General features: G+C 45.3%; 13 protein-coding genes, 3 long non-coding RNA genes and 2 other non-coding genes across 34 annotated transcripts; 14 read left to right on the top strand and 4 right to left on the bottom strand.

The window, feature by feature from the left end:
- The first annotated feature begins 20,368 nt into the window (after nucleotides 1–20,368).
- LOC131497841 (olfactory receptor 1A1-like) lies at nucleotides 20,369–21,359 on the top strand. Its single transcript, XM_058704457.1, has one exon. It carries the CDS (start codon nucleotides 20,369–20,371, stop codon nucleotides 21,296–21,298), a length of 930 nt encoding a protein of 309 aa, XP_058560440.1. The 3' UTR covers nucleotides 21,299–21,359.
- Nucleotides 21,360–40,895: 19,536 nt separating this feature from the next.
- On the top strand, nucleotides 40,896–41,825 carry LOC131498004 (olfactory receptor 1A1-like). Its single transcript, XM_058704822.1, has one exon. It carries the CDS (start codon nucleotides 40,896–40,898, stop codon nucleotides 41,823–41,825), a length of 930 nt encoding a protein of 309 aa, XP_058560805.1.
- Nucleotides 41,826–53,294: 11,469 nt separating this feature from the next.
- Nucleotides 53,295–54,286, top strand: LOC131497929 (olfactory receptor 1A1). The gene has a single exon (XM_058704657.1). It carries the CDS (start codon nucleotides 53,295–53,297, stop codon nucleotides 54,222–54,224), a length of 930 nt encoding a protein of 309 aa, XP_058560640.1. The 3' UTR covers nucleotides 54,225–54,286.
- A 12,174-nt stretch (nucleotides 54,287–66,460) lies between these two features.
- Nucleotides 66,461–67,417, top strand: LOC131497569 (olfactory receptor 1G1-like). Its single transcript, XM_058703960.1, has one exon. The coding sequence runs from the start codon at nucleotides 66,476–66,478 to the stop codon at nucleotides 67,415–67,417; it is 942 nt and encodes a 313-aa protein (XP_058559943.1). The 5' UTR covers nucleotides 66,461–66,475.
- An 11,779-nt stretch (nucleotides 67,418–79,196) lies between these two features.
- On the top strand, nucleotides 79,197–80,177 carry LOC131497574 (olfactory receptor 1D2-like). Its single transcript, XM_058703961.1, has one exon. The coding sequence runs from the start codon at nucleotides 79,236–79,238 to the stop codon at nucleotides 80,175–80,177; it is 942 nt and encodes a 313-aa protein (XP_058559944.1). The 5' UTR covers nucleotides 79,197–79,235.
- Nucleotides 80,178–84,293: 4,116 nt separating this feature from the next.
- Nucleotides 84,294–85,244, bottom strand: LOC131496988 (olfactory receptor-like protein DTMT). The gene is given in 1 exon segment (XM_058702852.1): nucleotides 84,294–85,244. A coding segment is annotated over 1 exon segment (951 nt).
- A 26,409-nt stretch (nucleotides 85,245–111,653) lies between these two features.
- On the top strand, nucleotides 111,654–112,621 carry LOC131497604 (olfactory receptor 1D2-like). Its single transcript, XM_058703990.1, has one exon. It carries the CDS (start codon nucleotides 111,654–111,656, stop codon nucleotides 112,614–112,616), a length of 963 nt encoding a protein of 320 aa, XP_058559973.1. The 3' UTR covers nucleotides 112,617–112,621.
- A 9,062-nt stretch (nucleotides 112,622–121,683) lies between these two features.
- On the top strand, nucleotides 121,684–122,640 carry LOC131497605 (olfactory receptor 1D2-like). Its single transcript, XM_058703992.1, has one exon. The coding sequence runs from the start codon at nucleotides 121,699–121,701 to the stop codon at nucleotides 122,638–122,640; it is 942 nt and encodes a 313-aa protein (XP_058559975.1). The 5' UTR covers nucleotides 121,684–121,698.
- A 22,492-nt stretch (nucleotides 122,641–145,132) lies between these two features.
- LOC131497403 (uncharacterized) lies at nucleotides 145,133–160,395 on the top strand. The gene is made up of 3 exons (XR_009254951.1): nucleotides 145,133–145,273; nucleotides 159,165–159,384; nucleotides 159,470–160,395. It is a non-coding gene; the product is annotated as an uncharacterized LOC131497403 (long non-coding RNA).
- RAP1GAP2 (RAP1 GTPase activating protein 2) lies at nucleotides 160,275–385,265 on the bottom strand. 13 transcript variants are annotated; one of them, XM_058703622.1, is made up of 26 exons: nucleotides 385,201–385,265; nucleotides 372,875–372,991; nucleotides 347,598–347,633; nucleotides 263,259–263,343; nucleotides 223,639–223,674; nucleotides 218,783–218,827; nucleotides 218,036–218,068; nucleotides 217,426–217,638; nucleotides 216,109–216,212; nucleotides 205,798–205,876; nucleotides 204,965–205,018; nucleotides 202,430–202,513; nucleotides 196,173–196,273; nucleotides 193,763–193,892; nucleotides 189,248–189,403; nucleotides 184,034–184,105; nucleotides 183,427–183,513; nucleotides 181,901–182,035; nucleotides 174,224–174,361; nucleotides 172,474–172,595; nucleotides 169,988–170,101; nucleotides 169,639–169,756; nucleotides 169,027–169,153; nucleotides 165,911–165,987; nucleotides 165,472–165,510; nucleotides 160,275–164,542 (listed from the first exon to the last, which is right to left on the bottom strand). In XM_058703622.1, the coding sequence occupies exons 1-25, from the start codon at nucleotides 385,248–385,250 to the stop codon at nucleotides 165,502–165,504; spliced, it is 2,322 nt and encodes a 773-aa protein (XP_058559605.1). In that variant the 5' UTR covers nucleotides 385,251–385,265; the 3' UTR covers nucleotides 160,275–164,542; nucleotides 165,472–165,501. The 13 variants fall into 13 exon arrangements, 12 of the variants coding, with proteins under 12 accessions (XP_058559605.1, XP_058559609.1, XP_058559607.1 ...); XR_009254949.1 differs by lacking the exons at nucleotides 372,875–372,991; nucleotides 385,201–385,265 and adding an exon at nucleotides 350,507–350,772 and having other exon boundaries at nucleotides 169,027–169,148; XM_058703626.1 differs by lacking the exons at nucleotides 372,875–372,991; nucleotides 385,201–385,265 and adding an exon at nucleotides 367,450–367,602.
- Nucleotides 296,700–296,802, bottom strand: LOC131498612 (U6 spliceosomal RNA). The gene has a single exon (XR_009255497.1). It is a non-coding gene; the product is annotated as a U6 spliceosomal RNA (small nuclear RNA).
- A 4,356-nt stretch (nucleotides 385,266–389,621) lies between the features above and the next one.
- Nucleotides 389,622–389,785, top strand: LOC131498663 (U1 spliceosomal RNA). The gene has a single exon (XR_009255543.1). It is a non-coding gene; the product is annotated as a U1 spliceosomal RNA (small nuclear RNA).
- A 6,635-nt stretch (nucleotides 389,786–396,420) lies between these two features.
- Nucleotides 396,421–416,473, top strand: CCDC92B (coiled-coil domain containing 92B). The gene is made up of 4 exons (XM_058703665.1): nucleotides 396,421–396,679; nucleotides 404,437–404,589; nucleotides 409,709–409,756; nucleotides 412,514–416,473. The coding sequence occupies exons 2-4, from the start codon at nucleotides 404,460–404,462 to the stop codon at nucleotides 413,104–413,106; spliced, it is 771 nt and encodes a 256-aa protein (XP_058559648.1). The 5' UTR covers nucleotides 396,421–396,679; nucleotides 404,437–404,459; the 3' UTR covers nucleotides 413,107–416,473.
- An 8,129-nt stretch (nucleotides 416,474–424,602) lies between these two features.
- On the top strand, nucleotides 424,603–444,629 carry CLUH (clustered mitochondria homolog). Of its 4 annotated transcripts, none has more exons than XM_058702961.1 (26): nucleotides 424,603–424,817; nucleotides 431,602–431,804; nucleotides 431,952–432,123; nucleotides 433,120–433,263; nucleotides 433,462–433,586; nucleotides 433,686–433,840; nucleotides 433,921–434,046; nucleotides 434,363–434,510; nucleotides 434,725–434,817; nucleotides 435,614–436,308; nucleotides 437,183–437,406; nucleotides 437,606–437,707; nucleotides 437,842–437,942; nucleotides 438,818–438,970; nucleotides 439,064–439,126; nucleotides 439,244–439,488; nucleotides 439,720–439,804; nucleotides 439,962–440,115; nucleotides 440,195–440,334; nucleotides 441,043–441,123; nucleotides 441,198–441,323; nucleotides 441,405–441,526; nucleotides 441,762–441,855; nucleotides 441,946–442,080; nucleotides 442,192–442,265; nucleotides 443,076–444,629. In XM_058702961.1, the coding sequence occupies exons 1-26, from the start codon at nucleotides 424,718–424,720 to the stop codon at nucleotides 443,260–443,262; spliced, it is 4,047 nt and encodes a 1,348-aa protein (XP_058558944.1). In that variant the 5' UTR covers nucleotides 424,603–424,717; the 3' UTR covers nucleotides 443,263–444,629. The 4 variants fall into 4 exon arrangements, with proteins under 4 accessions (XP_058558944.1, XP_058558943.1, XP_058558941.1 ...); XM_058702960.1 differs by having other exon boundaries at nucleotides 437,603–437,707; XM_058702958.1 differs by lacking the exon at nucleotides 424,603–424,817 and adding an exon at nucleotides 428,842–429,016.
- Nucleotides 444,630–449,392: 4,763 nt separating this feature from the next.
- On the bottom strand, nucleotides 449,393–531,896 carry PAFAH1B1 (platelet activating factor acetylhydrolase 1b regulatory subunit 1). Of its 2 annotated transcripts, none has more exons than XM_058704267.1 (11): nucleotides 531,566–531,896; nucleotides 493,309–493,529; nucleotides 473,821–473,905; nucleotides 473,496–473,570; nucleotides 472,050–472,256; nucleotides 465,456–465,624; nucleotides 462,908–463,010; nucleotides 461,923–462,151; nucleotides 458,499–458,600; nucleotides 454,255–454,411; nucleotides 449,393–453,375 (listed from the first exon to the last, which is right to left on the bottom strand). In XM_058704267.1, exons 2-11 carry the CDS (start codon nucleotides 493,338–493,340, stop codon nucleotides 453,302–453,304), a joined length of 1,233 nt encoding a protein of 410 aa, XP_058560250.1. In that variant the 5' UTR covers nucleotides 493,341–493,529; nucleotides 531,566–531,896; the 3' UTR covers nucleotides 449,393–453,301. The 2 variants fall into 2 exon arrangements, with proteins under 2 accessions (XP_058560250.1, XP_058560251.1); XM_058704268.1 differs by lacking the exon at nucleotides 531,566–531,896 and adding an exon at nucleotides 497,056–497,139.
- Nucleotides 510,889–511,377, top strand: LOC131497730 (uncharacterized). Its single transcript, XR_009255111.1, has 2 exons — nucleotides 510,889–510,954; nucleotides 511,207–511,377. It is a non-coding gene; the product is annotated as an uncharacterized LOC131497730 (long non-coding RNA).
- A 124-nt stretch (nucleotides 531,897–532,020) lies between the features above and the next one.
- LOC131497726 (uncharacterized) lies at nucleotides 532,021–536,328 on the top strand. Its single transcript, XR_009255108.1, has 3 exons — nucleotides 532,021–532,870; nucleotides 534,284–534,452; nucleotides 536,084–536,328. It is a non-coding gene; the product is annotated as an uncharacterized LOC131497726 (long non-coding RNA).
- Nucleotides 533,619–533,852, top strand: LOC131497725 (ATP synthase membrane subunit K, mitochondrial). Its single transcript, XM_058704269.1, has one exon. The coding sequence runs from the start codon at nucleotides 533,667–533,669 to the stop codon at nucleotides 533,841–533,843; it is 177 nt and encodes a 58-aa protein (XP_058560252.1). The 5' UTR covers nucleotides 533,619–533,666; the 3' UTR covers nucleotides 533,844–533,852.
- Nucleotides 536,329–554,262: the final 17,934 nt, after the last annotated feature.

Genomic DNA, 554,262 nt, shown 5'->3' with positions numbered 1-554,262 from the left:
CCACCAGCCTACAGCCTTCATAGTCTGCTTTCCCCCATCACTGATTTTCTGTGCCCCTTATTTGTCTACTTTCATAAATTTCCTTGTGAATCTCTTGTCTTCTGGTGGAAAAGACTTAACACCATGCTTCCTCCCAAATAGTGCAAATGTCAGGATTTCATTATACTTTCATTATCAAACACTTAGGTCTTTGTTTTCCTACTTGACTTTGACCCTTTAGAAATGGGGATGATGCCTTATTTATCCTCATAGTCCTCACTGCACCTAGGACATGCTTGGTCTGTGTTTGCTGTTGCTCATAGGAGCTGTATTGGGGCTTCTCCCAACCCAGCTGTGAATCTTACCTTCCTGCCTGTGTCTGTCTCAGCCTCCATCAGCAATGGCCCACTGCCTCTTCTTCCATCCTCTACATCATTGGAAATTAACATGAAAACTCAGAGGCTGATGCTATTTGGAGCAGAGAATGTAAGAACATGCTTGTATCCAGATTGCCTGCCTGTGCCACAGCCAGCCTTTCCTACAGCCCAGCTGCAGTAAGGCTGCAGGCAGGAGGGTGTTTGATCATGAAACGGGACCTCTGGTGTAACCCTAGGTTCTCAGATCTGGGCCAGAAGGGGACTTGTGTTATTTATTTACTTCCCAGGTAGCCTCAGTATGAGTGCATCAGGAGCCTTGAGGGAATTTGGAGCTTAGTAATTGTCCCACACCCTTTACATCCCCTCAGGAGCAGTTTCTGGGAAGGGAGAAGGATGTGGTCCAACAGTATGGGGATTTCCTCTTAAAAAAGTTATTGCCTGCTTGTCTCTTGGACTGAACTAGAGAGCCACCCTGTCTATCCAAAACATCTCCTGATATATGAAATGACAGTCTTTAACTGATTCACAAAAGGTCTCTGCTAAAATTGGGATATGTTGTATAGAAGGAATCACCCTTTGAGACAGAAGAAAATGCATGAAGCCATGGTCATTATCAGATTTTTTTTTTCTCAGTTTCTATGAGAAGGTCACTGTAAACTTGGTGGAGGGATGAGAGAAGAATGAATATCAGAACACGATGTGTTCCTCATGACTGTGAGGACTAAGGGGCACCAGAACAGTGGGTTCCAGAAAACTCCAGACTCTGGACATGCTTGCTGCCTCACCGCAGATCCCTGATGACGCCGGCTCCTGGACTCCCGCAGTTGCCCTACCCCAGAGAGGCTCCACGCTGGTCCTCTGAGAATGGCTCCTGGTGGTATGATTAGAGCTTAGAGCTGGCACAGCCACACCCCACCAGCATCCATCCCTGTGGCCAGTGCTTTCCTTGCCCTTCCTCCAGGAAAACACTGGAAAGAAAAACTCAGTCTTAGAATATGCATAAAGTTGTCTTAGAACTGTTAACCCATAGCACTAGGAAAAACAAAGAAATAACTAGAGGATGTGTTTACAGTCCCTTTTTGAATATAGAATGAGGATATATAGTCCAAATACTGTGTCCAAGAATTGCTTAGTCTACTTCTCCTGCTCCTTTTCAGTGTGGTTGTTATGATGTTATGTTGTGTTATGTTATGTTATGTTATGTTATGGTATGGTATGGTATAGTTCATAGTATTTTGACTATATACCCTCAGGTTCATAACACATTTAACTATAAAAATTATATTTTATTCCTGTTAATGATTTGTTTTCCACGGTGGAATGGGCTAGCAATTCTGAAGCTACTTTATGCCTTTTCTACAATAGTGGAAAACAAAAGGCAGGTTTCTTACTGTTGCAGGAGGAAATTTCAAATGTGGAAAGGGGAAGGGCTAGAATGAACCCCATGTGCTGGAGTGGAACTGGAGGTATACATGTAAACTCATGGCTCTGAGATGCTGGGTACATAGTCAGATAGAAAGATAATAAGTATATCAGTAGATGATAGATAGATAGATAGATAGATATTAGATAGATGATGATGAGAGACATAGATAGATGATAGATTAGATACATGATGATGATGATGATGATGATAGATAGGTAGATAGATGGATACACTACAGATAGGTAGAGAGAGAGACAAGTGTGTGTATATGTACTATGTGTATGTATACATACATGTATTTCTTAGCTCTGTCCACTGAGTGGACCTAGAAGCAATGCACCTCAATGGCAATGAGAACACTCATCATTCAGAAATCAGTTTTTTTTAATATATGAAATTTATTGTCAAATTGGTTTCCATACAACACCCAGTGCTCATCCCAAAAGGTGCCCTCCTCAATACCCATCACCCACCCTCCCCTCCCTCCCACCCCCCATCAGCCCTCAGTTTGTTCTCAGTTTTTAACAGTCTCTTATGCTTTGGCTCTCTCCTACTCTAACCTCTTTTTTTTTTTTCCTTCCCCTCCCCCATGGGTTTCTGTTAAGTTTCTCAGGATCCACATAAGAGTGAAAAGCATATGGTATCTGTCTTTCTCTGTATGGCTTATTTCACTTAGCATCACACTCTCCAGTTCCATCCACGTTGCTACAAAAGGCCATATTTCATTCTTTCTCATTGCCACGTAGTATTCCATTGTGTATATAAACCACAATTTCTTTATCCATTCATCAGTTGATGGACATTTAGGCTCTTTCCATAATGTGGCTATTGTTGAGAGTGCTGCTATAAACATTGGGGTACAAGTGCCCCTATGCATCAGTACTCCTGTATCCCTTGGGTAAATTCCTAGCAGTGCTATTGCTGGGTCATAGGGTAGGTCTATTTTTAATTTTCTGAGGAACCTCCACACTGCTTTCCAGAGCAGCTGCACCAATTTGCATTCCCACCAACAGTGCAAGAGGGTTCCTGTTCCTCCACATCCTCTCCAGCATCTATAGTCTCCTGATTTGTTCATTTTGGCCACTCTGACTGGCGTGAGGTGATATCTGAGTGTGGTTTTGATTTGTATTTCCCTGATGAGGAGCGACGTTGAACATCTTTTCATGTGCCTGTTGGCCATCCAGATGTCTTCTTTAGAGAAGTGTCTATTCATGTTTTCTGCCCATTTCTTCACTGGGTTATTTGTTTTTCGGGTGTGGAGTTTGGTGAGCTCTTTATAGATTTTGGATACTAGCCCTTTGTCCGATATGTCATTTGCAAATATCTTTTCCCACAGAAATCAGTTTTGAAATAACAGGAGGGACTTTATACCCCAGGTCTGAAGTGGGAAGGGAGGAAGCAGTTTTCAAAGCACAGAGAGAGAGACAGAGATGTGCAAAGATGGCTGCTTGGCAGGAGCTGTGACATTTACATAAGGATGCAGTAGCCACAGATCAATATATTTAGGAAAAAATTCTCCAACCTCACTCTCTTTCATCCCTCCAACTCTGCTGCAGCTCTCCGATTGGCTAAATCCCACCAGAAGGCAGAAGATAAGCAGCCCATTGGTGAATTCATACTGATCAACTTTCCAGAGCACAGAGCAGGATGGAGAGAAGGAAAGGATCTGGAGAAGCAAATGGAAGCTGTCCATCCAGCATACCATCTGGTCTCATCTAATGGACCCCCGTGTTTACCATTAAAGTGTAGGCCCTCTCTGTTAACAAAAGTGATATAGGAAATAAAAACAAAGGATAGTTGCTTTTTGTAGCTGCAGAAGGCAGATGGAATTCTGGGCTGTTCATCTAATGGACCCCCGTGTTTACCATTAAAGTGTAGGCCCTCTCTGTTAACAAAAGTGATATAGGAAATAAAAACAAAGGATAGTTGCTTTTTGTAGCTGCAGAAGGCAGATGGAATTCTGGGCTGTATGTCTAGTTAAAGGTGTGGTTCACTTGATCTACTGTGATAAGATGTTAAGCTGAGAAAATGCACAAAATATCCTTCTTATTCTCTTTTCTAATATGAAGGCTTGTGTGAAAATTTTCAGCTGTGTCTTTTCCATTGTCAGTTAAATATGAAAATGTTCTTGAAATTTTTTCAAGATACTTGATTTCAAGGATTATTTTTGTATTCTACAGAATGAAATCTTAAACCCATAAGGGTCTGTCATGCATGTTAAACCAATGGCCTCAATTATTGATTACTGAATTACCTAAATTATGTTTTCAAATTTGTACCTTTGATATCTGGGACTGTATGTAGTGCCAGCTTCCTCTGATAGTTCTAAGAACTTGGAATAAAACTCATTTTCCCTTTCTATTTAAAGTTAAAATAGATATCTGACTCTGGGAGATTTCTTCTTTTAAACTGAAAATATGAGAATCAGAATCTCTTTCTATAATGTCATAGAGACCACACCTTATTTGACTTGATACAGTGACTTCTGCTTTTTTTTTTTTTTAATTCTGCTAGGAGATACCTATTTAAATAGTGGAATTAGATACTTGAACCTTCATTTTTTCATTTATAAAGTCAAGAACAAAACAATAACTTAACACAAAAATCAGAATGTGTTTTGCTTCCTGCATTTCTTCCCAGTCTTCAAATTCATGGTCTTTGCTAAATTATGCAGAGATTTAAAATGTAAGTTATTCACAATAATTAAACTTGTGCTGACAAAATGCTATTTTAAAAAAGTATTTTTTATATTAATTTAATTTTGTAAATACATTTAAAATAGGAATATCCTAACTGGATATAGAATTTTGGGTTGTGAAGTATTTCTTCTAAAATTCTGATAATACTTCAGTATTTTACGCCATCAGTACGTTGTAGGGAGAAGGCTGAAGCAAGTTTGAATTTCTTCTTTTTTTTTTTTTTTTTAAGAAATCTGTTATTCCCTGGCACTGAAATTTTTATTCTTAAAAAAAAAAAATGGTATTCCTATCAATAAAATGTATCACTAGGATACATCTAAGGATATTGTCATTAATACTCTCCAAAGTATGGTAAGGATTTCACTCTGGATTCTCTACAATATTACATTTTACTACAACTTTAAGTGTTGCTTTTGTTCTATTTGTTCTTGTATTTTCTCCCTCTGGAATGACTCTTATTCTAAGTAGGCTTCATGCCCGGTGTAAAGACCAACATGGGGCCTGAACTCAGAACGCTGAGATTAAGACCTGAGCTGAGATCAAGAGTCTGACACTTAACTGATTGAGCCACCCAGGTGGCCCTGGAACAACTACTATTCTTAAATTAGGCTTCCACATTCTTTCCAACACCCAAGATTTCTCTTCTGTTTTATTGTTTTCAACTCCATCTATTTTTTATGTATTTATTTTAATTCCAGCTAGCTAATATTGTTTTAAACTCCTTTTACAATCTTCATCTGAAAGGACTTCTGAAGCCTGTCCTACACATTACGAATTTTTTTATGTCAATTCTGCCTAAAAAATCCATTAAAATCTTATATTTTTGTTCTTAATCATTTCTGTCTGCTGTTTTCAGATCAGTTTCATTTTCATCAAAATTTGTTTCTGATTTATACTATATTTTTCATGTCTTAAGAACATGAAAAAAACAATTTATAAAAAAATTTGTTTCCTATCTTAAATTGTTTGCAAGTATAAGTTTTTCTTGCAGTATGTAACTCTTTCTCTTACTCTGCAAATACATGTCACACATACATCATTCCTTTAAAAAAATATTTAAACTAGCACAAATTTACTCCAGCTTGGATTTGCCAACAGACAACCCAATTTAGTCTCTCTCACCATCTAGAGGTTTTTCTCTTTGTGGAGAAGAGATGGTCAAAGATTCTTTCATAAGTTAATGAAAGCTGTAGCCACTGTCCACAAATAATACTTGCAAATATTCTAGCGTTAAATATTATTTTATTCATAGTTCTGTCCAATACCGTTGCATAATTCCTTGCCCCTGTGGCTTCCTAGTAATTAAAATATGTAAGTAGCAAGAGAATCTGGAAAGGAAGTCAACATCAAAATGTGATCACTAGGAAGAAGTAGTATCGTGACATGTCCTATTATCCGAGCCTGGGGATCCCAAGTCTTGGACACTGGAGCATGATCTGAACACAGGGTGGTAACAACAGAGCATTGAATGATGTGGCTTGAAACATGTCTAGAGCAAAGTGCAGTGAAACCATGTTGTTTTAACATCTATGGCAGATGTGCACAGTTTGCTGGAAGATTTTGGAGAGGTGTCCAACAGCTACAGTAGTAGATCAGGAGTTAATAAAATAGCAGTTAACATTAAGTACTAACTATGTGCTACACTCTCCTGAGGACACTTAAGCGATTAACTCATTTGATCCTCATAAAAACTTTATGGGCATATTCGTAGTAGGAGCAAATAGGTAGCACTCCTATTTTAGCGATGAAAAAGTATATTAAATAACTGTCTGAGGTCAGTTATAGCCAGTAAGAGGCAGAGCCCAGATGGGGACCCAGCCAGAGCTCGCAGACTTCACCACAGCCCTCTAAGAAAGGAAGTGACCTCTCTGCCTCAGAAGGGGCTAAGTTTTAGGACAATTATCATCAGTCAAGCCTGTTATAAATGTGACACATACACGAAGCAGACTAGATAAACATCTAAGTCCCACCCATCTCTGTGAATGTCATCAGCATGCTAGATAAAGTACAGCACCTACAATAACTCTTCTCAAGTCAAATCGTAGAGAAAAGATGAAATCGAATTCTTTATCCTTGCACACTTAACACCACAAAAGCTTTAGAGTAACTTGGAAGAAGGATCGGGAACAATGATTAGCTGTCACACAGTCTTTGTATCCCAAGTGGTGGTTCCAAGTTTGTGTTGTGTTGAATTGCAGAGGGGGCCACATTCCAACAAAGAGGCTAGAATAAGTCGGCCCAGGGCCGGGGCCATAGAGACACCTGCCTGACACCATCTTGCCTCTCCTTCCTCTGGAAGAGAACTGTGGGAAAGATTACCCCTGAGAGCCACTGTGTCCCCTCAGGAGACAAGTATAGGAGTGTGTCACTATGTCTCAATGATTATTTGTGCTTAGGCCTGAATGAACACCTGGGGGAGTCATTTGTCAAAACACAATAACCTGGTGAATATGCACAATTTTCTTGATGCTATAACATACCTTTCTTCCCCGAAGAAGAAACCAGAGTCCTCATCTTCAGGCTCCATCCATGAGAGCTCCAGCTATCTGTTCCACATATGGAAAGCTAGGGCCTCCTCTTTACAAGACATCCCAGCCCTATCTCCTCCCCACCTAGAACAAAAGATTCACGATCCAGCAAGCCTGTCCCCCAGAATGAATGCTAACAAACACTAGACACTGGCTGTAAACTTCCCACTCATGGAAAAGGAGTGAAGGCCACAGGACCAGGACACTTGCTGACAGCATCTGATCTGTCTCCCCAGTGAAGTGCCCAGCTCCTGTGGATGTTGAAGATTCTTTATGACAGTGACATCAAAAGATACAGAGCCAACAACTGCACTACCTGTGTTATCTCCTTTGATGTTCACAAAACCCCCAGAGGTAAAGAAAATTATTTTGTCATTTTATCAGATGAAAAAAATGGTGAATGGAATTGCCTGCAGTCACACAGAGAGGTAGGAGCAAAACTAAGACTCATACCTTGGCTCTAGAATTCGATTCTCAAGATTTGGTGGACAAAAGGGAAAGACAAGGTGGGGGGTAGGAATCCCTTCCCTTCTGACAATGGTTACTTATGGTCTCTTGTCCATGAAAACAGGATCAGGAAGGGGTAGTTATGATTAGTTTTGTCAGGTCTAAGCCCTTTCTGACTCCTGAAGTTTTGTGAGTGCGTGCGTGCATGAGTGTGTGTGTGTGTGTGTGGACTTGCAAGAGCCCAGTGTCTCATAGGGGAGCTCCAAACCCCCACTCCCACACTCTGCAGTGCTTGCTAACAGCCCCTTCAGAAAAGTATGTTACTTCATTGTCAAAGTACCGATGGCCTGAACTATCAGGGACACCCAAAGCACACAGAGGACTTTTGTTGGTCTTCTCTGCTACCACTGATGCCAGCAGGAGGCATTTTGCCTCTTGTTTCCCTGAAAGACTGTCCTCGGCACCGTCACACTCATTTGTGCTCTCAGAGCACAAACACTTCCCAGGAAGAATAATTAGTGGCCAGCATTGCCCGGGAACTGGGTGTCTTTCCAGGGAACTTGAGACTGTCACTGCCTCTGGCATTCACGTTGGTGCATGTCCTGCTCCTCTTCTGGGGAAGATAAGATTCTGTCACCTCTTTGTCCTGGGCTTCTGCAGGAATCATCTCTCCCCATGATCACCCCAATATCTTGTTCTGTGCTTCTACATCCTCAGTCCCTGTGCTCAGCACTCCTCTCCTTGGGGTCCCTGTTTCTCTAGTTCCTGCAGTGATTATAACCTCATGCTTTTCAGGTGCTGCTTTTCTTACATTCTTTCACTTTATTTTTTTTTTCTAATTTTTTTAATGTTTATTTTTGATAGAGAGAGCATGAGCAGGGGAGAGGCAGACAAACACACACACACACACACACACACACACACACACACTGAGCTGTCAGCATGGAAGCCTGACCAGGGCTTGGACTCATGAACCATGAGATCATGACCTGAGCTGAAGTTGGACGTTTAACCGACTGAGCCACCCAGGCGCCCCCATTCTTTCACTTTCTAATTTGATCTCCTTGAGGTGTCTCTGTGTACCACCATATTGTCACTTTGAAATGTTGCCCTATTGATCACTTTATTTATCTATCCAAATATCAATTTTCTATTAAACCAAAAGATGCCTATGCCTGTTGCCACAAGCAATTAATGCAGCCCACATCTACTATACTGATCATACTTGCCAATGAATATAGAACAAAGTGGTCACATTATTTCAAAATCCTCCATGATGTTAACCCAAACTTCTTTTCCAGACTGATTTTTTTTCCTGATTGCATCCAGTGGTCCTAATAAAGATATAGAACTCATTTTTGTCTAAATGACAAATATATACATATATATATATATATATATATATATAAATACTTTGTCTTTGAAATTTTCTCCATGGTAAGGAAATTAGACTCCATCTGTTAGGTGATGCTAGACACTGAGTTATTTTGAAGAGATGCACGTGATCACCTTTGCTTAGTGTAGATATAATTTAGGGTCCAGTAAGCAGATGTCTCTATAAAGAAGCCTGCCTGAGAAAGGAAGAAAATAGATAAGAAATGGTGCGGTAGCTGGAAAGAGTTACAAGATTGAGGAACATTCACTGAATGACTGAAAGGACTGTAACATGTTTAATGGTGAGTGGGAAACAGCTGGTTTTGAGGGAAATCCTGCAGACAGCAAATTCTGCAATTGAAAGACTGGTGGGGCAATACAGCTGAGGAAATGGAAGAGAACTAGGATGAGAACATACGGGATAGATGGATGGATACTTTTCTTCTGAGTCTTTGGGGAAAGTGAACAGGATGGAAGTAAGTGTATGGAAATGACGTGCAAGGCGAATATGAGGGAATGCTATCCCTCTCATCCTAGAGATAACTGCTGTTCTACAATGGGTAATATATTCCCATTCAGGATGTATGCACTTTACCTGCATATGCGTGTATTATTTTATGTGTTAAAATCCACATATATTTGAGTTAAGATGGTGGAGTAGTATGGGAACCCTGAGCTAGTCTCATTCCTGAAACGCAGCTAGATCAGCATCAAACCATTTTGAACACCTAGGAAATTGATCCAAGTATTAATGCAACAATCTGCATAATTTTAGCCAGAGAACTTGTTAGGTATTATGTGCAGAGAAGTAACTGGGGTAGAGAAAAGGCTCAGAACCATGGAGGATAGGAGCATTTTTACAGAGAGAGGACAGGGAGAGAAATAGAATGGGGAAGAGTGCAGAGCATCGGGATCTTGCAAGACAAGCACTCCTATCTGTTCCCCAAAACCATTGATGAGGGAAAAGGAGAGGGTTTCAATACCACCTGGGTTCTATAAACAGTGGAGCACAGAGTATGAAGGTTCAGAGCTCAGTGCTGGTGGTGCTCTGGTGAGGCAGCAGAGAGACTCCACAAGAGCAGGCAGTGGGGTCTCCCATGTGCCACACTGGGAGAAGCAGTTTCCCTGCTTGGAGTGCATTTTGTTGAGGCCATACAGCCTCCCCATAGGCAAAAGTCCCTGTAGACCAGAGAGCGGCCATGTTTACTGATATTGGAACAAAGACATCAGAGGGCAGCAAAACCTGGGGCTGGCTGTGTGTTGTTATTTGCCATAAATTCTGGGCCTCTGCCACTGCAAAATCACAGGAACATTTTCTGGGATAAGCCAGCATCTGGTCATTGCTTGAGGAGACCCTCTCCAGAGAGTCATTGCAGGTTGAGCCATGGGGCTCTCTGAAGTGTGGGGTTTTGAAACACAACCCCATCTGAGATAAAACTCTGGAGGGAGGTACCACCTGGGAGGCTGACAGCTTGGACATGGATAGGGTAAAGGCAGGAAGCAGATGGAGGCCTGAGACAAAGGAGGGGTGCTAGGTCATGAGTCAGTGAAGGCACAGGCTTCCTATGCCAGAAACTAGAGAGCTGGATGAAGCCATTTTCACTTCTAACATGCACTCATATGCGCACATCACACAGATCAACCCCAGTAAGCTAAGCAGCGTCACCGAGTGGAGAATGGAGCTGTTTCACCAAGTCTGCCCACCAATATCTTCCAGGCACCTCTCCCAGAAGACCAGTACAAATCCCTTCCACCTGCTTATTAGTCTTCAGACTATAGTGTGCAGCCAAGTTTCATTTCTAGGGGAAACGGATGTAACTTCATTCAGGTTTTATTCTGTTTGCTGGCTCATTTATGCATTCATTTTCTTTGCTTCTGGTTTTGTTTAGGTTGTTTTCTTTTTTCTTTTCTTTCTTTTTTTCCCTCTTTCTTGGATATAGAAAGAGCAAATTCTTTTTTATTTTTTTATTCTATTTTATTTTATTCTATTTTATTATTTAAAAATTTTTTAAATTTATTTAACTTTTTCCCCCTCTTCTCTTTTTTCTTTAGTCTATCCAGTTTCTACTACCCAACAAACAGACTGCAGCACACCTAGGATCTAGCTTCCTTTATTTGATTTGTTTTGTTTTGTTTTCACTTTTTTGCATTTTACCTTTTACTTTATTAATTTTCTTCTTCCTCCAAAATGACAAAATGGAGGAATTTACTCCAAAAGAAAGAACAGGAAGAAATGATGGCCAGGGATTTACTCAACACAGATATAAGTAAGATATCTGAACTAGAATTCAAAACCACAATTATAAAAATAATAGCTGGAGTTGAAAAAAGCATAGAAGACACCAGAGAATCCCTTTCTGTAGAGATAAAAGAACTAAAGACTAGTCAGGCTGAAATTAAACATGCTATAAATGAGATGCAATCTTGAATAGATGCTGTGATGGCAAGGATGGGTGAAGCAGAGCAGTGAATCAGTGAGATAGAAGATAAAGTTATGGAAAATAATGAAGCTGAAAAAAAGAGAAACAAAGACAAAAGGATCATGATACAATACTTAGAGAACTCAGTGATTTATTAAAGAGGAATAGCATCCATATCATAGGAGTCCCAGAAATGAAGAGAGAGAAAAAGGGGCAGAAGGTTTATGTAAGCAAATTATAGTTGAAAATCTCCCTAGTCTGGGGATGGACACAGTCAACAAAATTGAAGAGGCACGCAGAACTCTCATTAGATTCAACAAAAACTGACCATCGCCAAGGCATACCCTAGTCAAATTCATAAATTACACAGACAAAAAAAGAATTATGAAAGCAGCAAGGGGGAAAAAAAATCCTTAACCTAAAAGGGAAGACCGATCAGGTTCACAGCAGATCTGTCCACAGAAATTTGGCAGGCTAGAAAGGAATGACAGGATATATTCAATGTCCTGAATCAGAAAAATATGCAGTCAAGCATTCTTTATCCAGCAAGACTGTAATTCAAAATAGAAGGAGAGATAAAGAGTTTCCCAAACAAAAACTAAAGGAGTTTGTGACCTCTAAACCAGCCCTACAAGAAATTTTAAGGGGGACTCTTTGAGTGGAGAAAAAAACCAAACCAAACCAAAACAAAACAAAACAAAAAAGACCAAAAACAACAAAGACTAGAAAGGACCAGAGAACATCACCAGAAACACCAATCCTACAGGCAATACAATGGCACTAAATTCATACCTTTCACTAATCACTCTAAATGTAAATGGACTAAATTGACCTATCTGTATGCTGCTTACAAGAGACTCGTTTTAGACCTAAAGACACCTGCTGATTGAAAGTAAGGGGATGGAGAACCATCTATCCTGTTAATGGACATCAAAAGAAAGCCAGAGTAACCATACTTATCTCAGGCAAACTAGATTTTAAAACAAAGACTGGAACAAGAGATGACAAAACTCATTATATCATAAGTAAGGAGTCTGTCCACTAAGAAGATCTAACAACTGTAAATATTTATGCCCCCAACTTGAAAGCACCCAATATATAAATCAATTAATCACAAATATAAAGAAACTTACTGATGGGATGCCTGGTGCCTCAGTCAGTTAAGCGTCCGACTTCAGCTCAGGTCATGATCTCGCAATTCGTGGGTTTGAGTCCCGTGTCGGGCTCTGTGCTGGCAGCTCAGAGACTGAAGCCTGCTTTGGATTCTGTGTCTCTTCTCTCTCTGCCTCTATCCCACTAATACTCTATCTCTCTCTCAAAAATAAATGAACATTTAAAAATTTTTTTAAAAATAAAAAGAAACTCACCGATGATAATACCATAATTGTAGGGGACTTTAATACCCCACTTACAACAGTGGACAGATCATCTAAGCAGAAAATCAAGAAGGAAAGAATGGCTTTGAAAGGACTGAACAGATATATTCAGAACATTTCATCCTAAAGCAGCAGAATACACATTCTTCTCAAGTACAAATGGAACATTCTCCAGAACAGATCACATACTGGGTCACAAATTAGCCTTCAACAAGTACAAAAAGACCAAAATCATGCCATGCATATTTTCAGACCATAACACTATGAAACTTGAAATTAACTACAAGAAAAAATTTGTAAAGACCACAAAAAGTTGGACATTAAAGAACATCCTACTAAAGAATGAATGGGCTAACCAAGAAATTAAATAAGAAATTAAAAAGTACATGGAGGCCAATGAAAATGAAAACATGACAACAAAACCTCTAGGATGCAGCAAGTGTGGTCATAAGAGGAAAATAGCAATAGCAATCCAGGCCTTTGTAAAGAAGGAAGAAATGTCTCAAACACAACCTAACCTTACACTTAAAGGAGCTGGAAAAAGAACAGCAAATAAAGCTCAAAACCAGCAGAACAAGGGAAATAATACAGATTAGAGCATAAATCAATGATACCAAGATAAGAAAAAAGCAGTAGAGCAGATCAGTGAAGACAAGAGCTAGTTCCTTGAAAGAATTAACAAAATTGATAAACTCCTGCCCAGATTGATCAATAAGAAAAAGGAAAGGTCTCAAATAAATAAAATCATGAATGAAAGAGGAGAGATCACAACCCACACTGCAGAAATACAAATAATAATAAAAGAATATTATGAGCAATTATATGTCAACAAATTGGGCAATCTGGAAGAAATGAATAAATTCCTAGAAACTCCCAAAAGTGAAACAGGAAGAAATAGAAAATTTGAACAGACCCATAACCAGTAAAGAAATTGAATCAGTAATAAAAAACCTCCCAACAAACAAGAGTCCAGGGCTGGATGGCCTCCCAAGAGAATTCTACCAAACATTTAAAGAAAAGTTAAAACCTATTCTTTTGAAGCTGTTCCAAAAAACAGAAATGGACAGAAAACTTCCAAACTCATTCTATGAGGCCAGCATTACCTTGATTCCAAAAGTAGACAAAGACCCACCAAAAAGAATTACAGACCAATATCCCTGATGAATCTGGATGCAAAAATTCTCAACAAGATACTAGCAAGCCAAATCTAACAATATATTAAAAGAATTACTCACCACAATCATGTGGGACTTATTCCTGGGCTACTGGGCTAGTTCAATATTTGCAAATCAATCAGTGTGACATGTTGCATTAATAAAAGAAAGGATAAGAACCATATGATCTTCTCAATAGATGCAGAAAAAGTATTTAACAAGATATAGCATCATTTCTTGGTAAAAACCCTCAAGAAAGTAGGGGTAGAAGGAACATACCTCAAGATCACAAAGACCATTTATGAAAGACCCACAGCTAATATCATCCTCGATGGGGAAAATCTGATAGCTTTCTCCTTAAGGTCAGGAACACTACAGAAATGTCCACTCTCACCCTTGTTGTTGAACATATTGTTGGAAGTCCTAGCCTCAGCAATCAGACAACAAAAAGAAATAAAAGGCATCCAAATCGGTAAGGAAGAAGTCAAACTTTCACTTTTTACAGACAATATGATACTCTATGTGGAAAACCCGAAAGACTCCCCCCAAAAAACTGATAGAACAGATACACGAATTCAGCAAAGTCACAGGATATAAAATCAATGTACAGAAATCAGTTGCATTTCTATACACCAATAATGAAGCAGCAGAAAGAGTAATCAAGGAATCAATCCCATTTAGAATTGCACCAAAAAGGATAAAATACCTAGGAATAAACCTAACCAAAGATGTAAAAGATCTGTACACTGAAAACTATAGAAAGCTTATGAAAGAAATTGAAGAAAACACAAAGAAATGGAAAATCATTCCATGCTCATGTATCAAAAGAACAAATATTGTTAAAATGTCAATACTACCCAAAGCAATGTGCATATTCAATGCAATCCCCATGAAAATAACATCAGCATTCTTCACAGAGCTAGAATAAAAAATTCTAAAATTTGATTGGAACCAGAAAAAAAAAACAAACAAACAAATAGCCAAAGCAATCCCGAAAAAGAAAACCAAAGCTGGAGGTATCACAATTCTGGACTTCAAGCTGTATTACAAAGCTGCAATCATCAAAACAGTATGGTACTGGCACCAGAACAGACACACAGCTCAATGGAACAGAATAGAAAACCAAGAAATGGACACACAAATCTACGCCCAAGTAGTCTTCAACAACGCATGAAAGAATATCCAACGCAAAAAAGTCTCTTCAGCAAATAGTGTTGGGGAAAACTGGACAGTGACATGCAGAGGAATGAACCTGGACCATTTTCATGATACATAACAATGAATCAAAATGAATGAAAGACCTAAATGTGAGACAGGAAGCTATCAAAATCCTAGAGAGGAAAACAAGCAACCACCACTTTGACCTCAGTCACAGCAACTTCTTACTAGACATGTCTCCACCGGTAAGGGAAACAAAAGAAAAATGAACTACTGGGACCTCATCGAGATAAAAAGCTTCTGCACAGCAAAGGAAACAATCAAAAAAACTAAACAGCAACCAACGGAATGGGAGAAGGTATTTGTAAATGACATAGCAGATAAAGGGTTAGTGTCCAAAATCTATAAAGAACTTATCAAACTCAACAAACAATCCAGTGAAGAAATGGGCGGAAGATATGAGCAGGCACTTTTCCAAAGACATCCAAATGGCTAACAGACATATGAAAAGATGCTCAACATCACTTATCATTAGGAAAATACAAACCAAAACTACAATGAGATACCACTTCACACCTGTCAGAATGGCTTAAAAGAACAACTCAGGAAACAACAGATGTTGGTGAGGATGCAGAGGAAGGAAGGGGAAACCTCTTGCACTGTTGGTGGGAATGCAAACTGGTGCAGCCACTCTGAAAAACGGTATAGGGGTTTCTCCAGAAAATTAAAAATAGGGCTACCCTACAACACAGCAACCCAACGCTGAGTTAAATAAGTCAGTCAGAGAAAGATAAATATCACATGATTTCACTCATATGTAGAATTTTTAAGAAACAAAGCAGATGAACATAGGAAAAGGGAAGGAATAATAAGATAAAAACAGAGAGGGAGACAAACCTTAACAGACTCTTAAATACAGAGAACAAACCGAGGGTTGCTGGAGGGGTGTTGGTTGAGGGATGGGCTAAATGGGTGATGGGCGTTAAGGAGGGCACTTGTTGGGATGAGCACCACTGGATGTTAAATGTAAGTGATGAATCACTAAATTCTACTCCTGAAACCATCATTACACTATATGTTAACTAACTGGAATTTAAATAACATTTTAAAAAAATATTTTAAAAATTAGTATTTACATATATTGTGTAATATGCTAAACATCTTATGGCAACTTGTTTTTTCCCATCACACTATGGTTTTTAAAAGTTGTTCCATAGGAATACAATCAGTGTTGAACAATATCAATAAGCTAATGTTGTAAATAACTTACCCGTTACTAAATTTTCCGTATGAAAATACACATCCTTTGAATATCTTCTTGAACACAGGTGTAAGAATTATCAGCTTTCCTAGATAAGGGATAACTGCTTTCCAATGATAAAATGAATTTTTCTTCCCTAGCAGTTGGAACTGTCAGACTTTACGGCTGCTCCAAGACGAGGATGGTAATTGAATTTTATTTTAATTTGTTTGAACATTTCTATAGTCTTCTATGACTTGCTTTTTTATGACTTGCTAATTCAAGCCATTACTTCCTGCTGGGTTTTTGCTCTACTTCTTAGTGTGTAGGAATCCTCTGTATTGTGAACAACAATGTCCTATTGATATGTGTGCAGCATATACCTCTTCCAGTCCATGATTTGTCGTTCTTTATGGTGTATGTTTCATACAAATGTTTTACTTGGTTTCTTTCTTTCTTTCTTTCTTCCTCTCTCTTTCTTTCTTTCTTTCTAGAGAGAGGGAGAGAGAGTGCAGGTGGGGGAGTGGCAGAAGGAAATGGAGGAAGAATATCTTCAGCAGGCTACACACTCAGCAAGGAGCCCGTCTCTCTGTCGTGGGGCTCCATCCCGCCACCCCAAGATCATGACCTGAGCCACCCAGGCGCCCCCATACAAATGTTTTAAATTACAAGTAGACAAATGTCACAACATTTTCTCTGATATGTTGTGCACGTTGTGTCTGGATTAAGAAATCAATCCCTAGCCTGATATCATAAACATATTTCTTTTAAAGTTGGTGAAGTTTTGCTTTCCACAGTCAATCCATTAGGACTCATTCTTTGTGTCATTTGTTATGTACGATACCCGGTTGTCCCAGCAGTCTTTACCAACAGTTAGCACAACCACTCCCTGATTCTGAATCAACCGTGTCATCTACCGATTGCTAAGAAATACTTGATCTATTTCTAGGCTTTCTGGTCTGTTACACAGATTCATTTGTCAGTCCCTATGCCAGAGCTAATCCACCACATGAAGTACCGAGGGAAATAATTTCCATAGCTATAGGGCATTCCTCTCTCCTTATGCTCTTCCTATAGTTGTATCAGTTCTTCTTTGCTCTTTGTTCTCATGCATGAATATTTGGGTCATTTTACTAAGGTCCATTTTTAAAAGAAACCTGTGATATTTTGACAGGAATTGCAAAAAAGCCTAGATTAACGGAAGAGAATTGACATATTTAAAACACCAGTCTCCATAAACATTGCTTAAGTCCACATTTTTTATGGTATTCTTCTTGTCCTTCAGCAAAGCTTTGTAATTTTATAATCCAGTCTTGGACTTCATTTTATTTTATTTTATTTTATTTCATCTCATTTTATTTATTTTATTTTATTTCATGTAAATTCAAGTTAGTTAGTGTACAGTGTAGTCTTGGGTTCAGGAGTAGAACCCAGTGATTCATCTCTCTAATCTGACACCCAGTGCTCATCCTGAAAAGTGCCCTCCTTATTGCCCTCACCCACTTAACCCATCCCCTCCAGCAACCCTCAGTTTGTTCTCTGTATTTAAGAGTCTCTTACGGTTTGCCTCCCTCTCTGTTTTTATCTTATTTTTCCTTCCCTTCCCCTATGTTCATCTGTTGTGTTTCTCAAATTCCACATATAAGTGAAATCATGATATCTGTCTTTCTCTGATTTATGGACCTCATTTCTTAGAATTATTTCTACGTTCCTTAAATTTTCTGTTTCTATTGGGAATAAGGATCTTTTAGAGATAATATTTTGCAATGTATTTTTAACGTGTGTCAACAGTATTGATTTTTCAACATTGATTTATAGCAAATAATTGTTCTGAATATTCTTAATTCATATAGGGAGTCTCATGGGTTTCTTCTGTAGACAATCATATTTTTCTGTGAATTCTTTCCATTTTGTTCTTTTTCTTCCAATTCTTATGTGGCAAAAATTTCTTCTAGTGTTCTCTTCCTAGATAAGACAATGCTTCCAGCACTTATGCCAAAGGCTCAATATAAATTCCCTGATGTATATGGAATTTTGGCCAGATTTTCCAGAGATGCCACAGCATCGGCTCTAGCTTACAGCTCCTGCTCTGAGTTCTTTTTCTTTCTCCTACCTCTGTAATACCATTTCTTTCTTTTAGATTTAGCTCTGTGTTTTTTCTTTTCCTTTAATAATTAATATAGATTGTCTATATGTTTTAATAGGGATATACCTATCAACATCAGCTAAGTCTGTCATGTTACCAACACACTGCCTCTAAAATATTATACTTCTCTACCATTTCAGCTAACCATAATTTCTGAGCCATCCCATTTACTGAACCCTCCCAACCCTGAAATAATATGGTCCTTTGTGTACAGGAGAAAGGGCATTTAAGAGAGAAAATCAAATTCATGTAGGTGCAGAGATTTTTTAAAAATGCATATCATTTTTAGAGGGAGATAATTTTAGCTGCTTCCCCTTGCCAACCATATAATTTCAATGTGTACTATAGGAGACACTGAGAATTGGTAATTAAATTAATTACAGATAGATTTAATTATTGAGTCCAGGTCTCTTTAGAAAATCTAGTGAATTACTTAGCATATCCTGGACCACAGTAACAAATACATGTAAAATATGCAATAGTTTACACAAAATCCAGTTATTTTTCTATTATACAGTAGTCCGAGTGGATGTGCCTGGTGGTGGGTAGCTTTCCTGCATGAAGAGCACTAGGGACACAGGCTCATTCCACCTGTGATTCCACCATTCCCGTCAGCCTCCTGGCCATTTACATTCAGCTGGCCCAAGGAGATAGAGAACTTGGAGGAAGAGCAGAACATGGATGGATTGGCTAGAACTCAGTCACTTGCCGCACTCCAGTGCAAGGGAGGCTGGGTATGCAATCTAGCGGAATGCCCAGGAAGAAAAGAACAAAGGGGATTCAGGTAATATCCTGGTAGTCTCTAGCACAGTTAGTATGCCTCAGAGCCCAGATGGATGAAAGGAGGGAACCTTCTTCAGCAGAGAAACAATTAAGAGAGCACTACAATATTTCAGGTAGAAATTGATGGTGGTCAAAGCTAAAGCACTGAAACAATAAGTATAAAATTTATGTACATATAAAAGAGAAAACTTATGTATGAATTATTTAAAAGGAAGAATCAACAAGATCAGGTGTAGAGGTGAGGGATAACCTAAGTGACAATGTCTGGTAGCATCCCTCTCGGGAGAACCCATGAAATAAACCTGGCTATATCCAAACTATTGAGTACAAACATATTGGTGTGTAAACTAATATTCTAAATAATCTCTGGAAGGGAGATGAAAATAAGGTATTGTTCTCTTTCTCAAGCATTTTGCTGTCTACTCAGGGAGGATGTGCAGAGGATGAGGCTCAGTCGGACATGTTGGTAGGATAACTGTGCATGGAAATATGGGAAGAAAAGACAGTCTACCCACAGATACCTAGAGTCTACTAAGCAGGAGATGAAGCCACAATGGAGTTGGATGGGTCACCAGAGGAAATAATAAAAAGAGGTAAGGCAAGGTCAAAGAGAAAAACTTGATTCCATAAATTTAAGGGTTCGGAATAAAGATAAAATCTATTGAAGGAGGTGGTGAATATCTACTTTCAAAACTGGCTACCTGGAGAGTAAACACCAATTCTTCCTTTGTTATAATCTAACTCCAGTGGTCCTGTGATTTACAATTTTCCATGCCAACGTAGACAGACACTGGTTACCTCCTGGCTCTGGGTTCACCCTCAGTCTGGCAGTGGAACAATATCTAATTGTTCACGGTGCTCTGGTACTAACCACCCCTTACATTGGAGAGTTTTTGCAAAGAATCCAAAACACTATCCTTTCATTTCCATGTGTAATAAAATTATCATGTGATTCTTCCTTCTCCATTAGGTTGTAAGGTATTACAGAGTAAAGACTATGTCATATATGACTAAATGGATAATCTGTTTTTCACATATGTATAATTTTTCCACAAAGCCTAACAAACTTTCTAACACAGAGAAATTAGGTCCAGTGACAAACAGGGATTTTCCCTGCAACGTATTGGCTATCTATGCATTTAGTAAACCCAAGTATAGACACAGCAACCACAGAAGTTAAAAATGTTGGTTTAGAATATCATTACATACAATAAATTTACTAATAATGCTGGATTCCTCTTCCCTTTCTTCTGAAGGATCCATGAGAGGAGATAACCAGTCCTTTGCCCTTGGTTTCATTCTCCTGGGACTTACTGGTCAGCAACAACAGGAAGATTTCTTCTTCATCCTCTTCCTCTTCATTTACCCCATCACATTGATTGGAAACCTGCTCATCATCTTGGCCATTCGCTCTGACATTCACCTTCACAACCCCATGTATTTTTTCCTTGCCAACCTCTCCTTTGTTGACATCTTATTCTCCTCTGTAACCATCCCAAAGATGCTAGCCAACCATGTCTTGGGCAGCAAAGCCATCTCCTTTGGAGGATGTCTAACACAGATGTATTTCATGATTGACATGTCTAACACAGATAGCTATATCCTGGCTGTGATGGCATATGATCGTGCCGTGGCCATCAGCCGCCCACTTCGTTACACAACAATTATGAGCCCACGGACTTGTGTCTTGCTGGTTGTTGGGTCTTGGGTGGTTGGAAACGCCAATGCCCTCCCCCACACTCTGCTCACAGCTAGTCTGTCTTTCTGTGGCAACCAGGAAGTAGCCAACTTCTACTGTGACACTGCCTCTTTACTCAAGCTGTCCTGTTCTGACATTCACTTTAATGTGAAGATGATGTACCTAGGGGTTGGTATTTTCTCTGTGCCATTACTATGCATCATCATCTCCTACGTCCGGGTCTTTTCCACAGTCTTACGGGTTCCATCCACCAAGGGTGTGCTCAAAGCCTTCTCCACCTGTGGCTCCCACCTCACTGTTGTTTCTCTGTATTATGGGACAGTCATGGGCATGTATTTCCGCCCTCTGACTAGTTATAGCCTGAAGGACGCAGTGATAACTGTGATGTACATTGCAGTGACCCCAATGCTAAATCCTTTCATCTACAGTCTGAGAAACCGAGACATGAAGGCGGCCCTGGGAAAACTCTTCAGCAAAAGACTCTCTTCATAACCAAGTGAGGACATACTGAGGAATGCAGTCATCAATTAGGCTGCACTTGAAAATCCAGCTGCAATCCCCTCCCCCTCCAAGAAGCCACTTTTGTTTCCAGCCACTGAAGTCTTATCAGATCTTGTAACAGTTTCATGAGACATCCCATTGAGATTATAGATATGTAGATGTTAGTGTTCCTTTTTCAGAGTTACAGCAAGGGAATATTGGGATCATGTCCCAGCTACGCTACTGACTAGCACTTCATTTCCGTATCTAAATAATAAAAATAAGAATGTCTTCCTTGTCTGTCATAGGGTGTGAGGATAACAGTTCTTCATGCTTTGAAGGTTGTAAGTCCCTATTGAAATGTCTATTGGACTATTGTCAATTGGACTATCATGCTTCATCATCCCTACTTTGCTTGTGAACCTTGAGGGTAAGACCTATCTTAACACATCACTCTATTTCTTCCAATGTTGGTCATTAAAGTGCAACCTATAAATACATGGAGGTGAAATAAAGGAATGCAATTGAATAAATGTAGCCTGATAATGATCAGGTATGATCAGTTTGACATTTGTTCCCATCCATCATATACCTGCTATTTCTGAAAGTTACTTTTGATCCATTTTTTAAATTGTTTTCTTTTCTTTTTTTCTTTTTTTTCTTTCTTTCTTTTTTTTTTTTTTTTTTTTTTTTTTTTTGAGAGAGAGAGAGAGAAAGAGACAGAGCATAAGCAGGAAAAGGACAGAGAGAAAGGAAGACACAGAACCCGAAGCAGGTCCTAGGCTCTGAGCTGTCAGCACAGAGCCCAACATGGGGCTTGAACTCATGAACTGTGAGATCATGACCTGAGCCAAAGTCAGACTCTTAACCGACTGAGCCACCCAGGCGCCCCTACTTTTGATCCATTTAAGAAGGAGAAATCATACCCACTATTTTTATTATTTAATTTTTTTTATTTCAGTATAGTTGATACACAATGTTACATAGTTTCAAGTATACAGGTAGTGATTTGAGAAGATTATACATTGCCCTACACTCCACAAGTATAGCTACCATCTGTTGCCATACAATGCTATTACAATATCATTGAGTATATTCCTTATGCTGTACATTTTATGCCTGTGACTTATTCCTACCATAGCTGGAAGCCTCTATTTCCCACTCTCCTTTACTCATTTTGCCCATCCCAATGATAGACAAATGGATATGGAGATGCAGGAGATATATATGTATATATGTGTGTGTGTGTGTGTGTGTGTGTATATATAATGGAATATTAGCCATTAAAAAGAATGAGATCAGGGGCGCCTGGGTGGCGCAGTCGGTTAAGCGTCCGACTTCAGCCAGGTCACGATCTCGCGGTCCGTGAGTTCGAGCCCCGCGTCGGGCTCTGGGCTGATGGCTCGGAGCCTGGAGCCTGTTTCCGATTCTGCGTCTCCCTCTCTCTCTGCCCCTCCCCCGTTCATGCTCTGTCTCTCTCTGTCCCAAACAAATAAAAATAAAAAACGTTGAAAAAAAAAATTAAAAAAAAAAAAAAAAAAGAATGAGATCATACCATCTGCAGCAACACGGAGGGACCTTGAATGTTTTATGCAAAATGAAATGTCAGACTGAGAAAGACAAATGCCATATGATTTCACTCACTTGTAGAATCTAAAATAAAAACAAATGAATAGGAGCACCTGGGTGGCTCAGTTGGTTAAGCATCTGATTTCAGCTCAGGTCATGATCTTGCAGTTCGTGAATTCAAGCCCCACATTGGGCTCTGTGCTGACAGCTCAGAGCTTGGAGCCTGCTTTATTTTTTTTATTTTTATTTAAAAAACAATTTTTTTTTCAACGTTTTTTATTTCTTTTTGGGACAGAGAGAGACAGAGCATGAACGGGGGAGGGGCAGAGAGAGAGGGAGACACAGAATCGGAAACAGGCTCCACGCTCCGAGCCATCAGCCCAGAGCCCGACGCGGGGCTCGAACTCACGGACCGCGAGATCGTGACCTGGCTGAAGTCGGACGCTTAACCGACTGCGCCACCCAGGCGCCCCAGTTATTGTGATTTTTATCATTAGACTCTTGGCATTCCCCAGGGTTCTGGGATGGTCACCAGCCCTCTTCCTCCCACCAGAGCTCCCTCTGCCCGGGTGTCCTGCCCACCCTTGTGGCTTGAGTCTGGAGTTCATGTTTTGTTTTGTTTTGTTTTGTTTTGTTTTGTTTTTAACGTTTATTTATTTTTGAGACAGAGAGAGACACAGCATGAACGGGGGAAGGGAAGAGAGAGAGGGAGACACAGAATCGGAAGCAGGCTCCGGGCTCCGAGCCATCAGCCCAGAGCCCGACGCGGGGCTCGAACTCACAGACTGTGAGATCGTGACCTGAGCCGAAGTCGGACGTTTAACCGACTGAGCCACCCAGGCGCCCCAGAGAGTGATTTTTTAAAAATTATTTGCACTTGGAGCAGATTTTAAAGGGTTCCTGTGGGACATCTCATGGAAGTATTAATAAATTGTACAATGAAGATACGAAACATCACAGCAAAATTAACAGAGCATGAATCAGAGTGGAATTGATACATGGAAAGTTTAGAAATAGATGAGATCATCTAGTGGACTCTTGTAGACTGTCTAAATTTCAAGAAAGTGCTCCATAATGGAGAATAAAGATTCTAGTGGAAGAAGAAATTTGTACAATCTTGACTGATGTCCCTGCAAGTCAGGCTATGTGTCTCTCTCAATGTGCTATCTGTCAAAGACCATTGCACTGTATATTTTCAGTGTATTGCAATTATACTCTTGAGTGGTCACACAAATACTTGTTTGGAAAAAAAATGAAACAGTAGCCTTCATAAGGAACAAAGTGATGAGTGCTGCAAAGGAAGTTCAATATGCCATGTAGCCTCAGAAAAATTAAGAACTAAATATTTATTAAATTGGATATTCATTAAACATCAAAAAATGTGTGTGCATATGTATTTTATATCACATACACAATTGTCTTTTTTAATATTCAAAACAGTCCTGCAACATAGATAATAATGGCCCTCTTTTACAGACAAGAAAACCAGATCTCTGAAAGGTGATGTGACTTACCTGGTGTCTTTCAATTAGAAGGAACACATGAGGATTTTGAACCCAGCTTTCCCGATGCCTAATATGTTTCATTGACTCAACAGCTGGCCCATAGAGAAGATATGAAATACTAAGGAAAGATATCTAAGGAAGTCGGGATGTGTGCGGGAGACATGACCAGGATTTTGACAAATATTAGCCACAGCAATAGGTGAGCTACAGAGCAGAGGGGAGAAACACAGACTCACATAGATGGTTTCAAACTTTATTATTCTTTGTGCTTTAAAAAGAATATTTATCATTACTTTCCTTTAGTTACGAAAATAATGACTTCTTATCTACAATTTATTGAGCAATTTTATGTGCCTGGCCACATGTGAACCCCAACACGTGAAGTATTCACTTCATCTTCATGCTTTAAAGCAGGAGAGAGAAGTGGTCCTTTATCTAGGTTCCCATCCTCATCACCATCATTCAATACATCCAAACGTATCCAATGCCGTTACAAAAAATGCCAAGGAATTCACAAAGACAGATGACAGTAATATAAACCACAGCTATCACGTTCTGTTCATGCCTCCGGTTTCCCAGGAGGTCATGGACATTGTTAAATGGCGTGGCACTGGGCCACGGGCCTGGGCAAAAAGCAGGGCAAAGGAAGTGTTTCTATTCTAACATTATGCCTTCCCTATCCTGAAGAAAGAGATAGCAAGATAGATATCCTCTGAGGACAGTTGTTCGTTCAGGCTACAGAAAGGAAAAAACTTCCGAATCATTTTTAAAGCACGTGTACTAGTGATTTTAAAACCTGATAAATATTGCACAAAACTAAAACCACAGACGATATGGCTTGATGCAAAAATTCTCAAAAAATATGAGAAGGGGCCAATAAAACATTAAAAGAAGGTGATATCGTCACCACATGGAGCTTATTCCAGGAGTGCAAAGAATAATACACATTATGAAAATTTCAATTAGGAAATTACATATTAGGAAAAATAATGGGAAAGCTTCAGATATTTAACAACATTCAAAACCCATTTCTCATTAAAAATCATCATTAATTGGAAAATCGATTGATGTTTCAGTAACATGATATTATATATATATATCTCTATTAAAAAGCTAATTTCATAACAGGAGAAGGGAGGCATTTATACTCAAGTCATGAGAAACATGAGGATGCTCATTGCTAAAATTCCTAGTTTTTTTAAGAGTTGAACATTCCTTTTTTTTTCATTTTTATTAAAATTACTGTCAGTTAAAATACTGTGTAAGATTAGTTTAAGGTGTGCCATTTAGTGACTCAACACTTCCATACATCACCCAGTGCTCATCACAACAGGTGTACTCCTAATCCCTATCACCTATTTAACCATCCCCAACCCACCCCCCTTCTGGTAAACATCAGTTTGTTCTCTATAGTTAGAGTCTGTTTCTTGGTTTGCCCCTCTCTTCCCCCCAACCCCCCCGGTAGTTTGTTTTGTTTCTTAAATTCTACATATGAGAGAAATCATATAGTATTTGTCTTTTCTCTGACTGACTTATTTCAATTAGCATTTAAAATTCCTATTTACACACAAGAGAACTCTTCCAAGCCCAGTTCATGTCTCCAGAATCATCCAGCTAACCATTTGTCTTGTGATTAATAATAAATTAATAATAAATAATAAATAAATAATAATAAATAAATAAATAAATAATAAATTATTTTAAACTTCTAAAAAAATAAAATAAAATAAAATAAAATAAAATAAAATTCCTATTTAAAATTATATTTGAGGGGCACCTACATGGCTCAGTCGGTTAAGCATAGAACTTCGGCTCAGGTCATGATCTCACAGTTCACGGGTTTGAGCCCCGTATCAAGCTCTGTGCTGACAGTTCAGAACCTGGAGCCTGCTTCAGATTATGTGTTTCCCTTTCTCTCTGCCCCTCCCCTGCGTGTGCTCTGTCTCTGACTCTGTCTCTGTCTCTCTCTCTCTCTCCCAAAAATAAATAAACATTAAAAAACAGTTTTAATTATATTGAAGGATACACTTACTGCAATTCATCAAAAGCAGTGCTAAAGGGGAAATTAATAGATAAAACTGTGTACACTAAAAAATAAGAATGATCTCACATCAATAACCTAACTTCACAACCTAAGGAACTAGAAAAAGAACACACTAAAACCCAAAGCTAGCAGAAGAAAGGAAATATAAAGATTAGAGCAGAGAGGGTTGGCTGGGTAGCTTAGTGGGTTAAGTTTCCAACTCTTGCTTCTGGCTCAGTTCACCGTCTCACGTGGTGAGATCCAGCCCTGCCTTGGGCCTCACTAAGAAGTTTAAGTTCTCTCTCACCCTCTCTCTCACCCTCTCCTCCCCCACTCTCTCTCTCAAAAAAAAAAAAAAAAAAATTAGATCAGAGAAAAATGAAATAGAGAATAGAAAAACAATAGAGAAAGTCAATAAAACCAAAAGTTGGTCCTTCAAAAAGATCAACCAAATGACAAAAAATTAGTTGGATGGCCTAAGGAAAATAGAAGATTCAAATTTCTAAAATCAGAAATGAAAGTGGGGGCAGCGGGCCTTCACTGTGGACAGGGCTAGTCAGCCAGGTGGATGCCGCTGCCCTTGGCCCAGCAGTGTGCCCCCTGCCCCAGTGGCGGCAAGGCTATGCTGGAGGTTCAGAGGAAATGGGGCCAGTGGCTAGGTCTAGACAAAGTGGGAGGCTGCGGTCCTGAGGCCAGGGTTCAGGAGGAAAGCAGGCAAAAGAAGGGAGTAGTGGCCCTTCTCTCTAAAACAGAGAGAAGAGGCAAGTCTGTCAAGGGAAAAAGAAAAGTTACTGAAGCCTGAAGTGATGATCCAGTCATCACTTAAGCCACTTTCGAGAGAAAGAAGGCTTCAGAGACCTTGAGGGTTAAAGGCAGGGAGCCAGAAGAGTATTTTAAGTCGATGCAAAGCTCAGTAGTGAAATTACTTAGTGATCGTCATCGTAATGAACACAGATCTTCACAGGAAGGCTTGAGCAATGAAGCTGAAGAAAAGAAGTTAGGCTGTCACAAAACAATACTGATGACTGAGTACCATAACAGAAAGAAACTGAATCTTCAAGTAAAGAAAAATTGGATTCTAATATAAATTGTCTTCATTCAGTCTCTCTGGTAGAACCGACTTCAATGATTATAAAGGAACCTATAATCACTGATGATAAAAAGATGAAGTCCGAGGAACCTAGCAGAAGTGGGTCAGAGGTAGTTTTGTTTTGTTTTGTTTTGGTGCAAAAAGGTGATTTTATTAAAGCATAGGGACAGGACCCGTGGGCAGGAAGAACTGCACTGTAAGTGTGGGGGTGATGGATTTATGAGGGGGGGTGGGAAGAGGGAGTTCCTAAAGGGATTTTCATATGCTAAAGACTCACAGATTATTGGAGGCCTAGCTATTGTCAAGCTAAGGTTGTTTTTGCCTCTAGCAAAGCATTAACCTTAAGACTGTGGGGAGTTCCTGGGCACCTGGGTGGCTCAGTAGGTTAACCAACTGACTTTGGCTCAGGTCCTGATCTCATCGTTCCTGGGTTTGAGCGTGGCATCAGGCTCCGTGCTGATGGCTCAGAGCCTGGAGCCTGCTTCAGATTCTGTGTCTCCCTCTCTCTCTTCCCCTCCCCTGCTCATTCTTGGTCTCTCAACAATAAATAAACGTTAAAAGAACAAAAGACAGTAGGGAGTTCTGTTGATGGGATTGTCTTTTTCTGATAAATTGGTGGACTCTTAACAGTTTAACCATTTGGGTTTTTTTGGTCCTTTCCTGTTTTTGGGTAGCCTGGAGTGTCCAAGGAATATCACACATATCCCACCCGCAGAGGGGTGAGGGGGGATTGCAGAGAGGGGTGTGCTAGCTTGTGCTTTGCCCCTTAGCCTGCCTCCTGCTCCCTCATCATATCCCCCTAGAACAATTTTGACCCTTAAATCTTTAAGGTTGTTGAAGGTGAAACGGAAAGTAATTTCTAATACCGCTGAAGATACTCAGCTAACTAATGTGACTCAAAACTCAGCAGGAATTTTAAAAAAATTAGAGGGAATTTGACAAAACTTAATTTGACAGGGCTTCACAGTGTGACCAGGAAGCAAATAACTCTACAGGCAAAGTTATTCATTGAAAGGCATGTATTGCTGGGGCACCTGGATGGCTCAGTTGGTTGAGTGTCCAACTTTGGCTCAGGTCATGATCTCACAGTTCATGGGTTTGAGCCCCACATCGGCTCCGTGCTGACCACGTGAAGCCTGCTTCTGATTCTCTCTCTCTCTCTCTCTCTCTCTCTCTCAAAAATAAACAAACAAAAAAAAAGGCATGTATTGCTAAGCAAACACTTGTGGTTCCAGAATTGATTAAAATATTGAACACAGGACAGCTATTTTTAAAAGTCCATCACTTAAGAATAACACAGAAAAAAGAAGAGAAATAAATGCCAGATCATGAGAGAGAGAAGCATATGGTTCCCTAGAACTTCTTGACAATTTACCTAGAGCAGAGTTAAGACAAAACAGGAGTAAAGAAAATATCTCCACAGGAACTTCAGGACCTCAATCATTGAGTATACAAAATAGTGTAACTCCAGTGCAAGCTAAGTCTGACTCGTGCAGCTGCAAGGATTCCTGTAGTATTTCTCCAAGCTTTTAAAGCAAGGTAATGATAATAAACCATCTAACTACATCTCTGAACCAGGCAATATTGTTTTCAATAATGAAGCTGTTTCTGTCACAGTTGAAAGAAATACTTTTTCTTGTGATCTTGGGTGTATAGAAAAAAGGTCTGTCTTCTGCTCTAATGAACAAGAAACGTTCAAACCAGTTTCCTGTGAAGTTAGTGGCAGAGAAATGACTAAGAACTTCTCAGAATTTAAAGTGGAGTTTCCAGATATTCTTAAAGCATATGAAGGTGATGTCCTCTTAATTGATGTCATTCAAGATGACCCACACCTTTCTGGGATCGCCAATGAAGGGCATTCATTTATTTCAATGGTTCCTATGATAAGCCAGGGGCCCAGTATTTCTAAACAGCACCAATCAACAGACTTTAAGCACATAGAACTTCCAGAAAAAAAGAACCAAGCGATGACGTGAGAGAACTTCCTATACTGGATCCTGCACTGATGAAGTCAGAGATCTGTGCTTCACTATCAGCAGCAAAGAGAAAACATGATTCCAAAGATGAAAACATTTCCTTAGGGGAAATGACTAGTGAGACCTGTAAAAGCGAAAAACTGGGACAACTCAGTGAACACATAAAAAGTTCAGACTTGGATGAAAAGGAACTTTCATATATTAAATATATTCTTACATTACTTATCATCAGGGAAATACAAATCAAAACTACGAAGAGATACCAACTCATACTCATACTCAAAATGGCCAAAATTAACAACACAGAAATCGACAGACACTGGTGAGGATGCGGAGAAAGGAGAACCTTCTTGAACCGCTGGTGAGAATGTAAACTGTGCAGCCAAACTGGAAAACAGTATGGGGGTTTCTCAAAAAGCTAAAAATAGAACTACCCTACAACCCAGCAAGTGCACTGCTAGGTATTTACCCAAAGGATACAAAAATACAGATTTAAAGGGATACATGCACCCCAATGTTTATCAATGTTTATCAACAACAGCCAAATCATGGCAAGAGCCCAAATGTCCATTGACTAATGAGCAGATAAAGAAGATGTGGTATGTATGTATGTATATACATATGTATACCAGACTATTGCTCAACCATGAAAAGAATGAATTTTTGCCATTTGAAATGACATGGATGGAGCTGGGGAGTATTATGCTAAGCGAAATAAGTCAATCAGAGAAAGACAAATACTGTATGATTTCACTTACATGTGGAATTTAAGAAACAAAACAAATGAGCCCAAGGTTTGGGGAAAGAGAGGCAAACCATAAAACAGATTCTTAACTATAGAAAACAAACTGAGGGTTACTGGAGGGAAGGTGCACAGGAGGGTGGGCTAGATGGGTGATGGGTATTGAGGAGGGCACTTGTTTGTGATGAGCACTGGGTGTTGTATGAAGCCCTTCCCCATTTCAAGATTTAAAATTTTCTCCTGTATTTTCTCCTGGTGTTTTTCTGGTTTTTTTTTCAATAAATTTGAATTTTTTATCTATCTAAATCTAAAATTTATCTTTGGAGAAAGGATGTAAAAACCATGTAACCTATAAAATTTTTTTGGACATGGCTTTTGTGCACTTTGCATTCTCCTAGCATAAGAAAATATCTAAAATATTTATGTTCACACCTGTTAATATCATAACTTATGGTTTCTGGTTTTGATATCATGCTTAGGTTTTCTCCACCCTCCAAATTACACAAATACCCTTTTATTTATTTTTGCTACTTCTGATATTTATTTTTTATATTGAAATTTTTTTTAACGTTTATTCATTTTTTAGAGACAGAGAGAGACAGAGTGTGAGTGGGGGACAGGCAGAGAGAGAGGGAGACATAGAATTGGAAGCAGGCTTCAAGCTCTGAATGGTCAGCACAGAGCCCAATGTGGGGCTCGAACCCATGAACCACGAAATCATGGCCTGAGCTGAAGTTGGATGCCTAACCGACTGAGCCACCCAGGTGCCCCTATTTTTTAAATTTACATCTTTATTGAACCTAAAAAGTATTTTGACATATGGTGAGTTGGTACAAAGCTCATTTTCTATCCAGTTAACCAGACTGTTGTTCTACTGACATTTATTGAATCATTTCCTCATAAATTTCAAATGCTATCTTCAATATTTTCAAGTTTTTATGTATGGAACTATTCCTTTACTTCTCTTTTGTTTCATTGATTGCTCAGGTCCTTGTACTGATACCATACGGTCAATTATTTGAAAAATAAAAATAGCAAACAAAATAAAAATAAAACAAGGAATGCTTGCTTTAAAAGATACTAAGATGTGAGGTGCGTGGGTGTGGCTGAGTTGGTTAGCGTCCAACTTCAGCTCAGGTCATGAGTTTGAGCCCCGTATGGGTCTCTGCTGTCAGCACAGAGCCCACTTCAGATTCTCTATCTCCCCTTCTCTCTCTCCCTCCCCCGCACATTCTCTCTCTCTCTCTTTTTCTCTCTCAAAATAAGTATATAAATTTAAAAATAAATAAGTAAGTAAAAATACTAAGATGTATTATAAATCTAAAATATTTTTGGTTGTTCTTATATTCTCCTAGAGTGCCTTAAACTCATGATAAAATAGTTTTTAAAATCTATAAATTAAGAATTACATCTTTACCTTTAATATTCTCATTCAAGAACATGGTATTCTTTTTATTTGTTAAAGTTTTATGTTTCTCAGTTGATTTTTGCAATTTCCTTCATAAGGATTAATAGTATATGCAGTGTATATCATTATGTAATATGTGATTATGGACTTAAAAAAAAGAATAGTTGTTAAGAGAGTACCTTTCCAGAGTCCTCATCACAAGGAGAAAGTTTTTCCTTGCTTTCTTCTTGGTTTTTGTTATATCTCTGTAAGAAGATGTTAGCTGAAACTATTGTAGAGATTTTACAATATATGTAAATCCTACCATCATGCTGTATGCTTTAAACTTACACAGTAATTGGGGCGCCTGGATGGCTTGGTCGGTTAAGCGTCTGACTTCAGCTCAGGTCATGATCTCATGGTCCCTGAGTTCAAGCCCCGCGTCGGGCTCTGTGCTGACAACTCAGAGCCTGGAGCCTGTTTCAGATTCTGTGTCTCCCTCTCTCTGACCCTCCCCCGTTCATGCTCTGTCTCTCTCTGTCTCAAAAATAAATAAACGTTAAAATAAATAAATAAATAAATAAATAAATAAAATAAAATTAAAATTAAAAAAACTTAGTAATGTATATCAATTAATTCTCAATAAGACTGGAAAAAATTTTAATAATTAAAAATTGAATTTTTAAAAAATTGAAAAGACTAGACAGATATAAAGTGAGATATTAAAGGGTTATCTCAGCTCAAACAAAAATGAAAGTAGATGCATTACTACCAATTTTATAGAGATAAAAAAAGGATAGTAAGAGAGGATTATGAACAATTATATGCACAAATTTCTAGAAACACATAACCTACTAAGACTAGATTATGAAGAAACAAACAATCTAAATAGACCTATAACAAGTAAGGGCATTAAATCAGTAGTGAAAATTTTTCCAACAAAGAAAACCCATGGACCTGAGGGCTTCACTGGTGAATTTTAACAAACATTTAAAGAAGAACTAATACCAATCATTCTCAAACTTTTCCAAAAATATGAAGAGGAGAGGAATTTCCTAACATTCTGTGAGAATACCAAAACAACCAAAGACACTACAAAAAAAAAAAAAAGAAAACCTCATACCAATATCCCTTATGAACAATGATCTAAAAATCCTCAACAAAACAGTAGCAAACAGAGTTCTGCAGCATATTAAAAGGTTTAGACACCATGACCAAGTGGAATTTACTCCTAAAATGCCAGGATCATTCCACACAGAAAAATTGATCTCCCTCTCTCCCACACCCCCAGGCCCTGATAAACCATCCTCTACTCTCTGTCACTATGACTGTGACTTTCCTGTAATACACATAGAAATGAGATCATTCACTATTTGTCTCTATGTCTGGCTAATTTCACTGAGATCCCTTAGGTTCACTATTGTTATGTAAATGGAAGAATTGGCTTCTTTCTTGTGACTGAATAATATTCCATTAAATGCAGTGTATATGTGTGTATATATATATATATGTGTGTGCATATATATATATATATGTGTGCATATATATATATGTGTGCATATATATATATATATATGTGTGCGCATATATATATATATATATATATATATATATATATATATCACAGTCTTTGCAGCACCCAACAGGATGTTCTAATTGATGCCAGGAGCCCATATGCCAACAAAGTGTCTAGAAGAGGTCAGCTCAGAGCTTGAACCCTGGAGACACATTCTCTAAGAAACCCTCTTGCCCATACTTCCTTCTAGAAAAGAACTCTGGGAAAGATTACTCTTGAGAACCACTGTCTCCTCAGGGCACAGCCATAGGAGTGTGTAATGAGTCTCAACAATTACTCTGACTATGGCCAGGATGAAGACCTGAGGGAGTCACGTTTCAAGAGATGTTATAACCTGGTAAAGAATTCCTAATTTTCTCTATTCTATGACCACCTTGCTTCCTGAGGAGGAAGCTAGAGTTCCCGTCTTCATGGCCCATCTAGAACAGTCATTCCTTCTGCTCTATCATTAGGAAACTCGGGGCTCTTTTGTCCAAACCATCCAAGTCCTAGCTCCTTCACCTCAAGTGCAGAGGACCAGAGACCCACTCTTCAGGCCTACTACTGACCCTTTCTGCAGCATGCCTGCCTCCCCAGGGAGGAATGTTCACAAGTGCTTCAGCAGCTGGCTGTGAACTTCCCACTTGTGGAAGAGGAGTGAAGGCCACAGGACCAAAACCCCTTTGACAGCATCTGAGCTGACTCCTCAATAGGAGGTGTGACTGTTGTGGAAAAGGGTCTTTATGACAGTGACAAATCAAGGATAGATAGCCAGCAACTGCATTAGCTCCTTTGAGCCTCACATAACCTCCAAAGGTAAGGTATTTTTGTCATTTTATCAGGTGAAAAATGGTGAATTGAATTGCCTAAAGTCACATAGAGATGTAGTAGCAAAATTAGGACTCAAACCTTGGCTCCAGAACCCAAGTTCTCAAGATCAGATGGCTAAAAAAAGCAAAGAGAAAAACAGCGACCCTTTCTCTCTGATAATTCTCCTTGGGCTTAGTCCAAGAAAACAGGATGAGGAAGGGGCATTTGTTTGGTTATATTAGTTCTGCACTCTCTCCATCTCCTGAATTTATAGTGTGTATGTGCATTCATCATCATCAAGAAAAGCTACAAACCCTCCTTTTACTCCCACATACAATGGTGCATACTCATTGGCTCCTTCAGGAAATTATGTTATTTCATTGGCAAAGTAGCAAAGAGTTGAACTTTGAGAAGTCTCAAAGCACTTAGAGGATGTCCAGTTAGCATGTTTGCTGCTTCCAATGACCAGGGAAAGCATTTGCCTCTTCTGTACCTTCTAGACTCTCTTCACACCATTTTACTCATGTTACAGGCATTTCAGAGCACACTCTCCAGAAAGGTGGTTTTAGTGACCCAACATTGCCCTCAACTCTGAGTTACTTCCTGTGAACTCAAGGCTCTTATTCTGCTTCTAGCATTCACGCTTTTGTACCTCCTAGCTCCTCGCCCTGGGGCCAAAAGTTTCCGTTACCTTTTTCTCCAAGGATTTTGCAGAAATCATTCTGCATTCTCTCCATGATGACACCCTGACATCCAGTTCTGAGTATCTCTATCCTCAGTCCCTGTGCTCAGAAACTTCTCTGCTCTAGTTCCCTGTTTCTCCAGTTCTCCCATTGATTATACCAACCACTTCTCTTCTGGTGTTACTTGCTCCTATGTTTTTTAGTTCTTTTTCATTTTATTATGTTGTGGTTTTCCTTGTACCAGATTATCATTCAAAATGTTGTCTTGTTTATCATGTAATGTATATATTCAAATACTTATGTTTATATTAAACAAAAGTTTGCATTTCTCCAGTATCAGAAACAGTGCGATTCACATCCACTATACTAATTCTTAGTATCTAATGAATAAATTAGAAATTCCTTGCATTGGTTAGAATGCTCCACAATATAAACCCGAACTTCTTTCTGTATTGAACACTCCCTGTCTTGTGCCTGTATTCTCAGCTCCTGACAAAAATGTGTAACATATTTCTTCCTAAACCATTTGTTCTTGAGTTTTTCTCCATGATAAGGAACTTCAAGTTCATCAGTTGGATGATGGGTAGTCAATGAGTGGTTTCAGAGACAGACACAATCACATTTGCATTTTATAAATATAATTTTGATTTCAGTAAGCAGATGTCTATATACACAAGCAGGATGAGCATCATAATGGCCCCTGGATTCCTTTTCCCAGTAGAAATAACTTCCATTTATTCTCAACCTCTTCACAAGGAACACATCCTATCTCCTACATTCACTGAAAAATGGACTTGAGCCACCCCGCGCTATGGCCACCCTCTTGACCCAATTACCATCCAACATGCAAAAATTCATTTTAAATCAAAATTAAACGTTAAAAAAATTTTTTAAAAATCAAAATTATTTATTATTGTTAAAACATCAGAATAATTAAGAATAACCTAACAAAAGTTCACCATCTGTATTTAGCATATGTAATAACTTGGTCTATATGCTACAAAGTTTTCTTAAAGCTTATTTATTTATTTTGAGAAAAAGAGAGAGAGAGAGAGAGAGAGAGAGAATCTCAAGCAGGCTCTCAGCACAGAACACAATATAGCTTGATCCCATGAACTGTGAGGTCATGACCTGAGCCAAGACCAAGAGTCAGACACTTAATGGACTGAGCCACCCAGGCACCCCTATGCTACAAAACTTTTAATGAAAAAAGTATTACAGAAATAATTGAAACCTTTCTTTGTTCCCATCCAAAATTCATTTTTGTCCCTCTCACTCCAGAGGTAACTACAATTCTAGACTTGTTAGTATATTCCAATTAGGACTTATACTTTCACCATGTATTAAATTGCGCACATAATGTGTGATACAGAATATATCATTCAGTGACTTCCTTTTTTCCAGCCTATTTTTAAAAATTTGTCCAGGTGAATTCATTCACTTTTACTGAGGCACAGAATTTATTCATAAGAAAATTGCATACTTTTCTTATCTATTCCTCCATGGGTAGGCCATTTCCAAGTTTTCTATTGATACATCCTCATGGATGTCTTCAGGAACACAAATGCCAGACTTTTTCTAGGGTCTAATCTAGAAGTGGAATTGCTGAATCACATGTGTATGAATTCCAGCTTTCCTAGAGGTTGGCTAATTATTCTCCAACGGCAATATTAATCTTCCCATTTCTTCCCAACACTTGAAGTTGTCACAGTTTTACACATCCCAAGATTAAAGATGTTAAATTGTCTTTTAATTCAGTTAAACATCTTTTATTTTCTTTCTTGGCCATACCAGCTTCCTCCTCTATGGCTGGCCTGTTCCAGCCTTTTTGCCCACTACTTCTTACAGTATTTTTGGTCCTTTTCTTATCAGTGTATAGGAAACCTCTGTTATTCTGAATATTAATCCTTTCTTAATTATGTGTGCAACAAATACCTGTTTGCAGTCCATGACTTGCCTTTCCCCCTTTCTTATAAATGTCTTTTTCATATAAATGCTTTAAATTTAAAATAGTCAGCTTGAATAAATTTTCTTATGTTTTATATGCTTTGTGCCTGGTTTTAAAAAATCAATTCTTGGGGCACCCGGGTGGCTCAATCTGTTGGGCATTTGACTTTGGCTCAGGTCATGATCTCGCAGTCTGTGAGTTCAAGCCCTGCTTCAGGCTCTGTGCTGACAACTTAGAGCCTGGAGCTTGCTTCAGATTCTGTCTCCCTTTCTCTCTGCCCCTCCCCAGCTCGCATTCTGTTTCTCTCTCAAAAATAAAAGAAAAATATAAAAAAATAAAATAAAAATAAAAAACCAATTATTTTCCCCCAATCATAAACATATTTTCCTCTAAATATTTTTCCAGCTCTATTGAGATATGATTGACATACTACATTGTGTAAGTTTGAGCACAGCATGTTGATTTGATATGTTTACATATTCCTCTAAATACTTTGAAATTTAGCTTTTTACAATTAATCTTTAGGAATTATTTTCAGTACTGTCTTCATTATATGGGTATCCCCATATACAACATGGTCAGTCCATCCTTTCTCTGCCCATTTCTAAATCAACCTATGTTATATCCTAACTCCTAATAAACACTTGTCCTATGTCTGGACTCTCTAGTCTGGCACATAGGTCTATGTTTCATTCCCTACACCAATACTACTCTTTGAATTATAATAGTAAATCATTTGATGACTGATATAGTAATTAATACCTTCTTATTCTATATACTCAAATTATATTTGCTCTTCATGCTTCCTTATTGTTCTGCATGCTAAATTCAAGTTTAACAGAAATCTGTGGTATTTTGATTAGGATTGCATCCTATTCATAGATTAATCAGAGGAGAACTGACATGTTTCTCATGGTTTCAATGGAATAAAAGTTTAGTTAAGTCTTGCCATTAACATTGCTTATCTTTCCATTTTCTTTAGGTATTCCTTTTTTGTTCTTCATAGTATTATAACTTTTTTCACTAGTTGGACTTCTTTTTTAGGATTATCTAGATTCCTTAATATTTTCTATTGCTGATTGTGAATGAGGAGTCTTTTTTAAAATTATAAATTTAATTTATTACTATTTAAAAATAAGTAGAGGCGCCTGGGTGTCTCAGTCGGTTGAGCATCTGACTTTGGCTCACGTCACAATCTCATAGTTCATGGGTTTGAGCCCCGCGTTGGGCTCTGTGCAGACAGCTCAGAGCCTGGAGTCTGCTTCAGGTTCTGTGTCTCCCACTCTCTGTGTCTCTGCTCCTCCCCTGCTCACACTCTGTCTCTCTCTCTCTCAAAAATAAGCATTTTTTTAATTACAAAAAAAATATGTATAGTATTGATTGTGTTTAATATTGGTTTATACCAAGCAAACTTGTCAATAACTCTAGAGGTTCCCTTGGGAATCCTTGATTGATCCAGAGATTCCCATGGGTTTTCTTTGCAGACAATCAAATATGACATCATTGTAGTGTTTTATGCACAGGACTCAAATTAGCTCTCTACATTATGTATATCTGTGACTGCATCTCCTGAACCAAAAGGGAATTAACACACCAGAATCCAGCCATTGGGGCCTTATTTGTGGTTGGAAACCTGAAGGGGCTATAGTAGTTTCAACTATGACTTATAACACTTGTTCTGAGTTTCCTTCTTATTTCTCATACCTAAGTATTCCCATTTATTCCCTTTAGATTTGGATATATACTTTTTTTTTTTTAGTTTTAAAACTTATCTAGAATTTCTATGTGTTTTAACTGGAATGGGACTTGTCAACATTAGCTTAATCCTCCATGTTGCCAAAAGCCCCACCTCTGAAATATTATAGGCCACATGAAATACCATAGTCTCTTAGCCCTTTAGCTTCATTGAAACCTCTGAACCCTTGTATATTATGTGTGAAGGTAGGGAAAGGCATCTCAAAAGAGAAAACCAACAAAGACTTTTTTAAGTACATCATATTTGGGGAACAATTAATGAGAACAGCTTTCCCTGTACCTAGCATATAATTCACACAGGCACTATAGGAGACATTAATAATTAGTGGTTAAATTAAATATACATTGAATTGGGTCACCTGGGTGGCTCAGTTGGTTGCCTGACTCTTGATTTCAGCTCAGGTCATAACCTCACAGTTCGTGGGATCAAGCCCCACATCAGGCTCTGTGCTATTAGCACAGAGCCTGCTTGGGATTCTCTCTCTCCTTCTCTCTCTGCCCCTACCTCCCCTCATGCTTGCTCTCACTCTCTCTCTCTCTCAAAATAAATAAATAAACTTTTAAAAAGATAGATTGATTGATTGATTGACTTAGTTCATTAATGGAGTAGAGTGCTCTTTAGAAAATTTAGTGATTTATTTAGGATACCTTGAACCACAATAACAAAGAGATCACAAAACATATAATGGTTTCAATGGAATAAAAGTTTATTTCTCTCCTACATAATAGTTCCTGTATGTTTCCTTGGTTCTCCACTGAATGTGGAGAACTAAGAACACAGGTTCATCCCACCGTGTGATGCCACCAACCCATTCAGCCTACTGGCCATTTCCATCTAGTTGGAGGAAGTCCAGAACTGGAATGCATGGATTGTGATGCAATGGCTAAAATTCAGTCACATGAACACACCTCAGTGCAAGGGAGAGTGGGAAACATAGTTTAATTGTGTGTCCATGAAGATGTGAACAACAAGGACTTGAACAAGAAACTAGTAGTCTCTGCCATCATCAGTATGCCTCAGTGCAAGCGACTCAAAGAACAGAGAATCTGTACTCAAGTAATTAAGACAGCATTACAAAGTTTCAGGTAGAAAATGATGACGATCTAAGCTGAAGCACTGAAAGTATAAGTAGAAAAATTGAGTTATGTAAGAATTATTTTAAATGAAAAATCAACAAGATGTAGAAGTGAGAGATAAACCGAGTGAGTGTGCTTCTGAATCTCCCATATGTGAGGAACCCCAAAAATAAACCTTGATTTAACCCAACAAATATTGAGTGCACACAGTGAACAAATTTCTATAATGACCTCTCTAGGGTTATTAACATAAGCAAAGTATGATTTTCCTCCTCAAATAAGCTTGCAAACCACTTAGGTTGTAATGTGCAGAGTATAGTGTTTGGACAGACATGTTTGCAGGATAGCTGAGTGTAGAAATATGGGAAAGAGAGATCAAGCCTACAGGTATGGATCTGACAGTTTACTTACTAAGCAGTAGTTGAAATGAGTATGGAGTTGGATGGCTCAACAAAAGAAATAATAAAGGAAGAGAAGAGAAAAGCTTTGTGATTATCGATATTAGAGAATTTTCTAAAGAGATACATTCTTTCAAAAGAGGGGATGAAATTCTTCTCTGAAAATGGACAGTTGGGGAGAAAACTCACTAGGCTTGTTATTTCTAGGAGTGAAACCCCGTGATTCTGGTGATTTACAATCATCCAATGTCAGCATAGACACCTGCTACTTCCTGGGCTCTAGGATCAGTATTAGTTTGGCCATTGGAACAATTCCTAATTTCATGGCTGGTCCTTGTAATAACACAAAGATTCCAAAATGCTTTCCTTCCTTTGTCATGTGTAATTTTTTAAAAAATGTGTGTGATTTTTGGCTTTTCCATTACATAAAGTCCCTGAGAGTGGACTATGTCTTACATGTTGAAGAAGTGGATTTAAAAGTGTATTTTGCGGGGCGCCTGGGTGGCGCAGTCGGTTAGGCGTCCGACTTCAGCCAGGTCACGATCTCGCGGTCCGTGAGTTCGAGCCCCGCGTCGGGCTCTGGGCTGATGGCTCAGAGCCTGGAGCCTGCTTCCGATTCTGTGTCTCCCTCTCTCTCTGCCCCTCCCCTGTTCATGCTCTGTCTCTCTCTGTCCCAAAAATAAATAAAAAACGTTGGGAAAAAAAAAATTTAAAAAAAAAAAGTGTATTTTGCACATATTTGTGTTTTTCCATAAGCTTAGCAAAGTATCTAGCACATACAATATAAAAAGTTTTTGTGAATTGATTAAATCCTAGGTGTTTGAGTGATGGCTCTGGGATAGAGGAGTATTGGTATCTTTGATTCACACAGTTCTCACTTCTTAAACATGAGTGTCAAGGGCTAAATGTTGATCAGTACCACTGAACAAAAAGGATATTTTCCCACAAATGTGGGCTGTCTCTGGGTTCGTAAACTCGTCCTTAAGATTACTGGTCACTTAATAAAAACTGGTGGGTAAGAAAGATCAATACATTTGTGGCAACTCCAAAATAATTCTGAATTCCTCTCCCTCTTTCTTAACAAAGGAGCCATGAGGGAAAACAACCAATCCTCTACCCTGGAATTCATCCTCCTGGGAGTTACTGGTCAGCAGGAACAGGAAGACTTCTTCTTCATCCTCTTCCTGTTCATTTACCCCATCACATTGATTGGAAACCTGTTCATCATCTTGGCCATTCACTCTGACATTCACCTTCACATCCCCATGTACTTTTTCCTTGCCAACCTCTCCTTTGTTGACATCTTATTCTCCTCTGTAACCATCCCCAAGATGCTAGCCAACCATCTCTTGCACAGCAAAGCCATCTCCTTTGGAGGATGCCTAGCACAGTTGTATTTTATGATTGCCTTAGGTAACACAGATAGCTATATCCTGGCTGCGATGGCATATGATCGTGCCGTGGCCATCAGCCGCCCACTTCATTACACAACAATTATGAGCCCACGGACTTGTGTCTTGCTAGTTGTTGTGTCGTGGGTGGTTGGAAATGTCAATGCCTTCCCGCACACTCTGCTCACATCCAGTCTGTCCTTCTGTGGCAATAAAGAAGTAGCCAACTTCTACTGTGACACTATCCCTTTGCTCAAGCTCGCCTGTTCTGACATCCGTTTTAATGTGAAGGTGATGTACCTAGGGGCTGGTGTTTTCTCTGTACCCTTACTATTCATCATCATCTCTTATATTCAGGTCTTTTCCACAGTCCTGAGGGTTCCATCCACCAAGGGTGTGCTCAAAGCCTTCTCTACCTGTGGTTCCCACCTCACTGTTGTTACTCTATATTATGGGACAGTCATGGGCATGTATTTCCGCCCTCTGTCTAGTTACAGCCTAAAGGATGCAGTGGTAACTGTTATGTACATGACAGTGATCCCAATGTTAAATCCTTTCATTTATAGCCTGAGAAATCAGGACATGAAGGCTGCCCTGGGGAAACTCTTCAGAAAAAGACTCTCCTCATAACCAATGTGAAGTCATATTGGACAGTCAATTAGAGTCACCAATTAGGTGCATTTGGAAATCTAGCTCCAATGTCTTACTCCACCAAGAAGCCACCTTTGTCCTTCCCACGTGGAAATTCCTCTTCTCTGAAATCTTATGATACATCTTATAAAATTATCACTTTGTACACATTATTGTCCTTTTAGCAGCACAGGAATATTTGGGTCATGTCCTAGATAAGCTACAATGATCAGAGTAAAATTGAGAAAGTCTGAAGCTCTGCTTCTATAGGAACATGAACATGAACATGAACATGAACATGAACATATTAGGAATGATACTATCTGCCCCACCATGGTCACAGGGTGTGAGGATCACAATAGTCCATGATTTAAAAGCTATAAATCACTGGGGCACCTGGGTAGCTCCGTTGGTTAAGCGTCCAACTTCCGCTCAGGTCATGGTCTCATGGTTTGTGGGCTTGAGTCCCCCATCAGGGTCTCTGCTGTCAGCACAGGGCCTGGTTCCTATCCTCTGACCCACTCTCTCTCTGTCCCTCCCCTACTGGTTTCTCTCTCTCTCTCTCTCTCTCAAAATAAATTAATAAACTTAAAAAAAGTTTATAAATCACTATTCAAATGTCAGGTTTTTTTACTATTATGCTAATTGCCCCTACTATGCTTGTAAGCCTCTGAGGGAAAGAACAGTCTTAAAATACCACTGTACCTCTTTCACAGTCTTGTTCATATAAAGCATATACTGATTATACAAAGCTTATAATGATTCTTGGTGGAAAGTGAGATGAACAAATGAAAATATTGCTGTCAGAATTATAATCTGATAATAGAAATAATCAGACTAGACATTATTTACCCATCTGGTAAAATCTTTAAAGGAAATGACCTGGGTAGATGTTTTTGTTCTTATTGTGTTATTGATTAAACTAGACTGTGTCTAAAGAGCATAAGATTTTTCCTAAAATCATGCCAAAATGACACTCATTGAGTTCTTGTATTTTAACATAAAAAAATTCTGATTTAATTAATTATAGTATGAAATAAAGTTACATAAAATTGTTCATCACTATTAATAATCAGGGTGCCAAATAAATGAAGAAAAAAGAGCAATATCAAAATATGTGACTTTTTTCTCCAGTATGGCCCAGGGAAGATGAGACTTTGATTCTGGATGATCATTCCTGATATGTGTAGGTGATAGTTCCTAAACAGAGACAGTTAATCCAACAGGTCCTAAATAACCAATAAGGAACTCCCCTACTTATGATTTGATCCTGTTCATGAGGAAATTATAAATTTTTTTCAAAATATTAATAATTTATAAATGATTGTCCTTAAATATCATATTTCCAAAGAGGATAACATTTTGAAGAGGTGAAATGAGTGTATCTTAGAACAGTGTGCAAGTTGTTTTATGATCTACTATTTTTAACTGCCAGTAAAAATGCAAAATTATTGTTTTCTATAGATAATTCACATTGTCAGCTATTTGTCCATGTTGGAAGAATTTGGATGTCGGAAGATGATGTTATTCACCGTTTAATGCTCTCTGGGTCTCTAAAACACCAAGGGTTAGAACTATCCTAATTATCTTCTTTTCAACCAAAAAGATTTTGATTACAAATGCATATGAATCTGTGTGAATGGCCGACCAAATCGCAGAGGAAATGGAGGTATTTCATGTAGGGCATCTCAAGGTTGGCCAAGGAAAATGTTATACAAATTTGCTGTACTGTTGTACAAATTTATTGTCTCTACCCATGAGAATGTGAAGATTTAGGATCTGTTTTGTTCACTGTTGTATATTCAGAACTTAGACAGTGCTGGCATACAGTAATTACTTAATAAATTTGTGTGAAATGAATAAATGAACCCTGCAATCTTATTTTTAAACAATGACTGCAACAAGGTTAATTTTGTTGTTATAGGTAAGCTCAAATAGCGTGAGGGGTTTCAAATATTTCCCATAGTGAAATATTAAGTGCCAAAGAGAGTATAAAAAAGGCCTAAGAATGTAGGTTCTTAGGAGAACTCCATACCATTTAGCTGCTCTATATCAGTCTCATGTTTTTCCTCTGTTTAACTTGGACAAGGGAAGTTAATGTCTTCTACTGAATCCTACAGTAATCATAAGAATCTATGTGTATGATTATTATACAAATAAAAATTATTGTACCTGTATGTCAAGTCATTGTTTCAGCTGTTTCCCTTTGATCCTATCAAACATGCTGTCCTAGAATAATTTTAACACTATAATTTAAATTTCTTCGTGTACCAATGTTCAGGTACATGTACAATGGATCAATTGACTAAGTCTGGAAAAGACTACAGTCTATGGCTGGTATGTCAGCTTGGGTCAGTTCAGGCCTATTCAGAAAACACAAATCACATCTGATTTTTTTTAGTGTTTATTTTTGAGAGAGAGAGAGAGAGAATGAGCAGGAGGGAGGGGCAGAGAGAGAGAGGGAGATAGAAGATATGAAGCAGACTCTGCACTGACAGCAGAGAGCTCAGTGCAAGGCTCAAACTCACGGATCATGAGATACGACCTGAGCTGAAGTCAGACACCTAATTGACTGAGCCACCAATATGGCCCATATATGGTACTTTTAAATTTTTCTTTTATGTTTATTTATTTTTGAGAGAGACAGAGTGTGAGCAGGGAAGGGGAAAGAGGGAGAGAGATACAGAATCTGAAGCAGGCTTCAGGCTCTGAGCTGTCAGCACAGAGCCTGACATGGGGCTCGAACTCACGGACCATGAGATCATGACCTGAGCCGAAGGTGAATGCCTAACCAACTGAGCCACCCAGGTGTTTCCCACCCCCCCCACCCCCAACAATCTGGTATTTTTAAACCCAGAAGATTTAATACAGGGAAGTAGATATATAAGTGTGTCCTGAAAAAGACTGTAGGAGAAAGAGATGGATGTGAAGGTAGCCCAGAAATTATTAACCACAAGAATAAATCACTTCCCCTAGGTACAAAAGGGAAAAGTGATGTTACCAGAACCTAGGAACTCAGAAGAGGGATGACCACATGTCTGAGGGATGACCTCAGAAGCTCACGTCTCTGAGGGGAGCTGCCAAACAGCTGCCACTAGGTCTTCACCTGCTGAGATGACCCAGACCTTCATTCCTGAGGGGTCTCAGTCCACAATAGTACTGCCTTTATTATTATTATTATTATTATTATTTTATTATTTTGTTATTATTATGCTGTAATTCCTTTTAATCTCTTTAATTTGACATGGAAACACAAAAATCACCCCATACATAGTTCTAGACACGGTCCTCCTTGCCCCCCCCCCCCCCATTGTGCAACAAAATGTCCTTAGTAATTGGCTTAGTCTCTCCAGCCAGTAGAGAAATTTCTTTTCCTGGATGGCTCACAGAGATATTTTACTGAATCTGAGCAACATAATAGTAATATTTAAAAATGTAAATCCCTTCCCTATATAGCCTCAGGATGGGGCTTGCCATTAGAAAAACCAAGAGATTACAGGATTGGGACTTCCAACCCTTCCCACAAGCCTCTGGGGAAGGAAGAGTTTGCTGGAGGTGAGCTCCACAAACACTCTCAAAGAACCAGTTTAGAAGATTTTCCAGGTTTGGGAAAGTTTCCATGGTCCTCAGTGGTAGCACATCCCACCTCCATGGGGTACTGCCCTCAGGACACAACTGGACCTCAACATATGTTCCTCTAAATGTGACTGCTAATTACTGTATCCTATATCCTATAAAGGATAGACCTAGGTAAAAAAAAAAAAAAAAAAAGTAAATCCCTAAAATTATTGATAGTATTTTGTAAGGTTATAAATAACTAAACAAAAAAAAAACTGTCTGGGAATAGATATATACAATAAAAATGTATTAAGAAAAAAAAGGCAGAGAATTCTGGAAAGAGGGTGGAGTAGGGGTATCCTCATCTCACCTCTTCCCACAGACACACCCAGATAATAGCCACATCAAAGCGACCAACCCAGAAAATTACTTGAAGACTGGCAAAACAGACTTTCCACCGTTCATCTTAGAGATGAGGATACATTAAGAAGGGTATAAGGGTGGAGATGGGGACAGGAACCAAACTCCCAGCAAGACTGACCACAAACAGGAAGGGCACCACAAACACAGAGAAAAGAGAAGAGCAGACATCAGGGACCCCAGACATGGAAGCTGCACCAAATAGATGACTTCCCATAATATTTGGCTTTGAAAACTAGTAAAGTTTAACTCCCCAGAGTTTTTACAGTTAGTGGGGGCTTAAAAGGGGGTATTTTAAAAATCAGCAGGCCTAGTTATGGGAGACCTGGAAGGTAATAGGAAACTGAGTCCCCACCCTTAAAGACCCAGCATAACAAACCACCACACCAAGATACAGCATAGAAGCAGTAGCTTGAAAACAGGTGGGGAATATGTGAGGGAAACTTATTTACTAATCTCAGAACATGCTGGAGGGGCAGAGACCTTTAGGAGACTTCTTCAAAAACAAAAGACCTGATAGGCATCATTGATTTCCTCTTTCCCCAGTCTAGAGACACATACACTTGCAAGGACCAGTGCAAACACCCTTAACCTGCCTTGGTAACACTCTGTGCCCTGCCCTTCTGTTCTGTAAATCTACCCAAACCAAAGCATGCCACTTGGCAAGCATCCTTCCAAAGTGGTTTCTACTGTGACACATCCTGCAAGCAGATCCAGGAGGGACAAGCAACAGTCCAAAGTGACTTCTTCCCTGGGGAAAGGGGAAGAAAACCACACACACCAGTTTGCCTGCAGCCGCAGCAGACGGAAATGGGGTAAGCACATGATCTGACTGTCAGCCCTGCCCACCAACAAAATCTTTTCAAGGGTCAGCACTGGAAGAGGGCCCTCCAGTTTGTGTTCACTGTAGCCCCAGCAGAAGGATTGGGGGCAGACATTTGATCTGACTACAGACCCTGCTCACCAACTAAAGCCTCTTAAGGGACAACACAGGAAGAGAACTACACAGTTCAGTTTGCCTGTCACCCTGGCACATGCACTGAGGACAGGCATTTGGTATGACTGCTGACTCTGCCCAACTATAAGCCCACAGAGGTCCCAAACTGGCCCCTTAACAGCACAGGAACAAAACCCTGCCCACAAGAGACAAAGTTGGCCATTGCAGCTGACTGGACTGAAGGCAACCCTGACTCAGCCACAATAGTAAGGTGAAAACAACCTACATAGGGGACACCCCTGAAGTGCCTGGTTCTGGTAAACAGGGAACATTGTGTTACAGACCACCACATGATCTATTCTTCAGAAGGCCACTATTTTCAAGATCAGTAGACATAGCTGACTTTTCTAATACTCAGAAACAAACACAGAGAGTTAGATGAAATGAGGAGAAAAAGGAATGGGTCCCAAATGAAAGAAGAGGACAAAACCACAGCAAAGAGCTAAATGAAACGGATATAAGCAATATGCTTGGTAACAAATTCAAAGGAATGGTCATAAAGGTACTCACTGGACGTGAGAAAAGAGTGGAGGCTCTCAGTGAGACCATCAACAAAAAGATATAAAATATTTTAAAAAATGATCTATCAGAGATAAAAGGACTCAATAACTGAAGTCAAATTTCACTGGAGGAAACCAAGAGCAGATTACAGAGGCAGAAAAAAGGATCAGTAGGCTGAAAGAATAATGGAAAGCAACCAACCTGAAGAGCAAAAAGAAAAAAGAATAATAGAATAAGGAGGACAGGTTAAGGGAACTCTGAAGTATCATCAAGCATAATACTATTTACATTACAGGGATCCCAGAAGGAAAAGGGGAGAATAAAATTTATTTTAAAAGTAATAACTGAAAACCTCCCTAATCTGGGGAAGAAAACAAACATCCAGATCCAGGAGGCACAGAGAGGCCCCAACAAAATCAACCAGAATATGCCAAGATACATAATAATAAATATGGCAAAAAGTAGTGATAGAGAGAATTTTAAAAGCAGCAAGAGAAAACAGTTGAATACAAGGGAAACCTCATAAAGCTATAAGCTGATTTCTCAGCAGAAACCTTGCAGGCCAGAAGGAAATGGCATGATACATTTGAAGTGCCAAAAGGAAAAAAAAACATGTAACCAAAAATACTCTACCCAGTAAGGCTATCATTCAGAATAGAAGGAGAGATAGTTTCCAAGGCAAATCAATGTTAAAGGCATTCCTCTCCACCAAATCAGTGTTAAAAGAAATGTTAAAGGGAATTCTTTAAATGATAAGGAAAGGCCATTTTCAACACTAAGAAAATTATGAAAGGAAAAATTTCACAGGTAAAACCAAACATAATGAAAGTATTAGACTGATCACTTATAAAACCAGTATGGAACAAAAATAAACTCAAAGTGGATGAAAGACCTAAATGTAAGACAAGAAACCATCCAAGTCCTAGAGGACAAAACAGGCAACATCTTTGACCTCGGATACAGCAACTTCTTACTAGACATGTCTCTGGAGGCAAGGGAAACAAAAACAAAGTGAACTATTGGGACGTCATAAAATCTACACAGTGAAGGAAACAATGAACAAAACTAAAAGACAACAGACAGAATGGGCAAAGATACTTGCAAATGACATATCAGATGAAGGGTTAGTATCCAAAATCTATAAAGAATGTACCAAACTTGGGGCACTCGGGGGGCTTAGTTGTTTAAGCGTCTGACTTCAGCTCAGATCATGAGCTCATGGTTCATGAGCTCAAGCTGCACATTGGGCTCTGTGCTGACAGCTCAGACCTGGAGGCTGCTTCGGATTCTGTGTTTCCCTCGCTCTCTCTCTCTCTCTCTCTCTGCCCCTCTTCCACTCATGCTCTGTCTCTCAGTCTCTCAAAAATAGATGAATATATATATATATATTCATTATATATATATATATATATATATATATATATATATATGGAGAGAGAGAGAGAGAGAGGGGAACTTATCAAACTCAACACCCAAAAAAAATTAACCCAGTGAAGAACTGGGCAGAAGAGATGAATAGACAACTTTCCAAAGAAGACATCTAGATGACTAACAGACACATGAAAAGATGCTCAATGTCACTCATCATCAAGGAAATAAAAATCAAAACCACGATGAGATACTATCTCACACCTGGCAGAATGACTACAATTGACAACTCAGGAAACAACAGATGTTGGTTAGGATGCAGAGATAGGGGAACCCTTGTGCACTGCTGGTGGGAATGCAAACTTGTGCAGCCCCTCTGGAAAACAGTATGGAAGTTCCTCAAAAATTTAAAAACAGAGCTACCCTAAACCCCACAATTGCATTACTAGGTATTTATCCTAAGGATACAATAATGCTGATTCAAAGGGGTACATGCATCCCAATGTTTATAGGAGGACTATCAACAAAAGCCAAATTATGGAAGAAACCCAAATGTCCACCAAATGATGTATGCATAAAGGAGAGGACACACACACACACACACACACACACATTGAAATTTTATTCATCGATCAAAAAAGAATGAAATCTTGCCATTTGCAACAACATGGATGGAAGTAGATATTTGGTTGGTTTGCAAATATCATATTACACTAAGTGAAATAAGTCAGTCAGAGAAATATATGATTTCACTCACATGTGGAATTTAAGAAACAAAACAGATAAGCATAGGGGATGGGAAGGAAAAAACATGAAAAACACAGAGGAAGGTAAACCTTGAGACTCTTAAGTACAGAAAATGAACTGAGTTTTTCTACAAGGGTGTCGGGTGGGGTGATGGACTAAATGGATGATGGACATTAAGGAGGGCACTTGTTGGGATGAGCACTGAGTATTGTATGTAAGTGATGAATCATTAAATTCTATTCCTGAAACCATTATTACACTATATGTTAACTAACTTGGATTTAAATAATTAAAAATAAATAAATTAAATTAAATTAAATTAAAATAAACATAAGAATGATCTCCCATCAATAGTCTAAATTTACAACCTGAGGAACTTAGAAAAAGAACACGCTAAAACCCAAAACTAGCAGAAGAAAGGAAATATAAAGATTAGAGAAAAATGAAATGGAGAATAGAAAAACAGTAGAGGAAATCATAAACCCAAAAGTTAGTTTTTCAAAACCATCAACAAAATTGACAAAAAATTATCTGGATAGACTAAAGATAAAAAAGACTTAAATTACTAAAATCAGAAATTAAAGTGGGGACATTATTACCATTTCAATAGTTAAAAAGGATAATAAGAGCATTATGAATGGTTATGTGCACAAATTACTAGAAATGCACAACCTACCAAAACTAAATCATGAAGAAACAAACAATATGAATAGACCTATAACTAGTAAGGACATTAAATCAGTAACGAAAAATTTCCAACAAAGAAAATCCCTGGACCTACGGGCTTCACTGGTGAATTTTAACAAACATTTAAAGGGAACTAGTACCAATCCTTCTCAAACTTTTCCAAATATTGAAGAGGAGAGGAATTTCCTAACTCATTCTGTGAGGGTATCAAAACAACCAAAGACACTACAAGAAAAAAAAGAAAAGAAAACTTCATACCAATATCCCTTATGAACAATGATCTAAAAATCCTCAACAAAAGAGTAGCAAACAGTTCTGTAGCATATTAAAAGGTTTAGACACCATGACCAAGTGGAATTTACTCTTAAAATGCCAGGATCATTCCACACACAAAAATTGATCTCCCTCTCTCCCACACCCCCAGGCCCTGATAAACCATCCTCTACTCTCTGTTACTATGACTGTGAGTTTCCTGTAATACACATAGAAGTGAGATCATTCACTATTTGTCTCTGCGTCTGGCTAATTTCACTGAGACCCCTTAGCTTCACTATTATTATGTAAATGGAAGAATTGGCTTCTTTCTTGTGACTGAATCATATTCCATTAAATGCATTATATATGTGTGTGTATGTATACGTATGTATACATATATATAATATATATAATAGTCTCATAAAATGAGACCGAAGATATCTTTTCAATACCCTGTTTCATTTCCTTTGGATATATACCCAGAAGTTAATGAAATTGCTGGATCATATGGTAGTTCCATTTTTAATTGCTTGTGGAATCTCCATACTGTTTTCTATAGTGGCTGCACCAATTTACATTCTCACCAACAGTCCATACAAGTTTCCATTTCTCTACACCTACACTCTTGCCGACTTTATTACCGCACGTCTTCTTGATAGTAGCCATTCCAACAGGTGTGAAGTGATATCTTAGTGTGGTTTTCATTTGCATTTCCCTGGTGATTGATGACACTGATCATCTTTTCCTGTACCTGTTGGCCATTTGGGTGTCTTCTTGGAAAATGTCTATTTAGTTCTGCTGCCTATTTTTTCATTCAGTTTGTTTGTATGTGTGTTTGTTTCATGAGTTCTTTAAATATTTTGGTTATAAACCCCCTATCAAATATATGATTTGCAAATATCTTCTCCCTTTCCATAGGTTATTGTTTCACTTTGTTGTTTATTTCTTTTACTCAGTTGTACCACAGTCTTTGCAGCACCCAACAGGACGTTCTAATTGGTGCCAGGAGCCCGTATGCCAACAAAGTGTTTAGAAGAGGTCAGCGCAGAGCTTGGACCCTGGAGACACATTCTCTAGGAAACTCTCTTGCCCATACTTCATTCTAGAAAAGAACTCTGGGAAAGATTACTCTTGAGAACCACTGTCTCCTCAGGGCACAGCCATAGGAGTGTGTAATGAGTCTCAACAATTACTCTGACTATGGCCAGGATGAAGACCTGAGGGAGTCACGTTTCAAGAGATGTTATAACCTGGTAAAGAATTCCTAATTTTCTCTATTCTATGACCACCTTGCTTCCTGAGGAGGAAGCTAGAGTTCCCGTCTTCATGGCCCATCTAGAACAGTCATCCTTTCTGCTCTATCATTAGGAAACTCGAGGCTCTTTTGTCCAAACCATCCAAGTCCTAGCTCCTTCACCTCAAGTGCAGAGGACCAGAGACCCACTCTTCAGGCCTACTACTGACCCTTTCTGCAGCATGCCTGCCTCCCCAGGGAGGAATGTTCACAAGTGCTTCAGCAGCTGGCTGTGAACTTCCCACTCGTGGAAGAGGAGTGAAGGCCACAGGACCAAAACCCATTTGACAGCATCTGAGCTGACTCCTCAATAGGAGGTGTGACTGTTGTGGAAAAGTGTCTTTATGACAGTGACAAATCAAGGATAGATAGCCAGCAACTGCATTATCTCCTTTGAGCCTCGCAAAACCTCCAAAGGTAAGTAGAATTATTTTTGTCACTTTATCAAATGAAAAATGATGAATTGAATACTTAAGTTGACATAGAGTTGTAGTAGCAAAATTAGGACTCAAACCTTGGCTGCAGATCCCAAGTTCTCAAGATCAGCATCAACTATGGCTAACTGTTACTATTACTATGACTTTCCTAAAATACACATAGAAGTGAGATTATTCACTGTTTGTCTCTGTCTGGCTTATTTCATGTAATGAGAAGAGAGAGAGAGAGAGAGAGAATATAATATCTTCTTTATCCCTTCGTCTCTTGGTGGACACTTATGTTGTTTCCATAGCTCAGTACGGTGAATAATGCTGCCATAAAAATGAGACTGAAGAAATCTTTTCAATACCCCATTTCATTTCCTTTGGCTATACACCCAGAAGTGAGAAAAATAATAATAAAGGAAGGGAAGTGAAAAGCTTTGTGATTATGGATATTAGAGAGTTTTTCAAAGAGGTATACCTTGTAAAAGGACATGGTGAAATTCTTCTCTGAAAATGAGGTGCTTGGGGAGGAAATTCACTAGGCTTGTTTTTGCTAGGACAAAAACCCAGTGATCCTGGTGATTTACAATAATCCAATGTCAGCATAGACACCTGTTACTTCCTGGGCTCTAGGATCTCTATTAGTTTGGTCATTGGAACAATTTCTAATTTCATGGCTGGCCCTTGTAATGACACATCTTTTGTACTGGAGTATTTTATCAAGATTTCTAAGTGCTTTCCATTCCTTGTAGTGTGAAATTTTAAAAATGTGCTATTTTTGGCTTTTCTATTACATTGTAAAGTTCCTGAGAGCACAGACTTTGTCTTACATGTCGAATAAGTGGACTAAAAAATTGTATTTTTCACATATTTGTGCTTTTTTCCATTAGTCTAGCAAAATATCCAGCACATACAGTGTAAAGGCTTTTGTGAATTTATTGAATCCTAGGTGTTTGAGTGATGGTTCTGAGATGGGGGAGGATGGCCACTTTTGATTTCACAGATTGTTCACTTCTTAGACATGAGTGTCAAGAGTTAATTGTTGATCAGTTTCACTAATCAACAAGGATATTTCCCCAAAATGTTGGCTATCTCTGGATTTAGTAAACACATCGTAGAGATTGATAGTCACTTGAATCAAAACTGATGGATAAGGAAGATCATTACATAAACTCCATTAATAATTCTGGATTCTTCTCCCCTTTCTTAATAAAGGAACCATGAAAGAAGACAACCAATCTTCTACCCTGGAATTCATCCTCCTGGGAGTTACTGGTCAGCAGGTACAGGAAGACTTCTTCTTCATCTTCTTCCTGTTCATTTACCCCATCACATTGACTGGAAACCTGCTCATCATCTTGGCTATTCGCTCTGACATTCGCCTTCACAACCCCATGTATTTTTTCCTTGCCAACCTCTCCTCCGTTGACATCTTATTCTCCTCTGTAACCATCCCCAAGATGCTAGCCAACCATGTCTTGCACAGCAAATCCATCTCCTTTGGGGGATGTCTAACACAAATGTATTTTATGATTGCCTTGGGTAACACAGATAGCTATATCCTGGCTGCGATGGCATATGATCGTGCCATGGCCATCAGCCGCCCACTTCATTACACAACAATTATGAGTCCACAGACTTGTGTCCTTCTAGTTGTTGGATCTTGGGTGGTTGGAAACGCCAATGCCCTCCCCCATACCCTGCTCACAGCTAGTCTGTCCTTCTGTGGCAACAAGGAGGTAGCCAACTTCTACTGTGACATTACCCCTTTGCTTAAGCTGTCCTGTTCTGACATCCACTTCAATGTGAAGATGATGTACCTAGGGGTTGGTATTTTCTCTGTGCCATTACTATGCATCATCATCTCCTATGTCCGGGTCTTTTCCACAGTTTTATGGGTTCCTTCCACTAAGGGCATGCTCAAAGCCTTCTCCACCTGTGGCTCCCACCTCACTGTTGTTTCTCTGTATTATGGGACAGTCATGGGCATGTATTTCCGCCCTCTGACTAGTTACAGCCTAAAGGATGCAGTCATGACTGTTATGTACATGGCAGTGACTCCAATGCTAAATCCTTTCATTTATAGTCTGAGAAACAGAGACATGAAGGCTGCCCTGAGGATACTATTCAACAAGAGAATTTCCTCATAACCAATGTGAGGTCATATTGAGGAATGCAGTCATCAATTAGGATGCACTTGGAAGTCCATCCCTTAATGTTCATCCCCTCCTAGAAGCAACCTTTGATCTTTCCAGCTACAAAATCCCCTTCTCTGAAATCTAGTAAGTTTATGACACACCTTATTGAAATCATCACTTTGTACGAATTGTCCTTTTGCCAGCACAGAAATTTTGGGTTTACGTCCTAGATAAGCTACCGATAATCAGAGTAAAGTTGAAAATATCTGACGCTCTGTTTCTATATCAACATATTAGGAATAATAATATCTGCTCCATCATGGTCACAGAGCATGAGGATTGCAAAAGTCCATGACTTGAAGGCTAAACATCACTATTCAAATGTCAGTTTTTCTTGGATATATGTTAATCACCCCTACAATGCTTACAAGCCTCTGAAGGCAAGAACTATCTTAAAACATCACTGTACCTCTCTCCCAGTCTTGTTCATGTAAAGTGTATCCAATGATTCTTGGTGGAAAATCAGATGAGCAAATGAAAATATCAGTCTCTGCACTGTAATCTGGTAATGTCAGACATAATTTGGACTAGACATTATTTACCCATCCAGTAAAATCTTTAAAGGCAATGACACAGAAGGTATTTTTGTTCTTGTTGTATTATTGATTAAACTAGACTGTTTCTAAAGAGCAGATGATTCTCCTTAAAATCACACCAAAATCATACTCATTGATAGTTATTGCATTTTAAAGTAATAAATATTCCAACTTAATTAATTACATCATGAAATAAAGTTACTGTGACAACAGATTGGAGTGCCAAATAAATGAAGAAAAAAGAGCAGTATTGAAACTGATGTGACCTTGTTTCTCCAGTATGGCCCAGGGAAGATAAGACTGATTCTGGTTGATCAGCCCTGATATGTAGGTGATATTTCCTAAACAGAGACAGTTAATCCAACAGGTCCTAAATAACCAATGAGGAACTCCTCTACCTATGATTTGATCCTGTTCATGAGAAAATTATAAATTTTTTTCAAAATATTAATAATTTATAAATGATTGTCCTTAAATATCATATTTCCAAACAGGATAACATTTTGAAGAGGTGAAATGAGTGTATCTTGGAACAGTGTGCAAGTTGCTTTATGATCTACTATTTTTAACTGCCAGTAAAAATATAAAATTATTGTTTTCTATAGATAATTCACATTGTCAGCTATTTGTCCATGTTGGAAGAATTTGGATGTCAAAAGATGATGTTATTCACCTTTTAATGCTCTCTGGGTCTCTAAAGCACCAAGGATGAGAACCATCCCAATTATCTTCTTTTCAACCAAAAAGACTTTGGTTACAAATGCATATGAATCTGTGTGAATGGCTGACCAAATCACAGAGGAAATGGATGCATTTTATGTAGGGAATTTCAGGGTTGGCCAAGGAAAAGGTTATACAAATGTATTGCTTGTTTCTACCCATGAGAATGTGAAGATTTGGGATCTGTTTTGTTCACTGTTGTATATTCAGAACTTAGTGCTGGCATATAGTAATTACTTAATAAATTTGTGTGAGATGAATAAATGAACCCTGCAATCTTATTTTTAAACAATGACTGCAACAAGGTTAATTTTGTTGTTATGGGTAAGTTCAGATACCATGATATGCTTCAAATATTTCCCCTAGTGAAATATTAAGTGCCAAAGAGGAGAGTATAAAAGAAGGCCTGAGAGGGGCGCCTGGGTGGCTCAGTTGGTTGAGCGTCCGGCTTCAGCTCAGGTCATGATCTCATGGTCTGTGAGTTCGAGCCCTGTGTCGGGCTCTGTGCTGACAGCTCAGAGCCTGGAGCCTGCTTTGGATTCTGTGTCTCCCTCTTGCTGACCCTCCCCCACTCATGCTCTGTCTCTGTCTCAGAAATAAACATTAAAAAAAATTTTTTTAATAAAAAAATAAAAAATAAAAGAAGGCCTGAGAATGTAAGGCTCTTAGGAGAACTCCCTACCATTTAACTGCTCTGTATCTGTCTCATGCTATTCCTCTGTGTAACTTGGACACGGGAAGTTAGTCTCCTCTACAGTAATCATAAGTAATCATAAGAATCTATGTGTATGATTATAATACAAAAAAAATACCACTGATTATAAATAAATCACTGCACTGGTATGTCAAGTCATTGTCTCACTCATTTCCCTTTGATTTGGTCCTGGAATAATTTTAACACGCTAATTTCAATTTCTTCACATACCAATGTCCAGGGATTGACTAAGTCTGGAAAAGACTACAGTCTATGACTGGTATTTCAGTTTGGGTCACATCTAGTATTTTTAAACCCAGAAGATTTAATACAGGGAAGTAGATATATAGGTGTGTCCTGAAAAAGACTGTAGGAGAAAGAGATGGATGTGAAGGTAGCCCAGAAATTATTAACCACAAGAATAAATCACTTCCCCTAGGTACAAAAGGGAAAGGTGATGTTACCAGAACCTAGGAACTCAGAAGAGGGATGACCACATGTCTGAGGGATGACCTCAGAAGCTCACGTCTCTGAGGGGAGCTGCCAAACAGCTGCCACTAGGTCTTCACCTGCTGAGATGACCCAGACCTTCATTCCTGAGGGGTCTCAGTCCACAATAGTACTGCCTTGATGATGATGATGATGATGATGATGATGATGATGATAATGTAATTATTATTACAGCATACATACAATATATTACAGCAACATAACAATAATATTTAAAAACGTAAATCCCGGGGTGCCAGGATCGCTCAGTCAGCTGAGTGATTAATTCTTAATTTCGGCTCAGGTCATGATCCGAGGGTCATGGGATCAAGCCCCATGTCGGGATCTGTGCTGAACATGGAGCCTGCTTAAGATTCTCTTTTTCATCCCCTTCTGCCCCTCCCCCACGCTCTCTCTCTCTCTCTCTCTCTCTCAAACAAAAAAACCAAACAAAAACAAGGCAAAGATAAGTATAGGATTCAGTATGAGAGGAAATTCAAAAGGGGAGAGTCAGGAGAATGTAACTGGAGATACCATGTAGTTAGACATGAGTTATTACTAAAGACCTAACTATCAGGTTGCATGGTGAGTCTAGGAGTGTTTATGGTACTGTGTATACAGATAGATGATTGATAGATAGATAGATAGATAGATAGATAATAGAAACATAGATGATAGATGTAGATAGATAATAAAAGCTCTGCGTGTAGCAATGGTGAGAGTTTGTGTGGAACTAAGATTGGATAGACAGAGAGCAGTAAGGGAACAGAGAGGATTGGTGAGACCAGGAGGTTAATTAAACAGCTCAGAACAATCTAAAGAAACAGTGAAGATATAGAAGAGGATCTACAGTTGACCCTTGAACAAACAGGGGTTTAAACTGCACGGGTCCACTTATACACAGATTTTTTATAGTACAGTACTGTCAATGTATTTTCTCTTCCTTATGATTCCCTTAACAAACATTTTCCTTTCTCGAGCTTACTTTATTGTAAGAATACAGTATATAATACATATAGTATACAAGATGTGTGTTAATAGATTATTTATGTTATTGGTAAGGCTTCCAGTCAATAGTAGACTATTAATAGTTAAGTTTTAGGGGAATCAAAAGCTATTTGCAGATTTTTGACTGTGTAGGGGGTTGATGCCCCTAACCCCAGCTGTTCAAGGGTCAAGTGCAAATGCAAAGGTAATGGAAATATGAACAATAGAATATGGTAATTATTATGAAAGTAGTAAGATATCTTCAAGGTTTTGAGGTTTCCGTAAAAAGTCAGTGATATGTTTAATGAAAATTGTTAACAAGAGAGTCATTTAAGAAAAATTAGTTCCACTTAGGTATGTTTTCAAGGGTTCTTTTGGGACATTTTCATGGAAGTATTCAATTAAATAGTAGAATGAAAGGTACGAAACTTTGAAGTACAATTAATAGCACATAGACCACTGTAAAGTGATAAGTAAAGTTATGGAACTAGATTAAATCATCTAAGAGTGTAAGATTCCAGCCTGAGTGTCTTGTATTATTGTGTCACATATAATTGTGTTTTTTAATTTTCCAAATAGCCCTGTGGCATGAAAGAAAATAGCCCTCCTTTACAGATAAGAAAGCTGTATCTCCGAAAGGTGAAGTGATTTATTCAATGTCTTTCAATTAGTAAGATGCAGGTCTAGTAAGATGGGATTTGAGCCCAGTTTCCTTATGACAATGCTCTTCCCTCAGCTCCACAGCTGATCCACTTAGGAGCTATACAATTCTGAGGGATGTCTAAGTACGTCAGGATGTGTGCACCAGCAGGAGCCATGGCTAGAACTTTGACAAGCAGAGAGAACTCTTCGCCCTTGGTAGAGCATGAGCTATAGTGCAGAGATGGGAAACATGGGCTCATAGAAGTTATCACTTTGAAACAAAAGAGAGAAATGATCCTTCAATGTTTCTTTCTTTTTTTAATTTGAGAGAGAGAGAGCTTGAGCAGGGGAGAAGGGAAGAGGGGCAGAGGAAGAGAGAAAGAAAAATCTCAAGCAGGCTCCATGCTCAGCATGGAGCCCAACACGGGACTTGATCCCACAGCCCTGGGACCATGACCTGAGCTGAAATCAAGAGTCAGACACTCAACCAACTGAACCACCCAGGCGCTCCTGATCCTTCACTGTCTCTATCCTCACCACTTTCAGTCAGTCAGTCCAAAATATCCAGTCCAGACTGAAGATGCCAAAGAACTCCACAAGTAGCACATGACAGTGTTTAAAAAGAAAAAAAGTCCCAAATGGCGTCACTTAGAGTTCCCACACTGATGCCTAATACATAATCTAACTACAGTTTCAACCTGCCCCACAAATGTAGTCTTAATTGGTCAGTCAGAAATTTTTCAGTCAGCACCAATGAGGCTGCTACGTGGGCCCCAGCCATCCCCCAAAGAAAAATGAGGTCATCTGCATGATAAGACCCCTTGCCTTTCAGCCATCCCCCAAAGAAAAATGAGGTCATCTGCATGATAAGACCCCTTGCCTTTCAGCCATCCCCCAAAGAAAAATGAGGTCATCTGCATGATAAGACCCCTTGCCTTTCTCCCCTAGCAAACAGCCCTGCATCAAACAATCCTTTTCTTTTGCTAATAGCTTTCTTGCCCCATCCTCCTTCTATAAAAACCTTCCATTTTGTGCAACTCCTTGGAGTACCTCTTTACTTGCTAGATGGGGTCTTGCCGGATTCATTAATCATTTAGTAAAGCCAGTTATATCTTCAAATTTACCTGGTTGAATTTTGTTATTTAACACTAGTGACATAAACCACAGCTCTCATACTGCATTCCTCCTCTGGTTTTCCAGGAAGTCATGGGAAAGTTTAAAATATGTGGCATTGGGCTATGGGTTTAGGAAAACTCAAAGCAGATCAAGTATTTCTTCTCTAAAATTACTCCTTCTCTATTCCTGAAGAAAGGAATAGTGAGACCCATGTGTCCTCTGAGGACAGTTGCTCATTGTCTAGAGTTAATGAGCAGCACTGGGGCTGTAGTCTCTGATGGTTGCGGCAAGCCTTGAAAGATCTCCATGTGCTGCTGGCAAGTAAAATGCTAGGATCGTGCTCAGACCACAGAGGTGAATGGCAGGTCCTTAATGCCTTAGCCTCTCCCAGATCAGCTATGGCAAGGACACAACACTGGATTCTTAATCTTTTGGGGTTTGGGGTACTTCACAGAATTAATTATCTTCAACTTAATGCGTCTTGAGATTGGTCCAACCTACAGCTAAGAAAAGCAGAATTTTAATTCCAAGGATGCTGATAAAGTTACTAGAACACATTTCTCATGGGTCCTATGAACAAGTAAAAGGGGCAGACATTAGCAGCAAATTCTGAAATCAATAGAAAAGGGATGTTATGTGGTGGTTATTAGGCTCCATGTGGTGTTCTGTGAATGCAGCATCCCAGGATGACATATGTTGGCATAGTCATAGTCAACCTGGAAATCTTGTCCCTTTTTCTCAGAATGGACAAAATTTAAAAGGTTTCTAATATTGTGAGACAAAAAGGAGAAAATTCAGCAGATGCAGTGATGGCAAGAATCATTCAACACATCCAGAGCATGAAGCAAATTTCCTTTTGGTGCCTCTACCAGATGTTCCTGTCTCCCTCTTCTGACCACCCACAAGGGGAAAGATGTATGCAAACCAGATGAAAGCCTGCTGGTAACACCCTCAGGGATTGTCAAGAACCAGGTAAGACCTAAGAGACTCCATTCTGCTTCTTTTCTCCCCCTTTCTTCTGCGCCCATCCCACACTGCAGTCAACTGGTTGCGCGTCTCTCACAAACAGCCCTGTAACAACAGTGAGATACTGCGTTAGCGGCAGATCCCCAGGTCCTTAGACTCTTACAGACAGTGGGAGTCGTTGTGCTATAAGCAGAACAGAGCACAGGAACCAGCAGTGACTTGTCTCCAAATAATTCCGTGATGATCCCATGCACTCAACCTCTAGCCTCTGCAGGAGACACAAATGCACTCACACACCCACACACATGCACAAATACACAAACATACACATTCATGTCCACCCACCACATTAAAGCATTAAACGGATGTGGCTCCAACCAAACAAGTTTCTCTGCTATTTACAGAATCTCTAGCAAAGAGAGGCTGCATAATACTGCATTATCTTTCATTTTATACATTTTGTGAGCCCATTGTCTGGTTTTGGAGAAGGGAAATATCAATTAATTTATTTTTCAATAGGTAGTACATTCACATGGTTTAAACTTTGAAATGAGCTAAAAAGTGTACATGAAAATCTCTCTCCCTCTCCTATGTCTCATCCACCCAATACCCATACCTCTAATAAGTAATCACTATTATTGGTTTCCTGCTTATTCTTCTGGATTTTTTAATAAGCACACTAGCCAACAAAATATAGATTATCCTGGGAGCTGGGATTAAATTGTTATATTTAGGACCAATATGGGAATAGGAGCTGGACATCATAGGAGTTGGATCAGGACTTGCTGATCAACCAACTACCGTCTGATTCCCTGTTTCTAACCTTGTAACTTTTACTTCTTTCCACCCTGGATGTTCCTTTCCTCACCTGTGGGGAGCACAGATTCTCTAAATTTCATTTCCATTTTCCAATGTGAACTTCTGTCCAGAGGGCTTCCAAGTTAAGTTCAAATTATAATCAATCAATCATAGAAAATTTATGTCTTAAAAAAAGCACACAGTTAAAATGAGCTAATATGAGAACAAATTGGTTTCAAGTCGCAGGAGTTATATTTTATAACAAGCCTGGAGAAATGCCCACTGGCCCCATGTGACAAGGAAAGACTATACTCTGAATGAGTTTTACGTCTGGATGAAGTGTTGGGTCTTACACAGCAAGAGATTACCCCAAAGTTGGGGGTAAACTATAGCAAACATGGAAAGAAAAGAAAAAGCCCAGTCTCTGATCTGTGACTTAGGGAGCTAAGAGGAAAACTGATGGGGGAGTTAGGGCCTAGGTTTCTGTTTCTGCTGAGGCAGAAACTGTCAAGAGACAAGACTGACAGGAGTGGAGATTCTGAGGCCCTTTCGATCTGCCTTAAGCCAATGAGCAACCTCTGTCCTGAGTGAGGGAGAGGTGAGGTCAGCTCCAAGCAGTGGAAAAAGCAACAGGTATGGAGGCCAGGGAACACAGAAGTTGCTGTGGTTAGAAGGGGCCAACCACTGCCGCTATGCACAAATACGCACTGAGCCCCACTACTCCCCCCACTACACGGAGAGCTCTGTCTAAGGGTGTGGTGAATAAAGAATCTAGTAAACATAGGCCCTGAGTAGTGTGGGAACTCTTGGGAAAAAGTGGAGGGAACACCACCTGTCAGGATCACATTTTGGCCAATGGCACACAAGCAGACGACCTTGCAGATGTCACCTGTGAGCAGACAAACTGTGGTGAGTGGAGTGGAAGAACAGGTCTTGGAATTAAACACTGAGGCTAGGTCCAGTCTCTGCCCCTTCTGGATGTGACTTAAGGGTTAGTGGTTATTTATTCATTTTTCTTGGTGGGGGGGGGGGGGGGTGTTGTCTCTTACCTAGTTATTAAAATTAATGATTGTGCTTTTAAGAATATACTTTCTATAATATATGCTGAAAATAGCTCCCCACGTTTTGCTTGCCTTTTTTACTCTGCATGTGGCCTTTTTCTTTAATAGGAGAATTTTGAATTTTAATTTGATTCAACCTATTTTCTTTTCCTTTATTGTTGCTTCCATTGCTTTTTACCTAGGCCACCCTTGTCCCAAGATCGAACAACTATCATGCTGTATGTTCTGCTGGTTGCCTTAAGTTGTATCTATGTAAAATGCTTTAACAACCTGACATGTTTTCAGTCAACACTGTGAGGTGTGAATCTAAATTCACTGACCCCATAGAGTCAACAAGCCTACCCCCAGTCCATCTGTCCAATCCCCCTTTCCTTTCTTGCCAGTCGGCACTGCCACCTTTAGCAGACCAAAATCTGATCTTTACGGTGCCATTTCTGGGCTTTCTATTTTCCCCTTTGATGGATATTTGTAATGAGGGGGAGGGAGCAGCATGCAACATGCCCCGCACTACCTGCATAAAAGAGAAAGAGAGTGTGGTAGGAAATATCCATGGTCAGGGAGGTGCCACCAATGCCAGCTGAACAGTAATTCCGGTGGGTGGCGCCAGGGCTGACAAATTCATAGGACAAGCTTCACTTCGGAGGGAAAATGAAGCCTGGTGGGAAACTGTTTCTGTGATGTAATTCCTCTGATAAAACAGTGTTCCATTCCCAGAATTTTACCTAGAAAGAGCGCATTTGCTTTGTTTGACATCTTTATTTTCTGTAACCATGTTTCCTACATATTCCCATGGCCAAAACTTTATCAACTCAAATTAATTAATTATTATATTAATTATTATATATATAATTATATATATAGTTTATAGAATACAGATCTATTATATTATAGATTATATAAAATATATATTTGGTTTATTGTCCAATTAGTTTCCATACAACACCCAGTGCTCATCCCAACAGGTGCTCTCTTCAATGCCCATCACCCACTTTCCCCTCTCCCCCTCTCCCCCACCCCCATCAACCCTCAGTTTGTTCTCAGTATTTAAGAGTCTCTTATGGTTTGCCTCCTTCCCTCTCTGTAACTTTTTTTCCCCCTTCCCCGCCCCCCTGGTATTCTATTAAGTTTCTCAGGATCCACATATGAGTGAAAACATATGGTATCTGTCTTTCTCTGCCTGGCTTATTTCACTTAGCATAATACTCTCCAGTTCCATCCACGTTGTTGCAAATGGCAGGATTTCATTCTTTCTTGTTGCCAAGTAGTATCCCATTGTATATATAAACCACATCTTCTTTATCCATTCATCAGTTGATGGACATTTAGGCTCTTCCCATAATTTGGCTATTGTTGAAAGTGCTGCTATAAACATTGGGGTACAAGTGCCCCTATGCATCAGCACTTCTTTGAGACTTATTCATTCACATGATATATACTTACTGAGTACCTATCTTGTATCAGGCTCAGGGCTAATGCTACATTTCCAAGATGAACAAGATAGACATTTTCTTGAGCTACTCACAAAGATACAGTAGAATGGAGAACACAGACAAGTAAATAGTTGGTCACAGTCCAGAGTGACACATGCTGTGATGGGGGAGGCACAGGGCTGGAAGGGGCGTGAACCTGAGTTTGTTGTCAAGAGAATAAGTCAGGAAAGTCTTCCTCAAAAAAGACTAATGAATAGATAAAGAAGATGTTGTGTGTGTGTGTGTGTGGCCATCAAAAGAATGAAACCTTGCCATTTGCAACAATGTGGATGGAGCTAGAGTGTATTACATTAAGCGAAATGAGTCTGAGAAAGACAATATCATAAGATTTCACTCATATGTGGAATTTACGAAACAAAACAGATGAACATATGGGAAGGAAAAAGCGGGGGAGGGAGCAAACCATAAAAGACTTTTAACTATGAGAACAAACTGAGGGTTGATGGAGGGAGGTGGGTGGGGTGTGGGCTAAATGGGTAATGGGTATTGAGAAGGGCACTTGTGAGGAGTGCTGGACATTATATGTAAGTGATGAATCACTAAAATATATGCCTGAAATCAAGTTTACCATATATTTTAACTAGAACTTAAATTAAAACTTGAAAAGAAAAAAAATGACATCTAAGCTGAAACCCGAGGGAAGACTATTCCAGCACAAGAAAATAAGATGGGCAAAATCCCAAAGGTGAAAAAGTATCTAGATCTTCTAAATAATTGTAAGTATAAGTGGGGCATAGGATGTAGAATGGAGAGGAAGGTCCATGAATCAATGGAGACATCAAGGGTCTTCAGGCCCTAGGAAGATGTGTAGAGCTTATCCTGAAAGTAATGAGAAACCCCTGAAGGATTTTTCAGGTAGAGTGACAAAATCAGATATGGTTTGTAGAAAGCCCATTCTCTCTGGAGTGAAACCAGAGGGCAGGTGGGTATGCCTGTAGGCAAGAATGACTGCCCATATTTAAGTGATAAATGAGTATCGTGAATGAAGGTAGTGGCAGCTGGGGCTGAGGACAGTGGGTAAATAAAGAGAAATGGGTAAATTTTAGTTACATCAACAAAGTAAAATCACCAGGATTTGGTAGTATTTGGATGCATGCGAGGAGGAAGAAAAATGGGTCTCTAATGGCACCCAGATTTCTCACCAGACCAGCTGGTGGCGATAATGATTTCAGCATTAGGTATGCTTTTCACCAATTCCAAATCCTTTTTTTCCAATAGCCATGCTTTTCAAAATATTGGGGAAATATGCTAATGATTTACTTGACCTGTGAAATCTTTGGATGGATTAATGTCACAATGTCCACATGAATACCACAAGAGTTTTGTGAAGAAACAACTCCCACCTAGCTTCAAAGTATATGTATTGGTATACAGTTATGGTATTGTTGCTCAAATTATATGTTTAAATGAATGACTTTAAGATGCAGCTGTAACACATGATTGATCCTGCTACTGCTACATGCAAACACTTCATAACATACTATGATTTGTGTGTGTGTGTGTGTGTGTGTGTGTGTGTGCATGTTATACTTTGGTTGCTCTTCAAATACAGCAAGCTGAAGAAAAAAGATAAATCCCTCATTCACTCAAATAAGAGCTGGTCACATGTCCACACCTAGATGTCAATTTGGCTAGGGAAGTAGTCTTAGCTAGCAAGTCACTTTCGAGAACGACTTCATATTAAGGATTAAAGGGACGTACGAATTTTGTCAGTATGATACCTATTTTGCCACAGCCCATGCTCAAGTCTCTTCCCGCAAGGTGCTGGTAATTGCCTCTTCAGAACTTCTTAAATAGCTAGAACATTAGTTCCAGACTTGATATGACTCCTCCATACCAGTGAACACCAAGTAATTTTTCATAAATTCAACAAACTTATTGATCACTTATTATGTGTCAGCAAGCATGTATTAGGCTAAGTGTATAAAGGTGAATAGTGTTTGCATCATGATGTCCAAGAACTTACAGTCTGGCAGAGGGGATGGTAAACTTACTATGAATGGCCAGGTTGCAACGGTTTTAGGTTTTGTGGGGTCACGTATGGCCTTTGTTGCATCTGCCTCTTTGTTTTAAGGTTTGTGGGGTTTGTGGGGGGGTTTTACCACCCTTAAAAACGTAAAATACATTCTTAGCTTGAGGTCCATGCCAAAAAAAGTGTGTGAGGAGGATCTGGCTCTGGTTTTCTGGTTTGCTGACTCCTGGACTAGTTAACACAGTCGGAGAAAGGCAAGACTGGACAAAGTGCACAGAAATCGGCGACAATGATTGACTAAAAGCTCCTCACTGCTTAAGAACAAGCAAAGGCAAGCTTTTGTTTATACTTGATGAGTTTTGTAAACAGTTCATTATGTAGGTCAAAGCTTTATATCATGAATTTTAAAAAGTATGTTACTTAAAATAATAAAAAAGCATATGTATTGGATTCATGCTTATATAATAAAACTTTTTAAAAAGAAACCTCTCCCCCCCGCCGTTGCAGACAAATCTTTGGTATCCCATGGCAGAAAGCACAGGCATTTGCAAATATTCAGTTGAACTATATGAAACTGCCATTTTTGTGCATCGTAAGCAGTTAAATATTGGATATTTCATGATTCCATCTTACACTAGAAGATCAACGTTGGAATACTGCATCATTTTCAAAGTCCACAAACCAGGGCTTACCAATTTCATTCAATTAATCCATCTTTCTGCTTACCGACAAATGGAGTGGGAAAACCTGACCAGCATCTCAGCATTTGTCCTCCTGGGGCTTTCCAAGCAGCCAGAGCAGCAGGAAGTCCTCTTTGGGCTGTTTCTGTTCATGTACCTGGTCACAGTGGGCGGCAACCTCCTCATCATTCTGGCCATCATTGCTGATGCCCACCTCCACACGCCCATGTACTTCTTCCTGGCCAACCTTTCTCTTGCCGATGCCTGCTTTGTGTCCACCACAGTCCCCAAGATGCTGGCAAACATATGGATCCAGAATCAGGCCATCTCATATGCAGGGTGTCTATCGCAACTGTATTTTTTCATGCTGTTTGTGATGCTGGAGGCATTCCTCTTGGCCGTCATGGCCTACGACCGCTATGTGGCCATATGCTACCCGCTCCATTACGTCATGGTCATGAGCCCTGGGCTCTGTGTCTTCCTAGTTTCTGCATCCTGGATTATGAATGCCCTCCACTCCCTCCTACACACACTCTTGATGAACAATCTGTCCTTCTGTGCCGAACGCAAGATCCCACACTTCTTCTGTGACATCAACCCACTTCTGAGTCTGTCCTGCACAGATCCCTTCATTAATGAGCTGGTGATTTTCACTGTTGGGGGCCTTGCAGGACTGGTTTGTGTGCTTTGCCTGATAATCTCTTATACACATATTTTCTTGACCATCCTGAAGATCCCCTCAATTCAGGGGAAGCAGAAAGCCTTTTCCACCTGCAGCTCTCATCTCTCTGTGGTTTCTCTATTCTTTGGGACTTCCTTTTGTGTTTACTTCAGTCCCCCCTCGACCCGCTCACCAGAGAAGGGCACAGTTGCATCAGTGATGTACACAGTAGTAACCCCAGTGCTGAATCCCTTTATCTATAGCTTGAGGAACAGAGACATCAAGTCTTCCTTGAGAAAGCTAATTTGGGTTAGCAAAATCCCTTCCCCTTAGCAGTGGTGACTTCACATCCAATATGGGGATCTCCACTTAATTGCATTCACCATATAAGCACTAAAGAATGAGAGAAAATGGAGACCTCACTTTCAGGACCTGTGATCTGAACTTGAAATCTTCATGCCTAACCTACAGGACTTTCTCCAAACATACCCATCATCAGGCCAATATCATTCATTAACTTAATTTCTTACAATCATAATGCCCTAAAATCACAGCGATTCAGATTTATAATATAATAAAGGATGTACTTGAATACTTTTGAAACAACTCGTGACCAAAATAAGGAAATATTGGTTGTGCTATTGTATGTGTCCAAGAATAAGCTTCAGGGAAAGATAACTTTCCCCCACCATCACTGTGACCTTGGTGACTTGGATTCCTACCAACAGTGTTTTTGACACTGGGAATCCCCATATCTGTGAAGTCCCCATGCTGAGATAATAGAACCCGGGACTGGAAAGGAAGGGTTTGACAGGGTGGAGTCCTTGGGTAGACCTACTGTAACATTTTACCAGGCATCCGAGACCCCCATCCCTCTTAACATCTTAAATTATGAAAATTGTTACTTTCGTGAAGATTTAATTTTTATCTTTGGGGAAAGTTTTTCCAAGTCAATTTCATCTTTGCAATACCAACGCTTACCATTTGGCGCAACGCCTGGCACCATTAATATGTGCTAAACCCCAATGCAATGGTTGCACTCATAAAGTTAGGGACCAGGAAAGAATGATCTTATGGGCAGTTCATAGTCTCTTAGCTGAATGATTGAAACCCCCTCCTAGATGTTCCTCAGTCCCTAATCTCTCCCCATTCCATCTATTCTGCACACCACAATCATATTAACCTTCATTGAATATGACTACCACCCTATTAGAAATCTCCAGGGGCCTTATACTGCCTGCAGAATAAAGTTCAAACTTATTTATTGTAGCATTCAGGACCACCTTCACCAGTTCATAACAAATATGGTTTGCAGCCCACACTGTTCTATATTGCTCCCAAGATCAACTCAGGCCAATATTTTCATAACTTACTGATTATTGTTCAAGTTTACCAAAAAGGACTTGGAGAGCTAAGTCACCAAGAGTTTTGACAAATACATGTATAATAAGGTACACCCTAACCAATTAGATGCCATAAGAAAATAAAAAGCTACCATGGGGTACTATTTTTTATTCTTGCCTATTTCCCTTTAGGTATCTGGCTGCATGCTTAATGACATAGGTTGTGTTTACTGTAGATAATATCTCCTCCAGTAGAAGTCAATTTCTGATGGCCAGCTCCCTTGATCCCCATTTGTCTTACAGTAAGCTTACATACTATCTTCTGACAATAAAAGTTAGTACAGCAAAGTGGTAAACATTGGCTCTACAGTTAGATAGATAGACTGCAGCAAGTTCAAATCTTAGCTTTGCTGCTTGTAAGCTGTGTGACCCTGGGAAATCACTTAACCTTTCAAAGCAGATATAAACTACCTTATTGTGTTGTCAGGAAGTTTAAATATGGTAATGTATGTTAAAGCATTGTTTGTGATATTTAGGTGAGATATTCGTATAAGTATATAAAGGGTGAATGCCTAGCACATAGTTTTGTTTGTTTGTTTGTTTGTTGTTGTTGTTGCTGTTGTTTTAGTAGGCTCCATGCCCAACATGGGGCTTGAATGTGATGACTCTGAGATTAAGAGTCACACGCTCTAGTGACTGAGCCAACCAGGTGCCCCTAGGCTATAGTATGTTGTCAATGAATGTTAACCGCCGTGGCAGTAGTCCTTATTAAAATTAAAGCTGAGGGGCGCCTGGGTGGCGCAGTCGGTTAAGCGTCCGACTTCAGCCAGGTCACGATCTCGCGGTCCGTGAGTTCGAGCCCCGCGTCAGGCTCTGGGCTGATGGCTCAGAGCCTGGAGCCTGTTTCCGCTTCTGTGTCTCCCTCTCTCTCTGCCCCTCCCCCGTTCATGCTCTGTCTCTCTGTGTCCCAAAAATAAATAAAAAACGTTGAAAAAAAAAAATTTAAAATTAAAGCTGAGCAGCAGTAGTTAATGCAAATTCACTCACAAGAACTTAAGGCGTCACCCATGGCCTGCTCTGTGAAACTAGATGGGATCCTGTGTTTCAACCACCCTTTTTAAGAACATTTTGGGTTTAATGTAGAATCACCTACTTGCTGGGATTCATGTGCAGGGATGATTTCAGTCTACCTTTGAAACCATGCTTACCGGCTACTTAAACTTAGAGTAAAAATTCACCAGCTAACTTAAAATACATAAGTTTGTACTCTCCCTTATGCTCTCCTAATTCATCGACAGACGTGCGTCTTCCACTGCTTAAATATTCACCAATATTTTTAGTTCCAGCTTTTAACTTAAATTATGTTACTCTTCCATATTTATATTTTGTCTGCGAATGTCTTTGTAACAACACAGTTTACACATTTGTCATAATTATACCTTCTGAGGTACGTCAATACACCCTCACACCATAGTTTTGTCAAATGCTGCCCTACTATGCTGTTTGAGGATTAATTCAAAATTTTGAATATTAAAAAATATCATTTCCACAAGTATTACTTTCTCATATGATTTACTCTCTTAGCCTACATTCTTAAAAATAAATCCATCCACGTGCACATATGGATAGTTTTAAAGTTCTGTCCTATACTGCCCATTTTCCATGAAACTGTAACTGTTTACCCATCGTCCCACCAATAATGTTTCACTATTGTTATTCATTTTACTAGCTTGGTAAATATGTAATAACATAGTATAATTGTGGGTATGGATTATTATTCTTCTGTAAGTATTGAAATCTGAGAATTATTTAATTAAAGGCAATAAACGCTTGGGGATAAATCTAGCAAAGATGTGAAAGACTTCTACTCTGAAGACTACCCCACCTTATTATTTGTTTGAAGTAAATCGGTGTCTCTTAGCCCTCTGTATGTCTTCTTTGGAAAATGTCATCATGTCTTCTGCCCACTTTTTAACTGGATTATTTGTTTTTGGATATTAAGTTTAAAACTTCTTTATATATTTTGATATTAACCCTTTATCCAGTATGTCATTTACAAACATCTTCTCCCATTCATAGATTGTTTCCTTCACTGAGTGGAAGCTTTTTATTTATGTATTGAATATTTTTGATATTCAAATATTCAATATTGAATATTGAATATTGAACTTATTTTTTTAAGTTTATTGATTTACTTTGAGAGAGACAGAGACAGCATGAGCAGGGGAGGGGCAGAGTGAGGGGGAGAGAGAGAATCCCAAGCAGGCTCCACACTGTCAGCACAGAGCCTGATGCGGGGCTCAAACTCACAAAATCGTGAGATCATGACCCGAGCCGAAACTGAGAGTCAGACACTTGATGGACTGAGCCACCCAGGCGCCCCAGAAGCTTTTTATTTTGATGAAGTCCCAATAGTTTATTTTGTTTTTGTTTCCCTTGCCTCAGGAGACATGTCTAGAAACAAGTTACTATGGTCAATGTCAAAGAGGTTACTGCCTGCATTTTCTTCTAGAATTTGATGGTTTCCTGTCTCCCATTTAGGTCTCATGAACATAAGGCAGAAATAAAAGAGAGGCAAACCAAAAAACAGACTCTTAACTATAGAGAACAAACTGATGGTTGCTGGAGGGGAGGTGGGCAGGGGGATGGGTTAAATAGGTGATGGTATTAAGGAAGGCACTTGTGATAACCACTGGGTGTTGTGTGTAAGTGATGAATCACTAAATTCTACACTTGAAACAAATATTACACTGTATGTCAACTAACTGGAATTTAAATAAAATTTGGAGAAAGAAAAAAATAATAGTTAAAAGAATAATAAATAAAAATAAAGTGAGCCAAAAAAAAAAAAATGGAGAAACACAGCATGTTTAAGATTCAGTTGGAGGGGCACCTGGGTGGCTCAGTCAGCTGAGCGTCCAACTTCGGCTCAGGTCATGATCTCGCAGTCTGCGAGTTTGAGTCCCATGTAGGGCTCTGTGCTGAGAGCTCAGAGCCTGGAGCCTCCTTCAAATTCTGTCTCCCTCTCTCTCTGCCCCTCCCCCACTCGTGCTCTGTCTCTCTCTCCGTGTCAAAAATAAATTTAAAAAATTTTTTTAAAAACTTTTTTTTTAAAGATTTAGTTGGATATCCACACTTGTGGGAAAAAATATATCTTGACTTCTACCTCACCAGATATCATAATCCATTCTAGATTAATAACAGATCTAAATGATAAAGTCAAAACAACAAATCACTTCGCATAAAGTATAGATGCCCAGGAAGTATGTGTAGCTGCACTGTTCACAGTAGCCAGAAATAGAGACTACTAGAACTCATCAAGGTAGAATGGATTTCTTTCAGTGGCATAGTCACACAACAGAGCAATCTACAACCACGTGCAGCAATATGGATGAACATCACAAACGATGCTGAGTAAAAGAAACGGACACAAAAGAGTACAACTATGTGCTTTCACTTACATAAAGTACAAATACGGGCAAAACTAAATTATGCTATTAGGAGTGGTTACTCTTTGCAGAAACAGTGACTGCAAGAGAGCATGAGGCGTGCGAAGTGCTGGCAATGTGTTTTTTTTATGCAAGTTCTGGTTATTCATATTTTGTCAGTTTGTCAAAATTCCTACAGAAATTTTCAAATAATGGTAAATAAGACTCATTTCCCAAGACCCTTTCTAACAGGTACAAACATTGGAGCAATTATCCAGGTTCATCTCAACAAGCTGTCATGGGATTGCCTCCCCGAGGCCTCTCCAAAACAGATAGGTAGGCCTGGTGTGCTCCCAGTACACCCCCTTCCTTCATGAACCTGGGACACAGGCTTCAATTCCCAGATGCCGAATCGTCATCAGGGCGTCCACGGCCTTCCATACCGTCTCCTCTTTTACAGGGACTGAAGGTCCAGGCACCAATATCCTCCTTCCCACTTTAGCCAACGGGACAAATTGCCAAGTCCTACTCAGAAAGCAATGTTTTAGGGTCCTTTATGTCTTGATCGAATTGATACCCTATGTGAGAGGAAACGAGGCAGCAGAACCAGAAAATTCTGAGAGCAGCACAGGACAGTGGGTAAGGTCTGCATGTCACAGGTTCATGTTCTCTCTTTTTCCCTCCTTTCTTATCTTCCCTCTTCTCTATTTTCTCTCGCACAAACAGACTCACAAACTTTGACAGAATCTTCATAGAATCAAACCTCTTAGTGTTTAAAGGTAACTAATAACCCCTCCAATCTTTTCAGTGCTCTCCAGTTTTCAAAGTGCTGTCACAAGCTCTGTTGCATGTCATTCCCGAGACGGCGAGGAAGGCTTCACGGGTGGGACGGAGAGGCTCGGGGAGGTTGCATGCCCTCCTCAAGGTCCTGCAGCTGGGGAGCAACAGAAGAGGTACCAAAGGCCAGTTTTCCAACATCAAGGAGGGACTACTTTTCCATACCACCCTTACACCCTCCCCCTCCCTGCAGAGTTATCCTGGAAAGGGGTTTCTGTCTCCGAGGCCAGCTGACCATACAAGTGTTCAGAACCCACAGACTCAGAGCAGCATTTCTGTACAATCAGAATCACCAGGTGATTGCTAAAAAAGGACTTGGTTCTCAAAATAGAACCAGTCTTTCCAGGAAGGGGACCAGAAAAGCAGCTGTTTGGGGGTTTTTTGGGGGTTTTTTTTGGGTTTTTTTTTTTTAACGTTTATTTGTTTGTGAGACAGAGAGAGACAGAGCATGAACAGGGGAGGAGCAGAGAGAGAGGGAGACACAGAATCTGAAACAGGCTCCAGGCTCTGAGCTGTCAGCACAGAGCCCGACGCGGGGCTCGAACCCACGGACCGTGAGATCATGACCTGAGCCGAAGTCGGACGCATAACCGACCAAGCCACCCAGGCGCCCCAAGCAGCTGTTTGTTTTAAAGTATCACAGGAGATTCTGATGCAGACTAAAGTGTCCGGGGGAACTTTCCTTCAGCGCTAGAAAGCAAAGATAGGGGGCGCCTGGGTGGCGCAGTCGGTTGGGCGTCCGACTTCAGCCAGGTCACGATCTCACGGTCCGTGAGTTCGAGCCCCGCGTCAGGCTCTGGGCTGATGGCTCGGAGCCTGGAGCCTGTTTCGGATTCTGTGTCTCCCTCTCTCTCTGCCCCTCCCCCATTCATGCTCTGTCTCTCTCTGTCCCAAAAATAAATAAAAAACGTTGAAAAAAAAATTTAAAAAAAAAAAAAAAAAGAAAGCAAAGATAGTATTCCCTCTGGGTGTCCTCTGACTTTCCCCAGTGCTCTTCCCTGCTTCTTTCCTTCCCCTCTGTGTGGCAGATATCCCAGAGGGCCCTGAACCAGGCAAATAGGCTGTGGAGGGACGTTGTTTCTGATGAGGTCTAAGGAGATGGAAGGCCTTTGTCTCCATGGCAGAAACAGAGGGGGTAGCTGGTGTGCTCAGGGCTGGGGTCACTCAGGGAGTTACCACTGTGCTCTTTTTCATTTTAGGCCATTTGGGGGTTCTTGGAGTGATCTCTGGAATGAGCCCATCAGTTCCCCATTATCGGTCAACCGTTTTTCTAAGAGGAAAGCAGTCTTTCTTTTGCTAGCCTCAAGTTTCCAGGCTTTCTACCTTCTCCCACTTCTAGGCTAACAAAGCAAACATGTGCCTTGAACTCCTGGTCAAAGCCTCGTCCCTGCCACCAAATCACTCCAGGACCTTGGGCAGATCTTTTCAGCGAAAACTCTCCCTTAAGTACTAGGAGAACTATCTCATTCATGGTATTGAACCATAGGTGAATTATATGGTAATAAACCACAGATATGGAAAGTTGTATAACGGAAAGTCTCTAGAGCCTGTGCTAAGAGTACTTCCATTTTCACGCAAATGCCGAAGAACCACCATATGATTACTCTATGGTTTGGAATCTTACAGTTAAAAGAGATCTTAACCTTCACCTACTTCCACAAAAGCTGAATCAGCTCTGCAACAACCACTCCGCCTGCATGATAATGTCTGAATGCCTTCTGTGATAGGGAATCCACTCCCCCTTCCCCCCCCCAACCCCCACACCCCACCCCTCTTCGCTGGCAGAGCACTAGCTTCTCTGGGAGATAGCCTGGCTCTTCTCTTTGTCTCTGGTTTACTCCCTAGCTGCTGACTTGGACAAATAACACCCCGTGTATGGGAAGCCCAAGACGATACATTCTGGCACTCATTTCTCCCCCATGTAGACAGCACCGAGGGGCTGGCCACTAACAAGTCTGCGTGTGACTCACTCTCTGCAGACATAGGCGGGCTGAGACTGCTCTGTTTGAGGTGGGGGGAGAGCCAGGCCCAGGATGGGGAAGAGACTAGGGCCCCTGATGCCTCTTTGTCCTGAGAGCAGGGTTTCCTACTGGAGGAGGTAGGAGATAGAAGTTTGAGAAAATTGTTCAGAATAGAGCTCCCTTTACAATCACTTCCAGTTAGGCTGAAGAAGTGCTTCCACATGTACAGCATTTCATCTCTTTCTCCAAACCTCCATTCGGGTGGGCATTATTCGTCTTCTTCCAAGTGTGGCAAACTGCTTGGGACGTGGGCTTTGGAGACAGAAGAAGGGGGTTCGCATTTCCACTTGATCAGTTCCCGGTTGTAACTTGGTAAACTCATTAACCTAAGTCTTAGCCACCTTATCAAGAAATTGGAATATTAGAGTCAATTTGTGATTTTGTGTGAACTAAATACAAAATTTTACAACACATTTTCTAGCCAGTGCTCAGTAGGAGGTAGTGGTTTGCTCATACGTGTTAAGCTAGCACTTAGACCCAAACTTCTGACTCAAAATATCCTCCCGCTGTACCACCCACACTGGATATGTGGGGATCGGATTTTGTGAAGATAACAAATCTGTTCATTTGCTAAATGCTGGGCCTTCTCCCTTACCCTTAAACTGGAGCTCCGAGCTATTTTAATCCCCTGGGTTACTCCCTGTCCGCACATCTGCATGTGTTTGTTTAGCTGCTACTTTGAATTCATCTTATTCCAGATTGAAATTCCAGAACAGGCCCACTTACCCTGGCACGCTGGTTGATTTTTCAAACAACTGCATTTTATCTGTACTGTTACTGAAAAGCTCCTGGTGCCGATCACTGTACTTCATTCATTCATTTCAAATGCATGGAATGCCTAATACTCCGTACAGTTCAGTTCCACCTTCATACGTTGAGCCTATGCTGTGTCTGGTGCCATGTAAGGCCCTGGGATACAATGATGAAAATGTCCCTGTTCTTGAGGCACTCACAGTCTTGTGGGAAACAGACATTTAAGCAAAATGTAGGATAGGGCAACTATAAAAGCACAAAGACCAGAAAGTAATAATGTTTCCTACATGTCTCATGTCTTGTCGTGCCTCTATTCCTCCTTTAACTGATTTCTTTTCCATTAAATGAATAGTGTCTAATGTAGAATTTTAATTTCTGTAATGCTTTTGAAGCCATATTCTTTGAGAGTTGGATTTTTTTTTTAGTGGCTGCTCTAGGGTCTCCTATATACACCTTAACATATGAGAAGCAGCTTCAGATCTGTACTAGCTTAATTCCAGTGACCTATAGAAACAATTCTTGTGGAGATCTATTCCCTTTCCCCTCTTTTTTGTACTATTATTGTTATAGGTATAACATCTATTAATGTTAGATGTTATATCTATATATATAGAGAGAGATATGTAACCCAGTATATATATAAGCATATATATATATATACACATATTTATATAAGCATATAACCCAACAATATATTGTCATAATTATGACTTTACCTTTCTATAGTCATTTCCTTAGTCAATACAGCTTTGATCCCACTGACATCCCTTGTCCTGTTATTGACAATATGTTGTATATCTATGCACTATAAGCTTGACAATATACCATTACCTATTATTTCATATACTCGGTTCATAAATCAGTTAAGGCAAGAAAGGAGAAAATAAGCACTTAAGCCGTATTGTATATTTACCTAACTGCCTTTACCGCTATTCTTTGTTTCTTGTGTGTGTGCAGATTACCAACTGGGGTCATTTACTTTCAGTTCAAAAACCTCCTTCAGTATTTTTTGTAAGTAAGGCAGGACTGGTAAGAACAAATTCTCTCAGTTTTGTTGACCTGAGAAATATTTTATACTGTCTTCATTTTGAAAAGGAGCTTCACTGGACATGTTTTAACTTTAAATATATTATCCCAGTGCCTTCTGGCCCCCATTGTTTCTGCTAGGTCAACTGTTAATGTCATCAGGGTTTCTGTATAAATAGATATTTGTTTCTTTCAGCTTTCAGGATTTCTCCTTGTCTTCACCTTTCAGATTTTTTATGGTGGTGAGTCTGTTTGTGGGTCTCTCTCTGTTTATCCTACTCGGAATTTGTTGAGCTTCTAGATGTGTAAGTATTTTTCAATAAATTTGGGAAGTTTTCACTAATTATGTCTTCAAACATTTTTCTGCTCCTCTCTTTTCCTCTCTTTCCTCGTTCCAGTACTCCCGCCACATATATGTTGGTGTGCTTAATGGTGTCCCACATTTCCCTGAGGCTCTCTTCATTTTTCTTCATTTTCTCTCTTTTTTCGGCTTGCATCAATCTATCTATAGGATTACTAATCCTTCTGCTATTCGAACTCACTGTTGAGCCCCTCCAGGGACTTTTTTGTTTTAATTATGACACTTTTCAACTCCACAATTTCCCTGTGATTATGTTTTAAAATTCCTTCCTCCTCTTGATAGTCTTGATTTGATAGGCATTGTCATAATACCTTCTTTTACTCCTTTATTGTTTTTAATTTTTTAATCAGTATTTATTTTTGAGAGAGAGAGAAAGAGAGAGAGCACGAGCAGGGGAGGGGCAGAGAAAGAGGGAGACACAGAATCCGAAGCAGGCTCCAGGGTCTGAGCTGTCAGCACAGAGCCCAACGTGGGGCTGGAACTCAGGAACAGTGTGATCATGACTTGAGACGAAGTTGGACACTTAACCAACTGAGGCACCCAGGAGCCCCTTCTTTTACTTCTTTAAACAGGTTTTCCTTTAGTTCTATGAACATGTTTTTTTGAAGTTTCCTTTTTAATTTTTTTAAGTTTTATTTTAATTCCATTTAGTAAACATACAGTGTATTATTAGTTTCAGGTATACAATATAGTGATTCAACCTTTCCATACCACCCCTGGTGCTCACCACAAGTGCATTCCTTAATCCCCATCACCTATTTCAACCATCGCCCCATCTACCTCCCCTTTGCTTATCAGCAGTTCTCTATAATTAAGGGTCTGTCTTCTAATTTGTCTCTTTCTTTCTCTCTTCTTTTCCTTTTGCTCATTTGTCTGGTTTCTTAAATTCCACATATGAGTGAAATCATATAGTATTTGTCTTTCTCTGACTGACTTATTTCACTTAGCATAATATTCTCTAGCTCCATCCACGTTGTTGCAAATGGCAAGATTTCATTCTTTTTTATGGAGGAATAATATTCCATTGCATACATATATGTGTGTATATATATATATATATATATGCAATGGAATATTATGTGTGTATATATATATATATATACACACATATATATATGTGTATATATATGTGTGTATATATATATATATATATATATATCACATCTTCTTTATCTATTCATCAGTCAATGACACTATTCATCTTTCATTCTAGCCTTAATACACTCTTTTATTTTTAGAGTCCTGGATATTTCACAGAGCAAGTGTCTCCTCACTCTGTTTTTTCTACATTTTCTTAGCTTATTTTCATGCTTATTTGTAGATGACATTTAGATTATCTGTTATTTCTTAAAAACCGTGTTAGAATTTTATGTTTCAATACATTGAATTTAGATTAATTCAAGGGAATATGCACCAGTGCCACAAATTTATCTTTCTGTTTGGTACCATGGTATATCTATTCTTAAATGTACACAACATGCCTCACTGGAGATGGTGAAGGTCCAGTCTGATTCCTGTTAACATCTCAATGCATAGATCTGTTTGGTGATAGTGTGGATGCAATTATTTCACCTCAGCTTCTATCCTACTTCTGATGATTGTCTACATGTAATGACAATAGGTAGTGTTTCTTGACTGCTCACTGCAGACAAGCGCTCTGTGTTAAGCACATTGTGACTTAATTTTCACATGAAGAAATGGGCTATTAAAGAGCACGAATGATTTACCAGACAACTGACTGGTGGTAGCACTCGGGCTGGAATTCAAGTGTTCTGACAATGCAATCTTACTAACTACATGATATGACTACATGAGTGCCATTAGTTTCGGGTCCACGTATTGTGTGATTGTCCAGTCCAATGTAAACCCTTTTTATTCCTAATGGCCTAGCCATTGATTGTCTTAGATTTCCCAGATAAATTCTCATTTCAGCAAATAATTATTTTTCTTTCTCTTTTCCAATACTTTTACTTACTCTTTTTTGTTCTCTTGTGTAATACCCATTTTTATAATGTATATAAAATATCATTGAAACACCTATGCAATATGCACTACATATCATCTTTAAGCACCGCAAGAGTATTTAAGACAATAAGATTTCATATATGACACACATAATTCCTAGAACATTGAGTATGCCAAATTAGCAGTTGCTGGAATGATTAAGGTTCATAAACATTTTCCATGTTCTGTTTCTGTGTCTGTTATTTCTTTCTTGTTTAAAAAAATTATAAAATTGAGTCTATTTTAATGATATTTTTATAAAACTAAGATATTTTTAATGCTAAGAAAATCATTTGTTTTGCTCACCTGAATGTACTTATTCAATAGAGGACACTTAGCAGACATTTGGTGGTATTGATATTGTAGACAGTTGGGGAAATGGATGGAGGCAACCAGACTAGAATCTCTGACTTCCTACTCCTGGGGATTTCAGAGAGTCCTGAGCAGCAGCAAGTCCTGTTCTGGATGTTCCTATCCATGTACCTGGTCACAGTGGTGGGAAATGTGCTCATCATCCTGGCCATCAGCTTTGACCCCCGCTTGCACACTCCCATGTACTTCTTCCTGGCCAACCTCTCCTTCACCGACCTTTTCTTTGTCACCAACACAATCCCCAAGATGTTGGTGAACCTTCAGTCCCAGAACAAAGCCATCTCCTATGCGGGGTGTCTGACGCAGCTCTACTTCCTGGTCTCCTTGGTGACACTGGACAATCTCATCCTGGCCACAATGGCCTATGACCGCTATGTGGCCATCTGCCGCCCCCTCCACTATGTCACAGCCATGAGCCCTGGGCTCTGTATTTTGCTCCTCACCTTGTGTTGGTCACTTTCTCTCCTCTATGGCCTCACCCTCACCCTCTTCATGACCAAGGTGACCTTCTGTGGTTCCCGGAAGATCCACTACATCTTCTGTGAGATGTATGTTCTGCTGAGGTTGGCCTGTTCCAACACCCAGATCATTCACATAGTGCTGATTACCACAGGCATCTTTATCTTCCTCACCCCCTTTGGGTTCATGATGATATCCTACATTCGTATCGTCAGAACCATCCTCCAAATACCTTCAGCCTCTAGTAAATACAAAGCCTTCTCCACCTGTGCTTCACATTTGGCTGTGGTCTCTCTTTTCTATGGGACGCTTTGTATGGTATATCTGCAGCCTCTCCAATCCTACTCCATGAAGGACTCAGTAGCCACAGTGATGTATGCTGTGGTGACCCCCATGATGAACCCTTTCATCTACAGCCTGAGGAACAAGGACATGCATGGGGCTCTGGGAAGACTGCTTCTAGGTAAAGCCTTCCAGAAGGTGACATGAGGTAATTTTGGAGACTGAAGTGGAGACTGGGAATTTTCTACCACATGCAAGGCATTATCTTATAGGAGACACAGGAGTGATTAGGACATAGCTCCAGCTCAGAATGAATTTATGTATCCGTGGTGAAGGAAAGGCATGTATGTGTAATGCAAGATTCCCTGACCAAAAAACCTTCAAAATAAATAAGGTAACACTAACACTAATACCAGAATTTTGCAAATAAGAACCTTCAACTTATGTGGCCACGGTATCATATTGCCACCATGCTGTGGAATCCATGTAAATGGATAAACTCACCAACTAAAAGATATACAATGTCTGAATGGATAAAATAAATATTCCCAACTATATGCTACCTATAAGACATAACACTAGAAGTTGAAAGATTGTCATAAAAATCCAAATCTATAGTTAATAGTTTAATAATTATGCTTAACAGAATGTCCTCCTAAGAATTGGACAATGCTTTGCTTAATAAATTGGATACACAAAATGTTGGGCATCTATACTAACAGAGATCAGACATGGGGTCAAACAGCTGGGAGGTATTGTGGTCCTGGGCCTACATTCCCACCCAAAAGCAACCTCCTGTGCTTGGTAGCACTTTGTCCTTTCAGACACGGCATAAACTCTCCAGTTCGTCAGCATGTATCATTGCCTTCTTGGCATTGCTTTTCTCAGAAGAAGGTAATATTTTCTGGATTCACTGCAGATACCAAAAATGGAAAAATAATTGTATTTTGGGGGGAAAAAACACGAGTGTTTCATTCTGGAATATACTGTATCCCAACACGTTTAATTAGCAAGCAAAGAGCACCTGTGTCAAACCTATTTTACATTAAATGAATCTTACAACGATCAGTGTAGAAAAAAAGTTATGATATGAAAAGTTTAAGAAGCAAAAAGAAGCCTGAAGTTTTTCATTCATTTTTCAATATGATTATAAAATGAACAATGATATTGTGCAATGCTGTTGTATTCAATGAAACAATTGGGCTTCACACTTTTTAGAGATTTTGAGTAGTAAATGACGGTCTTTGGGATTTAGCAAAAATTATGTGCTTCAAACAGAAAGCAGCATTCGTGCTTTGCCACATGAGAATATAAACATTAATAATACCACTGAATTCACTATATTTATTTGTGATGTTGATAAAAAGTTTGATCCTTCCAAAGAAACTTTGGAAAAGATTCCCTATTTGACACAATATCAAGAAATTAGTTATATATTTATTAGAGAAACAAAACTTCAAAATTTTAATGTTAGCTGGTCAAAATTAGTAAGTCTACTACAAACTGCTCTCTGATAGTATTGGTGATATTATCAAACTTGTTTTTAAAAATTAAACCCAGGGTGCCTGGCTGGCTCAGTTGGTGGAGTATGTGACTCTTGGTCTCAGGGTTGTGAGTTTGAGCCTCACGTTGGGTGTAGAGATTACTTAAAATAAATAAATAAAATTAAAAAAAAATAAATCTGAAGTGACAATATTTTCCATGACACCTAACTTGAGTCATTTATTATAATATTTTTCAATGCTACAATTTCGAAACTAAAAGGCTTAATAGAATAGTAATTATATCATAAACTGAATACGTTCCCATGAATTGAACTAGCTGGCCAGTGCTCCACTTTAAAAATTGAATAAACAGCGGCACCTGGGTGGCTCAGTCGGTTAAGCGGCCGACTTCGGCTCAGGTCATGATCTCACGGTCCGTGAGTTCGAGCCCCGCGTCAGGCTCTGTGCTGACAGCTCAGAGCCTGGAGCCTGTTTCAGATTCTGTGTCTCCCTCTCTCTGACCCTCCCCCGTTCATGCTCTGTCTCTCTCTGTCTCAAAAATCAATAAACATTAAAAAAAAAAAACCTTTAAAAATTGAATAAACAATATGGTAGCCTTTGGCACTATGTGGAGGTCAGATATGGGACCAAAAAAGGTTTTGGAAATGTTTAAAGAAAATGAGTTACTCATGTTACACAATAATTTTTTAAAAACCTCCCCTATCACTTGTGAAGATTTGATTCAATACATGGGGTTATCTTGACATGCAAATCATGTCTGAATACATTGTGAATACTTCTCTGCAAATACAGTCACAAATAATTGCACAAATATATTATTCAATTCTGATTCCTTTTGAAAAAACTGTACTTTGAAAACATAATTTGGCAAAGAATAATGCAAACTACTCACCATAGTTAAAATACATTTACATGAATGAAAATAATGACCGCTCTATATATACAAAATTAAGGAGCTGAATGATGAGTTCTTGTAAAATGTTCATTTATTCCCAATTTTATGACAATAAAATAACATTATATGTTATATGAACATATTAGTTTACCTTTCCCAACTAATACACTAAATGAAGAGCAAAAATTCAAGTTAATGGAACACTGTGCAACATAATACTGAAAAATATTATGACAACATTGGAATATTAGAATTCTACTTATGCCTCCAGAAAAGTGACACTAACTATATAAATGTTTGTACAAAGATTTGATCCATATTCAAAGTGCATGTGGTTGTGAACAGATCTTGTATTATTAAACAGGAAAAAAAAAATCTAAATATCACTCCCAGTTAATGGACCCAATCCTAAATTCTCCACTAAACAATTCAAGATAAAACAAAGGACTTCACACTGACATCTTGCTCAGAAGAAAAGATGCCAGGTTTTGCTTCCAAATCAAAGGAGTTACAAAATACAATAATGTATTTAATAATTAAGTATTTCTATTTTCACTTATAATTTATTCAATATCAAAGTTTAAGTATCATCTCCAGTGGCATATATTTTTGAGTTATGATAGAGGCATATTCCATATATTAATAAAATAAAAAATCTTTGATCATATTTCTGCAGTTGATTTTTCTTTTATTTATTTATTTATTTAGAGAGAGTGTGTATGTGCACATGTGAGAGGGTAAGAGAGAGAGAGAGGGAGAGAGAGAGAATCCCAAGCAGGCTCTGCATTATCAGCATGGAGCCTGATGCAGGGCCCAAACTCACAAACCATGAGATCATGACCTGAGCCAAAATCAAGAGTCAGATGCTTAACCAACTGAGCCCCCCAGGCGTCCTTGCGTTAAGCGTCTGGCTTACTTAACACTCATGTACATTACCTGCTTGGCCACTGGAATATGGGCTTACAATTCTTGTTCTATACTTTATGATTATGTATTATCATAATTCAATGAGAAAAATGAAGGCATGAAAGAAGTATGTGAAAGCATGATCTACTGACAAATGACTAGAACTGGACAGAATGCACCACTACAATGGAGGGAGTACAGTTTGGCAGTTTCAAGATGCAGTATAGTGTAGTCATGAGGATCTTGGGCTACACGCCAAACTGCCTGGGTTCCAATCTTAACTTCTTTTGTGATGTTGGACAGTAAATTAACCTTTCTATCATTTTACCTATAGAATGAGGATGACCATAGGACCAGCATCATAGAGGTGGTAGACTAATAGATTGGAAAAGCGTCTGACACACTCAGAAGCACCCAACAAGCGTTTGCTACTTATTCTCTTTTGTAAAGAACAATTTTTCTGATCTGGCTCAAAAAATAAAATTAAAATCAAAGGATAGAATGAGGTGAGCATATGGATGGAGAGAAGGAAATAAGAAGTGCTTTTATTCATAGTGGAGAGTGAGGTGTATAGAGAAGTTGAGAACTCCAGGATTCTTTGTGTTCTGTGAGAAAGAAAGGTTGGATTTTATTCTTTCTTCACTTGAGTGCATCACTGAGGATTCTTGAGCAGGAAGAAAAGCAATGATGACAGTGATGTTGGAAGAAGACAATTTCGGAATTGAAATGAATAATAGATGTTTTGCACAAAGGTATATAAGTCTTATTTTCAAACTTCAATTCCACCTGGCAAAAGGGAAATATGGATTCACATCAAACTGGTTTCCTGCCCCCAGCTCTACCTGAAAGCAGCTAAGTAGTTACCATATTTTCATATTTGCCTTTAGCATAGAGTTTTATCTGAACAGAAAATTTGATAGCTTTAAAATTAAGGGAGAAAAAACACTGATTTAGAGTCATATTCCATTATCAACATTACTATACCCACTGAATTAAATAATGTAAAAATCCAAATTGTTACCATTTTAGAGAGAAAGATACTTTCTTTTTCCAAAAGACTCTTCCCAGGGCTCCCTTCATGTCTCTGTTCCTCAGACTTTGGATGAAGGGATTCAGCATGGGGGTGAGCACAGTGTACATCACGGCCAAGACAGTCTCCTCAACAGCAGAATTATTAGCTGATGGACACAAGTAGAGACCAATAACTGTCCCATAGAAGAGAGACAGCACGGAGAGGTGGGAGCCACAGGTGGAGAAGGCCTTGAGGACACCCCTGGCAGAAGGGACCCTGAGGATGGAGGACACAATCCGTGCATAAGACATGACGATGAGTAGGAATGGGATGACGAGAACAAGCCCTCCCATGATAAATATCACCAACTCATTGACTCGAGTGTCAGAGCAGGCCAGCTTCAGCAGAGCAGACATATCACAGAAAAAGTGGGGGATTATGTTGTCGGCACAGAAGGACAGCTTGGCCATGAGCAAGGTGTGCAACATGGCATGGGCAGTAGTCAGCACCCAGGACAGCACCACCAAGGAGAGACAGAGGTTGGGGCTCATGATGGTGGTGCAGTGCAGAGGAAAACAGATGGCCACATAGCAACCATAGGCCATGACAACAATGAGGAAGCTCTCAAGAACTCCAAAAAACAAGTAACAATACATCTGGGCCAGGCAGCTGGCATAGGGGAGGGGCGGGACCTGGCTCTGCATGTTCTGCAGCAGTTTGGGCATTGTGACAGAGGAGAAGCAGAGGTCAGAGAAGGATTAATTGCTAAGAAACAAATACATGGGCACGTGGAGGTGGGAGTCCAGGCGAATGAGGACGACGATGAGAAGGTTCCCCAGGACGGTGGTAACATACACGGCCAGGAACAGAGCACAGAACAGATTCCACTGCTCTGGTTCGATGGGCAGGCCCAGAAGGAGGAACTCTGAGATGACAGTTTGGTTCCTCTCTGTCATTCTGTGACTCCATTATATTTATGAAGAAAATAACAGACCCTAAAATCCAAGTATAAGAAATAAATAGGGGCGCCTGGGTGGCGCAGTCGGTTAAGCGTCCGACTTCAGCCAGGTCACGATCTCGCGGTCTGTGAGTTCGAGCCCCGCGTCGGGCTCTGGGCTGATGGCTCGGAGCCTGGAGCCTGTTTCCGATTCTGTGTCTCCCTCTCTCTCTGCCCCTCCCCCGTTCGTGCTCTGTCTCTCTCTGTACCAAAAATAAATAAAAAACGTTGAAAAAAAAAAATAAAAAAAAAAAAAAAAAAGAAATATATTTCCATTGCAAGTGGCCTATTGTCAAATGGTGGATGAGTGAGAATATAGGCACAGGTGGCAGCTGACTCTACTGAAAATACAAGCCTCCAATGGCCTCCAAGTCTCTAAATCGGATAACATATCACATTTAAAACTAATCGTCACTTCTTCCTTCTTAAAACTCTCCCATCTCTTGGCTGTGGTGACACCTCAGTTTCATGTTTCTCCTATCTCCCTTGGAATGCCTTCACAGAGTCCTTAGAGAACGTCTCCTGTTCAGTCATCGTTTGAATATTGGTGGTCCTCAGAATCCTCCTACACTTCCCCTAAATATGACAGTGAATCCCAAATGTATTTATCCAGCCCATATAGCTCGTCTGGGCTATAGACGTGGGTGTTCAGCTCTCTGATGGCCATCTTCCTGCATGGCTCATTGTTACTCTGAAACCAATCTTTGTGAAATTTAGTTTATTGTCTTCCTTGACCCAGAGGGGCTCCACTCCCAGTAGCTCTAGTTCGGTGACTGACAGTACCGCCTACAAGGTACTCGAGTCAAACCTGAGAGCCATCCTTGACTCCTTCCTCTCTTCCTGCTCCTTATGCATTTACTGTATGTTACCAGTCTCCCTTTCTTCTCACTTCTCGTATACATATCCCACGTACATACACTTCTCTTATGTGGGCTACATATCCCACAGCCGCCATTCAGGTCATTTTCCTCAACTGAACCATCACAACAAGTCTGGTCTCTCCACGTTTACCTTCACTCCCTTCCATCCCATTGACATTATCCAGAATCATTCTTTTTATAAGTCAAACCTGCTTGTGTCACTATTCTAATTGAAGAGTTTCCTCTTTCCCTTAACATAAAGTCCAAACCGGTTTACATGACCCACAAGACCCTATTTCATCAGATCAATTAGCTCATGTCTAGCCCTCTCTCCACTCCAGCTGTGCCAAGTATTTCTCATTTTCTCAAAGGCATCCTGCTGTCACCCACCATATGACATCACATTTTCCATTCCCTGACACATGCTGTCTCCACCTCATTCCATCCTGTCACCTAGTAATTCACCCTCCAGTCCATTAAATAGCGATTATTTTCTCTTTGCTAGACTTTAAGGATAGGGGGAGGTTCTATCTTGTTCACAGCCAAACACTAGCATCTAGAACAATGTGACGAAAGAGAGAGACAGACAGAGACAGAGACAGACACTGACGAAAGAAGGAAGGGAGGAAGGAAGGAAGGGAAAGAAATTTATAACAACCCAAGGGATTTCTTATTTGTTTCAGCATTCACCGAAAATAGTGGAGGTTGAAACATTCACTGACACCGAGGCCTTCCAAATCATAGCTCCCTTATCTAAATCTATTGTATTGATTTTCAGATACGGCACTACAGACTGTCCAGAATTCCTCCCCCGGGTCACAATATTACCTCATCTCAAGATATCCTGCTAGGAGTTCCGGAAGATGGCGGCGTAGGAGGACGCTGGGCTCACCGCGCGTCCTGCTGATCACTTAGATTCCACCTACACCTGCCTAAAGAACCCAGAAAACCGCCAGAGGATTAGCAGAACGGAGTCTCCGGAGCCAAGCGCAGACGAGAGGCCCACGGAAGAGGGTAGGAAGGGCGGCGAGGCGGTGCGCGCTCCACGGACTGGCGGGAGGGAGCCGGGGTGGAGGGGCGGCTCGCCGGCCAAGCAGAGCCCCCGAGTCGGGCTGGCAAAAGCGGAGGGGCCGGGCGGACTGTGTTCCGACAGCAAGCGCGACTTAGCGTCTGGGAGGTCAGAAGTTAACAGCTCTGCTCAGAAAGCGGGAAGGCTGGAGGACAAAGGGAGGGAGAGCTGCTGAGCCCCCGGACGGCAGAGCTCAGCTTGGCGGGGAACAAAGGCGCTCGCCAGCGCCATCTCCCCCGCCCATCCCCCAGCCAAAATCCCAAAGAGAACCAGTTCCTGCCAGGGAACTTGCTCGCTCCGCGCAAACACCCAACTCTGTGCTTCTGCGGAGCCAAACCTCCGGCAGCGGATCTGACTCCCTCCCGCTGCCACAGGGCCCCTCCTGAAGTGGATCACCTAAGGAGAAGCGAGCTAAGCCTGCCCCTCCCGCCCCCGTGCACCTTGCCTACCCACCCCAGCTAATACGCCAGCTCCCCAGCACCACAAGCCTGGCAGTGTGCAAGTAGACCAGACGGGCCACACCACCCCACAGTGAATCCCGCCCCTAGGAGAGGGGAAGAGAAGGCACACACCAGTCTGACTGTGGCCCCAGCGGTGGGCTGGGGGCAGACATCAGGTTGGACTGCGGCCCCGCCCACCAACTCCAGTTATACACCACAGCACGGGGGAAGTGCCCTGCGGGTCCTCACCACTCCAGGGACTGTCCAAAATGACCAAACGGAAGAATTCCCCTCAGAAGAATCTCCAGGAAATAACAACAGCTAATGAACTGATCAAAAAGGATTTAAATAATATAACAGAAAGTGAATTTAGAATAATAGTCATAAAATTAATCGCTGGGCTTGAAAACAGTATACAGGACAGCAGAGAATCTCTTGCCACAGAGATCAAGGGACTAAGGAACAGTCACGAGGAGCTGAAAAACGCTTTAAATGAAATGCAAAACAAAATGGAAACCACGACGGCTCGGATTGAAGAGGCAGAGGAGAGAATAGGTGAACTAGAAGATAAAGTTATGGAGAAAGAGGAAGCTGAAAGAAAGAGAGATAAAAAAATCCAGGAGTATGAGGGGAAAATTAGAGAACTAAGTGATACACTAAAAAGAAATAATATACGCATAATTGGTATTCCAGAGGAGGAAGAGAGAGGGAAAGGTGCTGAAGGGGTACTTGAAGAAATTATAGCTGAGAACTTCCCTGAACTGGGGAAGGAAAAAGGCATTGAAATCCAAGAGGCACAGAGAACTCCCTTCAGACGTAACTTGAATCGATCTTCTGCACGACATATCATAGTGAAACTGGCAAAATACAAGGATAAAGAGAAAATTCTGAAAGCAGCAAGGGATAAACATGCCCTCACATATAAAGGGAGACCTATAAGACTCGTGACTGATCTCTCCTTTGAAACTTGGCAGGCCAGAAAGGCTTGGCACGATATCTTCAGTGTGCTAAACAGAAAAAATATGCAGCCGAGAATCCTTTATCCAGCAAGTCTGTCATTTAGAATAGAAGGAGAGATAAAGGTCTTCCCAAACAAACAAAAACTGAAGGAATTTGTCACCACGAAACCAGCCCTACAAGAGATCCTAAGGGGGATCCTGTGAGACAAAGTACCAGAGACATCACTACAAGCATAAAACATACAGACATCACAATGACTCTAAACCCGTATCTTTCTATAATAACACTGAATGTAAATGGATTAAATGCGCCAACCAAAAGACATAGGGTATCAGAATGGATAAAAAAACAAGACCCATCTATTTGCTGTCTACAAGAGACTCATTTTAGGTCTGAGGACACCTTTAGATTGAGAGTGAGGGGATGGAGAACTATTTATCATGCTACTGGAAGCCAAAAGAAAGCTGGAGTAGCCATACTTATATCAGACAAACTAGACTTTAAATTAAAGGCTGTAACAAGAGATGAAGAAGGGCATTATATAATAATTACAGGGTCTATCCATCAGGAAGAGCTAACAATTATAAATGTCTATGCGCCAAATACCGGAGCCCCCAGATATATAAAACAGTTACTCAAAAACATAAGCAACCTTATTGATAAGAATGTGGTCATTGCAGGGGACTTTAACACACCACTTACAGAAATGGATAGATCATCTAGACACACAGTCAATAAAGAAACAAGGGCCCTGAATGATACATTGGATCAGATGGACTTGACAGATATATTTAGAACTCTGCATCCCAAAGCAACAGAATATACTTTCTTCTCGAGTGCACATGGAACATTCTCCAAGATAGATCATATACTGGGTCACAAAACAGCCCTTCATAAGTTTACAAGAATTGAAATTATACCATGCATACTTTCAGACCACAATGCTATGAAGCTTGAAATCAACCACAGGAAAAAGTCTGGAAAACCTCCAAAAGCATGGAGGTTAAAGAACACCCTACTCACGAATGAGTGGGTCAACCAGGCAATTAGAGAAGAAATTTAAAAATATATGGAAACAAACGAAAATGAAAATACAACAATCCAAACGCTTTGGGACGCAGCGAAGGCAGTCCTGAGAGGAAAATACATTGCAATCCAGGCCTATCTCAAGAAACAAGAAAAATCCCAAATACAAAATCTAACAGCACACCTAAAGGAAATAGAGGCAGAACAGCAAAGGCAGCCTAAACCCAGCAGAAGAAGAGAAATCATAAAGATCAGAGCAGAAATAAACAATATAGAATCTAAAAAAACTGTAGAGCAGATCAACGAAACCAAGAGTTGGTTTTTTGAAAAAATAAACAAAATTGACAAACCTCTAGCCAGGCTTCTCAAAAAGAAAAGGGAGATGACCCAAATAGATAAAATCATGAATGAAAATGGAATTATTACAACCAATCCCTCAGAGATACAAACAATTATCAGGGAATACTATGAAAAATTATATGCCAACAAATTGGACAACCTGGAAGAAATGGACAAATTCCTAAACACCCACACTCTTCCAAAACTCAATCAGGAGGAAATAGAAAGCTTGAACAGACCCATAACCAGCGAAGAAATTGAATCGGTTATCAAAAATCTCCCAACAAATAAGAGTCCAGGACCAGATGGCTTCCCAGGGGAGTTCTACCAGACGTTTAAAGCAGAGATAATACCTATCCTTCTCAAGCTATTCCAAGAAATAGAGAGGGAAGGAAAACTTCCAGACTCATTCTATGAAGCCAGTATTACTTTGATTCCTAAACCAGACAGAGACCCAGTAAAAAAAGAGAACTACAGGCCAATATCCCTGATGAATATGGATGCAAAAATTCTCAATAAGATACTAGCAAATCGAATTCAACAGCATATAAAAAGAATTATTCACCATGATCAAGTGGGATTCATTCCTGGGATGCAGGGCTGGTTCAACATTCGCAAATTGATCAACGTGATACATCACATTAACAAAAAAAAAGAAAAGAACCATATGATCCTGTCAATTGATGCAGAAAAGGCCTTTGACAAAATCCAGCACCCTTTCTTAATAAAAACCCTTGAGAAAGTCGGGATAGAAGGAACATACTTAAAGATCATAAAAGCCATTTATGAAAAGCCCACAGCTAACATCATCCTCAATGGGGAAAAACTGAGAGCTTTTTCCCTGAGATCAGGAACACGACAGGGATGCCCACTCTCACCGCTGCTGTTTAATATAGTGCTGGAAGTTCTAGCATCAGCAATCAGACAACAAAAGGAAATCAAAGGCATCCAAATTGGCAAAGATGAAGTCAAGCTTTCGCTTTTTGCAGATGACATGATATTATACATGGAAAATCCGATAGACTCCACCAAAAGTCTGCTAGAACTGATACATGAATTCAGCAAAGTTGCCGGATACAAAATCAATGTACAGAAATCAGTTGCATTCTTATACACTAACAATGAAGCAACAGAAAGACAAATAAAGAAACTGATCCCATTCACAATTGCACCAAGAAGCATAAAATACCTAGGAATAAATCTAACCAAAGATGTAAAAGATCTGTATGCTGAAAACTATAGAAAGCTTATGCAGGTAATTGAAGAAGATATAAAGAAATGGAAAGACATTCCCTGCTCATGGATTGGAAGAATAAATATTGTCAAAATGTCAATACTACCCAAAGCTATCTACACATTCAATGCAATCCCAATCAAAATTGCACCAGCATTCTTCTCGAAACTAGAACAAGCAATCCTAAAATTCATATGGAACCACAAAAGGCCCCGAATAGCCAAAGTAATTTTGAAGAAGAAGACCAAAGCAGGAGGCATCACAATCCCAGACTTTAGCCTCTACTACAAAGCTGTCATCATCAAGACAGCATGGTATTGGCATAAAAACAGACACATAGACCAATGGAATCGAATAGAAACCCCAGAACTAGACCCACAAACGTATGGCCAACTCATTTTTGACAAAGCAGGAAAGAACATCCAATGGAAAAAAGACAGTCTCTTTAACAAATGGTGCTGGGAGAACTGGACAGCAACATGCAGAAGGTTGAAACTAGACCACTTTCTCACACCATTCACAAAAATAAACTCAAAATGGATAAAGGACCTGAATGTGAGACAGGAAACCATCAAAACCTTAGAGGAGAAAGCAGGAAAAGACCTCTCTGACCTCAGCCGTAGCAATCTCTTACTCGGCATATCCCCAAAGGCAAGGGAATTAAAAGCAAAAGTGAATTACTGGGACCTTATGAAGATAAAAAGCTTCTGCACAGCAAAGGAAACAACCAACAAAACTAAAAGGCAACCAACGGAATGGGAAAAGATATTTGCAAATGACACATCGGACAAAGGGCTAGTATCCAAAATCTATAAAGAGCTCATCAAACTCCACACCCGAAAAACAAATAACCCAGTGAAGAAATGGGCAGAAAACATGAATAGACACTTCTCTAAAGAAGACATCCGGATGGCCAACAGGCACATGAAAAGATGTTCAACGTCGCTCCTCATCAGGGAAATACAAATCAAAACCACACTCAGATACCACCTCACGCCAGTCAGAGTGGCCAAAATGAAGAAATCAGGAGACTATAGATGCTGGAGAGGATGTGGAGAGACGGGAACCCTCTTGCACTGTTGGTGGGAATGCAAATTGGTGCAGCCGCTCTGGAAAGCAGTGTGGAGGTTCCTCAGAAAATTAAAAATAGACCTACCCTATGACCCAGCAATAGCACTGCTAGGAATTTATCCAAGGGATACAGGAGTACTGATGCATAGGGGCACTTGTACCCCAATGTTTATAGCAGCACTCTCAACAATCGCCAAATTATGGAAAGAGCCTAAATGTCCATCAACTGATGAATGGATAAAGAAATTGTGGTTTATATACACAATGGAATACTATGTGGCAATGAGAAAGAATGAAATATGGCCTTTTGTAGCAACGTGGATGGAACTGGAGAGTGTGATGCTAAGTGAAATAAGCCATACAGAGAAAGACAGATACCATATGGTTTCACTCTTATGTGGATCCTGAGAAACGTAACAGAAACCCATGGGGGAGGGGAAGGGAAAAAAAAAAAAAAAGAGGTTAGAGTGGGAGAGAGCCAAAGCATAAGAGACTGTTAAAAACTGAGAACAAACTGAGGGTTGATGGGGGGTGGGAGGGAGGGCAGGGTGGGTGATGGGTATTGAGGAGGGCACCTTTTGGGATGAGCACTGGGTGTTGTATGGAAACCAATTTGACAGTAAATTTCATATATTAAAAAAAAAAAAAAAAAAAAAAAAAAGATATCCTGCTATATGGCTTACACTCATCTACCCAAACAACAGTGGTGTCATTTTTTTCCTTAAGATTTACCCCACACAGAAAAATCAGATATTTGCCCCACAAAATATCAGTATTGATGCAGGAAGAAATGAGATGGAAGCGGAAGTTGAGAGATCATGGAAGAGCAAAAAGAATGAGGATAATTTCCAATCTCTTGGCTCTAGTTTCTGGTCTCCTCCAGACACCCTTCTCACAGTGTGAGTCAGGATTGACAAGAAAAACCAAGAGCTTTTCAGGATGAGAAAAACATCTCCTAACCCTGAAGAGAGAGAAGAGTGCACTCACTGCAGGCTGTTCACCAAGGTCATGGGGCTAAAACAGGCATATGCATGTGTTTTCACACTTGGACACAGGAAAGATCTGTTACTACATATTAGTGGGGGGAGGATCCATCTCCGACTCTTCAGGAATTCCTTTCTCTGAGAAACAAGTAGGGTCCATCTATTCTATAAAATACCTGATTAGGAGAACAACTCAGTCAGATATTAGTTACAAATGCTGCCATTGAAGAGCCATATGAACTTTACCTACCCCTCACATTCTACGTGCTTCACCTTTAAAATGCCAATACCGCCTTCTCCCTGACTACCTCACAAAGCTACTATAAAATGAAATCTCTTTTGAGAAAACCCTTCGCGAAACATAGAGGACTCGGTTGTGAAATACTTATAGATACTATTTTTAATAATGAGATGGAATCTGGTGATACTAATCAAGCTATTTCTAGAATGTTGAGCAGGTTTTCTTAATTTTTAGACTGCCTGAAGAACAATCCCATAGAGTCACATCATAAAACCTCAGTAATGGGGCGCCTGGGTGGCGCAGTCGGTTAAGCGTCCGACTTCAGCCAGGTCACGATCTCGCGGTCCGTGAGTTCGAGCCCCGCGTCAGGCTCTGGGCTGATGGCTCGGAGCCTGGAGCCTGTTTCCGATTCTGCGTCTCCCTCTCTCTCTGCCCCTCCCCCGTTCATGCTCTGTCTCTCTCTGTCCCAAAAATAAATTAAAAACGTTGAAAAAAAAAAAAAAAAAAAAAAAAAAAACCCTCAGTAATATGAATGCTAAGGTTGGAAGAAGCCTAAGACATATACCCTCCAGCCTAACTTATCACGTATGTCTCAAGGAGACTTCAGGGCTTTGGCCCAAGACCCCTCGCTCTTTTATTCATTATAAACTCATAGAGATTCAGATTGTAGTCATCGCCTGAATCTACGCTGTCCTTTCTCACTTCTCTCATTCTGACTCCCTGGGCCTGCGGGACAATGGGTCCCAGTGGAACCTACATGGTGGGGGAGGACAGTAATAACAAACAAAGTAAATTTCAAACCTCCCTGGGACAAATCCCCTAGGAAGTATGAAGCAGGGACTTCTTAATTACTAGCCATCTTTGGGTAGGGGAACAGGCAACAAAGAAAAGAGTTCATGCCCTAGTCCCACCAGGACCTCTGCCTTAGCTACCAGAGCCCAGAAGACCTCTTCCTTCTTTGACTTCATTATTTTCACTCTTGAAGTATTTGTCTCCAGAAGTGCTTAAGAGTGATAACCTTTTTTGTTTGTTTGTTTTGGATTATTGCTTCAGAAATATTATCTTTAAAACAGGAAAAGAAATGTTCTTTATTGATCAACTTATTCAATAATTGAGTCCCACAATTTCTGCCTGCTACATTTAGGAAAAGTGACCGTGAGCTATTTTCACACATCACTTGTCACTTAATGATGAAATCTAACCATCGTCTGTAAACACAGACAGTCACTCCCTCCTTAGTTTCCCAGCCATACCTAGCCACATTTGACAACTGTCTTGGATCTTGGATCTCTGTGAGGCAACTGGATGACAAGGATAGATGGAAAGAAAATGGTGCTGTCAGCAAACTAAATAACATGTGTTATGTAAGATCGAAGAGTTAAAGAAAACATGGCGTACCCAGGAAACTCAAGGAAGTTCAGTGTGACTGTCACATATTATTGGGGGAGAGAATGCAAGGGCTGGGGTAAGAGTCAGGCAGAGCCCTGGTCAGGCAAATCTTATAGAATGTGGCAAGCAAGGCCCCCTTCATCCTCAGCAAAACATCTCTAAATGGCTTTAAAATGAGAGGTTCAAATTTCATTTTTAGGACAGTAACTCGGATTGAAGGAGAGCACTTTAGCATTAAAAATAAGGAAGGCATGGAAATCATTAGAAGGCTATTTCCATATCCCAAGGTGAGAGATAATGGTTATAAATGGTTTCAAAGTGGATATATTAGAGAAATGTGTCACCTATAAATATCAACTAAATGTTTCAACCAAACCAACATTTCTTGACACCAGTGTCTTTGGAAATAAAATAAACAAACCTGCCCCATGTAGTGGGTTGCAACCCACTACTGTCCAAGTAATGGGTTGCAGCAATGTTCCTGGTGCAACAGTCATTTAAAACACACACACACACACATAAGGGGCATGTGTGGCTCAGTCGGTTAAGCATCTGACTCTTGGTTTCAGCTCAGATCATGATCTCAATGGGTTTGTGAGTTCGAGCCCCGGTTCAGGATCCACACTGACAGTGTGGAGCCTGCTTGGGATTCTCTCTCTGCCCCTTCCCATGTGCATGCATGGGCGCTCTTTCTCTCTCTCAAAAATAAATAAATAAACTTCAAAAACAAGTAAATTTTTTAATATTTTTATTTTATTTTTTTTTTTTTTAATTTTTTTTTTCAGCGTTTTTTATTTATTTTTGGGACAGAGAGAGACAGAGCATGAACGGGGGAGGGGCAGAGAGAGAGGGAGACACAGAATCGGAAACAGGCTCCAGGCTCCGAGCCATCAGCCCAGAGCCCGACGCGGGGCTCGAACTCACGGACCGCGAGATCGTGACCTGGCTGAAGTCGGACACTTAACCGACTGCGCCACCCAGGCGCCCCATATTTTATTTTATTTTTGAGAAGGAGGGAGACAGGGCATGAGCAGGAGAGGGAAGAGAGAGAGGGAGACGCAGTATCTGACGCACGCTCCAGGCTCTGAGTTGTCAGCACAGGGCCTAACGCAGGGCTAGAACTCACGATCTGTGAGATCATCACCTGAGTCAAAGTTGGTTGCTTAACCAACTCAGCCATCCAGGCACCCCAAAAACAAATAAACCTTTAAATCATAAAAGCTATCATAGAGTTGCAGACGCAGCAAGAACTACATAAATTAAAGCTTCAGAGAGAGATAGACTGTTCTGAGATGAGATGAGTCAACTGGCTAATTTTATGTTAGAGGCTATTTGCTGAGTCTGGGCACAGACTGAGGCAGAGGATATCTGCTAGGGAAATAGGAAGCATCGAAGCTGGTAGCAGTTGTACAGTACTGGAGTAATAAGTTGGAAATTTGAGGATACATAAACACATGGGTGGTTTTCCTCAGGGGACATTTGATGAGTCTGGTGTAGTGAAACTGGGAGTGAGGCCAAGTTTTCAAAAAGGCAGCATAGGGGCGCCTGGGTGGCGCAGTCGGTTAAGCGTCCGACTTCAGCCAGGTCACGATCTCGCGGTCCGTGAGTTCGAGCCCCGCGTTGGGCTCTGGGCTGATGGCTCGGAGCCTGGAGCCTGTTTCCGATTCTGTGTCTCCCTCTCTCTCTGCCCCTCCCCCGTTCATGCTCTGTCTCTCTCTGTCCAAAAATAAATAAAAAACGTTGAAAAAAAAAATTAAAAAAAAAAAAAAAAGGCAGCATAAAGTGTCCTACAGTCTTTCAGGACTCGAAACCAAAGTCTCATCACAGGAAGAGGCCTTCTCCGAACACATGTCTGGCCTTTCTCTCAAGATTGTTTGCCAAAGCTTGACGTTTTGTGGGGCAAGAAGCTAAAAAGCTAGGCAAAAGAAAAAGTCTCTAAAGATAATCTTCCATTATCTTTTAGAACTCAGAAACTCATCATGTTCTCAATCAAAAACCTGAGACTACACACCCTAGCAGCAGTAAACTTAGTCTTTCTAAGTTTCCAACCCAGCCCTAAGTCAAAATCAATCTCTGGTTGTACTGAGTGATCAAACCACTCACCATACCTGCATAGCAAGAAAGGGAGAACTACCCCTGTTAGAAGATAACATCATCCAAACCACAGCAATCTTAATGGCAATAACGTCCAGCATACAATTAAAAAGACCAGAAATATGGAAGAGGCAAAATCCTGTGGCCAATAAGAGAGAGAAAAACAAAATTAAACAGAAGGAGGAAGATAAAGGGAAAAACAGCAGGAAAGACAAGCTGATTTTATTGGTGGCAGACAAGGAATTTAAAATACAACAATTAAGGAGCAGCTGGGTGGCTCAGTTGGTTAAGTGTCTGACTATTGATTTTGGCTCAGGCCATGATCTCATCATTCATGATGAATAAGTATTTTCCAAACCAGTACAAGGCATAAAACTACAAGTTTAGGTTGCTCGGCTAACCCACTGTATAAATTCAAACACAACTAAATGTACACATATAAGAACTTCTAAAAGCCAAATATAAAGGAAAACCTTAAAGCAATTGGGGTTGAGAACAAGGGCACATTTCCTTCATAGGAGTAACAATTAGAATGGCACCTAACTTCCTAATAGAAATCATGACGAACAAGGGCCACACCGTCTTGGAATTGTTGCAATAATAGAGACTGTATACAGCAAAAAAATTCTTCAAAAATGAGTGGCATTTTCTGACAAACAAAATTGCAGGAATCTGTCACTACAGCCTCCACAAAGAAAAATTTTAAGTACTAAATGAGGTGCTTGCAGACAAGATGGAAATAATCACAGACAAAAACTTAGAAATGCTACGTTGTAATAAGTCAGTTGTAATAAGTCAAGGATGCATGTTGTAATCTCTAGAGTAAAAAGAAAAATAAAACAATATATAAGTAAGAGGTTTATATAAGGATAAATAGATTTAAAATATTAGACTTGTGAATTTCAAAAGAAGACAAGAAAGGGAAAAAAAAGAATATAAAACAGATGGTCAACACAAACGTTTGGCCAACTAATCTTCGACAAAGCAGGAAAGAATATCCAGTGGAAAAAAAGCGGTCTCTTCAGCAAATGGTGCTGGAAAAACTGGACAGCGACATGCAGAAGAATGAAACTGGACCACTTTCTTACACCATTTACAAAATAAATTCGAAATGGATGAAAGACCTAAATGTGAGACAGGAAACCATCAAAATCCTACAGGAGAAAAAAAAACCAGGCAGCAACCTCTTTGACCTTGGCCACAACAACCTCTTATGAGACATGCCTCCAGCGGCAAGGGAAATAAAAGCAAAAATGAACTATTGGGACCTCATCAAGATAAAAAGCTTCTGCATGGCAAAGGAAACAATCCACAAAACTAAAAAGCAATGGACAGAATGGGAGAAGATATTTGCAAATAGCATATCTGATAAAGTGTCAGTGTTCAAAATCTATAAGAACTTATCAAACTCAACAGCCAAAAACCAAATAGTCCAGTGAAGAAATGGGCAAAAGACATGAATAGACACTTCTCCAAAGAAAACATCCAGATGGCTAACAGACACATGAAAAGATGCTCAACATCACTCATCATCAGAGACATACAAATCAAAACTACAATGAGATACCACCTCATACCTGTCAGAATGTCTAAAATGAACAACTCAGGAAACAACAAATGTTGGCAAGGATGTGGAGAAAGGGGAACCCTCTTGCCCCGTTGGCGTGAATGCAAACTGGTGCAGCCACTCTGGAAAACAGTATGGAGCTTCCTCAAAAAATGAAAAATAAAACTACCCTACGACCCAGCAATTGCACTACTAGGTATTTATCCAAAGGATACAAAAAGCTGATTCGAAGGGGCACATGTACCCCAACATTTATAGCAGTGTTATCAACAATAACCAAAATACACACACATACACACACACACACATGCACAATGGTATACTACTCAGCAATCAAAAAGAATGAAATCTTGCCATTTGCAACAATGTGGATAGAATTAGAGTGTACTGTGCTAAGTGAAATAAGTCAGGCAGAGAAACACAAATGTCATATGATTTCACCCATATATGAATTTAAGAAACACAACAGATGAACATAGTGGGAGGGAAGGAAAAATAAGATAAAAAAAAGAGAGAGGCAAACCATAAGAGACTCTTAAATACCGACAACAGGCTGAGGGTTGATAAAGGGGAGGTAGGTGGAGGTTGGGCTAAATGGATGATGGGCATTAAGAAGGGCATTTGTTGAGATGAGCACTGGGTATTATGTGCAAGTGACGAATCACTTGGTTCTATTCCTGAAACCAATAGCACACAGTATGTTAACTAACTTAAATAAATAAATTTTTAAAAAATAAAAAATAAAACAGATGGGTCAAAAAATTTTCTGAAGTAAGATGGTGGATATAAATTCAAATATATCAGTAATTACATAAAACCTAAGTGGTTAAATACTTCAAATGGCAATTAAATTTTTCAAACAGAATAAAAAATCAAAATGCAGCCATATGCTATTTACACCCTGCACACAATAATCAAAAGAAAATATATACTGTGGAGATATTTTTAAGGCAAGAAGTATTACTAGAGATAAAGAGTGATATTTTATAATTAAAAATAGGTTAACCTAGCAAGACGGTATCACTATTCTAAATCTGTATATGCCTAAAAGGATAGCTTCAGAATATAGGAAGCAAAAAAATGGTAGAACTAAAGTTAAAATTAATAAAAGATACATAAAAATTTTTAAATAAACACATGCACAATCATTCCATTCTAGCATGAAAGCAATCATAGGCAATATGTAAATGAATAGGCCTGACGATGTTTCAGTAAAGTTTATTTACAAAAACAAGTGGCAGGTAGATTTGACTCATGAGCTACAGTCTGTTGACCCCTAATGCAAAGCAAACATACACAAGATTTTTAAAGCTTTCCTCAAAGTTCAGTGAGGAAACAAAGGTCACTTATCACCACATTTATTCATCATTGTACTGGAAAACCCATTTTCAATAAATGGCACTGAACCCGTTGGATACCCATACTTTGGAGAATGTACCTTGATCTCTCCCTCACCTGACAAAAAAAACAAGTCTAGATTGATAGGAGATCTAAATGTGAAATGTAAAACCATATACCCCTTAGAGGAAAATATAGAAGTATATTGGCAAAGATCCTTTTTAAAAAATTTTTTTAACATTTATTCATTTTTGACAGAGACAGAGCGTGAGTGGAGGAGGGGCAGAGAGAGGGGGAGACACAGAATCCAAAGCAGGCTCCAGGCTCTGAGCTGTCAGCACAGCTGTGTTGGTTTATTCCTTGTAAACCAGATTTGTTTCCCAAGATCCTTGCATATAAACATTGGAGCGATTATCCAGGTTCATCTCAACAAACTGTCTTGGGACTGCCTCCCCTGTGTCTTTCCAAGACTGATAAATAGCCCTGATATGGCTCCAGTTCAGCCTCTTTTTTCACAAACCTTGTATCCAGGGTTCAGTTCTCAGATTCTCCAAGTTCATCAGAGGGTCCACAACCTCACTTTCTTCTCCTTTTGTGCAGGCACTGAAAATCCAGGCACCAATTCCCACCCTATTCAGAAATAATGCCTTACTGTCCTTTGCGTCCTGACAGAATTTTCATCCTGTAGAAGGAAACTGGAGGCAGCGTACTACATAACTCTGAGACCAGCACAGAGCAGTGGGTAAGGTCTGGACATCTCAAACATTCCCTCTCTCTCTCTCTGTTTCCCTGTCTCTCTCTCTCTCTCTCTCTCTCTCACACACACACACACACACACACACACCTTTCTTCTCTTATCCACTTATCTCTCATGAACATACCCACAGACTTTAAAAGTCTTCATATAATCTAACCCCTTAGTATTTAAAGGTAATACAACAATCCCTCCAACCTCTTAGCACTCCACAGTTTTCAAAGTGCTATCACATGCTGTCACATGTAATCCTCAAGCCTGCAAAAAGGGCTTAAGGGGTGAGATGAGGAGGTTCACAGCTCAAGCAGCTAGGGAGCAACCCAGGAGGTAAGAGAAGACAGGTTTTTTTCGTTTGTTTGTTTTTAAACATTTATTTATTTTTGAGACAGAGAGAGCATGAACAGGGGAGGGTCAGAGAAAGAGGGAGACACAGAATCTGAAACAGGCTCCAGGCTCTGAACTGTCAGCACAGAGCCCGATGCAGGGCTCAAACCCACGGACCTTGAGATCATGACCTGAGCCGAAGTCGGACGCTTAACCGATTGAGCCACCCAGGTGCCCCGAGAAGACAGTTTTCTAATGCTGAGTCTGGAGCCCTTGCCGGTATGGCCTCCCACCACCCATTCTCTCCCCTCTCCACCCAGCCACACTGCAGAGAGCCTTATGTTCTAAGGCCAACTGACCACACAAGCTTTCAGAAACCACGGACTCTTACAGACTCAGAACAGGATTCCCCAAAGTGCACGATCAGAATCACCAGGTGATTGTTAAAAATGGCTTGGTTCTCAAAACATAACGAGTCTTTCCAGGAAGGGGGCCAGAAAAGCAGCTTTTTGTTTTAAAGTATCACAGGTGATTCTGATACACACTAAAATGCGGGGGACACTTGCCTTGAGGGCTCGAAAGCAGAGCCATCATGGCCTCTGGGTGTCCTCTGACTTTGGGAGGCAGTAGTTTCTGATGAGGTCTCGGGAGGTGGAAAACCTTTGTCTCCATGACAGAAACAGAGATGGTAGCCAGTGCTCAGAACAGAGACACTCAGGCCATTGCCATGGTGCTCTTTTTCATCCTGAGGTCACTTCAGGGGTCTTGGAGTGGTCTCTGGGATAAACCAATCAGTTCCCATTTTCACTGAAACTCTTTGCTTTCCTGAGAGGCAAGCGGTCCCTTCGACTTGAAGCCTCACTTACACACTCTGAGAAACAAATGACCTCAGTCATAGTGTAGAGACTTAACAGAACTGTATGAGTAATGAACAGATGTGGACACACAAAAAAGCATGTCCTAAGGATCACTCCTATTTTAACTCAAATGCCCAAGGACCAGCACATGATTGCTCTGTAATTTGGAATCCTAGGGTTAAAAGAGAATTAACCATCGTCTATCTCCACTAAGTACTTGAGTAGACTGTGAAATCACAACTCAACCTGCTGTATTGTGAGCTTGTTTGAATGTCTTCCATGGCGGGGAATGACTTCCCCCCACCGGCCCCCTTTGCAGGTATGGCACTTAAGTCATCTGGCAGACAGCCTGACTTGTCCTTCTGTCTCTCTTTTATTTACTAGCTACTGACTTGACCAATCCACACCCCTTCGCATGTGAAGGCCATAATAATACAGTTCCTCACTGTTCTCTCCTCTGTGTACACAACACCAAGGGGCCAGCCACAAATAAGTACCCCCTCAACAACCTGGGTCACTCCCTGCAGACACAGGCATGCTGAAGTTGCTCCTATGTGAGTGGGGTGAACAGCCACGTCCAGGATGGAGACAAGAATGGAGCACCTATCCCTCTTGGTTCTAAGCGCAGGATTTGCTACTGGAGCAGAGATGGGAGGCAGTCAGAACATAGGGAAATGATAAGGGGACTCCTTTTGAGATCCTCATTACAGCACTTCCCGTTTACACAGGGCTTTAAGTTGGAGAAGTGCTTCCACATCCAGTATTTGTGGGGTAGTCTCTAAACCCACAGTGAGGTAGGCATGTCTGCAGCACAGCATTTAGGATGTGGACTTTAGAAACACAAAAGGAGGGTCAAATCCCAATTCCATCGGTTACTGGTCGAAGAAATTGGGAACATTCATTAATCAACTGAATCTCAGTCATCTCATCCAGAAAATGGGATAATGGAAACAAACAGTGCTATTTGCTGTGTGGACTAAAAGCAGGGGCAGGTGGGGGGAGGTCAGGGGAGAGAGGTGTCATTCATCATAATGTCTGGCCAAATACTCAGTAAACGTTTGTTAAAAAACCACTTGTGGGTGTTAAATTGAGCTTTGGACCCAAATATATGACCCAGAATGTCCTTCCCCTGCACCGTGGGTGCTAAACATCTGGGAATTCAAATGTTTTCACTGAGATAACAAATCTACTCATATGTTAAATGCTGGGCCTCTCCCTGCTGGCCTCACCTGCATCCTGGCACTCCAAATTACCTTACTCTCCTAGGTCACTCAGTTCCCACATCTACATTTGCTCCTTCTACTGCTACTACAAACTTATCATGTTCAGCCTGAACCTGCAAAACAGACCCGACACGCCCATGGCACACTGGCTCATTACCCAAATGACTACATTTTTATCCATAGTGTTGCTTATTCATTGAGGCTCTTGGGCTTATGACTCTTCCCTATTCGTGAAGCTCAAATGCACAGAATGCCTAATATTCTATAGAGTTCAGCTCAACCCTCACTTCCTAATCCTTATGCCATACCTGGCCCTGTGAGAGGTCCTTTAGATACAGGAAAGAAAACGATACTGCCCCTGCTCTGACAGCTCTCACAAGTCTCCCAGGAGAACAGACAACTAAGCAAAATGTGGGATAGTGTGTCCTAAAAAAAATGTAAAGACCAGGAAATGATAGAGAGTTTAGAATGGTATCTCTGTGGCAGGAGAAGATGCCACCAGAAGGAGATACTTGAGTGAGAGCTATAATGGATCTTGCCAGAAGAGCAATGAAATCACAGAATAGAGAAAACGTTCACTTAAAATTCAGTAAAACAAAAGAACAGCTGGTGCGAAGGACAAAAGCAAAGCATTGTGAGTACTTAGAAAATACAAGCCATGAGCCATCACTGGAGTAGGGAGAGCCGGAGATCCACAAGGGATGAGGGATCCTGGCACTTTGACCACCTGGCCATAATCATGGGCTATTCCAGAGGAAATGGGGAGCTCTGCTACTGTAGAGAAGCCACATGGTAAGATCCGTAATTTTTTTTTTTAATTTTTTTTTCAACATTTTTTATTTATTTTTGGGACAGAGAGAGACAGAGCATGAACGGGGGAGGGGCAGAGAGAGAGGGAGACACAGAATCGGAAACAGGCTCCAGGCTCCGAGCCATCAGCCCAAGAGCCTGACGCGGGGCTCGAACTCACGGACCGCGAGATCGTGACCTGGCTGAAGTCGGACGCTTAACCGACTGCACCACCCAGGCGCCCCAAGATCCGTAATTTAGAAAGTGCACATTGTGCAGCAGGGAGGGTGCTCGGCCAGTGCAATGTACTTTACCTGCATTTCCTTGTTTCCTCCTCACATGGACACTTAGGACTAGATACAACCAATATCACCTAAGCATAATGGATCATTTTTCTATATTACCAAGTAGGGATAAATTATATTTTAATTTAACAATTATCATAAACATACATATATGTGGATTACACACCTATCTATGATGGCTTAATTGTGTGCCTTTAAATGTATGGATTGTGCAGTTTCTTTGTGTCTCTAATGATGAGAGTTTCAATTGCTTCTTTTTTCTTTTTTACTACTTAAAAATTTTTAGTGTTTATTTATTTTGAGAGGGAGATCACACGCACTTGGGGGTGGGGATAGGGGCAGAAAGAGAGGGAGAGAGAGAATCCCAAGCAGGCTCTGTGCTATTAGTGCAGAGCCCGACGTGGGGCCCGATCATGACCTGAGTTGAAATCAAAAGTTGGTCACTTTACCGACTAAACTGCCCTTTTTTTATTATTTTTAACAAGGTCCTGATAAACATTTTATACATACATGTCTATGTTTCTATCGGATTATATTTTAAGATACATTCCTAAAACTGAGATTGCTCAGAGGAATCTCCCTTTTAAAAGCTTAAGACATGGTGTCAAGTTTCCCTCTAGGAAGTTATAATCATTCATTTCATCAAATATAAAACTGCCTGTTCATCCCATCTTTTGATAAGTAGCAAAGCTCTATGTTTGTTCCTATGTTTATTGACTCTGACCTTTTTCTTTTGTGAGTCTTCTTTTGTTCATGTCTGTTGCTATTTTCCAAAGAGGGTTGATAATTTTATTATTGACTTAAAACAGTTCTTTCTCAGGTTGCCTGGGTGGCTCAGTTGGTTTAGCAACCAACTCTCGATTTCAGCTCAGGTCTGGATTTCAGGGTAGAGACTTCAAGCCCCAGGTCGGACTCCACTTTGGACTCTGCACTGGGTGTGAAGCCTACTGAAAAAAAACTTATTTCTCTATAAAGCCTATTAAGCCTTTGTCTATCACATACGTGGCAAGCATTTTTCCCTTTTGGCATTTTTTGTTTATTTATATTTTATTGCTGTATTATGGTGATGTGGAAAGCATTTTACTTTTATGAAAGTAAAATACGGCATAATTTTTCATAATTTTTGTTTCATAATTTTCGCAATTTTTCATTGTTTTCTGCTATCAATGTCATTCTGATGAATGTGGTTTTTCACTTGTTGCTCATGCTTTTGATGTCATATCTTAGAACCCTTCCCTAAATCCAAGATCACAAAATTTCTCTAGGTTTTCTCCTAAGAGTTTTATAGTTCTAACTCTTACGTTCAATTTCAAATTGATCCATTTCAAAGTAATTTTTATATATGGCGTGTGAGAAGAATACAACTTTGGCAGGTGGCCGGTGGCCCAGCACTATTTGTTAAAAATATCTTTTCCCCTCTGTGTAATCTGCATTCCTTTGTCAAAAATCAGTTGACCATGGATACGTGGTTTTATTTCTGGACTCTCAATTCTCTTCCATTGATCTATATTTCTATCCTTATGCCAGTACCCCATTGTCTTCATTACTGTTGCTTTGTAGTAAGTCTTTTTTTTTTTTTTTAAAATTTTTTTTCAACGGTTTTTATTTATTTTTGGGACAGAGAGAGACAGAGCATGAACGGGGGAGGGGCAGAGAGAGAGGGAGACACAGAATCGGAAACAGGCTCCAGGCTCCGAGCCATCAGCCCAGAGCCTGACGCGGGGCTCGAACTCACGGACCGCGAGATCGTGACCTGGCTGAAGTCGGACGCTTAACCGACTGCGCCACCCAGGCGCCCCTTGTAGTAAGTCTTAAAACTGGGGAGTGTGAATTCTCCAAATTTGCTCTTGGCTTTCAAGATTGTTTTGGCTACCCTGAGTCCCTTGAAATTCCATCTGAATTTTGAATCAATTTGTACAATTTCTGCAAAGAAGTCAGCTGGGATTCCAACAGGAATTGCATTGAATCTGTAGATCTATTTGGGGACTATCACCATGTTAACCATATAAGGGTAGGTTATTGCTTTGAGATCTTCCTTCTTTCTTAATATAGGTATTTACAACAAAAGTATTCCTTCTAAGCACTACTTTTTTTAAATTTTTTTTTTAACGTTTATTTATTTTTGAGACAGAGAGAGACAGAGCATGAACGGGGGAGGGTCAGAGAGAGGGAGACACAGAATCTGAAACAGGCTCCAGGCTCTGAGCTGTCAGCACAGAGCCTGACGCGGGGCTCGAACTCACGGACCGTGAGATCATGACCTGAGCTGAAGTCAGCCGCTTAACCGACTGAGCCACCCAGGCGCCCCTCTAAGCACTACTTTAATGGCATCCCATATATTTTGGTATGTTGTATCTTCATTTTCATTCATCTCAAAGTATTTTCTGATTTTGTTATTTTTTCTTTGACCTATTGGCTGTTTTGGAGCGTGTTCTTTAATTTCCATAAATATGTGAATTTTCTCAACTTTTTTCAATTTATTCATTTCTAATTTCATTCCATTGCACTTAGAGGACATACTTGGTGTCATTTTTATCCTTTTAAAATTATTGAGGTTTGTTGTATGGCCTAGCATATGGTCTATCCTGGAGTGTCCCAATGGCACTTGAAATGAACCTTGTTCTGTTGTTCTTGGGCACTGTGTTCTACGTTTATTGTTAGGTATAGTTGATGCAGAGTATTGTTCAAGTCCTCTACTTCCTTGTTGAAATTCTGCTTAGTTGCTCAATCCACTACTGAAAGTGTAATGTTGAAATCTCCACTTACTCTTTTTGAATTATTTATTTCTCCTTTCATGTGTTTGTTTTCTAGTATATATTTCAGTGCATATGTGTTTATCATTGTTTTCTTACTGATCGATTTACCCTGTTAACCTTATAAAGTATTCCCCTTTGTCTCTAATAAACTTTAAAAAAAATTTTTTAATGTTTATTTATCTTTGGAAGAGAGAGAGAGACAGAGTGCGAGCAGGAGAGGGGAAGAGAGAGAAGGAGACACGGAATCTGAAGCAGACTTCCAGGCTGTGAAATGTCAGCACAGGGCCCGACAGGGAGCTCGAACTCACAAACCATGAGATCATGGCCTGAGCCAAAGTTGGACGCTTAACCGACTGAGTCACCCAGGTGCCCCTCTAATTACCTTTTTTATTTTTATTATTTTTTTTTTTTTATTAAATTTTTTTTTTCAACGTTTTTTTATTTATTTTTGGGACAGAGAGAGACAGAGCATGAACGGGGGAGGGGCAGAGAGAGAGGGAGACACAGAATCGGAAACAGGCTCCAGGCTCTGAGCCATCAGCCCAGAGCCTGACGCGGGGCTCGAACTCACGGACCGCGAGATCGTGACCTGGCTGAAGTCGGACGCTTAACCGACTGCGCCACCCAGGCGCCCCCCCCTCTAATTACCTTTTTAAATTAAAGCCTACTTTTAATCTCTAAAATCTACTTTTATATTTAAAGATTAATGTAGCCAGTCTATAGTTTTTCAGTGGTTGCTGCTTTCCCATCTTTTTATTTTCCACATTTCTTACTGAGTTTTCAAAGATGTTCCTGAATGTTTCTTCATTTGCTGGTTGCCCTTAGGACCATTTCCATTGGTTTTAAATCCTTCTATTTAATATTTTCACATGTGTCATTTAGAAGTGGGTCAGTGGACTTCCTCATATTGTCATGCCAAAAGTCAATTGCCCACCATTATATTTTTAAATTTCATGATCTTATTTTTCACCCAAAAGGAAAATCTCTTAAAAGAGGGTCACTCTCTTTGACAGATGCAATATCCACCTGCAATTGGTACCATGAATTCATTTTTTTAACTTTTTTTAATAAGTCTCTTGCATAAAAGGATTATTCACCTGAATACTCGGAATGACACAAAGCACTATTTTAATCTGTCTATTCATTTTCAAAGAGGCAGGTTGGGGGTTGCTACAGGTATTTTTAGAGGCGATGGAGTAGTGTCACCAAAATGAAATGTTAATTTATCATTAATGTATAGTTATGAGTTCCAAGAAATGTCACAGAAGAATAAGGAAAGCATTAAAGAAGATTCTCATAAAATGAAGGGAGACATAATTTTAAGATTGGAAAGGACATTCTAAGTCAGATAAATCAGTGAAGGAAAAACATCCCTCACATCTCAAATAATAAGAACATCAAAATGTGAACAGTTATCTATCTCCAAACAGCGGAATTCAGTGTAATTACTGAATAGAAGTTGGTAAATTTTAATTTTAAGATCAAAGAAAATCATGCAGGCAGCAATATAAAGTTTTTCAACAAGAAAAATATATAAGAAATGACAATGTTGACTTGGAGAAAGTCACCCATCAGGTTGTTGACAGACTAAAGATGAGGGAAACAAAAAAGCTGAAAATACATTCACCAAAATGTTACAGTGGTTGCAAGGCAGAAGTGGGGATGATGCTTGCTTTCTTTCAATTTAAAATTTTCTGTATTGCTTGAATTACTAATACTGGAAACTTTGAAAAATAATCAATAGATTGTAATATATTAAAAGTTATTTGGGGGAAATGAATTCCATGGGGTTTATTTAAAAATTTACATCTTAAGGGGGTGCCTGGTGGCTCAGCATGTTAGGCATCCAACTCTTGATTTCGGCTCGGGTCATGATTCCATTGTTCAGGAGTTCGAGCCCCGCGTTGGGCTCTATGCTAACAGGGCAGAGCCTGCTTGTGATTCTCTCTCTCTCCATCTCTCTCTGCCCCTCTTCCACTCATGCTTGCTCTCTCTCTCTCAAATTAAATAAACTTTAAAAATAAAAAATTTAAATAGTGAATGGCACGTAAAAAAAGAAACTATAGATAAACCTCATTCATAAAAATGACTATAAAAGCCTAAATAAAATAATTGCAAATCAATTTCAGTATTTTATACTGGGAGTGCATATGTGGTTCAATATTACCAAAGCTAACAGTGTAATAGGCACTGAAAAAGCATTTGATTAAAAATGAAAATCCATAGCTAATTATTAAAACACTGTTGGTAAAATACAAATAGAAAAGTTGCTAAATAAATATACCCTCTTCTGCTTAATTTTTTTAAGGCTTTTTACTGTATTTAGAATAAAATTTTAAAACCTTAACAAGTCTAAGGGCACCTGGGTGGCTCAGCCGGTTAAGCGTCCAACTTCAGCTCGGGTCATGATCTCCCAATTTGTGAGTTCAAACTCACAAACTCAGAGCCCCCGTCAGGCTCTGTGCTGACAGCTCGGAGTCTGGAGCCTACTTCGGATTCTGTGTCTCCCTCTCTCTCTGCCCCTTGCCCGTTCACTCGCGCTCTCTCTCTCTCTCAAAAATAAACATTAAAAATTTTTTTTTAATCTTAACAAGTCTCTGCAGGACCTGACACCTGCTTGCCTGCATAATCCCACATCCCACTACTCTGATCTTCAGTTGGGCCATACTGACCCATGTTTAACTCCTTACATACAACAAAGGCCCCCTCAGGTGCTTTGCACATGCAGCTCCCTAGAGCGCTGTTTGATCTAGACTTCATAGCCTGGCCTTTTTCATCCTTCACATCTCAAATAATACAATCATTAAAATGTGCCCCATTGTTATTTATGTCTACACAGTGGAATTCAGTGTAACTTATTTATATGTCCTCTTTTTTATTCTTTTTTTTTTATTTTTAAGATGTTTATTCCTTATATTTTAGGTTTTCAAAAGGAAAAAAGACACATTAAGTTACTTTAATCTTTGGTGTGCTTGAAATGTGTTTGGTAAGAAAGAAAATATTGATTTCATATTGCCCCCAAAGTGATTAGTGGTCTCAATGCCTCTTACTGAATAAATACAAAAGTTTTCACCCAATAAAAGTTCTACTGTAATTATCACCTAAATCCTACATGTTCTTTGGTCTGTACCTGAAGTTTCTCTCCATTTCCATTGATCTGTTCATTCCAGCACCAATACCACACAGTTTTATAGCCCTTTAAATATGGCAACAAAACAGTCCCCTTGTTCTCTCTTTTTCAACGTTTCTCTAGCTGGCTTTCACAATTATTTTGAGGTTAAACATAGATGTTTTCTTTAAAACCCTGTTCAAAGTTTTACTTCGAGTAGTTTAAATTTTGATTAATCCAGTAGAATTACAATCTTGTTATGTTTTGCCATTTACTAAGTTTTCGCTGTATGCATCTGTGAAGAATTTAAATATCCTACCTGAATATTAACATTTTAATGCATAGATTTGTTTGTTGATAATGTGATTGTGTTGTTTCACATTATATATATATATAATTTTATTTTTTTATTTGAGAGAGAGAGAGAGAGAGAGGGAGAGAGAGAGAGAGAGAGAGAGAGAGAGAGAGAGAATCTTAAGCAGGCTCCATGCTGAGCAGAGCCCAACACAGGGCCCAATCCCATGACCCTGGGATCATGACCTGAGCTGAAATCCAGAGCCACTCAACCAACTGAGGCACCTAGGTGCCCGTTTTTTGTTTTTTGTTTTTTAGGTTTTTTTTTTTTTTTAATTTAAGTAATCTGTACACCCAACATGCAGCTCAAACTCACAACCCCAAGATCAAGAGTCACATGTTCAGGGCATCTGGGTGGCTCAGTCAATTAAGTGGCAATTCTTGATTTGGTCTCAGGTCATGATCTCGCAGTTCATGGGATCAAACCCCACATCAGTACAGAGCTTGCTTGAGATTCTCTCTCTTCCTCCCTCTCTCTGCCCCCTCCCCTCCCAAAGTAAATAAACTTAAAAAAACAAAAGAGCTTCATGCTCTTCAATCTGAGCCAGCCAGGCAACGCTTTCACACCATATTTTAAACTTATTATTCCTGATTATTGCTTACCAACAACAATAATAATAATAATAAATATTTGTTGAGTCCTTACTGCAAGCCAGCTCTTTATTGCTTCATTTTATTCTCACCCACTTTTCACATTAAGAAATGGAGACTTAAAAAGCTCAAGTAACTTGCTGGAAGTTTCACAGATAAAAGTGTTAGAGCTCAGATTTGAAGTGTTTTCAAATTCGTTTTTATTTCTGAGGCATTTTAATATTTCAGTCAATTGTTTTAGGTTTCCCAAGTACATCATCCTATCAGCAAATAATGATAATTTTTCCATTTCCTTTCCAATATTTTTACTTTTTGCCCTGGTCCAATTGTATAACAGCAATTTCTTCTACTGCATACATCTGTTTTAAATATCATGTAAGTCTATACAATATCATAATGTACCATACTAATCTTAAGCACTTCAAGAAAGTTGTAAGATGATATGATTTAAAATAAGACATGGACATTATTCCTACAGTATGGAGTATGCTAGATTAGAAGTTGCTGGAATGACTGTTGCATGAAAATTTTCCATGTTATTAACAGCTTTCGTATGCCACTGCATTCTCTCTTAATCCAAAAAAAAGTTATAAAATTTAACCTAGGGTATTTTTGATGCTAAGAAAACAGTTTATTTTGCTTATTTAAATGTCCTTATTCAACTGAGGACATTAAGTAAACATTTGTTGGTGCCTATGTTGCAGACAGTTGGAAAAATGCATGGAAGCAACCAGAGTGGAGTCTCCGAGTTCCTGCTCCTGGGGGTCTCGGAGAGTCCTGAGCAGCAGCGGATCCTATTCTGGATGTTCCTGTCCATGTACCTGGTCACAGTGGTGGGAAATGTGCTCATCATCCTGGCCATCAGCTTTGATCCCCGCTTGCACACTCCCATGTACTTCTTCCTGGCCAACCTCTCCCTCACCGACCTCTTCTTCGTCACCAACACAATCCCCAAGATGCTGGTGAGCCTTCAGTCCCAGAACAAAGCCATCTCCTATGCGGGGTGTCTGACGCAGCTCTACTTCCTGGTCTCCTTGGTGGCCCTGGACAACCTCATCCTGGCCACAATGGCATATGACCGCTATGTGGCCATCTGCCGCCCCCTCCATTACACCACGGCCATGAGCCCTGGACTCTGCGTTTTGCTCCTCACCTTGTGTTGGGCACTTTCTGTCCTCTATGGCCTCACCCACACCCTCCTCATGACCGGGGTGACCTTCTGTGGTTCCCGGAAGATCCACTACATCTTCTGTGAGATGTATGTCCTGCTGAGGCTCGCGTGTTCTAACACCCAAGTCAATCACACGATGCTGATTGCCACAGGATCCTTCATCTTCCTTGCCCCACTAGGATTCATGATCATGTCCTATGTCTACATTGTCAGAGCCATCCTCCGAATACCCTCAGCCTCTAGTAAATACAAAGCCTTCTCCACCTGTGCTTCACATTTGGCTGTGGTCTCCCTCTTCTATGGGACGCTTTGTATGGTATATCTGCAGCCTCTCCAATCCTACTCCATGAAGGACTCAGTAGCCACAGTGATGTATGCTGTGGTGACCCCCATGATGAACCCTTTCATCTACAGCCTGAGGAACAAGGACATGCATGGGGCTCTGGGAAGACTGCTCCTAGGGAAAGCCTTCCAGAGGTGGACATGAGGTAATTTTGGAAAGGGCACTAAAGTAGAAATTGGGAGGGGGGCCTGGGTGGCCCAGTCAATTAAGTGGCTGATCCTTGATTTCGACTCAGGTCATGATCTCATGGTTCATGAGATAGCGCCCCATGTTGGCTTTCACGCTGACAGCGTGGCACCTTCTTGGGATTCTCTCTCTCTCTTCCCCTCCCTAAATCTTACACACATGCACACAATGTGCACTCTCTCAGTCTCTCTCTCTCTCTCTCTGAATAAATAGATAAACAAACATTAAAAAAAATAGAAACTGGGAATTTCCTTCACCATGTGCAAGACATTATCCTATGGGGGATACAGGAGTGTTTAGTACATAGATCCAGCTCAGAATGAGCTCATGTATCTACGATGAAGAAAAGAATTGTATATGTAACCCAATGTTCACCAAACCACAGAAGTCTTGGCAACAAATAAGGTCAATGATACTAATACTGGAAGTTTGCAAAATCAGATCCTTCAACTTGCCTGACACAGGACCACAGTCCCAGCCTCATCCACATATACCCAGTTATGGCCCAGTGGAGACTCTTATGTTCTCTAGAAACACCCAGACATTGTCTCTGAACTCTGAACTTCTCTAAAGAGCCTGCTGCCTGCAAACCATTTACAGAAAACAACTGGCACCACTCCCGCTGCTGGTGTCCTGGCTGAGGCCACCCCATACCTGATGCTCTGCTGTGCACAGCTTCCACTACTTCAGTTCCGACTCACATTTCCTCTGGACATAACCACCGATGTGCACACAGAAATGACAAGATTCCTCTCTGTTGCTCTGGGGAGATTTTTGATTTTGGGGCATCAAACAAAACTACCTCTCTTGCCTTTTCCCTGCATTTCTTTTCTGTGCAAGAAGTCAGACTCTATCTTTGGAAAACTCCATCCTGTCCTTTGTCCCTGTGGTTCCTTACCTCTCATCTCTTCTTCATTCTCTCACAACAAAAGCCTCAAGCATATTAACACATGTTCATGAACAGGAGTGGTGGTGATGGCAGCAGAAGGGAGGAGGTAATTGTAAAACCTATGATTCTGACAGCAATTTTTTTTTCAGCACCATCAAGCAATTCTTTGATACTAGCTGGATGGGTATCCTTTAATTCAACTCATTTTTGAGACTATCTACATGGAGATAACCTCAAATCTCACAGGTTAAGGGCTCAGTCCTATAAGACTTCCTTCCCCCCACTTCAGACACCAATTGTAAGTTTGCCACCCATGCTTCTGACAGACCAGCTATAAATTGGAGGTTCCAACAATCCCCTCCTTGGGATCCGTTAATTTGCTCAAGTATCTTTAACTCAGAGAAATATTTTACTGATTAGATTACTGGTTATTTATTCAGGAGCAATCAGATGAAACAGATGAATAGGACAAGATATGTGGGAAGGAGCATGGAGCTTCTATGCCCTCACTGCATATCACACTCTCCCCAAACCTCCATGTGTCACCAACCCGGAAGTTCTTGAACTCCATCCTTTTGGGTTGTTATTGAAGCCTCATTACATAGGCATGGTTGATCAAATCATTGGTCATTGGTGATTCAATCTCCAGCCCACTGCCCCTCTCCAGAGGTAGGGCGTGGGGAACAGCAGTGATGAGACTGAAAGTTTCAACACTCCAATCACACATGACTGGTTCCTCTGGATATTTGCACTGCGGTGTAGCAGGGAGAAGATCAACATTTCAATAAGTGGTACCAGACAAATTGGATATCCAATTGTATATCCAACTTTTGGAAGAAAACACATCTTGATGTCTCCCTCACCTGATATGAAAATCAAGTCCACGTTGACAGCACATTTAAATGTGAAAAGTGAAAGCTGCCCTCCTTGAGAGGGGAGATCCGAGCCCCAGAGGGTGCCAGGCAACTGCCCACTGCTGAGGAAAATATAGGAGAATAGTGGCAAAGATCAGCAAAGATTCTTAAGTAAGATACAAACAACACTACCTATAATATAAAAATTGATAGAGTATTTTAAAATTAAAATCTCCTATTTCTCAGTACCCACCATCAGTTGAATGAAAGACAACCACAAAGTTAAAGATATTATTGCACACACCTGACAAAGGACTCCTAAACAGAATACATAACTCCTACAATCAACATAAAAGAGACAGGCAACCCAATGGAAAAATGGGCACAAGACTTGAACAGATAATCTACACAAGAGAATATACCTGTGGAGAATACATGAAAAGGAGTCTAACCTCCTCAGTCAGCAGGAACATGCAAATTAAAACCACAATAAAATACCACCACACACCCACCCAAAAACTCCAATGAAAAGGATGGAAAACACCAAGTCAAGTTAAGAATGCAGAGCAGGGGTGTCTGCATGGTTCAGTTGGTTGAGACTCTGACTCTTGATTTGGGCTCAGATCATGATCTCATGATTCATGGGATCAAGCCCTGTATAGGGCTCTGTGCTGACAGCACGGAGCCTGCTTGGGATTCTCTCTCTCCTTCTCTTTCTGCAGGGGAGGCCATGCTTGCTTGAGCATGCACGAAAGAAAGAAAGAAAGAAAGGGAGAAAGGGAGGAAGAACATGGAGCAGGGGCGTCTTAGAGAGTTATGCACCAGACTCTTGATTCCAGCTCAGGTCATGATCTCATGATTTGTGAATTCAAGCTCAAGTTGGGCTCTGCACTTGACAACACAGAGTCTGCTTGTGATTCTATCCCTCCCTCTCTCTCTCTCTCTCTCTCTCTCTCTATCTCTCTCTGCCCCTCCCCTGCTCACATGCCCTCTCTCTATCAAAATAAATAAATATTAGAAAAAAAAAAAGAATGTGGAGTAACTGGAACTCACTGCTAGAGGGAACATAGAAACACTATGTTACAAACACCAGAGGAAGCTGTATAGCACTGTCTTCTAAACTTAATTAGCACCTGCCCTATCATCCAGAAATTGCCCTTACATAAATAAATGCCTAAAAGGAATGTGTAGCTGCACTATTCTTAACAGCCAAACACTGGAAACCACAAGTGCCCATCAATGGTAAAATGGATTTTAATGTCACAGTCACACAATAGAACTCTACACAGCAATGCAAATGAACAATCTACAACCATATACAACAATGTTGAGCGAAAGAAGCAGACACAAAGGAGAGTGTAAAAGATGTACTTCCACTTCAGTAAAGTACAAAAATGGGTAAACTAATTCATGCTATTCGGAGTCAGGGTCTGTTGCCTGACTCACAGGAACTAGAAGAGTGACTAAAAGAAAACACGACAGGATTTCTGCAGGGCTAGTAAAGTGTTTTTTATCTGACTGCTGGTTACTCATGTTGGTTCGGTTTGTGAAAAGTCCTGCCAACACTTCACGGTTGGTTCTATATCCCAAAACACCACAAACATCATTGTTTTTCTTTCTGTGTCCAATTGGTCTATTATCTGGAGTCCCTATATGCCTTTCAGCTGTTGGTTCTTGCTTTCAGTATCTTATTTCCTTGTGTGTCTGCTTATCCTTGGCTTCGTGCTCAAAATTGTACCTGAAAATGTGATTGACAAAAACAGTTGGAAGTTTACTTGACATTGTTTTCCTACAAATAAGATTTTTTTAATTTTTTTGACTTAGTACTCAGAGCCGCTAGCAATCTGGGATCATCCAAGTTCAGTGCTCGAGATTTTCTGGAGCTCTGATGACTCAAAGCCAGGCTGTAGCATGTGTGTGTAGTTCTTTATTTCTGGATGAATCTAACTCCTAGGGCACCTTTTAGGATTGCTGCCTAAAGTGGAGTTGGTTTATTCCTTGTCAACAGGATTCATTTCCCAAGATCTTTGCATATAAACATTGGAGCAATTATCCAGGTTCGTCTCAACAAACTGTCTTGGGACTGCCTCCCCTGTGTCTTTCCAAAACTGATAAATAGCCCTGATGTGGTCCCAGTTCAGTCCCTCCTTATTTGAAAAAAATTTTTTTTCAACGTTTTTTAATTTATTTTTGGGACAGAGAGAGACAGAGCATGAATGCGGGAGGGTCAGAGAGAGAGGGAGACACAGAATCGGAAACAGGCTCCAGGCTCCGAGCCATCAGCCCAGAGCCTGACGCGGGGCTCGAACTCACAGACCGCGAGATCGTGACCTGGCTGAAGTCGGACGCTTAACCGACTGTGCCACCCAGGCGCCCCAGTCCCTCCTTATTTGATCTTAGGATCCAACCATCAGTTTTCAGATCCCCCATCCTCATCACGGCATCCACAGCCTGCCATTTTGTCTCCTCTTTTGCATGGACGGCTTATCCAGAGGCCAATTCTTCTGCTTCCCACCTTTAGCCAAAAGGAGAAATCAAGTCCCATCCACAAAGCAATGTCTTAGGGTCCTTTATGCTCTGCTTGAATTTTCATCCTATGTAGGAAGAATCTGGAGACAGCAGAACCAGGCAACTCAGAGCAGCACAGAACAGCGGGTAAGGTCTACCCACCACAGGCTCACTTTCTTTCTCCCTTTTCTCCTTTCTCATCTTTTCTCTACCTTTTATCTCACAAATATACTCACAACCTTTGACAGTCTTCATATAATCTAATCCTTTCATATTTGAAGGTAATTAGCAATCCCTCCAATCTTTTCAGTGCTCTACAAAGTGCTGTCACATGCTCTGTCGCACGTGGTTCCCAAGCCTGCAAGAAAGGCTTCACAGGTGGGACGGAGAGGCTCAGGGAGGTTGCATGCCCTCCTCAAGGTCCTGCAGCTGGGGAGCAACAGAGGGAAGTTTTCCAACATCCAGTTGGACTACTTTTCCATACCACGCCTACATTCCCCACCCCCCTCCCTGCAGAGCTACACTGCAGAGGGGTTTGTGTCTCTGAGGCCACCTGACCACACAAGTGTTCAGAACCCATTGAGTCTTACAGACTCAGAAAAGCATTTCTGTATAATCAGAATCACCAGGTGATTGCTAACAAAGACTTGGTTCTCAAACCAGAATCAGTTTCCAGGAAGGGGACCAGAAAAGCAGCTTTTTGTTTTAAAGTATCACAGGTGATTCTGATGCACACTAAAATGTGGGGGACACTTGCCTTGAGGGCTAGAAAGCAAAGATATTATTCCCTCTGGGTGTCCTGTGACTTTCCCCAGCGCTCTTCCCTGCTTTCTTCCTTCCCCCCTGTGGGGCAGATATCCCAGAGGGCCCTGAATCCAGGCAATTAGGCTGTGGAAGGACGTTGTTTCTGATGAGGTCTAAGGAGATGGGAGGCCTTTGTCTCCATGGCAGAAACAGAGGTGATAGCTAACGTGCTCAGGGTTGGGGTCACTCAGAGTCACCATGATGTTCTTTTCTATTCTTAGGCCATTTGGGAATGGGGAGTGGGGGTTGACTTGAAGTGATCTCTGGAATGAGTCCATCAGTTCTCATTCTCACCGAAACTCTGCTTTCCTAAGAGGCAAAGAGCCCACCCCGTGCTGACTTCTTGTTTCCAGGTTTTCTACTTCCTCCCAGTTCTAGGCTAACAAAGCAAACATGCGGCTTAGAATTCCTAGTCAAAGCCTCATCCTGTCACCAAACCATTCCATGACCTTAGACAGATCTCTTAGCTAAAACCCTCCCTTAAGTACTGGGAGAATAAATGATCTCATTCATGATGCTGAACCATAGGTGAATTTTATGGTAATAAACAACAAAGACGGGAAGCTGTATATACAAAAAGTCTCTAGAGCCTGTGCTAAGAGTTACTCCCATTTTCACTCAACTGCCAAAGGACCACCACATGATTACTCTACAGTTTGGAATCTTAGAGTTAGAAGAGATCTTAACCATCACCTACTTCCACTAAATGTTTGCATCAGCTCCGAAATGATCACTGAGCCTAGTGTATCGTGCAGCCTGTTCAAATACCTTCTGGGTTGAGGAATCACTTCCCCTGCTAGCTCTCTTCATTGGCACAGCACTCAAGTCTTCCAGGAAATAGCCTGGTTATCTTTCTGTCTCTCTTTTGTTTTCTAGATCCTGACCTGACCAAGTATGGGAATTCCATAATGATACATTCTCTCTCTCTCTCTCTCTCTCTCTCTCTCTCTCCCATGTACACTGCACCAAGGGGCCAGCAACAAATGGATCTTCCCTAGGACATCCTGGGTCATTCCCTGCAGGCACGGTCATTCCCTGCTCCCATCTATGTGGTAGGCAGAGCCAGGCACAGAATGGAAGAGCAACTAGGGCCCTGAGACCTCTTTGTCCTGAGAGCAGGATTTCCTACTTTAGGGGATTAAGAGATAGAAAAAAAGCTTGAAAACTGGTTAAGAATAGGACTCCTTGGGGCGCCTGGGTGGCGCAGTCGGTTAAGCGTCTGACTTCAGCCAGGTCACGATCTCGCGGTCCGTGAGTTCGAGCCCCGCGTCAGGCTCTGGGCTGATGGCTCGGAGCCTGGAGCCTGTTTCCGATTCTGTGTCTCCCTCTCTCTCTGCCCCTCCCCTGTTCATGCTCTGTCTCTCTCTGTCGCAAAAATAAATTAAAAAAAAAAAAAAAAAAAGAATAAGACTCCTTTGTGACCCCGTAACAGCTCCTCCATTTACATATGGATTTGAGGTTGGAAACATTCTTTCTCCTCCAGCATTTGAGTTCTTCTCTAAACCCACAGTGAGGTAAGAATCATTACTCTTGCTTAATGTCTGCCAGAGCAGTTAAGGCATGGAATTTAGAGACAGAAAAGCGTCATCAAATTCCAGCTCCATGAGTTACTTCTTGAGCAACATTGGGAAACTCATTAAACTTCTAAGTCTTGGTCATCTCACCTATAAAATGGAGAAATAGAAACAAACAGTGCTGTTCATGGAATAAATATAAGATCTTAATATATATATATAAAGCTTTCAACGCTTGTTTAACCAACCATGCAGTATAGGGGAGTTGTGTGCTCACAAAACAGTCATCTGGGGGTGCCTGGATGGCTCAGTCAGTTAAGCGTCAGACTCTTGATTTCAGCTCAGGTCATGATCTCACCGTGTGTGGGTTCGAGCCCCGCAGTGGGCTCTGCGCTGACAGCGTGGAGCCTGCTTGGGATTCCCTCTCTCCCTCTCTCTCTCTCTGCCAATGTTCTGCTCTTTCTCTCTCAAATAAATAAACTTAAGATAAAAACAGTTGTATATGTTAACCTGGGACACGAACTCAAACTTGTGACTCAAAATCTCCTCCCACTGTACCAGTGACAGTGGGTATCTGGGAATTCAACTCTGTTAATTGAGATAACACATCCACTCATTTGCTAAAGGCCAGGTTGGCCTCTCCCCTAAAACCTAGAGCTCCAAATTACTTTTATCTCATAGATTATTCACTGTCCCCACACCTACATTTGTTTGTCCTGCTACTACTTCAGAATCATCATGTTCCAGGCTGAATTTGCAAAACAGCTCTACTTTCTTTGACACACTGACTGATTTTCAACACAACTGCCTTTTTATCTGTACCTTCATTTATTCATTTAGTCTCTTGGGCTTATGACTCTTCCCCATTCCTTCATCTCAAATGCACTAAATGCCTACTATTCTATACAGTTCAGTTCAACCTTCCTTTCTTTTTTTTTAATTGAAGCGTAATTGACACACAAAACCTTACTGACTGATTTAACTCTCCCCCAAAATAACTTGACAGTCATCCCAATGCCATTTATGGAATAATGCAACTTTGACCTGTGATAATAACTCACTTAATCCCACATGTACTCAGCTGTTTCTAAAGTTTCTGTCCCATGCTATTGATCTGTCAGCCCAGCATCAGTACCACACACTTCCATGATCCTTTATAGTTGGTAGAGGAACTTAGTCTCTGTTTCAACTTTTCCCTAGCTTATTTTCATGCCTATTTTTAGATGAAATTTAGATTCGTTTTTATTTCTTAAAAACCCAGTTAGGGGCACCTGGGAGGCTCAGGTTAAGTGTCTGACTTCAGCACAGGTCATGATCTCGTAGTTCTTGAGTTCAAGTCCTGCATCAGGCTCTCTGTTGTCAGCACAGAGCCTGCTTCAGATCCCCATCCCCCTCTCTTCCTATCCCTTCCCCACTCATGTTCCCGCTCTCAAAAATAAACAGCTTTTAAAAACTCCGAGCTTTGACTTTGAATAGGTTAATAGTAGACTTTGTTCCCTTGCAATATTTCAATTTTCCATTTGGAATCTGGTATATGTATCCATTTATTAAGTTTTTACTTTATACCTCTCGAGAATTTTAAGATCATGCCTGTTTATTGTTAGCATTTTAATGCACAGATCTATTTGTTGATAATGTAGCTGGTATTATTTCACATTAGATTTTAGCCTTATTATTCCTTATTATTGTTTACGTATAATAATAATAGACAATATTTGCTGAGAGCTCACTGCATGCAAGCTCTCTGTGTTAAGCAATTTATTACTTAATTTTCTTCATTCCTGATCCATTTTTCAAATAAGAAATTGGAGTCTTAAGGAGCTCAGATAAGTGGCCTGAGGTTTCACACTTAGTAGGAGGCAGCACTTACCCTTCAATTCCAATGTCTGACAACAGTCTTAATCACTGCAGTGTATGCTTATGAGAGCACCATTAGCTTCGGGTCTATTCATTATGTGATTGGCCACTTTCTATTTCTAATGGCACTTCAGTTGATTGTCTTTGGTTTGCCAGCTAGATCATTCTCTCAGCAAAAATGATAATTTTTCTTTTCCCTTACAAATTTTGTCCTTATCTCCCTCTTTTGTCCAATTGTACAATATCCACTTCCTATAATGCATACACCTATTTTCAATATCACTCTAAATCTACAAAATATCAAAACTATAACATAGTAATCTTGAAGTACTTCGAGAATATTGTAAGCTGATAGGATTTAAAATAAGACATGTACATTACTTCTATAATATTGAGTATGTCAAATTAAAAGTCCCTGGGAAGACTAAGCTGCATAAAGATTTTCCATGTTACGCTTTCTTTGTTGTTACTTCATTGCTCACATTTTTAAAAATTATAAAAGTTAGTCTATTTTTAATGCCAAGAGAATAATTGCTTTTGAATGTCTGAATGTCCTTACTCAATATTCAATTAGTAAATGTTTGTTGGTGCTAATATTGCAGACAATTGGGGAAATGCATGGAGGCAACCAGAGTGAGACCTCAGAGTTCCTACTCCTGGGGCTCTCGGAGAGTCCTAAAGAGCAGCGGATCTTGTTCTGGATGTTCCTGTCCATGTACCTGGTCACAGTGGTGGGAAATGTGCTCATCATCCTGGCCATCAGCACTGATCCCCACTTGCACACTCCCATGTATTTACTCTTGGCCAACCTCTCCTTCACCGACCTTTTCTTTGTCACCAACACAATCCCCAAGATGTTGGTGAACCTTCAGTCCCAGAACAAAGCCATCTCCTATGCGGGGTGTCTGACGCAGCTCTACTTCCTGGTCTCCTTGGTGACTCTGGACAATCTCATCCTGGCTACAATGGCCTATGACCGCTATGTGGCCATCTGCCGCCCCCTCCACTATGTCACAGCCATGAACCCTGGGCTCTGTATTTTGCTCCTCACCCTGTGTTGGGGACTTTCTGTCCTCTATGGCCTCTTCCTCACCCTCTTCATGACCAAAGTGACATTCTGTGGTTCCCGGAAGATCCACTACATCTTCTGTGAGATGTATGTCCTGCTGAGGCTTGCATGCTCCAACACCCAGATCATTCACACAGTGCAGATTACTACAGGCTGCTTCATTTTCTTCACCCCCCTAGGGATCATGATCATGTCTTATGTCTGGATTGTCAGAGCCATCCTCCGAATACCCTCAGCTTCTAGCAAGTACAAAGCCTTCTCCACCTGTGCCTCACATTTGGCTGTGGTCTCCCTCTTCTATGGGACACTTGGTATGGTATATCTGCAGCCCCTCCAAACTTACTCCATGAAGGACTCAGTAGCCACAGTGATGTATGCTGTGGTGACCCCCATGATGAACCCTTTCATCTACAGCCTGAGGAACAAGGACATGCATGGGGCTCTGGGAAGACTGCTCCTAGGGAAAGCCTTCCAAAGGTTGACATGAGGTACTTTGAGGCAATGAAGGGGACACTGTATAACTTTAGGCCCCCAAATCTTGTATTTACCTCACCTCTACTTAGGTCACTAAGATAAAGCAATTTTAAGTGTGCTTCTTTAAAAAAAATCTCTAAATATATAAATTAAATCTGATCTAATTGCAGGGAAAATTTTGTAGGATCAACATCATGAAGAAAATCTTGGCATACCTTTCTTGATTATAGGTGGGTTAGGTGAACAGAAGAATGATGAAAATATGGAGGATCTTAACAGCGTGGTTGATGTTCTTGATATGGACTTATGTGGCATTTACATTCAATGATTAGAAATAGAGTATTTTTCTTAGGCACATATGGAATATGTGGTAGGAATTATTAGGTACTAGGCCACACACAGACACACACACACAGGCACACACAGCCTCAACAAATATAAAGGAATACAATCTGATCATAACTCAGCTGGTTTGGATGTTAATGACAGAAAGGTAAATAGAGAATCCCAAATTTTTGATATTCGGAGGCAAAATGCTGGCTAAATCAAGGTTAAAAATGAAATTAAAATGGAAATTTGAAAATATCTATTATTAAATAGTAATAGAGACATTGCATGTCAAAACTTTTAGGACATGGCAAGCATGAAGCTTTGAGGGATTATTACAGTCTCAAGTGATTATATTAGAAAAAAGGAAAGCTCCATGTTTGTTGAACTATGTGTCCTCTTAGGATTCTGGAACAAATGAACAATGTAATAAATGCAGGGAAAACAGAAGATAAAGAAATTGAGAATAGAAACAATAATACAAAATATAATAGGATCAAAAAAGTTTAGTTCTTTAAAAAAATGAAGTGGACAAGGGAAGAAGAGAGGAAACACAAATAAACACTATACTGGGAGGAAAAAAAGAGGGATAAAACTAAAGATAAAATTGAGATTAGAATGGCTAAGGGGGAGGAATTAAAATGGCAGAGCAGCATGGAGACCCTGAGCTTGATTGTCCCTGAAACAGCCAGATTAGCATCAACCCATTTTGAACACCTAGGAAATTGATCCGCGGATTAACACAACAATCTGCATACCTTGAGCCACAGAACTCGGCAGATACAAGGTGCAGAGAGGTGAACTGGGGGAGAGAAAAGTCATGGAGGGTAGGGAGCTGTATGAAGAGAGGACAGAAAAAGAGAGGGGGGACAATGAGGCACACTGGGATAGTGCAAGAAAAGCACTCCCCCAAAAGTAGCAGGAGAGAAAGGGAGAGAAAGAGTGAAAACACTTGCAGGTACTGAACAAGAAATCTATCGCCAAAACCATTGACAGGAAGAAAGGAGAAGGTTTCAATACCACCAGGATTGTATAAACAGTGGAGTCCAGAGTCTGAAGTTTCAGAGCTCAGTGCCTGGCAGTGCTCTACTGAGGAATCAGGGCAAATCCCCAGGAGCAGGCAGCAGGATCTGAGGGGTCTGTGTGCCACATGGGGAGAAGCAGTTCCCATGCTTCCAGTGCACTTGGTAGAGGCCATACAGCCTCCCCGCAGGCAAAGTTCCCAGCAGACCCTGGAGAGCAGCCACGTTTGCTGCTACTGGCACAAAGATGCCAGAGTGTGGTGAAACCTGACACTGGCTGTATGTTGTAATTTGCTGTAATCTCTGAACCTCTGCCTCTGCTCCATCGCACAAACGTTTTCTGAGTGCAAACTAGCACCCAGCCTTTGCTCAGTGAGACCCTCCCCCATAGAGTTGGCACTGGGCCAAGCTGTGGGAAACTCTGAAGCCTGGGGTTTTGAAACACAACCCCATCTGAGACAAAACTCTGGACAGAGGTGCTGCCTGGCAGATGGACAGCTTGGAAATGGAGAGGGTAGAGGCAAGGTGGACAGAGTCCAGAGACAAAGGAGGGGTGATGATTGCAGGTCAGTGAGAGCTCAAATTTCCTGTGCGAGAGACTAGGTGAAGCCATTTCCACCTCTCCCACACACACACATGCATGCCACAGTGATCCACCTCAGTAAGCTAAGCACCACTTAGTGGAGAACAGAGCCATTACACCAAGCCCCGCCCAACTGTGCCCTCCAAGCACATTCCTCTAGAAAACAAGCACAAGTCAATACAACTGCTTAGTACTATAACAACTATAGAAGGCTTCATAGTTTCAATTCTAGGGGAAACTGGTTGTAACTTCATTCCAGTTTCATTCTGTTTGTTGGTTCATTTACTCATTTTCTTTGCTTCTGTTTTTGCTTAAGTTGTTTTCTGTTTTTTCATTTTCTTTCTTTTCTTCTTCATTCTTGGATACAGAAAGAGAAAATTTTATTTTTTTATTTATTTTTTTACTTATTTTTTAAATTTTTTATTCTATTTCACTTTATTTCATTTTATTCTAGTATATAATTTTTTTAATTTTTTTCTTGTTTTTTTTTTTCTTTTCTTTCCCTTTTTTCTCTATTACAGCAAGCTTCTTTCAACAAGAATACCAAAACACACCTAGGATCTACCTGCCTTTATTTGATTTTTTGTTTGGTTTTTAATATTTAACTTTGTATTTTTTACTTTATTTTTTCTTCCTCCAAAATGACAAAATGAAGGAATTCATGCCAAAACAAAGAACAGGAAGAAATGACAGCCAGAGGCTTAATCAACACAGATATAAGCAAGATATTTGAACTAGAATTTAGAACCACGATAATAAGAATACTAGCTGGGGTTGAAAAAAGCATAGAATCCCTTTCTGCAGAGATAAAAGAAATAACATCTACTCAGGACGAAACTAAAAATGCTAAAACCAAGATGCGATCTTGAATGGAGCCACAACGGCAAGTATGGATGAAGCAAAGTAGCAAATAAGAAATTTAGAAGATAAAATTATGAAGAATAATGAAGCAGGAAAAAAGAGAGGGACACAAAAGCAAAAGATATCGATACAAGACTTAGAGAACTGAGGGACTTATTAAAAAGGAATACATTCAGAATCATAGGAGTCCCAGAAGATGAAGAAAGAGAAAAAGGGGCAGAAGGTTTTTATCAGCAAATTATAGTGGAAAACTTTCTTAATCTGGGGAACGACACAGACATCAAAATCCAAGAAGCACAGAGAACTCTCACTAGATTCAACAAAAAACAACCATCACCAAAGCATATCATAGTCAAATTCACAAAATACACAGACAAGGAAAGAATTACGAAAGCGGCAGGGGAAAAAAGTCCTTAACCTATAAAAGAAGACAGATCAGATTTGCAGCAGACCTACCCACAGGAACTTGGCAGGCCAGAAAGGGGTGGGAGGATATATACAACATGCTGAATTGGAAAAATATGCAGCCAAGAATCCTTTATCCAGTAAGGCTGCCATTCAAAATAGAAGGAGAGACAAAGACTTTCCCAGACAAACAAAAAATAAAGGAGTTCATGACCACTAAACCAGTCCTGAAAGAAATTTTAATGGGGAATCTTTGAGTGGAGAAAAGACAAAACAAAACCAAAAAGACCAAAAGCAACAAAAACTAGAAAGTACCAGAGAACATCACTAGAAACACCAACTCAACAGGCAACACAATGGCACTAAATTCATCTTTCAGTACTCATCCTAAATATCAATGGACTAAACACTCCAATCAAAAGACATAGGGTATCAGAATGGATAAGAAAACAAAACCCAATGGGGCACCTGGGTGACTCAGTTGGTTGTCTGACTTCGGCTCAGGTCATGATCTCACGGTTCGTGAGTTTGAGCCCCGCATCAGACTCTGTGCTGACAGCTCAGAGCCTGGAGCCTGCTTCAGATTCTGTGTCTCCCTCTCTCTCTGCCCCTGCCCCACTCACACTCTTTCTGTCTCTCTCTCTCTCTCTCTCTCTCTCTCTCAAAAAATAAATATTAAAAAAAATTTTTTTAATATGTCCATCTTAAGATATGCAGAGAAAGTTTTCAGTAAAACTCTAGACAAATTTTATTTTAGATAAAATTCTAGATAAAAGAATATCCCTGACAAAGTAGTAAAATTATTTTATTAAATCTCAAGCTTTAAGTATGTATCTTTTTAATATTCTGTGTGATGAAATGGGAAGCACAAGATGAAGCACTCCTGCATCTCAAAGTACAATGGTTATCTTGAGAGGAAGTATTTGTGTGATTGTTTTGAATCTGAGCTGAACTAGCCATTTCATGGAACACCATTTTAATTTGAAAGAATAAACTGAAACTGGTTGTTCAGACTTGGGTATTTGGCATGTACTGTCTCAAAAAACAGATGAAGTGAGCCTGTCCCTATAAGGAAAACAACTGATGGAGCTCATTACCAGTATTAATATTCGAACTTTGAAGCAAATGTAAGAATTTTGGAAAATTTGTGTCTGTTATGGTGAGCTCAACAGCTTTCCACTATGGTAAGCCTTTTATGATGAGACCAGTGATGAGATAGAGACAGACACACAGACAGACAGACATAATGAGAATGTGTCAACAACATATAATGAAGTGCCTGACCATTTGTTAAATATACATAACTCAGATAACTTATTGAGCTAATATTTTCCAAATAACCAATGCATTATGTGACAAAGTCACACATAAGTAAAAGATAATTTCAAACTGCAAGATAAAATCAATGGATTTTAATGTCATAGAGGATAAAAAGTTCATTATATGGTATCAGATTCCACAGTGCCACTGATCTTTAAGAAGCCACCATTTATCAAGTTTTGCTACAGTATCAAAGAGGAATATCCACAATTAACTGGAAATATGATTAAAATACTCCTCCTTTTACAATTATATATTTGTATAAGGCTGATGGATCATCTTCATATACTTCAACCAAAATTACTTATCACCACACAATGAATGCAAAAGCAGATATGAGCTATCCTCTATTAAGCCAGGTATGAAAAAACTTAGAAAAAAATGTAAAACAACGCCATTCTTCTCACTAATTTTTTATTTTGAAAAATATATTACTTTTCATTTAAAATCCTACTTACGATAACATGTAATGGGCACATTATTTTTTTATTTTTATTTAAGTTACTATTTTAATTTACTTCCAAGTTAGTTAGCATTTAATGCAACCGTGCTTTCAGGAGTAGATTCCTTAATTCTCCTAGCCATTTAGTCCATTGTCCCTCCCACACCCCCTCCAGTAACCCTCTGTTTGTTCTCAATATTTAAGAGTCTCTTATGTTTTTGTCCCCCTCCCTGTTTTTATTTTTATTTTTTTTTGCTTCCCTTCCCATATGTTCAACTATTTTGTATCTTAAAGTCCTCATATGAGTAAGGTCATATGATATTTGTCTTTCTCTGACTGACTAATTTTGCTTAGCATAATGCCTTCTAGTTCCATCCATGTAGTTGCGAATGGACAATGGGCACATTATTTTTTAAAAGAATTAATGAATATTTTCCAATTCAAATGCAGAGCTCAATCCCACGACTCTGATCATGACCTGAGCTGAAATCAAGAGTCACTCAGGGGCGCCTGGGTGGCGCAGTCGGTTAAGCGTCCGACTTCAGCCGGGTCACGATCTCGCGGTCCGTGAGTTCGAGCCCCGCGTCAGGCTCTGGGCTGATGGCTCAGAGCCTGGAGCCTGTTTCCGATTCTGTGTCTCCCTCTCTCTCTGCCCCTCCCCCGTTCATGCTCTGTCTCTCTCTGTCCCAAAAATAAATAAAAAACGTTGAAAAAAAAATTAAAAAAAAAAAAAAAAAAAAGAGTCACTCAACTAACTTAGCCACCCAAGCGCCCCAGTATTCTACTTTTTGTTTGTTTATTGCTTGTTCATTCGCCTCATTTGGCACCACACTTTTATTTTTTCACTAAAATTTCTTCCTTCATTAAGATAGGGATCAGTTTCCAAATATTAAGATGCATATTTGTATTGTATTTTGAAAACCTTCTACACTGTTGTTCTTGGTATGCTGTCATACATCCATTGACAGACACTGCAAAGCTCTATGGAAAAAGTGAATTCAAAACTCTTCATCGTTGTGTAGACCATTATGAGAACTAAGACTTACATAATATAAAAATGAGAGAATATTACTCAGCGATCAAAAAGAATGAAATCTTGCCATTTGCAATAACGTTGATGGAACTAGAGTGTATTATGCTAAGAGAAATAAGTCAGTCGGAGAAAGACAAATATATGATTTCACTCATATGTGGAATTTAAGAAATGAAACAGATGAACATAGGGAAAGGGAAGGAAAAATAAGATAAAAAGAGAGAGGGAGGCAAACCGAAAGAAACTCTTAAATACAGAGAACAAACTGAGGGCTGCTGGAGAGGTGGGGGGATGGGCTAAATGGGTGATGGGCATTAAGGAGGACACTTGTTGGGATGAGCACTGGGCATTATATGTAAGCAATGAATCACTAAAGTCTACTCCTGAAATCATTATTATATGTTAACTAACTTGGATTTAAATAAAATTTAAAAATTTTTTTAAATAAATACTAAAAAAAAAATTGAGAGAACTGCATCAATGGAAAAATGAAACCCAGCTATCCACCAGTTATTTTTTATCTTCCATAGCAAAATGCCATACAGTCAATTAGTTATATTGCAAAAATGTTTGCAACAAAAATGCTTGTGGCAGATGTCTACAGCAGAGAGGCTTACAGCAAAAATACTGGACAAGGGATGGTCTACCAGCTGTATTTCTCTGAAGATATTATTATATTTATACAAAAGTTCCATTCTTGTGCTTAATTAGGGTGTAAGTTCTTTTTGTTTATTACATTTTCATGAATTTTGTGCTTTTGAAATGGTTGGTGATACTTGATGTATGAACTTGTACTTATAGCCTGAGATTCCCTATTTACTTGTGCTTTGTCTCCTTGTATATCACCAACTTGAGTGGGGGTGGAGGTCAAAATGGAGGCTTGCATTCTGCACCGTTTTCACTAAGAGTTGGATCAAATAAGAATTTAGGGGCGCCTGGGTCAGCTCAGGTCATGATTTCATGGTTTGTGAGTTTGTGCCTCTCTTTGGGCTCTGTGATGACAGTGTGGAGCCTGCTTGGGATTCTCTTCCTCTCTCTCTGCCCCTCCCCACTTGCATGCACATACGCGTATGCTCGCTCTCTCTCGCTCTCTCTCTCTCTCTCCCTCTCTGTTAAAATCCATAAAACATTTAAAAAATAAATGAGAATTTAGCTAGGATAAGGAACCTCAGCAGCTGGTCTTCTGGGCATGAGTGTTCCCTGTTTTCCCCAGATTTCACTAGCTACTCAGGGCACCTCTCTATCTCCAACCCAATCTTCTATATTCTCTCCCTCCCACCTGCAGTCAAATAGCCCCATCACTGTTGCCTCACCCAAGGGAGTTATGTTTTTGCTGCTCCCACTGCAGAAACACAATTGATCATTGTGTCAGGAGTCTTGGATGCCTTCTCACACTATAGTCTATCACTTAAGTGAAAAACACACTGCACAATGCACCCACAAAGTACATCAGTATTCTCAAACACAGGGAGGTGGGAGAGCACAGAGAATCAAACCAAGCCAAGGGTCAGGGGCCAGGGAGGAGACATCCCCTGAGGTGGGTCTGGGAAGACAGGAAAAAGGAGCTATGGTCATAAAAAAGGAAGTAAAAGGGGAAATTAGGCAAAGGAAAGGGCATCAATAAAATCGCAGTCTCCTTAAATAGCAGGGCATATACAGTTGTAGGCAGTTTGGAATAATTAGAGCATTGGGTGATGAAGCTATTAAGGCAATGTCTTATGTTGGGTTCTCCAGGTGCTGACATGGAGTTTGGAGTGGAAAGTGTTTACTAGGGATCAACACCTATGAACGAACAAGGGAGGAAACTTTATTGGGTAGATGATGTCAAATTTGCAAGCAAGTCCAACAAAGCATTAGCCAACCCAGCAGGGAGACCTAGAGTGAATACTGACCATCAGAGTTGTGTCACATCACTCCAAAATGGACTCGTTATATCCCCACCTGTCTTGGTCACCAGGGTGGACTACCCTGGGAAAGATATGCCCTCAATCCAGGAGGCTCTGTGCAGCTGAGGCAAAGCTTCAAGGAGCTGGCAGCTGGAGGCTCTCTGCTGACTGCTGCGGTCCCCACAGCTGGACAGCAAGTTGCCCTTAAAGGGGATCTGGACAGTGCATCCCCATTTTTTCATAGACATGTACAGGCAATGTCATCCATGGTCCCCTTATCACTAGAGAGCTCAAATATTATTCCATGGGCAAGGAAGAGCCCATGAAAAGTGTCAAGCATGGAATGACATGCTCGGCTTTGCGTTAAGTCACAACCTAAATAACCGATGCAAAATCAGAGGTGAAGAGTTAAAACAAAGCCAGTTAGGAGGCTACCAAATTGTCCCAGGTGAAGGGAAGGACCTGCACAGGGCACTAAAAGATGTATAAGGAGTAGATGGATCAGAGGAGAATTTAAAACATAAAACTTGCAGGGAGACAAGCCAAGACTATATACTTTTGGAAGATAAGTCAGGGTGTCAAATATTCAGAAACAGAACCTCTTGGTATCCTCCCCTCGCTCCTTACCAGCCTGCATTCAGCTGATTAAGGGCATCCATCTACTTCTGTTCACCAGTTTCCCCAGTATCTAGAGCACTGCCTCCTACATAGCAGATGCTTGATAAATATTTATTGAACAAATGGGTAGATGTGTGAGAGGACCAAGACCTCAGTCAACTGACACAGGATGTGGCTGCTACTTCCCGATCATGTGAGTCTTCAGAAACCTTATCAAATTGGAGTCTATACATTCACACAACCATCCAAGGTGGAATTCAGAACAATGGGAGGGCTGACACAGTCTCACAACCTAGCTTTGGGTTAACAGCAGCTGAAAAACGAATGGACATGAACCCTCTCATGCAGCAGATCCACTGGAATAAACAACCTCCACCATCAGACATGCTACCCACTTACCTCTGAGCCAAAAGCATCTTTTCAACCTAAGAATCTCTCTCTCTCTCTCTCTCTCTCTCTCTCTCTCTCTCTCTCTCTCACATACACACAATTTCAGACATCAACTCTCAAGAGAATGACTAGAAATGCATATTGGGTTGTTTTTTTTTTAAGTTTATTTTGGGAGAAAGAGAGAGAGAGAGAGCACACAAGTTGGGGAGGAGCAGAGAGAGAGGGGGACAAAGGATCCGAAGCCGACAGCAGAGAGCCTGACGCAGGGTTCGATCTCACGATCCATGAGATCATGACCTGAGTGGAAGTCAGACACTTAAGCAGCTGAGCCACCCAGTGGCCCCTAGAAGTGCATATTCTAAGCACCCTAAGCCAAATATCTAAGATGCCATTTGATTGGAAATTAAAAAGCATAACCCTATCCTAATTAATCCATAATATTATGTATGAACTCCCCATTGACTCATTCTTAATTGGTTTGCTTGCAAAAACAATGCAAATATGCATAAAGTTAAAAGTAAGGAGTATGTATATATAAATGCCTATTTGCGTAAACTGCTGTGAAGGATATTCAAGAAACTTAGAAGTTCCCTCTGGATATGTGAGCATGGACATCAGACTAGGAAAGAGACGTACTTTTCATTGATTACTCACTTATGCAGCTTATATTTTTCCATATATATATATATATATACACATTACTTTTTTTAAAAAAACATTGTCAAAATAAAAAATGAGTCTTCACTCTTCCAACCTCCCCCCATATCTGCTTTGATATCCTAAGAGCAACCTATTGTTAACAGTTTTGATGTGTATCCTTTCAGATACCCATCCTTTCCTCCACAGATTGACCCGCCCAAGGGTGTGTCTGTCTACATGAGATTATGGAATAAACTACTTAAAATTACCTGGCCGTTGCACTAAGGCTCTGTGTTCTTTGTTGTCCAGAGGTCAGAGTGACAGAACAGTGACCCAGACAGGTAGTCAGTGATGCTGCCAGAACAGTTTCTGCCAGGTTGCCAATGTGGCAGTGCCCACTGCAACTAACACCCTGCCTCCCCACACAAGCCATGTGTCTAGACCACTGCCTCCGTATCCAGTCCCAGTCCCAGACTGATTTATAGAGCATTTTCTGTATTCGATTTTATTGTTTACCAAGGATCCCCACCGTTCCCGTTCTAGTGTGTGTTCCTTCAGTCTTTTATCTATATATGTGTACTACAGCACCCAGCACTGGGCGTCCGCACAGAGGCTGGGCCAGCTTCTCCTGGTGCCAAAGTAACCACTGCCTGCTTCTCCTTGAATCAGGACCCAGGAAAACCTGGAATGTGTTGAACGGGGACAGGGGAGTGCTACAGTTTTATCCACGAACCACACTATAGGTGCTAGGCCTTATACAGGTGCCCTGCCTTGGTCCTACTACCTTTCCAAGGATTGATAAAATAGTGAGTGCTGGGAAAAAAAAAAAAAAAATTATTGGCACCAAAGAACAAAAACTACAATATTAAAATTGCTAAATATTTATCCCAAGGTCTACAAAATCTAACACATCAACTTAATCAATAGCAACTCAAGTCTTCCAGAGTCACCCACTACTTATGTTCACTGTGGAGCGCGGTGCATTTTAATGTGTTTGATTTTACGTGGGATTAGGCCTCCAGAACTGAGCGCCGACAAGGCCCTTGGGCGATTCCTGCTGGAGCTGACTCCCCCGCGCCTGTAAAGAGTAAACATAGCTAGTCTCCTGTAGCCCGGGAGTACACTATGACCTATGTAAGCTTAGAAGGACCCCAGAGTATAAGATGCTGAACTAGTCTTTAGTTTGGGCTTTCCTAGGAGTGCATTTTCTGTTCCCTAGATATTAGTTCTGCTTTAAGCCACATTTGCTAAGTTACGAAAAAAAAAGAACTTCCTCTTAACTGCTTGTTTGAGCTTCTGTAAACCTGCTTGGCGTAATCACCCCTCCCCGTTCTCGGGCACCGCATTCTGTTCGAACTAGATAGAAGACTAATGATTCAGCTCTTAACTAGCTAGAGTCAACAAGTTATATTTTAAGATTCTTCAGGATTGTGTAATTGGTGCTCGCCCTTTCAAACTGCCACCCTTTGCAACTCGAGTGGTCAATACAACCTATATAAGACATTCCCAAAGCTGGTTCGGGGCCAGACTTTCGGGACCTGTTGTATTTTCCTGTCTGGCCCGGCGGTAGTAAATTTGTTTTGATCTTGTTTTTGCTGTCCGGAGTTCATAAGCGATCGCGACCTACAACAGCGCCCAGCTCTGCGGGGTTGGGCAGGGGTATCCACAGTGATCTCCTCCACCACCACCACCACCACCACCACCACCCCCGGCCCCCATTCAGTACTCCTCCCCAGACAGAGCATCCAGATCTCAACTCCAAGAAGGCTCCGCTTCCACACTCCCTGCCATCTTCTTCTGAGGGCGACACTGGCGAGCGCCCCCGACTCCACCCCAGGACTAGCTGTCTCCTGACGCTCATCTAGCCCTGCTTGCCGCCGCGGATCCCAGTCAGCGGTGCAGAACTCCGTGCACCGTAACTGCCACCAACTCCGTGCACTGCCACCTTGAGACTCACGAAGAACCTCTCTGCCGGCTCCAACTAAAGAGCTTTCGAGTGTAGGAAGATGCCTGCAGCCAATGGGAAGTCCTGGAGGGGTGGAACCGACCGATGGGAGTGGAGGGGCTAGCCAAAGAGGCACACCCATTCTGGAACAACAGCCAATGGGGAGTTGGGAAAGGCGGGACTTATGCAGAACAGACTAATAGCACGGAGACTAACAGCACGGAGAAATCACCGCTCTAACAACCCTTCGGTGACAGCCACAGAGCTTCGCCCTCTGGCTCCGCAGGTTGCGCGCGCCCCTTAGTGGCCGCCTGGCGGAGATGGCAAGCGTCGTTATTAGAAACAAAAGTAGGCTGTTTCCCAAGTTTAGAAGAAAAGATGAGCCTGCCCACCCGCCCCTCCCACCTGGGAGCAAAATAGTCCCGGCCCTCCTTAAAACTAAGTCATTCTTACCCAGGACCACCAGGCCCCTGCTCCCACGGCCGCAGGCTCTCTCTGATGTGAAAGCATTAGCTGCAGGATTCTAAGTTAAATACTAGAAAATTAAGTCCAGGATTACATTAAAAGAACAACGCAGGGGCGCCTGGGTGGCTCGGTCGGTTGGACATCCGTCTTCGCTCAGGTCATGATCTCACGGTTTGTGAATTCGAGCCCCACATCGGGCTCTGTGCTGACAGCTCACAGCTTGGAGCCTGCTTCAGATTCTGTGTCTCCCCCTCTCCCTGCCCCTCCCATGCTCATGCTCTGTCCCTCTCTGTCTCTCAATAATAAATAAACGTCAAAAAAATAAAAAAAGAAAAAGAAAAGAATAATGCACAATTACAGTGATCAATCAGATCATTAGAAGAGCAATAGCATTTGATAAAAAAATTTTTAGCATTTATTAAAATTTAACATCGATTACTGAGTTTAAAAACAAAAAGAAATTCTCAGTACACTAGGGATTCAAGGAACCCTTAATTTAAGAGACTCAGAAAACCAGAGAATTTCACACTGCGTGAAATACCAGAAGCATTCCTATGAAAGTCAAGATAAACGTAAATACACTCACAGTCCTCCCCTCTTACCGAGGAGGTACCTTCCAAGACACCTAGTGGATGGCTGAAACCAGGGACAGTATGGAACCCTGTATATACTAGGTTTTTTCCTATACCTTCCTGTGATAAAGTTTAATTTGTAAATTAGGCACAGTAAGAGATTAACAACAAGTAATAAATAAAATAGTTAGGGGTGCCTGGGTGGCTCTGTCCGTTAAGCATCAGGTCATGATCTCACCACTCCTGAGATGGAACCTGGCATCAGACTCTGCGCTGGCAGCCCAGAGCCTGCTTGGGATTCTCTCTCTGCCCCTTCCCCCACTTGCTCACTCTCTCTCAAAATAAATAAACATTTAAAAAATTATAAATAAGTAAATAGCACAATTATAACAATATACTGTAGTAAAAGTTACGTGAATGAGGGAGCGCACACTCCTGCTCACTCACGCGTGCACGCGCTCACTCGCTCTCCCTCTCTCTCCTCCAAGATACCAATTGTACTGTACTCACCCTTCTTATTTTTGTGGTGTTATGAGGTCATAAAATGCCTAGGTGATGAAATGAGGGGAGGTGAATGATGCAAGCCTTAAGACACAGCATTAGGTTTCCACTGACCTCCGGACCATAGGTCACAAGGTGGATCACCTGCTTGTGGACCAAAGCAGACCTCCAGAAGCTAAATTACAGAAAAGCAGAAGCCCCAGCCAGGGGGACTATTGTAGTCCTGGTGTCATCAATTTCATTTAATGTTTTGGAGAGGCTGACTGAGGGAGTGGAGCAGTTAAAATTGGAAAGGGAAAAAAAAGACAAAATATCATTATTTCAAGTGAAATTATTTATACCTGAAAGTCCAGAAAAATCCCCTAAAACCTGGAGAATTCAGAATGGTGTCTGGAAGAAATACATATTTATGTGTGCAGTGTGTTGTGTGTGTGTGTGTGTGTGTGTGTGTGTAGAGAAAGAAGGGAAGAAAGGAAAGATGGCTACAACTTTCCTGTATGCTAATATAAATACGTGTGCTCTAAGGAAGAAAAGATCCCATTCACTGGAAGAGGGTAGGCAAAAATTTGGTATGTGGAGATTATACGATTTGTATACTTGGAAATACAAAGAGACTCTATTGAAAACTATTAGTAACAATAAGAAAATAGTATAATTTGGCTAGGTACAAAATCAATATGCAAAAATTAATAGTGTTTCCGTATACAAAGAATCAGGTAGAAAATATAATAGAAATAAAAATATCCCATATATAATAGCAGTAAAAAAGAATAATAACTAGGAATAAATTTAACAAGAAATGTTCAGTTTCTTTTATAGGCCACTGGGGTACATAAAAGAAAACTTAAAATAAATCCCTATTTGTGGATAGTAAGACTCAATATAATAAAGATGTCAAATCGCCCTAGTTTAAATTATAATTTTAATGTAATCCTAATAAAAATTCCAAAAAGGGTATTTGAGATCTAGAAAAGTTAATTTTAAAGTTATGTGGTATTATATACTTGTAATAAACATCAAAGAAATAACTTAAAAATTTCCTAACCTTGTGGTCCCAGATATCAAGGTTGTAGAGCTCACCAAGTCCAAAATAATGAAAGCCATCTACTTAAAAACTCACACCAAGATATATCATCAAGAAATTTCAAATCAACTGCATATGCAGATCATAAATGCTTCCAGAAAAGAAATGTAATCAGCTATAAAAGCTCAAGAATCAGAATAGCTATTGTGGTTGCTGAAAAGACAGTGGAGCTATGCCTTAAAAATTCTCTGAAAATAAATATTTTCAATATAGAATTACCAGCCAAGCTAGTAATCTAGCATACAGGCAGAATGGAGAGATTTTCAGATATGAAAGGATTCAAAAAGCTTGTCTCCCATTCTTTTTAATTTTTTAACATTTATTTATTTTTGAGAGAGAGAGCACGAGTAGGGGAGAGACAGAGAAAGAGAGACACACAGAATCCAAAGCAGGCTCCAGGCTCTGAGCTGTCAGCACAGAGCCTGACACGGGGCTTGAACTCACAAACTGTGAGATCATGACCTGAGCCAAAGTCCGGCATTTAACTGACTGAGCCACCCAAGCACCCCTCCCATTCTTTTTTCAGAAGTTACTGGGTTGGGCGACTGGGTGGCTCAGTCAGGCATCCAACTCTTGATTTCAGCTCAGTTCATGATCTCATAGTTCTTGGGATTGGGCCACCTGCTTGGGATTCTCTCTCTTTACCTCCCCACACCACCACAACCACGACCACCACCACTCGCTTGCTATGCACAGGCGCGTGTGCTCTCTCTCCCTCTCTCTCAAAATAAATAAATAAACATTTTTTAAAAAGCAGCAGCAGCAGCTACTGGGGAACAGCTTCAGCAAAATCAAGGAGCAAATCAAAAACAAAGAGTTCATGGAATTCAGAAAATCACAGATTTAGCCCAGGAAAGCAGTAAAACAGAAGTCCCAGGATAGTTGCTGCACAGTAGGCTTAGAAAGCAATCAGTTCAGATGGAGAAAAGACAAAGGGTTCAGTGCCTGGAAAAAACAGATTCAACAAGAGTTCAGGAAAGCAATGAGACTACACATATGACAAACTAAGCAAGGTAAAGTTGAGGAAACTATTCTCTCTGGGTAAAACATAAGGCTGTACAAGAAAGAAAATATAATTCTACTTAACTTTACAAATTTATATAACTTTGTATATAAATACAGCAAATTTTATATTATTATAGTAACTAGTTAATTATAATGACTAAACACTTTGATTGCTCACATAACTAAAAATACTGTTTTGTTTTGGGAAGATGAGGGAGGGGAGGAGGGTTAAAAGAACTAATTCCATATCTGTTCCAAGAGGAAGATGATAAATATGACTAAAATTGATAGTAAATAGCAGTATAAGCATATTACCAAAAAATATGGCACTTACAGTGGAAGGGGAAGGGGGTCAATGCTTATGGAGTTAAAAGTGACTGTCTCTGGGACACAAGACTGAGAGTGGGGAAGGGTAAAATCAGGTGACTATTTTTCATTTAAAACCTATTTGTAGGGACGCCTGGGTGGCTCAGTCGGTTGGGCATCCGACTTCAGCTCAGGTCACGATCCCGAGGTCGGTGAGTTCGAGCCCCGCGTAGGGCTCTGGGCTGATGGCTCAGAGCCTGGAGCCTGTTTCCCATTCTGTGTCTCCCTCTCTCTCTGCCCCTCCCCCGTTCATGCTCTGTCTCTCTCTGTCCCAAAAATAAATTAACGTTAAAAAAAAAAATTTTTTTTAATAAAAAAAAAATAAAACCTATTTGTAGTATCTAAATTCTTTAACTATGATTAATTTATTTTAATTTAAACAATTATATAACTGGGAAATCAGAGAAATGGAGAAGGAGAGTCCAGATAGACCAGATATTTTAAAATAGTATCAGGTTACAATAAGTTAAATATTGGGACTAGAATAGAATAATGTCAGAGAATACAGAGATGGACCTATCTATGGAAATTAATAAGTGACAAAGGTGACATTTCTAATCAATGAGGAAACATTGGGATATTCAATAAATAGTGGGGGGAGAGCTGGTTAGCCATCTAGAGAAAAACAAGTGACTATCTCACTTTATTCTTTATATCAAATTCAAAATAAAACAAAGTAAGTAACAAAAGTTTAATTTTCTTTAAATAATAAAATAATGGGTGCCTAGCTGGCTCAGTTGATTAGGCCTCTGACTCTTGATCTCAGCTCAGATCTTGTCCTTGGGTTTGTGAGTTTAAACCCTGCACTGGGCTCCACGCTGGGCGTGGAGCCTACTTTAAAAATATATAAATAAAAATAATAAAAATTTTTAAAAATCATGAAAGTTTAAAAACACTTGGAAAAAAAAGAACATTTTATAACTTTAGATTGAGGAAAGCCTTGTAGATTAGCCACTAAATCATGAAATAATTGAGAAAAGATTGACTTGGTAGATGTTGTTAATTATCTCCTTCATTTCCACAATCCTCTTCTTCCTTACTAGCAAGCCTTGATTTTGATAGTGGAAAGGAATGAACAATGTGCCCAGAAATCATAGTCTTCTTTCTAGATTCCCTTGTCCTCAGGGGAGCCATGTGACACGATTCTGACCAATGAGATATAAGCAGAAACAGTGATTTCTGGGAAAGCTTTTCTTTCCTGATATAAGCCCACCCTCTTTATTCTTTGCCCTTTTCACTCTGGAGTGGAGATGGGAGTGCTGAAGGCATGCCATCCAGCAACCAGATGCTTTCCAACAGGGTGGTGAAGACTGAGTACAAAGGAGAGCAAAGCAGCAAAATGGAGAAAGTCTGGTTCCCTGATGGCATCATTGAGTCCCCGAACTGCCTACCTCCAGACTTCATGCTTGTTAAAAAAGAATTTTTTAAATAAGGTGAAACCATGATTCCCATACACTATAAAAATGAATACATTTTAAAGATTTTATTTAATGCACCAAAGAGGAAACAAAGAGGGATCCAAAGAACACATTTTTAGGTCAGGAATATTGAAATAAATGTAGGCATTTATTTCATAATACATAATAAAACAGAAACAAACTGGTTTTTCCATTGGGTTGGGACAGTGGGAGAGAGTTGTTCCTCTTCTGGACGTGTCTATTTGCATATCTATAGACCATAATTATTTGTCTTTGCTATCAGTTATCTAAAACTTAGGTATTAGAATCAGATAACCCAGAAAAGTGTGTTGTAGACAATGCAGTTTTCCACTGAAGCACAAATTTTTCCCTGCGTGTTGCATGAAACAAATATTCTCCCATCTATTCAAGCCATTGTTAGTTGGTTTTTTATCTCCTGTAGTTGAATACAGTCCTAGCTGATACAACTGATAAGTCTGACTACATAAAAAACCCTAAAATTTTACACAGCATAGAATAGCATAAAAAGAGCCCAAAGACAACAAACTGAGGGAATATTTCCCATGTGAATGACAAAGGACTAATTTCCTGAATATCTAAAAATCAAACCAGTAAGAAAAAGATTAACAACCCAATAGAAAATGGCAAGAGGCATTAACAGTTCACAGAAAATAAAAGGCAAATAATTGTAAACATAAAAAGATGTTCAATCGCACTCATAACTTTTTTAAAACGGAAATGAAGGGGCACCTGGGTGGTGGCTCAGCTTTGATTTCAGCTCAGGTCATGATCCCGGGGTCGTAAGAATGAGCCCTGCATCAGGCTCCATGTTGAGTGTGGAGCCTGCTTAAGAGTCTCTCTCTCTCCCTCTGCCTCTCTTCCACATTTGTGCTCACTCTCTCTCCTAAAATACACACACACACACACACACACACACACACATACTAAAACTATAATGGAATACTATATTTCACCTATCATATAGGCAAGAATGTAAAAGTTTATTGAGGGTGAGGGAAATAAGGTATTTTCATATATTCTTGTAGAGGGGTAAATTCATATAGCCCATGTGAAGAACACCTTGGCACTGTATCTACACTCCTAGGTTCAATGAAGCATTATTCACAGTAGCCAAGATGTGGAAACAACCTAAATGCCCACCAACAGATGAATGGATGAAGAGAATACGGTATATATACAATGGAATACTATTAAGCCTTACAAAAGAAGGAAATCCTGCCATTCGCAACAACATGGATGAACCTAGAAGACATGCTAAGGGTAATAAGCCAGACACAGAAAGACAAATGCTGCGTGATCTCACTTAGATGTGTAATCTAAAATAGTCAAGCCCATAGAAGCAGAGATAGAATGGTGGTTGCCAGGGGGTGGGGAGAGGGTTAATGGGGTGCTATGGGTCAAAGGGCGCAAAGTTTCAGTTATGCAGGATGAATAAATCCTGGAGATCTAATGTACAGCATAGTAATATAGTTAACAATACTGTATTGTATGTGTGAAATTTGCTAAGGAGTGGATCTTAAGTACTCTCATCCAAGGGAGTGCAGAATACAAGATTCCAAAATATACCACTCAGCATATGAATTACTTTGAGCTGAAGGCCATCAAAACCAAGCACCCTCAAGAAAAACTTTCACCTCTCCCTTAACTACCTAAAAGATTTTAGATTTGGAGGCCTGGCTCTGAAAGAGAGCTATTACCTGAGATAACGTTGTACCTGAAGGGCCTAGCTGTGTAGACGCACAATCAGACTATCAACATCGGCTCTTCTTATCATCCTGTGAATGACCCTCCTTTCCTCTGAAGCTGCAGGTCCATCCAATTCCTTAGCTCAGGATGGCATATAAGCCTCAACTGCTGACTTGCCCTTAAATCTTATAATTTGAGGCCCCCGGACATATGAAATTATATCTGATTTTCTCCTGTTAATCTGTCTTCTGTCATTTTAGTTATCAGACCAGCAAAAGAACCTAGAAAGGAAGAAGGGAAAAATTTTCAGCCCCTACACACCAAAAAGACAAGGGAGGAAAAGGAGGAGGAGGAGGAACAGGAGGAGGAAGAGGAGAAGGAGAAATGGTAACCACCTGAGGTGATGGGAATGTTAATTAGCTTGATTGTGGTGATCATTTCATAACATATACATATATTAAAACATCAAATTGTACGCCTTAAATATATACAATGTTTATTTGTCCACTGTACCTTAATAAAGCTTTTTTTTGGGGGGGGGGAAGCACTCAGTAGGAAAAAGGTCAGTAAGAACCTCTGCAATATCAATATCACTCCAGCATCATTAATTTTTCCATGTTCATTAAGTGGTCGGGTATTTTTAGGCTATCAGCATACCCCATGTTTCCATACAACCCTCTGTCTCATAAGTGGACCCCCAAGCTGGGCCCAGGCAATCAGAGGCTCCTCCCCCACTCCCTTGTCCTTGACATGTGCGTTCCACCTGCCTGCCCCACAGGGAGCTACAGGGAGCTCTTGAGAGAGCAGCATGTTGTTGAGACCGTCTGGACAGCTTACGGGACTGCACCCAGTTAAGGCCTCTGTATAAACTTTTAAGATTCTGTCTGGTAGATGTGGAGCTCTGCTGGTCTCACAGCCATCCAAGACAAGCCTCATAATTAAGTTCCTTTGCTTATTAAACCTGCCACCTACCGATCTGGAGCAGTCTACCTCTTTATTTGGTCCCCTCCTGCCATCCCTGCCATAGGGGGGTCAGCTCCAGATTTCACCCGGGGGTCTCCTGAGGGTACAAACTAACACTGGCGAGTCAGCCAGGAGACAAAAGAAAGGGGCCTTGGCAGAGGGGCACCTGTGGGGAAATGCCAGCTTGTGGGCAACCGGCTTGTGGATGGCCGCCTGTGTACAGGGCCGCCCAGAAGAAGGCCGGCTGGTCTGGTGCGCCTGTTGGAGGAACTGGGAAGAGTGCACGGCCGCAGGGAAGGGAAGCATGAGGCTGCGTGGGGGGCTGGCCACCCAAGCCTGACCAGAGACTGATGCTCAAGTTAGAAGGTTGGAAGGAGAGCGGAGGTGAGGGAAGGATGCCTTCTACCTTCAGGGCTGACAGGAAAGGGGCGTAAGCTGGAGACCTCAACCTTCCTTTTTGCAAAGCTGGGTGGGCACAAGCTGCCTCGGATCAAGGTTCGAGTGCTGTGGACAAAGCCTGAGTAGGACACTAAGGCGAGGAATCTCCTAGAAAGTGAGGAGAGCCAAGAGGAGGATGTTGTGGTGACTGACACGGAAGTGGATGAAACACCCAGCGCTGACTGACTCCCAAAACAAAGGAAACAAAAGCACCGCAATAGCAACCCCGGCCAGCAGGGCAGCCCCCAGTTCAGGAAATGTCCATGATGAGAGAAAATACTCCCGCTGAGCTTATTGATATGGCTACCAAGTTCCACAAGAGGCAGGAGAAAATATCCAGGCATGGTTAGTGCAGCTGTGGGATATGGGGGACGATGCATTTCTCTGGACAGGAGGCAAAGCAACATCACCATACACCCTGCCATCCGGCAGCATCTGCATGGTGCTCGAGGGATCCAGGGGATATCCTCCCTTATAGTTTGGATTATTCTAGGCTTGGCCCAGTGAGCGGATCCCCCTGGCACGTGGGACCCTGCACATCTATAGTGGCGGTACAACAAATTCTTAGGGAGTTGGAAATGAGACAGGCAATCTATGCCCCTGTCTTTGAAAACCCTGACTGGGCCACATTCACTGCAGAAATGAAAACCAAGATACTCCAGTTTGTCCCCGGCACCTGCTAGGGGACACTAATATCCATGCTGAACCCAGTCGAGGGACAAGCCATTTGTGATGTTGGGCAATCTTTTGCTGATCTGGGGGAAACTGGCAAATCCCAGAAACTGGTATGGGCTGTGGGAAAGGGAAAGACCCGAGACAGAGAGAACTCAGAACACCAAAAGGCTTATCCCAATCAGCTGTACAGAGTGTGATAAAAGGGGTGCCTGGGTGGCTCAGTTGGTTGAGAGTCTGACTCTTGATATTGGCTCAGGTCATGATCTCATGGTTCATGGGATAGAGTCCTGCATCAGACTCTGCTCTGTTAGAGCAGATTCTCTCTCTCCTCTCTCTCTCTTTGCCCCCCTCCCTGCCACTCATGTGCATGAATGCGCTCTCTCTCTCTCTCTCAAAATAAATAAACGTTAAAAAAAAAAGTGTGATAAAAGTAACCAAGAAAAAATATGGTTTGACCTCCTTGTTGCCAAGACCCCACCTAGAGAGAGACCAGCAACCCAATGTTATGTTGGTTTGACCTATGGAAAATCTTAAAATCTGAACAACAGTTCAGGCCTGCCCTACCTGTTCCTACGATCCCTGATGCCCTACCTGTTCCAACAGAGGCTCCAGGGATACAATCCTATTCAGAGTGGGTGCCTCCCATGCCCCACATATAAAATACAAGCCAAGACTGCCTCTAGGTGAGGACCATTAGAGGCGATCAGAGGTCTCATGTTGGGTTCACTATTTACTAGTCCCCCAGAAATAAACAAAAGATGACACTTCGGGCTGATACTGAAGCCAAAGGTACTCTCATACATGGTAACCCTTAGAAGTTTTGTGGCCCCCTCAGTGTCATCAATGGTTAGGGAGTGCAAATAATTATGGTCAAAACGGTCCATGAGAACCGGTGTCTCTTCAATACCAAAGAATATATTGGGCTTATCCCACAAGGTCAAACTCTACAAACTTACATCAGTGAATTCCACCTCTGGGTTAGAGTAATCAAACCAGTACTAAGCAGAAATGCCAGCTGGAAACTAATAAGTCTACTACCCCTGAGAAAAAGGCTAATCGTCAAACAGTATAGATTGCCTAGGAGCATAAGGAAATAGAAGAAATTCCAAGAGCTGCACCAAATGGGTGTTACATGCTTTGCCCATAGTGCTTTCAGCAGCCTAGTATGACCAATAAAAAAGCCAAAGGCTCATGGCAGATGACCGTGACCTACCAAGAAATGAATGAGATAAGGTCACCCATGCATGTGGCTGTGCCCAACATTGCCACTGCCTTAGATACTTTGGCCATGGTCCTAGGAGTGTGCCATGCTGTACTGGACTTAGCAAATGCTTTTTTCCATATATCCCTTGCTACAGAGTCATAAGATCAACTTGCCTTCACATGAGAAGAGGCAACAATGGATCTTCCAAGTACTTCTCCAAGGCTACCTGCAGAGCCCTCCAATATGCCATGGGATGGCAACATGAGACTTGTCCCTGTTCTCTTTCCCCACAACAGTAAAATGGGTCCATTACATTGATGTTATAATGTTAACATGTGAAGACTCACCTCCGCTGCAGGACCCTCTGCAGATTTGTTGGAACATTTGCAAGGGAAAAGATGAATTCACAAAACATTCAAGGTGCAGATAATGCCATAAAGTTTTGAGGAATTATTTGGTCAGGAAATGTTGTTCCAGAAGCTTTGATTACTAACATACAAGCCTATCCAACCCCTAAGAAGATAAAAGAAACGCAAGCCTTTGTAGGGATTTGGGAGTTTTGGAGGACTTCTATTCCCTACCTGACACAGTGCCTCTATCCCTTTAAAAAAAAAAAGGGGGGTGGGGGACCCAAGATGGAGGAACAGCATGGAAGGTTTTTGCATCTCTCCTCCTCGAAATACAACCAGATTAACACTAAACCATCCTGCACACCTAGAAAACTGATTTGAGGATTAACACAACAATTTGCACAATCTGAACCACAGAACTAAGCAGGTACGTGGCACAGAGAGGTGAACTAAGGAAGAGAAAAGTTGCAGAGGGCAGGGAACTGTTTTTGCTTGCGAAGAGAGAACAGAGACGGGGGTGGGGGGGGTGGGGGGGAGTTCAGGAAAAGCACTCTCCCAAAGCAGCTGGAGAGAAAGTGGAAAAGTGGAAACAGCCGCAGGGACTGAACTAAAAAGGGAGAAAGGAGAAAGGAGAAAGGACAGGGTTTAAATTCCATTAAGACTCTATAAACAGGGAAAGCGCAGAGTCTGCCACTCCGCAGCTCGATACCTGGCTCTGGTGCTCTGGTGGGAAGGGCGAATCCCCAGGAGCAGAGCGGGGTCCAGGAGGTTCTCGGCCACATGGGGAAAAGTGGTTCCACTGCTGGAAGGACATCTGGTAGAGGCTCTGTGGCCACCCAGTGCCAGCAGACCCCAGAGAACAACCACATTCGCTGGTGCTGGAACAAGGTCGTTGGGGGTGAAGGCTGGTGCCAGATGTGTGTTGTGATTTGCCATAATCCCTGAAACGCTGCTGCTACTCGATCACGTGAACTTTTTCTGGGGCGGGCTAGGGCCCAGTGACAGTCTCTGGGCATCAGCAGCAGCACGGTCCTGCGAATGTTCCTGGGTGCAGCCGGCAGCCGGCCATTGCTCGGTGATCCTCTCCCACAGGATCTGAGTGGGTCAAAACCACAGTCCCTCAGAAGTGACGGGTCGGGAAACACAGCCGCATCAGAGATAAAACTCGGGAAGGAGGTGCCTGCGCCTGGCCGCCTGCTGCCTGCGACAGCTTGGTCGCAGACAGTGTAGAAGCAAGGAGTGGACAGAAGCTGGAGACAAAGGACAAGTGCGCGATTGCTGGTCAGGGAGAGCACAGAGTTCCAATACTAGAGACTGGGCACCTGGGTGACGCCATTTTTAACCCTCCTGCACATGCGCATACACACCTATGAGCACCACAACAATCCACCCCAGTAGGTTAGCAGTGCCATCTAGTGGAGAATGGAGCCATTACACTAAGCCCTGCCCAACTGGGCCAACCTTGCTCTTCAGGAATACCACAAATCCTTCCACCTGCTTAGTTTTGAACTATAAAGTGCTTCATAGTTTGACTTCTAGGGGAAATCAATGTAATTTCACTGGACAGTGACATGCAGAAGGTTGAACCTGGACCACTTGCTTACACCATACACAAAATAAACTCAAAGTGGTTGGAAGACCTAAACATAAGACAGGAAGCCATCAAAATCCTAGAGGAGAAAATAAGCAACAACCTCTTTGACCTTGGCTGCAGCAGCTTCTTACTTGACATGTCTCCAGAGGCAAGGGAAACAAAAGCAAAAAATGAACTATTGGGACCTCATTAAGGTAAAAACTTCTGAACAGCAAAGGAAACAACCAACAAAACTAAAAGGCAACCGACAGAATTGGAGAAGATATTTGCAAACAACGTATCAGATAAAGGGTTAGTATCCAAAATCTATAAAGAACTTATCAAACTCAACAGCCAAAAAAACAAATAATCCAGTGAAGAAATGGGCAAAAGACATAAATAGACAGTTTTCAAAAGAAGACATCCAGATGACTAACAGACACATGAAAAGATGTTCAACATCACTCATCATTGGGGAAATACAAATCAAAACCACAATGAGATACCACCTCACATCTGTCAGAATGGCTAAAATGAACAACTCAAGAAACAACAGATGTTGGCAAGGATGTGGAGAAAGGGCAATACTTTTGCATTGTTGGTGGGAATGCGAACTGGTGCAGCCACTCTGGAAAACAGTATGGAGGTTCCTCAAAAAATTAAAAATAAAACTACCCTATGACCCAGCAATTGAACTACTAGGTATGTATCCAAGGGATACGGGTATGCTGTTTCGAAGGGGCACATGCACCCCAGTGTTTATAGCAGCACCATCAACAATAGCCAAAGTGTGGAAAGAGCCCAAATGTCCATCGATGGATGAATGGATAAAGAAAATGTGATGTATATATATACAATGGAGGATCACTCGGCAATCAAAACAAATGAAATCTTGCCATTTGCAACTATGTGGATGGAACTAGAAGGTATTATGCTAAGCGAAATTAGTCAGAGAAAGACAAATATCATATGACTTCACTCCTATGAGGACTTTAAGACACAGAACAGATGAACATAAGGGAAGGGAAGCAAAAATAATATAAAAACAGGGAGGGGGACAAAACATAAGAGACTCTTAAATATGAGGAACAAACAGAGGGTTACTGGAGGGGGTGTGGGAGGGGGGATGGGCTAAATGGGGAAGGGGCATTAAGGAATCTACTCCTGAAATCATTGTTGCACTATATGCTAACTAACTTGGATGGAAATTTAAAAATAAATAAATAATTTTAAGAAATAAAACAAAATAAAGGAGGGGGGGTGGGTAACAGGTGGGCAGAGCAGCAAGCCACCTTTGAGAAGGCAAAAATACTAGTGAAACAGATTAAAGCTCTGGACATCCCTCAAGCAGGGCTATCATTTGAATCAGATGTATCTAGAATGTATGGGTTGGGCACTATAGAAGAGACAACAGAAAGAGAAAATACCTCTAGGATATTGGTCTTGGTTCTGGAAAGAGGCAAAAACCTGATATACCTCCATAAAGCAACAGTTCCTAGCAATGTACACAGTACTCCTCCAGGTAGACTGTCTCAGGAAGAAAAAGTATTGCATGTTAAGAGCTTCCCTTTCTATCAAGGGATGGATAGAGAACATGTTCCATTGACCCACTTCTGCCATGGCCCAGACTCCCATTTTGACTAAGTGCCTACGGCATATGCCTACAGACAACAAAGGGGTACCCTGCCCACCAGCCCACTGTCTCTAGAAATGTGGGTGCTACTAGACCCTATAGAACATATAGATCCTCCAAATGCCCCCACCCCTATTCCTGTGGCAGCCCCTGCAGAGGGAATGAGGAGAAATCCTACTGATGCCTGATAGATCTAGTCATGGCAACTCTCCCACATGGACTGCAATGGCTATTCAGCCCAACACTGACATCATCTGGATGGAAACAGAAATGAACCACAGCAGCCAGTGGGCTGAACTCAGCTATTTAGCTGGGGATCACTGACTGATGAACCCTGGCCATTAACCCTTCACACCAAAGAGATTAACCCTGTGGCTTAGACAATGAAAAGCAAAGGTGTAGATGATCATAGATAAGTCCTTATGAGGTCAAGAAAGTCTACCTGCAAGAGCCTGAGGTAGTCCTCACTGTCTTCCACGTCCCAGTTCATAGGGCAATCAGGAAACTGATGCCCTAGCTTGGGTAAAAGCCCTAGCAACTAACCCTTCAGTAGATACAACACAGTGGGCAAATAGAAAGAGAGGCCACCATAACACCCAGATTGAATGGAATATTACCAAGGATGCCAGATTGCCCTTAAAATACAGTGGCTTGGGGCGCCTGGGTGGCGCAGTCGGTTAAGCGGCCGACTTCAGCCAGGTCACGATCTCGCGGTCCGTGAGTTCGAGCCCCGCATCAGGCTCTGGGCTGACGGCTCGGAGCCTGGAGCCTGTTTCGGATTCTGTGTCTCCCTCCCTCTCTGCCCCTCTCCTGCTCATACTCTGTCTCTGTCTCTCTCTCAAAAACAAACATTAAAAAAAATTTTTTTTAAAAATAATAAAATAAAATAAAATACAGTGGCTTGGTTAATGCAGTAATAAATCCTGTATGTCCTCAACAACACTCAAGGCACCTGCCAAAGGAGTCTGGGACCATCCATCGGAGTCCCCAGATGGTGAAGGATTGGCAAACTGGTTATGTTTGTCCCCTCCGTCTGAGTGAGGATTCTAAATATGCCTTGGTTCATGTGGACACTATGTCTGGCCTCATCCAAGTTTGCCTCTATGGCTGTGAAAAACAGGTGTCCACCAACAGGGGATTATAGAAGCTGAACACCATGTGCAGATGCCCTCAATGATCAGGGATCACGTTTCAAAGGTCATGATATCTAAGAGTGGACAAAAGATAATGACATTAAGTAGAAGCCCACCTCCCTGTAACCTGCAAGCCACAGGACTGATCAGAAAAAAAGAGACATTAAAGCAGCAGATTAAATTACTAACAAGTAAAACCACCTGGCCAAGCAGACTAAGGTACTATCCCAGGCTTCAATACATTTCATTTTTTGTAATGTTTTTTATTTAGTTTTGAGAGAGAGAGAGAATGAGCAGGGGAGGGGCAGAGAGAGGAGACACAGAATCTGTAACAGGCTCCAGACTCTGAACTGTCAGGGCCCAAAGCGGCGAGATCATGACCTGAGCCAAAGTCGGACGCTTAAAGGCTTTAATACATTTAAATGATCAATCAGTAGGGCCTATTACCCAATATGCCAAACTAGAAACCCCTGCCAAGGCATCCAGTACCGTAAAGGTACAAAAGTTGAGGGAGACAGCCACTGCCCTGAGTCCCACCGTGGATCAATGTGCTATGATGCTGAGAACATCAAGCCCCATCAGGCCTGGTGAAGGCATTGTGTACTGGGATTCTCAATAAGACATCCCAGGGAACTACTCAGTCTCTAATGGGATCCTATTATCCTGCTGTGAGCCAGACCTGTTGAAACACACTATACCCGGAACAGAACATGCACCACTGAAGGAGGGGAGAAGGTGAGGGTTCTGATCTGGCATATCCCACCCCCAGTCCTGCCTGCTGCCTTCCCCAGCCAACATGCATGGCATGCACAACCAGGTCAAATTTCTAAAGCTACAGCTACATTAACATCTAATGATCAGGTTGCAAGTGTAATTCTTACAGAAGGGGGAGACTTTCCCATACAAGTTCCTATTAAATAACTGTCTTGTCAGCCTTAGACATCTGCTGCCCCTATGGTGCCCAGTCATGACACAGACTCCTAATATAAATACCTCTCCACAGTGGGCCCACTTGTATGCCCAACAAAAGATTTAAGCTGACCTTGGGTGTATGAGCAGATGCCCCTTTCTAGCTCATCAGGATTATCACCACTCTGGGGAGTGGATTAAAAAGTTCTCAAGGCTCCTGGGTGGCTCAGTCAGTTAAGCGTCCAACTTCCGCTCAGGTCATGATCTCACCATTCGTGAGTTCGAGCCCCGCATCGGGCTCGGTGCAGACAGCTCAGAGCCTGGAGCCTGCTTCGGATTCTGTGTCTCTCTCTCTGCCCCTGAGCACATGCTTGCTCACTCTCTCTCTTTCTCTCTGTCTTAAAAATAAACATTTTTTCAACGTTTTTTATTTATTTTTGGGACAGAGAGAGACAGAGCATGAACGGGGGAGGGGCAGAGAGAGAGGGAGACACAGAATCGGAAACAGGCTCCAGGCTCCGAGCCTCAGCCCAGAGCCTGACGCGGGGCTCGAACTCACGGACCGCGAGATCGGGACCTGGCTGAAGTCGGACGCTTAACCGACTGCGCCACCCAGGCGCCCCAAAAATAAACATTTTTTAAAAAGTCCTAAAGCAGTATATTAAAAAAGAACAAGCTAGGACTGGCATTCTTAATTCATCTGATATTACCAATACTACTCCAGAAAACTGGTTTCTGGCACACACTATCAGTAACACTGGACACAGGTATTCTTTTTCTGTCAATCAAACTACACAGGCAGCCCATCAAACTGATGACCAAAAGGGTCCTAAAAAATACCATCTGAGCCACGGGTGACTATGGACAGACCTGGGATATATTCACATGGTTCACCCTGGGTGATGGACATTTGAGCACTGGATTGCCAGGCACCCCTATGTTGGGAACAGAAAAATCACTGTGAACACAACCAACCCAGCTGTACCAGAAATGTGGGATGGAAGTCACTGGAACTATGCAGTCATTCTGTCACACTAAAGGATAGCAGCTAGTTTGACACTGACAGGTCACAACACCCACTTATTGGGAAGCCCTGAATGGAATCCAGTGGTTATGTAGCACAGACATTTGGCCGTGGCTTCCAACTGGGTGATTGGGCCACTGCACCCTGGCTTTTCCCTGGGCACAAAGGAGAATCCACCCCATAGTAATAGCAATTGCCAACCTCCTCCTCCTGCCAGATGGGCATGTTATGTTTTCCACTGGTATGCTCATCTGGCCGCCATTTTCCTTCCATTGGCCTGGAAGCCACTGTAGCACACAGAGAAGCACTTACTAAGTCCACCTAGCAAGGCTTAAATGATAGCCAATAAGGAAAAAGCCTGCCCTTACTGAACACTAAAATATCTCTAATAAGAAAAGCTGGGGGCATCTGGGTGGTTCATTTGGTTAAGCGTCCAGCTCTTGATCTCCACTCAGGTCATGATCTCACAGTTACTGAGATCAAGCCCCATTTTGGGCTCTGTGCTGACAGTGTGGAACCTGCTTGGGATTCTCTCTCTCTCTCTTTCTCTTTCTCTTTCTCTCTCAAAATAAATAAACTTAAAAAAGAAAAAGAAAAAGAAACAAGTTGTCCTCCAGGATCACCTAAACATTATCACTGCCTCTCAAGGAGGCATCTATGCCATTATCTAAACAGAATGCTTGTGTTTATACCTGATAAGTCTGCTCATTACCATCTTTATTAAATCACATAAAGAAACAAATAAATATCCTGAGTTATCTGACCTCCAACCTAGAGGACTTAATAAATCAATGATTCAGATCATTGGGCTCTTAATTTTGAAAATTATTACTTATTTTGGAAATCGTGATTTTAATCTGCTTTTTCTTGCATGTGCCTAAACTGTTGCTGTGGCATCTGCCTCCAGTGCGGCCAGATAGTCACCAAACAAGCCACCTCTATGCCAGTAAAACCTTGCTGACTGCTCAGGGAACATTGCAAAAGAGCAGTACATATAGAATTATAAAAGCCAGTCATAAGAGGTGAAACACTGGAGAAGGTCATCGAGAGAATATGGATGCCATTTGACCCATGAGCTGGACCCAGGCAATTGAGGCTCTTCCCTGCCTTCCCTGCCGCTGAAATATGCATTCTGCCTGCCTTCCTGCCCTAAAAGCTGCCTCAAGGGCACAGACTTGAGATAGTAATGTGCTGTTGAGACCATCTGGGTATAATGACTGGATGTGCCATCTGGTAGACATGACTGAACCCAGTTAGGGCGTCTATATAAACTTTTAAGGTTCTGACAGGTGGGTGTAAAGATCTGCTCACTTTGCAGCTGACTAAGCCAACCGTCATAAAAGCAAGTTCCCTTGCTTATTAAAACTGCCACTTACCAATCTGGAGGGGTCTGTCTCTTTTTCAGTCTGCCCTTGCCCACCCCCCCCATGTACAGGGACCAATTTCAGATTTCACCCAGGAAACTGTAACCCAAGGTTACAAATCAACAAGTTGCAAGAAGAGGTTGTTGCCAGGAGAAGCCACGGGCCACTAGGCGCTGCAGGTGGTCATGCACTGCAGGAGCTGGACATGGGGGAAGCTGTGTGCAGTGCAGAAATCTGGGTGCAGGAAGTGCTGCTCAGGCTGCAGAAGCCAGACCTGAAACCCACGCAAGCACCTGTGCTACAACAGGTTGCCAACGGAGCCTTGAGAGCTTGCCAAGCAAGCACTAGAGAACCAGAAGCAAAACCCCTTTCCTCCTACAGTGTCTCTCTGGCACCCTCTGCTGACAAAGTTTAGCATTGTGCCAGCTGGCAAAGGAAAACTTTAAAGGACCCAGATCCATTTCACAGTCTAGGCAGTGAAGGGAAACCTTGGTGCTGAGACCAGCCCAGCTGGTCTTCAGGGAGAGAATAAAGCTAAACAAAAAGTCATTACAAATCTGTAAGGAAAAGACCTACAATCCTAGAAAGGAAAAAAAAAATACAGAGACGCACAGAGAAAAGCAGAAAGCAAAAGGTGAGAGACAGACAAGAGGTCTGATGACCTTGGCTGTTCTTCCCGTGGCCCCGCTCCATCCCTGTCCTTTGATGGTAGGAGACTGCTCTTTCTCTTTCTAATGAACGCCTCCTTTTTTGTCAGCTTACACTTGCCTGGGCTGGCTTCCAGCCCTGCGACAAAGTCCTCCTAGTCAATAAGAAGTCACTGAATTAAAATCTCAGTTACTAATTTTATCATTTCCAAGTCCTTGGAAGAGGTTACAGTTGTTTGTACCTGCTGTAATTTTGTCCCATTGGGTTTGGGGAAGCACTCTTCCTTGGCCAAAAATTTCTGTAATTAAAAAAAGTTGAAATCCTTTCCCATTCTATTCACTGCTGCACTCTGAGTGGTACAGCTGGATTTCATCTGGGCCTCATTGTCCATTTTCCCTGGACTTTTCCTCAGATTCTTCATACTGGTAAGTTCTTGTAAAACCTGCCAATTGATATTTTAGAGCAAGACCATAAAGACTTCCTTGTTAGTCTTTACTTTTTTTTAGGTGGGGGGGAGGGGCAGGGAGAGAGGGAGAGAGAGAATCCCAAGCAGGCTCCGCGCTGTCAGCACAGAGCCCGATGCAGGGCTCGACCCCACAAACCATGAGATCATGACCTGAGTGGAAAACGAGAGTCGGGCGCTTAACCGACTGCGCCACCCAGACACCTCTAATTTTTTTTAAGTCCTGTCATGCAGGGGATAAGTAAGATCCATCTGAAGCAATAATTCGGACAAGATTTCTACCATCTTTCTCAGAAAGCGTCTGCACAATGCCGTAACACATTCTCACTTTTTCCTGCCTAATCATTTGTATGACGCTTTGATGTGGGGCCATTTACGCTGCAGCTTGTTTTATTGGTTCTTATACATGGGCTGCTTCACGTTAGTCTTCCACTTGACTGAGTCAGCTTGTCAGCCCCATTCTTCCCCCAGTGTAGTTACCAGGTTATTTTGCCTTTAACCTCCTCGGTGGTAGGGAACATTCCACCCATGGGTGTTTTCTTCAGCTCCTTCAATAGCTCTGTTTTGTTCCCAGGTTGCTGGTAGGTGGTTTCCATTCTCTCGTGTCACATCTCTCATCTGATCATTTGTTTGGGTTTGGAGAAAGGTACTCTAGCTGTGTTTTAATGTGTGATTTTAACTGAACTTTCAATTTTCTCAGCATCTGATTTTTCTTTTCACCAAATTCCTTCTGTCTCAGGCACAATGCTCATCTCTTCTCCCGGTGTTTCTCATTACAGGACACTCTCGTCATTCACATGGTCATAATCCATTTCCATTCTTAAAGTACTCCTTACAAGCTTCATGGTTCATTTATGTCCCTCTATTCTATTCTGGCTGAGGATCCCTTTTCATTGTCTGAGAAAGATCCTGTGTCTTGTTGGGACAGACCTTCCTTCCACATTTGTGAGAATGATAATGATAATCCCCTTAGTTGCAGGACAGGCATCACTCAACCCCCCACACACATACCCTCACTGTTCCCCGCCTCTTTCTCACTGGGCCTGAGACCACTGTAATAGGAGAGAGATGTATACAGAGACTGTAGACTGGATCAGTGGTTCCCCAAGTGAAAGACTACATCAGAATTCTCCTGTGCTTGTTAAAAATGCAGATTCCTGGGTCCTGCCCAACCCAGTTAGTCCAATCTCTGGAATGGAGCTTACAATCTGCATCTTAACAATCTCTCCAGGTGATTTTTCTGTACCCTTAAAGTTGAACAGATATGAGCAGTATCCTGTTCTGAGAGTGGAAGGGGCTGGTCTGAAGTTAGGGATGACTTTCCACCAAGTTACTCCAGACCTGGATGCTTCCAGCAGGTGTTATCTGTGCCTGCAGAAATAAAGATCAAAAGTCCCCTTCCAAGGACCCCTGCCCTTAGGCATCATAACCATGTTTCAGAGTTCATCTCCGGAACTTAACCCTGGTTCCCATAAATAGTGTCCACTGTTGGGGAACAAGAATTCCTGTCCTCTTCAAAGGTCCTTCTAGCTGGACTAAGAATCAAACCGACGTGAGACACATTAACAGGACAAAATCAAATTTAATACCACACATGACGGGAATCCACACATGCATGGAAACTCCAAAGATGATCAGGCAAAATGAGGTATATGTGTCATCCTGAACTAAGGATAAGGGGTAGGCGTCTGGGACTTCAGAGGGAAGGAATGAACGATCTTCACAGGTGTGATAAGAAGAGGAGCTGATGTTTGGTAATTAGATGTTTGCCCTGCTGTAGAGATGGGTCCCTCAGATAAAAGTGCTAATAACCCTTATTCTGGGAAAGACCCTCAATTTAGAAGCTTCTATGTAGTTAAGGGAGGGACAAAAGTTTCTCTTGAGCCCGTAGGGTCTTGATTGCCTTGAGCTCAGAATAATCTTCATGCCAATGCAGCCCATCTTGGGGCAGCCTGCCCTCAGCCCCTCCTCCACCATGGGAATACAGGTACAACGTTGAAAGTTTGAGGGCAGATGTTTGAGTGGGCCATAGCCATGGCCTACCAAGTTCACATTTCAAATTCAAAGACCCACTGGAGTCACTGGAGCCGGCCAAGGGACCCCAGCAGCCTTGCAAAAAGGCACCATGTCATCAGAACTAGCAATGAAACCAACATCCCACCTCATTCCCTATGAAATATAAGAGGACTGGCTCCATGAAGGAGGGAGAGCATTTGACTTGTCCATCTGTATCCCTCCAACACTGAGGGGCCTCCAACCACACACCCCAATGGTCATGGTAAGGCGATTGTCAACATTGCCAAGACCACCTGTCACTGTCTGGGTCTGGAGAAAGGAGAAGGTGGACACAGAGTGAAGAGATACAGCGTTATAGTGGATATGACCCCGAGCAGCAGACACTGCTACCTGCTGGCATCACAGGGATAAGGGAACATTTCGAGAGTTGAGCGGACACCAAGTTGGTAGTGGGGCTTGAAGCTCTTATATCATTAACTGAAGGCGCAAGGTAGATGTCTTGGAGCAGGCGCTGAAGAAGGGGAGAAATGGATCCAGCCTCTGCCCCGTTTCCCATGGCAGGGCACTTGTGACAAAACAGCAGCATTTGCAAGCCTCCTGAGCAAAGGAACCAATGGAAGGTTGGTAGTAGAGAGGCAGAGAAAACCAAGAGAGGGGGTTCACCCTCCCTCTCCACTAATGTGGGCCTACCCACAAATGAGGGGTAAACTGTAGCCAAGCAAAATAGGGACACGTGCATACGGCAGGTCTCCACCTACAGAGGCGTAACTGACTGATGGCTCCAAAAGTGCAACATTCTGAAATCTCTCTCTGTTCCATGGCTCACACTAAGGCCAGGTTTCTGACAGGCCACTGCCACCTGTGACTGGGTACAACAAGGATAGCAATTTGGGGCTCATTCTTATGATAGGTGGGACTCCCCTGGTGGGTGACCTTGGCCAGAGGGCTCTCAGTGGCCTTACTGAACTTCTCTTAGGACTGGACTGACGCCAAAGATGCCTCCACCCCACCTCGCTCCCTCCCATCCCTCCTCCCCTCGGGTCAGACCACACTGAAGTCTGATGGCTCTTCCAGTCTTCTCCAGTGCTCTGTGTTTCCTCTCACAGGGCTTTCCCCTGATACATTGCTTCTTCCTGTCCTGGTGTCTGCTTTGCCGAGTGCCCATGCTAACACCATGAGTTAGCTCTTCCAGGAGCAGTCCCAAAATAAGAGGTCTCTTCCCCACCCCAGCACTGGTGTCAAAGAGCAGAGGCAGGGGCATGCATGTGGGACAGATAAGCCACCTGTCAAAGAAGAACTGCACCAGAGTTCAACAGGCAAGGATGGCTTTATCCAAGACTATTGCAATAGGGGAGAGAGATTGAACTCCACTTCAAACATGTGGGGATTTCTAGCCAATGGGCAGGGGGAAAGAATTGGATGGAAAATTGCTAAGAAGAACTTTGTTAGGTAGCAAGGATCAGGCGACAGCAACATGATTGGATATCAAGAGTGGTGGGGGGGGGGGGGGCGGGGGGTTCTCAATAAACCAATTTAACAGGATTCTTTGCTAAAACTGAGCTGGGCAGGCCTAGAACAGGCCAAGGATGGCATCTCATTGAAAAGAGGGCTCAGAGGAGCCACACCCTGAGCCAACACCCCTGGCCCACCCAGCCAGTCTATTCTGGAGGGCTGGCATGGGAGGGGGCTTTGGAGTGAATGTGAGTCGAAGTTTCAAACAAACGGGACTGAGTCTGAACCGAAATGAAACAGTTTGCATAACTGATAGCTGCTGCAGAGTTACAGAACTGGACTGTGATGGTTACCGGAGCCAGCTCTTTGCCCCGAAGAAGAAAGAAGGGCTGGTCAGAGCACAGCTGGTGGCACCACTGGACACCACAGGCACTCAAAAAGGGAGATTGAGGGGCGCCTGGGTGGCCCGGGCAGTTAAGCATCTGACTCTTGATTTCGGCTCAGGTCATGATCTCACAGTTTATGAGTTCCAGTCCTGCATGGGGCTCTGAGCTGACAGCACAGAGCCTGCTTAGGAGTCTGTCTCTCCCTCTCTCTGCTCCTCGCCCTCTCTCTTAAATAAATTAAAAAAGAAAGAGAGAGACAGAGAGAGATTGAAGGAAAACCTGAGTGTGGCCTGAGCAGGCGCCTCAGGAAAGCCTTTCCCCGTGCGGCAGGAAGAATAATGGCCCCCAAGATGTTCAGGGGCTGCTATGAGCTGCTGGACACTGAGGTGGGGAGAACAGGTTTCTGGAGGCCTAAGAATGAGCCTTCACCTGGAGGTGAGCCCCATCTAGTGGAGGGAACACGTAAACACAGAACCCAGATGAAAGGTGAGCTTGCAGGGCCCTAGGAGGATCCGAAGGTTTGGAGGGACGGTAACTGGCCCACCTGAATGTTGTGCCCCCTACAGCACTTTCCCACACAGGCACAAGATGTTCAACCTCCACAAAGGCTCTGGGGAATCAGGAATCCCCCAACTTCCAAGAAGAAGGCTTGAACCCAGGAAGCAGCCAAATCCTGCGGTGGAGACGGCAATGGGGTGTCTGTGTGAAAGATGTGTCTTCACCTGCAGCCATAGGGTCTCCACAGAAGCTAAACTCTGAGACCCAGGGCTCGGATGAGGCGCCACACAGCAAGGGCGTGACGACAGCAGCCCGGGAAGCGGCAGATGTGGATTCCAGGACAGCAGATGCGGACTCCAAGCTGGGCAGGGACACCAGAGAGCTGGAACATACTCTCCCGGGTGCATCCCTGTGCGTCTAGAACCCCACAGTCCAAAACTTGCCTTCAGGTTGACGTCAGCACATCCATTAAATCTGCATCAAATTTAGATTCCAAACTGAAATTTGATTCTGATTCTTTAAGTGAAACGGGGATAATAATAATATGCCTGCCTGAACGGGTTGCCTGGATGTCTAAATGAGATCATACAGTCCATTCTGCTGCTGACACTTGTTTTGCAAATGGAAATTTGGTCCAATGCAATTGATAGATATATCATGGGGAAAATCCGAGTGTAACACAAACTTCACATTTGATTACACAACTCATCCATGAGAAATACTAGGTGAACCGAGAAAACCACGCCCAGCTGAATCAAGCTGCATGGGAACGCACAAATCACTCAGCACCCACCTCACAGCTGCCAGCTACCCTGGCGAACCATGTGTTGGGAGCCACACCCAGACACATCTGGTGTTCCCACTGTCGGTCCGACTGCAGAAAACTCATTCCGCCTCTCCACAATAACCCACACGCGGCGGTCCTTCCAGTGCCTGACTCCACAAACTACTTCAGGTCTGTTTCAAAGTAAAAAGCTGTATTTATTGTAGTATTGATTTCTTAATCATTTAACATATGTAAAACTTTGCTACCATTTTCATCAACCTCCTTTTTATGTATCACTGACAGTGTTTGTTGTGTCCCTAGCCCCATTTTCCATAAGCCTTGTGCTTGCATAGTTTTTGCTTAGCCTTGTGATTTTTATTTTTTTAATGTTTATTTTTTTTTGAAGGACCTCTCCAATCATCTTTTTTTTTTTTAATGTTTATTTTTGAAGAGATGGAGCGCAAGCTGGGAAGGAGCAGAGAGAGGGAGACAGAATCTGAAGCAGGCTCCAGGCCCAACCCAGGGCTCAAACCCGTGAACTGCGAGATCACAACCTGGGCCAAAGTCGGACACTTAATCAACCTGAGCCACCCAGGTGCCCCCGCATTGTGATTTTTAGGAACTAGCAGTCATGTTATAGGACTGAGTGCACACGTAAAACACTCAGCTCACGGTAAGCCTCCAGTGAGTCATCTACTGCTATTATAATAACAATTATTATTGAACCTTTTCAATAATTTTGAAAAGGTTTTTTCAAGGTTCTTTCCCCATTATGAATTGACTTCATCCTCATGCTTTGCTTGTGTTATTTTTCTGATTATACACAAAAGAAAATGCAAACGCAGAGAAGTCACTTGCCCAAGATCACACAACCAAGTCCCAGCAGATAAAAGGCCTGTTCCCTGCCTTCAAATTTCTTAAGATACAAAAAATACAGATATTACTTCTAAACCTATATCCAAGCACTGAGAGCAAAACGTACATAAGAGCATGGCCCTTTGGGAGTCAAAGGTGAAGAGGAGAGAGGGCATTTAATCATAAAGGAATCCTTGAAGAGGTAAATTGGGACTGTAGAAAAATAGTGAGCAGAAGGAAGAAAACTGCAGAATGGAGACAAATCATGGATAGCAGGGGTCTCAAACTTGGATGCCTACAGGGGCCAAGCAAACAACAGGGATGAATGGAACGTTCCAGGTGTAAATAATAGAGAATGGTGGGGACTGCAGGGCCTCAGGTCTCACCAAAGGGGTAGCCACTAAGGAGTGCTGACCAATTTTGTGGCACTCCTAGGAAGATCCAACAACTGGTTTTTATGAGAAGCAGAAAATTTACATTTTATATGAAATTTCTAGGTTGGGTTTTTTGTTTTTTCATTTTAATTGCGGTCTAAACATCAACTGTTTTCTAAACATTGGCAACGAATTCAAGTATTTTAAAAACACATTTCAGGCCAAACTAATACATCTACAGGCCAGATGTGCCCCGCGGGCTGCCAGTATTCAAGCTCTGATGAATGACGATGCTCAGGGCTCGGGGCCCCAAGCAAAGAAGTCTGAACAATGATGGACACAAAATATGTTATTTATTGTCAATTTCTGCAAAGACACATTTAAGCAACAAAATATACATTTGTCAACCTTTTAGAATTTGTTTTATACATTAACAAATACAATGTGCTACCATAGCAATAAATTAAATGTACATTATTTACATTACATAGGCAGTCGGGGTCTACGAATCACCTCCTCAAGAAGAGGAAAGAAAGAAAAGTCATCATCACATGGATCATCATTTCCAAGCTACACTTCTGAGGTTCTATCACACAAAGGAATCTCTTCACACTAGAACACCAGCAATCCCCGGGCTGGAGCGTAGAAGGGGAACGCCCATGACAGGGGAGAGTTGGCATACATGCTAAGGAGTGGGAAGGAGGAACTGACCGTTCCAAGTGGAAATATCACAAAATCAAAGATGATGGCATTTAAATTCCAGTCTTTCAGACAAACACCCTCTCTCCAGGGCTGGTAAGGCACAGGACAGAGCCACTGCCCCAAGAGCCTCTCACTAGGCAGGGCTCCACTGTCCTTGGCCCTAGTGCGGGTGGTCTCCTTCCTCCCAAAGGGGCAGATGGGCCAGCTGAAAGGAAGGAGATGTGGGGTTGGGGTGGGCAAGGGGCTAGTGGTAAAAAGAGATATCAGGGCTTATAGGATGCTCCTTCGCAGCCTTGGCAAACTCCACTGACCCACCCTCACTTTTGAGAAAGGCAGCTAGAGATCTGGGGAGAAGCCGTGGGGTCCCAAGCATGGCTGTACGGCTGGGTCCCTGCCAGCCACCTACTCGACCCCTGACTATCCCCCACGACGACCTGTCTCTGTTGACTCAGAATCAAATGAAGAAGGTAGTGTTTGCATTGGCACTTTAAACAGCCAGGGTAAGAAGTGACGGTGGCTCTCATGCCACCTCGTCACCTGAGCCTACATTTTTATTAACCACCTTTGTTTAAGGGTCGGGGAGAATAGGAGAGTTTTCTTCTACCATTTTCCTTAACTTAAGGGGGGAAACTGAGCGTTAATTAACTCCATCTCTGCCCTGGCCCCCACCCCTACAGGGCAGTTGAAGAATGGACGTTACCCGGAAAAGTCCACTAAAATCTCTTGCCCTCCAGGTTTTCTCTGCTCAAGCTGCATCCAAAACCCCAGGGCCCTCACTGAAAAACTGAGAGACTATCCCTCCTGATGAAAAGAACAGAGACTGAGGCCCCACCCTGACTGCTGACAGCTCCCAACCAGTGCCCAGGCATCAGCAAGGCTCCTCCAAAACTCAGGGCCCCGGCAAACGCAGCCACTTGTTGAAGGGACCATGTAGGTGGAGCAGACGAAAGGGCCCTGGGTCGTGGGTTCTAATCCCAGCTTTGCCACTCGCTGGTTGTGTGATCTCCACCGAGTTACTTCCCCACGGGGGCTGAGGTTTCTCGGCTGGATGATGATCTGGATGGATTAGATGTCAAAAGGGACCCAGAAGGCTGGGACACGGAGATGATGCCAACGAGGCTGAACCACAGAATGTTTTTCATTCATTTTTCACTCATTCATCATTTTCCATTCATTAGAAACTCTAGCTAAGATCTTCTCTCTCAAGCTCTTTCTGCCTCTGTTTTTAAGCATCAACTGAGCGGAGGCAAATGGATACCCTACAGAGCCTGACAAATATCATTTCTCCCGTGAGTCAGGCAGTTCCCAGAAGCATAGAGGTGTCCAGGAAACACCTCTCCTGTGTCCAGATCACAAGCAGAGCACCTCGAATACCAGCACGAGCACCGTCAGAATTAGTCTGGTCACAGGGACCGATGAGACTTGAGCAAATCTTTGAGCCCCAAGACTGGGCGCAGCAATGAAAGGAAGTTTTGGGCCAAGCAGATGCAGGAGAATATGGGGGAAGGAGCCTCCAGGAACCCGCGCTGCCTGCCCCACGGTCTACAGGGGTGAGGTTAAGACTGTCCACTCCCTGCTCTCCTCCTCCCCCTCAGCCCTAGGACCTCAGTGGGGCTGGTCACGTATACTCTAGAAGCCATAGGATGGGCTTTCTAGAGAAGGTAAGACAGGACCCAGAGGAAGGACATTTTGGATCCAGTCCAACGTACCCCTAGTAACATAAGAAGGCAGAGAACCACTTCTCAGGCCTGCTTCGTAGGGAGCACACCTATGCCTCTGTTTCCCTGGACACGCCCCACCTTCCTGGCCACCGGCTCAGAGGCAGGGGCAAAGCCCTCCCAGGCAGTGGGGGCTGCGGGAGCAGCAGCCAGAGCAGTGGAGGAAGGAGGGTATGAGGTTCCCAAGTAGGACAGGGTGGGGACAACCTGGAAACTCCAAAGGACCCCCAGACCACAACACAACACAGCATAACCACCAAGCAGCTGTAAATACCAGCTATCCAGAGAAGCAAACCAGAACCTGGAATCGTTTTTTTTTTTAAAAAATGCAGCTTGACCTTCCAAGATCCTTCAGAAACTCAGCCAACAAAATGCTGCCAGAATCCGCAGACCTCGTGCCAGCAGCGGGTGCCGCTACAGTGACTTTTAATAAAAGCTACACAGACATTTGTTGACCTTCTCACTAGAAGAAATTTCACCGGACTAGTATTTTAAGTAAACACGTTTCCCAGAGTGTGAGGGGAGAGGCCCGCCCAGCTTGCAAACAGGACCCGACAACGTCCACATGAGTGAGAGACGAAGGGTCAAGGTTTTGCTCTGATGGCAAAAGCAACAGGGGAATTGTCGCATCGGTCAAAAACAAGTAGAACATTGACTTGGGGCTGCTTTGACTTGGGAATAGGCCCAGATCCCACCGCAAAGAAAACATCTGGTAGAAATCCTTGTCGTCTGCTCACTGAAGTAGGAAGCCAGCCTGAGTCGCCCTGGCTGTCCTGTGTCCCAACGTGCACTTGAAGCCGTAGCACCTCCGAGGCTCTGCTCCTCAGACTCCATGTTTTACTCGTTTTACTTCACACCCGCCTTAACTCCCAGCAGGGCCAGTCAGCAGGAACGACCTTTCACACCGCACACGGGGAAGGGCAAGAAGCACGAATATGGGGCCGCTCCTGAGAGTGGGCTGGCTCTGCCCGAGCGGGCAGGGGGCAGGCAGCGTCTGAAGGGCACCCCCCGGGGGCCCAGGTGGTACAAATCTCACCAACGGGACCACTGCCTGCAGAGTCGTGACTGAAGAAGATTGGGGGACCAAGCGCCAACATGGCCAGAGGGCACAGCAGCTGGGAAGAGCCCCCAAGGTAGCCCTGGGCCCCCCGGAGATGCCAGGAGGACAAGCTGCAGAAGGACGTCGCCCCTTCCCTCACACCTACATTCTGTGCCCACACCCGGGCCTGGCCAAGCCTAACAGCTCGTGCCCCATGTGGCCTCCCCGGCTCTGCCCCAGGCGGTGGGCTGAAGTAACTCTTCCACGAGCCTCTACAGCCAGCAGAGACCCAGCCCAGCACACGGCCCCAAGGTCCCCCACAGCCGAGGCCCCAGAGCGCGACTTGCCAGCTTGCTCTCCCCGAATTCCTTCCCGCTCCGGGCTGCCCGCCCCTTCTTGGGGAAAACACCTGCCCCGAGCGGAGACGTAGGCACGGGGCTTCTCCCACAGCAACGGCCACCGGGCTGCCGCTGAGGAAGAGCACGGCGCCACCTCACGCACGCCCAGCTCAGTCTCGGTCAGCTGACGGCAGCAGGGACAGAGGCGGCGCCAGGCCTGATGTCAGCAAGTGGGCAAGGAAGAAGTTTCTAGCACAGAAGCACACGGTTGTGGGGGCAACACAGCTGGTTTCGATCAGGACACCTTGGAGGGCTGCTACAAATCTCTGTTCCCGGGAAAGTGGTCCCTCCGCCACGACTACGTGTATTCACCGCACCTGTCACATCCAGTGCTGCCCCTCTCCGGGTGCGGCTTCCCACCGGTGGCCTCCGCCCCCCACCTCACCACCCTCTTTGCCTCTCCTGTCTGTGACCAAGTCCCTAGGACCCACATTCCCTCCCTTGCCCGACTCTTTCCTCTACGGACAAAACAAGATGACGAAGGACCCAGACACACATCACATGGGGCAGTCAGGTGCAGGGGGAGCCCGGAGGAACGAGGCCTTGTCCGGAGAAGGGGAAGTGCTTGCAGGGTGCCTCGGCAAGGGGACAGGCAGGACGGTGGCCGGATCGGGACACTGGGACAGATAACTGGTCTGGTGGGAAGGTGGCCGGTGGAGCAGCAGGACTGTGACGGTCAGAGTAGTGGATGGCACCCCCAAACTGCTGGAACAGGAGCCTTCTCCAAGACAGAATCGGGGCTTCCCTGGAGGACAGAAGGAGGGAGATGGTGACCAAACGGTGGGTAAGGAAGAGGAGAGCGTGCGCCCAAGGCTATAGCCCACTGATGTGCTTGTGACAGGATGGGCCAAACACAAGGGGACCGAAGGTTACGCAGCCTGAAAAGTTGGGCATAAACACGGACTTGATGAACAGAGGCATCAGATGTACATGACAGGGGGTAAAGGTGAGCATTAGGATTCCCACGGTCCCTTCTGCCTTTTCATAGATCAGGTTTATATAAAGTGAGAGGAGCTGTGCCCCCACTCCGCCTTGGTTCCAGCTGTGACTCACACCCCCTGTTCCCGGGAGCCCCATGGCAGGAAAAGGAATGGGCATTCAAATGGGTCTCCAGTAACTTTACTAGCAGGAGGTCAGGCCTCAGTGTTGTCAAACTGGACCCATGCCCCGCTCTGCTGAAAACCACACAGCTGGAATGGAAGTCCTCCCCGGGGTCATCCAGTACAGTGTTTAGGGGGCTAGGGCACCTCTGAACATGATGGGGGGACACATTTCAGCCCAGAACCCTGGCCAAAGACACAAGGAGGGAAAGCTGCCAAGAACAGGGAAGCAAGGGGGGCAAATTGCGGAATCCCCCGTCCAGGGCAGGGAGGCCCGCTCTGGGCTACGGCCCCCTGCCTGCTGGAACCAGGCTCCTCCCAGGGCAGGGAGACCAACTGGGTGAGCCTGGCCCAATCCTATCAGGAAACTCCCCCCAGCCACACCGGAGACCACCTGCAATCCTCCGCATCCAGACCTGCGCCCCATCACAGAAGCTTCGGGGAAGAAGCGACCGGCCCTCTCCAGCTGTCAGGATCTCTTTGGCCATTCTCAGGTTATCAGGCCACTAGTTCCCTGGTCTTAGAGTGGACACACTTTGCCACGTGGCCAAAGCAGGACAAACACTCAACCCACCTTTGACAAGCGAAGGAATCCTCTTTCACATTAGTGACCCTGTTTCAAGAGAAACCCATGTAAGAGTTTTAAACAACTAGACAACATAATCTCCAGCTTCTGTGCACCCAGCTTTCAACTCCCTGGTGAGCTCAGGAAGGGGCATGAGGCCCCAGGAGCCAGCATTTCCCAGCTCACACCTGGTGTGCGTCCAAGGGTGTGACTCACCTCACAGGAGGTGTGGCAGAGGTGGCTGGCAGCCCCCAGGCTGATGCCTGCACCATGCAGGGACCGCAGCATCACCCCTAGACCTGACCAGAGTTTTCCTCCTCCACCCCCTGTGATGTGTGAGGCACCCCCTTCCCCAGGCCCCCAGAAAGGACAGCTGAGTTTTGGAGGAGGTTGGAATACGGGATGCAGGAGGCTCCGCCCACTACCCTCACCCCCCCTGGATTCTTACCGCACTAGAGCTGGCATGGCTGAGCTTATCAAAGCGGAATTTCAGGTTTGACCTCGGGGAGTTTCTGCTTTTGGTATCTAGGAAAAACAGAAGCCTCCATGAAAAGACGGTGAGGCTGTAGAGGTCACCGGGGCTGTGTGTCTGGGGCAGGGGTGCCGCCCGGGGGGTGGGGGTGGGGGCGGGAGCAGGGCCTCCTCCCTCCTCCGAGCACTCTGGCTGACTTGCAGCAATTTGTCAAAGCTAACTCTTTAAGTTTTCAGAAATGCGAGCTAGTTGGTAAACCCAGTCATGTTTTAAAAAATCAAACTATATAAGCTTACAATTCCATGAATTATATTCGTCAAAGGTACTAAATAGGGGCGCCTGGGTGACTCAGTCGATTAAGCATCAGACTCTCAGTCTCGGCTCAGGTCATGATCTCACTGTTCGTGAGCTCAAGCCTCATGTGGGGCTCTGCGCTGACAGCTCGGGGCCTGCTTAGGATTCTGTGTCCCTCTCTCTCTGCCCCTCCCCCCCCCCAAAAATAAATAAACATTTTTTTACAAAAGGTAATAAACACTCAGAAGTCATCACTTCCCAATTATTCCTCTGCATTTTATTACGATCTACTCTCCTCAGGCTATTTATGTCCACGGTGCCTGTCTGGTGCTCCTTCCCAACTCCGCAGCTCACCGCTAGCCTGAGATCAGCCACGGCAGGAGCATTTACACCAAAGAAATCAGCAAATGCTACAAAACCAGGGCTTGACTTGTTTTGTTGTCTAGGCTTCCCCTGAGAAAATGCGAAAAATGTCAATTAAATGTGAAAATGCATTGTGTCTGTAGCCATTACATTATAAGCAGCGCCAAAAACTGAGTCCGTACCCTTCCAGTATCTGAAAACTGGTATCTGATTCAGCAAAGAGGCTGCACGTGTCACTGACAAAATATCAATCATCATTCATGTCAGAACTACACCTGTTGGTCATCAGCAACTTTTAGTTGCCTACAGATACCAAGGTTAGACAAATATCAGTAATATGGGATTTATAATACAGACTATTATTTATAAATTGTGTGCTTCAGATCCTCTGTATCAGTAAAGTTTATAGTAAACGTGTGTGTGTGTGTGTGTGTGTGTGTGTGTGTGTACAGCAGGAGAGCCAGTTGTTAAACATTTCCCAGCATGCTGCTGGCAGGAGGGCCACTTGGCTTTGTGGTTTTCCTCTGGCCCAGGGAATCGGCAAGTCAGTACCCTCCACTCAGAGGCTGCTGACTTATTTCTGGTGCTTCGAATCGAGGGGTCCCACCCAGCACCGTGAGTACCTGTCACTATGACCTGCCAGTCCCCTCTCAGGGTCCCAGGGAGCCCAGGTGTGACATGACCAACGGTCGGGGCATCTGAGACTACAGAAGCCTGGAAGTCAGGTCCTCCAAGGGCACCTCCCTCCCCCTGGCCCCGTCTCTCCCCAGGCGCAGCCAAACAGTTCAAAACACTTTCCAGATCTCTGCAAACTGACCCTGGTCCTGCAGGTACCCAGCACAACTTCTGCGACGCTGGGAGTAGGAAGTAGCCCTGGGGTTACATAATGCGCCAGGGAAGGGGGTTGAGGGCAACATACCGTGTGGTACGATAAGAGGAGATGGAGTTACCAGGCCCATTCAAGGTCCCCTTCTGCCCTGGGTGACCTTCAGCAAGTGGCAGACACTCTCTAACCCTCCCATTACTCAAAACTTTATTTTGATATGTACCTAATACCAAGTAGGAGCCAGGCTTGGTTACAGATTGTTTCATTCATTCCTTCAATATTTCATTAAGCGTCATTTTTAAAAAATCAGAGTATCTGTATTACTACCCACTTTACAGATGAGGAAACTGAGGCTCAGAGAGATGGACCTATCAATGCCACAACCAGGATAAGAACCGGGCTCTGCAGTGGCCCGGCACAGGGGGCAGGACTAGAGCAAGCGCATGAACCAGCTCTTTCTGTGTTTCTATCACTTGACTAGCGTTTCTCAGCCTCAGCTCATTGACATTTGGGGCCAGATAAGTCTTGGCGGGGGGGGGGGGGGGGGGGGGGGGGCGTGCTGCCCCTGTACTTTGTAGGATGTTTAGTAGTATCCCTGACCTCTACCCACTGGATGGTAGCAGCACACTCTCCTCCCACAATCCTGAAAATCAGAAATGTCTCAATATCGTTAAATATGCTCTGGGGAGGCAAGAGTGCCCCCCGGTTGAGAACCTCTTACTGTTGTTTTATTCCCGTTATTTGACAAACATTGAGGTTAACAGTTCTTTTCTTTTTAATTGTTTTTTGTTTTTTAAGTTTATTTCTTTCGAGACAGCAAGAGAGCAAACACAAGGGGGGCAGGGGCAGAGAGGGAGAGAGAGAATCCCAAGCACACTCTGCCACCAGCATCTTGAACCCACATCCTTCTCCCATTTCTCCAGACACCCCTGATCCACAGCCCAGCCACCCCTCACTGCCCACGGTGACCCCTTGCTGGTCTCTCTCTCTCTGCACCCACTCCCTATCAATCCTGTCTACTCGGCCAGCCGCGGCCACCAAAACAGCCTTTCGCTAGTCCGGAAGGCACTGCTCCACTTAAGACCCTCCAAGGCTCCCCTCGCCAACAGGATGACACCCAGCTCCTTGCCAGGGTCTCCATGGAAGCCGCAGCCTGGCACCCTATGTGCTGTCTCCTCTCACACCTGGCCCCTAGATGAACCGCAGCCCAAGGAACCATGTGCGGTCCCCTCCGCCTGTCACACTCCTCCCGCTCCGTACCCTTGCACTGTCAAGGTCACAGCGTGGCAGAGGCACCCGGCATCAGTAACGGGGGTGGGGCAAGAGAGCCTCGGCTCTCAAATCCCAACTTCTCTACCAAAAAAAATCACTGCACTTTCAGAGCCTCAGTTTCCCCACAAGTAAGGAGACAATAAGAACACAGGTGTCTTAAGGCTGATGAACAGATGAAGCGGGCTAGCAGAGCTCAAGGGCCTCACCCTTTGGGGCCGAAGCGGAAACCGCCTGACTGAGCGTGGCTGGGGCTCACACCCACGAACAGTGGTCAGGACACAGCCCCTGCCCCCTCCCCCCGCCAGCCTCATGGTGCACATGCCCAGACGTCACTGACCTGTAGGACTCCGGCTCATGATGATGGGGGTGGCGGCCGCCCCCAGGCTGGGGCTTTCGCTGCTCGGGGACGGGCTGTACACAAACACCTCCTGCTTGAAGGGTGAGGTTGTGGACGGCTGGCTGCTCTGGGGAGAGAGGCTGGGTGAGCAGGGCCAGCTCCGTCCTCGGCGGCACCACAGGGTGATCCGCGCCATGGCAGGCCTGCCACAGCCTAAGGGCCTCAGGGCGGTCACTGCCTCCCACTGGCACACTTGGACCTGCTCTTTCTGCCGCCCCTAACCCTGCCCCCAAAGTGCCCATGGCCTGGCCACACAGAGCACCGGCCCTCTCCTCTTCAGCCAGGAGCCCCATGGCACGGACACACACCATTCAGTGAGCCTCCGGCCCCCTGCTGCCGCTCCGGTGCCACTCTGCGGAGACCCCCCCCCCCCCCCCCCCCCCGAGCCACTGCTCCCAGAGAGCCCACCTCTTGCTTCCCTACCTTCCCTTTTACCCACAGGGCCTGGGTGGAGCTCTTCCCACAGCAGTTAGTTTAATGCATACAGTGGGGGTCTGGCTGGGCCCAGGGCGCCCCGCCCTGCTCCCCAGGGCGGGATGGAGGTACACCTACCCCGCTGTCACACTCCTCCATAGCCTCGCCCTCCCCCGCCGTGCTGCTGAAGCTGCTGGTGCTGGAGGAGGAGCGGGAGATGTTGGCTCGGCCGTTCTCCTTCAACTTTATGAAGGGCCTGTGGGAACAGGAGTGGGGCAGGCCCCGGTCACTCAGCGAGACCCCCTTCACCGGCAGGGCAGACCTGGCAGAGACTGAGCTGGCCCGCCAGTGCCTCCCCATGCCCCTGCCTGTTGCCTTTCACGTTTCCAGAGAATTCTCAAGGCAAAAATGCTGGCTGTCAGCAGAGAGCATATTCCAGGGCTCCGAGTGGCTAAAGTCAGCCCTTCCCCCACCCTCACTCTCTTACTTCTCCTTGTTGGGGCAGATTTCCGGAGAGCTGGGATTGGATGAGGCCTCAGACTTTATCTCTTGAGAAGAGTGTGCACCATCCGGGGTCTTGGGGTTGCTGGATGCACTGTCACTAAGGAAACAGGAATGAAGAGGGGTGAGGCCAGGGGACTGGCCGCTAAGCCTCCACCCCACCCCCAGGCCTAGGACAGCCAACAGGCTCTCGGCCCCATGGGGCCTGAGGGGTCACAGCACGCCTACCAGCACCCAGCCACCACTTCCCTGAGCCCCACTCAGACAGCAACGGAGAGTGGGGTTTTCTGCTGCATCAGGCTATTCTAGGCTCTTGGATGAGCCAAGCGCTATCAAGCAAGAGAACTCGCTGATCCTCCTGAGCCCAAGTCCACTCACCACTTTTGCTGGCCATCTCACCTTGGCAGAGCTCTAAGTCAAGAACAGGCCACAGGCGGGGTGGAGTGAGGTCTACAACATCCACTCCCACAGCAGGCAAATAACCCAGTGCACGTGGACTCCTTGGCAGTGTGGGCAGGGTCCCCGTGCATAAGTCCAGGGGACGGACACCCTTCACACAGACCACAATATGAGCTCCCTGGATCTGTGTGACAAGGTGGCCTTTTATGCTGGGAATGGCACCTTGGTAAACGGGCTACTCTCGGCCAAGGGCCCGAGGGCTTCCTTCTCCTGTAGTTTAACAAAGACCACGTACTGACACCCACGATTTCTACTGCGCCCCCTTTTGGGGACAAGCTGGCCTCGTCCTCAATGCACTTTTATTTTTACAGCAACCTTACTGAGATACCATCCATGTGCAATTCACCCACTTAAAGTGTGTAATTCAGTGGTTTTTAGCATATTCACAGAGTTGTACAACCATCACCACGATCTAAGTTTAGAACATTTGAGACCCCCATAATGCAACTCCAGACCCACTCCTAATCACTCCCCATTCCCCCCTCCCCCCAGCCCCTGGCGACCAACTAATCTACTTTCTGTTTCTACGGATTTGCCTCTTCCAGACGTGTCATAGAGACGGAATCACACAACGTGTTGTGATTTGTGACTGGCTTCTTTCCCTTAGCATAGTCTTTTCGAGGTTAACTAAGTTGTAGCACGTATCAGTGGTTCAACTCCTTTTCATTGCAAAAAAAAGTATCCCATTGATGGATATGCCACATTTTATTTATCCACCTTGAGCTATTACGAATAGCCAGGAACATCTGTGTGCTGGTTTTTATGTCGATATGTGTATTCTTCCTCTGGAGTCTCTACCTAGGAGTGGAACGGCCGAGTCAGACGATAACCCCAAGTTTAACTCTCTGAAGAACTGCCAAGCTATTTTACAAAGCAGGTGCATTAGTTTACATCCCTACCAGCAATGCCTGGGGATTCTAGTTTCTCCATATCCTCTCCAATACTTCTTATTACGTGTCTCTTTGATTATAGCCACCCAAGAAGCATGAATGTCTCAATGCCCCTTTAATGAGGTTGCTAATGACCTCCTAATTGTCCACCCAAGCAGGGGTTCGGGTCACAGTGCAGGGCTTCTCTGCACATTGACACTGTGGACTCTCCCTCCTGGAATCCCTCCGCTCCGGGCTTTCTCTCCCTCATCTTCCCTCCCTTTCTCCCCTTGCCCTTAAATGCTGGTGTCCCCAGGCATTCTATACACCCCCCTGAGTGGCCATATTCATTGATCCATCTTTGACTCCCTTCTGCGGTCAAGGCCTCTCTCCTAAGCTTAAGACTTTCATCCTGACCACTCAGAATTCTGCACTTCTCTGCTGGGCAGGCCACAAGGACTCTCACATGTACTGGTTCCAAACAGAGTTTTTCATCCCCCTCTGTAAACCCACCCCTCATCCTGCATGCCCAAGCTCGGGTCCTGGGGTCACCATTCGGGGTGACAGGCAGACAACCTAAATGCCTCCTTTTCCCTCACAAGACTGTAAGCTTCTGGAAGGCAGGTTTGTGCCTCCCGTAGGTCTTGCTGGAGCACTGACCCCAGCATGTAGCAAGCACTCAAGACATGTTACTTGCTGAATTAAAGGGCAAATGGGCTCACCATTAAAGGATCAGAAAGACAATGAGCAAGAACAGGTTAATACCATGCAGTACAAGAGCTGCTTTTAAAAAGACAGAAAACATTCTAGAAGCCTAAGGAAAGTTAATTAACTGTCTTGGCAGGGAAGCCTTCCATAAGAGGGAACATTTGAGTGAGCTTTGGAAAAGGAGGCAAAGAAAGAAAAGAATCCAAGCAACATTTCTAGTTTGGGTCCAAATACGACACGGACAATTCTGAAAGATCCCACACAGAGACTGGCCAAATCTGCCTCAGTGGACACAGCACAGTGAGACAGGTGCCTGAAGTGGGGACCAAGGTTAGAAGGAAGCCGTCTCCCGAAGCAGCGCAAAGCCCTCCCTGAGGTTGGCCATCTGGCAGCTACAGCAGTGGAAGGACCCACAAACCCCTCACTGGACAGTTACCATCGTGTCCGGCCATCGCCTTGGCCTTCAGCGCCTGTGTGTAGACGGGGGAAGAGTCCCGACCGCCGCTTGATGGGGCTCCGCGACTGGTTTTTCACGGCTGCTGCCGCCGCCACTGGAGGCTGCCGATGAAACCACCAAAATGAGTGTTCATGGCCCACCGCAGACCCCAGTCTCCTTCCCTTCACCCCCTACCCATCTCTGGTCTGCAAATAGCTTGTGCAACCCCCAACCAGTCTGGAGGGGATCCCACAAAACAGCAAGACAGCTGGGAAGGCGAGGATCTATGTAACAGGAGCTGAGACCCCAAGACTCAAGCCATTTGCAGCCCATTTTCCTGTGTTCTTAAGCCAGACCTTGTGGCCCCAGGTAATAATCACCAAAGACCACAATTCTTGGAGGAACAAGGGGTCAGGGCCATGATAAGGAGAGCCCAGCACATTGAGGTCAGGATGATTCATGGGGTCACAGACTGAGAACCAGGAAGCTGCGAGAGCCCGGGGAATGACCTGGTCCAACCGCTAGCTTTACCAGTGAGGAAACTGAGGAGCCTAGGGGTGAGGGGACTGGGCTAGGGTCACACAGCAAATCACCATAAGGACAAGGACAAGAACCCACGGCTCTGACTCTCCATCCACTCCTCACAGTAACTGGGTCCAAGCTGAGTGTCTCAGTAACAAGACAGAATGAGAGCAGCAGAACCAGATCCACAGGCACCCACAGGCCAAGGGAACCGCCGAGAATGTGACTCTGCTTCAGCCACATGCAGGGGGGAGGAGCAAGGGGTGGGAGACTGAGGAGCACGGACTGCAGTCATCCTTTAGAGCCCTCCAGACCTCTAATCCAGGCCCCGACTTCTGCCATTTGTGCCCTATGCAACGTTGGGTGAGTAGCCAAACTCTCTGGGCCCCAGTCTCCTCACCCACAGAATGGGGATAATTGTCCTGCCCTGCTCATTTCACAGACCTTCTGGGTGGGGCAAGACAATAGTATGAGATATTTGGTAAGTTAAATGAATTACGTAAGACCACTTAAAATACTAGTCCTTAGTATCATGGTGGGTATCTGGAAAAAAAAAAAATAAAGAAAAAGAAAAGGAAAGGAAAGAAAACCCTACTCTATCCAAATGCAAAGTCCCTTTGCTTTTTAAAAGGACCAACTATGTGGTTCTTTCGCCTGGCCAGTCCCTGGTGCAAACAGACCAGACCCAAACCCACAGACACACCAGGCTCTTTCCCTGGGAACTGCATACACAGTGATTAACAGCCAAGACTTTGGATCAGGCAGACACGCATTCAAACCCCAGCTTTTCAGCTTAACTAGGTGACCTGTGGCAGGTTACTAAACCCCTCTGGGCCTCCCTTCCTCAAATTCGAAATGGAGAACACATCAATTTCTACCTCTAAGAGCTGTTAGAGGGATCGGATGAGATAAGGTCTATGAATCACTTAGTTCAGTCCCTGGTGCACAGCAAGCCAAGGGTGACTACCGTCATCATTAATAACAAAGCAAGGACACCCCTCCTGGGTCCCCAGCCTCTGGGCAGAGAAAAGTGCCCCAAAACTGAAACTGAAATGGAGGCTCCATTTCACAGGCAGGGCCTAGGGTCACCCCCAAACAGCCTCAATCTGCCCCGTCCCTGCTCAGGCCACCTGGCCCAAGCCTGGGTGAATGCATCATCCTTCACAGGCCTGGGGTGGGGGGCCCTCCCCAGGAACCGCATGCTGCCCCAGGGGCCTGTGGCACTCACCGAGAAGGTGGTCTTGGTGACATCCATGCTGTTGTGGGAGATGCCCCCACTGAGGCTGCCAGGGATGCCTCCACTGTGCTGCTTCTTCTGGCTGCTCACCATGGTCTCCATGGAGTGGCTACGCACACGGATGGCTCTCTATGGGGAGAAGAGACAGGGACCTGAGAGTTGGAGCCCAGCCCACAGGATGCCCCTGCCCTCCTGGTGGGGTCTGTGGACAGAGCCCTCAGCTTGTGCACACTTGTGCACACTCAGGCCACTCAGGGCCACCAAAGAGCAAAGGGCACATTGGCAAGCAGTGAAGGGTCCAGGAGGGGACACCCAGGATGATCAGGGGCTTGTCACAGCGTGGCACAGACAGGAACAGGTAAAATCAAGGCCGTTAAGCCTTTGACAGGGACAGGCCTGGGAGGTGACAATGCTCCCTCAGACCACTCGGCAGGTCTTTGCTGTTCTGGAACCAGAACCAAGAGAAGTGGCCATAGTGAGGACAGCTAGTTAACACAGAGGGAGCACTCCCACAGGCCCTGGGTCTTTTAGTGTTGCCCTAATTTTAGGAACACGTCTTGTTTCCCTAGCCGACTTGGACACTTCTTAGAGGCAGAGGTCAGGTCTGACACTTCTCTGACTCCTCTCCTGTAATTCTCCTGGTTCTGGCACAGGGACGGGCACACAGGAAGCACACAAACAGAAGAGTTGCCACGTTTATTGGGGACTTATGACGCGCCAGGCTCTCTAAGAGCTTTAGATGTGTCCTCCCGACAAGCCCACCGTGTGGATGCCCTCCATTCCATTTCACAGGTAAGGCTCAGAGAGGCTCAGTGACCTGACCAGGAGCACCCAGCTAATAGGTAGTAGGACACAGGGCCTCGATATAAACCCCAACATACGCCAAGATACACAAATGGAGATATGATGAGTTATGCACATAAAAATGTCATCCCTAGCATATTCCTCAGTGCAGAGCCACTGTCTGGTCCAACTTCCCCTCTTCCTCCACGGGACAAGGGCATATCATGATCAGTCTCAAGGGGTCACATAACCTATCCCCTTGCCAGTGGGGCATGAGGGGTGTCTGATGGGAGCTGTGGGGAAAGGTCTCCTCAAGGACTCCCAGCGGCGCCTGGGCGGCTCCATCGGTTAAGCGTCTGACTTCGGCTCAGGTCATGATCTCACAGTTTGTGAGTCCAAGCCCCGCGTCTGTGCTGACAGCCCAGAGACCGGAGCCTGCTTTGAATCCTGTGTCTCCCTCTCTCTCTGCCCCTTCCCTGCTTGTGCTCTGTGTTTCTCTGTCTCTCAAAAATAAATATTGAAAAAAAAAATTTTTTAAGGATTTCCAAAAGAGATGTGACATTCTGCACCTGAAACTGCCATAGCCACCTTGGGGCCATGAGAGACCAAGCCTGCGGGATGAAGCCAACAAGAAGGGATAACAGATGCCAAGGACCACACTGAGCCATGAGTCCCCACAAGAGCCCTTGCTAAGTGGGCTCGTGGGTTTTCCTTACTGTGAGAGCAGGCTGAGGTCCTCAGAAACTTAGCTTCAGAAAACTGACTTAGAAGGACAAAGGCATGGATGCAGGAAGCCGATTCAGGAAAGACAGCCATTGGCAAACACGAATGCTCTGGAGACGAACCATTTCTGCAAATGAGGCACAGAGCCCACCAGACTCTTACCCCTGATGTCATCTAGCCTCTCCTGTGTGAGTCAAAGACACTGCCTGAGGGACATCATCTCTCTCTCCCTTTCTAGACCACAGAACAGAATCGCCTAGCAACTGTTTCCAGCCAGTACATTCTATTCATTCCATTGCCCAAAGACAACATTAAGTCACACGCCCTCTGGAAAACCGAGGGCAGGAATGGTGTGGCACCACACTGAGGTGTCTCTGGATAAACAGCAAACCTCCCTAAGTGAGTCAAGTGCTCCATAAATCTCAGCATCATGACATCCCGCTGGGGCCCCTGTGGGTCTGCCGCCACCACCACCGTCATCAACGACGATGTGTCAGCTAATCGTGTATGTTCTGATGCCCTCCTCACGGGTCTCTTTCCAAGAAACATTTGATGTGGTTTGATGAGATCTGGTCTACTGGGCTTCGTATACATGAACTCGCTGGATCCCTACAACTCTGAGATGCAGACAGGACAGGCACTGATAGGAAAGGTCCCAAAAGGCAAACGATCACCCAAGGTCGCTGCAGGTGGGAGATGGAGTGGGGACCCAAATCCAGGACCCTGGGCTCCAGATGAAAGGGTCCCGGTCTCCCAAAGAGCTGTCCAGATTGAACATATAACGGAACTGGTTGATGGACTAACGGTGATCAGAAACCAAGGGCTTTCGACTCTCTTCAAAAAAAGTCTCCAAGGTCAGTGTCAGGAAAGACGTTTTCTCCTCAAATGCCCTTGGTGCCGCTGTCTGAGCCCGCAAGATAAATCTGAGGAGACAATGGGCTGACAGGGAACCCCAGGGATGTGCAGGGTGGCCATCTGCTGCTTGAAGCTAACAGAAAGAGGTCTGAATCCTGGTCTTCCCAACACAGTGTATGAACCTCTCTGACACACGGCCTCCTCATCCGCACAACGCGGTGACGGTCCTGCGTGGGGAGGACATGAGACCGTGGGTGCCCAATACCCGGTGTGCAACCTGCTCGCTCAGGCCCAGCTCTCCTTCCCCGCTTTTGGGGACGGAAGGTCAGAGACATGACGGTTGCCCCAAAGCCTTAAAACAAAGCTGGATTTGGACAAAATCATCCAGTGACGTGGTCTGAAGTGTTTTACGTTTCAATCTGATGTGGAGCTGGAAGCACAGCCTTCTCCAACCAGGGAGGAAGGAGAGCGAGGAAAGGGTAGAGAAGAGAAAAGACAGTCTCCCCTCCGCCTGCATCCTCCCAGGGACAGGCTGCTCACTGCTTTCAGCACTGCCTACTCCAGTGGCGGACAACCCGACCCTTGGAAAGGCCTTCTGTGCACCGAGCTGGCATCTTACTCGTTCTTCAATCTCAGACCAGTCTGTTCCATATTTCACACAACCGTCCCTCAACTGTCTGAGGACACGAGTGCCCTCAGAGAGTGCTCTCCTCCCGGCTAACCACCGCCGGTTCCAGGGTCCCTCCTCAGGGTCTCCCAGCCCTCAGTTCACCTCACAGCTTACTTTTGAACAAGCTCTCCCTTCGTGGGGGAGGGGAGGTGGTGGCACTTTCTCTCTATCTGCTTATGTCACTTCATTTAGGCAGGGGACTGAGCTACCAGTTAGTGGTATACACGGAGCAAGTCTCTTCTGGGCCAACCACAAGCCTTGCTTCCTTAGGGGTTTGTGCTTCCTCATGATTCTAAATGGGTTTTGCGAGTTGTTTCGGTTCAACAAACTTAGGGGACACGAAGCAGAGACATGAGCACTAAGGCGGACGTGCCTAGCTGCACAAGGCAAGCAACAAAGGGAGGGGTGCTTGGAGAGAAAGATGCTAACCGCTTGCCTCCTGAGACACTCCTCATCGGGAGGTACACTGAGGACTGGAATGGGGTGTTCTGTCCTTCTAGCAGGGCAAATAAAGGATGCAGGTTGACAAGAGAAGGAAATACCCCTCCCCCCTCCATAGACCGGAGCTCCAATCCAGGAACACCCGGGCTGCCCCTGCTTGCGGGTACTCTGCCTGGGAAATTGCAGCCTCCTGCCCTTCTCCTGCCACTAGGGGTCATACGTATCACACCAGTGCATTAACTATCACCACCTCTCAAAGGCTGGAGAAAGCAGCTGTCCCTGCTTGGGTGGTCCCCATTCTGCCACTGGACCCTCTCCTCTCTGGTCCTCCATTCTCCCTTCTGCACAAGGTTAATGGATGGTTGGGCCAGCTCAGTGTCTCTCAAAATGTGGCTTACGTGTATTTTGTGTACATAACACGTAGCTACATCAAGGAGTGCTACTTTTTCTTTTCTTTTTTTAAGTTTTATTTATTTTGAGAGGGGCACAGAGAGCCCCAGGCGGGGCTCGCTCTCACGAACCGCGACACGGTGACCCGAGCCAAAATCAAGAGTTGGATGCTTAACCCACTGAGCCACCCAGGTGCCTCCGAGGAGCGTTACTTTTTCTTTTCATTTCATTACAGACCAATAATAGCTTCATCAACAGCTGGCAGTGGCTGAGAATGGCATTTGGAAACAATGGTCCAGAGATCAATATTTTTGGAAGCTGAGTAATGTACAGCTCTTTCATTTTTATTCATTTTTAATGCTACTCTTTTTTTTTACGTTTATTTATTTTGAGAGAGAGAGCGCACGCATGAGCTGGGGAGGAGCAGAGAGAGAGGGAGAGAGAGAATCTGAAGCAGGCTCTGCATGGTCAGCACAGAGCCTAACATGGGGCTTGATCTAAGGAACCATGAGATCATGACCTGAGCCGAAATCAAGAATTGGACACTTAACCCCCAGGCGTCCCACAGCTCTTTTATAAAGAAAAATATTCTTGCAAGACCCAGAATACATCCACAGACCCCCACAGCAGTGGTTCCACGGACCGCATATACAATATACTTTCTTATTCCACAGAAATGTCTTTTAATTGAGAGTTTCGCTGCAGAAGTTTGGTCTCTATAATTGGAAATATGTATATTTTTAGGTTATCATCTAAGTGAAAATGCAAAATTTTTAAGTGTTTGTAGAACTGGCAGATTCCTGAGACTATCTCTCAGCACTCAGTTTGAGAAGCAGGTCTGGACATCCATAAACCAACTGTTCTGTTTCTCATGGAAGAAAAGCCTGAAGTACAGCCAGTGGGACGGAGGTAAGAAGAGAGAACTATTCTACATGGTGTGAGGTGCCAGGCAGCATGACCTAGGGCAGCGATGGGTCTGCTTCTCTGCAGAGGGACAGAGGGCCACTGCTCTGTAGGGGGGTGGAAGGGAGAATGGTCCCGAGAGGCAAGGGGATGGATGGTTGAGATTGCTTTTAGCCCTGAGAATTCTCAACTATTTCCACACGAGATGAGACCTTTGACCAGAAGGAGATAAAACACACAACTTTTCTTTCTGGGATCATTTTGTGCACCACTTCTTTCCAGAGGTGCAGGTGAGGAACACCATGAGGAATGCCAATAATTCTGATGCCACAGCACCACCCCAGGAGTGCATGAAGAAACAGCACAACGACAAGAGGCGGTTTCCCGAGCTGGGTCAGACCATGGGCCTGGCCCAGACATCACAAACCTCCAGGCCGCTGGGCTCCGTGCTGCTCCTGGCTGGCCCCCAGCTCCAGCCTCCACAGCCTGGGAGATAAGAGGATAATGGTGGCAGGAACAGAGTAAAAGAGCTCCTGTTCCCAACTCAGGGTTTAAAAAAAGTTCATCATAATGGTCAGAGCTCTGAAGGCTCACTCAGTGTGACCGATCGGGACAACCCTTCCCATACCCTATAAGCGCTGCCTCCGGGACAGGCATGGAAGCAGAATGCACAAGCAGATGTCTCCAGCCCACAGGTGGAAGGATTAAGGGTTGAAAAGAAAAAGATCCTGGACTACTGGATCAAAGATGAGTAGTTGTTAAAATCTTGAAGCCTCCTCTCTGTGGGAAAGCTCTTCAGTCAGCCCCACTAGAGTCGAACACAGATCAACTGCTACTCCTCCAGAGGCAGGTGACTGGGCAAGTGGCCTGGAGCCACCCTCCTTTAGACCCACAACCTGCATGTAGCTGCTGGACCATTTTATCCAAAGGCGCCATGGGCAGTGTGCACAGTCCACGAGCTTTCCCAGGTTACAAAAACAGTTGAAACTTGAAAAACCCGACTGTGAGCTTCAAAATACAGAAAGAAACTTGCAAAACAAACGCTTCATTAAAATCTACAAAATATCACATTATGTTAGCTAGTCACCTGCAGCTTAAGCCATACACAAATTACATTTTACTGCGGGATGTGGGAGCACTGTGATGTGCTTGATATGATGAAGGGGCAGTGCTACAAAAGTTTTCCTATTTCCTGGGTTTCACATTCCCCCTTCTCTTGCCGGGCTGGCCGACCTAGCTCCCTCTTTCCTCCCCCACCCCCCTTCTCCCTCATGCCCCTTTGCTCTTGATCTCCAATTTCTCCTATTTCACCCTGGCTGCTGCTGTCCATCAGGCCTGAAACAGATGCCCCAGGAATCTCCCACCAGCCTGGACAAGCAGCTCGGCTCCCACACCCCCCCCCCCCGCCCCCGCCCCTGCGAGGAATCTCGGCAGCTGCCTCGACTAGGGCCAGCGGAGCCATGCCCTGCTCTCTGCGGTCCCACCGGGCCGCCAGGGACAGACCCCAGGCTTGCCCAGGCCAGGTTGGCATGGGTGGAATCCTAACCGAGTCTGGAACCAGAGGCAGCATCATGTAGAGCACGGGCTCTGCGATCCAGCAGACTCAACTCAACACTCGGATTCGAATTACTTTGTCTCTTTGAGCCTTAATTTCCTCACACGAAAAATTACACCCACAATTAATAAAACTGGAAATGAGTTATTATCCCCATCATAACAGCCTTCCTCACAGGGCACAGAGGGCACTTGTGAGGCTTTAGATGGGTTGGCGCACAGTAAGTTTTCACCTTACGCAGCAATAATAGCTAACGCTTTCACCAAGCATTTACCGTGTTCCAGGCAACGCGCACTCTCCACGTATTATTTCAGTGAATTCCTCCAGCAACTCCAGAGGTCCGATTGATCATCCGTGTGTCGTTGAGAACACTGCAGCTCAGAGACTTTAAAGACTGTGCCCACGATCACACTGAGCTGGGATTCTAACGCAGGCAGGGCTCACCCTGACCCCACACATACTGCCCCCAAAACGGCAGCTCGACAAGTCATTCTGCAACGGGCATTCCGGCAGAATGTTAACCTAAGAACCAGAAAGGCTGAGTTTGTTTCTCTACCTCTAAGTAGGTGTAAGGTTTTGAGCAGTCCTGCGGCCCCTCTCGCCTGTGCCCTCACGTGTGAGTAGGAATAACAAGACTCATTCTGTTGACTACACAGGAATACAGCCAAGGTCAAGCTAGATGCTGGACGTAAGAGCTGTGTGGACCAAAAACGCTCAGTAAACATGTGATGATAAGCCTCCTGTATCTCACACTAGCTCAGTGGCTGCCCGAGCTCTACTTGAATACTTCCAGGGACAGCGAGCTCACTACTTCTTTTAGCAGCTCGTCCTCGTTAGAAAGTTCTTCCTTTTGCAAAGTCCACAGAGATTTACTTGCCTGTAACTCCGTCCCACCGGCCCTGGCCGGGTCCTCCAACGCCCTGCCAGGTGGACCATCACAGTACCACACACTGGCTGTTACAGACCCCTAAGGCTTGTCCTGGCTCTCATCATCCTGTCCTGGACTCCTCATCCCGCCACAGAAGGAGGAAGTTGAAGGCAGTAACGTTCCTGGTTTGTGCTGGCTCCTCTCCTGCTGCCTGCTGACAACTCTTTCCCTGTCCCTGTTTCTCAGACTCCTGGGCCAGGAGGAGACAAAATCCGAATCAAGGAAGGATGCAGAAGACGCCAGAGACACTGCTGGCTGCTCTGCCCGCTCACACTTCCCGATGCCCCTGCCCTCTACGAACACTGCAATCCTGGCACTTGGGCTCTGGGGTCAGGACCCCAAAGACCTTGGACCCCTCCCTTTGTTTGCCCCACCCTCACCTCCACCATACACAATCCCCAGCCGCTCCTGTGCCTGTACCTTAAAAGACTCCAAGAATCCCCCATGGCCCCCATTCTCAAACTTGTCCTCTTCTGGGCCCAGTCCCAGCATGGCCTGTGTGTGGGTGTGAAGCTCATCATGAAGGTTGTCCAGAAGGGCGGCCCTCGTCCGGTCCTAGAAGAAAAGAGGGTGGGGACGATGGAGCTGGCACCGAGGACAGAGATGCGCCCTCTCCCCAGGGCTCCAGACACCTGACCACCAGCATCCCAGTTAACAGTGTGGACCTCAGGCCTGGCTAGGCTCCGTGCTCACAAGTACTGCAGGTAATACCAAAGCTCTGTGGCTGGCCTCTGCTCTCTCCCCCCGCCCCTTCTCCTCGAGCCATCCCACAGCTCTACCCTGCCGAGTCCCAGCTCAGATCTCTGCCTCCAGCTCCACAGCCGCGTACCCAACTGCCCTTCTCCATCCGGACGGCGCACCAGGGCCATGGATACAACCTCCAGGGGGCGCCGTGCACACGTACCAGGACTAGCCCTTGCAGCAACCCTTGCAGGCACTTCCAGGTCAGCAGGTCCTAAAAGACCTCATTCCCAATGATCCCCAGGTAGGTGAAGAGCCCGGGCCAAAGGCCCAAGAGCCGCCCTGGAATTCCACTTCGTCCCACCCAAATACAGGACTCCATCAAGTCCTCCCAACCCTGCCCCCAAACCATTTCCTCCTGTGGCCAGTGCAAGCAAGCTGTCACCATGTGTCCTGGACTCCTGTAATAGCTGGCTTGCCACCCTTCCTGCCCTCCTCCCTGGCAGCCTGCCCTTCTTGTCACATCAGGGTAATCTTCTAATATGCAAAGCAAACCATCACTCTCCTAAGTATTGTGTTAGTACCTCATCACCTCTAAAGTTCAAAGCCCTTCCTGACCTGACCCAACCAACCTCTCCAGCTGAGTATCCACCCCCACACGAGTCCTTCTCTCAGGCCATGTCAAACCCTCTGGGACTCCCTCAAAAGTCATGCTCTGATCTGCCCGGCCTTTGCTCATGCTATTTCCCATGCCTAGAATAACCCTCCTCAAACTTTCCTCCTGGCAGAAGCCTTGTCAGATACCCAGATTCAGCAGGTCAAGGGCCACCTCCTCCAAGAAGCCTTCCCTGAACACATCCCAGTTCTGCATGGGCAGAAGCAGTCACAGCCCCTGTGCTGGCCTCCATCACGGCCCAGTGTGGAGACTATATCATACCTGTCTCTTAAGTAATGGCCCCTTCCCACCAGCCCAAAAGCTCCATAAGGCAGAAACTATGTCTCACCCCGGTATCACGGGGAATAAAACAGAGCCTGCCACACAGTAGGTGCTCAATAAATGGCTGGTGCATGGTTGGTTAGACCTGAAGTTTGCATGAAGTTTCCACAAGAGAAAAGAGTTCCTAAATCAACGCAGAACTGAAGGCTTAGAGGGGCAAACACAGTGCCCCGCACCTTGAGCAGCCCCCAGGAAAAGACCCCCGGGACAGGCCGGCTGAAAGCAGCCAGGAAGGCAGGAGGAAGACTTCCAGAAGCAGTGCTCTCACCTCCAGTTTTGCAAACTTGTCCGACTTGCAGCAAGCGTTCTCCGCGTTGGTGAGCTTGGTGAGCAGAAACTCCCTGAACTCCGGGCCCTGGAACAGACATGAAGCTCTGGGATTCTCTCAGCCTCAGCTGTTGCTGAAAGGGCTTTCAGCCACAGCAACAGGTAAGCAGAACAGAGGGTCTGAGGAGAGTCCCTAAAAGGCCTCCTTCTGACATTCGGTCATTTTCTAGCCCAGGCCAGGCCCACCTAAGATGCCAACGTGGAAACCAGCTCTCCTGGTCCCAGGAAATCAACCCCTTGCCCCGGCGTTTCCATGACTGAAAGCAATTCTTGTCCAAGGCTTCTGGGACTGTGGCATAGGTACAAAAATGTTTCTTCTAGCAGAAAGGCAAAGCCAGCGTCAAACACTGTGAGAAGAGGCACTGTACTAGGCCAGGCTGGCGGCACCAGGAGAGGAGGGGAGAGACCCCAAGTAAGGAGTTTCTCCCAAGCCTGCCTAAGGCGCTTCTAACATCCCCAGCCCAGATCCGGCCCCACTCCAGCCACGGCCACTCAGATGCTGAAACCTAGAGCCTGAGATAAGAGAAGAGCAGAAAGGGGTTTCTTACCTTCTGGAAAACAGGAGGGCTGGGCAGAGGTGGGCCAAAGGCGGGCACATCTTCCCGTGCGGTGACTGACACCTGAAACAGAGTCTCGGTGTGGGCCAGGAGGGAAGACATCCAAGCTGAGGAGGATAATGCATTCCAAGCCCTGGCCCTAGGAAAGCCCACCACCCAGAGCATCCTCTGCCCTCCCCTCCCCAGAACTCAAATCCAACACTCCCATGAGCCATCACCAGCATGGCCCAAGTCGTTGTTCCTAGAAGTGGGGCCGGCTGCACAGAGCCATCCACATGCTCTCATCTACATTCTTGGAGGCCAGAAACAAGTTTGGCAAGATGACCAGACAGGACTGAGGAGTAGCCTGGGACTCCGCTTCTAACGCAGTACAAGTGCCCAGGAGGACTTATCTTGTTGCCTCATTTGAATGGATATTAATCCCACGGAGAAGACAAAGTGAGAACCGTTAACCCTGTCTTACTGATGGGGACACAGATGCCCAGAGACTGGGAGCCATCTCCCCTCAGGCACACAGGTGATTAGCCACAGAGATGACCAGGGAATCCAGACCTCCTGGTCCTGCTCTGTGGTCCTTTTCCCACAACACTGACTCCCAAACCTGAATCACTTCACGTGTTTAAAAAATAAATACCGATTGCATGGGCTCCACCCCAAACTTACTGAATCACAAGTTCTGGGGCAGAGCCAGGAATCCGCAACTGTTAAACACTCCACAAAGCTTTCGTGCGGTTGGTGGACTAGTGTTTGGGAGCCCTGGCCCCACACGCAGGGTTAGACAGTCTGTCTGGGTGAGCCCTGAACCAACAGAGCGCCAGGGCCCAGGCTGGGAATTGTGGGTAGGGGGACATCACGGTGCTCTTGCACAGGGTGCCCCAGGCTCTGGGTGTGGTGTCCACTTCCGGCCAGCCTGGGGAGGCAGGAACTAGGAGTGAGAGCACCCAGGCGCTCTGCCTAGGGGTGTCCCAGCCTCAGGACAGGCCCAGCACATCCAGATGCTCTCCCTGCGTGGACGTGCCCTGGTTTCACCTGCTCTCAGCCCAAAGGCTGCAGGCCTCTCTAGAGACTCTGCCCTCTCCCTTTCCCAGACTGCCGCTGGCGTGAGCCTGGCCCTGGCGTGCTGCCAGCCTCCCTGGCCTATGAAGCAGGGCAGATGCAGAGAGTCTGCCAGACCGGGTGAGCAGGCAGCTCAGAGCCAGGCCAAGGGAAGGCCCTGCCAGGGTCTGGAAGGAAACAGCGGGAGAGAGCTGGTCAGTACTGCTTTCTCTCCCCAAGCTCAAGGCTGTCTGTGTGCCCAGAATTAGGAAATGGTGTGTGTTCAGCTGACATGATCTCTGGCTGGTTCCAGCTGCCAAACACAGTACCCCACCACCACCCACTGTGCACAGGAACTGAGGTGGGGGGGTAGGCCAGAGGTCAGGCCCTCCGCCCTCTTCCCACCCCTATGGCTCTCCTTCTCAGGCTTGCTCTAGAGTGGTCTGTGCTGACTGGGTAAGGCGCTTCAGACATGCTCTTCAACCTGCCGAGTCTCTTGGTCAGATAAGCCCACCATAGCAGCCATGTCAGAAAAGCAGGAGACAGGATCCTTCCGGGTGACGGCCATGCATCTTCTATCCCCACTGTGTTCCCTCTCCTGACCCCTTTTCCAACAAAGTGCCCAGGGCTTTGCTGTTCCCTCCTCTTGAGGACAGGTGGGTTGCTGGGCCGAAAGCAGAAGCTGCCAGAACACGGCCCCACCTTCTCAGTTTCTAAATTCAGTGCGGGCCTCCCAGCAGGGGGCAGGGCAGGGCTGAGAGAGAGGTGCAGGTACTGTGGGGAAGAGAATTTTCGAGGCTGGAAAGAGAAGGAGGCTTGGAGCGTGTGAGTTCAAGGATACACCAGGGAGGCGGGGAGCCTCCAAGGGCTCCCACCTTGACATGCACGGCCAAGTGTGGCCTGGAAGCCTTGGAGAACCGTGGAAGGCTGCCCAGGCACCAGATCGGCAGTGAGGGGAAGGGGGTACACAGGGAGCACCCCTCCCCAGTGGGGTGCTTCCCATAGGATTCCTGAGACCTCTGCCGGGCTTCAGGAATCAGGGGCAGGGTGACCTGAGACAGGAAGAGGAGGGAGTTCTAGTAACGGTTCAGCCGGAGTTCCCTTCCATCCGGGCAGGACAGGGACAAAATTCCCGTCTGAAAAATCATCTGACATCACTTTTCATGCACCCCTGAGTTTTGTAGCCAAGTTCCCACCTGCTCTGATGGCTCAGTGGTGAAGACCACTGGCAGACCTGGACACACTCCAGCTCCCCACCTCCGGGCTCTGTGGCCTCCAGCCTTAAGTGGCTTAGGCTCTCAGCCTCAATTTCCTTCCTGTAAAATAGGGCTAACAAGAGACCCTGCCTGACCAGGGGCTCGTGAAGGTTCAAGGAGGCTGTGCTTCTAAGGGCCTAGCACAGTGCCTGGTGCAGAGCAAGCACCCAGTATGGGGTAACCTGTTACCTGGGGCTTTGTTTTTTTACTTCCCCTGCTGACCTGCACCTAAGAAAGGACACTTGAAATACTAGAGAGTTCCCCTCAACCATTTCCTTCTCTCTCTCTCTCTCTCTCTCTCTCTCTCTCTCTCTCTCTCTTCACACACACACACACACACACACACACACACACACACACATACCCCTCTTCCTCAACTCCCCCAACCCCTGACTCCGCTTCCCCTCCCGCAGTATGTCAGGGCTGGAAGGAACTCAGAGCTGGTCTAGTCCAACTTCCTCATTTCACACAGATGGAAGCTGAGGTCCAGAGAGGGAAGGAACCGGCTCAAGGTCATGCAGCAGTCAGAGGCAGGGCCGGGACCAGAACCGTCAGCTCCTGAGCCTCTCGGTCTGGGGGGCTTTCCTGCACCTTCCCACCCCTGTCCTTCCCTCTATTTCCTTTTCTTTCCTGTTCATCCTCCCCGGTGGAGGCCTCCTGGGACACTGTTCAGCCCCTGGGGATATCTCACCCTCCTTTGCCATAGCCCCTAAGTCTGCAGAGGTCAGTGAAAGTCCCATTTCACCTTGGACCCTCTGAGGAATCTGACCAGGTCTTCCCGGGTCTTCTCATCACCTGGGGTGCTGCTGGGAATATGAAGGGACAGAGCTCTGGGGAGCATGTTGGAAGGCTGGCCTCCCTCCCCCCGCCCTGCATCCCCAGCCCCATTCACAGGTCTGCCTTCCAGCCTGGATGTTTGCCCGGCAGGTGGACCACACAGTCCCAAAGCCTGGGGACAGAGCACGGCTCTCCCTGTGGGTCCCGCTTCTCTGCTTATTGCCACCCTCTCTGAGGACAGTGCTTCTCCCTGGACCATGGGCTTTGGCTGAGAAGCCTTGGTAAAGACTTCAGGCATCAAAGCTGGAGGTGGGGGGGAGGGGAGTGGTGTTTTTTTGGATCTCTGCATTTTCCCACCCCACTAAGCTCTTGAGAAAGTGGAGAAGCCAGTTAGCTGAGTTCCATTTCCTATCAGGAGCTAAAAACAAATACTAAACCTCCACGAGAGGCCTCTTCTGCCAGCAGAGGCCCAGCAGACAAGCCACACGTTCGCACATGACTGCCTGGCAGCGTCTGGGAGCCCTCCTACCACACAGCTTTACCTCGAGGATCCTACCCAGCGGCTCTCTGCCTCCACTGGCTGTGAAGAGAGTCAGTTGGCTGTCTGAGTGGCCCGGTGGCTGAACTGCACTCACTGGCCCTCTCCCCCTTCCCTGTAGGTCACTTCCACGTGTCCCACCCCCAGCACACAGGGGGCACTGAATGAATAAACTTGCTTCCATCAACAAATCAAACAGCTGTTTGAAGGGAATGCCCATTTTGGTGTAAGAAGGTGATCCTCCGAGGAAATGCCCAAAACATGGCTTCTGCAACTTTTCAGCCGAAAATCTGAAAGTGCTCAATGACGGAGGAGCATGGACATCAACATGAACATGGGGACAGAAGAGTCAGCTTTCCTCGTAGGAGAGAGTGTGGGGTTTTGTTTGTAGTCTCATATCTGCTTTTAAGTTGATGTGCATTTTGCACTCAAATATGTGGGTTTCTACTGACGTAATAATTATACGACATCATTTTCCTTTCCAAAATCTTCAAGCAAAGTTGATACTTCATGAAGATGGCCATGAAACACTTGGGCTTTGTAAGCCCTAGGAACCAGCACTGGCCTAAGCTATTACACAGTTACTCCATTTTCAGATCATTCCAAGTTCCCATTGGCAACGACAGGCTCATTTCCCTCTCCCTTAGAACCGTGGTTCCTAACACTTCTGGGGAACAGGGAGCCCTCTGAGAATCTGACCTTTGGTCTCTCTCCCCCTAATATGCAAAGCAGCACATGAACGCAACATCTTGCACATAAGCATTCTGCGTATATCCACAAGAGGTTCAAAGACTAACATCCACCTTAAAGACCCTGCCTCAATCTATCTCCCTTGGAGCCCACAGCTCCCAGCACCAGTGAGATAGAAACTGTTGCCCAAGAGGTTAGAATTGTTTCTCACAGAGAAGGGGAGGGGAGCGGAGGGCTGGCGGCACAGCCATCGGGAACGGGCAGGGTGAGGGCTGCCAGGGCCTCCCTGCATCGGGGAGGACACTGAGCCAACCTGGAAGACCACTTATCGATGGGGAGGCTTAGATTCAGACTTAGACTCAGGTGCTTGCAACCCCCCCCACTCCCTGGGAGTCTTCAAATTAAGACCAATGGTTTATTCTAGAACAGCTAAACAAGAAGAGCCCACCCCATGGCCAGGGTCTGCCGGATCCCCTGCTCTCCAGCGCTGTCACCATAAACATTTCTCCTTTCCTTTCTTCCCCTTTGTTACCACACCTCTTCCCTTCCCTTTCCTGATAGTCCTCCCCACCCTCCTCTCTTTTGTTCCTCTCCTCTGGCTCTGCCTTAGTCCAGCCGATGGCATTACCAGATTCCAAACAGAGGCACTGGGGGCTTCTCAACCCTTGAGTTGGATGCTATTGAACCTGGAAGCAGCCAGATGGAGGATATGACCTCATAAGGCAGGCCTCTTGGCTCCCAAATCCCAGAAACCTGGGATTTCTAGAAAACTGATCATACCAACACTAGGAGTACCATTTTGGAGAATGACCCGAGGAGCCACTGAGAACTAGTGGTCCTTGATTTAACTAAATCCATAAGATGTGGTGAAGTGCCTGGGCCCACCACTTCCTCCAACGTTCTCCTCACCTTGTAGGATGGGGTCTCTGTGCCCGGATTCTCGACCTGCACAACAATGTAGGCATGTAAGAAGTTGGAGGCAATCATATCTGGGACAAACGGTGTGTTTTCTTCTTGGAAGATGATGGCCACAATGTCATTCCCAATGTGTCTCTTTCTCTGGAGCTAAACAGAAAAGTGTTCCATTGTTATAAGCCAGCAAGGAATATCCTGAAAACAGGATAGATCTATACAGGAAATTCCTCATTATTCTATCTTTATATATAAATCCTGAAACTCTGAGACCTACCTCTCCAGGGGCTTTTTTTTTTTTTTTCAATCTTTAGAAGCCACCAAAAAGAAAAACTGGGGGAGACACCTAAGATATTAGGTAGAGGCTAGCAAGCATCTTACTGAGCTCCAAAGCATGCAGAGCCCTGACTTGGGGCTCGTGGAGGATGGTTAAAAGGTGAGGGACAACTCCCCCTAAGGTCAGGAACAAGGCAGGGATGTCTACTCTCGCCACTGTTATTCAGCATGGTATTGGAAGTCTTAGCCTCTGCAATCAGACAACACAAAGAAATAAAAGGCATCCAAATTGGCCAGGAGGAGGTCAAACTTTCAGTCTTCACAGATGACATGATACTCTACATGGAAAACCCAAAAGATTCCACCAAAAACTGCTGTAACTGATTCATAAATTCGGGAAAGTTGCAGGATATAAAATCAGTGCACAGAAATCGGCTGCATTTCTACACACCAACAATGAAGCGACAGAAAGAGAAATCAAGGAATCGATCCCATTTACAGTTGCACCAAAAACCATAAAATACCTAGGAATCAATCTAACCAAAGAGGTAAAAAATCTATACACTGAAAACTATAGAAAGCTGATGAAAGAAATTGAAGAAGATACAAAGAAATGGAAGAAGATTCCATGCTCCTGGATAGGAAGAACAAATATTACTAAAATGTCGATACTACCCAAAGCAATCTACATATTCAATGCGATCCTATCAAAGTAACACCAGCATTCTTCACAGAGCTAGAACAAATAATCCTAAAATTTGTATGGAACCAGAAAAGCCCCCAAATAGCCAAAGCAATCTTGAAAAAGAAAACCAATGCAGGAGGCATCACAATCCCAGACTTCAAGCTATACTACAAAGCTGTAATCATCAAGACAGTATGGTACTGGCACAAGAACAGACACTCAGACCAATAGAACAGAATAGAGAACCCAGAAATGGACCCACAAACATACGGCCAACTAATCTTTGACAGAGCAGGAAAGAATATCCAATGGAATAAAGACAGTCTCTTCAGCAAGTGGTGCTGGGAAAACTGGACAGCAACATGCAGAAGAATGAACCTGGACCACTTTCTTACACCATACACAAAAATAAAGTGGATGAAAGACCTCAATGTAAGACAGGAAGCCATCAAAATCCTCGAGGAGAAAGCAGGCAAAAACCTCTTTGATCTTGTCTGCAGCAATTTCTTACTCAACACGTCTCTAGAGACAAGGGAAACAAAAGCAAAAATGAACTACTGGGACCTCATCAAAATAAAAAGCTTCTGCACAATGAAGGAAACAATCAGCAAAACTAAAAGGCAACCGATAGAATGGGAGAAGATATTTGCAAATGACATATCAGATAAAGGGTTATATCCAATATCTACAAAGAACTTATCAAACTCAACAGCCAAAAAAACAAATAATCCAGTGAAGAAATGGGCAAAAGACATGAATTAGACACTTCTCCAAAGAAGACATCCAGATGGCCAACCAACACATGAAAAAATGCTCAACATCACTCATCATCAGGGAAATACAAATCAACACAATAAGATACCACCTTACACCTGTCAGAATGGCTAACATTAACAACTTAGGCGACAACAGATGTTGGCGAGGATGTGGAGAAAGGGCAATACTTTTGCATTGTTGGTGGGAATGCGAACTGGTGCAGCCACTCTGGAAAACAGTTTGGAGGTTCCTCAAAAAATTAAAAATAGAACTACCCTAGACCCAGCAATTGCACTACTAGGTATTTATCAAAGGGATACAGGTGTGCTGTTTCGAAGGGACACATGCACTCCCATGTTTATAGCAGCACCATCAACAATAGCCAAAGTGTGGAAAGAGCCCAAATGTCCATCAATGCATGAATGGATAAAGAAAATGTGGTATATATATATATATATATATATATATATATACACACACACACACACACACACACACACACACACACATACACACACACAATGGAGTATTACTCAGCAATCAAAAAGAATGAAATCTTGCCATTTGCAACTACGTGGATGGAACCGGAGGGTATTATGCTCAGTGAAATTAGTCAGAGAAAGACAAAAATCATGACTTCACTCATATGAGGACTTTAAGAGACAAAACAAATGAACATAAGGGAAGGGAAACAAAAATAATATAAAAACAGGGAGAGGGACAAAACAAAAGAGACCCACAAATATGGGTCAGAACAAACTGAGGGTTGCTGGAGGGGTTGTGGGAGGGGGGATGGACTAAATGGGTAAGAGGCATTAAGGAATCCACTGAAATCATTGTTTTACTACATACTAATTTGTGTGTAAATTTTAAAAAATAAAAAATAAAGTTAAATCAAAAAAAAAAAAAAAAAAAAGGTGAGGGACGAGTTTTGCTGGTAAAGCCTGTAACTGATCCAGAAGACACACAAACTCAGATGAAGCTACCTGAGGACAGTAACAAAGGCACCAGCCAGCATGTGCTAAATCAGCTGCCACACACAAAGTGTCCAACATTATGGAGGCAGAGAGGAGAATAAAATCACAGGCCTCATGCTAATCTGAGAAGGCTTCCTGGAAGAGGAGGTGGGGGGGAAGACAGTGCTTGACAGTAATGTGGATGAGCAGGGATGAGTGGACGGATCATTCTATAGCAGAGGGAAGGAGAGCCATGCTCAGAGAAAGAGGGCAACCTGGCTCGGCAGAGGTCATGGGTAAACAACCCTGATTCAGAGTCCCAAACTGTGCCAGGTGCTTTCACAGGTGATCTCAATCACTGAGCACCTGTATGTGAGGACCCATGCTGGGCTGTTCACACACGATTTCAAATGTTAGGGCCCTCCTGTACGCTAAGTTCTGGCTAGGCGCTTACCTATACATTTGTTCCTTTATTAAGCACTTACTGAATGCAGGCCCTATGTTCCACATTGAATTTCTCATTTACTATAAACTGAACCCGTGCTGGGTACTTTTACACAAATTGCCTCACGTATTCCACCCACTGCCTCCCATTTCTTGGGAAGAGAAAATTAATACTTATTTAGTCCTTGCAGAAGGCTCTGTGTACTTCCCACTGAATACAGGTGAGACTGAAAGACAGCCCCAGGCTGGGGCAGGGTGTGAGGAGGCCATGAGGGAACAGAGACTAAGGTAAAAATGTGGAGAGAAAACCTACTTTGGATTCAAAAGGAATCCTGCTCCCATTTGTTTCTGGAACATTCAGTGGTTATTTTAGAGCCAAATCACAGTCTCGTTTGCCAATTTCCCTTTTTCCTAAGAAGCCAGGCACTATGTTTACAGTATTACATCTGTGCTCCCTCCTCAGCTCCCTGCTCAGAAAGGAATGGGTCAGAGTCTGGTGAAGAGCCTACCTCCCTTTCTGATTTTCCTGGAGACTAAAAAGGCATAAAGAGTGGAAAGGGGCAGATGGTGCAACGGCCAGGCCTTGGCTGCTGGTCTCAGGGCCCATCAGAAGCCACAAATGAGAGAGAAGACGGGAAGACACTGGATGCAGAAGTCTCACCCCGGTTCAGGTAAAGGCCGAATTCCTGCCCACAGGCAGGTGTGGTGAGAGATGAGGCCATGAGACTAGAAAGGCTGGAAGGCGGGGGGGGGGGGGGGGGGGGGGGGGGGGGGGGGGGGGGTCTCAGGCAATGAGCACCTTGCCATCCATCACTGGGGCAGGAAGAAGGACAAACAGCCCAGCGGCCTGCAGACTGGACAACTGTCAGGAAGGTAGCCTGCCACGAGCCAGGCAGCATACTAAGCGCTACGCTCCGAACCTTCTGTGATGCCCGCAACAAGCCCCTGATTTAGGTGGTATCATCCCTGTTTTACAGCTGAGGACCACGAGGTCACCAGGTTACCCAGCTTGCCTGGAATCACACACCCCTAAGTGGCAGGGCTGGCGTCAAGCTGCTATCTGCAAACTCCATCGGGTACTGTTGGCGAGCACCCTACACGAGCAGGGCACTTGGGCTCTGCTCCCAGCTCCGCCCCTCATCAAGCAGGACATGGTCTTTTAACCACGAGGAGCTGCAGGTGCCCCACCAGTCAAAGTGGAACAACCAGGGGCCCTGTCCTCCCACAAGGCCTGCGGGAGATAACACGATGGAACAGACTTCCATGAGAACAGCTAAACAAGCCTCTGGATTAAGAAAATGGGGAGGGGACCGCAGTCCCTCAAGTATCTAAGACCAGAAGCAGGCTTTCACCTCACATGCCCCATGCTCCCGAAGCCCTCTGGAACCAGGTTACCTGCTGGGCGTCTCCCTCAGTAAACGGCAGCTTTGTGGAGACGTGAAACATGATCTCCCTGTCCCGGAATATCGTGTATACCGATTCCAGCCCCGTCTGTCCGTGGGTCACATCCAGGCCGCCTCGGAAACTGTCAGGAAAACAGGGCAAGAGCACAGGGTGAGGACAAGTGGGCTTCTTGGTACAAACTCCCCTGAGGATATGGGGGGTAGGAGAATGAATGAGAAGACATGTGAGAGTGAGGGCACAGAAAGAATGATATGGGCATCGCAGGGAGCTCTGTGCTTCTGGGCAGACGAGTCCTAAAGTTTTAACCGTAGGTCAGTCTATTATTGAAAACAAAGGCAGAACATCCATATGGTCACATAGGAAGGGAGGCTGCCCATCCACAATCCCAAGACAAATGCCATCCAGGTGCCAGTGGCCCCCAAGGCTGTGCATAAGCCTTTCTTCCCTGCAAGGCATGTCCAAGTCTTCAGCCCAGAGCCAGGGCAACCAGCCATCCTATTGGAAGCATCCAGAGTGAGCCTGAAGAGATGACAGATGCTGGATTCCTACCCAGCCAGCCCCTGATGTGGGGACCCAGAAAAGCAGCACCCAACCTAGAGGTGTCCGAGGAGCCCCTCTCTGCTTATCTCCTCAAAGGCAGGAATGAAAAGTACTAAGGAACTTATATCACCATATATTGTATGATTCCATTTATATAACAGCTTCCAGGAACTGCCCCTTCTTCCTTTACAGACATGTGGCTTCTAGCCATGGATCATATTCTTCAGCAAGGAGAGGAAGATGTAGGTTCCTTTAAGAAAATGAAATAAAACAGACCCTGGATGTCAGTCCCCACAAGCTCTGTAATACAAACCAGAAAATGTGCTCAGCCTGGCATGGAGGAAAGCTCACCAGGCCAAGAGTCCGGCTCTCCAGGTTCTAAACCTTCTTCGGCCACCAAGTCAGCACATGATCTTGGGCACACCACTTAATCTGTCTAGGTCTCAGTTTCCTTTCTCTATACAATAAGGGGACAGAAGTACATGATCTCTAGGGTCCTTCCTGGCTTTAATACACTTTATTTCATCTATTCTAAAATATTTTTGTAATGCTTGTTTATTTTTGAGACAGAGTGAGACAGAGCATGAGCGGGGGAGGGGCAGAGACAGAGAGGGAGACATGGAACACGAAGCAGGCTCCAGGCTCCGAGCTGTCAGCGCAGAGCCCGACACGGGGCTTGAACCCACAAAGCACAGGATCGTGACCTAAGCCGAAGTCGGATGCTTAATCGACTGAACCACCCAGGTACCCCTATTTCAACTATTCTAAAGCACACATTTTTTCATATTTTAACATCTCTGAAAATCAGGATGCATCTTGCAATGATAGCATCTCAGAGTCAATGGAAGGTGGCATAAAAAGTGCTTCACACGCTGTTATCTATTTCAATCCCTTAACAACCTGGTGGGGTCAGTACTATCTTTATCTCCCTTTTACAGATGAGGAAACTGAGGCTTCTGGAGGTTATTAGCTTATTCAAAGTCACAGAGCCAATAAGTGGTGGAGGTGGGATTTTAACTCGTGTGATTGACTCCAGATGGCAGTGATGACCATGCAGGGGGAGTAAGACAGAGGAAGAGGGGTGAAAAGAAGATGGAAGAGGAGGAGAGAAGGGGGCGGAGGAAAAAAGTGATTACTGAACACCTACTACACACCGGGCCCAGAGCTGGGTGCTTTCACACATGTTAGAGGAGATCCTGTTAATTTGGCTGCTGACGTGGGGAATTCTTGGGGCTCAGCCATGTGCCAGCCACGAAGCATAGAACAGGAGGGCCAGGCCTGAAGGCCCTTCTCAAACGTTGCCTTTGTCAAGGAAAATCAAGGGCCAGAGTTTCCAAGCAATAGCCCCAATATTCTTTCTGTCCACTTGCAGAACCAGAGACGGTTGCATGGAGTCTTGCCAGGGAGATTACCATATTTCTACCAACTCTTAATTATCCAACCTTTTTAAACATTATCTGAAATGGGCCACTTCTCCCCAAATTACATAGGGCCCTCTTTCCTGAGGCTCATCAGGCCTCCAGAAGACCTGGCAGGTGAGTGACAGGGTAGGTGGATTCATTTCCCTCTTGGTCAGAGCCAAATGTAATTAGGAGGACAAATCTGAGGCTGGAACTGTTTCATCATTTATCAGAAGGCCAATGTCAGTGTCTCTCAGACAATATGCCTTTCTGGATGATCCCCCACATCACCCGTTTCCTCAGGAATGCAGATGAGCGTTGATCACTCGCTGAAAAATAATCCCACGTTTCTTGTGTATGTTTTTACCTCCCACATACCCTCTGAGACTCAGCGGTCTCCCCTCTCCCTTCCTCTAAGGTGCCATCGGTGGAGGCAGAGCCATCACTTGGCCGAAACCCACCCTTTGAAGTCCTGCAGTGTGATCGTGTCCCCCAGCAGGTCCAAGAACTCCTTGAAAGCTGGGCTCTCCTCATTGTTCCCAAATAGCTCCTCCTCCAGGGTCTGAAAGAGAAACAGAATCAGCTATACGAGTTTAGAAAGGCCTTCTTGATACCTCTGACGCGTCTTGATGCCAAAGGACAGAATGTGGCTGTCCAGCTACCTGGTCCTTTTCTTCCTTCCTCCCCATCCCCCAACATTCGCCAACAAGTGGGTCTGCTTGACTGGAGGGAGGACAAATAAAGGCTCAATCAACAGAGCTGGATTCTCGGGGCTGATGGTTGAAGTCTCTCTATTTCAACAAATGCTGCTGGTCAGTATAAAAGGCAACGCTGAAGCAAAGAATTCTTAGAGTTGATACCAAAAGCCAATCCGTAAGTTAAAAATTAATGGTTGGACTTCTAACAAAGGACTAGTATCTAGAATATACAAAGAACTCTCAAAACTCAGCAGTAATCAAAGTTACAGTGGGATACCACTTCACACCCACTGGATGGCTCTCATCAAAAAGAAAGACAAGAAATGTTGGCGAGGATATAGAAAAATCAGAAGCCTCATACACTGTTGGTGGGAATGTAACATGGTGCTGTCTCTCTGGAAAACAGTCGGGCAGTTCTTCAAAAAGCTAAGCATAGAGTTACCATATGGCCCAGCAATTCTACTCTTAAGAATATATCCAAGAGGGGCGCCTGGGTGGCTCAGTCGGTTAAGCGGCCGACTTCGGCTCAGGTCACGATCTCGCGGTATGTGAGTTCGAGCCCCGCGTCGGGCTCTGTGCTGACTGCTCAGAGCCTGGAGCCTGTTTCAGATTCTGTGTCTCCCTCTCTCTCTGACCCTCCCCCGTTCATGCTCTGTCTCTCTCTGTCTCAAAAATAAATTTAAAAAAAGTTAAAAAAAAATTAAAAAAAAAAAAAAAGAATATATCCAAGAAAAATGAAAACATAAGTCCACACAAAAACTTGTACATGGATGTTAATAGCAGCATTCTTCGTAATAGCCCAAAAGTGGGAACAACCAAAATGTCCATCGGCGGACAAACGGACATACGAAATGTGGTATGTCCATACAATAACACATAATTCTGTCAGAGGAGTGCAGTACTGGATGCAAAACATGGATGAACTCTGAAAACATGTTAAGCAAAAGAAACAAGACATAAAAGGCCTCATGTTATGATTCCATTTACATGAAGTGTCCAGAACAGGCAAATCCCTAGAGGCAGAAAGGAGCTTAGTGGTGAGAGGAGCTGGAGAGAATGGGGAAAGAGTGACTGCTAATGGGCATGGAGTTTCTCTGGGGATTAACGAAAATTTTCTGGAGTTAGATAGTGGTGATGGCTTCACAAGCATGTAAATATGCTCGAAACCACTTTATTGAGAATTAATTCTCAAGCCACTGTGAACAGTATTGTGAGTTATACCTCAGTAAAGCTGTTATAAAAAGTTTTTGAACAGTAAAATAATTAATAATAATCATCATCATCATCATCCAATTAGGAAATGGTCAAAAGAGGGATGCCTAGCTGGCTCAGTCGGTAGAGCATGAGACTCTTGATCTCAGGGTTGTGAGTTTGAGTCCCATGTTAGGTGTAAAGATTACTCAAAAATAAAACCTTTATAGGGGCGCCTGGGTGGCTCAGTCAGTTAAGCCTCCAACTTCGGCTCAGGACACAATCTTGTGGTTCGTGGGTTCAAGCCCCATGTCAGGCTCTGTACTGACAGCTCAGAGCCTGGAACCTGCTTCGGATTCTGTGTCTCCCTCTCTCTCTGCTCTTCCCTCGCGTGTGCTCTGTCTCTCTCTCTCAAAAATAAACATTAAAAAAATTTTTTTTAAATAAAACCTTTATAAAAAAAAAAGAAAAAGAAAAAGAAAATGGTGAAAAGACGTAAACAGTCATTTCGCCCAAAGAGATATACACAGATGGCAAATAAGCACATGAAAAGATGTTCAACACCATTAGCCGCCATTAGGGAAATGCAAATTAAAACCATTATGAGATATCACTACACATCTATCAGAATGGCTAAAATTAAAAAATAGTAACAACACCAAATGCTGGTAAGGAGGTAGAGGAAAGGGATGACTCATACATTGCTGGTAGGAATGCAGACTGGAACCACCACTCTAGAAAACAGTTTGGCAGCTTCTTACAAAACTGAATGTGTAATCACCATATAACCCAGCATATGCTCCTAAGCATTACCCCAGAGAAATGAAAAATTTATGTTCACACAAAAACCTGTATACAAATGTTCATAGCAGCTTTATCCATAATAGCCTCAAACTGGAAAGCACCCAGCTACCCCTCAAAGGGTGAACAGTTAAACAGACTGTGGTATATTTATACCATGGAATACTATTCGGCCATGAAAAGAAATAAACACTATTGATACACTTAAGGATTTGGATGAATCTCGCTGAGGGGAAAAAAGCCAATCCCCAAAGGTTACATATTATATGATTCCATTTATATAACATTTGTGAAATGACAAAGTTTTAGAAATTGGAGAATACATTAGTGGTTGCCAGGGGTTGAGGACTGGAGGTCGGAAGGGATCATGGAGGCGAAAGGGGGGCTGGCAGGGTTATGAAGGGGTCACACAGGAATCCTGTGTTGGTGGACTTCTCCTGTACCTTGACCGTGAAGCCTACACACATGATAAAATTATATACAACAGGGGCGCCTGGGTGGCTCAGGTGGTTAAGCATCCAACTTGGGCTCAGGTCATGATCTCACCTTCTGTGAGTTTGAATCCCGTGCCGGGCTCTATGCTGACAGCTCAGAGCCTGGAGCCTGCTTCAGATTCTGTGTCTCCCTCTCTCTGCCCCTTCCCCACTCACATGGTGTCTCTCTCTCTCTCTCTCTCTCTCTCTCTCTCTCTCAAAAATAAATAAACATTAAAAAATTTATATACAACAAAATACACACACACACACACACACACCCCACAGATGGTCACACGTAAAACTGTGGAAATCTAGACAAGGTCTGAGGACTGTATCAATGTCAGTATCCTGGCTGTAATATTACAGTACTGTTTTATGAGACATTACCTTTGGGGAAAACTGAGCAGAGATACATAAGAACTCTCTGTATTATTTCTTAGAACTGCACGTCAATTTACATATAGCTAGAAATTAAAAGTTTAATGATTTTTAAAAAATAGAAAGCAAAGCTACAAACAGTAGTAAAGCCCTGTACTTATGACAGGCATAAGACACCACATGGCCCTGCCTGACCGACAGGCTCTGCCCACCGTGGCGGGATCGGCAAACAGCTGACGTTTTGCAAACGTCCACAGACAGCAATGAACAGCTGCAGAGGATACGAGGAAACTCCAGTACACACAACCACTTCAAGGAGAAAGTCTCTAATAGGTGATCCTTCCGCACCTCCTCAACACCTGCTTTATAACAAAAAAAAAGCAGACCTCAGGTTCTATGCCCTCAATAAGCAACAGAATCTAGCTAGATTTTAATAACTCTGTTTTAACAATTCTGTGTTTCCTTTTATTTATTTATTTTTAAGTGATAATGAATTTTATTTTATTTTTTTTTAACTTTCTTTCTTTCATGTTTATTTTTTATTTTATTTTCTGTATTTCTTTTTAGAACTACCTTCATTTCATGCAAGGGATACCGATTGTCTAATTAGAGTAGTGGCACATTTCCTTTAAACAAGAAAGACAGTTAAGGTGAAAAAAAAAAACTTTTTAAAGAAAATGTTAAGTAGGGGCGCCTGGGTGGCTCAGTCGGTTAAGCGGCCGACTTCGGCTCAGGTCGCGATCTCGCGGTATGTGAGTTCGAGCCCCGCGTCGGGCTCTGTGCTGACAGCTCAGAGCCTGGAGCCTGTTTCGGATTCTGTGTCTCCCTCTCTCTGACCCTCCCCTGTTCATGCTCTGTCTCTCTCTGTCTCAAAAATAAATAAACGTTAAAAAAAAATTTTTTAAAAAATAAAGAAAATGTTAAGTACTTAATAGTATAGGTGTGAAAAAAGGATAATCGAGGCATACGGTAGACAATACGATCTTGAATGTCATTTATGAATGTCTGAAGCTGGGGAAATACCACTCTCTAGCAGGGGTCAGCAAACTATGGCCTCTGGGCCATGTCCAGCTTGCTGCCTGTTTTTATAAATAAAGTTTTACTGGAACACAGCCAGGACAATTCATTTAGTTTTGTCGATGGTTGCTTTTGCACTACAAAGGCAGGACTGGGCAGTTGCAACAGAGACAGTATGGCTCATGAAGTCTAAAACATTAACTATCCGGCCCTTTACAGAAAGTGTGCTGACCCCTGATCTATACAGCATCCCGCCAAGGCATCAAACTCTGACTCAGCATGCTGTTTACTCCGCATCCTGAGGCCAGAATGTGGGAGAAGAGCCGCTTCCAGGCAATAGACATCTCGTACTGGAAAACAATCCAGCTTATGTACTTGGGGGATGCACCTCTCTGTAGGATTCACAGGTAGCCTGGTATTAGCATTGCCTTTATTTTTACCCTGGCTGTGAGTTCGACCATGCACTCAGGGAGGGGGTCTTAGTCATCCCTATATCCCCCAATGCCCTTAGCACAGTGCCAGACAGACGGGAGAATCAGATGGGACTTACTTATATCCTAAGAACAGCACAGAGCTATCGTGCAACAAATGTTTGTACTAACTGCCCTGCAAATATAGGTTTGCAAAACAACTTTTTAAAAAGTCTTAAAAAAAAAAAAAAGACTTTTATCTCCCCACATGCCTCCACCTTGGCTCAGCAGCATCAGGTAAATAAACAATATACAGACTCCTTCTCAGAGGTGGATGGTTAATGTTCAGTAATTATAATTTTGCTGGAACACTGGATTGTAATCACCCGATGAGATCTGCTATGGTAAATTTCACAAGTGAAGAACTTTAATTAGGGGGGGGTGTATTAGCAGAGCTGTACAAAATAAATATGCAATATGGAAAAATAATTAGAGCAGCTACCTGAATAATCTCCTTCCAATTATAAGATTCATCCATGTTGGCCTTTCGGCTCCTAAACTCTTTACTTAATTAGAATGTTTTTAAGCAAACACATGTCTCTCGTGGTCTAATATCCTCACACAAGGAAGTCAGCTATCATCTAGGCAAGAAAGACATCATCACACACACACACACACACACACACACAAAACAAAAAAACCCCACAGATAATACTGAAAGATACTATCAATGTACCATAAGAGCATCAAAACTTTTGTCCATTATTTCACACAGCAAAAAAGTTATGAGTATTTCTATAAAATCACCATGCTAGGCCCTTAGATGATACCAAGATGAACCTTGGAACCTGTGGAACCTTCTTTCATACAACCTAGGTGAGGAAACACGGGTGTGTTCAAAGACCACTGCTCAGGATGTTAATAAATGTTCACGGCAGACAAGATGGGAAGTTTGTGGTCTTGTGGTCAGATAAGTATGGGAAACACTGAGTTCAACAAATTTATAAAAGCTCTTTACCTTGGGGGTTCTTAGAGCCTGTAAAATGTTCCCACACAACCGCCCCACCCCCACGAGTCATTTGTTGACAGAGTACCTCACCAGGCTAGTGTCTCACGGAACATACTTTGAGAATCGCTCTGATCAACTAACCCCAAGGCAGGATATAAGTGCTACAAGAGACCGAGGGGCATGAGCAGTGGTGTACTGATATATTTTTCAATCACCACTTTTCCAGCGAGGGAAAACGGAAGCCCTGCTTTGCCGATTTCCACCGTGTAAATACTTCCACTGCGGTTGATCTCCAGCAACCAGCCTGACATGGCTGAACTCAGAGCGGGAAGAGAGGCACGCCATGCCCCAGCAATCTAAGGAAGTTCCGGGAGAAAAAGCTAACTCCCAGCTGGGAGAAGGACAAGCAAGGAGAAAGCAGCTTGTGTTGATCCGTCCCCCCGACCCAGTCTGATTTTTCTTGTGACAACACAGCCCCCAGTTGAGGGGAGCCGCCAGGAAGAAGTCAAATTTACTGTATGGAAAACTATATTACCGTTTAAAGGATCTGCAGGCCTCCTTGTGAGAAGGATCGCCTTGGCGATTCTGTCACCTCCAGCCTAATTCCTATGTGAAAGGTGGCTGCTGTATCCGGCACGTGTAAGACCCTGCCGCAGGGCTCCTGTGCTTGGGGGAGGCGAAGCGTCCCCAGGGAGAATCGACGCCATATGGCGACCAGTACAGATGTGTGGTGCTTACCTGCCTGGCTTTTTGATAAATGACCCCAAATTTGAATGTGTTGTTGACATCGTGCTCATCATAGGACACAATCATTTGAGAGGCCTGGGAAAATGTGGGGAGAAAAAAATCAGATTGTTTATTAACTCGGAGGCAAACAGATGGGGAAGCACCCATTTTGGTGGATAATACGCCCCCCAGTGTGAGACATCCGTGAATATGGAGGGAGACAAAGGGTGAAACCAGAAGTTACAGCTAGTTCCCAGACCCAGGCTTCTCCCAGCTCGGCCAAACTTCTGGATCACCATTCCATTCCCATCCAGATGTGCAGGCCAAGGTCTGGGCACACAGGGAACCCAGCAGGACTCAAGGAACGGGACTTACTCCAGTGCCTTAGCTGTGGTGTAAAAAGTGAAGCCAGGACCCCAAAAGTGGTCAGTGAGGAAGACGCTGGCTCTAATTACACCTCTGATCAGCAGTATGATTTTGAGCAAGGCACTGCTTATGCCTAGACTTCAATCCCTCTCACCCATCAAATGAAAGGCCTCTAAGGAGGAACATACAGCCCTATTACAATATGTAAAGAGGGGGGGGGAATTTTTAAAAAAGAACCCCGAGCATTGGTTCTATTTAATTTTCTGTTTTGCTTCAGAGTTGGTATCCAGGGCTCAGAAGCATGAAACTCTAGATCTTGAACCCACTGCTTTTACCTGTATAGCCCTGAGCATGCCACTTTACTTCTCTGGGCCTCAGTTTCCTCATCCATTAAATGGAGATGTGTGGTTGTTAAGATTCAATCAGACCAAGCACATAAAGTGCTGAGCACAGAGCAGCTATCATCATCGCCATCAGCATAACCCTCCAGAAAGATTAGAGCTGAACCAGCTTATTAGGAAAGGGGAGATCTGGGTGTTACTGGGATAGTTACTGGGATAGTCCCTGCAGTAAAAAGGAGGGAACTGACCCTGTGTTATACAACAGGAAGAACAAGGCGTGACTGTCGGCTAGCATACGTGAGCCACTGAGGCTCTCAGCTGCCTGAGGAAATGGACACTTCACGGCTCCCTGTGGAACAGCACTGCTGCCCAAGCCCAGAGGGGGACCCCACTCCCGCATGGAATGAGTCAAAGGTGAAGAGCAGCTGTCCTGCCAGGGAAGAGGCACCCAGCCATGGAGACCTTCCAAGGAACATTCTCAACGCTGTGGATTTTAAAACCTTGCACACATCTCGGCCAGATGAACACCGCAGCTGGACCAAGCAGCGCTTCAAATATAGAAAACACGAAAATACAGCGGCTCTTCCATGATCACCAGAGCTGGAGGCTTTCCAAGTTACAGAGAGACCCGTGCACATGAGCGTCGCTGGGTTCTCTCAGTGGATAGGATTCGATGACAAAAATTGCCAAACTTGTGGTTAAGCTAGGCCTTTAGGATGGGGCTTTAATGTGTGGTTAAACCTCACTAATTCAGCTTTAATTACAAGAGGGAGGGCACTCGGAGCGACAGAGTTCAGTGGAGGGCACTGGTAAGTGCCTGCAGATGCTCAGGCTAACAAGAGGTGTCTGAGAGAAGGGCTCTGGCACATTCTCTGGGCAGGAGAGGACCCTGTCATTAACTCAGCCACTGCACAGGGATAAATGGTGTCAAGCCCAACCGTGAACATTCAAGGCGTTTGTTCCAGGGCGTTCTGGATGTCTCAGCCAGGACAGGGCCTCTCTTCCCCGCCAAACATCTCACCTCACGGTCCCTAGCTATCAGAAGTGGGACTCGGGGAATGGACTGAACCAGCCTCAGCAAGCCTCAGCTGCTCCGGTGTGAGCGCTCACTGCACAGCTCTGTTTCCACTCCCGGGCCCTGCAGGCTCGTGAGGAGGCGCTCAGTACACTGGCTCTCTTCCTGTGGCCAATTTAAAGCAATTCACTGTGCGTGAGTGATTTAAGTCCTGTCATGCCGTAATTGTTCTTGAGTGGATTTGTTGGTTTGTTAAGTTATTATTGCTCCTCTGCCCACTCCCACCCCCACATCATAACTGGGGTCAAGATCGGGCCAATCCTAAGGAAACTGATAACAGAGAACCAGCCAGTCTATTAACTAGGGCCGGGCAGGGGCTTGTAAGGCCTCAGAGCTGCAGTAACACTGGCAATGGGGAGCCATGATCTGGCCTTTTATTTCTCAGTGGGGTTCTGCCATCTGCCACCCTCAACCTCCATGATGGCAGACCAGACCTGTGCTAGCCCTCTAGCTATAGGTAGAATCACTCCCCACCTCAGTACTGGTCCCAAGGAAATAGGACCAGAGTAATGTGGAGAGGTCTACCACTCCACAATAGATGGGGACCAATTCAGGTGGGTCTTTACCGGGGCATGCCTGAGGACTGGTTCCCAGTGGACCAGTTTGCAAAGGAGTGAGCAGGGAGAGAGGGAGACATGGAGGTTTACTGGAAAACCCCCAACAAAACCCCACCAACATGCAGAGAACATCCCACAGAGCCACAGGTGTGAAAGTCTGTTCCAGGCTCTAGAGCCCTGGGTAGGGGGAGGAGGTGAAGATCCTCACCTTGGGGTACAGGACAGCGTTGAATTTCAGCCCCACTGCGTCATCACAGAAAGCCTAAGCAGGAAGAGAGAGACACACAGTTCAGGGGCCGCTTCCACTGAAAACGTGTGGACTCCTCCGCCCACCAAGAGGAAGGGCACAAGAGGGCAGGACCTGCAGGGTCAGAAGGCCTGGAGTTGAGTCCTGGTTCTGCTCCCTAACGTGTGGCCAGGAAACTTGACTAGCCTTCCTGAGGTTTCCCGGTGAAGTGAGGCCACAGAAGGCATTCGGCACAATTCTGCCTGGCATTCCCACTCTCATCGGGTGGGTCCAACCCAACCCAACCCAACTGGCCATTCTTCTCACTCCACTTCGCTGACTCAGTTCTCAAGCTCCCAGTATTCCAGAATAGTGACATGGGCCCCGCCACCAGCTGATTAACAGCTCCTTCCTTGAGGGGGTCCTCTATCTGGACCAATAGCCTGGCTATCCTCCAGCCCATCTCTCCTCTTCTGGGAAGGCTACCTGGCCACCCCACCCCTTCCTCCTCTCAAGTCCTACAGCACTCTCCATAGCCAGTCCTGTCTTCCCATTTCTCTGGTCCCCTGAACTGGCTGTGAACTTGGGGGCAGAGACCATGAGCAGCATCAGCTGTGAGGAGGAGATGGGGAGGTTGCAGGGAAGATGAGGGCGTCTGCCAACAGCCTTCCCCATGCCATCCATGCAGTCAAGGGCCAAAGAGTGTAATGGCCTTCCCCTCTCTAAGGGCAGAGCCCTCTCAGGACAAGCCTGCACCCCCACCCCAGCCCTGGGCTAAAAGAGGAAGCCACCTTCTCACAGGGGTTGGTTTTTACCTTTGCAATCTGAGGGACGCTGGGCAACTTGCTCAGGCCAGCCAAGGGGATCCGCTCATGCACAGTCTTCACTTTGGACCTGCACATGTGAATGAGGGTGAGAAAAATGTGTCCACAAGAAAGGGAGTCCATTAGGAAAGGGGCTTGAGACGGTGCCTGAGATCACACCAGGCCACAAGGTACACTCGCTCGGTGTCTCCCTACAGTCAGACCTGCTGCATTTCACCCAACCCACGAGTTGGGTGCTACGCTCAAATGGTGGGAAAATGGAATCATTATCCTGGAGGAGGAGGACACTTAAAGAACCTGCCTGAGATACGGGAAATGCAAACAGTCGCCTTCAAATTCACCATGATTTTTGGGGTTGTTGTGGGGCTTGTGTTCTCCCAAAGAACTGGGCACAGCTTCTGGATACACGTGTGCTCTCACATGTGATAAAGCCTCTTATGAAAAGAAAATCTAAGATTTGAAAATCTGGATTTACTCAAAATATAAATGGGATGAAAGTTGCTTTATAAAGGGATTTACCGTAAGACTCTAAATTTAGCCTGTTCCCTGATTCATTTAGCACATTAAGAAAGTGTTGAATTTTACTGAATGCTTTTCTGCATCTGCTGAGACAGTCATATGGTTTTTAATCTGTTAACCCAGTAGATTATATTTCTGTTGAGCCATCTTTTCCTTCCATGGGTAAAACTCACTTGCTTATGATGCATTGTATTTTTCATATCCTGCTGACTTTAATTTGCTAATATTTTATTGAGAGTTTCACATCAATAGCAACACTGGTTTTTGGTTTTTTTGTTTTTTTTACTTCCCTTCTCAGGTTTTGATATCAAGGGGTTATCCCAGCCTCATAAATTGCTGAGGAGTTTCTGATCCTTTGAAATAGTTTGTATACCATAGGGATTTTCTGTTCCTTAAAGTTTTGCTAAAACTCACCTGTGAAATCTCTGGGCTTGCTGGGTTTTGGTAGGAGGATACTTTTGGCTACCAATTCAGTTATTTAACAGTGAATATTTAGGTTTTCCACTCCTGATTGAGTCGATTTTGACAATTTGTGTTTTTCTATATAATTACCCATCCAATGTGGGGCACTGGGTGACTCAGGTGGTTAACCATCCAACTTCAGCTCAGGTCATGATCTTGTGGTTCGTGAGTTCAAGCCCCACATCAGGCTCTCTGCTGTCAGTGCAGAACCTGCTTCGGATCCCCAGCCCCTGTCCCTCGCTCTCCCTCTCTCTCTCTCTCTCTGTGCCCCTCCCCTTGCCCATGCTCTCTCCAAAATAAACACTTAAAAAATAAATTATCCATCCAATGCATTGATATACAGGGGGTTTTGGCATTCTCTTAGAACTTTATCTGTACTTAAAACTGCATCCGTTCCTTCACTGCCGTAACATTGTTTGTATCTTTTCACCCTTAATCAGTCCTTGATGGGGTATGCCGATTTTATTAATCTTTTCAAAGAGACAACTTTGGGTTTTGTCTCTATTCCTTTTTATTGTTGCTTTCTACTTCGCTGAACTTGTTCTTGTCTTTTTTATTTTCTGCCTCCTATTTTCTTGGGTTTTTTTCCCCTACTATTCTTTTTCTAACTTCCTGATTTGCATGCCTACAGCTAATCTTTCTTCTGTTTTCACAAATGCAGTTAAAACTATACATCTTTCTCTAAGTACCACTTGAACTGCATCCCGCACATTGATAGGTAGTATTTTCATTGTCATTCTGTTCTAAATATTTTGTCAGTTCTGTTGTGATTTCCTCTTTAGCCCATGAGTTATTTAAAGGATTTTCTTCTTTTTTTTTAACTTTCTAAATGTATGATATTTTCCTTCAGTATTTTAATTGTTGATTTCCAACTTAATTTTCTTATATTCATGGAACATAATCTGTATGTTATTTTAAATTCGTTAACTTCATACACAGACATTTTTCAGGTTCTACGTTGGGCTTAAAAACAGTGTTGTTTTTGCTGTTGTGGTTGAATTAGGGAATGTATGTTACAAAATCAGATTTGTTAATTGCATTGTTCAAATCTTCTATATCCTTACAATTGTTGTCTGCTTGGTCCATGGAAGTGTGGAAGATGTTACTGAAATTTCCCACTAGAGCTGAGCATTTGTTGATTCTTTATATTCCCATCAGTTTTTGCCTTTCTAAATTCAAGACTATATTGCTAAGTACAACTTCATGACTATTAGATCTTCTGGGTGGACTGTTCTCTTTATCATCATGGGAGCTGAGCCCTCCGTGGGTCCAGGAAAGGGCATATTTCTCTGCCCAGGTAATGAACAGATTCAGAAACAAAAAAATTAAGGGTAAGGCAGCTGAAGTCAAAATAACTCCTTTGTTACTGATAAAGGCCACCCGGCTTGGTGTAAAGATGAAATGATCTCCTAAATGACCCCCAGGATTATCCACCAGGTCACTGGCAGTGCTGGGCAAGAGGCAAGCCTCCTCTGTAGGGGCCTGCCCAGGTGGGCCTTTCAGCACAGAGGGGCAGAGGGAGCACCCTGAGGGCAACTAGTTCTGAGCAGGAGAAAAAGGAAAAACCAGGGCTACATACTTCAAGTTCTTGTTCCCAAACTCATCTATCAGAGAAGGCAGAGAGCCAGGGACGTTACACAGAAATGTTCCCTCCACACAGCAGGAAACATCAGGACAAGTTACAAAGGAGTACACTCTCTTTATCCCTACCAATGCTTTTTTTCTAAAACCCTATTTTGTCTGATTTTAATGTTGCTACATCACTTTTCTTGGTTAGTATTTTTCCAGCATATCTTTTTCCATTTCTTTATTTTAAATCTTTCAATATTGCTTTTCTTTAGGTATGTCTCTTATAAGAAAAATATAGCTTGGGGCACCTGGGTGGCTCAGTTGGTTAAGCGCCCAACTCTTGGTATTGGCTCAGATCATGAACTCACAGTTTGTGAGGGCGACCCCATGTCCAGCTCTGCGATGACAGCACAGAGCCTGCTTCGGACTCTCTCTCTCTCCCTTTCACTTTACCCCTTCCCCATTTGCACATACTCTCTCCCTCTCCCTCAAAAATAAATAAATAAACTTTAAAAAAAAAGGGGGAGGTGCACTTGGATGGCTCAGCTGGTTGGCAACCAACTCTTGATTTTGACTTAGGTCATGATCTCACCATCGTGAGACTGAGCTCCATGTCAGGCTCCATACCCGGCGCGGAGCCTGCTTAAGATTCTCTCTCTCTCTCTCTCTCCCTCCCTCCCTCTGCCCTCCCCCACTCTCTCTCCCTCTAAAAATAATAATAATAAAATATTTTTAAAGGAAAATATACCCACTACCCTACAATCCAGTAATCAATTGCATTACTGGGTATTTACCCAAAAAATACAAAAACGCTAATTCAAAGGGATGCACCCTTATTTTACTGCAGCATTATTTACAACAGCCAAATTATGGAAGCAGCCCAAGTGTCCATCCATAGGTGAATGGATAAGGAAGATGTGGTGCGCGCGCGCACACACACACACACACACACACAGAGGAATATTATTCAACTATAAAAAAAAATGGATTCTTGCCATTTGCAATTAACATGGATGGAGCTGGAGAGTATAATGCTAAGTGAAATAAGTCAGAGGAAGACAAATACCATAGGATTTCACTCACATGTGGAATTTAAGAAATAAAACAATTGAGCAAAGAGGAAAAGAGAGAGCGCGAGAGAGAAACCAAGAAAGAGACTCTTAACTATAGACAACAAACTGATGATTACCAGAGGGAAGGTGGGTACAGGGATGAGTGAAATAGGTGATGGGGATTAAAAGTACACTTATCATGATGAGTACCGAGTAATGTATAGCATTATTGAATCACTGCATCATACACCTGAAACTAATAGAACACTGTATGTTAACAGTATTGGAATTGAAATTAAAAACTGAATTTAAAAAAAGATGGCACAGAGGAAAAAAAGAAATATAGCTGTATTTTTCATCCAATCTGATAGTCTAGTACATTCATATGCTAATTTAGTCTATTTATATTTATTGTGATCACTAGTGTACTTGGAATGATTTCTATTATTTTGTGTTTTCTATTACTCTGTGCTTTCTTTCCTTTTTAAAATTCCTCCTTTCCTGCCTTGAGTTTAATTTAAAAATTTTTAATTCTCTTTTTATCCCTCTGCTAATTTGAGCTATAGATTGTATTTCTATAACTTCCAATACAGACATGTATACATTTTCCCAACAAACTCTGCACTTCCTCACTATCTCTCTCCTGAGGAGGGAAAAGGAAACGGCAACTATTGAATTCTTCCCTCCCCATTGTCTTTCCTACTTTTGTTTATTAATTTAGTTCAAGCCTCTTTTTTCCCCATCGGTAATTAAATGTATCAACACAGTTTACCTATTTCTTGCCACTTTTTAGTTGCATCTTTTCTTTCAGTTTCTCTTTTCTTCTGGCTGAAGGACATCCTTTAGTCATTCTTTCGGGGGAATCTGAAAACAGTTTTATTTTGTCTTTGCAGATAGCTTTTCTCGATATAGAACTTTAGATTAAAGGATTCTTTCTTTCTTTCTTTCCTTTCTTTCTTTCCTCCAATGTTTTAAAGATACTGTCCTAGAGTCCCATAGCTGATAGGAAGTCTGCTCACAACCTGGTTGTCACTACTTCATAGATGAGTGTCTTTATCCTTAGGCAGCTTAAAATTTTTCTCTTTCTCTCTGGTTCCAATGTTCCACTTCAATGTGTCCAGTAGTAGTACTGTTTTATTTTAAAATCATACTCAGCACCACAGTGTGTGCTTTCTTCAATTCTGAAATATTCTCAGCCATTATTTCTTTGGATATCTCTTCTCCACTGGCTTCTCTATTCCTTCCTCTGAAACTCTAAGACAAATGCTGGGACCTATCAGTCTATTATCCACATAGCTTCCTTCTTTTTTATATATTCTATCCTAGAGCTGTGCTGCGCTCTGGACGAATTCTTCAAGACTATCTTCCAATTCATGGATTCACTCTTTGATTCTGAATACATTATATTAGACCAGATTTTATCCCATGTGTTGAGTTTTTTGTTTTGGGGGTTTACTTTTTGTTTGCTTCTCAGGGTTCATTTTCAGAGGAGGGGGGAGGGAACATGAGAGCGAGCAGGGGAGGAGCAGAGAGAGGGAGAGAGGGAATCCCAAGCTGTTAGCACAGAACCTGACACAGGGCTCAATCTCACAAACTGCGAGATCATGACCTGAGCCAAAACCAAGAATCAGGTGCTGGGGCGCCTGGGTGGCTCAGTCGGTTGAGCGTCCGACTTCAGCTCAGGTCGTGATCTCACGGTCTGTGAGTTCAAGCCCCGCGTCAGACTCTGTGCTGACAGCTCAGAGCCTGGAACCTGCTTCGGATTCTGTGTCCCCCTCTCTCTCTGCCCCTCCCCCACTCATGCTCTGCCTCTGTCTCCGAAATAAACATTAAAAAAAAAAAAAAAAAGAGTCAGATGCTTAACCAACTTAGCCACCCAGGCTCTCCTGTATTGAGTGTTTTTATTTCAACTATTTTTTTTCCCAATAATTCCAATTGTTTTCTTTTTGTACCCATGTGTATCCACTCATGGACTGTATCATAATTTATTATCCTGTTTATAGATGCTATTCATTCTTTACCTTTTTCAGATATAAGTCATTTTGAAAGTGTACCATTACTTGCATTTCATCAGCAGTAAATCCAGCTTTCATTTGTTGATGTTTTCAGCTGTCTTTCTTAATGTCAATTTCTCTGGGTGTTTTGGAACTTTCCACCCGTTTTCCTCTATCCTCAGTGCAAGTCACCCTGGTTCAGCTCCATCAGGTTGTTGGTTTGCACAGTACTGGAGGCAGCATTCACCTTCTGCAACCAGGTGGCCTGTATAGTCACATGATAATCACCTGACTCATCACAGCTCCCTCTTGATTCATCTTCCTGCTTCTAGCCTTGCCTTCCCTCCAAGACATTCCCCTTAATCTAGCCAGTGACCACTCTACAATGCACATCATATCACGATACTCTCCTTTCAGGAGCTCTCCTTTGGCTCACAGAATAAAATCTAAGTTCCTAGACATAGTCCATACATGATTTAGCTTTTTCTTACCTCTCTAGCATAAGCCCTCAACCTTACATACCCTCACACACATATACACATTCAGACACACACTCCACATTCAAGCTCTCATAAACTTTTTTCAGTTCTGCCATACCATCTATCTTTGGATCTAAAACAATCCAGGTCCATAAGAAGATGAGTGAGAATAAAAACAAGAATAAGAATACCTAACATGTAGTGAATGTTTTCTGTAGCCAGGTAATAAGAGATGAGCTTACTCCTTACATTAGCCCTACCCCTGGAGAATGTCCGGCACATATTAAGCCTTGATTAAACAAGGCTTTATTTTTTATGAATAGGCAATAGCCCTTTTTGTCATACTGACTGCTTTTTTGCCTCAAATTCTACTTTTTCATATGAATATTGCAACTCTACCCTTTTGTATTTGTTATAAATTGTTCTCAACACTTTTCTTTTTAAATATACTGAATTATTTTCTTTAATAAAATAAAGACACATAGATTGATCCATTAGTGGGGGTGGGGGGCGATGGAGGCATGACTCACACTGAGAATCTTTGCTGTTTAATAGTGAAATTTAACTCATTTATATTTATTATATATTACATGTATTCAGACTTCTATTATATTTATTCATGTTCCTTTATGTTCTATCTTTTGCTAGATGTTAATGTTTTATCTTCCTTTATTTTGGAATGTTTTCATTCTAATAGTGATTTTATATCCATGGAATATTACATACTCATCAAAATATGTCCAGCTATTAGTTTCCTTTCATTGACCTCATCTGATATTGGGCGAGCCATTTTAATCTGCAGATTTAAATCTTCAATTAGCTTAAGAACATCAATTATCCACAAACTTAATTCCTGCTCACTATTCCCCACATTTATTATAATTTGCTCATCATTTTAGAGTTTCTGTGTTTTCCTCTGAATTATGTGAAAGCTTGCTCTCATTATTAGTAACTGGGTTTTCCACAAAGTAGATTCTTCTTTTTACTGCTTCTAATATCATTTAAAATTCTTTTTAATTTTTGTTAAGTTTATTTATTTTGAGAGAGAGAAAGAGAGACAAAGCAAGTGGGGTAGGGAGGAGAGAGAGAGAAAGAGAGAGAGAATCCCAAGCAGGCTCTGCACTGTCAGCGCAGAGCCCAATGGGGCTTGAACTTATGAACCATGAGATCATGACCTGAGCTGAAGTCAGACGCTCAACCAGCTGAGCCACCCAGGTGCCCCTCATTTAAAATTCTTTTTGGCAGGGGTGCCTGGGTGGCTCAGTCGGTTAAGCGTCCAACTTCGGCTCAGGTCATGATTTCACGGTTTGTGGGTTCAAGTCCCACGTCAGGCTCTGTGCTGACAGCTCAGAGCCTGGAGCCTGCTTTGGATTCTGTGTCTCCTTCTCTCTCCGCCCCTCCCCCACTTATGCTCTATCTCTCTCTATCAAAAATAAACAAATGTAGAAAATAAATTAAAAAAATTTTTGGCCATTTTTAGTTTTCTTATGTTCTTTCTTTAATTTACCAGCAACTTTTTCATCTCATTCTGTCACCTTACTTTATCTTTTGTATTTTTTTCATATGGTTTATTTTTTCTGGAAGTTTGCTGAAAATACAAAGTTAATAGATATCTAAATCTGGTTGGCTTTCTGTAGTAAATAATCCTTTCTAAAATTTAGTTAGTCCCTACCTTCTAAATGCTAGGGTATGCCTTTTTAGATGCAGAATCTTTCCTTTCACCAACCTGTGAGGCGTTTTTTTCCTCCCTTACTTCTTCTTTACATCCAAACTTAAAAAAGAAGAAATCGACTCAGACTTGTTATTCATTTCCAATTGTGGATAGATTCTTCTTGGCTACCTTCATAGCACATACAGAAGCTGTCAGAATACACTTCTCAGATTTTAGGCTGGAGAGCTAGTTGTTTTAAGACATCAATTAAATAATCCAGAATCCCACAAAGAATGAGGAAGAAGCTGGGACAGGAGTCACTGCCAGCAGGGGAATGTCACCTCTGCATAATTTCTTCTTTGTGTCTGGTAAAGCTTCTAAAGCTGTAGGGCCAATTTTCTTATGTCTGGTTTTCAATTTGGCCTGGCCATCACTCCAAGTGAGACTAATGATTGTCCAACTTCCTAGCTGGTGTATGGCTTCTCCCTGCCACCCCAGGGTTTTCTATTTGGGAAAGCCACATTTGAGATTGCTCATGGGCTCCCCAGGGGATTGATTTCAAATGTTGCTGACCTACAACAACAAAAGTGGTTCCATGTGGAAAGACCCCTGACTGTTCCAAGGCTCCTGCTCACTTCTAAAGAGTATAGGACTCGGGATACCTGGGTAGCTCAGGTGGTTATGCGCCCGACTCTTGATTTCACCTCAGGTCATGATCACAGTTTGTGGGATTCATCCCTGAGTCAGGCCCTGCACTGACAGCACAGAGCCTACATGGGATTCTCTCTCTCTCTCCCTCTGCCTTCCCTCTGCTCATACTCTCTCTCTTGCTCTCAAAATCAATAAATCAACACTTAAAGAGTACAGGACTCCCCCAGAATTCCTAATTTCATATATCCCCATGCTACACTGCTCTGTAAGTTAGGTGAGCTGGGGCTCAACTCTCAATACCATCCACATTATAGTCCTAACTGCCCCATAGATTATTTTAAAAATAGTCAATGTAAAAAAAAAATACTCAATGTGTGTGGTGTGTTCCTGACATCTTTCCCATGTTTTCAGTTCTGAAGCAACATTTCAAATAAGATACAGTATTGGAGTATTGGAAAAAGGGTGTTAGATCCTTGTGTTCAATTGTCATCTTACTCAGAAATCCTACCCAGTTTAGGTCTGATTTCTATTTTTTTTTTTATTAAATTTTTTTAAACATGTATTTATTATTGACAGACAGAGCATGAGCAGGGGAGGGGCAGAGAGAGGAGGAGACACAGAATCCGAAGCAGGCTCCAGGCTCCAGGCTCCAAGCTGTCAGCACAGAGCCCGACGCGGGGCTCAAACTCACAAACCACGAGATCACGACCTGAGCCGAAGTCGGACACTTAAGCAACTGAGCCAGGCAGCCACCCCAAGGTCTGATTTTTATTAAGAAAGAAAATAATTTTCTTTATAGAGAGTCACCTAGTTCAAAATCCTATTTGGAGTTGGGGATCCACATATTACTCCCTCAAAAAATTTGCTCTAGCAATTTAGTTAACTTCTCCCTGCCTTGCAAATATGATGTCTAGCCAAGTGAACCTCCGTAAAGAAAACTGCTTCCTTCCTTAATCAAAAACCAAGACTGGATGGGTGCTGACAACTCCCTTGTACCACCCCCCACACACCCCTCTCCCACAGCACGACTGTGTGCCCCTGCTCCCTCCCATATTTATCTCAAAATTTGGGCAGAAAAAAAAAATGTCACTGCTTCTTTCAAATACCGTCAAGGACTTCCATTTAGATTCAACGAATATGGACTGGGAGCTTGACAGGTTCACAGCACTCTGCTAAGCACTAACACTTGGCCTTCTAGGCTTCTCCACCAGCCCACCAGGGGCAGAGATAAATAAGACACAGATTCTCTGTGCTCCCACAGCATCCTGTGCATAATACCTGTGACACATAGTAAAATCCTCTGCTTTTTTCTACTAGACCATAAGCCTTCAGAAAACAGACCACAACTCAGCCATCATCGCATCCCAGCACCTATCACACTCCCCGGTACAGAGGGGGGGTTTACAAAACATGTTAGTTGAACAAAACAGAAACCAGTCCCAGATCCTGCCCCTGAGGACAGAGGTACCATGGCTTAGCAGTAAATCAGTGCTCCCGCTGTGACCACTTTCCATCTCAGGGAACCCTGCACACACAGACAGATGCTTTGGGATCTATCTTCCCGACTGGATGCACGCCACAAGCAGTGCTCTGGCAAACCCTCTCCCAGGGCGATTTGGAGCTGTATCTCAGCAGAAAGAGCTATCTCTATTTTCCCTTCCAAAATTTCGGAGCCACGGTCCCAGCCAGACAGAAAGGCAGGCGGGGGTATGGTCTAGGTGACCTTGAGACTAGGATACCACTCTGACTCCCACAGTTGGCATAAACACCTGGTCTCCTTGCTTAGCAACTCAACAGAGCCCCAGAATTCCAGCCAGTCTGTTCCCCACCCCCCCCAACACACACACCCAGACCAGACTGGTAAGACTGGTATTTCTGGGTCCCTGCCACTAGAGGCGTGGCCTCCAACGGTGCAGCAGCCCCACCTGAGAATGATCCGAAGGTACTCAATGCCCTCTGCCTCCTCATACTTGACGGACAGGAGCAAGTTCCCCAAGCTGCTGCCAGTACAGTAAAAGTTTAGGTGATCCTAGAAAGAGAAATCAGGTATTAACAGAGTAGGAGACCTTCCAGACGGCTCCCCCAAATCACCTTTTTTGCCCACAGCAATGAGGAAGAAAGGCAAGGATGTTGTGGCTGCTGTTGATGAGGAGGAGGAGGAGGGGGAGGAGGAGGAGGAGGAGGAGGAGGAGGAGGAGGAGGAGGAGGAGAAAGAGAAAGATCACAGGAGGGGATTCCAACTGTGCAGTCATCGGGATGTGCCAGGCACTAGACTAAGTACTTAACACCCACTGACTCCTTAAATCCTGACCACAAACTTATGGGAAGATGACATCATCATGCCCATTTCATAGATATGTAAACCGGTGTCCGGAGAGGCTAAGTAACTGCCCAGGGTCACACAACTAGTAAGGGACAGATCCAGTGTTCAAGCCCACCTTGAACGCTGGAGCTCAAGTTCCCCTCCACAGGACCCCAAATCCACTTTCTTGATCCCAGGAGGCAGCTCTTGCTGATTCCGACTATTTGTGGGAATAAAACTAGGAGGAACTCTGGCTCCTCCGTCCATGGGAAGCTGGGAGCTGCTCTGGACAGTGGGCCTCTCTCAGGCTCGGGGAGCCCACCCTAGATCTGCCATATCAGGGTGGGGCCCTGGAATCTGCATTTGAACAAGTTAGGATGGGGGTTCGGATGCAGCTCCCTCCTCCCTGTGAAACTCTGCAAAACTGCCTTAGACTGGAAACTTCCGGAATCTGCCCTTGGGACTTCCGAACCAAGCAAGTCTGAAGAGCAGAATATATTTAAAGAAATGTAACTTCGTCACTTTTAAACAATCAGAGGCTCACAGCACATCACCCTGGGGACCTGCTGGAGTGAGGACAGGAGAGATTTGTACTATGTACACGGAAACAAAGACTTCCAAGGTGTGAGAACATATTTTCTCCTTCACCCCCAAACGCTCCCCATCCGGTCACCTCCGTGAACATTTGGTGGGGGTGGTGCCCCCAAGGACCCATCCCACTGAGCCTTCCTGACTTCTGCACACCCCCTGTACCCTCGCCCAGGAGCAGAGCCAGTCAGACCTCCCCAGCCAGGACAGCAGGACAGTGGCAGGCCCTAGGAAGGGGGCAGGCCCAGGAAGGAGAAGAGACAGGGAGAAAAGGGCGCTGGACGAGGCTGGTCTAGGTGCATTTCCCTGCCTGCACCAGCAGCTATTTCCACCCAGGGGCCCTCAGCCTCACCTTCCCTAGGAAGTGCCTGCGGTAGGCCCTGGCTTCGCCCTTGCACTCGAGCTTATAGCCAAATGTGCTGGGGCTGAGACTGTCCTCTTCCTCCTCCTCACAGATGCTGCTGCCAAGGGAGGTCGGTGTCCCCACGTTCTCCGGGTCTTCGATCCAATAGCCCCCAAACTGGGGCAGGACAATCAGGGGGTACGGGCCTCCCTTCTCCACAACCTGGAAGCAGAGAGAAAGTCTTGCACTGTGGCCTGCCCTGGCTCTACAGGGGGAGCGAAAGAGTGGGGTGCCAGTGGTGGCACCCCCCCACCTCTGAACTGTTCCACGGCGGAGACCCCCGTATTTGAGGCCTGTGTTTACAGTAACACAAACCCCAAATTTAAGCCCAACAACCTGTCAGCTTCGCCGACCCTGGAGCACCGAAGTTGCAAGGCTGTGATCAGTACCCCAGTCTCGACGTGGCAAAACGGAGGTCACAAAGTTGAAGTTCCAGGCCTGAGGTTCTCTCCCACGTGGGACGGAGCAGGGGCCATCAGCCCGCCCTCCCCCCCCCCCACCAGTCCCATCCCAGAGCTGAGACCCAGCGCAGGCTGCAGTGTGGCCAGGGGGCTCCTACCTCATCAATGCTGGGATACGGGATATAGTCATCCTGCAAGACAAACCAGACAAGGCGACCGTTAGCCCCAGCAGTGCCCGTGAAGTGTGATGGCTGTTTCCATTCCCCTCTCCCGGGTCAGGGGTGGGGGTTGCCTGGCAGGCTGCACAAGAGCTTTAAGAGCATCAAAGGGAACACCAGATGCAGAACGGCAGAGAGGGAGCTCTGGGAATCCGGCTTCCCTTGAGTGCTTCCCCAAAGTGACAGAACCTGAACGCAAACCTGGCTAGCTGAAGGTGCACTGCACAAAGGCTCTGAACTTCGTGCCTTTCACCCCTTACGAATGAGGGCAAAAACAGGAGGATGGCTCCTGATTTCACCCAGCCCCGCCTTCGGGCAAGGGAGCTGACTTCCAAGTGACGAGCTTCCCTGGGCCTTGGGAAAGGAAACTGCAGCGGAGGAGCAGAGCCTGGAGCCCAGAGCCTGATACCCCTAAATGCCGTGTGCGGTTCTTTTGCAGGAGCAGGTACAGAAGATCAAGGCTGAGCCACAAGCCGCAGGTCTCGCTGAAGGCCTCCATCCCCACCCCCTAAAGCTGCCCTATAGGCATCAAGCTAAGGCCCCCTTACTATCCACCGTGCCCAGTCAACACAGGCACAGCCACTTAAGTAGCTCTTGGTGGAAGTCAGGTGGAAGACGGCAGACCCCAGCACGCCGGCTGTCCCCTCGTCGGGCCCACAGGGCTGCCGCCTCATCCACACAGCCCACCTTGTTCTTCTGGGGTCCCGGCTTCTGCTCTTCAAGCTTGATCCCCTATGGCAACACAGAAAAGAGGACTCATGAAAAAGCAAAGGTCACATAAAAGGGGCCAAATGGAGGGTTCGCTTGAGATTCGCAAGCCCCTGCCTTGATGGGGTTGGTAAAAATAGCTACAGCTGATTGTGCCCGGTCCTTACACATCACACACCTTGTCACACTCAGTCCCCACAGCAGCTCCAAGTAAGGCAGTAGGGCAGGCAACTAAGAGCACAGGCTCGAGCTAGATCACCAGGGTTCAAATCCCAACACTGCCACTTAGGACCTTGGGCAAGTCACAAAACCTCTGTGGCACAGCGCTCCCTTCTGTAGACCCCAAACGGTAATAGCAGCTACCAGTGTGGTAAAGGTTAAATGTTGATGACGTTGGTTAAGCCCTTGAAAGAGTGACTGGTTTGGCTACAGATAATTATTACCATCATTCCCAGGGAGCAATATCATGCCGGCACTGAAATCTCTCTGCCAGGCTCTCAGAACCAGTAGGTACGGGGCAAGGATGGGAACCCACGTCCGAATGGTGTCAAAGCCAGCACTCTGGACCTGGTGCCCCCACAGCTGCCCTCCCTCCTGGGGGGGCAGACCCACAGGTGACAGGCAGGGGGCCTGGCACTCATTCATTTCTGGGAAGCAGTACCTTGTCCTGTGGTCCTATGGTCAAGATCTGACTTCACTGGGTTTTTTCAAGACAGGAGCACATAGTTAAATTAGACTGTTTGAATAAATTGAGTAAGGGAATGAGAAGGTGGGATAACTAGGACAAACAGGTCCCCTCTGGAGAGAAGACCATCCTAATCATAACATAATGCATGGGGATTTTAAGCTTCCTCAGTGCCCTCCCACGGTTGTCTCCTTTGAAGCCCTCAGCGTCTTTATACCAAAGGGAAACTGAGGCACAGGGAGGCGGCTGCTTCTGCTGTTGCACAGCTACTGAGTGGCAGGGCCTGGATTTGAAGCCAGGCTGTCTGTCTAAGCGCACAATCATATCCCATAGGCCTTGGAGCCCAGGGCTCCCGCTTACTGGCTGGATTTAGACTTCAGCTTCTCCGGACTTCTCTGGGCTGAGTCACCCTGCAGCATTGCTCAGGAGGGTGTGGGAGGACCCCTCCCACCGGACAGGTGCTCCTCTCCCCACACAGGGAGAAAACCACCTGGGTGGCCCTGCAGACCCTGTCCAGGGAGGCAAACTGGGCAGATGGGGAGGGGGGTGATGTCAGAAGTTTGTTTTGTTTGTCCTGCATTAGTCACCCCTACCTGGGAACAGCCCCTGGGCAGGAAAGCAAACCTCCTCCCCACTCCTCCCCTCCCCGATGACACAGAGCCATCACCCAGCTCTGGGCCCTCTCCTCTCCTTTCCATGGATCTGCCTTTGCAATCAGTATTATCATTAACCCCCCTTTTTCCTCACCATGAAGAAATCAAGGATCAGACAGGTAGAGTGACTTGACCAAGGACACTCAGCTACACAGTGCCAGGGTTAAAACTTGAACCCAGGACAAAATGGACCTCAGTCTCGGTTGCTTCATAGGGATTGTGCCCTTCTTCCAATTCCTCCACTGTCGGGGGATGGCGGGGGGTGGAGGGGAGGTCAGGAGTCCCAGATCTGAGTTCCAGCTCTCCATGACTCGCAGAGTGCCCTGGGCACTGACTGCTCTGAAAGTCAGTCTCCACAACCACAGCATGAGAAGAGGTGGCCCACGCCCAAGGACAGGATCTGGCCACACCACGCCACCTGCTTCGCTCCCACTATTTCCCCATATATGAGTTTTGTACATACAGAAGAGCTGGAAAGTGTGGGCCCCTTGGAGGCCGGGGCCCAGTGGGCAGGGACCTAAACCCCAGGCAGTTGGATTTCAGCCCCTGGCCGTCTCAACAGAGATGGAACAGGCAAGCCCTCGGGTGTCTGCTGCCACAAACGTACAGAGCATAAAAACCAAACCCCTGCCCTCAGGAGGGTCCCAATCTAGTTGAGAAGTCAAGCCCAGCAGCCTGGACACAGAGAAGGCAGACCAGCAGGAGGCCAGTTAAGTACGGCTGAATTATGTACTCGGAGAGCCCTTTGCAAGGGAGGCGGGGGTCTCCAGCTGGGGGTGAGGGATGGATGGGTGGATTGTGAGACCAAACGAAGAGAAGGCAGGGGGAGCTGCAAATCCCCTGACAGCTTCCCAGAGTGTCAGGATCTCATGGGCTCCGGTGAAAATCCCAGCTTTACGCCAGGCAGCAGAGCACGTAGCTGCGCACGGTCTCCCACCCCTCGCTGCCAAGGCACCCGCCACCCCTGTTTCCACAACCCGACTGTAAGTCCCTAAATGTATGTAAAATCGGTCTGCAGCCCACACACTGCTGGAGGATCTTAGTAACTTCTGGGTGATAATGACACAACCATTACAATACTTCTCCCTCAAACAGTCCCTCCCCTTCCCTTAGGGAGACCTGGCTTTCCTGTGAGCACCTCAGTGTCTCCACCTGCATCGCAGGACCGCAGTGGCACCCTAACTGCCTCTCCTCCAGAGCTTCCACGCCATTACCATGGAATCTTCTTTCCCTGAACCTGTAGCATCTACTCAGGGTAGAAAGCATCATAACATAATGGCTAAGCCTTCTGACTCTGAAGCTACTTACTACCCACAACCCTTGAGTGCTGTAAGTAAGATCTCTGTGCCTCAGTTTTCCCACCTGTGAAAAGAGGATAATGATAATAATACAGCTGCTTCCTGCGGACTTTTCAGGAAGAAATGAGCTAAGACTTGTTACTGTCTGAGCCGAGAAAAGTGCTTAAAACACATGTGCTACTGGGGCGCTTGGGTGGCTCAGTTGGTTAAGCATCTGACTGCGGCTCAGGTCATGATCTCATGGCTCGTTTGTGAGTTCTAAGCCCCACATTGGACGCTTTGCTGTCAGCACAGAGCCCTCTTTGGATTCTCTGTCGCCCTCCCTGCCCCTCCCCCACTAGTGCTGGCTCTCAAAAATAAACTTTTTTTTAATTTTAGGGGCCCCGGAGTGACTCAGTCGGTTAAGCGACCGACTTAGGCTCAGGTCATGATCTTGTGGTTCGTGGGTTCGAGCCCCACATCGGGCTCTGTGCTGACAGCTCAGAGCCTGGATCCTGTTTCTGATTCTGTGTCTCCCTCTCTCTCTGCCCCTTCCCTGTTCATGCTCTGTTCATGCTCTCTCTGTCTCTCAAAAATAAACATTAAAAAAAAAATTTTTTTTAATTTTTAAATCAGCGTCTTCTTCCCACCCATATCAGTTAAGCCTTCTGGACATCCCCCCAAATTTCCCAGGGCACCAGTTCTTACCTGTGAGCCCTGGCCCCTTGGTGAGGAGTAATTATAAAGTGCCCCCCCCACATCCATTTTGAACACTGATTTTTATGCAATGCTTATCAAGTATTTACATACATTATTTCATTTCATCCCAACAGTCGTGTGAGTGGGTATTTCTGTTGTTATTTATAAGGGCTGCGGCATGATTTATAACAACAAATACTCTGGTCTTCACCCATTCCTGGCACAGAACTCCTACAGCCTGTTGAATCTCATAAGTGACGAGAGCAATGGGAGCATTCAGAAGCATCTTTTGTTACAATATTTGGTCTTCTGTCCTTGCTTCCTGAAACAGCTCCAGAGCCATAAAGGTGAAAGCAAGAAGGTTGTTTATAAGTTTGTTAATGAGGTTGACTTTTGGGACACCCCTAAGGATGGAGCTGGTTGCCAGGGGAACCAACCACCATTAGAGGCTCCAAACCTTCAGTCCCACCTCCCCAACCTCGTGGGAGGGGAGAGGGGCTGGAGGCTGAATCAATCTCCAGTGGCCAATGATTTAATCGATCATGCCTAAGTAATAAAGTCTCTATAAAAAACCCAAATGATGGGTTCAGGGAGCTTCCGGGTTGGTAAGTACATTGCCGCGCTGGGAGAGTGATACATCCAGAGGACACAGAAGCTCTTCCCGGCCTTCCCGCATACCCTGCCCTCCACAACTCTTCCATCGGGCTGTTCGTGAGTTATATCCCTTTATAATCAATTGATAATCTAGTAAGTAAACTGTTCTGAGTTCTCTGGGCCACTCTAGCAAATGAATAGAACCCGAGCAGGGAATCATGGGACCCTCAAATTCATAGCCTGTTGGTCAAAAGCACAGGTGACCACAGACTCGTGGCCGGCATCTGAAGCGGGCAGGGGGCAGGCTTGCGGGGCAGAGCCCATACCCTGTGGGATCTGACGCTCTCTCTGGTAGACAGTGTCAGAATGGAGCTGAACTGCAGGACACCAAGCTGGTGTCACAGAATTGTTCGGTGGGGGGAAAACAACCACACATTTGGTGTCAGAGGGAGGTGAAAACAGTGCTGTGAACAGATAGAAAACAGGAGCCGGAAGGCTCAGAAAAAGGAAGGAACTTGTGCTAGCAAGTGTTAGGTGCAGGGTTCGACCTCGGGCGGGTCTCTCACCCGAAGCTCTGCCTCCCAGACTCAAGATGCGCCCCTAGGAAAGGGCTTTCTTTTTCCGACTTTCTTCCCAACCCATCCCAGGAACAACGGACCCTTTCAAGCCCTCTCCACATCTGTGAGGTTGTGTATTGCATCTGTTCTACCGGAGGAGATTTTCTGGTTTTTTCCTTCAGGCAGGAGCTTCCCAGAATCCTCCTGCTGCTCAGCATGAAAATTGGCCTTAGGTAGTTCAGGCTACGAGTTCTCTCTTCTCTTCCCTTCCCTCCAAGGCTCCCAGGTTCTGCCTGGTGTCGTATCCCCCAAGGTCACTACAGCACGCCCGCCACCCATGGCTCAGCTACCCCACTTTGGCGAGGCTCACCTGCATTTTCTCCAGCATCTCAAAGAACTCCGCAGACTGAAAGACACAAAGAAGATACATCAGTCAGGAGGTCTGCTGAGAAAGCCTCCTTACCAACTGTCTGCAAACTTAGCCCAGGGCTTCCCGGGGGATGAGAGTCATTTGGATCGAGAGAGAAGGTAATTTGATTTTGCCTTTGCAGGGCTGGAGGGCCAGAATGCCCCATACAACAAAAGAAAAAACGAAACATGCGCAGGCTGGCGAATGGCCCTGGGGAGAGCAGCCGCTCAGTCTCTGTCAAGAGAGAGGAGTCTATAGGGCCCCTGGGAAAAGCCAAGTTCCCTAAAGCACCTGTCAGCCCCAGGATGAAGCCTCCAGAAGGAGTCATGTTTGGAATATTTTCAACCCAACAGTGAGGCCAAGGAGTCCAACACAAGTAGCTTTCCAACTTTAGTAGCAACACAGCCCTCCAGGGACCCTGGCCAGGGCAGCCATGGGGGCTTGAGTTCCAAATGTGCCTGCCCCTGTCCCCTGCCTCCACAGCACCTCTTTGGGACCCTGGAGCTTGTGAGCAAAGTCTGAAAACGACCCAACTGCAGCCTCCAGGGACCTGGAGAGATTTTTTTTTAAATCTCGAACTATGTAAATCCAAATCTTTAACCCACTTTGGTGCCGCCAGCCTTTGTAAATTCCAGGTAAAGGCAAAAAGGAGAAACAGGAAGTGGAAAAGGGGGGCGGGGGGGGGGGCGAGTGGCTAAAAGCTCTGCCCTAACAAAATGCACGCAGAGACCTCTCAGCAGTTTCCCCTCCATAGAAACAGCTACACTGTCTGGTTACAACATCACTGTCCACATCGGGGCACTGGCAAGCCGTGAGTTAACGAGCACCCAGAACATAGTCCTCAGATGAACGGGAAAGAAAAGAAAACAAAACAAAACAAAACAAACAAAACAAAAGAAAACAAAAGCAGCGATAATGAAAAACGAGGATATCTTGTCACTCCTTTACGCAGAGGTAGGGCATCCCTCCCTTCCTCCACAGGCACCAATGGGCCAGAATCACCAGGAGCCCCCCGGCCCTCAGAATTCCCAGAGAGAACCACCGCGGGAAGAATGCTTGAGGAGTCACCTGGCTTCAAATGACCTGTCCCAGACCAAAGCTGGCCTATCAGAGGCAAGAGTCTCTGACCCACCAGCAGTTTGGGCTTAAGGGTCTGGAAACCCCACCTGTGAATATACAGAGTGGATGACAAGTTTCACCACATCAGCACCTCTGACCAGAAGGAGCTGTCAAACACACAACTCCCAAACCTATCCTCCCCACTGATTCTGTGCATCCTTCTTAGCTCCAACCTCCAGGAGACCAAGATTCCTGGACAGAAAGAATTTATACAAATCAATAAGGGGAGAAAGATGAGTAGGAAGAGGACGAAAGGGCAGAAACCATCAACATTTGCACGCACAGACTTCTGACCCAGCAATTCCTCTTCTAAGAATCTGGGCTATGAACACACTTCCATGGGAACACGAGGATGAATGTCCACCGCACCACTGTTTGGGTTACGATGAGCTACATTCAAATACCACAAATAGGTGTCAATATGTTAAATAACTTGGATGAAATGGACAATTCCAAGCAATACACAAACTACTGAAACTGACTCAAAGAAACGGCAAATCTAAATATATATATATATTTCATAAAAAAAGAAATTGAATTAGTAATCAAAAAGCTACACAAAGAAAGCCCAGGTCCAGATGGCTTCAGCTGTAAATCCTGCCATTAGAGAAGAAGTAATACTAATTCCTCAGAAACTCTTAAAATAGGAGAGGGAACACTTCTCAACTTATTCTAGAAGACAAGTATTACCCAAACACCAAAACCAAAGTCATCACAAGAAAACTGCAGACCAATATAGTTCATGGATATAGACACAAAAATTCTCAAAAATACTAGCAAACTGAATCCGGCACCTTCTAAAAAGAATTATACATCATGACTGGGTGGGACTTATTACAGTCATGCAAAGTTGGTTTAACATCCAAAAATCAATGAATATAAAAACCAGAGGAATAAAAACAAAAACCGTATTATCAACTCAAAGACTAAAGAAAGCATTTGACAAAATTCAAAACCCTTTCTGGAGTAAAATTAAACACACACATACATACATACACACACACACACACACACACACACACACACACCAAACTAGATAGAAGGGAAATTCCTCAACATGATAAAGGGCGTTTACAAAAAAAAAAAAAAAAAAAAAAAATCACAGGTAATAATATTCTTAATAATGGGAAACTAGATACTTTGTCCATAAAAGAAGGTATAAGACCAGAATATCCACTGTCATCATTTCTGTTTATCATTGTGTTAGATGTTCTAGCCCGAACAGTTGAGCAAAAGAAAAAAAAAAAACACAAAAAAACTATATAAAAGGCATCCGAACTGGAAAGGAAGAACTGAAACTCTCTATTCACATAATCTTATATAGAGAAATAAGGAATTCACTAAGCAAAACTTACTAAAAATAATACAATAAATGAGTTCAGGATGCAAGACACAAGATCAACCTACCAAAAAAAAATTGTTTTGCTATATACTATTGATGGACAATGAAAATAAAATTAAGAATTCCGTTTTAATAGCATCAAAGAGAATAAAATACTTACATGTAGATTTAACAAAATAAATGAAAAACATATACTCTGAAAAGCACAAGACATTGATGACAGAAATTAAAGAAGTTAAAAACAAATGGAGATAAATCCCATGATCACAACTAGAAGGGTTGGTATGATTAGGAGATCTACACCCTCCAAACTGATCTGCAGATTCAACGCAATCTCTATCAAAATCCTAGCTGAATCCTTTGTAGAAATTAAAAAGTAATCCTAAAATTGACACTGACATTGAAGGGGCCCAGAACAGCCAAAAGAACAAAGTTGGAGGACTCATACTTCCCAATTTCAAACTTACTGCAAAGCAAAACAATCAAGACAGTGTGGTACTGACACAGGATAGGCCTGTAGGTCCATGGAATGAAAGTGACAGTTCAGAAACACATCCATAGATCTATGGCAATCGGTCTTCAACAAGGGTGCCAAGACTATTCAACGGGGTCTTTTCAACAAATCATGTTGGGAAAACTAGATAGCCATGTGCAAAAGAATGAGGTTGGACCCTTAGATCACACCATCTACTGAAATGAACTGAAAATGAATCAACAACCTAGATATAAGAGCTAAAATTATAAAACTCTTAGAAGAAGGAACATATGGGTTGGCTCAGTCAGTTGAGTGTCTAACTTTGGCTCATGTCATGATCTCACGGTGCATGAGTTCAAGCCCCGCATCTGGCTCTGTGCTAACAGCTCAGAGCCTGGAACCTGCTTCAGATTCTGTGTCTCCCTCTCTCTCTCTCTGCCCCTCCTCCACTCATGCTCTCTGTCTCTCTCTGTCTCAAAAGTAAACATTTAAAAAAATGTTTAAATAAAATAAATAAAACTCTTAGAAGAAGAAAACATAGGAGTAAGTCTTTGTGACACTGCATATGGAATGGATTCTTAGATATGACACCCAAAGCATAAGCAGCAAAAACAAAAAACAATAATTTAGATTTAATTTCACCGAAATTAAAAACTTTTGTACTTCAACAGACACTCTCAAGTGAAAAGACAACCTCACAAAATAGGAGAAATATTTGCAAATCATATATCTGCCCCTCTCCCCCACTCGCAGTCTCCAAAATAAAAAAAAAAATTTTAATAAAAGATTGGAGATGCACTGCTAAGTGAGACAAATGGAATTTAGGTGATCCCATTTTTTTTCAATTAGATATAAAAAACCTATTTGTGTGTGTGTATCCCCTATATGATATACACATAAAGATATCAATATACAGGTATAAAATACATAAACATGCATAGGTATGTAGGTATCGATACAGATAGATAGGTCTGATGTGCATACACACATCACTCATCCAGACAAAAAGTACTAACTTGAAGGATAAATGTCAAAATAAGTTATGGGTTAAGGATATTTTTTTTCCTTTTTTCTTTTCAGTATTTTTTAAATTATCTGCAACAACTATAAATTTTTTTTTTTTAATTTTTTTTTCAACGTTTTTTATTTATTTTTGGGACAGAGAGAGACAGAGCATGAACGGGGGAGGGGCAGAGAGAGGGAGCCACAGAATCGGAAACAGGCTCCAGGCTCCGAGCCATCAGCCCAGAGCCTGACGCGGGGCTCGAACTCACGGACCGCGAGATCGTGACCTGGCTGAAGTCGGACGCTTAACCGACTGCGCCACCCAGGCGCCCCAACTATAAATTATTTTTGGAGTAACTTGTTACCCAGCAATAGTTTTTAAGGCTTCGACACACAGCAGAAGCTCTGGCATTCCTTTCTTTGCTTCCCTCAGCCCCTGCCCCAGGCCCTTCTCTCGTCTTCATTACCGGGTATCCAGGGACACAAGTACACTGCCTTTGGCGTCCACAGAAAGCCCCTGGATTCGGGCCAATTCATTCCCAGCTCTGACCGTGGCTCTGTGGATTACAGACTGAGGCTCTCCCAAATGACCCTCCTATCCAGTTTACTCTCTGTTATCCATGAAAAGCGGCAATCAAAAGATCTTTTGTGGGGAACAAAATACGTATTTGTGTCTTCTTAGACAATGCCCTTGTATTGTCTGATCTGTTAACCCCAAATGATTAAGCACCTGCAAGGCACGGACTAGATACTGCAAGTGCCAGGCGAGGACTCCAGGGTATTTCATCTCAATTATTAGACAAAGCTGTTCAGCATTGTTACAGATGACCAGCGTCACAGTGGTTCAGAGGAGGCATGAAGCACTTCTGGCTGGAAGGTCAAGTGTATGAGCTCTCTACTCCTGTGTGACAAATGACTCCAAAACTTAGTGACTCTAAATTTCTTTGGCTCAGGAATGCAGAAGTGGTTTCACTGTACGGTTCCAGCTCGGAGTTCCTCAGGTGGCTACAGTCAGGACATGAACGGAGGCTGCATCACCTGAAGACCTGGTTGGGGCTGAGAGATCTGCTCACAAAGCTGCTGCCAGGAGGCCCCATCCTCCATCACACACACCTCTCCAGAGGCTGCTTGAATGTCCTCAAAATACTGCAGCTGACTCCCCCTAGAGTGAGTGATCTGAGAGGCAAAGCTACAGCACCTCTTACAACCTCGTCTGTGAAACTGCACACCATCCCTTCCCCCTTGTCCTATTCATTGAATGCGAGTGCCCACAACCACACAACCAGCTCACACTCAAGGGGGGGGGGGGGGGGTGGAATTAGCTTCCACCTCTTGAGGAGGGAAGTATCAAAAAATGTGTGGACACATTTTAACACCACCCCATCAAGGAAGGCTTCTGGCGAGAAGTGGGATCCCACTAGACCTTAAAGGATAAACAGAAATCACTTTGAAATCACTTTGCTAGGGAGGGGGAAGAGGCCATTACAGGCAGTGGTTACTGTGTGGACAGAGGTGGATAGAAGAAGATGCATGATGTGTGCTCAATGAACAGTGAGTGGATCAACAAGGCAGACAGGCCTTTCAAGGCTCACGTGAGGGCGAAGTGAGAACGTGGACAGGAAGTACCAGATGGAGCCTGGTCCAAGGCGAGCACGCAGTTCCTGCTGGTAGTTGCTATTTACTACTTAGAAAGCTTGCTCTGGGGGGCGCCTGGTAGCTCAGTCGGTTAAGCCTTGTTTAAAGCATCCAACTTAGGCCCAGGTCATGATCTCACGGTTTGTAGGTTCAAGCCCCACATCGGGCTCTGTGCTGACACCTCAGAGCCTGGAGCCTGCTTCGGATTCTGTGTCTCCCTCTCTCTCTCTACCCTCCCCCGCTCACAGTCTCTCTGTGTCTCTCAAAAATAAACAAACATAGAAAAAAAAATTAAAAAGAAAGCTTGCTCTGGAAGTGAGCTGTGTCCTTTTGAGAGATGGTCTGGAAGCTTTAGGACAGTTCCGGATTTAGAACACAGCTTTATCAGTCTTCCCAGAGGCAGTGTGTTTAGATTACTGTTAAAAATGGGTTTGCGTTTCCCAAGTGAGGATGCTGGGGCTGGCACAGATGGGAGGCTGAGGGCTGAGATCCGGCCTCGGGCCTGAGTAATGCACTGGGCAGCGACTCCTGCGTGGACAGAGCCCAAGAGCAGAGAACAGTGGCAACTTGGCCTCAGCTGTGCCGGCCCCACTTCTCGGTGACTCACTGAACTTTCCTATGGGACAGTCCAGCCATGGCAAAGAGCAAGTCTCTTTTTCCACCCAGAAGCAGGGTGACTCAGGCCAGCCGGGAACAGCAGCTCCGGCCACTCACACCTACCGCCGTCCACACCCCCGAGATTGCGTCACACAGCCAAGAGCACACAGAACGCACTCAATAAATGCTTACTGACTCACTAGCACTGTCCCGTAGGCCCTTCAAGACAGAATGAAGTCCCGCCTGAGGCATCCTCAGGAAGGGAATTCCCCCTCCATCAGGAAGCCAGCATTGGATTGTCACAGAGAAATGTAATTCAGTCTCCTCATCAATAGCATCCGCTCAGCTGTCCCATTTATTATTAGCAACAACGGTTGCCACCCAAATCCCAGCCACAGCCAGCGTGTCCCCTTGGGCTCCCCTTTAACAGCCAGTCAAGTAAGCCGTGAGATAATCACAGAGAGCCAGCGCTCAACCAAGGAAGTCACAGATTGGGCCCCAGGCTTTTGTTTGGATTCCACCCCTGTCCTCTCCACCTCCCAATATAGAAAACATCAGGCCTTCCTCTAGAAGGGCAAAGCGAGTCCTTGGGGGTGAACGCAGGAGGAGGTCTACGGCAGCAAGAGCAGAAGAGAACAGAACCTGCAAGGTCAGCCTCAAGAAATCCTCCAGACGCCCCTCCTTGTTCACTTGGGTGTCAGCCCCTGCCCAGGCAACGGAGAAGCAGCCATGAAGGAGCACAGTGTAGGAGGCCACAGACCTCCATCTCGCTGCCCTGCGCCCTACCTCCATCTGGTCCACAGCAGCCCTACATCTGGATGCGGCCTTTCCCTGCAGACAAGCAGCCACCTGTTCTTTCCTTCTTGCTATATCTCAGCTGGGGAGATCTCCACCAGCACTGCCCCCTCTCTCTCCCTCATCCTCCCCCCGACCCTACTTGGAGAAGGGACACTCACTGCCACCCACCTGCTGCCCATAGGGTCCCTGCTAGGCAACCTGTCCTAGCTCTGAGCTCCTTTCTTCCCCTCCTGGAGACAGGATGTGTTTACACGTGAACGGCCTTTCTACAACCCCTGCCCAGGACGTACCACACGCCCGCTGCTCACAGCACAGGGCGTTGTCCTCTGAGCACCTGCGCCTGGGAGTGGGCTGCGGTGGGGTAACGTGAGCCAGTCTGCAGAGCCTGGCAGAGCACCCAACACAACACGCTCGTGCACGGTAGCAACTGTCTCCTTGTCCCTGCCTATCTGAATCTAGAACACACCAAAGAGGCAAAGGTGTGTCGACGGCAACAAGAGACATGGAAACAAGACAAGGATGGAGGAGAAGGTGCTCCCAGGAAAATGGGATGGAGACATGGGCTGGGTGGTGCTGGGGGAAGAGGGAAACAGAGCAAGCTTCCTGTCCCCATAGGCAAGGAAGACACTGCAGAAGAAAAGGATTTCTGGAGAGTTTTGTAAAGAGATTTTTGGAAGGTTGGGAGAGCTAAGGAACACAGAGTACACCCCCCACAGGGAGCCAGACAGGATATGTCCCATGGCTGCCTAGCCAGAGGGCAAGTCTCACTGCTCTAACTCTGCTGCTGGCCTAGAGGTCCCCCTCCACAGCGCGGGCAGGGAGAGGGGGCCAGCTGGCCACCAGCCTAGCTGCCAAAGCCTGCGGAAAACGCTGGGGATGTTCCCCACAAGAAGACAAAGGGTAGGTTCGCTAGAATAGGAGATCCTCACAGGCAGGCTCTTGATTTCGTTCACTGCTATGTCCTTGGGCCTAGAATTGCCTGGCACATAGGAGATGCTCCAGGAACACGTGCTGAATGAGAGACTGATTACTCTGCCAAGCAAGCCAAGAACGAAGCAGGCAGTGGAGGCTGAGTCTTCGGCTTAGGAGTCTGGGCTAAAGAGGCCAGTGCTGATGCCAGTAAGTACTGACTGCTCTTTGGCCACAGACTGTACCCCTCATCCTGGACAGCCAACCCTACCCCCAACTGGCACCTCCAGTAAGTTGCATCCAGGCACAGGGAGTGCTCCATGCAAGCCTCCCTCCCCTTCTCTCTTATCCTACCTTCTTGCTCCTCTTTCCCTTCTTTAGGCTCCAATCCCACCAATTCACATTGAGCACAGCTCCTCGGCTGCTGGCACCTGGAGACACTACTTCAGCTGTGTCATCTTGGGCCAGGAGCCTCCAGGGGTCTTTATTTTCTATGACAACCGTGATGCAACAGAATTGCCTGAAGGGCTCGTTGAAAAACAGGTTTCGAGCCACCTCCCCCCACAAGCTTCTAATTCCTGGCCAGAGAAGCTCCATTTATAACAAGTTGCCAGGTGATACTGACACTCCTGGTCTAGAGATCACACTGAGAACCACTAACTTGTGGAATTCATTGTACTTAATGAAGGTGATGTGTGACAGGAACCAACCTGGCCAGAGCAGAGGTGGAACAGCATCAGGAAGAATGGGAAGATGGCTGGGTTCTTATGGAACAACTTAAAAATTAGGCAGAATTCTATTTAAATCTCCAAGGATTCGAAAATGCAAATGACTACAGGTACCAAGCAAGTAGCATAAGAGTGAAGGGCTAAGTGAAAAGATTGATTCAATAATCAAAAAACTTCCCAAAAAGAAAAGTCCAGGATCAGATGACAACATGGTAAATTCTAACAAACATTTCAAGAAGAATTACCACCTGGGCTCCATGCTGGGCTTAGAGCCTACTTAAAAAAAAAAAAAAAAAAAAGGAGGGGGAGGGGGAGGATGGGGGAGAAGAAATGGGGAGGAAGGGGAGGAGGAGGAAGTAGAAGAATTACCACCAATCCTTCATAAACTCTTCCAGAATATATAAGAGGAGGGAACACTTCCTAACTCATTATCAAAACCATACAAAGAAACTACAAGGGTAGGAAACTACAGACCAGTATCCCTGCTGGATACAGACGCAAAAATCCTCAACAAAACAGTAGCAAACCAAATTGAACAGCATGCCATATGCCATGACCACATGGGATTTATCCCAGGAATGCAAGGTTGGTCCAACATAGGAAAATCAATGTAATACATCATATTAATAGAATGGGGGTAGGGGGGAGGGACACATGATCATCTCAACTAATACAGAAAGAGCACTTGACAAAATCCAATAATAAAAATACTCAGAAAACTAAAAATAGAAAGAAACTTCCTCAATATGATAAAGGACTTTTTTTTTTTTTTTAATAAACCCAAGTCAGGCTCAATGACACTGAAAGCATACTGAAAACTTATCCATAAGACCAGGAACCAAATAAGGATACCCACTCTCACCACTACTATTCAGTGTACTAAAAATTCTAGCCAAAGCAATTAGGTAAGAGAAAGAAATAAAAGGCATCCAAATTGGAAAGGAAGAAATAAAACAATCTCAATTTATAGATGACATGAACCAATATGGAAAAATCCAAAGAATACACACACACACACACACACACACACACACGCACGCACGCATGCACGCACACGTTACTAAAGCTAATAAAGGACATTTAAAACCGTTTGTTACAAGCTCAACAAACAAAATTCAGTTGTTTTTATATATGAGCAATGAGAAATCTGAGAAGAAAATTAAGAAAACCATTCCATTTACAATAGCATTTTTAAAAATCTACTATAATTTTACCAAGGGGGTGAAATATTTGTACCCTGAAAACTACAAAACAGTGATGAAAGAAATTTAAAAAGACATAAATAAATGGTACGACATCCCTTGCTCATGGGTTGGAAGACAATATTCTTAAAATAGCAATACTACCCAAAACAATCTAGAATGCAACCTCTATTAGAATCCCACTTGGATTCTTTGTAGAAATTGAAAAGCTGATCCTACAGCTGATCTGGAAACTCAAGGGAAAACATTCTGCCAAAACATTTTTTTTGTAGTACAATTGAGTTACATTAGTTTCAGGCGTACATTTGAGTAGTTTACACATTTTGCTATGTTCACCAACAAGAGTAGCTACCACCTGTCCTGATACCTCACTATTACTACAATGTCACTGACTGTATTCTTTATGCTGCTGCCCTTTATCCCCATGAGTTACTCATTCCGTAACTAGAAGCCTGTATCTCCCACTCCCCTTCATCCATTTTGCCCAATCCTCCAAACCCCTCCCAAAACTGATGGCAACCGTTAGCCTGCTCTATGTATTCATTAGTCCGATTCTGCCCTTTGTTTACTCATTTGGGATTTTTCAGATTCCACTTATGAGTAAAATCATCTGTATTTGTCTTTCTCAGTCTGACATTTCACTTAGCACAATACCCTCTAGGTCCATTCATGTTGTCTCAAATGGCACAATCTCATCCTTATGGCTACGTGATATTCCACTGAATACATATATACCACATCTTCCTTATCCATTGGTTAACAGACATGCCGTTTTCACATCTTGGCTATATTGTAACTAATGTGGCAATAAACACAGGGGTGCATGTATCTTTTCAAATTAGTGTTTTCGTATTCTTCTTCGTAGTGGATTTACTGGATCATATGGTAATTCTATTTTTAATTTTTTGAGGAACTTCCACTGTTTTCCACAGTGGCCACACCAATTTACATTCACACTACCAGTATATGAGGATTCATCTTTCCCCACATCCTTGCCAACACTTATTATTTCTAGCTATTCTGGCATGTGTAAAGTGACATCTCATTGTGGTTTTAATTTGCATCTTCCTGATGATGAGTGAAGTTGAGCATCTTCTCATGTGTCTGCTGACCATCTGTATATGCTCTTTGGAGAAATATCTGTTCAGGTTCTCTGCCTGTTTTTTAACCAGACTATTGGATATGACTGGTTTGTTTGTTTGTCTGTTTGTTTTTTTATTTGAGAGGCTGGGGTAGGGGAAGCATGACTAGGGGAGAGGGATAGGGAGAGAGAATCCTGAGCAAGCTCCACGCTCAGCACAGGCCAGACATGGGGTTCGATCCCACAACCCTGGGATCATGACCTGAACTGAAATCAAGAGCCAGACACTCAACTGACTGAACCACTGGGTGGGTTTTTTAAATTTTTGGTGTTGAGTTGTGTAAGTTCTTTTGGATATTAACCCCTTATCAGATATATCATTTGAAAATATCTTCTCTCATTCACTAAACTGTCTTTCTGTTTTGTTGATGGTTTCCTTTGCTGTGCAAAAGATTTTTTATTTTTATGTCATCCCAATAGTTTATTTTTGTTTTTGTTTCCCTTGCCATAGGAGACATGTCTAGAAAAATGTTGCTATGGTCAATGTCAGAGAAATTACTACCCGTGTAGTCTTCCAGGCTTTTTATGGTTGCAGGTCTCACAGTAGGTCTTTAATCCATTTTGAGTTTATTTTTGTGTATTCTGTAAGAAAGTGGTCCAGTTTCATTCTTTTACATATAGCTGTCCAATTTTCCCAACACTATTAAAGAGACGGTCTTTTCTCCATTGTGTATTCTTGCCTCCTTTATCATAGATTAATTGACCATGTACGTGTGGGTTTATTTCTGGACTCTCTATTCTGTTCCATTGATCTTTGTGTCTATTTTTGTGCCAGTACCATACTGTTTTGATTACTACAGCTCTGTAGTATATCTTGAAATCTGGAATTGTGATACCTCTAGTTATGTTCTTCTTTTTCAAGATTGCTTTGGCTATTTGGAGTCTTTTGTGGTTGCATACAAATTTTAGAATTATTTGTTCTAGCTTTGTGAAGAATGTCGTTGGTATTTTGGTAGGGATTGAATTTAATCTGCAGATTCCTTTGGGTAATAAGGACATCTTACCAATATTAATTCTTCCAATCCATAAGCATGGAATATCTTTCCATTTGTTTGTGTCATCTTTAATTTCTTTCATCAATGTTTTATAGTTTTTGGAGGACTTTCACCTCCTTGGTTAAGTTTATTCCTAGGTATTTCATTCTTTTGGTTCAACTGTAAATGGGATTGTTTACTTAAATTCTCTGCTACTTTGTTATTAGAGTATAGAAACACTATCAATTTCTGGGTATTAATTTTGTATCCTGTGACTTTACTGAATTCATTTATTACTTCTAGTAGTTTTTTGGTGGAGTCTTTAGAATTTTCTTTGTATAATAATGTCATCTGCAAATAGTGACAATTTAACTTCTTTACCACTTTGTATACTTTTTTTTTTTTTGTCTGATTGCTATGGCTAGAACTTCCAGTACTATGTCAAATAAAAGTGTCAAGATAGGACATCCTTGTCTTATTCCTGGTTGTAAAGGAAAACCTCTCAGTTTTCCACTACTGGGCATGATGTCAGCTGTGGGTTTTCATATTTCTCTATTATATTGAGGGATTCTTATCCTTCTTTTTGTTGATGTGGTTTATCACACTGACTGATTTGCGATTATTGAACTATCCTTGCATCTCCAGAATAAATCCCACTTGATTGCGGCGAATGATCTTTTTAATGTATTGCTGTATGCAGTTTGCTAATATTTTGCTGAGGATTTTTGAATCTATGTTTACCGGGGGTACTGGCCTATGGATTTCTTGTGGTGTCTCTGGCTGGTTTGGGCATCAGGATAATGCTGGCCTTGTACAATGTATTTGAAAGCTTTCCTTCCTCTTCTACTTTTTGGAATAGTTTGAGGAATACAGGTATTAACTCTGATTTGGCCAAATCAGCCCACCAGACAAGTTCCAAGCTCTGCCCTGTACAATAGGAAGCCAATAGGAATGTCCCTGAGCTGGAAAATGGGATGATGTAGGCAAAATTTTAGCAAGCCCCAAGGTGTCCTCTGTTGGGCACCCATGATGCATCAGGCACTGAACCAAGCACTTCACAAATGCCACGACAGAAGCCTCACAAGTGCCCAGGGAGTGGGTGAGAGGGTGGGAGGGTCAGAGCAGTTAAGCGACCTGCCCAGAGTAAACATCCAGTAAAGGCAGAACCCAGATTCAAGTCCAGATCTATCTGGGTTTGCCAACTCCACATCTCACGCACATGTCTGATGGGCATCTCAGACTTCACAAGCCCCAACAGAACTCCTGTTAATGTTCTTCCTCGAAAGCCTTCCTCCACCCATCCTGAAGCTCAGGACAAATCTCCAGGGTCATCACTGGATTCTTTATCCCTCATCCCTCACCCCCAATCTGACTGCAAGTCCACTGTCAAAATACATCCCAAGTCTGAGCACTTCTCCGCATCCACCCTGCCTCCACCAGGTCTCACTGTCCCTCAGCAGGACCATGCAGCGGCCTCCACACCAGAGCCTCCCTAATCAGCTCCCCATGTGATAGCCACATGGTCTTTCTGAAAGATAAAGCAGACGACACTGGTCTCCAGCTTAAAACCCTCCAATAGGGGTGCCTGGGTGGCTCAGTCAATTATCAACTCTTGGTTTGGGCTCAGGTCATGATCTCACGGTTCATGAGACCAAGCCCCACATTCCGCTCTGTGCTGACAGAGTGAAGCCTGCTTGGGATTCTCATTCATTCTCTCTCTCTCTCTCTCTCTCTCTCTCTCTCTCTCTCTCAAAATAAATAAATAAACTTAAAAACTCCAACATACCACTCCACAGCCCTGCCAAGGTGCAGGGGGTTCAGGCCATTTCTGTTTAGTCACAGGGTCACCAGGCTCACCCCCTGTCCTGGAGCTAGCAGTGGCACGGCCTCAGACTTGGAGGACGCCTTAGCCCTACCCCCAAACAAGCGTCCTGTCACTGCCCACACTCATCCCTAAACTGTCACCCTCAGCTCTCCTAGAGAAAGGAGGGTAACACGGCCCACTCCAGCCCACAGCAGACAGATCTGTGAGTGAGGAAGAGCCCAGCAGTCCCACTCTCACCCAGTCAATCCAGGACCCCCATGTTCCCTAGGACGGTACAAAGGTCCTGGCACAGAAGAAACAAGAGATCCACGGAGCCTTCAAGGACAATCTGGCTTTGGCAGGAGAGGACCTTGACTCCTCACGCCAGCCAGGAACATTGCACACACACCACTACCTAGTGCACACTGACTGCATGGCTCAGGGGCTCTGTGACAGGACGCAGAGCCCCTGCCAGGGCCATCCGGGGCGCCACAGCACAAAGGGGAGAGGGGGCTGGACCTACAGGGCAGGCCTGGCCAGCTCCGAGTGTGCACAGCCAGGCAGAAGCCCAGCAAGAGAGTCCCTCCTCCCTCTCTCACCTGGGCACCCCACCTGCAGCCGGCCGTGGGGCCCCTCAGGCTCCAGCACAGCGCCTACAAGCCTTGTCAGACTTGCACAGAGATGAGCCCCGCCCGGTCCCCTGCCAGGACCCCATCTCAGATCTCCAGGCCAGGGAGGAAAGGCTCTTGTCCCCAACTCTGTCCCGTGGCCTCCCACAACCCCCTCCACACACACAGTCCCCACTGTCCCTGATCTTTGTCCCTCCTTCCCCTGAGTGACAGGTGGCTTCCATGCCCCATGGCAGGCCAAGAGCCACCAGGGGCTCCCTGCCAGGCAAAAGGAGAAGGGGGTCTGGCTGCTCGGGCAGCAGGGCCTGGCCAGGCACTCCTCACAGACTGGGACACTCACCAAAAGATTCTTCAAGAAATCCATCATCTTCTACCTGTGCCTTCCCCTGCAAGTTGGAGGGGCCTGTCTGTCTGCCTGAGCACCACTGTAGCTGTTGCTGCCACAACCCCAGCAGCTGGGCTGCTGACGTTGGACAACTTCCTTAAGATCAAACAAGGAACTGCAGGATTTGGGTGTCCGCCCGGAGCTGTTATTCCACATTGACTAGCCCTGACCTTTGACCCCTCCTCTGCCAGTGCCGTTTTCCTGGGAACCCAGGGCTGGTGGTCATGTGTCATAAGAGCAAGGGATGCCTCCCAAGGGATGCATCCTGCCAGCAGGTTGTAAGAGGAGGCCCACTTGGGGGCCTGGGGGATGGAAGGCAGGACCCCCCATGCACGGGGCCTCAATGTTCTCATCTGTGAACTGGGAAGCCCTATATATAAGGAGAGTAAGAACAAAGTAAAAGAAAGACAGCAGGTGTCTGCGACTTTAAAGGCATTCTCGTGAACCCCACAGACCCTGAAATGTCGTCCTACTCAAAGGTTTGAAGCCACACCTGAAAAAGTAAGTGGCTCCTTTCCAGATGGGGCTTGTACGAGGAGGGCAGAGGCACAGCAAACTGCTTTCTTTCACAAAGAGCCTGAGGGGTTGGTTTTTTGGTTTTTTTTTTTTAGAATCATTACATGCATTTCTTCGGTTAAAAAACAAAAATTTCAATGTGCTTTCAAAAAGAGAGAAGTCCTCATGACCTACGTTTATCCCATAAGAAAAATTAAAAACAAATAAAGCAAATGGCTTGGACAGATACACTTGGCCTCCACAGCTCAGGGCCCAGAGGCGCCAGAGTGCTGTGCCATTAATAAGAACGTAAGTGTGGGGAGCGAGGAGCCAGGCCCCGGAGCTCAGCCCAGGGCTCACCTGGGTCTCAGAGTCTCTTTCTAATACTAATAAACATATTACATTTAATATCCACCCACAACCCCCGGTCCCATTCCAGCTTTGGGCAGAAAGCAATGTCCCTGGCTCAGAAGGAGAAGAATGAATTTTTTTAATCCCTCCAAAAAAGGCGGTGTGGTGTGGGGTAGCTCTGGACTTGCTGTGGCCGACAAGGTTCTAACTCGTGGCTCTGCTGCTATAAGCTGTCACTCACCTTCTGAGCCTTAGTGTCCATATCTGTAAAATGGACAGATCTGACCCACTTGGCAAGGTGTTTTAGAACAGGATTGGGGTGTATATACTGTGTCCCATGGAGGACGAAACACAAAGACCTTCAGCCTTTTAGTTGAGAGCATGAAAAGTACCCCAGCACCTGCTCAGCCCCACCCAAGAAGCTGATCTGGTCCCCGCCTTCCCTCCCCTGACCCAGCCCACCACCAGGCACAAGACCCACCTCCTTTCCCCAGCCCAGCCCCACCATGCTCCTGCTTGAGCTTCAGGAAATGTCCCCAGGGGCTGGAGGAGGGCACAGCTCAACTGAGGTCAGAGAAGGCCTTGGCATGGGTCCATCCCTGGGGGCTTCAAGTGACACTGGAAGTCATAAGGGGTGGGGGGAGAAGGGCAGAGTTCTAGGATGTGCACACAGTTGTAGGAGGCATGAGCTAGGGAGAGCCCTGGCTGCAGAGAAGGCTGACAATGTCCCTTCCAACTCTTAAGACTTTGATAGATAACCAGTCTCCCTGCCCCTGGGGAAAGGTACCCAGAGTAAGGCTCCTGCCTCTTCAACATCCTCCCTGCTCCCTCCTGCACCTGCTCATCTGCATTCCTGCTCGGAGCCAATGAGTCATTTAGCTGAGCCCTCACCCCGCCCTGCCACACCCACTCCTGCAACTCCCCAAGATACCCTCCCCAGAATACTTCTGCAACCCCCCTGCCACAGCACCCCAGCGCCCAGGGAGCCTCGTGGTCCAATCCCCTGCCTCTGCACAGGAATGCATTCAGAGGCGGCAGCAGTGAGGAAGGAGACAGGGAACTAACTGATTCCCTCTGAGCCAAGCACTGGCTTCAGGCAGGGCACCCAGTGAAGATCAGCCTCAGTCCCTTCTCTTACCTGCTCCCCTCTATTTGGTTGACTCCTACTTACCCTTGAAGCCTTAGCTTGCAAATCACCTCTTCTAGGAAGCCTTCCTGGCTTCTACCTCTCCCCCAGATGGTACACCCACAGCATCCTGCATATGCCCTATGGAATCACTTCTTGCTCTGTATTTTAATTTGTTTGTCGCCATCACCCCCCACCCACCGAATTCATCTGTAATCTCAGCACCTGGCACACAGGTGCTCAACAAATACTTGCTGAATGAATAATCAAATAAAAGAACTGAGTTCCATCTAGTGACTAAGAGAATCACCTAAGTAAATAATCACAAGCCAATAAAAGAGGGGCAGTAATGGGGATAAGCCAATGCCTGCATGGATGCACAGAGGAGTGGGCAACAGCTATGCTACAAAGGAAGGACTTTCCAGAAAGGAGTTACTCTCCCCATTTCGCAGTAAGACCACAGCGATACAAGAAAATCAAGTCCTGAACCTAAGGATGCACAGTGGTAGAGCAGGAGTCAAGATCCAGGCCTAGGATTCGTTCCCACTACCTCCCATTTGAGTCTTAGGATAATCTAGTTGGGGAGGAGGTGGAAAATGAAGCTCAGAGAGGATAACTGACCTGCTTAGGGTCACACAGCCTGTGAGGAGCAGAGCCAAGTGTATCAGGTGAAAGAGGGGATAAGGTGGGAGAGAATGGAGAGGAAGAAGGGGAAAGGGTGGGGGGAAAGGTGTCTGCCTTTGCTAAACTCGAGAGGGCAGGAAAGAGGCTGTGGGCAAGGAGGCCCACAGCGCCTGGCAGGATCATGAGCAGCGGTGGCAACAGGACCACACCCTGGTGGCCTCTCCAGAGGGACAGGCAGGGCCGAGACAATGAGTCCTGAGGACAGCAAAGCACAGAAGAAGGAACGAGGGCCAGGGAGACAAACAGCCATGCTGGTGGAACAAAACTACCCACTGACCACGGGGAGGTCAGCGGGGGGGTGGGGGGGGGGGGTGGAGATTAAGGTCTGAGCAAAACTCCCCTCTGTCATATTAGCCTCCGTATCTTTGAAATGGGACCTCTCTTCCTTCTACACCAGAAAATCCACTATTAAGGATGCCCAACGGGGGCACCTAGGTGGCTCAGTCAGTTAAGCTTCCGACTTCAGTTCAGGTCATAATCTCACGGTTTGTGGGTTCAAGCCCACATCGGGCTCTGTGCTGAAAGCTCAGAGCCTGGAGCCTGCTTCAGATTCTTTGTGTCCCCCTCTCTCTCTGCAACTCCCCCACTCATTCTCTCTCTCTGTCTCTCTGTCTCTCTCTCTCAAAATAAACATTTAAAAAAATTTTTAAAGGATGTCCAATGGTAATAATTTGATTACAAAATATCCTGCCTGTAGCAAGTTCACCTGGACCAGCACAGTTTCCTTCCCTACCTGGAATTTTTCAATAGCAGCTGTGGTCCCAGAGAAAGAGCACCAGAGTGGGAGTCACACAGACCAGCATCCAAATCCTAGCGTAGCCACTGGCCAGCTATGTGACCTTGAGCCCCATTTTCTTCATTTGTAAAACTGGAATGATGATCCCCACCTTCCCGGGTGCTTCTGATGAAATGAGGTGACAAACATACATGCGCCTAACACAAGGACAGCAACTGATCGACAACGTCTGCCAACTCTGAATCTGTCGAGTTTATAGACTACCTTCGTGATGGGAGCAGGTGACATTTACGGGGCTCTTGTTTTATGTGCCAGGTCCTGGACTCCAATCCTCATGACCACCTCGGAGGCCGTCACTATTATTATCCCCACTCTACATGTGTGGAAACTGAGGCTGACAGAAGAAATAACTAGGTCAACAGCCAGCATCCGGGAGACAAATACAGTCAGCCTCCAGAGTCCAAGTTCTGGACCAGCACTCTAACAGGGCCCGGGGGGCATTGTTTGGATCAGCTGGTGGGTATACACGCAGCAGAAGGCTCGGGGTCCAAATCCCACCTGTCCTTCCCTAAAATCTTTCTGAAAGCCCTCGGCCAGAATTCCCATAGCACTTGATTTGATTTGGGTACATATCATATCCTGTTTCCTCCTAATGGCTAGGTGACTGGCTGATCTTTCCTCTCAATTAAAAACTCCTGGCAGGTAGAAGCTATGTCTATATACACCAGATTTCATCAAACCCAAAAATGACCTCCATTGTAAGATACACATTATTTTATGTACCACCAACAAAGCAAAAATACCACCGGCCACAAACTCTGGCATGCATTGGCAGTGACATGCAGCCTGGTTTCACAGACGTGAAATGGGGGGTTTGTGGGGGAGTGTATCTTAGAAGCGATGAAATACAGTAGTAGCTGCACAGTAATTATATGTACTCAGTAATTATTTCTTGGGGCAGCAGAAAGAATACTAAACTTGAAATCACAAGCCTCAAGTTAGTGTCTTACCAGCTGGCTAAGGGGAGTGCTACATGTACCTCTCTAAAATTCAATTTTCTCATCTATGAAGTCGGGGAAAGAATTCTTCCCTTCCGAGGTAGTTGTGAGAACCAGAAGCGTTCAAGAAAATGCTTCATAAACTGTAAAGCACTGTCCCAGCTAAAGTATAAGCAGGGTGTACAGTGGATGATGAACACCATCAGTGGTTACAACCAAGGCGGGGAGGCCCTGTGGGTGTTTGCAAGGGGCACTGCCTTGGGGCAATCCAGGCCCATTTTCCAGGAAACAACTGAGGCTCCTGCTTCCAAGATGTCCCTACCTTGGAACAAGGGCATGGCACTTGTTCCCAGGCCTGCACTGGTTAAGGAATTGTGAAGTCTACACAGTAGAGGCTCTCCAAGCCAGCCTTTGGGGTGCCGGGCTGTAGTGCTTCTGGACCTGGTCTAGTCTGCGGCCTGAAACTCCGAGGCTTCCGAACAAAGGTGGGCTCAGGTTCAGGTCCAAGGCTCCCAGTGGGGGACTGGACAAACAGCTGTGTAAATCTCATGGGGTTATCAAGTTATAGGCCTGCAAAGGGTGAGCCGGGCTGTCAGGCAGCAGCCTAACACGCAGGAAAGTGAGGGAGTCAGCCTGGCTGTGGTCTCATCGGTGGCCACACTGTGGCCCTCTGTTTCTGTCTATCCTGAGGAATAGGAAATATAGCAGCCCTGAGGCTGAGAGGGTGGGAGCAAAGGGCAGCGTTGGCCTCCAGGAAAACCTCTGCTTCCCCCCAAGTCTTCTTGTCCCTGAAATGCAAAGTGTCCTGAGCTCCGTGGCATTTCTCTCTCCTAATTGCCACTGGTGGGTGGGTGTCTGGCTGGGTGTCAGAGACGTGGCTCCTCCCCTCCATCACTCTTTGGTGGTCTTTGTTCCCCAGGCAAGGTACCTGCACAAACCAGGGCACCTTCCAGCTCACCCTCTCCCCGTACGCTTCCTTCCCCTCTCCCTCTCTCTGCTCTCCCTCCTGCCCACTTTCCTGCTGGCTCTCTGAGAGCAGAAACTGCAGCCGTGCTGTCCAGCACACCTGGACTCTGGGTTTGTAGAGAGGACGGCGGAAGCCTTCTGTACCCTGCCTCTCCCCCTCGCCCTCCACTGAGTAAGTTTTAAGAACCAGGCACTCCTGACCTGGTGCCAACGGGCAGCCTCCCCCGGTTCTGGCCTTGACCTGTACCTGCCAGAAAGGAGAGGCTGCAGAGGCTGCCACTGGGCTCACCCATTCAGAGAGAAGCCACCCCAGCCCCGACACAGGACCTGCACCCTCCCCAGCAGACCCTGCTCCCCTTCGCTTATCTCAGGAGCTGTCCCCTGCCCTCCCGTGGGAGTGTCCCTGCCCTCCTGGCAGGCTAGCACTACCTCAGGGAACCATGAACACACCCAGCTACCACCAGGGAGAGTGTCCTCATCCTGCCGGTCTCTTGGCTGTGACCAGAGCTCAGCTCACTTATCTCCAAAATAAAGACTCCTCCTGGGTCTCACTCCCTAATTCACTCTGAAGCTTGAGGCAAGACCGAGTTGAGGGACACCAACTTCACACCATTTCTAAAGTAGGAGGCACCGTCCACCACGACATATACCACACACCAACCAGCCTTCTCAACAGGCCTCTCCTAGCTCTGTGCCTGAGTTTCCACTCTCACTCAGAGTATACAGGAGCCGCCCTCCCCGCCACTGGGGCCAAGCGGTCACCCCAGAGGCACCTGGCTGCTCCCAGAGCCCTCCTCCCTGGGAGGTGCTTCCAGCTGTACAACCGCTGCTCTGAGACCAAGAAGAAAAAAGAAGCTCTCCACCCCACAAGCCCAAACCAGCACTGTTACTAAGTGGCAAGAGCGAGGTTTAGAGATTATCTAAGTCAGAATTGCAATTATCCAGGCTCTTCCTGTTAACACTGCCCTCCATCCAGGGCAACAGATCCCTGGGATTTGGCTGAAGCCAGTCCCTTGCCTAACACAGAGCAGGTTCTCATCAGATGCACTGGACTGAAAACGGAATAAATCAATACATGTGTTTGTGCCGCTGGGTTTGGCTAAGCGAAGGCAGTATCAGAAAAGAAGTCATAGGAGATGGGTAACTTTGGGGGCTCGTGCTCCCAGTATGCCTGAGAGATGCCATCTGAGTCATCCCACCTCAGCCCTGGTGGCCCCTAAAAGGCCCAACTGTCTCCTCCCTGGAGGGAGAAGGCAGAAGGAAGTCTGGGGGGCTCCACCCCCCCTCCTTGCTGAGGGTTTCGTTTCAGGCTAACCTGCAGGAAGGGGACATCTGCAAATTGCATGTTCTTTCCCTTCCCCATCTTCCAATTAATGATTACCTAAATAAATGCTTCGGTCCCGAGCGACTCAAACAGCCCCAGAGCTCCAACAGCCTAATTATACACACACAGCCACGTGGGGACATTGACACTGAACAGCTCTTTCCCATAAACCATATGTCAAGTTACACGATTGTCCCGCCTGCTTTTGCCAGCTGAGGCTGATGAACGGGTACTGGGGCAAATGCAGGCCCTTGTAAGATCGGGGCGGGGCCATTGGGCTGCCCACCTCAGGCCCAGCTGTCCCGGCTGGGGGGCAGCAGCGGGCTACAAAGACACCACACCCACATGGGGTCCTGCAGCATCCACCTCCCACACAGACGCCCCAAACAAAGGAACTACAACAAAGAACAACCCAAATGTTCACATCCGCCATACACCCACCCCCCAACACACACACACACACACACACACACACACACACACACACGGTACACACTCACTCATGCAAACACACACAGGCTTGGTCCTCTGGGGTTTGTGGGCCCCCAAGGTGAGGACCATTAGCCAGCTGCACACGCCCTCCTGCAATAAACAGTTGTATCTGTTGCTGTTTCTAATTTGCCTGCCCAGTGGTCCCCTCCTCAAAAGCAGACAACAAAGGAGGCACGCAGAGTGAAGGAGGACCAAGTCGAAGACCTCAGCCTTCTTCTCACAATCCAATTCCTTTCCTACCAAAAGATCTGTGTATCCAGTGGATATGCTGGAAGCAGTGTGGGCGCCTGGCTCAGAGGGCTAGTGCCACCTTCCAGACCTCACACTGAGGCCGCACGCAGGGCAGGACTGACACAGCAGATGAGCGGGCCACGCAGGGAACGTGGGACGCGGTAGCAGATGCACCCATACTGACTGAGGAGGCCACCGCCATCCCCATTTGGGCACGGTCTCCCTAAGGATGTCTCCAGGAGCACCTGAGTTGGGGAGGTAGGCAGCAGACAGGGTGGTGGGGCCCTAGCGCCTGGCAGCCTGACCTCCTGGGTCTGCCCAGCTGATTTTGCAGCCGGTGGCTTGTCACTGCTCCCCAGCCCCCAGTAGCCCCAGCCCCAGGCCACTCGCTAGTGTTAATGGTACTGGCCACAAGGGGGCCTGGTGAGCCATATGGGGAGTCCAGACCCACAGCTGGGCTCCAAGTCACTCCCTGTGATGAAGGGGATGAAGTGGAGACAGGTGATGCCAGAGGTCTATCTAAAGAGAGGGCTGACCTTTTACAGACTCGGACACACTTCCAGGACCTCTTCAGGTCCCCACGGGCAGGTGATGTGCCCTAGCCCCAAGGCACAGCCCCACTTTCACTAAATTGGGAGTTCCTTTTGGCCACGAGGCTTGGGCTGGAAGGCTTGCGCTCACCCATATGACCTCTCCTAGCACCACCAGGCAGCCTGGATTTGTCCCGCCCTGGGAAACAGTGTACCCTGAATGCAAAAGGAGCCCACTGCCTTCTCAGGGCAGGGCAGTCATGGGGTCTTAGCTACTAGGATAGTCTGGCCATGCATAAGAGACCCCACCTCCAGGTCCAGCTATGCTTGGCCAATCTGGTCCGTTCTGGGGAATTCTGTACACCTTAGGTGACACAATCTTCCTGTCTCCATGGCTAATCAATCTGGCCCCATAGCTCCCCTGAAACTGCTCTTTTCAAGGTCACCAATGACCCCCATTTTGCCAAATCCAAGAACTTTTGCCCTTGTCATCATCTCTCAGCACCACTCTCGCTTCCAAATTAGCATTTCCAAATACATATTTGTTTTCCCACTTCGTTGCCTCACGAATATCCAAACACAGAACCTCCAAAATTGGGCCCCTGATATTTCCCCCAGAACCTTTCCAAGCCTTTCCATCTCAAAAAAATGGGTCCAAAATACCCATCGCTCAAGTCCCATCTAGGACAACTAGACATCTAGCTCCCGCCCCCGTCCAGCCCAACAGCACCCCTGTTCACTCAACCTCTTCAATATAAGTCAAATCCATCCATTTCTCCTCATCTGCACCACGAACCCACCCCCAGTCTCAAGCCCCCTCCAACTTTTTGCCCAGACTAAAGCAGCAGACCCCAATCTGATCTCCCTCCTTCCACTTTTGCTGATCTACAGTCCATGGGGTCCATGCCCACCACAGAGCTCTCTGTGAAGTCGAAGGCACAATCTGGACACACAGCCCCAGAGCCCTGAACCAGGCCGGGCCACCAGCTCCTGCCCTCGAAGCCCCACCCAGCTGAGGAGTCCAGGCTAGCTCCAGGGTCTCTCAAGAGTCTTGCCCAGGTGACCGGGTGATCGTCCTCCTGGGGCTGAGGCTGTAAGTCCCCCGCCCCCTCCGTGTCCCTGACGACAGCTGATAGCCAATTCCCAGAAGAGACCATCTGGGTCTTGGTGCACAGCACCCCCCACGCTCGTGCATCAAGGAGATTTAGAGATTATCAGTGAGCTGGAAGTCCCTGCCGGGGTGTTTGCACGCCCTGTGATATTGCGTTTTAAACATGTGTGTCTGTTTACTCTCCCTGCCAGGGCTTTGCTGTCCGCCCCGTAGCCAGGCAACACTATCTGACCTGGGGGACCGTGAGGGGGACTTTCTGCGCCAGGCAGGTCACCTGGGGAGGGTTATCTAAGTGCAGCCAGTCTCAGCATAATGAAGCTCCTGTCTCTTCTCCCACACCTTGCCTTCCTCACCCTCAGATGATCCCGGGCCACAGGCCCACAGGTCCACAGCAGACCACTCTGATGAGATGAAGTAAAGTAAATGGGAGGAAGAGGACAGTGTGTGGTAAGAGGCCAGGCAACGGCACACCTCCTTTCAAGAAAAGATTGGACAGCTCCAAATCAGGGCTGAGTGAAGCTCACATAAGTCACTTTTCTGCCCTCAAGGCAGGGTAATATATTTCCACCTGGATGGGGGAATCAGCAAATTGCTGACCTGAGGTAACAGAATTGAGGTCACATCTCAGCTCTCAACAGTATGAGTGCTGTGTGGCCTTTGCTCTGTGGAAAAGCTTAGGGACAAATGACGTGCCTACCCTCAAAACCCAAGAGCGGGGAAGGACATTTGAACTCATATGCTTTGGTCATGGGCTCCCAAAGCAATGAAGTCAGGCAGACAGACAATCAGCCACCAAGCATGGAACCCCAAAAGAGGAAGACCTACTGTGTGTTGGCTTCTCAGATTTCCTTAGAAAGTAGGGAAAAGTCCTCCATCTTACAGATGAGAAGCTCAAGTCTAACAAAGCCCAGTGTCTCCCACTGAACCGTGGAGGTGGCCTGACCTTGCCATAGCTGAATAATAACCCCCTCCAAAAGATGCTCTTGTCCTGACCCTCAGAACCTGTGAATATATGAGGCGAATATAAGGGGAATTGGGTTGTGGATGGAATTAAGGCCGCTAAATCGGCTGACCCTAAGATGTTTAGAGGTCCTAGACCATACAGGTGTGCCCGATGTAATCAAGAGTCCTGATAATCAGGAGGCCAGACGGACAGAAGCAGGGAGACGGCAAAATGGGAGGACTTAGCCCAACATCGCTGCTCCGAATGGAAGGGAGGAGCCCCATCAACACCTTGTTTAGCTCAGTGAGACCCACCTCAGACTTCTCACCTCCAAACATGATGAAAAACCTGTGTTATCTTAAGCCGCTAAGTTTGTGCTCGTTAGTTTCAGCAGCCACAAGAAGCCAGTACTGACCTCTTGACAGGAACCATCCAAGAAGATTTTATGGAAGGGAGGAGCACCATGCCTCTCACTGGGTAACCTCTCCTCGCTCCTCAAAACTGAAATGCTCTGCGGCCTGGGGTGAACTTTTACTTTGGTATTTTGATACCTGCCTTGAAGCCCTTTGCTGACCTTCAAGAAACCAGGTGTGGACCCCTGACCGCCACTGGGCCTGGGACTCATGCAGCAAGAAGAAAGGCTGCCCAAGCAGGTGGCAGAGAACCCAGACATGCAAAGAAGACTTGGGGCCCTGCCTGTCCAAGGCAACTCAGGCTGGTCTGATGAGCTGGGATGCCTGGGCCTCCTGGCTCCCACCTATGCTGCCAGCACTAACTTCAGGGGCCTTGGGCTCTGGGTCCTGGCATCAGCCCTGCTCTCTAGGCGACCAGGCCCAACCCTGACACTTACTAGACCCTTCCAACGCTGGAAGATCCACCTTCCTGCTCCCCAGATCTGACCGTGGTTCCTAAGCTACTTTCTGCTTTACTATTCTGGTGTTTGAAGGATTTGCTCTGAGGCTCCCAGACCCCCAGGATCCATCCCCTCATGGGGTAGTTACAGAGAGAGCATCATGCAAGGATTTCCTGCCTTTGTGAGTTTACCCAGGCTGCCCTTGTCTTCACACCCAAGCAGGGACCACTGGACCCCTTAGTGGAGGTCATGTCTCATCTTGGGTCACTCTCAGGGGTAGTTTCTGCGGCTTTTGCCTCCTTGCAGCCATCACACCCTCAAAGACTAGAGATCGTATCTTCCTAGTTCAACAAAAGGTCACCAAGTATGAGGAGACAGAGAAAAATAAGTCACAGCTCCTGCCTCCTGCTTCACATGGCCTAACTCTCCTGACCACAGAATGACCACCCCAAAAGGACACTCAGATGCTGTCCCAAACTCTATCTGGACATCCAAGGGCAGGTTAGGACGGGGGCAGGGAGTGGCGGGGATCCAACTGGATTCTCAGAATCATCCTGATCCCCAATACATCTCTGGGGTGAGATGCAATTCGGGTCTCCTGAGCCCAGGCCACCCACCAGGACTAGCCTCTGAAAGGGAGAACCCTAGAAAAAACAGGTGAACATCTGGCAGAGGTCTTAAACCCAGCCACTTTCAGGAGCTGGGGAGGATATGAAGAGCATGTCCCTCCCAATAATACTGAAAGGAATCTTTCAACATCATGTTGGTCAAAGGAAGCCTATGTGAGGACTAACTGGGTGGGGCCAAGCCCACCAGCCCTCCACCTCACCTCTCCCATCCCCTTCCACCCTTTCTCCCACCTTCTCACCCTCCACCCTCTCCTTGCCTCTTCTCCTCTCCCCACCCCCTTTCCCTTCTCACCAGTCTCCCTTTCCTCTTCTGCTGCACATGACGCCACCCGGTCATCCACCCCTCACTCCTGGCTTTCCATTTAGAGCTAACCAGCCATCATATTAACATCTGACATTTCAGAAACTTCTCTATCCTGCTGCCAAATCAAATCAGCTCAAGGGCACCTGGGTAGCTCAGTAGGTTGGGCGTCTGACTTCGGCTCAGGTCATGATCTCACTGCTCGTGGGTTTGAGCCCGCGTCGAGCTCTGTGCTGACAGCTCCGAGCCTGGAGCCCGCTTCAGATTCTGTGTCTCCCCCTCTTCTCTGCCCCTCCCATGCCCGTGCTCTGTCTCTCTCTGTCTCCCAATAATGAATAAATGTTTAAAAAAATTTTGAAAAAAAAATCAAATCAGCTCAGCCCACATCATTTGCTAACAAACCCAACTGACTCCCAAAACGGGCTCCATTTCCGCGTGTAACTAAGCCAGGGGGGCTCCAAGGGCTCCCTCCACAGACACCCTGCCAGGCCAGCCTCCTGCTAAGGGCAGGGCTGCTCCCATCCAAAAGAGTGTGTCATGCCCGCTGAGGGGCCAAGTTCACAGACTTGAGTCGCCTCCTCCTCTCCAAAGAGCCAACCTCTATGTTATAAAGTTGAAATAATTTAGCAAAATAATAATAATGTCTCTACCCACAAAGATTTGTCACTGTTTGTTTGCTTGTTTGTTTTAATCTTTTATTTCATCTTTAGAGGACTCTTCCAGAAATTAGTATCTCCTACAGAGAGGAAACATTTACCTAAACTTCAGCAAATCCTTCTGAGCTGCTTCTGTTTTTTTCCTCACTGGTTAAATGCAAATAAAATCAAATTTAACTCTTTTTATTACAAAGGAGCACAAACGGTGAGATCCCATTTATTTATGCCTCTGTCTGGGTGTACAATGCCGAGATGTCTGTACCCTTAGCAAATGGTAGGAAGGAACATGTCTGGATGGTAGGATTATTATTAGGACTTTTTTCCTACTTTCTTTGCACTTTACAATTGCTCAATTTTTTAAATAAGAGACATGTATCATTTTATTAAAAATAGTTTGGTTTTTGTTGGGTTTTTCACTTGCAAAAAAGTCTTATGAAAATTCTCCTCCAAGAAAATACTAAGTTTTTGTTCAATGCCACATTCTTAAGGCTGGATCGGTCAATGAAGACTCATAACTACCTGTTATGAATATTTTTTTAATTTTTTTAATGTTTATTTATTCTTGAGAGAGAGACAGAGAGACAGAGCATGAGCCAGGGTAGGGCAGAGAGAGGGAGACACAGAATCCGAAGGACGTTCCAGGCTCCGGGCTATCAGCACAGAGCCCAACACGGGGCTCAAACCCACCAACCGCAAGATCATGACCTGGGCCAGAGTCAGATGCTCTTGCCTGTCATGTAGCCCCAGGCCGAAGGAATGTGTGGAACTACCAGAAACTGGAAAAAGCAAGCAAGGATTCTCCTCCCCTAGTGCCTCTGGAGGGAGCACAATCCTACCGACGCCTTGGTTTCAGACTCCTGGCCTCCAGAACTGCGAAAGAATAAATTTCTGTCATTTTAAGCCACCAAGTTTGTGGCTTTTTGTTACAGCAGCCCCAGGTAAGGAATATATACTCCAAGACCTGAAACTCCATTTCCACACTCATCTAGGAGCAGAGAATCTGCCAGGGGCCGGGGTGGGGGAGCCAATGGGAGAGACACACACAGGAGGTACTTACTTGGGCTCATAACTGTGGAGGTGCTATCTCTTCAGGAACAAAAAAAGAACCCACCATCCACTGACTCCCAAAGTACCAGACACACTAGGCAAGTGTCAGGTAAATGACACACATGCATGGGAGTGGGGGAGAAAGGCAAGGCATGGAATCTGGGAGGGCCCCCTCCCGAGCCACTCTCTTCGAGGAAGTGTCTATGGCAGCTGGAAGAGAAGAAGAGTGGGATCATCAATGAAACCACCCCACAAGCATTCAGCTCACTGCCCACAATAATAACCACTGGCATCCATTACATACCAACACGTAACACGAGCATGTGCTTTGCGAAGCCCTCATTCACCCACTGCCTTCTGTAATCCTCGCAGCAACCCTGTGGGGTGGGCTCAGTCTACAGATGAAGGGACTGAGATTCACGGATCACTGAACTGCACAATGTCACATACTTACTAAATTCCAGGCCCAAGGCTCTGTCCCACACATTCATCACAGGAGGCAGGACCCAAAATAAGCAGGGATGTCAGAGTTGGGGTTAGGACAGCTGGTCAAGCCTTCAAAGGCAGGTGGCATGACTAGGGCTGGAGCAGTGAAGGAAGCATCCCTTGGGAGCCTCCCAAAATGCCAACTGCTCTATTAGGGCACAAGACCTGTCTAGAAGCATAGACTCGTTTTAGTATTAGTCGCAGGCAATAGGAATTAGGAAGGACACTCCTAACAGGGATAAACAGATCGTGAAATGCATTCCAAGGCCAACCATGGACTCTCCAAGGCCCTGAACTGCCCGGGTCTACACTCAGTCCAATCCCAAAATCCTTTATGCAGATGCTGGCCTTGCAGGTCCTTTCTGTCACCATGGGGATCAGCCTCGCCTGTAACCCCTGACTGGCTCTGGGCAGCCCAACCACAAGGGATGGAAACATGATCCAGAGAATAATCCCTCCCCGAAAACCCCTTCCCTAAGTCTGAGTTTGCTGGGCAGGACCCTTTGTTTGGGTCTTTTTCCAAGACCCTCACTGTCACCCACATTTATCAGGAAGGGTTTGGGATCTAATACACAGGGCTCAGGTGGGGCCAATCACACAAAATGCAATTTCAGTTTTGTTCATTGGATAGGGAGAGGCACCTCAACCATGCTCGCCAGGTAGAGCAAGAAATCAGGAGAAACTGAGAAGAAACTATATTAACAGAAAAATCAGTATGCTTCCTTCTAGACTTTCCCTCTAAGCATTGTTGTTCTCTGGAGGAATCATAATGACTAACATTTCTGGAGAACATGCTAAGTGCCTCTGTTCTAAGTGATAAGCATACATCATGTCAATTCATCTCCACCACAACCACACGAAGCAGGTTCTCTTATGTCTCTATTCTACCAATGAGGAAACTGAGGCACAGAGAAGTTACACAGCTAGGAAGTGGTAAAACCCTAAGCCCAGGCAGACTGGCTCCAGAAACTGTGTTCTTAACTACTACTCAATATTGCTTCACATCTTTGAGAAAGAACCTCAAAGGGGCCCAAGTCCAGGTCAAAGGAATGAAATTAGCCTTCACAGTGGGGTAGACCATGTGGCCTGTCAGAAGGAAAGGGGGATGGGCTAGGGACTCAAAGGACAGGGGAAGAGGGTTCCCAGAGAAAGGATTCTGGAAGACTAGCCATTCCCCCCACATAAGGGAGAGAAGGAACAAGGCCCAAGTGGCCCACGTGGCTAGTCCAAGTCCTGTGGCCTAGACTCCAATTAGCAATGTCTAGGAACCAGGGTTCCTCTCTGATGCCTCCAGTTCAAAGGCCAGGATCCCAAGGCTACAGGGGAACAGGCCACGGACTCTCATGTGCTGATGGCTCCCAGTTCCCTAGAGTGAAGCCCTGACTATATGTTTCTCAAGGGCAAGAACCACATCATCACCATCACCATCACCATCACCATCATCAGTGCCTGACTGGCTCAGTTCATGGAGCATACGACTCTTCATCTCAGGGTTGTGGGTTCAAGCCCCATGGTGAGTACAGAAATTACTGAAAATCTTTTTTAAAATTACCATTATTATCATCACAACCAATTATTGACCATGTACTATGTGTTAGGCACTCTACTAGCTACCTCATGGATTACCTCATTACTTCTCACACCCCCTCCTCCAGGTCAGATGGCCATTGTCCCTCCACTACAGGAGAAGAAATTACAGGTTAGGGAGATTAAGTAACACACTCAAATGATTCACACAAAGGAGTCTGGAATAGCGTTTAAGACAGCACCGGCTCCAGAGTCACACAGACAGACCTGAGTCCATATCCTGGCTCTGCACTCACCAGCTATGGGACCTTGAACAAATAACTTAACCTCCTCTGACAATTTCAATCAGAGATGCCAGAAGTAATTCATCTCAAATGTCAACTCCAATGACTGGTGGCAGCTGCCTGCAGTGCTTTGATGGAGAGGATTCTGAGACGGCATCCAAACTCATGGGAAAGAGTACTGTGATCAATTACTAACATCCACCATGGGCCAGGAGGGTGGAGTGACAGCACCAGTGTCAGGGATTTGCCATTCCACATCTAGAGAAGCACCACGGCTTGGAGAAACAACCATACAAATACACTTATATGACCAGCGGACCTTTGACTAAAGCACCAGAGCAACTGAAAAGTCTTTCCATATATATATGGGAATACATGGACCTAGATTCCATATCATGCCATACACAATTAAATTCCGATGGGTCTGAGACCTACAGCTAAAACCATAAAGCGTCTAGAAGGAATCTTTGTGATATGGACTGAGCATGCACTTCTTAGGACACTGAAAGCAACAGATATAAAATGAAAAATCAGACATCACCAAAATTAAAACTTCTGCTCATCAAAGGCACTGTTAAGAAAAGGTATGAACTAGGGTGCGTGCCTGGCTCAGTAAGCAGAGTGTGTGACTCCTGATCTCAGCATTGTGAGTTTGAGACCCATACTGGGTGTAGAGATTACTTAAAAACAAAATCTTAAAAAAAAAAAAAAAAAGTAATGAACTTGTATCCCTACTAAGTAAAGAATGGCTACAAGAAGACAACCCGACTTTAAGGGGGAACACAGGGCAAAAGGAACTATGAGACAGTCCACAACCATGTGAAAAAATGCTCAGCATCATTAGTCATCAGGAAAACGCAAACTAAAACCACAATGAGATGCCCCTACATGCCCACTCAAGTGGCTAAAATTAAATAGACTGACAATGGCAAATGTTGACGAGGATGTGGAGCAATCGAAATTCTCATAACATCGCCAGTGGGAATGTAAAACGGTACAACCATTTGGCAATTGGCAGGCACGTATAAGGTTAACCATTCACCTACCTGTTGACCCAGAAATTTCACTTTAGATATTTACCTGAGAGAAATGAAAACACATCTCAAAACAAAAACAAAAAAACAAAAACAAAAACAACAAAAACAACAAAACAAAACAAAGCAAATCAGAATGTGCATAGCATTTGGCTATTCATTACAGCCAAAACTTAGAAATAACCCAAATGTCCCTCAACAGGAGAATGAACAAATTGTGGCACATTCATACAACGGCAATAAAAAGGAACAAACTACCAACACACTGGCAGCTTGAGCAGACCTCACAGACCTTAGGCGGAGCTGGACACAAAGGAATACATAATACAGGATTCCTTTCAAATGAGCTCTAGAACAGGCAAAATAAACTCATAGTGGAAAAAATCAGAGCCCTGGTTGCTTCTGCGGCAGGGGCAAGTCGTGGGGTGTGGAGGAGGATAACTAGAAAGGGACACAGTAGAACATTCTGGGGACACAGAAATTTCCTATCTCTGAATCTGGTATAGGTCACATGAACATATTAGTAAAAGTGTAAAGTTAAGATTTACGCATTTCAACGTAAGTAAATTTTTTAAAAAGCAGTTACACCTAAAGTGATGTGCAAGAAGTGTAAGCTAGTTGGCCTTAAGGCATGAACAAAATCAGGACAACATACGTGTGTGCACATATGCACGCATGAGGCATGGCTCTCTGCAGGTGGTGCACACAGAGACACCTCCACGTTCTTAAAGCCTCCGAGGTGCATCCCTGCAGACACAGATGCAGGCAAGTCCTTTCTCATGGCCACACTGTCCTTGGGCTCCTGGGAAGTAGCTCCCAAGGGGATGATATCTGAACAGGTGACATAAATGGGGTCTGTGTGGGGACCAGAGACAGTCCTCCCAGGGCCCAGAGCATCACCGAGAACCTCTGCCGCAGTAGTAATGAGAGAACAAATATGTCTCCTAATTCTGACATGCCCCTCCAGGGCTTGAAAGGGAGAAACCAAACCTTCCTGCTATGTCCTTGAGCCCTTGTGCCCCAAGAAGGTCCCCAATATCCTTCCCACAAATGCTTCTGTACCTCATCCATACAAAATTGGTAGATCTCAGCGGGGGGCTGACACCCCCCTCACCCAACCCTAATGGAGTGGGGGAGCAGTCTCCCTTCCAAGCGTGGACAGAAGAGAGGAGGCAGGAACCAGGAACAAACTAAAGGGCTGGCGTTGGGCCTGGGGCCTGGGACCAGCTACGAGCCAGCTACAAGTCCAAGAGCAAAGCTCAGCCCTGCCCCCGTGGGGAGTGAATGGCTGATGGGAGCCTTTGTGCCAGTCTGAGGACAGTTCCTCTCACACCTTCTCCAGCCCCCTTTGTGCGAGTCTGAGGGCAGTCCCTCTCACACCTTCTCCAGCCCCCTTTGTGCCAGTCTGAGGGCAGTCCCTCTCACACCTTCTCCAACCCCCTTTGTGCCAGTCTGAGGGCAGTCCCTCTCACACTTTAAAGCATGAGCCTGGGAGGGTGTGAGGAGGAACCTGCACAGCTCTGCCCAAAGGGAATGAAGAGGGTGCAGAGAAGAAGGCTCCTAGAACTCCGTTTTCTTCCCTGGCATCTGGAAACTAATACCCTCCTGACCTACCCTTGAGGGTTTTGAGAGCATTAATGAGTCATAGAGAGCAGAGTACCACAGGAGCAATGTAGGAACGAGACTTCCTGTTCATCTCCACAGGAGGAACCCCAGGCCCCCATTGTCATCTTCTAGAAGAGAGAAGGTCTGAGAGGGACTGCCCTCAGACTGGCACAAAGGGGGCTGGAGAAAGTGTGAGAGGGGGTTGCCCTCAGACTCAGACAAACGGGACTGGAGAAGGTGTGAGGGAGGTGGGGGGCTGCCCTGATGTTCGCACAAAGGGGGCTCGAGAAGGTGGGGAAGGGGCTGCCCTCAGACTCACTCAAGGGAGGATGGAGGAGACTGAGAAAAGGTCACCTCCCAGCGTCCCAGGTCACTCCAGGCCTAGTGGAGACCCAGAGACAAGTACAACAGTTCAGATCAAGGTCAGAAGAAGTCCCAGTAATGTCACCTTCAACGAAACGCCCAGCACATTTACTGTGAGCTGGGAGAGAATCGGGAGGGTCCACCCCAACCCTTCACTTCACGAAGCCGAGAAAGGTTGTCGTCTCCGGTCAGTCCCAGGGGGTTAGCCCAACCCCACACTTGCCATCAGGGTCCTTCCACCTCCCCCACCCCGCCTCCCCAAGAAGCCACCCTCACTCCTCTCCACCCCACTGAGGAGCCACATGACACATTTGAGCTTGTCACATGCTGAGCCATATGGTTTCTTCTGCTCAGTTAAGGCCCCCTGTAGACAGCAGGTTCTTTGAGGGGTGAGGACTGTGGCCTCGGTTTGACCCCACAGAGCCCAGCGTAGCGCTGGGCACACACAGTGAGCCGTCTCCAAATGCCTATTGATCCATTGGGCATGGAAATCAGATCATAAAAACTGTGGACCTGGAAGCAATCCACAGCATTCCCAGGGAGACAGCCCCAAACCCCTCTCCCAGCCCACCCTGCACCATCCACAGTGTGAGTTCGGGCTGGAACTGGGCTCTCGTTCAGCCCATCTGCTTAGCATCTCTTTGGTTGCTTTTTCTCAGTTTCATATTAGAAAAAAAAGAAAAAGAAAAAAAACCCTGAAAAACACAAACAGCAAAGGGGCGGGGGAGGGGGAGTGAAGACCAGTTGCATCAGGCACCCAGCGGGGGCAGAGGCCTGGCCTGGGGAGGCTGGAGGCTTCCTCTGTCCCGGAAGTCCCCTCCTGGTGGGAGGACAGACCAGACCAGCGGCTGTCCTGGCTGTGAGGAGCCGGACGCGGGGAGCACTTTCCCAAAACTGGTTTGGGTCCTGGAATCTGGACCACAGGAGAAACACAACTATCTTCAGGGGGAGTCTAATTTCGCACCCAATTTACCTACAAAAGAAATGAATCATCATCCATCCCTGACATTCTGTGACTCCCAAGCTAATCCACCAAAAGGGTGTGCCTGCCACCCCTGCCCCAGGCCTGTGGGGCCAAGGGAACCAGGGGAGACCCGCCCCTGCTGCCCAGATGCCGGGAGTGGGGCAGGGGCAGTGCCACAGAGCCCCCAGGGCCGGAGACCCTGGAGAGAATCCGGCCCCACCCTGAATGTCTCAGACCTCAGTGTGCAATAATAGCCCAGGGATGTCGGAAGGTATCAGCAAAGCAGAGGCCCGATCCCGCCCTGGACATGGACATCACAAGCACCAACCCAATCCGTGCAGGTGAGACCCCACCTAAGACTGACGAGGAAGGAGGGAGCCTCGGGCCGCATCTTTAAGAACACATGTGCAAGGGCTTAATTTAGAAAAGCATTACCTAGAGACAAAGAGTCTGCTGGGATGTAACATTCAAGCGAAACCAGAGAAGCAGCAGATTAAACACAGGCTCTTCCGACCTGGATGTCCCGTACAGCCCACAAGGCATAAACATCCACGAGGCACCACCCCAGCCAGGGGACTCAGAGAACAGGGCGGTCGCAGCCCTCAAGGAGTTCCATGCAGGGAGGTGTCAGGATGACCAGCAACATGACTCGGTAAGTGCAGTCACAAAAGGGACGCTCCCTTCGCGATGAGCAGGCTGGCGTGAGGCTTGTGGTTGTGACCACATGAGTCAGTCTGCTTTGCCAAAGGACAAAAAATATCCTTGCCACAGCCAGCCTCCTACCCGTGGCCACAGGCTAAGTCCTTGCCACATAATAAATCCAAGTAACAGTCATAAAGAGACTTTTAAGTCCAGGTACACCGCACGCACACACACACACACACACACACACACTGACACCAACCACAGAAAGGCCTTGACACCACTGTGAGTCCTCGGGGTGACCCCCGACATCTTCCTCTGAGTCCTCAGCTCTAACCTTGGCCTTGGGGCTTTGGACAGTACATTCGCCCCATAGGTTGCTGCTCTGCTCTGAGGCTGTCCGAGGTCCCGATCAGGCCAGCCCTCCTTTACCCCTGCCAGCCTGCTGGGCCCTGTGCTGGCCAGAACAGAGCAGAGTCAGGTACCCAGAGTACAGTCATAAGTAATTTTTTGAATGAATCACTACGTTCACTAATAAACTCTTCCTTGTGCTCCAGATTCGTGATCAGCCCCTTCCCTCCTATATCCACGCGTCCTCCTGGTTCCTCTCTTTCAACATTTCCACTCACTCCTCAACACACCCCTGCCTGCTGTCCAGTCCTCCCTCCCCAGAACTGTTCTGAGTTACGGCAGCAATGCCACCAGGCCACTGCACGCTCCACATCACGCCTGGCCTCTGCAGCAGCTCACACAGCTGCCCATTCCTCCTTTGTTAAATGCTCCTCCCACCCGGTCTCCAGCCTCCTCCACAACAGCCTTTGCCTGGGGGAGCCCCTCAAGGGGCCGCCCCAGGAATCTCTCCTCTTCTCACCGCACCCTCTCCCTGGAGCGCCCACTGCCCCTTGCCTGACCTTCCACCCCAACTTTTAACTCCCCCCTCTAGAAGAATGGGTCTAGATTCCTGCCTAACCTTCTTCTGAGTCTGGCCTCCAAATACTCAGCGGCTCACTGACACCCCCATTTGTGTCTCAAGCATGTGCGACACAGCACTTAGAACTTAAGCCCTCACCCTCCCTCTTGAGTCCACCGTCTCAGAGAATGGCTGTACCATGCATCAGTTGTTCCCAACCTGGAGCCGCCCTTGCCTCCTACCTGTCCGCAAATCCTCCTGTCTCATCAATCTACCTCCTAGGAAATCTAAGATCTGATCACTTCCAAATAACTCCACAGACCCTTCAGAGACAGGCCACCGTCATTCCCTAACCCCCTCTGCACTGGACTCCTTTGGTGGCCTCCCAACCCTACCCCACTTTCCACTCTGCTCCTCCTACAAATTCTCCACCCAAGAGCCAGGGTGATTTTCCAAAAGTTGCATCATCTAGGTAGTGCTCTAGCTAAAATCTTCAATGACATCAGTGCCCTTAGTTAGGATAAAGCGCAAAATCTTTAACGAAACTTCTAAGGGTTGAGGTGGGCAGGATGGGCAGACTGAGTGAAGGGGATAGAAGATACAAGCTCCCAGTTATAGAATAAATAAATACGGGGATAAAAGGCACAGCATAGGAGCGCCTCAGTGGCTCAGTCAGTTAAGCATCTGACTTTGGCTCAGGTTGTGACCTTGAGGTTCATGAGTTCAAGCCCCACAGCAGGCTCTGTGCTCTCAGCCTGAAGCCTGCTTCAGATCCTCTCGCTCTCTCTCTCTCTCTCTCTTTCTCTCTTTCTCTACCCCTCCCACACTCTCTCTTTCTCTCAAAAATAAACATCAAAAAAAAGAAAGGCACAGTATAGGGAAGATAGTCAATGGTGCTGTAACAGCGTGTGGTGACAGGCAGCAGCTACACTCGTGGGGGGCACCGTGTGACACGGAGACTTGTCAAATTGCTATGCTGTACACCTGAAACTCGTGTAACATTGTGTGTCGACTATACTTCAACATACAAAAATGTTCTCAGAGCAAATTAAAAAAATAATAATAAAATAAACAAAACTTGCAAGGGTCTGCCTCTCCATCCCTAACTGGATGCTCTGACCATTCTGCCCTCCCTCCCGCCTCAGGCCCCATCCCTCCTGTCCCAGGGCCTACAGACCCGGCAGCAGTGCTTGTGCATAGCAGTCTGGAATGCTGATTCTGAGAGTCTGCACTCCTAAGGAGCTCCCAAATGATGCGGGCCTTGCCGGTCCCTTGGCCTCACTTTGAGTAGCAAGCATCTGGAACACTCTCCTCCACTCTGCATCTTCGCCCAACGAAGTCCTACTCAATTCCCAGGGCTCAACTTCAACATCCTTTCCTAAGAAGTCCTCCCTGACCCTCTCCAAGGTTAGGTTGGATTCCCTCACACACGTCCCTTGTATTGTCCCCAAGCTATGCTGGGCTTCTCCTTTGGAACACTGATCACACCTAACAGTCCATCCTGCATCTTAAAGTTAGTTTTTCAACTTTCGTCTCCCTAGCTAGACTACAAGCTCCAGGAGGGCGGGCACTTCGATGCCTTGTTCGCCACCAGGTCCCCAGCACTCAGCAACGGGCTTTGCTGGCACATGGTCAGCACTTGCGGTAGAAAGCTGTTTGGTCTTGCCTTCCCTGCATCCACCTCCCCATCTTCTCCTCATGACACCCTAATTTTTCTTTGAGGAACCACCCTTCCCCCCACTCTCAGTTCTTTGGGCTTAGAGAGTGGGCCTGCGACCTGGGTCTAGCCAATCAGAGCCTCCATCATTCTGGCTGCAATGATTGGTTCAGAGACAGACAGGTGACCTAAGCCAGGCCCTCAAGCTTCCTCCCTGAGACTTCCGCTGGAACTGCTGGGGGAAAGATACTCTTCTTTCTACTGAAGTTACTTAGCAGGTAGGAGCTACTGTCACCATCCTGCCACCACAGAGACAGAGCTTGACAAAGAATGAAACCAACAGAGAAGAGAGATGGAAAGAGACAGATCTCAGATGCAGCCATGCCTGGAGTCTACAGTTGCCATTAGAAAGCAAGAAATTCCCTTTCATGCTTAAGCCAAAGTGAGTTTATGTTTCTGTCACTGGTACCCAAGAGTCCTGACTAATACAACATTTGAGCAAATACTGGGTGCTGAATGAATTAAATAAGCATGTGAGTAAGTAAAGCCTGCCAAGAGAACTCAGGGATTCCTCCTCGGAGACTTTCAGGGTTCTCCCCACAAACTCCTACCACCCATGAGCACAGTGACAAGCATCCCACATCCAAACTTGCAGACCAAGGGGCTGACACTCAGAACGCTTCTTGGCATTACTCCGTGCAAACTGGCTGACAGAGGCTGTCTGGCTGTCAATGCCCCTGGGTACTCCTCCAGGTGGAAAGCAGGGGTGTCCTCACTCAGCCCTGCGCCCCACCTATTCCAACCAGGGCAGGCTCTGGCTGTCATTCCAGGATATTCCCCCTTGTTGCACACCCTACAGCTCTCCACGTGGTGGGCATTCTGTATGGGATGATAGTGGAGCGGTGGCTCTCATCCACTTCTTGGTGGGGTGGGGGGGTGGGTAATCACTGTGCAGCAGATCGGTCAGGGGAGAGGGGGGACAGCAGAAAGCAACAGGGGGAGAGATGCTTAATCATTTCCTTGTGAGTCATTTCACAGCAGAGCCCCCTGGACAGAGATAGAGGCTGGCATAGATGTCCCTTCAGATGACTCAGGAAGCAGGTGACCTCTTTAGAGCTAGTCCTCACCTGGCAAACTGTGGGAGGGAGGGAGGGAGGGAAGAAAGGGGATGCATTGCTGCCTAGGCAGGAATACTGGCTGAGCCTAAGTCCTCCCTGAGAGCCAGCTCAGCCCTGTAACCATTCTGGGGGGGCGGGAGGGGGGTGCTGAAAGATGAAGGGGGAAGGGCATGGTGGGGGAAGGGTACAGTTGCCTCAGGCCCTCTCCAGGAATGAGTAGTCATGGCCTGGGGTTCTGGGAGACAATCTCCCAGGAAAGAGACTTGTGAATGAAGTGCGAATAGGAAAAGAATTACTGACCCCAAGAAGCTCCAGGGCAACTCTCCCACACGGGGATGACAGGGCCAGCCCAGGAGGGCCAGTCAGAGGCAGGTAGACCCGCATGCAAGTGCCATTCAAGTCCCAGGAGGGTCCCACCCCACAGGACCCCCGCCTCCCCCAGCCCCAGAGCAAGGCAGCCCTCCTGGGCAGTGGTCCCTTAAGGCACCAGGCTGCATTCCAAGTCTCCTCGCTTACTCCTGCCTGAGTCCCTTGTGCTGGACCCCACAGCTCCCCAAGGCCTCTCGCAACCCCATTCAGCCCCAGTCTATTTCCTCACTGACCCTGACACCCCCAAGCCTCAGTCACACTTTCCTCCCACACTGGTGAGCTCAAGTGGACACTGCCTCCTGAGGTGTCAGGGCACTCTCTGGCTCCCACTGGATGGAAGTTTCCGGGCCTGGGACTGAAGGGACAGCCACCTCCCCTTCCCACTCACCAACTCTAAGCCTCTTACCTTCATGGTGGGAGGCGCAGTAAGAGGAGGGGACAGCGGCCGGTCTGGGAAGGTCACATCCGAGCTGTTGGCCAGCTCCTGCTTCCTGTGAAGAGGCCACAGAACACAGAAGACATGAGTCAGGGCCTGAGCCATTCCCTCTCTGCCAAGAGCAGCTGGGCATGAGGACCCGGTCTAACACACACTGCGTGAAACCAGAGTGGAATGTATCCTCTGCTGGAATGTCCTAAACCCTCCAGTGGGGCTATTCCACATGTGGTTCCTGCACCAGCCACGTGGGCATCACCTGGGAACTTGTTAGAAATGTAAATGCCCAGGTGCACGCCAGAGTCTCCAGCGACGGGGCGAGGAAGCTGGGTCTTACGATCCCTCCAGGCGACTATGATGTCCACTGATGTACCGGGGCCACCACTCTTAAGACATACGGGACCCACAACACCTAAGGGCCTCCAAGGCACCAACAAATGCTTCAAGGCATCAAAATAAACTAACTGTTTTACCACAACAGCAAAGTTTGACACAGTGGAAAATAACTAGGCCCTGAAACTGTAGCAATTACGGTTTATCTTCAAGTTTTTTCATTTGGCAAAATTATAGGGGTTAGCAAAATACTCTACATGTATACGTTTAGTAGATGTATTTCAAAATACATTTTAATTAAGGACCAGCAAAAAGACAGAGACAGAAGAGGAGCATAAACATTTGTGATTCATCCTTCCTGGGTACCCTTTGCCCCTTCCCCCCGCCCCCCCCCCCCCACCCCACACACACACCAGGGCCAGAGAGCTGACCTCCGGAGGATGGGGCTGCCTGCTGTGTAAGCTGCAGGTAGAACTTATTTTAGTTCACGTGGGCTAGGACCATGGAGAAGCAGCTAAACAGAGTTATGTCACCATGACAACATGACTGTGACAAGTTCACTGCTCTCACACACTCCCCACTTGCCATCTGGCCCTTGCCGGTGACCAGGGAGTGCTAGTTCGCAGTCTCATCACCAGGCACGATGTTTGCAGTGAGATAAGTCTCCGGAGCAACGATTGATTATGCAACAGGGCCAGCTGGGCAGAACCTGGGGGAGCCCCAGACGAGGGACTATGGTGTCCTGGACGTGCCCTGGCTATCTCCCGGGACAGCAGCGAGAGGTGAGGATATGACAAGCCCAAGAAGACCAGGCTGAGCCATCAAAGCTCCCAACTCTGCTGCCGTCTCCTTCTCTAGAGCTCCACCCTGAAGCAGCCAAGAGAGTCAGCCTGACACCTGGGTCACACTTAAATGACCAAAGTACCCCCACTGCCACCTTGACAGAATGCTTCTTGTACTTTGCAGCCCACATCTCGCCAACGGGGATCACAGCCCCAACCCCAAGCCTCCTTCATGAGAGAGGCCCGGCCTCCCCACAGAGCCTGGCCTACCTGCCTTTCCAGAGGCAGCCCTTGCCCTGAGACCCACACACCACCCCAGCCTGGCTCCCCTCAGCCCAGAGGGCAGGCCCAACCTAAAAGAAGACAGGCCAGGTGCCACGGGGCCCTGTCTCCCCGGCACGACCCCTGCCTGCCCCCGCAGCTGGCCATGCCTCATCCTCATCTAGGCAACCAGGGAAGGAGACCGCGTGAACGTCTTGGCAGAGGATCCATATGACCCCATTGACCTCAGCCTGCCAATGCCCCTTTCTGATCCTCCGTCTGCCTTGCCCCTCCTGTCTTCCTGAACCCAGTCTCTCTCTGAGGGCAGGAAAGGTGGGGGACCCCCTCCCTCCGAGTCCAGACTATAACCGGCCCAAGAACCAGCAGGGCCACGACTCAGCACATGTACGTGTGTGCGTGCACACACGCACACACACACACACACGTGAGGAATGCATGAGGCTCCTTCCACCTCTCAGAGCCACCGCCTCCCCGTTATGGCCTGGAACCGGTGTGGGGTCCAGCCCAGCTGCTCTGGCCCTCACCTGCCTGTGGACCCCACAGAGCTGCGTCCCAGCACAGACTCACCCCCTCCGGTCACTCTGCCTTTTCCCCTGCAGCCTCTGCTCCGTCCTCAATGGGCCCAGCCTCTGAGAGCCACGGTGGGGGAAAGGGAGTGGCGGGAGGGAGATGATCAAGGATGGGGGCACCACCCTCGGGTCCCCTCAGGTGAGAATGGACAAGGGCTGCTCCCCTTGGGGCCTGGCAGCCAAGGAGGAAGAAGCATGCAAGGAAGGCAGAGGAGGCAAGCCCCCTACCCAAAGTCTACAGGGCTGTGCAGGGGGTTAGCTGAGGACCTCTGGACTAGTCCCCTGGAGGGAGCTGTGGCAAACTTGCCTGACAGCAGTCCTGGCTCTCCAGACACACTAATCCCAGAGGAGGGCAACACTGGCAGGTCAGCTGGTCAAAGGACGCTCAGATACACAGTCACACTGTCCACTTCTCTCCCTAAGGTCCTCAACGTCCCCTCCCCTGGGACCAGAGCAGATGTGATTATTACTCAAGGTCCCTGAGTCTCAGGCAAAGGACCACTGCCCCCAACGCTCCCTGGGCTGAGCCCCCCTTCCCTGCACCAGCCCGTTTTCCCTGGATGCTGGAATAAGCCCCTGGGACCAGTCTCCAGGGAGTGGTGAGGACAATTTGTGGGGAACACAGGGCGTCTTCCAGCCAGAAGGATTTCCTGAATGATGTCTGGAGCCTGGAAAGTGCTGGAGCAGGAATGGGCACCAGGGGCTAGCAGCTTTGCACCAGTTCTGGGCTCTTCCGAGATACCAGATGCGATGCCTGGGTAGGTAGAAGGCAAGACTGCTGCTCTCAGAAAGATCCGAAGTCAGAGTACACCCAGGACCTTGGCTGCAAATCGACCCTTCACTGATCAGTATATATACACGGCTCAAGTGGCCTATGGGAGGGGAGGGGACGTGTGTCCCCTCCCCCACGCTCAACTCCGAGGAGCCAAAGGTACTTAATCAAGAGCCAACCGCCTCTTATGGGTTGAAACACGTCCCCCCCAAACAATATGCTGAAGTCCTAACCTCCAGGCCCCATGAATGTGTCCTTATTTGGAGATGTAATCAAGAGATCATCAGGGCCGTCCCTTAATTCAATCTGGCTGGTGTCCTTACGAGAGGAGAAGGCGGCCATGTGAAGACACAGACACAGGGAGAACGCCACATGACAATAGGGGCAGAGACTGGAAAGAGGCGGCAGGAACACCGAGGGTTGCCAGCCACCGCCAGAAGCTGTAGGAGGCAAGGAAGGAGTCTACCCCAGAGGCTGCAGAAGGAGCAGGCCCCTCTGACACCTTGATTTTGGACTTCTAGCCTCCAGAATAGAGACAACAAAGGTTTGTTGTCTTAAGTGCAGGTCCGTGGCACTTGGTTACAGCAGCCCCGGGAGACAAATGTGCTACCCAAGTCCCAGGTGCTAGCCTCGGCCTTGTAATTGGAGGACCAAAAACAAAGACGATGAAATCCCTGCTTCAGCGTCATCACCCCAGCCATGGTCAGCTGGGTTCAACCTCGTCCTGCCCCCGCCCTCACAACCAAGGACATTCGTTTGGGAGCCACCCTCCCAGGGACAGCCAGGCCCAGCCCAGTCACCAGCTGGTACTGTGATAAGACGAGTAAGAACTTCGGTGCTCAGCGCCATTCCAGCCGAGAGAACTGGCAAACAAATCATACATAAGTCGGTGAAAGTGACACGATTACACCAAGAGATAACCTTCAGTCTGCTCTCATTTATTAGAAGCATAAGGCAAATTATTAGCAGAGGTGGTATCCTTACTATTACTTATAACAACTTTCTTGTGACCCACGGTGATCCTGACATTATCACAGCACTGAGTCTGAAACTGCCTCACTGGCCAAGCCAGCTGAATGCTCATACACAGCTCTGATGACATGGGACCCATGGGGTGGGGGTGGGGGGGGGGGGGTGCCGGGGAGAACAGAGAGGCGGCAGACAAGGGAGGAAGAAGATCATACAGACAGCTAAAAGAGAAAGGTGGTAAAACAGGCAGGAATGGGAGGGTCAGGGGCCTCCTCCAGCCTCCGGGGGTCCTGGAGGTGCTACCCACGCAGCATCCCTCTGCCCCAAAACCACCTGCCACTGAGGGTCTCTGCTCTGGGATTCCTTCCCCAGAAGCATGGGCGATCCTGGGGCAGCTGGGAGAGGGCCTGGCTGGCTTTAGCCAAATGCAAACCTCTGGAGGAAGTGATCAGAGAGCCTTTGGGAGAAGCTGAGAAAGCCAGGAGATGGGTCACCAGATGGGACTGTTCACAGGGCACTGGACACACCCCAGGTGGGGGCCCTACTTACAGTACCCTGGCCTCCAGCTCCTCCCTATCCAGCTTCGATTTCTCTACCCTAGACCATTTGAGGCCACCGCAGCCGCCATGTCCCCCACACTTCTATGAAAGTGCCCTCCACTAGGGATCAAGGGACTCCCAGGTTCCAGTCTGGCTCCACCCACCACCCCACTGCATGACCTTGGGTAGGTTACCTCACTTCTCCACATCTGCAAAGATGGGGGTGATGATGTTCTGAGGAATTAAATGTAATGGCCGTGAAATAAAACATAAAATCCTATACAAACGTAGACTATTGTTATTTTCATCACATTTATTGTTACTATAACCCAGAAAATGGTGATCTGGTCTCCGAGTAGAGAGAGAGAAGTGAGGGTCCAGGACTGTCTAATGTCTCTGAAAACATTTCTGGCATCTCAAATAAGCACCCATGCTAGCCCCAGGGAACTACGCTCAGGAGCATAACCACTGGTTAATAATCAACAACAGGAAAACCTTTCACCTATCAGCAGATGGCTCTGGGGCCAGGTTTAAGCCTTCCTCTGGAAGAGAGTTCTCCCAAACCCACAAACCCCCTCTGCATCTCTCGCCCCACCAGGTCCCCAGCCACCCAGCCATGCTTGGCTGGGTTTTCTCCCCTTTTCCAAATAGCCAAGCTAGAGGAATGCAGACAGTTGGCCACTATAAGAAGCTTCCCGGGAAAACGCAACCAAAAAGGAATGAGGCGTACCATTCACAACAGCCAAAAGGTGGAAAGAACCCCGTGTCCGCACTCAATGAATGAATAAACAAAATGTGGTCTGTGGATGGAGTATTATTCAGCCATAAAAAGGAACAAAATACTGGCCTATGCCACAGCGTGGATGAGCTTCGGAAACATTACGCTACGTGAAAAGACGCCAGACACAAGAGGCCACATGTTCTATGATTCCATTTACATGAAATGTCCAAAACAGGCACATCCAGAGACAGAAAGTAGACTAGCAGTCACCAGGGGCAGACAGAGAATGGAGAGGAACGGGGGGTTTCTTTCCAAAGCGATAAAAATGTTCTGGAACCACATGCTGGTGACAGTTGCACAACTTTGTCAATACACCAAAAAGCATTGGGTATAAAAGGGTGAACGTTATGGCATGTAGATTAAAACTGAATTTTTAAAAGCGAACAAGAGAGAGGGGCTAACTGGACTCCAGTTCTGTCACTTCTGCTTACCTTCCTCTCCAGCTGCCCTTTGGTGCCCGCAGGGCCCCGGGCCGCGCAAGCTCTGGCTGTGCGGCAATGCTTCAGACACTGACTGGGATCCCAGCCACGCCCTTCGTCCCACTCCCAGCCCTCAGGAGTACCTGCACTGTCACTGATTTGGAGAGATCTTCTGAGTTCTAGCTGATCACATTTCCCCATCCTATACAACCAACTAAACCACAAACAATAGGAAATAACATAATATAAAAGATTCATGAGAAATCGTCGTAAGAATCAGACACAATGAGAGGAAAGAAGAATTAGAAGCCTGACGAGCTGAACCTCAAAGTCTCAGTCTCTCTGCTTTCTCATCTGCAGAATGGGCGGGCTAACTCCCAACGCCCGTTTTCTGAACAGGACTCAGAAAATTGTGTTCAACTCTTCGAGGGCTAGTGTCTTGACAGTTTTTATGGTGGCAGATACTTATGTGGTCCCTGCGTAAGGCGGGCCAGGGGGACGGATGAGCAGGGGACATCAGGCTGGGTGCAGGCTGAGGTCCATACCCAGAGGAGTCTGCCTTGCCGGCTACAGAGACCCCAGACCCAGCACACAATCACATAACCCTCATTCTAGCAGAAGCAGTGCTGGGGCATCCCCATGGTTGGAAGCACCTTGAGAGGCTCCGTGCAGGCATGGCCGGTCACCCGGGCAGCAGGCTGGATGGAGTAGAGAGAACCAGGCTCTGGCCTCAAGCAAGGCAGGTGGGCAGTGTGTACAGTAAGATCAAAAGCACCGGCTTTATGGCCCAACAAGCCTGGATTTGAATTCCAGACCTACCGATTAGCTATGTGACCCTGGTCAGGTCACTTCATCTCCATGCCCCTCAGTTTCCACATCTGTAAAATGGTGTAACTATACCCACCTCACCAGTGGCCTGAATAAGCCTGTAAAGCACTTAGCACAGTGCCTGGCACACAGCAAAAACATGATACCTGGCCACTGTCGTTGTTGCCAAGGCAGCCATCAAATGAGGGGGGAGGGAGTGGGCGCAGGGGAGGGGGGTCAAGGCAGAAAGTGAATCCGAGCACAGAGAGGAGGCAGGGACAGCTTCAAACCTGGGGGAACTCGGATACCCACGTACTTTGGACCCTAAGCTTGGGAGGCAGGGACAGGAGAGCCCAGCCACTGTGTGGGGGCCACCAGGCTCTTGGCACATGCGCATGGCTTGATTCTAAGCCCCAAAGGGACAGACGGAGAGGTGAGGGAGTTAATGTCTGTCCTGTGCTGGGGCCGACGTGGAAGCGGAGAAGAACAGAGCCCCACCAGGCTGGCGGGGAGGCGAGGGGACACAAGGGGACACAGGATTCGGGAGTGAGAGGTGTCAGCAGGCGAAGGGAGTGAGTCCCAGTGCCCCACCGGTTCCCCTTGAGAAGAGCAGGCACTGCTCACCTGGAAGCATCTGGCATGGTTGACTCTGGTGTCACGTCCCATCCCCGTGCACACTCTAATTGGTTCCTGGAGATTCGGACCCCAACTCTGGACCTTTGATGACTCAAAATTCCCCAAGGATGCAAAATGGCAAACCCCCGCCCCCACCATGCACACCCAATCCTGGGGTTCATGGACACAGACCAGCAGCCCTGGGAGAAACCATTAGAAACCATTCAACAGCCTAATCACACTGACAAGGACATCGAGGCCTGGAGAAGCAAGGGGAGGTGCCCAAATCCCACAGGCAGCCTCTCTCCTGTTCTCCAGAGAGTGCAGTTCCCAAATCACCTCAGCACGAGTGTGCAAAAAGTGAGCAGGTCACACCTCAGGAAGAACCTATCAGGAGGCACAGCTGGTTTAGAGACGCATATTTGTAAAGCATGAATGTCGGGGTGCCTGGCTGGCTCAGTTGGTAGAGCATGCAACTCTTTTTTTTTTTTTTCTAAGATATTTAAAACAAATCTCCACAGCCAACGTGGGGCTTGAACTCATGACCCCAAGACCCCAAGACCAAGAGTTGCACGGTCTACCAACCGGGCCAGCCAGGTGTCCCAGAGCATGCGACTCTTGATCTCGGAGTCATGAGTTCAAACCCCATGTTGGGCATAGAGCTTATTAAAAAAAAAAAAAAAAAAAAAAAAAAAAAAAAGGCATGAGCATCAGGGGTCCATCCACGGGGTCTGTGGGTCCCCCATAACGAATGCACTGACAGCAGAACCCAGGGCAGCACAGGAGGTGAATAGGCCACACCCTGGGCAATGAAAGGGGGCTACACATGGGACCAAGGGGAGTTCTGGGTGATACTTCGTGCCTGTAGCTTCAAAGAACACGCTGGCTTCTCTCCAGATGTGTTGAGTGAGGATGGCAAGGAGGGCCCCGAATCCCTCGACTGGGCCAGGGGTAAGGGAAAGGACAGGCACCAGGAGGAACAGGACAGGAGGGTGACCCCGCCCTGGAGACCCGGCTATGGCCCCTGGTTAGGGACAAGTGAGCCTCCTGTATTACATCTCAGAGCTGATGGACCAGCCTACACACACAGGCACATCTCCACACTCCTGGGAAAAGCCTTACCCAACAGACAACTTTTAGGACTGACTGACGCCGTACGGCTCACACATGAGTAAGCGCAGACTCTGAGGGGTGTGGTGTGGGCCCGAGAGTCACGGAGTCAGAAATTTGGGTGTTGGGGGACACCTGGGTGGCTCAGTTAAGCTTCTGACTTTGGCTCAGGTCATGATTTCACAGTTTGTGAATTTGAGCCCCACACTGGGCTGTCTGATGTCAGCACAGATCCTCAGCCCCCCTCTCTTTTTGCCCCTCCCCCCATGCTCGCTCGCTCGCTCTCTCTCTCTCAAACATAAATAAACTTTTTAAAAAAAGGTCATTTAGTGATACAGTAGGAAGAAGAGAAGCTAAAAGGCTGGGTGTCAGAAAACCAAATGATGGGTGCTTCGAACATGACACATCTGAGGAGAAGAACTAGGTTTGTGAAAGGCAGATGATAAAGCGTTCATTCTGGACACACCACAAGTCAGGGGGTCCTGGGAAACCCAGGAGGGATCAGGAAAGTACAGAAGCCTTAGCAGAGAGTCAGCAGTGAGGAGAAGAGAGGTGCAGGTACGCGTGTCATCCAGACTAAACGCGCCGTATCACCTGGAAACAGCTTCCCTCACGTGCTCAGCCTCAGCGCTCAGCCACTCTGCTTGGCACCGTCTGGCCTCAGCTGAAGGAGCCACATCATGGTCAGGGCAAAGATGGCCAGCTCACAGGGTCACGGCCTCAGATAGCTTCAGAACCAATATCACAAACCATGGAGCCACAAAAGCACAGAATATCAGCATTTTCCCAGCCTGTTAGTATTTCATGACCTGGATGCCAAGTACGTGGGGGCTTACTGCATAATTCAGTTTAGCTGCATGGCATGCATCACAACAAAAAATATTTTTTTTAATGTTTATTCTTGAAAGACACAGAGAGACAGAGCGTGAGCAGGGGAGGCGCAGAGAGACAGAGGGAGATACATAATCCGAAGCAGGCTCCAGGCTCTGAGCTGTCAGCACAGAGCCTGACACAGGGCTCGAACCCACGAATCACGAGATCATGACCTGAGCCAAAGATGGATGCTTAACTGACTGAGCCACTCAGGCACCCTAACAAAAAATAATTTTTAAGTAGTTCTCTCTCACTTCTTTTAGGAGAGATAGATATAAATATGGATATGGATACGAACATAGAAGTAGAGACAGACTATATCTGTCTCTGTTGAAACTTCCATGATGAACATATCAGACTGATTACCTGCATTTATTTTGCTTCTTCTAAAGCCCCTTAAAATAACAGTTTTTTTTTTTTAAGTGAGAAAGGACAAGAGCAAATGTAACAGAAGAGGAAAATCCAGCCTACAAAAGATGGCTTGTGCCTGGAAGATGGGCTGGAATGACCCCAGCGGAGTGTTTGATACTTAAGACACAGAGCCTTTGGACAGCCTCCCAACCTGTCACTTCCTCAGCTGCCAGATGACCTTCCCAACCCTCACCACCATAAGAAACTGAGCAACAATCCCTGAGAAAAGACATCTGGACTCCAATGGAAAGGGCAGTTTGCTACCTAATCATCACCCTGCATGGAAGCTCCCAGGTGGCATGCCAGCCCAAGCACACAGTTCCCAATCCACTTCCTAGTGCCTCACTCTTGGGTACAGAGAGACAGCCAAGGATGGCCAGACATTTGAGGAAAGACTCCAGCATCAAGGAGAGATGTCAAAATAATCAAGAGGAACCCGAAGGTAACAGACAATGCAAGGAACCAATGGGGACCCCAAAACACTACTATAAAGTAATATCCCCAGAGAGATAAGACAAGATTTTGTATCCATGACACAAGGAGAGAATGCTATAAAAAAATGGAATGATCAGGAGAGAAAGAGATCTTAGAAAATAAAAACATGGTGTGAAGACTAAGTCAAAGTTCCCAAAAAAAGAACAAGAAGACAAAGATGTGGAAAATGAAAAAGAAAAGATAAAGATAAAAACATGACAGGATCCAATACCTGACCAAAAATGGTTCCAGGAAGAAGTAACGGATAAGAAAGAGAGTTGTGGTAGCTAGTCTCCAAATTTGGCTTCCTGATGAGCATATCTCTTGATGCGGATGCCCGTGTACCTCCCCTTGCCTTGAACCTGTGCTGGCCCTGTAACTCAGTTTGGAACAACAGAATGGGACAGAAATAACATTACTTAACTTCTTCCAAGGCTGAGTCACAGGAACCCTTGAAGCTTCCACCTCGATCTCTAGGAACATTTACTCCAGGGAAAACAGCCAGCATGTAAGAAGTCCAACTATCCTGAGACTACCGTCCTATGGCCAGCCACATGGAGATACAGATACCAGCCAAATTCCAGATGTTCCAGACATCCAGTCCACACCACACACGTGAAGAAACCATTTTGGACATTTCAGCCACAGCAGATGCGACAAGAGAAACCTAGGAACCAAGCCAGAACTGAGGCCCCAGACGTATGGCCCCAGCTGAGCATCCCAGCCATCTCCAGCCATCTGAGCCATCCAGGATGAGGTCTCAGGCATTGTGAAGCAGAGATGAGCCATCCACCTTTGATGTGCCCTACCTGAAATTCTAACCTACAGATTTTGTGCCTAATAAAATGGCTATCCTTTTACCATAACAGGTGCAGTAGGGGATAGAGGGCTCTGGAAGTGAAGCCTCCTGATGAAAAGAACGGAACTAACAGGATATCTAATAGGTGCAAACTCTTGGTAGAAAAAAAAAAAAAAGACTACTCAAGGAATTATGACAATAAATAAAAACAGTAAAACAGAAAAACAAAAGTAAGTACACAGAAAACTATGCTAATGGAAGAAACGCATTAATCACTAACTCCGGGAAAAATAAAAGCTTCTACAAGAAAGGAAATATAATTATAGTGCCCTCCTTGGCTCAACAATAAGCGATTCTTACACAATCATAGTAAGTAAAGCTCGACTATTGAACCAAAAAATGAGGCTAACATAAGGATACACTGCTTACTACGTGGTCCCAAGTCTTGGCAGAATTCCTAGTAGACCCCAGGAGAGAAAAAGCCCCACATCCTCATGCCCAGCATAGGTGTGTGTTAAACCATCCATGTTAAGGAACCACCCAACTATCTGCCGGACTTGGGCTCACCTCGCTAAGCTATCACTCCACCACACTCCCAGACTCTGCCTCTTAACTCTTAACTCTTCTGAATATGTTATTACTCAGGAACATGCCAGTTATAGAGTTTCATCACTGGCTCAAACAACTGAGTCTCGGTGGAGACAGACCATAGAATTTCAGGGTAAATATGTAGTCTTTTCAATGAATAATGCTATTCCCAATCTCTGAAAGCTTCGTTCATTAGAAAGACAAATGCTTGGAGCCGTTTTCCAACACTGAGACAGAGCACGTGGCCCCTTTTCATTCTCGCCCTTTCCTGTGTGTGACCATGGTACATCACCGGGAGATGAATGGCCAGGGCAAGGGGTCCACCTGCAGCCAAGCAACCAAGCATAGCTGACTCAGCCCAGGGGGTCAGGGCTGCGATCTCACCTTACCAACATGCTCCAATCCAACCTCCAGAATCTAATGCCGATGAACCAAACTTGTGGTATCAGCCCTCTTGCCTCCTCCTAGCATTAGCTTCTTTCCCCGGGACATTAGGAAAGGAAGGACAAGATAACTATGCATGCCTCCAGGAACACACTGGAAAACAGGCATGACCCTTGCAGTGTGGTATGACTGGAAGGTTCAGAAAAAGAACTTGGCAACCCAGAGCACACTGGATAACCAAGATCTCCAAGTAATGAACAGAAACTCACTCCCCTGGCCAGGCTCACCTCCTGACTCAGTGAGAACAGAGGGCCTTGATGGGCTGCCCCTGTCCAGGCCGCTTCCCTGGTCTCTGACATGAGCCCTGCCTGCCAGGCCAGCCCCCAGCATAGTGACCGGTACTGAATGAACTAAACGGTGGATAAACAAAATGAGGAGCTCACAGACCCTGAGAGCTGGAGGGCTAAAAGAGCAGCATGGGACAGGCCAGTGTTACCTCCACTGCAATTTGGCTGAGTAGACCAGATTGTTACTTTGACCTCAACTTCCTGCTCAAGAGGCAGAGTAAACCCATTCCCCGCTAGTTTGGTCTAAGTTCATGTCACTCCCTTGATCTTGGATTACTCCTCTGGACGTGGATGGTAAAAATAATAAAAATATCCGTACTTCCTCATCCTCATCATAATCCTAGCTAATATTCATGTAGTACAATGTAAAGCTCTTGACAAGCATTATTTCATTTAATCTTTTCTACAACCCGATGAAGGAGGTACAGAACCATGCTCCCATTTTACACATAAAAAAACTGAGGCTTAGAGAGGTTAAGTGGAAGGTCCTACAGCAAGTAAGTGGCAAAGCTAGGATTCTAAGGGACCCTGGGTGGCAAGTTCTAAATGGCTCCCCACCGCAGTAGCCCTGGTCTCTGAGAGCTGGCGGCTCAGACACTGGAATCATTGGCTAAACTCTGTTGGGAAAAGAGTAGTTCAAGAGCCTTGAGGGTTTCCTCCTAGACCAACGTGATGCCCAAAAGATATGCTGCTTGGGAAGAGAGCCTGACATGAGTTATTTTGGTTCTTGGGTTTTTTTCAAGAGAAAGCTGCTTTTCATTTGCTAACTCCCTACAGAAATATCTTTTAAATACAAATAACCTATCCTGGATTATTTCAAAGGACATTACTGAGGGGCACCTGGGCGGCTCAGTCGGTTGAGCATCTAACTTCAGCTCGGGTTAAGATCCTGCAGTTCGTGGGTTCGAGCCCCGCATCAGGCTCACTGCTGTCAGCATGGAGCCGGCTTCAGATCCTCTGTCCCCCTCTCTCTGCCCCTTCCCCACTTGTGCTCTCTCAAAAATAAATATTTTTTTTAAAAAGGACATCACTGAGTGAGAGGCCATCACTCTATTTCTGAATTGTACATTTTTATTATAAATATCATTACATACTCATTGGGGGAAAAAAATTCAAAGAATCCAGAGGCATCTAATGAAGGAGTCTGGGTGTGGGGAAGGGCCTTGCCACATCTGCTTCCTGCAACCCATCAAGTCAGAGCACGCGAGGCCTCAGGGAGCAGGCCCAGCACCTGCCACAGGGAATCGGGGCTGAGGAGAGGCTGCTGCTTTGGCCCCCCTGCTGCATCATTTCCAGCTGCCCTGGTCACTTAAGTGACAAGCTGATGCATCAACGTCAGTAACACTGGAAGGGTCTGTCCACGGAAATGGCATTATTCTCCCCAGGAGGCACGAGGTCGGCCTCCACAGGCAGCTGGGGCCACTGAGAATTAAAGGCCCCTGCCCAGGGACTCTGTCACCCCCTCCCAGATCTACTCTCTGCCCCAGCTGGCCAGACCAAAGAGTGACAGGAAGAGGCCACATCTAGGCCAGCCACAAAAATCATCCAGCCAATGAGCGCCGCTGAAGCCCGTGGACTCAGAACCTGAGAGCGTGTGGCAGGATGTAGAGGACCCAGAGCCTCCTTCTGCTAGAGGAGGCGGGCACAGCTTCAAGACTTGGGGGGCACCCGGGCCCTTTGCTGGCCTCCAGCGTGCGCCTAAACATTGCCTGGCTCCCGTGGCCACTCAGTCACTATTTGTTGAATGAATTGAAGAGCTTGAGGGCCATGCTGGGCCAGTGCCCCATGAGAAAACATGATGAGAACCTTCCAGCCAGATCCTCCATGAAATGTGTCTAGTTGCAGGCCGGCATGGTAGCTATATATGCTCTGAAGGCCGGGGCCACTTCGTCAGCCCACCCACGCCCAGTCAGCCCACCCACGCCCACGGGGCCCAGGGCCACATTCCTTCACTGCAGGCCCTCAAAAACTAAGACCTTACATTTGCATAATAATTACACTGATGAGGTTTCTTATCACCTTCTCTGCCAAGCACAATTCTGTGAGGATGATCAGGACAAGGAGATGTTTTCATCTACATAAATGAGTCAGCTGAGGCTTGGGAAACATAGCCAGTTCTTGGAGGGAACCCAGAACTCTAAACTCAAGAAGTCTGACTCCACAATCTGCGGTCCGAGCTATCCCGTTCATGCACCGAGTGAATGAACAGGCCACCGAAGCAAAGAATAAAAGCGAAGACAGCTGCAGCCCCTCTGCACCACCACCACCCCCTGCCCCCTCCGCCTTTGGGCAGCAAAACATGGACTGGCTGAACTTCACCTTCCCTGTTCCATCAGGGTCCAGCCCTGTGAGCAGGGTTCTCACTTGCAGTGCAAACTCCAAGCTCCTGAGGAGGACACCTAGTGTGCTCCTTGCAACCCCCCACACCTCCCACGGTGCTGAACAATAAATTCCCTCGGCAGAGCAAAGGACATGGCCAAGGACATGGCCGTGTGCTTGTCAGGGTAGCACCTGCTGCTGCTGCAAGGTTCACCTGGGTAGCTGGGAACACAATGAGCCATCATTGGGCGGAGGTGCCCCCCCCCCCCCCCCCAGCAAATCTGACCTCCAGTCCCCACGCTCTCCCTGGAGAGAGGAGAACAGGCAGAGGTCCAGTCGGCCAAGAAGCCCACAGGCCAGGGGTGACTGCAGCAGACCGTCTGGCTTTGCCACCGCTCAAAGGTTAGTGATCTCTGGCCCCCTGCCTGTCCTTTCTCGGTCCCTCTCTGGACTGGAAGGTGAGCAGAGGGCCACCCACCCACGTATCTGGGTCAGAGCCTCTGAGGCCTGACAAGGCCCCGGGCCACACGGCAGTGCCCTGGGATTCTCCTCCAGTTGTCCCAAGCCACATAAACAGAGCTAATGCCCAAAGCTCAAAAGCCAGCTCCCAAGGGAGGCAGAGGCTTTATCCTGCTTGGAGCTGCACACGGAACAGATGAATGGGATTTTTTTTAAGGTGTTTGTTTTGCAGATTTACAGAAGGGGGTTGGGGGCAGGGGAACCCGGCAGAGAGGCAGAGGATGAAAAGGGAGAGAGAAAAGAGAGAAAAGGGAGGAGAGAGGAGAAAGAAAAGGGAAGCTGCTGCAAGCTTTTAGATCGAAAGACACTTCCCTCCTTATCTAGGCCAAAATCCATCATTAAAAGGCTGCAGAGCTGGAGAAACCCCAGTAGGTCAGGTACACCCAGAGGCGGGGCCTATGACAAGAACGTCAACAAGAACCACACAAAGGGCTGGGCCAGGTCTTTCTGGGTCCTCCGGAACCCTGACAGAAGGGTCAAGAATGGAGGAAACCTGTGAGCTCTCCCTGGGTGTCCCTGGAGGAGCAGCAGGGAATTTCACGTGGAGTGACCTATACACAGGAAGTGCTTTTACCCTGAGGCTGGGGACCCCAGAAAAGGCTCCACGTCCTCAGAGCTGCCAGTCCAGTCCTGGACTGGTCCCCACAGGTTCACACCCTCCCCCAAAAAGCCACTCTCTCCAGCTCCCCAGCCCCACCCACGTGGTCTCCTGGAGACCTGGAAATGAAGAAGGATGGAGGTGATCCAGATCAGGGGGCTCCGTAACCCTGCGCCTCCCTCAGAAGAGGGGCTACCTGAGACCTCTCTTCACCCTCCCCTCCAAGCCCGAGGATTATATCAGGCACAGCCATGGGAAGGGCCATCCGTAAGAGCACAAAGAGCTCCAAAGGCCCATTTCTCCTCCTCAGGAATCTAGTGTTCGGGTGAGTATTTATAAAGCACCCATCATGTGCTGGCGCAGAGCTAGCCTGCAGGGATATCATGTGAGTAAGTCACGCCTGACCCCCTCTTCCCCACCCAAGGCCTCAGTGCATCTCACTAAGTCTTCACCACCTCCCAAACTGGTCTCTTCTCTCCACCCCACTGTCACCTGGTCACCTATCAATCTCTCACCTGGACAACGGCCACCCCATCCTAACCCATCTCCGTCCACCACACCCCTCAATCTATGCTCCAGACACAAGGATCTTTCTAAAGTGAAAAGCTGATCACACCCACCAGGATAACCATAATTTTAAAAAATAATAATAAATAACAAGTGTTGGCAAGGACGTGAAAAAACTGGAACCCTGTGCAATGCCAGTGGGAATGTGTAACCACGCAGCCTCTTTGGGAAACAACGGGCAGCGTATCCTCCGAGAGTTAAACACGGAGTCAGCACACGAGCCAGCAATTCCACTCCTAGGAACATACCCCGAAGAAGTGAAAACACGGGTTCAAACAAAAACTTGTGCACAAATGCTCCCAGTAACACTACTCACAATAGCCAAAATGTGCAGATGACCCAAACGACCAACCACAGATGAATGGATAAATAAAATACGCTATGTCCTTTAAAAGGACATTAGTATAATAAGCCGTTAAAATGAATGATGTCCTGGGGCGCCTGGGTGCCTCAGTTGGTTAAGCGTCCAATTCTTGATGTCAGCTCAGGTCGTGATCTCGTGGTCGTGAGATCGAGCCCCACTTTGGGGTCTGCACTGACAGTGCATGGCCTGCTTGGGATTCTTTCTCTCCCTCTCTCTCTGCCTCTCCCCCGCTCACATGCACACACTCTCTCTCTCTCAAAATGAATAAACTTAAAAAAAAAATGTTTTTAAAGGAACGATGTACTAACATAGGCTAAAAGACAGAGAAAACACGATGCCAGGTGAGAGAAGCCCATCACAGAAGACCACATATTATAGGATTCCATCTAAGTGAAATGTCCAGAATAAGCAAATCTGGAGACAGAGGGCAGATTGGTGGGTGGTTAGGGGTGTAGAGGGGAAAGGGAGAGACTGCTACCAGGGACGGGCTTTCTGTTTGGTGATCAAAAATAATGCCACCGAACTGTACACATCAAAATGGCTACAATGTAAGTTCTATGTGTATCCACCACAATGAACAGAAATGAAAGTGGAAAATTAGTGCAAAGTAAATGGCGGCACCCTCCTTTCAATGGCTCCCCTCCACCATTAGGACCAAACCCAACTCTTTAACATGCCCTCAAGAGCCCCTTGTCTTGGACCCACCCAACCTCATCTCATCCCTCTCACGTCCCCTCCTCACCTGCCCCCCAGCCCACAAAACCTGCCCGTTCCTCTACTGAGCCACCTGTCACTCCCACCACAGCCCTCCGTCCAGACCTTTCTCCTTGCCCACACCCCCTCTCCAGACTTGCCAGAATGTCCCTTCCTGGAGATGGCATGCCCACCCTGGGTCAGGCCCCCTGTGCTGTCTGCTGCCACAGCACAGCCTCCCGTGTCACAGCACCCAGCCCCTCCACCGCAACCACCCGCTCGATCCCTGTCTTCCCCACCCGACTGAGCGCTCCGTAAGGGGAGGGATCAGGCCTGCCTCATCCCCACTGGGTCCTCAGCACCTACCCAGCCTCAAGGACCAAAGAGCAACGGGGGACATGGATGAACAGATGGACAACACCCCCAGGGGGTTTACAGCCAGGCTCAGAGTGGAAAAGTGAATGGATGAGAGACCGGCTTGAACGTATGGGCACCAGTGGGGGTGTGATTCAGAGCAAGAGAGATCATGGGGACTGATCTAAATGGCAGGAGAGGGCTCAAGCCAAGGAGAGGGCTGGAGGAGGAAGCAGGACCATGAACGTGAGAAGTGTTTGGAAGTGGGGCCAAGCCAGGCGCTTGCAGGGGAGCGGGGAGGGAGGGAGTGGGCAAGTCCAGTGCCCATCCTGACTGTGCACACCCTCTGGAGAGAACTATTACAACTCTATAGCCTCTGGGTTCGGCATGTTATACACAACATCTCACTGACCCTCACAACCACGGCTATTATTACCCCATCATGCAGGTCCAGAGAGGTGCGGTGCCTTGCTCCAGTTCGCCTGGCTAAGTGGGATCTGAGACTAGGTTCGCCCAAGTCCACGCTGGGGGTCCAAGGCAGCAGAACCCCCAAATGTTCCAGGACAGGCCCATCAGGACAGCTGCACCAAAACTGGAGGATGTCCTGCCTTCTTGAGAACCAGAACTGTCTGGCTTCCTCCATGTGCCCTGGACTGGCCACTGCCTTCAGGGAAAAGGCTCCTGCACATTTTCTTTGTGAGGCTATTAAACCCCCAAGGTCAGGACAGTATTGAATGAGCCTAGTGAAGAAAAACATCTGCCCCACATCCAATCAGGTATCTTAACCCAATGCCCTTGCCTTGGCAATCCATCTTTCATGGCAATAATACAACTTCCAGAGAGTAGGGGTCCCCACAGCCCTGACCACCTTCAATGCACCCTCTCCCTACTCAGTCTTACCCACACTGGGGCTGCGTTTGCTGTCCCTATGAGGACCCGCAATTGTCTGTCTCCTGCTCGGGCCTCTCCTGTCAGCTACAGACCCCACTGCCAACTGAACATCTACACTTGGGGTCTCACAGCACCTCAAAATCAACATGCCCATAAGTGACCCCATTTCCCCCAACCTGTTCCTCCTCCCAAGTTCTGTCTCCCAAATAAAGGCACTGAGCACCCTGACTCTTCCTCCTGCCTTATGCCTCACATCCAACCCCTACTACTCAAGCTGTGTCGTGGACCAGCAGCAGGACGTCCCCTGGAAGCTGGTCTAAATGCAGTTTCTCAGGCCTACCCCAGACCTGCCAATGGGAATCTGCAATTTGACAAGATGCCCAGGTGACGTGCACAGACAGTAAAGTTTGAGAAGCGCAGCTCCAACAATCAATGATCCCTTCATTCTACCTGCTACATTTTTCCCGGGTCCGTCGATGTCCTTCCATCCCCCTCCACCAGCATCCCGAAGCCACTGACATCTTCCTAACCAATCTCCACAATCCCACTCTTGTCCCACTCCAATAATTTCTCCCCAGGAGCTCCAGTGACCCTTCACAATGTAAATCTGATCATATGAGCCACATAAAGCCTTGAAATGTCATCCTATTACCCTCCCTATGAAAACCAAATGTGATTCGTTCATTCCTGTTGAGCATCTTCAATGTGCCAGGCATCGTTCCAGGCCACAGAGAGAGAACAGTGAACAAAACAGACAAAAACCTCTGCCCTCTTGGAGCTCATATTCTAGTGGAGGAAAGAGATAATCAACACCTAATAACATAAAAAGTTTAAATATGAGGTATATCAAGTGATGGCAAATGCCACGAAGAAAAATAAAGCAGAGAACAGTTTGCAAATTTAAACAGGGTCATCAGAGAAGACCTCGATGAGAAGATGACATCTGAGAGAAGACCTGAAGGGAGTGAGGAAGCAAGTGGTGAGGGTGTCTGGGGAAAAGCATTCCATGTAGACAGAACAGCAAGGGCAATGGTCCTTAAGTAGAAGCATACCTTAATTAGTCAAGAAGTCTCAAACAGGCCAGTGTGGCCAGTGCAGACAGAGCCCAGAATAAAGAACAGGGGCTGAGGGCAGAGAAATCATGGGGGAAAGAAAGAAAGAAAGAAAGAAAGAAAGAAAGAAAGAAAGAAAGAAAGGAAGGAAGGAAGGAAGGAAGGAAGGAAGGAAGAAAGAAAGAAAGAAAGAAAGAAAGAAAGAAAGAAAGAAAGAAAGAAAGAAAGAAAGAAAGAAAAAAAAAAAAGAAGAAGAAGAAGAAGAAGAAGAAGAAGAAGAAGAAGAAGAAAGGAAGGAAGGAGGAAGGAAGGAAGGAAGGAAGGAAGGAAGGAAGGAAGGAAGGAAGGTAAGGAAGGAAGAAAGAAATTACAGGGAACAGATCATGTAGGGCCCGTGGCCATGGTAAGAACTTTGGCTTCTACTATGAGGAAACAGGAAGCCATAGAAGGCAGAGTTGTAAGCAGAACAGAGATGTGATCTGACTGACAGATTCAAAGGATCATTCAGACTGCAGTGTTGAAGAACCGTAAGGGGGCAAAGAGTGGCAGGGAGCAGGGAGGCCAGTGAAAAAGTCACCTTGAGGCATCTGGGTGGCTCAGTCAGTTAAGCATCTGACTCTTGATTTCGGCTCAGGTCATGATCTCACGGTTCGTGAGTTTGGGCCCCACATCGGGCTCTGTGCTGGCAGCATGGAGTCTGCCTGGGATTCTCTCTCTCTCTCTCTCTCTCTCTCTCTCTGCCCCCTCCCCTGCTTGCATTCTCTCTCTCTCTCTCTCTCTCTCTCTCTCTCTCTGACTCTCTCAAAATAAGTAAATAAACTTTAAAAATAAATAAATACAAATCAAAAAATACAAAGTCACCTCAATAACCCAGAGCGAGATTGAATGTGGGCAAGAAGAATACAGAGAAGTCAAGGGTGAGTCCGAGAATTTGGGCTAAGCAAGTGAGATGGTGAAAGCTACCTAAGGGATGAGTAGGGGGCTAGAGAGAGCACAGGAATTTCACTGTAGAACTGCTCCATCTGGAATGACTTTCAGACACCCAGGTGAACACCAGGAGGGAGACAGAGAATTCCACAATGCATTGGAAGTCAGGGAAGGAGGAGGCGGTGAACTTGCGGGAGACAGAGGGGAAGCGGGAGCGGGAGCTTTCACCAGCAAAACGGAGAAAGCATTCTAAGAAGGAGGGACCACTGAGCTGTGTCAAATGACTCTGAGCTGAGGGCAGAAAGGCAGCCATGTGGCGTCGTGGGGAGCAAAGCCAGAGGTGGTCTTCTGGAAGTTCTGCTGTAAAGGAGAGCGGAGAGCAATAGCTAAAGGCAGATAAGGGGCTGAGGGAGGTCGGGGCTCATTTGTCTGCAATGACTGCCTCATTTTCTCCAGCTTCAAACCTTCCCGCTTGGACCTTTCAGCTAGCTCAGGCTCCGTCCATCTCCGGTCTGAACCTCGGCTGTCCTTTCTCCCTTCTCCTGGCTCACCCCCTTTCCAAGGGCAGGTCATTTGTTCTCCAGCTTCCAGCTCAACCACCTGGGGGCCAAAGGGGGAGGCCAAGGTGAAAGTTAAACTCTCCCTGGAAAATGATAAGAACTCATTGTCCCCAGAAAGGAGCTATAAATTTTTCTGAAATTCCGACCATTCCTCCCTTTGGGTCTAGGATGTTTTCGGTCTTCAAGAGTCTTCATTAAAATGCAAAGGTCCCACCTAGCGAGAGGGGAGGTGGTAAGCCTCCTGTGGCCATCCTCCTTTCCTGCAGAGCTAAACTCACAGGGAGGCCCATGTTTCCTGGGCACCACACTTCATCCCAACCTCTCATTCACCCTCAGAATACAGATTCTTTTATTATCCACACTTCACAAATGACTATCCTGAATCTCTGAGAAATTAAACAATTTATGCACAGTCCCAGGGCTACAAAATCGCAAAGGCAGGATTTGAACCCAGGCCACTTGACTTCAGAGCTCACATTCCATGGAGTTTTTCTGGTTGGTTATTTTTCTGGCTTTTCCACTTTTTTTTCGGTCTGCTGACTTTTTTTTCACTCCTAAAATGGTGGTAAAACATACACAAAATTTACTATTTTGACCATTTTAAAGAATACAGTTCAGGGGCGCCTGGGCAGCTCAGTCGGTTAAGCGTCCAACTTAGGCTCAGATCATGATCTCACAGTTCATAGGTTCAAGCCCCACATCAGGTTCTGTGCTGATAGCTCAGAGCCTGGAGCCTGTTTTGGACTCTGTGTCTCCCTCTCTCTCTTCCCCTCCCCCACTTGCACTCTCTCTGTCTCTCTCTCTCTCTCTCTCAAAAAAATAAATAAATACACACCAAAAAAAATTTTTTTTAAACACTACAATTCAGCAGCTTTAGGTACATTTGCACTGCGTGCAACAGACACTGACACCAGATTTCTGACTCCCAAACTTGTTGATCACTCCAAAAGGAAATGATCTGTTGATTTTTTAATAATACATTAATGTAGTTCAAAAGCCAAATGTATTAGAAGGTATATGGTGAGGGGCGCCTGGGTGGCTTGGCTGGTTAAGCATCAGATTCTTGATTTCAGCTCAGGCAATGATCTCACAGTTTGTGAGTTCAAGCCCCACCGTCAGGCTCCGCGCTGACAGTGTGGAGCCTGTTTGGGATTCTGTGTGTGTGTGGGTGTGTGTGTCTGCCCCTCCCCTGCTCACTATCTCTCTCTCTCAAAATAAATAAACAAACAGTTAAAATGTTTATATATATATATATATATATATATATATATACACACACACACGTATATATATGGTGAAAGGCATTGTCTTATCCTTGTCCCCATGCAGCTCCCCAGCCACCTCATGGAATGGTTTCTACACATCCTTCTGCAGTTTCTTTATGCAAACATAAGCCAACACAAAGATGGAGTCCTATTTTCACCCTTTTTTATACAAAAAAAAACAACAACATATATTGTACACTCCATCCTGCACCTTGCTTTTCTTTACTCAGAATATCTTGGGAGAACTTTACATTGGACCCTAGAAAGGTTCCCTATTCCTTTTTAAGTCACATGGCATTCCAGGGCATGAATCCAGGTGCCCAGTTCTCTACTGATAGGCATTTGCTTGTTTCCAGCATTTTGCTGTTTCAAACAATATTGCAGTGAATGACCTTGTACTATATCGTTCCACACATGTGCAAATATAGATGCGGGATAAATTCTCAAAGGGGGTTCCCTGGGTCGAAGGGACTATACATATGCGTAATGGTGATGGGTGTGGCCAAACTGTACTGCTCATGGGATGCTATCAATTGATCTTTCATTAAATGGGTATGTGAATGAGGGCCCACATGCCCACTCAAAACACTGTGCTACTCCCCCCCCCCCCCCAGGGCTGGAACCAATGCCAAAGCAACTTTTGTCTATGGTTTCTGCCTGGCCCAAGTCACTTTTACCCCTTCATCTGATAATGAAACTCCCCACCTTTACTTTAGGGATCTGCTCCTCTCCCAATGGAAAGGACTCTTATGCTCACAATACCCACACCAGCCACAGGGATGAGCCCTGACTCAGGCTGGGCCAAGCATAAATCCCCACCCAACCCCCATGTAGAGATTAATGCACAGATGGGCATGTGATCCAAACCAATTGGAACTCCTTGGGGTTTGTCTAAACGGAGCTGGTGGAAAGGAGATTTTTTTTCCCCTCTCTGGAGGAAAAAGCATTAAAATGTTAAACCCACAGTGGTCTGTAACCATGGTTTCAACATCGGAGGTAGAGATGGCCCAAGAGAATGAAGCCAACACAAAAAGAGACACAGACACAAGAGACAGAGAGGAACAGAGATTGCTCAAGGTCCTGGATCCAGCTGTCCCTGAGGCCCAGCCCTTTCTACAAATGGGTTATGACAGCCAATACATCCCCCTATTTTGTTTGTTTAATTCAACCTGGGCTTCTGACATTTGCCCCCAAGAGTCCTAATACATTATATCTAAAGTATAATCCCTAGTTTGTTATAATATATAGAAACAGATGTAGATGCAGATGTAAATACACTGTGTGGGAGGGTATGTGTTTAGAGGGAAAAAAGACCACAAAAAAATATATTAAATGTTAATAGTGGTTATCTCTGCAATCCCCCATCTGGGATTGCAGATGATTTTTATTTTAGTCTTTGTACTTTTCTGTGTTTTCCAAATTTTCTGCAAGGAACATGGATTTTAAAAATATAATAAACATTTCTTTTTAAAAAAAATCAGATTGGCAAGAAGCAGCCCAGAAAACGCTCAGAAGAAGGTTCTAAGCCTGTGTGATGGTCAGGAACAGCAGAGATGTCCACCCTGAAGCCTGCTCTCCATGGACAGCACCCCCTGGAATGGCTGCTGCCCAGCTCGCGTCTGGCTGGCAGTCACCGAAGGCATCCATGTTGTGGCCACCAAACCCAAGCCTTCTGTCGTGTGGCCACAGGCTCTGATCTGTGCCCAAAGGTCAGCTCAGAGTCAAGACTCTTCTCTCCACACTCCTACCGGAATCCATGCTGAGCCCCCAGAAGTCCCCACCCACCCACCAGTCCCCTTGGCCTCCAAGGAGAACCCCACAAGACACTGACAAATGCCTGTCCAGGAGTCCACAGCTACAGGAAAGGAAAATGCTGGGATAAAAAGAGAGCTCACACAAGGTGGCCCAGTCTCTCCAGAGCCTTCTCCCTGAGCTGACCTTCCCATCAACACATGACCATTGGAGGAGGGGGATGGGCTTGGACAAGAGAGAGGTCTTGGGGACCGTCAACTTCAGAACCTGTAGAGAAGGATGGGCTGTGGCTTCCCCAAGGCACTCTGGCCCCAAATGTATTTCAGTGCTCATGGAGACAGGACTAGAGCTCCCCCAACCTGGTTACCCCATCTTCAACCAGGGAAACACTCTCTTTTATCTTTTTTTTACATATGAGGGTCTGAATAAGATGTTTGTTCTCTTACCCCTCTAGCCATTTTCAAGTGTGCAATCCAGAGGCTTTCAGTATTATGCAAGCATCACAGCTGTCCATTTCCAGAATCTTTTCCATCATCCCAAACAGAAATTCTGATCCACTGAACAATAACTCTTCCCCACCACCACCCCGAACCCTGTTAACTCTATTCTACTTTCTGGCTCTCTGCTTTTACCTATTCTCAGTACCTCACATAAGTGAGATCAAGCAAATTTCTGTCCTTCTGGCTTAGTGACTTAGCATAATGTGTTCAGGTTCATCCACGTTGTATCGGAATTCCATTCCATTTTGTGACTGAATAATATTTTGTATGGATATACCACATTTTGTTTATCTAGTCACCTGCTGAAGGACACCTGAGTTGCTTCCACTTTTGGCTGTTCTGAATAATGTTGCTATGAACATGGGTGTGCAGATATCCGTTTGAGTCCCTGCGTTCAGTTCTTTTGGGCATATGTACCTAGACGTGGAATTGCTGAATAAGAGCTTTGCTAACACAAATAATTCCAGTTAAAGAACAAGTGAAAATCAGTCATTCATTAGAACTAGTCCCATTTCACAGATAGGGAAACTGAGGGCCACTGTTTGAACACCATGTACATTCAGGATCACATATGGTGCTACTTTCCCTGGGTTTTTCTGTGGGGCTTCAGGCTGCCCCTCTGCCCTGCTGCAGTTACTTCCTTGCTGTCTAGGGGTCCCCACCTCTCATACCTCTGAGATCTCCGCCGGGCCTGAGCTTCCAGCAGGGAGATGGATCATACAGAGCTGCCCCACTCTCAGACAGGACCTTGTGACCAAGAGCATCCATGGCTAGATGGTCAGAGGAAGGAGCAATCTAAATGAAAGGAATCCAGACTTTCTGGGTGGAGAGGCAAATAAGCCCCACAGAGCACCAGCAAAAGAGGATGGGGAAGTATCACTGAACCCCAGAGTTGAGGGCCGACCCCAAGCAAGGTCTGACACAGTCACGCACTGGACTGCCCCAATATCCAGGATAGACTCTGGGGGTGTCTATCCCCAGAAGGGGGTGCCCAAGGAATGTGCTTAGTAAGGCTGGGGGGTCCAATATGCTGCATCATGGAAGAAGAGAGAACACCTCACCCAGCAGAGGCAGAAGGGGGCATCCCTGCATCTGGGAGAGTACCAGCCTCTGCAGCCACCAGCAAAGTAGACAAGATTGAACAGAGACCAACACCAACTAAACCACCGGGGCCAGGAGAGCAGACAGCTGCTGTTTTCTCCTGTCCAGCTTCCATTCCCTGGTCTACTGACAGCAACATACCAAATTTCCTTAGGTGACCCACCCTCCTATTTTCTCAGTCCAGGTGACTCCACCCCTAGAACCAGGAGGGGGCACCTAGACTTGGGTCATCAGCATAGCTCATCCCTCTGGCCAAAGTTCAGAGGTGGGCATGTGACCCACCGTGTCCAGTATGAGTGGTCCCTGGGACTCCCTCAAAAATCATCAGAAAACAGACTTGCTCTTCCTGTTGGTTGGTATTGCTACACTGGCAGAGTGTTAAGCCTGGAATAGCCATCATCTTTCTTTGTGGACAACCTGAGGATGCAGCCAACCCAAAAGAAAGCATAGCTTAGACACAGGGAGAGAGAACCAGTGTCCAGAATACTATTCTAGCCCTGGATCCGGCCGTACCTGAATCTGTCCCCCTTGAACTTTCCAATTACCCAAACCAATACATTTCTCTTTCCCTTTAAGTTCATTAGAATTGGGGTCTGTCACCTGCAACCAAAAGATTCCTGACTCATTTAGCTAAACTGCCAATCAAGAGTCATTTGGGAGGTACCACCTACCACTCCTCCAATATGAAGACCCTCTAGCCCCAAACCCCAATAAATAGCATTACAATAAAACAAAGGTTACAGAGCTCCATTTCAACTGTAATACTAATTATGTTTCTGAGCTAACTAGGGCACCAAACTGCCATGTGAGTTTGGGGGAGGCAGGTAACAGAGAAGCCTAACCTGCCCTTCACTCCTTGGCATTTAACACCAACAAAAATGGCCTGAGGTGACCCTGACAGCCTCATTTCCCACTACTGCCCAATGTGAAATCCACACCACAGTCCAACTGAGTTCTGAACGTGTCCGCCGCTCTCCTTACCTCCATTCCTTTGTGTACCCTGTCCCATTTAACTAGAATGTACTTCCCTACTCCATCTCTCCCTTCAGAAATTTTGTCCAGTCTCCCTGGCCCACCTCAAACGCCACCAACTCCATGAAGCCTTCCTTGGGGTGGTCCCTCCTTCTTTTGACCTCCAGGATGGAGGTCACCATCTCCTCCAGCACCCACCATCTTCTGTATGGGGTTCACATTACATGTCTGGTCTCTACTTGGAGCACAGGCAGCTTAAGGCAAGGACAGTATCTTATTCTCCTCCAGGATCCTGTTGTCCCATGCCTGGCACACACCTGGCCTTCCACAAACATTGATGGAAGTGACTTGAAACAGCACAAATGAATGCTTGGAACACAATCCATTTATAATCAGGACTGCTGCCTGTGTTTGTGTACTCATGGAGGAGAAAGACAGGGTGAATGCTGCAGAGTGGGGGGAGGTGGGGGCATTTTCCAGAAAAGGGGAAGGAAGGTCAGAGGAACTGCAATGTGGAAGCCAGGTGTCCCTGCTCCCATCACTTACACCACGGGCTGTGTCCTGCCTCTCCACAGCCGTGCCCTTGAGGGACCTTCTCAGCTATCAGTAACTGGCCTTTGTTGATGTCACACTCAAAAGCTCTTCCTGGCACCTTTGAAGATCTAGTTTTCAGACAGCCTGTTTTGGTTACCTCTTGATTTACACACTGTTTCTGTTTCCGTCTTTGCATCTCAAGATTAAATCCTATTAAAATAAATGTTCTATTAAAATACAGATGGAACAGGTAACCCGGGCTCCAGCCCAGACCTTCCCGTTCTCATAGAGAAGCAGAAATCTCTGTTCTAATTAGTGAGGACAGCAGCCAGGAGCCCTTTCAGCTTACGTGAAGCCTGGTAAATCAGTTCCCCCCTTCTAGGCTCCACTGCCCCCTCCCTTGCCCCAGCTCAGGCCCAGTATTCAAAAGGCGCCCAGCTGCCCAAGAGACCAATCCAGTCTCTTCCTTAAAAACTAATGAGAATGTGTGAAGGTACTACAGTTCTTAATGTTTTGAAGCATCTTCATACACCTGGAATGCATTTCGTGTACCTGAGCTGCATCACCGTCCACTTCATACACCGCGAGAGTCAAGGGCGGAGGGGTCAAGTAACTCAGCCACGGTCACCGTGAAACTGGTGACAGGAGAAGAGGCATAGAATTTGGCATCAGGCAGTTCTGGACTGGAATCCCAGCTCTGCTGTACAAGTTGAGTGACACTGGAAATGTCACCCCTTTGGAACCTCAGCTTTCTTCTCTATGAAAAATGGAGATGATGATAGGAGGTGTGTTGCAGAGAATGAAATGCGACAAGTGGGCCCACAGTGCCAGCCTAGTGCCATGCCCAGAGCAGAGGCAACATGAGCTCCCGGTCCAGTCCCTTCTCTTAGGATTCCTGAGTTTTTATACTGTAATACATAGCCTCCCATAATTGCTGTCATTTTATTGGGGGGTAATTAGGGAGGGAAAGGTGGGGAGGAACATCTAAAGACAATGAACAGTGGCCTTTCTGCAGCCCATCTCCTGCAGGAACCCTCATTTCCAATCACACTGGACCTGCCCAAAACCAAAGGAAGCCCAAAGGGCATGCAGGGCTGGGACGTGGCCCCCAGCCGCCCCCCACCCCTGAGCCTCCTGCCTCCCCCACTCTACATCCAATCCCTCAGCTGTGGAGGAGGTAGCACAGGTGTGGCCAGGGATGGGTACAAAGGTGAGCAGAAAGAGACCAGCCCTATACTGAGCAGGCTGCTGCCAGTTTAGCTGTGATGCAGGAAGGCAGGCCCACCAATGTTGCCAAAGCTTCTGATTTCTCCAGAGAAGACTGGGAAAAAAAAAAAAAAAAAAAAACGTGCAACATGGAACCTTCCAATTTTAAAATATCAGCTTCAAAGGGAAAAACACATGTGGGCCTAACAAAGCCCCTGGAGAATGGGCGGGGCTTTGCACCTGCGCTGTGCCCCGCTGTATCCCCAGCATCGAGAACAGTATCTGGCACACAGTAGAGGCTTCATGAGGATTCAAGGAATCTGCAGGGGCCATTTCCAACCTCTACCTCAGGCACCTGGCAAACTTCCAGGCGTCAGGGTGGAGTCCCTGACGGGTGCAGTCCCGCTATCTGTAGACAAGACAGTGTGGTTTTAGAGCATGTGACGGTGAGAAATGAGGGGAGGTCCTGACTCCACCCCTCGGAGGGATCTGTCCTGTAAACCAGGTGAGAGTCATATCTTGTGTGGGGGCCGTTTCAAGTCGTCTCATACCCTGAGAGTAAACACTTACGACAACAGCCAGCCCCCCGACCCCACCACACTCATCCAGTGTGGCTGGTCAAGATCCTCACAGTAAAGAAAGAGAAAAGCAGGGGAGGGGGGCTCTAATCAACAGAGGGGCTCCCTTCTGCCTTTGGAGAAGTGGACTAACCCTGAGGCCTGGCAGGGTCAGCACCGCCCCCACCCCCCCACCGGAGGGCTCCGGGAAGGACTTGGCTAGAGTTCCAGCCTTCATGAAACAGTGTGTTCATAACTGATAAGCTTAAAAGCAAGTGACAATTTTTCAACCCACCCTTGCTCCAAGGGCAGTGAATAAACACAGCATCGGCTCCAGGTTCCCACTGAGTGTGTCTAGAAGGGGAGGAGAAGGTGAAACCAAGCTTACTCATCCCTAGAAATCAGAGTGGATTCTCTGACACCTTCTTCTTCGGGGCTGAACTAGGACGCCCCACTTAGAAATCCCAACTCAGGAAATCCTACATATGCGCTTCCCTTTATTCTGGGTGTTCAGGCTACCCAGGTACCCCACATACAAGGCAATGGACCTGACTCCACATTAATTACAAGTGGACTGTGGGGACGCGAGAAGGAGCCTGCTGGGGTGCAGGACAGTTCAGCGGCTTCACGTGGGTGGTATCTCTACAGGTGAATACATATGTGGAAATTAACTGAGCTGTGCCCTGAGATCTGTAGGCTCACTGTATGTATGTTACACTTGCATGCATTCACAGTAACAGCCGTGGCCGTGCGTATTAGGCACCTCTCAGAAGCCAGGCACTGCGGTAGTGCTCATCCCGGGTTCCAAATGACACAGCAGTGAAGACCACCGCCTCTGGACCTCAACAGACCAGGGTTAAAATCCCTGTTCCTCCACCTCTGATTCTGGCCCCAGCATGCTCCTCAAACTCTGAGCCTCTGTCCCTCTACCGGAAAATAAAGAGAATAACTTGTAGAATTAAGACAGGTATGTAAGCCTAGCCCACAGCAAGCCTCAAAAGATGTTGGCTTGCTTCAACCACCCCAGGACCCTGGTGTTTTGGGCCCACTTGAACATTTGAGAAATGTGCCCGCTTCCTTCCAACGGCGCTCCCCAAACGGCAGGCATTTCCACAGCATCTTCTCAATTTTCTCCCAGATCCATGTTCCACCTGACTGTTACTTTTCTTAACACTTTTCTTCAAATTGATCGCAATTTTTTACTTAAACAAATTTACTTTTTAAAAATGTTATGTAACCATCATACGTGGAAAACCAGTATCACTTGCCAGAACTCACTGTTTTTAAAAATAGCAATTAAAATAAAAAGCATTTGTCCACCTGAGATCATCTTGCCTACCTCATTTACTTTTTATGGATTCAAGAGGGAAGGAAACTCAGTTTGTGGGGCGGACGTGGGGTAGGGAGGGCAAGAGGGCCTCATCTGCTTCAAACGACTGAGACATTTCCTGAGCCCTTCAGCAGCCCCCGTCTGCACAGAAGTGATTTTCGTTGGTGTAACCAAACGGGCTTGGCAGGCCCTGTATTTGGCAACATCCTGGTAACCAGCCATCTGTGTACCACACGGGCTCCAAAGAGATAAAGCTGCATTTAGAAAAAATATATATTCACTAATGGCGGGTGTTCACTAATTCAGACACCCACTGGCCCCTCTCTGGCATGAATGAAGGGAGCCCTCCTCTGCCTACCAGACAGCAGCTCCAGCACCCGAGATCTAGGAACTCAGTGTCAGGAGAGGCCCGGGGCCCGGCCCCAGCTTCAGGACTGAGCCTGGACCCTCGCATCTGTGGGTCCCCAAACCACGCAGGGGCAGGAAACGAGTCAGAAGAGTAATAACAACACTCCTCCTGTGCACATAATCTGTTACATTTATGTTCAAACGCTCTTCCCAAGGGAAATGAAGGAGAGGGAAGAGGACATTCCCCAATCTCAGCCAAGAGAAGGCATCTTGAAATCTGTGTCAGAGGGCACACTGCAGTCCTACGAGGACCCCGGGGAATAGGCAATGGGCATATTTCTTCTGGGGAGTCAGTGAATCTCGTAAGCACCCATTCATTCATTCAGCAAATACTTACTAAGCACCTCCTATTGGGGCAATGGGGGCCCCGGGGTGAAAAAGGCAAAGTCCCTGCTGTTAGAGAGCTCATATTCTAGGAGTGGGAATAGTCAATAAATTGTTTATTACATAATATCAGTTAATGGTAAGTGCCATGGAGGAAATAAATCAGGGCAAAGCAATAATGGCTGGAGGAAGCTGCTTAGATCGGATGGTCAGGGGAGTCCTTTTAGAAGAGATGACATTTGGGGCACCTGGGTGGCTCAGTCAGTTGAGCATCCAACTTTGGCTCAGATCATGATCTCACGGTTCATGAGTTCAAGCCCCACATTGGGCTCGCTGCTGACAGCACAGAGCCCACTTTGGATCCTCTGTCCCCCTCTTTCTGCCCCTCCCCGACTTGTGCTCTCCCAAAAGTAAATATAAAAAAAGAGAGATGACATTTGAGCTGACACCCAACAATGAGGAAGCACCACTCAATTAAGTCACCATAAACAGCATGTGTAAAGGGCCTGGGGTAGGAACAAGCATGGCATGTTCCAGAAACAGAAAGGCCTTTGCAGCAGAAATACAGTGACCGCCGTGAGTGAGAGGGAAACTGGTAGTGAGATCAGAGAACCAGGCAGGGGATGCAGGCCCAGCTTCAGAGTTTGGACTTCATTTAAATTATAATGAGAAGCCTATGGAGAGATTTCTACCTTGGAGAGACTTGATTTTACTTGAAGTTTTAAAACTCCACTCTGGCCACCATAAGAATGGATAAGGAGGACAAGAAGCAGGGACACCAAATGGGAGATTAAAACAGTGGCTCCAAAGGAATTAAAAACCTTGGGACATCTGGATGGCTCAAACAGTTGAGCATCCAAATTCGACTCAGGCCATGATCTCACCGTTCCTGAGTTTGAGCCCCATGTTGGGCTTTGCACTGACAGCCTGTTTCAGATTCTCTGTCTCCCTCTCTCTGCCCCTCCCGTGCTTGCTCTCTCTCTCAAAATTAAACATTAAAAAAAAAAAAAAAAAAAAACCTCATTTCTGCCTCAAATTCTCTCCCTTAACTCTACGAGTCTAACTTCTCACACACTCAGTGAGTCTTAAAATGTGAAGCTGGTAAAGGGAGATGTTTGTTCTTTAAAGCAATAACAGCCAACCAAGTGGCATTCAAACATCAGACAAGAGAGGGCAAGTAACAGGCCCTTCCACAAAGGGCAGGACCCAGCCACCTCCTGAGAAGAGAACAAGCAGCCATCTGTTCTGGGACCAGGGAGCAGATCGGCTCCCGCCCGTGCCCCTTCCAGCCCTGGGACTTCGGGACTCCAAGGCCAGGACTCCTGCACACTCCACAGGCTCAGACCCCAAATCCAGCCAGCTCGTGGGTCTGTCACACGCTCTCCCATGGCAGACACAGTATCCTCCACACCAGCCTTCAAACTCCAAGGACAAAATCAATTAACAGCTGCCAACGTCACTAAAACAGACAATTAGACAAACTCCAAAGCGCGGTCTTGCCCAAAAAACAAACAAACAAACAAACAAATGTGATAGAACCTCTAAAACTCAATATCGACTTACAGTGTCATAGGGAACAGCAGAACATGTTAAATGACACCAGGAGATACCATCTACAAAATCCTGACTCCCCAAAATAATTAAGTTTCTCGAATAAAGAAATTATAAAGATGTGGTGCCTGGGTGGCTCAGTTGGTTAAGCGTCCAACTTCAGCTCAGGTCATGATCTCATCGTTCAAGAGTTAGAACCCCGCATCAGGCTCTGCACTGACCACTTGGAGCCCACTTCGGATCCTCTGTCTCCCTCTCTCTCTGCTTTCTCTCTCTCTCTCTCTCTCTTTCTCTCTCAAAAATAAAAATATATTTTTTAAAAAACCCAAAAAAAGAAATTATAAAGAAAAAAAAGTTGGAAGAGAAAACTTATAAAGTGATATATCACCAATTACACTGGATTTTTTCAATCCTGACTCAAAAAAATTTTGAAAAACTTTTATGACACAAATAGGGGAATCTGAGCACTAATTCAATATGATACTAAGGAATCACTGTTGGATGCGGCATCTGGGTGGCTCAGTTGGTTAAGCATCCGACTTCAGCTCAGGTCATGATCTGGCCAGTGCATGGGTTCAAGCCCCACATAGGGCTCCATGCTGACAGCTCAGAGCCTGGAGCCTGCTTCAGATTCTGTGTCTCCCTCTCTCTCTGCCCCTCCCCACTTGCATGCACGCCCTCTCTCTCTCAAAAATAAACATTAAAAAAATTTTTGTTTAAGAAATTACTGTTAACTTAGGGAATACAATAATAGTAGTGTTTGTTTTCTTGCAAGAATTTTTAATTTTTTTAATGTTTATTTATTTTTGAGAGAGAGAGAGCATGAGCAGGGGAGAGGCAGAGAGAGAGAGAGGGAGACAAAGAATCTGAAGCAGGCTCCAGGCTCCTAGCTGTCAGCACAGAGACCAACACGGGGCTTGAACTCACAGACCACGAGATCATGACCTGAGCCAAAGTCAGACACTCAACCGACTGAGCCACCCAGGCACCCCTATTTCCTTACAAGAATTCTTATCTTTAAGATGTATACTGAAATAATTAAGAATGAAATGATACCATGATGGGATTTATTTCAAAATAATCTTGTGGGGAATGGGGGGGGGGGGCAAATAAATGAAACAAGATTGGCCATGAGTTCATGATGGCTCAAAATGGGTATCATATTACTTTTCTCTCTACTTTTGTGCATGCATGAAAATTCCCACAATAAAAAGTTAAAAAAGACAAAAACAAAAAAGCTAGGGATGAACTTCTTGTGCGGAGGCCATGCTAATCTTCTCTGTATCGGTCCAGTTTTAGCATATGTGGTACCAAAGCAAGCTCGGGAAGAACTTTTTCTCTAATAACCTAAGCAGGAATAACCCACTAGACATTACACCCCACAACAGAGGGATCAAATTCATTAGATTCCCTGTTATGCCTCCCAGAGCCTGCCATAAGTGGTTTGCTGAATAATGAGGGAATTCCTGTTTTCCTCCTCACAAACCCCATGGTGGGAGTTGTCTCAAAATAACTACCCCCCCCATCAGAAGTAGATGCCTTTTCATTTATGCTAACTGACCTCTCTCCAGTTCAGAATATCACTCCCAAGTCCACACAACTTTATCCATACCATTTGGAACATATATATTTTGATTCTATTTTTCTACCTTAATCCTTCCCATCAGAGATACCTGTTTTCCCCCTCAGAGGAAAGCACTCCCCCCGCCCATCCACTTCTATGACCAAGGCAGTGCTCTGGACCTTACCCTGATCTGCCACAACCACAAGAAAGCAGGATCTGAAAATCAAAGCACTTTAAAGGTGCTCTCCACTACAGTGATCTCCAAAAATGCCATCTGCAAGAAAGGCTTCATTCAGGTGCCTCGTTGGAACCATGCTCAAATCAGTCCCCCTCGAAAACACACCATTGCCTTTGCAGGATCCCAGGGGATGGAGTCCCTGGAAGATGGTCAGAAAGGCAGAACCTCCAGGTTATCCCACAACCCCCATAGAGAGTTGTCAAGTCAAGGTTGATGAGCACCACAGCCACTTCTCCAGGAGGCAAACTGAGGCTGGGCTTTCAACATAGTTCTCAGGACCTACCAAGAGTAACCTGGAGTCTCCTGGTTCTGGGCCCATTTGGGATACCTGTGTCATTACCATCTTCCCTGGTGCACCTGCTGCCCCCAATATGCAATACATTTCCAGGTAGCCTGCAGAGGGCAGGAAGATGACAAAGACGATGGGGCCATCACTGCAAGGCCACACAGGACCACTCTACCCCTTAAGGCCAACAGCCAGGAGTGTTATCTGCATGAGTCTGTCAATTAAAGGTGCTAGGAAGATCGATGGATGGATGGATCAAGCCTTCTGGGAAGGATGAAGAAGGGGTCTTAGATGAGAGCAGAGAGGAATCAGGGACTCAGCAATTAAACACCCAGCCTGGAGTCTGGGGAGCACATAAGAGGTTGGCAGCTGCAGCCTGTTCCAGCGCACCCCCTGTCCACCCCACCCCCACCCCCATGGCTGGTGCCCACAGAGGAAGGTTCAATAGCGAGCACTGCACTGATTTCAGATGCTTAAAGACAAAGAAACTCCAGATTACAGCAAGGGAAACAAAGGTCATTTAGCACCAACATGAAATCAATCCCTCTCTCTCCTTGGGTAAGTTAAGTCTGTGGCCAAAGCAATCAGGATGACAGAAGCAACAGCAGAATAGGACGAAGGCGAGGGCTGGGAGGGCCTCAACGTCTGCTGCATTGCAGGGAAGGGCACAGTGCATCCAAGAGGAAGGACAAGATACCATGAGCCTAAGGCATCCTCACCCCTAGCCAGTCCTTCTCTGTGCCTCACTGCACCTGGCTGCCCCCCCCCCCCCCGCCCCGGGCCCATGCATGGCTGGCCTTGACTACTGGTGGGGCTGTCACCACCAGACATCTTACCTTGGTTTCCAGGAGCACAAGCCCAGAGAGAAGCGAATGGGAACGGTTCCACTCAAACCCCTTCATCCTCATGGAGCACTTCATACCTTTGAGATGCACCTTCACCCACATTATCTCACTTAAGCCTTTTGCATGGACACAGAAACAGGCTCAGGGAGATTACATCTATACTATCACGTCACAGTCAGTGGATAAGTGGGGACCGTGCAGTCACTTTTCCACCCTACCACATGCTCTATACTCAGAAATAGGAACTGGCCTGATGGTCTGATGCAGCTGCCTGTCTATCAAGCACATCATCCTTCTCATTCCTCCAAACAGACTCCCTTGTCTCAGAACAGCCATCCCGCATCCCTCTGACTTTAGAAGGCTGGCTTATTCATCCCCCCATTACATATAAAATGCTGAAAGACAGGGAATGGAAGAGAACCAAAGTAGGGGGAAATGGGGCCCAGACCTAGAGCACTGGGCTCCAGAGTCCCACTGATAGCTTTTTCTGCTAGCCAGGTTTATCCCAGACACCAGCCATTCCCTACATCGCCTGCAGGATTTCTGCCACATTCTATACCCTTTGTACTATAGCTGTTTCTATTAAACGGACTCGTTCTTGTGACTTAATACATTTAAAGTGATGCCTTATATCACCACCACAAAGAAGAAAATCAGTACCACTGACCATAACTAGGAGCGAAGCCTAAAAATAAATAGCACAGAAACAACCTAAATTGTAGGCAGGCACTGTTCCCCACTTAGAGGCCCAGAGCCGGAGGTCTGCTTTCCCTTTGTTATGAAACAGAGATTAGCAAGTGTTAAAAAGGTGTTAAAGCCAGACTAGCACCAACCTGAAAGTTTCCCCTTAAAGAAATCACACGGATTAGTAGAGAACTGAAAAGGGAAGATCCTTCTCACTAGGTGACTCAATGTTATCTCATGCCTGCCCACCTAAAGTCATCTCACTGGAGAGCTACCTTATCTATCCTGTGGGAAACATCCAATTAGACTGAATCGTAGGAAGGGGGGCAAGAGGGACAGGAGTCAACCACATCACAGGAGCAACCAATGCCAGCTCCTGGGAGTGCTCCAATCCATTGCCCCCCACCACCACCACCCTAATGCACACCCGGCTTCTGGGCAAGCCCAAGGGTCACCTGTCACCACCCAGGTGTCTCTGGCTCCACTGCCCTTGTCTCACCCCTTGGCTAACGGCAGAGCACAGCACTAACCCCTCCAAACTCCTCTGCAAATCCAGATCCAGCAGAGCCACTGGAGCCACCCCAAATTCTCACAATACTTCTATGGACAGTCAGTTCTGATGACCCCCAGTTGCTGGGAAGCTTTGGACAGTGGAGGGAGTCTGTGCCAGACTGTGTAAGCACCTCCCTGAGGTCTTGCGGGCATCAAGCCTGCAGCAAGGGACTGGAGCCCAGGAAGCTGCCCCAGAAGCTCCTTTGCCCCAAACGCCACCTCTTAACCCATAGGTCATCCAGAGTATCTCTGAAATAGCTCAAGAGAACTATTTTCAACATCCAGGAGCAAACAATTAGTAAACTCAAGAAAGGTGAAGAGTCAAAGAGAAAAATCCAAAGAAAGGGGGAGGAGGCTGTCAAGCAACCTCCAAACTTGCTCCTGGCCTGCCGGCACTGTGCGCAAAAGGCAAGCAGATCCTGGCCTGGCGGGCACCTCGCAGGCTCAGCCAAGTTGCAAGAGAACCAAATGGCGCGGTGAGATACTTGGGCTCAGCCAGGGGCTGTCACCCGGGTCGGATCAATGCTGCTCACTGCAGGCTTCCGAAAGGGCGCCCAATGCCGGGAATGGGGACGAAACACTGGGTGCCCCTCTGTGGACGATGGAGCCCGAAGGGCCCTCCCAGCCGCCCTCCGACCCAGCCAATGTCCTGCTTGGGCTTTCCCCCAACAGCCAGTGTCCAGGGCGACGCTCCTGAGTCGCTCCCCCGACGGCGCACGGAGCAGAGGTTTTTCCCAACCAACTCAGAGCCAAAGGCCCTTTTGTAAAAGTCCACCCCAAAGAAAACGGGGATTTAGCATGAGAGTGGAGGAAAGGGGAGGCGGCACTGCCAGGCTTTACCTTTTCTCTTTATTCTGTTTTCTGGATTTGTGCAGGAGTCCGATGAGCACCACGGCGGCGCGGATCCCTGCCTTTCGGCAATGCATCCTCCCCGCAGGCTGGGACATGGCGAGGCCGCCGGCGGTGCCCGGCCGCGCCCTCGCCCGCCCGCCGCGCGCCCCCGTCGGCCCGGCTCCGCGCGCTCCGCGCCGCCCGCTCCCAGCCCCTGCGCCCGCGCCCCGGCCCCCGGCCGCCCGCCTCTCATGGGCCCCGCCCCGCCTAGGTGCGCCCCGGGGGTCAGGTGACCGGGCGCTCACTTCCCGGCGACCTTCAGCGTCTCCTCGGAGCCCGCCGGGCAGCCGGCACCCGCTCCCCCAGCGCAGGCATTTCCAAGGCTCGCTCCGGGCGCGGCCCGGACGGGCGGCTCCGGGGCTCCGGCTCCGGCTCCGGCTCCGACGCGCCGCCCGCGCCGGGACCCCGCCCCGGTCCCGCCTCCCGTGCCCCGGCCCGGGCGCCCGGGCTGCGGGTGGTTCAGGCGGCCCGCTCGCGCTCAGCGCCCCCGGGGGCTCGGCGCCGCGATCGCCCTCCGCTCCGCGCCCCGGCTCCCTCCCCTCCCCTCCGGGCGGGCAGCCGGGCCCCCCGCCCTTCTCTCGCCGCTCCCTCTCCGTCCCCTCCTCTGCGCTCCCCCGTCCCCGCCCCCGCTGGCGGGGCCCCGGGCTCCCTCCCCAGGCAAAGGCGGCTGACGCGCTCTCCCAGCCCGGCCCGCCGGGATACTTCTCCAATGCTGTCACTGTCTTTAAAACACAGGGAGAAAAAACATGCACCGAGACCAAACGCGCGTCCTCAGTCCGTTCGAAACCGCCTCCGTACGCGGGGACCGCCGCGGGCCTCCCCCGGCCCAGGACCGGTTAGAGAGGGCATCCGGCACCCCGTGCCCGCCCTCCCGGCCTGAGAGAGGCCCCCGGGCGGTTTGACCCAGCGGGATGCTACCTCCTGCCTTTCCCCAAGTCCGGGAAACGACTGTCGCGGGAAGCTGGAGGGGGCTATCCAGCATCGGCGCCTACCTGGGCTGGGGTCTGTCCCTCGGTTAACCTTTGTTTCCCCGGCCCTGGAAGTTTGACACAAAACGGGGTCAATGATCAATGTCAAAGCCGCTACACTCTGCCTCGCGTCCCAGGTTGCCAGGGGCGCCCACACCCCACCAGCACCTGGCCCCCCCGCACACCCCGCGGCGGGTGTGTTCTTCCCTTTCTCCTGCATACCCCATGCAACCTTCATCTTCGCTTCCGTACCGAAAGACAGAAGGTCACTGACCAGCCGCAGGGAAAGGGCCGTGGCCGAGTCCCTTATATGGGCAGGCCGGAGCGGCTCCAAAGCCCCACTCACTCACTTCCAAGCACTGCCTGGAAGCCTAGCCCCTTCGCACTTCAGGCAGAGGGCTGGAGGGAATTAAAATAAGCCATTAGTCCTTCTTTGGACACAGTCCTGTTGGGGCCAGAAAGGTCCCTGAGACAAGTTGCCTTGTTGCGGGTTTTGTTGTTTTGTTTTTATTTTTAATATAGTCTGGTATTCACGCAAGCACAGAGAATCAGGCAGGGAAGGGGACTTGGCTGGAGAGAGACAGGGCTACAAATGAATTCCTGGGCCTGAGGCCTCAACCCTGCCTTTCCAGTGGGCACAGTATCTTGCTGGCATTGGAGTTGGAGTGGACAGGAAGAAGCACCAGGGTGGTGCCAAAATGTGCCTGTTTTATTTATGAAGCATCCATTAGCGATGGCCTCGGCCCTCCTGGGCCTGCCTGGCTGGTGGGGCATCACAGAGATAGCCCTGGACATCTATTTATAGCCAGAGAGCGAGTGACCCAGGCCCCACCCCTGGGACCGAAGCTAGGCCTGCTGCTAGGAGAACACCAGTGGGGACCTGAGAATCAGTCTGGAAGAATGGGGAAATGAGTGTCCTCAGTGGGGAAGAGGGCAGAGCACAAGCACACGCAGCTCAGGGCTTCGGCTCTGGCAGAACACCAAGCTGACACGTTAGCTGATGGACTATTTCAGCTAGAGGGCACTGCGGGTGCTGGGGGCACCAGCCATAGGTCCAGCCCAGCATGGGGTGTGTGCTCTATCCACCCACACACAGAAGAAAGCTGCATCTCAGTGCAAGGCCTGACCCCTTCCCAGGCAGGTGAGTATGGGTGGCTCCAGCCCATCCGCCACTGCCTGGGAGCTATTTCAGGTCAAGCGCATCAGTGGGCAACAGGGCCACTGGGATGCGATGAAGGCAAAAAATCTTTGCACCAAGTTGTCCCTCTTGTTCTAGAGTTCCAGGCATTCTCAGGTCCTCTGCAACCACAATGTTTCCAGCCCCGATGGGGCTGAAAATGCAAGGTTGTCCCTAAAAGACCAAACCTTGATCTGATTTCTGAGGCCCTAGAGGCAGAAGTTCCCCGAGGGTGAGGGAGCCGTTCCTTCGGCCCATACCCCACACCAAAACAGCAAAGCATAAGGAAACCCATCCATGGCAGACAATGCAGTGGCCATTTATGCTAGACTTCCCCATTCCACCAACATTCATTAAATACTTTGTGCAGAGAGACTAGGGTAAGTGAGAAATAGAAGACCATCCTTGCCCAAAACAAACAGGGCTAACACACATGAAACCACAGATTAGGCCATTCACATACCACCTTCACAATTTTTTTGACTCAATTTCATACATATACCCTGTTATTTAGTTATTATTTTGCTTTAATTAGATCAACTCGCTTTTTTACCTGATTAATTTTAAAAGAAAACATTACCACCCTAAATGAAAATCTATTATCACTTGTCATTCATGCCATGAAAATAAATACAAATTTATTAAATTCTAGCTCAATACCATTGCCTGACAAAGGCTCTGAGCTTGAAGCACCTTCGTTAAAAGAGAAAAATAGGCAAGTGTCAGGTGTTGGCCACACGCTTGCTCCGAACAAAGATGTGGTCCTTAAAGAAATCACAAAGTTTGAAAGAGAATCGAAAGGAAACAATCTTCACATTAGTGACTCAAAGGTCTTCTAAGGCCACATCCTTGGGGCACTCTGGGGTGAACAGAGGAGGATGGACACCCAGATCGCAGCACTGGAAGTCAGGGCAGAGAAGGAGCCTCCCCGATCTCCACCACTCAGCAGTTTATTCCCAGCAATGTCCCAGCTCACAGGACCTCAAAGGTCTGTTCCAGTCCACCCCCACCTCACCCCCAAGCCTGCAGCCCCTGGGAACAAAGTGCCAGGCAGCTGCCAACCTGGGTCTCTGCCCCAATCTGGGGAAACCCAAAGGCTGAGGAGGCCTGGGTGGGAGTAGGGGGAGGACACGACAGAGAAGTTAATCATGAACAGAGGGCAGACAGCTGCACAGCCCGTTCCTAAGGGGCCAGTGGGGTGAGACAGACAGACACGCATGCTTGGTCCTGAAGAAAAGGGCCTTCTGTGCCTGGGAACCCGCTCCAGGAGACACATCCGTGTGAACCTGGGAATCAGCCCCACTGATCAGCCAGTGCCACACTCCACCTCCGGCTCTGGTGCCTCCAGGGCTCTGCAAAATGACTGCAACCTTTCTTGGCTAGAACCGGGAGCAGATAGGCGGCTTTGGAGCCAGCAGGGTGGGGCCTTTCATGAAAACCAGACTTGTTTCAGATGACTTGCCCCTCCCCTTCTGCAGGGGACAGCGTCCCCTTCCTCCCTACGGATCACACAACCTTAGACCTGCTCAGGACAGGCCAGCATCCCCACTCTCTTATGCCTTTGGGGCACACCCATATATACAGCAGCTTGGAGACATCACTCCGAAGCCCCTCTCAAGTCTCACTTCTGCAGAGAGAGCACTCACACCTGTGCTCTTTAGGCAAAGGGATGCCACTCATCCTTAGCAGGTACACCAGCGCCCCCTGCTGGGCCTTGTTACAGTTGCGTCTCTGGGATACCACCACAGGACAAAAACAGAAGAGGAAAGGGGATTGGGGGGGGGGGGCGTGGGGGGCAAGAGGGAAAGTGACAGAGGGAAAGAGAGAGGAAGGGGAGGAGGGAAAGACTGGGAAGGTCATTTGAGGTGTGGAAGCCATTTGTACTTGGAAAAGAGATGCAATAGGGGTCTTGGCCAACACCTAACACACACCCTCCTCCCAACTACTAACATCCCCTCTCAGAGCCCACTAGCAGCCCCTTAAAAGGGCCCATGTCACCCCTACAGGGTCCTTCAGTGACAGCAACAGGTAATCCTCTAGCCAGGCTGGGAGGCCTCAAAGACCAGCCGTGGGAGCCCTGGCGCAGCCACACTTTCCTGGAGCCACACATTTCATACAAAACAGAGGATCTGCCTAGAAACTGGCTCAGATTTTGGAAACGGATCTTGGTGACTTGTGTGGCATTTCCGAGCTTTGGGGAAAGGAAACCATGCCTGAGGAAACCCACAGATCCCACTCAGTGGCGGGGATCCAGCCCTCAGGCTGCACATCATTTGGTACCTAGAGCCTGCCATGCGCGATGTCAATCAGACCTTTGCTGATTTTTTTGTTCAGGGGTTACAGAAAGGGGGGTAAAAGGCAGGTAGAAGGATGAGGAACGTTCTTTATTCTTTGGGTTACCGACGGTATTTAAAATACTTCTTTTGGGTTCATTTATGGAATTTGAACCCATGAACCGAAGTGGCATGACGGTAATTTTTCCCACAGTAGAAACATTCAAAGGATTCTTCTGTGTGTGATACTTCTGATGAACATGAAGAAGCAAATTTTTCATGGAGGCTGCCCAAGGGTCACTCTAGAGAATCAGGAGCGGACGAGGCTGAGGAGTGGGTAGCCTGCGGCACACTCCTCTCACACCCGGGGTCCCCTGGTCCCCACCTCACAGATTACCAAGCCTCCCCAGCTGTGGCCACTACTGAAGCCACTTCCGCTCTAAGGTTTTCTGGGGCTGAGTGGAAAAGAATGAGGAAAGCTGTCCTTCCATAATATTAGCAACACTGCTTAGCAACATCTTTCCAAGCAAGAACCGGCAGACGCTCCAAAAACCTATTCTGTTTGAATCCACAAAGAACAGAGTGGTTTCTTATACATGTATTATTTATATACTATTTTATATACCCAGTCACGCCTTCTGTCTCTGGCTTCCTTGGGAAATGACGTATTACACCTAACTGAGACTTCCAGACAACTATAGCTTTGAGTAGCAAAACTTGTTGTTTGCTGGTTTGCTTTTATTGTAATAACCTTGACCGGAAATTTCTCTAAAAGTCTTAAGACTTTTGTCCTTTTTAAAAACAGGTTTAATATAACCTTTTCTTGGTGACTCGGAGCCATTATTATCAATAGTAACCACTGTATTGTGCTAAAACTCAGTTTTGAACAGTCCACTAAGGTGAGGGCTCATCTGTCCCTATAATTAATGACCCCAAACAGCTGTGGCACAAAGATACCACAGTGCAGGAATAAAAACTCAAAGTCCTCGTAGTCAGAAAAATCTACACCTTTTATTATCTGTGTGGCCGTGGGCCAGAAATTTAACCTGAGCCTCAGTTCTGTCGTCTGTAAAATGGGAATAACAACAGTGCCACCCTCTTAGGGTTCCTGCAAGAATTAAAGAGCATACGTAGTTCACACAAAGACCTGTATGAAAATGTTCATAGTAGCTTTATGCAAAACGGACAGTCCGGGGTGCCTGGCTGGCTCAATCTGAAGAGCATGCAACTCTTGATCTCTGGGTTGTGAGTTCGAGCCCTACCTTGGGTGTAGAGATCACTTAGAAGTAAATACATAAACTTCAGGGTGCCTGGGTGACTCAATCGGTTGAGCATCTGACTTCCACTCAGGTCATGATCTCACAGCTCGTGGGTTCCAGCCCCATGTCAGGCTGGCGGCACAGAGCCTGCTTCAGATTCTCTGTCTCCCTCTCTCTCTACCTGCCTCCTTCCCTTTCTCTCTCTCTCTCTCATTCTCTCTCTCAAAAATAAATAAACACCGGTGTGCCTGGGTGGCTCAGTCAGTTAAGCGTCCGACTCTTGGTTTCAGCTCAGGTCATGATCTCACGGTTTCGTGAGTCTGAGTCCCGAGTTCGGCTCTGGGCTGGCAGCACAGAGCCTGCTTGGGATTCTCTCTCTCTCCCTCTCTCGCTGCCCCTCCCCAACTTGTGTTGTCTCTGTCTCTCTCAAAATAAATGAATAAACTTTTAAAAGTTTTTTTTAGGGGCAACTGGGTGGCTCAGTAGGTTGAGCGTCTGACTTCGGCTCAGGTCATGATCTCACGGTTCGTGGGTCCGAGCCCCGTGTCAGGCTCTGTGCTGACAGCACAGAGCCTGGAGCCTGCTTCAAATTCTGTGTCTCCCTCTCTCTCTGCACCTCCCCCGCTCATGCTCTGTCTCTCTCTCTCCTTCAAAAAATAAATTTTTCAAAAAAGCATTAAAAGTTTTTTTTAAAAAGATAAAGACATAAACTTCAAAATGGACAGTCCATCTACAAACTGTGAAATATTCACACCATGGAATACCACTTAGTAATAAAAAGGAACAGAATAGCAATACATACAACAACATGGATGAATTTCTAAAACATTATGCTGAGTTAAAAAAAGCTAGATACCAAAAAAAATGTATGATTCCATTTATATGAAGCTCTAAAACAATCTAAGGTGCCAAAATTAGGACAGTAGTTGCCTCTGGGGGTAAGAGATTTTCTGGAGACAGAAATGTTCTATATCAGGATAGGGTGGTGGAATCCATTTGTCCAAAATGTATAATTGAAATTTGTGCATTTCAACATGTGTAAATTTTACCCCCAAAAAACTGAAATTAATAGTAACAGCCACAGGTGCGCCTGGGTGGCTCAGTCGGTTAAGGGTCTGACTCCATTTCAGCTCAGGTCATGATCTCATGGTTTGTGGGATTGAGCCCCGTGTTGGGCTCTGCACTGGCAGCATGGATGGAGTCTGCTTGGGATTCTCTGTCTCCCTCTGTCTTTGCTTTTCCCCCTGTGTCCACGAGCACGCACGTGCTCTCACTCTCGCTCAAAAATAAATATTAAAAAAAAATAGTAACAGCAATAATAATAGAGTGGTAAAATACAGAGAGAACAGCAAACATAGAGAGGTCTCAATGACCAAGAAGAGGGCAAAATGTTGAGAACTGCTGGGGGTACTATTCTATTTACTTTGTATGTGCTTGACATTGTCCGTAACAAAAAAGTAAAAGAAAATGTTCATAGTGGGGGGGAAATAAAGATTAATTGATTATCTCTGGGAGTATGATGGGGTTTTTTTAATGTTTATTTATTGAGTGCGGGGGGGGCGGGGGTGGGCGGGAGAGGGAGGGAGAGAGAGAATCTCAAGCAGGCTCCACATCACTAGCACAGAGCCCGAGGCGGAGTTCAAGCTCATGAACCATGAGGTCATGACCTGAGCCAAAATCAAGAGTCGGACACTTAGCCAACTGAACCACTCAAGCGCCCCAGTATGATGGTTTTTATTATTGTATTTGTATTTTTCTATTTACAAATTTATAAGGACTATGCATTAATTTTATTTTTTTATTTTTTCTTTTTTTGAGAGAGAGAGTACATGTGAGTGTGGGAAGGGCAGAGAGAGAGTGGGACAGAGGATCCAAAGCTGGCTCGGTGCTGACAACAGACAGCCACATGTGGGGCTTGAACTCACAAACCATGAAATCATGACCTGAGCCCAAGTCAGATGCTTAACCAACAGGGCCACCTAGGTGCCCCAATTTTTTATTTTATTTTCAAGAGAGAAAGAGAGCTTGTAAGTGGGGGAGAGAGGCAGGGGAGAGAGAGACAGAGACAGAGAGAAAGGGAGAATCAATCTTAAGCAGGTTCCATGCCCAGCACCGAGCCCGACATGGGGCTCAATCCCACACCTCTGGGATCATGACCTGAGCCAAAACCAAAAGTCTGACGCTCAACCAACAGAGCCACCCCGGTGCCCTGCACTGTACTGCTTTGAGTCCTCGCTTGGAGACTGTTCACAGGGAAAGCAAATAACTAAGCTTGACAAAAATTAGGATGAGTGTGAGTGTGAGAAGTAAGGGAGATGATTCATTCTGAGAAATACCAAACAAAAGCTGTGCTGTCTCATTAACAATAGGTTTACAACCTATTGGAAATAGGTACAAATCACCCCCCGACACACACACAATGGAGTCCCAAACCCTTAGACACTTCCTTTCTGGTTCTTCTTCCCCTTTCCGCTTCGAGGACATATTTTTGCAGGCTTATTTTTGCGGCTTTGCAATGAGCATGCACCAAAGAACAAAGGAAGGAGGGACTGAAAGTCTCTGCATCACCTCAGGAAATGTACCTTTGTTCCAATCAGACTACTTTTTGTCTGACGTGGGCATAGTACTCAGTCAATGAAGAACCGGGGGAGGGATTTGCATGCTGGGAGATAAACTGTCTGCTGTAACTGCCCTGAGTGTGCCTGTCCATCAGATATCCGCTTCTGCAAGAACGTTGATTAAAGCCTCACTTCACTGTGCTCCGAGTCTCTGCGCCCCTCCTTTGATTGGTCCACGGGCTTATTTCTAACAGTGAGCACCTGAGGAGTGTACTTTCTGACCCTTACTTTAATTTTTTTTTTTAACGTTTACTTATTTTTGAGAGAGAGGGGGAGAGAGACAGAGAACGAACAGGGGAGAGGAGGAGAGAGAGGGAGACACAGAATCCAAAGCAGGCTCTGGGCTCTGAGCTGTCAGCACAGAGCCCAACACAGAGCTCGAACTCACGACTGTGAGATCAAGATCGGAGCTGAAGTCAGACACTTAACCAACTGAGCCACCCAGTCGCCCCGTTTTTTTTTAATTTTTTTTTTAATGTTTTGACACTAACTCTAGAACCTCTCTTTGGCTCCCTTTTTGCTTCTGACTTGCACTCATTTGCCAGATGCAAGAGTCTTTAAGGAGACCGAGGCACTGCTATGTACAAGCAGGCAACTGTTTAACTGATACACACACAGACACCCTGGGTTCATGCTAGAATTTAGGTGCCCACGCAGTCTGTATTCCCTGCACGCTCCACCGGGGGGGGGGGGGGTGTGTGTGTGCGCACGCGTGCGTGTGCACGTGTGCGTGTACAGGGATGACGTCCCAAGCACAGTGTGCAAGCTGGTACCAGACCAGGCAGGGGCACCAACTTCACCTCTGGGTCAACAATAGGAGGATCCCTGTGCAGACTGCAGACAGCTCACGCGCCCGGTCAACCAGAAAATTCATAGGTTATGGCCCCGTCTACATGATTCCTGATAAATCTTCATTTTTTGTTTCTGTTGTCTGAACTAATCTCTTGCTTCTCTGGGATGGATACTCCTTTCTAGAGGAAATTGCCCCCATTGGTGGGTGTAATCAAAACTTTTCTGCTCAGCTGAAAGGCGGCTCCCTCACAATGGACCCAGGACTGGAACTCACTGACGTGTTAACAGCTCTTTCCCACTCTGACATTAAGTCCTCTTAGCCTCAAAGACAAACACGAAGCTGATCTTCCTTGTTGAAACAGATTCCCTGAGCTTCGCCCCCACTCCCCACTGGGACCCAGCCCTGAGGGTCCCGCTGAGCAGCTGTGTCTGCACTTGGCACACTTTCTACCAGGCCAGCTTTCTGGGGCCCTTCCACTCTTTCCGTTGGGAAAGTCCTTCCAGCTGTCTAGCCTGTGTTACTCCTGTCGTCATCTAAGCTCTTTTGATACTCAACACCCCTTCACCCTTAGGGAGAACCTCACTTAGTTCCCACCCTCTTCACCCTCACCCCCCCCCCAAGTCCCAGAGCAGCTTTCAAAACAGGGCACCGGCCGTGTTCCTTTTACCCGAAGCTCTAAATTCTTTGCTTCCATCCATTTTCCTCCCCCTGCCCCAGCCCCCTTCACTCAGTCAGTCACAAGGCAGGATCAGAGGCTGCATGGGTCACAAATGATGGGTTGCAGCTAATAACTGAAGGACCAAAGTTTCCCAATTATTCCCTTCTTCTTAATAGATTAGAGCAGTTTCAAGGTTATGGGGACCCGAGCTCAAGAGCCAGCTTTGTGTGAACACCATCCATCAAGCCTGTCATGGCAGGGAACATGTAGGGAAGCATGTCCTAGGATAGTCTTCAGGCAAAGCTGTCAGTGACCTTCGTGTGGCCCCATGTCAGATATGAGAATGACTCCCTTCATGATGCTGGGAGAACAGGGGTCTGGAGCAGAAACAATTGCAACCCATTTGGCCCCCGCGAGGCAGGGAGATGCACCAGAGTAAGTGCAGGCAGGACAATTAATTGAGAGTGTAATGTAACCGAAGGATCCAATGGGGAAATTAACAGAGCGGCTTTCTCAGCTGCTGATCTGCCCCAAAAGAATGCCCCCTCCCCAGAGAGGCCGTCCTTGAGCACTCACCTAGAGCACATCCCTCGGTTACTGTGCATCTGGCTGGGTTTTGTTTTTTTTTAATTGATTTGTCTGTTTACTTATTTTTTGGTCTTTTTGTCCCAGCGGCATGTAAACCCTGGAGAGGCAGACACTGTGTATGTCTCAGACATCGCCACCACTTCCCCTCACCCCACCCTGCACCCAGAATGGCATCTGACACACTCTAACGCTCAGGAAACATTATTGGAACAGAGGAAGGAGGGGAGGAAGGGGAAAAGAGGGGGTTTAAGAAGGAAGTAAGGAAGGGTACCCCGCCAGGAGGACCCTGCATCCTGGAGTCTGAGCTTCCCTGGCCCCAGAAGACCTTTATTTAGGCTTTTGACTTGACAAAGCTGGTTTGGCTATAGGGGAAGGCAGAGCCCTGAGGTCCCAGGGATGGAAACCCACCCTTCCCCCCCTCACAAACTCAGATGAGGTGCAAAAACTCAGGAGGGGTGGCTAAAAGGAGGTCTCCTTAGGGCCTTGCCCCAACTTAGTGCTGCCCTGTGAGTCTAGCAACCGCAAGGCAGTGGCTCCAACTCCAACGTCTCTTTCACAGCACCTGAAAGCCACCCCAGCTTTTAGACAACCCTAGGGAAGGGAGGGCTCCAAAAATACTGTATTTCCTGCCAACCCCAGAGGGATTTTTTTAAAGTATTTTTAGAAAAATAAGCGTGTAACTTCTTTCACACCCAAGCGTGGGAAGTCAAATCCCTACCTGTTACCCAAACGTGGGCCCCAAATTCAGACTGAGTTTGTTCAGTGTTGGCCCTGACCAGCTGCCGACCTAGACAGGTCCCTCCCCCAACTGTGGAAACGGGAAGGATACGAATACCACCACCACCCCACCCGGTTGTGGAGTGAATGTTCACAGCAGGGCCTTCCTGACCTCAGGCTGGGGAGAGGTTTGACAGTCACACCTGTTCAGAGCCCAACTGTACAGGGTGCTGCCACAGGCCCCCCGCCCCTCCCCCAAGTCTCTGAGGGCTTTAAGAAATGTGGTGGGGGCAGGAGGGCCAGGAGAGAAGGGAGACGGGAAAGGTCGCGCCCCAAGGAGTCACCGTGCCCATGCCCTGGGGAAGCTGTAGCTCTTCTGGGCTGGGGCTGGGACTTCTCAGAAGTCACATCTGTCACTGCCCATGAAAATACACCTGCTTCCTGTTCTGTCTTAAGGAGACTTTGGGAACAGATGAGGAGGCCTGTGTATCTTACCAGACCATACTCTCAATATCTTCCTACCTCCTGAGTTTCTCTAACATCATTCAAGGATGGCTCTTCTGATTTTGGAAACGTTCACATACCTCTCATTACTTTTATCTACTTAATACTTTTCTTGAAACCAACTTACTTTTTAAATTAGTATTTGTAAAAGACTTTATACTAATACCATAATTGGATATAACTGCTTCCCAGAAGCAGAAGTAACTATAAAGGACATATAATACCCTACTCCTTAGGTGTGAGCTGTGCATAGTGACTTCCTTCCAAAAAGTACACTGTGGATGGGGGCGGGGAGGGTAAAGAGGGACTTTACAGAGGAGAACCTTGACAAATACCACTTCTGCCAAGTGATCATGGCCAGCATCAACAGTGATAAGTAATGTTAACTGATGACACAAACAAATAGAAAGGTATTCCATGCTCAAGGATTGGAGAACAAAAATTGTTAAAATGTCCAAACGACTCAAAGCAATCTACAGATTTTAATGCAATCCCTATCAAAAATACCAACAGCAAGGGTGCCTGGGTGGCTCAGTGGGTTAAGCTTCCGACTTCAGATCATGATCTCACCCTTGGTGAGTTCGAGCCCCACGTAGGGACCTGTGCTGACAGCTCAGAGCCTGGAGCCTGCTTCAGATTCTCCCTCTCTCTCTCTCTGCCCCTCCCCCGCTCATGCTCGCTCGCTCTCTCTCTCAAAAAATAAAAACATTAAAAAAACTCGAGATCGTGACCTGAGCCGAAGTCAGATGCTTCACCAACTGTGCCACCCAGACACCCCCCCAAAATTTTTTTAAAGACCAACAGTATTTTTCATACAACTAGAGAAAGGAATCCTAAAATTTCCATGGAACCACAAACGACCCCAAATAGCCAAAGCAATCTTGAAAAAGAAGAGCAAAACCGGAAGTATCACAATCCCAGATTTCAAGATATACTACAAAGCAGTAGTCATCAAAACAGTATGGTACTGGCACAAAAATAAACACAGATCAATGGAACAGAGAGCCCAAAAATAAGCCCATGATTATATGGTCAATTAATCTTCAACAAAGGAGGCAAGAATATGCAATGGCAAAAGACAGTCTCTTCAACAAATGGTGTTGGGAAACTGGACAGCAACATGCAAAAGAATGAAACTGGACTCTTACACCATACACAAAAATACATTCAAAATGGATTAAAGACCTAAATGTGGGACAAGAAACTATAACAATCCTAGAAGAGAACACAGGCAATAATTTCTCTGACATAGGCCACAGCAACACTTTTCTAGATCTATCTCCTAAGGCAAGTGAAACAAAAGCAAAAATAAACTATTGGGACCATGTCAAAATTAAAAGCTTCTACACAGCAGGGCGCCTGGGTGGCTCAGTCAGTTAAGCATCCGACTTCAGCTCAGGTCATGATCTCATGGCTCGTGGGCTGGAGCCCCATGTCAGGCTCTGTGCTGACAGCTCAGAGCCTGGAGCCTGCTTCGGATTCTGTGTCTCCCTCGTTCTTTGCCCCTCCCCTGCTCACGCTCTGTCTCTCTCTCTCTCTCTCTCTCTCTCTCTCTCAAAAATAAAATAAACATTAAAGAAAAATTTTTTAAAAAGCTTCTACACAGCAAAGGAAGCCATCAACAAAATAAAAAGATAACCTACAGAAAGGGAAAAGGTATTACAGATGACATACTCAATTAGGGGTTAGTATCCAAAACATATAAAGAACTTATACAACTCAACACCATAAAGACAAATAATCCAATTAGGAAATAGGCAGAAGACATGAACAGACATTTCTCCAAAGAAGACATCCAGATAGCCAATAGACACACAAAAAGATGCTCAACATCAACCATCATCAGGGAAATGAAAATCAAAACCACAATGAGATACCACCTCACACCTGTCAGAACAGAACAGCTAAAATCAAAACACACAAGAAACCACAAGTGTTGGTGAGGATGTGGAGAAAAAGGAATCCTCATGCACTATTGGTGGGACTCCAAACTGGTGCAGCCACTGTGGAAAACGAGTATGGAGATTCCTCAAAAAATTCAAAATAGAATTATCATACAATCCAGTAATTCTACTACTGGGTATTTACCCAAACAGTATGAAAACACTAATTCAAAGGGATATATGCACCCCTGTGTTTACTGCAGCATTATCTACAACAGTCAAGATATGGAAGCTACCTAAGTGTCCACAGAGAGATGAATGGATGAAAAAGATGAGGTAGATACAATGGAATAATATTCAGCCATAAAAAAGAATGAAATCTTGCCATTTGCAACAACATGGGTCGATCCAGAGGGTAAAATGCTAAGTGAAATAAATCAGAGAAAGACAAATCCATATGATTTCACTCATAAATGGAATTTAAGAAACAAAACAAATGAGAAAAAGAGACAGAGAGAGAAACCAAGAAACAGACTCCTAATTATACAGAACAAATTGGTTACAGAGGGGAGGTGGGCAAGGAGATGAGTGAAGTAGATAAAGGGGATTAAGAGTACACTTATCATGATGAGCACTGAGTAACATATAGAACTGTTGAATCACTATATTGTATACCTGAAACTAATATAACACTGTATGTTGATTATACCGGAATTAAAATTTTTAAACAAGAAAAACAGTGATAAATCACGTTGACAGCATGTGTCTTTGATTTGATGTGATGAAAATGGCAGTCTACCTCCCCAAAACTTATAACCACAGTTTAATCGTGAGAAAAACATCCAGCAAATCCCAATTTTTTTTCCTAGGGACACCCTAGAATCTATCCAACCTGTATTCCTGATAACTCTCAAAAATCAAGCAAAGTCTGAAAAACTACTATAACCAAGAGGAACCTAAGGAGACATGACGACTAAATGTAACATAGTATCCGGAAGGGATGCTAGAACAGGAAAAAGGACATTAGGGAAAACTAAGATAAATCTGAATAACCTATGGACTTTAGTTAATAATAATATATATATATAGGGGCGCCTGAGTGGCTCAGTGGGTTGAGGTCCGAATCTTGATTTCAGCTCAGGTCATGATCCCAGGGCCGTGGGAGGGAACCCCACCTCAGACTCCACACTGAGAGTAGAGTCTGCTTAAGATTCTCTCTCTCACTCTCTCTCTCTCTCTCTCTCTCTCTCTCTGCCCCTCCCCCCAACACGCTCTCTCTTTATCTCTCTCAAATTTTAAATTACTAATATATCAATATTGGTTCATTAATTATAACAAATGTACCACACTAACCCAAGATATTAATAATAGGGGAAATGGTGTTACGGGGTAAATGAGAACTCTCAATTTTCTGGTAAATCGGAAACTGCCCCAAAGTCTATTTTTAAAAAAGTAAATACGATGGTTTTTGGCTTTCAGCTCAGAGGCGGCGAAGGTGCAAGTGTCTCTGGGTGTCTTGAATCCAGGTTCATGCGACACCAGCCGCCTCCACTTTGCCGCCTAAGTTCGACCCCAATGGGATCAAAGCCGTATAGCTGTAACGCACCGGTGGGGAAGTGGGTGCCATGTCCATCTGCCGTGGCCCCCAAAATTGGCCTCCTGGATCTGTCTCCAAAAAGGGTTGGTGATGACATCACCAAGGCAACCAATGATTGGAAGGGTCTGAGAAGTGCAGTGAAATGATTCAGAACAGACAGGCCCAGACCGAAGTGATACGTTCTGCCTCTGCCCTGATTATCAAAGCCCTCAAGGATCCGCCAAGAGACAGAAAGAAGCAGAAAAACATTAAGCACAGTGGGAATATCACTTTTGATGAGGTTGTCAACATCGCCCAACAGAGGTGGCATCAATCTTCAGCCAAAGAACGCTATGGAACCATTAGGGCGATCCTGGGGACTGCCCAATCTGTGGGCTGTAATGTTGATGGCCGCCACCCTCATGACATCATAGATGACATCAACAGCGGTGCAGTGGAATGCCCCGCTAGTTAAGAACCACAAAAGGAGGAGCGCCTGGGCGGTGCAGTCCGTTAAACATCCGATTCTTGATTTCGGCTCAGGTCATAATCTTACGGTTCAGGAGTTCAAGCCCTGTGGCAGGTTCCGTGCTGACGGCTCGGAACCTGCTTGAAATTTTCTATCCCTCTTTCTCTGCCCATCTCCCACTTGCTCGCTCTAGCTCGCTCTCTCTCAAAATAAACAAACATTAAAAAAAAAAAATACAAAGGAAAATATTTCAACAAAGGCACCTGGGCGGCTCAGTCAGTTAAGCATCTGACTTCGGCTCAGGTCGTAATCTCGTGGTTCTTGGGTTGAACCCCACATCGGGCTCACTGCTGTCAGCATGGAGCCTGCTTCTGATCCTCTGTCCCCTGTCTCTCTGCCCCTCCCCCACTCATGACCTCGCTCCCTCTCTCCCTTTCAAAAAAAAAAATTTTTTTTTAATTAAAAAAATTTTAGCACATAGCTTAGATTATCTCCTTGAGGTTGTAAGGAACACTGAAAGAGAACTGAAAAGAGAACGGCTTTCTCTCTAGTGACCAGTGTCAGGCAATGCTGTATCCTTGTACCACCCAATGTCACCCTTCCCAGTTCCAATTTTGGAACAGCTGCACCATTCCACGTATGCCCACCTTCCTCCTTATTTCATCTGGAACTCGGAGAATGAGCAAAGGGCTCGGATGGCCCCCTTGTGGGACAGCGCCGTGGTCCCCTTGTGGGACAGTGCCGTGGTCCCCTTGTGGGACAACGCCATGGTCCTCTGTGGAGAAAATCACCCCACCCATCCTGAGGGGCCCATGGCCTGGTGCTGGCCACCATCTCAGCTGTCCAGGAAAGTTTTGAGGGCAGGCGTTGCCCACTCCGAGAAGGAGAACCACCTCAGAGGGTAATGAACACCATTCCCTTGGGTGCAGGCATTTTCACACCTGTTATTCCCCCTGGATACCCGCAGCTCTACACAGAAAGGATATTAATATCCTCCCCATTTGCTAGATGGGTAAACTAAGACCAGAGAGGTTACTACTTCTGTCCAGGATTACATGGCTACTGAGAAGCAGAGCTGGGACCCAGCCACAAATAGATACTGACCCACCCCCTATAGACGCTGACTCCCACAAAATCCAAAATGAAGAGTACTGGAGAGCCCAGGAGATGAGATGACAGGGCAGAGGCTCCCCATGCCTATCACCAGCCTTCTGCCTGCTCAGTACCCAGGTCCTTCTTCTGGTTGACAGACGTTGATTTTCCCTCGGGAAACACTTTGACACCACTGTTGTTTTTGTGATTCAGGTGGGATTATCTCCCTCAACCTACCCATCCCGAACTCTGAGGTGGGTATGTGGGCCAGGCCTGACCAATCCATGGATTCCACTCCCTAGGCCACAGTGATTGCTCAGGCATGGACACGTAAACCTAGTTGGTCCAGAGCGAACACCTGATTTTTTTTTGCTGGCTCCATAGGAAGAAGAAGCTTACCAACCCCTGGGGTTTCCAAAGTCGGTGGCTGTCTTACGAGAGGAAAGTTGCCTAGGAATGAAGTGAATGTAGAGGAACCAGAGCCCAGAGATGGGGACAAGCAGATTGTCTATTTTCTGACCCACCTGGATACAGCCATTCCTGAAGCCAAGTTTTCGTAAAGGTATCCATTACAAGATGGTTTTCTTATTTGCTTTTCCTTTTTGTGTCTTTTTTTTCTTAAGCCAATCTGAGTTAGATTTTTGAAATTCATAACCTAGTTAATTAATGTAGATCTGTACTCAACAGGTAAGGAAACACATGAGGGGGCAAAGTAAGAAGGCCACATCACTCCCTCAACCCCAGGGGAGTATCCGCAAGGTGGGCCATGGAGAAGCCTTCCCAGGAGGAACCCCTGGAGCTGCTTCTCTAACACAGACACACCTGGATGCACCAACCCACCCAATGAGTGACAGTCTTGGGGACAGTCTGTGCAGAGTCCTCTTGGCCCTACCAAGGGGAAAGCAGATGGGCACAATTCTGACCCTGCAGATAAAACAGAAATATCTCCCTTCCCTCTGCTGTCAGCACGCAGTTCACTCGTTTCATCTTTTTTCAATAAAATGAAGGACTATTCAAGGAAAATGTAAAAAGAAAAAAATAGGGGAGTGGGGGACATTCAGACAAATCTAAAATGTGGGACATTCTATAAAACAACTTTGCCAAGTCTGCTGTTCTATATTTAAAGAGACTAAAAAGATGTCACAACAAAGTGCAGTAAGTGACCATTAACAATAAGTCAATGATAGGGGTGCCTGGGTGGCTCAGTCAGTGGAGCGTCCAATTCTGCATTTCAGCTCAGGTCACGATCCCAAGGTCATGGGATCGAGCCCCAAGTTGGGCTCTGCATTGAACATGCAGCTTGCTTGAGATTCTCTCTCTCTCTCTCTCTCTCTCTCTCTCTCTCTCTCTGCCCCTCTCTTCCACCTGTGCTGTCTCTCTCTCTAAAGAATAAGAAAATAAGAAAAAGAAGTGGTCAATAATATAACCTAATATGCAGTCCATATTCAAACTCAGAACAACTGGAAACATTTAGATGTGGACTATATATTAAATTATATTAAGTTAATATTAATTTGTTTACATGTGATGATAGTATTGTGCTTATGTCAGAGAATGGTATTATTTCAGGGAGTTTTTAGGTGAGTATTTAGATGTAAGGTGTCATGACGTCTGCAACTTGTCTCTGCCTCTCACCCTCATTACGCAGAGAAAGAGAGAAAGGCAACAACTGTCAAATGTAAATAACTGGAGAACTGGGGTGAATACAGGTGCTCACTGTACTATTCTTCTGATCTTTGCATAGACTGGTAATCTTCTAAACAAAATGTTGGAAAAAAAAACCCACATCACCCTTGCCTATCCCTGCCCTCAAATCTGCACACACAGGGGCGCCTGGGTGGCTCAGTGGGTTGAGCGTCTGATTTTTTTTTTAATTCTTTTTTTTAACGTTTATTTATTTTTGAGACAGAGAGAGACAGAGCATGAACGGGGGAGGGTCAGAGAGAGGGAGACACAGAATCTGAAACAGGCTCCAGGCTCTGAGCTGTCAGCACAGAGCCCGACGTGGGGCTCGAATTCACGGACCGCGAGATCATGACCTGAGCTGAAGTTGGCCGCTTAGCCGACTGAGCCACCCAGGCACCCCAGAGTGGCCGATTTTTGATTTGGGCTCAGGTCATGATCTCACATTTGGTGGGATCGAGCCCCACGTCGGGCTCTGCACTGGCAGGGTGGAGCCTGCTTGGGATCCTCAATCTCTCTCTCTCTCTCTCTCAATAAAAAATAAGCTTAAAAAAATCTTCACATACATATGTGTGCATGTGCAGCAACCACGTGTATACACACATGCATGCATGCATTCTACAACACAGCAGACTGGTGTGCAAAGAGCACTGGGCCAGAGTCAGCAGAACCAGCTTCCGGACCAGATCTGTCCTCTCATTATCTGTAGGTCCCTTCCCTAGTCTGTTTTCTCAGGGGTAAGATGAGGACTGAAGCTTCTACATACACCCACAAGATGCTGCAGAAGCATCTGGATGGATGGGACAGTAGACTGAAGGGGTTAAGAACTGAAGACAGGGCCAAGATGAGAAGGTCCTTCTTCTAAGGCAGAGATGACAGGAACTGTCTCCTAGGTCACCCCCTTTCTCCCCAGTTGCACGATTCTAGGCCTCTCAGGGGACCCAGTGCTTAGAACATGACCTTAAGATAGGCAGACAACACCCCTGGACTAGCCCAATGAGAACTGGCCTCCCAGCTTAATCAGCAAAGGAAATGCATCCGGGCTCCGAGCTATGGCTTCAGCTTCCCCGAAGAACCCACAGGGCAGGACTGGTGCCTTCTAACTGTGAAGGAATGAAAAGCGAAGGCCAGCGCCCCTGAACTTGGCTGGGAGGTCACTGCATTCAGGCTCACATCAACTTGCTAGCCGTCTGTCGTCACTAAAGCTTTCTGGATTCCTGGGGCTTCTGAACAGAGAGAGGTGGAGGACGTTCTCAGCAAAAGACCTTCCTGCAAAGATCTCAGGCAGGTGCAGGAACTGCAGAAGGCAACAGTCCGCTGACTGAGACAGGACTGTGCTGCTCTGCGCGGCGGGTATGGAGGGCAACCAACATCTGGAGAGACACTGGAGGGTGAGCCAGAGACGTGCAGTCATTAACAAAGAGGATGCCTAACCCAACAAACTGGTGACAAGTAAAACCTACCAATGGTGGGTGTAGAAGCTGGCAGCAATCTAGCAGTATGCTTAAAATAAGTCACCTGCCCTACCCCCAGCAGTATTTGGCCTACCCCCAGCTAAGATTTGGTCAGGTCTAGAGAAACATTCCCAGGTGTGTCCAGAGACAAGTACAAGAATGTTCACTGGAGCACCTTCTGTAAGAGTAAGAAAAATAGTAGAAACATTTCTCTCATTTAGAGACAAAACAGGTAAGTAGGATGTGATATAGTCACAAACTAGCTACTATACAACGAAATACAAGAAAGAGCGAAGTCTATATGTACGAACATCTATGGTTACTTAAGATGCACGTAGGGGCGCCTGGGTGGCTCAGTCGGTTGAGCGTCCGACTTCGGCTCAGGTCATGACCTCACAGTTCATGAGTTGAGCCCCACATTGAGCTCTGTGCTGACAGCTGGGAGCCTGGAGCTTGCTTCAAATTCTGTGTCTCCCTCGCTCTCTGCCCCTCCTCCACTCACACTTTCTCTCTCTCTAAAAAATAAATAATTTTTTAAAAAGATGCACATAAAAATATTTAATATGTAAAAAAACATGTACCAAATTCTGAAAAGCAGCTACTCTGGGGAAGAGAGGAAGAGAGTGGCATTGCTGGCAACAGGAGATTTTACGTTTAATTTATCTGGGGTTGTTTTTGATTTTGTTTTTATTATTTTCAAGAGAGAGAGCATGTGGTTGCATATGAGCAGGAGAGGGGCAGAGAGGTGAGACAGGATCCGGACAGCAGAGTAATGGTCTGGGCTTTTCTTTAATGTGTTCTTATATTACTTGTGTAATATAAAATTAAGCTTCTAAAAAGAATCACCAATTTCTAAAAGTAAATCCACACAGTGAAATACCACACAGTTATAAGAAAAGGAGGAGGAGGAGGAGGAGGAGGAGGAGGAGGAGGAGGAGGAGGAGGAGGAGGGATGAGAAGCTTTCAATGGAAGGCTATGGAAAGACCTGCAAGATATATGCTGCAGTGAGAAAAGCAAGATGCAGGAGCACCTGGGTGGCTCAGATGCTTAAGTGTCTGACTCTTGTTTTCAGCTCAGGTCACAATCTTACGGTTCATGAGATGGAGCCCCGCATCGGGCTCCATGCTAACAGTGCACTTGGGATTCATTCTCTCTCTCTCTCTCTCTCTCTCTCTCTCTCTCTCTCTCTCTCTCTGCCCCTCCCCTATTTGTGGGTGCTCTCTCTCTCAAAATAAATCAATAAACTTTAAAAAAGAAAAAAAAAGCAAGACTGTAAACCAGTGTTGTGTCAGATACTACTTTTTATGTATAAAATAGGGGTACAAAGAATATACGTTCATATTATATAGAAAATATAAACAGAAGCGCGGGAAAGAACCTCTTAAGTGGATTCAGGAAGGAGGTGACTAGGTGCACCTGGAGTAAGACCAAAACTTCTCACCATATATATTCTTGTGTCAATTTGGTTTTTAAACCAAATGCATGTAAATACATCTCCCATTCGAAAGATATTTATGACTAACTACGTAGCACCAGCCAGGATAACCACGATACTCTAGACAGCATCGTGGAAACACTCAGCAACAGTCATAAAAACAGAGGTCCAGACCCTTTGGGTCAGTTATTCCATCCTTGGGAATATATATCCTAAGGAAATAAGTTCTGCACATGCAAGAAACTACATGCACCAAAATGGTTGTGCCATGGGCATTCCTGGGGACAGAGAATTTGAAGCAACCTAAATGCTCACTAATAAGTGATCAGTTCATGTATTGATGCCCTGGAGACCAGGCTGCTGGGCAGTCCATGGGCTACCTCCCTCGGGACGCCCCTCCACACCCGTCCCAAACATGGGTCTCAGGACAATGACAATTGAGGGCTGGTGACCAGCCTTCCGGTGACCAGGATGGCTGACAGCACAGGTGAAAGCACTGACACTCAGGGTTCCCTGGGGGAGCCCCACACCCTGTGTGCCTAAGTCACTGGCCTCGTGAGAGCTGCAGGTCCCCCCAAATCCCAATTCAACGAGTCTGAGGCAAAGGCGAGGAATCCGATTTTTAACAAGTATCCCAGGTGGTCCGCTTTGATAACCACTGGCCTATGTCAATGCAAACCTGGAAAAAATTTCTGTTAGGGAGAGAAGATTAACTACAGGAGCCTTCTGCTTCACTTTTCTGTGTTTTCTCTCAGTTCTTTTATTTTTTTATTATTTTTTTAAGTAGGCTCCACGCCCAACGTGGGGCTTGAACTCACGATCCTGAGATTAAGAGTCGCATGCTCTACCGACTGAGCCACCCAGGCGCTCCTTCTCATGTTTTCTTTAACGTTATGTTATGTTACCTTTCCAGTAAATACAGACCTGCACGCATGGATAATGATTTTTGTATATAAGCACAAGATGGGAAGGTGAGGTTTTCTGGAAGCAAATGTCTCAGTCCTATTTTCCAGACAGACCAGAAAGCTCTATATATTATACTAATGACACGTTAGCGATTCATTGCTGTTATTATATTAACCTCAATTATTCACTATTGTACTATAAGTACACACACATTATTATTAATAAATGTTATTATAACAAGCAATTTCACTGCATTTGCTATGCGTACTGTTGGAGGCACTTTACACTTGTTGACCCAAATAACCCTCAGGACCACCTTTATGGTATTACTCCCATTTTACAGATGTAGAAGCTGAGAGACAGAAAGGTTAAGCAATGTGCCCAGGGTCTCGACCTAAGGCACACAGCTGGACTTCCCACTAGGCAGGAGGCTTTAAGAAACCAAGCTCTTCGGCACTGTGCTCACCCAACAGCCTTAATCCTGACAGATGACAGCCAGGAGGGCAACACCAGGTTGGGGACCATTCAGTCTCCACGGAGAAATCACTCAAAGGGCATGTCCTAAATGTGAGGTGGGGTAGATGCTTTATCTCTGTCGACTAAAATGACCTTTTCCTAACAGTCTATATTGAGCTCTTTTTCTGTTTCATGACAACTGTTCTGCTGTCCAGTTCTCCCTTCTTAGCCCACGTTCCCACTGTCAGGGATGACGTAAGGTTGCTGCTCAAAGGAGGTGATACAGGTGCACTGGGCAAAGTACCGGGAGGTGGGCCCAAGGGGTCCTGGAGTAAAGGGTCCCCAGAAATATTCTCTGTTGATGGGGGTCACTACCCAAGCTCTGGCCTTTCCTTTCATGGAGAACTGAAGCCCCAAGAAGAGGGGTAGGCACAGAGATAAAACACAGTGCCTTCCTGACCCTAATTCACCACTCCCTCTATCTGAGCTACATCAGGAAAGCAAGTAATTAATCTCTGAGACAGGAACCAGCTTCACCAGGGAGCAATGGGACAGGGGAGGAGAAGAGACTGGGAGAGAGCAAAACAGAGAAGCCAAGAGAGATGGGAAAGACACAGATACCAAGAAACAGGGACGGAACAATCCCCGAAAGAGGAGATGAGCAAAGAAACACTGAAAAGAGCACAGCAGAGGTAGCACAGCAGTCAGGAAATCGTCACCTGCTCTTCTGGCCCTGGCCAGGGCTCCCTCTCACATGGACCTCATCTCCCCAGACAGCAAAAGCACACATCCCAGGTTATAAACCTGAGGTCAAGGCACCTGTTCCCCCCATCTGCCTGGCCTGCCACCCAGAGAGCAGGCAGCCTGTGCCAACAGCACCATCTGCTGGCACAGGGGAGAACTGTGTGTTTCCAATTTGCCACCGCCCAGACAAGCCAGACAAGTCTCATCCCACTCCTGACCCTCCTTCAGCATCTTTGCACCTGCCAAGCCTGTCAGTCCTCAACACACGCGTTCTGTTCCCACTGCCTGGAATGTTCTTCCCCCAGATATCCCCGTGGCTGGCTCCTTCTCTTCCTTTGGGTCTCCACTTAAATGTCACTTCTATGGATTGGCTATTCCTGACTACTCACCTAAAGTAGCCCCCTGTCATGCCTTCTAATCACCTCACTACCGTGTTTCCTTCCCAGGACTGGGAATTATCTGAAACTACCTGGGTTCTTGTCTTCCTCCCTCATTATGAGAAAGTACCACGAGGCCTGTCTGGATCTTAACAGTCCACTTTTGCATGACCTGTACTCAGAACAGGCCTTGGCAACAAGCATTTTTGAATGAATGGTTGAATATTCACTCAGCTGAGCTACGCTGAGCTCAAGAACCCAGCTTCAAACTCCACAGGGATGCCCCACGAGCTCCTCCCCATTCAAGCCCAAAGTCATTATCTTCCCCTGCAAACTGGGTTTTCCTCCTGCACGCCCAGCACAGTGACCCTCATCTGCAAATTCTCTAGACGTGAAACCCCCATTTCTATGGGGCTCTCCTGTCACACTGCTCACATGGACCACACACCTCATCTGAAGATCCCCTACACATGGCCATGGCCGGGCCCCTCCCCTCCAGCCCCAGCCCCCACCCCCACCTCCAGGTTCCTCAGGAACAAGGTTCCTCACCTCCCAGATCCCTTCCCAGGACTGCCAAAGCTGCCTTCCCAGGGGCTCTCTCTGCCACTCACCCAGGCACCCACCACCTCCTCAGCATCACACTGGAGACCCTCCCTGAGCATACCCCACTCCTGCCCCAGTACCTGACTCACAGTTTCTCAAACAGCTCCATATACTTGCCCACCCCGGGCTCTTTGCCTTGTTGTGCCCTCAGTCGGAAACACCCCCTATAATCCCCCTCCTGGGGGATTCCTTTTCAACTTTCAAATGTTGCCTCCTTTAGGAAGCCTTCCCTGATTCCACAAGGAAGAATTCACTGCTCCTCCCACATCTTTACTGGCATTGCCTCACACTTTGCAGTTGGCTATTAAATGTCTCTCTCCTCCCATACATGTGAGCTCCTTGGGCACAGGGACCAGGATCACCTAACCACTCTCAGTGTCTTCAGTAATGGCTACGGACATGAGCACTAAAGGCTGTGCTAGCACTTTCCATGTGAATTCATTCAGTCCTCGAATATCCCTATGAGGTAGGGACTCTCATTATCTTCACTTTCCAGATGGGAAAACAGAAGCTCAGAGAGGATTTGGGGGTTTATCCAAAGAACCTCATTAGGGAGGGACAGAACCAGGATCCCCATCACCCAAATCAATGCCTGGCACAAAGCAGGTCCCCAATGAATATTCATGAGCTGAACAAACACCTCTCTCTCTCCTGCATCAGACCTCAGTGCTGTTTACAGCCCTAAGGCATGAACACCCCGCGTTCCTGCTTTCTCTGTGCCAATTCTGACCCAGTTATATAAGCCAAGTTTCTCCTCTTCTCCCCTCCTTCTTCCCCCTCCTGTGAGCCAAAGGACCCTGCCATGTCAGGTGAGAGAAAGACTACAGACAAGTCTACGTTTAAAGGGCATGTAGGTGAAATTAGACATTGTACATGGGGTGCCTGGGTGGCTCAGCCAGTTAAGCGTCTGACTTCAGCTCAGGTCATGATCTCGGGGTCCATGAGTTCGAACCCCGCATCGGGCTCTGTGTTGACAGCTCAGAGGCTGGAGCCTGCTAGGATTCTGTCTCTCTCTCTGCCCCTCCCCTGCTTGCGTGCATGCACGTTCTCGCCCTCTCTCTCAAAAGTAAACAAACATTAAAAAGTTAAAAAATAATAAAAAAGAAACTAGACACTGTACAGAGGCATGCCTCAAAGCTTCCAGGTGTACCTTTCAGAATCGCCACAGGCATCTACACCTACCTCCTCTTCCTCTTCCGTAGCTGACCCTCCTTACGTCTGCACTGTATACAGAATTTGCAATGCACTATTTCCCATTTCAATTGTGTGGTTTCCCCACTCTGTCTAATCAATAATTGTTCTAGTATTGTTTTGTACTCTTTCCAACTGCCTTATTTATTACACAGCCACTCAGGGACATGGCTGCCTCTTCTGACCTTGACTCAATGGGTATGTGAGCTGTGAGTTCCGGACAGCTAACCCAAGGGGAAGCATGTGGTGCACAGCCAGCCCACATTATTCTCTATGCTCAAGACCCACCACAGCAGGTACAATAGCACCTGCTCAGGACTTGCAGTTGACTAAGAGCAGACTGTGAAGCATCAAGAAAAAGATAAAGGCAAACACGGGTTTTTGACTGGATTAGCATCCCAACAGCTTTTCTTTCTCAGACACTTACAAATTCCCGAACCCACATCATTCGGGAGGCAGGACCTGCTGTCGTCTCTGACAAAGCCTGGGTCCCAGTTCACTCCAAGGAACTCTCCCAGAGCAGGAGACCAAAACGCGAAAGGCAGAGCTGTCTTAGGTGTCCTCTCTGAACAGAGCCCTCTTATAGCCATGAGCCCAGAAATCAACTTGGTCAGAAGGGAAAGAGGAAGTACATCCAAGCCCCTGGCTGATGCGGCTTCCACAACAGTACCTCGAAGTCCCGGGTTCAAGCGTGAACAGAGAAAGTGCCAGGGGCTAGGTATCAGGAAGCCAGCCCTACCCCCATCCTCCATCCCCACAACATCCAAATACTCTGGAACCAGGCACAACCACCCCTGTCTACTGCACACTCTACAACCTGTGCCTGATACTCCTGGAAGGCAGCAACCATCATTCCCTCCCAGTATGAACTCCCTCCATTACTCCATGTGCCCCCGGTGGGACCAGCAACATCGATGTGTGTCTGTGTGAGTGCAGAGCACAGTTCCGTCCTTCCATGCCTGAACCTGTGTCTGAGCATGACACTGGGTCTGCCTTCGGGCCTGCGCTCAGAACTAAGCATGATCAAGAGAAGAGGATGACAAAGCCTACGGAGGCAGACAACCCTGGTTGAATCCCGCTCCATCCTGTGCCACCTATATGACTGGGGCAGGTCACTTTACCACCCTGAGCCTTGGCTTCTTCCATTTTAAAAAGGAAAGAACGGGAAGAACCACTTCATGGGACGGTTGTGAGGACGAAATGAGGAAGGAAGCCAGTGCTCTGGAACTGGTAGCTATTTTTATTGCTGTTATAATGAAATGTGGCATCAAACATGCTTGTGCTTTTCAGGGACTGTGTTTCCGAGAGTGGATGGGACTGTGTGTATGACTCCACGCGAGGTCCTGTCTAAATGCATGTACCTGTGTGTGCGTGTCTGAGTGTGAATGCAGGAGCCCATGACTTACTGCAGTGGACTTAATGAACTGGACATCAACTGCTTCTCTCTGCTCCTGTCCCCGGGCCCAAAGAGACAGGAGCTGTGTGCCAACTCCCTCCTGCCAAAGAAAACTGCTCCTGGCCACCTCCTTGGCGCCACCTACTGGCACTGGATTTGTGAAGCTCAGACACCTGGCCTGGGAGTCCAGGAACGTATCTGCAGCAGGTGACAAGTCACAGACTATACAACCTCTGGGCTTGTTCAACCCTTGGAAAACCTCCGAGGGAAGTCTAGCCTTCTGTCTCAACCAGAGCTGCCTAACAGAACTTTCTGTAACGATGGAAATGTTCCGTACCTGTGCTATCCAGTACAGCAGCCAATAGCCACGTGTGCTTATTGAGCACTGGAAATGTGGCTAGTGCAAATACGGAACTGAATTTTTAATTGTACTTATTTTAATTATTTTTTTTTATTTTTTTAACTTTTATTTATTCTTGAGAGACAGAGACAGACCATGGATGGGGGAGAGGCAGAGCAAGAGAGGGAGACACAGAACCCACAGCAGGCTCCAGGCTCTGAGCTGTTGGCACAGAGCCCCACGTGGGGCCCGAACCACAAACCTTGAGATTATGACCTGAGCCAAGGTCGGACGCTCAACCGACTGAGCCACCCAGGCGCCTCTTAATTAATTTAACTTTAAACTGCCACACACAGGACAACTCTAGTCTGAAGGACTGTCTGAGCCCTGGTATCCAGCTATGCCCAAACCAGACAGACTAACTCCCTGGCCCTCCCAGCCACAAGAACCAAGGCAGTCCCTTTTCACAAAGGCTGGTTTGACTTTGGCCATGTCCAAAGAGTCCTAACCAATCAGATGATGACCAACCGACCAATCGGATCTCCTCTCCTAGGACATATGAATGCATGAGGCGCTCAAAGAAGGCAGCAGGAAGCAAGGACACCTGCTACTGAAAGACAAGAGGAACCAGGCCCCTGGGCTTGCTAGTGGGTCCCCGGGGGTTGCCAGTGCGCCACGCTTCTAGGATGCTGCACATCCCGATCCTGGGAGAGTTAGGGCCCCACGTGACTGAAGAGCCTCCAAAGAGCAAAGAGAAGCTTGGACTTAGAGACACATAAACCTGGTTCTGTTCTCAGATTGCCAGTTGTGTGACCTTAGGCAAGTGACAGCCTCTCTGAGGCTAATTTTCCTCGCCTGTGAAATAGGAATCAGAGTACAAATCTCCTAAGGACTGGGTAAAGATCAAGATAATGCACATAAAAGCATCTCCTACAGTGCAGCTGTGCAGAATAAGCACACAGTGTTTGCTAGATTATTATTCGTTCTATATAGCCTTATATTAAGCCATCATCATGTAGGTTTTTATAAACTGAAAAAAAAAAAAAAAAACAATCCCTGACCAACAGAACAATTATCTGGGTCATCCAGATGCCACGCCAGGACATGCGCCATGGCTCCCCCCTTTCCTTCCAACCAAGTCCAGCCAGCCTCCACATCTTGCAGATCCCACCCTGTAGCACCTTGCAGCTAGCCATCCATTTCGAGAGCACACCTGAAGCCGCCTTCATCTTTCTCTCTTTTTTTAAATTTTTTTAATGTTTATTTATTTTTGAGAGAGAGGCAGAGTGTGAGTGGGGGAGGAGCAGAGAGGGAGGGAGACACAGAATCCGAAGCAGGCTCCAGGCTCCGAGCTGTCAGCACAGAGCCCGAGTGGGGCTCGAACTCAAGAACCGTGAGATCATGACCTGAGCTGAAGTCGGACGCTTAACTGACAGAGCCACACAGGCGCCCCCCACCTTCATCTTTCTCTTGACCCATTGTGGGTTCGCATCCATCAGCTCCAAAGGAGTCCCTCAGGGTCTCCCCAGGCGGTCACAGTGACCTTCCTATAAAGCTCCAGGCTTCCACTTAAAGCCTCCAACTATCTCCCTGTAGCTAAACTAATTGAATGCACACCCTGAAGCCTGACCACCCAGGCCCTCCACCCTTTCGACCTGATTCCTCTTCCAATGCTCCAGCCTCACTCGTTCACTTGAGCAAACCTCGCTCTTTTTCACCTCTGAGCTAGCATAAGATTCAACAGACAGGCCATAGGAATCACACAGAAACCCAGAAAGATAACTTTGGATACATAGGAATTTAGTAATGAAAGTGAAAAATTGAAGTCTAGATCTGGAATGACATATCCGATTATTTGGGAACATAAAATTATAATTTAATCTCTCATCTTATCCCAACTAAATTCCAAATGGATTAAAGAATTAATGTGAAAAGAAAAGAGTTAATGTGAAAAGGAAATAAATAAATAGATAGATAGATAGATAGATAGATAAATGGCACCATCAACTTTCTGGATGGAGAAGGTCTTTCTAAGCATAAAAGTAACAAAGAAGTCACAAATGAAAAGTTTGACAGATTTTACTATCTTAAAATTTTAAACTTTCGTACTAAAAAACAAGAGTAAAATTTAAGGGCAAAGGGTAAACTGAGAAAGATTATTTGGAAATAAAAATATGAGTGACAAAGCATTCACAACTTTAATTACCAAAGAGTTCTAATGAGTCAGCAGGAAATATATGAATATCCCAATAGAAAAACAGGCAAGAGTCATCAAGAAATATTTTCCCAAAAAATAAAATTTGAAACAATCTGTGAAAATATGTTACCTTTAGTGGTAGTCCAAAAAGTAATCAAAGACACAAAGATTTATATTCAAGGATGTTTTTGCAGCATTATTTATTAATAGTTAAAAATGTATAAGACAACCTTAATATCTAAAAAATAAAGCAATGATTAAATAAATTATGAAACATCATAATAGGATTGTTATGCAATATTTTTAACCATGTTTTTAAAGAGTATTTAAACGTGTCAAAAATGTAATTACATAATAACTTTTAAAAGGAAGCTAAAAAGCACAAAAAGACTAAAAAGAAACATCAAACTAATAACATTTCAGGTGGCAGGGCATGGGTTTTTATTTTTCCATCCCAATATTTGTATGCATTTATAAATCTTCTACAGTGAGCATGTACTATTTTTATAATCAAGAAAAAGGCTATTTTTAAAAAAGGGACGCCTGGGTGGCTCAGTCGGTTAAGCATCCGACTTCAGCTCAGGTCATAATCTCACAGTCCCTGAGTTCAAGCCCCGCGTCGAGCTCTGTGCTGACAGCTCAGAGCCTGGAGCATGCTTCAGATTCTGTCTCCCTCTCTCTCCGCCCCTCCCCTGCTCATGCTCTCTGTCTCAAAAATAAATAAAAACATTAAAAAAAATTTTTTAAAGGAAAAAAAGACTGTACTGATATGGGGAAATGCTTGTTACACTATGCAGAGAAAAGAAGACCCAAGGAGGCCATGGGGGCTTTTGTTCACTTACTCAGAGTTACGGTAGTGCTGATGTAATAGAGAATAAAATAAAATGTACTCTGTCAATCAAATAAATGCAAAAGTTAAATATCAATGAGGACTTGGGGATTGAATCCACATATACCCTGACAGGAGTGTTAATGGTAAAACCTCTTTGGGAAGGGAAGGGGAGGGGAGGGGAGGGGAGGGGAGGGGAGGGGAGGGGAGGGAAGGGAAGGGAAGGGAAGGGGAGGGGAGGGAAGGGAAGGGGAGGGGAGGGGAGGGGAGGGGAGGGGAGGAGAGGAGAGGGGAGGGAAGGTATTGCAGTATAACTGAATACAATGTTACATTACCTTCAGCTGTACAATAGTGATTGATCGAGTGTATACATTATGCTATATGCTCACAAGTGCAGCTGCCATCTGAAACCACACAACACTACTGACTATATTCCTTATGCTGTACCTTTTATCCCTGATTTACTCATTCCGTAACTGCAAGCCCATACCTCCCACTCTCCACCCCGCTGACAGTTTGTTCTCTGTATTTATGGTCTGTTTCTGCTTTTTGTTTATTTGTTTGCCTTGTTTTGTAGATTCCACACATAAGTAAAATCATAAAACCTGTCTTTCTTTTTACTTTAAATTCTAGTATAGTTAACCTACAGTGTTATATCAAAATAAAAGGCTTCTGCACAGTGAAGGAAACAATCAACAAAACTAAAAGGCAACCTACTGAATGGGAGAAGATATTTGCAAATGATATTTCCAATAAAGGGTCAGAATCCAGAATATAGAAAGAACTTATAGATAGGGGTGACTAGCTGGCTCAGTCGGTAGAGTACACGACTCTTAATCTCGGAGTCATGAGTTCAAGCCCCACACTGGGCATGCAGCCTACTTAAAATAAAAAATAAAAATAAAATTAAAAATATACAAAAATAATTTATACAACCCAACACCCAAAAAACAAATAATCCGATTAATGGGCAGAAGAAATGAACATAAAACCTCTCTTGAGGGCAGTATGTCTACCTCTGGAAGAGCTGCAACCCAACAGCCCTGCCTCCTGGTAACCCCCACACACACACACCCAGCCTCACCCAAATGCACAGAGGGTCACACGAGGGGACAGTCATTACAGTACTGTCTGCAATATAAGAAAATGGAAATGACCCAAGAGCCCACCAACAGGACACAAAAGGGGGAAACAAAAGATGTGACATGTTTGTACCCAAAAAATGCCACATGGCAGTGAGGCATAAATGCAGAACTGTAGTGGTAACATCAAACGCCGTTCTAAGCACTTGGCGTACGTAAGCTTACGGAATCCGCAAAATAATCTACGAGGTTTTCGGTTTTACTATTATTCCCATTTTACAGACGACTAAACTAGGCACAGAGAAATTAAGGTACCTGCCTGGAGTCTCACAAGCTGGTAAGTGGCAGAGCCAAGACCTGTACCCCAGCAGCCCGAGGCCAGAACATGGCCAGGATACATTCACGTAAGCTTGAAAGGACATCATGCATGTGGATTCTTAATACACAGGAAAAAGTATATAATGTCTCTAGATGCCTATCCATGGATGTGACGGTGCTAAAAACACTGACTGAGAAAAAACACACCACGTTCCTGGTAGTACTCGCCTCTATGGATGGGGGGGACAGGGCAATGGGGCCAAGAAGGGATGATTACAGGAATTTGACTTTATGATGTCATTTCTTTTCTTTAAAAAGAAAAAAAAAAGCTCAAAAAGTTTAAAATAGAATTACCATATGATCCAACAATTCAGCTTCCGGGTATATACCCGAAAGAACTGAAAGCAGGGACTCAAACAGGTATTTGGAGACTCCTGTTCATGGCAGCGTATCGGCCAAAAGGTCCACGTGTTCATCCATAGATGAATGGATAAACAAAATGTGGCTAAACAAAATATACATACAATAGTCTTCAATCTTAAAGAGGAAGGAAATTCTGACACGCTACAACATGGATGAATCTTGAAGACGTTTCACTAGCGAAAGAAGCCATACACAAAAGGGCCAACGCTGTGCAGATACACTCACCTGGGGCCACTTAGAGTGACCACATTCATAAAGTCAGAAAGTAGATTGCTGTGGTTGCCATGGGCTGGAGGGAGGGCGGGAGGAGTGGGGAGTTAGTGTTCGATGGGTGCAGAGTTTCAGTTTGGGATAATGAAAAAGTTCTAGAAATGGTGAATGGTGGGGGTTGTACATTATAAATATACTCAATGCCACTTAGTGCTATCCTTAAAAATGGTTACAATAATAGATCTCATATTATGTATATTTTACCACAGTTTTTTAAAGGTTTATTTATTTATTTTGAGAGAGAGAACACAAGTGGGAGGAGGGGAAGAGAGAGAGAGAGAGAGAGAGAGGAGAGAGAAGAGAATCCCAAGCAGGCTCCATACTGTCAGCACAGAGCCCGAGGCGGGGCTCAATCCCACGAACCACCAGATCATGACCTGAGCCGAAATCAAGAGTCAGCCAGCCACTCAACAGACTGAGCCTTGCAGGCACCCCTATTTTACCACAACATCTAATAAGGCTTGGTGAAAATGCAACAAAACGTTAACAGCTGTCAGGTTCGGGTCATCAGTACTCTGAGGTGGCCATGTCATTATTGTAAAAAATCAAACAAGCACGGGGCGCCTGAATTGTCTCAGTCAGTTAAGCATCCGACTCTTGATTTCGGCTCAGGTCATGATCTCATGGTTCATGAGATCAAGCCCTGCATCAGGCTCTGCACTGAAAGCATGGAACCTGCTTGGGACTCTCTCTGTCTCTCTCTCTCTGCTCCTCCCTGGTGCATGCGCACGCGTTCTCTCTCTCTCTCAGAATGAAGAAATAAACTTAAAAAAAAAATCAAACCAACAAAACCAGAACCTCCGGACGGCAGAGGGTGTGGAAGGCAAGGCCCTTGCAGGCAGGACACCCCTCCCAGCTGGCTCAGGGCCTTCCATCTCTTCCCTCCCCCTCCTACTTTTACTGCATCATGGTTGCTACGGAAACAGGGCCCCTTGGGCTCCCAGAGCTCAGCCCAGGTGCTACTGACTCCAGGAATAATGTCAGAGTATGAATAAAACAAAAGCCCGACCATCCGGGCCTCGTACACACACACACACACACACACACACACACACACACACACACGTCTGCGCTCCTGGTGGGTTTCCTACTCAAGGTGTGCCCATCCATGTGCCTACAGTGATACCACTTGCCCATACCTGTCAGCAGCAGGCCTGGGTCTGGGTGCATATGGGTCCAGTTTGCCCCTGTGGGTATGCCTGCATGCATGCGGGCATATCACACGGGCACCTGTGTCCACACAGCCCAGGACTATTATTACTAATATTGGAAATACTGTGGCAGGTAACATGTACCAACCGCTATGTACCGGGCAGGGTGCTCCAGGGTGCCTGGATCATCTCCTTGGAACCGCACAATAGGACCCACATTTGTGATCCCCAGATAAATGAGGCACAAAGAGGTTGTATGGCTTGCCCAAGGTCACCCAGAGCACATGAACCTAACCACTGAATCTAGATGACGGGGAGAAGAGCTTTCAATGTCACTGGTTCCCAAAGAGCCACAAACACAGCTGCACCAGAAGGAGCACCTCTGGCCCTGATGAGGCCCAGGTCTCCCAGGCCCCACTCAGGCCTAAGGAAGCAGATTCCCCAGGGTGGGTCTGCACAGCAGCCAGGGGTGGGCACCCCTGATCCAGCCTATGCTGAGCTGGCAGGAGGGTCTGGACAGGGCATGGCAGGGTGAGGTCCCTTCAAGTCCTCTTTCGGGGCCCAGAAATGCACCTGGAAAAGCCTGTAGCCCAGAGATCCTCAATTCCAGATGTGTCTACCGGCAGCAAGGCAACCAGGAAAGTGGCAATGGCTGCCGTTGCACGCGCGCGCGCACACGCACACACACACACACACACACACACACACACACACCCCTCAGGGCAGGGCTCCAGAAGTCAGTAATGTGGCTTTGCGGCCTGCCAGGCACGGATTTCCGCCCACTCCACCCTCGAAGAATGAGGAGGGCGTGGGACGGAAGATGACACTGTGGTACCCTGCTGGTTCACGGCCCAGCCCGAGGCAGGGAGGGGTCAACCACCTCACCTAAACAACAAACTGTGACGGAGCTGGGCTGGGCACCCCAGAGGCTCCCACAGCCTCAGATTTCAAGGGGAGAGGGACGCGGGCAGAAACCACTGGACCACCGCAGAGCAGGAAGAAGTAAAGGCATTTCCTGCTAAGGGAACAACATAAGCAAGGAAGTAAAGGCATCAAGGCGAAAAAGTGCCAGAAAACAGCAAGTCACACCATCTGGCTTGGAGCTGAAGATCAAGAGGAGGCACCGTTGTAAGAAAAAGGGGGGAAAAACCCACCAAACCCTAGAAATGTGCTGAGACACAGAGAAGTTAAATAACTTGCCCAAGTTCATCCAGATGGTGGAGTCCGGATTTAAAACATAGGCTGCCTGACTCTGAAGCACACGGAATAACCACTAAGACGGGGTTCACTGGTTGGCAGCCTTTTCCTCCGTGCACACCTTGCAATGCTGTGAAGTGAGCCCAGCTCGGCCTGGAGCAGTGGTCCTCTTTGGGGCGGGGAAGCTTCTACTCCCTCCCCTCTGAAAATTCAGCAATGCCCGGACACATTTTTGACTGTCACTCCTAGGGGGCAGGTTGCTAGTGTCTCATAAGCAAAGGCCAGAGACGCTGCTCAACATCTACAATGTACAGGACAGCCCCCGAAACAAAGATTTATCCAGCCCCAAATGTCAACAGAAACCTTAACCTAGAGTGACCCACCCACCTGGAGCCCATTTTAACATCCAACCTGACCTGAACCATTGACAATCAGCACACTGCTCATCCCTTGGGACTGGGGTTCCCAGAAACTATTGCACATTAGAATTACCTGGAAATCAGGGCACCTAGGTGGCTCAGTCGGTTGAGCGTCCAACTTTGGCTCAGGTCATGATCTCACAGTTCGTGAGTTCCAGCCCCGCATCGGGCTCGGTGCTGACAGCTCAGAGCCCAGAGCCTGCTTCAGATTCTGTGTCTCCCTCTCTCTCTGCCCCTCCCCTGCTCACACTGTCTCTCTCTTTCTCTCTCTCAAAAATAAATAAACACTTAAAAAAAGAATGAAAAGAAAAAGAATCACCTGGAAATCTTCAAAAAAAAAAAAAAAATACTAATGATGGGACCCACCCCAGACATTCCGATTTCCAACTCTGGAACTGGGTGTGACCTGGGCATGAGAATCTTTTAAAGCCTCCCAGGTGATAGCAAAGTGCAAAACATCTGGGAACCACTGCCTTGAGGGAGAGGAGGATCAAATTATCTGCTATGGACCAGAGACCGTTAGTGGATGCTAATGCCAGAAAGAGAGGACATTGGAAAGTCAACACAACCAAAAACCGCCCAGCCCCCCACCAGCTTGGGGCGGGGATGGTCCCACACCAGGCTCCCAGGAACTAGACTATGTGCAGTCAGCACTAACAAAGCCTGCCACGGGCACACAGAGGGCAGAGCTAGAGACGACTTTGGCATGATGGATTAGTCAGAGCTGGCAGAGGCCTGAGGAGGAGGTTAATTAGAGAGCCTTTGTCAACTGTCTGGACAGGAGATAATGGGCCTGAACCAGGAGGAGGGCGGGAGAGGGCCTCGTGACTCAGGGACTTCACAACCCGGTGACAGAGAAAGAACTGGATTGGAAGACAGAAAAGGTTAATTGAGAGTGAGTGTGGTCTGGGGACAGAGCAGGAAGTGATCAGTCAGCTGCTGAAGGCGGAGATGAGAGCACCTGGGAGGGGGTGACCTGGGACAGGGACTAGGGAGTCAGCCATGGGGAGACAGGGAGCTGGAACCCGAGAGGGATGACAGCCCCAGATCACAAGTGGCCCACTGGTGACCCTCTGTGCTGAACCTGGCCTACAGGGCAGGCCACACATGGCTTGAGTTAGCTCTCAAGACTTTTCCTAAAATTCCAGATTTCCAGCTTCTCTTGGACAGTGGAAGATCTGGTGAGACAGGCAAGCATCCCCACAGAGGCTGATATGTGCCCCCAGACCCCTTCCTGTGGTTGTCTTCAGCCCTGCCAGATCCCTGCAGCCATCAGGCCTATCTTCAGAAAGAAGAGACAAGACAACGTGCTAAGCCAGAAAGCGGTGATGATGGAGGGGCTGCTAGGGGGAGGAGGAAAGGAGCCAGGTGCTGCACAGAGCCAGACAGCTCTGTCCTGGTCCCGCACCCCCCACCTCAAGCTAGGAACATCCCCACTTGGGACCTCACATACTGATCTGTAAACAAGGAGGCTGATGCCCATGACCTCTAGTTGCCCACCCTCATGTCCACTGGGCTCCTGCAGGCTGCCCAGGTCAACCCTTCTGACCAGGCTTTGAGATGAAGCCTAGAAAACCTGATTCTTTACAACACAGATTACCCCAGGCAGTGAGAAATCCCAACTAGATCTGAAGGGGCCAGGGATGACCAGCTGGGGTGCGGGGGGGAAAGAACACTGGGAACGGGGAGGGATGAGAAACCAAGCAATGGCAGCTACAGAGATTCCAGATGAAAAGAATGGTCATCTTTGAACAATCAGAACTGTATTGTAATAGAATAGGCATCCTTACAAAGTAATGAGCTCCCTATTGCTGGAGGTAACCAAGCTCAGGTTCAGTGACTAGTTTCAGGGGCACAATGAATTTATGTAGTGGCTCATTTGACTTTTTTATTTCAAGTTCTGAGATTCAAGGGCTCCAGAGATCTGGAGATCTCCCTTAAAGGCTCCCACCCCTCCCAATGCTCCCAGGGCAAGCTGTTGGGGATCAGGCTCTGGACTCTGCCTTCCAGAAAAGAAGGGCCTAGATGGTCTGGAAAAAGCACAGAACGTCCACTTCCTTGCTCCCCTTGCCCTTCAGCAACCCCACAACCACACAGCCAGACCTAGCAACCCCTGCTGCACAGCCCCCATCCCAGCAGAGCCTCACCAGGGTCCCCTCAGAGGGAGAGGGAACAGCTAGCTCCTGGGAGAGGGCCCTCTACATCCTCTCCCCACACTCCCATCCCCACTCCCTGCTCCCAGCCCCACAGGGGACAGCAGAAGGAAGGAAATAGAAGCAAGCACCCCCCACATTCCCAGGCACCCTGTCCAGCAGGAGCCTCTCTGAGGGCAGCGGGGGTCCTGACACACCCCAGGGTCCACAGTGTATGGACAGGAAGCACGTGGGAAGGACAATGTGGGGAGTCAGAGCCTCTCTTCAAAGCCCATAAGAGCAATTCTTCCCCAGCCCTGGCCAAATCCAGCCCCTGGTGAGCCAAGCAAAGCCCTATGGCCTCCTCCCCATGGGATTCTGAGTCTTCTCATCGAGTCAGGCCAGCAGGCCTCTAAGTCTGGGGAGACCTGTGAAGAAGCTCAAGTACATGGCCAGGGACCTGAGGACTGAAGGACCCTTTCAAGGAGCTGAATGGGGTGAGGAGGCTCCCCCAAGAAGAGCTGGGCCCAGGCTGGTGGGCCCCAGGCTGCCCATCTGCATTCCACTCTCCCGTTTCCCTGCCCTGGTCCCCCACAGTAACACACTTAGCCCTGTCCCATGAGATCAATAAGGACCACTCAGCTCCCCAGCCACTTGGCAAACACCCCCACAGGGCCCCAGAAATAAGCAGAACCCCTCCTGCCCATAGTCTCATACCCATCTCAGAAGGGCCCGATGCCCAGTGCCCACTGGCCAGAGCTTCCAGCTAGCTCCCTGCTTGCCCATCAGGAGACACCCACCGGACCTGGTCAAGACCCAGGAAGCTGCTTGTCCACCAAGAATCCAGAACAGGGACTCACCAGGGCTTCCTAGGCATGGCGGGGACCAGCCGGGATGAGGGCCAGGAACACACAAATCCCTGGAGTTTGCAGACCTTGCTGCCTGGCAAATGGCACCTCCAGGTGCATCCTCAGTGTCTGGCAATGAAATCAGGCCACAGCCCAATTGCCAGCTGAACACCCGCCCGCCTTGCTTCTCCCTGTAGCCACTCACGCCCTGAGACTCCAAATCCCAAAAGAGACATGTTCGTGGTTACCATAGGAACTCGCTAAAGCCAAAAAAGGCACCACACAGTCACCCACATGGGCCCTCAAAGCTCATGTCCACCTGCACAGGCAAGCACACACACACTCCTACACACACCCACACACGCCTACACTGTGCTCAGGCTCAGGGCCCACAGGGTGTCTGGAAGTGGGTGCCCTGCATGCGTGGTCCAGCCAGCTGCTGATTACAAGGGCAGTGGCGCCAGCCGGTGCTTACCTGGAGCTCGCCTGCCAAAGGCACCCTAGGAGCTGAGCAGGGTTGGGGGTCACGGCCCAGGTCACTGCCAGGTCTGCCTGCAAGGTCAGGGAGAGGGCACTTCCTGGCCTGTTTCCTGGCCACAGACCATCTCTTGTAACCCTTCACGTGTTGCTCCTCTCCTCTGTCCCCTCTATGGTCAGGGGGGAGGGTAGGTATGAGGGTCAGGATCTAAACCGGCCACATGGAGAGGGGAGAGGGGGGAGGGGAGAGCAGGGATCATGTATTCAGAGCCTTACTCCCCCATCTCCATAAATGGGACCAACATCCACCCAAGGGCTCACCCAGAAACTTGAAAGTCTTCACCTTGACCCCTCCCTTGCTCTCACCTCCCACATCAAAACCAATCCAGGCTGGGAAGACCACCTCTTCGATAACTCTCCAATCTGTCCACTCTCCCCAACCCCACTGCCCCCGCCCCAGCCTCCAACCTCTCCAGTGAGTCAGCAGAGGACAGCCAGAGGACCCTCTGACTCAAATCTGGGTCCTACTCCCCTTAAAACCCTGCAGTGGCTCCGGTTACCCAGAGAAGCCAGCTCAGCTCTCCACACAGCTGTCCCATACTGCCAGAGGCTGCCCAGCCTGCCCCCATACTCCCACCCCAGTATTCCATCTGGTGGTAGTAACCGCCCCCAGAGCCCTCCCACCCGCTGCGTTTCTCACCTCACTGTCTGTGCACTGTTGCTGCCTCTCTCTTCTGTGGACTGACCTTACTCACCCTCGGATACGGCTCAGGCATCACCAAGTCTGCAGGAAACCCCTTCCATCTTCTCAGAGGACATCTCTGCCAGCCCTCCTCACACTCCCCTGCAGTTGTCTGACTATACATCTGCCTGCCTCCAGGGCTGTAAGCTTTCACGAGCAGAGACCATGTCTTTTTCATCTCTGTTTTCCCACCAACCCCAGGGCCTGGCACCGGGCTTGGAATGGAGGTGCCCAGTAATTATGAGCTGAATTGATGCAGCATTCTAACCCCCAGAACAGCAAGCTCCCCTGCCCTTAACAACCCAGCATACTCTCAGCACATTCCCTGGGTGTGTAAGAGGAAGTGACTAAGGGGGCAGCCCCAGAAGGTTCTAGAACATCTTAGTGGTACCTGAAGGATTCTTGTAATCCACTGTAAGCAAAGTCCTGGTGGAAAATGGGGAAATTAACTGGTGATCATGGCCTTTGGCCAATGCATGAAAAACGCCATGAAACTGGAATCAAGGGTGGACTGTGGAGCCATAGGCTTTCTGGAAGGAAGGCTGGAAAGCTGGAGGCAGAGACTTGATGCACTGACACCTGGGCCCTGACTCTGCTCCTCCCCAACATGGGCATGTGGCCTTGCCAACACTACCACAAGAACCAGGAGAAGCAGATGTCTGTAAAGGTAACCATCTAGATTTTGTGTGTAATTCTCACTGAATGAAGATCGAACCCCTGAGTTTACAGCCCCCATCCTGCATGAGCCATGGCTCCAGCAGCTGCCATCAAGGATCCTAGGGGACAAGAGAAGATACGCTGCGTCTGCTCCTGCCTGTGTGGTCACCCTGCTTCTAATAAAATGTTGAATTCTTAGCTGGTGAAATCTGAACCTAGAGTAGGGATGGCCGTGTGGTATCTTCTGGCCAAACCACAGGACAGCTGAAATGCTTCTCTTGGCCAGGATGCTGGGAGAATGCTCCTCCAGGCCCTCTCCCTCCCTCTCTTGAGGAAGAAACAAGAGGACACAGTCACCTCCAGGCTTCATCACATGCTTTCTCTCTATTCAGAGAAGCCATTTCTAGTGACCAAGAACTGGGACCATCAGTTAGAAAGGAGGATTTGGGGGGCACCTGGGTGGTTCAGTCAGTTAAGCATCAGTCATGATTTCACAGTTTGTGGGGTCGAGCCCCCCATTGGGCTCTGTGCTGACAGCTCAGAGCCTGGAGCTTGCTTTGGATCCTGTGTCTCCCTCTCTCTCTGCCCCTTCCCTGCTCCCTCTCCCCCCCCACCCCCCTCTCAAAAATAAATAAACATAAAAAATTGTATAAAAAAAGAAAGTTGGACTCTGTTTCCTACAAGGCAATGGGTTCTAGATTTCCCCACCATCAGGAGTGTGCTTGCTACTGTGCCCCCAGAAGTGGAGACAGGCTGCACTGAATCATCCCTATGCTCACCCAGTCCCATTATGGCCAGTTGCTGTGTATGACAGTCATCTCAGATGGCTGGAGCATGGCTTACCAGCCTGTGCAGCAGAACACACACACACACACACACACACACACACACACACACGTACCCACACATGTGTGCGTGCCCATCTCTTTCTTTAGCAAAGAAACAGGGGTCTGTGAGTGGGGGCAGGGGCAGCAAAAAGGAATGGAGGAAGGTTATCTGAGGCTCCCAGCTCAGGCCCTCACCTCCCGGATGCTGCTTCAAGGACCTCCATGAGCAAATCCTAGATTTGCTAGCCTGGGCTCTCCTCTGGGGGAATCTAGTCTATGGCTCAACTACTGCAGTTGACGAAGGGTCACCCCCCAGAAGGTTCTAGAACATCCTGGTGGTACTGAAGGATTCTTATAACCTTATCCTAAGCTGGCCTCGGCCCCATCTGCTGATTCTGCCTCTTTCTCTCCTTCCCTCCACCTGCACATGATAGGCTAACCATAATGACCCATAACTGAATCATTCACCAAATCTAGATTGAGAACCTGCTATGTGCCAAACACGATGTTAGATTCTAGGGTGCCAGAGACAAAGTGTGCAGAGCCCCTGTTTTCAAAGACATCCATTCATGCATGTATGCATTCACTTTTTCAACAGCGAGTACCTCCCATCATCGAGGTCCTCAGAGAAATACAAAAGGACAAAGGTCATGAAGGTAAACTCCTAGAATGTCAAAGCTACAAGAGAGCAGGTTAGACAGTAGTCCAACCATCCCGTCTTACAGATGGGGAAGCTGAGTCTTGGAGAAGTTAACCATTTGCCCATCTGTTAGCCTGGGGCTATAACCTGGCCCTCCCAACTCCTCCCGTGTGCACGGCCACCACCTCCCTCTCCGCTGTTCCCGTGTGGCTCCGTGCCCCCTGCACCTTGCCGGTGAGGGTCCTCATCATTCAGGCACCAGAGATGCCACTCGACCTGGGCCTGCAGCAAGGGCATGTGGTGTGAAGGCAGAGGTGCATATTCTGTGCCACCCAGATTAGGTGCACGGTCCCCGAGCAGAGCGGGGCTAAAAAGAGTGAGAAAGCAGAGTGGCCAAGGGAGGTGCTGAGAACTACTCAGCTCCAGCCTGGACGAAACCAGCCACGAAGTACAGACCGGGATTCAAACCCCAGCCCCATGATTTCTTCACCGATGACCTTAACCAAGTGTCCTGCCTCCATCTTCTCAGCTGTACCACGCCGAGAGCGACAGCAGCTGCTTCAGGAGGCGGTTGTGAAACCTCAGGGAAACTGTGCCATTTCAACTTAGCGCACCATAAGTGCTCAGCAGTGGCGAGGCCAGAACCCCCACCTTCAGAGCTGGGTGGCTCAGGGACACCTCCAGGAGATACGCGGCTGACTGTCTTTGTGTCGAGAGCACTAGGTCCCCAGAGAAAGAGCTAAAGCAACTGGGAGCACAGGCCACAGCGCAGGGGTGTCTGCTGCTCAGCAAAGTCAACGGGCTACACTGGTAGAGAGAAAGAGGTCTCGCCCAGCGGAGGCAGAAGGAGGGTGGCACCCTGGTGCCTAGGAGAGCTGTAGCCCATGTAGTTAGCTTCCTAAGGGACATACCAACGGGGCGCCCGGGTGGCTCAGTCAGTTAAGCGTCTGACTCTTGATTTTGGGTCAGGTTATGGTCTCACTTTTGAGTTCGAGCCCCACATCAGGCTCTGTGCTGACAGTGCAAATTCTACTTGGGATTCTCTCTCTCCCTCTCTCAATGCCCCTACCCTGCTTGCTCTCGCTCTCAAAATAAATCAATAAACTTTAAAAATGTTAATCTAATGGACATATCAGCGAGCAGAGCCATATCCTGGGCATCTAGGCAGATCTCCACATTAGGGACTATCAATGGAGGGGAGGAAGACAAATGAAAAAACAAGTACTGAACTCCCTTTTAGTCCCCAGGGTAGCGGGGGTGGCTAGCTTAAAGCTCGTATGGTGTCTGTCCAGCCCACAAGCCACCTTTCTTCGTGGGAACTAGCCCCTCCCACATAGAGAGGTGACCACAGCAGCCATATTTTATCATAAAACTTCATGTCTCCAGCTAAACTGATTGGACCAGGGGTACACAACTGACCCAAGCTGGGCCAGTAAGATTCTCTCTCTTTTTCAACAGTTTTATTGAGATGTAATTTACACATCATACAATTCATCATTTTAAAGTACACAATTCAATGGCTTTAGTATATTCGCAAGGTTGTGCCACCATCACCACTATCTGGTCCTTGGACATTTACATCACCCCACAAAGACACCTGCATCCTTTAGCACTCACTCCCCCTAACAACCTCCCCAGCCCTAGGAAACCACGAATCTATTTTCTGTCTCTATGGATTTGCTTACTCTAGACTTCTCATATAAATGGAGTCACACAATATGTGGTTGTGACTTTCACTTAGCATAATGTTTCCAAAGTTCATCTATGTTGTAACACGTGTCAGTACTTGGTTTCTTTTGATGGCCAAACGGTATGCCATTGTATCGATGTGTCACGTTTTGTTTACCCATCCATCTGATAAACATTTGGGTTGTCTCCACTTTGGGCTATTATTAATCATGCCGCTATGAACATTCGTGTTACGAGTTTCTACACGAACAACATATATTTTCATTTCTCTTGGGTATGTACTTAAGAGAGGAATTGCTGGGGCGCCTGGGTGGCTCAGTCGGTTAAGCATCCGACTTCGGCTCAGGTCACGATCTCACAGTCCGTGAGTTCGAGCCCCACGTCGGGCTCTGTGCTGACAGCTCAGAGCCTGGAGCCTGCTTCAGATTCTATGTCTCCCTCTCTCTCTGACCCTCCCTCATTCATGCTCTGTCTCTCTCTGTCTCAAAAATAAACATTAAAAAAAAAGAAAGAAAAAAAAGAGAGGAATTGCTGGTCATATGGTAACTCTGTGTTTAAGCTTTTGAGAAACTGCCAGATTGTTTTCCAAAGCAGCTGCACCATTTTACATTCCCAGCAGCCAGCGGTGAACAAGGGTTCCAGTTTCTCCCCATCCACACCAATACTTGCCATTATCTTCTTTCTGATTATAGTCATTCTAATGGGTGTGAGGTAGTATCTCACTGTGGCTTTCATGTATAATTTCCCTGATGGCTAATGATGCTGAACATCTTTTCACGTGCTTATTGTCCATTTATGTATCTTCTTTGGAGAAATGTCTATTCAGATCCTTTGCACATTTTTTAATTGTGTTGTCTTTGTATTGTTGAGAGCTCTTTATGTATTTTAGATAAAAGTCCCTTATCAGATATGATTTGCAAATATTTTCTCCCATTCTGTGGACTGACATTTCACTTTCTTGATGGTGTCCTTTGTAACACAAAAGTTTTTGATTTGGATGAAGTTCAATTTATCAATTTGTTGTTGTTGCTTATGCTTTTGGTGTCATATCTAAGAAACCACTGCCTTATTCGAAGTCACAAAGATTTACTCCTATGTTTTCTTCTAAGAGTTTTATAAGTTTAGCTCTTACATTTAGGTCTTTGATCCATTTGAAGTTAATTTTTACATATGGTGTGAGAGAGGGGTTCGATTTACTCCTATGTTTTCTTCTAAGAGTTTTATAAGTTTAGCTCTTACATTTAGGTCTTTGATCCATTTGAAGTTAATTTTTACATATGGTGTGAGAGAGGGGTTCCATTTCATTCTTTTGGATGTAGATATAGCTGTACCAGCACCATTTGTTGAAAGACTATTTTTCTCCATTGAATTGTCTTGGCACACTTGTTGAAAAATCAACTAAGGGGCGCCTGGGTGGCTTGATCGGTTAAGCGTCCGACTTCGGCTCAGGTCATGATCTCACGGTCCGTGAGTTCAAGCCCCGCGTCGGGCTCTGTGCTGACAGCTCAGAGCCTGGAGCCTGTTTCGGATTCTGTGTCTCCCTCTCTCTCTGCCCCTCCCCTGTTCATGCTCTGTCTCTCTCTGTCTCAAAAATAAATAAACATTAAAAAAATTTTAAAAAAGAAAAAGAAAAATCAACTGACCACAAAAGTGAGGGGTTTAAAAAAAAAGTGAGGGATTTATTTCTGGACTCTGAATTCTGTTTCATTGACCTATATGGCTATCCTTACACCAGTACCACATGGTCTTGATTACTGTAGCCTTGTAGAAAATTTCAAAATCAGGAAGTATAGTCCTCGAAATTTGTTCTTCTTTTTCAAGACTACCCATAAGTTTATGGGTGCCTGGGTGGCTCAGCCAGTTCAGCGTCTGACTCTTGATCTCAGTTCAGGTCAAGGTCTCACATTTCTTGGGATCAAGCCCCACGTCAGGCTCTGCACTGACAGCACGGAGCCTGCTTGGGATTCTCTCTCCCTCCCTCTCTCTCTCTCTGCGCCTCCCCCGCTTGTACGCTTTCCCCCCGACTTTTTCTTTCTCTCAAAATAAGTAAATAATCTTTAAAAAAAGAAAGAAAAGACAACCCTTAAATTTCTGTATGAATTTTAGGATCAGTTTAGCAGTTACTGCAAGGAAGCCAGCAGGAAGCTTGTTGGGGAGGCTCTCCAGTTCCAGCTCAACCCCTCCTGAACTCTAGCTCTCTAGGTTCCCTGAGACACCCTGGGATCTTTTCTGTATTCTCTTTCGCTTAACCATATTACACTGAGGTTTTCTTTCTTGCAATCAGAAGAATATTAACCAAGTACAAGTAAGAACACAGTGCTACACACCATCCCAAACAGCCATCTCAGCACTACCTCCCCAGGACCAAAGTCCTCAAACTGTCCCCCAGATACCCAATCCCAACGCTGGCCAGTGCCCCCCAGCCCTTCACTACACCTTGAAACTAGTTCCCTTCCAGGTGACACACATCATCTTTACCCGTTAAACAGCCTCTCAATAAATGCCTGTGAAACTGAACTAAACATCCCAAAACAACACCAAAAGAAACATTCCCACCACTCCACCCCCACTTAGTAACCCTGTTTCGTGCCTAATTCTCATTCAATACGCAGATAAGAAGCTCCTGGAAAATTAGACTTCAAACAAAGGATGCAAAAACTGAAGTCTGGAGAAGTTAAATGCCTTGCCCATGAGTGACGATTTGCCCTGAACACTGAGCCACACTGATGCACACCCCACGCCAACCGGCATAGGCCCAGGTGCACCTATTGTCCCGCCCCATCTTTAAGAGCCGCTAGAGAAGCTGCCTCCTCTTGGCAGTCTTCCAAGACTACTCCCACGGCAGAAAGCTCTCAGAAGGCAGGGACTGTCTGCCACTCATCCTGGCCCTGCTAACTGCTTCCCCTCACCGTTCTGAGCAAAACAGACCAAAGTGGGAAGCCTCTTATTCTCACCCCTATCTGCCGACTCTCAAGACCGGCTGTGCTTTGCCCGGGGACCTGTACCCAGGGCATACACAGCCAGTGCTAGCAACTAGATGGCATGGCAGAGGGAGGCCGGCCTGGAAAACCTTTCAGCTGAGATGGGGTGTCACAGGCGGGAGGAGCTGCCTCTGAAGGAGGACACTCATTGGAGGAATTTCTCATGCACCAGCGAACTCACATATGGCAGGATAATATTTTGGGCTAGTGACCAATGCTATTTTTTCCTCCTAGAATTTCCCTCCTTTTCAATTCACTCAATTGGAGCAGGTGGTTGGTCAGTACTCATTGCCCAGGGAGGGATGAAAATGGAATGACTTTTTCAAAGTCTGAAGCGGGGAGGGGAATCAGGATGCAAACACAATGGCTGGGGAGAAATACACATGGAAAAGGAGCAAAGACGGTGAGGGAGGAGCAGGTGGAGGTTCTGGGAGAGAGGTGTGTCTGCACAGGGCTTCCCAGACAGACGGGCAGACATATGGCAAACCGCGGCAGACAACTCCCAGCCCCCGAATCTGGTGTTGAAGCCTCAGAGAGCCACAGGGCTGGGCTCATCAGGATGACATTTGTCTGGTAACAGATGACTCAGTGGCCAACTGACCACATGCACACTGGGGTGTTTCATGAGGCTCCAGAACTATGTGGCACAATTTTCCAGGTAGGTAGGAATGTCAGAAAGACTGATGGATCAGGGACTTCACATAATAATCAAGGGGATAGGAAATAAAATTATCTTTCTCACGTCCAAGTTATGGCCTAAAAGACACCACTGTATGCATTACCATCAACCTGGCACCTGCTGCTTCCATCCCAGCATGCTTTTCTCCAGACACCCCAGGAACCAAGAGCCCTGTCCAACCTCTCCAGTCCAAAGCCTGTAAGACTGAGACGGAGAATCTGACAAATGCTACAGCCCCACTCTGGTTCCCCACAACTCAGGGGAAACGAGGGGCCCACAGGAGCTCTGGCCTGCCATCATCTCTGATCGCTACATAACAGGAAGTGGCTACTTACTTGACCTTCAGGCTCGCCAGCATGGTCTTGTCGATCCTGCCAAGAGAAAAGCAAGGGCTTTGGTCAGTGCCGAGGCTGAAGGCTGCCAACTAGCATCCGAAAGGCAGGTCCCTTAGCCAGTCTAGACCACCAGACCGGCAGGGCCCTGGAGGGGACAGGCGCTCCAGCCGGAACCTCTCCTCCAGCCCAGGAAGAGAGGACTGTGAGCTCTGGGAGGGCTGGAGCCACATATAACCCTACAAGGCAGGTACTGTTATTCTTCCCATTTTAGAAATGAGGAAACAGAGGCTAGGGAGGGTAACATCACTGGCCCAGTCTGAATCCAGGTTCCGACTCCAAACCCAGAGATCCCTTTGTATATAGCATCTCCCTTCATTGCCCACACTCCACAAGAGGCATTTGCAAGCCAGCTGCATCAGTCACTGCAGCTGGACCTTCAACACATCGACATTTCCCAGGCTTCTGCTTTGGAAAGATACCAGCACCCCAGCACCCCAGCAACAAGGACCCTCCTGTTCTGGGAGCTGCCAGTCCATGCAAGGAGGCAGACCCCACTCCCGAGACAGAACCCAAGAGCAGGCTCCAGGGTGCACGGACAAGTGGGAACTGTCAGGCACGGAGCTCAGAGCAGGGAAGATCACACACACAGCAGGCTGTCCTGGCAGCCAGCTCCTCCACCCCAGGCTGCGCCCACCCTTGCTGGAAGACAAGGCAGTGCTGCTAAGCTTCTATTTTTACCCCGTGCATATGCCAGCCCTCGTGGCTGGTAAAAGAGGCCCCTTCCTCTCTCCAGACAGAAAGGTGGGCGAGATTCCCACTGTCAGCATCTCCTCTTTTTTAGGGGTCACAACCACCGGTGTCACCACCACCACCCCCATGTCATCAACACCACCACTGTCACCATCACCATCGGTGTCGCCACACCCCCATGTCAGCATCACCATCAGTGTCACCATCACTATAAAGGTCACCATTACCCTCAGTGTCACCACCATCCCCTGTGTCACCATCACCATCAGTGCCACCCAAATCACTACCACGTCCAGGATGCTCGAAACCCTGGAAAGATCTTTCAGCCGCCCTATCCTGTATGTTCAGCTTTGCCACAAGCTTCCTTGCACACGACTCCCAGGGCAGCACAGGGATGGGAGCAGTGTCAGGGGCCACACAGGGAGGACACGGAGCTGTCGTAAGTCAGCACCAAGCCCCTGAACTGGGAGTTGGGATCCTTTCACTCTGAGTAAACTCCCAGCACCTTCGGATCTCAGTTTCCAGCAGCAAAACAAGCCACACCCCAAAGCTCCTGGCCCAGGTCCCTCCCAGCTTCTTCCCCACTGCATCCTGGGCCCCTTCCATGGAGCCTCCACAACTGGTCCTGAAGGGTCTCATGGGGCCCCCAAACCCTCTAGCATGCAGACGTGCCTCCTCTTCCATTCAGCCCACCAGAGCGGGGAGGGTGAATCCAGGAGGCAGAGCCTCCCATTCTGCTGTCATATTTGTTACAAATATACAGAGCTACGGAGCTACCTAACTATGACCCCAACAACAAGCCTTTACATTTTATATTTTCTCAAGGAATCCTTTTTAGTTCTTACGACATCCTGTGCATAAGGTGGAAATCCCCCACTTACACATGGGGAAACTGAGACCCAGAGAGGGGAAGTGTCCCGTCTGAGTTCCTCAACGGGCCAAGGTGGAGCCAGCACTAGAACCCAGACTTCTGGTGTGGTGCCCTCTCAACCCAACCAGCACAGCACCCAGTGGGTCACAGCAACCCCTGGCCCAGCACCCACATCCACACCTACCCGGCAATCTATCCACAGGGTTCCCACGCTAGGGTGTGGCCCTGGGAGGGCAGGGCCTGTGGCCTTTGCAGGACCAAGACAGGAGATAGGGCAGTAGCTGTGAAACCGAGGTTTTCTCTTTCAGAAAGCCAAACTCCCAAGGTTCTCCCTGGCGCCTTCTCTCTCCTCCCCACCCCATTCTCTCTCTTCACCTTGTCTGCCGCTGATGCCACTGGCTATCCACCCTGGCATCCAAAGGAGCTTCCAAAATACCGCCCCCTGAGATTCTGTTCACGGTGTGGAGTGGGCCAGGGCTCCAGGAATCTGCACTTTAGTCTCCAAGCCTCCCAGCTGGCAGCCATCTCCAGATGACGGCTGCTCTAACCCTCCAAGCCCACCAGGAAGCCCTGCACCCCGTCAGACTCAATGAGCCCCTACCCAATGCCTGTCGTGGGCAAGAAACACTTCACTTAGTCGTTCCATAAGCGTGTACTAAGCACGTACAACGTGCCACACACAGTTCCTCGTTCTGCTCCACACCTTCCAGAGGAGGGTGGGTCTCAGAGGTCCCCTCTCATGGCCTGGGCCCTGTCCTGTAGCGATCCCAGCCAGCCTGACAGGGAAGCACACTAGGTGATTTGGACCCAGACCTCACCCTCGGGACAGGAACCCCTTGGCCCCGCCATCAGGGAGGGCCTGTGAGCAGGCACTAGGCCACACTGTGCCACCTCTAGCATCATCTCATCCTCGCTGTCCCCAACTGCCAAACATGGAGCACCCACAACCCCTCCTGCCAGAGGGTGGATGGCAAAGAGCCTCCAAAGAGGGGGAAAAGGGAAGTCAAAAGCTGCACACACACAGAAGCGTAAACAGCCAGAGGAGCAGAACCCACCTCCTCCCAGACCCTGTGCCCCCTCCCTCTGTCCCTCGCCTCTGTGTCCCCCCAATTAGCCCGCCAGCCTCCACACCAGGGCACCCCTGGCCACCCTCCCTGCAGCAGCAGGAATCTTTGACAAGGCCCCAGGTCCACAAGCTGAAAGGAAACCGATAATGAAAACCACTTGACCCCGTTCCCCAGCTGAGGAGAAGCTGCCAGCAGCTGGTAACCATAGACAAGTTTTTGACCTTGGTCTCCCCGTTTTCTGGCCCCTAGGGAGGAAAGAGCTTCTCTCTTGTCCCAGACAGAAGCTTAGTGGCAAAAGGTGGCCCAGAGGTCCAGGGGAGAAGCGCGAACCCAGCTGCTCCGGCTGGGACAGAGCCGGGATTGGCTGGCCGGGCGGGGGGCGGGACCTGTGCAGATGGGTGTGCCCTGCCTTCTCCACCTTTGCCACGGAGAGGACTGAGCCCAGAGGTCCCCTGTGCAGGAGACACCCCATTACAACATCACGTACAAAGCGGACACGGGAGGAGTGTATGGCACACCTGCCCAGACAAGGGCACTCAAAGCGAGAGAAGCCCAGATGTGCACACACACCTGCTCAGAAGCGCAGAGTGCACACGTGGTCACACACACAGCACACCCACCCAGCCAGGCACACACTTCATACCTGGTTGTACAGACTGGGAGCTGCAGACATGCCACACACACATGGGAACAGGCACAGACACAACATTCACCCACAGCCACGCAGCCTCGTTCACACTGGCTCCAGCTCCAACCCTCCGGACTCCCTAGATCCTTCTCCAGGGTGAGTGAGGGAAAGCTTAATGTCTGATACCCCGGCCACCTCCATCCGGCCACGGCAGCTGCAATGCACCCTCCTACCCACCCGGATCTCAGGCACAACCTGAGCCCTCTGCTCACACAGGCAGCCCCAGCAGATGCAAGACGTCGCGGCTAGGTTCGCTCCCATCCCTTCAACCGCCGTCCCATCTGTCACCCACCATCCAAAGCCCCCAAAGGAGACACTGCGCTTCCTGCGAAACATGGCTGTGGCCGTGGGGCCCCGGAACCCAGCGATGTCCTCAGGACTGTTGGCAAAAAGGTGACAGTGCAGTGGGGTCAGCAGAGCCACAGGCGTAGGGCGGGACACTGGGTGTGGCACCTCCCCCACTGCCTGCCCCCAACCCCAGCACTTCCTGTGGGCGAGGCCGCGGGGCTGGGAGGTGTGTCCTGCCCTCCAGGAGGCACCAAGGAGGCAGGGGAGGTCGCAGAGGGCAGCTTCCCCATGCCCAGAGGAACCCGCAGCTCCGGAAAGGGCTCGGCTGGCAGATTGCACCACAGCCCGAGTTGGCAGCTCGGTCCCACACAGCCCTGGCTTCTCAGAACCCAAAGGAGGCCGGAGGAGTCCCACAGACGTACCTGTGAGGGAAAGAGCTCACTGGAAGGCTGGGGAGCCTTTCAGATGGCTCCTCACACCCACTCCCTGCAGCTGCCCAGGATGGGACCTCTGCCTTTCTGCTCCACCATGGCTCAGCACACACCAGATAAATCAGCCCCACACAGGTAAGGACACCCGCACACTTGTGGATACGAGTACACATGCACTGCCATGAGCACAGGGGCACATGCACGTGTGCACATATAGATGCACAGGACCCACAGGTGCACAGGCATGCTCACGTAAGTGTCGTTACACACCCACACACACATGCGCACAGGTACCGCACATCCACATGCCGGTTCATATAGACTCAACAGGGACACCTGCACGTACATCTCATATACACACAACTCCCCGTGACACAGGCTCACACGTGGACACAGACCCACGTGCACACACTCAGACTACACACACGCCCTCAAGGTACGTTCACATGTACACACGCACAGTCACAGATCTGTGCTTCTCAGACGCCCTCAAGTGCCCAAGCAGAGGTCAGCAGTGGGAAGGTGGCATGTGTGTGCAAGTGTGTTTCTTTCTAGCGGGGAGAAAAAGCTAGCCCTCATCTCTGCATGCACCAATGCTGACCATGCCAGGTATACAGTAGGTGCTCACTAATGACAGCCCATGGAGGGGTGTGGCACATATGCTACCACAGACTAGGTCGGGGAGACACAGGTGGGGACCAGGCCCCTGCCCTGCTCCCCCAAGCAGTGGAGGAAGGGAAACAAAGCTACCGTGGCTGCTGCCACTGGCCTCTCTCACTGGCCCACCCTCCCCACAGTTTCCTGGTTGGGGTCCACTGCCACTCTGGGCACTGGATCTGTGTTGTGGGACCAGAGGGTCACCCCCGGGTCATGGACCAAGAGCACAGGCATTTCGATTTTCTTGACTCCGCTGAAGCAGGGAAGGCTACATGGGCGGCAGGCGGTACGCTGGATGGGCTGCAGGCTCAGTTCAGGTCTGGGAGTGGCAAGGGTGGGGTCCTTTCCTCTAAGGCAGCAGGCCTCTCGGCAGAAGCCTGGTGGTCCTCAGTTCAGGCCAAATCCTCCGCCCCCACCTTCACCAGGAAAGGAAGGATGCTGTGGTTCACCCTCTGGGCTTGCGTCAGACCACTGGCTTCCCGCTGGATGTCCACTCCGTGCCCAGACCTCTCCCCACACTGCACCCACCCCACAGATGCTCAACAGGCACCATGGACGCCTTGGGTCCTACTCTCCCTGCATCCACTTGGCCTCCCTCTGAGTAAAACAGTTCTGTGCTCCATCCACCCCCAGAGGGAGTACCTGGCCAGCCTGACCAACCAGGGCAACCACAGTAACTAGCTCAGGAGTGGGGCAGGAGAAGTCAGTGGACCCAACAAGACTCACTCCCAGAGCACACCCCTTCTCCTGCCTAGGTTGCTAAACCACCAGATGGAAACACCACACAGAGGAGGGCAGGGCAAGAACTGCCACCCAGTGAAGAGGTCAGGTCTTCAGGACATCATCAAATCTCCTGGCGGGGTGCCTGGGTGGCTCTGTCCATTCGGCATCCGACTCTCGGATTCGGCTCAGGTCATGATCTCCCAATTCATGGGTTCAAGCCCTGGGTCAGGCTCTGCACTGACAGCTCAGAGGCTGGAGGCTGTTACAGATTCTGTGTCTCCCTCTCTGTCTGCCCCTCCCCCACTCATGCTTGCTAGCTTGCACGCTCTCTCTCTCTCTTTCTTAAATAAATATTTTTTAAAAATTTTTAAATAGAATTGAATTTCTCTCACTCTCCACTGAGGAAGTCCCAACTAAGAGGGAGAGCCTGATGTGTGTAAGAGTGAAGGTCAGAAACACCCGTGGCCGCTCAGCTTGCTGCCTCACCAACTCTGACTCCAGGCCAACCAGACAGGCCTGGCCGTCATGCGGGTAACCAACAACACATTTCCTGTTGCAAATTACTTAGTTTTTCATCAATTAGAGGGAGTTCATAGTGAACCCATCATGGGAGCACGTGATTTAGTGTGTGAGACAATGAAGTGGGGTTATACCAATAAGCTGGGGCACTTCCGAGTACCCATCATCTAGTCTTGTCTGTCCACAGGTGTGACCCTGTTTTCCTGTGGTCCATCATCGTATTCTAGGGGAAGAGGCCGCTGAGAGATGCTCTCATGCCGGTCCTCTCAATCTACAGAGATACCCAGGTGAACACCCAGGTAGGAGGCCACAACCCAGTAGGGATGCAGGCCCAGGTGCCAGCATCTGGAGGTCGGCAGGGCGCCCTGGGGAACAGGCAGGGAGGAGCATTTCAAGGTCCCAGCTGCTGCCACATAGAGGCTGGAATCTCCCACCTGGAGTTCTGGTCTCTTGCATAGTAACACAAAAGACAAGGAGTAATGCAACACTCAGATCCTTGGCCAAGGAGCGGCAATAGCCTGGCTGTGTCAGCAGGAAGGGGCGCAGGACTCACAGCATCCCGGATGTCCTTGAAGCCACTAAGATCTGGGAACCTTGGAGAGTCCAGACGGACCCATGCCTTCCTCACTCCTCAGAGTGAGGGCCTGGAGGAAGAGAGGGAAGTTCCCAGATGGCTTGTGTTTTACTCTCTGAGCTCTAGAGGGAGGTGAGAGGCATTCTAGAGCAACCTTCCACTCTCTTTTCCTCAGCGCCAGTCTCCCAAGCTTTGGAGCCATGTGACTGCCAACACATAACCTAACCTCCGAGGCCTCAGTGTACTCCTCTTTGATATGGTGGCTGCCACCAAGCTCACAAGATTATAAATAAATGTAAACACTTAGCACAGGGCTCCCACACCATTATGGGAGCTATTATAATTATTATCTATTACAATTCCGCCCCCTCCTCCGGTCCCGCTCAGCTTCCTGTCGCCCCTGCTCTGACCCCTCAGTTCCTCTTCCATGTGGGGGTGGGCAGCGAGGGGTCTGAATGCTCTCTGGGAAGGACTGTGAGTCAAGAGAAAAGAGAAGCACCCTGTGAGCCAGGCCCAGCCCTTCTACCCCCACCAAGCACAGCCCAGCTTCCTCCCTGACCTCCGCTGACTCAGATTACGGAGCAGTCAGAGTGGAGACAAGCTATGGGTACAGAGGAGACAAGGGCAGCACCTGTATCTGTGAGCGTACTCCGGGCCAGCTCCGACCTCACCGCTTAGCTCCTTTCGATCTCACGACCACCTCTGAGATGGTAACACTGCTATCCTCATTTTACAGAGGAGGACGCTGAGGCACAGAAAGGTGAAGGAACTTGACAAAATTTGCCCGGCACAATGGTGGCAGAGCTAGGTCTGATTCCAGAGACCAAGTTATCAGTCACCGTTCTATAAAATGATCTGCATCGGCAAGTGCCGGTCCCCAGATCAAACTGCCCCTTTGGAACGCGCACAAATGCCCCATTCACACAGGGCCCATGTTACAGACAAGGGAGCCTAAGCACCTGAAAGAAAAGCACAGCTCAACAGCTAAGAGAAGACAGGGATGAAGTCGGAAAGACGAGTGCCTAAGTCTTTCCAACACCAGGCTAGACCGGCTCCTTCTGTCCTGAGGTCGCTCCTTGCCCCGTCCACAGACGGTGACTCTGGGTCACCAAATCACAAGGCCCTGGCTTCTCTGGGGAGGCCTGTGGGTGTTCCTGGTCCAGCTGGGGAACAAGTCCCACCCAGAGCCCCAAGCTCAGGACAGAGCTCCAGGGAACCCACCCAGCTCTCTGGGCTTTACAGGAATGTGGAGTTGAGAAAGCCGGCTGGGGTGGGAGGAGGAGGAAGCCCAAGCCCCTGCCCCTCCACCGGATCTGCAGGCCCTCCGGGGCGGGAGGGAAGGGAGAGACCGTGTGGTTTCCTCTGCTTGGACAGCTCTGTCCTCACAGCCGCTAGTGGGAGCTGAAAGAGGAGACAAGCTCCTTTCCCAGGCTTGGGGACGAGCAGTTACAGGAAGCTCCGGAAACAGATGCCCCTGGAGAAGCCGGCACTAGATCATTTGGCCTAGATCCGCCCCCGCTCCACACGCAGCATGAACTACCAGCATGACGGGGTGGGCCTCAGCTCTCCTCCCACCTCCACCACTAAACCACCTTGAGCAGGTCACATGCTTTGTGGGGGGCTTCGGTGGAACTTTCCTCAAAGGGGAGGCAACATTCACCCCTGCTTCCTTCATAAGCCAGGTGAGGACAAAGAACAGTGGCAGAGAAGGGCATTCTGGTCTCCAGAAAACAGGGTGCAATGGCATTCAGAGCCAGCAAACATGCATCAGTTAGGAATCCACACTTGGGGATTGAGACAAAATGACATCTAACATCTGCCCTTTGATTTACGGTGCACTGATCACTTCCCCGCGTGCGCTATCTCTAGGGCCAGACTGAATTTACCATTGCATGAGTTCTGAAAAGCAAGATGATGACAAAAAAATTGCAAGAGCAGTGCTAGTGAAAAGCAGACTCCAAGAGCATGACCCTGAGCCATGACCATGTGGTCTATTCTGATCTGCTCAGGGCTGCCAGCCTACCAAGAGAACTGCAAGCAGAACCTGGCTGGACACTAAAAAGCTATCAAATGTATCACAGCGTAAAATTTCTTGGGGCTCCTGGGTGGCTCAGTCGGTTGGGCGTCCGACTTCAGCTCAGGTCATGATCTCGCGGTCTGTGTGTTCGAGCCCCGCGTCAGGCTCTGTGCTGACAGCTCGGAGCCTGGAGCCTGCTTCGGATTCCATGTCTCCTTCTCTCTCTGCCCCTCCCCCACTTGTGCTCTGTCTCTCTCTGTCTCTCAAAACTAAGCAAGTGTAAAAAAACAAAGTTTTTTTTTTTTAATTTCTTAAATAACGACAAGATATCACTTTTGCCCATCAGATAGTAAAGGTTAAAAGAAACCCAAAAAATGGTATGTGGATATAAGGTAACAGGCACTCCCATCATTACTGTAGAGATTTGGCAGTATCTATTAAAATTTCAAGTGCACACACCCTTCGGGCCAACAATTTTGTCTTTAGAGACTTAGTCCACATATAAACTCACACCAGTTGACAAGATCCTTGCATACAGATGTTAGTTTTATCGCTGTCTGAAACAGCAAATACAAAACATGAATGACCTTCACCATACTGGAGAAAAAGCATACAATGGGATACAATGGAGCCACTGAAAAGAAGGCAGAATTTATGTGTGTTACTATATAAAGATAACCTAAAAAAGAGTTTAAAAAAAAAAAAAAAAGAACAGTTCATCTAACAGGATCTCATTAGTTTAAATAAATACGTAAATTCTTATGCATGCCTAGACAATTTCTGGAATGGAACATAAGCAATGGTCCAAGACTGTTGACCTCTGAAGAAGGGACCAGAACTAGAAATTTGGGGGAGGGGACTTTCACTCCCCCACTTTATGTCCTGTGTGCTGCTTGATTTTTTTTAACCATTAACATGTTATAATTTAAAGAAAAAAATGTTAAATCTATGAATGGTTTGCTCTTAAAAATAAACAAACAGGGGCAGCTGGGTGGCACAGTCGGCTGAGCGTCTGACTTCGGCTCAGGTCTTGATCTCATAGCTTGTGAGTTCGAACCCTGCATCAGGCTCTGTGCTGACAGCTCAGAGCCTGGAGCCTGCTTCAGATTCTGTGCCTCCCTCTCTCTCTGCCCCAACCCACTCGCATTCTGTCTCTGTCTCTCTCAAAAATAAATAAACGCTAAAAAAAAAGTTTTTTAATAAAAATTAAAAAATAAACAAACAAGAGCAGAAACGGTAGCAGCTACAAAGCCTCATTTCTTTAAAACCTTAAACTATCTGGAGCTCACACTGACACTGATCCGAGTCCTGGGACCATCTCTTCTACCCTGAAGGGAAGTAGGTCTTGCCCCAGAAAGGGCAGGCCAAGATCTCTCTCTCCCTGTCTGACTCCAGATGGTTCTTCCATCCATTCTGCTTTTAGGCAAAGAGTTTGTGCTTTAATCTTGAGAAAACTCAAAGGAGACCAACATACAACTTTGCCGGAGGAAATTTAACAACACAAATCAGAATCCTTACATGCACGCCAAGGGGGCTTCTGAAGTACACATCAAGGCCTGTTTTTGGAACTGGGTGTTGGTTTTAGACGGGTGAGTCAAGTTTATGGACATTCACCCCTACACTTAAAACCTGTGCACTTCTCTACATGTACATTTTCCTTCAATACAGAGGTTTGTTTTTTTCATATGCATGCTTTTTGACCTGGCAACCCTGTTCTCAATTCCACACCATCCCAAGAAGAAAAAAAATCAGAGCCATGCGACAAGTTGTACTTTCCAGAGTCTCCAGCTCGTTGTTGCCATAACTACGGAACAATGGAAATGACCTAAATTACCAACAGGGTAGATTCAAGAAAGATAGCATCTCCCAACAACAGAGTACGTTCCCGCCAATATAAAGTAGGTATAGAAGTACATGTAATGACAAGGGAAGACACTTACGGCATATTTCTGAATGGAATAAAATAGGCTAAATATTATGTTCAGGGCCATATTATTAAGGGGTGAGATTAAGGATCATGATTTTTTTCTTCTTTTCTTCTTTTCTGTTTTCTGAAATAAGCAAGTCTTACTTCTATAATTAGAAAAGCACAATAAACACTACTTAAAATAATAACAAATAATAGGAAGCAAAAAGAGATAAAAAAGGGGACAGGCCCAGGGTTATATATTAGTGGTTTTCAAATGCACTGGGTGTGAGAGTTACCTGTGGTTTAAAAGAACATGGGTTCAAACCCCAGCCCTGCTGCTTACCAGCAGTGTGACCTTGGGCAAGTCCCTCAACTTCTCTGTGCCTCAGACCACACCCCTCATCTATAAAATGGGGATAATAATAGTATCTACCTCAGAGGACTGTTGGGAGGGGTAAATGAGCTAATATGCACGAAGCCTTCAGAGGAATGCCTGGCATAGACCTATAGGTGTGTTAGCTAATGCAACTGCTCAAATTCTGACTCCATTGTTCTGGGGAGGGGCCAGGGAACCTGCATGTTTAACAAACTCCCCTGATGACTCTGGCCCAGTGAGAAACACTGGTAGCAAATCCACTACAACACTCCCATTACCTTTGGTGTCCCTGGAGCTTCCTGTGGAAGTCTTGGGCACTAGGAGCTGTCTGAAGGAGATCTCGCTAAAGGAGATCACGGAGCCAGCTCTCTTAGCTCTCACTCCATCCAGCTGGGTCACTCCCGACCCTCCCCTACTGCAGAGCCTCTCCTGAATGGGCTGGAATGTGGGCATCAGCACCCTCTGCAGGCAACTTTGGGTACCGCAAAGAAGAAAAGGGAGCGTCTTGGGGCGCCTGGGTGGCTCAGTCGGTTGTGTCCCAACTTTTGATTTCGGCTCTGGTCATGATCTCACGGTTTGTGAGTTCGAGCCCCACATCAGGCTCTGCGCTGACAGTGTGGGGGCCTGCTTGGGATTCTCTCTCTTTCTCTCTCTCTCTGTCGCTCTCCTGCTCACATACACACTCTCTCTAAATAAATAAGTAAAGCTTTAAAAAGAGAAAAAGAAAAGAGAGCATCTTGCCTGTATTTCTAGGATGGTAGCCATACTTTCCCGTGGCATAAGGGATTGGGGGACATGTGGGGGGGAATTCTATGTCTTGCAGGAGATCAGCAACAACCGTGGGTTCCAGCCCTGGCTCTGACATTGAATAATAGCTATGGAGAAACCACTTTAGCGCCCTCTGCATTTTTTTCATCTGTAACAAATAACTGTACCCATTTCTCAAGAATCTCCCACGAACCAGTTATGTCATACTTTTTACTTTATTTAATCCTGGCCCCAACCGTGTCCTCTATCCCGGTGAGGAAATGGAGTCACGGAGAGGTTAAGGAACTTGCCCAAGGTCACAGGGCTGGTAGGTGACAATGGCAGAATTCAAACCAGAGGCCCTGCTTTTAACAAGTCTGCCATTCCTATAGAGAATGAGGCCAGCACTAGATGTGAGCTACCACCAGGCTGGGCCCCCACCAATGCCCAGCCAAGGAGCAGCCCCAAGCTGGGCCAGGATGAGCAAACCTTGGCAAGCTGGGTGAGAGAGCGGTCCTTCTGGCAGATGAACAGTGACTCAGGTGGAGGCAGGCTGGGAGGACAGAGAAGAGGCAAGGAGCTCCCTCAAACACTTTTTTTTTTAAAGCCCTGCAGCTCAAACACAACATGTTCATGATTCATGTCTCGTGACTCCCCTGAATGAAGATGGGGGCCCTAGCAGGGTTTGCCCTCCCAGGCACAGAGAAATCCTGCTGGGGTCCCAGCCTTGTTACATCTCCATCAAAACTTGTCCCTTGCCCCTTTGAAGGGAGCAAGGCTAACTTACAATGACATAATAATGGAGACACTCCATCAAGGTCCCCTCTTCTCTCCCCATTACTAGCCCCACCTCGAAAGGGCTCTGAACAGTGAGGTGGCTCCTGTATTCCATGCAAGTGGTGCGAAATTGGAGCTGGATCCTATAGCTTGGTGAAAGCCGGCACCAACGCCTCACCTGAGGCCGGGAGATCTGTAGGTGGGACTACAGTCACTGCTAAAGAAACAACCCAGTGAAGTACGTACTAACGTTGTCCCATTTGACAGATGGAAAAATCGGGGCACAGAGAGACTAAGTAATTTGCTCAAGGTCACGCTCCTAGGAAGGAACTGTGGCAGATTTATTACACTTTCCAAAGACAGCCTCACCATCCCATAATATATCCTGCGTCCCACATGCTCTTGTTACCAGGTGACACGGACACCCCTCTACTGAGAGATGGAATCTCCGTGCCCTCCTGGACCTGTGTGGATCTGTGAGTCAGGCAGAAGCAATGCCGCATCATTTCCAAGGCTGGATAAGAAAAGGTAAAACAGGGGTTCCTGGGTGGCTTAGTGGGTTAAGTGTCCGACTTTGGCTCAGGTCATGATCTCACGGTGAGATGGAGCCCCGCATCAGGCTCTGTGCTGACAGCTCAGAGCCTGAAGCCTGCTTCAGATTCTGTCTCCATCTCTCTGCCCCTCTCCCGCTCATGCTCGCTCTCTCGCTCTCTCTCTCTCAAATATAAAAAATTTTTTAAGAAAAATTTTCTTAATTAAAAAGAAAAGGTAAACTAGCTTCTGCTGGCTCTCTCTTGGGGTCTTTGCCCCTTAACCCAGCCACCATGCTGTAAGGAAGCCCGAACTAGCACACAGGGAGATGGCCTGGGTGACAAGAAGACAGAGCAAAGGAAGAGGCCCCTGTGGTGAGGGACTGAGTCCTCAAGCCAACAGCCAGCTTTAAATGCCAGACATGAGCCACCGAGCCTTCAGACCACTCCATCCCCTAGTCTTTGAAACACCCCAGAGGATGACCGCAGAGCAGACAGAAGTATCCCTGCCAGGCCCCGCCCAAACTGCAAATTCCTGAGCAAAATAAATGTCACCACTGTTTTAAGCCATAAGCTTCTGGGCAGTTTATTACGCAGTACAAATAACCGGAATAGCTGGTGATAGAGCCAGAACTGGAACCCAGTGAGCTGGCTCCAGAGCCTGTGCCCCTAGCCACTGTGCCATGGTCTCTGCTGTGTGAGAGACAGCAACAGACGAGGGGTTTGGAGCTTGGGCCTTGAGTCACACATATCTTCATATATTCATTCATTCATTCATTCATTCATTCACTCAGTGCTTGTTTATTGTACCCTGCGATATTGTGATTCATAGGAAATACACATTTGGTCTTCGTCTACAGTTCCTGGCTCACAGCTCCCCAAACCCTTGTAGCTTCAGAAGTGCGGAGCCTGATAAAGGTGTCTTGTTATGTGAATGAGGTGACTTTTAGAAGCACCTAGGGGTGGAGGCCGGTTGCCAAGAGAACCAATCACATGATTAGAAGGCCAGACCTCTCTCTCAGACCTCCAAAGAGGGAAGAGGGGCTGGGGTTGATTCAATCGCCAATGGCTAATGATTTAATCAATTGGGGCTATGTAATGAAGCCTCCATAAAAACACACAGGACCGGGTTGGGAGTGCTTCCAGGCTGGTGGAAGAATGGGGACAGTGGCGCCCTCTCCCCACATGCTGCCCCACACACCTCTTCCATCTGCCTGCTCCTGAGTTACATCCTTTCATGATAAACCAGCGATCTAGTAAGTAAAAGGTTTCTCTGAGTGCTGTGAGCCGCTCTAGCAAATTGCCCCAACGGGGGGAGGAGGAGGAGGAGGTCCTGGGAACGTCTGATTTATAGCCAGTCAGTCAGAAGCACTAGTAACAACCTGGGCTTGGGACTAGTACCTTGTCCGACTGAATCCTCACCAGTGGAATATGATATGATCTCCAGGTAAATCGCATCAGAATTGAGTTGAATTCTCAGACACCCTATTGGTGTCCAAAAATTGTTTGGTTACACATGTGGGAAAAACCACGTCCCCCCTTAACACACACACACAATAGAACTGGTGTCAGAAAAGCAATTTACATCCATACTGTGTTCCAAGCTCTCTGCTAATGCTGAGGATATATCGGTGAACAAGACAGATCCCTGTCCTGGGGGGCCTGGGAGGGAGGAGGTGAAAGATAAAAGAGGGATAACTTTACACAGGTATTTACGACAGGTTGATATGATCCAAAGGCGACCAGGTGGGCGGGAGCCCTGTCTGGAGAGCGTGATCTGGGACAGCCTCCCTGCAGGGGAAACAGCAAGGATGTGAAAATCCAGCTTTGTGAAGAGTGAACAGAATGGCAGCAACTATCAAGAACAGACCTGGGTTACATCCTGGCTCCACTACTTACTAGCTGTGTGATCTTGTGGAAGTGACCCAGCCTCTCTGAGCCTCCACTTCCTCATAAAATGGGGATGCTTCCAGAACCCACCTCACAGAATTGCTCTGAGGAGCCCATGAGCTAATACATGCACAGTGTGCAGTCCAGGGCCTGGCACAGGAGGAACTCCACATATACAAGTGACTGTGGTGACAGGAATTACTTGAGGCCAAGGTCCCCAAGCGGAATGCCCAGGCCCCCAGAGACCACTCTGCTCCCTGATGGAAACTGCTAGCCACAGCTACCGGGGAAGAGAGCATGGACAGTGGGGGTTGGGGGCCCCTCCCATGGCTACACTGATACCCAGGCCTCTGAGGGGGTAGTCAAGTGTAAGGGGTGCACACATACTTCCCTGAAGCACACTGACACATAGAGCCAAGTTTCTGCCCACCCCCTGTGGCCATTCCTGACTCATATCCTCAAACTAGGGCTTACCCACCTGCCACCCTGAGCTCAGAGTTCAAAGGATGGGGCCCTGGTTATCTCTCCCCAGGCCCTGCCCCAAAGGCAGTGGGCACCCACACAGCCAGTGGGGGAGAGGCAACTTCCTCAAAACAGAGGGAGGGAGGGGCAGGGACAGGAAGCTTGGAGAGAAGGCAGAAGTGGGGAGGGCGGAAGACTCAGGGGCCCCAGGTAGGGCCAGGCAATCCCAGTGGGGTCAAGTATCACCTGCCATCAGACAGGCACACCCTTTAGGACTCTGGAAAGCACCTAGTGGGTGGCCAACACACATCCCCAGAGGAAAGAACACCAGCAAACAGCACACAACAATGCACACAGAGACATACTCAGAGGACCCACACCCTCCACAGATGTGCAACCTCCACAGACGTGCACACACGTACAGGCACATCTCACTGTGCCTGGCGGCCTGTCACTCCCCTCCTGCTCTTGCTCACTACCAGTCATCTAGTCAGCAGGGTCCCCCAGGTGCCCATGCTTGCTGCCATCTGCTGGCCCAGACCTTTCAGGGCCCAGCCGGCACACCCAGCATAATCCAGGAACGAGGCTGCCAGCCCTGGATCTGACCTAGGGGAGGGGGTGGGAAACCACCTGGCCCTCAGAGCAAGCTGCAAGTCAAGACCTTATCATGGGCAGGGCCAGGGACTCAGCACAGCCTGGTTTCAGGCCACGTCCCCCAAAAGCACAAGCCTTGCCTTGGTGTCCCATCTGCCTTGGGAGCCCCCATGGCTGCTTTACATCTTGGGCAGGTTGAAAGGAGCCCTGAAGGGTTGTGGCAAACAGAGCAAAAGAAAAAAAATAAAAATAAAAACTAAGTGCAGCACGGCAGGCTAAGATCAGACATGAAGCAGAACTTCCCACTGGAGAAGCACCAAAGCACTGAAACAGAGGTGTGGACCAGAAGAGTGTCATCTGACTCCATTTAGAATTCCTCTTTAAAAAGGGAGGAGATGGATAGACATCACTGTTTGTTTTTTTACTAAAATTATTAAAAACAAAAAGAGTCCCAAATTGCAGAGGTCAGAGGAATCTTGAAATGGCTGTAAATGAAGACAGTGGTTGCTGAACATCACCAGCCTAGGCTGGTGTGACCTTGCCTACAGGCAACAGACGGGCACAGTGACCTTTTATTGCCAGCCTGAGCTGGCTGTGCATGAGCAGGAGGCGGCTAGACAACTTCCCCACGGTGTGACCTCTCCTGAGGGGGCAGCACATTGCTTGGAGATGGCAGAGGGTAGAGAGGCCAGGGCCACCATGGTACAGGCCTCGGCAGAGGCACATCCTCGACAGGACCAAGTGTTTGCAGTCAGCATCTCCCCTCCAAAGCAGGTGGTGGCCTGGGAGGGGCTGGCAGCCACTCGGGAGAAAGAGAGAACGAGGATCCTGAGTCTCGATGCTGTACTCTGATATACGAAGCCGGCTGGGCCTACGCCCTTGGACCCCCCACCTCATCCTCAAACACGGTCGTCCCCTTCTTTCATGCCACCCTATCACTCTCCCAGAGGCTCAGCCTGTCCCTGCCATCCCAGCCACCCAGGCTGCCCACCTTGCCCCACCTTGCCCGTGGTTCCTCCTCATTCTTGGCCAGTCTCCCTTCCCTTCCTGCCCTCCGTTTTTCTCTCGCCCTCCTCCACCTCCTGTGCTGAACTCCCTCCCCACCAACAGGGGCCCAGACCAATGCCCACAACCATCTGCCAACTCCAAATGCCAGCACCCGCCCTCCTGCCACTACTCTTTCAAGCACCGCTCCCCTCGCCACCCACCCACCCCACCCCCCCCTCACTGCCAGAGACAAGCAAGAGGCATGTCTGAGCAGCCGGCCCAGGGGCAAGGCACTGCTGGCTCAAATTCACAGAACGTGAAACAGAACGTTTCAGGGGATGTGGAAGACTGGGCCACCGCTCCAGGAGGAACTGACCAGCTCAAATGTCTGGCCCTGGAGCCTCAGATCCTACGGCCAAAGGTGAGGGGGGCTGTCATTAGAAGTCACTGAATCCTGCCTCCTCCTCCACTTGAGTGAATGAATATCCGAGCCACCCACAATGTGCTGTCTTCCCGATTATACAGAAATACAATGTTTAAGGGCCCATCGCCATGTTCAAAATTTTCATAAATGTCTCATTTAACATTTACAATCCCTGATACAGAAACTGAAGCTCTGAGAAGTTAGGTAATTTGCGCAAGGTCAGGCGGTGTGCTGGACGTATGCCACTTCAGCCCTCTCTGCCCCACTTCTTACTCCAGCCATGTCAGCAACGACCAGCTCCCCGCAGACTTTGAGCAGCGGCATTCGGTCCACCCGGCAAAACTTCACCTAGGGCGGCGTGGGGCCTTCTTTGAGGTGCAGTGTGGGGCGCCCACGAGAACCCACTGGGGCCTCACGTGTGGGCAGCCTGCAAGCAGGTGGGAGTTAATGTCCACCAAACCACTCTGTCCAGTGGGGAACAGAGCTGATGGATGAACGCTTCCCTATTTCTCTCCCCAGCAGGGCAGTTCTGAAACGCATTCCCTAAGGCTCCTCAGGAGACTGCCCAGGGCAAAGTGGTGGTAATAAAAATAATGCATCCTTGTTTTTTTTTTGTTTTTTTTTTTTAAAGTAAGCACCATGCCCAACATGGGTCTTGAATTCATGACTCCGGGATCAAGAGTTTCATGCTCCACTGAATCAGCCAGCCAGCCATCTTTCGTCTTTTCCCCTTCATGCCCTTTGCCCCACCCTTGTTCCCCAAGACCACTTCTCAAATAAACCACCACACACAAGCCTTTCTCTCAGCCTCTGCTTTGGGGGAACACAGGTGGAGACAGAGAGTGGTGGTGCTGGGACTCAAACCCAGGTCTGAGTAACAACAGAGCCTTTATGCTTAACCAGATGCTGCCACCACCAGGGGGCCCGTCCACACCAGGGGGCCCTTTTCCTCAAGGCTGAAGTCATTCTGAACCACACTGGCTCAGCCACACTTGATCCAGACAAGGTATGGGAAACAGGGAGCAGAGGGTATGAGGGCACCTGCAGCAGGTACGTCCTCTCTGAAACTGAAGCCACCTCTACCAAATTGCCTCAACACCCTGGGTTGAGCAGGAACCCCAGCCAGATGTGCCCTGGTCCTACCCACGTTTAGCATCTGCCTCTACCCAGAAACTTCTGTGGCTCGTCAGCTCCAGTCCCCCATCCCAGCCCCCAAGCAGGTCCCCAAGCTCACCCCCAATGTTCAACATCTTGGAAAGTTGAGGGGACCTGAGGTAGTTTCTTGAAACCTGAGCAGCCAGATCTAGCAGACAGCCACCCTGCCCCATCCCTGGACTCGGAAAACCCCATACACCTCCTTGGAGGTGAGGACAGAGCCTCCCCCAACTTCTACCCAAGTCACAAAATATGATGGGACTTTCCTGGGGGAAATCACTCTTGGGACCTCACACGCCCTGAGTCACTCCCAGCCTCCCTACCCAACCCACCCCTACCCCCCCCCACACACACACACACAGCTGTTTGAGCTCTCCTTACCCTGCAGCAAAAACGGTGGGGGGTGGGGGGGGTGGGAGGGGGTTCTTCCCTCTCCATGGGAAACTGAGGCCTGTCGAGCTTAAGGTACAGCCACAGGATCACAAATCATGAAAAGAACCCAAGAGCCCTGGCGCCCAGCCCAGGACAACCCTATTATTCCCTAAGGAGGCTGCTCTGAAGGGGGCCACTCAACAGAGGCAGATCCCAGGCATTCAGAGCCCAAACCCCACTTGCATGTAAATGCCCTTTGGTTTGTTAAGGGTGTGGAGGGAGCTGCAGGAAACATGAGGAGAAAGAAGGATGTCCCCCCAGCCAGCTCCCAGGTCCAGACATGCAGTATCTGGTGGTGGCAAAGCCAAGTGGACTCTGCACAGTTCTGAGGTCCCCTGAACACACACCTGCCCTGGAACCCCACCCAAGGCTGACTCCCCCCTCACTCACTCACCCAGGGCCTCCAGAAATGAGCAGCAGGCTGGTGGCTGGCCCTGCCGGGGAGGTCCATTAAGGCCTCTCTGCCAGCACCCCGTCATCCTAGCTCCCCTCTCTGCAACAGGCACAGGTTGGAGTGAGGATGGGGTGGGGTTTACGGCCTTTTGGCAAAACAAACAGACAAAACCAGCCTAGTCACAGGTCCTCCTGGGGTTCCAGCTGTTTCCTTCTACCACCACCTGTAAACACCCCACCTCTGACCTCCACCTCGGTCAGCTTCTCTAGCCAGAGACTTTGACAGGGTCTGAGCAACATCTCACGCACACACACACACCCTGATACATGATGTGTGTGCGCAATGCCCCACCCGCATGGATTGCTGAGGACAGTCACCCCATCTCCGAAACACAACCCATTACGCTTAATTACCCTGTGGGATCACAGAGCACAGAGCTCACACACGTACAGGCTGTCTTTCTCCTTGCGAACACACGCATTTACACTCATAACATACGCCCCGATTCCGCGTTCAGTCACACCCGGGACTCGCGCCCTGATCCAGGCTGTTTATGCATAGAATCACCACCCAGCCCCAGACCCACTGACCTTCTCCGACGCACGGCGCAGAGCTCACTCCTCGACGTGGACCGAATGTCAACAGTCAGCGGCGGCTGCTCACCCCGCCCGTGCGCCCGCAACGGCGGCGTCCTCCCATCGCCATCCGGACCCGGGCCCCCTCCCGGCGGCGGGCTTCCCTCGCAGGCCGCCCAGCCGCGTGCGCCGTCACCGCGGCGCGCACACGCGCACGGCCGGCCGGCGGCCGCGAACGCACAAAGCTGCGCCCTCCGCTCCGCCGCCGCCGCCGCCCGCGCACCTGGCGGGCGCGCCCTCCGCCGCCCGGGCCGCGCGCCCCCGCCCCCGCCCCCTCCCACCGCCCTCCCGCCGCCTGCGACGCCGCGGCCCCGCTGCGGGGAAGGGGGGCGCGCCGGGGCCCGAGCGCTGAGCCCGCGGCCGGGAAGCTCTCGTCGCCGGCGCTAGGAAGCTGCCCCAGGCGGCTCCTCGGGAACAAAGGCGCGAGGCGGGGCACGCGCGCCCGAGGGACCCGGGGGAAAAGAGGGAACAGCCCACCAGCCTGCAGAAGTTTCTGGAGGATGGGGCCGCGGGGCGGTGGCGAAGGGAGGTGTGGAAAGATCCACCATGGGTTCCTGGGCTACGGAGGTGGACACTCTGGGGCTCTCTCCAGCTCTGCGTGGAGTGGATGTAGGGGGGAGGTATGGTGTTACCTGGCCCCCGAAGTAGAAGGCCTCTAGGACTGCCAAACCCCTGAAATGCCCCTGCTTTGTATCCGCAGGCTGGAGCTTTCTTTCATTCACTCCCCAGACATCCTCCCAGCTTCTTGCCAAACCAAGGATGCTCCTGAACTTGAAGGGGTTGGGATGCCTGAGTCTTTTCCTGGGTAACCTCCACACCAGGAAGCAGCTGGAATATGGCTTGTACACCTCACTGATGAGAAGCTCACTCCCTCAGGGGGCAGCCCACGCCGTCCTGAGGCAAATCTAAGGGCTAGAAAGCCATTTCTTCAGTTTTATGGAAATCTGCCTCCCTTCTGTCTGTTGACCATGGATGGCATCACTCTGCTCTAGCCATAATGGCTTTCTGCTTCTAGAATATACCTAGGGCCTTGTCCTTGCTGTTCCTCCTGCAATACTCTTCCATCCCGTCTCCTGTGTCCCCTTCCCCCATTCCCCAGCAGCTTCTCCATATGGCTGCCCCCTTGTGTCCTTCAGGACTCAGCTCAAATGTCCCCTTCTCAAAGAGCACTTTCAACCTCTTCCAAAGTCCCTACATACCTACTGGTCACCCTATCTCGATGCCCTGTTTTAGCACCTTCAGTATACTGAGCATCTTAAGAAATTCTGTGTGTCTATGGTCTGCTTTTCCCTCTAGAACATGTACCCTATGGAGGCAGGATCCTTGTCTGCCTTGGGACAAGGCCCTGTAACACCAGCGCCTGACCAAGAGCAAGGTGGAAGGAAGAAAGGAAGGCAGAGGTGGCCAGCCTAGGGGCTGAGTCCCTTCAGCAGTTTTACCCTGAAATGCAACATGCTCGGCCATTCCAGGGTAATCTGGGGCACAGTGTTACCAGAGGAGATGCTCAGTCGCTGTCCACCAAACAAATGAACAAATGAAGGAATCTTCTTCCTAGCGTCTGAGACTCAGAACAGCAGGACATTCCCTCCCCTGCCCTGGACTCTGCCCTGAGCTCTTGCAGCCCCCAGATGCAAGCATTTTCTTAAAACCTAAATCATGGGGCCATATCCAAGCTTCTAGTCAATTGGAACCATGATTCCCATGTCTCCCTCCCAAGTACAGACAGGATTGGAGGCCAAAACGGATTTCTCCTTCATCCCTGTTAAACTGTACCTACTAGCCTTGGACCTAGAATCCAACCTCCAGGGCATTTTGGGTCCCAGTTCTGCCATCTTGCCTGTTGGGATGGTGCCTGGGGTTCGTGCCATCAGCAATGTCACCAGCTCTCCACATCCTTCCTCACCAACCCACTCATAAACACGTGGAGCAGGATTCAGCCAATGGCAACCCACTCATCATACTACAGTCTTCTACTCCACCACCCAACCTACTTTCTAGTCTAGAAAACTAATCAGAAAAGTGAATAAGCTTCCCCCAGCAGGATGGGTTCCCAGGGAATTCATTTGCTCTTCTTTTTCCAAGCGCCACCAAACCATCTCTCTAATAATTTTTGTAAATGTTTATTTATTTTTGAGAGAGAGAGAGACAGACAAACAGAATGCAAGCAGGTGAGGGCAGAGAGAGAGGGAGACACAGAATCCGAAGTAGGTCAGCACAGAGCCCGACACGCAGCTCAAACCCATGGACCGTGAGATCATGACCTGAGCCGAAGTCGGATGCTTACCTAACTGAGCCACCCAGCTGCCCCCAAACCATCTCTCTAAAACCAGACTCAGGGAGGGGGGCACCTGGGTGGCTCAGTCAGTTAAGTGTCTGAGTTTTGGTTTTGGTTTCAACTCAGGCCATCTCACCTTTCTTGAGTTCAAGCCCCACATCAGGTCCTGTGCTGACATCTCGGAGCCTGCTTGGGCTTCTCTCTCTCTCTCTCTGTCTCTCTCTCTCTCTCTCTCTCTCCCCCCCCCCCCCGCTTGTGTGCTCTCATGTGCACATGTGCATGTGTTCTCTTTTTCTCTCTCTCAAAATAAACGTTTAAAATGTTTAAATAAAAATAAATAATAAAAACAAATAAATAATAAAAACAGACTCTGACATGTGACCAGGACAGATGCCGAGTTCCTTATTTATGGTTTCTGGATTTAATTCCTCGTGGCAAAGATAGAAATTACCTTAGCTAGCTCCTGCCTTGGGACACATGCCTTATTCTCTGAGAGGCAGTGTGCATAGTGGTTATAGGCACTGAAAATTACTACCTGTTATTTAACCCCTGTGCCTCAGTTTTGTCATCCGAAATATGGGGAGAACAATGGTACTTAAAGCCTAGCATTGTCAGGAAGACGAAACCAATTTATTCTTATAAAGCATTTACAACATGACACATAATAAGCACTCAAAAAATTAACTATTAATATTCTGTCACAAAAATTAGTATAATCACAGAGTATGGCAGCCTCCTCTTCAACTCCCCTGGGGTGCAGGCTTCCCAAGTATGAAAGCTGAATTTATTTCAAATGGCTTCATCCTGTCTTATGACTGTTTCCCTCCTCCCAGGACTCAGCTCTACTCCTGTGACTCTCAAATGAATTCTTGTTCTTTGGCTCAGCAGATGGAGCAGCTCTGTCAGCTTCAAACCACCTGCATGGGCAGGCGCTCCCACCCTCCACTTCCTCCCTTGCTATTACCTTGCGCAGGTGCAGCTGGCCCACCTGCCATGGGGCTGGCCTCTCCCAGCCTTCCTGCAGGCTCAGAGCCTGCATAGCACTCATTTGTCATCCCCCCAGTGCCTGTTTAATGACCTCCTTCTCTGAAACAGGACGTCAAGGGGGCGCCTGGGTGGCTCATTCAGTTAAGCGTCGCCTTCGGCTCAGGTCATGACCTCGTGGTTTGTGGGTTCGAGCCCCGCGTGGGGCTCTGTGCTGACAGCTCAGAGCCTGGAGCCTGCTTCAGATTCTGTGTCTCCCTCTCTCTTTGCCCCTTCCCTGCTCATGCTTCATCTCTCTTTCTCTCTCAAAAATAAATAAACATTAAGAAAAAGATTGAAAGGGGCGCCTGGGTGGCGCAGTCGGTTAAGCGTCCGACTTCAGCCAGGTCACGATCTCGCGGTCCGTGAGTTCGAGCCCCGCGTCAGGCTCTGGGCTGATGGCTCGGAGCCTGGAGCCTGTTTCCGATTCTGTGTCTCCCTCTCTCTCTGCCCCTCCCCCGTTCATGCTCTGTCTCTCTCTGTCCCAAAAATAAATAAAAAATGTTAAAAAAAAAAAAAAAAAAAGAAAAAGATTGAAACAGGACGTCAGGATAGGGTGGAGAACAAGCCGAAAAAGGCCCTGCCCCCATAAAGCTTACATTCCGGGGGATGGCGTCATGGACAAGGAAGAAATAGACAAAGAAGATCATGTCAGATGGCCGCAAGGGCTTTGAAGGAAAGGTGAGAAGGTGAGGGAGAAGCTACCCCATGTCAGATGGCGAATGGCACGCGACAGGGTTTTGCGTGTTGCCTACAAGTGAATCCGACCATGTGCCCTTCATGTCCACGTGTCACTAGCACGCTCCCAGGGCAGCCACACCAGCCTCTTTCTTTTTCCCTACAAACATTCACAGTTACACACTCGGGATTTCATTTTGGCACCCTTCCCAACAGTCTTGCCTCAAGCTCTAGAGGATGTTCTGTCTTTCCTCTACATTATTTGAAATCCACCCTAAGGTGTCCAGGGCACTTGTCTGACTATCCGTTCCCTGACTACCAAGAGTTCCCCTTTCCCAGGGCTCCTGTCACTCTCACATCATCATCCAATTAATTCTTCCTACAGAGTATCAGATCCAGATCCAGAGCACCCAGCCACCTCACTGTTTCCTGAACCTTCTGAAATCTCGAGGAGACGAGAAGGAGCAGATGCACTTAGCTGAATAGGATTCCTGGCAGATATCTGGGAGGCGAAGTCTCCATGGACTAAATCTTATTCCTGGGGTGGCTGGAGAGCAGCCGTACAGCATCACCCCTGTTCTCTTGTTAGCCAGCCCATGATAGGCCCCCCCCCAAAGACATCACCTCCACTCCTCTTTCACTTAAACCACCCCTGGGAGGTGAGGCCTGCTCACCCTTGACTGTGAGGGTCCTGCGAATTAAGGAGCTAGCGCAAAGAGGTCTTGAGGGGGAAAGTGGAAGAAAGGCTCAGGATCGGGTCTCCCAGAGGCCTTGGGTAGGGGTGAGGCTGCAGCAGGGCTACCCAGGATCTCTGCTGAGACTGCTAATGCTGGTCACACCTGTCCACAGTGCGGTGAAGAGTGGGCAGGGGCCTGGGAGCAGGAATCTGGACCAGGAAAAGCCCTATTGGCCGAGAGTCAGGCTCCCGGCTGGATGCCCTGACAAGGGGAAGGAAGAGACAAGGGAGGCAGGGCTGGCTCCACCCACCCAGGTCAGAGAAGGGGTGGGGAGGCAGCCCAGCAAATTGCCCACCACTCCCCCTCTTAAAGAGGAACCCACTGACCCCAGGCCTTAGGAATCTCTGCAGACATCATTTCACTTGAGACTCATGATCTTCCTGATAGAAGACAGGGAATGCAGGATCATACCCATTTTACAGAGGAGAAAGCAGAGGCAGTGAGCTGCCTGAAATCACTCAGTGCCTTCTAGGCTGAACAAGCACCCAGTCTGACAAACTCCTTCCAGAACCCTGGGAGGCTTCTCTACCACTGAGGACAGTGGTTCCCCACTGCAGATTTATGGACCAGTGTAGAGCTGGCTGCATTAAGTATCACCTTTGGGGGCGGGGATGGGGGGTTGGACCCAGCCACAGAGTGAGGAGGGTAAGGGCTGTGGTCCCTTTACCTGGAGGGAGACTCAAGGTCAGCGCGGCTGAGGATGCGATGCTGCTGAGGGCTGTAGAGCCACTGGAAGGCTGTCAGTGTCCTCTCCTCGATTCGGAACCGACCTTCCTGCACGTACCTGCAGGCAGGACAGGAGAGAGTGAGGAGATGGGCAGGCAGGGCTCCACAGAGCTTCTTGGGGAAGTTGACTCTGCTTGCTGGAAAAAGACAGATAAAGGGCACCTGTCCCCAAATCTCCCCCCTGTTCATCTGCCAGAAAGCTTTATTTCCAGAAGGCCACTGTTAGAATACCCTGAAGAGGAAGGAGCTATGGGGCTTCAACTTAAGAGATGGAAAAGCTTTATAAAAGTTAGCTGTCTCGGGGTGCCCGAGTGGCTCAGTCAGTTAAGCGTACAACTCTTGATCTTGGCTCAGATCGTGATCTCACAGTTCCTGGGATCAAGCCCCCCATCCGGCTCTGTGCTGACAGTAGGAGCCTGCTTGGGATTCTGTCTCTCCCTGTTTCTGCTCCTCTCTCCATCTCTCTCTCTTTCTCAAAATAAACTTTATATATATCTGATATATATATCTGATATATATATATATATATATATATATATATATATATATATATATATATCTGATATGTCTCCCTCTGCTCTTCCCCTGTTCACGCTCTGCCTCTCTCTCTCTCTCTCTCTCTCTCTCTCTCTCAAGCATAAAAAGAGAGTGAGAGAGCATGAGTCGGGGAGAGGAAGAAAGAGAGAGGGGGAGACACAGAATCTGAAGCAGGCTTCAGGCTCCAAGCTGTCAGCAGAGAGCCCGACGCGGGGCTCGAACTGATGAATCGCAAGACCATGACCTGAGCTGAAATCAGACACTTAACCGACTGAGCCACCCAGGCGCCCTATAGGTTGCATTTTTTCATTCTTTTGCTGCACAGAGACGCCACATTTTCTTTTTTTTTCTTTAACTTTTTTTTTGTATTTATTTTGAGAGAAAGAACATAAGGAGGGGAGGGGCAGAGAGAGAGACAGACAGACAGAATACCAAGCAGGCTCCGAGATGTCCAGGCAGAGCCCAATGCAGGGCCCAAACTCACAAACTGTGAGATCATGAGATGAGCCCCAAGATATATGGTGAAGAGAAAAAAATCAAGTGCAGAAATAGCAGTATGGGGGCACCTGGGTGGCTCAGTCAGTTAGTTAAGGGTCCAATTCTTGATTTCTGATCAGGGGATGATCTCACCATTGTGGGATCGAGCTCCGGGTCTGGCTCCACACTGGGTGTGGAGCCCACTTGACATTCTCTCTCCCTCTCTCTCTGTCTCTCCCCAACCTCTGAAAAAAAAAAAAAAAAAACTCAATTGTGCAGCTGCTGTGATTTTGCCCAGTGAATGGGACACAGGCTATTCGCTGGGGGAGGGAAGCCCCCAGAAGGCAGGGTGCTGGAGAGCAGAGGGCTCGTATTGCTCCTGGACCTCCCACATCAGAGCATCTGTCTCCTTTCACTCTCTTCAACACGATCCGTTGGGCATTTGGGGAAGATCATCCAGGCTGGTGGGTGGAAAATGGCAGGACTGTCAGGTCCAGATGGGACCGTGGTGGCTTGTACAGAGACACAGTGTTGGAGACGGAGGGAGGACCCTTCAGTGAGCTAAGGAGGCAGTGTTGGCTGGGCCCGGTGACGGGCTGGACAAGGATGAAGTGGGAGACAGGCAGCACAGTTGTTCCCAGTTCCGGGTTTGTGAAGGCAGTTGGCACTAAACAAGAACAGATTTGGGAGGGAAGATCATGACATCAGTTTGGAACATGACCTTCCTTTGTGATACGCTTCCTGCCCCAAGATGACTCCCCTCTTATAAAACCTGTTCAAAACTTGATTCCTCCAGGAAGCCCACCCTGATTAATCCCATCCTATTCCGATGACAAGTTTCTATGCCTTTCCCCATCCTTGGGCTCCTCGGTGACGTCCCCTCACTTCCAGGCTGATAGACCATGACAGGGCTGTCCTTGACCCCACCAAGCACACACAAGTCCCCAGGCAGAGGGAGAAGTAGACCCACTCAGGACCCATCCCCACCCAAGCTCTCTCCTCATCCACCACTCGCCTGAGCCTCTATGTGGAATACAAACCACCTCAGCTACCACGAGTCCCAGATGCCTCGTCTGTAAAATGGGAGTAACAATAACACCCACTTTAAAGGGTTGTTGCAAAGATTAAATGAAAAATGTTTGGGAAGTCCTCGTCACGTGATCGTCTTTATCGCCTTCCCTCCCCACTATCCTCATCGGCCGTCACCAAGTCACAGGTCTTACATGCTTTACGTATGACAGACAAACCCACACCCTCTAAGCCTCACATCAAACCCCTTGGAATGGGGGCAGCTGGGTGGCTCAGTGGGTTAAGCATCCGACTTGATCTGGGCTCAGGTCATGATCTCAGGTTCATGGGATCAAGCCCCGTGTTGGGCTCTGCACTGAAAGCATGGAGCCTGCTTGGGATTCTGTCCTCCCTCTCTCTCAGTCCCTTCCCTCTTCATGTGGGATTTCTCTCTCTCCTCTCTCTCTCTCTCTCTCTCTCTCTCTCTCTCTCTCCCTCCCTCAAAAGAAATAAATTAATTTTTTTTAATTTTTTTTAACGTTTATTTATTTTTGAGACAGAGAGAGACAGACCATGAACAGGGGAGGGGCAGAGAGAGAGGGAGACACAGAATCTGAAACAGGCTCCAGGCTCTGAGCGGGCAGCACAGAGCCCAACGCGGGGCTCGAACTCACGGACCGTGAGATCATGACCTGAGCAGAAGTCGGACGCTTAACCGACCAAGCCACCCAGGCGCCCCAAATTAATTTTTAAAATAAAAAACAAAAAACCTTGGAATGGGTTGATCCCATTTTAGAGATAAGGAAGAAGCGGCCAGGGGAGAGAAGTGAACTTGTCCAAGGTCACACATGCAGGAAGCAGCAGAGGCTGGCCTTCCTTGTCAGCTCATGGCATCCAGTGTCCTCCTAACCAGTCCCTTCCACGTACATAGAGTCTCTCCCTCCCCCATACCAGCCCCCACTTCCCGACACAGACCTTGTTAGCTCCTTCCCTGCCCAAAAATGTTAGTGCCTCCCCAATGCATTCAAGTATCTTCCAAACTGTTCACCCAAGAGCCCAATCTCTCCCCCACTTTGTTCTCTTCCAGTCTTTCCTACTGTATCATGCCACCGCCCCCACATTTACATGTATGGGCCTCTGCGTTCTTCATCTGTTTGTCCTTCTCCAAACATGTCCTGCCTGTTCTTTTTTTTTTTTTTAATGTTTATTTGTTTTCGAGAGAGAGAGAGAGAGAGAGAGAGAGCAGGGGAGGGGCAGAGAGAGAGGGAGACACAGAATCCAAAGCAGGCTCCAGGCTCTGAGCTGTCAGCACAGAACCCAACGCAGGGCTCAAACCCATGAACTGTGAGATCATGACCTGAGCCAAAGTTGGACGCTTAACCGACAGGCGCCCCCGTCCTGGCTGTTCTTACCTCAGAACCTTGGCTCAGGCTGTGCTCTGACTTTAACTGCCCTCCCTCCATCTCTAACCCAGACCTGCCCACCTTGCCTCAACTCCTCACACCACACTGCCTCTAAGGATCTGTCCCCGGTCCTCTAACCAGAATGCAAGATCCAGGGCTCCAGGGAGGCTCTGCTTAACCTCGATCACAACACTGCTCTCTGCCCACCTGTACCTGCATTATTTATGTGCCTGTCTGTCTCCTGCTAAGTGTAAAGACTGTGTCTGATCATCTCTGAAATTCCCGTAACATCCTCTCCCCAAAGCCAAGCCTGCCAAAGTCACAACAGCAACAGTGATCTACTCATTACATCCTTGGGGAGCTTCCTTCACAGAATGCTCGGACACGGATTATCTCTATTAACGAATCCAATTTGTTAACTTAGCGTATTTGCTGTATTGGACCACACTGACTGAATAGAAGCAAAAACAGAACACTCCCATCCCCACATATATCCCCTATTAAGCTGCCATGTACCTGAAATTCTGTTGAACTGAATCCTGGAGGAGATTAAATACTGCAGAGGCTCAACCCTGTAAGTCACTTTCAACGGTTGCTCAAACTTGAGCAAGAACCAGCTTCTCCTCAGATGATCCCTGGGAGAGTAAGAGTCAAGAGCCCTGGGCACAGTCAGGGACAAGTGGAAGGGAATGAGAGGAGGAAGGGTAAGAGTGGCTGGGAGAAACAGGCGGTGGGGGTGGGGTGACACCTTCAAGAGGATGTGACCCATCACCAAAAGAGAAAGAGGTCAGGCACCTTACAGGTTAAGCCTATTTTTTCAGTTCAACACCCGGGTAGGTCAGGCAACTATTGAAATCTGAGCCTTGCCAACGTGAAGTTAAGCGAAAGAAGCCAGTCACAAAAGACCACAGACTGTATGATTCCATTTATGTGAAATGTCCAGAATAAGCAAATCCATAGAAACAGAAAGTAGATTCGTGTTGCTTAAGGCTGGGAGTGGGTAGAAGGGGTGAGACGGGAGTTGGAAGGGGATGGAGATGATGGAGAAATGCTAATGGCTGGAGGGTTTCTTTCCGGGGAGATGAAAATGTTCTAAAATTGATTATGGTGAGGGTTGCACAATTCTGTGAAATACTAAAAACCATTGAATTTTACACATTCAGTGGGTGAGTTGTAGGATATGTGCATTCTATTTTAATAAAGATCTTATTAAAAAAAATCCATGAGTGCACTGACATAAACGATTAATAAAAAAATAAATAAATAAATGGGGGAAAGAGGCAAACCTTCCATGCAGAAGAATTCCAAGCAATATACATAAAAACTCAGCCCTCCAGGGAACAGACCACAACTCCACTCTACTTAAATGTGAACTTCACATAGTAACTTCCTTCCAGCGTACTCTATGGGAAGGGGGAGGGGAAACAGTAACCTTCCAGCAGCAAAGCCCAGCAAACACTAGCTCAGCCAGGTGACCAAAGTCAATGTCCACAGTGATAAATCATGTTGATTGTATGTACCCTTAATATGATGTGATGAAATGGCACCCCATCCCTGTGGTCCTTCTCCCAGAAACTCATAACCCCTAATTATGAAGGTTTTTCTCTAATCATGAGAAAACTATCAGTCAAATTCCAATTGACGAACGTTCTACAAAAAGATCAGTACTTCCCAAAATTGCCAAGGTCATCAAAAACAAGGAGAGTCTGAGAAACTGTCCCAGCCAACAGGAGCTTAAGGAGACATGACAAGTAAAGGTAATGCAGTGTCCAGATGGGGCCCTAGAACAGAAAACGGACATTAAGGGAAAACTAAGGAATCTGAACAATTTATGGATTTTAGTTCATAATGCTATCAATATTGGCTCATTAGTGTAACAATGTATCATACTCATGTAAGATGCTCAGGGGAAACTGAGTGTAGGGTGTATGGGAACACTCTGTACATCTTCTCAATTTTTCTGTAAATCTAAAACTGTGCTAAAATATAAAACTTGCAGGGGTGCCTGGGTGGCTCAGTTGGTTAAGCGGCTAACTTCAGCTCAGGTCATGATCTCGCGGTCCGTGAGTTCGAGCCCCGCGTTGGGCTCTGTGCTGACAGCTCAGAGCCTGGAGCCTGCTTCAGATTCTGTGTCTCCCTCTCTCTGACCCTCCCCCGTTCATGCTCTGTCTTTCTCTGTCTCAAAAATAAATAAACGTTAAAAAAAATTTTTAATAAAAAATAAAAAAATAACATATAAAACTTGCCAAAAAAAAATAATAATAATTCCCATGATAAACAAAGAGCTTTTACAGATCAACATGAAAAAAATTATTTAATGAGCAAACCAGTAGAAGGGGAAAAAAGGGCCAAGGAAATGAATGAACAGTTTAGAAAAGTAGAAACACAAAAGGCCAATAAACATGAAAAAAAAAAAAGGAATTTTAAAGCAATGAAAAGTACAAGAACAAGAGAGAATATTCTTTCACTGGTGAGACCAGCCAAGACTTAAAAGTCTGTTAATTCCCAGTGTGAGCAAAGTTGTGCGGAAAGTGGGATCTCACACATCACTGCAGATAATACATAATGGCAGTTTCTTTGGAGGTCAGCTTGGCAGGATCTTTCACAATGTGCACATGCTTCTACTCTGTAATTTCACTTTTTTTATTTTTTATTATTTTTTTTTTTTACCGTTTACTTTTGAGAGAGAGAGCGAGACAGAGCACAACTGGGGGAGGGGCAGAGAGAGAGGGAGACAGAATCGGAAGCAGGCTCCAAGCTCTGAGCTGTCAGCACAGAGCCCGATGGGGGACTTGGACTCCCGAACTGTGAGATCGTCACCTCAGCTGAAGCTGGATGCTTAACCCACGGAGCCACCCAGGTGCCCCTGAAATTTTACTTTGAAAAGTGTATGCCACCATTACCTCTGCACATGTTTTTACGGAATAGGTTTAAAGTGTCTAATATCAAAATGTTCAAAATACCATCAAAGGTCATCAACAGAAGCTGGGTAGAGAAATTATGGTCCAATTTATAGTGGAATACTCTGCAGCCAGTACAAAGAACATTGCCCATGCGCACTGCACCACCTCTCAATGACTTACACAGCCTTAGCCTCAAAGCTTAGCTCCCTCCCCGACTCTAAGGCCCCACCATCAGAAACTGGGCAGGGCCCAGCACAGGCTCTCAGACATAATGGGAATGCTGAAAAGCATACATATTTAACAACCTGTGCTGATAAACCCAAGCAAATTCTCATTTCATTTTTGGTACTTTATGGAGAGTTTGGAGGAAAGTCCCATGGAAGAGGGCTATTCTGAAAAGGTAAATGAACATGAGGATATTTTTTTATATATACCGATCATTATAATATCATGCAGAGTATTTTCACTGCCCTAAAAATCCTCTGTGCTCTGCCTACTCATCCCCCCCCCACCCACACTGCACACACAAAACCGCAGGCAACCACTCATCTTTTTACTGTCTCTTTAGTTTTGCCTTAGAATGTCACAGAGTTGGAATCATACAGCATGCAGCTGCTTTCCCTTAGTTATATGTATTTATGGTCCCTCCACGTCTTTTCATGGCTTGATGGCTCATATCTCCTTAATGCAGAATGATGTTCTATTGTCTGGCTGTAACAGTTCATTTATCCATTCACCTACTGAAGAACACCCTGGATGAAGCCAAGTTTTAGCAACTATGAATAAAGATGATATAAAGATCCATGTACAGGTATTTGTGTGGACATAAGTTTTCAGCTCCTCTGGGTAAATACTGAGGAGTGTGATTGTTCGATCATACGGCAAGACTATGCTTTGGGAACGCAAGCTGGTGCAGCCACTCTGGAAAACAGTGTGGAGTTTCCTTAAAAAACTAAAAATCGAACTACCCTACGACCCAGCAATTGCACTACTAGTCATTTATCCAAGGGATACAGGTGTGCTGTTTCAAAGGGACACATGCACCCCCATGTTTATAGCAGCACTATCAACAATATCCAAAGCATGGAAAGAGCCCAAATGTCCATCGATGGATGAATGGATAAAGAAAATGTGGTATATATATATATATATATATATATATATATATATATATATACACACACACACACACACACACACACACACACACACACACAGTGGAGTATTACTTGGCAATCAAAAAGAATGAAATCTTGCCATTTACAACTACGTGGATGGAACTGGAGGATATTATGCTAAGTGAAATTAGTCAGTTAGAGAAAGACAAAATCATATGACTTCACTCATATGAGGACTTTAAGAGACAAAACAGATGAACATAAGGGAAGAGAAGCAAAAATAATTTTAAAACAGGGAGGAAGACAAAACAGAAGAGACTCATAAATGTGGAGAACAAACAGAGGGTTGCTGGAGGGGTTGTGGGAGGAAGGATGGGCTAAATGGGTAAGGGGCACTAAGGAATCTACTCCTGAAATCATTGTTGCACTATATGCTAACTAATTTGGGTGTAAATTTTAAAAAAATTAAAAATAAAGTTAAAAAAAAGAAAAGGAAAAAAATAAAAATAAAAAGTTGATTCTCAGGCAAAAAAAAAAAAAAAAGACTATGCTTAATTTTGTAACAAACCACCAAACCATCTTCCAAAGTATCCATCTTGCATTCCCACCAGCAATTTTTGAGGTTCCCTGTTACTCCTCATCCTCACCAGCGGTTGGCATCACAAATATTCCAGCATTTGGTGAGCCTAACAAGTATGCAGTACGGGGTGCCTGGGTGGCTCAGTGGGCTAAGCGTCTGACTTCAGCTCAGGTCGTGATCTCATGGTTTGTGAGTTTGAGCCCCACGTCAGGCTCTGTGCCGACAGCTCAGAGCCTGGGTCCTGCTCCGGATTCTGTGTCTCCCTCTCTCTCTGCCCCTCCTAGCTCGTGCTCTGTGTGTCTCTCTCTCAAAAATAAACATTTTTAAAATTAAAAAAAAAAGTGAGCAGTAATATCAATTTAAGCCACTATTTTTTAAAAGCATACATTTCAACAGATTATTGATATGGTTTTTTAAATATCCTAATTCTCAAAAGATTCTAATTCTCCCACAAACCTGAACTTGGTAATTTACCGCAGTTAGACCTTAAATGGTGATTCCACTTTTTCATTTTTAAAAAGCATTTGAAGCATCTTATTTTTTTAAAGAACCACTAAAGTCTCACCCCATATTCTGTGGTTATTTAGGTGTGTCTATACTCTTATGTACCGTGAACACATGAAAAGATTAACCAATCTGAACAGCAGGAAAAATTTTATTACCAAGTTGTTCAACAGCTCTACAGATGCATTTATTTCCTATGGAACTGGTACAAGACTATACCAATAGCTTAGGATATGAATGTGTTTGTATCTCTTTTTTTTTCTAATTAGTTGTTTGAATCCTCCTTAACCTCTATTATTATAAGGTTTAATATCTTGCTTTTGAATGCTCCAAAAACCCCAGAGCCTTACTTAGTTCTGCTTCAGAAATACCAGATGTGGAGAGAACTGTAGACAGCAGCCCTCTATTGCTCTTCCTCTCTGCACCACAAGGTGGCACTGTTGAATGCCAGTCCTGCACAGCCCCATGGACAAGTAAACTGCAGCGGGAAGGTCTTTGTTCTGTTATCTGCTGTTTCTGCAGTGGTGTCCCACACTTGGGCTCCAAAGTTGGCTCCCTTGGCTCATGTTCAGACATTATTCCCCCAGTGAGACCTTGAGCAGCATCCACCAGCTTCCAGGTGTTGAGCCTGAATCATTCACTATTTAGACTCCCAAGTTTTTCTAGGTAAGCATTATGGACTGAGTGTTTGTGTCCCCATCCCCATCCCCTCACCCCTGCCTCAAATTCATATATTGAGGCCCTTCCCCCCAATAAACTATATGAAGGATAGGAATTTTGTGGCACTAAGGTTGAGTAGGGCCCTGATCCAATAGGATCCGAATCCTTAGAAGAAAAGACACCAGAGAGCTTGTGTGCTCTCTCATCATGTTGAGGACACAGTGAGAAGGCAGCCATCTGTGAGCCAGGAAGAGGGCTCTCACCAGAGCCTGACCATGCTGGCAGCCTGATCTTGGACTTCTGAGAAAATAAATGTCTATTGTTTAAGCCACCCAGTCTGTGGTGTTTTCTCTCTCTCCCTCTCTTCTTCTTTTTTTTTTTTTTTTGTTAAATTTATAAATAAATTAAAAAGAGCACTTCTTATATTTAACATATTAACATTTAGCCTGTTTTGTGTAAATATTGTTATCCAGTTTCTAGTTTGCCTTTTCAACATTATTGTGGGTTTGCATGAGTTTTTGTTGCCCAATAATTTACCATTCATCACCCTCTCTACCACTCAAAATTCTGTGGTTGGGGTAGAGCTGACCCCAACCCTCAGTGCCCTAAGTGGGCACATGACCCAGCCCGGCTAATGTGAGCAGTCCATCTCCCTGCCAACGGTGATTGGCTCAGGGATGGTCATGCAAGGAAAGTCAGGCCAATGAGATGACATCCTGAGACTCTGGCTGGAACTACTGAGAAAGGAGAGCTTTTTCCATGAGGGTTGCTAACCTGAGAGCTGCCTACAGCTGCTGATAGCCAACTTGCCTCCACAAGGGAAAAAAAGCAAAACAGAGGAAAGCAGAGGAACAAAGAGCATAGAGCATTATTTGGTGACATTTGAGCACCTAAGAGCAGTTGTGCCTGAAACGTGAAAAGTCCCTGGACTTCTCAGTTCTGTGAGCCAATAAATCCCCTTTTTCTCTTAAACCTATTTGAGTGGAGCAAACTAACTCAATCCTGGGACCAGGGGCCAAGGCTGGCCATATTGGGAGTGTGCCATGATGATCAGAGTGTGTCTTCCCCTCAAGAGTGCTCCCTGCCAAGATGCCCGACCATTCAAGTCATATCTTCAGGAACTTTTCACGGCAATGAGCTTTTACCTGGGGGTGAAAGGCAACCCAAAACCTAACTAGGGCATTAACAATAATCAATAATTAATGCATCATCAGGTTCAGCCCAAGATCCAACCCAACCAGGCAGTACCAAGGCAGAGAAGCAAAGAGATTTAGAGCAGGAATCCAAGCTCTGCCCCTTTTATTTATTTTTTTATTTTTTTAACGTTTATTTATTTTTGAGACAGAGAGAGACAGAGCATGAACAGGGGAGGGTCAGAGAGAGGGAAACACAGAATCTGAAACAGGCTCCAGGCTCTGAGCTGTCAGCACAGAGCCCGACGCGGGTCTTGAACTCACGGACCGTGAGATCATGACCTGAGCCGAAGTCAGCCGCTTAACCGACTGAGCCACCCAGGCACCCCCAAGCTCTGCCCCTTTTAAACTTCCTATTTCCTCCTGGGTGAAGCAGGGAAAGAATTAAACTAAGCAAACTGATCTGGGAGGCCCTGGGATTCTAGAGTGGTGCCTCTTTCCCAGGGAGAGGACACTGGGTAACTGCCAGCTCTCCACCAACTCTTCAAACAGATTAACTCTACTTTGATTTATGTATTGGGGTTTCATTTGAAAATTAAACTTCCAAATAATAATCTTGACTATTTGGACTTTGATTTTTAGAATCCTCCCGGAGCAGAGGTGGCCTGAGCAGGCTGGAAACCCAATGCCCCCCTCCCGTCCGGACCTGCTAGGATTTTCTGACAAGGTGAACTTGGATGTATGGCCAGGCTGGGTGGGATGGGTGATCCAGAAAATAAGCAAAACAGAGGAGCGGTTAACCCCCTGGGCAAGAACTGCATACAAACCCTGACTCGTGGGCTTGTTTGCTGGGTGGTCTTGACTCACCACTTTCCTTCTCCAAGCTTCAGTTTCCTCATCTGTAAAATGAGGGTGCTAATACCTTCCTCTGAGTATCACTGTGAAGAGTCACTGCAACACCTGGGTCCTGGAGCCAGCAGGAAGCGTTTAGGACGCCCAGGTTGTTATTGCTGATGACATTATTGCTATCTGTATTCCTGCTACAAAACATACCGGGTGCCATGTGTCAGAAGGTTACTTCAGAGATGGCCCTGGTCCTGATGCGGGTGGGATGATGTGGGGTGAGGAGGGTCCCGGCCAGACACGCTCCTTTGTTTCTCGAGTCCTCCCCAGAGCAGGGGTGGGCTGAGCAGGCTGCCTTGCATTCTAACGCCCGCTAAGCAGAGGTCGGGCCTCTGGCTGAAGCAGCAGCCGTCAACATTCGGACACAGGCCCAACCCGGGTGACTCCCGGTGATGCGTCTGAAACCCGCTCAGCCTGCAGTCAGGTAACCTGATACCCAAAGGCCTAGGCAGGACTGCGGTGAGGGTAGGGGCAACCACCCACCTACACAGGGATCGCGTTCCTCACCTCCGACGCCCCCATCTCCAAGCCCCCAACCCCAATGCTGCCCCCTCAGAGATCCCTGTGTAGGTGGACAGGGGCATCTCCTTGAACAGGGGAGCTGAGGGCTGTGCGTTGTGCCCCCTGGGGCCCAATTCCGCGACCCGACCAAAGCAGCGGAAATGGAGGCAGGCAGGGGACCCCCCATTGCACAAATCGGAAAGCAGAGGTGGGGAAAAGGGAAGGAGGAAAACCCTGCCTATGAGCCTGTGGAAGGAGGAGCGGGGTCCCTCCAAAGCCTGACGTCAGGGACAGGGTCCCCGGTCCCAGCGCCCATCTCTCTGGAGAGCCGCAAAGACCCCGCGCGGGGACGCGGGATGCTTACGAGCGGGCAATCCTTGCGCCGCTCCGTAAACCCGGCCCCGCCGCCTCAGCTCGAGAAGAAACTTTGGGCCGGCGCCCCATTCCTTCCCGCGCCCAGCCGGACCTCGGGGCGCAGGGCGCGCGGCTTCCCGCCCGCACCAGGCCCCGCGCCCCTCTCCGCCCCCGGCGCCCACTCACCAGCGCACCAGCTGCCAGCGCTTCTCCCCCGGCGCCCGGCGACCCGCCATGCCTCGTCCGGCCGCCCGGCCGCCCGCACGCTCCCTGCCCGCCGCGGGCCGCTGGGCGGAGGCGACTCCCGCTGCCGCAGGCCAGTGCCGAGGGCGCGCTCTCAGGCGCGGGGCGCTGGGCGCGGCGCGGGTCCCGGCGGGCGGGGCGGGCTAGACGCGCCCCAGCCTGGAGCCCGGGCCGTGCGGCCCCGCGGCCCCGCCCCTGGAGCCGACTCGGGCTGGAGCTGCGCACTCCTGCGCCGCAGCGGCCGAGGCGACAGCCCGCCGGTGCCCAAGAGCCGGGTTTCTTTGGAGCACTGCGCGAGGAGTCAGGTTCTCAAGAGTTCTGCGAGGGAAACCGGGATCGCCGTGACGAGGCCTTTCTCGCTTATGACACCTGCTCTACCTTCCCAGAAAGTTATGCGTAAAAAATTAAATTACTCTGCACACATAAAACTGGTGTGCCCTACAGATTACTAAAATATTTTAAAGGGACAGTAGTTCACACACACACACACACACACACACACACACACAAAATAAAGTGACAGTAGTTAAAACAGTAGGGCATTGGCCCGCAGGCTGCCCCGCTCCAGGACCAGCTCCACGCAGGCTTCAAGTTACTTCCGCCCCTGGAGATCTTCATTCCTGGAGTTGAGCAGAGACCAGTCTGGCCCACAACATGGTAAAAGCATGCTTCTCAAGCTAGTTTGAAAGAGCTGAGTTTCAGAAATGTTTATAAATGTAGAGGCTGTCTGCACATGTCACGTCCTAATTCATCTGCCTCCTATACCAGGACAACGCACAGCCTGTGTAGGAGGGAAACACGCAGAGAGGAAAACACCCGGCCTCCAGTATGAAGATCCTGGGAGCTTGCCTACTTCTTAGGGACTGTCAGCCTTGTCTAAAGAAGTGACAGGAAGCAACAGGGGATGAAGAATGTAACCGACACAGAAGGCTCACGTAAAAGAAAACAGGGAAAGGAATACAGACAAGGTAAGTGGGCAGCTTGCCTTTGACCTTCAAGCGTACTATGAACCTAGCAATTGCCTTTGAGCATTCCTTCTTTAAGTTTCCCCAGCATAATTAACAGAGAAACCAAGGAAACAAATAGAAGGTCTAGAAACATCCCCAAAGGTGTGTGTGTGTGATATATGTATTTCAAAGTGGTGGGGGAAATAGTGATGGGACAATTAGTTAACCATTTATGGGGGTAAAGTCTCTATTTCAAATCATAAAATATAGTTCAAATGAATTATAAATGTGTGTATTAATATATATAAAGGACCAGAAAAAATATATAGTATTATCATTGTGTATTAAAGTGGGGATGGATAATTTTTCAGTTTATTTATTTATTTTGAGAGAGAGAGAGAGTAGGGTAAAGGCAGAGAGAGATGGAGAGAGAGAATCCCAAGCAGGCTCTGCGCTGGCAGCATGGACTCTGACCTGAGGCTCAGTCTCACCAACCCATGAGGTCATGACCTGAGCCAAGATCTAGAGTCTGACGCTTAACCGACTGAGCCACTCAGACACCCCAGGGATGGATTTTTTAAGCTTGACATCAATGTCAGATGCTATAAAGAAAGATCAATGGTTTTGACTAAAATAAAAATATTTAACCTTAGCAAATCACAAAAACATGATAAGCAAAATTTAAAGACAAAATGTCAAATTTAAGTGTTTTTTATATATTTTCCTTTTTAATATTTTCTTTTTTTTAATGTTTATTTATTTTTAAGACAGAGAGAGACAGAGCATGAAGGGGGGAGGAGCAGAGAGAGAGAGGGAGACACAGAATCCGAAGCAGTCTCCAGGCTCTGAGCTGTCAGCACAGAGCCCGACGCAGGGCTTGAACTCATGGACCGTGAGATCATGACCTGAGCCGAAGTCAGATGCTTAACCGACTGAGCCACCCAGGCGCACCCAAATTTAAGTGTTTTTAATATATATGCCTATAGGGGTACCAGGATGGCTCAGTCAGTTAAGCGTCCAACTTCAGCTCAGGTCATGATCTCACGGTTTGTGAGTTCAAGCCCCATGTCGGGTTCTGTGCTGACAGCTCAGAGCCTGGAGCCTCCTTCGGATTCTGTGTCTGCCTCTCTCTGCCCCTCCTCCACTCGCGCTCTGTCTCTCTCTCTCTCAAAACTAAATAAGTGTTAATAAAATAGAATAAAATAGAATTTAAAAAATAAAATAAAATAAAATAATAAAATAAATGCCTGTATACGTTCATAATTAGCAGCATTGTTCACAATAACGGAGGGATGGAAACAACCCAAGTTTCCATGGATGGATGAATAGATAAGCAAAATGTGGTATAGACATATAATGGAATAGTGTTCAGCCTTAAAAAGGAAGGAAATTCTGACATGTGCTACAGCAGGGATGATGCTTGAGGACATTATGCTAAGTGAAAGCAACCAGTCACAAAAATACAATACTGTATGATTCCACTTATATGGGGTACCTAAAGTAGTCACATTTATAGAGACAGAGAGTAGAGTGGTGGTTGCTAGGGTCTTGGGCTGAAGCGGGGAAGAATGGGAAGTTAGTGTTTAACGGACAGAGAGATTCAGTTTTGCAAGATGAAAAGAATTATGGAAATTGGTAGTGGTGATGTTTGCACAACAGTGTGACTGAACACGGAACTGACTTAAAAACAGTTAAGATAGCAGATTTTGTATTATGTGTACCTTACTACAATAGAAAACTAAAATATTGACAGTTTTTATTACAAAACAATTAGGAATGATGAACATTCTGGTGGAAAAATAAGTTGACATGAACAGACAACTCAGGGAAGATATATAAATAGCTAGTGGATGCATATAAAAATTGAATCCTGCTAGAAATTACGTACTCAAAAATTTAAATGCGATACCATTTTTACTTGTCAGATTTGGAACAGCTGGTTGTTGTTATTTTTAATTATCCCACTCAGGGTTTGTATGGAGAAGGGCAGTCCTAATCATGACTGAAGTAGGAGTACAAGTTGGTCCAACTATGGAACATGACAACTTGATGGCATGATCAAAAGCCATCAAGTGTACATGTCTCTTAACTCAATAATTTCTCTTTTTGGAATCCATCCTAAGGAGATAATTAAAAATGTGGGTGGGAAAAAAAGATCCTCTGTAGAGAACTGTCCATTGCAGCATTGTTTACAGTAGAGAAAAACTAGAAACAACACAAAAGTTCAAAAGGAGGTTAATTAAGAAGCGTGTCCATATGATGGGATATTATATAGCTACTAAGGAAAACTTTTACTGACATAAAAAAATCAATGTATATTTTAAAAGGAAAAAAATCAGGGCACCTGAGTGTCTCAGTTGGTTGAACGTCTGACTCTTGATTTCAGCTCAGGTCATGATCCCAGTGTCATGAGTTTGAGCCCTGAGTCAGGCTCCATGCTAAAATTCTCCATGCTTGAGATTCTCTCTCATTCTCTCTCTCTCTCTCTCTCTCTCTCTCTCTCTCTCTCTCTCTCCCTTTGCCTCTCTCTCTCAAAAAAAGATAAAAAGAGGGGAGCCTGGGGCACCTGGGTGGCTCAGTCGGTTAAGCGGCCGACTTCAGCTCAGGTCATGATCTCGCGGTCCGTGAGTTCGAGCCCCGCGTCGGGCTCTGGGCTGATGGCTCAGAGCCTGGAGCCTGCGTCCGATTCTGTGTCTCCCTCTCTCTCTGCTCCTCCCCCATTCATGCTGTGTCTCTCTCTGTCTCAAAAATAAATAAATGTTAAAAAAAAAAAAAAAAAAGAGGGGAGCCTGGGTGGCTCAGTCGGCTGAGCGTCCGACTTCGGCTCAGGTCATGATCTCGCAGTTTGTGAGTTCAAACCCCACGTCGGGCTCTGTTAGAGACTCTTAAATATAGAGAACAAACAGAGGGTTGCCGGAGAAGTTGTGGGAAGGGGGATGGGCTAAATGGGGAAGGGGCTTCAGGAATCTACTCCTGAAATCATCGTTGCACCATGTGCTAACTTGGATGTAAATTATAAAAAATAAATAAATTATAGAAATTAAATAAATAAAAATATAGTAAAATAAAATAATAAATAAATTGTGTCACTACAATGAAAAAAAGGTGATGTATGTATGGGTAGGTGAAGTCATAATGATTTTTATTTTATTCTTTTTCTTATCCATCTATTCTCATTTTTCTAAATAAATAGGTACAATAAGAAAAAATGCAATAAAAGTCAATTTAAGTTCATTTATTTATTTTAAGAGAGAGAGAAAGAGAGAGACTGCACATGAGCAGGGGAAGGACAGAGAGGGGGAGAGAGAATCCCAAGCAGGCTCTCTGCTGTCAGTGCAGAGCCCATAAAAGTCACTTTTCAAATGATTAAGCTACCAGGACATTCATCACATTACTGTTTAAGAACATTAAAAAGTAACATTTACCTGGCAGGGGAGATACCATGATCAGGAAGGTGGTTTTCCCAGGGCGAGGCTTATCCCTTGCACTCGGGATGTGCTGACCCCTGAGATTTCCTCAAATGTGGGAAACTCGACTGCATAATTTGTGGTAGTGGGGGACTGCATTTGCGCTTTCCCCTGAAGAAAAAAAAAAGAAAAAAAAAGAACATTAAAAAGTAAAAACCACCTGATTATCAAACAATAAGAAAATGGATGCACTGTACTGTAGATCTCGCAGTTCATGAGTTCGAGCCCCACGTCGGGCTCTGTGCTGACAGCTCAGAGCCTGGAGCCTGGTTCAGATTCTGTGTCTCCCTCTCTCTCTGCCCCTCCCTTCCCCTCTCTCTCTCTCTCTCTCTCCCTCTCTGTCTCAAAAATAAATGAACATTAAAAAAAATTTGTAATGCCAAATGTTAACAGTTGTTATGACTGGGAGATATAAATGGACAAATTTGTTTTCACATATTTGCTTATCTAGAATTCCTAATTATTCTACAGTGAATGATGAGAAAACATAATTTTTTAAATACATAGGCATTGAGTAGCAAATGAAAACATTTCCTGACCTTTAGGATATTTCCAAGTGAAAACAGCAAAATGCAAAGCAGGATATGGTGCTATATGATGATATCAGTGTCTTAAAAATAACAAACTGTGTGTGTGTGTGTGTGTGTGTGTGTGTGTGCATGCACGCGCGTGTACACATAGAACTTGTTGATGATGGAAAACTTTGGACAGAGAAGTTGAGGAGGAGGTTTTTGGTTTTTTAAGCATCAACATGTCCTATTTTTTTTTAAGTTTATGTATTTATTTTGAGAGAGAGAGAGAGAGCATGCACAGGGAAAGGGCAGAGAGAGAAGAGAGAGAGAGAGAATCCCAAGTAGGCTCTGCATGGTCAGCACAGAGCCTGACGCAGGGCTCCATCCCATGAACTGTGAGATCAAGACCCGAGCCCAAGTCAAGAGTTAGAAGCTTAACTGACTGAGCCACCCAGGCGCCCCTCTAAAAAGTCATTTTAAAGTAATAATTTATTTCTAACAAATAAAAGGCAAAAACTAAGTACAAATAGCCAACTATCTTTAAGAGGTTCCAAAACAATAAAGACCCTTTAGAAACATGAAAGAAAAGTTATGATCCAATGTGGTGGAAAATATCAGACAGTTATGGCATGAAAACAAGTAGGTGAGTCATCATGGGTATGAAAACACTAGAAGATAATTCACAAAAGTGACAGTAGCTGCATTAGGACCATATGATTACAGGCACATTTTTTGTCACTGTATTTATTTCCCAATCTTTCTAAAGTGTAATTCTACTACTTCTCTAATAAAACATATTGAAAAGAACTGGCTGTAGGAAGTGGTACATATAAGGCAAAATGAGGAGCATCATGTGTGATAAAGCTAATATAAAGCTAGGGAAAAATAAAGGAAAAAAGGAGCCACAGTTACACCAGATCACCAAAGAGTTTGGGAGCTAGTAGCCCAAGATCATGGAAAGTGATCTAAAATGGATGGATTTGGGGGCGCCTGGGTGGCTCAGTCGATTAAGCGTCCGACTTCGCTCAGGTCATGATCTCGCGGACCGTGAGTTCGAGCCCCATGTCGGGCCCTGTGCTGACAGCTCGGAGCCTGGAGCCTGTTTCAGATTCTGTGTCTCCCTCTCTCTGACCCTCCCCTGTTCATGCTCTGTCTCTCTCTGTCTCAAAAATCAATAAACGTTAAAAAAATTTTTTTAATAAATAAATAAAATGGGTGGATTTGAGATACAGGTAGGAGAACTCCTGGGGTTCCCCTCAATGATACCTATCGGGTGAGCTCCTGAGCTCTCTGCCCTAGATGGAGGAAGATGTAGGCAAGATTGAGGCAGAGGGGATATGTCTGAGGCAAAATTGTGGCCCGGTACACACACACACACAGACACACACACACACACACACACACACACACACACACACACACACGGTTCATTCCTGTTGCCATGCTAGTGGTTTAAGAATAATCAAAGACTTAGGGGGCGCCTGGGTGGTTCAGTTGGTTAAATGTCCAACTTCAGCTCACTGTCTGTGAGTTCAAGCCCCACGTCGGGATCTGTGCTGACAGCTCAGAGCCTGGAGCCCACTTCGGTTTCTGTGTCTCCCGCTCTCTCTGCCCCTCCCTCCCCCCTCTCTCTCTCTCAAAATAATAAATAACCATTTAAAAAAAAGAATAATCGAAGACTGAAATTCAGGGCTGAGACTTTAGGGACCATTTTATCAAAATCAGGCATTTCAGCACTGAGGAGAATGGAGCCTCGCTCCAGTTTGATCTTTCATTGAGAAGGTGGGCTAAGAGGCTTACCCACATGACCTTTGGCTGGCTTTCCTATGTCAGAACTCCCCACACACCATCCCTGTGGCTACAGAATTCTAAGGGACCCAGGCTGGGTGGTCTTTGGGGCTCCAAGCTCTTAACTCAGGAGGCAAGGACAGTATGACCAGAGTCTTTGAAGAAAAGAGCTGCCCCTGCAGCCTTGTTGCATGGAGAGGCGGTGTTGGTTCCTACCAGTGCTAGGGCACTCAGTGAGCAGTAGCCTGGCAAAGAACAGCAAATAAGACCCAAGCTGATAAGGAAGGCTGTGCCAGATATCTCATCCATCCAGAACCTTTCCCCATTTTTCTCCATCCTGCTTGGGCACCGGGGAGTCAACCTGTACAGACAATGTCAATGGCCTCCCTTAACTCCTGGCTGCTGATTGGAATTGGCTGAAAAAGTCACCAGCAGGGTATTGGGAGGCAGGAGGAGAGTGAAGTCAGTCTACTTATTCCTCAGCTTCCTCCCTTCCAGGTCACTGGGGGTCAGTGGATTCCATTTAAGGAAAGCTACAGCTCCTGCTAGGCAGCATTCTCCCCATATCCTTCGGTTCTTTTCTTCTTCTTCTCCTTCTCCTTCCCTTCCTCCTCCTCCTCCTCCTTCTTCTTCTTCTTCTTCTTCTTCTTCTTCTTCTTCTTCTTCTTCTTGAGAGAGAATTGAGAGCGTGAGCAGGGGAGGGGCAGGGGAAGAAGGAGAGAAAGAATCCCAGGCTGTCAGCACAGAGCCTGACGCGGGGCTCGATCTCAGACCCTCAGACCATGAGATCATGACCTGAGCTGAAATCAAGAGTCAGATGCTTAAACAACTGAGCCACCCAGATGCCCCCAAATCCATCCTTTCTGAGGTCCCCTTCTCTTGTCCCTCCAGTGCTAGGGATGGTAACGGCTCTATCTCTTGTCTCTTAACCTCTGTCCACAGCTTTGTAAATAGTCCCTTAACTCTTTTCAAATGATCCATTTTAAATGTGTCGTCTGTTCCCTGCCAGGACACTGACCCATATACAGAGCTGTTACCCAAACAGAACTCAGAAAGTCAGAATCCCAAGGTGTCATGAAGAGATGAAGGGAACTTCTAGGCCTTCTCTGCTACCCACACCTCACTCTTTGAACTGGTTAGCAGCTTCCTCTAAAACTCGTGACCACTATGGGTGTCTTCTTCCAGAGCTGACTCCATCCCCTTCACTGAGAGACCTCAGGAAGTCACCTCCGGCTTGACTGGGCTAGAGTTTGAGTCCCGCCTCATTCCACTGCTTACCACATGGGTGGTGTTAAATTTAACCTCTTTTGAGTTTTGTTTTCTCCACCTGCAAATGGGAATAAATCTTTCCAATAAGATTTCTCTGCAGTTGAAATGAGTTTATGTGGGTAAAGTGCTCAGCTCAAAACCCTGAGGTGAGATGGTTACTTCTGAGGTGAGATGTACACATTTTTTTAGGCTTTTAAGATTTGGGGTTTTTTTAAAGTAAGCTCTACTCCCAGTGTGGGGCTCAAACTCACGGCTCCAAGATCAAGAGTTACTCACTCTACCGACCATAATAGGCAGGTGCTCCTTTTTTAATACACTTTAGTTTCCTTAGACTTCATTACAACTTTAATTTTGAGGGGTTCCTGGATGGCTCAGTCCATAAAGCAGGCAACTCTTGATGTTGGGGTCATGAGTTTGAGACCCGTCAGGGGTAGAGTTTACTTTGAAAAAAAAAGTTTAATTTTGAAAACAATAAAAACAATTTTTAAGCAGCATTTAGTAGGTTGCTTGGCACATAGAAAGTGCTTAATGAATGTTCATTGTTATCAACATGATCATTCCAATGTCATCATCTCCATATCTCGTAACATGTCTGGGTCTCCCTACAACCTAAGGTAGAGTGCCACGCAGTCAGTTTTGCTCAGTATTACTCTGCATGCTGGCTTTATGATTGTTACCCTCCTCAAGGAGGCACCCCAAGTCCCCTTGTCCCAAGTCCAGGCCCTAGCTCTGTCTTCACATGGTGATCTCTCAGCTCTGCTGACCCATCCCTTTCAGTTGTTTTATGGGTGCTTTGTACACATCTTTTGTTGTTACACATGTGGATAGTTGTCAGCCAAAGATGTTGCAAGTGTCCTGAGGACAGCCCTAGAGGCCAGGTCTTCCATGCCCAGCTGGGAGCTTGTGCAGAGCCCAGTGCAGGACTCTATAAGAAGTGCATCTTGGGGCAAAGCCGGAAGCTCCCATGAAGCAGGGCCACCCCTCAGACAAACATCTGGGGCGGGACTGTTTGCTTCGGCTGATGAAAAGCCAAAGTCCCAGGATCTATCTTGATAAGATCAAGGAGAAAAACATTGGGATGTGATGATAACAATCCCGCGTGCATGCCCTTCACAAAATACGTTCACCCTCTCCTCCTGACAACCTCACAATGATCCTGTTGGCAAAGCAAATGTTACTTTTCACATTTCACCGAGGAGAAATTAGAGCTCAAAGAGGTTGAGATTTGCCCAGAATTACTCAAATGGTAAGTAACAGAGCTAGTATGAGAGCCCAAGTTTTCAAGCTCCTTCATACCACACATTTTGGGGGGATACTAAACATATCTTTCATCCTTCTTACCAGTACATCATGAAGTTGAGGGGTTATTTCTTCGGAGTTGACAGTCGGAATCATTGATGAGTTGATGGTTCATCAGAACCCATGGGCCTAAAAAAAAAAAAAAACAAAAAAACAAAAACAAAAAAAACCCATGGGCCTGCCGGAGACCGACACAGTACACAGTCCAGGAATACTGCCCTTAGAGGGACAGAGAGGCACTAAGAAGCAGGACAGTGTTGTCCTTTCTGCTGCTCTCTCAGGGGTTTCTTCAGGGAAGACAGGATGAAGTGGGGCCACTCAAAGCACAGCTAGAATCTGGAGTTCCTACAGAGTGGGATTTGAGACACCTTTGAACAAAATAGGAACTCTACTTGCCAAGAGACCTAAAAGAGAGCCATTTCCTCAACTTTTTTAATTTTTTTTTAATGTTTATTTGTTTTTGAGAGAGAGAGACAGCGTGAGTGGGGGGGGGGGGGGAGGCAGAGAGAGAGAGCGAGACACAGAATCCGAAACAGGTTCCAGGCTCTGAGCTGTCAGCACAGAGCCCGATGCGGGGCTCAAACTCACAAACTGCGAAATCATGACCTGAGTTGAAGTTGAATGCTTAACCGACTGAGCCACCCTGGTGTCCCATTTCTTCAACTTTTTGAGGGTTAGAATCTTCTAGGAGCAGCTAAAACTTTTATTTATTGACACCCAAGTCCAGTGAAGGCTTAAAAGTTGATTGGAGAGCAGGGAGGAAAGAGATCCATAGAGAGAAGGCAGGGTGCCTTTGAGGCCAATGAGTTGCCAAAACCGCCTCCAAAGCCCTCATGTCAGAGTCTTCCAGTTCTGGAGACAAAAGTGGAGGACTTCTCTGGATATTTGGCCCCAAAAGGCAGGGCATGGAATATTTGGTTGGCAATGGTGTGGGAAAAGTCATATCAGCCCTTTAACCTGAATCCCCTCAGACCCTTCCTCTGGCCCCTAAAGGCAGGGATGGAAATGACTTACCCAGAGCTGAGTCCCCTGCCACTCATACAACACCACCTGGTCTCTTGCCATCATGAATACGAATGCCTAGTGAGCATGTAGCATTGTTTTAAGCACTTTACAAATGTTAATTTATTTCATCCTCACAACAACTCAGAGACATATGGGTTGCATAGACCATCGATATCCCATTTTACAAATAAGGAGACCAAGGTCCAGGGAAGAGAAAGCTATTGGTAGAGCCAGAATTAGAAGCCAAGTAGTCCAACTACAGAAGTCTCCCTTGTGCAGTGAAAACGTATCAGTACCAATGTTCTGGACTTCAGAGTTTATAAAAGATTTTATCTTGGCTCTTCGGAGGTTCCCAGAGGAAAAGAAGATGTCTTACCAATTGGGGCCCAGAGAGGTAGGTGATGTGATTCACCCAAGGTCACACACCTAGTGAGAGGTCTCACTTCGCTGCCAATTAGGCACAAAATAGGTTTCTTGACCTTTGGTCAGGTCGCCCCCTCAACCCTTCCCTGGGCCAGTGGGCATAGCCCTGATTCCTACGCCAGTGGGTGGGCAGAGGGGCGGAGCGGATCGCGGCCTACAGGCCTGGGCGCTGTCCGCGGTGCTGATCCGCCCGCCGCGCCCTTGCTCGCCAAGTGGCCGGCGGGTTCCTTGGGTTTCCCTTCCAGCTCCCAGCCAAAGCCAGCTCCCTGAGTTCGGCTGCCCGCCGGGGTCCTCAGGCCTGGCTCCCGGGGCTCCTGGGGCTCCTGGAGTTTCCCCTCCCCCGACTGCGCGCCGCCAGCCTCCCCTCCCCCCGCCCCGCCCACGGCCCCTCCCCGCCAGTCCCAGGTCCCTCCCCTCCCCCCTTATCTCTCCCGCCCCCCCCGCTCCCCCCTACGGCTCGTTCGCCAGTTCCGGTCACGTTGCTGGGTGTTTACGCCTGGAGCCCGCCCCGGACCCCCCTTCGGCGCCCCGGAACCCCCCGGAGACCCGGCCCGACAGCCCCGCAGCCTCGCAGCAGCTGATGGCGCCGCAGCCCGGGCGGGTGCTGCGGAACCCCAGGCGCAGCTAGCGCGGGGAAGAAGAGCGCCTCCCCCCACCCAGCCTGGCCCGGACCCAGGGCCCTGCTGGCCAGTCGCTCCCTCAGGTCCCGAAGGTGAGGAGGCCGGTGGGCGTGGGGGGTGGACAGTGGGGGTGGCCACCGGCGGGGAGCAGCGGGGCCGGAGCTCCAGCTCCCCTGGGAGGGCTGGCGCTGGGCTGGGCACCGCAGCGCGCGGGAGGCGGACAGGACCCGCGGGCTGCTGGCAGAAGTTGTCCTCCGCCACCCGGACTCAGGTCCTTACCGGCCCTGGCGAAGAGTCCAGAGCGGCCTGAGGTCGAGCCACCGCCACCTCCTGCCACCTCCCATCACACACGTCTTTATGCCTTCCTTTCCCTGTCCTTCCTGGTACCCCTCTTCCCCGTCCTCCTTAGTCTCCATATCCCCTTCTGCCTTCTCTGGGAGTCATATTGGAGGCATAATCAGGCAGAACACCCAGACTGAAGGGGATGGGGGCTCCAGTTTCCTCATACATCCCACTCCCGTGTCCCTGGACACTCAGCTTTGCTGAGGCTGGGTGTCCTGAGATCTCTCCCCTTCAGTGGAGGGGGAACCCATAGCCTAGGGGTAACCGAGGAGGAGAGGTTCTGGAGTGGAGAGGATCACAAGACCCCTGGGGAAGATGGCTCCACCCACTGGCCGGGTGAGCCCACCTTGCAGAGTAGCAGACATTTGTCAAAGCCTGACTTCTTGTTCCCAACTCAAGTCCCTAGGAGAGCCAAGGACTTGGGGGGAGGGGGGTTACTTTCTAATACATGTACTTACTTGCCTAGGTGATTCCCAATAACACTGAACTCATTGTCCCTGTTTTACCAACATTCATTGTGCACCTGTTCCATGCAAAGGATTCCCAAAGACAAGGTCTTGCCCTTAGTAACTTTATGGCTTAGAGCAGAAGCCAGGCACCCCTGTGCACTCACACGGAGGTTGCCGGGGGGGGGGGGGGGGGGGCAGGGAAGTGTGATACATGGTAGAATGATTCCTGGGAAACACAGCAATGGAAGGGAGTCATTCCAGCTTGGTGAGGGTCAAAGAAAGGTTAGTAAGAAAGGTAGCCTTTGAGTAGGGCCTTGAAGGATGGGGCAGGTTTCAGGAGGCAGAGAGAGGGGAGAGGGATGTTCATCCATGGATATGGGGTGAGTTTGCTGTGAAAGCAAAAAAGGTAGAATCCCAAAGAAGAGGAGATCAGACTGCAAATGTGGACTGTGTTTAGATTTGAAGGACCTTAATGCAGGGTGAGCACCCAGTGGGGTGCTCCTAGTTGCCAGAAACTATAGTTGTGTCTATTGGGCAATGTACTTAACCTATCTGAGCCTGTTTCCTCATCTATGGAGTGGATATACTGATAGAACATTCAATGTAGGGTTGTTATAAACATAAATGAGTTAATATGAGTTAATATATGTAAAATGCTAAGAACAGTGCCAGCCATTTATTATTGTTATGTAAGTATTATTACCTGTGCAGTGATGATTATTATAAGTATCATTACCTGTGCCTCCATATCTGAGAAACACTTCTTGAGTTTCTGTTCTCCCACTACCCGAGGCCTCAGAGCCAGGTAGTAGAGAGGAATAAAGACTAAGAAAAATAAAGGACGTAATTTATTTATCCATTTATTACCATGCTTGCCATGTCTAATATACCTACCCTGACTATAAAAATGACAAAAATGAGTTTAACATTCTCCCCGAAACAAGAAGGCATTCTTTTTTTTTTAATTTTTTTTTTAATGTTTATTTATTGAGACAGAGCATGAACGGGGGAGGGTCAGAGAGAGAGGGAGACACAGAATCCGAAGCAGGCTCCAGGCTCCGAGCTGTCAGCACAGAGCCCGACATGGGGCTCGAACTCACGGACAGTGAGATCATGACCTGATCTGAAGTCGGACGCTTAACCGACTGAGCCACCCAGGTGCCCCAAGAAGGCATTCTTAAAGAATTTTAACAAAATGTGAATATTGAGTATTCAGAACAGTACAAGGATATTTGTTGACTCAATAAATACTTTCAGTCCCGAAGAGAAAAGAAACACGAAGAAGGAAATTGAAACTGGGACAAGAGAAGCAGTCAGGGGGTGAGGGGTGGCAGAAAATGCAAACTCCACACAAGCAGAAAGCAAGAGTCTTCAGTTCTGGTTCCTCTCCCAGCTGCTTGTCTGCCTGAGGGTGAGATGGGGCAGCAGAGGCCAGGGGACATTGAGCAGATTGAGGGAGGGGGAGTGGTTAGCCACCCAAGGAAAGACTGGACTCTAAGAGTGATGTTCAAACTTTTGATTAGCAGAAGGCTTTTCTCCAATGAATTGTCAATCATATAAAAGAGGGGTAAAAATAACAAAGCCTCTATCCCTGCCTTGTGCCTCCAACCATTTTGACAACTTCTGAGACTCCTCTGCGGAACTCTGGGCTCTATGTAGCAAAATTTGCAAACCAGTGATTAGGATGATCCCAACTGCCCCTGGAGCCCTGAGTGCTATGATTCTGCATTTTCTGTGGTTCTTCTAACCCAAAGAACTATAACAAGGGAAAGGGAAGAGAACTACAGTTTCCTATTTGCCATGTCCGTTGGAATCAGATAGCTGGCAAGAAAAGTGCGTACCCAGAAGCTTCGAAAAGACAAGCAGGAGGTGAGGTCATTTTTAGAGACCAGAAGCCCAGGCCTTAGAGAGTGAGAATTGTGTTGGGTTAGAGGGTTCCTGAGCCTGACATTTTGTCTGTAGTTGGAGACATGAGTACAGAAGCATTCTCCCAGCAACTTCCCAAGGGGAAAAATACTTGTAACTTGCAGACAGATGAGAGGCATGGTAAAAGTACCCGGGATTACCTCTATAAACTTGAACCCTGTGTTACAGGCCCCTTTTTTATTTTTAAATAGACAATTTGTTAAATGAACATTTTTCATCAAGCTAGAAAATTAAAACAAAGAAGAACTAGGAGCACAGGAGAAGGTGGGCAGGGAAACAATACAGACCCTGAGGTGGCCAGGACAGTGGACAAAGGCAAGGGACCCTTCTCACTTTAATCTGTGAGGTAGGACATCTTGGGCCGGATGTGGGGAGAAGATAAAGCTGGTAACTCTAACCCTTCAGCTGCTGCCACTGGCCTGGACCAAGTTCTCAGGCACAAGCTTCTTCTCAAGCCAGAGGTTTCCAGGACTTACTTTCCTTCTTTCTTTCTTTCTTTCTTTCTTTCTTTCTTTCTTTCTTTCTTTCTTCTTTCTGTTTATTTATTGATTTTTGAGAGAACGCAAGTGGGGGAGGGGCAGGGAGAAAATCCCAAGCAGGCCTCGTACTGCCTGCGTGGACCCCAACACAGGGCTAGAACCCACGAACTGTGAGACCTGAGCCAAAACCGAGAGTCAAAGCTTGACATACTGAGCCACCCAGGTGCCCCCAGGGCTGCATTTCTCTGGGAAAATCTGACATTTTCCTGGCTTGGGCCTGCTGAAGTGTGACAGCCGCAAATAAGAGATCTGTATTGTGGTTCCCCTTCCCCACTCCATTTCCCGCTCTCCCCCAAACAAACTAAACAATAATGTGTAAGAAAGAATATCTGCCAAGATCATTTGTGACCCAAATTTCTGCCCTGAGAAGAGCAGCCTGCCTAGTTGGAAACAAATCCTCAAGTCCTTCTGGGAAGGCTCAGAAACAGCTGGTTGGCTCAGCCTCTCACAATGGCCAGGGTCCAGTCTCCAGGGCTGTGTGGAAAAGGCTTTTACTCTTCAGAGACACTTACGTTTCAGCGGTTGGGAACAGATATTTTCTCTCTTCATCATAAGCAGAGGCCCACGTGCCTTCGTCCTCCAGGTGCGCACAGACCAGACACATAGATGCAAGAGAAGCAAGAACTCCCCCCCACACCCACATGCATGTGCACATATGTGCACTCCTCGAGGCACACACACAGACTCAGGGACATGTGCAGACACACAGGCACACACATGCCAACATAGTTTTACAGCAGCACAGACAGAGCTTCTCTGTTCCTTATGGGTTATGCACCAGTATATCTGACTGCCTACTGGACATCTATTTCTCCCCGTTTAGGTCTCTTGAACATGTCAAATCTAACATGTCTCAGGCTTCAACTTATCTCCTCTGTAAGTCTGCTCCTCCATCAGTCTGCCCAGCTCCACAAATTCACTCATTTGTACATTCCACGAGTATTTACTGAGTATATTCTATTTGCCAGATACTGTGCTAGGCACTAGGGAACGGGAGGAAACAAAACAGAGACCTTCATCTTACGTTGCCAACAGTCTGGCAGAGGAAATGGGCAAGAAACAAAATGTAATATACTCATGTGGTGATAAATTCATGGGAGAAAAACAATGCAGATTAAGGGAGTGGAGAGTGACAGAGGGTTCTATGTTAAATCAGGTAATCAGAGAAGGGCTCTGAGGAAGTAACGTTTGAGCAGAGTCCTCAATGAAGGGGAGGAATGGGCCATGAGGGTATCTGGGTGAAGGGTATTCCTGGGAGATGGGACAGCACACACAAAGTCCCTGAGGCAAGAGTGTGTGGCATATTCAGGAAACAGTAAGGAAGCTAGAGTGCCCTGGGTGGAGCCAGCAATGGAAGAGCAGTAGTAGAAGAGAGCAAACAGGGCCAGGGACAATTGTAAAGGATCTGGTAAGAATTCTGGACTAGGAATTAAGTGTGATGGGGAACTGTTGGGGGGTTTTGAGGGGGGAGCAGGGAGACGTGATCAGATGTGCTAAAGGAACTCCAGCTGCTGAATGGGAAACAAGGCAGGAGTGGAAGAGAGAAGCCAGTCACAGGCTACCACAGTGGTACATCAGAGGGATGGTGGGAGCTGGGACTAGGGTGACAGCAATGGAGATAGTGAGAACCGATTGGATTCAGGATGCACATTTTCAAAGGTTGAGACAACTGGATTTGCAGATGGATTGGCTGTGGAATATGAAGAAAGAGAGGAATTAAAGATAACTCCTAAGTTCTTGGCCTGAGAAACTGAGTGAATAGGTAAAAATCAGTGCCATTTATCAAGATGGTGAACAGTGGGCAAGAGCATGTTTTTAAGACAGATCACAAGAGTTCAGTATTGGGGCATGCAAATTTGAGGGACCCATCAGACATCCAAATGGTGGTCTTAAGCAGTCAGTCTAGCATACAGGAGAGAGTTAGTTTAGGAGTCACCATATAAATAGTAGTTACAGCCATGGGATTGGACAAGATCACCTACGGAGAAATTATAGATTAGAGAAGAGGTCCATTGTGAAAGAGGTCTAATGTGAAAGGTGAGGAAATGTAGAAAGATCCAGCAAACATATTTGAGTTGCCCAAACTGGAAAACTAGGAGACATCCCAAACATTCACCCTCCCCATCGTCATGACTTAATATAATCCATTCCCATGTGCTGCCAATTCTACCCCCAAAATACACCTGGAACCTCTCTTGGTCTTCATCTCCATCATCTGGTCCAGGCCTCTATCATCTCTCACCTTGACCACTGCTCCATTCTCCCAGCTGACCTCCCACATCCATTCTGCCCCCTCTAATCTGCCCTCCCTATAGCAGCCAGAACGATCTTTTAAAAATGCAAATCAAAACAATATTTTTTTAAAGGGGGGTACCTGGGTGGTCCAGTTGATTAAGCATCCAACTTCGGCTCAGGTCATGATCTTGCAGTTCACCAGTTCAAGCCACGTGTTGGGCTCTGTGCTGACAGCTCAGAGCCTGGACCCTGCTTTGGATTCTGTGTCTCCCTCTCTCTCTGCCCCTCCCCTGCTCATACTCTGTCTCTCTCTCTCTCTCTCTCTCTCTCTCTCAAAAATAAATAAAACATTAAAAAACTTTTTTAATGTAAATCATATAATGTCCCTCCTCTGCTTAAAATCCTTTAATAACTTCCCAATTCAGGGGTGCCTGGATGGCCCGGTTGGTTAAGCATCTGATTCCTGATCTCAGCTCAGGTCATGAGCTCATGGTTTGTGGGACTGAGCCCTGCATTGAGCTCTGCACTGTCAGTGCAGAGTCTGCTTGGGATTCTCTCTCTGTCCCTCCCCAGCTCTCTCACTCTCTCTTTCTCCCTCTCTCAGAATAAATTTAAAAACTTTAAAAATAATAATAATAATAACTTCCCAACTCATTCAGTATTAATCCAAAGTTCTTGGCATAGTTTACGAGACTATGGCCCGATCCTTCTCTTGCTAACCTCTCTTCCTGCAGCCCTCCCCTAATACCTTACACTTCAGTCCTCACTGGCATTGACAAAGTCTCTGTTCCCCGAAAAGACCATGTGAAGCACTTAGCATAAGGCTTGGCACATAATAGGCACACAGTAAATGTAAGCTATCATTATTATCCTACCTCAGGGTTTCACAAATGCTATCCACTGTCTCGAATGTTTTTCTCTTTATTCTTCTAACTTCTATCCCTCCTTCAAGTCTGTATTACTTTTCTATTGCTGCATTAAAGATTTTCATAAACTAAGTGGCTTAAAACAGTATCAGTTTGTTACCTCACAAGTTTCCAAGGATCTGGAGTCTGGCACATTTTAGCTGGGTCCTCTGCTCGAAGCCTCAAAAGGCTGAAATTAAGGCTGGCTGCATTCTCATCTGAAGGCTCAACTAGGGAAAAAACTTGGTAGGGATGCCTGGGTGGCTCAGTTGGTTAAGCGTCCAACTTCAGCTTAGGTCATGATGTCACAGTTTAAAAGTTCGAGCCCTGCATCAGGCTCTGTACCGACAGCTCAGAGCCTGGAGCCTACTTTGGATTCTGTGTCTCCCTCTCTCTCTGCCCCTCCCCTGCTTGTGCTCTGTCTCTCTCTCAAAAAATGAATAAACACTTTTTTTAAATCTATAAAAAATAAATAAAATAAAAAATTTTAATGTTCATTTATTTTGAGAGAGAGAGAGAGAGAAAGAGCATATGTGTGAGTGGGGCAGGGGCAGAGAGAGGGAGAGGGAGAATCCCAAGCAGGCTCCATGCTCAGCACAGAGCCCAACAGAGGGGCTCGATCTCATGACCTCAGCTGATATCAAGAGTCTGGTGCTTAACCAGCTGAGGCACCCAGGTGCCCCAGATTTTGTTTTTAAATAATCTCCACACCCAGTGCGGAGCTGGAACTCACAACTCTGAGATTAAGGGTCACATGCCCTACCCACTGAGTTAGCCGGCGCCCCATCCAACTCCTCTTTTAAAAAAGGACTCTGCCACCTGCCTTCAGCCCATAGAGTTCATCTTAGTATAATACACATCAGATCTTCCTCCTCTGTGACCTGGAAGAGCCCAGGGCCCTGGGTTAATTTTAAGTCAGAAAAATGGATTTGAACTGGGAGAGGGTGTGCTGTAACCATTATGCTGGTCTACCAGCTGGTGGGTGAGCTGGGATGCTGGCGGGATGGGTTTTTCCACTCCACAACTCCCTCATTTTAGCCATGAGAAAACAAAGAGCCCAGAGAGGGAGAGGGCTTGCCCAGAGTCACACACCTGGTTAAGAAGCAGGCTAGAACCTGCCTCTGTCTCTCTTTATTGACTTTGTTGCTCCATTCGTGTTCCTCCCTGAGAAACAGAAAGGCTAAAGTTACATGCAGGCAGGGGAGTGAAGCCATTTCTGTTCCTGGTTCCCTGAAGACCTCTGGTTCTTCATCTATTAAATGGGAATAATCATACTCCCCTGATGACACATGCATGAAGCTTTGGTGAGTAAACGGGGGAGAGAGCTACGGCGGTAGAATTGTCTACCTGGTGGCAACAGGAGCCCAGACTGCAGGACATTATGAGGGATCTGAGGGGGGGCAGGGCAGATGGCCCCACAAGATGTGGGCTTACCTTCTCGTCTTTCCCCCAGGTGGGGCCCAGGCCTGGGTTGCCATGGATACCGTGTCCCTGGAGCATCAGATCCAGAGTGTGCAACGCCACATCAGCTTCCTGAAAAAGGAGCAGATGGCCCTGCTTCGAGACCTGCACCTGGAGATCCTGAGGCTGCAGAAACGCTGCTCAGGTGAGGCCGGAGGGATGGTGGGCAGTGGGGGCCATCAGCAGTCATCACCATCAGCAGTCTCTGATGGAGTGCCCCCCATGAGCCTCCCTAAACCTCACAACAGACCTGCCAGGTGAGGGTCACACCCCTTTTTCTGATGAGGAAACTTGTCTTGGGGAGATGAGACACGAGTTTTAGAGCAAAGGGCTCTGGTTCAGTAGCAGAAGAAAACCTGGGAGCCATTCTTAGGGATTCCTGTCCTTTGCCACTAAGTGTTCATCAAGCACTTCCCAAACCTTGCAAGCCCTCAAGCTAGTTGGGGAGATACACACACAGGATAGTTGGGGGCGGGGGGGGGGGGGGGATAACATTTAGACTTACAGAAAATGAAGAGGCCCGGGGCGCCTGGGTGGCTCAGTCAGTTGAGCTCCCAACTCTTGGTTTCGGCTCAGGTCATGATCTCACGGTTCATGGGTTCAAGCTCCATGCCGGGCTCCGCACTGCCAGCACGGAGCCTGCTTGGGATCCTCTCTCTCTCCCTCTTTCTCTCTCTCTGCCCCTCCCCCGTGCTTGCTCTCACACTCTCTCGCTCTCTCTCTCTCTCTCTCAAAATAAATAAAATTAAAAATTAAAAAAAAGAAAAGAAAATGAAGAGGGCCAGTGAGAGGTCATGGGTAGGATCATGTTCAGCCTAAGGTGTGGGTGATAAAGGAGACCAGGCACCCCAGGCTGCCCAGAGGAGGGAGCATTTCCACTCCCTGAGGCTGAGATGTAGACCTGCTGAGACACTACGGGGGAATGAGGGTGGAGAAAGCATTCCAAATGAAGCAAATAGCGTGGCAAAGTCCAGAAGGTAGGAAATCGAAAGCTCGGGGAAAGTTCTATTTGACTGGATAAAGCTGTGCTTAAGGCTGGAGAGAAATACAGCTGGAGCCACATGACAGAAGACCTTGACAAGTATCAGGACAGCTAAGAAGTTTGGCCTGTCCTCCTGGGTAGTGGGGAGCCCCTGAAGGTTTCTGAGTAGCATCATGCTCTTTAAAAAACTCAGCAGTTGTGTGAATTGGAGGGGGAGGGAGGCAGGGATACCAGTGATGAAACTGATGCAGTGGTCGAGGGGAGAGATGAAAGGGGCAGAAAGGGGAAGACCAGTGGGAGACAGGGTGAAGGGAAGGACTTGACAACCAACTGGATTTGTAAACAAGACAGAAGGAGGTACCAATAATGAAGCCAAATGCCAGCCCTGACCTCTGCTCTTGGACTTCAGGCTTCAGCTGCCCAGCCCTCTCAGAGGCTGGGCTCTGGCCCAAGTGCTCATCCAGGCCGAGTCCCCAAGTACAGGTGTTAATTTTTTTTTTTTCAACGTTTTTTATTTATTTTTGGGACAGAGAGAGACAGAGCATGAACGGGGGAGGGGCAGAGAGAGAGGGAGACACAGAATCGGAAACAGGCTCCAGGCTCCGAGCCATCAGCCCAGAGCCTGACGCGGGGCTCGAACTCACGGACTGCGAGATCGTGACCTGGCTGAAGTCGGACGCTTAACCGACTGCGCCACCCAGGCGCCCCAAGTACAGGTGTTAGAGGCAATGACTCATGGAATGGGTCACCTGAAACAGCCCAACCTCTTTCTTATACAACTAGATAAACTGAGACCCAAAGAGAGAGAGAGGGAGAGAGAGCACGCACACCACACAATATGTCAGTGACACAGCCAAGATTAGACCCCAGAGCTGTAGACTCCCAGCTGTGCCTGCCTCTTGCAGCTTTCTGCATACTCTCTCCCCAAGATGCTCAGATTTCTACCTCCCTCCCAGCCTCTGCTCATGGGAGGCTCCCCATTCTCCAGAGGGAAATTCAGTGACCTGCCTGGCTTCTCACTCTGGCTTCAGAGACTGGTCGTCCTGACTCTCGGCCCCCACGCTGTCCTTGGCTCCATATACAGATTCAGCTGCTACATTCCTAGGCCAGGCTCCCTGCAATCTCCCCGGAAGCCTGGATGGCATCAGGAGCCAGTCCATGGGTCAGAAATGGCCCATGCAGACTCACTCCTGCCTGATGCCACTTTCTCATTGCAATAACAACATTAAAGGAAAATCAAGATGAGTGGACCCTAAGACCCTATAGCTCTTGCCCTGATTTCTTTTTGCTTTGCCCGAATTCTGAAGACCTGGGTCCTTCCACTCAGGACACAGGCCAGGATCCCAAAAAAGTGTAATAGGCAGGAACAACCCCCACCACCCTCCTCAGCCTGCTATGGGACTGCAGCCTCTCGGTTATTGATTCAGGAGATAAAAATAACACTGGGTTGGCCTGAAGCAGCCACTACTGGGGCTGAAATACCTGAATAAGGCCCTTCTTCCAACGGGTGGAAGAAAGAGGAGAAAGGAACAGAAAAAAGAAAATTTTTTTCAAGGGGATTAAACAGGGACTTAGATGGATGCCTGGTTGGCTCAGTCAGTAGCATACGACTCTTAATCTTAGGGTCATGAGTTCAAGCCCCATATTGAGCATGGAACCTAGTTTTAAAAATAAAACAAATTAAGGGGCGCCTGGGTGTCTCAGTTGGTTAAGTGTGCAACTTTGGCTCAGGTCATGATCTCACAGTTTGTGAGTTCAGGCCCTGTATCGGGCTCTGTGCTGACAGCTCACAGCCTGGAGCCTGCTTCAGATTCTGTCTCTCCCTCTCTCTCTACCCCTCCCCCACTCATGCTTTGTCTCTCTCTCTCTCTCTCAAAATTAAGTAAACATTAGGGGCGCCTGGGTGGTGCAGTCGGTTAAGCGTCCGACTTCAGCCAGGTCACGATCTCGCGGTCCGTGAGTTCGAGCCCCGCGTCGGGCTCTGGGCTGATGGCTCAGAGCCTGGAGCCTGTTTCCGATTCTGTGTCTCCCTCTCTCTCTGCCCCTCCCCCGTTCATGCTCTGTCTCTCTCTGTCCCCAAAATAAATAAAAAATGTTGAAAAAAAAAATTTAATAAAAAAAAAAATAAGTAAACATTAAAAAAACTTTTTTAATAAAAAAATAAATTTATACATATACACTTATATACATATATGTATATATATGTATGTGTGTATATATATACACATATATGTATGTATATATGTACATGCATATACATATGTAAACAGGGAGGGTGCCTGGGTAGCTCAGTCAGTTAAGTGTCTGACTCTTGATTTTGGTTCAGATGATGATCTTATGGTTTGTGAGATCAGGGTCTGAGCTGATAGCATGGAGCCTGCTTGGGATTCTCTCTCCCTCTCTCTCTGTGCCCCTCCCCTGCTCATGATCATACTCTCTTTCTAAATAAATAATAAACTTTAAAAAATACAAAAATAAACAAGGACTCAGAGGCTGGGAAGCGGATGGGAGAGGGGATGAGCTAGTATAGGAACCAAGTGGGCAGGGCTTCAGAAAGAGCCTGCCAAAAAGGGATGGCACTCAAAATGAAGGGGTTCTAAGAGGTGGGTGGGCATATTCTGGTTGGTGGGGCAGCCTGGATGATAACAAGATCTGTCCCGTGTATTCAGCACTGACTCAGCCCTGGGTTGGGCCCTCTGTTTATTTCTCTAATTTAATCCTAGCAATAGCCCTTTGAGAGGCAGGTGCAATTTTGTCCCCATTTCACAGATGAGAAAACTGAAGCCCAGAGAGGTGCTGTCACTGGCCCAAGGTCACACAGGGTATCTGACCTCACTGCATGCCCTTCTAAAGGGAAGATGGGCAGGGAGATTTGATGGATGGGGGAGTGGAGCCCAACTAGGATTCTATCTCCCCTCCCCCAACTTCCTGGTTAAGAGTGAAACCAGCCCCACAGGGAGTTAGTGGCAGAGCCAAAATCCCTTGAGCTACTCCAGGGCCTTGCAGGAGGGGCCAAATTGGCTCCAGGAAGCCCTGGAGGGTGGAGGCACCAGGGTCCTCCCTGGGGCTCCAGGAAGGAGGTTCAGACTCAGGTCACAGCAAAAAGCCCTAGCAACAGTTGGCCTCCCAAGGGAAGAGCCAGGTGAGGGCCCCACAAGACTAGACTGTGTAGGTGCTGTGGGCATTGATGCCAGAGATGTGCTACCTTATCCCACTCCCAAGTTCACACTTCCTTTAGGCATCTGACTGCACCCCTGCAGGAACACACACGTGCTCCAGGACAGGTGGTTTCTGTCACCAGTTGCTGCTGGGCTCCATCCTGCCCTTTTCCCAGCTTTTGAGCCTTGGTGGAGTCCAGGGCGCTGGGGTGGGGCTGAAAAAATGATCAAACTCAGCTGACTGAGGAGCAGAACATTCTGGGCTGTGAGGAATGGGGACTGGGCAGACAGGGAGGTCCCCCCCCGCCCCCGTGGTGGCTGGGCTGCCAGTGAGAGCCCAGGAGGAAACCTCTCCTACACCTCCTACACCGTTCCCTTAGCGGACTGACCCCGCCCCCTCAGCATAAGCCAAGTGCCATTCAGGACTTCTGTCACCAGGTGGCGCTATCCCCCTTGAAGCCCCTCTTCTTACCCTGTGGAATATGGCGGAAAACAGCGCTGAAAAACGAGCTGGACTGATGTTCAGAAAATAACACAGGCACGACAGTACTGGCTGTGAAAATAGTGAAACGCATGTGCCCTATTGGTAAATAGCCACTGTCCTGAGTCCCCCTCCAGTCCCTGCAAGCAGCCCAGACACTTCGCACGTGCACCAACTAAACACTAAAGGGGCTGTGCCCTGCACAGCAGGGGTCTTCCAGAATGGCTCTGATTTGTCCTCATGTTAGATATTTTATGTTACCTCTGGGAAGGAGCTAGTACTCCCCCCCAGGCCCAAAAGCAAACCAGGCTCCTCAGTCCCACAGGGATGAGCTAACCTCCAAACACAGGCCACTGCACTTGCACTGGAAAGATCTCTGGGCTTAGAATCAGGCCAATCAGGCTCAGGCTGTGCCTTGCACCTGTCTTCACTTCTTCCCCTCACTGGACTGCAGTAAAATAGGTAAGGGAGATGGTTTAGATGGTTTCTAAGGATGCTAATATTGTCACTTTTACTGAGCTGTGATTCCCTGATATCTCTCTCTCTCTCTCTCTCTCTCTCTCTCTCTCTCACACACACACACACACACACACACACACACACACACACACACACCACTACCTTTTATTTTCTTTCCCCACAGAACTGACTCATGACCTGGAGATGAGAGAGGCCCAATCTCACCAGCAAGGTAAGAGAAGGATGACTGGTGGGGAAATAGCATGGGGGCCCAACAGGTTACCTTTTCCCCACCACTTGGTAGGACCCAAGCCTTCTCTGTCCCCAGTCCAGACTTGGGGGACTGCCACTCCTCAGCTTCTTCAGCAGAGTGAAGGATGTCAGCCCCACTTACCTACTCATCTGGGTGACATTGTGCAGTGAACAACCTGTACCACCATACCTTGTATCCATGTCTCTGTTCAAAGTAGGAAAATGAAGGCAGGAAGGAAATGGTATCTTGGAAGTCCACCTGATCAACCTCATTGCTTTCTGTGACCCACCTCCCTAATCCTTCCCATCCTTGCATAATTGATCTCTACAGTCAGTGTCCACACCCTCCAAGATGCTGAATGCTGAGATGCAACACAATGGCAATGGAGTCCATGGCTTCAAGGAACATTGTCTAGATGAGGAGAAAAAAGAAACACGTCAGCAAATCCTTCATTTTCCAAAAGCGTGACTTCTTGCCATTGTAGCAATTCCACTAAAATATCTGTTTACAGATTATTACTTCACCCATAAAATGGAGGTGGGGGGGGAGATGGTGTTCAATGGAGATGAAGTTTCAGTTTTGCAAAACTCACAACAATGTGAGTTTACTTTACACTACTGAGCTGTACATTTAAAAATGGTTAAGAAGGTAAACTTTATGTTGTTTTTTTGCTACAATTGAAACATTTTTTTTTAAGGGAGGGGTTCCATCGTTGAGATCTTAATCACCAAAGTTATATGATCTCTGAGAACTGGATGTTATCCATCATCTCCAAGTGCAAGACATGGAGAGGGACTGAGTGAATGCTTAATTTAAAATGAATCACTATGTAGTCTTTCTTAGCAGAGAGGAAGTTAGCTGGGAATGGACCCCCTGCCATACTGATGTGCTGCTCATAGATGAAGAGCACCTGGGTGGCTCAGTTGGTTGAATGTTGAGCATCCGCCTCTTGATTTTGGCTCAGGCCATGATCCCAGGGTTGTAGGACCGAGCCCCATGTTGGGCACCGCAGTAAGCATGGAACCTACTTGAGATTCTCTCTCTCTCCCTGTGCCCCTCTCCCTTTTGGGCACTCTCTGTCTAAAAAAAAAAAAAAAAAAAAAAAAAAAAAAGGCTACATACAAGACCAAGACTTAGGTATGGAGAAGGGTGGAAATTTTAAGTAAAATACTGAAAACCCTACAAATCCTTCCCATATTTGTTCATAAAGTTCTAAACATTTATAGACTTGAACGAATTCTACCTACTTGTTTAAGTGGCAACAGGGGCAACCTCTTCATGCTTGAGTGCTTGGAGGAAGGAGGCATACATCCCAAACACCAGTTCTGTGACAACAGCAACCTTCACCCCACCTCTGAAAGGGTTTCCTTCCTCTGAAAGGGTTTCTGGGGTCATCTGAGCTCAAGGAACTGCCCAGCATCCTGGTTTTTGTCCTCTCTCAGGGGGGTGGACAGCTCCCTTTCTTTGTCCTCCTACCATTTGGCTGGTTTTCATATCCTTTCCTGAGTCACCTTTTTGGCTACCTTTTGTCACCTTTCAGCCATCTATGTCTCTACAATCGCTCACATGTGTTAATCCCAGGATATGTTGCCGGCTGAAATGGAAAGAATTAGGATCCAGGAGGCAGGGGTCCTCAACTCTGGGGGCACATTAGAATCACCTGGGAACATTGAAGAAGTACCAGTTCCCAGGTCCAATCCCAGAGATCCTGATTCAATTGGTCTTTGTTAGGGCCCAGGAAACTATGTTTTAAAGCTCTCTGGGTTGTTCCAATATATATACAGTGTTGAAACCTTGGGCAAAGGCAAACAATAAAGAAGTAACACAAAAGAAATTACAAAATGTAACAAATGCCCTATGAAAGAAACAGCAAGGTTCAGGGCACACTAATTGCCCTTTCTCACCCACATTCCCAGGTCCCAAGTCTTTCAGTCTCTCACTTTTGCATGTCTCTCCTACCTCCTACCGCGGATGGGGCTTTTGTACAAGTTGTTCCTCTCTGCACAGCACCCTTCTCTCTCCTCTTCACTGCTTAACTCCAGCTCATTCTTCCAACTCATCCTCGCCTAAGTGGTTCTTCTGCTGAAAAGCATGAAGGTCACAGTATCCAGTTAGCATCCGTACACCAAGCCCTCTCCACAAAAAAGGTGCACTCTCGCAGCCCCGCGGAGGAGCTCCCTCGGGGGAGGACAATACAAAAGGAGGGGGCGGTTGGGCGGGGTAGGGGAGCTGGGGCATGTCAGCCCCACTTACCTACTCATCTGGGTGACATTGTGCAGTGAACAACCTGTACCACCATACCTTGTATCCATGTATGGCATTGGCACATGTCACTGATGCAACCTCACATGCATTTGTGATTATGCACTATACCTCTCCCACTATGCTTTCTGTAAGCTTCATGAGGAATGTTTTATTATCCACCATATCCCCAGTGCCTAGCACAATGCATATAGTAAGGGCTCAACAAATATTTGTGGGTGTGCATGAATACTGGTCGGGGAGGGTTTTGCATTTCAGCTGAGACCTGAAGAATTAGAGGAGAGACCAGGCGGTAGGATAGGTGCCAGGGCCCCGAGGAAGCGAAAGGCCTGTGTAGCCGACGAGTGGGAGTGAGGGAGAGCGCGGCCGGACGGGTGGTCGGGGAGGTGCCGGGCTCTGTAACGTGGCTCGGCGAGCTGTGCAGGGTCGGCCAGGCGGAGACCGTCACCTCTCCTCTCCATCTCCCTTCTCCAGAGGCGGCGTCCCGGGAGCTGGAGAGCAAGTGCCGCGCACTGGAGTCGCAGCTGGCGGCGCGGGCGGCCGCCAACGCCGAGCTTCGGCGGGAGGTGGCGCAGCGCGAGGCGCTGGTGTCTGCGCTGCGCTGCAGCCTGCGCACGGAGGAGCGCCGCTTCCTGGAGGAGCTGCGGCGCCGCAGCCACCGCGCCACGGTGCTGGGCACCGAGCTGCAGAAGCACACCGAGGCGGCCGCCTACCTCTCCTGCCAGCTGCACGCGGCGCGCCAGAGACTGCAGACTCCGCGCCCGGGCCCCGCCGCCGCCGCCGCCACCGAGCCCCGGCCCCGCCGGCGCGCACAGCGGGCCCGCCGGCCGCCCGCCGCCGAGGCCGCCGCCAAGGGCCCGGGCCGGGACTGGGCCGCCTGGGACCGCGCGGCCCGCGCCCTGGACGACATCGACCCCATGCCCGATCCCGCGCTCTTCCTCTACGCCCGGAGGCCCCCGCGGCCTAGCGGCCGTAGCCCGCGCCAGCCGCCTCCCCAGGAGCCCCCGGACCGAGCCGGCCCGCCGGCCGCGCGCAGCCCGCCCAGCGCGCCCGCGGAGCCGGAATAGGCGCGGGGCTGCGGGGTGGGGAGTGGGGAAGGCCGGCCCGGCCTCCGGCTAGGGACGCAGCTCGGGCCGCGCACGCACGTCCCGGGGGCCGCGGGAGCCGGCGCTCCTCCTGGGAGCGGACGGAGGCGGCCCCAGCTCCCCTACCCCGCCCAACCGCCCCCGCCTTTTGTATTGTCCTCCCCCGAGGGAGCTCCTCCGCGGGGCTGCGAGAGTGCACCTTTTTTGTGGAGAGGGCTTGGTGTACGGATGCTGATCAGTTCTCCACCCTGTTGCAGAGAGGGGAGGGGGCGGAGGTCATGCCCTGCCCTGGGAAAGCTGACAATCGTTGGACGGGAGGGGGAAGGCTGGGCTGGCCTACAAAAGGAACGCAGTGGCACTTAGCACCCCTAGGCCTCCCAGCTCCCCCCTCGGGCCTCCCCCAGCCCCGCACGGCTGCCCTGCCCGCCAAGCCTTCCTTAGAGGGGAGGCTCGAGCTAGGGGCTAGCGGCTGGACCTTTTTCCTCTGATGCCGCTTCTCCTACCCCTACCCTGCTGATAGGTCCTTACCGGTGAGCACCCAACACTTTAGAGGCATTTCCTGCCAGAGCCCCTGGTAGGGAAATTGTGACGTGATGGAAGTTTGAACTTCTGGAAGGTAGCACCCATAGACCCTTGGAGAGCACCCGTACAGAACGGGTTTGGTGACAGAACCTGGTCTAGAGCTGTCTCCAGTTCAGTCCTTTCCCAGGATGCTCATCTAATATTTAGACCCCGGAGCTGCGCTAGGGAAGCGAGGGGGACACTCCTGAGTCCCGTACGGACATACGTACGGCTGTGGAAGGGCACAAAAGGCCGTCCCCTTCCGGATGCAGCTGGGAACCTGAAGGCTGCCTTGGGAGCTTTCCTAGTCCTGTTTATTGGTGCTAATTTTGCCCAGCTGCACCCAGAGCCGGGAAGAAGGGCCGGGTTCTTGGAAGTGGACGTAGTTGAGAGAGGTTTGAGTTTGCTGGGGTGGGGCGAAGGTAGGAGCACAGGTTAGTCCCCAGGCTGGTCCCCTCTAGGGATGCCCCCGATCCTACCAGAACTGACAGTGGCCGGGTGCATCTGTCTAGGATAGCCAGTGGTGAAATGGCAAATGAGACACCCCACATCCTAACTACTTGCCCCCAGCTCCCCTCTCCTGACCAAAGGCAGGAAATGCAGTTCTGGTCTAGCGTGGCCCCCACCCCAAGCCCAACCCCTAGAAAGACAAACCCCTAGAGCCCCTTCCCCCATGCCATGCCTCCTCTGATGGTCCTAAGTGCCTGTGAGGTCTTCCAGGGGCTGCTGAGGGAGGGTGGGGGGCAGGGAGAAGCCCTTACCTCTGTCACAAGTAGCGCGTCCTGGCAGATCCTGTCCTGAGGCTGAGCATTCTGTGTGTCACCCAGGATCTGGGAGTTGAGCAGAGCCAGTCTCCAGGGGCGGTGAACCCTTCTTCCATCACCGTCCCTGTGATGAACAGGGGGAACCCCCATTCCTGTCCTCTTTCACTATGTTGGAGGGAGTGGGATATCCCCAAGAATCAAAACCAGTGAGCACACTCTGGGCCCCCACAAATATGCTGTCCTTTCCCAGCTGATTGCACTCAGGACTGCTGAGACCACTGCACAATAACTGGGCCTCATCTGGGCATCCAGCCCCTGGAATGCAGATGCCCAAGGTGTGGATGCCCTTAGGACAGACAGGACAGACAGTGCTCTCTCTCACTCAGTCTCCATTGGGCCACAATGTTGGCCTGGAGTCCTTGCTCTGCCCTGGCCTCTTACCCTTCTCTCCTGCCCCGTGGTTGTGCCTCTGCCCTCCGTGTCCCCCCTCAAGTGTGTGTGACTCACTGTACCCCTGGTCCCATTGCCTCCCTTTCAGAGGTGCCTGTGTGAGGAGGCCTCTCTCCTCTCTTGGCTGCACTCTCCTGAAGGGACCCAAAGGACTGTGGGAAGGAGGGAAAGGGTGTCTTTCTAGAGCAACCCACCTAGATCCTGAGCTTCCACAATCACACTTTTGGGGTAAACAGGGTGACTTTGTTATGTTGATTCTTCTACAGAGATGGTGAAGTACTTTATCCACCCCCTCCCCCCAACCCTGCCCACCTACTAAAAGCCATAGCTATGCCTGCCTGGCCTCCCCCAGCTCTATAGCAATAGCCCTTCCCCTTCCTTCCTGGGTACCCAGGGTGTCTAGCCAGGGGGCCTCCACCACACCCCTCCCCCAGGGAGCCTCCGGCAGCTTGTCTGCCTCTCCCCAAGTAACCCCATCAGCACCTCCAAACTCCTGTCCCTCTTCTAGCAACCAGAGATAATGACAATTATTTGTGGGGTGCTTGGAGATCCCCCAGATGAAAGGTTCTGAGTGCTGGCTGACTTGCTGACTCTCACCTGAGGTGTTGAGTGTCTGGGAAAGGAAATAAGCCAACCCTCCTCCTCCACTTAGCAAGCTGGGGGGAGGGGCTGAGGGCTGAGGCAGATGGAGGGTTCCAATTTTAACCAATTCCTCTTCCCCATTCTTCTAGAAATAACGGACTGAGGACTTCCCTCTCTCCACCTGCCCCACATGCAGCAGAATGGGACTGGGAGTCAGTAGCCTGCCCTTGGCCTAGGAGCCCCAAATTCTTTAGCCTCCAGCTCTCTCCCTCTCCTAGCCTGGGGGACCCACACTGCCAAAGGAAAGACCACTTCCCATGAGCCCCTGGAATGTGTGGGTGACTAGAAGGGAAAGGATCGTGTCTCCTCCCCGCTCCACTCTTCTCTGCAGCACCATGAGTCCCCATTGGGGAGGGGCATGCTGACAAGAACACTCAGGGCCCCCCCCCAGCCCCCGCCTCGAGGTGGAGTTCCAGCCACACACCAAGTATGGATAGACCCAGGAAGGAGAGCTGCAAGTGGGGACCCCACCCTGTTCTGGAAGCCAGCCAGGGACAAGTGGCCAATGCAGCATGAGACTCTATACCCCTGCCCCCCATATCCCACCCACAGTGGCCTGCAGATTGGGGGACCACTCCAGGGCTGAAATGGGGTAGCCCTTCCCCAAGCCAGCAGCAGAGTAGAGGTCTCCCCATGGAGAAGAGGGAGGCCAGGAGGGTGTGGAACAGCATCTCCTTAGTGCAAAGAGCTGGGGATCTCTAAGCACCCTCTCCCTGAGGTGCCAGCCTTGAATAGGGACATGCAGGGCTTCCACACCACCTGGCAGGAGCCCCATTGGTGGGGCAGAGGGATCCTGCTCCAAATTCTCTGTTGGCTGCGCTTTTTAATCCAATGCTTTTCAGAGTGTATTCACTCACCTACAGAAATAGAGCCCTGTGCTTTAGGGGTGACTGTCATATGCCTTATTCTTAATAAAATATCTGAAAAACACACACGTCAGACCTCTTCTCTGTGGGCACTCTGCCCTACCCGACCTCTGTGCCTGCAGGAGTGGGAGAGGATGTGGAGGACATGGTGGTTTGGGAGGCCGCCTGTGGGTTAGGTGAAGTCTGGGAGCTGAAACTTGGAGTCTTCTCACTGGATATTCCTCACAGGCATAAGGCACTCATCTGAGGCGTCCCAATGCTCAGGCTAGCCCTGTCCCTCTCCCCATGGTACCCCAAACCGAATGAACAAATGAGACCTTAGATCTGAAGCTTCTGACTAGCTTTGGGAGAGAGAGACCGGAAGGCCTCCAGGCCTGGAATTGCCCAATGTCTTGGCAGGGAAGAGTCCTGCGGTTCTGGCATCTTTGGCCACGCTGGTTCCCCTTTCCTGACACCCACGCCCATCTGATCCGGCTGCAAGAAGCCCAGCATCCAGAGATGAGCCCTATTCTTATCTTCCACTAATGAGGGTTATCCTGAGACTGCATTCCGGGAGCTCAGCACACCCAGCCCCACAAGGATTTAAGCCCGTGCGTTTTCCGTATGGGTCTATGTTGTGGAGAAAAAGCAGCAGCTCTACATTCGGGGGATTCGGGGGAAATAATGGTTTGCCTGCAACCTTTCTGATAATAGGACCCATTGCTTCCTTTTGGGGAACTGCTCTCCTGCCATCTCAGATCCCCGTGTTGGGGAGGGGGCGGGCGCTGACTCTACCCACGTGACCCAGGTAAAGTAAGGCACACTGATTGGTTTGGAGATGGGCTCGTGACTCAGTATGAGCCAATGAGACTCAATCTCAGGACTTCCGCTGGAGCCATTCATTCAACACACCAAGTTAGATGCTAGGGATCCATCAGTGAACAAAACAGGACTATAGGGAAAGAGACACGCGAGTGGCTAAATGGCGGAATATCAGCCTGGAGGTCTGGCGTGTTGTTTGCTATCGCAAGGGATAAGGGTGCCTGAATATGAAGCTATCATACCAGAAGCAGAAGCAGGAGAGATGGAGACAATTCCCGACAATTAAGCTGCTGGATCCAGCTATGCCTTGATCCCACGTACCCCTGCCCTTGTCAGTTATATGGACCAATAAACCCCTCCTCCTCCCGTACTTTTTTCCCCCTCCCCTACTTTTGTTTTTAAGTGGTCAGCATTAATTTGTACATTTTTTTAACTTTATTTTTTTGAGCTAGTTTTTAAAAAAATATTTATTTGTTCTGGGGGAGAACGCAAGCAGGGGAGGGGCAGAGAGAAGGGAACAATGGATCCTAAGAGGGCTCTGCGCTGACAGGCTGACAGCAGAAAAACCTATATGGGTCTCAAACTCATGAAACCGGAGATCATGACCTGAGCCTAAGTTGGACCTTCAACCGACTGAGCCACCTAGGTGCCTGGAGCTAGTTTTAGACTTAGAGAAAAGTTGCAAAAATAATACAGAGTTCCTGTATATCGTTTATCCAGCTTCCCCTAATATTAACATTTTACTTTATCATAGTACAATTAAAACCAAGAAATTGACATAGGTACGTGATTAGTAAGACCACAGACCTTAGGGGTGCCTGGGTGGCTCAGTTGGTTGAGTGTCTGACTTCGGCTGGGGTCATGGTCTCCTGGCTCATGGGTTAGAGCCCCCAGTGGGGCTCTGTGCTGACAGCTCGGAGCCTGGAGCCTGCTTCAGATTCTGTGTCTTCTCTCTCTCTCTCTCTCTCTCTCTCTCTCTCTCTCCCTCTGCCCCTCCCCCACTTGCGCTCTGTCTCTCTCCCTCTCTCTCTCTCAAAAATAAAAACATTTAAAAAGAAAAAGAAAAAGGCCACAGACCTTATTTGAATTTCACCAATTTTTCCACCAGTGCCCAGTTCCAAGTTTTCTTTTCTTTTTTTTTTTTTTTTAAAGTTTATTTATTTACTTTGAGAAAGTGAGCAAGCTGGGGAGGGGCAGAGAGAGGGAGAGAATTCCAAGCAGTCTCCACACTGCCAGCATAGGGCCCAATGTGGGGCTTGAACTCACAAACTGAGAGATCATGACCTGAGCCAAAATCTAGAGTCAGATGCTTAACCAACTAAGCCATCCAGGAGCCCCTGTTCCAGGTGTTCTATCCAGGATCCCATTGCATTTAGTTGCCTTTCCTTAGTCTCCTCAATCTGTGACGTACTTTTATCCTTGTTTATTTATTTTAAATGTTTATTTATTTATTTTGGAGAGAAAGAGTGAACACAAGTGGGGGAGAGGCAGAGAGGAGGAGACACAGAATCCAAAGCAGGCTCCAGACTCTGAGCTGTCAGCACAGAGCCCCACACAGGGCTTGAACTCACAAACCACAAGATCATGACTTGAGCCGAAGTCCAACACTCAGTCGACTGAGCCACCCAGGTGCCCCTGTGGCATGCTTTTTAAAGCCATTTTGAGTGTGGTTTTACTGGCTTGTTAGCCCCAAAAGTAAGAACAAATAATAAGTGTGGGGGTGGGGGTGGGGGGATAGGTGGACCACAGTCAATAAATTACACGAATAAAATATTTGTAGAGCTCTAGGGAGGGGGTAACCACTTCCAGCTGAGACCATAAAGGACTTTGACAGAAACAGTGATATCTGAGCTTGACTGTAGACCTGGGATAGCTTCCACATCTAGCCTGTCACACTCTTCCCAGGGAAGTTGGCATAAAGAAAAGATAAATGATTTACTCAAGGTAAGTAAGGAGGTTGCAGTGAAGGAGTCGGGGCTGGAGCTAGACTTGAAGTCACATGTATTGATTCCTACTCAGTGTGTCCATATGGAGCAGGCAGGCATGGGGCCTGGGCTTCCCCATCACAGTTCCTTGCTCTAGTCTCTGGGGGATCAGATTTGAACTCAGGATGGGCTAGGACCAGACCTGTAGTGATTCCCATTCTGAGAAGTGTGGCCCAGGTGTCTGCTGGTCTATTGCCTTTTATGAGAAGGAAAGTGCAGCCCTAGATAAGCATTTACCCAGGACTCTGGGGTCCCGTGTTCAATTCGAGAAAAAAGGAGAGAAGGAAAAGAGAGAGAAGGAATTGGCCTTAGGGTCCCCTCACAAACCTCTGAGGGAATCTCGGCTGACCCTAGCCCAGAGAGATGGACTGTGCAATGTTTGTGCCAGATAAGTCAGAGATTATGCATGCAAACCCCTCATTTTACACATGGAGGACTGAGGCCCAGGGCATCTCTATGACTGTCATCCCCTCCCTCCTGCCAGTTCGGCCCACACAGATTTGGGGTGGAAAAAGGTGAAGCATTTCCTCCCTATGGGTCACTAGAGTCAAGCCAGTGAGGTAGAGGACTCTCTCCTGCAAGCCAGGAGTTTGGGTTCCTGCTCACCTCTCCAACCTGCTGGGAACTCTGAAAAGGAGAAGGGAAATAGGAATGCCCAGCCGAGTGGGTGTATCCATCATCGCACTAATTAGGGAGGTGGGAGGCTTTAGGCAAGCTCATTATGCAGTCTAGGTCTCAGTCTTGATAAACCTCCCTTCATACTTAACATCTTTACTCAGGAGTGTCACCCAGGCAGCCCTGAGGATGGGGACTATGTAACAGAAGCCTGCTAGGGAAAGGGGCAGGGGATCCGTGGAAGCTAAGTTGCACGTTCTTTGGCTGCTGAGACTGGTTAGTGATTAGGCCCATGGACACGTTGGTCACTAGCACCCATGCTGACTAGTAGGCACTCAGCTCCTGACCATGGAGAAGACGGTAGAGGAAGGCTAGGGCATGGTACAGGCTGATACATCTCCAAGCCTCAGCCTGGGTCTCAGCCAGGTATTGTGGAAATGATCTGAAGCTCTGGATAAAAAAGTCAAAGCATACAGTTTGCAAAAGGGATGTCAGACATTACAAGGAAAGCCCACATATTATTAACAATGATGGGGGGCGTCAAAGGTGAGCGCCTGGGTTGCTAGCGACATTCTGTCCTCAGCATCCTGTGGAGCCCTCACAAAGGACTGCTTAGTGCTCTCTACACCCAACTCATTCATTCAACCAGCAAATGTGCATTGAGCACCTACGCTGCACCAGGCTTTGGGAAGATGCTGGAGATGCCTAGATAAATAAGGCATGGTCTTGCTTTTAAGAAGTCCCCCAGTCTATGGGGCGCCTGGGTGGCGCGGTCGGTTGGGCGTCCAACTTCAGCCAGGTCACGATCTCGCGGTCCGTGAGTTCGAGCCCCGCGTCAGGCTCTGGGCAGATGGCTCAGAGCCTGGAGCCTGTTTCCGATTCTGTGTCTCCCTCTCTCTCTGCCCCTCCCCCGTTCATGCTCTGTCTCAAAAATAAATAAACGTTAAAAAAAAAAAAGAAGTCCCCCAGTCTAGCCGCTGGATGCCTCACCTGAGAGCCAGACATGCCAGCTTGGCCAAGACAGTCTCGGTTTATGCTGCTTATCCCAATGCCATTATCAATAGTGTCCACTTTCGCTCTCAAAAGTGTCCTGGTTTGGAGAATAAATTACATGGTCACCTTAACCACAACATAGTGTATAGGCACTGGTGGAAACAGTTGCGGAAAGCGGTAGGAGTAGTTGCTATAAAGACCATGATGAAGAGGGGCGCCTGGTTGGTTCACTTGGTTAAGGAGCCGACTCTTGATTTCAGCTCAGGTCATGTTCTCACAGTTCTTGAGCTCAAGCCCTGCGTCGAGCCCTGCAGCGCCGTCAGCACGGAGCCCGTTTGCAGTTTGCAATTCTCTCTCTCCCTCTCGCTCTGCTCCTCCCTCCCTCAAAATGAGTAAATATATATATTTTTAAAGACCATGATGAAGAGACATGGGTGGAGGCAACCCGAAAGCAAGAAACTACTTAATATGTTATTGGAGGTTAGACCACCAGACTACAGAGAAAATGGCCAGAAGATGATGCTTTTTTGTGTGTATCTGTTTTCCTCTCATCAGGCTTACTGCTCCCAGCATTAAAATTGAGCTACGTTTCTGGTTATGAGTAACGTTACCAACATGGAAGGGGCTTCCACGTTCAGCTACACTGGACTAGGTAGGGTTCTCCACATTCCTTGAACTTCATGGATACAAAGTACCCATCAGCTGGGAGACTGGTTAAAAGAATATAATCCAGTCATAAAATGCAATGAGAAGGCTCTTTGTGTACTGATATAGAACAATCTCCAGAATGTATTGCTAAGTAAAAAAAATCAGTGTAAAGAGTAGCAGGTACGGGGGCGCCTGGGTGGCTCAGTCTGTTGAGCATCCGACTTCGGCTCAGGTCACGATCTCACAGTTTGTGAGTTCAGGCCCCACATCGGGCTCTGTGCTGACAGCTCACAGCCTGGAGCCTGCTCCGGATTCTGTGTCTTCCTCTCTCTGCCCCTCCCCTGCTCATGCACGTGTGCGTGCTTTCTCTCTCTCTCTCTCTCTCTCTCTCTCTCTCTCTGTCAAAAATAAATAAACATTAAAAAAAATAGCAGGAACAGAGTGTTACCATTTGTGTAATTAAAGTGAAAAAATATGTACACACACTCACACTCCTATATACAAAGAATATAAAAGAACTGGGAACCTTGGTGGTCTGGAGAAGGAACTTAGGTGGTTTGGGGCAGGTGAGATTTTTACTGTATAACCTTTCGTACTTTTTGAAAAAATGTTTTATTTATTTTTGAGAGAGTGCAAACAGGGGAGGGACAGAGAGAGAGGATCTGAAGTGGGCTCTGCACAGACAGCAGTGAGCCCAATGTGGGGATCAAACTCACAAACCATGAGATCATAACCCAAGCCAAAGTCAGACACTCAACTGACTGAGCCACCCTGGTGCCTCTGTGCTTCTTGAAATTTGAACCATGTGAATATGTCACCTATTTACAATTCTAAATAAAATAAAAGTGGTGACAAAATAAATAACTGAGTGAATAAATTCCCAGAGTCCTTCCTTCTGTGTCTGCCCAAATAATTCCTCTGACTTGCTTATTAAAATTCATCTTACCCTTTGAAACTCAGTTCAAAGCAGCCTCTTTCCAGAAGCCCTCCCTGACTGCCTTGCCTGCACAGTCAAAACAACCTTCTTTAAAGGCTTTTATTCTGCAATCTTGGACATGAAGCTGCTGTGTGCATCTCACTTCATCCACCAAATTGAAATTTCTCCTGGCAGTGACTGGCTCTGATTTTTTCTTTCTTTTTAATTTTTTAATATTTATTTATTTTCAATTTTTAAATTTATTTTTTAATTTTTTTAATGTCTATTTATTTATTTATTTTTAATATATGAAATTTACTGTCAAATTGGTTTCCATACAACACCCAGTGCTCATCCCAAAAGGTGCCCTCCTCATTAAATTTATTTTTGAGAGAGGAGAGAGAGAGAGACAGACTGCAAACGGGGGGAGGGGCAGAGAGTGGGAGGTAGGATCTGAAGCAGGCTCCAGGCTCTGAGCTGTCAGCACAGAGCCCAACGTGGGGCTCGAACTCACAGACTGTGAGATCGTGACCTGAGCCGAAGTTGGACGCTTAACTGACTGAGCCACCCAGGTGCCCCAAAAGTTTATTTATTTTTGAGAGAGAGACAGAGACAGAGAGACAGAGTGTGAGTGGGGGAGGGGCAGAGAGAGAGAGGGAGACACAGAATCCAAAGCAGGCTCTACCTAGGCTCTGAGCTGTCAGCACAGAGCCCAGGAGGGGCTCGAACTCATGAACCATGAAATCATGATCTGAGCCGAAGTCGGATGCTTAACCGATTGAGCGATCCAGGCACCCCTGGGTCTGATTATTTCTGATCTTCCTGAAGCACTGAGCTTTTGCAAGACTGAGTGAATCACAAGTGTTTTACACTACCTAAAGTGCTTTGATGACCACTATCTCCTCACAACAGTTAGGTGAGAGGCTAGACAGATGGGTGTTTTTATTTGACAAATGAAGCTCCTGAGCTTCATTTACTGGGGTGAAAGTCAAGTGCTATGCTCAAGGTTACAAAAACGGGCAAGGTAGAGGTGGCAGGAGGCAGATTTCCAATCTAATCAAGTAGTAGGTTCATACACCTTCCTGACTGCTGGCCTTCCTTGTACACCCAGTAGTCAGGTTTTGCTTTTATTTCCAGGCTTCTTGTGCGATGGTTCAAATGTATCTGCCCCTGGTCTAGTTCAGCGTCCCCTCATCCCCCACACATCAGCCAGAGCATTTCTCACCTCCCTTCCTCCTGCTTAAATGCTTAAAGACTTTCACTAGCTCCTCTCCCCAGCACCTGTACTCCAGGACAAAGTCCACTTTTCTTTGCAATTTTTACGAGGCCCTAGGACCCGCCCTAGCCGGCCTCGGCAGCTTCAGCTTCCCAATTCCCATCAGATCCTGGCAAATGTCAGGAATATGCCTTAAACACTTCCCAGGCCTGTGCACGAAAGAAAGTCCCCACTCTCTCCACCTGGAGAATGTCAGCTCACTGGCAAGAGCTGGTAAAATGTCACCTGGGTAGCATTCTCTGACCTCACTCCTCAGTCTCCACCAAAACCCAACACCTAAACTAATGAAAGACTGTAAACAGTGTCTAGCCTGTAGATTTAGCCTGACCCAGCTCTACTTCTTGCTCTCTGTGTGACCTTGGTCTCAGCTTCCTCCACTGCAAAATGGGTATAATGTACCAGCCTGGAAGTAAGGACTCATCTGGTGGGAGGTGTCGGAGGCCGCTGGTAGGGGGAAGCACGGTGTAGCTCAGGGCAAAGTTTGGCGGCTCCATTTCTGACACTGCTTACCTTTTAGCTGCCCTGCACCCCTTCTTCAGGAAGCTAGACCCACCCCAGCCCCACCCTTTTTCAAGCTTGGTGAGGAGGGCGCTGTGGGTCACCGCAGATTAGAGACCGCGTGGTCATTTGGCTGATTTGCAATAGGAAGCAGAGGGCCATTGGGGGAGGGGACGCTGAGCAATGGCAGTCCTAGAAGAGTCACTACCCAAGGTCAGGGCGCCCGCGGGACAGGCTGAGAACGGCAAGGACGTCTCTCCGCAGCCCCGCCTCTCAAGGGGGCCAGAAGCCTCTCAGTACCCTGAGTCACAGTGCGTTCCCTTTAAGGCGTTCGGGAAAGTCACCGCCTTGGTGGACGGCCAATGAGGCGCGGTGCGTTTTGTCCCTCGCGGGCTTCCGTGGGCCGGGCCGGGCGAGGGGGCGGGGCAGGGGAGCGGCGGTGGGGTCAAAGGCTACAACGCGCACCACGTGGGCCGGTGACTCCGTCCTTCCCGCAGCGGCCGCGGCGCGCAGGGCACTTGGGTTAGTGGCGCGGCGGGCGGCGCGGACAGCCAAGCCGGACGCCCGCTCCCGCCGCCATGGTCATCAAAACGGACGAGTTGCCGGTCGCCGCCCCGGCCGACGGCGCCCGGGAGCCCAGCTCGCAGGCCGGTGGCAAGGGGCGGCCGGGCGCGGCCGGTGAGCGGGGCCGGGGCCAGCGGACAGCTGGGCGGGGAGGCTGGACGGGACAGAGCGGGCGGGTGGGTTCGGGCTTTACGGGGACCGCCGCTTTCCCTCCTCCCCGGGCCGGGTTGCATCTCCCCGGGCCGCCCCCGCCCTGAAGGTCACCTTCACTGTCGCCCCCGGCTGCGGCCTGGGATTCGCACGTGGGGTCCCGGGGAGGACAGCGTTAGGGGGGACACGTGCGCGCACACGCGGTTTCGGGGTGCGCCGCCGCCGCAGACCGGTGGAATCGGTGCCCCACCCCCTCCGCGCGCGGGCATGGGGAACCCTCGGGGCTGGGGTCACTGACACCTGGCTCCGTCCGGCACCCTTCGCGTAAGGATCTCAAGCATAATGTACCAGCCTGGAAGTACACAGCCTTTCTGTACACAGGGCTGCAGCCCTGCGAGTAAGGCTCAACCTGGGACTTCCCAGGTTTGGTCTGTGGGAAGAGCGCGAGCTGGGGGTGGGTGTGTATTGTGAGGGGGCTTCTCTAGTTCATTCCCAGAAACAATGCTTTAACCCCAGGTCTTCAGGCTCTGATGTCTTCCCTCTTAGGTGTTGGCGGGATCTGAAGACCTAAGGGTCTGCTTGCGTGGAGGCAAAGCCAAACTCCTTGGCAGGAGGAGGTGTTTGTGCCAGAACTTGATCATTAACCCGCCTTATTGCGAAAAGTGGATCAGCTCAGGATTGCTGTTTTTAAGGCAAAGGTCATTAGTGTGGAGTGGAGCTCCCAGCTGTCCCCCACGGGGGCTCTGTGGAGGTGGCTTTGGGAGTGGCTGCGGCTCTTCTCTGGTGGGTCCTGCTTCATCTATTTCTCCTGGGCTTCCTCTGTTCCTTCCATCATGTCTTAGACTCCAGCCTTGAGGCTGGAAGCCCTTTCCCAGGGCCTCAGTTGTCATCTCCAAATCATCCTCAGGGCCTCGGGGCTGGGCTGTGGTCCTTCTCTCCCCCGGATGGTGGTGGGAATGTAGAACTACCCCTGTCTTCCACTCCCCCCAACTCTTCTCAGCAGGACTTGTCATCTTCAGCTCCCTTCCTAACTTCAGTGAGTCAGGATGGGAACAGTATTAAGTAGGCTCTCTGATCCTGTCACAGCATAGTTACCTTGTATTGGGGGTAGGTACTGTAGCAGCTTTGCTGATTGCTTAGATGAGGCCAGGGTTTGGGCAGAACAGCAGATGCTGATGACTCCAACCTGCCAGGCTTTGCCCTAATGTGGCTGTGAATCAGTGGGGCAGGCCAGATAAGCGGAGGTCCGGTCTGGCAGATTTCCCTCCTAGCAAAGAGACCTGAAGAGATAAAGTGACTAGCCCAAGGTCACACAGTGCTTTGGCTGTGGGGGGCATTTGGATTTCTAGCTTATGGTTGACATGCCAAGGCTTCCCTGATCTATCCCAGAGGAAGCCGGGACATATTGGATTATATGCTGAGAACATGGGGACTGAAGAGGGGAGAGTCTGCCGGAGGATTTCTCCGAGGGCTTGTGTAAAAAAGCCCCATTTCCACTATGTGCTGAGAGGCTCTGTCTGGGGCAACCTGGGTCAGGGGAAGGGCACAGCTGTTCATTTTCTGGAAACTGGGAGCATGATAGTGGTGGGACATTGGCTCCTTATGTCTCTGAGAAGCTAGGATAGATAATTAGGATTTGAATTACAGCCGGCCTGAATCTATTCAAAGAAGTAGGGTGGCCTTAAATGGAGACCCCCCCCCCAACCCCCCAGCAGGCTCCCATCCAGGCTTCTGACGCTTAGGACCCAGCTGTGGAAGGCTCTCCAGTCCCTTTGAGGAGGTAATCAAGGCCTTTTGGGGTGGGGGGCAAGGGTCAGTTACCTTCTTGGGAATAAAGCTGCTTTTAGGGGTTAAGAGAACAGGCAGGTTTTTCAAGTTCACAGTGGTGTGTCAAGTTCCTTCTGCCTAGGGGAGGGTTCCTTGGAGTTGAGGCCCAGACAGAGAAGGGGGCTGGCAGACTGGGGAGGATCTTGAAGGCTTAAGGGGAGCTCCCTGACAGAATCCTAAAGCTCTTGATTTGGGGAGGTCTGAGTAGACTGGCTTGAGGATCACTTAACTATCTCCAGACCTTGCAGACATGTCTCTGGCCTGGGGGGAGAGAAGGAGACAGATGCCCATATCATCAGGGTCTTCTGCAGGCTGCCTGCCAACCCCTACCCTTTCCTTTGAAGCCCTGTTCCCTGGGAGGGGGTGATGTGTCTTTCCGGGCCTTACTTCCTGCTGGAGCCTCACCTGCTAAGGCCTTGACTGGGGCGGGGCCTGGCTCTGGCACAGTCTACTGAGTGAGGCCATGCCAGCCTGGGGAAGACACAGAGGCCACCTGGGATGGCCTAAGTTTCTTTTCTAACTCCTCCTTTCTGCTGCTCATGGGGTCTCTGTGCTCCCAGGCCAGGACAGGGGTACACTTTATCTCCACATTCTGACCCAGTCAGTGAGAACTAGGGGTGTGTATATGCAGTGTGCAACTTGGGCCACCCCTTCCCATTCTGCAGAGAATCACCTTTTGTCCTTTCCCCAAGGCCCAGATCCTCAGGGCAGCCCCCTGGGATATGAGAGGAGGGGATGTAGAGGGTTGGAAGGGTGCTGTGGCTGGGGATCGATCTGCCTCCTGGACTAAGCCCTGAGGCCTGGAGGAGGAAGGGATACTGTGTACCCAGTGGGTGCTGCAGCCTTAAGGAGTGGCACTCAGAGGCATGGGTTTGGGCATGTGACAGACCTCTTTTTTCTTGACCTGGCTTGGCTGCCTGTTGACTCCGGGTCTTGGGGCAGCTTGCTTCCTAGCCTTCTGGAGCCTCAGTTTCCTCAAGTGAGATGAGCTGGTTGCGCTGATTGAGGGACTTGCTGTGGGATGGGCCTAGAGTGAGCACTGACTTTCTGGGAACCAGAATGGAAATGGTTGTTGTTGCTACTCGGAGGTCATTGCCAGGCTGCTCTGCCCCACCCCCTTTTCCAGAGGGTTAGGGTGTGATTGGGAAGAGGGCAGGATAAGAGGGGCTCTCTGCCTGGCCCTGGCCCTTCTTACCATCTGGCCAGTGTGTGTAGGCCTTTGTGGGGCCTGTGGAGAGGCTGAGGACCTGCTGTGTGCCTGGCCATCAGGGCTGCCTGGGACAGGACTGGACTGGAGGGGAGGGGGCCTGGAGTGAGCCTGGCTCCCCGCCCCCACTCTGGTTAGTATGGATGCCGGAGCAGTGCTGGCTGGGCCCTGGCAACAAGTCAGAGGCCCTGGGAAGGCGCCCTGGCGAGGCTGGGCATGTTCCTTCTCCACAGCCGAACAGCCTTCGGCCTCTTGCTGCCAGCTCTGTTTTCCCTGAGGGAGAGACTTGGTTTTCTCCTGGCAGCGCAGGGGCTGCTGGGAAGGGAAGACAGAGCCTGCCAGCTCCGTGGTGGAGCTGGAGGCCCGGGGCACGGGTGCAGTTGTCCTCTGGGAGATTGAGGGCCCATCCCCCCTCCCACTAGAACCTGTGACTGTCAGAAAGAGGAGAGCGGCCAGGTCACCTGCAGGGGGCAGCATGAGCCAGAAGCCTTAGCCAGCCACTTGACCCAGGAGGCAAGGTGCTCAGAGTCTGTGACTGGTGGACGGGGTGGCCACCTCATGGCCTGGGCCTGGGTCTGCACCAGCTGTTGCCGGCAGCTGGCTGAAGCGGTCTTGCCCACCTCCACTGGGGTTGGGGCCGAGGAGAGGACCCCTTTGCTGGGCCTTGCCCCTGCCAGCCTGTCCCCAGGGCCCTCAATCTTGAGAGGCCCAGGTACCCCAAGCAGGGCTGGGTTCTCCTGCCCCCCTAATGGCTTCGCTAGCAGTGACCCCCTTTTTGGTGGGTACAAGGAAGTAGGCCTGAGCACTGGTAGCAGCTCCACCTGGGGTCCTGGAGCCACTGGGGCCTCCTGGCCCACAGCCGTCCTTCTGGCCGACCTTGAGCAGGATGCAAGGCAGGGGGAGTGTGCCCTTCCCAGGGCTGCCCCAGCAGGCCTGGCCCCACTGAAACCCGAAGCCGGCCAGAGCTCCAGCCCTGGGCTGACCAGCTGCATGGGGGCGAGGATAGTGGCAGAGGCCAGAACAGGGGACTCAGGCAGTGCCGAGCCTGAGCTGGAGAGCTGGCTGCCTCGCTGCCATGGTGGTCCTGAGACTCCAGAGCCCAGAAGAGAGCAGCCTCCAACTGCACCAGGTGGGCTGTGGGGGGCAGCAAGCCAGGTGGTCAGCCTGTTGTGGGGGTATCACTTGGCCTTAATCCAGTGGTAGGGAGACCTTCAGGGTTTCTCAGAGGAAGGAGGAGGGGAATGGAGGCTCCTGGGAACCAGCCATGGTCCTTTGAAATCTGATAGGGGATTGGGTACCCCTGGGACGTAACCTGGTGCTGAGGTACCTTCTGGGCAGGCAGGCTCCCGGTCCTAGGCGAGAGGGGTGGGAGCTGTGGCCACCTTTGCCTTTCTTCCCTGTCCCCCTTTCCCATCCCTCTTAGCCCAGACTCAGAGTGCAGGCTGCCTTTCTGGGGCCGGGTATCTGACTTCTCGCTTCTGGGGTCTTAGACCTCAAAACTGCTGTACCGTGCTGGGGGGAGCCCTTCTTGCATCTGCTCCTATTCCAGGAGCTTTCCCACAGCAATGTCTTTCTCAAGGACCCAGTTAGGGGAAGTGCCTCATATCTGCCATTCCTCTTGCTGCCTTTTGGAAGCTGACCAAGCACCGTCCTTCTCCCCACCCTCCTGCTTGTTTGTCATAGAGTTAGCCTGATTCTCCCTTTGGGGTGGCCGCTTCCTTTAGGGGTTTGGGGTAGCACTGCCTGGGGCTGCGGGCTCACTGGAGAGAGGTCCTTGTGTGTCCTTGTGGTTTTCCAGAATTTTCCTTCAGGTCTGGAGGGGTGTGCTGGGGACAGGGACGGGGGCGATAACAGGCCTTGAAAATCCACAGTGGCCATGATTGAGGGCAGTGTGTTGGCATGGTGGTGTGGGCTCTTGACGGGGGACCTGGGGTCCACTGTTGACCTTGGACAAGCCTCTGAACTTTCCTGGGCCTCAGACATCCTTATTTGGGGAGAGGAGGAGGGAGCTATATCTCAGCTCCTGGCGGTCCTGTTTATCACTAAGCTGAGGGGACACGGGGAAGAGGGAGCGGCTTCTCTGCACGGCCCCGTGGTGTGCCCTTCTGTGCCGGGCTTATCTCCTTTCCTGAGGCCCCTGGCTCCACGTTTATGGTGGGTCTGGGTAGGGCCCACATAGGTCTGGGGAGAAGGCACCTCCTAACAGTAGGGCAGAAGAGGTGGGAGCAGAGCTGGGTGAGCTGACCTGTCTGGAGCTCTCAGACAAGCAAGGGGCCTGTTTGGTTTCCAGGCAGACCCTCGTGGAAAGGCCCCAGGGCCAAATGGATATCCAGGCAGGCTTGTGTTTTGCTGGAGTGTTTGTGAGGAGGTCCTTGCTCCCCAGGGCAGGGAGGGAGCTCTCCTTTATTCCCTTTAGTGTCTGGGCAGAAAGGGAAGGTTTTGTTCCCTGCTTTCTTCTCTTCCCCACAGCTTGTGAATTGGGTGTTGTTCACAAATATTGGACTTAACTCCACATTTGCGGTAATTAATTCATTAATTCAGTGCCTTTTTGTTGAGTGCAGGAAAGATGGAAGGAAGATAGAGCTGCGAGTATGAAGAGTCCCCCAGAATATCATAGAACAGTTTTCTGGGAGGTGTCACCATGTCTCTGGAGCAGTGAGGAGGCAGTAATCCTGTTGTCAGGGATCATTTGGGCAGGCTTTAGAGAAGGGGGTTTATTTCACCTGGGCCTTGATAGAGGAGTAGGAGTTTGCCCGGTGGAGTGGTATACTGAGGGCAGTGTAAACTACACAAAAGCACAGAGGTGGGAGGGAAGATGTGTAGCCTGCATGTCAGGCTTCCTGGTAGTTTGGTGTATCTTAGACCTTGACAAGGAGAGCTGCAAGAGTTGAGATGTACCTCAGGCTGCCTGAGAGCTTTGGCCTAAGAAGCTTGGATCTGGTTAGCAGTGGGTTCTGAGTGGTGACTTGAAATAGGGGATAGTGGCCTGTATTGGTCGTGGCTGCAGAGGCTGGGTTCCATGGCCTGCTTGGAGATTAGGTTGGGTGACTGGGGGTGGAGGGGCTTTCACCAAGCAGAGGCCAGCTTGTGGAGGAAGGTGAATTCCATGTCAACAGGATGAGTCTTTGGTGATGCCTAAGGGATGGCCACATGTTGAAAAGCTTGAGCGAGGCCTGGATTGGCCAGGTTAGCTGCATGATGGGAGGGCATTTGAAGTCCTGGGAGATCAGGTGGGATGAGGAGAGGCTGGGGCCCCGGGATGCCCACAGCCTGGGCTGCCGGAAGGGGATGGAGCTGGAGAGCAAAGAACATGCGAACAGTGGCTACAAGGGAAGGGGAGGAGAGAGTGAGCCATGGTGGGTGTCGCTGAGAAGTCCGACACCTCGAGGCCTGAGAAGACAGTTGGGTTTGGCCCTTGGGGTGGCTTTAGGGAGACTGATTTGGGTGGGTGTGCTCAGATGGAAGCCAGACTGGAGGACTGAGGAGCAGATGGCAAGGGAGGGCCCAGCATGTGGAAGGGAGAAGGCAGTGGCCTGCAGGTGGCCAGGGTTGAGGGAAAGTTGTGTGCCCAGTGTGAATGGGACTGTGGAGTCCGGGGTGGGGCTGACTGAGTCTTGGGAGGAAATGCGGATGCCATTCTCTAGGGGCCGCGTCCACCCAGGTGGATGAGGCAGACGGCCCCACTAGACTCAGCTCCTTTCTTGTTACCCGCAGCGCTGCCATCAGTCATGCTACTGAATGGAGACTGTCCAGAGAGCCTAAAAAGGGAAGAAAGGGCTGCTGAGCCGCCCAGGGAAAATGGTCTGGATGAATCCGAGCCAGGAGAGGAGACGACTGGACAGGAGGTCATTGTCATTCAGGACACAGGCTTTTCTGTGAAGATCCTGGCACCTGGGATTGAGCCCTTCTCTTTACAGGTAAGTGGAGGAGGGTGCTGGGGACCAGAGCATGGGCCTGTTAGGATAAGGCTGGAAAGGCATGCCTGGTCATCCCTTGTCCTAGCCTCATACTGTAGGGAAAGCGGTATGTCGTCACCAGGGTGGCTGGGGCCTTTTGCCTGGTAGGTGTCCCCCCAGGAGATGGTACAGGAGATCCACCAGGTACTCATGGACCGTGAAGACACGTGTCACCGCACCTGCTTCTCGCTGCACTTGGATGGCAACATGCTGGACCACTTCTCAGAGCTGCGCAGTGTCGAGGGGCTGCAGGAGGGCTCGGTGCTACGCGTGGTGGAAGGTTTGTCTGAAGTTGGGCAGCCTGCCAAGGGAGGGCGCACAGAGGTGGGGCCAGGTGGCACTCCACCCACCCCCACTGCTATCTCTGTGTCACAGATGAGTGCGTGGAGGCTCAGAACAGGGTGGACCTTGTGGAGGCAGGATTGGAGCCCAGGTCTGTTCCTCAGGCCTTCACACATGTGCCCTCCCACATTATCGGTTAAATATCAGAGTCATGATTTAAAAAAAAAAAAATGATACCAACCAAGGGCTTGTAATCAGCCTAGTCAAATTCTATAGACAGAAAAATTAAATCTCATAAGGAAACTAAAGTTTCACAACTCCCAAGTAGACAAGTCAGAGACCCAGTGTGGAGTGAGCAGCTGATGTGGTGAGACTGGTTGGTTATAAAATAAAAGCTCCCATGAACTTGGGTCCCCAGGGGAGAAGTAGCTCAGGGGTTCTGGGCAGTGTGTGAGGTTGTTGCTAACATATGGAAAGATGGAACCCAGCTGTGCCCAAACTTGATGAGGAACCCTCTCTTCTCCCCCAAAAGAGTCCCCATTAAAATTCACAAAATATATACTGGGGGGCAGTGTTGTAGTTATGGGTCCTGGTAAGTCCTCGGGCCACCCCTGTGCAAGGGCTGCCCTGGAAGAATAGGACTGAGGCTGCAGTGCAGGGCCCAGCAGTTCCTTGGGCCTGCGTGCCTGTGACACTTGTGAACAAGAGCAGGGGCCTTTCGGTGAGCTCCCTGAGGCCTGGGTGTGCTTCCAGAGGCATTTCTTGTGCCCTTTGACAGAAGGTTCTTTGCAGACAAGATCTCTGCCTGTTAGCAAGCAGGTGTGTGTGTGTGTGTTGAATCCAGAACTCCAGCTTATGTGCTTATAATGGAATTTGTAAGTGGAGGCCTAAAATTTGAAAATCAAGACCATTGTGGAAGCACCATGGCAGACTTCTCTGTACTGGGTGGGTTGTTGCAGCGGCGAGCAAGCCCTGCCTCTCATCCTCCCAACAGAGCCATACACGGTACGTGAGGCCCGCATCCACGTGCGCCATGTCCGAGACCTGCTCAAGAGCCTGGACCCATCTGATGCCTTCAACGGGGTTGATTGCAACTCCTTGTCCTTCCTGAGCGTCTTTACCGATGGCGACCTGGGAGGTGCGGGAGGCATTGGGACTGGGGGTTGGGCAGAGGATCTTAGAGCAGATTGGCCAGGGGCTGGTGAAGGGGCCATGGGCCGGGCCTTCCTAGCAGGAGGGGGCAGGGCTGGAGGCATCCAGACTGGGGCCATTTTAGGTGGGGAGATAGTTGGCCCCCGCGTGGCCCTGTGCTGACCACCAGCCTCGGGTCCCTTAGACAGCGGGAAGCGGAAGAAGGGCTTGGAGATGGACCCCATTGACTGCACACCACCTGAGTACATCCTTCCAGGGAGCCGGGAACGGCCGTTGTGTCCCCTGCAGCCCCAGAACTGTGACTGGAAGGTAGGACTCCAGAGCAGAGCCAGGGAGCAGCAGGTCTCTGGCTGGGCGGGAGCCACCTACCTGGACGCCTGGCCTACTCATTCTTGGCCATGTTTGCAGCCCCTGCAGTGCCTGAAAGTTCTTACCATGAGTGGCTGGAACCCACCCCCTGGGAACCGCAAGATGCATGGGGACCTCATGTACCTGTTTGTGATCACAGCCGAGGACCGGCAAGTCAGCATCACGGCATCCACGCGGGGCTTTTACCTGAACCAGTGAGTCCCTGTTCAAGCCTGTTCGGGTGTTTGGGCAGCCACCCAGGGTGCCCTGCGCAGCAATCACCCTCTTCCCACAGGTCCACGGCCTATCACTTCAATCCCAAGCCTGCCAGCCCCCGCTTCCTCAGCCATTCCCTAGTGGAGCTGCTCAACCAGATCAGCCCAACCTTCAAAAAAAACTTTGCCGTGCTGCAGAAGAAAAGGTGGTGTCTTTGCTCCGTCTCTGCCCCTTGCCTCACATCCCGTGATGGGGTGGGGTGAGGCTACCAGCGTGAGCTCCATCGCTTCTGCCCCAAGAAGCCATGCCCTCGGCCCCCAGCACCCCAGACAGAGCCTCCCTTCAGGGAGCTGTTAGCCAGGCCCCAAGACGGCAGCCCTAGGAGAGGTGCTTCTGTTAGACTTTCCGGTGGGGGGGTCTCAGTGCAAAGACACAGGAGCTGGTGGGGGCTTCAGAGAAGGAGGCTACGACAGGGCTCTGAGCTTGGCAGGCTTCCCCATCTCCCCCTCTCCCTGCCACAGGGTCCAGCGCCACCCATTCGAGAGGATTGCCACCCCGTTCCAGGTGTACAGCTGGACAGCGCCCCAGGCAGAGCACGCTATGGACTGCGTGCGTGCGGAGGACGCCTACACCTCCAGGCTGGGCTATGAGGAGCACATCCCTGGACAGGTGCCTGCAGCCTGGCCCTGCCTGCCCTGGGCTCTTCTCTCCTCTCCCCTGCTAGGGGCCAGGCTGGGTTCTGTGTGCCTCCCTGGAGGCTCCATCTACTTGTTTGTCTCGTTCACTTGGGAGCCTGTGAGGCTGTCCACGGGGAGGTGGAGGAAGGGGAGCCCACAGCGGGTCTTGGGGCTGGGGCTGAGCCGGCATCTCTGTCCCTTTGCAGACCCGGGACTGGAACGAGGAGCTGCAGACGACAAGGGAACTTCCCCGCAAGAACCTGCCTGAGCGGCTCCTTCGAGAAAGAGCTATATTCAAGGTGCCTACGGCTCTCATGCCTAACTGGCAGCCTCAGGCCTGTTTGTTGCCTGCCGAGATGTCCAGACAGGGTGCCTTGCAGGGCGTTGGCTAACTTCTCGCCTCTGGCAGAGCAGGCTACCCCAGTTCTGATTTTTGGCCTCTGTGTGACACTTGGGAGTCCATGGGCTGGGTGGGGTCAGGGGGACCTCCTTCCCTGTGGGCTGTGTGACAGGGTTCTTCCAGCCTCCCACCCGCCACTGTCTGCCTTCAGGACCTCACCTGGACACACACGTGATGTTATCTAGAGAGATGAGGGAAAAAGAAGCTTTCAGAAAAGCCGTTTTTAATCTCCCATAATCTTACTGCCTAGAGATGGTAATGGTAAAAATAAGATCTAAGTGGTTTGAGTACTAACTTTGCCAGGGGCTGTGTCGTGTGTGATGGGCATTATCTCTTGTAATCTGTCAGACACCTTGTAAAGGTTGATAACTTTTGTCACTGTTTTATAGAGAAAACAGGTCTGAGAGGTGACCTGGCCAACTTCACCTGGTACATAATTGGTGGATCGAAGACCTGGTCCAGCCCTTCTCTTTGTTAATCACTAAGCTCTGCTGTCTCTGAACATCAGTGTTAAATTTTTTTCAAAAAATGGGTTTCTTGTGCTTGTCCAAGTGTGAGGAAGCTAAGGTTAGAGCCCCCGGGCCCTCGGGGCCATCCACTTGCCTCTGCTGTCTGGGTGAGCTTGGCCAGGTAGGCCCAAACCTGTGGCTCTCAGGGATGGCGCCTTTCTCACCCTCCCTACCTCGCCCCCTCAGGTGCACAGCGACTTCACGGCTGCAGCCACACGGGGCGCCATGGCAGTCATCGACGGCAACGTGATGGCCATCAACCCCAGTGAGGAGACCAAGATGCAGATGTTCATCTGGAATAACATCTTCTTTAGCCTGGGCTTTGATGTTCGTGACCACTACAAGGACTTCGGTGGGGATGTGGCGGCCTACGTGGCGCCCACCAATGACCTGAATGGTGTGCGCACGTACAACGCCGTGGACGTGGAGGGGCTGTACACGCTGGGGACGGTGGTGGTGGATTACCGTGGCTACCGCGTCACAGCCCAGTCCATCATCCCTGGCATCCTGGAGCGGGACCAGGAGCAGAGTGTCATCTACGGCTCCATTGACTTTGGCAAGACGGTGATGTCGCACCCTCGATACCTGGAGCTGCTGGAACGTACTAGTCGGCCGCTCAAGATCCTGAGGCACCGGGTGCTCAACGACCGCGGCGAGGAGGTGGAGCTCTGCTCCTCCGTGGAGTGCAAGGGTATCATCGGCAACGACGGGCGCCACTACATCCTCGACTTGCTGCGCACCTTCCCCCCTGACCTCAACTTCCTGCCCGTGCCCGGCGAGGCGCTGCCCGAGGAGTGCACCCGCGCCGGCTTCCCCCGGGCGCACCGGCACAAGCTCTGTTGCCTGCGCCAGGAGCTGGTGGACGCCTTTGTGGAGCACAGGTGAGAGGCCAGGCTTTTGAGGGCACCCAACCAGTAGACAGTTCTGGGGTCTGGTCCTTGATGGGAGACGCTTTGGAAGGTGAAGAAGAGGGGCACCTGGGTGGCTCAGTCAGTTAAGCAGCTGACTTCGGCTCAGGTCATGATCTCGCGGTTTGTGAGTTCGAGCCCCATGTGGGGCTCTGTGTGGACAGCTCAGATCCTGGAGCCTGCTTCGGATTCTGTGTCTCCCTCTCTCTCTGCCCCTCCCCCACTCACACTCTGTCTTTCTGTCAAAAATAAATATTTAAAAAAAAAAAAAAGGAAGGTGACGAAGAGCCAGCTTTGGCCCCGGTCATTACAGCCCCAGCACCGGGCACTATGACCTCACGCTCCGCAACATGGACATCAGGAGCTTTATGTGGGTGGAAAATTAGCAGCCAGCTAGCCCAGTGGCTCTCGGCTGAAGCAGCACTCTTCCTCTGAGGAGCATATGGAAATCCACTAACACGTTTTTAATGTTCCAGCGCCAGGCGGTGTCACCGCTGCCGGCATTTGGTGCTTAGGAGTCTGCCACATCGAATGCCCCTCACCGTGATCAGTCTCCTCACAATGCCAGGGAGGATCTGTCTGTTTTGAGCCTGGCCCGCATGAAGCCCCTGGCTGCTCCTTTGCTAATACTCCAGATGTCCTCTTTCTGTGGGGAAGATCTTGGGTGTGGCTGTGACCTGCTACTACCTGATGGAGTTGCTGGGGTGGGAGGTGTCCGCGTGCCGACACAGACCAGGGATCTGGGGCCTGCCCCTGGTCCCCGCAGCCAGCGGGAGGCTGCCAGGCCGGCGAGGCTCCCGGATACCGTCTTCCCATCTGGTGCTCTGCCCTGTCTGCTGCGCTCTAGGTACCTCCTCTTCATGAAGCTGGCTGCCCTGCAGTTGATGCAGCAGAAAGCCAGCAAGATGGAGAACCCCACCTCCCTGGAAAATGGTGACCCCCCCTCCTCGGAACCTAAGCCTGAAGACCCTCCAGGGCCCGAGGCAGGAAGTGAGGAGGAAGGCGGCAGTGCTAGCGGCCTCGCCAAGGTGAAGGAGCTGGCGGAGACCATCGCCTCAGACGACGGGACAGGTGGGGCTGCTGTGCATGGGGGGAGCGGGGAGCCCCGGTTCTGTCCCGGCAGCTGGCACCTGCCGGCGGTGGCTTGCCCCAGCCCTGAGAGAGGCCGGCAGATGTCTGCGCGGAGCCGGGGGAGGCCTGGGGTAGCACAGCCTCCCCTCTCTGACGGTGGGGTGGGGCTCCCTCCGAGCCGGCCGTGTCTCCACAGCAGACCCTCGGAGCCGAGAGGTGATCCGCAACGCGTGCAAGGCAGTGGGCTCCATCAGCTGCACAGCCTTTGACGTCCGCTTCAACCCTGACATCTTCTCACCAGGCAAGTGTTACATTAGGACGGGCAGGATACCGTGGGGGTCATCTTGGGGCCCTTGGTCTGGCGGGTGCTGGCCTTTATCTTGTCACCCCTGCATCCCTTCTGTCTGGCTCAGGCCTCTGCTGTCCCTCCCACAGGGGTTCGTTTCCCCGAGTCCTGCCAGGAGGAAGTTCGGGACCAGAAGCAGCTGCTGAAAGACGCCGCTGCCTTCCTGCTGTCCTGCCAGATCCCCGGCTTGGTGAGGGAGGGGCCACAAGGGTGGGGGGCTGCACAGGGCATGCTGTTAAAGGCCCTGGTGCTTCATCCATCTGATTCTGGAAGCTTGTGGAACCTTCGCAGGAGTAACTCCCTTAGACCTGCTGATCTGTGAGGCAGGCGGGGCAGAGTGCTTGTCACCGTCGTACATACAGATGGGGCTGCTGACCCAGAGAGGCCAAGGGAGGCCTCGGGCGCAGGCTCTGTTTCGCTGGGCCCGCCTCAGGGGCCAGCAGCTGGGGGTCTGGTCCTCCGAGTCCCTGTGTGATGAGACAGCTGACAGAGGGGGCACCGGGGCATCTGGAAAAAAAGGTGGGGGGAGGGTCCTGTCCTCACCCTCATAAGCTTAGTACATAGGCTTCTTGGATGATGGAGCGCCTGCTCCCTACTGAGGTAGCCCCACAGTCGGGTGGCACGCCGGTCTCGGATCTATGAGCCCAGTGTTCTGTGCCAGCTGCCCTGGCCCCCAGCCTGTCCTGAGGCTTGACAGAGCTGTGACCCCCAAGTGGCTGCCTCTGCCCTATCCTGCGTGGTCCGGGGAGAACCTGTGCTGCCTGTTGGGCTCTGCCAGTGGGGTTCCCTCACCTCTGCTCCCCTGCTGGGAAGCACCTGCTTCCCTGTGACTGCCATCCCATTTTCCTGTCGCTTGTGCAGAAGGCTGGGGCGGGGCACGTTCTCACGTCCTGGCTGCCGCTTTGTTTTCCTCCCTCTTCCCAACTGGGAGCTGGGGTCTTAGTCCCCTCCTTCCCTCAGGGCCTCAGGATGGCATGAGCTCCCCACTCCCCTCCCCCGGAAGACCCAGGGTGGGAGGAGGCAGAGGGCCCAGGCTGGGGGGCCCTGACCTGCTGCAGCCCGCAGGTGAAGGACTGCATAGACCATGCGGTGCTGCCCATGGATGGGGCCACGCTGGCTGAGGTGATGCGCCAGCGTGGCATCAACATGCGCTACCTGGGCAAGGTACTGGACCTGGTGCTCCGGAGCCCGGCCCGAGAACAGCTGGACCACATCTATGTGAGTGATGCTCGGGGCGGCCAGGCCGTGCAGCACTGGGGCTGGATGGAGGCCTGGGGCCCAAACCAAGACTCCCTTCTCGAACCCTTGCAGAAAATTGGCGTTGGAGAGCTCATCACCCGTTCTGCCAAGCACATCTTTAAGACCTACTTACAGGTATTGCTGTTCCCACCACAGCCTGGGGGTGGGGGGTGGGGGGTGGCGGGTGGGATGGGCAAGAGCCCTGGGTTGGGGCCTGAGGGCCCTTGTGACTTGAGTCGAACCTCCTCGCAGGGAGTGGAGCTCTCGGGCCTCTCGGCTGCCATCAGCCACTTTCTGAACTGCTTCCTGAGCTCCTACCCCAACCCTGTGGCCCACCTGCCCGCCGACGAGCTGATCTCTAAGAAGAGGAACAGGAGGAGGAGAAACCGCCCCCCGGGGGCAGCAGATAACACGGCCTGGGCTGTCATGACCCCCCAGGAGCTCTGGAAGAACATCTGCCAGGAGGCCAAGAACTACTTTGGCTTCAGCCTCGAGTGGTGCGTGGCAGCACGGGGTGTTGGGCTCTCCGAGGCCGCGGCGCGGGGGTGGCGGTTGCAGGGTGGGGGCTGGGACTGGAGGGAGGGAGCAGCGGAGGGCTGCTTGCCAGGGTGATGAGGGGATGGGAGCTGGTACTTGGGCTTGGTCCTTTGGTGAGGAGGCAGCCGTTGACTCAGGGGGCAGAGACAGGGGCTGGGCCGCCCAGGCCCACCTGCCACCTCCCCCCACAGCGAGACCGTGGACCAGGCTGTGGAGACCTATGGGCTGCAGAAGATAACGCTGCTGCGGGAAATCTCCCTGAAAACCGGAATCCAGGTGTGGATGATTCAGGGGGTTCCTCCTAGCTCCCGCAGGGTCGGCAGACGCGTGGGGGGAAGTGGCCTTCTCTCGACGTGGGGTGCTCAGTCGGGAGGTGCTGGCCATTTGAGCCCAGGGTTGAGGCCACCTTCGGGCTTTGGGCTGTGTCCCCCAGATCCTGCTGAAGGAGTACAGCTTTGACAGCCGCCACAAACCCGCCTTCACCGAGGAGGATGTGCTCAATATCTTCCCCGTGGTCAAGCATGTCAACCCGAAGGCCTCGGATGCCTTCCACTTCTTCCAGAGTGGGCAGGCCAAAGTACAGCAGGGTGCGTGGCCAGGTGTGGCTGGGGGGTGGGGGTCCCCTGGCCCGGCCCTGACCTTGCCGCCCTTGGGGGTGCCCTGCAGGCTTCCTGAAGGAGGGCTGTGAGCTCATCAATGAGGCCCTGAACCTGTTTAACAACGTGTACGGAGCCATGCACGTGGAGATCTGTGCCTGCTTGCGCCTCCTTGCTCGTCTCCACTACATTATGGGTGACTACGCCGAGGTGGGCCTTGAGCACCCTCCGGGCTGTGTCCACAGAGGCCGTGGGGCCCGGCCTGGCGCTGGGGGATGGCAAGTGAGGGAGCTGGGGCCATGTTCTCACTCCGTGCCGCAGGAGGCGGGAGCCCAGGCCTGGGGACCTGAGCCCCAACGGTGGGGCTCAAGGACGCCGTTCTCCTCAGGGGGTCCCCTGGGAGGATCAGGCAGAGACCAGGGAGACCCCGGGGAGTTGCTTGTCTTGCCTGGGAGAGCTGCCTCGCTCGCAGACGGAGTGCTTCCTGGGGACTCTGGGAAGGATAGTCTGAGGCTCACGGTGCCGGGTGCCTTGTAAGAGCCACAGGAAGCTGTCGGGAGCGTCGCTAAGCATTCCTTGGCCTGCTGGGGACCACCTGCCTTGTCATGGGGCGGGTGCACCGTAGGCCTCCGCTTGTCCTTCAACCGTAGACTCTTTCATTTATGTATGCCTTTTTTTTTTTTTTATTATTACTGTTTTAGATTTATACTTAAGCATAGATTTTGTTGGGGCGAGAGACTCAAGGCGAGCTATTTAAAAATGCCTCGGAGTGGGGCCTGGCCTTCCATGCTCACAGCAGCTGAGTTGTGAACACTTCTCTGCTGAGGAGGCTGCGTTGCTCGGGGGCTGCTTGGGGGCCTGGCAGACTTGATGTGGGGCAGTACCCACGCTGGGATGACAATTCCCCACCTCTCCCAGGCCCTGAGTAACCAGCAGAAGGCTGTGCTGATGAGCGAGCGAGTGATGGGCATCGAGCACCCCAATACCATCCAGGAATATGTGAGCAGTTGGGGGCGTGGGTGGGGGGTTGCGCTGGGGCCCGGGACCCCCTCCTGACTCCGCTGCCCCTGCAGATGCACCTGGCCCTGTACTGCTTCGCCAGCAGCCAGCTGTCCACGGCCCTGAGCCTGCTGTACCGCGCCCGCTACCTCACACTGCTGGTGTTCGGGGAGGACCACCCCGAGATGGCGCTGCTGGACGTGAGTGCTGGGGAGGGGCAGCGGGGCTAGCCCTCGGCCTAGCGAAGCGGCACTGACCGGGGCCCTCCCGACCGCCCCCAGAACAACATCGGGCTGGTGCTGCACGGAGTGATGGAATATGACCTGTCGCTGCGCTTCCTGGAGAATGCGCTGGCTGTCAGCACCAAGTACCACGGGCCCAAGTCCCTCAAGGTGGCCCTCAGGTGAGAGCCCATGCTGGGTTAAGGGCATGGGGCGCCCAGGGCCTCAGGGACATGGGATCCGGCAGCCTGTCTTCCATCTGACTCCTGGGGGATTTTCTCTCAACTTGCGTCTCTTCTCCGAGTCCCGGACTTCTTTGTTGCCCTTGGGTGGATTCCAGAGGGGAATCTAGAGTAGTCCGAGCCCCTGCGCCAGGCCCACTCGTGTCCCTTCTGCGCCCTGCACGCCCCCTTGCAGCCACCACCTTGTCGCCCGGGTCTACGAGAGCAAAGCCGAGTTCCGGTCAGCCCTGCAGCACGAGAAGGAGGGCTACACCATCTACAAGACCCAGGTGGGCCGCGGCAGGGGCTGATGGGGCGGCGCCGGGCCCTTGGGCCGTGGCTTCGCTGACCCCTTCCCGCCTGTGCCACCTACCCCGTAGCTGGGCGAGGACCACGAGAAGACCAAGGAGAGCTCCGAGTACCTCAAGTGCCTGACCCAGCAGGCCGTGGCCCTGCAGCGCACCATGAACGAGATCTACCGCAACGGCTCCAGCGCCAACATCCCGCCCCTCAAGGTACGCCCCCCCCCCACCCCCCACCCCCCCCGCAACTGCATGTGCACCCGCCCTACCCCCCACCCTCCGGCTTCCCCGCGCGCTCACCGGCTCATTGGCGCCGCCCCTCAGTTCACAGCCCCCAGCATGGCCAGTGTCTTGGAACAGCTCAACGTCATCAACGGCATCCTCTTCATTCCTCTCAGGTGAGGCCCCCGCTCCGCTTGCACTCAACTCCCACGTGGAAGCGGGCTTTCGGTTTTTCTTTTTAAAATCTGTAATTGGTTGTTGTGGCTCAGAACTGAGAAGCACAGCCAGTGGTAAGAAGTTCCCTGTGAATCTTTTCAGGAAATAGCCACGTAGTTGAGCAAGCACATGTCTGTAATCTTTTCCCTTTTTTTATTTGCACAAAAATTGTAGCAGACCGCGCACGTGGCCGTATCTTTCTGCACTTACTGTCCCTTAGCAGCCTTTTCCTTGTCAGTACGTAAGAGCAGCTTCGTTCTTTCTCTGGTTTCCCGCTGCCTCCGTGTGGGGATGTGTCTCACGCCTGGACCCTGAGGGTCCCGCTGTGGCTCTTAGAACAGCGCTGCCTTCGTGGGCTTCTCGGTCCTGCTGCCCTTCCACCGGCGGAGGACGTGGGTTCGGTCAGCCAGGGGCTGGGGCGCTGACAGCGTACCTGCCGCGTGTGTCGCCCCCGCCCCGCTGCCACCTTCCGTGTGCGATCTGCTGTGGGACAGACCACGTGGCGCTGCGGATCGGAAGTGAGGGTAGAGGCTGAGCAGGAGCCGGGCCTTAACTGGAGGCTGTGTCGAGTGCGCCATGTTCTTACTGTCTAAGCGCTTAGGGGCCTTTTTGCTTTGCGGAGGGGAGTGCTTGTTCCACACGTCTCTCCCCCCACTGCAAAGAGCAGAGCCTGACCTTGCCCCGGGTCCAATTTTAACCAAGGCCAGTAAGGTGACAGAGGGCCCAGGCTTGCTCTGACACCTGCCCTTCATCCGTGTCCTTCTACTCAGCCAAAAAGACTTGGAGAACCTGAAAGCCGAGGTGGCACGGCGGCACCAGCTCCAGGAGGCCGGCAAAAACAGGGATAAGGCTGAGGAGCCCATGGCCACTGAGCCTGAGCCAGCGGGGGTCCCGGAGGATTCAGCCTCCCAGCCCCAGGCCGCCAAGGACCCTTCTTCCCCGGGCTTGCAGGGGTAGGAAGGGAGAGACAGACGGACAGTCAGCCAGCTGCCCCGTTACCCAGTGATCCAGACTCCAGGAGAAGGGGGGGCGTGCCCTACAGATCAGGAGAGGAAACCAGTCCCTCTTCTGCCATGTCTCCAACCCCAACCCCACCCCAGCATCCTCCTGGGACCCTGGCCTGGCCTGCCTGCCCTCCCCCCCCCCCCAAAGATGTTTTTGCACTGGTTCGATGAATATGCGATGCAGAGGCCTAATTGAAGACACGCAAATGAAGTGTGTGGGCATCGGCTCCCAGTCGGGGGGGCAGGTGCCCCCTCCGGCCTCCCCATCCACAAGCAGGTGTGTGCGAGCGAGTCCGTGCCCGTGAGTGTCTCGATCCGTCCTTCCTAACTTGTACATAGCCCCGTGTCGGTTCTGAGTGGATGACGTGAAGATGAGATTTCTCAGGTCATTTGAATGTTTGACATTGTGGCTGCTGCTTCTGCTGCCTCTGCCCCTGGGCCCAGCCTGGCTTAGAGTCCAGGTTTGAAGCCAAAAAGAGGGGAGCTTTCCTGTGTCCTGGGAGGGGGAGTCCGAGCTCTGTGGCAGGGCTGGAGGGTTGGGGGTGCACTTTAGCTTTGTGGTGAGGCAAGAGCTGCGGGGGATTTACCGGTTGTGACTGGGCCTTGCCTTGCCGGGCTGGGGGGAAGGGGGAAAGGGGGGGCAGTGGTGGCTCCCTAGACACCCTGTTCCCGGCCCTGGCCTGTCTGCCCTTGGGCCCCAGCGGGAGGCAATGCCTCCCCACTTCCTGCCCCTCAGCAGGAGATAACTTTAGGGGCTACAGTCTGAATGTATCCTTCTCCCCATTTTAACCGGAGCTGCCTGACGCACAGTAGGGCCGGGGCAGGTGAGGGGCTGGGGCAGCCGGGGCTGAATCATGGATCCTGAGGGGAATTTACTAGATACAGGAGTGATTGCCACTTGTTTGTGGAGCCCAGCTCCCTACCTGGTCCTTGTCACACAAGCACCTCCTACGGAGAGTAGCTCTGGGGCGGGTGGTGGGGGGCCACCGTGGAAGGTAGTGGCTCCCACGAGCCCCAGCTGCTCCCTCTCCCACCCTCCTGCGCCGCTTCCCTGTGCCTGCTGTTGGAGCCCTGATGGGGTGGGGTGGTGGGGTCGCCACCCTGGTGAGCTTCAGGGAGCCGGTCAGGGCTTGGGCCTCTGCCCCGGGAGCTTTGTGGGGAGCTGCGGATGGGTATGGTCTGTCCAGATACCTTGTTTCAAAGGCAGTGGGTGTGAGCTGGCAAGCGAAGCCTCCCCACCGCTGATCAAGAACTTTTTCTTGTTTTTAAACCATCACGTCTTCATTTCACATTGGAATAAAGTGAGTTTTTGAAACCTGCTGCCCCAGCCTCTCCTGTGTGTTCTGTACCAGTCTTGTTGCCAGAAATATTACTAGTTGAAGGGGTGTTTTGTTTTGTTTTTTAATCTTATTTAAAACCAAGTTAGTTAACATATAGTGTAATAATGGTTTCAGGAGTAGAATTTAGTGATTCATCACTTACATATAAATAGAAGAGTTTTGGTTTTTTTTTTATGTTTTTATTTTTGAGACCGAGAGAGACAAAGCATGAATGGGGGAGAGGCAGAGAGAGAGGGAGACACAGAATCGGAAGCAGGCTCCAGGCTCTGAGCCATCAGCCCAGAGCCCGACGCAGGGCTCAAACTCCCGGACCGTGAGATCGTGACCTGAGCTGAAGTCGGACGCTTAACCGACTGAGCCACCCAGGCGCCCCTAGAAGAGTTTTTTAAAGCATATGAATATCAATTAGTTTAAATTCAACATTGTCCTTATAATGTTGAAGTGGGAGGAGAGGGTAGAGTCACAGGCACCCAGCTAGGGTTTACCTGCCAGTCATTAGACCCAGAAGAATAGCCCAACAGATAAATGTCACCTGTTGGTCACAGAATTAGAGGCTGGGAATCTCTCCTCCATAGAGCTGCGTGTGGTACGTGTTAGAGTGACGGCCAGTTGGGGTGAGGGGTGCTGTGGGGTGGGGGCCCAGGCCCTGTGCCTGCTGGCCCGGATGGGTTGCTGAACACCAGATTTGTGGCATCTACTCTTGTCCCTTCGTCAGAGTCAGGAGAACTGGGATTACCCCCAAGGGACTAGGAGCCCTGGAATGGAGGGGGGTCTGAGGGTTGCCACCCTAGGGTTAAGTTTCAGGTCAGCCAGGTCTCAGGGAAAGGGGTTACCATGTAGGTGGGCTCGAGGGGCAGGGCCTCGGAGATGGGAGGGTGCCTGTGAGGGGCCTGCTGCCCAGAAGAGGGGAGGTCTCATAACTGGTGGCTGCTGTTGGCCAGCTTGAGCGGGTGGGCTCAGCAACATGCATACTTCAGTATCTTTTTGAATCCTTGGAGAGAGAGAGAGAGAGAGAGAGAGAGAGAGAGAGAGAGAGAGTGTGTGTGTGTGTGTGTGTGTGTGTGTGTGTGTGTGTGTCTGATATTCTCTGAAAAGAAAAATGAAGTTCTAACATCTGTTCCTTTTCCTGAGCCAACTGAAGACATTCTTGACCTTGAGGTGTTTTTAAATTTTTTTAATACGTTTTATTTTGAGAGAGAGCAAAACAGTGCAAGTGGGGGAGAGACAGGGGAGAGGACAGAGAATCCCAGGCGGGGTCCACGCTGTCAACACAGAGCCTGATGTGGGGCTCGAACTCACAAAAATCATGAGATCACAACCTGAGCCTAGATCAAGAGTCGGACGCTTAACCAACTGAGCCACCCAGGCGCCTCCGACCTTGAAATTTTCTAAGCAATGCCATCGAGTCACCATTGATGCTTGATGTTTGCTTGCTCCCCACACCCCCCCACCACTTTCCTTGACAGTCTCAAGGTTGTGTTCTGAACATTCCTTCCTATAGCCTTTATCCTGTGAACACCAGCCATGTGTTCCATGGCACTTCTCGAATGGGGGCATCGTCTTGGAAACTTGAGGAATGGATCGGGTTTAATTACCACTGTAGCTACCAGTCACCTGAGAGGCCTGTTTTCATGGTTGATCCCTCACGTGTATTAGTGCTGTCTGCTACCTTTTGACAACCCAGATGACAAGGGACTGTTTAAAGGAAACAAAAGCCTCTGAATGTGAAATCCACCCTTCTCCCTTATCTTAGTTGGCAGATTATAATTTTTTTTTAAAAAAAAAAGGGTGAAGAATGGTGTCCAGAAAGGGTTAGCATGAGAACTAGCATTTTGGGTCCTGGTCTGTGTTGATGGGCAGCTGTTCAGGATCTGAAATTAATTTGTGTGAGCCACAACTCCCCTCTCTCATGGATGCCATGCTAGCCTTTCGCTTTCCAAAACTCTGTATTTGGGTTTTTTAACATATGCATGTTACTTTTCCAAGTTAAATATCTTAAAAAACAAAAACAAAAACAAAAAAACTATTATCACCAAGTTAAGCTTTTAAGATTGTATCATCTGTCTCCACTCCTGCCCTCCAAACTGCCATTGTGAAATGAGTATTGGGAAGAACTTGGACTTCACCAAGGATTTCCTATATATCCTGAAGCTGAGAATAAGCGGATTTCCACATTCCTGCTGCCAGAGTCTAAACTGTCAAATCAAACAAGGCAGGCATAATCAGGACACCTACAGAGAACAAGTGGCCTGAAATACCCCCACTAAATAGGCAAACCCATTGCTTAGAAAAGACACTAAAAAAATAACACCGAGATGCAGACCATGCAGGACCCAATTATCCTAATAAAGTCACCTCATATAGAATGGCTTAGGAGCTTTCCTTTTTTTTTAAAAAAAAAAATCTTTCATGTTTATTTTTGAGAAGGAGAGAATGGGTAGGGGAGGGGCAGAGAGAGAGAAACCCAAGCAGGCTTCAAGCTGCCAGCACAGAGCCCAACACGAGACTCGAGCTTGTGACCTGAGCTGAAACCCAGAGTCAGATGCTTAACCGACTGAGGCACCCAGGCGCCCCAGGAGTTTTTCCTAAATTACAAGCGCAAGCAAGGATAATCCTTGCTTACCGATTCCCAAGCTCCACCCCTTCCTAATGGCCCTCCCACATGGTGCCAGTGGTAGAGGGCCTCAGGGATGGGATGAGGGTCATTCCTGCATTACTGAAGGTTAACAAGTTGAATGAAAGATGTCACAAGGTCCTTACACTTAGCTAATAAGATGCTTAACACGGGCAGAACCAGATAAAGGAAAGAACATGTGCATTTGGGTTTGAGTCTCGACTCTAGATTAGCTTAATACCCTTGCTCTATGTCCTCACCTCAAGTGAACCTGTTTTCTTGCCCATAGAAATGTACTACTGTCCACCAGCAGGGAGAATAAGTGTGTTGAAAATAAGGGTGTTGGCACCTAAGAAGCATTCAAAATGTTAGGTTATTTTCCCTCCCCTAGTCCCTCCACCTCCACTTTTTGTCTGGGGCAGAGAATCCCAAGCAGGCTCTGCACCATCAGCACTTGGGGTTTGAACCCACAACTGTGAGATCATGACCTGAGCCGAAATCGAGTCGGACGCTTAACCGACTGAGCCACCCAGGTAACCCTGCGCTTTTATTTTTAAATTTTTTAAAGTCTATGCCCAACATGGAGCTGGAACTCACAACCGCAAGAGTCAGTCACATGCTTCTCCAACTGAGCCAGCCCCTCCACTTTTATTGAAAGGCTAGCAACCCAAGTAGGAACGATCATACAGAATATTCACAAAGGCAAAACTCCACGTGTCAAAGTGATGGCGATCAAGAATTCACATCATAGCTGTGGGGCCACTCGTCCCAATTTCTTATTCAAGGAGAAGTTGCTTGAATTAGTGGTTTTCAAGCTTGAACCTGCATCAGAATCATTTGGGTGGCTGGTTAAAACAGATTTTTCAGATAGAGGTTTCAGATAGAGTATGTCTGAGCTGGAGCTCAAGAGCTTGCATTTCTAATGAGTTCCCAAGTGCTGCTGCTGGCCTGCTGGGAAACACTGAGAGTCATTTTCCTAGAGAATTCTGGTAGGTCTCTCAGCAGTAAAAAATTGCACGCAAACCAAAGCCGAAACAGCGACAGAGCTGCCACATCTAGGATGCAGCACCATTTCTCCACCACGTCTTCCATTTCCTATCCCTCATCCTACCTCGGGGACACACCCAACCATGAATATTGGAAGCTTGATGTGATAGACCAATGAGTTAGTTTTGAATAGCTACCTGCATTTCAGAATCATGACACTACAGCTAGGATTCCCTACCCCTAGGGAGAGTGGTCAGGCTCACCTTCTGCATCTTGAGCTGGGGGTAAAGAGGAACCCTGCGGGGAAAGGGAAAAGCTGCAAAAGCCAGAAAACTAAGTTACTTTTGTTGCTCTTGGCCCAGCTCCCCATGTGGGGGTGGGGAGGTAGGGGAGAGGCTACTCCCAACAGAAGGTAAGAAAACAACCGGGCTGGAAGAGCCACATCATTCAACTTGTCCTTAATACATGAAAAAGGCTGGAGACTTCATGGCCACTACAGGTGCCGAGCGGTAGTAGGGGACGGAAGGTAGGTCATAGGCAACATGTATAAAGCAGAGGGAAAGCCATGGGGCATCTGGGGCAAGAGTGAAGAGGATTTTGACATTTCAACCCAAGTTTAAAATACTTAGAATCTTCCAAGAATCCAAGACCACTGGCCAGAACAAGAGGCTCATTCATTAACAGAACAAAGGGGACAGGACCCTTATCTCTGGGCCCTGACCACAAGAGGGGCAAGTCTTCTTGGGGGGAGATTTTTTTTGCGGCTTACAACAGGTCATTCCTGGCATCATCAGCTCTCCGGTGCCTGGGCAAATGAGTCCCTGTCGGAAAGGGCTGCTGGAGGGGAGGGTGGTGCCTCAGAGAACAGTCTGAGCTCTGCAAGTCCACCACCATGGTAAGAGCTCCTGCAGCCACCACTCCTCGCTCCTGATCTCCTAATAAGGTGAAGGAAGCAGACAGTAAAGGCAGTGCCACCGCTGCCCTAGAGAAAAAGACTTCCATCAAGGCCCTGCCACCAATTTGCATCTGACTCTACGACAGGTGTTGAACACAGCCCCATCTCCAATGAGGACTCCACTAAAAAGCTTTAAGTCTCTGCACAGGGACACACAAAAAAAAAAAAAAAAAAAAAAAATCACATCTAGTTTTATAGGCATTTAATAGTTTACCAATTGGTACAATAGGATTTTTTAATATGCAGAAAACATGAATAAATTTTGTTTTACACAGTCTGAGAGCAACAAATCTTACTGTAAAACACAAGAGCAATATTATATACATTCCTTTACTGATTTTTTTTTTAATTGTGTCAATATCTTCAGTTAACTCTTACAATCTGGGAACTGTTTTCTCCAATCACCACCACCTCTGCAACATTCATATGAAATCAATGCTTGCCTTCATGTCAGTGTCAGATCAACTTCTAACTCGAAGATTTTGTGTTTGTTTCTATCATCTTCAGAGTGAGCTTTAGGGATGCCTGAAGGATAGGCAGGACAAGAAAGCAGCTACTTACATGATATAGTGGAAAGATAAAAAGGCCAGTCCAGTCCAGTTGTGACTTGTAAATCCAGCTTGCCCTCCCCCCCACCCCACTGAAAAGAAAAAAAAAACCCAAAAAAAACCAAAAAAAAAAAAAAAAAAAAAAAAAAAAACAAACCCCAAAAACCTTTTTCACCAATTTTGTACATGTCGCTTCTCTACCAGGAGATTCTTCTTTGCATCATCTAGATTAATTAACACATTGGACTTATATACAGCTGGACAGAAAGAGTAACCATTTTAAGTGCCTTTTCCTTCAACAATTTTAACTTCAGTTGCTTAAGGATTATCAAGCCACCACTGTCAACAAAACAAAATATCCTTTACTTTTAAATAGTTTTTCTTTAAGTGAATTTAAAAGAAAACTATTTAATGCGTGATTTTACCTGGAAGTTCACACAGAAACAGAAAGAGGCAAACAGGAGAGCAGGGCACTGACAGTAAGGAGACTGGGCTTGGTGATCTAGAGCCAAAGCTTCCGAAGACTACAGCGAGTGCTCCACAGCCTGGACGACTTGCTAACACTAGTGATTTTTAGAGCAGTGCTCTGGGCACACCATTGGTCACACCACACACAGACAAAACAGGACGGTCTTAGTCTCCTAAAGTGCAAGATGCCATGTCAAAAAGCAACTATTCTCCAAGCAACGTCTAAACCACAGTTTCTGTGGCTCGCACTTCCAAGACTGCAGCTAGGACTTCTTGGGCACATTATATCAGGGTGGCACTGGAATGTCTTTTCACACACACAAAGTCAAATAATCATCTGAGGATGCAATTCTACCAGCTTTTTATTTCTTAAATTAAGTGACCAATTTGATTGAGAAAGTGACAAAGCAGCAGTGAACCTCTAAACCAGTTAATAAATTCCTCTACTTACAATCCAAACCAGTAACCTCATCATTGTACTTATCCCAGGCAAGGCACAGGGTTAGACAGCAGACAGAGAAAACGGAGGAAACAGGAAGAAAGGGCATCAACAGGGCAGCGTCAAACAACAGTGCAGGAAACCGCTGCACATCCGATTCCGGATTATGGATGGATCCACTCTCCCCCACCCCCCTTCATTATTCAAACAGGGCTCGTTACATTTGGATCCAGTTGAGGACCATCCCTGAGATTCAATGTTTGCTGCTTCTTAAACGGAGGATGTCTGGTAACTCAACTAAGCAGCAGGCTGTGGCAATCTCCCAAGTAAGGATAACTTTGTTTACAGAGTAATATTGTTTCTCCTCCTTTGTTAATGAAAGTCACTGTGTGCTGCAGGGGGGAAAACCCAGTGGACAGCAGCTTTGTTTCCTCCTAAATCGGTACCATTTTTGCCTTTATTGTTCGTATCTATGAGTGATTTCTAGATGTCGTGGCTTACCCTTAAACAATTCGTGTTGCTACATGCTAAAAATGAATTAAAATACAAGACATTTATACATGTACAAACAAATGTTAAGATGCACCATTTCTATGTATTTATATTTCTTAAAATAGGACAGGAAATAGCAGCAAACGAGAACAAAGATATCTTCCATAGCATTTGTAGAAAAATCCAGTCAGAACAGCTAAAAAGAAACAAACAAACAAACAAACAAACAAAAAAGACTTCTCAATGTGAGCAGGGTTGTGAGGCAATATTGTCCTGAAAGTTATTCTACTGTATGTAAGGAATTAGCTTAAGTTGTAATTTTTGTCTTCAAAAGTAGCCATTAGTTCTCAAAACACTTTTCCTTCCAGAGATGTCTCTCAGGAATTATTAAAAACAGAGCAAACAAACAAAAAGACACAAGTCAGACGTAAAGCTGCTTCTAGTAAACGTAAGGCCTAGTCTCTGTGTGTGTATCTACAGGACATTAACTCTAACCCTTTGTCTTTTTCAAGAACCAAATTTCCATTAAATACTAAAAGGGACATTTTAAAAATCACATTACGCAAATGAATAAAATGCAATTCAGAGTAAGTTTCTTTGTTAAACTGTCTTGTTATTTCACTGTTCTGTTAACTTTTCAAATGACCTTTAAAAAAAAGCTGTTGGTTAGCTAAGCAATAGAATTATTTAATAATCTGCAATGAAATATTGTTTCCAAAGTCATAGATAAAAATTCTCTTAAGCCTACTTGTAGTAACTTTGGATCACAATATACAATATATCAAGGATGCATAAAATGCTGAACAGCCAAATGGGGCGGGGGGTGCTTTTCCTTTTAGCTGGGAACAATTCCCACAGAGTCAGACCTAGTTTTCAGAAGCATTAGGATCAAAAAGGGTTTGTTCTAAAGCATGGTACTCCACAGCAAAATTTATTCTACTTGTACATTTTAGCACTTCTTCGAAAGCCCAGGATCCAAGGATATGGAGGTTGTATGTGTGTGATATACATATACAGACTTATCCACTTACAGATAGGCCCATATAACATTTATATATAAACAAAAGGTGAAAACACAGTACATTTTTATGCATGCTCCATTAAACCCTGTCTTGTTTTCAACTTGTAAGTTAAATACAGTTCAAATCAGTATCAGATTTGTGTTGAAGAACAAACTGCTGTATTTCTCCCACTCCCTTCAGATGGCAAACATAACCTTTTCCGTATTTGTCATTATGTAATGCACATTGCACATCCCTAAAGAACATCGAAAACAAATAGTGATTTGTACCATGACACACTCAACGGGAAGATTAAATTCTACTTGGGAGTCACGTCACTGCACAGTCTAACAGTATGGAGAAGACAACTACAAGTGTGTCTAGTGTGAAAAATAGAAGCTTAGAGAATTACAGTGTTTTTCAACCTGTTTACAAAGCATTAGGACCCAAATGAAAGAAATGATTTGCTATTAGCTGCTGAGATTTTTCTTATTTGAGATTTACAGTCATTTCCGTACATAAATATACCACTAGCCTCTGCCTGATAGGCTGCCAAAACAAATGTGTCCTATTGATTTGGCAAATGTGTCATGACAAAAATTCCAATGTGTAATCCCCATTAATTACATAGATGGTTCAGAAGATTTTGAATTGTAGCCTTATCATCTAACATCCTTAAAGAAGATTTATTAAGCACACTTAAGTGATGTTACATAGATACACATTTCAGAAAAAGCCCTAATAATCACCACTTTTCCCCAAATGAGGCCATCAAGTCAGGCACCAACAGATAGCAGAAAGAAAAACAGGAATTAATAATCCAACATAAAATGACACTGTCAACTATTCAGTTTAGTGCCCTAGTTCAATTTATTCAACTTCTGCCTTCTTAGGCCTGGTGTGACCAATGCCAGCCCAGGTTTTTAAACCCTATGGTACTTCTAGACAACGTATGTAAATTTACAGTATACAATTTGGATTCACCATGCATGAATACTTTGTGTGTAACATTTAATAAGCTCAATCTACATCCAGAATAATTTACATGAAAGGACAATATTTATTTAAACAGAGCTCAATGGGGTAACCATGGTATCATCAGAGTGCATCCAGAGGAAAAACGGGAGGAGGGGCCAAATGAGACTCAATCAACGGCACTCCCACACCTTTACTGTTTGATCTACACTGCCAGTAACCACATATGGTGCCGTCTTATGGAAATCTGAAAGAAAAAGAAAAGGCTTATTTTAAACGCAGATAAAATTTTTAACAAGCCACAAAATAAGCAAGTCCAAGTGCCAGGAATGCTCATTTTTTTCTATACACACCCACACATACACCCCTGGGTTAGCGAAGCTGAGACTTAATGATTAAATCCTGTATTAACACTTCAATAAAAATACCTACGCCCATTACCCCCATCCCAACTAAGGCTGAATGTTTCACTCGAATCTAACAACAAGGGTAGCTCTAATGTATCTACTTACTTAACTTACTATGTTCCAGGCTTAGTACTAATGCATTATATTCATGTTTAATTCTTTTAACAATCCTATGAGGTAGGCATTGGCCCTATTCTACTGAGGCTTTATTTTTATCATTAGATCCATCATACCCTGGGTGTATTATATTTTTAATGTATTCACTATCTTATATTCTAGATTTAGGTCTAGATGACACTGAGGCTGTTTATTAGACTTAATTCAGTGAGTCCCCAGTACATGAGAGTATAAACCTGCCGGAGGGAAAAAGGCTGAGTAAGATTTCCTTTGAGAAACTTACAAACTAGTAGGGGAAGAAAATTACCCATCAGAGTGGTTAGTAAGCATCCTCTTCACAATCCTAGCTTCCAAAACCAATGTTGTGCAATGGAGAAAGTAATTTTTTTTTATTATAAGGCTGATGATGGAAAGAGAGAGTTAAGGAAAGGAAAATTTAAAACAAATAGTAGGAATCCACAAAGTTTTTAAACTGTCTTCTCTAGTCTGTCCTGAAAGCACAGGTCATTTCTTACCTGGAAAATTCCTCATGATTACATAAAACTGTTTGTGTCTCGCACTCCAAAATCTACTTGTTAAGAAATCTCCTTACTCGTACATACCCAAGGAGGTAACAAAGTGTTCATGCGCATTGAGGGTCTTCATGCATCGCTTGTTCTTGTAATCCCACACACGGAGGGTCTTGTCATCAGCACAACTCAAAATAAACTTCCCCCCAGAATGGAACAGAACTCCACGTACCCAGTTATCATGACCCACCTTAAAAACAAAAGGTGTTCAACTTAATAAAGGGATAAAATATTTAAACGGCATCTAAGAAAATAGTTCAGTCATTACTCAAAGCAGTGAAGCTACATGTACCCAAAACATCAGTGCCAAAAAAGAACCTCACATCCCCCCAAAAAAGTGTAGGGAATTTTTCTAGATTAAAGGAAACTGGAAACTAATAAGGCATGACCAGTAAATATGTGTGATGCTTGACTGGCTCCTGGGTGGTGGCTACAATACAGTTATAAAGGGCACTAGTGGATAACTAGAGAAAATGTGAATATGTAGTATTAATGGTAAGTTTCTTTTCTTTTTTTTAATCATGTTTTTAATGTCTACGCCCAATGTGGGTCTCAAACTCATGACCCCAAGATCAAGAGTCACGTGCTCTACCGACTGCATCAGTCAGGCACCCCAATGTTAAGTTTCTTGAGTATAATCAAGAAACTTAAGAATAAAGGTGTTATTCTTTATTCTTAGGAGATATATGTTAAAATATTTGGAGCCAAATATATATCCACCATATTCCTCTACATAGAAATTTAAGACAATGGGTTGGTGCTGAACAGTCCAACAGGGTAGCCATTTAGTCACATGTAGTTTTTAAAATATAAACTAAAATATTAATACTATCAGCAATTGAGTCCTCAGTCTCATTAGCCACATTTCAAGAGCTCAACAGCTGCATGTGGCTAGTAGCTATAATAATGGATAGTACAGATATAGAACATCATCACAGAGAGTTCTACTGGACAACCCTAGACTAAAAAAAGAAAACTTGGTAGGGGCGCCTAGGTGATTCAGTCAATGGTTTACGTGTCTGACTTCGGCTCAGGTCATGATCTCATGGTTCACGAGTTTGAGTTCTGCGTTGGGCTCTGTGCTGACAGCTCGGAGCCTGGAGCCTGCTTTGGATTCTCTCTCTTTCAAAAATAAATAAACATTTAAAAAAAAGCAGGTGGGGGGTTGAGGGGAGGGGCATCTGGGTGGCTCAGTCAGTTAAGTGGCCAACTTCACAGCAGGTCATGATTTTGCACTCTGAGTTTGAGCCCCACACCAGGCTCTATGCTGATAGCTCAGAGCCTGGAGCCTGCTTCAGATTCTGTGTCTCTCTCTCTGCCCCTCCCCTGCCCGTACTCTGTCTCCCTCTCAAACATGAAAAAAAAAGAGGGGCACCTGGATGGTTCAGTTAGTTAAGTTTCTGACATTGCCCAGGTCATGATCTCACGGTTGGTGAGTTTGAGCCCTGCATTGGGCTCTCTACTGTCAGCACAGAGTCCGCTTCAGATCCTTTGTCTCCTTCTCTCTCTACCCCTACCCTGCTTGCTCTCTCTCTCAAAATAAGTAAATAAACTTAAACAAACTTGGTAGGTTTTATTAGGTATGACAGAGCTGTATATGGGTGATTTTTATTTTCTTCTTTTAGCTTTTCTGTATATTTCTAATTTTTCTATAATGTAAATAACCGTACTGCTTTTACAAAAGAACCCAAGGGGAGTTTATAAAAAAAATAAATAAATAAAAAGAAAGAAGAAAGAAAAACAAAAAAAGACAGATGACCAACGTAACATATTCTTTGACCAGTGTGCCTGGATGGCTCAGTCGGGTAAGCATCCAACTCTTGGTTTCAGCCCAGGTCATGAGCTCACAGTTCGTGGGATCCAGCCCCACATCAGGCTCTGCACGGACAGTGTGGAGCCTGCTTGGGATTCTTCCACTCTCTCTATGCCCTTGCCCTGCACCCACTTTCTCTCAAAATAAACTTAAATAAATAAATAAAGGTCTACTGTAGTGACCTATAAAAGTCACCAATGACGAGAGGTAGAAGTCTCAACAAAAGTTAAGTACAAAATCTATTTAAAACAATTTTTTTTAATGTTTATTTATTTTTGAGGGAGAGAGAGAGAGAGACAGCGTCAGCAGGGGAGGGACAGAGAGAGAGAGAGAGAGAGAGAGAGAGAGTGAGAGAGAGGTACAGAATCAGAAGCAGGCCCTGAGCTGTCAGCACAAAGCCTGATGCAGGGCTCAAACTCATGAACTGAGAGATCGTGACCTGAGTCAAAGTTGGATGGTTAACTGACTGAGCCACCCAGGCGCCCCAATACAAAATGTATTTTATTTTTTTTTTTTTTAATTTTTTTTATTTATTTTTTATTTTTTTAAAAAAATTTTTTTTTTCAACATTTTTTTATTTATTTTTGGGACAGAGAGAGACAGAGCATGAACGGGGGAGGGGCAGAGAGAGAGGGAGACACAGAATCGGAAACAGGCTCCAGGCTCCGAGCCATCAGCCCAGAGCCTGACGCGGGGCTCGAACTCACGGACCGCGAGATCGTGACCTGGCTGAAGTCGGACGCTCAACCGACTGCGCCACCCAGGCGCCCCAAAATGTATTTTAAAAGTAAAATACAAAATCACATTTCCATGGCTACACCAAAATAAAGCCGTAAAAAGTACTATCCTTCAGGTGAAAAACAGGAGCCAGAAACCTCGGGAGAAATTAAGGTGACCTCTGTTCTTACAGGGGAGGAGAGCACATGCTTTCCTTCTTTTCTTTAAGATTTTATTTTATTTTAAATATTCTTTTTTGAAAGAGAGTCAGAGAGGGAGGGAGACAGAGGATTCGAAATGGGTTCTGTGCTGACAGCAGAGAACCTGACGCAGGGCTCAAATTCACAAATCGTGAGATCATGACCTGGGCCAAAGTCAGACACTCAAAGTCAGACCAAGCCATCCAGGTGCCCCTAAGATTTTATTTTTAAGCAGTCTCTACACCCAAATGTGGGTCCCAAACACATAATCCTGAGATCAAGAGCCACATGCTCTACCAACTGAGCCAGCTAGGTAGCTCTGCAGATCACCTTTTTAAATAGTAATACAGTGTATCTGAACTCAGCTCAGAATACTGTTAGAGGAGAGTCTAATTTTCTAATCAATTCTTGATGATACTTCCAAAGTGTCTACCATATCTTTTTTTAAATTTTTTTTTTTTTCAACGTTTTTTTATTTATTTTTGGGACAGAGAGAGACAGAGCATGAACAGGGGAGGGGCAGAGAGAGAGGGAGACACAGAATCGGAAACAGGCTCCAGGCTCCGAGCCATCAGCCCAGAGCCTGATGCGGGGCTCGAACTCACGGACCGCGAGATCGTGACCTGGCTGAAGTCGGACGCTTAACCGACTACGCCACCCAGGCGCCCCAGTGTCTACCATATCTTACAGAGACCATCACTTCAAGGTATGGTTAGTACCTAAAACGTCTCTAAAACAAACGGATGCCAAATTACAAAAATTGTTAATTAACAAAAATTGTTAATGCCCACAGATCCCCTTATTGCTCCCTTAGGCAAATAAAAATGCCCACAATCTTGTACTATCATTTATATATCCTAATATTAAATTCTGGCGCTCCTGAAAATGAAATAAACATTTCTAAGCCGTAAAGCTAGGTAACAACATTAACGTCATAATGGTAAAATAAAACAAATAAAGAAGACCATATGAACAAATATGTCAATAGGATTCATATTAAAATTAAATACAGTGAAATACAGAATCAAACACTTTAAAAAATGAATGGGTCTATAATAATACTATTTTTCCCCATAGGAGATATAGAATTTTTAAAGATAAAGTGAGCTAGGATCTCCCTCCTAGCATTAATGGCTTTGTAGATCCTTTTTATAACATGACATTCTACAGGAGTAATTTTCTTTTATCTTTTTAAGTGTTTATTTCTGAAAGAAAGAGTGCAAGTGGGGAAGGAGCAGAGAGAGGGACCGAGGATCCGAAGCAGAGAGCCTGATGCGGGACTCAAACTCATGAAATGTGAGATCATGACTTGAGCCAAAGTTGGAAGCTTAACCTACTGAGCCATCCAAGCATCCCTACAGGAATAACTTTCATTTCACTGTTAACAATGGAATTACAAAAGTTTAAGAAAAATTATCTTTATAAAGAAGTTATTTTAAAGCCTGGACTAATTCAGATTATTTAGTAAGATATCACAAGGCATCTAACCCCCCAAAATATAAACACAGTAAGCTTCAAAAGAAGCAGTTAATATTATGCAAACTTACTAGGGTCATAAGGCACATGCCAGTACTGACGTCCCACATCTTAATAGTCTTGTCTCTGGATCCAGACAGTAAGAATGGCCCAGGCTTGCCACTTTTTTTAGTCTATAGAAAACATACAAAAATTAAGTTTCCCATGTAAGAAGTTAAGTGAAGACTTTAGATGACTTCTAACAATGATCTATATTTTCAATTTTACAGAAATGCAATTTTGGGAGACAAATAAATATTGTGTATGTTTACTATACACAATTTGATACTGAGATACATATACATGGTAAAATGATCATCATAATCAGGTTAGTTAACATATCCATTGCCTCGTATAACCATCCCCCGCTTTAGAGCTACCCTTTTAGCAAATTTCACGTATATACAACACAGTATTGTTAACTATAGTCACCAAGCTGTACAATTAGATCTCCAGGACTTACTCATTTTATTTTCCTCTATCGAAATACACAAGTCTTTTCTGACATATGTAGGCTACACAGGAAGGACCCAGATAATATGAAAATAGAAAATCTCCATTTAGGTTAAGACTCAGTTTCTATAATACTAACAGATGATAAATTTATTGCTCAAGACTTCTGGAATCAAGAAAAAAATTGAAAACTAATTCAGTCTTTATATAACATCCAAGCCAGAATCAACTTTATGACATGGTAAGTAACCACCACCAGAGGGCAGTAAAAAGAATTTGAAAATGCAACCAAACAGCCAGCCAAAATTTAAGAGATTACTACAGAAGTTTCATTTCAGAAAAATAATTTTGGGGGGTGAAGGGTGGGGGTAGGGGAAGAAGATTCTTTTCATTCATTTATTAAAATATAATTAAAATATCCACGATAGGACTGTCTCTATAAAAAAGGAACATGGTCAATTTTGGCTCATATAATTTATTCAAAGAAACAACAGTCTGTAATTTATTATTAAGTTATTAATCATAAATAATGAAATCATGAAAAGTAAAAATTAAGAACCATGACGAAATATAAAACTCCTGAGTAGAAAGCCCAAAAGACTCCACCCAAAAATTTCTAGAACTGATAAGCAAATTCAGTAAAGTTGCAGGATACCAAAAAAAAAAAAAAAAAAAAAAAAAAGGTACAGAAATCTGTTGCATTTCTAAAAGCCAATAATGAAGCAGCAGAAAGACAAATTAAGAAAACAATCCCATTTACAATGGCACCAAAAAATAATAAGATACCTAGGAATAAACCTAACCAAAGAGGTGAAAGATCTGTACCCTGAAAACCAGAAAACAGTGGTGAAAGAAATTGAAGACAACACAAAGAAATGGAATGACATTCCATGTTTACGGACTGAGCACATATTGTTAAAATGTCTAAAAAGACCCCAAACAGCCAAAGCAATCCCGAAAAAGAACAGCAAAGCTGGGGAGGCATCACAATTCCAGACTTCAAGTTTTATCACAAAGTTGTAGTAGGCAAAACACTATGGTACTGGCACAAAAATAGACATATAGATCAATGGAAAAGAATAGAAAATCCAGAAACAAACCCACAATTATATGGTCAATTAATCTCTGACAAAGCTGGAAAGAATACCCAAAGGGAAATATAGTCTCTTCAACAAATGGTGTTGGGAAAACTGGACAGCAGCATGCAAAAGAATGAAACTGGGCCACTTTCTTACACCACACACAAAAATAAATTCAAAATGGATTAAAGACCTAAATATAAGATCTGAAATCATAAAAATCCTAGAAGAAAACATAGGCAGTAATTTCTCTGACACTGGCTGTATCACCTTTTTTCTAAATAGGTCCCCTGAGGCAAAGAAAAACAAACAAAAGCAAAAATAAATTACTGGGACTGTATCAAAATAAAAAGCTCCTGCACAGCAAAGGAAACAATAAAACAAAAAGGCAACCTACCGAATGGGAGAAGGTATCTGCAAAATGACATATCTGATACAGAGTTAGTACCCCCCAAATATAAAGAACTTCTATAACTGAACACCCAAAAAAACAAATCCAGTTAAAAAATGAGGTGACATGAACAGACACTTCTCCAAAGAAGACATACAGTTGGCCAACACACGTATGAAAAGATGCTCACCATCACTATCATTAGGGAAATGCAAATCAAAACTACAATGAGGTATCCCCTCACACCTGTCAGAATGGCTAAAATAAAAGACACAAGAAACAACAGGTATTGGCGAGGACATAGAGAAAGGGGAACCCTCTTGCACTATTGGTGGGAATGCAAACTGGTGCAGCCACTCTAGAAAACAGTATGGAAGTTCCTCAAAAAGTATAAAATAGAACGGCTTATGATCCAGTAATTGTAAATTGTACTACTGGGTATTTACCCAAAGAATAGAAAGAAAAGAAAAGAAAAGAAAAGAAAAGAAAAGAAAAGAAAAGAAAAGAAAAGAAAAGAAAAGAAAAGAAAAGAAAAGAAAAGAAAAGAAAAGAAAAGAAAAGAAAAGAAAAGAAAAGAAAAGAAAAGAAAAGAAAAGAAAAGAAAAGAAAAGAAAAGAAGAAAGAAAAAAAAATTCCACTAATTCAAAGGGACATACATGCACCCTTACAGCAGCACTGTTTATAATAGCCAAGCTATGGAAGCAACCGAAGTGTACATCAACTGATGAATGGATAAAGAAGATATATATATACATACATACACACACAATGGAATATTATTCATCCACAAAAAAGAATGAAATCTTGCCGTTTGCAATGACATGGATGGAGCTAGAGAGTATAATACTAAGTGAAATAAGTCAGAGAAAAACAAATATCGTAAGATTTCACTTGCATGTGGAATTTAAATGAGCAAAGGAGGGGAAAAAAGAGAGCAACAAACCAAGAAACAGATTCTTAACTACAGAGAACAAACTGATGGTTACCAGAGGGGAGATGGGCGGAGGATGGGTGATTCAAATAAAAACTTAAAACACACAAATAAATAAAACTCCAGACAGATTCAGCTAGTGCTTCTAGTGATCAAGAGTATCAAGAGGCCTTCATATGAAATATTCTGTTTAAAATAAATATTTAAATACTGAACTGCATTCCACCATAAATTTATAAATAATTACGCTCATTAAAGAAGGCTATTCTTCTAAAAGATAACTTTTAACTTCTCCCATAAGTTTTATTTTGCACCAGTTGCTATACTCTTATAACAATGGCATTTCTTATAAATTTAATGACCACTTTTACTCTTCAGGCGGGTCCACCATCCCCAGCCCAAATCACGGGTCAGCTGACAGCAATAATAATCACTAGTTAAAAAATATAAACATTTCTGCAAGTTCGAAAGAGAGTTTCAAGATTCAGAATTCTGGGATACAGATTTTTCAATGCATTAACTGCCCTGAAACTGAGAATCAGAAGTTATCTAAGATTCTGATACCAGCAATCAAATCATGAAATGATATATAAATCACATACCTCAGATCCTGTTGCTTCCGAGATGGAAGAATATGAGCTTTCTGGAGCCCAGGAAATACATTCTACCACATGCTCATGTTCTCGAAGCTCAGCCTTGCATTCCTTTGTTGCTACGACCCATACGCGCACGGTCTGATCATTTGAACAGCTGGCTATCAGAGTGCCATCCTGATTTGGCCGCACCATACGTACCCATTCTCTGTGTCCTGTGAATGTCTTCACACAGTAGCTGTCAAAACAAATAATAATCTACATCATGAATGGCAATCACTGGGATACTTCCCAGGAGCAATATAAAACTAGCTACGTACGTACTGGAATAAAGAGGACGGCACCATGTTAGGGTAATCATATGTGAGTCAGCACAATAAATGTACATTCATGGTTAATGAAAGATGGGGACAGGCCGGAAAATCAAACATCAGTCAAAATAAGCTGATGGAAGTATCATTAAGGAGCTAACCAATCAACACATTCTAGAAGGTAAAATATAGAGAGAAATAAAATCTTCTAAAACTAAACACACACAATAAACCTAACAAAAATATTTATAGCTTTGTTGAGACAAAGGCATACTCTACTAATCTGGGTAAAACTACTTAGTAGTAGGTTAAGATTTTATTGTAACAATCATGTGTGATTCTAAGCACAACCAAATTAAGCCTAACAGGGGCCTACCTGCACAAATGTTATTTACATTTTATTTCAACCCATAGAGAAATCACCTAAAAGAAGACCACAGAGATCATAAGCCATTGCATAGAAAATGGCTCTCGAGGACACGAATTTTTTTTTTTTTTTTTTTTAATAATTTCTCTATTCCTTTTTGGGAAACATTTAGAGATTCAAACCTCATTTTACAGTATATAACACAACCAGCACCATAATTATTTTGGGTTAAAGTCAAAATAACTGGTTCAGAACACATTTTGTTTGGTTGTTTAATATCTCTTTAGCTGACACCATTTCAACCAAACCTACTTACCCAGTTTGCACCTCCCACATTTTTATAGTTTTATCCCTTGAGGCAGACACTATATGATCTCCATTGGGCATGATGGCTACTGAAGAGACATTGTGGTCATGGCCTAAAACATAACACAGCAATGTATTAAGTGATCTATAGCATAATTAAATCTCAGTTTACCATGAGATTTCACCATGGGATTTCAAATACCACAGCAACTTTAAATACACTGGGTTTTAATAAATTTGATAAGAAACTTTGGATTTACACACAAAAAAGTTTAGGAATTAGCAACTTAATAAAATAATCCACAATGAAATAGCAGCTAGCTATTAAAATAATAGCTTATTAAAATAATCCACAATGAAAAGCAGCTAGCTCAATTTAGGACCACAAAACTGTTTTAACATCAGTGTCATTAGCATTTGGATGTATTAATATGCTGAATATTTATATGTGAACAGTAGAAAAACACAAAAATTTCCATGGTTGATATCCTAAGATATAAATTGGAGATAAGATTTACAAAGCTAAACAGAAGAATAAGAAAAATGGAGATTTGGTTTCATATTTAAATTTTTAAAAAATGTTTTTATTTATTTTTGAGACAGAAAGAGAGCATGAGCAGGGGAGGGGCAGAGAGAGAGGGAGACACAAATTCCGAAGCAGGCTCCACGCTCTGAGCTGTCAGCACAGAGCCTGATGCAGGGCTCGAACTCCCAGACTGTGAGATCATGACCTGAGCCAAAGGCGGACGCTTAACCAACTAAGCCACCCAGGTGCCCCACATTTGGTTCCATATTTAAAATAGTGGTCCAAGGCATCTGGGTGGCCTAGTCGGTTAAGTGTTTGACTCTTGATTTTGGCTCAGGTCATGATCTCATGGTTCGTGGGATTGAGCCTTATGATGGGCTCGTCTCTCCCTCTCTCTCTGCCCCTCCTCCACTCACTCTCTCTTCTCCCTCAAAATAGGTAAACATTTCCCAAAAAAATAGTGTTTGAAAAATTTTGTTGTTGATGTTAATGGGGGTAAAAAAGAAATGCATTATTCTATATGCATTATTCCTAATTAGTTATCCTTTGTGGAAAAAGCCCTAGAGAATCCTCATAAATATCATTATTTTAAGGAACATATACAATGGTTAGAAAGAACTTTTTTTTTTTTTTTTTTTTAATGTTTATTTATTTTTGAGAGAGACAGAGTGCTAGCAGGGGATGAGCAGAGAGAGACGGAGACACAGAATCTGAAGCAGGCTCCAGGCTCTGAGCTGTCAGCACAAAGCCCCACGCGGGGCTTAAACTCACAAAGTATGAGATCATGACCTGAGCCAAAGTCAGATGTTTAACTGACTGAGCCACTCAGGCACCCCAAGAACTCTTCTTTAAAAAAAATTGTTTTTGAGCATAGTTGACACATAATGTTACATTAGTTTCAGTTGAGAAGTTTATACATTATGCTATGTTCATCACAAGCGTAGCTGCCATCTGTCACTATACATTATTACAGTGTCTTTAACTATATTCCTCATACTGTGCCTTTTATTCCCTTGACTTACTCATTCCGTAACAGGAGGCCTCTATCTCCTACTTTCCTTCTTCATTAAGCCAGAGCAACAAGACACAGGCTACTTAAAGAAACATAAACACTAGTTTTTATGAAAGGATTCAACAGAATTCCTTTAACTGGTAAGCTTCCCCATTTAATTTGGGGGGAAACACACCCTTCAAATTACACTTCCTATGTAAACACATAGCTTACATCACTGAATTATCTATTAAAAAAAAAAAACAAAAAACTTTTTATTACCAACACAGAATGTATTCCTTATACAAAATCCAAACGTTCAAATTTTATCATGGTCAACGAAACAACAAAAATCCTTATTTAGTGAGCACCCCTTATGTGCCAGATACTAAACCAAGATGATTTATGTATATGATCTCATTTTATCCTCACAACAATCCTATGACAGGTATTATTACCTCTACCTTGCCTATGAAAGAAGCTGAAATTTCCCAATGCCACAAGTAAACAAGTAGGGATCTGAACCCAGATATCTGATTCTAAAGCCCATGTTCTTCCCACAAAGCCCAAGTGCCTCAGAGAATAGTCTCTATGACAAGAACCAGGAAAGCAAGCTCACATTCTACAGTGTATGTACAACATTATAAAGTGAGCAAGAAATGCTAGGTTCCAGCTTTTACTGTATCTACTTTCTATGAACTTGTTTCCCAGGTGAGAAAACGAAAAGCAAAACAAATTCCCCAATAACTTCATTTTTCTTTTTTTCTTGAAGACAGATGTCCCAGCAGTTTTTCTTATCCAAAAATATTCCTGAAAGCGAATTAAGTATTTTATATAAACCACTAAGAGATACTTAAAACCTTATAACTGAAACAACTCTCAACTACTGTGGTTTATCCACGGGCTACACATCATATGCTCTTCCACTGATACAATTAAGAATCGAATGTAGGGAACCCGCACACTATTAGAAAACAATATTCTTTTCTCTGGAATGTCACATTACAAATCACTATCAAAATATTATCCTCTACCCCTTACCGTGCATGGTTCTGATGCATTCAAAGCCCTGAAAATCCCATAGTTTAATGGTCATATCTGCAGAACAGGAAGCCAGAAGCTTGCCACTGTGGTCAAACGAAATATCCTGTACAGAGTCTGTATGCCCCTTAAGGGTTCGCTCAAAATCTCCAGTCTCATAATCCCACACCTGTCAAATAATCAGAAAGTTAGTTAACATCAACCCATCCCTTCTTTCTTGTTTCACATTAGCACTCAGCAGGCCAGTATGAGCTAGTGACAAAGGGTAACTATCTTAGAAATAGCAATCTTCGGGGCGCCTGGGTGGCGCAGTCGGTTAAGCGTCCGACTTCAGCCAGGTCACGATCTCACGGCCCGTGAGTTCGAGCCCCGCGTCAGGCTCTGGGCTGGCGGCTCGGAGCCTGGAGCCTGTTTCCGACTCTGTGTCTCCCTCTCTCTCTGCCCCTCCCCCGTTCATGCTCTGTCTCTCTCTGTCCCAAAAATAAATAAAAAACGTTGGAGAAATAGCAATCTTCAAGTGTAAATTGGTCTTTTCTCTATAGAGAAACTGAAGTTGTAATTACTAAAACACACTTCTGGTACATCATCTGTCATATACCTAATAATACTAGCAGGTAGGTATATAAAGCCAAAAGACAAAGTCCATTCCCAGTCTGACAGGAGACAACAGACATGTAAACAAATAAATTTAAGGACTTAAGTTCTGGGGGTGGTATTCGGGGATAATAAAAAGTGTTCAATTCTTTTTTTTTTTTTTAATGTGTATTTATTTTTGAGAGAGACAGTGCAAGTGAGGGAGGGATCAGGACAGAGCCCAACATGGGGCTCAAACTCCAACAGAGAGATCATGACCTGAGCTGACACTGGACGCTTAACTGACTGAGCCACCTAGGTGCCCCAAGATTGCTCAATTCTAATACACAGCAGAACTCAGACATCTAAGAGGCAAAGGAAAGACTTCACAAGATGTTATTGCCAATGAATAAGTAAATTAACAAATGCATTATGTCATTTTGATGCAAAAATGGGAAGCCACTGCCACATCTTTTAAAGTTAGTTTTTTCTAAGATAATGGAAATAATGAGCTATCAAGAATAAGTATTAGAAACAGACCTCAAGAACATACTAAACTTTCATTCTGGTGGCCAAATGTAATCAATCTTTACCCAACACCAATTACATGCTCTAAAATCAAATGATTGATTCCATTCTTCCTATAATTTATCATTAAACCTATTATGGGTTCAAATTTATCAGTAGTAGGATATATATCAACCAATTTAAAGAAACTTAGAAAATGCATTTTGAAACCTTGGAAACAATCTATCCAACATTAGGGGAATGGCCAAGCAGATACAAGATTTGCAATTATAAGGAACTTATGACACACACGTAATAAAGTAAAAAAGAATACAAAAACCTCACCTAAGAAAAACCATCTTCTAAAACCCATTTCTTTTACAGAAAAATGTACATACTCTTAATATAAACAGAGTTTTTGACCATATATTCAAGTACTTCTACACAGAAATGACTTCTAATTTTGCACATATTTTGTTACATTCATCCTTAAGTATTTTGGGGTTTTTCTGATGCGACTGTGTGACATTTTCAATTTTTAATTTCCAAATTATTCATTGCTACTTTATAGATATACAATTACCACTTGAATATTAACCCTGCATCCAGTGATTCTGTTAAATTCAGCCATAGTTCTAAGTAGCTTTTTTGTAGATTCTTTGGGTTTTCTACATAGAAGATCATGTTGTCTACAAATAAACAGTTTCATTTCTTCCTTCCCAATCTGTATGCTTTTTATTTTTCTTCCTTACTGCGCTGGCAAGGCACTCTTGTACAAACATGAATATAAGTGTGTTTGACACTGAACACCCTGGCCTTGGTTCCCAATAGGGGGAGGGAGCATTCAGTTTTCCACCAATCCTGCACTCTGGGATAAACCCTACTTGGGTCATATTAATTAACCTTTTTATAAATTGCTGGATTTAACTTGTAATTTGTTAAGGATTTTGCATATGTGTTCATGAATGATACTATACTGGTCAATAATTTTTTTTTGTAAGATTTTTGTCCCATTTAGTTTAATTTTGACACTAAGAATTCAGTGAATACCTGACATGCTAAAAATAAATAAAGTGGTATCAGTTAACTTTCCTTCCATGCATTTGTCAAATAACACTAGAGCATTTTCTCTAAAATAAATATATCCAGAAAATGAACTGGGTCTCTTCATAAATGGTGAGCAAACAAGGCATTTTAGTTATAGTTTGTAAATATCAAGAATTAGTAAGAACTGGGGTGCCTGGGTGGCTCAGTTGGTTGAGCGTCTGACTTCGGCTCAGGTCATGATCTCGCGGTCTGTGAGTTCAAGCCCCGCATCAGGCTCGTGCTGACAGCTCAGAGCCTGGAGCCTGTTTCAGATTCCATGTCTCCCTCTCTCTCTCTGACCCTCCCCCGTTCATGCTGTCTCTCCCTGTCTCAAAAATAAATAAACGTTTAAAAAAAAAAAAAAAGGGGGGGCGCCTAGGTGGTGCAGTCGGTTAAGCGTCCGACTTCAGCCAGGTCACGATCTCACAGTCCGTGAGTTCGAGCCCCGCGTCAGGCTCTGGGCTGATGGCTCGGAGCCTGGAGCCTGTTTCCGATTCTGTGTCTCCCTCTCTCTGCCCCTCCCCCGTTCATGCTCTGTCTCTCTCTGTCCCAAAAATAAATTAAAAAACGTTGAAAAAAAAAATTAAAAAAAAAAAAAGAATTAGTAAGAATTAATTTTATTTTTCCTTTACTTGATATTTACCCTTTGTATGATCACAAAATAAATGCTCATGATAAACCATTTATAATGTACTTACATAAAGGCAATAAAAAATATCCATTATCCTACCCAAGGCATGGTTTTTCCATTCTTTCTACATTATTTTTAAGCATAATGACGGTGTTGTACTTCATTACCCCATTTTCCTTTTGCTTCTCACCATGAGGATTTTTCCATACAATTAAAAACTTGACAAACATCTTTTTTTTTTTAAGATTTAAAAAAAAAATTTTTTTTTTAATGTTTATTTATTTTTGAGACAGAGAGAAACAGAGCATGAGCAGGGGAGGGGCAGAGAGAGAGGGAGACACAGAATCTGAAGCAGGCTCCAGGCTCTGAGCTGTTAGCACAGAGCCCGATGCGGTGCTCGAACTCACGAACTGTGAGATCATGACCTGAGCCGAAGTCAGACGCTTAACCGACTGAGCCACCCAGGCGCCCCTTAAGATTTTATTTTTAAGTAATCTCTACACCAATGTGGGTCTCAAACGCACAACCCTAAGATCCAGAGTCGCAGGCTCCGCCTAATGAGCCAGCCAGGCACTGCACCCCCACTTTTGGGGCAAACACCTTTTTTAAAGGAATTCCTGTTGCTGGCTAAAAATTTTCATTATCACAGAAAACATTCTGTAAGCGAAAATCTGGTGAAAAAGAATTTTGGGTCAAAAAATATAAACTTAAAAAAAAAAGTATCAACTTTTTAGGGGTGCCTAGGTAGGTCCAGTCAGCTGAATGTGCAACTCTCAATCTCGGGATTGGACCCCATGTTGGGTGTGGAGATTACTTAAAAATGAAATTAAAATAAATAAATAAATGACCTTTCAGAAATTTAAATGATGAAATTAAAAATACTATTATGAATTATTCCAAATATCTATCCTCCATTTTCCCTAAAGTTTAAAGGTTGGTGATGTAAATGAATTACTCTGAAACAAAAACAAAAACAACAAGAAAAAAACCCCCCAAAAAAGCCCACACCAAACCTGTTGTGTTTACCAAATGTACAAGGGACTTAATATAAGATTTTTTTTTTTAATGTTAATTTATTTTTGAGAGAGACAGAGATAGAATGCGAATGGGTTAGGGACAGAGAGAGAGACACACACAGAAGCAGAAGCAGGCTCCAGGCTCTGAGCTGTCAGCACGGAGCCCGACGTGGGGCTTGAACTCACGGACCACGAGATCATGACCTGAGCCGAAGTCAGACACCCAACTGACTGAGCCACTCAGGCACCCCTAATAATAGATTTTTGTTGGGGTGTCTGGGTGGCTCAGTTGGTTGAGCATCTGACTCTCAATTTCGGCTCAGGTCATGATCTCATGGTCCTGAGATCAAGCCCCTAGTCGGGCTCTACACTGGGTGTGGAACCTGTTTAAGATTCTCTCTCCCTCTCCCTCTGCCCTTCCCCCATGCACTTGCATGATCCCTCTCTCTCTCTCAAAACATTAAAAAAAAAAAAAAGCACCCTAAAACTTCCATTTGTAAATTTTATTTTTTTAAGTAGGCTCCACACTCGACATGGGGCTTGAACTCAGGACCCTGAGATCAAGAGTCATACATTATACAGAGCCTGAGCCAGCCAGGCACCCCAATTTGTAACAGGTTCATTCAATATATATATATATATTTAATGTTTACTTATTTTTTAAAGAGAGAGAGCATGAGTGGGGGAGGGGCAGAGAGAGAGGGAGACACAGAATCCGAAGGAGGCTCTAGGCTGAGCTGTCAACACAGAGCCCGACGTGGGGCTCGAACTCACAGACCGCGAGATCATGACGTGAGCTGAAGTCGGACACAACCGACTGAGCCACCCAGGCGCCCCTCAATAGATGTATTTTAAGATGGCACGTTAAGAATTTTGTTTATACTTTTATACCACTGATACAAAATTCACCCTTACGCCTCATGACAGCAGTATAGTTTTATAGTACACAAGACTATCATGAAATCAGTAATTTAAATTCATGTCTACTTATATTGGAAAAATAGCCAATTGGTTACTGTATTAAGTATTTTCAGCCTACACCATATACATGTGATTTTAAGACTCTTTTCCAGTTACTCTGCCGTCCACTGCATGGATCACCAACCCACAGGATGGAAGGAAGCCACTGATTTAGAAACTAAAGCAACCACATAAGGAAAACATAAAACAATGTTTAATTTGAAGAACAAATTAAGTATAGTCACGTTTAAGTCATTCCTGTATTTTATGCTGGGCTGCTGCTAAGTGACATATGTCTAGTCTTAACAAACTGATACTCGTTAAAAAAAAAAAAAAAAAAAAAAAACCCACAAAACCTGATACTCATGTTTTCTTAGTTATACCTCTATAAATGAAACTTCTTAAAATCTAGAACTTAATCTGAAATAAGCCTTAAAACAGAGAAATCTACAGGCCCCTGAGTGACTCAGTCAGTTGAGTGTCTGACTCTTGATTTTGGCTCAGGTCGTGATCTCACCATCTGTGGGAATGAGCCCCGTGTCAGACTCTGCACTGACAGCACAGGACCTGCTTGGACTTCTCTCTCCCTCTACCCCGCTTCCGTGCTCTCTCTCTCCAAAATAAACAAATAAAATTAAATGAACGAATAAATTAATTTACCCAAACCTTTCAACTATATTTTACTTAGCTTTCTGCAGATAGTTTATACAACTGTAACTGCACTACGTCTGAATCAAAGGGAATTATAAAAACAACCTTTTTCTGGACAAAAAGATAAAACATTAGGAGCACTTGTGTGACTCAGTCGTTAAGTGGCCAAGTCTTGATTTTAGCTCAGGTAATGATCTCACCGCTCATGAGTTTGAGCCCTGCATTGGGCTCTGTGCTGACAACTGTGTAGTCTAGTTGGGCTTCTCTGTCTCCCTTACTCTCTGACCCTCCCTCTCTCTCAAAAATAAATAAAAGACATTAAAAAAAATTAGTACCAACACTGGATTAAAAAAAAAAAAAAAAAAGAACACTGAAATGTGTACACTTCCTGTAAAAAAAAAATAGAAAAATGAGAGAAATATATAACTTACAAAGTGAAAACCTCCCATATTCCCACACCCCTGAAGAGAACAAGCCAGTATTTAAAATATATCAAGAAGAGGGGCGCCTGGGTGTTTCAGTCAGTCAAGTGTCCAATTTTGGCTTAGGTCATGATCTCATGGTTTGTGAGTTCAAGCCTTGCATCGGGGCTCACTGTTTTGAGTGTGGAGCCCGCTTTGGATCCTCTGTCCTCCTCTCTCTGCCCCTCCTCCACTCGTGCTCTCTCTCTCTCTCAAATTAAATAAATAAATAAATAAATAAATAAATAGATAGATAGATAGATAGATAAACACAACAAGGAGAGTCCAATTTAAATAAGTGAATTCTTTTGCACAATATATTCACCCTCTGAAGTACTAATTTTGTAACCTTGTATTTTCATCTATCATCTCTGCTTAAAAGCAAGGCACATGTATATCTTCATTCTCCAAGAACAAAAATTATTACTCACATACTAGGTGACTTATGACCCAACACTAAACTAGTGACACCCAATTTTCTCAAATTCATCAGTGAACTTAGTTGGCAGCTTGCCTCTCAGGAGCTATAATGAAATTTTATTCTAATTCTGTCTAAGGCTTAGAACCAATCACAGTTTTGAAGAGTCCTTCCTGTCTTTCCTGTCCTGTACAGGTCATCTTCAGGATCGTTTTATTTCTTTTACCCAATTAATGTTACTCTGCTTTTAACAATTATCCTATTGTACATCTTTAATTTTGAAAAAGTTACCTTAATTGTAGCATCCTCTGAAGCAGAGACCATAACACTGAACACAGGATGGAAAATTACTCGAGTGACTGGACTCCTATGACCACTCAATGCGTATTTTTCTGGTGGACGGGGAATCCATTCTTTTGGGTCTCGTTTCTGACCAAGCGGTCCACCCGACGTAAATTCTTCTTTTGCTTCATTTAGTTTTGATTCTAGTTCCATAACCTTAAGAAGGAACACATAGTTATATACAGATAGATTCTGATAAAAAGAAGATATTTGATATTTTTAAAAATCAGTTTGCAGGATTCTTGAAAAAATTTTGGTAATTTACAAAGCATTCATCAATTTTTTTTAATTTTTTTTTTTTTAAACGATTATTTATTTTTGAGACAGAGAGAGACAGAGCATGAACGGGGGAGGGTCAGAGAGAGGGAGACACAGAATCTGAAACAGGCTCCAGGCTCTGAGCTGTCAGCACAGAGCCCAACGCGGGGCTCGAACTCACGGACCACGAGATCATAACCTGAGCTGAAGTCGGCCGCTTAACCGACTGAGCCACCCAGGCGCCCCGCATTCATCAATTTTAACTGAAAATGATCTATATGATATACCACCAAAATTTTAGTAGTGTGATACAACTGAAACTTGAGAAAAATTCACTCCAATTGTGTCAAATATTTAACTGAAAAAAATATTTTTCAATTTATATCTACCAATTAAAGGAAGGACAGTGCACCTTTATAAAAGCTAACATGCATCTATGTGTTGGCTACTTTTCTAAGAGCCTTTTCTGGATTAACTCATGTTATAAAAATGGTATTTATTTATTTATTCTAACTTCACCTACTAAGGGTATAAATTTTAGGACCAGAATATTATTTGCTGCCTTCACTTTACAGATAAAAATAAAAGCTCAGCAGGGTGTCCAACTCCAGCTCAGGTCATGTTCTCACAGTTCATGAGTTCAATCCCCACATTGGGCTCTGTGCTAAAAGTTTCAGATCCTGTCTCCTCTCTTTACTCCTCCCCTGCTCACTCCCTCTTCTTTCTCAACAATAAACATTAAAAAAAAAACCCACAAATAAATAAAAAAATAAAAGCTCAGAGATGAAAATGACTTGTCTAAGAGCACACTTTAGTGTTCTTTCCCCAACATCATGTTGGCTACATGCTTTCTTCCCTTCTAAGTGCACAAATGAGTTCTTTTTGGTATCAATTCCCTGAAGTCAGGGTTGTGTAGATTAAATGGAGCCCAATACCTGGGATGCATGATTTAGCATGTATCAGCAATGACCTGTCTAGGTCAAAGTTCTTTAATGCATAAAAATGTATTTTCATTTACCTTTCAAGATTAAATATAATTATTAATTAATGCAGAACAATTGATGTTAATATTTTCAGAAAGTTTATATAGTTAACACTCCAAATACAAGTGACTTCAAAGAAAGAAGATACAGATACCTTCTTTTGTAATCTAATGACGGATGTCCACTTTTTTTCCAAAAGACCAGCATATTTCTTATCTAATTCTTCATTCTAGAGAAAAAAATGAGAACCTTTTGAAAAATGGCTCACCTACAATAGTTCAAACCATACAGACCATTCATCTAAGCCCAAATGTTAATAAATATCTGATTATACCAAAAAGGGGGGGTGAAAACCTAGTACCAAAGTAAACCACAATAACAAAAGATTTATGAACAGCTGAGGTGACTGTTAACCTCTAATACTTGAGTAAAAATCCACCTACTAAATACTATATGAATAATTGTAAGGTCAAACATACCATATCTAATTCAGCTTCCTTTTTAAAAACTGAATATGCCTCTTCATAGCCATTTGAACGAAGATAATCTGCTATAGCTCGATTTCTGAAAGAAAAATTCAAATTTTTACTTCTACCAAATCTGATTTCCATGTTAAAGAAATATTTCATTTAAAATCTCATAAATCTTATGACATTCTTTTAAGAGTATTCCCTTCCAAATCCAAGTCTTTCACAAAAAAGGAACCTTCCCCAAAAGCCTCTAAAACATTTAGCCCTGCCATAGTACGTCCAAAATACTGTAACATTATTCCTGAGCTTTTAGTTGTAAGTTTCTAATGTACTGCTTACCTTACAAGATGTGGGCACTCTATGGATCAAGATATGGCTTATATAACAGCTATCAATTTGTGACAGTAATCATCAATTTTTTTCATGTTTACATTTAGCCTTCCTTTACTACTTGTTATGTTTAGCAGATGCTCAAGGACTAGCAACTGAAATTTAGTTGTACACAGAATTGTTCTGATAAATTATAATTAATATGCATTTAATATGAGAGATAACTTTAAACCATTAGAGTGGACGAAAAAGGTGGCACAGGCTATAAACTTAGTACAATATCACAGTATGAGACATTCACTTAGAATCAGAAAGAACTCAAAGGTTAGAAAAGCTGAATTAGCAGCTGCCTCTTTATGCTCTCCTTATAATTTTTCAAAGAGAAAATCAACTACCTCCCTCCTAAAGCAACCTATTCCAATGTCTCTCAATTTTTTTGAGCCCTAACTACCACTGTAACAAATAGTTGTTTGTTTGAGATTTCCTGTAAAACATTTTCATTTAAATAATTTGAAAGTTAATATGTATGAAAGGTTAAACAAAGTTTAAACACATAAGTACACAATAAAATATCCATTCCACCACTGACCTCCCTGAGGTAACCACTTTATTAGTGTTTTGCATATTCAGAGACAATCTACCTATACACACACATTCCTGATATTCTTCTAGAGGTAATCAATATTTGTTTTTTAAAACAATGCAATACACTATATATAAAAAGTCTTACACACAATATCCCATACACCCACCTAATCTTAACCATCATTCTTTATCAGCAGATATAAATCTGCCTTTTAAAAAAATATTGTATTCCATTATAGAGACATATGCTTTTACTACCACAAACAATGCTGCTATGACTACCCTTTCAAAGCCACTGCCCACCTAATGCTTTAGGAAATAAAAACACTCTAGTAGTATTGTCTAATTGGTGGAATCCAGTTTTAATTCAATGGCATGCTAAAAATAAAGCAAACAGTAGAAAAAGATAATAGGGAGTTATATCAAACACTTTATATATTCCAGGTAATTATTAGCATACCAAAAATTAAAGCATTAATAACTAGTGGAAGATAGGGTCAAGCACATCACATTCATGAACACAGGGGCTGAGGAAAGGTAAATTCTTACTATTACTGTGAGTCTGTGTCTGTGTGCTGCTCATATCATAGCCTGTACCTTCTGGCCTGTTCTACTAATGGATAACTCGATTCGTAAGAAGTGTCTTCTTTACATGGAGCTGAAATCTACTTCATTTTAATTTCCACCACGTAGTTCTACTTGGGCCTTCCGAAAGAATACAAAATAGGAAGGCAGTGGATCTCTCAAAATATTCCATCAAATATTGTGTTGTCAAAGCCTGTGTTACAAACCTTCAACAAAAGTAAATTTCCCTTTGGTTAGAATATCCCAAATAATAAGGGAAACAAAGAAGTTAAAAGACATACCTATTTCTTAGCTTTATTTTCTTCTTAAAAAATGTCAAGGGTAAACAAATAATATATAGAACTTGTAAATACTTAATGTTCCTACCTAGCTCTTACCTCAGGGTCAAGCCCTAATCCCTGAAACTGCCCAAACATACTGCACACAGCTTACAACCTTGAAGTTCATAAAACATGTAATATGCACATGTAATAGATGGCACAAATTATAACAATTATGATCTTAATGGACTTATTTTTTTGTAAAGATACATAAATGGTGGTACTTTTCAGGTAAGAATAGTAAAAGGAGAAAAATGCCAAGCGACTATTCCTTTTCCTTATTTAAAAAAAAAAAGTCCCAACATTTTCAGATTACTGCTGCTAACCCTTCATTCAGTATAGTCTTCTCATACCATGTTCTTTGCCCATACATTCACATCACCATGGATACGTATGTATGGCTTTTAATTAAATAAATTATCTGTTAATTTTGTTCACCATGTCATGAAAATCTTAACCTTGTCAGTAAATGTTCATCCATGACATCCTAGTTATTTAATACTCAAACACAATACTCCATGATGTAGATGGACCAAATTTTCTTCAAGCAATTACCTATTGCTGGACTTTCAAGGCTATTTCTAATTTTTCATCATCTTAAGCAATGTTGTAAACAAACACTCATATAAAGCCTTTCTCACATCTTTACATTTCAGTCAAATGATGCTACAAATTGAATGTTATGTGTATTATCCTCCTATATCCACCCACCCCAATTCTTACACTGAAACCTAATATTTGGGGACGGGACTTTTGGAGGTGCTTAGGTCATGAGAGCAGAGCCCTCATGAATGAGATTAATGCCCTTATAAAAAAAGACTATGAACCAGGAAGCAAAAGACTATGAACCAAGAAGCAAGCATCACCAGACAGTAAATCTGCCAAGTGCCTTGATCTTGGACTTTCCAGACTCTAGAACTGTAAGAAATAAATCTCCGTTGTTTATAAGTCTCCTAGTTTACAGTATTTTATTACAGTAGCCTGGACAGAGACAAAAATTATATACATTTTTAGTACATTTTGATAGCTACTTTCAAATTGCTCTCCATAGTTGTACCAATTTATATTCCTAACAGCAGTTATGAATGCCATCCCTTCACCATCTTTACTTTTCAAATATTTGGTTTAGCCTTTACTGATTAAAAAACAAAGCAAAACAGTTTTGGGGTGCCTGGGTGGCTCAGTCGGTTAAGGGTCCAGCTCTTGATTTCGGCTCGGGTCATGATCTCACAGTTCTTGAGTTCAAGCCTCGCATCTGGCTCCGTGCTGACAGTGTGGAGCCTGCTTGGGATTCTCTCTCTTGCTTCCTCTCTCAAAATAAATAAATAAACTTTAGAAACAAACAAAAAACCAACAGTTTTTATCCTTTGATTCTGTTTATGTAACTCTTATAAAAAGTGAATTAAATGTTAAATTTTTAAAACTTGTGCAACATTTTTCTAAGGTCTGTGTGGCTTAACCCAACATTTGCATTTTAAAAAGTTATGTGGCAAATGTAATCAATTAGAAGTTGTAGATGACTCCAAATACGCATAAAGCAGCACCTCATTATAGTTGTATGTCACATTTACAGGTTTTGGGGTTTTTTAAATTTTTTTTTTAACGTTTATTTATTTTTGAGACAGAGAGACAGAGGATGAGCAGGGGAGGGTCAGAGAGAGAGGGAGACACAGAATCTGAAACGGGCTCCAGGCTCTGAGCTGTCAGCACAGAGCCCAATGCAGGGCTTGAACTCACGGACCATGAGATCACGACCTGAGCCAAAGTTGGACGCTTAACCGACTGAGCCACCCAGGCGCCCCTACAGGTTTTTGCTTTTTTTTTTAAAGTAGGCTCCACATCCAGCACAGTGACCAACATGGGCCCCAAACTCAGAACTCTCAGATCAAGACCTGAGGTGAGATCAAGATTCAGAAGCTTAACTGACTGAACCACCCAGGCACCGCCACATTTATACTTTTTAAAAAATGTTAAATCCTGTTTAAAAACATTCACTGTCTCTTTTGATCCTAAAAAAATTCTACTAAAGTAGGTACAAAAGCATATTACCCCTGAATTATATATTGGTAGACTGATTTATCTAAGGCCACAAAACTAGCATGTAGTGAAATAATTTAGGATAATTCCAAAAAACATTTACTGAGTGGATGGGGAAGAAACTAGCTAAGTAGGTGGAGCTCTGCACCTCCCTCCTTTAACTGGAGTTGTCCCATATTTATATACTTCCATATATTGTATTCTTTCATAAGTGCTTTAAAAATGGACTTATACTGCTCTTTAAAAAGCCCTACACCCAAATCCTTGAAACCAAAAATGACTCACACTCTTAACCACTAGGCTTTTGTTTTGGTAACTGACTAGATGCCAGACGGGAGAACACAGTTGATTCATAAGTTTCTAGTGAATTGTAGTACCACTCACTTGGACAGACAGGGGAAAAAGAGAACGAAGAAAAAGAGGCAGGCATATGACAAGTTCAGTTTTAAACCTTCTTACTTGAAGTAGCTATAAGATATTTAAGTAAAGATACATGACATAAGAGGTAACTAGACGTACAGGTGACATGTTTGAGAAAGAGACCTGACATAAGAAGAGGACTGGGAAAATCAGCAAACAGGTAGCAGTGATTTGAACAATGTAAGTGGTGACAGACAATTCAGAAGAAGGTATATATTGGGGGGGGGGGGGGGACGACGACTAGAATGTAACTGATGGAACTTTGACAGATACCAACATTCAAGAAGTAAGACAATTAAGAGATGTCAGCAAGCCAATGAAGATGGAAGTTTCAAAGAAATGGAGATGTGTAACAGTGACAAAGATCTGAGAGAGGTCATCCAGAGTCTAAAAAGTGTCCAAGTAATCTGGCTACTAAGACGTCCCTGCCTGTCTACTTTACCAAGTACAGTGTCAGAAGCTAAGTGGCCTCAGTATTCCATTCCACACTAAGGTTTCAAATGAGCACTGGAGTCAGGGAGCAGCAGTGAATTGAGAATATCAGGGATGGATTCTCTTTTTATTGTTAAATGTTTCATTAACACTATGATATCTATGAAAGTTTGGAAAGAGAGATCACATAGCATTACTAATATAACAAAGAACAACCAAAGAGCAAGATACATATACGAAAATATAGCAAACAAATTAGAACCTAAGTTTAAATGAGTCTGACACCATTAGGGATAGCCGAACCCAGTGAATGTGGAACCTCTGTCAGGGAAGGTGTATCACAATCACTTAACCTAAGAATAAATTAAGACAGACGAATCTCTAGGTTCTAACAGCCTAATCGTGCTTCCAGAGTTTCAGCTGTTGATCTAGAGTTGATTTTCAGCAGTTTTATTAAGGTTGGAAGAGTGGACATCAAGGCACAAGTTTATAATCATCTCTCCAACAAACTCCATATACATGATTTAAATTAATCTATTAAGTCTCAAGAGATGCAGAAAAACAACTAATCACTAGAATCAAAGCAGGATTCATGCAGAACATAAAAGGTAATTCTGAGTAGATCCAAACCAGTAACCTCATATACAAATCAGAGAAAATGGTTAAAATCAAAGGGAAGAACTGAGATGAAGGACTTTTATCCATGAACAAACAGAATGGCTACACAGAGCTTAGCTTACATATGGAAATACTCTAGTGAAACTATCACAAGTGAGATCTGTGTTTGCTTTCTACTTTTTTTTTTAATGTTTATTTATTTCTGAGACAGAGAGAGACAGAGCATGAGTGGGGGAGGGGCAGAGAGCAAGGGAGACACAGAATCTGAAGCAGGCTCTAGGCTCTGAGCTGTCAGCACAGAGCCTGATGCGGGGCTGGAACTCACAAACCGTGAGATCATGACCTGAGCTGAAGTTGGTCGCTCAACCAACTGAGCCACCCAGGCGCCCCTGTGTTTTCTAAACAACTCCAGGCTTATAAATGCCAGGGTTAGGGGCACCTGGGTGGCTCCATCAATGGAGTGTCCAACACTTGATTTCGGTTGTGGTCATGATCTCAGGGTTATGGGACTGAGCCTTGCATTGGGCTCTGCACTGAGCGTGGAGCCTGTTTAGGATTGATTCTCTCTCTCTCTCTCTCTCTCTCTCTCTCTCTTTCTCTCTCTCTCTCTCCCCCTCCCTCCCTCCCTCATTCTCTTCCCCCCCCACCCCCACTACCCCTCTCCCTGACTCGAGCACTTTCTCTAAAATAAAAAAAAGGGAAAAAAATGCCAGGGTTAGATTTTATTTATTTATTTTTTTCAACGTTTTTTTTTTTTTTTTTTTTTTTAATTTTTGGGACAGAGAGAGACAGAGCGTGAATGGGGGAGGGGCAGAGAGAGAGGGAGACACAGAATAGGAAACAGGCTCCAGGCTCCGAGCCATCAGCCCAGAGCCTGACGCGGGGCTCGAACTCACGGACCGCGAGATCGTGACCTGGCTGAAGTCGGACGCTTAACCGACTGCGCCACCCAGGCGTCCCCAGGGTTAGATTTTAAGCATTTTAGCTGACTTCCTACACTCTCTTCATTATTCTTTTATACCCCAGCATAATTTTTGTAGCTGAAATATCACACCCACTGCTACCAATCCATACACACTTACCCTTACAAAGGGAGGGAAGATTTTTTTTTTTAAGTTTATGTATTTATTTTGAGCGGATGGAGGAGCAGAGAGAGAGGGCAAGAGAAAATCCCAAGCAGGCTCCACCCTGTCAGCACAGAGCCCAACGTGGGGCTCGATCTCAGGAACTGTGAGATCATGACCTGAGTTGAAACCGAGTCAGACGCTCAACCAACTGAGCCACCCAGGAGTACTGGTAAGATTTTTTAAAGTTACTGTAAATGCTATGAACTACTAGTTAAACAGTAACCAGTCTAAAAAGATTGGGTTGCACCAACACTAAAAGCAGAATACTTCAGGGTCCTCAGCATCTCTTACAAATTTAAATCAGAGCGGAGGAAATTACAGAGCATGCATTAGAGGAGACTGAGGTAGAAGATGTTTTTCACAGATAAAGAAACAGGCTCCCTGAATTTAACTGACCTTTTGGCTAGCAAGGGGTGGAGCTAGGAATCAAACTTGGGTCTTTTATTTTTTTATTTTATTTTATTTTTTTTTTGGGACAGAGAGAGACAGAGCATGAACGGGGGAGGGGCAGAGAGAGAGGGAGACACAGAATCGGAAACAGGCTCCAGGCTCCGAGCCACCATCGGCCCAGAGCCTGACGCGGGGCTCGAACTCACGGACCGCGAGATTGTGACCTGGCTGAAGTCGGACGCTTAACCGACTGCGCCACCCAGGCGCCCCAAACTTGGGTCTTTTAAAGCCAATACAATGGTAACTGTTTTTCAAACTGTGTACTCTAGCACTCTAAGGCTGAATAAAAATGTTCTGGGAATTCTATATATATTTTATTTTAAATTCATTGTTTATGTGAGGAGAAACAGGGTTAAGTAAAAAATTGACAGACTGAGATTTTTTTTTTTAATGTTTATTTATTTTTGACAGAGAGAGACAGAACATGAGTGGGGGAGGGGCAGAGAGAGAGAGGGAGACACAGAATCGGAAGCAGGCTCCAGGCTCCGAGCTGTCAGCACAGAGCTGACACGGGCTCGAACTCACAGACTGCGAGGTCATGACCTGAGCCGAAGTCGGAGGCTCAACTCACTGAGCCACCCAGGCGCCCCGTGAGTGAGATGTTTTCTTACCAAGCCCATTAAAAGAGATACACTGAAAACGCAGAGCTCACATATTCATGAATTAGAAAAGCAATGGAGTTAACATGCTTTATTCTAAAAGGCCTAATAAATCTGGGGTGTCTGAAGGGTTATGAAGGCACACTGTTAAGATAATAGAAGAGACCAGGCGGGATCAAGCAATCAAGTTCATAACACTAGGAGGACACTGTCATCTTTAGTGCCCTGCTCCAGAAGACAACCCTCATACCAGCTAGGCTACTTACTTACTTACTTTACTTACTTACTTATTTAGGCTGTGCCATTTTAGACAAAAACCAAGATGAACTACACAGTCCCTGGGGAAGACAGGAATAAAGTTCATTTCAAGCAGAGACACTACTGAGGATCATCCCATAAGCTGCTGCCATTGGACAGCAACCAAGTTTCAGACAGGTACCATGCATGACTTCTTAAATATACTACAACTGCCCACTGAACAACACAAACGTTGAGGAGGTCTTACACCTCGCTAGCCACATGTGCCATGACAAAGGGTTACAATGATCATCCTTTACTATCACACTTGAAAAGATGTACCTACTTTGTAAAGGTAGACCAGGATTCAACAACGACTAGTCTTGAGACAAGTACACGCACAGCAAGAGGTCACAATGAGACTTTATCCTGGCAATGATGAAGTAAAATAGAATGAAATTTGGGTGAGTCAGTACGAGTGGACCCTCAGCTTCACCATTAAGGAAAATACCACATGTCTGGTATACTGGCATTCATTTCTCTTCAGCAGAGATCTGGGTCTGAGGTAGTATTTACCCCTCCCTCTCCACACCACAGCAGCAACAAAACTATCTACCAAGTAAGTATACCATGTTGGATTTTCTTTAAGGCAAAACAAACAAACAAAAATCACAAAAATATGCATCATTATTCATTCTTACATTTAGATAAAATTTTTTAAAGTTTATTTATTTTTGAGAGAGAGAGAGACAGAGACAGAGCGTGAGCAGGGGAAGGGCAGAGAGAGATAGAGGGAGACACAGAATCTGAAGCAGGCTCCAGGCTCTGAGCTGTCAGCACAGAGCCTGATGCCAGGCTCGAACTCATGAACCAAAAGATCATGACCTGAACCCAAGTCAGATGCCTAACCAACTGAGCCACCCAGGCGCCCCTAGATAAATTTTTCTGAGTTACAGAATCACAAAGCAGAAACATCACTGAGCAGATATGTTTTGATCCTCTTCCTTATGTTTTCTTTTTTACTACTTTAACCTGTTAAGAAAAGAACCTTACTGAAAACTAAGGTAAATGAAGGTACAATTATAATATGACTTCACACTAATTAGGCTAGACTTCTGATTATGCTGTTTCAAGTTAATGATACACACATTTATTACTGACTGACATTTAAAAAGAAGTTGCATGACCTACTGTAAGTCAGAAGTCAGTGATGTCAACAAACAAATGGAGATTTTGCCTCAGCTCCAAGGTACAATTTTTAAACATTTAAAACATTTTCTCCTCTTTCCTCTAACTTAAGTGTAAGTCTATATAGTAATTATAAGATATTTATTTAATTATGAGGCCCACTTAGAATATATTTCTGTAAAAAATTATTTTGCATACTTAAAAAACCCAAAAAAAAGTCAGGTTGTACAATAAGGATAGGCAATATAGCTACCATATACTGGTAAGTTTGAAATATTTCCATTTTTAAAATGTAAAGCAAATGTTCACTATAAAACGACAAAGTAAAGAAAAAGGGGAGAGGTAGGGGAGGGAGAATAAGGGAAGGGATGAGTGTCTGTTATATTCCCAGCTTCATACTAGGGAATATAAAAGAGGAATAGGTTACTTGTTATCTGGAATAATCAGAATACGATGCATTCTACTGAATGAGATATTTCAATTAAAAATCAGTTTTCAAAGAATAGAAAGATTAAATATACCACAAACTGAGACTACTTAAATCTCTCTTTGAGGACTCAGAAAAATCTTCATATGGAAATTTTATTTTTTTTAATGTTTATTTATTTGGGGGGGGGGGGAAGGCGGGAAGGGAGGGAAGGGAGGGAAGGGAGGGAAGGAGGGAGAGGGAGAGACAGACAGAGAGAGAATATGAATCCCACGCGAGCTCTGCACTGTCTGAGCAGAGGATAACACGGGGCTCAAACACACAAATAGTGAGATCGTGACCTGAGCCAAAATCAATAGTCTGATGCTTAACCAACTGAGCCACCCAGGTGCTCCCTATATTTTGATACAGTCACATTGATCTATTTTATTCCTGGTTTCCACATTTGGTACCTTTACAAAGTCCTTTCCTACCAAAGGCTGTACTTTTTTCTACCACTTTTATATTGTTACTTTAACACTTGGGCTTTCACATCCTTTGGATTCAAGTTTTATTTAGTACAACCTACAGTACTATTTGCTGAACAGTACTTTTTCCTATCGATGTGAAATGCCATGTAACATATACTAAATTTCCATAGATAAAATGAGCCTGTCTCTGAATATTATTTGTTCCCCTAACCTATGCGCCTATTACAAAAATATTTTACTTACTACTTTTACAGCAATGTTTGGGTATCTGGTACAATTAGTTCCTTTCTCACTAATCCTTTAAATTTTTCCTTAACTATTTTTCTGCATTTTCCTCTTCCAGATGAACTTCAGAATCAATCTGGTCAAATTCAGAAAAATTCTGTTTAGATTTTAATTGGGATTGTATTTAATTTTATTAATAATTTGGGAGCTCTGACATCTTTCCACTATTCATTTATTTTCACTAGAAACAGGGCAAAGAAGTCTTTTTTACAACATTACCCCAAAACAAAAACGACTTAATTCTAACTACTGATTCTTTTTTATTTTTTTTAACGTAATTTCTACACCCAACATGGGCCTTGAACTCACAACCTCAAGGTCAAGAGTTGCATGCTCTACCAACTGAGCTAGCCAAGTGCCCTTCCTCTGAGTTCATTTTATGTTGCCTTTTTTGTTACTGTACTGTTCATTTATGTCTTTTCTCTTTATTCATCAGTTTTATGCTCTTTGTTTCTTTATATTTTATTTTATGGTCTTTCTTAAAAGATAGTTTTTAATTTTGCCAATCAAGTTTACCAGGTTATATTTTCTATTTTATTAATTTCTGCTTTAAAAAAAATTAATTCTTTCCCTCTGCTTCTGTTGGGCTTATTTTATTGTCTTATTCTTGAACTGAATGTGTGGTTCATTTCTGACCTTTGTTTTTTTAAAAGATTCATTAGACTATCTAATTTTCTGTATGCTCTGTTGGCTACACCCTACAGGTTTTTATTGTAAGTACCCTCATTATTATCAATGTCTTCATTTATTAAGTTACATGCTGTTCTTTGGACTTCAAGTATTTAGAAGTACATTTAAAAAAAATATTTAGAGAGAGAGAAGGGGGGGGGAGAGGGAGAGGGAGAGAGAGAGAGAGAATGAATCCCAAGCAGGCTCCATGCTGTCAGTACAGAGCCCAACGTAGGGCCTGAACTCATGAATTGTGAGATCATAACCTGAGCCAAAATTAAGAGTCAGATGCTTAACCAAGTAAGCTACCCAGGTGTCCCTAGAAGTACATTTTAATATTTTTTTAAGTTTATTTATTTATTTTGAGAGAGAGAGAGCACACAATCGGAGAGAGAGAGAGAGAGAGAGAGAGAGAGAGAGAGAGAGAGAGAGAGAATCCCAAACAGACTCTGCACCACCAGCACAGAGCCCAATGCAGGGCTGGAACTCATGAATTTTGAGATCATTACCTGAGCTGAAGTTGGATGCTTAAGCGACTGAGCCACTCAGGTGCCCCTAGAATTACATTTTAAAACATCCACATGGATAGATTTCTCTTAGCTCTCCTTTTCCTACTAATTTTCATTTTATTTCATTACAGTCAGCAAATGAGTCCTATGAGATTTCTGCATTTTTGGAATTTGAGATTTTTCTTTGCAGTCCTATCCATGGGAACTTTTTCCTTAGTATCTGTAACTCTAAATGGGAAAAGTGTGTAACTTAAGAATTGTTCATCCAACTTTTACTTGCCATTCACTTATGGAAGAAAAAAAAATTAACCCCTAACATGTAAAAAAGGCTCACAGAAATCCATTTAGGAGCCCATCTTGAAAAAGGTATGTAATGACAAAATCCACCCAACTAACACAGTAATCAAAAGAAGAATAGGAAAATGTTCTAAACTTGGGGCACCTGGGTGGCTCAGTTGGTTAAGCGTCCAACTTTGGATCAGGTCATGATCTCATGGCTTAGGAGTTCAAGCCCCGCATCAGGTTCTGTGCCCACAGCTCAGAACCTAGAACCTGCTTCAGATTCTGTGTCTCCCCCTGCCCCCAGCTCCTCTCCCGCCCACGGTCTATCTCTCAAAAATAAATAAACATTAAAAAAAAAAATTAGCAAAATGTTTCAAACTCAACAAATGGTATACATTAAGTATGTACAGTTCTTTGTGTCAATTATACTACAATATAACTGTTAACCAAAAAAGGAATACAAGAATGGGAAAGTTGTGGGAAAAAAAGAATTAGGGATGAGCAACAAATCAAACAAAGTACAAATATTATCAACCAGGACAACCTAAAACAAAACAAAACAGACTTTCTTCATCTTTCATGGAGAAAGATCAATGGGTAAAATCTCATACAAAAATAGAGGTGTAAGCTTATTTTGTTAAGAGTTAATTATGAGATGACCTAACAGGTAATATTTCCAAGTTCACAGAGTGACAAAAAATATTAAAAAGAGATTGTAAAGTATAATTCTATTTTACAAATCTTAAGAAAAAAAGATGCTCATGAAATTTTTGCAAATACTTGAAAAATATCTGAAAAGACTGTAATATACAGGCAATGGGGGCCACCGTTGGAAAATAGGACTGAAAAACTGAGGAGGGAGCAATGTTTGCATTTTGACACATGTTAATTCTGGTGATAGAACTGTGTTTAATGAATAGTGAACTTAAAATTAGGAAACTCATTCTGACTCTAATACTAGTCATGAAACTGGTAATTTTAATTTCTTCCATCCTCAATTTATCTGTAAAAGAAAGATATTTGTCATAGCCACATAAATGTTTTTGTTATTATTCAATATTTGTATGCCCCAGAGTGGTAAAAACAAAGAAGGCAGGCAATATACATTTGCTGAGTTGAGTCTCACTTATTAGTACCGATCAAATTATTGTTTTCCAGTACATCAAAATTCTTTTCATTTTTTACCCCCAAAATACCTCATCCTGTTAATTTTTTAAAATTTATTTATTTTGAGAGAGAGAGAGAGAGAGAGAGAGAGAGAGAGCGCGCGCACACGTGCACAGGGTAGGGGCACAGAGAAAGGAAGGGAGAAGATCTCACGCAGGCTCTGCACTACCAGCAGAGCCTGATGCGGGGCTTGAACTCAGAAACTCTGACATCATGACCTGAGCTGAAACCAAGAGTCCGATGCTTAGCTGACTGGACGCCACCCAAGCAACTCCAACTTACTTATTCTTTTTAAAAAACATTTATTATTTATTTTGAGAGAGGGTGGGAGAGACAGAGAGAGAGAGAAACATGAGCAGGGGAGGGATAGAGAGAGAGAGAATCCTAAGCAGGCTCCACAGCATCAGCACAGAACCTGATGCAGGGCTCACTCTCAGGAACCATGATATCACGATCTGAGCCGAAATCAAGAGTCAGATGCTTAACTGACTGAGGCACCCAGGCAGGCGCCTCTATTTATTCTTTTTAAAGTTTACTTATTTACTTTTGAGAGGGGTAGGCAGAGAGAGGAAAGAGGGAGGGTCCCAAGCAGGCCCTGCGCTGTCAGCGCAGAACTTGATGTGGGGCTTGAACCCAGGAACCATGAATCACAACCTGAGCTGAAATCAAGAATCATAAAGAGTCAGACCCTTAACCAACTGAGCCACCCGGGTGCCCCTCCAAGTATTTAAAAGCTAATTGGTGCTGGACTTCAAGCTGTATTACAAAGCTGTAGTCATCAAGACAGTATGGTACTGGCATAGGAACAGACACTTAGATCAATGGAACAGAACAGAGAATCCCAAAATGGACCCACGAATGTATGGCCAACTAATCTTTGACAGAGCAGGAAAGAATATCCAATGGAATAAAGACAGTCTCTTAAGCAAGTGGTGCTGGGAAAACTGGACAGCGACATGCAGAAAAATGAACCTGGACCATTTTCTTACACCATACACAAAAATAACCTCAAAATGGATGGAAGACCTAAATTTAAGACAGGAAGCCATCAAAATCCTCGAGAAAAAAGCAAGCAAAAACCGCTCTGATCTTGGCCGCAGCAACTTCTTACTCAACACGTCTCCGGAGGCAAGGAAACAAAAGCAAAAATGAACTATTGGGACCTCATCAAATTAAAAAACCTTCTGCACAGTGAAGCAAACAATCAGCAAAACTGAAAGGCAACCGATAGAATGGGAGAAGATATTTGCAAACGACATATCAGATAAAGGGTTAGTATCCAAAATCCATAAAGAACTTATCAAACTCAACACCCAAAAAACAAATAATTCAGTGACGAAATGGGCACAAGACATGAATAGACACTTCTCCAAAGAAGACATCCAGATGCCCAACCGACACATGAAAACATGCTCAACATCACTCATCATCAGGGAAATACAAATCAAAACCACAATGAGATACCACCTCACACCTGTCAGAATGGCAAACATTAACAACTCAGGCAACAACAGATGTTGGCGAGGATGCGGAGAGACAGAATCTCTTTTGTGCTGCTGGTGGGAATGTAAGCTGGTGCAGCCACTCTGGAAAACCGTATGGAGGTACCTCAAAAAATTAAAAATCAAACTACCCTACGACCCAGCAATTGCACTACTAGGCATTTATCCACGGGATACAGAAGGGGCACATGCACCCCAATGTTTTTAGCAACACTATCAACAATAGCCAAAGTATGGAAAGAGCCTAAATGTCCACTGGTGGATGAATGGATAAAGAAGATGTGGTATACATATACAACGGAGTATTACTCGGCAATTAAAGAATGAAATTTTGCCATTTGCAACTACATGGATGAAACTAGAAGGTATTATCCTAAGCAAAATTAGAGAAAGACAAATATCATATGACTTCATTCATATGAGGACTTTAAGATACAAAACAGATGAACATAAGGGAAGGGAAGCAAAAATAATATAAAAACGGGGAGGGGGACAAAAACATTAGAGCCTCTTAAATATGGAGAACAAACAGAGGGTTACTGGAAGGGTTGTGGGAGGAGGGATGGGCTAAGTGGGTAAGGGGCATTAAGGAATCTACTCCTGAAATCATTGTTGCACTACATGCTAACTTGAATGTAAATTGAAAAAATAAATACGGGCACCTGGGTGGCTTAGTCGGTTAAGCATCCAACTTCGGCTCAGGTCATGATCTCACGATTCGTGAGTTCGAGCCCCACGTAAGGCTCTGCTGACACCTCAGAGCTTGGAGCCTGCTTTGGATTCTATGTCTCCCTCTCCCTGCCCCTCCCCTCTTTGTTCTTTGCCTCTCTCAAAATTAATTAATACTAATTGGTATCCAACCTGTTAGAAATGCTAAAATGTTACAAAGGCAAACTGAATGCCAAAATGTATCTTACTTGTAAGAAGTATATAAACATTTGTTTCTGCCTCTCATAATATATATTCCATAATACTTTCAAAAATGGTAGAAAAAGCAAAAACCATCATTTTATTTCCTTACTAAAAACTCCAAGATTTTTTCTATTCCCCAAATTCCTAAGTGTAAATTCCCTAAATTTACATTTATATCTAAGACAAATATTCTTTGCTTAATGAGCACTTTTAGGTCAATTCTTCCCTAAAATTCTCTACAAATTTAGCCACCTGAAATTAGGTTCTCTCATCAATTGATTTTTATTCAAATTAAAATCTCTATTTTTGGCCATAATGTTTAAATATTAATCTTGATTATGAGGGTAATAAGGCACACACAAGGCATCTAGAAGAAAAAAGTCTGAACTGACTTAACAAGAATGACTAAAAACCAGACATACCTTCAGTAACACAAAAGTACATATGCAGATTTATTACTTATAATATTTCTAATTACAAAATAGTGGAAACTACCTAAATGTTAAAATATGGGTGAATGGTTGAAAAAACTATGGTATATACAGAGTAGAGTACTATCTAGCTGTTAAAAGGGGGAAAAAAAAAAGAGGATCTCTATGAACTGATACAGAGTGAGTTGCAGGAGATACTGCTAACTGAAAAAAGCCAGGTGCAAAAGAGCACTTATAGTATGCTACCTATTGCTTAAGAAAGGAGAAACAAGAAAACATACATGTATCTCTCTTATCTTTATTTTTTTTATTTTTATTTTTTTTCTCTTATCTTTATTAAACAATGCATGAAGTTGGTTCCTACATGGGGCAAGGAGGGAGGAACTTAGAAGGGATTCAGAAGAGTAATACTTCTGAGTATACATTTTTGTACAGATAATGTTCTAAATATCCAAAATATTAAATTAACGGGGCGCCTGGGTGGCGCAGTCGGTTAAGCGTCCGACTTCAGCCAGGTCACGATCTCGCGGTCCGTGAGTTCGAGCCCCGCGTCAGGCTCTGGGCTGATGGCTCGGAGCCTGGAGCCTGTTTCCAATTCTGTGTCTCCCTCTCTCTCTACCCCTCCCCCGTTCATGCTCTGTCTCTCTCTGTCCCAAAAATAAAATAAAAAATGTTGAAAAAAAAAATTTAAAAAAAAAAAAAATTAAATTAACAAGGATAGGAAGGCAGAGGAAATGCAAAACACACAAAACTAAAAAAACTAGAACCTATGAACCCAACTACATTTCAAATGCATAACAAAACCATGGGAAGAGGGAGAGAAACCAGGGCAAGTTTCCAACTAATCCAAGTAATTTACAAACACAGCAGAGTGGATGGGGGGGGGGGGGCGGTGGGGAAAGAAAGAACTACATACAAATTCTAAACCCTTTCCAGGATGTGTAGTAAGAGTGTAACAACTCTGAAACTATTCTGGAAGTACTACAGGATTGAGCAAATGAGTCAAAGCCTTGCTACTGCTGGCAGACAGGGTCTTGCTACAGAAGATACAAATATGGTAGGGAGGAAAACAAGAAACAACATAGTGAGAATAGACTGAAAATTAGAAGTATCAGGATAGCCTAATGATTTCTAAAATAAGTATGTGTACATGTCTTTGTGTATGTGGTTCTCAACTGGGGGAGATTTTCCCTCCCCCGCCAAGAGGAGAGTTGGCAATGTCTGGAGACATTTTTATTGTGGCATTTAGTAGAGGCATCCTTGGGTAGAGGCCAAGGATGTTGCTAAACAACCAGCAGTGTACAGGACAGATCCCACACCAAGGAATTATTCAGCCCAACACGTTAACAATGCCAAGAGTGAGAAACCTTAATACACATGTGTACCAAGGTACCTGTATATGTGTTTACAAATACATATTTCTTGGTTCTGTCTACTTTAAGGACCAAGAAGCAAACACCCCAGTACCAGTAAGTATACTTAGTACCCATAACTTGATGTCTAATACCATTCTCCACTAAGAGAAACCAAGGCTTATTGGAGCAATGACTGATTCTAGGATTAATGCAGGATGGGTGCACAATAAGCCTGGAACACCTTGTGATGCGAGAAAGTAAGAAAGTGCCCACAGACAGGGCCATATATAAGAGCCAACTGAAGGGGCTCCTATGGAAGTCTGGAATATTCAAACAGCAAAAGTATAAGAAAAGTAATGAATAATAAGAGCTACTGAAAATTTAGAGGAGTTCATACCAAAAATGAAAGAACAAGTAAATAAAAAGGAGTAGAAGAAAAGTCCCTTGATTACAGTAAAATGCTGAGTGATGACTAGTAAATGTGGAATGAGTGGTTGTGTAAAGAATATCATCACTTTGCAACCACTGTAGTAAAGAATGGTTCAGGCAAGAATTATCCATGGATGTTAAATCTAGTGGGGGAATATTTGATGGAAATAAGAATGTTTTGCATGGTCTGCTTATATTTATGGAAAAGTAAATAATAGTAACTATACACTATACAGTGGAGAAATCAGGCATCTTGACTAAGGGATCAAAATTAGCATCACTACAGAGGGGCAGATAGACATTATGCATCTCTAGACATGATATCCTAAGAAGACAAATTACTTATGTAGTTTTCTGGCCAAGAATATATACCCTGAATCTAATCATGAAGAAACATTAGATACAAAATGAGAAACACGCTATTAAAAAAACCCAAAAAACAAAAACTATTCTTCAAAACTATTAACGTCCTCAACAACAAAAAAAGGTTGAGGAAATGTTCCAGATTAAATAAGACTAAAGAGTGGGGCACCTGGGTGGCTCAGTCAGTTAAGCATCTGACTTCGGCTCAAGGCATGATCTCACAGTCCATGAGTTCGAGACCCGCATCGGGCTCTGTGCTGACAGCTCAGAGCCTGGAGCCTGCTTCGGATTCTGTGTCTCCCTCTCTCTCTGCCCCTCCCCTGCTCATGCTCTGTCTCTCTCTGTCTCAAAAATAAATTAAAAAAATTAAAAAAAAAAAAAAAAAAAAAAAAAAAGGACTAAGGAGATATTCAAATAAATGTCTAAATACATTACCTAACCCTGGACTGGGTTACTAGAGAATATACTAGAGAGAAAAGAGGTGGGGGGTGAGAGGGAAACTTTGCCATAAGGACATTATTGGGTCAATTGACAAAACTGGAATATGCAAAGCAGATTAAATCAATAAATGTATCAATGTTAAATTTACACAAATGGCTAACTGTCCTGTGGTTTTATAGAATATCCTTAATCTTAGGAACTGCACACCCAAGTATCTGGGATAAAGACCTTTTTTTTTTTTTTTTTTTTAAGTTTATTTATTGAGAGAGAGAGAGAGAGCGAGAGAGCGAGCATGCAAGCATGGGAGGGGCAGTGAGAGAGTGAGAGAGACAGAGAATCTCAGGCAAGCTCTGCACTCCCAGCATGGGGCCCAATGTGGGGCTCAAAGTCACCAAGTGTGAGATCATGACCTGAGCCTAAATCAAGAGTCGGATACTTTGCCGACTGAGCCACCCAGGTGCCCCTGGGGTAAAGATCCTTAATGTATGCAACCTACTCCCAAATGGTTTAAGAAAAAACACTGCACGTGTACACACACACACACACACACACACACACACACACACACGGGTGCAGATTGCAAATGATAAAACAAATGGTACAAAAATGGTACAAAACAACAAGTGAAATGGATAAAATGTAATTAAGTATTCTTTGTACCAATCTTACAACTTACCTCTAAATTTGAAATTATTTCCAACTAAAGTTTTATAAAAAGCCACAGAAAATTTTTTAAAAAAATTTAGAACATGAAGCTAAAGTACTCCTCTATATTCTTTACCTTATAAAAATAGAATGCTATAAAATATGGGATGCTATAAGATACTATAAAATAGCAGTGGTCAAATCATCTTATGGCTCTCATTAATGCATTTGCATTAATACTATGTTATCCACCTCATAAAGATCAAATTCTCTAATAGCCACTGGCTGATAAAAGATAAAAAATACAAGAGGGCAAAGGAAAGGCATTAGCAACAACAAAAAAAGCTTTCATTTTCCGAATACACAGATTCTAGACAAAAAAAAATTTAGAAGAGCTTTGAATCCTCTATCTTCCTACTGAACATATTTAAGACAAGCTTAGGATAAAACTTATCCCAAGTAACTTACTTGTCTGTTCTGCTTTAAACTTCTACACAACAAAGTCGTAAGGGTAAATAACTCTATTTCAAAATAAGACCCAGTTTTAACTGCCCAAACCAGTATCTGAACACTAACAATACTTTAGGAATCTAAGAATAGATCTCCCAAATCTGTTATTTTAACTTACTACTTTGTCTTTTATGAAAGGATTTTTTTAAAAACACAAAACAGAGAGACTTACAGTTCATCTCGTTGTCTCTGGGACAGCACCATTTTGGCTGTAATATCAAGCTTCTTTGATATAGTGGTATGTCCCTCCTTTGGGAAATCAAAAAGCGTTGTGATCCCTGGATTTATAATTAAATATGCCACTAAGTGGCGTCCACACAGGGGAAGACGATTCTTTTACAAGTGAATCCAACCAGTAATCAGGAGATAGTCAACAAATAGGGTTCATTCCACCTAAGGAGAAAAAGAGAGAAAGAGAAGATAATTTCTTTCACTTAGAATTTAAATTATTTCTGCATTACTATTTGCAGTTTATACTTTCAAAGACGATTTACTGTGATGCTAATGAATGGTAGGGGACGTTTTGTTATGATCATATTAGTACGTACTTTAAACTATCTTTTTACTGAGCTTAAACAGCACTATTTTCAAATTTACCCATTCCCAACGATGTCACCAGCCAGATAATATAGATATCAATTTTGTTAAAATTCAAATATTAACATATAACTCCCTCAAAGTAAAAAAATCAGGGTGTGTGGTGGAACATGTGACTCTTAATCTTGGGGTTATAGGTTCAAGCCCAATGTTGGGTGTAGAGATTACTTAAAAATAAAATCTTAAAAAAGACAAAAAAAATACAAATTCTAATTTACAAAAAACACATAATCTGAAAAAAGGATTTCAATGTCCACAAGCCAAAGAAGTTAACCGTAACTGATAATCTTCAAGACTGAGTATTAGTCACTAATAATCTTAGTTGATATTATTTATAATGTAAATTACTTAGCAATCACATGCCCTCTTAACTAATGCATTTAATGGAAGAAACAATTTAATTTTATTTCAACTTATTTTGTGTTCTTTAGAGGCATGTGTTTTAGGGGTACCTGGATGGCTCAGTCAGTTAAGCATCTGACTCTTGGTTTCGGCTCAGGTCATGATCTCACCGTTTCATGAGTTCAAGCCCTGCACTGGGCTCTGCGCTGGTGGGGCGGAGCCTGCTTGGGATTCATTCTCCTTCCCTCTACCCCTCTCCCACTTGGGCTGTCTCTCAAATAAATAAATAAACTTAAAAAACAAGAACAACAACAAAAACCTTAATGGACTACCCCCTAGAGTCTATGTACTCACACAGTAATTCATTTCTCTAACCTAGTTTTTGGATAATATTACCCAATATTTCAGAGTCTTTCCTTTATATTTGTAACAAAATAAAATCAATTTCTACTTAACATCTAAAAAGTATTGTAATCAGTTCAATCAGAGTAAATGTAGGTGAAAGTTAAGAAAAATCAAAGAATTACTTCTTAAAAAATTATTCTTCAAGTTTCCTATTTTACAAAACAAGTTTCATTTAATTTATCACACTGTACAAAAACAGCTAGACAGAATTTCCACTGTATTTAGAAAATATATTTGAGGGGCGCCTGGTTGGCTCAGATGGTTAAGCGTCCAACTTTGACTCAGGTCATGATCTCACAGTTCGTGGGTTTGAGCCCAGCTCTGGCTCTCTGTTGACAGCTCGGAGCCTGGAGCCTGCTTCATTCAGATTCTGTGTTTCCCTCTCTCTCTGCCCTCCCCCGCTGGCACTCAGTCTCTCTCTCAAAAAATAAATAAACATTAAAAAAAAAATTTTTTTTAAAGAAACAGGAAATCAGGGGCGCCTGGGTGGCTCAGTTGGTTGGGCGTCCAACTTCGGCTCAGGTCATGATCTCGTGGCTCGTGAGTTCATGCCCCGCGTCGGGCTCTGTGCTGACAGCTCAGAGCCTGGAGGCTGCTTCATGTTCTATGTTTCCCTCTCTCTCTCTGCCCTTCCCCCGCTCATGCTGTCTCTCAAAAATAAATAAACATTGGGGCGCCTGGGTGGCGCAGTCGGTTGAGCGTCCGACTTCAGCCAGGTCACGATCTCGCGGTCCGTGAGTTCGAGCCCCGCATCAGGCTCTGGGCTGATGGCTCGGAGCCTGGAGCCTGTTTCCGATTCTGTGTCTCCCTCTCTCTCTGCCCCTCCCCCGTTCATGCTCTGTCTCTCTCTGTCCCAAAAATAAATAAAAAAACGTTTAAAAAAAAATAAATAAATAAATAAATAAACATTAAAAACAAAGAAAAAAGAAACAGGAAATCATCCTCTAAATAAAATGAAATTAACATCTAATGAAAGGCCTGTGGGACCACCTATCAAGAGACAAATCATGGACAGAAGAGACCATTTCTTGAGTACCTTTTTCATACCATGCCAGCCACACTATTCCATGCGCAGGGGATATATATAGTGGCAAACAAGCCAGTCAAGGAGGAAAAATGAGAACAAACCCTGGTTTTAAATACAAGCCCCGAGTCAAAAAGTGAGTGCTCAGATGTTCCCAATGGTAGCTACTGACTTTGATGAAGGTCCTTCTCTGTTTAGCAATTCTAGTATATATAATCTGGAATTTATTTTATCATCTTTAATGATTCTTCCAACCTAGAGATCAGCTGGCTAAAATGACAGCTGAAAACCACCACATCTGTTTAAATCCAGAAAAAATATGACTAATGTCAGCAATAAGTAGTGGAATGAGAACCAAACACAATGGACAACCCAGAAAACTATCTCTTTGGTATTTAACAACTTCTAACTATTTAAGCCTCACTTTTCTAAGTATTAACCCTCACCAAGCCAAGCATATCTAGGAACTCATGTTAGGGTGAGGCTTATCTGATGGTGGCGAGTATCTGAACTGCCTACAGGCTTCTATTATCTGGGACAATGGTAACCCACAGGTCCAGTTTAATGATGGAGAGACCACCTCTAGCCAATAAACCTTATCAATGTACATGAATAACAATACTTCTGGAATACTAGGATGATCTAATAACAATAAAACCAAGGCACAAACAAATCACTGAACGTGTAATTGTGCCCTGCACAACTTATTAATTCAACATTTGCCAAACACTTACTATGTACCAGGCACCAGGTTTAATAAGGTAAAATACTTGGTCTTTACCCTCAAGAAGTTCACAGTCTACTGGAACAGTCAGCCAAGATACAGGCAGCTGACATAGTACAAAAAGCAGGACAAGTATTACCACATAGGGAGAGATGATTCAGGATGAAGCTGAGAAGGTAAGCAGGGTGTATATCACAAAACAAGCTCAGGTCTTCTTTACATTTATCCTCAGGGCAATGGACAGCTTTTTAAAAAAATTTTAATGTTTATTTATCTTTGCGAGAGAGACAGACACAGAGAGACAGAGAGACAGAGAGTGTGAGCATGGGAGGGGCAGAGAGAGATAGAGACACAGAATCCAAAGCAGGCTCCAGGCTCTGAACTGTCAGCACAGAGCCCGACATGGGGCTCGAACTCAATGGACCACAAGATCATGGCCTGAGCTGAAGTCAAAGGCTTAACCAATTGAGTCACCCAGGCGCCCCACAATGGGGTGCCTTTAGGTAAGTTTTTCATAAAAACTATTCTTGCTTATATAGTGAAGAATGGACCTAAAAGACAGGAAAGGAAGAGACCAGACAGGAGACTTACAGTAATGAAGGTGATAGATGATGGAGATTCACAGTAGCATAGCAGTAGTGAATGAAGAGAATTAGATGGATTTAAATCATTTACCAGGTCTTACAGGATTGGTGACTAGATGTGGGTAGCAAGAAGGTGAGAAAGGTCAGGCAAGGAGTCAAGGATAACTTGCAGAGATTTCTGGCTTAGAACTAAGTTGAACAGGAAATTCCTGTGTGTGAGGGGATGAGGAAAGTAGGACTTACTCCATTTTCGGTATGTTGATTCCAAGGTGCCTGAGATTTTTAGTAGGGAGTAGTACAAACAAGTCTGCCCTGAAGAGAACTGACCTACAAAAAAAAAAAAGGTCTGGTACTTATCAGCTTAGGGATGGTATAACTGAAGCCCATGACAATGGAGGACCCACGGAGAACGCATAGAGCTAGATGAGCAGAGGGACTAGTAGAGCCAGGCGGAACAACACCAACACTTAAAAAAAAAAAAAAAAAAAAAAAAGTCTACAACGGAGGCTAAGAGAAGGAGTCAAAGAGGAAAAAATAAAAACAGGAGAGAGTATGTCACAGAAGCCAAGGGAGTATTTCATGAAGAAGAGGCAATCAACAGTATCCAAAAGTATCCAACTATTAAGCAAAATAAGGTCTGAAATGGGTCTGCTCCATTCAGACTAGAGCTCTGATAACCTTGATGAGAATGGTTTCAGTAAAATGATAAGGATATGGTTTAACATGCAGAAACCATGTTTAAATTAGCTGATGAGGGAGATGAAGTAAAGACAGTACCATAAATAAATATCTTAGAAATAGCTGGAAATGCTGAAAAGGAGTTTTTCTCAAGCAAATGAGATGCTTAAATGCTACTGGTGGAGGAAAAAAAGACACAGGAGAAATGAAGAAGGGAATGAAGAATTTTAGTATCAATATTTTCACCCCCTAATCAACCAAAGGCAAACAGACAACCAGACACGATGTATCCCTTGACAACATAACACTAAACCACCTATAAAATATTCTTGCTTCAAATCAAATCTGAATCTGTTTAAGTCTCTGGCTCCAACCATCTATTTGCAAGAAGTACAGAGGAAAGAGGAATATGTTAAAGACATCATGGGGATATAACCACCAATAGCTGTGAAGCCTTATAAAATACTGTAAAAAGTCTTATAAAATAAATGACCCAGTTTTCTCAAATTCCAAGGAAAGGAAGAAAAAAAGTCAAAAGGGAAACCTATAGATTAAAAGACACAAGTGACGGGGCGCCTGGGTGGCGCAGTCGGTTAAGCGTCCGACTTCAGCCAGGTCACGATCTCGCGGTCCGTGAGTTCGAGCCCCGCGTCGGGCTCTGGGCTGATGGCTCGGAGCCTGGAGCCTGTTTCCGATTCTGTGTCTCCCTCTCTCTCTGCCCCTCCCCCGTTCATGCTCTGTCTCTCTCTGTCCCAAAAAATAAAATAAAAAACGTTGAAAAAAAAAATTAAAAAAAAAAAAAAAAGACACAAGTGACATATCAACCAAGTGCAATTTACAGACCTTATTTATATCTGGATTTTAAAAAAACTGAAGAGTAAGCAACTGCTGGGGTGCCTGGGTAGTGGAGTCGGTTAAGTATCCAACCCTTGATCTTGGGTCAGGTCATGATCTCACAGTTTGTGAGTTTGAGTCCTGCATTAGGTTCTGTGCTGATGGCGCAGAGCCTGCTTGGGATTCTGTCTCCCTCTCTCTCTGCCCTTTCCCCGCTTGCGCTCACTCGCTCTCTCAAATAAATGATAAACTTAAAAAAACCCTGCAAATCAATGAACAAAAATTGGGGGACAATGAACACTGGATGGATGTCTGATGATATTAAAGAATAATTATGAATTTTTCAAGAGTCAATGTGGTATTGTGCTTACTTTTAAAAATCTTTTATAAATATACAACAAAAAATTTATCAATAAAATGTTATGTCTGGAATATGCATGAAAAAAATGTGAGTGGTGGGACACCTAGCTTGCTTATTAGTCAGTGGAGCATGTGGCTCTTAATCTCGAGGTTGTGAGTTTGAGCCCCACACTGGGTGTAGAGATTACTTAAAAATAAAATCTTTAAAAAAAAAAAAAAAAACTGGGGTGGAAAGAGTGTGCATGGAAGATACAGGAAACACGACTGATCTTGGTTAGTAACTGTTGAAGCTGGGTAATGGTACAAAGAGGATTCATTACAGTATTCTCTAACTTTATTTATGTACTGACATGTTCTATAATAAAGTCTGTTTTTAAAACCAGAAGAGGGGAATACTTAATGAAACAAGGAACTAAGGGAAGAGGATGAGAAAGGAATGAGATCCCACAAGGAGAAGTCTTACACATACAGATGGGTCGCCTCTTCCACTGTGTTAGAAAGAAAGGAGGGGCGCCTGGGTGGTCAGCTGGTCAAGTGTTCGACTTCAGCTCAGGTCATGATCTCACAGTTGGTGAGTTCAAGCCCCGCGTTGGGCTTTGTGCTGACAGTTCAGAGCCTGGAGCCTGCTTCGGATTCCGTGTCTCCCTCTCTCTCTGCCCCTCCCCTGCTCACACTTTCTCTCAAAAATAGATGCAAATATGTTTTATTATATTTTGAGTAAATAGGAAGTAAGGTCATTTGCTGAGTAGGGGGAGTAAGAAAGAAAGCATTAAGTTTAGAGACTTGAAACAGCTGCTGTGAAGAATGAGGACAAAGAAATGGAATAGGAAGTACATTTTTTTAGATTGGAGACTGAATTTTTAGTGGTCCTCATCTACAAAGGTATGTGATTCTTGTTTAGCAAATATATAAGCTCTGCCTGAAGACACAAAATCACACATTTAGAGATCCAGGGTTGGGTTGAGGCTCTGCAAGGTTTGTGCGATGAATGGATGATGAGAGTCAAAATAATGGATCTAAGAGCTTAAACTGCATTGTACAGAAATTGAAAACAGGAATGGCAAATTGAGAGTAGAGGGATCAAGAAAGCAGAGGTCTCTATATTCTGGGAGAACACCCAAAGGCTGTAATCAGAGAATACAAAATAGGATGATTAAATCTAAGACTTCCTAATTTGTTATTAGCTATTATTATCTTTATGTTATTAACTATATGTTAATAACGTTTTTATCACAAGGTAAGTATTGATGACAAATGGTAAAGAGAGACAATGAATATGATGAGCACTAGATGCATATTAAGAAGATGTGGGTTTAAGTCTGTCATCAACTCTATAACCCTGAGTAATTCATCTAACATTCCCAGAAAGTAGATAACATCTACTTATTTCATCCTCTATCAATTTCCTACATATATAATATATGGCTATCAGAAATCACAGGTATGTAATTGAGCTATTATACCTAAGAATATAAAGTATTTCTGATTTACCTTCTGTTAACTTTTAGCGTAATATTTTAATATATAATTGCAAAATACCACATGACAACACAAATAAATGGTTTTCAAATGGAGCAAAACAGTTTAGAATATGTTGCAATGAACAATCCATACTTATAACCAACAGTACAAATAAACCAAGCAATATTTTCATGCCACCTGGTAAAAGAATTCTTAATTTTTTTTTTTTTTTGCAGGGGAGGGAGTGTCAATAAAGTCAAGACCTCTTCCCTCAAAGAAGCACATATAAACTATTACTATGCATTTTAAGGCAGTTTACAAATCCTTCTAAAAGTCAACATAATGAATGAAAAGACTTAACATTTTGAAATGTATTTTGGCAGCACTTCAATAATCCCTTCTAAGCTACTTGTATATATTACAAACATATTTCAAAGAGGAGTCTCATTTATTCATTTGCATGTCAATATCCAGACGTTCTTAGAGATGGGATCTGTGTTGCCTAAGCACTAGAAACTGAAGCTTCAGTAGGTTTTTTGGAATGAAGAATTCTTAATCATTGTATATTCTAATGTTACACCTGCTTATCTACTACACAAATGCAACTCTCCTAGGCAAAAATGTTACTGCCTGTGTTAAGTACCTCACCAAAGAGAGGAAAGGGGGAGGGGCACCTGGGTGGCTCAGTTGGTTAAGCTCTTGGTTTCAACTCAGGTCACGATCTCATGGTTCCTGGGTTCGAGCCCAGGCTTACACTGTCAATGCAGTCTGTCACTCTCTCTGCCCCCTTCCCAGCTTGCTCTCTCTGCCTCTCTCTCAACATAACTTTCAAATTTTAAAAATAAACATTAAAAAATACATTATTTTCTTTTTCAGTTTCCATGTGTTAACAACATAGGTTTCACACTTATCTAAACAAGCTTTATGACCTATTTCATTAAGAATTTATTTTGTACATTGTTACCTACCAACCCTGAGTTTATGAAATAGGAAAATACAGAAAATAAAGGATGTGTGTAAGGGAAAACATAAAAATAACAGTATACGTTAACATAAAAAGTAGAAATCATCAGACTTATTAATTATTATATGTAGATCTAAGAGTTTAGGAGAGCCACCAAAAAGGGGCACCTGGGTGGCCCACTCGGTTAAGCATCCAACTCTTGATTTCAGCTCAGGTCATGATCTCACAGTTCTTGAGTTCAAGCCCTGCATCAGGCTTTGTGCTGGCAGTATGGAGCCTGCTTAGGATTCTCTCTCTGTCCCTCTCTCCACCCCTTCGCAGCTCTCTCTCTCAAAGTAAATAACCTTAAAAAAAAAAAAAAGGAGAGGCACCAAAGTCATATACTACAGTAACTGGAGTATGGCTCCAGCTGGCTCCAGTGGCTCCTGCTCTCATGAAATTGTCACTTGACAATGCTTTATTTAAAAAGGGTTAGCATTTTATCTACCTTGCTTGAATAGCACATATTAAATTATAGCTCTTAATCCTAATCCAAACAATATTGTCCACATACAGCAATGAAGCAAGGCAGAAACTACTGTCAATCAAGATTTACTGAGTACCTTTGCACAACAGTTAATTTTCACAAGTTCAATAAAATTTGTTGTTTCCCAATTAACTGCACACTACATGGTACTCTACAAGTCATTAGGTTTATAGCAAAGTAACAAAAAATAGAATTTTTCTCAAAGTCAATAATGGGACGTAAGATATTTTATTAAACTGCGTTACTATTTCATATTACAAATATGCCCGTCTTGATACTTACAACTATTTTTATCATTTTATCCTAATATCCTTACATAGATTTCGTACACAACAATCCAATTAAGCAAAATAAAGCTAACCTTTTTTTTTTTACAAGGTGGTAAAAAAGGATGAAAAAATTATTGTCTATAATTTAATGAATTAAGATCTCAATTTGACTTAGAAAACTAAAAGCTACTTTCTTAGTTATGCTGGCCACATATTATGTTTCAAAAGAATCGGACCAAGGTTTTTTAAAGAGCACAGGATAACCGGCATCTAACAAAAAAGACATCAAGTCGTCTATTCATGTTGTATGTCATAACGTTCCTACTTAATAAACTGGTTTTTAAATTTTTTTTAAATTTTATTTTAGAGAGAGAGAGCAGGGGAGAGGGACAGAGGGGGAGAGGAAGGGTGGTGGGAGAGAGAAGGGGCGGGGGAGGGAGAGAGACAGAGAGAGAGAGAGAATGAATACCTTAAGCAGGCTCCATGCTCAGTGTGGAGCCCGGCACGGGGCTAGATCCCACCAAGCTGGGATCATGACCTGAGCCAAAACCAGGAGTCAGACACCCAACCAACTGAGCCACCCAGGTGCCCCATGACACAAGCTTTCTTATCAAAGTTCTTGTTACTTAATTTTTGACAATTTTATATAGTATAATGAAGAATGTGTATGATCTGGTTAGTGCCACATGACTGATGTTCTATAAATTTTGAGAAATGAAAACTGAAACAATCCTCTCCCAAAACACACACGGTCTTGCCCTCTGGAAAATAATTTTTTTTTCCACTTGTGCCATGTTCTTTTCCCCTCGCTGTCTCTGAACTGTCTGCACCATCCAAATCATTCTGATCTATGTGTAACTAACCTATCAGAACATACATATGTGTTTTGATGTGCACAGTTCCCATGGTATGGGCTAAAAGAAGGAACATCTCTCACTTAAATAACTAGTGGTGGGTATTTTGAGTGTTCCTGAAAATTATCACTTTACCATGATGATGTTCCTTAACATGACATCAGACTTAATACCAGATTATATGTTTCTTTAAATTCTCAATATTTGAGTCTGAGTATTATTCTAGGTAAAAATACTTAAAATTGCATCATTAGTGCTATACAGCAATGCAAATAATGAAAAAAGAAATAAACTTATCTATGAAGTCAATGCACTGAATATACTGAAAAATACCCCAGTATATAGTTTAAATCCATGAGATCACATATAAAAAGGACCTAAGAGGACCTTCATTTCCTTAAATCAATCTTTATAATTTCCTTACTTTCCCATCTACAGAGATAAGTTTCTAGAGTTCTGAAATCATTTTCTAATAAAAATGAAGGTGGTAAAATTAACCAAAATTTTAATTCCTTGCAGTATCTTGTGCTCTGTGTGAAAAATTAAGTATAAAGCTTCTCCCATGCCCACAATTTGAAAATATTAGATCACTGATTGTTTTTAATCAAACATCTGGGCTTTAACGTCTACTTGTTCTTACTCTGCTTCAGCCTGGAGGCCCATGATTCATTGGGACTTAGTGTTGGCAGGCCATAACAAAAACAAGACTAGGTTGATTCATCACTGAGGGACAGACTAAGCTCAGGCACACAGTTCACTGAAAAAGTAAAAGTCTTCAAACAGCTACACCACCTCCTCACTTCCTATCAGTTACAGCCAACAACTACATCTCAATTTGAAAGATTTAAATCACTTATCAGATAAGTATCTGGGTACATATAAAATATCTTGCATTTTTCAGTTAGCCTTTGGCCAATAATTAAGATACCACTTTTTCACTGAAAATTATTCCTACCAATCTCAACCCTAGTAACTCTAATATTAAAGGCAAGTGTTGCAAATAGATGCTCCATAGCTAGATTATGAATCTAAAGAAACAAAGCAGAAATAGTTTTTGAACTTTGAAATCCAACAGACTTAGACTTAAGTAACACAATATAAATCATATCTAGATGCCCATCTTAGGATCAATCTTTTTTGCCTTTGTTTTTTGCTTGTCACTACAAGACTGAAATCATGCTATGAGATGGTTTCTATTATACCTCCCGTGATGGTTAATTTTATGTGTCAACTTGGCCAGGCCACAGTACCCAGATATTTGGTCAAGCACTTGTTTAGATATTGCTATGAAGGCATTTTTTAGACGAGATTAACATTTAAATCAGCTGACTTTGAGTAAAGCAGATTACCCACTCCCCCCAACCTCATAATGTAGATGGGTTTCATCCAAGCAGTTGAACACCTGAGGAGAAAAGACCTACATTACCCCTGAGGAAGAGGGAATTTTGACAGCAGACTGTCTTTGGACTCTAGATGCAACTGAACTTTTCCCTGGATCTCCATCCAGGCAGCCTACCCTGTAAATTCTGGACTTGCCAACCTTCACAATCATGTAAGCCAATTCCTTAAAATCTAACCAACCCCCCCCCCCCCCACCAAGAGTCAGAGACAGAGAGACAGAGACACACAGAGAGAGATTGTTACTTTTTCCTTTTAAACATATATATAACGTTCTGTTGGTTCTCTTTCTCTGGAGTACCCTAATATATCCCCATATCCTCAGTTCTGTTGTAATATAGCAGCCTTTATTAGTATAGACTTGGTCAATGAACTCTACTTGAATGAATACTCTTCACCCCTCACAGTGCTCAAACTCTACACACCCTGGATACCCTCCAGGCAAATTAAAGCCTTCAAGGATTACCAAAAGTAAAAAACTGCTTCCAACCTACAACAAACAAGAAAGATATCCAAATAAGGGCTACTGACATGCAAAATAGGTAACTGAGAACTCATCCTACCCCCTCTTTATTTTCATCATACTCTCCACGAAGTTTTTGATATTCACTACCATTAGAATGTATAAGCACCATCTCATTACTGCTGATGCTTCCTCTTTTTTTTCCTCCCGGTTTCTTCTTTCTTGGCCTGTCTCCCTCACCATTTCTTAGTTCTCCCTTTATGGACATTGATCAGGATGCATCTTCACATTCCCATGGCACACCCATCAAACATGCTAGATATAACCTTCATCAGAGCAGTATTTACTTGTTGATGAGTGCTCTAATACTGCTTCTTCACGGATTAAAAAAAAGTTTCCAGAGCACCTGGGTGGCTCAGTCGGTTACGTGTCCAACTTTGACTCAGGTCATGATCTCACAGTTCGTGGGTTTGAGCCCCACATCGGGCTCTGTGCTGACAGCCCAGAGCCTGGAGCCTGTTTCAGATTCTGTGTCTTCCTCTCTCTCTGCCCCTCCCAGGCTTTGCTGGTACTCCCTCTCTCTCTCTCTAATAAATAAGCATTTAAATAAATAAACAAATAAAGGTTTCCTTCTCTTCTTTGACATAAGGCATGTAGCCACTTTGAACAGCTGAAGGTTCCAAAGAAACAAATTCTGATTTACTTGGATTTTATTGTATATAGTTTCCAGTGCTTTTTATCGCAAACCAGCTGTTCTGTATGGTACAACAGTGCATACCTATCAACAGTAAAAGGGAATGTGAAAAAAGACAAACATTTCTTGTTTTAATATGATTTTAGAGATTTGTGGGTCATTTTTTTTCTTGTAAATTTACTTAAATGAAAACAAAAACATCTATTTATATGGTTATTTTACAGACACACAGCCTGATAAGAACACTGACAAAACAAAATGGTTCTCAAATATAAATAAATTATTCCTCCTAAAAATGTTTCCTGTAAGTTGTGTTTTACTTTATCAAATTCATTATTTCCAGATTCTCTGGGATTCCATGATGCCAAATAAATATCTTATAAAAATTAAGAATACTCAATTATACTTCTTGCTCTCTAATATAAGTATCTTTCAACTTGCATTCTATTACATGATTAAATAACATCAAAAGAAAATGAATTCAACAAACGGATGCCACTGACCTCTGCAAGTTTGTATCAATTTAGACAATGATTCTTTAGACTGAAAAACATCTATGGGAAACAGAACAATAAATGTCACACACATATTTTTGTCAAATTGGACTTATTAAAATAGTTGAAGAAGGAAGTAACCAGGAGTGTACATTAGAACCACTTGAAGAATTTCCTAAAGATAATTATGGTAAAGGGCCTTATCCAGAGATTCTGAGGAGGCATCTGAATTTTTTAAATGTCTCCAAGTGATTCTGATGCACATCCTCAGTAGAGAACCATACCCTCAACAGTATAAACCACAGCCAGTCCTAGAGGGTCAAAAGCAAAATTATGAATATTTCATCAAGAAATCATCAGTGTCAGAAAATGGTATCTGGGCTCTAAAGGCAAAAATCAAATTACAAGGTCCAGGTACTCAGATTTAATTGATAATTCCAACTGCCACTCAAATTCAAAAAAATATTTACAAGGGGCGCCTGGGTGGTTCATCTGTTAAGCATCTAACCCTTGATTTCGGCTCAGGTCATGATCTCAGTCTTGAGATGGATTCCTCCATTGGGCTTCACCCTGGGCATGGAACCTGCTTAAGATTCTCTTTCTTCCTCTGCCCCTCCCCTCCACATGCACGCGAGCACACACACATGCACTTTCTTTCTCTCTCAAAAAAAAACAAAAACAAACAACATAATATACATATTTACAAGACTCCTCAGATATACCTTGAAGAGATATTAACAGGAAAAAGACGTCAGTCCAACATTTTGAAATAAGCAAGCATTTTTCATTACAGTTAAGCTTCTGTTGAAGATTTCTAAAAAATTTTTCAAGAAGAAAATACAGCTGACTTATTCATTATATAACTAGTCTTCCTGGTATGTTCTAATAAAGACACATTCTTTTGCATCTATATTAATTTTATTACCTTTTATTTTTAAACAATTTGTTTTAAGTTTATTGATTTATTTTGAGAGAGACAGAGGTGGTATGGGAGGCGGGAGGAGGCACAGAGAGTGGGAGAGAAACCCAAGCAGGCTCCCACACTGTCAGCGCAGAGCCAATGCAGTGCTCAAACTCAAGGACTGTGAGACAGATCATGACCTGAGCCAAAACCAGGAGTTGGACACTTAACCAAGTGAGCCACCCAGGCGCCCCACCTTTTATTTTAATCATATCTTCTCCCCTATTTACCTAGACCAGGGGGTAAGCAAACTTTCTGTAATGAGCCAGAAAGTAAATATTTTAGGTTTTGCTAACCTTAGAGTTTCTGTAGCAAGAAAACAACAATAAACAATATGTAAAAGCCATTTGCGAGGGCACAGATGAAGCTAGAGAGTATTATGCTAAGTGAAATAAGCCAAAGAAAGACAAATACTGTACAATTTCACTCATATGTGGAATTTAAGAAACAAATGAGCAAAGGGGGAAAAAGAGAGAGGCAAACCAAGAAACAGGTTTGTGGTTAAATAGGTGATGGAGATTAAGGAGTGTACTTGTGATAAGCACAGGGTGATGTATTTAAGTGTTGAATCACTATACTGTACACCTGAAACTAGTATTACACTGTATGTTAACTGGAATTTTTAAATAAAAACTTAAAAAAAAAGATGATTGGGGCGCCTGGGTGGCGCAGTCGGTTAAGCGTCCGACTTCAGCCAGGTCACGATCTCGCTGTATGTGAGTTCGAGCCCCGCGTCGGGCTCTGGGCTGATGGCTCGGAGCCTGGAGCCTGTCTCCGATTCTGTGTCTCCCTCTCTCTCTGCCCCTCCCCCGTTCATGCTCTGTCTCTCTCTGTCCCAAAAATAAATAAATAAATAAATAAATAAATAAATAAATAAATAAATAAATTAAAAAAAAGATGATTAAAAAAACCCAATGTGAAAAGAAATAGGTTGTTTCTGTTCCTAAAACTTTACGGACATTGAATTTCATGCAATTTTTTAAAATAAAATTTTACAAAATATTCTTTTGCTTTTTCAACCATTAAAAATTGTAAAAACCATGCTCAGCTCAGCTCATAGGCTGTACAAAAATAAGTAGCAGAGGCAGGATTTGGTTTGCCAGCCATAGTTTGCAAACTCCCTTAGCCAAACAAATTAAGTTAACTGATACAGGCTACTTTTACTAATAGTATCTCTTTCACAGAACTGTCAGACAGATTAAAAGAGCTGATAACATGTAAAGTGCTTACAACACTGACTGGTATACACTAAGTGTTATATGATTTTATGTATCTATACCTTAATTTCTTTCTATATCTCCCCCACTTTAATACTCCTTCAATGGATTTGTCTATCACACTGAAATGTTTTGTCTAAAATCTGATTGTTATAGGTACACCTGGATGGCTCAGTCGGTTGAACATCCAACTCTTGACTTTGGCTCAGTCAGAATCCCAGAGTTGATTGAGCCTCCTGTCGGGCTCTGCACTGAGCACGGAGCCTGCTTGGGATTTCTCTCTCTCTCTCTCTCTCTCTCTCTCTCTCTCTCTCTCTCTGTGCCTCCCCCCCCCCCATACCCCATACCATCTCTGTCTCTCTCAAAATAAATCTCTCTCTTTCTCTCTCTCCACTTCAACCCCCCACTCTCCCTGGCTTGTGCGTGCTCTCTCCAAAACCTAAAAATAAAAAAATAAACAAGATATAAATTAAAAACAAATAAAACTGGATTTATATAAAAAGAAAAATCCTTCATTGCTAAGGTAGAAAAAAGTATCCAATAATGAGTCACTAAGAGCACCCGGGTGGCTCAGTCGATTAAGCTTCCAACTTCAGCTCAGTGAGTTCGAGCCCTGCATTGGGCTCTCTGCTCTCAGCACAGAGCCCACTTTGGATCCTCTGTCCGCCCCCGTCTCTCTGCCCCTTCCCCGCTCACATTCTCTCTCTCTCTGTCAAAAATAAATAACATAAAATAATAATAATAATAATAATAATAATAATGATTCAATAGTTTTTCCTAGAAACTAACATTCTAGCTCTCTTTCCAAAAAATCTAAAGCAAATATCTACCTGCAATTTATCCATAGCAGCAGTCCCATTAACTGCAATCTCAGGCAAAAAACATCCCTTACCTACATACTAAGACCTCAGAGGAGGACATAAAGATTCCTAATTCCCAACACACTAATGCAATTGCATTTAGGAAGGACTTGCCTATGGGGTGCCTGGGTGGCTCAGTCAGTTGAGCATCTGACTCAGTTGTGGCTTAGGTCACGCTCTCATGGTTTGTGAGTTCGAGCCCCATGTCTGGCTCTGTGCTGACAGCACAGAGACTGCTTGGGATGTCTCTCCCTCTCTCTCTCTGACCTTCCCCAGCTTGTTCTCTCTCTCAAAAAATGAATAAAATTTTTTTTTAAAAAAGGACTTCCCTGTAAATGCACCATTACATTATAACCAAGGCATGGTTTACAAATTCAGGTTTAGGGTACTTTTTTTCCTTTAGTTAAGTAATCAGTTTAACTAGCTAGCTAAATAAAGTTAGTGATTCTTACTCTGGCCTGGCCCGGCCCAGACTAATACTAAAATGTGAGTCAAAGAATGTAAGGAAATGCTACCTAGAACACAGGTGAGGTCATTATCTCCAAAAAGGTGTAATGAGGCAGATTCCACATGTCCAAGTCTTCATTATTAAAATGTTTTAGGGGCGCCTGGGTGGCGCAGTCGGTTAAGCGTCCGACTTCAGCCAGGTCACGATCTCACGATCCGTGAGTTCGAGCCCCGCGTCAGGCTCTGGGCTGATGGCTCGGAGCCTGGAGCCTGCTTCCGGTTCTGTGTCTCCCTTTCTCTCTGCCCCTCCCCCGTTCATGCTCTGTCTCTCTCTGTCCCAAAAATAAATAAAAAACGTTAAAAAAAAAAAAAAATTTAAAATGTTTTATTTGGGGTACACACCCTTTACCATGTTTTGCAATTTTCCTCCCCTTCAAGATTCAGCCTGAAAGCAGTATATCACTACCTCTGTGAGGCCCTCCCTGGCTAACCCACCCCCCTTGTCAGAAGTAGGTTTCTTCTTTTTTAAAGTCTCACGGTGCCATCTATGTTATAATCCTAATTACCATTTACTGACATGACATGCTACACCTCTTTCCTAAAATGTTTAATTCCTACAATACCCAGCAAAAAAACTAATATCCTCATTCAACAGATAAAGAAGTCATGTATCCAAGGTTAAACAGCTGGATAGTGGCAGGGCCAGGATTCAAGCCAGGTTTGCTTTGGACTCCACAGCAATGGTTTCAAACAGCAGGAATGTGAACGGAGAGGAGGCCAGGTAGGCAAAATTCTCTTTTTATCTGCTTATATATTGAGTTTCTGCATAAGAGATTTTTGGGGGAAAGTTTCCACTGTTAAGATAAACTTGAAAAATCACTGATGCTACCTTGTGCTGCCTCTCACATTCTTTTTAAGTAATTATATACATGCTGTCTCTAGTACCACACTGACCTCTTTAGGCAAACACTGAACTGATTTCTTTGCTTCTCTAGAACCAGGCATAGGGTCTTAGCACTCAACAAATGTTTGTAAGGAATCAAGCTTTGAAAGCAAAACTTTCCAAATTAATTAACTGTATTTCCACAGTCATAAGCAATTATAAAATAATTTATAATTGCATAGCAATTTATACTTAATGAAATTCTTTCATATATTTTCTTTTTTTTCAAAGTTTATTTATTTTGAGAAACAGAGTACCTGAGCAGGGAAGGGGCTGAGAGAGAAGGTGGGGGAGAGAGAGAATCCCAAGCAGGCTCCGTGTAGTGCACTGTCACAGCACAGAGCCCAATGTGGAGCTCAAACTCACGAAACATGAGATGCATGACCTGAGCCAAAGTCAACACTTAACTGACCGAGCCACACAGGCACCCCCATATATAATATAATATCTTCTTAAAAAGAGAAACCAAGCTGAAGTTTTTAAAATGTTTTCCAAAATGGCATTTATTCAATAGTCAAGGCTTTATTTTAACAGAATATCAATTATTAAACAACTATCAAACAGTATTGGCAAAAGCCATTAACCATGTTTTAACTGCCATACCAAAATACTATTAGGGTTAAACCATATTAAATTGCCAATAATGGCAATTACACAGGTTCAACCTAGTACTTATTAAGGGTATTTAAAGAGCATTAGCAGAGCGCCTGGGTGACTCAGTCGGTTAAGCATCCAACTTTTTTTTTTTTTTTTAATTTTTTTTTTTTTTTCAACATTTTTAATTTTTATTTTTGGGACAGAGAGAGACAGAGCATGAACGGGGGAGGGGCAGAGAGAGAGGGAGACACAGAATCGGAAACAGGCTCCAGGCTCCGAGCCATCAGCCCAGAGCCTGACGCGGGGCTCGAACTCACGGACCGCGAGATCGTGACCTGGCTGAAGTCGGACGCTTAACCGACTGCGCCACCCAGGCGCCCCAAGCATCCAACTTTTGATTTCGGCTCAGGTTGTGATCTCATGGTTTGTGGGCTTGAGCCCCAAGTCCGGGTCTGTGCTGACAGCACGAAGCCTGCTTGGGGTTCTTACTCTCCCTCTCTCTCTGCCCATCCCTTGCTCACACTCTCTCTCTAAATAAATAAACAAACATTAAAAAAAAGAACATTAGCAAAGTTACAGTAGCTAGCATAAATAGCAGAACTTGAGGAATTTATTTACAGTTTTAACCAAAAACTTAAGCAGAGTAACTCCCTCTTCTGTGATTTCATAGTTATGCATACACATAGTTAACAATTCTCACACTCACTGTAATCATCTGCCTTGATGTTTCCTCAACAATACTCCTCCAAAGCCCCAAGCTTGACATATTCCTCATTGTTATCTCTATCAAATATCATGGTAATTGACACACAATTGGTATCTAATAGATGTTTCTAAATGACTTCTACAGGTATCGTAGTAAAACAGATTAAAATCTACTATGTTCAGGGAAGTAAAGGTGCACTGTATCACTTTATTCTCATCCTTCTTTTTTAAAATTCCAAACAATTTAAATTCTGAAATATGGGCAAAAGTCAAAGTCCAGCTCCCTGGGGCTGGTTTCCATATAATTTTTTTCTTTTTAAAGGCTGAACACTGATTAGTATTTATCAGATAAAGTACATCAATTTTAAAATCCTATAGAAAATCAATTGGCTGTCTCAACTTTATACTAAAACTTTAAAAATTAAAGACGTTTTTACATTCTAACATGCATATTTTCTGGTTTCTGCTTACAAATGCTAATCAGGGAACAATTAAGCAAGCACAGCTACAACAGTTTTTAAGTTAAAAATAAGTCACACACACAAAAAATCCATTGCTGTAACACAAGAAAACAGTTTTCTAATACTTCCAGTCATACAAATAATAGAAGACTCACTGTGCTATGTGCCCTTTTTTTTTTTTTAGCATAAGATTTGGTGAATCCTAATGCAGATAGCCCGAAGGAATTATGACAATGCAGAAAACACTGCAATTTTTCAAAAAATGTCTGTTTATTTGAGAGAGAGCACAAGCAGAGGAGGACAGAGAGAGAGGGAGACACAGAATCTGAAGCAGGCTCCAGGCTCTGAGCTGTCAGCACAGAGCCTGATGTGGGGCTCAAACCATGAACTGTGAGATCATGACCTGAGCCGAACTCGAACACTTAATCAACTGAGCCACCCAGGTGCCCCGAAAACACTGCAATTCTTAAAGCAAAGGAACAATGTTCTAAAATTGGTATTTCACGGTGATTGTTTTGGAGATAATACATAAGACATATTAAAGCAAGGGGAAGCTGAAAGTAGAAGATGACAGAGGCCTGGACTGGGATGGAAGCAATGGGAATTTTTTTTTTTTTTTTTAATGTTTGTTTATTTTGAAAGAGAGAGAGAAAGGCAGATAGAGAGGGACAGAGAGCGAATCCCGAGCAGGCTCTGTACTGTCAGCGATGAGCCCAGCTCAGGGCTAGATACCAGGAACCATGAAATCATGACCTAAACCTAAATCAAGAGTTGGACACTTAACCGACTGAGCCACCAATGAGAATGATTGTTTTTAAAAAAGAGCTTTATGGGGCGCCTGGGTGGCGCAGTCGGTTGGGCGTCCGACTTCAGCCAGGTCACGATCTTGCAGTCCGTGAGTTCGAGCCCCGCGTCAGGCTCTGGGCTGATGGCTCAGAGCCTGGAGCCTGTTTCCGATTCTGTGTCTCCCTCTCTCTCTGCCCCTCCCCCTTTCATGCTCTGTCTCTCTCTGTCCCAAAAATAAATAAATGTTGAAAAAATAAAAAAATAAAAATAAATAAATAAATAAAAAAGAGCTTTATGGGGGCGCCTGGGTGGCGCAGTCGGTTAAGCGTCCGACTTCAGCCAGGTCACGATCTCGTGGTCCGTGAGTTCGAGCCCCACGTCAGGCTCTGGGCTGATGGCTCAAAGCCTGGAGCCTGTTTCCGATTCTGTCTCCCTCTCTCTCTGCCCCTCCCCCGTTCATGCTATGTCTCTCTCTGTCCCAAAAATAAATAAAAAACGTTGAAAAAAAAAATTAAAAAAAAAAAAAAGAGCTTTATGGTCAAACTGCAATTAAGCAAAAGTGGAATTTTTTTTTTTTTTTTTTTTGACACGGTCCACTATTTGCTCTTGGTCTTGAAGAGGACCTTCTCTGGTCCTAAAGGCAGATTCCCTGTTTACATCCAAGGACAACTGCCCAGGTGTTATGACAACACACTGGAAAACCTGCAGTGTCTCTCAACTGATTTCCAGTTTACTATTATCCACAGCAATGTTTATCTCTGCTCAAACGGATACATGAGGACTATATTCTTGGGTATCAATTATTCAATTTGTTTACCGAGGATCTACCAAGTACCCAGTATTCAAACCCAACAATACATATCTGTGTCCCATGTAGCTCACCACATAGGAGTTACATGTGACATAAAAGCAATGTTAAGAAATAGTTCCTGCCCATAAGAAACCTATATAAATGGAATATAATTAGAAGCCGTGAGCTATACATATCCTTTAACTCATTCATTAACCATTATGTTAGGCTCAGTGCTATGAGGTTTTAAGATGACAGATGAAAGAAATGCAATCCATCCTTAAATGAATGTACAATCTATTAAAAATAAAGTGGGAAGGAGGGGACAGGAAAGAAGGTGATAAAGAGAATATAACATGAGCTAAAGACTAAGTTAGCTTTATAAACTGAAAGACTAAAAAAATGGAAGTGACTGGAAATTTTTTGAGGCAGGGTTTGGAAGAAGGAAAAATAATGTTAAATAAAATAGGACAATAAAATATCCAAATGCAAAATTATTTTAAGCAGTTGGAAAATACAGTATTGCTGAAAGCTGAGGCTAAAGATGGCAAACTGAGAAATACAAAGGGCACTCATCAGAAAATAGGTTTTGACCCTGAATTCAAAAGATTCAGTAGTGAAGGTAACAAGATACAGAACTGCAGTTCTACTACAGCTGAAGGAAAAAAATCTTTTTAAGGGGCAAAGCCATATAGTATATTTCTTGAGGGTAGAGACCATATCTATTACAAACATAAATAAAAATACCTCCTTACATTTAGCTATGCAAAAACTATCATGAGTCCTGATCCATTAGAATGGTCTTCTGCTGGGGCACTTGGGTGGCTCAGTTGGTTAAGCGTCTGACTTTGGCTCAGGTCATAATCTCGCACTTGGTGGTTCCCATGTTGGGCTCTGTGCCGACAGCTCCAACCCTTGAGCCTACTTCAGATTCTGTGTCTCCCTCACTCTCTCCCCCTCCCCCAATCACACTCTGTTGTCTCTCTCTCAAAAAAATAAAATAGGGGTGCCTGGGTGGCTCAGTCGGTTGAGCATCCAACTTTGGCTCAGGTCATGATCTTGCCGTTTGTGAGTTCGAGCCCCACGTCGGGTCTGTGCTGACAGCTCAGAGCCTGGAGCCTGCTTCGGATTCTGTGTCCCCCCCCCCCCCCCGCCCCTCCCCGACTCACACTCTGTCTCTCTCTCCTTCAAAAATAAAAAAAACATTAAAAAAAAATTTAAAAAATATATATATAAATATAAAATAAAATAAAAGTAAAGTAAAAAATGGTCTGCTGAGTCAATTTCCAGCAGCATAAAATAGGGTTGTGTACTGTCCCCTTTTTTCTTTAAGTCTACTTCTTAATGATTTTACCATTTGGAGATACTCTGGAAGAATACTGCTTTGTGTACCTTCAAACAAAAGAGTTGTGTAGCAGATTTAAAATTTCTAAGAAAAACCTTAAGCTTCAAGCATTCACGCAAATTCTATCTGGGTAAAACTTAGTTTTCACAAAAACATTTAAATCCTACATATATAGGGGTGTCTGGATGGCTCAGTTGGTTAAGCATCCAACTCTTAGTTTCGGCTCACGTCATGATCTCATGGTTCGTGGGATCCAGCCCTATGTCAGACTCCTCACTGACAGCATGAAGCCTGCTTGGTATTCTTTCTCCCTCTCTTTGTGCCCCTCCCCCACTCGTGCGCACACGCTCTCGCTCTCTCTCAAAATAAATAAATAAACTTAAAAAAAGATAAAATAAATCTTACATTATAAATGGTCTGTATTTGATGTATGCAACATCTGCACTTTAGGTACATGCCAATGATTTACAATCTCAATATGTATCAAAACCTGGGTTAAGAGAAATTATATCCATTGGTCAGACACCAAAGGACAATCTACACACTTTTTCAGACTGACTCTCACATGATGGGGTTGGTCTTTCCATATTACTATTAAATGCTAAACATCCATCTACCTTAGAGATGTTGATGAGGGTAATGAAAACAGTACATGATCCTCATTATGAAGACCCTTATGAGAAATTCTAATCTGATAGTGCCAAGTGGTTAGTTATCCTTTTGAATTAACTAGCTTACTTTTACTGTAAGAACATTGTGAAAATAACCTTAACAGGTTTTTTGTTTCTCCTGCTAGCTCACAGAAAGCTAAGACTTGAATTTGTGCTCTGCCTGTAGCAAGAACATTGTAATATACCTTTTTGCCCTAGATTCTGATTACATTTTATCCTTACCCTTTATTTTTGTTTCTTCTTTCTCTTTACTTTTAATAATCTGTGGTATTTTGCAGTTTGTGCATCTTTATCAACTGCCTTAAAGGATTACAAATCAAATACAGAGACTAGGTAAAAGTGCAAATCAGCTAAAAATAAGACAACAGTGATAGAATTGGGTTTTTAATATAAGTTTAATTAAAAATAAAATGACTGAGGGGCACCTGGGTGGCTCACTTGGTTGTGCATCCGACTCTTGATTTTAGCTCAGGTCATGATTCCAGGGTTGTGGGAACAAGCCCCGCATTGGGCTTTGCACTGAGCATGGTGCCTACTTGGGATTCTCTCTCTCCCACTCTGCTACTCCCCCATGCTCACACTCTCTAAAAAAGAAATAATAATAATTTTAAAAAATAATAGAAGACTGAGCAGACAAAACATGTTTGTGATCCAAACCCTGGATCTAGGGTGCCTGGCTGGCTTGGTTGATGGAGCTTGTGACTCAATCTTAGGGTTGTGAGTTCAAGCCCTGTGTTGGGTGTAGAGATTACTTTAAAAAAAAAAAAAATCCTAAAAAAAGAAAACTCTGGACCATCCACTTGTAGCCTCTGGATAAGGTACTTAATAAATATACTTGGTAAAAGGTAGGATCGTTGAGGACATTAAACCAGTTTTCAACCCCTCTGTTTAAAACCTTTCTAGAACAAGGGTATATATAACACAGGTTTAAAAAACAAACAAAACAGGTATATATCTTGCATTTATTTGCACAGAACTTCATGATTTATAAACTGTCTTCATATCTTTTTGATCTTCACCTGCACCGTGCAGCAGTTCTCACAGCTACTTACACAAAAATGCAGAGATCACAAGCACATGTCTACAGAGAACAATGCAGGTGATATAAATGATAGCAAGATTATAATCTTTCCATACAAGCCTCATTTTGTTTGCATATAAATCATATTACAATATATTCACTTTCCAGAGATATATGCTCTATTCTACTTTTCTTGACTACTGCAGTCGTCCCACTATACTTTTTTCCATTTTTAAAAATATTTATTTTGTAAGCACACACGTGCGGGGAACGTGCAGAGAGAGAGACAGAGAGACAGAATCCCAAGAAGGGATTCAACACAGGGCTCAATCTCACAAACCATGAGATCATGACCTGAGCCAAAATCAAGAGTTGATCACTTAACTGACTGAGCCATCCAGGTGCCCCATTTTTTCCCATGTTTTATAGAAACACCAACAGAGAAGTATTTCTTCACCATAAAAAACAGTGCAAGGGCAATAATAAACAGTAATAAGTGGTAGGAACTTGTTTAACTGGCGAGCTTATGCCCATCTAAAGGAGGGCAGTTTGATGCAGCTTAGGCCAAATGTTGTCATGGGAAAATGTGGGCCTCACAGTTGCAAGAGCTTTTAATTTTTCAGGATAATCCAAAAATAGAGACTTTATGCAAAATAGCTGATTTTTAAATGTTAACTTAAAATAATTTTTTTTAACAATGCAGGGCAAAGAGAAATGCATTTACAGATTTCATTCTGCCTAAAGGCAGCCAACCAATGTGCAAATCCCCAGCTCAGTACTGATTTGATATGGTTTTTGAACAGTTGAAGAGACTGAAGAAAGTAGAACAGGATTTAGGAATTTATGCTTAAAAAAAAAAACAAACAATGCCAACAATACAATCTGTTCTATTTATTCAATTAAAAGCATAAAAATTATGGAAGAACAAATATTTATTTAACCTTAGGATAAATTCTGTAACGCAAAACCAAATAAAAAGCTATTTTATCACGTTATCCACAGACACTTTCACATTTACTGAAGCACTATCTGTAATAGCAAAAATTTAGAAACAACCTAAATGCCTATTTCTGTAGTATAAAGAAACTACAGTATAAGCGTATATAATAAATTATACAACAAAATAAGTTAGATCTACATATACTAATAACACATCTAGAAAACATTTTGTTAGGTTAAAAACATCAAGTTGTACAATAACATTTACATTTACATATAACATTCATGTAAATTTTAAGCATCATTATATATGATGTTTATGGATACATATATGTGTAGTAAAAGTATAAAGACAGATCAAAGGATATATACAAACTTTAAGAGAACTTTACCACTGTGAAGAGCAAGGGAGGGGAAAGGGATTAGAAAGAGGTATAAAAGGGACATCAACTGTGACTATCATAATGCATTCTTTTTTCTTTTAAGTTTGTTTTTCAGAGAGAGAGAGAAAAAACGCAAGTGGAGGAGGGGCAGAGAGAGAGGGGGAAAGAACGAGAATCCCAAGCAGGCTCCACGCTGTCAGTGTGGAGCCCGATGCAGGGCTCAAACCCACCAACTGTGAGAAGTACTAAGCAGAACCTGAGCTGAAGTCAGACGTTTAACCAACTGAGCCACCCAGGTGCCCCAATAATGCTTTATTTCTTAAACTACAGCAAATATGACAAAAACATTAACATCTGTCAATTCTGGTAGTAGTTTGTGTGGATTTTTTTTTTTACATTACTACAGGTACTTTTCCTGCATGTTTGATATATTCCATAATTAAACTGGAAATATGTGAAAGAAAAACAAAAAGCACTTTTCTGACTATACGTCCCATGATAGGCCCTCTGATTATGTAAATGATACGAAAGCACTGAAGGAATAAATCCTACACTTTTGAGGTCCCACTGTGCAGTATTTTGGAGTCAAATAGTGGAGGTTCAAATATCAACTTGGCCACTTATAAACTATGTGACCTTGGGCAAATTTTCAAATTTCCTAAGCCTATTTGATCATTTATAAAAGAACCTCTACTACCCACATCGAAGAGTTGTGGCAAAGCGTAATGAGATAATCAGTGTTAAGGACTTGTCTACCATTTCAGCTACCTCAACCGAGCTCAGGAATAGTGAAGATAGAGATAATTTCACCTTGAAGACAATATGATGCAGTACCTTTTGCACTTTTACATACATAAGCAAAGTAAAAGAGACACTGCTTTCCTAGTGTCCAAGACAAGAACAAATCAGTTTTGCCATCACAAGATGGCAGAAAGTAAAGGTGGACTGCCCTATTACTATTATTAACTCATCTTAATCATCTTCATCATCACCATAGTAACAATGAGCAACATTTACTGTCTAGTGAGTACTAGGCACCGTTCTAGGCTTTTTAAATGCATTAGCTCATTTGATACATCAGATAAACTTTGACGTAAGCTAGAACAAGAGAAAAAGTAACACATGCCATAAGATGATGAACTCAAAGGAAAACAAAATTTCTTTCAGGTGAAAAAAATTAGGGAAAGTTGCCTGGAAAAGGAGAATCTGGTATATGCACACTTTCAAAAGATTGACAGGCAGAGGATACAGAGAGGAAAAGAGAAAAGGAGTGGTAAAGAGTGAAAACACCTAAAGCAACGGAAGTATCTTCATAAGGCTGAATCACCGGATACATGGCAGGCAATAAGAAAAAGGATGAGACGATGAGCCAGAACACAAGAAGAGTCCTTTAGCACCTACTTGGGATTAACCTGATATCTATTAAATACCATGTGTCCACCAATGTGTGCTTTGCATTTTCATGTTTTTGATCACTAAAGACAGTAAAAAGCTGGGTTTGGGCCAAGTATTTCAGAACTATGGTTCAGGAAAATTAATCTGGCTGTTTTAACATCCCACATAATTCCTCCTCTTATTCTCTATGGCTAGCAACACCCAGTTTCTCAATTTTACCCAGACACCCAAGCTACAAATCTGAGATATCTTCTGATACTTCCCTCTCCCCATCACACTACTCATTCACAATTCTTCCTCCTAAACCTTTCTACCATCAGTAACCTTCACTGTCATGATCTTATTTCAAGCACTAATCATTCTTTCCTGAGAAAGCCTCCCAAGTGACCTTCAAACTCCAATCTATATCCCTCACTCCACCCACATAAACTATCTAAAATACACATCTGATCATAATGCTCATCTTTGCTTGGAACTGTTTGTTGACTTCCAAATTGCCTACAATGTATGTATATAGAATACAATTTTACACAGTCTATCAATCTGACTCACGTACCTTTCCAGCCTCATATCTATACATACCCTACAAATCCCCTCTGCCAAACTACTTTCCAGAATACACAATCGTTTTTCATGCTTTTGTACCTGTGTATGTTGCTGTTCCCTCTACCTAAAATGTTCCATGTCCACTCCAATTATTCATTCAAGAGTCAGTTTAAATATCATTTTTCTCAACAGCGGGGAGATTTGATGGGCCTGCAACATCCTAAGGGACAGATACTCTATAATCCAGGACCCAGATTTAAAATACTACATAAAGGAGTAAAAAAAAAAAAAAAAAAAAAACTACATAAGGATACTAAATTTCCTATAATTTAATTATTTCACTAATAATCTAGAGAAAATTCAAATCCAAAAGTTCTAATTTCAATCAAGCTCCCCACCCCCTTTATATAAAACTGGCCAAAAAAAAAAAAAAAGCCATTCTTAAAATCTGACAAATCCTTACATTTGAAACTAATACAGTAGGTTAACTATACTGGAATTAAAATTAATAATAATAAAAAATAAAATACCCCCCTCCCCAAACCTAACAAATCTAGAAATAGGGAGGCAAGCTAAGATTTACCCAAGAAATGAATGTGATTAAATATTCTGGCTATCAAAGTTTATTTATCAAAAAAAGCTTATTTATCACGTGAATAAACAATGAAAAAATTGGATGTAACAGAACTAACAAATTTTAATGGTATTTTTAATGTTTATTTATTTATTTTTAGGAGAGAGAGAGAGAGAGAGAGCGCGCGCGCAGGAGAGGGGCAGAGGGAAAGAATCCCAAGCAGGCTCTGCACTGTCAGCCTAGGGCCTGATGCAGGGCTCAAATTTATAAATCATGAGATCATGACCTGAGCTGAAATCAAGAGCTGGACATTTTAAACTGACTGAACCATCCAGGGACCTCAAATTTTAATCTTTTTTTTAAAGTGAATGTATTTGAGAGAGAAAGCGTGAGTGGGGGAGGGGCAGAGAGAGAGGGAATCCCAAACAGGCTCTGCACTGTGAGCACGAAGCCCAGCGCAGAGCTTGAACTCTCGAATCGTGAGATTATGACCTGAGCTGAAGTCAGATGCTTAACCAACTGAGCCATCCAAGCGTCCCCCAAATTGTAATGTTTTCAAAGATTGAACAGTACTTCAAATTTTTAAAGTATTACACCATGGTGCTATTATCTTTATAATCACAAATCTCAACATAAAGAGAACACAGAAAATATATAATAATATTATTATTCAAGATTTCCGGCTCTTTGGACTTGACCTAAGTAAAGTAAGTTTTCTGCCTAACAGTATATCCTTTAAGAAAAATTTATCTCTATTGACTAAGAAGAAAACAAAAGCCTATTAATTTAGAGAAATTAAAAAGTATGACCATTCTCATTTTTTTTTAAAGTTTGTTTTGAGAGAGAGTGAGCAGGGGAGGGGCAGGGAGAGAGGGAGACAGAATTTGAAGTAAGCTTCACACTGCCAGTGCGGAGCCCGATGCGGGACTCGAACCCACAAACGGTGAGATTATGACCTGAGCTGAAATCAAGAGTTGGATGCTTAAATGACTGAGCCACTAAGGCACCCCATTAGTTCTCATTTTTATGGAAGCTTACAACATACTCCCAAAGCTTCAAATACCACTAGTACAGAGAATAGCTAAGATCCAAGGTACTTTAAAAAGTATCCCTTGGGGCGCCTGGGTGGCTCGCTCGGTTAAGCGGCCGACTTCGGCTCAGGTCATGATCTCGCGGTCAGTGAGTTCAAGCCCCGCGTCGGGCTCTGTGCTGACAGCTCAGAGCCTGGAGCCTGTTTCAGATTCTGTGTCTCCCTCTCTCTGACCCTCCCCCGTTCATGCTCTGTCTCTGTCTCAAAAATAAATAAACGTTAAAAAAATTTTTTTTTTTAAAAAGCTATAAAAAAAAAGTATCCCTTTAGAAATGTTAGAAATAATACTTTATATGGCAGTCAACCTTAACTCTTTTATTTCTTCCTCTGTAGCCAATTACCTTGATCTGTCAAATTTATCGCCTCAATATTTGTTGAATTATCCTGTCTATCCTTACCACTACTACCATAGTTCACACCATCACCTCTCACTTGGACTAATTTCAACAGGTCTACCTAAATCCAGTCTTGGCCTGTTAACATCTATCTTCCTTCTATAGAGCTCCCAAAGCCATCTATTTAAAGTACAATCTGACCATATCACTTCTCTACTTAAAAACAAACCTTCATAGGCTCCCTATTTTTTACATAGCACTCACTATATGCTAGTCACTGCTTTAAGTTATTTTACAAGTGTTCATTTACTTCTCACAACTACCTATGAGAATTTAAATAACTAGCTTTTATTTAGTGTGCATGTGTGTGTACACACACACGTGTAAAATATAAATAACACAGCTATGTAAGCAGCAGAGCTGAAAGTTGAACCCAGCATCTGGGCTCCATTATCAGGCCTCTTAATCACTGAACTATGCTGCCTCCCTACTTCCTAAAGTCTACATGCTTTAAAACAGTTTATAAGGCCTTCGATTAGTAGCTGGTCCCTGCCCACATTTCAAGTCTCATTTCTAATCAAGCCCCACTTTGCTCACACACTGAGCATCATGAAATGTAGGTCTTCCTTCTCCCCACATTGTGACCTTTATGATTCTACTTCTGCTGTCCCCTGTCTGGAGCACCTTCTAGTACCTCAGCATGGTTCCTACAACAGAGTACACTGAATACATTCCGATTAGAGAATCAATTTTTTAATGCCTCATAACGTTGTAAGCAATAAAAAACAAAAATTCTCTATTATTAATTACACTGGTAAACATATGAAACACAAAAACACCAAAGGTTTTAGAACTCAAGTCTCCAGTACACCTAACAGTTATCCAGTTAAAACACACACAAGCAACCATAACAAAAAAACCTTCCTCAACCTAGATCCTCTCTCAACTCTTCCTTGTTCCTTCTTGACATTCTCTCTATAACCCAAATCAAAACAAAATACTTCAATCTTCACTTCCCTCATCTTCCTCACTTCCCATTATCTAACTGGTTACTAATATTAAACAGACTGAATCTCTCTCAAATCTACTCTTTCAATCTGCACTGCCACTTAAACTGTCTCCTCACAGGTCTGTCTGCCTCCATCCACTCCATAGTTGCATCTTACACATTGCTGACAGCAGCTTTTCTTAAAGAAAGGCACTTAGGGGTGCCTGGGTGGCTCAGTTGGTTAAGCGGCCGACTTTGGCTCAGGTCATGATCTCGCGGTCCGTGAGTTCGAGCCCCCTGTCAGGCTCTGTGCTGATAGCTCAGAGCCTGGAGCCTGCTTCGGATTCTGTGTCTCCCCCTCTCTCTCTGCTCCTCTCCTGCTCGCACTCTGTCTCTCTCTCTCAAAAATAAATAAACATTAAAAAAAAAATTTTTTTTAAAGAAAGGCACTTACCATAACAAAATCCTCCACTGGCAGTTCAAGAGCAGAAACAGTGGTTCTCAATCAACTAGGAAGCTTATTGAAAATCCAAATTAAAAAGAAAAAGAAAAAAGAAAATGCTGATACCCCAGATGCTCCCCATGGAATTTTTATTGCTTAAGTCTACGATGGAGCCTGGAAATTTCCATTTTTAATAGATAAAAACCTACATCTGATGAAGACGGTCCATCTAACACCCTACTTTACAGGCCAGATCAATGTCATCAGGCCAGATCAACTCCTCTATACTAACCCATCACTCCAGCCATACTTAACTACTTGGGACCTTTCCTCACCAACCAAGGTATACTCATGAGACTGGGCACAAATCACTTCCTCTGCCTGGAACCCCAAACAATGTGACAAGGTTTCTTCAAAAATGTTCAACATCTTTGTGAAGACTTCCTTGAAAATTCTGGACTCTCATCACACCAAGTACATATTTTGATTACAGCACTATTGTGCTACCTTTGCATATTAAATATATACTTATATACTTTAAGATCTTTGAGGGCAGGGACTGACAATCATGTTTGTATCCTCAGCACTTGGGATACAATATAGATAAATGTTTGCTGGACAGAAAAATTGATAAACATTTAGAAGAAAAAGATATGTAATGGTGCTGGATACTTTTTAAATAGAAACCCAAGGACACCTGAGTGGCTCAGGTGGTTAAGTGTCTGACTTCAGCTCAAGTCATGATCTCGCGGTTTGTAAGTTCAGAGCCTGGAGCCTGCTTTGAATTCTGTCTCCCTCTCTCTGCCCCTCCCCCAACTGCACTGTCTCTCTCTCTCTCTCTCTCTCTCTCTCAATAAATAGACATTAAAAAAAAAAAAAAGGAAACCAGGCAAAATTTAGGATTATTTAATATTTAAAATCCTAAACAAAATTTTTCTGATAGTCAAAGATGTAAATTTTTTTTTTTAATTTTTTTTTTTCCAACGTTTTTTATTTATTTTTGGGACAGAGAGAGACAGAGCATGAACGGGGGAGGGGCAGAGAGAGGGAGACACAGAATCGGAAACAGGCTCCAGGCTCCGAGCCATCGGCCCAGAGCCTGACGCGGGGCTCGAACTCACGGACCGCGAGATCGTGACCTGGCTGAAGTCGGACGCTTAACCGACTGCGCCACCCAGGCGCCCCAAAGATGTAAATTTTTTAATAAATGGAGAAGAGGAGATGAAGAATTCCAATTAACATATGTAAACACTGCTCACCCTCTACATGGAACTTGACTAGCTTCCAAAGGATAAAGAAAAAGAAAAAACAGTAAGTTTAGGGTAGAGAAAATGGGCACACACTACATTAACCAAATGATGAAGGTTAACACCACCAGTGATGTTTAGTGAGTATCATGTAGCCTTTGACATGATGTGATGAGAAGTGCCATTTACCTCCGTGGTATTTCCTCCAAAAACCTATAGCCCCAGTCTAATGAAAAAACACCAGACAAACCCAGCTTGGGAGACATTTTACTGGATACCTGACCAGAACTACTCAAGACTGTCAAGATAGTACTGGAAAACAAGGAACCACTGAGAAACTGTCACAGACCAGAAGAGACTGGAGTGACATAACCAAATGCAATTTGGTACCCTGGGTTGGATCTGGAACAGAAAGAGTACATTAATGGAAAAACTAGTCAAATCCACATAAAGTCTGGAGTGTAGCCAATAGTAATTACCAAGATTGACAAATGTACCTCAAAAACATAAGGTATTAACAATGGGGAAAACCGGGCTCAGGGATGTATGAACTCTCTGCACTATCTTTACAACTTGTCTGTAGATCTAAAATTATTCCAAAATAAAAACTTTGTTAAAAAAAAAAAAAATAGGAAAAATGTGGGATTATTTAAATTAATAATACTTAACAGTACAAACAAAAATACTGATTGTTAAAATAGATGTAAACCATATTTCAGTTTAAATAAAATGCTCATTTGCAACATGCTTTTTACATTTAAAAAAAAGTATTCCACTTAGCATTGATTTACATAGCACTCTTTACCTATTATGAAACTTCGAAGCCATTACAGGATTCAGATACACATAATGGATACCAAAGAAGGGGAAAAAAAACCCAATACTAATTCTTAAGAAATATACTTACAACTATAAAAGCTACTATATTGATATATTAATGACTGTTTACTTGATTAAACTGTATGTTATATTCTCTTTCTTAAAAAAAGGTCTCCAACAATAAAAATAGTTGGGGCGCCTGGGTGGCGCAGTCGGTTAAGCGTCCGACTTCAGCCAGGTCACGATCTTGCGGTCTGTGAGTTCGAGCCCCACGTCGGGCTCTGGGCTGATGGCTCGGAGCCTGGAGCCTGTTTCCGATTCTGTGTCTCCCTCTCTCTCTGCCCCTCCCCCGTTCATGCTCTGTCTCTCTCTGTCCCAAAAATAAATAAAAAACGTTGAAAAAAAAATTTTAAAAAAATAAAAATAAAAAAAAAATAGTTATGAAGGGTTTACAGGCCATTCATCATTCACAACAGTAGCCATTATTTTGTGAGTTAGATACTGTCAATATTATCCATTTATAGAAAAGGAAATCGAAGCTTCTACTCAAAGCACATAGCTGGCAAATTGTGGAGTTAGGACTACTAAAATATTCATATACGGTTTAGTCAATACCTTAATTTATTTTCTGTGATAATACCAAATGTATAGAACTTTCCCCACCCTTAAAAAATAAAAATTAACCAAAAAAGGTAAATAATTAATAACACCGATTCATCTGCACCTTCCCTTCTTTTGCAGTCAGCATAATTTTTCTTAAAGTTTTTATTTTATTTACTCATTTAAGTAATCTCTACACCCAATGTGGGGCTCGAACTCATGAGCCCAAGATCAAGAGTCACACACTCTTCCAACTGAGCCAACCAGGTGTCCTGCAGTCAGCATATTTTTGATAAAATAAAAACAAATACAGAAAGATGAATAGACAAAATATATGCCTTATGCATACAGAGCAATAAAATCATAAAACATATCCTTCTATCTTTGCCAGAGACTAAAAGTGGATTAAACAATATGCAAAATCTTAATAAACACGAAACTTTCGTATGGTTTTAAAAATTAAAGTCTTTGGAAATTTCCCAGATTCTTACTTAATTTTATGACTATCAAAAGACAGTCTCTCAGAAAATTTGTTATTAACAGCCTTAGTTAACTGTCAATAACTCTTGTCAACACATAAGAGCTCAAAGATAATCAAAATGCAAAGAACAAGTAACTACAAGATGCAAATGTAAGGTACCCAGGTGGGTTAATTCACTAAGTTGAGAATTTTGTGGCCCTGATACAAGTATGTCAGGAACATGTCTCTGTTCCGTGGGACACATGAAATTTCTGTAAAGGAAGGATAAACACCTCTCCCACCTTCACTTCAATTCCTGAAAGATCGCTGGAAGTTAGCTATTACAAAGAACTACAACACAGCACATTTCCTTTTACATAATCCTGCATTCAATCTATTGAACAAGTATTTACTTATTAATACTACTTATATATTTACTTAAATATTTAATATTAAATATTATTTAATTAACATTTGCTTATTAATACTACCTGCATGTATGCACCAAGTATTTATTTACTTATTAATACTACTGTAAAGCTGTAGTAGACAATTTCTGGGAGTCCCTACTCAAATGCCTAAAGCCTTATGCAAGCAAAATAGTTAACAAGACTGAAAGTTAATAAATGCAAATTTATATGATGCAGACAATAAATGCTACGGATTTTCACCATTTTCAAAAAAAAAGAAATTCACAAACACATAAGAAGGGTCCGTTTTGTCAAAGGAATAAGGAATGTTTCTTTGATCACGCAAGGCAATAAACACCCAAGTGGTTCAGTGCTTATATTTACTTCATTCTAGCTGCTAACCCAACATGCGACCTTAGGGAAAGACATTCTCTAAATTTTACTTCTCTCATCCATAAGAATACCAATCTGCCCAAAAGTGGCTGACAGAACAAATGAAAATAAGTACTACATTCAATATATTTACAAAGTTCGAGGGAAATGTTTCTGGCAATGTTAAATGACAGTAACTTTAGAGGATACCTTTCCAGAAGTATCCTTAATGAATACACACATCAATGCTAACTAGGTATGTTTCAACCAAAAGCCACCATCTTTTAAAGAGAAAGCAATAAATCTAACTAATAAGCACTTATGATGCCCGCATCCAATGAGTATAAAGCATTTCACAAATATCAATTAACTCTAACTGCCATGGCAAAGTTAAAAATTATACACATAGCATTTATACACATAAAACACAGTTCTATTTAATAACTACCCGAAAGTGTCATGCCAAACCAGCAACAAAGCTAAGTAATCCAAAAAGCCTTCACTGTAGTTAACTATTAGGCTTATATTATAGTATCTTTCTTCATGAAGTACAGATTTCTCAAAACACTTGGCCTTCAGCAACTAGGATTCACTTTACAGCTTAATATCTTCAGCCTAGGTTTTCCTTTATCTTTTCAGAACTCACTGCATACCATTAGTTTTATTTTAAATAGAGCAACATTTTATGTAAAAACAAAACAATTACAGTCCTATTGTAGAAGACTTAAGAACAGTGGCAAAGAATTTCCATTTCAATTTAACTATTTCTTTTTCCAACATATATGATACGAAAACAGGTTGCCTGTCATGATATATTCAAAACAGAGACTTAAAAGCAAATTAAAAAATCTCTCTTAGGACCACAGCAGACATGGCTAGCTCAGTTCAAAACCAACTGGGCCTTAAGTCTCTTTGGCAAAAGAGTGTGTGACTCACTGCCGCAGAATTCAATGGAAAGAATTGGAAAATTCATTCTGATTGCCCTAAGGTTTCGCCCAGAGTTTTTTAAAGATACATCCATACTAATGTTGTCAACTTCCATATAGTTTCTATCACTTGTTTAAGATGACAAGATGTGAATAAGGGGAGCCACATGTAAACAAAAAGTAAGGTCCTATTTTTTTCTGGGTACCTACAATATGAGCCATAAGGCGTATATGCATGTTATCTATGTATGTGTATTATTGAGTACATAGGAGGGAAACATTTACATTGAAAAAAAAATACAATGAAACATGGATGTTCTAGCTATAAAATGAAAAATTGTGGTACTGATTTTTCCCTTCCAGAAACATCTCCAAATTTCTTATGTAGTAAAGTCATCTGGAAAATAGATACCAAATAATTCTACAAAAAAAAGAAAAAGAAAAAGAAAAAAGAAATCTATCCCAATCTCATAAAAGTTTTATAAATACAGGATTATGAAGAATTTTAAAAACTGATCTCTAAATTAAGCTAAAGATCCTATCACATGTATCAGAAACATTCATATATTCACAGATACATATTTGGAGCTACAGCTCTCTTATTTAAGTTAAATTATTTTACGCTCTTGAGTAATTAATAGTCTACTGAAAAATCACCACTCTTAGTGCGCTTTTATACCTTAAAATACTAGGATGGGAATATGTCACATAACATAGTGAATTACCATCCTTAACCTTACCCATCCTTCACCATATGAACCCTTCTACCTTCTAATCACATTAAAAATAACGAAAGTATAAAAATATATCATACACTGACAAACAGTCTTAAGGCTCATCAAAATCATATTTACCACATGAATGTGACATTCTCTGAAGATGTCTATTCACATGAATGCCCAATGCAAGAGGTTAAAGCGACCTACCCTCTCTTATGGTAGTACCTTACAAAAGGTCCCTTTCAAGGGACAACACAAGAAGAAAGCCTTTATAAATAGGCTTTAACACAAATTATCTTATCCCTTTTTACTCAGTGATGTTATTTGAAAAATCATAGATTTAATGTTTCAGTGCAAACTAAAGTAAAAGAAGACATATACAGTATTCTCATTTAGATTTCTGCCATATTTTCTACCACTATTTCTCGCCAAATATTTCTGGCATTCATTAACTTACACTTACTTTACTAAAAGAATAAAAAACATTAACAAGGGTTATGTGTGTATGTATACACACAAATACAGAGAGACAATAAGTGTCTGCTTAAGAGCAGGGGCATTGCTTTTTACCCCAATCGTTCAACACTCACCTTGCAAAAATGGTCGAAACTAAAAACAACAGATTTTAAGATTTACCACAGAGAAATGCCTTTGTTGTAGCACCAAATAGTATCAAATAACCTTACAAAACATAAGCAAGAGAAAAATGCTATGAAAGGGCAATCTAGCATTTCACAGCTTCTGCTCTCTTACTCCACCCAGTCTCCTCAGCTCAATGGCTGTTCACAGCATCCACAAATATTAGCCCATTTTTAAAAGGGGAGGGAGTGGGTACCAAAACAGGGCAATCTTTCTCAAAATTAATATACACAGAAATATTGTGTGAGAAATTGTGTTCCTTCCTTTGATTTATAAAAAATAACAAGTTCAGATTTGTTTTCAGAGATCCTCCCCTTCTGAACAGTTCAAACAATGATCATTTATAATAGAACAAGAATAAATCACCCTAAATACAGATTACACTTCTGCTTTAATAAAAACTGCAATTTGCAATTGCCAGTTATTTTGCAAAATTGTGTCCTGAAAGATACCCATGAGAGATTAAAAGCTAGCTAATATCTTGGAACCAAATCAGAATTTTTTAAGTAAAAGCTTTTTATACAGTCAATATTATATCACTGCCGACATAACCCAGGCAGGAAATTTTCTTGAATAAGAGGCTGAACCCTGCAGCAATCAAGCCCTGCTGCAGAAAAGAGAGAAAAAAAAAAAAAAAAAAAAAAAAAGGATAAAAAGAAAGAAGAAAAAAATTTTAAGTAAATACTACTGAGGCAAAAGGGGATGGATGACATTACTGGTATTAAAGGCCCAAGCTATGTCTCCTCCGCCCTAGACTCAAAATGAAATTCACACAAAACAACCCACCTACCAACAAAAATAGAATTTCCAAAAATGGCACAAATTTGTTTACCCTTTAAAACGTTATGAATGTCGAGGGTTACATGTTAAGGTAGAGGTCAGAACAACAGTAATATCTTTATTCTCTCCCGATTGCCTCTTAAGGAAAGGGGAGGGGGGGGGAACCTTGGCATGACATCGCCCATTGAGAATGAAACCACAAATCTGGTTCTTTTCTTCAAAAGTACAAATTCTTAACCAAAGGATTGATGTAATCTGGACTCAAACCCCAACCCCAAAAGAAAATCTCCTGCCCTCCTCCCAGGGAGTTTCTTGCTAAGTCACTGAAGAAAAGCAGAAAAACAAATAAAGCCAAGGCACCCTGCTCTCTCTTATCTAAGACACTGAAAACCTCTTTCTCTTCTCTGTTTAGAGAGAGAGTTAAAATCTGCCCACCACCTCAAAGACATTCTCTATTTTCTCAGCTGGGAGACTAAAGAAGACACTGCGTTTCCTAAAGGAGTGGGGAGACAGATGAAGGGGAATGGCTGAGGGCCTCGAAGCTGTGTTACAACGTCAAAAGGCAACTCCCGTTTCAGGAGCTAGTGGCAGAAAAGAAAATCCTGCCTGATTTGGTGGGTGGATGCTGCGGATGGTTCGGTGGGTCGGCCGCTCCTCTTTAGTGGATGTAGAGGCTGGACCACCGCACAGAGGGACCAGAGAAGGGCTGGGCCAGCCTCCTTAGGTCAATCCCATCCTAAGGACAGGTGGGGGACGGAACGCCTGAAGGCCTATGGGTGCCGAGGCCGCGCGGGGCTGAGCCCGGTCCCCAAGCCGCCAACCACGGGTGGGGTGGGGACTGCGGTGCTCGCCTTCCGCGGCCAGGGAGAGGAGGGCCGAACCCTTTCCCCAAGATCAGAGAGCGACCTGCTCTCCACGCCCTTCCTACCCAAGAATACTTTTCTTGCTAAGTCACTGAGGGAGGAGGGCGATCTCCTCCCGGGGAGGGCCGCGGGTGGAGTCGGGGCAGCCCCGGCACCCCCCGAACCCGGGCCGGGAGGAGGGGAGCGAGGACAGCGCCCTCCCCGGCCTGTCCCCCCTCCTCCCGTGTCTCTCACTCAACGGCCGTCGCGGCCGCCATTTTGAGAGCGAGGAGAGGAGAAGAAGAAGGAGGAGGCGGCGGCAGGGGGAGGGGAGAATGGGAGGGAGGGGACCGGCGCAGCCACCTCGTCAGGCCGCCCGGCCCGGCCCGCAGCAGCCTGAGCGCGGAGGAGAAGACAGAAGGGAGAGCGCAGACCCTCGCCGCCTTACCGGAGCGCTGCACCGCCGCCTCCGCAGGGCCTCTTCCGTCCTTCACTCCCATCCACCGGCGGGGGAGGGGGAGAGGGAGAGGGAAGGGAGGAAGGAGGGAGGGAGGGAAGGAGGGAGGGGGAGGATGGCGCGCTGGGCCCGGTCCCGGGGAGGGGGAGGGGAGGGGAGCGGGCGGGCTCCTCAGCCGTTCTGGGGCTCGAGCCCAAGCCTGGCGCTCGCGGTTCCTCTCGCTCGCGCCCGAGCGCTCCTCCTTCTCTTTCTCGCTTCTTGAGCCCCGGGATCGCTGCTCGTTCGCTCGCTCACTCGCTATCTCAGCCGCCGGACTCCGCCGCCGCCCCGCCGCTCCAGCTCCGTCTGTCACAGGAGCTGCCCCAACGCCCTGACGTCACCGCGCCGCCGCCGCCGCCGCAGCCGCCGCCGCCGCCGCCGCCGCCCCAGACCCGCCGGGATGAGGGAGGGAGGGAGGGAGGGAGGGGGGCCGGGAGAGGAGAGGAGCTGCGGCGCATGCGCAGGCCTGGGCCGGGCCCTGAGCCGCGCTGCCTTCCGCTTAGCGGGCGCGCTGGCTCTGCGGTTTGGCGGTACCGAGTGGCGGGAGGGCTAGCTTGCTCCCGTTCTCGCTCTCTGGTTGCCTCTGGAACCTTGGTCTCCCATTACCTAGACCCTCGTTTGCCTGTTCAGGCACCTCATGAACTCCGGCTCTGTTCACCTCTGCTCTTGCTCACAAATTGAGCTCTCCCCGCTTCTCCCGGCCAACAGCGGGGACCCGTTGGTACCCATGGATTCCGGGCCCCGATAGGCTTCAGAATAAAGTGGAGCCCCGGCCAGGCTGAGGCCCCTTCTACCTCTGGCCTTCGGATTTATTTCCCAGTTTGGTGGGGGCAAAGAGGAGGGAAGTAGGTTGGGTTGGCTTGGAGAGAAGAGCTGTCGAGGGTAAAAGGCTGATGGAATGCCTAATTGTCTCTCTTTTTTTTTTTTTTTTTTTTTTTTTTTTATAGATTTTTAATTGGGAGGATTCGCTTTTAGCCGTGATTCAGCTATTCTTTTCCTTAGTCCCACACACATTTGAGATACTTGAAGTCTGGAGACTGACGCCCAAAGAAAGACCTGGAACTTTATCCTCACAAGGTGTTCGCGCGCGCGCGCCTGTGTGTGCGCGCCCGCTTGCTAAATTATGAGTTGATCTACTGATGACAAAGAAGTCTTGGGGATTTGTAGTCTCTTTATTCCGCACCGGGATATTTGATTTAAAACAGGCCAGATTTGAGGTTCTGAATCTTTCAATATGGAATATACTCTTAATAAGAGGTATCTGGTGTGATTATCTAATTATTAATTTATATTGTACAAGGAAACTCTTTTCCTAAAACATAGGTTTAAGCTTATGTTTACTGATTTTATTACTTCCCTTTATGTAGGTAAATGTAAACGCTGCCTTTGAGAGGCAGCTGAGTTAATGAAAGAGATAACTTGGGTGTATGTATCTTGGATCAGCCACTTAGCAGAAGTGTGACCTTGACTAAATTACTCTCTGGCCTGAGTTTCTCTATAAAACAGACCTAATAAATAGCTAATTCATAAGGCTTCTGTGAGAAATGGAGAGGTGACGCTGCATGTGTAAGATATTGCCGTGGTGAGGAACGTAGGTATCTCATGTAACCATTACTGTTGCTTGATACCAAAGCATAGTTTCCTTTTGTAAAGAAAGGTTGTCTCTATCCTTGAGGTGTTCAGGAAGAGCATGAGTGGGGTTGGTTGCCTGGAGGGTTTGGGTTTTTCTTCTTCATGAAGCCAGGGAGGGAAATCAAAGGGTCTCTGGAAGGTCTTTTCCAGGTTTACAGCTTTGGAATTCTCAAATTAGACAAGGACAGCAAGAGGAGGCACAGGGGTTTGGTTTGTGCTATGTCCAGTAACAGTCAGTAAACATGAAATAAATTAACCTCTCTTGTTCGAAGAATCCACTTTTGGTTCATTTTTACCTTTTAAAATATTTATTATTGTGTGATATCACACTGCTTAATATTTAATCAGCTGAGTAAATCAGTTATTTTTAAAATGAATATTTCGAGCCAGCGGAATTGGTGTCTTTTGCAAGATTGAAATCATGGCAGGACCAGAAACTGATGCCCAATTCCAATTCACTGGTATCAAAAAATATTTCAACTCTTACACTCTCACAGGTAGAATGAATTGTGTACTGGCCACATATGGAGGCATCGCTTTGATGGTCTTGTACTTCAAGTTAAGGTCTAAAAAAACACCAGCTGTGAAAGCAACATAAACAGATTTTAAAGTTCCCATGCCTGGAGAAACTAATGTCAACTCATCATGTGATACTCAATTTGTACGATAAATTATGAACCTGGAAAAATAAAAATAAAATAAAATAAAATGAATATTTCAAAAGCCAACAAAATTGCCCAGAAATCAGAATCACATTGATAAACACTGATTTAATACAAATAGGTAGTACTAACTGCTATAACCTTGAGCTCATAGACTCCTGTATTTAGAATCTTTAAAATCTGTTATTATGTAATTACACACTAAATTGAGATCAAGTTTTATTTCTGTAGCAATCCTTTAAAATACAGACTCTCTTGGGAGGGATGTATGAAAACTTTTCTTGAGTTATAATTTTTCCAAACAGAAATAAAACCGTGTTATGTGCTTAACTTGTTGTGGAGTGATGTGTTATGGTTCTATGCACTTTCTTTTCAGTTGCTGAAATGATAGATCCGTCTTAATAAACACTTGTCTTTTGAGATTGGAGAATTAGGATATCTATGCTATCAATCATAATCCATGAAGACTTATATAGAACCTGCTACATCCATCCAGGAAACTTTTAATAATGAATTTTTTGGATGATGTTTCTTGAAAAAAAAATGTAAGTATAAACATCCATCTTACCACAATGTAACAACCTCCCCATTCATTTGAATTGCAGATCTTTATTTTTCCAGCAGACATTTTCAAAATGGAAACATTTGTTTCAATTGCTGCAGTAAAATTAGTGTTAAACAATTCTGCAAATAAGCTGACTGGAAGAACCACTCCAAAAATACTGCTATTGGGAAGAGGACAAAATGTCTTCTAAAATCTGTTCACAATGAGCATAATTTTTTTTCTTTTTAAAATATTACTTTTTAATTTTATTTTAATTCCAGCATAGTTAATATACAGTGTTACATTAGTTTTAGGTGTGACAATCACCACACACGTTAAAACTTAGAGAATTAAAGTGTCCTCTGTTTATAGGCAAATGCACATTGCTATATGTTCATATTTGATAGGAAGCAATTAGCAAATGGTGACAAGAGTGCTTTCAGGTATATAAGTTATGTGAATCAAAGCCCCATTTCAAAGAGAACCATGACCCAACTGGCAAGAGACACACTGTAGGAGATTTTAGCTGATTAATTTGTGTACCTGCATTTCCCCAAAGCATGGACATGTCAATGAGGGCAAGTCCCACTAAACCAGTCATTCTTCATCTCAGCATCATGACATCCTCATGTGTCATGAACGCTGGGAGGCCATAGAAACAAAGACTATTAAAAAAGGTGAAACTCTCAACCTGGACGTAGAAAACATGTTTAGAAGCAGCACTTCGTAATCTGAAACCTTTTAAAATTTAGATAGAAAAATAATTTGCAAAATGTTAACATAAAGAAACAATACAGGGCACCTAGGTGGCTCAGTCAGTTAGGCATCTGACTCTTGATTTTGCCTCAGGTCATGGTCTCATGGTTCAAGAGATTGAGCCCCGCACCAGGGCTCAATCAGTGCAGAGTCTGCTTGGGATTCTCTGTCTCCCTCACTCTCAGCTCCTCCCCAGCTTGCGCTCGCTCAGTCTCTCTCTCGAAATAAATAAACAAAAAAGAAAAGAAAAAATACAAAAGGACATACCAGATTTATTCTAGATGTCACTACAATAGACCATGAGAAAAGTAAAACAGGCCAGCTTCCCCTTTATGTCTGTTTGTAAACCTAGTAGAGTAAAAAGATTCTCACCAAGAGGACTCAAAAAAGGCTTTATGAAGGAGGTGATTTAAAGCAGACCTTAAAAAAGGCTAGAATTATAATTCATTCAGCAAATATTTATTGAGTGCCTTCTATGTACCAGACACAATGACCAGGACAAACAATCCCTGAGATCATGGAGTTTGTATTCTGGTAAAAGACACAGAAAAAAGGTGACAAAGCTCTGAGAGCAATAAAAGTATTGAGATGGTTAAAATATGAACGACTATATTAGTGAGGGTGGTAAGGGAAAACATTTCTGAGGAATGAATGACATTTAAGCTAAGACTTGAGTAGCCAAGGGATTCCAGATTAAGGAATAACTGCAAAGGCCCTGAGGCAGGAAAATGCTTGCTGTGTCCCAGGAAATGAAAGAAGGTCCAGGCAGACAGGGAATGTACATTCACATTTTAACCAATATGATCGCATCACTCTCCGTTGCATTTGTACCACTTTGCACACCCACTAACAGTGCAAATGCCCCTTTTCCTACAGCTTCTTCCAGCACGGTGTGTTATCGACTACACTGGTCTAGGGAACACCATTCGCATTTTATTCTCTGAATAGCCCAGAAGAGGAAAGAAGTAGACAAGATCAGAAAGACAAGTAGGAATCAGACCAGGACCTTGAGAACATAGGAGAGAACTCGGATTTCATTTTTGTAGCTGTGGATAAAGACAAAAAACAAACACATTTTGACCCTGACTTTTGATTTCAAAGACTTAAAAAAAAAAAATTATGTTGGGGCACCTGGGTGGCTCGGTTGGTTAAGCATCTGACTCTTGTTTTCAGGTCAGGTCATGATCTCACAGTTTGTGAAATCGAGCACCATGTGGGGCTCTGTGCTGACAGCATGGAACCTGCTTGGGATTCTATCTCTCTCTCTGCCCCTCCCCCACTTGCACTTTCTCTGTCTCTGAAAATAAATAAATAAACTTTAAAAAAATAATTGTTATTATTTTACCTTTTCAAGATGTAAAATTTCAGATATATATAAAAATAGACAGCATGATATAATGAACCCTCATAAACCCGTCACCAGGTTGACAATTATAAACTCATGGCTAATCTTGTTTCATATATAATCCCATTCATTTCCATATATATATATGTATATATATGTATATATATATACATATACATATATACGTATATATATACATACACATATGTGTATATATATGTATATATATATATATATATATATATATATATATATATATGTTGGGGTTTTTTTTAAGTAAACTCTATGCCCAACATGGGGCCTGAACTCATGATCCCAAGATCATGGCACCAGCCAGGTGCCCCGCCATATTATTTTGAAGTGCATTCTAGATATCACATTATTTCACTCATTAATAGTTTAGTATCTCTAGAGGCCCTTGAGTGGCTCAATCAGTTAAGCTTCTGACTTTGGCTCAGCTCATGATCTCCCCGTTCATGAGTTCAAGCCCCACATTAGGCTCACTGCTGTCAGTGCAGTGCCAGCTTTGGGTCCTCTGTCCCCCTCTCCCTGATCCTCCCCCATTTGTACTCTCTCAAAAATAAATAAACATTAAAATTAAAAAAAATAGTATGTCTAAAAGAAAAAAACCTTAATCATGATACCATTATTATGCTTAAAAGAATAATAACAATCATTCCTTAAGGATATTTTGACCCTGTCCTTTGATCTTTGCCTCACCAAAACCATGGAGTGATCAGAAGTTATAGAGAAATTGGACAAGCAATTCAGTTAAGCAATCTTGGACAAAAGAACTATCCTAGGGGGGCACGTAGGTAGCTCAGTCGGTTAGGTGTCTGATTCTTAATTTCAGCTCAGGTCATGATCTCACAGTTCTGAGTTTGAGCCCCACGTCAGGGTCTGCACTAACAGTTTGGAGCCTGCTTGGGATTCTCTGTCTCCCCTCTTTCTCTGCCTCTCTCTCTGTCAAAAATAAATACTAAATTAAAAAAAAATTTTTTTAAAGGAACTATCCTCGATCACTTGAGATCTACCCACAACTTTTCATGGATTACTTTAAAAATTAGTGCGAATGATTGGTCTTATATCCAATTAAAATGAATATTACTAAGAAGTGATTTGCACAGCATGTAAGTGGCAATGGCTAAAATAGCAAACAGTAAAGAAAAAACTTTTAATGTTTCTTTAATTTTGAGAGAGAGAGAGAGAGAGAGAGAGAGAGAGAGAGAAAGAGAACTAGTGGAGAAGGAGCAGAGAAGCAGGCTTTTCAAGAAGCAGGCTCCACACTATCATCGCAAAGCCAGACATGGGGCTCGAACTCATGAACCCGAGCTGAAGTCGGACACTCAACAGACTGAGCCACCCAGGAGTTGGAGTAAATTTTTTGTCTATAAAATTTGACCCAGGAAAATTGCATATGATCAAAATCATGACCACAAAAGGATATTCACAGTAATAGAAAACATAAAAAAAAAGAGACTATAAAAAAACCTTGACAAGTCAAATTTCCTTTGTAAAATTATTAGAAGAAAGAACCGATGCCAATGAAAATAATTTCATTAAAATAAAAATGAAAATAGAAAAATTGGAGGTGGTTTAACTCTGTTAAATAGAGAATTGATCAAATAATTACATTGCTTAAGTAGAGTGTGTTCTGATAAATATACTTTCCCTGAAAATTTCCTGAAGTTGGTATAATTCTGATTAAATCACTTGGATTTGCAAATGCTGAGGTATCATGTTCTTAAGGTCAATATATAAGGGTCAAAACTTTCTGGGTCTAGGGTAGCACTGTCTGATAGATATATAATATAAACCATAAATGTAAATTTAAATTCTGTGGTAGCCACGTTTTTAAAAGTAAAAAGAGATGGAATTCATTTTCTCTTTTTTCATACTCTGAAATCTGTTGTATACTTACATCTATAGCATATGTCAATCCACACTAGCCACATTTCAAGTTTTTAATATCCCATACTAGACAGTACAATCTAGGTAGAAAGAATGACTCGAGCAAGGATATGGAGCTATAAATGTGGAAGGCAAGTTCTGGGAACAAGAAATGGCTCTGGTGTAGCTGAAAAGGAATTTGGTGCATGTGAGAGAGGCATGGAAGGCAGATGGAGGGTTGGAGAGGGAAGAAGGGAGAAATACATGGGTTGTAAGACTGGAAAGGTAATGTGGACTGCAAGGTCTTGAGTATCTTGATGGCTAGACTGTCCTGTTGGCTATGGGGCTGCTTATATTGTTTTTGTGTAAGATCATAAACCAATAGCCTTCATCTTCCAAAGAGAACTTTCCTGACTCCCTTCAATAGTATACCTTTTCTCTCTCAGTTGCTATTTCTACTGTCTCTCTTTCCCCTATTGACTGTGCAGAAAAAGGAAGGACTGAATTTTGAGTCTCCAAATGATGGTCCAGAAAAACCACTAATGCTAAGTTATAACAAGACATACCCTAAATCATGGTTTTTGTACTTTCTTTTTCTCCAAAGCTTATTTTTTTCTTTTTTTATGTTTATTTATTTTGAGAGGGGGAAAGAGAGGGGGGAGGGGCAGAGAGAGAGGAAAAGAGAGAATACCAACTCGGGGCTTGATCCCACGATCATGACCTGAGCTGAAATCAAGAGTCAGACATTCAACTGACCAAGCCCACCACGTGCCGCAAGTCTTATTTTTTCAAACAAAATATTATATAGAATGTCTGTATATATAAAAATAAACAAAAAACAGCTTCCCTGTTTGAAGTAGGGGTTTAGGGACACAAACTGACACCCCCTCCATCATACTACACCAACAGAGGGAAGTTTCTATCATCTCACTGTGTATCTTTGACAACATTGACAACTCACACCATATTCATTTCTTCATTAAAAAAAATTAGTACACTAACTCAATCCTTTTTTAAAGGTGAGTAGGTTATAACTACATATCTAGAATTTATTATTTCTTCCTGGATTCCAGTGTAAAATACTTAAAATAATATTATTTTCCTTATAATCCCTTTGGACACATCTATATTTGAAAGCATGTAAAATTTTGGGGTGCACAACTGGCTCAGTCAGTAGAGCATGCAATTCTTGATCTTGGGTTTGTAAGTTCAAGCCCCACATTGGGTATAGAGATTACTTAAAATAAAATATTAAATAAATACAAATCAAAAGCGTGTAAAATTTTGTCCCAGACTTCTTCCTTGTAAAATTGGAGTGGTTTTTTGGTTTTTTTTTAAGGTTGTGTTAATGTTTTTCACAGGACCGCTATTGGCATTTTGGATGGGACAGTTCTCTATTTTTATATTTTTAATTCAAGTTTTTATTTTCAGATAATTATAGATTGACACACAGTTGTAAAAAATAACAGAGAGATCCCTTATACCCCACCCCAGTTGTGATATTGTACTATAATTTTGGTAACATCCTACAAAATTATAGTATAGTATCACAACTAGGGTATTGACATTGATACAATCAAGATACAGAACATTTCCATCAGCAGGAGACTCCCTCCTGTTACCCTTATATAGTTCCCACCATCCCACCCCCTTTCCTAACCTTTGACAACCACAAATCCATTCTTCATTTCTAGAATTTTGTTCACTTAAGAATGTTCTATAAATGGGACTCAATAGTATATAAGCCAGTTTTTTTGAGATTGGCTTTTGTTTCACTCAGCATAATTCTCTGGAGATTAATCTAGACTGCTGTGCATATTCAGTAGTTCATTCCTTTTTATTGCTGAATGTTACTCCCACTGTATGGATATAATAACACAGTTTAACAACTCACCTGTCAAAGAGCATCTGGTTGTTTTCAGTTTGGTACCATTATGAGTTAAGCAACTCTGGGGTGCCTGGGTGGCTCAGTCAGTTATGCATCCGACTCTGGATTTCAGCTCAGATCATGATCTCACAGTTTGGGAGTTCAAGCCCTGAGTCTGGTTCTGCACTAACAGTGCAGAGCCTGCTTGGGATTCTCTTTCTCTGCCCCTCCCCTGCTCGTGCTTGGTCTCTCTCTCTTTCAGAATAAATAAATGAACTTTAAAAAAAAAGGAGTTAAGCAGCTCTGAAATTTGTGTGAAGTTTTTGTTTGAACATTTTCATTTCTCTTAATTTTCATTAAGTTTTCATTTCTCTGGGAGTGCCTGAGTGGCTCAGTTGGTTAAGCATCCGACTTCTTCCCAGGTTGAGCCCCACGTGAGGCTCTGTGCTGAGAACTCAGAGCCTGAAGCCTGCTTCAGATTCTGTCTCCCTCTCTCTCTGCCCCTCCCCCACTCGGTCACTCGCATGCGCACGCTCGCTCACGCGCTCTCTCTCTCTCTCTCTCTGTCTTTCAAAAATAAATAAACATAAAAAAAAAATCTTAATTTTTTTTTTTTCATTTTTCTAGGACAAATGTCCAGGAGCGCAATTGCTGGATCACATGATAGTTGCATGCTTCGTTTAAAAAAAAAAAAAAAAAATTGGTTCTTAAGTATTCAGTACTGTATGAACCAATTCAGTACATTGGCTCTTCATGTATTTGCCCCACTTTCTAATTGGTTTGTATTTTACAGTTAAATTTAAGACTTCTTTATATATTCTAGATACTAGTCCTCTGATATGTGGTTTGCAAATACTTTATCAGAGTTAGTAACTTCTCTTTTCATGTTCCCATGGTGTTTCAAAGAGCAAAAGATTTTAATGTTGATGAAATCCAATTTATCAATCTTCCCTTTTATAAACTGTGTTATTTGGTGTCAAGCTTAAGACCTCTGCCTAGCCCTAGGTCGCAAGGATTTTCTCTTATTTTTTTTTTCCTGAAATTACTATAGTTTTATATTTAAGTTCATGACCCATTTTAAGTTACTTTTTGCATAAAGTGTGAGAATTAGGTTGATGCCCCTTTTTTCTTTTTCTTTCTTTTTTTTTTTTTGACAAATGTTCAATAGCTCCAGCCCCATTTATTGAAAAGACTATCTTTTCTCTACTGAATTGTTTCTTATACCTTTGTCAAAAATCAGTTGTGTGAGTCTGTTTCTTGGTTCTTTATTGATCTACATAGACCAGTCCATCAATACTACGCAGTCTTGATTATGTAGCTACATGATAAAACTTAATGTTGAGGGGCACCTGGGTGACTCAGTCAATTAAGCATCCAACTCTTGATTTCAGCTTAGGTCATGATCTCAGTTTGTGAGTTCAAGCCTCACGTCTGGTTCCATGCTGACAGTGTGGAACCTGCTTGGGATTCTCTCTCTCCGCCCCTCCCTCTCCTTTCCTCTCTCTTTCTCTGTCTCTCTCAAAATAAATAGATAAACAAAAAAAAACCCAAAAAACAAAAACAAAAGCAAAATTTAACATTGAGACAAGTGATTCCTCTTACTTTATTCTACTTTTTCAAGATTGTTTTAGCTCTTCTAGTTCCTCTGCCTTTCCATATAAATTGTAGAAGAATCTTATCTGTATCTACAAAAAAAAAAAAAAAAAGAATCTTGTTGGGATTTTAGTAGTAATTGCATTAAACCTGTATATCAGTTTGGAGAGAATGGACATCTTTACTTTGAGTCTTCCAATTCATGAACATCATATGTCTTTTCTTTTCTTTATGTCCTTTTTCCTTCAGCAGTTTGTAGTTTTTAGTGTATAAGTCCTGTACACATTTCGTTAGACTTACACCTATGTAATTCACGTTTTTGGAGTGATTATAAATGCACTGTATTTTTAATTTTGGTAACTACTGTTGCTAGTATACATAAATGGAACTGATTTTTGTATGTTTATCTTTTATCCTCAAACTTTGCTGAAGTCATTGATTAGTCTGGATGTTTTCTTTGGAGATTCCTTGGGATTTCTATGCAGACAATTATGTTATATGAAATAGAGACATTTTTATTTCTTCCTTCATGATTTTTTGCTTTCTATTTCTTTTTCATGCCTGTTGCATTTACAGAACTACGTTGATTAAGAGTGATAAAAGCAGACATCTTCACTTGTTCCCAGTCTTTGGAGGAAAGCATTTAGGCTTTCTGTAGGTTTCTTCATCAATTGAGGAAGTTCTCCTCTATTCCTATTTTTGTGATTTTAATTATGAGTGTTGTATTTTTTCAAATGATTTTTCTGCACTAATTATTATGATCATGTGATTTTTCTTCTTTAACCTGTTAATATAGATTATATTCATTTCATATATTGAGACAGCCTTGCATTCCTGGGATAAATCCCACTTGGTTATGATGTATAATTATTTTTATATGTTCCTGAATTCTATTTGCTAATATTTTGTTAAAGGTTTTTGGGTTTGTATTCATGAGGGATATTGGTGTATAGTGTTTTTTTTGTTTGTTTGTTTTTTATACTGTCTCTTCTGGTTTGGGGACAAAGATAATACTTGCTTCATAAAATGAAATAAGAAGTGTTCCCTTCTACTTCCTAGAATAGATTATGGAGGACTGATGTTAATTTTTCTTTAAAAGTTTGATTTCCTGGGGCGCCTGGGTGGCGCAGTCGGTTAAGCGTCCGACTTCAGCCAGGTCACGATCTCGCGGTCCGTGAGTTCGAGCCCCGCGTCAGGCTCCGGGCTGATGGCTCGGAGCCTGGAGCCTGTTTCCGATTCTGTGTCTCCCTCTCTCTCTGCCCCTCCCCCGTTCATGCTCTGTCTCTCTCTGTCCCAAAAATAAATAAAAAATGTTGAAAAAAAAAAAATTTAAAAAAAAAAAAAAAGTTTGATTTCCATTTGGGCCTGGAAATATATTTTTGGAAGTCTTAAAGTTATAATAAAGTGAGAAGACACAATTTACCAATATCAGAAATGAAAAAAGGGATATAATTACAGACTCTGAAGACACCAAAGAGATAATAAGGGAATATTATGAAAGATTCTATGCACATAAATTTGACAGCTTAGATGAAATGGACCAGTTCCTCTAAAAGCAGAAACTACCCCAATTCACCCAATGTGAAATAGACAATTCAAATAGCCCTACTAGGGATATTGAATTTATAATTTACAAACGTCAAGTCCAAAATGGTCTTTGATTTATTTTGAGATAATTTTTGTATATGGTGTAAGGTAAGGGTCCAATTTAATTCTTTTGTACACGGATGTTCAGTTTTCCCACCACCATTTGTTGAAAAGACTGTACCTTCAACATTGCAGGATCATGGCACCCCACTGAAGATCAACTGATCGTATATGCATCAGTTTCTGGGTTCTTTCTTCTGTTTCATTGATCTACGTGCCTTTCCTTCTGCCAGTTTCACAGGGTTTTGATTACTGTGGCTAGTAAATGTTGACATTATGAAGTGCAAGTCCTCCAATTTTGCTCTTGTTTTTTGTCTATTTGGGGTTCCTTATGATGCCACATGGATTTTAGGATGGATTTTTCTGTCTGCAAAAATAGTAAAGAAGCATATAAAAAGATAGTCAACATAACTAATCATGAGAAATGCAAATCAAAACCACAATGAGATATCATCTCACATTTATTAGGATGGCTGCTATCAAAAAAATAGGGAAATAAGTGTTGGCAAAAATGTGGAGAAATTGGAAAATGGAACCCTTACACACTGTTGGTGACGGGTTGTAAAATGGTGCAACCACTGTGGAAAACAGTGCAGTGGGTCCTTAAAAAATTAAAAATAGATCTTCTATGTGATCCAGTAATCCTACTTTTGGGTGTCCAAAAGAATTGAAAGCAGGGTCTTGGAGAGATATTTACCATGTTCATAGCAGCACTGCTCACAATAGCTGAGAGGCGGAAGCAACCGAAATGTCCATGGATGGATGAAAGAATAAAGAAACTGTAATATATACATACAAAGACATATTATTCAGGCTGAAAAAGGGAAGGAAATGCCGTCACATACTACAACATGGATGAACCTTGAGAACATTGTGCTAAGTAAAATAAACCAATCCCAAGAACACAAATACTGTATGATTCCACTTTATGAGCTATCTGAAGTAGCCAAATTTATAGAAACAGAACGTAGAATGGTGGTTACCAGAGGCTGGGGAGAAGGAGAAAAGGAGAATAGTTCTTTAATGGGTGTATCAGTTTTGCAAGATGAAAAGTTCTGGAGATCTATTTCACAACATGAATATACTTAACACTTCTGAACTGTTTGCTTAAAAATGGTTATGTTGTGTGTTTTTTACCACAGTAAAAATATTAGCATATCAAATTTATCAAGTACATTAAAAATAATAACACTATCACCAACAATTATTTATTCTATAGGATTGTTTCACATTTGAAAATGTAGTAATATAATTCATAATACTATTTTACCTTAAGGAGAAAAATTACATGATCACCATGATGGATGACAAGAAAAAATCCTTAATAAAACTCAATAAACGTATTCAATAAAAATCTCCTACTTGAATAAGAATAGCAGGGTACTGGGGAGCCTGGGTGGCTCAGTTAAGTGTCCAACTTCAGCTCAGGTCGTGATCCACAGTTCGTGGGTTCAAGCCTGGAGTCAGGCTCTGTACGGACAGCTCAGAGCCTGGAGCCTGCTTCGGATTCTGTGTCTCCCTCTCTCTCTGCCCCTCCCCCGCTCATGTTCTGTCTCTCTCTCTCTCTCTGTCAAAAATAAATAATTAAAAATATTAAAAAATAAAATTGGGATCATAATATATTATTATCCTGCAATATATTTTCTTTTTTTTTTTTTTTTTTTGGGACAGAGAGAGACAGAGCATGAACGGGGGAGGGGCAGAGAGAGAGGGAGACACAGAATCGGAAACAGGCTCCAGGCTCCGAGCCATCAGCCCAGAGCCCGACGCGGGGCTCGAACTCACGGACCGCGAGATCGTGACCTGGCTGAAGTCGGACGCTTAACCGACTGCACCACCCAGGCGCCCCATATATTTTCTAAACTTAACAAAATAACATGGATTGAGTTCCAGGTTGCTACTAGAGATCTACCTTATTCTTTTTTAATGACTGCACAGTATTCCTTTTTTTTTTTTTTAATGTTTATTTATTTTAGAGAGAGAGAGAGAGTGCAAGCAGGGAAGGGACAGAGGTAGAAGGAGACAGAATCTGAAGCAGGCTCCAGTCTCTGAGCTGTCATTACAGAGCCAGACGCCGGGTTCAAACTCACAAACTGTGAGATCATGACCTGAGGCAAAGTCAGACACTTAACCTACTGAGCCACCCAGGCGCCCCATGGTTGCACAGTATATCATAGCATAAATGTGCTATAATTCACCTAACTATATTCTACTAATGAGTTTTAAGTTGTTTTAGTTTTTTTTACTATTAAAAAAGTGCTTCAATGAAACCTTTATACATACATCTTTGTTCACTTGTGAAAGATAGTCTTTTCGAATTGAAATTGCTAGGTCAAAGGATATGCACTTTAACATTTTTCACAGATACTCTCAAGGTATCCTTTAAAAATTCTTCCCAGGTATAGGGTTTGAAAGCATCCATCTATCCATATTCTCATCAACAAAGATATATATATATATATATATATATATATATATATATATTCTCATCAACAAAGATAGAATCTTGCAGCTTTTGCCCATCTGGCAGATACAGGAAAAAACAAAGTCATGGATGTGAGGGCAATCTTGGCTGTGACATCTGTCACCCCATTGATCGCCAGGGTTAATTCAAGTGATCTGGCTGGCTAGATGTGTGTCCCCTTCCTCCCTCACTGTTCCATGTGCGTCCCTCCAGAAGCTGCACTTTTGGTTGAAGAGGATGACCTTCCCCAATGGATGAGGACTGTTCTCTAGTCAAGAGTATATATACGCTGCTGCGCTCCCCTGCTAGAACCTCCAAAGAAGCTCTCAAGGTCTATTTGTAGGAGAACGTAGGGTATTCAAGCTTCCAAGACTCGAGACACATCCAAACGAGGTGCTGCATGTGGCAGTCTGCCTTCTAAAAAAGAAAAAAAAAATTCATTATTTGCATTATTTATAGATTATATGATCACTTACCTGGAAAAAAAAATTACCTGAGTAATGTTTAGACTAGAGAGCTGGGTGTGTTTGAAGGAAAACACTCTCATACCTGGAGGAAGTATATATTATACTCTAGAAGGCAGTATTTCGGTATGAGTCAAAAACACTAAAAATATGCATCACATCTGATCGAGCAATCAAAATCCAAGATTTCTTTCCAAGGGAAATAAGGAAATATACAAAGATTTAGCTACAATTTTTACTGAAGCATGGTTTATAGCTATGAAAAACTGGAAACAACCTAAATGTCCAACAAGGGACTAGTTATATAAATGATGGTTCATTCATACAGTCATACACAGCACATCTATTAGTAGTTATATTGTAGATTAAAGTTTGTTGACAATTTCATATTTTCATATTATACTGCTCAATGAAAAATATCATAAAACTGCATATCAATATGATACCAATATAAACATAGATTCTTCTAAATTACCCATCAATTTATTTTGTTCAAAGTTTGTCTAAAGGTAAATCATTTATTTTTTAACATTTTTATGTATTTTTGGGAGACAGAGAAGTAGTGGGAGAGGGGCAGAGAGAGAGGGAGACACAGAATCTGAAGCAGGTTCCAGGCTCTGAGCCGTCAGCTCAGAGCCTGATGGGGGCTAGAACTCATGAACTGTGAGATCACGACCTGAGCTTAATCAACTGAGCTTACCTTAATAATCAAGGTAAATTATTTTTGAAGGCCAACCCAAAACATCAATGCAATGTAAGCTTAGCACCTGACATCCCAGCTAAGTTACCAGGAGTGAATGCAAATATAAAACTTGGAGATAATCCTGACATAAAAATAAATGCCTGTTTGGGGAACTTACAATGAGACTTTTTAATGAAATTAAGGGCTATTTGAATAACCTCTCTCTATCTGTTCACAAAGATCACAAGCTCTGCCAGGGTATCTCAGGATTATTTTAAGCGCCCCTGGGGACTCTGGGAACCCTGGGAACCCCATATTGTGCCTGTCATTTAGATGCTTATCCACTGGTTGGAAGAATCCAAACAAGATGCTTTCAGCCAAACATTGCAGTGTCCCCAGCAAAAAGGAGGGCCAGTGTTTCCTCTGTGACAATTCCCTGTTTTCCCAAACCATGAATCAGCCTCATTGTCCCACCCGTTTCTTTGCATCATTTATTTTGTTCATCAAAGTTAATGGCAAAGGCAGGAACATGGCAAAAAAAAAAAAAAAAAAAAAAAAAAACCCACACAACAACAACAAAAAACTGAGACTCTGGGCAAGGAGGAGAACACAAGGCCACAGTATTTAGTTCTGCCTGTAAAGAAAGAGTCAGGATTTCACAGAGGCTGCTTCAGAAAAATGGCTGGAAATGTGTCAGAAGGCTAATTTCACAGAGAGCATCTAATTTACAAAATAATACTTGGCAGTTGATCAGCATTTTTCATCCAAAGGTAAAGGGGTCTCCAAATGTAAATGTATAAAACCTTTCTGGGCACTACATCATGTCAGACTTTTCTTTCCTTCCTCCACTCACTGCCTTCCCTCCCACCCTACTTTTTTTCTTCCTCCTCCTCCCTACTCCTTCCCAGTGGGAAACAAATGATAATTCGACCTGGATAACACTCTCCATTTCCTCATTGTATAAGCTGATGCTCACTTGGCCCAAACCTTTCATGCAATTTATATTATAAAGAATAAAGGGTGGGGGGATTTTTTCTCCCAGTTATAGCACCCATTGTCCCAAAAGTCAGCTCTGTTTTTAGATGCCCATTAACCAGTTCAAGGTCATATCTTCCTACTCCCTGATAATTTACCACTGTTGTACTAGTTAGGATTCTTTGGTTATAAGTAGCTTAAGAAAAAAAGGGGCAACTTTTAAAGGATAGGGAGAGGTGCTTTCACAGCACCAAAGGACAGGTGTGCAGTGAAGCCACCGAGATAGTCTGAAATCAGAAACAGTAAAGCTGGGTAAACCCTACTTCTCCTCCTAAAGAAGTAAACCCTACTTCTCCCTCCCTACTTCATTCCTTTTCTCTCTGTGTATCTGTTTTCTCTCTGCGTATCTGCCTTAATTTCTTCTCTGATTCACGTGACAGACGGAATATGGCTGCAGTGCATCTCCCAGTGCATAAGTTAAAATTCCAGCCAACAGCAGGCTGATGATCTGTTTCTCAGTCCAATCCTAGATTCTCCAAAGAAACAATCTAATTATCACCCTGAGCGACATGTCCACCCCTGGGCACAAAGACATAATCAGGTGGTAGCACAATGGCTCCCAAGAGCCCATGCCAATGATGTGATGTGTGAGTATGCTTCCCAAAGAGAGGGGGATGGTAGGGGGCTGAAGAAATGACCAAAGCATGAACCAAATCTGTTTATTGCTTTAATACTTGGACTATTTGGCTACAAATTGTTTCTTGATGAAGCTCAGTAATATTTTAAAGAAAAGATTTCTGATTGCATTTTTATAGAATAAAGTTTTCATGACTATGGCCAGTTCACATAGCAGGGTTGAGATATGTGACCCCTCCTTATGGGTGGTCCAAATGACCATCCTTACACCAAATATCTTAACCTTTCCAGTTTTCAAAGACTGATAAACTCAAAATTAAGCAATGAGTATTGACTTTTGCTTCCAGTGTTCCTGAGTAACTGGGAAGAGCTGTGGGAATACCTTGGATCTTGGAAAAGGCAGCTCAGTGTTTATTGATGGTTGGTAATGTATTGAACATAGCACCAAAAGCTTTGTCATCTCGGTCAAACACAGTTTCTCTGGGCCTCTTCATTGTAATTGTTGATTGTGGTTCAAAATGAGGTTATAGAATCAAAAGCACTGTGTAAGCTATGAAGAATAGTACAAGTATCACCTGTATATCTCCAAGCCTCATCAGATTTTGGTACAAATGAGAAGAGATTTATTACAACATAATATGGTAGTTAAGAACAGGTTGGTTTCAGGGCCTCTGGGTGGCTCACCTGGTTAAGCATCCAACTCTTGATTTCGTATCAGGTCATGATGTTATGGTCATGGGATCAAGCCCTTGTGGGGCTTCATGCAGAGCTTGGAGCCTGCTTGGAACTCTCTCTCTCCCTTTCTCTCTGCCCCGCCCCCTGCTCATGCTTGCTCTCTCTCTCTTTCTCTGTCTCTCTCAAACAAACAAATAAATAAATAGGTTGATTTCAATAAATTGTGCAAAAAAAAAAAAGAACTTTGATACATACCTTATACCATATACAAAAATGAACTTGAAATAAATCATAGACCTAAATGTAAACCTAAAACAATAAGCCTTCTGGAATAAAATAGAGGAGAAAATATTTGTGGTTTAAAGTTAGGCAAAACTTCATAAATAAGAAAGCACCGGGGCACCTGGGTGGCTCAGTCTGTTAAGTGTACAACTGGCTCAGGTCATGATGTCATGGTTCGTGAGTTCAAGCCCAACACTGGGCTCTCTGCTGTCAGGGCAGAACCTGCTTTGGATCCTCTGATCCCTCACTCTCTGCCCTTCCCCTGCTCATGCTCTCTCTCAAAAATAAATAAACACTGGGGCGCCTGGGTGGCTCAGTCGGTTAAGCGTCCGACTTCGGCTCAGGTCACGATTTCGCGGTATGTGAGTTCGAGCCCCGCGTCGGGCTCTGTGCTGACCGCTCAGAGCCTGGAGCCTGTTTCCGATTCTGTGTCTCCCTCTCTCTCTGACCCTCCCCCGTTCATGCTCTGTCTCTCTCTGTCTCAAAAATAAATAAACGTTAAAAAAAAATAAAAATTAATAAATAAATAAACACTAAAAAAAGAAACAAAAAGCATGAACTATAAAAGAAAAAATGATAAGTTAGATTTATTAAAATGAAAACTTCTGCTCTTGAAGAGACACTTAAGAAAAGGAAAAGACAAGACACAGAATGGAAAAACATATTTGCAAAACACACGTCTGATAAAAAGATATGTATACGGAATATATAAAGAACTTCAGCACTCAACAATATGGAAACAACCCAACTCAAAAATGGGAAAAAGATTTGAATAGACACTTCACCAAGTAAGATGGTAAGTAAGTAGCATATAGAAAAAAATTTAACATCATTAGCCATTAGGGATATGAAGGATGAAAGCTATAATGAAATACCACATCACATACCTATTAAAATGGCTAAAATGAGGGGCGCCTGGGTGGCGCAGTCGGTTAAGCGTCCGACTTCAGCCAGGTCACGATCTCGCGGTCCGTGAGTTCGAGCCCCGCGTCAGGCTCTGGGCTGATGGCTCGGAGCCTGGAGCCTGTTTCCGATTCTGTGTCTCCCTCTCTCTGCACCTCCCCTGTTCATGCTCTGTCTCTCTCTGTCCCAAAAACAAATAAAAAACGTTGAAAAAAAAAATTAAAAAAAAAAATGGCTAAAATGAAAGTAAATTAACACTACCAAATGTCATAGTGGATACAGAACAAGTGAAACTCTCATACATGCTGGTGGGAATGCAAAGTTGGTAGTTTCTCACAAAACAGATAGGCAGTTTATTTTTTTTCCAATATATGAAATTTATTGTCAAATTGGTTTCCATACAACACCCAGTGCTCATCCCAAAAGGTCAGATAGGCAGTTTAAAGTAGTTAAGCATACACTTGCCATACAACCAAGAAATCCTGCTCTGACTTATTTATTTGGAGAAATTAGAGCACAGGTGTGTAGAGTGAACTACGGGAAAATATCTACAGCAGCATGATTCATTATTGCCATAAACTAAAGACAAACCAAATATCCATCTACTGGTGAATTGAATAAACACATGTGGTACATCCATACAAGAGAGTACTATTGCCTATTAAAAGGAGCGAATTTTGGGAGCACCTGGGGGGCTCAGTCGGTTGAGCTTCCGACCCTTGATTTTGACAGCACAGAGCCTGCTTAAGATTATCCCTCTCCCTCTGGCCTTTTCTCCCACTTGCACTCTTTCTCTCTAAAACTTAAAAAAAAATTTTTTTAATTAAAAATAAAAATAAAAGGAGCAAATTATTGATACACCAACATAGATGACTCTCAGGTCAACTGTGCTGAATGAAAGAAGCCAGGCTCCAATGATTCCATTTGTATGACATTCTGGGAAAGTCAAAGTATAGGAAAAGAAATTAGATCAGCAGCTGACAGGTGTATGAGCTTGGTATAGACTACAGAGGGATCTTTTTGGGGTAATGGTACTGTTCTATCCCTTGATGTGGTGGTAGTTACATGATTCGTGTGTTGGAAAATGCTCATAAAATTGTACACCTAAAAATTGAATTTTACTGAGTGTAAATTATTCCTTAATAAACCTGACTTTTTTTTTTTTTTTTTTTTTTGGGACAGAGAGAGACAGAGCATGAACGGGGGAGGGGCAGAGAGAGAGGGAGACACAGAATCGGAAGCAGGCTCCAGGCTCCGAGCCATCAGCCCAGAGCCCGACGCGGGGCTCGAACTCACGGACCGCGAGATCGTGACCTGGCTGAAGTCGGACGCTTAACCGACTGCGCCACCCAGGCGCCCCAACCTGACTTTTTTTTTAATGTTTATTTATTTTGAGAGAGACAGAGAGAAAGAGAGAATGCATGCAAGTGGGAGTGGGGCAGAGAGAGAGAGAATCCCAAGGATGCTCTGTGTTGTCAGCACAGAGCCCAACTCAGGGCTCATTCTCATGACCCTGGGATCATGACCTGAGTCAAAATCAACAGTTGGATGCCGAACCAACTGAGCCACCCAAGTGTCCCTAAAACTTGACTTTTATAAATGGAACAAGAGAGCGCCTAGGTGGCTCCGTTGATTGAGCTGGACTTCGGCTCCGATCATGATCTCACAGTTCAGTTCCAGAGTTTGAGCTCCGAATCTAGCTCTTTGCTGTGCTATCAGCACATAGCCTGCTTCAGATCCTGTCCCTACCTCTCTCTGCCCTTCCCCTGCTTGCGTTTTCTCTCTCTCTCTCTCTCAAAAATAAATAAACTTTTTTCTTGTAAATCAAGTTTGTTAGGGCGCCTGGGTGGCTCAGTAGGTTAAGTGTCTGACTCTTGATCTCAGCTCAGGTCATGATCTCCCAGTTGGTGAGTTGGAGCCCTGCGTCAGGCTCTACTCCGAAGGTGCAGAGTCCGCTTGGGATTCTGTCTCTCCTTCTCTCTGTCCTTCCCCTGCTTGTGTGCTCTCTTTCTCTCGCGCGCAAAATAAGCAATAAATAAACTTTAAAAAATAAAAACATTTTAAAAACGAATAAATAAAAATCAAGTTCGTTAAAAAAAAAAAAACAAACAAACAGTTAACCGTAGAATTAGCATGTGGTCTAGTAGTTCTACCTCTAGGTACATACCCGAAAGGAGTGAAAGCAGGGACTCAAACAGACATAGCAGCGTTACTCACGTTAGCCAAAAGGCAGAAACAATCCAGATGTCCACCAAAAGATAAATGGATCGACAAAATGTGCTGTTTACATACAATGGCATATCATTCAACCACAAAAAGGAAGGAAATTCTGATACAAGCCACTCTACAACATGGGTGAGCCTTGAAAACATGCTAAATAAAGTAAGCTACACGCAAAAAGGACAAATATTGTATGATTCTATTTACATGAGTTAACCTAGAACGGGCAAATTGATAGAGACAGGAAGTAGAGTAGTGGTCATGGGGTGGGGGGGGGGAGGGAAAAAGGAATGGGAGTTATTGTTTACTGGGTACATAGTTTCTTTTTGGTGTGATGAAGAAGTTCTGGAAGTGAAAAGTGGCGATGGTTGTACAACTTTGTGAATGTACTTCATGCCACTGAATTGTTCACTTAAAAACGGTTTAAATGGTAAATTGTATGTTATCTCTATTTTACTGCTGCCTCTACAAAAGAGCACAGGTGGAGCTGGGTTTGAATTTGGGCTTTGCCATGTACCAGCTGTGATTCCTTGGGTAAGTTATGCAAACCCACTTGGATGTGTTAGAGTAGCCAGGTTGTGCTACAGCTAAAACCAAAGCAACAAAACAAAACACCAAAATATTGGTAGCACAGTAAAGATTTCTTTCTTATTTACATTGTATATCTGATATGCAATATGGATGGTGGAGGACATGGGGGGCTCTGCTCTGAAATACTCTCAAAGTACCAGGTTGATGGAAGCTCCACCACCCTGTGCATTACCTCATGTGGACACCACCCTTCTAGGCACCATGCAGGGAAGGAGAAGAGTGGGAGAATCATGCACAGGCTTTACTTTGCCAGCACCTCCGGTCCCACCCAACTGCAAGGGGCTGGGACATGCGGGAGAGCAGGTAGAACTTTGGATGAGCAATGCTGTGTCGCTCATAACTTCCCAGTGCTTCGATTTCTTCATCTAGAAAATAAGCATAGGGATTTAAAAAATTACGGTATAATTGGCACATAACATTATTAATTCCAGGTGCAACAACATAATGATACGATATTTGCATAACTACAGGAAAATTTTAATCTCAGGTTGTTTTGAGGATAAAATGATATGATATATGTAAAGCACTTAGTATACATAGTGAACATTAATTAAGACATTATGTTTCAAGGGGAGCCTGGGTGGTTCTGTCGGTGGTTAAGCGTCTGACTTTGGCTCAGGTCATGATCTCCTGGTTCGTGGGTTCAAGCCCCACATCAGACTCTGTGCTGACAGCTCAAAGCCTGGAGCCTGCTTCAGATTCTGTCTCCCTCTCTTTCTGCCCCTCCCCCACTCATTCTCTCTCTCTCTCTCTCTCTCTCTCTCTGAAAAATAAACACGAAAAAAATTTTTTAACAGTTATGTTACAAAAAAACTAAAAAT

Source organism: Neofelis nebulosa, chromosome 16, assembly GCF_028018385.1.
Source record: "Neofelis nebulosa isolate mNeoNeb1 chromosome 16, mNeoNeb1.pri, whole genome shotgun sequence".
NCBI classification, from domain to species: Eukaryota; Metazoa; Chordata; class Mammalia; order Carnivora; family Felidae; genus Neofelis; species Neofelis nebulosa.
Note: the sequence above shows the minus strand (reverse complement) of the source record. Positions and strands in the feature narration are given on the sequence as shown.

Coding starts and splice junctions, on each gene's coding strand:
- LOC131497604 (XM_058703990.1), top strand. CDS start 111,654: ATGTTGCAGACAGTTGGAAAAATGCATGGAAGCAACCAGAGTGGAGTC.
- LOC131498004 (XM_058704822.1), top strand. CDS start 40,896: ATGAGGGAAAACAACCAATCCTCTACCCTGGAATTCATCCTCCTGGGA.
- LOC131497574 (XM_058703961.1), top strand. CDS start 79,236: ATGGATGGAGGCAACCAGACTAGAATCTCTGACTTCCTACTCCTGGGG.
- PAFAH1B1 (XM_058704267.1), bottom strand. CDS start 493,340: ATGGTGCTGTCCCAGAGACAACGAGATGAACT. Junction 463,011..465,455: donor ATGCATCAGAACCATGCACG/GTAAGGGGTAGA, acceptor GTTATGTTTTAG/GCCATGACCACAATGTCTCT. Junction 453,376..454,254: donor ACACTTTGTTACCTCCTTGG/GTATGTACGAGT, acceptor TTTTTCTTTCAG/ATTTCCATAAGACGGCACCA.
- CLUH (XM_058702957.1), top strand. CDS start 428,878: ATGGGGGCGAGGATAGTGGCAGAGGCCAGAACAGGGGACTCAGGCAGT. Junction 439,805..439,961: donor CCCTGAAAACCGGAATCCAG/GTGTGGATGATT, acceptor TGTGTCCCCCAG/ATCCTGCTGAAGGAGTACAG. Junction 440,335..441,042: donor TTATGGGTGACTACGCCGAG/GTGGGCCTTGAG, acceptor CACCTCTCCCAG/GCCCTGAGTAACCAGCAGAA.
- LOC131497569 (XM_058703960.1), top strand. CDS start 66,476: ATGGAGTGGGAAAACCTGACCAGCATCTCAGCATTTGTCCTCCTGGGG.
- LOC131497605 (XM_058703992.1), top strand. CDS start 121,699: ATGCATGGAGGCAACCAGAGTGAGACCTCAGAGTTCCTACTCCTGGGG.
- LOC131497725 (XM_058704269.1), top strand. CDS start 533,667: ATGGCAGGACCAGAAACTGATGCCCAATTCCAATTCACTGGTATCAAA.
- LOC131497929 (XM_058704657.1), top strand. CDS start 53,295: ATGAAAGAAGACAACCAATCTTCTACCCTGGAATTCATCCTCCTGGGA.
- LOC131497841 (XM_058704457.1), top strand. CDS start 20,369: ATGAGAGGAGATAACCAGTCCTTTGCCCTTGGTTTCATTCTCCTGGGA.
- RAP1GAP2 (XM_058703620.1), bottom strand. CDS start 350,757: ATGGGGTGTCTCCTGCACAGGGGACCTCTGGGCTCAGTCCTCTCCGTG. Junction 193,893..196,172: donor ACACTGCAGGACTTCAAAGG/GTGGGTTTCGGC, acceptor TTTTCCTGACAG/TTTCCGAGGCGGCCTGGATG. Junction 165,988..169,026: donor CATGAGCCGGAGTCCTACAG/GTCAGTGACGTC, acceptor TGTTTTTCCTAG/ATACCAAAAGCAGAAACTCC.
- CCDC92B (XM_058703665.1), top strand. CDS start 404,460: ATGGATACCGTGTCCCTGGAGCATCAGATCCAGAGTGTGCAACGCCAC. Junction 404,590..409,708: donor GCTGCAGAAACGCTGCTCAG/GTGAGGCCGGAG, acceptor CTTTCCCCACAG/AACTGACTCATGACCTGGAG. Junction 409,757..412,513: donor GGCCCAATCTCACCAGCAAG/GTAAGAGAAGGA, acceptor TCCCTTCTCCAG/AGGCGGCGTCCCGGGAGCTG.